The sequence below is a fragment of the Ambystoma mexicanum genome, chromosome 3p (assembly GCF_040938575.1).
Source record: "Ambystoma mexicanum isolate Mex_15411 chromosome 3p, UKY_AmexF1_1, whole genome shotgun sequence".
Classification (NCBI taxonomy): domain Eukaryota; kingdom Metazoa; phylum Chordata; class Amphibia; order Caudata; family Ambystomatidae; genus Ambystoma; species Ambystoma mexicanum.
This window is the reverse complement of record NC_090925.1, coordinates 1,222,518,981-1,223,095,696: the sequence shown is the minus strand read 5'-3', so window position 1 is coordinate 1,223,095,696 and position 576,716 is coordinate 1,222,518,981. Positions and strand designations below refer to the sequence as shown.

Below are 576,716 nucleotides of genomic sequence, written 5' to 3'. Positions count from 1 at the left end.
AAAAGTGCAGTGTTGTGTCATGCATCGGTCTGATCTACTTGCAAGGGAACACATGCCACAAGCATGGATACATGAAGATGCGAGTTATGTTTTACAATTGTTTGCAAAAGCAACAAAGTTGATTGAGCTAGAGCATTCAAATATTCAGTTTTGCCTAGTTTTTTGTCATTTCAAACAGAAATCCAGCACAGAATATACATTATTGAGGGGGAAAGAGTCCACGGGTAAGGTGCCTTATATGTCTCAATGGTGTTCAATTGTCCATGAAACATGGTTTTTCGTAGAAGTGAATTACAGGGTAATTCACTTTGATGCAGTTACTTCGTGTGAAAGTAATTAACAGACGCATGTGTATATTTTGGGGATAAGGGGCAAAAGGGTGGAGTGGAGGGTTGGTGGAAGGTGGATATGGTATTCGGGGGTTGGGGTAATCCCTCTTGTACATTTTTAAAAAAGAACCAAAAAGTGACTTGAAGTGAATTCCAATGTAGTAATTCGCAGAAAACAACATGGGGCCGTTTCAATGGATGAGGAAGATCTGGTGATGAAAGGGTAATATAATGGAACACTGACTTCGGATAGGGACTAAGGACCAAAGAAATAATGTGATATTCAGGGCATATGGCTAGTATCGCCAGGATCACTATTTAAATGTGTATAATCCCTTGCGAAGTCACGAGGAGGGATGGGCTGGCCTGTCAGCTGACAAATGTAGTCAGGAGGCTTCTTAGTTTGACTGCAAGTGGAGCTTGCTTTGAACAGTTACATTAATGGAGCGGATTTCATGGCCAGGGAAGAGGGAAGCGCAATCCCGTATAGTGGAGTTAAAGCGTGGGAATGCACAGAGTTTGGGGGACCAAGGGGGATGACAAAGGAGCAGTCAGAGGGAAGGTACAGTGCAGTCAGCAAGGTAGCAGGCAGGGAGAAAAGACCACGGGTGGATTTAAAAACTAGCAGCAAGGACTTTGAGGGAGCGGTTTTGCATGGACAGCCACTGAGCACTGTGACCATAGGAGAGGATCTAGGATGGTTAGGGGCTGTTTTAAAGCATGGGCGCATGCAGTAATCCAGTGTGAGCACTAGTGTAGAGATCAGAGTTTTAGTTGAGTGGTGTGTGAGGTGCTGGCAGATTTTTCTTATGTTCAATAAAGTTGTGGCTGGCTGCAGTGACAGTGGCCATGGTGAACTTGTGGTGTTTCAGGTCTTTATGAAAGTGCACCCCAAAGTTGTGAGCCAAGGTTGAAAGGAAAAGGAAGGCGGCTAGAAACCGGATGGGCGAAGAGTGAGATTAGCACTGGAGGCTGGGAGTCAAAAGATGTTCAGCATAACCCAGTTGTCAGGACTGTCAGGTTTACGCCTTACCTTCTCTTTTGGTGGTTCTTTCGGGGTAGAGGTAAGGTCTGTTCTTCAGAGCAGCCACCCTACTCCCTGGGGTAACAGAGGAGCAAGGTGACAACCTCGGAGGTCAAGCACAATGTGAGGGAAAACTAGAGAAAGAAAAAAACCCTTGGTGTAGAAAAGACCACTGTTGGAGTTTTGGTTTACAGAAACAGCTGATGGTGTTCCAAGTAATCTAAGATTTCAGGCAAGCGTAAGTGATCAAGGTAAGATGCAGGGGTAAGTAATCCAAGGAATGATGCAAAAGCAAGGGAAAACAAGAACACAGAGAGGCAGAGTAAGGAGACAGGTGAAGCTTTGGAGGAATAGTCAGCACACAGAGAGAAGCAACACACCAAGTCGGAGGATGAATTCAGAGATGACAAGGAGAAAGCAGGGTAGGAATGGAGCATCATGACAACACAGGAAAAAGAGCAGTTGCGACGCAAGGTTTACCATCTAGCTGGCGTTTTTATGGAAACTGCAGTGTGAGAAGCAGTTCCGGGTTGGGCGCCTGAACACGGGCGCCATCTTGGTAGGGGCAATGATGGACGCAAGAAAGCGCCATCTTGAATGGGCATCGTTGCGCCTCCAGCATGCAATGCTGGGACATAACAGAAGTGCAGAACCATCCAGTGGCAGATAGCAGTGAGGAATGTGTTTAGAAAAGGCAGGGCTGATGGAGGAGAGAAAAAAGAAGATCAGAGTAGTAGGGTGGTGACACCAAGCAGCATTGAATTCTGTTTCATCACGATTGCTGGGTGCCTTATGTGGTATGTCAGAAGGAGGCAGACAAAAGGTTGGCATTTTTAACCAAGACTATTGAAATAATAGAAGAAAAGGCCTATCTATCCCCATACAAAGGGTGGGGGGGCCCCTGCCTAACAGAAATCCAACTATGGTGCTTGTCGTCACTGATGTTGTCCAAATCAAAATAGTCCATCCTCTGTCCAAAAACAAGCTACACTGACACTACCATTAAAGAAAAAGTTTCAGCAAACAAAAAGGTGTTCAGAAAGGACTCAATTCTCCTGGACAGGCTTATTTAGCCTTGGTAGCTTATCTTCATGTAGTTTCTTGTGATATTCGTAATTAACCCCTGTAGTTCCTTAAGGAGACTCTTCCAGCTTCTCTTAAACGTCCATTGATACTTCTGTCTCAATATCATGTGCTTCAATATGTCAGGATTTTTCTAGTTTCCCCAGTGGGTTTCGGTTAGTGTACCTTTCTCACTTTTCCAGTCTAGACTAAGTTTTAGCCATTCTGTTGCTTCCGACTTGTCCTCCTGATAATTAGTCTTTTGTTCTAGTGGGACCTGCACCCATGGTCCTTTCCACCATTGCTCTTGTATTTATTCTACACTCTTTCCTGCTACTTGCTGACTTTAGTTACTTCGCTACTACTGGGACAAGGGAGATGCCTTCCGTAGCAGTCTTGATTTGCTTTACTGGTTTTCCAGTTACTGAAATGAAGGAGATGACTCCCAAAATCTTCTGAACTTGTTTTAGAGTTTTCCCAATTACTGATACAAAGGTAGATGAGTCACATTCTATTCTTGACTTGCTCTAATATTTTTCCCAAGTACTGAGACGATGGAAGATGACTTGTGTTGTATTCTTGACTTGCCTTACTGCCTTCTCTGTGCCCGGTCCCCTCCCGGGTCTCTCGCCACTCCCGTTACTATTTGTCTTGATGGGTCGGCATCCCTGGTTCTTCCTGGGGTTTCGGGCTTACTTCGGGCTGGTAAACCCACCCAGCGTTTCTCTATTTGGCTTTCTGCACTTCTCTGTGGCTCCGCAGAGCACTCTGCTTAGCGGTCTCGGCATTGTTTGAAGACCGCATGGTCCACTCCCCGAGGCCATGCCACCATATGGTTCTTCCAGACCTTCATGCGAGTCGGCTCACTGCCAACTCCTGTACTGTTTTTCCTTCTACTTCATCACATTCGCTCGACTGAGGACCAGCCTGCTTCCAAAGGTCTCTCTCTCCCAGGTTTGAGCTTACCAGGCTACACCTACTCGGCGTTGGGTTCCCCTTTCTGCAAGTCCTCCTTCAATTTTTATACAAACTTTCTGGGCCCTCATTGTCCTTCTTCAGTCTCCATGAAGTATTCTTCATTACTCCATGGTTCCAATTCTTCTCACAGATGTATGTTTCTAACAGAGGAGTGATTGTTATTACTCCTTCACTCTTCTTCCCAGTTCGATTAGATCCCAACCTGTTGGCACTCTTCATGTTTCCTACACTCTTTGTCTTCTCAGTGGTTGTGGGTCTTAATTGAGTAAGGGAAGAGCGGTTACTATAGCAAAAAGTAGTTTGTTCAGGTTGAGGTACTGATGACCTGAGGGCCCCATAAGATAGAAATTTAGGGAGTTCCTTCACGGAATGGGAGTCCCTATCCCCAAGAGGGGAGTCTCTCCCTGTGAGGTTCCGCTTAACACCACCCCTGGGGGGAATATTGCATAGCGGGCTCACCTCCCTAGCCTCACAGGGAAGGGCTCCCCTCTGAGAAGTGAGACTATCCCGTGAATCGTCACATTTCTTATGCTGAAGTGACATCACACAGTCAAAGCAGCAGGTGCAGTTTTCTCCAGTTCTGCCTTTGACCTATGGGTACAAAGAAAATTTGAAATCAGATGGAAGATTAGGAGGATGACCGGTGAGAGATATGTGGGAGGAATTCCTAAATTACAAAGAACATTATAGGAGGATTAGTACTTTTCTCTTCTAATGGATACATTCCTCTCAGATTGCTCATCTGCTGAAAGTCTCCCAGAGATGTATCCCAAGAAATCCAGGTGGTAGAGCTGAAGAAATTGTCAATCAAAGCAGAAAGTTCTGAGCAGTTGTTTGGGACACTTTACACCCTCGCCAGTCAGGGAATCAAGAAGGTAGGTCTTTGTGAGGTTTCCAACAAAGCATGTGGTCACTTCACTGACCTCTTATACTGGAACATCCCTTTGCAGTGTGGAAGTACCCACCTGGCACCTTGTGGAATGTGCTCTTATGTCAGAAATTAAGCAAGCACTGAACTGCAGCTGCTGTACAAAGTCTTGGAACAGAGATGCATGAAAGAATCCCAGTGACCATCCGATCTCTGAATAGGTACAGAGGATTGTGTGATCCAAGGGAAACACTGTGGGGGTAGAAAAACCTTCTGAAGAGTGTGGAGGATGCACTGTCCACTGAAATGATGGGTGGTAAGGAGCAGCACAGTGCAGTTCACCTCCACTCCTTGCACAATGGATATGTGCAGCGCAGTTCACCTTCAGTCCTTGCAGAACGGGTGATGTAGTTTTGCAAACCGCCAGAGCAAATCACTTTGAAGACAGGTAGCTCTTAGACCAAGAGCCAGATCAGAAAAGAAACTGGATATTAGAAAAGGAGAGTGAGAATCCAGGAAGAAAGATTAAGAGGCTGAACGAAGAAAATAGGCAAAGGAGAGCAAAACTCTCAGACAGCAGCAGTGATCTGAAAAGAAGCAAAGCAGGGAGCTTAGCATCCGTGTTGCTTTTACTTCAGTATTGCAGTGACATGCGTGGTCAAACACACAAAGCCAGAGCACCATGTTGGAATAAGCTGCAACATTAGGAGATCTTGGTCAGAAGGAAACTCCCAGCGCCACCTTGGAAGTATACTTTATCTGGCGAACGGCCGTTCCTTTCCATCTATGCCAGAGAGACCAGGATTGAAAAGGTTCCGTGACATCTTAACAGAGACGGAACCTCCTTGTGGGCCAACTCAGAGCGTTTTTTATACAGTGATTAAACCAACGTGAGATGGTTTGTTTAGTTATGGCTTCCTCTTTCTTAGGGACCTGCAACTTCAACGAACAACTGATCATCAAGCTGAAATTCCTTAGTCATGGACAAGTACAATTTCAAAAAGCTCTTCTTAGTTTTGAGAGATGCAGAAGAGGAAACAAATCTTAAGGTCTTGTTGTAGATGACATTCTGAAAAAACTTTAAGTAATAATGTTTAATTTGGAATAAAATCTGCAAACATGCAGACAACAAAAAGCACATTACATTCATAGCTCCCAACCTTTTTTGTCAGCATGGCGGGTGAAAACACCCGATTTTCTTTTTGGTGGGTGAGAGGCCCATAGAAGTGAATGGGCGTATGAAGGACTTGGCGGGTGATTCATCTGCTTTCAAGGCGGGTGACACCCGCCAAAAGCGGGTGAGTTGAGAGCTATGAATATAATAATCCATCAGATATAAAAAAGCATATGAAAACATTATTGATAGAAACATTAGATGTTTATTTCAGAAAAATTACATAAAAGATTTAACAAATCTGTGCAAGAAGGAACGAGTTACTTACCTGTAACTATTGTTCTCCAGCAAGGGTCTGGCATGGATTCACATGCTCATGAATACTCCCCGTCATCAGGCTGGGAATCCTCGTAAAAGAAAAACAGTTTCACTTTCACTTACAAAACTGTATTTCTCCCATAAACCAACCACTGTCCTCTGGGTCATACTGCCCCAACCCAATGATAGTCCTCTCTTTAAGGCCCTCCCCTAGCAGCCATATTCAGATTTGGTAAGCACGTAAAGTGGCAGTATGACCAAGAAGACCCGCAGAGGGGAAGGACGCAGGGTTCACATGTGAATCCATGGCAGACCCATGCTGGAGAACAATAGTTACAGGTAAGTAACTTGTTCCTTCTCCAGCATGGGGTTTGGCATGGATTCACATGCTCATGAAAAACAAATACACAGCAGAACAACATTACACAACCACGGGAGGTGCAAGGCTCAACAGAAGCAATTCACTTTTACCTCTGGAACAGACTCACCAACAGGTTGCGTAGCACTGCTTGGCCGACTATGGACTCCTCTCTGGAATCCCTGTCAACGCAGTAGAACTTCGTGAAGGTATGCGTGGACCTCCACGTAGCAGATGTCCAGCAGGTGTACACCAGCCAGGAACGCCATTGTTGCAGCGATCTCTCTGGTGGAGTGGGCACTCGGATGGCCGGGCAGTGGTCGATTAGCCAACTGATGACAGTGCATGATGGAGCCGGAGAGCCACCTTGAGACTGAAGCCTTGGACAAGGCCTTCCCATGGTTCACAGGATCAAAGTTCACAAACAGCTGTAAAGTCTTTTGAAAACTCTTGATGCGTGCCACATAGAACTTCAGGGCACAAGCAGCGTCCAGCAAGTGCAAGGCCCTCTCAGCTGGAGACAAAGGTTTCGGGAAAAAAACAGGTAACATCAAAGGTTCGTTGAGGTGGAATTCCGACAGAACCTTCAACATGAAAGAGGGGTCCGTATGCAGCACCACCCTCGATTCGAAGAAAGTCAGGTATGGCTGTTTGCAGGACAGGAACTGTATCTCACCCACCCTCCTGGCAGAGGTGATGGTCACAAGGAAAGTCATTTTCCACCAGAGAACATAGGCACGAAGGGGGCCCCCATGAGCCTCGGCAGAAGTTAAGTTCCCATGCCGCGGCAGGCGCTTTCACCGGTGGGAAAGATCGAAAACATCCTTTGAGGAACTCCTTGATGAGCCGATGAGACCAAAGTGAACACCTTCCTGGATATCTGGTGTAGGGGGAGATAGCTGCCAGATGTACTTTGATCGAGGCGTGTGCCAGTCCAGCTTTGGCCAAGGATAGCAAGCAGAGAAGAATCTGTGAGGTTGTGACCCTCAGAGGGTGTAATCTTATGCAGCCGGCACCACGTAGCAAAACGCTTCCACTTGTGACCATAGCACTTCAAAGTCGACGATGCCTCGGCGATGACCTCCATGCAGTCCGCCGGAAACTCATATCCTTCAAACTCTAGGGCTGCAGAAGCCATGCCCTCAGGTTGAACAATCCTGGGTGGTGATGCAGGATTGCACCTCCTTTTCTGTTGAGAAGATCTGCGACCGCTGGTAGCTTGACCACCGGCGATGCCGACAGGCTGAGAAGGTCCGGGTACCAAATCTGCCTCAGCCACACCGGGGAGATGAGTATCATCCTGCACTAACACTGTCTGAGTGTGTTGATGGCTCTTAGCAGGTGAGGCAACGGAGGAAACGCATACAGAAACATTGTTTCCCACGGAAAGGAGAACGTGTCCCCCAGGCTCCTCGGCAGATGGAGTCTGCTGGCGAACTTCTGGCATTTGGAGTTTGCCGCCGCCATCGCAAACAGATTGATCTGGGGCCTGCCCCACTTGGCAAAGGTCCACCTGGTCTTGCTGAAGTTCCCACTTGTGGCAGGAGCGCAACTCCCTACTGAGGGAGTCCGCAATGGTGTTCTTGACTCCTGCTAGGTGAAGGGGGACGCGGAACATTTCTTGTCCGATGCCCAGCACCACAGTTTCCTGTGCTAGACTGTAGAGGGCCAGGGATCGAGTGCCCCCTTGTTTCCTGATGTAGAACATCATGGTGGTGTTGTCCGTGAAGATCCTGACCACCTTGCCCCTTCAGAGACAGAAGGAATGGCTTGAGGGCCCAGCACACTGCCAGTAGCTCCAGGATGTTGATATGGAGATCCTTCTCCTCCGGCAGGCACAGGTCTCTGGCGGGCAGACATCCAGTGTAGGATTCCCAACCTTCCAGGGAAGGGTTGTCATGACCGTTTCCTGTAATGGAGGGTTCTGAAACCCTTTGCCACAGGCGATGTTGGAGCAGTTGCTCCACCGCCTTATTGCCCGACGGAAGTTGTCGTCCAGAGTGATCTTGTCTGCGAAGTTTCTGGACACTTGTACCCAGCGAGCATCCAGGAAATCCTGAAGTGGTCACATCTGTAATCTGCAGAGCCGGATGAGGTAGGTGCATGATGACATCATGCCGAGAACGACTTGATGGTACGCACCGTAGCTGTCTTCATCGACAACAGTCGCTGCACCTTCCCTTGAATGGCCGCTACCCTCTCCCGCGAGGGTGATGTCAGGCAGGACACTGTATTGAGCCTGGCTCCCAGGAACAGCACGTTCTGCATTTGTGTCAACAGGACTTTGGATAAATGATGGAGAATCCCAGATCTGTCAGTAGCTTGACGGCTGTGTTATGGGTATCAACTGTGATAGGTATTATTCCCGTTAAGATACGTATCAATCACTTCCTCGAATATCACATAGGTATAAAGAGCAAAATCCTACCTGTTCTTCTGTAATGCCTTCAGTAGGTAAGAGCGATTCACCCAGCACTCTCTCACAGTGTGGAAAGGTGTTGACACTTCGTGAAAATGCCGGGGAAACCCTCAAGGGGAAGAAAACCCAGAGACGGTGGTGAAGAAGAATCAGATGCGGACTGTCTCCTGTGGACTTCTCACGGAGGGTGTTGTGCTCCGTCACGTTGTCCGTAGTAGGCTAGGAGTCTTGTGGCTATAACGAGAAGCAACAGTTAGCAAGGGGAACAGAAACAAAATAAAGTATGGGGGGAAGTAAAGTGGAAGACTCTACCCTGGAAGGCTAATCGAAGTCAGAGCAAGGTTTGCTTGAGGTCCAATGGAAGAAATGACAAAGGCAAAAACTGCTCGGCAAATGGATCCGCGTTCGGGAAGAAGGGTTTGTTGGGTATTTCAGTTCGGTATTGTCTCGATCTAGCGAGTGCTGGGAAAAAGGGGGAAGGTAGGTTAAACGAGTGCAGGGATAAACAGAATGCTGGAGGGTGGCAGATAAGGCAAGGTGTTTACCTATGCGAACGGGATCTGGAGGTTGGACAGGATCACGTAGTTCATGGGAGGAGATTCAGTGTCTCGCGGGATGAAACCCTGAGAGTGAGAAAAGGAAGGTAAATGTGTGTGTCTGTGAGGATTGCAAGTTCGTAAGGATTAAAGGTCCCTAGGAGCGATACTCACGGAGCGCAGTCTCTGTTGACAGAAGCAACGCGAAGCCGTCCTGTGTTGAGAGCCAGAAATACTTTCTCTTCGAGGATGGGCGGAGTCGGTTCTCTGGTCTCCTGAACCACTGGACCAGCCCCCTGTGAAATAGTGGCCATCTTGGGAGTAGGAAATTGGAGATTAGCAACATGACGCCAGCGGCGCCATAGGGAAAGGCGCCGGAGAATCCCGTGCTGACGAGGAAATGTAACAGGCTGCCTCTGTGTGTCCGACGGCCAACTCTCACATTAGCAGCCCGAATGAGCTAGTCATCGAGGTACGGGTATATATGTATCCCTCGTAGACACATATGGGCCACCGCTGGTGCCAGGCACTTCATGAACACTCTAGGGGCCAACTTCAAGCCAAAGGATAGGGCCGTGAACTGTTACTGCTGTCCCTGCACTACGCAGCGTAGAACCTTCCGGTGTTTCCTGTGAATGGGGACGTGGAAGTAGGCGTCCTCCAGGTCCAGCGATGTCAAGAAATCCCCTCTTTTCAGTTTGCCGAGCACAAGCTGCAATGTCACCATCCTGAATTTGAGGTACTTGTTTAGCCGTTGCAGGTCTAGAATGGGCCTCCAGCCCCCAGTCTTCTTTTTTACCAAGAAGTATCTAGAGTAGACTCCAGAGCCCCGGAGTCGGTGGGGAACCAGCTCTATCGCCCCTTTTTACAGCATGGCGTGTACTTCCTCCAAGAGCTGAGGGACGTGCTGCTCTTTGCGGGCCACCGGTGGGATCCGCTGACACCTCTGTTGAAACTCCAGGGTGTGTCCTTGGGCGAGGGCATCCACCCATCTGCCAGTGGTGATCTTATTCCACTCGCTGACGAACTTCTTTATCTGGACTCCCAACGGGGTGCATGAGTGGGGGTCCAACGTGCCGGTCGATTAAGGCTTGCTTTGGCACCGGCATCCTGCTCTGTGGGCGACAGCGACGCTGTCCTCCGCTACGGTAGGCCTGGGAACGGCCTCTGTAAACTTCCTCAGATGTGGATCTGGAAGGCTGACGGTACGATGTGGAGAAACTTTTTGAAGATCTGCTTGACTTTCCCCTGGAGGAGCAAAAAGAAGATCGATGCTGCTGGAGAGTGCCCAGGGTACCGGCCATCTACGCATCTGTTTTGATGGCCTGAAAGGACTAGTCGAGCACTTTTCCAAATAGATTCTCTCCATTGAAGGGCATGTCCAGCCCTTTCGCTTGGACCTCTCGACAGAAATTAATGGCCTTCATCCAGCCATGGAGATGAAGGCAGACACCGTTCCCCATTTGCCAGAACCCTGTGTCGGTGACCTCCAATGCCATTGTGATGGCATGATCAGACACTACCTCTCGTTCCTGGAAGAGAGCGAATGCCTCCATCTTTTTATTAACAGGGAGGAACTCCAGAATAGGCCCCAGCTTGTACCACAACTCCCTGTCTTACCTGTCTAGGATCACCAGTGTGTTGGCCACCTTGATAGTGGACGCTGCAGTGTAAATCACCTTCTTTCCCATGGCGTCCATCCTCTTTCCCGCACTGTCCGGAGGGACCAAAGACGAGGACGGGTTGGCTAACTGTTTCCTCACGGCCGCCGATACCTCCGAATCCGGCGATGGCTGCCACCTCAGGCACTTGGGTGCAGAGTCTGGCACCCGATATTTCTTCTCCAGCCTATCCCGTTTGGCTGGAGTCGTGCAAGAGTTCTTCATGAGGGCCAGGCCCTCTTCCCAAACATCATAAAGAAGGGGCACCACCATGATAGTCTTCGTCTTGGCCTTGCGTTTCTGGTACAAGAAGTCCTCCTTCTTGGTTTCCACACCAGCTGGAATAGCTCAGAGGCTCCTCATCTGGTGGGGACACCCTATGTGGAGCATCCAAATGTGGAGATTCACCATCCGCTGCAATGATATCCTCATCGTCATCCGTCGTATCCCTCCTTGTCCCAGTGTCTGTGTGTGCTGGGGGAGAAGGGACCCGATGTGGTGGCAGAGGTTGAAATGGGGGCATTGGATGATGCTTACTTTTCTTCACTGGAGGGTGATCGGGGATGTGGGAGGCCACAGGTACCGGAGCCAGAGACATCCTCATCTGGATCTCTGACACCAAGGTGTGCAGGGTCTACAGAATATCCAAGGAAATGTCCCCAAGGAAATTTCAGAAGTGTCTTCCGAATCACCTTCCCTTCCTGTTACCATTGAAACCCAAAATTGATCCATTTTTCGGATTTGTTTTGTTGAGATAGTACATTATTGCTCTTCGAGCATCAAGTGCATGAAGTCTCCCTTCTGTTTTGAGGGTTTTGGAAGAAAGCTAGAAGTTCGATGGACTGATTGACCTGAAACCTTGACAAATATTTAGGTGAAAACCTTGCATGAGTTCTTAACATCACTTTACTCTTGTGTATGGTCACAAAAGGTTCTAGCACACATAGTGCTTGTAGGTCCTTATGAATGGGAAATTAGGAAAGCCACTGTGTAAGAAAGGTCTTTTATTGAAGCTTTATGCATCGGTTCAAAAGGTGGACTCACTGGTTTGCTTAACACGATGTTAAGATCCCATCCTAGATGAATATTGGTGGGTAAATAAGGTTAATCCCTTCCAAAAAAGCCTTCAACAACTGGAGTTTTCCACATGGAAATGTTGTGGTGAGATGTAGTGTATGCTGATAAAATAGCTAAGTGTACTTTGAGTAAATTTAATACTAGGCCTGAGTCCATACTTGCCAACATTCTGTGACCAAAAAGATGTGTAGGATTTTTCAAGTTTCAAAAATAATAATTCCCACAACAATGACATCACAGGGCAATACAAAACATGCAAACAGCACAACATGGAAAGATGTTGAAATGTAAAAATTAAATAATTGTGAATGGTAATTTAACACCAAATTGTCAGCAGATGCTGTGTGATGGTGTTACACTCTGCCACTTGCTTTCACTGGTGGTTCACCTAAGAGTTGTTCCGGCAAGAGTGCTGGACAGAGTTAAGTAGCGGTCAGTTCAGTGGATTGGTCTGAGTCCAATTAAAGTAATCACCTACCAGTCCATTGTATAGACAGACTAATGTGTTGCATGCTTTGTCCTGAAGCCTGCCTTAGAGTCACAAAAATGACATGCCGCGACTGTAAAAAGCAGTAGGATCTGTCACTGAAATCTGTAGGCGGTAGGACTGCTTAAAAGGCAGTAGCCTACTACCTAAATCTGTAGGGTTGGCAAGTATGCCTGAGTCTAGTAGGGAAATGATGCAACTTATTATATGTTTTGGCGAACAGTCAATAGGGCTGATACTATTTTTTGAACGCTAAATGACAAACCATTTCCATTTATTAATATAACAATGTCTGCTGTTTGGTTTACTTGCCTCCTTTGGTATTCCCATACACCGTGATGAAAGATCAGGTGCCCAAATTCTAGGACTTTAGGAGTCAATCTGCTAAATTGGTTGAATGAGGAAAGTGTTGGGGTGTGATCTGTTGTCGACACTTTGCATGAAGGGCAAAGTGACATATTTAGCAGATAGGAATACCATGGCTATCCCGCCCACATTGGGGCAATTAGCATAATTGTTGCATGTTCCTGATGCAACTGGTGGATCAGCTTTGGTAACTTAGATGAAGGGGCGGGGCAAAGGAGCAGGGGAGCTTAAGAAAATATCCCTGAACAGCAAATCCATAGTGTATTGCCTAGGGGTCCCTTTTGAGGGTACCTGGATGTGAAGTTATGGCATTTTGTGTTTTCAGCAGTTGCAAATTGATCCCCACTATGCAAAGATCTGTTTGATTTTGTTGGTATTTAAATTCCCACTAGAGTCTTTGAACTATTTGTCTGCTAGCAAGTTGTGTTGCCCTGGAACATGCCGTGCTTGCAAGAGTGTTTGTCTTTAGACGTCACTTCTAAATTGTTTGTGGGAGCATAGAAACTGGCGTAACAGGGGCCCCCGCAGCCCCCGCGGTGCGGGGGGGGCCCCGCCAGCACATGTCCTGGGAGGGGTTTCCAGTAAAAAAAAAAAAAAATGCTAATATTTATTTAAAATAAATAAAAATACAAAAAGGTTTCTTTTGAAATTCACTCTGCATTCATAAAGAACATTTCTGTAACAGAAATCATTTCTTTATGAAGGCAGAGTGACTACAAAAAGAAACTTTCTTTTTGAAGTCCGAGGGCCCCCTACCCCATGACATGGAAGACCCTAGGCTGGAGGCCTCCATGTCATGTGGTGAGGGGCGAGCCCTATGCCTTCAAAAAGAAATAGTTTGTTTTTGAAGTCACATAGCCATCATAAAGAAATTATTTTGGTTATGGTTCAGTCCTTAACTGAAATAATGTCTTAATGAAGTTATAGTGACTTAAAAAAAGAAACAATGGGGCTCATTCTGACCATGCTGGTCCGGAAACAACGGTGCTGTTAAGCTTACAGGCACTGTTGTTTCCAGACCGACATATTACAGGTCTGCCTGCTGGGGCTGCCGTGCCAGGCACAGCAGCCATGGTAGGCAAACCCGTCACAGAAGCACTGGCACCGTTAACAACGGTGCAGGTGCTTCCGTGTCCCCATTCCTGTGGAGTCTGGGGATTAACGAAATTACCGGCACCTGATTTCCTGGCCGCCGGACTTGAAATAGCACAGTGGCACGGGGAAGTCAGACGCTAGTCATTTTTTACGGGTCCGGCGGCAACCCGCCAGTAGGACCGGACGGTTACCGCTGGACCAGTAATGAGCCTCAATTTCGTTTTGAAGTAATAGGGCTCCCCGCAACTCCATGACGTGTGCGAGTCTATGGTGAAAGGGTGCACACTCAAATGTATAGGTGGCTGCCTGTGTGAGTGTATGGTGAAAGGGTGCACACTTAAATGTATGGATGACTGGGTGTGTATATGGTGAATGGTGTGTGAGCTTGTGTACAGGGGCACAACAAAACCTTCATTTCAGGGGCCTAATCCTTCAAATGTTGGAGAGGCGCTAACTTCACATGCGGTGGGGAGGGGGAAGGAACAAGTTACTTACCTGTAACTGTTGTTCTCCAGCATGGGTCTGGCATGGATTCACATGCTCATGAATATTCCCCGTCGTCGGGCTCGGAATCCTCGGTAAAGAAAAAATCAGTATCAGTTTCGTTTCTGATCTGTCTTTCTTAGTAGTAACCAATCACTGATCTCTGGGTCATACTGCCCCCAGCCAATGACTGCCCTCTCCCTAAGCCCCGCCTCTGGCAGCCATCCTCAGATTTGGTAGTTCGCGGAGCGGGCTGAGGTTTCTGAGAATTTGGGGATGAATTTGGCATAGTACTCCGCCAACCCAAGGAATGACCTCACTTCATCTTTGCTGGTGGGTTCCGGTGCTTTAATTATGGCCTGCATTCAATTTTGTTTGGGACTTATCCCTTGCTCAGATATCCTATACCCCAAATACTCAACTTCTTTTGCCTTGAATACGCATTTTTCATGCCTTAATCTCACTCCCGCATCCTGCAGTTTGGTGAGGACTGTTCTCAATGTGGCATCGTGTGTCTGTTCATCCCCCGAATAGACGAGGATGTCATCCTGAAAATAGGCCACGTTTCTGACGTTCCGTAGTAGGGCATCCATCATGCGTTGAAATGCTGAAGCCGCTGACGATAAGCCGAATGGCATTTTGGTGAACTGGTAGGTTCCAAACGGGGTGATGAAGGCGGTGAGGGGTTTGGACTCTTTGTGCAATTGTATTTCGTGGCACGCATTCCTCATGTCCAGTTTAGAGAATATTTTGGCTTCCTTCATCATGAGGATGAGTTCATTGATGCTCGGCAGTGGGTAGCTGTCTGTGATAACTTCCAGGTTTAGGCTGCGAAGGTCGATGCAAACCCTTAGCTCTTGTGAGTTTGGTTTCTTTATAAGTACAACTGGGCTCAGCAACTCTGAAGCTTCAATTTCTTCGATGACACCATCCATCTTCATTTTGTCCAGTTGACTTCTGAGTGTGTCTCTCGCCTATGCTGGTACCGGCCTTACTCTATGTTTAACCGGGACAGCGTTGGTTTTGAGCAATATTTTATGGACGAAGCCCTTGATATGTCCCGGCTCCTCTGAAAATAGTTTTGGATAATCACTTTTCTCTACTGGTCCACTCCTCCCGCAGACTGACAGTACCTGATCTTCCGTGCTGGGGTCCAGTCTGATTTTCAGCTTATCCTGGTCGTCCCACCCTAAAACCGCCGGGCCTTCTTGACTGAAGTAGACTTTGGTGATGGTTTCTCTACCTTTGAACTCCACTTTCCCTTTGATGTAGCCCAATAGGTCTACTGACGCCCTGCCAAAAACCGTAGGTTTGTGCCGTGTAGTGAGCACTCAGACTTTTTCTGTCCCCATCATCTCTTTGTACGTGCGCAGGGGTATTATGGTGAAATCGGAACCTGAATCTGCCATAACTCTTGTTTCCAGCCCATTCATCTTGATGGTACAATGGGGTTTTTCTCTTCTGGCCCGTGGACTGTTCACCATGATGACTGTAGGTCTTCCTTCATCTTCGGAGGACGATTCCCTTTCCGTGTTGTGATCAGTGTTTACGCTCGTGATTTTCTTGTTGCGCCACCGACACACAATCGAGAAATGACCAATTCTTTTGCATACCGAGCACTCTTTGTCTCTGGCTGGGCACTCTCTGTCGAACGCCAGGTGTTTCGTGCTTGTGCACCTGTGGCATTTCAGTGGTTCTTTCTTTCCCCATTTCCCTTCTTTCAAGTCGGATACCTGTCTCTCTTTCTTCAGGCGGAACGCCACTGCTTGTATTTCAGCGGAACTGTGGCCTCCTGCGAGTTCTTTCCTTCTCCCGGCCGTTTCCTCGACCGCTCTCGCAATTTCAATCGCTTTATCCAGCACCAGTTCCTTCTCCAAAATGAACTTGTCTTGTACTTTCCTGCTGTTGGTGTGAACCACCAGCATGTCGCAGATGAGGCTCTCTGCATTGTTACCGAAGTTGCACAGTGCCGCCAGTTCACGCAGCTTAGTAATATAGTCGTCTACGGGTTCTGAGGCTTCCTGCTTGCGGCTATAAAACCGGATTCTGTGTAGGACGGTATTCTCTTTGCCGGCGAACCTTTTCACAATCCTTCTTACGGCCTCCTTGAAAACGTCGTCGTTGTCACCAGCCACCGGCTCCGGGGTGAGACTTTCGAACACCCTCTGTCCTTCCACCCCGAGGGCATTAAGTAACATCGCCCTACGTCGCGCCGCCGAGTAGCCTGCACCGCCCAAGGCCTCTACATACGTCGTGAACAAGGGTTGCCATTGCGGCCACGGAATGGCGGGTCTACCTGGAGTTTGCAGGAAGGGCAGTGGTGGTGTCGCTCCTTGCATGGTTCCACGCGGGTTACAGCGGTAATCCTCGTCGCCAATTATGTTGTATAATATCCTTGACAAATGACAGGAAGCGTGTTGACTCTTTGATGTCTCTTTATTCAACAGCAGACATCTTCAGGGTATGTAACTGCACACATAAAGAATAATGGGTGGACAACAGGCCCTTTAACATGTGGCTGGCTGTGCCACGAAGTTCTGTCCTTGATTAGGCTCTGGGGCCTAATAATCTGTGAGGAGCGCTCAGGACGCGTCTCCTCACGTCCCCTCCTCGCTCCGTGTGTCGCGCCGGAGCCGGGGGGCGGGGCTTCCGCCCATGGACGAGATCTCGCGAGAGCTCGCGGCTCTCGCGATATCTCTACAGTGCTCATCACTCATCTTCGATCGCAGCTAATAGTGTTTGTGATTTATGTGGCCAACCTTACCACGAGGTATGGCCTCCACTGCAAGTCTTCATTTCCACCCTTCGAAACTGGGAGTGATTTACTCTTCATGCCGATGCTACTCTCGTCGGCTTTGAATTCTTCCTCTTTGGCTTGTGACTGGGTCGTTTTTTGAAATTGCATCGCATAAATGGCCCAGTGTTTTGTACAGCGCTCCTTGAGTGTTTTAGGCTTAAAAGCTTTACAAGTTGCACACCTTTCCTCCTTATGAGACAGCTATTGCATGCACGGTGCAGGTCTACCAACAGGAATTTATTGTTATAGGTGGGACAACAAAATATTTTAACCCAGAAGCAAGTCAGGATGCCAATACATTTAAATCAAGACATTCTAGTATGTCTTTGAACGTGTTTAACCAATTCCACCCTGATTGCTCCCCACTGTTTGCCTGTCTGCCTGACGTCAATGGCTCCAAGGTTTTCTTTCCAGTGTTCTCCAACGCCAGGTTTGAGTCATGTGACAGAATCAGCACAAAAGATTGTCAGTAAAAAATGTATAATGGGCTCAATGTCACACATTATTACCATTTTCTGTAACTCTGCGTGTTTTGTGACAACCTGATGGCAGAAGAAAACAGGACGCTGATGTATGAAGGAGCATGGGTATCAGTACTCGTAGTTCAGGGATAGTGTTAAAGGAATGCGTTAAGATTTTCCCACAGACCCACTCCTTAACATGGAGACTGTGGGACAGATACTCATTTGTTCTCTGGTTCCGGACCTACAGAGCATAATTCCGGGGCTGGCATGATAAGTACCGACACAAATGGGTGCCTTTCTCTAATCTGAGTCAGGGCGCCTCGCGTCAGACAACGGTATCAGCCACAGCAATTGGTATAAAGGGAGCCTCCTTACAATGGGGATCAGTTCTCACAACGGTCACAAAACCTAGATTTTCTCCCGTTTTGCCACTCTAACCAATTTTCCATGTCCGGTGCACCACCCATTATTTCTCAGGTTGGTCTGTTACAGACATTTAGGTACTTGGGTAGGTTATAATAGCTAATGTGCAGCTTACTTTAGTTTACGATTTTCTTATTTCTAAAGTAGAGTGATAGTTCACTCCAGTTCTCCAAGACTCCAAGTTCAAGACTGGCAACAGCAAACAAACAGGTAAGTCCTTACCTGGGTGTCATTACATTGCTTTTTTACTATCTCTACTTCATGTGTTGTCTTGTCTCCCTTACTACAGCTCCTGTGTTCAGATGATTGCAATCCCAGGAAGGGTGTGTGTCAAGTAGCAGGGGAACTGTTATGCTGTTGGTTCACCTACAACCCTGCTGACCTTTTCTTCCAGGGTTGGAGTGCAATTACATCCTTGGCTCTCGTGGAATCTCCTTCTCCTTGTCAAGAGGTCTGACAGATTGCGAGAACCTCCTGAGCCATGGAGGCATTACTAAAAGATCTGGCTACTGCAGTACAAAAACGTCAAGTTGAGTTAGCCGCGTCTAGAGAGGAAAACACTGTTATATTCCAGTATATGACTGCCATACAAGGGACAGTGGACCAACTAAACAAGGCTAAAACCCCAATTAAGTCTTCCATGAGATGTGGGGAATCCTAGTCCCAACAGAGGTCCACGTCATGTACAGATTCCCATCCCATACTGACACCAGCCACATTGCCACCACCTAATGCCTTCCAGGGTGTCCCATCCCCCTATGGTGCCATATCCTAGAGAATTTAAAGCATTCATGACTCAGTGTAGGATCCATTTCTTAAATAGACCCCAAGTCTATGCAGCAGATCAGTCTAAGGTATCCTTTGTCCTGTTTAACCTTGAAAAGACTGTCTTGGCTCGGTCCACCCCCTATGCCAATGGTAATAGCCCCCTACTTCAAGATCATGCTGGTTTCTTGGCTGACTTTTAGACCATGGTCGATTCAATATGCAAATCAATCAATATGCAATTAACTATTAGAGATACGCCAAGGGAATCAATACCTTTTTACGTGCATTGCCCACTTCAGAGGGTTAGTAACTCAAACCAATTGGCCAAAGGATGCTGAATTAACTAGCTTTTATAAATGTTTAAAGATAGGTTGAAAGATGCCTTAACCCAAATAGTGGCTCCCCCAGAAACACACCCCGAGAATGTAGCTCTTATGATTAGGGTCGACAAACGTGCCAACAAAAGGAGAAGTGAAAGAATGAAGCAAGATTTCCGTAGGATTCCTCTGCGCTGGGAAAAGGAAACTACCCCTTCCAGTGAACTGAGCCTATGCCATTAGGAAGCACTAGAGGGCCAGTTACCCCAGTGGAACAGGAACATTGAGAATTTTAACATCTGTTTTTTTTTGTGGAGACCTGGGCATTCCGTATCATTTGGTCCTAAATGATCCCTCATTCCTTTGGGAAATGGCAGAACTCGTCCTCTATATGGAATCAGGTGGAGAGTCAACGTTTGCAGGGTTCCCTTCGGAATGTATGTTCCATCATGCCTATCCAATCCACTCACGTTTTCATTCTAGTAGAACTTTCAGTTAAACACCAGAAATGGAGGGTGTTCTGGCCCTAATTGATAGCAGTGCTCCTGGAAAATTCATTCACATTAATTCTGCTGATCAAAGCAATATTTCCCATTTAGACCAAAATATAAATCGGAACCCATTCTGTCAGTTGATAGGTCTCCTCATTTCAGGTCCCATTTCCCTCCACACTGAAAATAGGACAATGGTCTGTGCCCAGCAACATCAGGAAGTCATATGTTTTGATGCTATAGCACCTTCTTATTTTCAAATTATATTGGGTACCTCCTGGCTCAGGTACTATAATCCTTCCATAGATTGGAGAAGTCAGACTCTTGCATTGCAAGGACCCCAATGTCCTCCAGAATGCATCTTTCCTAGGCCTTTTAATGCATCTCCACTGGAAAGAACAGTCAAGTTGACACCTAATCAGTACGATCAAACTAGTGCCTTGGTAATGCAAACAAACTGCATACCAAATATCTTCGTTAGCTCGATGATGGATCTTAAAGAGGCAGAAAATCTTCCTCCCCACAGGGAGTATGACTGTAGCATAGAACTCCTTCCTGAAGCCATGATTCCGCTTGGACGAATTTATGCTCTACCAGAAAAGGAGAACGTTATCCTGAAATGGTATATCAATGAAAAACTTGCAAAAGGATTCATCAGGCATTTTGACTTCCCCGGCAAGGGCTCCCATCTTTTTTTATACCAAAGAAAGATGAAACAGAACTCTGCCCGTGTAGACTACCATCAATAAAATGCCATCACAATCCAAAACTGATTCCCACTGCCTCTCATCCAAGTCTGTCTTGGCCAAGCCAGGAGCAGCTATATGTATACCAAGCTCGACCTCAAAGGGGCATACAATTTAGTTCGAATGGCCAAGGGAGATGAAAGGAGGACAGCTTTTAGAACCAGTTATGGTCATTATGAATATCTAGTAATGCATTTTGGGCTATGTAACACCCCGGCTGTCTTCCAAAATTACCTGAATGATATCTATCGGGACATACTGGACGTCTTTGTCGTGATCTACTTGGATGATATCCTGATTTTTTCTAAATCTTACCAGGAACATGTTCGCCATGTGAAGGTGCTATATAAATAAACTATCATATCATATCAAGGTCGTCTTAGAGCATCTTCGAGTATACCGATTTTATGCAAAGCCCACTAAATGCAAATTCCACAACATCTTGCCTATTTTTTAAAAATGTTATTTGGCATCATATGGTTTAGTACAAACTTTTGCCAACTATCACATGGCATAGAAATGAAAAGACAATTAAATATATCAAAATATTTGATATAGCTCAACAGCCAAATCTAAAGACCATTAATTTTTCTACTAAAATCGAATTAAACAGTTCATTCATAAAAGATGTTAGGGCAGGAGACATTCTAACATTATCTCCTTTGCATAAGTGCGCCCACCAAACTTCACCTTCTTGGATTTGAAAATTGCCCACCAGGGCACCTAGAAACTTAGTTTGCTGGGCCGTCAACTTTGGACACATGAGTGAAGGTGAATTAGAGGCTCTCGCTGAGTTTTACACAATCTACAAACATCTGTCTCTCCTATACCCCTTTTTCTTGAGGTCAATACCTGGTTCGTTGGTAGAAAATTCAGTCTAATGCATAGCAGCAAGTTTCTTTGGTGAGAGCTTGGGAATTTAATCAGATATTTCGGAACGTGTTCCTTTTGTTGGTGTCAGTTATTATATAACTATTAGGGTTATGTTTGACATTTAGTTCTACAGTTTGTGTCCAATCCCAATCCTTTATTTTTGCTGCATCTGGATTTTTCACCAGGAGATCAAGGCTTATGTCTGCTTCTGCAAAATCAAAGAGGTGATGGCTGGAAGCTTTATAATGAATCTTAACCTCTGGCATTGCTCTGGGCAACCCTCCAGACCATTGTTTTGTGCCTGACAAGCCATTACAGAAGGGGAAAGATCATATGCATATCAGGTTTGGTCCCACCCCAAAAGGGGCAGTCCATCCCAAATTGCTAGGTCACATCTCTTCTGCAAAGAACGATGGTCTGGAGGGATGCCCACAGCAATACCAGTGGTTAAGATTTATTCTAAACCTTCCAGCCATCACCTCTTTTGTTTTGCTATTGTCAACCCGAGTGGGACGGGTATGCCCAGATATGGGTCCCGTGTCTGCTGGGCCTAGAGACCCAAGCTGCTCCTCACTGATGATGCTCAACAAGGTTGAAACATTTCTGGGGATGCTTGTGGTCTCATACAGAAAGAATGTGACCTAGCAGTTCGGGTTGGACTACCCCTTTGACAGTGGGTCCAAGCCTGATTGGCATATGGTCTTCTACCTTTTGTAATGGCTTGGCAGGTGAAGAACAATGGTCTGGAGGGTTGCCCAGAGCAATGCCAGAGGTTAAGAATTATTCTAAACCTTCCAGCCATCACCTCTTTTGTTTTGCTCTTGTCACCCCGAGTGGGAAGGGTATGCCCAGACATGGTTCCCATGCCTGCTGGGCCGAGAGACCCAAGCTACTCCTCACTGATGACGCCCAACAAGGCTGAAACCTGTCTGGGGATGCTTGTGGTCTTGTGCAGAAGGGATGTGACCTAGCAGTTCGGGCTGGACTACCCCTTTTGGTGGGGGGACCAAGCCTGATTTGCATATGGTCTTTCCCCTTTTGTAATGGCTTGGCAGACCAAGAACTGTGGTCTGGAGGATTTCTTAGAGCAATGCCAGAGGTTGAGATTTATTCTAAAACTTCCAGCCATTACCTCTTTTGTTTTGCTTATGTCTGCTTCTGCCATTACTGTTTGGCAGTCTTTGGACCAAAGAGTTAGGATCCATTCTTCATTCACTGTTTTCTCAGATCAATAATTTCATACTATTTTGGCTGATTTTGAAGAGACAAGTTCCTAAATATGGTAAGAGATTTCCATATGAGGGCCGCATAAATGGAAAGCAGGCCCAATTCTTGTTGTGTGGTTGATATCGGAACACATTTAGGTAATTTGAGAGTGCGTTTCCAAAACAGACCCCCCAAGGTGCTCCAAACCTCCCATGGAAGACTTAGGTATGCTTTGGAACCATAAGTAATGATAGGGATTACTTTCTGTCTGTAAAACCTAATTAATGGTAGCAGTGAGAACTTACTGAATTTTTTATGGATGATGTTGCCTTGTGTTGCTAAGTTCTTTGGTTTGGTTTTAACTCTTGTATTTGCGGGGAATCATTTATACTCAGGTTTATGTCCGTCCAGACCGAGGTATCTCATGTTGTTCACCTGTGATACATTTTCGTTCCCAATTCGCCATTGAAATGCTTTGTGCTTTTTCTTTCCCATCGATGTTTGTAGGGGTAGAACTACTGATTTTGAGGCATTGATTTTTAACCCTTTTGTCTCAGTACAAGTATATAGTTTGTCCAATTTCCTCTGTATGCTGACAGGAGTTTCATCAAGAATAATCAGATCGTCAGCATACAACATCCATCTGATGTGTGACCCCTGAAGTTTCATTGGAAAATAATCATTAACAGACATTGGATGTTGTATGTCCTAAATGAACAGGTTAAATAATTCTGCTGCAAGTGGGAATCCTTGTTTTAGCCCTTGAAAGGTGTAGATTCTTTAGTTAGAAGCCCCAATTGATTCAGCTTTATTTTAATTGAGGATAATGTGTCCGGCGCTTTTATTGGTTCCAAGATTTCATCCGGACAGCCCAACTGCTTAATTTTCTTCCACAGTAATGCCCTATCGATGCTGTCAAAAACGTGGGCCAAATTGACAGAGGATACGTAGATTTTTGTTTTATCCTGACGGGTTCTTAATTTCAATATGTTTAAAAGAAACAAGTTCCGCAAACAACCAACACCATTGACAAACCCCCGTTTGCCTTCGATCATAGCCGCCAGAGCTTTTGATCCAATCTTTTAGGCGGCGCAAAAATCAAAGTGGCAGATTCTTTGCCAAGCACATCTAAGAGTGCAATAGGATGGTAATTCTTTGGATTTGATCTAAGGCCTTTTTTTATTAATGGGTATGATAACCGCAGACTTCCGTGAATCAGGGATTTGTTTGTTTATCACAATGGTGCTGAATAAGGTCATACAAAACTCTGTCCATTCTTCAGGGGCTTTCTTAAGCATGATGTAAGAAAATCCATCTGGGACTGGTGCCCGAGAATTACTGATTTCTGTATTAGATCTTTAATCTCATCTTTGTTGAACGGCAATGTCCAGGGTGTATTGTGGTCTGGATTCTCTGGACTCGCATCCCTTGCGTTAAGACTATAAACTGTACTAAAGAAGGTCACCCATTTGTCTCTGTGGACGGGATTACTTTGTAATGGGGTCTGTTTCCTGTGTTGCTCATTTAGTCTTAGCCACAAGCTTCTTGAGTCGTTGGAGGCCAAGGTTTTCAACATATGTTTGCCATCTCTTTGGAGCATCGAGTCTTTGTGATACTGTACCCAATTTTTATAGTGTCGGCAGAATCCTTTCATAGATTTGATTATATCCTTTCCGCCAGCCAAATGCAGATTCCTAATTTCTTGATTCAGCCCCCGTTTCTTCTGGACTACTTCCGTGTCATACGAGTGTTTCGGTTTGAATTGTGACTTTGCGCCAAATGGTTTAAGAATGGAATATTCACTAAACAAGGAAGCATAATTGGCATCCATGTCCTGTGCCTTTGTGGCAAGTTTATAATTATTGCTTAACTTGACAATGTCATGGGGGTGAAATGCAGTCTGTTTCTACCAGGCCAACAATAACCTTTTGGTTGCGTCAGCACTGTTAATGGTTGTCATACACAAGTAAACTTCGAACAAGTCGTGCTCACTGGTGGTCATATTAATGACAGATAAAGATTGAAACAGTGCTAGCATGCAATGAGATACAAAGTACTAGTCCATTATGGACACCTGCTCACCACACTTCCTTGTTGGAGCAGCTAGGATGTCACAGTTGACATGACCGTTCGGGTGGTGTAGGTTCCTCTCCATTTCTGTTTTCCAGGTCTTAGCGTTGAAGCTCACGATAGTAGACTCGATGCCATCCTTGACTTTTACATTATATAGTGTCTTTCCAGTTCATATTAAAGTCACCACATATCATTATCATGGGATTATCGTTCACTGTGATGCACTCATTGATGGCTGTGGTTTCTATGAAGCAAGCATTTCTCCATGCCACTAGATTCCAATATAGATTCAGGATGATCACACAAACCCGTTTAGTATCTGATTTGTGTATTATCTCCAAGGTCACAATCTGCATGAATAGATTGAGATTCTTTATATTTGCAATTGTGATTCCCTTTCCAAGTTTGATCAGTGTCATGAATCTAAAGGACGGTCTACCTTTTTGACCTTTCAATGCAGGATTAAGAAATATTGAAAAACCGCCTTATCACGGGTCGTGTGGTTATCCAAGTCGCTTGCAGGCACAAGATATCGAATTGCGTTAGAGAGGATTTATCATTATAGAATAGGTGTTTGAAACCTCTGGTGTTCCAACTCCCACTTTAATATAATCTTGGGTCTTGCAAATTAGCTGTTATTGGATTTATTTGTGTTTTGTGCTGCAGCAAGCCATCCCCAATTTAACTCATAGTGATTAGTCGGTAGTTTGTGATCAGAGAGGTTAAACTCTCGTTTTGGGTCTTGTTGGATTTTGAGCATGATTTTAAGCCTTGGGGGTCCAGTTGGAAGGTCGCATGCAGGGTCAACCAACGAACCAGTAGATTCTGGTAAACTGGGTCTTCCATTGACCTTGGGTTTTTGATGATCTGCATGTCCGGTGGTGACATCTGATGCTCTAAACTTTGTAGTTATTGTGTCCTGCAATAAGTCAAGCCCTTTCATACTGAGTTCCTTAACATCAAACCCCATTGGCCAAAATAGCTCAGCAGATTGCAAGATCAACAAACACAATTTTCGAATTGAAGAAGAAACATACACAATCAAATCAATTTTGGGTCGGAAAAATCGATAGCAAAGATATTGCTAGATTCTAGCTTGCGTACCTTAGGAATGTGTTGGTACAGTCTAAGCACATTAGTGCGGTTCATTCTAAGGTCATTGTCTACTGATAAAATTCTCTCCAACACTAGCCTTATCTTGCCCAGTGGATACTTGTCTGTGTGTTTATATCTCGGCAGTGCAACGATCTTCAGTTCTTCTTCTTTACTCCAAGTTACACCTGCTACTGACAGCTTGTATGTGGCAGCCGCAATCATTTGAATTTTCGATTCCTGGATGGAAACGTTTGTACCATACTGACAATTTGGCAATGTTTTAAGATCGTCTTGGTTTAGCGAGGACCAGAAGACCGGCATGTTCTTTTTTATCAGTTCAGGCAAGATCGGTTCTACGACTGACAACGTGTTCTTCTGTGAAAGAGTAGGGGTTTGTGGTTATGCGTGAAAGGATCGAAAACAAAGGGTCAAAATGCAATACATTTGAGTCAAAAGGACCAGGGAAAAAAAAGACTGAATGCCTTTTTTTTTGGGCCCCCGTTTTTTGGCCAAAAACCATTAATTTTACCTATACCAAACACCCCCCCCCCCTAAAAAAAAGACATTAAAAAAAAGGCATTTGGTCTTTTTTTTTTTTTCGGGCCTTTTGACTCGAATGTATTGCATTCGATCCTTTTGTTTTCGAATTAATAACTGGACACCAGGGTTTGTTGGTGCCTTGCTTCTAGAGTTTAGAAGGGTAACTGACACCTCTTAGGTTAAAGAACCATTTAGCCTTGGTTCTACAATTATCAGAGCTTCGTTCTTCAAAGCCGTGAGAGAACGTTGACGTCTTTCTTCTAGGGTTAAAGGAGGTAATAGTATCTGGTTGTTTATTGTTGGATGAGTTGATGTCAAAGTTACGGGAGTATCCTTTCCATGTAAGCTCAAGAAAGGCCTCTCAGAGTTTGATGTTGGGAGAGGAACCATTATATGGACGAGATTTCCAGCCTCTTCTTGATCTCTTCACTAGACAAATGCATTGAGGACTGCTTGGCCACTTCAGTTGTAGAAGAATCTAAGGAATCGTCACGCAGAGTTAAGATGTTACTACCAGCTTTTTTGGTTGATGAATGGTCTGTGTTTTCTATGGAAGATAAATGAGACTTTAAATTCTGTATGAATGAACCAGAACCATTTATTTTTGGTAAGGTGGTTGAATTGATATTTGTAGTTTTCTTTAGATTTTGAGACTGTTGTTGAGAACGTTGTTGAGAACGTTGTTGAGGGAGTTTGTTACCTTTTACGCCATGTTTTCTTCTTTTTCTAGAATAGAAGATTTCATAATTGTCATTAATATGCGTCTCTGATGTAATAGCCTAGTTTGGTGGATCCGGTGCGATTTCTTCTACATGATTCAATACACACGGCAGACCAATAACTGGGACAGCAAGGGCATTTTCTGGCACAACGCTATTGTGCTCAGCTACAGGTGCATCGTGAGCTACCCCTTCCGATGGTGTACTCGCATTTGCCGTTATTTGACAGGGCTCTAGACTATTCTTCTCTGTCATCACGGTTTCCAAGACTGAAGGATTAATTGGGGTAAGCAGATCACTAGAGGAAATATTTCCAACCATATCGTTTGCTGGACTTTTTATTATTCCTTCATCTTCAACTTGATAAATATGAGATTTGCTGGTGGTTGTGGTTGAATTGTAGATAAACAGGCATCTTTAATGATTACCATGGGATTCATACGAGATCTTTTTGCAGCATCCTTTCCCCATTTCAATATTTCTTTATCAGCTTCAAGTTGCACTTTCTTGCTAGCTCCTATTTCAGACATGGGATCTGCTAAGAGTTTCTGGAGTAACCCTTCTGATTTTAAGTCCTGATCCATTTTCTTTTGAAGATTCATTACAATAGCTTCTATATGGATCAATGTTGTATGAGTCATTGCTAGTAGCGTTGTCTGGTCTTTGTAGTGCTCATTGATGGACTTGTATAATTTGAGGAACAGAGTTGGGGCAATCATTAGGGCTAACATCAAGCTGTAGGTCAAGTCATAACCAGGCATCAGCCTTTGTTGACTATTAACTCTTGGGGTCCTTTTGTTCTCTTGCTCCTATGGTGATTCCACTTTGATTCTCCGTCAAATGAATCATCAGGCGAGTCACTATTGGAATCAAGGTTGCAGCGTGTGACTTGACGGTTCTCTTGCTGTGATGAATTACGAAGACTTGCAGTCTTTATTGTTGTGTCTTTGTTAGTATTGGCCGATTTTGCATGTTGTATAGTGTGTAGAAAAAAGTAGATTTAGCAGAAGTAGATTTAGCATGAGTTACACAGTCTTTATAATGATGACTATTGATGGCAGGAGAGTTTTGAGGGCTATCAGTCACTTGTGATAGGGCCACTGGGATCTGAGCAGCCGTTGGTGATGCAAGCACATGAGTTTGGGTCACATGCTTTTGAGTAGCAGCAACACTCTTGGTATTTTGGTCAAAACTCTCATTTCTGGTAGAATGCTCAAATTCTTGAGGTGAGCCCAAGCATGGAGAAAATGGTGTGTATCTCAACAAACTTGTGCTCGGATGTCTATATGTGTCCTTGACTTCAACTTGCACATCTTTATTGGGTACAGGATTAGGGTGCGGATACATAGTTTCATGGATTAATTGGCTGGACTTACACTTATGATCAAAGATGGTTGATTTGTCGCGATCAAGAGCATGGTCTACACCACTTTTGGCTTTGGGTCTTGAAGACTTCAAGGTGTTTACCATGTTTGAGATAACAGTGAGTTCACAGGAGGATTCGCAAGTGAGTCATTTAGCCCCCAGTCGTCGTTTCACCACAGCAAATAATGGTTACACACATGTGCCAGCCAACCTACCCTGTTGAACTGGTGCCAAAATAGAGAACGTTCAAAGATACGCCTGGTGGAACAGTATGATTAAAAATTCCAAAGATTATGTTATTGTTGTCACGTCTGTGCTTGAGCAAAGACCCTTAGACAGTGTCCCATGGGACTGTTCCATCCACTCCCCATTCCTGATGGACCATGACAAGTCGGTTCCATGGATTAGATCACCTACTAGCCTGGAGAGGACGAACATGACATACTCACTGATTCATTCATGAAGATGGCCCACTTCAAAGATGTACCTTCTGCTCATCTGTTAGCGAAGTCCTTTATTCAAAACATATTTCACCTTCATGGACTCCCTAAAGCGATCATCTCTGATAGAGGGACCCAATTCATATCCCCTTTCTGGAATGCTGTCTTTAAAGGATTGGGTGTCTGTTTAAATTTCTCCACAGCTTATCACCTGCAAAGTGATGGCCAAAGTGAGAAAGCAAATCAAACCATTGAACAATATTTACGATGCTACCTAACGGAACACTCTCAAGGATATACAAGATCGCGTCCATTAGCTAAATTTGCTTACAATACCTTTCATACCTCCATCCAGGACACCCCATTCCATCTTTATCAGGGAATACATCCTACTTCCATTCCAATACAGAATCAATACCCAAGCTCTGTCCCTGCAGCCTCTGAATTTTTAAAGTTGCAACAAAGCCCCAGTCTCATCTTCAACTCACACGAACAGACTTTGCTACAGGCCGTTAAAAGGAGAAGACCGGCTCCAGTCTATAAAATCAATGATCGCTAGCTACCAATCAGTCCAAACTCCTCAAATGTAGCAAAAAGATCAAACCCTGCCATTTAGGTTCTGTCCAGATTTCTTACATAATCAATTATGTCTGCATGGAATTGAAACTGCCTTCTTATTATGAGATACACCATGTTGCTTTGTTAAAACCTGTTCTGTACCTCTAGATCTACACTTTTCTCCCCGACGCCGCGCGTGGAGGGCAGGAGCCCCCACCATCCAGCAGCTCCGATCGCTGCTCACATCGGATCCGACGTGTGACCCCACATGCACTGCTGCCACACCGATGCCAGCAGCACCACAACCCAGCAATAAGTCACCTGTTTTAAGAAAGCCCAATCCTCGCTGAGGCCCTGACGCCGGTGGTGAGTGTTCGCCATCATGACACACGAGTCTCAGCCAGCCACAGCTGATTTAAAATGGCCACCCTTATTGTTGCTTTCGTTGCCTAGCAACCTCTCTCTACCAGTACGGCCCGTGATTGGCCCGCCTGCCTACTTCCGTAATTTGTCTTCGCCGGATGGCGAGAGCCGGCCCGCCTTCATCAGGGTCTGCCTAAATAGGCCAGCGCCGCTCCCCAGCGCACTTTTCTCCCTGACGCAGCACGTGGAGGGCAGGAGCCCCCACCATCCAGCAGCTCCGATCGCTGCTCACATCGGATCCGCCGTGTGACCCCACCTGCACTGCTGCCACACCGATGCCAGCAGCACCACAACCCAGCAATGAGTCGCCTGTTTTAATAAAGCCCAATCCTCGCTGAGGCCCCGACGCCGGTGGCGAGTGTTCGCCATCACGACGCACGAGTCTCAGCCAGCCACAGCTGATTTAAAATGGCCGCCCGTATTGTTGCTTTCGTTGCCTAGCAACCAATCTCTACCAGTACGGCCCGTGATTGGCCCGCCTGCCTACTTCCGTAATTTGTCTTCGCCGGATGGCGAGAGCCGGCCCGCCCTCATCAAGGCCCGCCTAAATAAGGCCAACGCCTGTTTGAAGCTTGTTTCTGCCGAGGCTGCCGTCTTCCAGTCCCCCTGGCCCAGCACAGCCTCATCTCCAAGGTAACTCGCCAGCATCCCGCAACGTTACGATCCCAACATAGTTGCCCACGACTTTCCCCACTCCAGGTAGCTGAGCGCCTCATGCAACGCCTCTCGAACAGGCTCAAGGCACTCCTGGATAAGAAAGCACCGTTATAGATATCCTCTTAGTCATTGCAACTTAGTTCGAACAATTAATTATTACCCTACCGATGCACTGGCAACGTAGGGACTATAATAACACTAGCTACTGATCCTGTGTCACAAGCAGATTTGCATCATCTGCACTAAAGTTATTAATCTGGCCTTGCACGGCCTCTCCTTTGTATCGATTCATGCTTGCGCCTGATACTCCCGTACTACAATTTATCTCCAACTGTGTCCAATTTCTGTCTGACCTCTTCCTGCTCTTGTTCTTGGCCCTGCCGTCACTGAACAATTGCGCTTAATGTCTGCATGTCACTCAGCAATTGCATAACCACACGCGCTATGTTACATGCATCCTGTGGCTTCCAACCCTCCTGCACTGAGCCTTACTCAGGACGCCCACTCCCCATGTGCCCAGTCTACACTGGATGCTAGCCCAGTATATTTGCTGACCTTCTTCTAACTTCCCACGATGATAATCCTCTCCCTCTGAAGGGTCCTAGTCACCCCCCACTAGCACGGCCATGCTCCTGATCACTGCAGTCATCCCAGTATTTGATTGCGGCATCTAGCCCAATATTTGATTGCTGCATCTAGCCCAGTATTTGATTGCTGCTTCTAGCCTAATAGTTGATTGTTGCATTTAGACCACTAGTTGATTGCTGCATTTAGCCCAATATTTGATTGCTGCATCTAGCCCAGTATCTGATTGCTGCATCTAGCCAGTATTTGATTGCTGCTTCTAGCCTAATAGTTGATTGCTGCATTTAGACCAATTGTTGCATTTAGACCAATATTTGATTGCTGCATTTAGACCAATATTTGATTGCTGCATCTAGCCTAATATTCGATTGCTGCATCTAGCCTAATATTTGATTTCTGCATCTAGCCTAATATTTGATTGCTGCATTTAGCCTAATATTTGTTGCTGCATTTAGCACAATATTTGATTTCTGCATCTAGCCTAATACTTGATTGCTACATCTAGCCTAATACTTGATTGCTGCATTTAGCCTAACATTTTTGCTGCATTTAGCCCAGTATTTGATTGCTACATCTAGCCTAATATTTGATTGCTGCAGCTAGCCTAATATTTGATTGCTGCGTTTAGCCTAATATTTGTTGCTGCATCTAGCCTAATATCTGAGCTTACTACTTGATGGTTGTTCTTAGCCCACTTTGCCTAGTATCTAATTGCTGCATCTAGTCCATCTTCCCTACACATAGCCTACCCTGCCATTGCTAATATTCGATCAATGCAGGGAACTACAGGCCCTAGCTTAACCAGGAGTAACACTATGTACTCTTACATGCCTAACCTAGCCCTCCGAGTATTATTCTTTAATCTGATAATTATACTCTTTACCACTGCCTACATCACCATGTTAACCTTCCAGCCTCTCGAGGAGCCAGGAGTCCACATACAGTCAATACTCACAACCCCTTGCAACCTAGCACAGAGGAACCATAGACTCCGGGCTCGACTTCCTAAAATATTCGAACCCATTAATAAATACAACATTAACCTGGACCACCTTTGTCCGAAACTACCTCTACCTCAAGAAACTACCGGCCCACCCAGCCGTAAACCTCATCCTAAAAGAAATAAGCCTACTGCCAAACTACCACCTATAGTACCACCAGAACCTGACCTAAAAGCTGCTTTAATTCATGCGAGATCGTTAGTCGCCCATGCGACAGACATAGCGGACGTTATCCAGGAAAATGACCTTGACTTCATCGCCATTACGGAATCGTGGCTCCACGATGCAGCAGGTCCTGCACTTACACTAGCAGTCCCAGACGACTATATGATCCTCAGAGCTGACAGACCAGATGCACGTGGTAGAGGAATAGTGATTATCGCCAAAAATAATCTATCCCTGAGAATCACCTCCACACCCAACCTTAAATCTTGTGAGTTTCTTTCCATCAAACTACCCACCGCCAATTTGCAAACATTAAACATCCATCTCCTCTACAGACCCCGAGGCCCTATCAGCTCCTTTAACGAAGATATCACGACTGTTATCTCTGAGAAGCTAAAAACTCCTCAACAAACTTTATTGCTAGGAGACTTCATCCTAGGTTACAATGATATCAATGATCACCAGACCACTGCCATAGCCAATACCTTAGCAGAACTAGGTTTCACGCAGAAGGTGAATACTCCCACCCATGCCAAAGGGAGAACTCTCGATTGGATCGCCAATCACAATTGTAACCCCTCCATAATAGCCATTGCCCCCCAAATATGGACGAACCACCATCTAATCTCTTTCACTATCAACACTAAAAGACCCATAGCTCCAACACCCCCCCAGCCGTACCCACTTTAACTAGAAATAAGAAATATATCACAGCAGATAATATCTTGACCCATATCCTACCTAAACTTAACTCTTTACCAGAATACACTGATCCAGACCTTCTAGTGGAGGAATTCAATAAATGCCATGACCATCGCTCTTGACAGCGTTGCTCCGCTTAAACTTAGGAATAGTAAACCAAGAAAGCACCTAAATATTTGGTTTACTCCCCACCTAAAAAACCTAAGGCTACAAAAAAGAAAATGCCAAACAATATGGAACTTACATCCTACCGTTGAAAACAAATCCAATCTAACGAACATCTCTAAGCAATACAAAAAGGACATTATCTTGGCCAAACAAGAAACATATAACAACAAGATTACCCAAGCCAATTCCAGCATGAAGGAGCTCTTCTCCATCCTAAAAGAACTGGAAACGCCTATCGCTGTACAGGATGACTCTATCAAAGATAAAACCTGGTGCACAGACATACAGCTGGCTCTCACCACTAAAGTGTCCAACCTCCAAACTAAAATTGCCCTAAAGAAAGCCTCATTACCAGCCAAAACCCAAACCCCCGGGGACAAAATCCTTACACCCAAACCTAATGAATGCACCAAATTCAGCTTCTCTAAGGTCTCAGTGACTGAAGTAGAGAAAACTATTCTGGCTCTCAAACCATCTAATTGCAAAGGTGACCAATGCCCAGCACAATTGATCAAGGACGCTGCTAGAGATCTAGCTCCCTTTATCACAAAACTCATCAATGCCTCCTTTACCACAGGCACTATTCCACACAACCTAAAGGAATCCTGGGTACTCCCCCTATTGAAAAAAGAAACACTGGACCCTAACATCCCCACAAACTACAGGCCCATCACCACGGTGCCCTTCTTACTAAAAATACTAGAAAAGGTAGTTTACACCCAAATTCAGAACTTCCTTGAGGTGAACAAGCTCCTTGGCGTCCGCCAAACCGGCTTCCGACCTTTACATGGCACAGAGACTGCCTTATTGATTTGAAGGCCCAAATAGACTCACTCAGAGATGAGGGCAAAGTAGCTCTCCTCCTCCTACTAGACCTCTCAGCCGCCTTTGACCTGGTGGACCATACAGTCCTATGCAATCACCTGGACTCGGCGGCCCACTTCTCAGGGGAGGCCATAGTCTGGATACAATCATTCCTCAGTGACAGGACCATGAGGGTGTTCTCCCCTTCAGCGGCATCAGACCCGATACCCATCACCTGCGGAGGAGTGCCCCAGGGATCCTGCGTCTCGCCAACAGTTTACAACATCTTCACCAAGCCACTCTTTGACGATCTTGACAATCTGGGTATCACCTACACTAACTATGCGGATGATACCCAGATTCTCCTACCACTTACCGGGGATTATGGGGAAGATCTGGCTTTGGTGGAGTCTATAGCATCGTTCAAGCATGGATGGCCAACCACGGCCTCTGCTTGAACGATGACAAAACAGAGCTCATAATCCTGGGCACCGCAGCCCATATCTCTAAACTCAACCGAAACTATTCTGCATTTATCATCGATGGGAATACTATTAAGGTCGCTAAAGAAGTAAAAACTCTAGGTTTTTACCTTGACTTGACTCGACTCTCTCCTTTACCAAACAGGTGAATTCACTGGCCTCATCCACGGCCTATACATGCAAATTAATACGAGCCGGTAAACAATTCTTATCAGAAGACAGCTGTCTTATCCTAGCTAGAGCCCTCATCTTATCAGAATTAGACTATTGCAGCTCCCTCTTTATAGGGACTTCCAAACAAATAATCAACAGAATACAAGTGCTCCAAAACAATGCACTCAGAGCGGCCCTAAGCATCCCGAGAAGAGCACATATTTCTGAAATAAGACGCAAATACAAATGGCTCTCTACCCAAGAAAAAAATCAACCTTAAAACTGCATCCCTCATCCATAAATGCTTAAACAACAAAGCCCCCCACTATCTTATAGAACGGTTTACTAGAAAAAACCCTTCTAGACTCACTAGAACAGTCAGCCCTAATTTCCTTTTAGTGCCCAGATTTAAACTAACCACAATCGGAGGTTCCAGCTTCCCTGTCAAGGCAGCTCTATTATGGAACTCCCTACCCCAGGCACTTAGATCTGACCTAACAAATTCAGAAAAAACTCTATAAAATGGCTTACCGAAAATGCCATATAACGGGCACTCTCCCACCCACCACTACATGCATTGCACCTGTTATAGACTGACCTGTTACTATGCAAACGTTAGCTATAAATTGATTGTGTGGCTGCGTATTTTCTGTATTGTACATGTTTCACCCTGTGGAGCCAAGAATTTCCTGTTTTCTGTCATATGTTGTAACCGTAACCTTTCTGCATCTAAGTTGTAAACCTCCTTGTCTTATGCGCCCTGCTACTCGAGGGTCCGGCGCGCACCATAAATAAATAAATAAACAAACAAACATACTTAACAAGGTCTTCCAGTAGTGGGACCCCAAGATGAATATGAGGTTCAGTGTAAAGTGGATTCACGTTGGTATTGACCTTCCCTGCAGTATTTGGTTCACTGGAAGGTATAAGGGATAAAGGGCACAACTTTGGTTCCAGTCAGGGATATCATGGCTCCTCGTCTAGTAAATAATGTCCATGTAAGGTATTTTATGAAACCTCGTCCACTCCTTGATGCAACACCTCCCAGGGTCAGGGGGTCCTTCAACGGGGTGTACTGTTAGGATTTTCCCACAAACCCACTGCTTACCATGGAGACTGGGGGCAAGAGAAGACTAGTTTTTTCTCTGTGTCCGCAGCTACAGCGCATTATACCAGGTTTGGCACAATACATACCGATACAAATGGTTCCTTTCTCTAACCCGCGTCAGGGCAACTCGCGTCAGACACCAGCAGCAGCCACAACACTTTTAGTATAAAGGGAGCATCCTTACAATGGGGCTCTATTCTCACAATGGCGCAAGACCTGGAATTTCCACCCATATGGCTGTTCAATCCAATTTTCGTTGTCCAGGACACCTCCCATTATTTCTCAGGTTGGTCCGTTAGAAACATTTAGGTACTTCGGTTATAATAGCTTATGTGCAGTTTACTTTAGGATTTCCTGATTTCTAAAGGGGCATGATAGTTTACTCCATTTCTCCAAGACTCCAGGTTCAAGGCTGGGCACATCAAACAAACAGGTAAGCTTTATCTGGTGCGATTACATTACTTTTGTGCAAGCTCCATTTCATGTGTTGTCTTGACTCCCTTAATACAGCTCCTATGCTCAGATTATTGAAATACCAGGAAGGGTGTGTCTCCTGCCTTTGGGGAACTGTCACGCCGTTGGTCATCTACATCCTGGCGACTTTTCCCCCAAGGTTGGAGTGCAATTATGTCCGTGGCTCCCATGGATTCTCCAGCTCGTCGTCAAGAGGTCTCTAGGTTTGACAGAACGCCACTGTCAACACCCTTTTCGAATTCGAAAACACTATGTAAAACTTCATACTAAGCAATGGATGTCAGCCAATGCATAGCATGTGAATCCAAGTAGAAAGAAATGTTATACATGATCTATTACCTAGAAATAATACTCTGTTGCTTGTATTTGCTTAGATTCACATGCTTTGCATTGGCTGATGGCTTTGCATGGTGCCGAGTATTACATTATATATGTTTTCAAAGTCAAAAGGGGCATTGACAGGGGTGTTCCTTTAATACTATTCCTACTGTTAAGTATACAGTACCCATGTTCCTAAACGCATCAACGTCCTCCAATTATTTTTCAGACTTGAGAGGTTGCATGAAGAAGTTCACAGTAATTGGTGTTGGCTGTAACATATATTAAAAGTGAGGAAATATTTTTTCTAGGTCTATATTTAAATATATTTTGCTAGCGGTAAGGTGGGCACATGTAAACCTAAGCAGATACAAACAACAGAAAGACTAATGGTAAGTCATGTTTGTCTTGGGAGGCTTGTGAACTTGCTAAGAATCACATGCTTTGCATGGACTATCAAGCAGTATCTGAAGGTGGTCGTAGTGGGCAAGCTAAAACAATAAAACAGTAACAAATGTTTTAAGACTGGCTGCCCCACTTGAGAATCATTTCTTTCCAGTGTCAATACAATAGTGCTGTGTAGAGCTCCGTGTTGCTGTCTTATAAATTGCTTCAAGTGGCACATTAGCAATTAAGGTGAGCGGAGCTCCTGTACTACATGTGGAATGAGGCCTAGGAGTAAAAGGAAGTGTTCTACTTAAAAGGCTATGACACTGTTGAATGCACCTTACAATCAATCAAGCTATAGCCACGGCTGCTAAGGACACAAAGAACGGATCCATTTTTCAGAGTTTTTCCTCTCAAGGTAGAACTTGACTGCTCTATTTACATCCATGTACCCAGTGCTCGTTCTCAGGATTTTAGAAGAATGCGGGTAGCACAATTGACTTGTTCATATAATACTTTGATATGTATTTTGGAGAAAAACGTGGGTGCATACTTAAGGCTATATTGATCTTATGAATTGTGACAAATGGCTCTGACACGGATAAAGCTTTAAGCCCACCAATTCTGCAAATTAAAGAAATGACCACAAAAAAAGCTACGATGTGAGGTCTTTCATGCATTGGTTGAAAAGGTGAAAGGATGAATTTGCTTAGTACAACATAAAGACCCCAACCTGGTGATGGATTAGCTGTGGATGCCAACATTTAACTCCTTCCATGATGGCTTTGATTATGGGAATTCTCCACCAAGAAACCTTTAGTGATGTGTTTGCTGCCAGATGCACCTTTAAGGAATTAAACACTAGACCAGAGTAATGTAAACTAAGAAGGTACAAAAGAATATGTGACAGTGGCATATCAATAGGGTTGTTTGATTTCTTTACATCATATGACAAATCCTTTTCATTAAATTAGGAGTTTTGGGTTAGCGTGCCACCTTTAAAAGTTCCATGCATCTTTCAGGTTGATTGAGGTGGACAAATGCTATGACCTCAGGAGCCATACTGCCAAGTCGGTTGTATTAGGTGGATGCAAGAGCGGATCCTTACATTGGTGGCCATATGGACATTTTTTAGAAGCTGGGAGCCCCAGGTTTGCCATGCCCACATTGGTGCAAGGAGCATCATTGGTATGGGTTATTGGTGCAGCTTGTGGACCACCCTCTGCAAGAGGGATATCGGAGGAGAAGCATAGGCAAATATCCCTGACCGAAGGAATCCCCTCTGTGGGTACCCGGAGACATCATTTGGGCATTTTCTGCAGTTGGAAAAAGGTCTATTGTTAGCTGACCTCAATGAGCAAAAAGTATGTTTGTGGTCAACTCCCACTTGCGATGCACCTGTGCTGTACTGAAACTGTCCACTAGGCGGTGCTGTTCCCCGGGAACATGTTGCGTTTGGAGGTGTATCGTCCTTTAAAGACACGACCTCCAAATGTTGTATGTTTGTATGTTGTATGTTTGGACAACATTGGGGAATGCATTCCGTCATGTTTGTTGCTGTAGAACATGGATGTTATATTGTCCGTTGCAACAAGAACGTTCTTCCTTATCAACTGACTTTGGAAAGCGTGCAGCACCATTTTGAGAGCTAGAAGTTTCATTACATTTATGTGTGGTTTACTTAGTGAAACTGAACACGTTCCCCGAGCTGTGAGGTACAGGCAATGAGCACCCCAAACTGTTAGAGACACATCCATTGTAATGGTAACAAGAATGGACAGGTTGACTAAAGCTTTCCCAATGGCAGTTATCGTTTTGTCCACCATCTTAGTGCAGTGTGTGCAAGACCTCTGCTAGATTGTCCCATTCACCCTCTACCTGAGACCACTATTTTACTAGCCCCTGCTGTACCGGATTCATGTGGAGTATGGCATGTGGCACCACGATGCTATCATGGCAAACAAGTGCTTGACCTTTCTGACTAATCTGATGGACGGCTATGTAACGGGGCAAAGGCTTAGTACATTTTGTATCCTTTTCCTGGGAGGGAAGACTAGTGCTAACTCACTGTATCTATTGTGGCCCCTAGAAACTTTTTTTCAGGCACGGGATTAGACTGGATTTTATCTTGTTGATTGAAAACCCTAGGCTAGATAGACTGTGGCCTGTTTATGTAGGCCAAATTACTGAAAAGAGCAGGCAAACTCTAACCTCTAGACCAGAGTATTATAATAACATAAAAAAACAGAAAGGATATGTCCAGAGAAAAATATATTTGAAATAATGTATCAAAATTTAATTAGAAATGATACAAACAATTTGCAAAGTGGTGAATAAATCACAAATAATTAAACACTGGTCACTTTAATATAGCAAAACAGCAGCAGTGATATGCCTAGAATCGGCTAAAACATTGTCACACATACTTGCCATTCATGACTAATCCCCACAATAACAGACATTATTGTTATGTTCACAAACAATAGAATTAATTCACAGACAATCTATTGTCAGGGTGGATCGGAAGGAAAAGTGCAAAAGATCACATCCCTGTAGGGTTTCAAAAGATCAGATCCCTGTAGGGTCAATCTGGATGTGATCTTTTGCACTTTTCCTTCCGATCCACCCTGACAATAGATTGTCTGTGAATTAATTCTATTGTTTGTGAACATAACAATAATGTCTGTTATTGTGGGGATTAGTCATGAATTCCTTTTCCCCATAGGTTTTTAGCATGATTCCTTTGTTTTTTAGTATGTTGGATGTATGTCACGGTATGAAGAGTTGTGTTTGAATGATTGTACCATGAAAGGCAAGTATGTGTGACGATGTTTTAGCCGATCCTAGGCATATCGCTGCTGCTGTTTTGCTATATTAAAGTGACCAGTGTTTAATTATATGTGATTTATTCATCACTTTGCAAATTGTTTGTATCATTTCTAATTACATTTTGATACACTGTTTATGTAGGCGACATTGTTGTGGGCTTTCCCATTATTAACCAGTCGTCTAGATAATGGTACACTGGAATGCCTTCCGTGAGAAAGTGTGCCACTGCCGCTAGTACTTTTGGGAATACCTGGGGTGCTGATGTAATTCCAAAATGGTGTTCTTTGAACTGATAATGTAGCCAATTTAGTTTGAACCACAGATGTGACTGAATCCCTGCCTATAGAAGAACTGAGGCTCTCATGGCAGTCTGTTTCAGGGTGTGTGGGGGCCGGGGAGGTGAGGGGGGTCAAGAGTCCAACATTTTCCCAAGAATTCAATTAAATACCACTGCTTTATGGTGGATAGAACCCGCTTCACCAATGTTATGGCCTCCTATGCATGGGTGTATTTTGCTAATCGACCCCCAACCATGGTGAAATGGGAGGAAACTATCAGGGTGCCATTGCTCTTCAGCAGAGGCTACCCCTTTTGGGGTTGGGGCTCTACCACACCTGTATTGTCTCTGAAACTCTGTGTTTGCAGAGTTGTGTGTACCCTGATTTCTAAACCAATTGCCCGAATCAGCTGAATATGTGGTTTGGATTGTTGCTATGGGAACGAAAAGTACAACTATTAGTAGCAAGATCCCTCTGCTGATAGGGTCTGACTTTTCCCAAAAGACTTGATTGTCTCCATTCATTTTTCATCTTCTCCAAAGCTTCACCTGTTGCTTTGCCGAACAGTAGATTTTCTCCCACCAACATGTCAAGAAGATTGGCTTGCTTTTCAGGGCTAAACCCTGAACCTCGAAGTCAAGCATGTCTCTTAATTACTGAGCCCTCTGAAATTAGTCTCCCCACAGTGTCTGCAGAAGCTAGGGCATTTTTAAATCCCTGCATTTGCAGAGCATTTACCCTGATGTAGAACTTTTAGCATTTGTGATTCCAGGGGTTCCTGGACTTCCTTATCAAGGTAATCCATCTGGTCCGATTTTTTTTTGTTTTATCTTGCCATAAGTGCCGTTGAGTTGACAATGTGTGCCTCATAGGCTGCAGAAGTAGCGACCTTTCTCCCTGAAGCATAAATCTATGTTGATGTCAATGGCATCCCCGCACGAATGCGTGTAGTAGTTGCTTACAATGAGGGGGACGTACATGGACTCCTTATTTATAACAGGTCTCCTGGCGCAGGCTTAAACCTTTTTTCAACTCAAGGTTTGACTGTCTTAGAAAGGGCTGGGCTGACAAGGGATGGCGTAATCCTCTTTAATTAGCTGACAGGACTATAATGGCTGGTTTCTTCTCTTTAAAGATGCCCCTCTTTGAAATCCATATTCCCTTCTTTTTTAATTTATTTATACAGTTTATATTCAATCAAGAACAAACTTTTGCGTATTAAATGCGTATTCCCTTCCGATTCATGCATTTCAATTCCAGACAAGTCTGCCTCGCTGTTTAAAAAGGGCATTATATAACCGTTGATCGTCTGATGAAGATGGTGTAATCGGAGGATCAATTATGTCAGAGGATGGCATTGGATAGTCCTCGGGCTCAATATCTGACCCTGACCCTCTTCGAGGGTGCCTTCGTCCTCATCTGTGTAGTCATCATGTCAATTAATTCCTCCTCTACAGGCATGCAGACAGTTTGGTATTTAACAGGAATGCCATCTTCACTAAGAATAGGTTTTTCCCAAAACTTCATGAATGAGGACAGCTTGTCCTTATTTTTTGGGAACGTTTCCTTAGTCCATACACTGGATGTTGTTCGGTGGAAACTTAATGTCCTCCTCTTCCTCTTCGGTGTTTTTAGATCCATACTTCAGTTTGCCCTGAGTCTTTGTGACCAAACTTTAAATCTGTGTCGAAGAAATGTGTTTTGAGGTTTTGTCTTACGTTTCGGCATCGACATTGAAAGGACTGGTGTTGTTTTGTGGGTCTCATCACGTTTTGATTTACTCAGCATCGAAGCTTCGATCTCAGATTTTGTACAGCCCTCATGTGAGCAGTGTTTCCGCTTTATGCATGTAACCTTTGTCACAGGGGTAGTTTTCACAGATAGGTCAAAGAGCTCAGGACAGGCTAGCGGGAACCCTGAAGCTTCCCTACTCGTGGGTTTCTCTTTTGAAACTAACACTATCCTTATCAGTCTTGAGCTTGATGATCCTGTGGAAGACAGCAATTGCCCACCTGGTATATGTCTTTCCAGGGAAATGTAGTGTTACAGGAATGCCAACATTTTATTTGAGTACTCTGCATCGAAGGACAGGGAGCTAAATTTAAGGGAGAGGAAAGTAAAATAATCTATTTTACAATGTTTAAAATGTTTAATGTCTTCCCCCCAACCCCATTCACCCTACTGTAAGCCTTTCAACCTGAAGATCGCATTGACTGTCGGTCCTACAAATACATCACGCGGACCCTTGAAGTAGTTCTGCTGGTTGTGAAATCTTCCGTATTAACGGCAATTGTGTAAAATCAGTCGACTAACAAATTTGCTCAGAATCAAGCATATGTTTATAACTATCTAACGAACTCTGCGTATATCGCCCAACCTGATGCCAGAAAAAAACAATCTGAGGATGTCAATGCATGAAGGAGCAAGGGTACTGAACACATACCAGTAGGGATAGTATTACAAGAACACCCCTGTCAACACCCTGTTCGAGTTCAGAATGAAAAATAATGTAATACTCTACACCAACCACTTGATAATCATACATATGTGCATATAAAGCTAATCACATACAAGCACCAGAAACAAGAATACTGGTAGGTAATGTTTGAGAGAGATCTATAGTTATAGGACTTGTGGAATCAAGGTGCGTTTCGAGTGCCGCTCGAAAATGCAAGGAAGACCTCCGCAGGACTACAGGAAAAAGGAAGTGGAGCAATCTTGTGTGTAACGCAAGTCATGACGAGATAGCTTAGAGCGTCCTGTTGGCTAGAGAAAAACGTTCTGAAGCAGACTGCATCCATAGTGGATTCAGAAAATTAGAAATCTGTGGGGGAATTCATCTATAATGCATAACTATCACATTTGTATATTCCGTGGTTACCTGAAAACAAAAACAGGTAGTGTGAAGACTACTGCTCTTAATTAAACAGAAAAAAACATGTAATTCATAATATTCATCTAGTCCTCTTCATAGTTTTCTCAAGAGAAACATATGCCTCTTTAGTGCAGTTCTGGCACTTTTATCAGTCAAGAAGTCCTGTACCGTCCATCTCTGTTCCATAGACTGTCTCACAATGTTGTGACAAAGGATCATGGTTATTTTTCACTCTGCTCATCCTCGTGGTTTAATTCACCCCCACATGTAGTTACATTTCTTGTGCCACTTTTGTATGGATTACTGCATATTACAATGTTCACAGGTGAGGTAAGTACAGCAACACATTTAAACTGGTAACAAATAAAATAAAATGCAGCAAAAAGGTGTCCTAATATAGCACATTTACCCAGTTCAAGCAGCAAAGCAGGTTTGATGTGTGGGCGGTTAAAATAAGTAAAACAAATTACTGTGCTGGTAATCAGAAGGAAAATGTACTTGTAGGTAGTAAATCTTGGGTCTGTGCTTTAAGATGTGTACATCCTTCAATAGTTCTGCCAATGGGCAGGCTCTTTGAGCATATTTTTTTTTATAAACAGACTTCTATGAAAGCATTTCAGTACACCATCCGGCTTTTCGTTTAAAGGTCTTACCTGTCAAACCTAGATAAAAAATGATTTAACTCTCTTTTGTACTTTTAAAAGCACTGTGTGCTCATAGGGATACATTAGACCAGGAAACAATTCAGTAGTTGGTCAAAAGGTCAGGCTTCACTGGTATCCAATAATATTCATAAATAGTATAGCAAACTTATGCCTACCCTAGAAACATGGGTAGGCCGGACAAGATGGATGAACCATGCCCAACTGTAATTCAAATGTTTTTCCCAAGGATGCTTGACCTATTAGGGAATCGTGTATCACATCTGAATCTATACAATAGTTGCTTAACAAGTCGGTGGATTTCCACATTGAATTTTGCAAATTTCCACATTGGGATATTTCAGAGTAAGGTAGGTCATGCAGCGAGTTCTGGGTCTGCCAGGTAGAATTGTGTTTGCATTCTGATGAAGGGAAACATAATATCCACACAGAGATGTGGATTTTACTTCCTCATCCAGTCTTATACAAAGATAATCTAGGGCACTTGTGACAAATGTCAGAAGAGCCCTTTCTGCTGGAGAAGTTGGATTAGGAAAGAATAGAGGGAGACCGGCGGTTTGGGTTGATATGAAAATCCACAACCACAGCTAGAAATTTGGGATGGACTCTAAGAAACTACTTATATCTAGGAATAATTCAATTGTTTATGTGAGCAGAGCCTTCGCTTCACTTACTCTTCTGGCTAATGTGGTAGCTGTCTGTAATGCTTCCTTCCAGATGAGGTTCCAAGTTAGTCGGATATGAGCGTTCAAAAGGAGGTCCCATTAATTTAGATAGAATATTCAATCCACAAGGAGGGGATGTTGCCATACTTTAATGGCTAAGACCTTCCAAGAAATTATCACGGAAGGGGTCAAAATGGAGGACCCGAGAAGATATTAGTATTTATTTCTGTTAAAATCTGATCTGTTTTTTTTCCCTTAACAAGTATATTTATCAGATAAAAAGGTAGGAATGCAGTACCAACTCAGCTGGGCAGGTGACTGGATCACAAGCATCATACAAGTGCGTCCACTTAAAGGCATAAAACTAGTCTTCTACCTTCTTTCAGGGAAGTCAGACATCTGGTAGGTTAAAATGCTCAAATTGCATGAACACAGGAGCTATGAAGTTAGGTACAATGTTCGGCGCGGTGTGCTGTAGCAGTGTGTTTGGCAAAGTCGGTGAAGGAGGATGCTGCTTTTTTCTTGCTCTAAAGGACTTGGATTGTCCCTTTTCTATCTTGGCAACTCAAGGATTCTGCATGTTAACAGCATGCATGCGCGGTGTGCTGTAGCAGTGTGTTTGGTGTTCGTTGAGCGGGGAGCTGTGACCGATACCTTAACCATTTGGTAAGATTACACCAACGCCCTCACTGAATTGCTCTGTAACTACGTGCGCTATTTCATAAATTGGACTATGATTTTGTGCAGCCACAACCTCTGCGACTTTTGTCTGCCGCCTCGGCGCACTAACAGACTGAGACCAATTAAAAGGGTATCTCTATGTGTGATAGCCTGCGGCTTTAGTAAACGAGGCGAAGTGGAGTGGTCATATGTTTCACTGGTACAGAATTATACTTATTTTCCTTTTCCTGAGCGACGACTGCAGAGCTTCTGGATCTTTGAGTCACTTTGGTTAATAATAAACATGGAGCTTTAATAACATTTTGAACTGCATGAGATAACCTGCCTGAGTGTGGTTCTCGCTCTTATAACAATGTGTGGTTTCCACGACAGCTGAACAAATGTACTATTTATTATTTCCCTGAGCAGTGACTGCAGAGCTGAACTCTTGGAGCCACTGAGGGTGTAAATTGTCAGCTATTTTGTGATTTATAACCACCTTCTGCCTGCAGACTCTTCCTTTGACTTATTGTGAGCTGCGACTGTTGAGCTTGCTTCTGGAGTTGTTGAGGTTCCACTCAATTACTACTGCAACTTGAAAGTGTTTGAAACTTTAAACCATGAAACTGCGCCGTAAGCTTAAGGCAAACAAGAAAAATGGAACTGCAAACTGCAATGGCTCAAGGCCCTTGGGTGAAGCGAGTACCCGAACTACTACAACTAAGGAAAACAAAATAACTGATTTCTTTTTCATGGGACAACCTACAGTGTCCGAGATTCATGTTGAGCCCCCTCATACAGATGGGGTATCTATTGAAGCAGTGGGTATACCAGCAGATTTTGATGATAATTCATTGCTAAATCTTTGTTATAGTCTCGAAGGACAGATATCGAATCTCAAGCGAGAAGGTCCTGCGATTATACAACATACTGCTGTGGAGGGTGGTAACTGTGCCCCCTAGCTCAAGTGATGACTGAAGATTATACAACATACTGCTGTGGAGGGTGGTAACTGTGCCCCCTAGCTCAAGTGATGACTGAAGATTATACAACATACTGCTGTGGAGGGTGGTAACTGTGCCCCCTAGCTCAAGTGATGACTGAAAATTATCATCTACCCATACCAATAACTGTGACCTTGCCCAACTCTGATAGACTGTCCTGTACTCCTCGGCTTAGTGGTCTGGCAGATAGGACCACTGAGTCCAAGTCTAATATGGGCAACAAGGAACAATCTGTGCTGTCAGTGGATGGGTCTATGGCAAATTGTCTATGTAAAAACAAAACAAAGATATGGAAGCACATAACATCTCCACGGGTTTTGCTTTAAAAATTCTGTTGAAACTGCCATAAAATACTGTGTTTAGTGGACAAAAATACCACTCTACTTAATCATGCGATTACAGAGAAGGGAGGGGTCTGCGACAGTAGAGAATCATCTGCCTTTACCAGTGACTCTGACTCCTACTACAAAGGGTGGATTAGCCTCCGATAACCCTGAATCCACGTTAGTGGAGCTCTTGGCTGGTGATGACTCTACTGTAGATGAGACCTGCCGATTATCAAAGAGAGAGAGGCATAGAAAGAAGAAAATGGTCTCTGATTTGAGGGGTAAAGCGTCTGAGGGGGAAGTGGTTGAAGTTATTTCTATTCCCCCCAACCCACCCGTAGCGAGATCTCTACAAATCAAATAACTTCTAAAAGGGCAAGAAAGAGAATAGGCAGAAAGGCTAAAAGATTAGCATTGAAAACTGGAAATTTAACCTCCTGGCTTTTGGGGGCCTCATTCCTAATGACAAGTCATCCAAACCTGGTAAGGAAAATCTGGAATCTAGTCCAAGCTATATGAAGTCGGAACATTCTGACACTACAAGTGATAGCAGTATAATGTCAATTGTTACACCGTTTCAGAAATCCGTGAAAGGTAAAGTAGGCTCTAAGAAGGATTATACTACAAGTTAGCGTGGAAAAAATTAGTGTAAAATCTTTCCCGATGCCAAAAGAATTATTCACCATATCAGCTGGTTGGAAGAGGCTAAAGAAGCCCATAAGCAGAAGCCTACTACTTGAGATTATTCATTCCCAATTGATGTTCAGAATGGTAAAAAGCAGTCCCACGACCAAAAGGGAGGACTGAAGTGCACTGCTATTCCGAGGCTGTAGTATCGCTCATAAGAAGTGCTAAATCTGACCTGAAGAAGTATGGCTACGAAAATCGATACTGTTGTGGCCCCAAGGAAGCAGCTAAAATTTCAGAGCCGAATAAGGGGAAACATGCTAAAGATTGTAATAAAAAAAACAATCGCCACAGAGGATATCACTAAGTCACATTGGGAATGGCTGTGTTCCTTTTTACCACCTGTTAATAAACAAAGATGAGCTAAGTTTACCATAGCTTCATGGAATACTCGGGGTCATGGCCACCTGTTTAGTGGCACTGGTTCTTATCATTTGCTTAGGGAGAAGGATATTATCTTTTTACAAGAGACATGGCTCCTCTCATATCCTGTCTTCGATGGCTATACAGCATACTACAGGAAAGCAAAAAAGGGTGCTAGGGGCAAACCGTTTGGTGGTCTGGCTACCCTGGTACAAAATTGCATAAAGTCCTCTGATCAGTATAGATGGAGGGCCTAAAATTATATTGGTAAACATCTATGACCCACCAGGGGATGATTGCCTACTCGATATACAACTCAACATTTTTCAATGTCTGACTGAGCTATTTGTTGCTGAGGGTGAACTGAACGTTGTATTGGGGGGTGATTTTAATGCCTCTAATTTGTATGAACATCATTCCACAGAAACCTGTGGTGAAATGTGTGATTTAACATCAGGAAGGTTGAGGTCCTTTCTTGCTGAAGTTGATCTACATGCAACTAATGACTTAGGGAAGAAGTCACGGGGGCTGGAACCTACATGGTCAAATGGACAATATTTCTCGACCATTGATTATATATCTATCTTAATGCGCGCCTTTGCAAACTTTTGACCCAGTTTATTGTCCAGCCCACTCCCTATAGTGACCATTCTATATTGATATGTACATTGGAGTTGAAGTCCACAGAACGGTTGGTATTTCACAATATTGGTGAGGTGAACATGCTGGGAGGGGGGGGGGGTTATAGGCTGGGATGATCGCAATCTGAGCAAAGCAAGAACATGGTGTAATAGCCTACTTATTAAAAATATGACAAAGATGACTGCAGATTAAATTGTTGAATGGATCTCGCGAAGCATGCATGATATGATATGATGCCTATGGGAGAGAAATTACCTCCCCTTTCTGCTAAAAATCATCACACTGCCCCTTTTGACAAAATTATTAGTGTGGAAAAAAAAAAATGAGACAGGCCATTGAACACATTGCTTCTTCCTGCACCATCTATGCTCTGGAAAAGCAACAAAAAAAATTATTATAGGAATTATTATAGGAACTGGCTATTTAGATATAGAGCATCCAGTGAAAATGTAAATTGGCAAGCCATGGTAAAAATTCTACTAACAGGAGACACAAAAAGACTCTGGGCAAACTTCAGGGCTGGCTCAGGCAATGAGAACCATGAATTGATGTGTTGCATAGATAGTAATATTTGGGTAACACATCTTGAGGACAAATTTAGGGCAGAATCTGTTTGGCTGGAAAAAAAAAACAATAACACATTTTATAATACTGAGTGATGATGTTATTGACATCATAACACAGTTAGAAATCTACGGTCCCTGGTCCTGATGGAATATGCAATACTGTTATCAAGCAAAAAACTGACATTTGGGCTGATACTTTACTCATTATCTACCGAAAAATTTTAAGGACTGGCATTATACCCAATTCCTGGAAGACCTCTATAATTATCCCGATATTTAAAAGTGGAAATAGGATTTTGACTGGAAATGATCGTTTATTAGAACTCACGGATGTGGCAAGTAAGTTCTTTTGCACGCTGGTCCTTGAGGAAATTAATCAGTGGGTACTAAATCATAATATTCTTAATGTAGCCCAAACTGGGTTCCGTAAAGGTTACTCGACAGTGGATAATATTATTTTGGTCAATACCTTTGTTGAACAAGCTAACATCCCCAATGGGTTGCCTCTGTACATTCTGTATGTTGACTTTTCCTCAGCATTTTATATGGTAAATAGAAATTTGCTGTGGGAAAAATGTGAGCGTATGGGCATGTCGACACATTTGCTCTACATTTGCAGGCTGATGTACGAGCAGAACACCACCAGAGTAAGGTTGAACAGTATGGGTCTAATGTCTGATCATATACCAGTCAAGATCGGAGTAAGACAGGGCTGTGCTCTGGCACCCGTGTTTTCCAACTTATTCATGGCCGATTTTGGTGATATCTTCATTGCTAAAATGAATGCCTACCTTAGAATTGGAATGAATAAGCTGGTCTGGATCTGCTATGCAGACGATATTGTTATATTTGAGAACACTTATATCGAAATATGTGAGAGCAGTGTGTTCCTATGCGGAGAAGAACAGCTTGAAAGTCAATATAAATAAGACAATGCATGGCCATTGGGTGCAAGAGAAGTAATAAGACCTATCTCTTGCAGTATAGGTGCCATCAAAAGGGTAAGCACCTATAAATATCTAGGCCATGAAGTTGTGTCAAATAAGGGGGCTAACAAAACATTTCAGCTAAACAAGAGAGCCCTTGGTTCTCTCCACCATGGGGGTGATTTCATCATTCTCTTAAAGAACTGCTGGCTACAGCTTGTGTGGGATTTGCACCATCTATAAATAGACACTGGCAACTGCCTTCTTGTATAGCTTGGAGGTATCTTTTAGGTACTGGACCTCATGGGCTGATAAGATTGAAGGCCTTGTTTGGCGCAGAATCTTAAGAATAAGTAACTATACACCTGTTGAGGCTATTAGGTTGGAAATGGGACCAATTTCCCTCAATCCCCTGGTTAAACTCAACAGAGCAAAGCTATATTTAAAGATAATGTTCTCACCCCCTGGCACATTCTTGTCAATACTGCGTACGCCTCTGGAGAATGGTACTAATGTGATCTTGAATAAATGTAAACATATAAATGAGAGTTTGTTTGAGAAGCTGTGCTGGACTCCAAGGTGGGAATATGGTGAAGGCGCCTTGCTGAAATCTCTGAAAAACACTGCAGAGAAACTCGATTGGGTAAAAAGTCATGAGAAGGTTGCAAACATGAAATCATTGTCTGCCTTCTCTAGGATGCCTTTTAATTATAAGGAAACCCAAGGATCTTAAACTTTGCCCGTCTAGGATAACACGATGGATATTTATGAATATAAGGCTCAATCAGCTTGATGTTTTTATTTATTTATTTATTTAAATTTGTATTTGTTTTTGGTGGAAAAAAATTGGATTACACCTTTACAAATACATATCCAAAGAAATATATAGCTAACATTTTTCCGAGATTACAATTTTTTTTACAGTACATTTGTCAACTCATTTTAAGTAAAAACATTATACTCACACCTTTATTTGATGACAGAAATAAATCAACTTTCTCTTTTCACATTAAAATTCAACACAAAAATACATAAAATAAAATAAATGTCCTAAATCACATTCTCCTTCATAATCGTATAGTGATGGTCACCTCCGATGAAGGCGCACAGGTTATAGTACTTAAGTCCAATCTAAAACATTCCAAGTTAAACACACTGAACTCCCATAGCTCCTAGCATTTAATGGATTAGCCTCTTATACGCATGATACACCATCGCAAGCTTAGTGTATTCAGTCGAACCTGGGCCAGCAAGTAAAAAGATAAAGATGGAAATACTACAAGCTTGTCATAAACACTCCAAGTTCTAGCGTAGAGCGTCTATCAGTGGTGGTTAATGCATTTAACCCTATCATACAATAGTATAAAGTTAATATATTTAGTCAATATTGTCCCAACAAGGTTAGGACAGATGTAATTGAGAGTTAGCTAACCGAAAAACGACCTAAAACGGCATTTTATTGCATATTCAATTTCCATGTTTAAGTTGGATGACTAAGATGGTGCCGACAACTGTCCCCTTACATGGTCATCTTGCCCAGAAAGTAATGTATAAATATTATACATGCTAGCACTTAGACACTTGCGTCTTCTAGCACTAGATTTCTTTCTTTGAGACTAGCTTCAATCTTGCCCACGAGGCGCACCGTGACCAATATGATTGAATTGGTGCTGCCCCACATACAGCATGGCCAGACAGCATGGCATGCGAGATTCGAAGCATTTCCAATATAGGCGGCAAGACATATCTTTCTCTCACAAAAAAAGGACAGTAAAGTAATAGATGTTGAATGGTTTCTGTTTCATTTGAGTTTATGCAAAAGCAGCGTGAATGCCCAGGGTCACAGGTACCATAGCCATGCCATTTGCTAATTCGAGAGCCTGTGTGAATTAAATCAAGTTGAAATCTTGTCTAGGTAGCCCTGGCTTTATTGGCAGGAAAACACAAGAGAACAATTGCGCGGCTTCGGCGCATGCCTAAAGTTGGGGTAGTTTGTGAATGTGGCATACCCCGCAATAAGATCGGAGTTGCTAGCCCAAGCATTCAGATGAAATTGTTTTTTCACGAACCCTGGACGCTCTATAGTGTCTGGCTTTGTAAGATTTAAAGAACAAGGAGTTTCATTCATGCATGCATGAAAGATGGAACTAGATGTGTGATGATCAGCAATCAGCATCGCATGAAGATCCTCATATTAGGAGTTGGGTGGGGGAGATGCCATCTTCTTAAAATTGCTTAGCATTCGCCATTCAAATCCGTCTGCAAGAGGGTGGAGACCTAGTTCTTGAGTTAGAATGGAGCCTGGAAGATAACCCAGAAGCCCCAACACAGATTTCCACACTTTACCTTGAATTTTATTCAAAGAGGGATCTAAGTCCATCAAACATAGGTCCAATCCATAGAGTAATGTTGGCTCGACCTTCAGCTGATATAAATGTATCAGTGGAAGCAGGGAGAACTTACAGTAGCGATGATGGATGAGTTTCATCTGCGCTATTAGCTGGACCAATTTGAGATGTAGAGATGTTTGCCACTTTTGAAGTGAGATACTATTTGACAGTTGGTAGCCCAAATATGTCATCTCACTCTTGGTAGTTATTCACTTTGCATCAAAGTACCAGCTAAAACTGGGGTGTGTCCTCTTGGCTGTGAAAACAAGGATGTTTGATTGAGCTGAATGGATGACCAAGTTGTTAATCAAGCAATACTGATGGAAATAGTTTAACTTGTTTTGCAGCCCGAACAGCGTTATATCAAAGAGGATTACGTCGTCCGCAAAGGCTAACCAATTAATGCAAAGATTTCCCAATCTAACGGGGAATATATCATTCGCTTCCTGGATGTTATTGATATCTGCAAGATAAAAGTTGAAGAGTACAGCAGCAAGGTTACAGCCTTGCTTCACTAAGATTGCTGTGGGGATGTTATCCAACAGTAATCCTGCAGCGTTGATGCAAACTCTATATGGAGGTCTTAGTATGCAGAAGCACAATCAGCGCCACTATGTGCACTGAAATTCCATGTGACAGCATTTTCTTCCACAAACGATTGCGGAGAACGCAATCAAACGCTGAGGTAAGCTCCAGTGAGGCCATATATATGGGTCTATTGGAAGAGTTGCGCAAGGACATCAATAGATGTGCAAGGATGGTCGCATTCAGCGGTGTGCCCATTGCCTTACGAAACCCGAGCTGTACTTTTGAAAGAATTGGAGATGTTACCATGAAAGTTTCCAGGTCCTTTAGAACAAGACGCAAAAAGATCTTTGCAGCTACGTCAATTAAGACAATGGGCCTAAAATTAGCAGGATTGTCCACAGGCCCCTTTTTTTGGATATGAATAATGATGGCAATCAGCCATGCAGGAGGGATTGTACCCGAGCTAAATATTAGTTCAAAACGAGAAATGTGGGTCATCCTTGATAACACAGGGTGGAAGCCCGTCAGGACCTGCCACTTTGGAGAAAGTTAGTTTGGAGATTGCCCAAATTATGTCCTTCAATACCCAAGGACATGCAGACGCAATGGACATAATGGGGACATCTGTCTCCTGTACCACATGCCGAGGGGGCAGGGCATATTTCTCCTTAAAATAAGCCTGCCATGTGTCTCCATTTATTGCAGCAACCAAAGGATTTGCTGGGGTACATTTTGGATTTCTGAGAATCACCCATAATTCCCTCATGTTGCGCTTACAAAGTAACTCAATCACATGCTGATTGTCGAGGTTATGACACGCATAGCGTATTTCTTTCACATTTTTCTTATATGTGGCCAATATGGTGTTTATGGACGCCATATACGAAACAGAAGGTAGATGCAGACGAACCGCAGCTCTGAGATTGCGATTGTTTGTGCGTTTCAAGACAGCTATATCCAAAACAAATTTCAAGGAAGCATTGGAGTTCAAGTGCCTAACGGGCAATTTAGATAGGGTTGTGAGATGTTCACGAATTAGCTTTAAGTTGATTGCAGTGAGCATTTCCAAATAAGGTGCTGACACCGATTTGTCTGCACTGACCAAAATGTCCCCGTTAACCCAGGACTTAAGTTTCCTACATGTGCTTCAGTTCCAGCGGACAGATAGTGCATATCGGTCACTCTCAACCAGGGCTGTTTGAGGCGAGACGTCAAAGGTGTTACAAGTGAGATGAAGAACAGTGCTCAAGGCATTGTGGTCTCCCAGTCCAGGTTGGATAATCAGAGTTGGAGCAAGAAAACCAGACAGCTCACTAGATGCCAAAAAGTAGTCTATCAAAGAACAGGAAATGCCACGCTGCCAAGAGATCTTACTACTCAGCGGTGCCAAAGATAATGGAAAAATGTTCCAGTCTTAAAAAAAATAAAAAAATAAAAAAATAATTTAAAAAAAAAATCGGTCCATGACTTAGCCCTGGTGCAAGTCTACTTCGCATAGGACGATGCGTCAGAGGAAGGTGGACTAATTCCTTCAACAACCAGACTAGCATTAAAGTCGCCCCCAATCAGTAATTCATAGCTGGGATGATACAACATGGCATTGGTCAGTGCTGCATTCAGAGATTATAAAATCGTATCTATGGATACAGCCGTAGGGTTCCAATATAGCGATAGAAGCAGAATTTTCTGAATAGAAGCACCTGCAATATTAACTTCAACCATCACGAAGGAATCAGTGTGGACCAGTAATTTAGCTGTGAATCTTAAGTTATTCTTAATAAGGATAGCAAGGCCGCCACTAGGATGGCCAACAGAAGCACGACGTGCTGGAACACAAAATGATACATAACCTTCCAAAACAATGTCTGTGCTTGACATAGTTTCTTGTATTAACATAATTTGGGAACATTAAGGGGGCCTACCGCTTTCTGCCAAGCATAAAAGTTATTTTCCCCACAGCAGTTCCATGAAAGGATCGCAATATTAGATGGTTACGAGGTAGACGTACCTTCGTTCATTGTGGCTGCCGCTTTGAGAAGTGGTTCAAGTCAATTTAAACCATTTAGAGCATTGGTGAGGGAGGCAAATTGAGTCAAGATTTCACAATTTGGCGTCGCCACTACATTCAGGGCAGGGCCTTTAGGGGTCCGGTCTTGTGGAACAGGCAAAACGTAATCCAAAAAGGACCATGCAGTATCCATCTCACTAAAGAGATAAGGATAGAGGCCCAAAGTCTCAAAGTCCTCCTTATAATCTAAAATGAGTTTAGTAATGATGTGAGATTGAAATTTACACAACATTGATTATTTTGGTTTGCAAGTTTTACCCACTCAATGTCTTTCGTAGATACATTCTGTAGAGATGGAATCTGATGAAAAGCATTCATCAGAAAAGACCTATTAATCTGTGCCGTTCCATTGACGTTTGGATCACTGACGAAGCCCAGGATTTGTTTCATCTCCCTGGGCAGTTCCAGAAACACAGGGATTTGGTCTCTTAAATCTACGAGTTCCAACTCAGATTTTTTGCCCAAATTGGCCACAAGCTTGCACTTACCTTGAGGCTTGACCGAAAGATTATGATCAGACACACACGTGCCCTGCTCCTCTGACTTGGTAGTGCTCCGAAGAGCCCCCAAGCCTGTGGCTGCAGTCACCTAAGGGCCGCTGCCATTGTTCTGAGATGCGGGTGCGTGAACAGGCTGAGCAATTGACGGTCGATCCTCCAATGTTACCAAAGATACCACCTTTTTGGTTCGTGTAGATGGAAAGAAGGTGTGTAACTGGGATTGCGTCTTTTCAGGAATTGTTACTGCTATTCGCGCGGGGGGAGGCTCCAACATCACCTTCACCCATAACTTTAATTTGCAGGAGTTTTTTGCTTTCATCATTTAATTCCAATAGGTTTAAGGCAGGCTCATTCACACTCGAGGTAGACTTTGATTTAGAAACTATGTCATCAGTTGCAGAGGGCTCGGATTAGACAACTGCGCCACTCCTAGCCGAGGTGTATTTAAGCTTAGCTTTAGAGAGATTTAATCTTTTGAGCTCTTAGAAACGACTTCTTCGCCTTACGGAACATGAAGTGAGATCCTGTTTGGCTGATACCCTTTCTACCCGGCTCAGTAACTAATTGCGGGTTCTGAGACTTTAAGGTAGCTTGAGAGTCGATAATGTCCGTCAAAGCAGATGGACTGTCAAGGGACGATGTTGAATCATCAACAGAAGCCAACAGGCCTGTTGAGGCTTCCAGCGTTACAGTCCTTTGAGTTTGAGAGGGCATTAAACAGAAGCTGCTCAACTTGGAGCAGGCGACCATGATGGAGTTTGGTCACTTCAAGAAGGTTGATTGTTTCGTCATTTGACATTTCAACTGCTTCGGGTTGTAGACCCTGCAAAACCTGGGAATACAACCTACCTGTATAGCCGTGGTCTTTCACCACAGGGTCCGTTTGGGAACACTGTGCGCTTGATTCTGGCACAGGTGGTTGAAGAGGTGCCACTGGTTGGTGTAAATTTAACATTTTCTCTAAATACGGAACATAGGAGTGTGAGTGTTCCTGAGCCCGTATATAACCTTCTATTTTACTGATTTTTTCCATCATGAGTCCTAATGATCCTTTCATATCTCTGAGGGAGTAGGAAGTAAGATTGTGGCCTTTGTCCAAGAGATTCAGAATTCTCGTTATTATGGGAAAGTTCTGCAAATCTTGCTCATCGATGTGTATTGGCGAATCCTCCGGAGTCGAGGAGGGAATATCCGCCAATTTTGGTAGATGGTTATCAGAAGAAACTGACCTTTGGTCATGATCACTGAGTGAGTTTGACAAGGAGGAACATCTACCTTCCTGTTGCGTAGGGAATATGTTGGTTCTTACATCCTGAAGACTGGAGCCAAAAGATTCCCTTGCAGGTACAGTAAAACCTTTGTATGAGAATTTGTCAGGTAAATGTAGATGCACTTGCTCACAAAAGGCATGTGTCCTAGAGGCCGGGGTAGAAGGGCCGAGTGACAGCTGAACACGCTTACCCAACTCACTCATAACGGCAGGAGCAAGCATCGAGGTGTCCAATGTGGGCACAAAGTCGCCCTGAGGATCTTTGGGAGGGTAAGTCAACTGAGTCCCGTCGTCTGCTTCATTCGATGAAATTCTTTCATCATCATTCGCCACTTTGACAGAGAAAGAGGGCATAATGTGATCAAAGTTTTTTTTGGGAGATGAAAGTCCTTCCCTGAGCTCAGGTAGGATCACTGGGGGCAGAGTCAGATCATCCTCTGTAGCTGAAAGACTTGCCACTGTAGGGATAAGAACCAACAGATAAAAGAGACTTTTTAGTGGGCGGAAGCATGGGGAGTGAGGCATTAGCGGGTTCATTAGCCTTGCCTTTAATTGGACCCATAGGGGCTTCACAAGGGTGGTTTGTACTTCTCAAGTTGTGACTCATCTTCCTGGTTAACCAATAGAAATATAATCAGGAACAGGTACGGTGGTATCCAGAGAAACTAATAACAGACTGTTTTTAGAAAGAGAAAGATCGAAGGTTTCACTTTAGTAAATTTGGCCCAACCTCTAGGGTGAGGACCAAAAGCATGCAATAACTCAACCTTCAGAATAGAGGTGCCAGCAGTGTCACCTTTGTCGCCCAGAAGTCAATACCTATAAAGTGGGCTGGAGTGGGCAGACGGTTCCCAAAAAGGCAATCCCCCTAAATACACTTCGTTCTGTCGGGATTCAAAAGCCACACTACCCACAAACACCCACTTAGGTGGCTACTTGAACCGTGTATACACGAGTCACTATGTTTGTAAATTCACAAAGACATAGATCAACAATCATATGTGCTTCAAAAACACCCATGGTTTTCAATTTGGCAGCACCTGATTGGTTTGTATCAGCCCCCTGAGGATCAAAGGCTCCAAGACCCACGGTCACCCCATGAAAAAATAACCATAGAAGAGCATATAAATTGCACTGCGAATACACATCATTTGCCCCAGAGCCGGAGTGCAGGTACTATAGACCGACCGGGCTTCTGATGCGGATATTGAATTTTTGATTTAACAAGCACCTAAATGTTACTTCACAACCTTCTGGGGCTCAAAGGCTCCAGGCACACAGTCACCCCCTGAATTGAAAAACCTGGAACGTGAGTGCAAGAGACACAAAACTGCTGAATTTACAGTAGGGTAGGTCAGTGGTCATCCGGACTCGAAAGACAGCAATACATTTCACTTTGGCAGACAGCTAATAGCAGCTTTACAACCTTCTGGGGTTCAAAGGCTCCAGGGCCCACAGTCGCCCCCTAGGGTGGTACCCTTAACAGCGCATATATAAGTGAATCTGTGTAAATGTGACATAAGGCTTGATGAACACAGCATAAGCACAAAGCCCAAGGACAACAATAGTTTTTACTTTGGCAGTCAGCTAACAGCAGCTTCACAACCTTCTGGGGTTCAAAGGCTCCAGGGACCGCAGTCACCCCCTGTGGTTGAGACTTTACAAAAACATATAAGAGACGCTACAGATGCATTGCGTTCACATAGGTTCAAGGGCCAAAAATCAGACCTGTACTCTCCACGTGGAAGACTGTGATCGTATCTTATCTCTGTTCCCAGGTGCGCCCCAAATCAGCATAAAAATAAAGGCCGGAGCGCACAAGCCGCACCGGTGAGAGCCGCCAAATAGCCCAAAGTTAAACCCACCTTGTACTAGGCACAACGCAAGACAAGGAGTCACCCAGCTACAGTTGTCGCCACACTATCCGTTAGAAATGGAGATCAAGTTCCAAGAACAGTCAGCATGTAGTAAAAGAGGTGCGAGTGCAGCAAGGCCATGCCATCAAGGACGTTTCTTCAGTTGACAGATTTCCAGAGAGGAAAAGCGTAAAAAAAGCCTTACCCGGCGAGCCACTCGGGACAATAAGAGGGATCACCACAACCACGACCCCACACTCCCACCAAACACTTGGCGAGGACACTCCGCGCAGGTGTTTCGCGTGGCCAAAGAGTTTTTAAGCCACCGCCTACTCACTTCCTCCCAGGAGTTAAAGGGGCCTCAGCACCAGGTTCCTTGCGCTTTTGCGACGTGGCAAAAGATTCCAGTTTGACTCTGTTAAACACAAACAGACATAGGGTGCAGTCCACACCAGCAGAGAGCTTCCAGAACACCAAACACTTGGCGAGGACACTTCTAATACATCAATCAGCTTGATGTATTAGAAATCAGAGGTGCCTGGTCCGAAACCCCAGTCCATGAGAGAATGGCAGAATTTGCTGTGATAGGCAGGAATCAGAGTCAGCTAGGTATGCACTCACAAGATGTGTAGGGATGACTCCAATCTATGAATGTTATTAATCTAAATTTGTGGAAAATCTAGAAGAAATAACCTGCACATCTTTCTGGCTACGATGCTTGTCTGGCCAGAGCCGTAGTAAGATCATTGCCATAACACAGGTATGGAGATGTGCCGATAAAAAATTGCAAAGGTTTGAGGCAGATACTAAATTACTAGATGAACTTCCTAAAATCTGATGTATGAACTCAATAGATCTGTTGGGCTTGTCTCCCATTGCCCATCTTTCTCTTTCCGTATGAATTACTTACTTGTCCTAATTATTTGAAGATACAGGTAGATGTATGCGCATGAATTGATACACCAAGTGTGATAATTTTTCACTTTTCTATCCCTTTCTTTCTTCTAAATACAAGTACTAGGTTTGATTTGATGTTCTTCGACTTGATGTTTTATTATTTGTATAATTATTCATCTTTTATTTAAATTTTGTATATGAGATATGTATGTGTAAATGTTTTGTTTTCTCTTTAAAACTGTATACAAAATAAAATGCTTTTTTTTTTAAAAAACAATGTTGGCAGGCTATGGTGAAGACGGTGCCACTCAGTCTGCTGTGCAGACCAGAGCTTCTTGTCAATCTCCTGAGAGGCTGTGTGGACATTGGAGACCTTGGTATCCCATCGACCTGGCCGGTATAGTGTGCATACATGCTCATTCTTGCAACCTGGATTGTTTCAGTTTGATGTTGCCTCCCAGGAGAAATCCTTGAAAAGTGTAGAGAAACGTCTCTGACCAGTCTTCACAAACCGGAATTCACTGTTGACACCGTCTGTCGATAACTGGAGGCAAAGGGTAGATATGCGTTTTCCACAATGGGGCAGAGGTCTACAGATGTTGTCCTCCAGCTAACAACTCTTTTAAGAAGTCTGTTTGGAGTTCATTCGAAGCCTTCAGGGCATCTGCTGGTGTTCTAAACTCCAGTAATGTGTATTGCAGTTATACTCTTGCTCCCGTCACCGAGCTAATATCAGATTTGGGCTTCAAGAGACTTGAACCTCGCCCTGCAGGCTTGTTCTGCTATTAGATAGTAATGGTGCTGGCCTTCTGAAAATGCAGGAAGTGAGGTGATTAATAGGTAGGAAAACCATCAGTGCTAGATGATGACCCTCAGTAGAAGCATGTTCATTTGTAGGAATTCCTGTGTCAAGAGCTTCCTAATGTTCCTAGTCCAGCCCTCCAGGGAGGAGTCGGTCACAATTGACTTATTTGGTCTGCTTGAAGCAAAGGAAAATCCTGCTATTCTCCACAACCAGTGAAACAAGTCTTTGGAAGCCATTGACAATGAGTTCTCCCCTGGGCTCATCGGTTCCCCTTGCATTGTATGGTGGTCTTGTGCAGTCTTGCATTCAGGCATTAAAGAAGCGAAGTCTTGTTATCGGATAAGGAGTATTTTTGATGAACTGCGCATTTCTTGAATATTGAGAGAAGCCTTTCCCGGGGACACACTTTAAGGCTAGATCTTCCATACTTATGAACAAGTCGAGGCACTACCTTTTAAATGTTCAAAGGGGGGCTCATACCACCTGAAAATGTGAATGGCAGAATTTTGACACGTCTTTTTTCACCAGTAACTTCAGATATCTATAATAAGGTTGTTCTATATTAAGTACAACTACAATGCATCCAATGCTGATGGCTGAAAGAATATCCCTTTTTAAAGTGGGGAAGTCTGGTGTATCCTTCCCCCAATTCTTGGCAATTTTATGATGGGATGATAGTGGTGAAATGGCCAAAATACATTTTCTGGACCAGAAAATACCTGAAATGCAGTTTTCCTTATGAGAGTTTGGAAAGGTCTCTAGTGGGTGGTTTAGTTCTTGGTCAAGCTGATGCCGTTTTCCCAAGGTGGAACGTCGGGTAGACAAGCAAACATGTATTTGATTACCACCTCTCCATGTGTAACCACTGCTTGTCACTGGGGAGGGGGGGTTTCACACCACAAGACATACTTTATGTACTTGCACCCACCATGATGTTTGCAAGTGGAGAAACCAAACTTCTAATTTCGGCAGTGGGGTGGTTATGCACAGCAGCTGTTTGCTGAAAGCTGCTGCCACTCGCTCACTGATACTTTGTGAAATATGACCTCCGTGGATAGAGATGGCAGTGCCAGATACATTGATTGTAAAGGGATTATAAACCCTTTGCTTTAAGCCCCACTATTGCCGACAAAATGGCCTGCGTCCTATTAAGTTACACACTCTTTGCCTTACAGATCCGCCAAAGCACCAAGGAACCACACAGCTGGAAATAGTGCACGCTATAAGAACCTTTAACATAACAGACACTCTTTTTTAGGTCTAGCCTCAAAGCTTTCAATGGATCGTTTTTTGTTTTCATCCAGGTAATCTCATTTGCATGTGATTCAAAGAACACGTTGCCCATAAGAGGAAGCTCTGGCATTTTCTACAGGGACTCCTTAAGTAATACCATGAAAGCAGCTTTGACCTGCAAAGTTCAGACAGTTTTTCAGGGACACTGATCAGTTACTAAACAGGCCTCTTTGGTAACTTTCCAGAAATGTAATTGTATGGAAGGCAAGCATCCTGGTTTTATACAGACAGGCCTAGTGCAGAACAGCTGGAAGGTACGATGTTGAGGGGATAAAGCAAGCCTTTATTTACAAAAGGCATCCATCCTCCAGTTTTCTTTCTTTGGAGGATCTTGTGAACGAGAAGGTGGAGTAGATCTTACAGCTTCCACAACTACTAAAGAATACCCAGGAGAACAATTGCTAAGAAGAAGATCAAAGTCAGGAGCCCTGCACTTTTTAGGACTCAGATGCTGATTCACAGAGAATGAGGCTAAACATTTTAATTGTAGACTCCAGTACACCTGCCACCAATGGAACACAAGGTCTTTGTATCTCATTGGGCTACAGTCTCAAAAATGACAGCGGGTTAAGTAACCTCCCAGAAAGTGAAACATCTGCAGGGTAGACTCTCAGTGGGATACAGTCCAGAGGTAGTGTAGAATACCCAATCCTATCTATGGAACTTTGTGACAGAACACTTGGCGTGTGAGGCATTGGAATTGTGAAAGATCTTGAAGCTGTGAATCGTCTTAAAAGCAAAAAATATCCCTTGGTCTGGGAATGGATTGAGCAAGTGTGGTGTTAGACCATGGTCTTTTGTGCCAACTTGGTTTATGAGCTACCTCTGTGGACATTTGTCTTTTTTGCTTCTCAGTAGGAGCTGCAACCGCAGAACTGACTCTAGACTTCACTCAACAGATTGCTTCTACAGACATCAGGTTGGAAATGAACCTCAGCTATAACATTCAACGAAGGTCGCTGCAATGTCAAGGCTCTTTGATGGTGAACATGGACATTGAAGACAACGGACGTCCTTGGTGTCTGAGGTATGGGGCTGCCAGTGACCTAAGGGGTATCGAGACGGCTGCCAAGGTTTTCCCCAAGGAATGGTTTCCATTCTCTTATTTTGTTGCAGTGGTGCATCCGTGTAGGAAAGGTCAGGTGTTAGCCACTCAGAGGAGGCTTGCTTGGGTATTAGTCTGATACCATCCCTATGTTTCAGATGCCTAGATTGCCTATTATTGTGGCATGTTGGGCACACATCTATAAAAGACTAGATGGACACCCCTTTTTGAATGCCCCCCACCCTCACTCCTCCCACATGAGGAACATTTGCCATTCTGACTGAATGTATTGGAAAGACAGTTGAGGAACAACACACTCAGGCATTTTTGAGGAGCCATGATGTTTTTGCTAGTCAAAAGGCAGCATGTACATTGAGCGAAGACCTTTAGCACCGAAAAATGTTTTCTAATGATGGGAAAAGGTGGAAGAGAAGCTTGAAGAGCTAAAGTTACATCCAGAGAGCTTTACTTCCTAGAGCCTAACACCGACGGCTCAAACCAAGAGTATCTGTATGCAAAACTCAAATGCCACTTCTCTGCATGGGGTTACCAGGGAAGGTTGGCAGTCAAGTAACAGTTTGCCCTTTTCGGCTTTTACATTAGCTGCCCATTTGCCTGTGATCACAGAGTTCTATTAAAGCAAAATCACTCTAAAATATTTGATTTTTCAGTTAGAAATTGCCACAAATTATATATGGGATACATTACTCGCTGTAATCGTATTTCTCGTGCTTGTATCTGCTTAGATTCACATGCTCTGCATAGTCCGACATCTAGTGGTAGTCACAGAGTATTACAAGATTTGTTTTCGAAACTCAAAAACCGACATCAACAGGGTGTGTCAGTAATACTATCCCTAGTGTGACGTGTACTGTACCCATGGTCCAACATGCATAGGATTTCCTGTTTTAGGGGCTTATTATTTTTTACCTCCGGAGGTGTTTTTTTCAGTGTTTTCAAAATGTTTCAGAATCTGTGTATCAGTGTTTTCCTGTTTGTCCACTTCAAAAATTGCAGATAACATTCTTCCAGTGTAAATACACACATTATTTTGTTGTTTCAGTGCGCGCATAAGTAGGGTAATGTCTCTTAGAGCAAGATGTTATGAACACTTTCCAGACAAAGATGAATGTGTTAATCCAGTAATAACTAACATTTCTACAAGAAATTGTGCATTACTTTTTCAGGGCCTCTTTGCCCATCCTTGCCCTTTCTTTTCTTCCCATGAAGGCTTTGATTTGTGAAAACTAGCTTTCCTCATTGTACAGACTTCTAATTTTAGCAGAGAAGGCATATCATGATAAAAGGATTTGCCGGGGAGCAAGCACCCAGTTTGGTGGAGATGAGTATTGTTTTGACTGTAAAAATAAATAAACTCCAAGCAGATAATAACTGTTTATCAAGTGCTGCTCACTACAAAATGAGAAGGGAGTTTCATTAATGTACCCCCTGAGGCTTGATTTTTGGGGGGTGAGTAGGCCAAAACTGTGTGCCTGGTGTGGGAATATCAGGGGATCCTACAGCAGAATTGTTCAAAGGCAACTCGGCAGGTTAGGTGATTGTTGCAGAGATGTAATATGTTTATATTTAGCTGTATCATATGGCTTTTTTCCAATTCCTGCTGCATCATGTGCTGTAAAAAGTGTTTTGACTGGGGATGAGCACAGCTCTCTAGCTTCACTTTGTGTGGGAACCTTTGTCCCCATAGCAACAATCAAAAGCTGGTGCCCATGAATATTTGGACAGTAAATGAGCATATCTTTAAGTGAAATATACAAATGTAGTTCAATTGACCTTCCCCTTAGAAGGAAGCGTGCAAGACAAAAGAGTATTGGACTTAAAATAAAAAAAAAAAGTAATGAACACCAGAAAAATAACCTGAGTTACGCTCACCTGGTATCCACGGGGACGCCACCCAGCCAGTTGGTCGTTGGTGCCCTTCCCAATGATTCCCTGGTGTGGTCTCGGTGTCGATGGGATTCCGCCTGGAAATGAAGACTATATTAGGACTGGGCGACCAAGGTACGTTTTCCCCCACCTCATTTGTGTTTCCAGCCCCTCCAGGTTCTCTTCTCACCTGGTTGTCGGAATCGGTGGGCTCTCCGTCCTGCTCTCTGGGCAGGGGCCCCTTGTCTTTTGTGGGTGCGGGCGGTCCAGTTACTTTACTGACTGCTGCCCTTGTAGTGTCTTTCAGGTAGGTCTTATTGCAATTGATGGCGTCGTAATTCTTGCATGCCTTTTCTCTGTTCTAAATATCTTTTTTTATGTCTCCTTTTTTATCTCCCTAGGAGCGCGGAGTGTCCGCTTGGAGAACTGGATATGCTGGTTCTCACTGGGAGATGATGGCGCGCTATAGCGCTATGATGCAGTAAGGAGGCGCTTTGCGTAGCGCAGCGATGTCTTGTCTTCACTGGCCTGTGCTTTTTTCTTTTCGTAGGTCGCAGTGAGTTCCCAGCGCAGATCGAGTTCCGGAGCTATGCCGGCCAAAAAGCAACCAACCAGGTAAGTCTTTAAGCGCTTTGTGGTTGTAATGTCTCCACTACCTCCTTTAATGATGTCTTTCTCCTTTTCTCAGGCCCTTCGATCTGTGCGGTGAACTCCACCAACAGAGCTGCCCAGGAGCTGCGAGCAGTGAAGGATGAATGCAGGTAAGATTCTGCTGCTAATGATGTTCTTGGTTTTTCTGCCAGTCTGGAATTCACCAGGCTCATGAGAAAGCTGGACATGGTGAGCGTCACGTTGCTAGAAGCAAAGTAACGCGAAGCGTGTTGTCTTGTTCGGGTGTGGTTTAAATGGCCACTGTAAAGTAGCTCAGGTAAAGTAGTCCCTAGGCCACCACACCCAAAACACTAGACCGCAAAGCTTGGTTCTAGGAATCAAGCTATGTGGATGCCTCCATGTTGGCTGAAAGCCTAAAACAAAAAGTTCCTCAAGCAGATCTTTCCTTACTGATGAGCCTGGCGCCAAAAGCGCCAGGACTGGCCCCAAGAGGGCCTGAGCAGTGGGTTCCAGGCCTCATTAGTGATCCGAGCCCAGATTCCACCTGGCCAATGGGCTTGCCAGTGGGGATCAGGGCTGAGGGTCATGACACTGACAGAGTAAATGTTCCAATTTAAATGCTGGAAAATTATAAAACGTGTACATCTTTTAAACCCAGCAATCTGTAGTGAAATATTCCCTGGAAAACAAAATCCCAATACAAGACAAGTGCTTGTTTTCTTGTGGGTAAGCATCTGCACTGGGAAAATGAAAACCCGGATAAAATCCTGTAGACAAATATGTTAGCAAGCTTAACAACCTCAAAAAAGAACCAAGGGGTTGCGTCCTCCAAGTTACGCTGTCCACCCACATGTATCCCTTAAATGAGCCATCATTTATAAATGGCTCCCAATTTAAAAACTCTCCTTGAAGAAAGAAAGTGCTAAGCAGCAATTAAGCGGGTTGCAGCTTCTGATTGGCTGCTGGGCGCGGGTGCTCTAGAGAGCCACATGAGGTTGGGAGGTGAACGTGACACTGTGGCCTTATGCAATCCTCATACATGGAAGCTTCACACAGCTTTCCTTTTAAAGCCGACAGGGAGTTGACACTTTTCAGCTCTCCTCCAGCCATATACACATACACAGAGGGTCTCTGACAACAAACCGAGACACTGAAAAATTCATGTTAAATCATTTTTTGTAAATACAAATATGTCAGTGGTCAAAGACTATTTTGAGGAATTGTAGCCAATTTCTAAGACGTAAATCAGCAACCATAAAAATGGCTGCAATTTGTCTACAATACCTCAAAACAGCTCTGACCACATATGAATACATTTCTTTTTACAAAAAAAATGATGTAACATTGAATGTACAGTGTTTTTGAACATGGTCAGGGGACAGGAGGGTAAGCAATGGGAGAAAGCAAACAAGCATACATGGGGTGAGTAGGGCCCTTTACCTATTGTCTGCTAAGCCTCATCTGCAGCTAACCCTTAAACTCCAAACTTCATGCCATCCCTGCTCCTACTAAGGCACCACTGGGAAAGGGGAAGGGGAAACAGTGTTTTTCAGTTTCAAACTGGGAGGCACTTTTTCTTCCGGGGGTGTTTTTCCGGTGTTTATCGGATTTCACTGAAAACAGGAAAGCCTAATCATGCATCAAGGTCCCTCAGGTTGTTTGCTTCTGACATGAGGTTGCATGAAGTGTACTGTGAGTACAGATGTGATAAAGCAGAAACAGTGATAACCCAGAACACAGCTATGCATCTTCTGCTCCATAAGGGAAGGAACGGTGGGTGCATGTGACCTAAGCAGATACAAGCACCAGAAATATGATTACAGTGAGTAACATATCCCTTCTGGAGTTTGTGGATCTGCTTAGATCACATGCTCTACATAGATTAGCAAGTAGTATCTGGAGAAGGCAGAGAGAAGGTACAGCGGCAAAGAGATGTTTTAGGAATGCTCGTCCAACCTGTGAATCTGCTTTCGTGTGCCTCAATGCAATAATGCTGTTTGAATGTATGGATGGAACTCCATATGGCAGCTTTGCAAATGGCGTCCAGAGGGACGTTTGCAATGAAAGTTAGGGTAGCTCCTGTACCTCTGGTAGAGTGAGCGCTGGGGGTGAAAGGTAAGACTTTCTTGGATAGGGAATAGAAGAGCTGTATGCACTTGACTATCCATTTGGAGATGGCATTCTTTGATATGTGATCACATTCTCTAGCAGGTGCTATGGAAACAAAGAGTTGGTCTGTGGTCAAGTGTTTGGAGGCTTCTTTCTGCAGAGTTACATGGATTTTGAAAGAAGGTAGGCAGTGCTATGGATTAACATGGAACTTTGAAATGAACTTAGGTGAGAACCTAGGGTGCGTTCTGAGGACAACTAGAAAGGGTCTTATGTGGACAACGCCTGTAGCTCACTGACTCGTCTTATAGAGGTGATAGCTACCAGGAATGCAGTCTTGTAAGTCAGTTGTTTTAAGCTTGCCTTGACAATACGCTTGGGTTGAGCCATGAGCTTGGAGAGCACAACATTGAGATCCTAACCTGGCGGAGGGTTGGAAATGAGGGGTTATAACCTCTTTACCCCTTCCATGAATGACAGGAACTTTTCATCAGGACACCTTGTTCTTTGAAGTGGTGTAGTAAGCTGACAGGGCCGCCACGTGCAATTTGATGGAGTTACATATTCAGCCAGCGTCTAGTAGGTAAAGCACGTAGTGTAGATGTTAGTTGGGGAACATTCTGTTGAGTTCAGTTTTTGTGACGTGCACCTTATCACAAATCTCTTCCACTTATTGAAATAGCAGTGTCTGGTGTTGGGTTTTCGTGCCTTTTAGGATATCCATAAACCTTTGCTTGTGATTCAGATGGCCAAATTCTATGACTTCAGCAGCCAGGCAGCCAAGTTCATAGACTAAGGGCACAGGTGGAGGGATGCTCCTTTGTGTTGTGTTAGCATGTTGTACAGGCAGGGGAGCTTGATTGAGTCGTACAGTGGCAGTTTGAGCAGATGTGGAAAGCAAAGTTGTCTCGCCCGCATAGGCACAACCAGGATGAGTGTTACTTTTTCCTGGTGCATATCATGCGCTATTTTGCTCGGAGGTGCAAGGGGGAGCATAAGCAAATTTCCCTGACCAGTTCATCCACAGGGCGTTCCCCTTGGAACCTGGTTGGTGAAACCTGGACGCGAAGTCTGGGCATTGTGCCTTAGAATATGATATGGCATTTGTAATGCACCTATACACAAGTGTTTCAAGGCGCGGCAAGGGAGGGGAACAAGGGGGCGGACAACGATCCTACTAGGTCAGGTGTCATTCAGATCACGCAAGCGCGTGGGAAAGGAGGAAGGAAAGTGCAGTACATGGCAATAGATTATAACAATAAGTAAAGTAACGGCCAGCATGTGGCAAGTGCATGGGTAAGTACGGACATCAGCTATCGAGGTCTGGTAGGGGGACTGTTGGGATACAGAACAGTCCCCAGTGCAGGGGTTGCCAGGTGGGCAGTGCAGGTGTGTGAGGCTGGCAGGAGAGGGACCTGGGCCTGGGATCAGAGGGTGTCCAGGTAGCCAGTGCAGTACCAGTTTCAGCCAGGAGGTCAGCAGAGGAGAGGCGGAGAGAAAGCAGAAGCAAAGAGAAAGGTTTTGAGGTGTTTCCGGAACCGGAGATGGTTCTCCTCAAGTTTAAAGGGAGGCTGTTCCAGAGGGCGGCACCAGCCGAGGCGAGGGAATCTTCCACCAACTTGTTGCTTGGCAAAGCGACTAACCCTGAGGGAGTTGGAGGCAGATGAGCGAAGAGCTTGAGAAGGAAGATATTTAGGAAGAGCTAGTTGAAGGTATTGAGGCCCCAGAAGGCCTTGTGGACGATGCAGAGGGTTCTGAACTTAATCCTCGCAGCCACTGGGAGCCAGTGCAGAGATTTAGGCTAGGGGCGAACAACATTAATGGGGGGCAACCCCATTGTGAGAATATTCTGTCTAGGATATCTGTCAAATTGCCACTCATGTTCTTCTGATAGAGGGTATCTGCTTAGAATGTCTGGAACATATTTCTATACCATTTATTGTTTTCAGTCTGGTTGTTCTGTATTGAGTACCTGTACTATCACTTGTCACTATAGGTGGTGGTTACACTTTGATATCGAAGCACTATTTTGTTTTAGCTTTGTAAATTTGCAACTCAGTTGCTAACTCAGTTACATTAAGGACTTGTGAATACTAAGAACCAACTACCCTTAATGTACTGTACCTTTTATTTTTTTTAAAAATCAAACAATTACAAATGCACGACTATGAAATGCATTAACAGCAAAATAAAACGAAAGCTGCATCATTCACATTTATTTTTGTCTGAATTTCTCAATTTCATGAGTACTACTACATCCAGAGTGTTCTTGCATGTATGTGACATGATAGAATAAATCTACTGTAGTCAATAAGTAGACCCCAGAATTTCAGACGTCAGAGCAGATCCCTTCTTGTACTTGGGAGAGGGGCCTGGGATCAGAGGGTGTCCTGGTAGCCAGTGCAGTACCGGTTCCAGCCAGGAGGTCAGTAGAGGAGAGGAGGAGAGAAAGCAGAAGCAAAGAGTGTCACGACCCGTATCAAAAAAAAAAAAAAAACCTGGCCACCCCATGGGCCAGGAGGGGACTTGGATTGGGTCTCAAACAACCTCAGGCATCCTTTTCTGAAGCCCTCTTGGCCAGGCTCATACTTCATGAGGACTTGTGTTTTGGGACTACTTTATTTCAGTGCCAGCCAACATGGTATAGTGTTTTGGGTGTGGTAGCCTAGGAACTACTTTACCTGGACTACTTTTCTGAAGCTATTTAAACCACACCCGACTTGAAGGACACTCTTCGCGTTACTTTGCAATCCTGCAACGTGACGCTCATCGTGTTCAGCGTTACCTGCGAACCTCGGAAGAACAGCATCTGAAAAACAAAAGGACATTGTTAATAGCAGCAGCTTACCTGCGATTCCATCGCTAGCTGCCCTCCGCTCCTGCAAACAGCATCCAAGGATCAGCGAGCCTCCCGGACCGACGGATCTGCAAAAAGGAGAGAAACAGGACATTAGACATTTTACATTCGTGCCGGAAGCTTACCTCACGAGTCGCCCATCGACCAGCATCGCCTTGAGACTCCTTGCTCCGGGTGAGCACTGCAATCTACGGGGAACAAAAAGACAACAGGTTAGCAAAGGCAAGGCATCATAGCGCTGCGCATAGCGCCTACTTACCGCATCAAGGCGCTCTCGATGCACCATCACCTACCGGCGAGTCCCAACTCAGCCAACGTTCCACAGCAAACTCCCGCGCACCTAAGCAAAGAGAAAAGACATTACTTAAACCAAAAGAAAGGCATACAAGTATAACAGTAATAAGACCTACCTGAAAGACTCAAAAGGGCCGGGATGATAGCCGGGAGTGGTTTATGCTGTCCCTCATATGCCGCCTTGATAGCCGCAACTATTCATCTTGCTATGGAGGTCTTGACGCTTGATAGCCTGGCTTTGATCCACTGAAGGTGACAAAAAGGGCCTCCAACTTGCAGAAGCTTCTGGTTCTGTCCAGATAGAATTCAGAGCATGCCCGATATCCAGACAGTGCAGGACCCTCTGTGCATCGTCCTTGGGGTCCGCAAAGAAAGTAGGTAGCACTATTTCCTCACGGAGGGGAAACAAGGAAACCACCTTAGGTAGGAATATTGGATGCGTTCCAAGGCCATCCTTATGAAACGTAGTATAGGGCTCTGAAGCCACCAGTGCATGGATTTCACTAACCCTGCGTGCAGACAAAAGACCCACCAAGAGCGTGGTCTTAATGGTGACCAGCCTGATGTCTGCAGATTCAATTGGCTCGAATGGTTTATGCGCCAAGGCACCCACAACTACATTGAGGTCCCACACCGGGTGTGGCTTCTTGACAGGTGGATAGAGTCTGGTGAGGCCCACCAGATGCCTTTTGACTATCGGGTTGGAGGATGAAAAGAACTCTGAGTTCCTATAGGCTCCAATGGCCACCAAATACGTGCAGCATGAGTCTACTTGCACCCCCGAATGTGCGAGGTGTGCAGAGGATAGTATGTCGTCCAACGTGCAAGTTTAATAAAGTTACTCACCGTAGTGACTACCTTACTCCTAGTCCATAGTCCCCTTTCCTCAAACTTATGAGACATTCCGTCCTGTGGGACGGGACCGGAACACTTGTAAATAGCATTACATTTTTCAAAAATGTGTCCTTTTTTTACGCAGGGAACAGCACGTGGCCGTAACCCCGCCCTCTTTAACTCCACCCAGCGCATCACCCATCAGTCCTTTTCTATCACCAGGTCTGAGACCTTTAAGTAATAACAGAGGAAACTTATTAGAGGGGATGGCGGGCGGGAATATGGAGGAAAGGGGACTATGGACTAGGAGTAAGGTAGTCACTACGGTGAGTAACTTTATTATACTCCTACGTCCCGTCCCCTTTCCTCCATACTTATGGGAGATTCCCAAGCAGGCCTCACAGGAATTACAGAACTCCTTATTGAAGCACAGCTTGACCGAACTGAGCATCAGCCCTGGAGTTCAGATCCAGACAGTAAGGTTTACAAAAAGCCGATGGGGAGGACCACGTAGCCACTTTTGCGATGGTCTCCAAGGGAACATTTTTGGAAGGCAACGGCAGCCACCTTGCCCCGCACAAGATGAGCATGAATTCCCATTGGGGTCCGAAGACCCTGAATGGTATACACCCTAGAAATACAGGCAGCAATCCATCGGGAGATGGTTGCCTTCGAGGCCGGCTTTCCCTGCAGATTTCCGAAGGTCACAAAAAGCTGTGAGGAGAACTTAAGGGCTGAATGGGATTTAAGTCATCCCTTTTTGGTTAAGGAGACAATGCCCTTCTGCAAAGGAATCCCCGTTCTCGTAGCGGGCGTAGGGAAAGGACCTCGGCCAGGACACCCGCCTCTGGTTGTTTAACCTCAGGTTGCGGGAGCCTAAGTATTCCGCCAGACTTGAGATGTTCATGATAGGCCTTGGCTGAAGATGGCGTGTCTGGGTCCTCCTCCTTGTCCACCAGGGTGTCTGGTTGGTCCGCAGAAGGTGGAGGAGTGTCGGGCAACGAAGGCTAAGGCATGGAGACCGTAGCCAGAGGCTGTGGAACCACCAGAAATGTAGGAGGCAGGGAAGCCAGAATCGAAGAACCTGGCATTGGCAGCTGGGACTGCGCGGGGGTCTGAGGCACTGGAGCCATAGGAGGAATGACTACAGGCGCTTTAGGCGGGACTGGAGGCAGCAAGTCCCTGATCACATCCCGGAGGATGGCACTCATCTGAGCGGACCTCATAAGCATGAGGAATTTTTCAAAACAAAAAAATCTGTCCTCGCAGGCTGGTGGGGTGGTATTGACAGAGTAGCGTGCGGCTGCTGGGGCCTGTGCATACTCTGCCTTGCTGTTTGCAGGGTTTATCTGCCCTGCAACGCTGAAGGATACACTGTAGGCCGCGTACCTGGCGAAGACCAGTCCCACCTGGATACGTGATCACCTACCTGCTCCCCGAACAGGGGTGGGGTCGGACGAGTGGCCATTTTGTCTGGCGCAGCGGCTGTTTTGTCGGGCTGCATGCCACATACCTGCGTCGTGGTGCTTGCCTCGCTGAGCCCTGCCTCCTACAGAACTCTTGGCAGTGGAGTTTGAGGTCTACCCTGCACCTCAGGACAAGGCCTGGTAGGCTTAGTGCCCTTGGTAGTGTTGCATACAGGCACCCGCAGAGACATTTGCCCGGTAGTAGGGCGTAGCCCCTTGAGTGGACATCCAGTAAAAGAAGCTTGCGGTCCCTCAGCACTGTTTGCAGAAGGATCAAGCGACCCCTCGGCTTGGTGGCCGGTAGCTGAAGCAGCCTCAGTAACTGTGGTGGTGTGAGGACCTGGACAGTCCCTCCCGCTTGAGCTCCCTCCACCGAGCTAACCTGTTCTTCAGAGCACACGGTGTAAGCACGTCACACGCAAAGCAACCCTCCCAGTTGTGTTCAGGGCCAAGGCAGCAGAGGCAAAGAGCATGGGGGTGAGATGCAGGAAAGAGCCCTTCATAGGCTGAACACCTGCTGAAGCCCGATGAAGTTGACATGCACCAGGGAGGAACATGGTGCCAGGACTGAGTACCTGATTAAGACCAAAAGACAGCATCCGGGGAAGAGCGCATGGAATTTCAAGGCTAAAACCAAAATCAGGAGCCCTGGTGAAAGCGGTCCGCTCCCATCGACGCGGAAAAGAGCACTTGGGAGAGGCAGCGGTGGGCTGAGTCAAGGGAGCGCATGCTCCCAGCACCACGCTCTGCACACCTCTAAAAAAGATGTTTTTCTGGTGAAAAAGGTTCCATCTTCAGTCCCTAGCGAGGGACACCCATATAGTATGGAGGAAAGAGGACAGAACATAGGAGTACGTATAGCTTCAGAGGCTTGTACATCTGCTAAGAATCACATGCTTTGCATAGATTAGCGAGCAGTACTTCGAAAAGGTCAGATGTTTCAAGGAACAATAGCAAATTGATGTTTTAATACTGCTTGTCCTACCTGTACATCTCGTTGGGAATTAGTATCCAGACAGTAATGCTGTGTAAAGGTAAGCATCGAACTCCAAGTAGCTGCGTTGCAAATGGCATCCAAAAGGACATTTGCAATAAAAGATAAGGTAGCCCCTGTGCCACGTATAGAAAGTCAGGGTTTTGTTGGAAAGAGTAGCAAATGTGAATGCATTTTACTATCCACTTTGAGATAGCCGACTTAGAGATAGGATCCTGTTCTCTTCTAGTAGCTATGGACACAAAGAATTGATCAGTCTTTCCAATAGGCTTTGTTTTGTTAAGGTAATACATAACAACGCTCCTAACATCTAACATATGGAGGCATTTTTCTGCCCAAGTGGTCGAGTGTTGGAAGTTCTATGGACTGGTTAACATGGAACTTTGAAATACATTTAGGTGAAAAACGTGGGTGTGTTCTTAGCAACACTTTCTCTTTATAGATGGTAAGAAAGGGATCTTGAACCGAGTGCTTGTAGTTCACTGACTCTTCTGATGGATGTAACGGCAACAAGAAAAGCAGTCTTGTAAGTGAGGTGTTTAAGACTGCTTTTATGTACTGGCTCAAAAGGGGGATCCATGATGTTTGTAAAAAAGTTTAGATCCCATCCAGAATTTGGGTTTGAAATTGGTGGGCGTCATCTTTTAACCCCTTCCATGAATGCTTTAACTACCAAGAAACCTTTGTTTGAGAGATGGTGTATGCTGATAGTGCAGCTAAGTGGGAGTTGAAAAATAACCCTGTGTCAAAAAGGTAAAGCATATATAGAACAAAGGGTGAAGGAGAGCAATCAATTAGATTGATATCTTGAGTTTTGCACCAGATAACAAACCGTTTCCATTTATTGTACTAGCAATGTCTGCTATTAGGATTGCATGCCTCCTCAAGGATGTCCATAAATCTCTGTGGCAAGTTATAAGTTACCAAACTATAACCTCAGGAGCCAAGCTGCCAGGTTGAGTTTGAAGGCACCGATGCTATACTGTTCCCTGATTTTGGGACTGCATGTTGTATAGGCACTGATGTTTCACTGGTGAGCAAAGGGACATTGTGAGCAGGTTTGAGTCTCAAGGTTGACGTGCCCACATTGGAGCTATTAGCATGAGTTTGACTGGTGCCTGGTGCATCTTGTGGATAATCTTGTTGAGAAGTGGTGTTGGGGGGGCAGAGAAAATCTCCTTGACCAGTTCATCCAGAGCGTTCCCATTTCAACCATTTGGGGGTACCTGGATGTGTAGTCTGGTATGTATGGTTGACCCCAGTTTGAGAAGACAACGTGTAGAATGTCTGTGCAATTGCCATTCGTGTTCTGCTGGAAGTGGTAAGTCACTGCTTCAGATATTGGCTAGACAGATGTGTTCCCTTGGAATGTGCTGGGAAGAGGAGAAACAGGTTGCATTTGAATGCCCAATTCCATATGTTCTGTGTTAGCTCGAACAGACTTGGAGAATGTATTCACCCTGCTCGTTTTTGTAAAACACAGCTATTAACTAACCCCTGAACTAGTTGTTGAAAAGCTTGGAGGGCTTTGAACACTGCCAACAACTCTAGAAGGTTGATGTGCTTTGTTAGTGACCGAGTCCACTTGCCGTGTGCAGTGTGATTGAGGAGATGTTCTCCCCATCCTGACAGTGATGAGTCTGTGGTAAGAGTGGCTTCTACTGTGGGTGGTGAATGATTTCCCTTGCAGAAGGTTCTCCCTGGTCTACCACTGCAGAGAATGGACTAGGTTTTGCAAAATTACCACAAGATCATCCCACTGACCACTCGCTTACGACCATTGTTTCGCTAACCACATTTGCATAATATGCATGCACAGCCAGGCGCGAGGTACTATGTAAATGCAGGAGGCCATCATCCCTAGCAAGCGCATGGGCTTCTGTACAGTGGTCCAAGTGTACATAAAGAAGTAGTGGAACTATGTTCCCTACTGTCCTGCACCGCTCCCCACAAACTCCATCACCATGCACCCTCCCACACACAATACAAACCCCAAAACACATGCGCCTGCTGTTTAGGGGGATGTTCAGTGCACTGAAAGTGCAAGTTTCAACATCTTCCCAACTTATTTTAAAACTAAACCATTCCAGAATGGTTTCTTTTTAAAATAAAAAGTATAGGAACAGTACAACTTAATTAAAAGAAGTAGAGGAGCACCACTCCCACCCACTTCGACCACTGCTTCCGTATGGTCAGCCGACGACCAGCTACATAATGTGGAATTTTAAATGGAATGTTTTTTAGCCTCTCATTGGAGGAGGGGGTGGGGGAACTTAAGCAGCTCTTGTCTGGATTTTGATTGACTTGGAACAGGATTTGATTTGTTCTCATTTATTGAGAAGCCTGTATTGAAGAGCAGGTTGATAGTTTATTTGAAGTTCTGATGATACCCGAGGTGTCTTTCCTGTTATTAGCCAGTCACTGAGAAGAACAAGTTACTTCTTACCTGGTTACGTTCTTTCGATGGGATGTTCCGACGTATTCCTTATCTTGATAGATTTACTTCCAGCTTGCTGGCATCGGAAATAAATTTCAGTAGAGGGCGCTGCGCATCGACGTCCCTCAAGTTGGTGTCCCTCGACAGCCTCCGTATGGGGGCCGACGTCATCATGCGTATAAATAGACTCGCGCAGAGTCTATTGCTCAGTTCCCTTTTGAAGCTTGAAATTAGCTGTGCATGAATTGGTTATTGACCTTGAAGGAGCGTAAGCTGCAACCACAAGGGAAGTTTTACTGAGGGGATGGATGGGAGGGGCAATAAGGAAAACATCGGAGGAACATCCCATCGAAAGAACGTTACCAGGTAAGAAGTAACTTGTTCTTCGAAGGGATTGTGTCCTCCGACATATTCCTTATCTTGATACACTCCCATAGCAGTGGTGTGTAAAAGGAGGTGGGAGTAAAATTGTCATATTCCTCTTCAAGAGTGAACAGAGTGTAACACAGCTTTGCCAAATCTAGTCTCTTGGCTAGAGGAGGAATCCAGATTGTAGAATTTTGTAAAGGTATGTGCGGACGACCATGTGGCAGCCACACATATGTCTCGAATTGGTATCCCTCTTTGGAGGGCCAAAGAGGTTGAGATACCCCTGGTTGAATGAGCCCTAAGATTTTGAGGGGGATCTTTCCCTGCCAGTTTATAACATTCTAGAATGGCTAGGATAATCCATCTGGAAATGGTCTGTTTTGTGATTAGCAATCCTAATTTGTCCCCTGTGTAACCTATGAACAGTTGGGTCTGCTTGCCTAATCCTAGCAAGTCTGCTGATATAAAAACTCAAGGCTCGCCTTGGATCCAGCCTATGTAGCCTCTCTTCCTCTTTCCCTGGATGGGGAGGAGGATAGAATGAGGGTAAGGTTATCTTCTGAGTGATGTGGAATTCAGAAAACACCTTTGGGAGGAAATTAGGCTTCACTTGCAGGACAACTTTGTCTTTGTGAAAAATTGTATGAGGGGGTTTACAAGATAGGGCTTGTAATTCGCTCACCCTCCTGGCAGATGTCAAAGCCACTAATAAGACAGTTTTAAGGGTGAGAAATCTTAACAAGAGTGGAGTGGTTCAAAAGGAGTACCCATCAGGAAATTTAAGACTAAATTTAAGTCCCATAAAGGAACTTGGAACGGTCTCGGGGGATAGACATTAGTTAACCCCTTCAGAAATTGTATTACTAAGGGTAATTTGAAATATGATGGCTCCTCTGCAGTGCGCTTGAAGATCGATAGCGCTGCGAGGTAGCCCTTGATCATACCAACTTGAAGACCTGAATTTGCCAAATAGAGTAGAAAGGATAACACCATTGGTGTACCACATGAAAAGGGTTCAATATTCTTTTCACTACGCCAGCTGCAAAATTTGTTCCAACGGCAGCAGTATAAAGTCTTTGTGCTGGCCTTCTGGCTGAAAGCAACACCTCCATGACGTCATCTGGGAGGTCCCAATCCTTGTATCTCAACCTTTAAGAAACCAAGCGTGAAGGTTGAGGGTTCTTGCTGTCTGGATGGAGAACCTGACCTACCTTCTGTGAGAGAAGATCCTCCCTGTGTGGAAGACAAATCGGAGGGCAGATGGACATGTCCAGAAGATCCGGGTACCACGTTCTCCTGGCCCAGTCTGGGGCAATTAGGATCATAGTTTTCCGGAATCTTCTCAACCTCCCGATCATCTGAGGAATGACAGGTACTGGAGGAAACGCGTACAGAAGTGGAAACTCCCAGTCCACTACGAACGCGTCCCCTAGAGATCCTCTCGGGGGGAAATTCCCTTGAACAAAACGGATTGCACTTCCTGTTGATACTGGTGGCGAACAGATCCACTTGAGGGGTTCCCCAAAGGGCGACAATCTCTTGAAGGACTTCCTGAGCTATCTCCCACTCGTGAGAGACTGTGCTCTGCCTGCTCAGAGCGTCCGCTGTCAAATTCTTCTCTCCGGCTAAGTGAACTGCAGATAGAGAGATTCCTTCTTGAATTGCCCAAAACCAGAGCTGCATCGCCTCTCTGCAAAGTGGCAGTGATACTACGCCTCCTCTTTTGTTGAGGTAGTGCATGGCCACTGTATTGTCCGGCATTATTAGGACATTTTTCCCTTGTACAGATGGCAGAAAAGCCTTCAGCGCTAGTCTGATAGCTCTCAGCTCCAACAGGTTGATATGTAGTCTGGACTCCGATGGAGACCAACGACCGCTGGTGGTCAAGTCGTTGGCAGGGGCTCCCCACCCCGTGAGTGAGGCATCCGTGACTACTGTCATCTCCGGCCATGGTTGCCAAAACAGTTCTCCTTTCAAAATGTTCTCCCGACAGGCCCACCACTGAAGGTCTCGAGCCACTTTGTCCGGAACCTGAAGGAGATCTGTCAATTTTCCTGAGAATTGCAACCACCGAGTTCTTAGTGCCCACTGGAGAGATCTCATTCTCAGGCGTGCCTCTGGCACAAGGAAGATGCAGGATGCCATGAGGCCTAGCAACCTCACAAAGTCGATGGCTGGGAGACGTTGGGCATTTTGAAATTTGGTGACCATCTGCAGAATATCTTGAGCCCTCACCTCTGGTGGCGAGGCTTTCCCCAGGGAAGTGTCCAGGACCACTCCGATGAACTGGAGTCTCTGTGATGGTATCATCTGCGACTTCTTGAAATTGAGGAAGCCCAGTTTGTGAAGGAAGTGGCAGACAATCTAGTTGGATCTGAGCTTGTTCCGAAGATACTGCTCTGATCAACCATTTGTTTAGGTAGGGGTAGACGTGGATCCCTTCCCTCCTTAGACTTGCAGCCACTACCGACATTAGCTTGGTGAAGACCCTCGGGCGGAGGTCAACCCAAATGGCAGAACTCGAAATTTATAGTGAGAGTTTCCAATTATGAACCTCAGGTATTTCCTGTGTTTGAGATGGATTGGCACATGGAAATAAGCATCCTGAAGGTCTAGAGATACCAGCCAGTCCTGAAGCTGGAGGGCCTGAACGATCTGAGAGAGAGAGTTACAATCTTGAACTTGTCCTTCCTGAGGAATTTGTTCAATTCTCATAAGTCCAAGATGGGTCTCAGTCCTCCGTCGTCCTTCGGTATCAAGAAGTAGGGGGAATGCCAACCATTGTTCCTCTCCGCTACAGGTACCGGTTCTATGGCACCCTTCGCCAGCATGTCTAGAATCTCCTGCAAAAGGAGCCGATCTGAAAACTTCATAAAGTTGTTCCCCGGTGGATGACTCTGATGGGTGCGTGGAAAAGGCAGGCAGTAGCCTTAGGCAACTGTCTCCAATGCCCAAGCATCTGATGTAATAGCCTGCCATTCCGTCAGATGTTGGGTTAACCTGCCCCCTACTGGTGTCTTGTGAGGAGAGTCCTCAGAGTGGTTTAGAGGCGGCTGATGCAGATGCCGAGGGTAAAGAGGCACCTGCTGCGGCTTTTGTACTTTTAACCCATCCACCTCGGGTGAATTTCTTTTGGCCTCTTTGAGCCGGCTGTCCTCTGCCTTTTCCGAACGCAGAATACAAACGAAAGGACCTACCTCTCCAAGAGGTTCCTGAGGGGCGATAGGGAGTTTGACGGATTGCAGCGCCAAGGGATTCTTCTGCTTCCTTGGATGCTTGTAACTTCTCTAGGCTGTCATCAGCCTTCTTACCAAATGAAGAGCCGTCAAAGGGCATATTCAAAAGTCTGGCCTGTACATCTGTAGCAAAACCAGACTTTCGCAACCACGCATATCTGCAGATTGTAGTACTTGCCGCTATGGCCCTGCTGATACTGTCAGCAGAATCAATGCCAGTTTGAAGGGATTCACACATTGCGTCTTTACCATCTTTAATGATGTTCAGAAAAGCTTCCCTTTCTTCTCCTTCCGGAAGGCAGTAAGCCGCTGATGCACACTCCCAAAGTGTATGGCTGAATCTTGCGAGCGTACAAGTAGCATTAATGGATTTAAGTGCCATGCTACACGCAGAAAAGACCTTTTTTGACATAGCGTCAAATCTCTTATCCCCGTCTTGTGGAACAGTAGGGTATGCCGATCTATTGTTCGATGAAGTTGCTGCTTGAACAACCAGACTCTCTGGAGTTGGATGTTTGGACAAATATTCAGGGTCAGAAGCAGATACCCAATATTTGGCAGATAGTTTTTTGTTAACTGCCGGGATAACCTCAGGAGTTTCCCAGTTGGCCGATATTTTCCTCTGTAATGCAGTATGGAATGGAACCACAGGATCTTCCTGTGGGCCTTTAATTAAGATGTCTGTAAGATCATCTTGTTGAAAAGCAAGTGAAGGTGTAGACCAACCCATGAATTCTATTATACTGGCCATTAAAGTTCTATCAGGGGTCTCAGTATGTTCCCCTGGGTCTAACCCACTTGCATCATGCAAGGACTCTTGAAGGTCCTTCAACCTATTTTCTTCAGAGATAAATTTCTCTGCTACAGGTGTTGTAGTTCTCTGCAACCCAAAAGTTCTTTCCTGATCAGAATCCTCACCTTCTTCCTAAATAGAGGACAAGGCTCTGAAATAATCGGACCTTGGAAAAGGCTTAAAACCCATTTCTAAAGCAGAAGGGGTCAAGCTTGTAGTAACCAGTTGAGAAAACGTTGACGTTGTCGACGCGGAAGTGAAAGGCTTCGAAGAAACCGAAAAAGGCATCGCAAAGGTATGAAGTGACCCTGAAGAACTCAAGAGGATCGGAATCCTACTCTGAGTCGTCAAGGTTATCGACGACATTCAAGGTCATGGTGGAAGCCCTCGGTATGACTACTGACTGCGAGGTAGTGACAGCCGTAGGTTTTTCCATTATCGGTGTCGATATCGGCGTCGATTCGACCGATCTATGCGTCGATGGGCCCTTCGATAATGGCGTAGATGAAGCAGATTTATGAGTCGAAGGGGCCTTCGATGAAGGCGTCGATGACGCAGTCTTACTGCCTTTACTCGAGGGTTTGTGACTCTCTCTAGCAGTTTCTTTTGCCGGGTGCAACGACTCGCGCCATTTAGATTTTTCAGGGCCTTTCGCCCAAGGTATCACCTTTAGCCGTCTCCGAGGGGGTCGAGGCCGCTTTCTCAAAGACGCTAAGCATCTTTTTACGGAATTCCTCCCACTTAGCTGGAGAGCTGTGTTTTGTGGGGCAGATGACCCTTTCCGGGGAAACAGAAGACGAAGAAGAGGGAGATCTTCGACGCCTCTTTTTCGAATGTTTGGATCTCGAAGAGTGATGGGAACTGCTTCGAGACCTCGAACGAGTGTTTCCTGTGACAGCGAGGAGATGAATGTCTCGACTCTGCCAAAGAAACTTTCGAAGGAGTAGAAGTTTTAACAGTTTTACCTCTTTCGAGCTTCCCCTTACACTCCTTCAAGGCTTTCGCCGTCATGGACATGCAGTCCTCGCATTCTGAACAATGGTGCTCCGATCCCAGGCACCATAAACGGATCCTCAAAGACATTTTCTTTCCACAACGACACTTTTTGAAGCCGGACCGTGGGGTCGACGGTTCAGATGAGGAAGCCATCGAAAAGAGTAAGATATACTCGAGGAATAAGTAGAATCTACTTGAATAACGAACTGAGCAACACCATTCCTAGGCCCACAAAGCGCGGAAAAACGGAACTGAGCAACGAACGCTGCGCAAGTCTATTTATACGTAGGATGACGTTGGCGCCGATACGGAGGCTGTCGAGGGACACCAACTCGAGGGACGTCGACGCGCAGCGCCCTCTACTGAAAATGTTTTCTGAGGCCAGCAAGCTGAAGTAAATCTATCACGATAAGGAATACGTCGGAGGACACAATCCCTTCGAAAAGGGTACACTGGAATCGACCATCTGTGCAGCTGCCACTGCAAGTACTTTGGTGAATACCCTTGGCGTTGAGGATATGCCGAAGAGAAGCACCTTGAACTGGTAATGAGTCACGCCAACTTTGTAACAGAGATCTCTTCTGTGAGCTGGCAACATTGGATATGAAAGATGCATACTTCCATATTTCAATGTCGCCTTGTAATCCCGCTATTTTAAGAGCGGTATTACTTCCTGAAGGGTAGTCATTTGAAACTTGTGGTTTGACGTACGTGTTTGCTGGACGAAGGGTTAACAAAGGGCAGATAGTTCAATCCTTTTTGGGAACAAAGTTGAATAAAGTTTACCTCGTGAGGAGGGACCAATTCTACATCTCCTTTTTGAAGAAGGGCTTGTATTTCCTCTTGAATCTGTTGCAACATCTTGCACTGTTTTGGAGGATGACTGAGGTTTTGATAGGAAACATCTGTGCGAAACATGCAAAAGCCGAGAGGTTCTTTCCTCTAGTTTCAGGGAACTTGATTTGCCCCGACGACACTGGGTGTGGTTAGCTCGGTGTTCCAGTGGGCTGATGCCTTTGAGTTCTGAAAGTCCTGCGCCCTTGGAGTGGGAGGCTATCTGAGCTGGGGAAGGGGGGACAAGAGGGCACACTGGAACAGAGCCTGAGCCAATGTACGGAAGGGATTTGCACACCAGAGCCGTATGATTCATGGTCTGTTTCAGTGGAGCCAACGTGAGATGGGGCAGCTGTAACCAAAGTCATAGTTGATGAATTGGTTACATTTGTAGTGAAATGCTGCCCAAGACGTAGTGGCTAAGTACATTGGGTTAGTGTGCACGGGAAAGATTTGATATCATCTCTGGAGTACTACACTGGATGGTTTGATTTTGTACCCCCCTACCAAAAGCTGGTGAGTAGGAGGTTGGGCCGAGTTTGCTATTAAGGACAAGCCTGGTGGTCCTGCAGCAAATATAAATATATAATACATTACATTACTCACCGTAATCTTATTTCTGATGCTTGTATCTGCTTAGATTCACATGCTATGCATAGGCCGACAACTAGTGGACGCTGCAGAGTATTACAGTTGTTTTCAAAACTCAAAGGCGTGTCGACAGGGCATGCCAGTAATACTATCCCTAGTGTGACGTCCACTGTACCCATGGTCCTTCACGCATCAAGGTCCCTCAGATTGTTTTGTTCTGACATGAGGTTGCATGAAGTGTAGCGCGAGTACAGGTGTATCCAAGCAGATAGATAACAGAAAGCTCATAACAGCTATGCACCTTTCTCACAACAGGAAGGGTGGGAACATGCAAATCTAAGCAGATGCAAGCATCCGAAATACAATTATGGTGAGTAATGTATCCCTTCTGAAGCTTGTGGAATCTGCTTAGATCACATGCTATGCATAGATTAGCATGCAGTGTTAGGAGGTGGTGGTGGTGGTGGGTCGTGAGAATGGGCAGCAGCAAATATATGTTTTAGAACCACTTGTCCCACCTGTGTATCTGCTTTGGAATGTGCATCAATGCAGTAGTGCGGAGTGAAAGTGTGTACTGAGCTCCATTTAACTGCTTTGCAAATGCCGTATAGTGGGAGATTTGCGATAAAAGTCAGAGTAGCTCCTGTGCTCCATGTGGAGTGAGCTCTTGGTGTAAAGGCCGCGTCTTGTTTGATAATGAATAGCATAATTGTATACATCTGACAATTCATCTGGAGATGGCATTCTTGGAAATGCAGTCTCCTTCTCTGCCTGGTGCTACTGAGAAACAGTTGATCTGTTTTCCTAAGGAGCATGGTCTTGTTTAAGTAGTAAAGGACCACTCTCCTCACAACCAGTGTGTGGAGTTTTACCTCAGCTGAGCTAGTTGGATTCTGAAAGAAAGCCGGAAGCTCAATAGATTGGTTCATGTGGATTTGGAAATTAATTTAGGGAAGAACCTAGGATGAGTACGTAAAACCAATGTATCTTTATGGATAATAAAGAAAGCGTCCTGCACTGACAATGCTTGCAATTCAGTAACTCTTCTTATGGAATTAATAGCCACTAAAAAGGCAGTCTTGTATGCCAGATGTTTAAGACTTGACTTTTGCATAGGCTCGAAGGCCCCCGCCCCCCATGAGCTTTGCTAGTACTACATTGAGATCCCATCCTGGCGGTGGGTTTGACATTGGAGGGTGGAGTCTTTTTCCTCCCTCCAAGAATGTCTTAAGGACCGGAATTTTCCACCACAACACAGGTGGTAGAGGCTGATAAAGCCGCCAGGTGGACCTTTATAGAGTTGAATACTAACCCAGAGTCTAACAAGTACAGCGTATAATTTCGAATGTGTGAAGGAGTACATTCTATGGGGTTTATTAGTTTTGACTGGCACCAAATTACAAATCTCCTCCACTTGTCGAAATAAGTGTCTAGTGTTCAGTTCTCGTGCCTCCTTGAGGATATCCATACACCGCTGTGGTAGATTAAGGCGTCCAAACTATGACTTCAGGAGCCATGCTGGCAAGTTTAGAGTGTGGTTGTGGGTGCACTGTTGCTCCCCCATGTTGGGTTAACATGTTGGTTTGGCACAGGAGTTTGATGGGATCACACAATGCCAGTTTGCGCAGATGGGGATACCACGGATGTATCACCCACATGGGAGCAACTAGAATGAGCGTCATCTGTTCTCTGTGCATCTTGTTCACAATCCTGCTCATTAATGGAGTCCGTGGCGGGGGGTCGGGTGGTTGATAAACATAAGCAAATTTCCCTGACCAGTTCATCCATAGGGTGTTCCCCTTGGAGTCTGGCTGGGGGAACCTGGGTGCAAAGTCTGGGCATTGCTTGTTTTCTCCTGTAGTGAACAATTCTAGTGTGGGGTAACCTCACTGAGAGGAGATGTGGTCTACAACGCTCGAGTCTAGTTGCCACTCGTGTTCCTCTGGTAGGGGATCTCTGCTCAGTCTGCTAGAATGTGGAGTACCCCTGGAACGTGTTGAGAGGATAGGGATATCCCCTATCTGAGTGCCCATTTCCATATTTTGTGCTCCAACTTGGACAGACTTGGAGAGTGTGTACCCCCTTGTTTGTTGATGCAGAACATCACAGTTGTGCTGTCCGTTAGGATTTGAACCGACTGGTGCGTCATGTGCGCTTCGAATGCTTGAAGTGCTTTGAATACTGCTAGTAGTTCCAGCAGGTTGATAAGGTTCTGTGACGTGATGCGAGTCCACTGACCATGTGCTGTGTGGTGAAGGTAATGAGACCCCCACCCGAAGAGTGGAGTCTGTTGTGCTTCCGGATCGTGGAATGGTTTTCCCTTTAACAGATTTTCTCTCGACCACCAGCGTAGGTTTTGAACTAGTGTTGGCAAAACGACCACTAGATCGTCCCACTGACCACTTGCCTGAGACCACTGTTTTGCCAACCACTCCTGCATTGGTCACATGTGCAGACGTGCGTGTGGGACTAGATATATGCACAATGCCATCATGCCTAGCAAACACATTGCTTTGCTTACGCTTATATGGAGACCGGCTTGATATTGGGGTATTTGCCAAAGCATGTTCTGCACTCTGTCCATGGATTGAAAGGCTAAGCCTGTTCTTGTATCTAATACTGCTCATACAAACTGTTTTGTGGTGTTTGGTACAAGACTTGACTTTTTCTCTTTTATTGAGAAGCCCAATTTAAAAAGAAGATTTATGGTTCTTTGTGTGTTTTGTCTGCAAAGATGTGATGTTTCTCCTGTGATCAGCCAGTCCAGGTAGGGGTACACTGGGATTGCCTCCCTGCGCAGGTGCGCCACCACCACAGCCAGTACCTTGGTGAATACCCTTGGAGCCGAAGCTAATCTGAAGGGTAGCACCTTGAATTGGTAGTGCTGGTTTGCTACCTTGAACCGCAAGAGTTTTCTGTGCGCTGGGAGCATTGAAATATGAAAATGGGCATCTTTCATATCCAATGTTGCCATGTAATCCCCTGCCCCTGTTTTAGCAAGAGAATTACCTTTTGTAGCTGTGTCATGCAGAACTTTTGTGGCTTTACATAAGTGTTTGCAGGGCATTAACACTGGGCACATCGTTCAAGTTTTTTTTGGCACTAAGAAGTATGTTGAATAAATTCCCTTGTTTACCTCATTGGACAGGCCAATCTCGATGGTGTCCTTGAGGAGCAGCGTGTTGACTTCTACCAGGATTAGTTCTTCCCTTGTCTTTCTTTGGCGCTGTGGGTGGATCGATGGTCTTTCTAGGAACTCCACACTATACCCTCCCGCTACTGTAGATCAACACCCACTTGTCCATGGTTATTCCCTCCCATGCGTGGGTTAAGTGTGCAATCCGCCCCCTACTGGGGAGGTATTGGAGGGGCCCTGTAGTGGGCAGTCATTGTTTGGGAGGTGTTCCTCCACCTCTAGATGTGGAGGCACTACCCCGGCCGCAGCCTCTGCGCTGACCTCTTGGATAATCTTGGGACACTTGACCCTGGTTGTTCCATGATGTATTCTGATTTTGTCCGTATCCGGACCCTCTCTGGGAACCATGAAAACTGTGAAAATTGTTCCCACCCCATTGGCTAGGTTGTTAGTAAGTTGCCCAAAGGATTTGAGGGCATCATATTCCTCTATGGCCGATTTGAAAGAGTCCTCTACCGCTTTGCCGAATAGCACGGCTGGTTCCACTGGCATGTTGAACAACGTTGCCCGAGTCTCAAGTTTAAAGCCAGATTGGCGAAGCCAAGCGTGGCGCTTGAGAATTGGTCCTTCCTCGATAATCCGGCCCACATTATCTGCACCGCCTTGGTGGTTCTTCAGTATTATGGTGGCAGTGGCTTTGCCTTCTGCTGCTAAGGCAGAGTCGATGAGGGCAGTAATCTCGTCCCATTTATGGCAGTCATAGCTCACCAACAGTGTGCAATTGGGGCGATCCTGACTTAAAATGCTGCCGAAGTTGCAACTTTCCTCCCCATGGTATAGAGCTTCTGGCTCTCCTTGTCTGGGGGGATCCTCTGAAAAGGCTAGTGGTGTCCCTGCCCTCTTCTGAGTAGTTGTGACTAGTGAATCCGGTTTAAGCTGTCCTCCGATATACAGAGGATCCGATGACACCAGGCGGAGACGTTTCTTCTATCCACGGGTTTACTGCCCTAGTCTGAATTGGTGTTTCCAGTGAAGGTTGGATTCATCTCTGGACAGACTTTAAGATGGGTAAGAACTGGGTGGCAGTTTTTATTTGTCTCCCAGGATGTGTTCGACAAAATCTTTCTCTTGCTGAGTCTCCTGTGTTTGTAAACCCGAAGTGCTCAGCTGCTTTGATTAGTAGGTCATTAAAAAGGGCTGATTATCTATTGGAGAATCAGGCACTGGGGAATCTTGTTGAATTGGGGACATATTGTAGACTTCTGCCTCATCATCACCAACAGTGTTATTGGTCCTGATCCCCTTCTGTGTCCGTATGGATGTCAAATAGGTCTGCAGAAATGCGAGACTTTTTTGCTGATGGCTGTGAAGAAGACATTGGTGGCTCAGAAGTGGAAGACAGGAGCCGAGAGCTTGAAGCTTCAGCAGTAGGGGGTGTATTTTGGAAGTTCTCTAGTGCATGACAGTTGTTTACAAAGACATTTGCAAAAAAGTCATTCTGGGCATCACCCTACCTATGTCCACTGCTGACCATAGGGCCGAGCTGGGGATGAGCCCCCGGGTAGGGTATGGCAGGGACTTGTTGTGTAGAAGTAGGTAGGCCTTTATTTTATAAGGCCTCACTTAGGGAACCCTCTGCTTCCTGTGGAACAGTTACAATCTCCTTTGAAGGGGTAGACTTGTCCCTATGAGCCTCGTCTTTGTTCGATGAGACTTGTCTCTATGATCAGAGCTTTTTGAGGAAGATCTTTTGGAATTGGAAGGTTTGAACAGTCCTTCTGGGACACGTTTGACTAGGTGAGACAACCCTGTGTTTTTGGACTTTCCAGACGGTTTCAACACAATATGGCGAGTTTCGGCATTGGAAGGGACATCCGCCTCGTCTGTCGACGTTCAGCGTTCTGTTGAAGGAGTTTTATGGGTGGCGTCCTTTGTCTTATGGGGCCTGTCATAGAGCGACCAGGATTTTGAGTGCCCAGAGGACAGGGAATCTACAGATCTCCCCCATAGACGCCGAATCTGGGTTTTTGGTCAGCAGCTCCGACACATAGCTGCGGGTTACGTGCTTAATGTGGGAAGAAGTGCCTTTGCCACCGGGTGTCATCCCCACAACAGGATCGCCGGCCTGTCTACTAGGATCGGGGGCTTGCGCTTGGGAACTTGGATGTTTCCCTTCGCCCTCCTAACAGACGGCAATGCTGCAGTCACTGGAGGATCCCTCCACGTCGGCTTCGACCTGCATGGCGGGATGGGCCCAGCGTTTAGTTCTGATATCTACAAAGTTGTTAGGTCTAGAGAGCTTTCAAATGCAACAATGTTTTTCGTTGTGATCACGGTGCAGACACAGGTTGCACACACTGTTAATCCACAGAAATGTTCTCTTATAAGTGGGGCAGAATTTAAAGGGTGTCTTATCCATGTCTGGGAAGGGCAGTCGGGCGATAAAGGGAACAGGTGGGAAAATGCATTGTCAATGACCGCCCCCCACTCTAACTACTATATGGGCGTAGGTCCGGTGGGCCTTCCAAGGCCAAAAAGGTCAGTCAAAACTTGACTCCGTCTGACAGCAGTGTCTTGTCTTTGTCTTGGCCTTTCCACCTCGTCGAAGATCGATGTCGGAAATAAAAAGGACAGAAAGAGTAACTACAATTAAACTTTGATAAGTAAATGATGGCGGAAAAAAAACGATCTGAGGAACCTCGACGCGTGAAGGCCTATGGGTACAGTGGACATCACACTAGGGATATTACTGGCACGCCATGTCGACGTCCCTTATAGAGTTTCGAAAACAACTAATACTCAGCAGCTTTCACTAGATGTCGGCCTATGCACAGCATGTGATCTAAGCATATTCCACAAGTCTCAGAAAATATATATATATATATATATATATATACCCCCCCCTAGTGGAGAGATTTGCGATTAGAGTGGAGACTGAAGCTTTTTTTCTTTGTTTTGTGTGAGGAAACCCCGAGTGGGTAACAAGTTTATATTGAATGATGAAAGACCCTGGCAAGCGCAAATATTGCCTGCGTAGATCGCGCATCACACATGGTAAGCGCATGTGCAGTCTGGACAGGAAACGTGGATCTGTAAGAGCTGACCTCGCTCAAAGAAAGGGGCAAAGGATATATCCAGCAATACATTTGCCTTTAATGAACAGGCCAAAATCATACATTTTCTGGAGGCGAGTCCTATGGCCTCTTTGGTGATTGACTTACCTCCAGTGACTTTCGACTCAAGAGCTTTGGTCACCACCTTGGACTTAAATGATTCAGCAGGGGGGGTTACATTTTGTTAATCACAAAAAACATGGTTCCTTATTAACAAGGTAAAAAAACTTCTGACCATCTATCTTTGGCAGAAACAGAACCCAAAGTGCACATTGCTGCCATGGGATGTGTGCAAAAAGAAGCCTGAACAAGAGCAGCAACACTATTTAGTTAACTTCATAAAAATGTTAAGATACCAAAGCCATTCAAACCTCCTTTTTGGCAATCTCCTGAATACCAAAACATTATTTAAGGCCATTTGGAGTCAGATCAACAGTACAATCTGTTTTTGGTTCTTTTATCAACGTATTGGCGTTTGAGTGTTTAAGGGAAGCTGGACACCAGGGCCATTTTAGAGCGTGTTGGCGACCCATGGACATTCCCAACTCTTGAGCAGGTGTTTTGAAACCCCACACTCCCCCGGGGTCTGCACTTTGCTCCCTACGGCTGGGCCCCAGGGAATGTACTGTTACCAATAGAGTGCAAGGTTCCCCAGGAGTACCTTACTCCGTGACACCCATGAGGGGCTCCAGTGCTTGTGCAGCTCTCAGTAAGGTTTGTGGTAGCTATGGCTCTAAATTAACCGGGGTAGTAAACAAAGCAATTAGAGCAAAGGAGTCCTCTTTTTTAGGGGGCTGTGTGGCTGAGGACCAAGTGCAAGCATGTATATGGACAAATGCCACTGAAAACAGCTACCCGCCTACACACGTACTAGGTGCGTCTAGTTGCAACAAGTGCTATCAATCATGTCAGTCAATAGATCAAGACAGGAAAATAGAGATGAACATATTTTAATTTGTAAATATAAACACAAAATATTTCTATACAACAAACAATGCATTTTGTTTACACAAAACATCACATAAAAAGCATTTTGTGAAAGTCGATATTTAAAAAAAAACAAAACAAACAGTCGCCATGTTTGGAAAATGTTGTGAGGTTAGTAAGGGTGTGAGGTAGACATATTTCGTGTATCCTCCATTTGTCATTGACTTGTCCTCGACTCTGTCGACACAGAGAAATGTGTTTCTGGGTACCAGCAGCTGTTTGTACCGAACAAAACACTCTATAGCTGACTTAAACTGCCACAGGATGTGCGTTGGACCCGTCTTCAGGACATTAAATGGTGACATCAAGAATTGGATGTCAGAAACAAGTTCATTAGTTGACCCTTCACATTATGGCAATCTAAAAACCAAAACAAAAAGGAGCGTGTTGGTGGCGTGGTTAAAACCCAAATGGGAGTGTCATATCTCTATACATATGCACACGCAACTGTTGACACCAACCTTTTGATTACTTCATTAGAGTGTGTGGCATCGAATTAGGTGGAGACCGAATTCAATTGTTGAAACTGTGGGATCTCAGTTGTTAGAACTAGAAGAAAAATATAAGCCTTAACTGCTTGTATTTGAAAATTATTTTTCTTTTTCACACAACTTGATGCGTATTGCTTGATACATGTTCCCTTCACAGCAAAGAAAGGGAGCTCTTTATTCAATATAAAGGTGAAGCCCAAAATGGATTAGTGCAATTCGTGCTTCCATATAGTAGTGAATGCTACCCTAAATTTCGTGCCCAACTGTGTGGTTTGAGGTCTGCTTTATTTTTCGTATGCAAGGTGAAATAGTGAAATTACAAATTTACCTTCAGGCACAATGGAAGTAATGCCTGCAAGGGGCTTCAGTAACCGCAGTGTTAGCGTGCTGAGCCCAATGCTTGGAACATCTGTCGTGAGTCCGGTTTCTAGATGTAAATGCTCGGGGTTAGTAACTCGAAGCATTTCGACCTATCTGTATGTTTATTGCACAAACGCAAGCATTCATGCGCTTACCTCTTAGTAGGTCCCTGCTAATGGCTCTCTGACCGCCACACTATCGATTCCTCACGGCAGCTGCTCAATATGGTTGCCGGATGTAACTACTTGAGCGTATCGAAAAACTTGACTGACTGAACTACCAATGTAGAACATTGTATGCGCAATCTTGGAATCAAAAATGGCGGATGTCGCTGGTAAATCTTAAATTGAAACCATGCACAAAACCATGCACCATGCAAACTCCTCCCATGGAATCGTCCCTGTGTCTTCTGGCCCCACAGCAGGATCCCTCAGCATGCTGCGTGGCGCTTCCACTCGTGTAGCGTTTGGTGCAGGGTGGACATTCTTTGCCCACATTTTGGGAGACTTCTTTGGGGGTTTAGCCTGGACAACTGACCCCACTGCGCCAGTACTTTGGCTGCACGAACTGCCAGTTTTGGAGGCCTCCCAGCTTGCAGGGACACACAGGCAAGTGTCACGGACAGCAGCGTGCTGCATGGAAAGACAGCCTCGTAGGTGGATGGGCACAGCTCCTCATTGTTGCTGCAGATAACCTACCAACATCTTTAGGTAATTGTAGCTAGAAGCAAGCAGCACCTTGATCCAGACCTCCAAGCTGGCTTGGCTCTCAGCTGCCATTTTGTATATCCGTAGGCCAGGATCCGTGTAAACAAGGGCGAAGGCAAAATCCTCTTCATACTCGCACCCCTCTACAGAGCAGCCCTCGAGCACGATGAGGCAGGCCCAGAGGGTTACACTCAAAGTGCCAATCAAAGTAGAATAGCAGGTTTCCCTTAAGAACAAACCAACGCCGCTGGTAGGTGGTGTTCAACTCTCCTTTTTTTTCTGCAGGTAGCCTTCCTTATCCACTGGAGAGGCACAGCAATAGGGCAGCACACTGCGCTCCTGGAGCTTCATGCCTGGGCAGTTCAGACCTTGGGCACGTGTCCTTCCCTTTCCCTTCAGCCTCCTGACCCTCATTCTTCCTTTTTGCAATTGACAAAAATAGTTGGTGAATGTGCTATAATTTTAAACGACTTCCACTGGGCTTTCCCCTACAGCACTGTGATGATATAATTGGCTCACATTTAAGTCTGTACTTGGAGGCCCTTCTGCCAAGTACGGAAACTCTTGTACCCTATTCGGATTCAGCAACTGAAATGGAAAAAACTTGATGCCCTTTTGACTTTATGTACCAAATTGGCCTCTGACCAGCAACAGGTAAAGCAAATATATAACAATGAGTATCATAGCAAAAGGAGGTTAATGGGATTTTGGCCTCCAATCCACAGTACTACGAAAGGCTGGGGCAACTGAATGAGGAAGCACCATTAATTGCGACTTTGCCCACCCCCACTTAAATTGTGACAAAAATGGGCCCTTACCAGCATAAACCTGTTACAACGTTTTATGTGGAGCAATGCCCGAGCAAAGGAATGAAGGCTCAAGATTTAGGTTCAGTAACAGTGTTGGCCGAATCAGAGGAGCACGCATTAGCAGCACTACAGGCTGAGCAGTTGTCGAACACTGCAAAGGATGTGCAAAAATAAGAAGCATTGTCCCCAGAGTAACAAATATTTTATGGCCGACCCCCTTGCTGTACCCATTGTAAATGCTTTCTAGTCTCATATCGTCCAATCTGTGTACCTTGGTCACTAGGGAGCAGGGGGGCGGTACTATTAAGCAGGTGGTCCTGCATGGGCCAACCAACAAAACCACTTGCCCCCCTTCTTATCTTAGCTTATCCTTTAGTGCGTAGGGTGGACATTATGGTTCTAAACAGGGCTGCAGGCCCAATCTATAGTCTTCAAGGAGATCTGGTCCTGGCGCTATTGCGGTACGAGCTTGCCCAATGGAATGAAGGGAAGCTTCTTCATCCCTTGCCCCTTGTTTAAGCTTCCCTCCAACTTCGCTTTGAAATCTTCACCTTGCGACTACAGAATGAAGAGTGTTTTTGGGAACCTTGTAAACATTGAAAAAATGTTCCCAAAGTCTGACAGCACGCTTTTGAATAGATCTCGTCTGTTAGACCTTTGGAAACAGATTCCGTGTCTCTGCCATTTCCAGTGCTGATATTCTGCGAGTTCAACTTCCGAATTGGTCCAGTATCACAAACTAGGTTTTGATTGAGTGTGCCTCCCTTATTGAGCCACCTTCATTATTCTTGGGTGTGGATATGCTGTCTAGTTTGGGCTTTCGGCTAATGGTCTGTAACCAGCAATCAGTAAGGGCACATGAGGTTGCGAATCCCAAGGTCCCACAACATAATTAATCTCTTCACAATTGCATCTTTAGCCGTGTGCCCAGTAGGCCTAATTTGTTCCCCAAGGGCTGTGTACCTCAACTGATGGTAGGCCCTGTGGTATCACAGGGTTTTGGGGTGGTGGGGAGGGAGGTCTGGTCAGGGGGCAACCCTGTCTTGTCGCATAGAAATTGACATCCCACCAAGCTGGACTGTATTTCAATTTCTGACGGGGTGGTGAGCGTCTCTAACCCTGTCCAAATATTTCCAACTTCATTGGCAGAACATCATGAGCTCAAACGTCTGATGTGGAATATTGCTGATATCTTAAAGCATATAGAAGATAAAGGGTGGCTGGACTTTGTTAGCTCCCACGATTTGATAGCTATGCAGGAGACATGGTCGCTTGTGGCCTATGATCTTCAGGGGTATGTCTCCTTTCACATACCTGTTGTAAAAAGGAAGAAAGGGTGCCCTAGTGGCGGCCTGATTTGCTCTGTTAAGGTGAAACTATTTTCTTTATCAATTTGTATGTGCTTATGGTCTCAGATTACTTTGTGGAAATTCAAATGCATTTCCCAGATGGGTCGCAGCTTTTGTGCATTAAGGTGTATAATCAACAAAATGTTCCTCCCAGATGGAGGGAAAGTCACACAGGCTAAATAAAAATTGTTTTTGGGAACTTGAACCTACAGTTTGAGCCGCTTTATGTTATGGCAGGGTTCAGGAAGATGAGGATCTTAGATGGTGTGTGGGAGAACTGGTGGCGCAGCATCCTGGGAGGATACATAGATTTGCATGTGAAGCAGAGTGTATTTATGGCGCTCGGCCACAGGGCATGCAACAGAAGATTTCAAAGCGACTGGCTAGCAAGTAAGACATATGGCATGCATTCTAGCTGTAGCGCGATAAGACTACATTTTGGTAAATGTGGAAGCTTGGGGTCATCTTCAGTATTTTAGGGTGCTAAAGAGGCCGAAAAGTAACCACAATCCTATTTTAGCTCTAGTCATGGGATCACTTTTTGGTTTAAAAAGGAGGGTTTTGATTTAAAAGAGGAGGGTTGCAGACATTAACTTATTTCAATAGACTTAGGAGGTTAAGTGAGGCGTCCCGTCAAGTGGCAAGCGCTGGACCTTGAGATGAAGGTACCAGGCATGTATGCAACCATTCTGCTCTTGTTGGAATCTTTCTGACAGCGAAGTGTCAAATGTGGACTGTTACGCGCATACAAAAGTATTGAGTCTTTTGGGAAATAGTCAGAGCAAGCTACGCTATACTATCGGTCAAAGGGTTAGGCATAGTACATCTCAGTATGTCAGGGACTGTTGAGCAGCTAAGAATATGTTGATTGAGTATGTTCGGTGTCCAAAGGAATTGGATGCAAGGGCCATGTACTGTAAATTACCGATAGTGGGAAAAGGGCAGAATACTTTGATCAACTTTGGGACAATCTTCTCCGGTCTACAAAGTCTGGGATGTTAGTGGCTGCTGGCACTATGTTGATGCTCTGAAAGGTAGGGAGCACTATCCGTTCCAGGATATTAATCCCAAGGCGGCTTGGGTCTCCCAGTTTGGAATGCTATATAGAGGGGACAGAGTATCCAGTGGTTTGGGATTAGAGGCCGTTTCCCATAGGCCAGGCGAGATGGCCATTGCCCCGCTGGTATCGTCAATGTAGGACATTGTGATGGCTTTATTAACCCAAAAGTTGGGGAAAGCCCATGCCCCGGATATTGTCCCAATGGATTGGTTCAGACAGGTGTTGACTATATGGCTCCCTTGCCTGCACACGCTTTTTAATGCCTTGTTGGTTGCAAATAGAGTTCCTTATTCCTGGACCCAAGCAATCCTTGTCCCCATATTTAAGAAGGGTGACAGGGGTTGTCTGTCAAACAACCAGGCTATGTGCCTCATGGATGCAGGTGGAAGGTGTTCGCCAAGGCAGTGCTAGGCTACTTGGAGGCCTGGTGCCAGGAGATAGGAGCAGTACATCACCTCGAGGACGGGTTGCAGCAGGGTCTAGGTCCTGCAGGTCTGCCAGATACTGCAGAAATATACTCTTAAAATCTATGAAGATCTATGCAGTCTTCGTAGATTTGAAGATGGCCTTTGACAGTGTGCCAAGGGCAGGCCTGTGGGCCGTATTGTCAAACTTGGGTTGGCCAATGGGCATTCTGAGTGCAGTCTTCCTATAATACCAATGGAGCAGTCATCTGGTATTCATCTGAGGGCCAACACTCCTCTAGAGTAAAATAAAATGGAGTCAGGCAGGGTTGTGTCCTTGTCCCAATTCAGTTTTGTCTTAACAGAGTTATTGATTTGCTGTTGGCTGAACAGACAGATGCTCCATCACTGGCACTGGAGAGAATTCCCATCCTTTTATTTGCCGATGATGCAGTGTTGCTTTTCTTTAACCCCATCTGGGGTATGGAAGCAATTGGTCATTTACAAGGGTTTTTGCATGAACAATGGACTTAAAATCAATTTGCATAAAACTCAGTCCATGGTGTTTGGTACATCACGGGTTAAACTTTGAAAGTGGCAGCCCCATTGAGCATGTCACAAGTTTGATTATCAGGGGGTCCGTCTGATGGCAAATTGCACATGGACTGAACAGCTGAAGCGGGCTGGCTTAAAGCTGAGCAGGAACTGTATAGCCATATTTAGATTTATTCAGGCCAATGCGGCAGGTCCAGTCAGTGTAACCTTAAAAATATAAAAGTGCCAGACAAGGCAGGCAGCTCTTTATGGAGCTGAATTATGGGTGCTCCTGCAATCTATTCGGTCTACAGGTTGTGCAGAAGAAAAATTGGTTCTTGGGCTCTCTGTGAACATGCCAAATATCCCGGTATTGTGAGATCTGGGCGTGCAGAGCATCAGCTTAATTTCTCCGATGAGGCTGGTGTTCCTTTGGGCTAGGTTGTGGTCCAATAGCAAACTGGCCCATTACAGAAGTGCAGTGAGTGATGTATTAACTACCCCGGGAGGTCCAAGTCTGCCCTGGCTCCAGGTGATACGCAGCGAGTTGACTGTGGTGGGGACAGAAGGCTAGTGGGTGCAACCTGATTCCATTCCAGGGAATTTCAAAGAAAGAAGGCCCTCGGGGACAGATGGGAGAAAGATTCAAGAACAAAACGTGTGTTCTGTTGGTTTCCTGGATAGGTAGGGAGCTAAACTAACACCTGTTTTTAAATGTTTTCTCGATCGAATGCCATGTAAACAAAAAAAAGGGCGTTGTATATGAAGACACGAATGGGCATCTTGCCATTGGCTACTCAAAAGCATATTTAAAACTCGACTCATTCGCCCACTTGCCCATTTTGCCCTAGTGAAGTCGAAAGTATTGAGCATTTTGTTTTGCTCTGTCCTGTATACAAGCACGCTAGGAGGAAATATTTGTTACCTCTAATGACCCTTTTTAATGTCAGTAAAGCCACAGTGGTGGTGTACTTTTGTTTGGCTTTGGACTGATGGGTTGTACGTATGGGGCATTTTTTTTATTGTCAGCATGGAGAAACCAGCTCAATTATTTAAACTAGCCAGATTTGATCTATGAGTTCCTTGTGTACAGTGGGCTATTTTATCTTTTAAATGTGTTGTAGATTTAATTTACTGTCCATTTTTGTATTTTATCAGTGTATTTTGTTGTCTATTTTATTGTTTTTATGTAACTTATGACTTATTATTGGTCAAAATAAAGCATTTTGGTGGTGGATAGGAACTCTATGGAGTACCAGGAAAGCACCCACTTGTCCGATGTGATCGCTTCCCATGCGTATGTTTAATGCGATATTCTACACCATTCCTGGGTAACAGTAAAGGACCTGAACTGGAGAGTCATTGTTGTTGGGCAGCAGTGCCATTAGAGGCTCTACTCCGATCTACCTCAACGCTATCTAAACGCTCCTTGAACGGTAGACTGAAAGGGGGTGGATTGCGCTGCGTTTGGATCCTTATTTTGGCTGAATGTAGTTTGAGAGGCTATTGGGTAACTTTGGCCTCGAAAAAACCTACATGTATTAAAAATACCCCTTTGAACATATAGTTTGTTAGAAATGTGTCCTAGAGAGTTGTTTTTATTGGTTTTGCATAAACAACTCCCCCTCCTTAACTTCACCCTCCCAATTCCCATGCCCCTCCCCAAAGCCACTGGAGGACTATGATTACACCATCGATGCACAATAAAGGTAGGCCAAGGTCAATCAAAGCATGTCCAAAACGCACAAGTAGTGTGGGCACCATTGCTGCGGAAAGTCACTTAAGCTATGATAGCACCAGTCTCCCATCTTGTCGGAAAGCCTCCCAATATCCCTGCAGATGTATGTTACCCATTCGAGCACTACAAACTGCCATGCTTTTTGCTATCACGCAAACTGACTGAGTTTGCTTCGGTTTCCACTTTTACGTGATAAACCACTCTGCCATGAGGAACACCATATTTATTGGATAATTTATAAGGCACTTAAACAACAATACAGTGTTTCAAAGCGCCACAAGGGAAGGGAACAAAAACAATGAAAAAGACAAATAAAATCAAAAAGAACAGCAATCCTACTAGACTTTGTGACATTCGAGCATGCAAGTGCAGCGAAAAGAAAATGAAAAACGGGGGGGGGGGGGGGAGTTCGAGAGGGGGCCAGTAAGTGCTATTGGGGTACTCTGAGGGAGGGGGGGAGGGGGAAGGGGAGGAGGGGAGGGGGTGGGAGTGCCAGAGGTGCCCGTTGGGGACACAACAGACCTCCCAGGAGAAGATAGAGAAGGAAAGTGTTCCATAAGAGGGATCTAGCTGTGGAGAGAGATCTACCCGCAGCTCTCTGCTTGGAGAAGCATTTGATCAGCAGAGCTGGAGCCATACGATCTAATGGATCTTGGAGTGTAAATAGTGAGAGTTGCAGGTAGCGTCGTCCAAGGCCCCAGACAGCCTTGTGGAGGATGCAAAGGCTGTTGAATTTGATCCTTCCAACAAACGGGAGCCAGTGGAGAGATTTTAGACCTGTCGAGATGGTCCCAGGACTTGAAGGCAAGTATATATATCCCCTCAGTTGCATTTTGGTGAAGGTCCTCACCTCGGGATCCAACAGCCAGCAATTGTCCACACTTTCACATCCTTGCTCCCCAGGGAACATTTCCCCCATATGGGTCAGTACCCCCTCCTAAAATAGCTCTATAACTGGACACTCCCACTACATATGGGCCCAGTCTCCTAGTGGTGCAGCCCCACCAGCAGTGTGGCGATATTTTAGGATGGCATGCATTCTTGTTGGAGTAGAATGCCACTGTAGCATTATTTTATAATCACATTTCCCAGAGCTGCATAGAGCACGTCAGTTTAGGTGTATTGCCCCATACATAATCCCACTCATCTTGTGAGACCTCAGAGTCCAGACAGTCTGCCCATGTATTCATGTAAAGCCACTGCAGAGGCTCTTGCCCTCCGAGAGTAGTTTATAAATGGGACGAGACAGACCCAGACTGTCTATATATTTTTCAATAGGAGTCAATTGCCTTCCGACTGTGACCTTCATGTGCGGTTCGGCTAGCCAATGCCTCAACTGCCAGTAGGGAAGCCCTCCCCCACCCCTACCAGCTGCTTATAGGTTTCAAACGACATGACGTCCTGCCCATGCATCATATCTCGCAATTGTATGCATCCTGACGCTTCTTGAAAGATCTCTGCTCCATCCCTGGATAGAGAAATAAGGGAGTAAATGGGGATGGGATAGAAGATGGGGGCCCCTTCATCAGCAGTGCATCCCAGGTGTCTACTGCCAGGACCACTATTTTACTGATGTGTACATTAGGTGGTGTATATGGCTTTCCCAGCCACAATACTCCTGACAGGGGTGTGTCCCTACCACCACCCTGTCCTGCCTCGGCTACATTTTCTGAGTGTCTCACGAAAATCATTCTTTCACCCCCCTCCCCCCATAGCTGTGCCACCTCATATTTGTCGAAATGTGGTAGCCCCAGTCCTCCGATTTTATGGTGGTCAACATTTTCATCACGACCCGAGAAAAGAAATGCTGAAACCATTTGTTTAGAGATAATAAAATTTGTTGCGTGCACTAGGAAGCGCCGGAAAATAGAATCCTCTGCATTACTACCATTTTCACAGTATTTAACCTCCCTAACCATACGATGTAGAGGGGGGTCCATCTCAGCAGATCAGACTTTCTGCATCAATTGAGGGTAGTTTACCCCATTGAGTCCCTCAAGGTTTTTGGTTATAGCAACCCCTAGATGGGAGATTTAAGCTGGGTTTGAGAGACCAGGGCTACTCCAACTGATCTGGGTGGACAGTTAGGATTAGCATTTCCAATTTCTGCATATTCATATTAAAAACCACCCACCTCGCCCAAATGCCTCATGGTCCTTTATTAGTGCCGTAATGGAGTTGTCCGGATCCAAAGTCAACTTGTCATTGATGAAGGTCACGATTTTGCCGTCCTCCCCTGCCATGGGTATCCCTTTGATCTGCCTTGAGATACAGAGCTAAGCTAATAAAAGGCTCTAGAAATAGGGCACACAACAATGGTGACAGCATGTTAATGGAGAGCTGAATTGAGGGTGGGTTGTAATTTACCCGTACCAGTCAGAGAAACCCTGGCCCAAACCCCATGGCTTCTAAAACAGAAAACAGGAAAGATCACTACACGACCAAATGCTTTCATTGCATCGAATTGTATTAGCACACTTGATCAAGAATTTGCACACTCGCAACGTTTGCTTTTTGTATGGGTGATATGACCTCTGGGTATTAAGCGCGTTATAAATAACCTATCATATCGCATACCTGCGGTGCACTTTGCCCGCATGCTTTCCAAAATACCGACCATGGGAAAGCGGGGGTGTTCCCCCCCCCCCCCCCCCATGTTCAGTACTTTAATGTTTTGGGGGTATCCCCAGCTTCTTTAGCATTGGTGGCGGTGGACCAAAAAAAATAAACTAATGTTGAAAACTGGGGCCAGAGCAGTTTGACGCGATAAAATAAAAAACAACCACAAACCACATCCAAGGACACTAGGACCACCAGCTGTTGCGTGTTAGTGGTTTTCTGTTATGCTCACCTGGTATCCACGGGGACGCCACCCAGCCCTGGTTGGATGATTTGCACTCTCGAACCCTCTCCCGGTCCGTTGGTAAGGCCTCTGGTTAAAGATGGGTCTGCAATATAGGAGAGCTGGATTCAATACCAGATTGTCTTTAGGTTTTCCCACCTCCCTTGGCCTCAACTCCTTCCTTCCCCTTGGGCCTTCTCACCTTAATATTGTAAAAGGTGAATTGTCCGTCCAGCTCCTCGTGGCAGGGGTGCGTAGATGTGGAGGGCGAGCAGCGACCAAGTTACTTCACTGGTGCAAGCCCCCTGTGGGAATCCAGGCCTGCTGCGACTCTGTAGGTTTGCTGCTTTACAGTCTTTATATGCAGTTCTTATGTTCCCCTTAGTTCGAATAATGTCTTGCTTCTTTCCTTTTAGGTATGGAAAGGTATTTTGTGTTGTCATGCAGTTTGAAAATGAGCATGGGCTGGTAGGCGAAAGCGCGGTATGCGCAATGCTGTCCGGTGGTAATGTGCAATGCGCAGCGCTCTTTCGCCTTTTATATTGCCAACCTGTGTCTTTTCTCTCCTTGCAGGTCAGGATGTTCCTTGCCGAGCACCGTGATATTCCAGCAATGATACTGACCAGGAGAGGACTACCCAGTTAAGAATTGTATGGCTTTTTCGTTCGGGAGGAAATGTGAGTAAATGCTCATTAATGCTGTCTTTCTTCCTCCTCTTTCCAGGTTATGGTATTCCAGGATGCATGCGGTGCCAGATGATGGAGTTCGTAACTTCAGGTGAGTGGAACTGAAGTCTGCGATGGATTGAAGACAGGATACTATTCCAGGTAAGTTTCGTAGTGTTTTCTCTCTGCAGGTTCTTGGTTTCAGGTAAGCTGGCAACAAAGAACTGGACACAGTGTTACGCTGCCCACAGCAGAACACCACGAAGCGTGTTCTGCTGTTTGGGTGTGGTTTAAATAGTCTCAGGTAAAGTAGTCCAGGTAAAGTAGTCCCAGGCCTGCCACACCCAAAAGACCAGACCGCATAGCTCAGTTCCTTGTAACTAAGCTAGGTGTGTGCCTCCATGTTGGCTGAGCCTCCCAAGTTAAATAGTCCCAAGTAAATAGTCCCATTCTAATGTTGGTCTTCATGATGGTTATGAGCCTGGTGCCAAAGGCGCCAGGACTGACTCAGTCTTGGATAAGGTTTTTAGGCCTTTGACCTGGCCCTAACTGGAAAGCTTACTTGCCAGTGAGGGCCAGGGTTAAGGGTCATGACATTTTCTCAATCATGTGGCAAACCCTATGGATGTTGTCATGGGTCTGCCTCCGAAGTATAAACCCTGATCTGGCCCCATTAGCCTAGGCAACACTGCCTAAAAGCCTGTTGGCTAAAGTTTTAGTGTATATCTTAGTATAAAGATGAATGGAATAGTCTATAAGATCCTTGAAGTTTCAAGTCTTTATTTGGTTTAGGAAAGACCACTACTTTCACCTCCCAATCGTTTGCGTAATCACGCTTGTGGTCCTGACAGTTGTATTAGTTGATGAGCCACGGGAGTAGATGGATGCCGCTTACATTTTTTATAGAATCATGCAGAGTAGCCACCAGGGCCAGGGGATTTGTTCATGTGAAGGGTTTTGATTGCCTCTGCCACTTAGCATTCAGACATTTCCCTTTCAAAGTTCTCCCTTTCTAGGTTGGAGATTTTGGCGAGTGGGACTGCTTATATATAACCCCCCCCCCCGTTTGTCCCCTTATTGATTCCGCAAGGAATGTAAGTCAGAGTAATAGTCTTCAAACACAAAGGATAGTTGCATTCTCAGTCACAAGGGCGCCTTCCCAAGTCTGCCTCCTGAGGACTGTTTGGGCCGCCATTTTCCACATGAGTGGACTTGTGAGCAACTGATCCGCCTTGTTTGCCCCCACATAGTGCCACTGTTTCGTGCATGATAAAGCTTTCTCAGCGCTCTTGGTACAGAGTAGTTCTAACTGACCCTGCATGTGGTTAAGTGTCTGCTACAATGCTCTGGTCGGGCGCTTTGCTAAACTTTGCATTACCTCCGACAGATGACTCTTTTCCATCTGCTGTCTTTGCTTATCCAGAGTGGCACTCATTGCCATTAACTCTCCCTGCAGGACTGCCTTGAATATGTCCCTAATCGACTAATGCCGTCCCCTAGTGCGCATTTTCAACAAAATGTGTCCATCTTGTCCCCAATGGTCTCTGCCAAAACCAGAACCCCTAGGAAATCAGACGGGAATACCAATCTCCAAAGACGCCCAAGATCTCTTGCCATGTCTAACTTTACAGTTATTGCAGTGTAGTCCGCCAGGACTATACATCAGAGATCTACTTTAACCTTCATAAGTCTAGTGACGCCCATAGTCTATTCCAGATAGAGAGGAGTGGATGTGAGTGTAACACGTAAATCCCTTTGCTTCCCCTCTGAACCCTCTCCAGACACCTTACAGCCCCAGCGTCTCCATCCTCTGCTTTAGTGCTTTCAACGAGGCCCGGACATGAGGGAAAAACCCAAGCCAAAATAAAGTCCCAGCTACAATTATTTTCCTTTGAGGTTCTAGAGATTTTAAAGTCTTATGTTTTTTCTTTGCTGTCTCAGGGCATCCTCTACTGCCTTACCGAAGAGCACTTTACTTTCAATGGGCATATTTAACAGCATTGCTTTTGTTTCCAACTTAATTCCTGCATGAAGTAGGTTCCCTCTGCAAGGATTCTGCTTACATCATCTGCTGCATCAATGGTGCCTGAAATATTAGCAACTGGTCTACCTTCATCGATGGTCTTTAGAATTTCTGAATAGAGTTTGGGACGGAATCTATAGTATCCCATGGGGGCCTATTGCAACTGGAGCGCAGGGTTGTGGTAGCAATTCGCACCTGGTATGTGGCCGATATTGCTACCTAATGCAAAAGCTTTTTGCTCAGTCTCTGGGGGTGCCTCACCAGAACCGGATAGTGTCTCTGCTCTTTTGCATGTGGTGGTAACCACTAAGGAGTCAGATTTTAAATAGGCCTTGAAGTACAAACGGTCAGAAGCTGCTGGCCAAAAAGTATTTTCTATTGTGGGGTTAACAGCTCTGGTAATAGACTGTGTAGCTAGAGAGGGCTGTATCCTTTTATTTATGACTGGAGTAAAGGTATAAACTGACCCACTGTTGATCTTTCTTCGAGCACTTAATCTACAAGGTCTACAAGGTCTAAATCTTGAGGAACATCTGTGATCTGCTGCCCTTTTGAGCAGATCATTGTATAAGACTTGATCATGCCTAGGAGAACAAGCTTCTGGCTGATCTACATCTGGAGGTGGGGAGGAGGGGGAAATCAAGAATTGGCAGTCATAAGTATCCTCACAATATTCAGCATCCTAACAGTTTGTATTGTCTTGATCTGCGCCAATGACCTCATCCTGTGTAGGAGTATTAAGATGGGGCTGTAAAAGGGCATTCACCTGTAATCTGGAGGACTTCGAGGGAGGCTCTCCTTGCATTCATTCCATTTGTTTTTCTGCAAGTGAATATATTTCCATAATGAATACAAAAGGACGAGACCTTGTCCATGGTTTGTTGGAATCTTTCCTTTGCGAAGAACCTGAAGTAGGCGTTTCTTTGAAAGGGAATGTAGCATCTTCAGGGTTCTGCTATGGGCTATAACCTGAAGCCCGAGATAAAGGAGAAGTGGCTTCAGTGTAATGCAAGGTTTTTGATGACATATGGGCTTGTGCTGAAATCTGGGAATGCGTACGTTTCGACAGTTGTCTTTTGAAGTACGCTTGGTGATGCGAGTAGTAATGGGAATGGGCGTCTGTTTCGGTGTACTTTAGTTGTGTGCACTTTTAAAATTTGTGGCCCATGTTTTATATGCACGGATGATTTTTCACTTGATGTATGGGTTTTTGGGCTGTTATGGTGCGCACGAGATGTTGGCACAGAGGACTGCATCGAGGAAGATTTGCTGAAGCATTTCAGTTTCGCGTGGCCATCCGTCAATTAATATTTTGTTGAAAGGCATGGGTTTATCTCTTAAGTGAGAGATTGTGCATGTGTGCCACTGTTGCCGTGTGTGGTCTCCATAGCGATGCCGCCGGCATGCCTTTCGGAGGGGGTAGAGGAGGGTGGGGCGGACTTGGGAAGCTGCTGCTCCAGTTTCCTCTTCAGCATCAACTGTGTGCTGAATTCCACCTCTGACGTCAGTGCCTGCTAGCACCTCTATAGAAGCCTCAGCCTGCATGGTTTTGGCTGCCCTACTTTTAATATGCCAGTCCTTTGGAGTCTTGGGTTGAGAAAGCTGGCAGGCAGCACAGAGGTTTTCGCAGTGATCGAGGAAGGCCCCTTACTGGGATACTTCTTATGACAAGAGGGGCAGCATTTAAAAGGAGTGTTCTTCATGATCAAAGAAACTTGTAAAAGTGCAAGTAGAAAAGCTGGAAAGAGGAAATGTATGCTTAACCAAGGGATATGTGGAATGTGACAAAACCCCGCTCTCACCAGACTGTAGGCCAAGGCCTGACGTAGGCCAAAACCGCAACAGCAGTAGATGAGAAGGTTCTCGATCTTTGTGAGTCAAAAGTGCTGTCGAGAAGAAATAAGTGTTGGTTGAATGAGATTACATTTTAAGTAATAACGATATAAATAATAAAGCCTAAAAGCCATGAGCTGAGCCACTTGCGACCGTCCACCATTCCAGAAAAAAGCGATTGGAGGGATTTCGATGTGTGAAGGACAATGGATACTACGGACGTCACACTAGGAATAGTATAACATACATCCAGTCAATGCTTTTTTTTGACTTTCGAAAACAAGTCATGCAATACTCCGCACACACCACTAATGGCAGCCTATGCAAAGCATGCGATTCTCAGCAGATCCACAAGCCTCACAACTAGGAACATGTGAAGTGGCGGTTTTACCAATTTTATCAAAGATTGTATGATTGATTGAGGCATTTTGGTGCTTTTAGGTGGACCATGAGCAATCGTACACATACCTTTTGGTATGGCCTCAGTAGAATTTACAGGCATAACGGTATGTGGGAAATGGGAAAAGCGCTACATGTCGAAGAAAATATTAAATTCAAATCTATTAACAGATGTGGTAGGAGGTGTGGGGTTTAAAAAGGTTGTCAGGAGGCCGTTTGTAAAACTTCTAGCACACAATTATGGTTTGTTGACTTTGATAGGTCTTGCCATCAACGTCATGGTTTTCATAGGCAAGTCAACAAACTTTGGTTAAATTAAACAATCCTGCTCTGTGACAGGCATTTTCCAAACATAACCTCAACACAGGTGTTGCAGAAAGATCTGTTCCTAAGATTACACCTCAATGCTCTGACATGTAATTCAGACAGTGCAGACTAATGGAGCTTGAGCAATTACAAATATGTACTCGGTAAGGCCACTTCTGCATCACCCCTCCTACTGCTTAATACTAACAGCAGTCCATCCTCTAGGTGAAAAGCCAGTAAGGCAGGTGTGATGCAGTCAACAGAACATCAGATTTGATAAGTACAATACAAGGTCCACCAACTGGAGCACAGGATTCTGATGAGATTGTTGAATAGAATAGCTCAAGGGTCGAGGATTCAAATAGAAACATTTCTTCATGCTAGCTAACGCAGTGGGGGCAATAATGGTATGCCCTGTAAATAGTCTATACCACAAACAAATTAACCCTTAATTCAGAATACACCTTAAAGCAATACAGCCCCAAAGATTAACTTCTGTTTATCCCGATGAAACAATTAAAAGCTTACTGACAAAATTATATGTAATGACCATAGTAATCAGTTTATTACACAGATTAATTGTTTTTGAACGTACAAGCTCCAAAGGAGCCACTGGGTTTTTAAATATACACAAATTTTCTGTCATATGCCTTTTTTTACCCTTACATCCAAATAGACCTAAGCAGTTAAAAAACATAAGAAACATGAGAGCTATTAGGTATGAATTAACTGAGAAACCACATACAAACCCAAAATGTATGGGGAAGAGAAGAGTTGAAACAAATCAACATCACTTGATGTACTAATAGCTCCAATCCATACAAATTTTGACCATTAAACTTAGACCTTAAAACACAGGATGTGGGTAAGGGTTATCTTGTTCTTAACATTTACCTTAATGGTAGGTCCTTAAGAATAAAATTAATACAGAAACAGCTTGAAGTTCTTCACTGGTTTTTCATAACGGTTATGAGTTTAAAAGAATTCCATTAAAAAAATCCTCCCTCAAGTCCATGGACGTGTCCCCAGGAGCACATGAAACCCTAGGTTTTATTTATCCCAATTTAAATGGTCAAGGAATGCTTTTATTCTCACAACTATATTATGACGAAGAACTGGCTTTTCACACAAGTCTTTTGCAAGGATTCAATGGAGATACTGGCTGAAACAGTATTTCATTTTTTTTCCAGGTATGTACAACACGCAGCACTGCTGTATCGGGTAAACATGTGCACAGGGGAAGATGAGGCGTGGGCTCATAGAAAGCAGTCAAATGGAAATCAAAAGGATTTTCTCTTTCAGAGTTCCCCAACTTTATTTGCAGAGGTTATCCAATATATGTTATTACATCGCATACTTCTGAGTCCATTCCCGAGCTATTCTGTTATACCTGAAAAAATAAACAAAAGTAAATACACAAAATACTAGCTTAATATGCAACTAAATACATTCAGGTTAACTCCAAAATTGCTACGAAAGTTTGGCATTATATTTGTTCCATCTACACAGTAATCTTTTACTAATTCCATGACTGCAAAGAAATGTCTTGAAAGCAATTACACCGTGTCCCACATACCCCAGCACACAAAAAACAGATTGCAGCAGGGCAAGCAGTTTCTTTTTTTTTAATTTAAAGGCTGTAAAGCTTAATAACAAATGGGGAATATTTGCTAAATCCCAGCGCACCATCCAAATCACAAAATGGCAGAACTGTACAGTCCGAGCACAAGACTACTCCAAAGAAAGTCAGGTGGCCATCAAGGAGGAGTTTTGGAAACAATGTGGCCTTGGTAGTGTCCCAAAATGCAAGTCAATCTGATTTGGAATTGCTGTTTCGGGCTCTGGGACCAAGGAAAGAGGGAGAATCTCTGGCATGGCAGCAAGACAAATGAGCAAATATGGGTAAAAGTAGCTGGATTGTGGAGGCATACCAATGGGATGCATTGTTTGAAAACATTAGTGGGTAGGTGTTGCTGAAGGCTATGCAAACGGAGGCTTTCTGGTGAGTGCTTACATGGGCAAACGATGGGAGCTAGGTCCTTAGCTGAACGGAAAACGATGTGACGGGGCACAGGGGGTGGGGATAGCAGGCACCCAGGCCAAACAATGACCATGATGAAGAGCAGTGGCTAATGTATGCTTTTGAAAATTATTCAAAGTTAGGACTTTGGGGGACTCAAGACAGCAGAAATGGTAGATTAGACTGCTTGGAGTTGGTAGGTCATCAGTGCACACATTCACAGCAGAAACCAGTGAAACATCCCGTTATGGGCATACTGTGCTGGTGTGTTCCATTCATTACATTAGACTACAATCACAAATGATTATCAGAACTGTATGGACAAGCATAATGGAAAATATTACTCATCAGTAATGGTAAATATTAATCAGTATTAGTCTGAGGCGTGCATCTGCTCATAGTCACATACTAGGCATATATCGGCAAACAGTGGTTAGTGCAGCGTATTACATCTGGTCTTGTTTCAAATTCAAAAAGGATGTCGACATAGGCTGTTAGGGAAAGTTTTTCTAAAGTCCAACTAAGACTTCCTAAAATCATATCTGAGGCAGTACAAAACTCTACTCTTAGTAGAAGGCTGTACCACCTGAGAACATTTGGTAGGACAGAGCGAGAAGCCAGGCTTATCTTAGGAGGGGGGAAAATGCTGTATATACGTACAAAGAAATGGTAGCATAAATATGGTTCAAAGAAACACTGACACCAAGTATTGTACAAATAATGGTTTATTTTAAATACAGTAGGTCAAGACAAATCTTGGGGAACCAAGTACTATTCACCCAATTTCCTCTTTCCACCTTCACTGGATCTCCTTCACCCTCTTTCCTGGGGACTCTACCATCAGACGAGGCTGCGTTGGGCATGGAGGACTCATGCTGCTGAAATGGACACCATCACGTTCCGCTTGGAGCTGGACGCTAATAGAACACTCGAAAATCTCTAATTCACAGAACTGCGCTCTCCGCATTGCGACCAGCATTTTACAACATTCCCAGTGAGTGCGCTCTATGGATGTATGGGACTTTCACTGTGTTATTATGCACTGCCATACCAGGGCCGTATGCTTTCCACCACCTTCCAAGATGTCAGGACAAATCTTTTCCTTGGTGTCTACCCACCACAGGCCCTGTTGCAGTGTGATTGGTCTATGGCCTACTTTTAAGGGCCATTCCCCACGCCGGCCCTCCTCCCCAAGGTCCACCTTCTAAGGCCCGGTTTGTCACCCCGTTTGTTGTCCGGTTCGTAAGGTGGGCCCCCCGCTGTTGCCTGCATGTAAACCCCCCCCATCCCCGCTTTGGCCTGCATGCCTGTAACCCCACCCCAGTCCCCGCTGTTGCCTGTATGCCTATAACCCCCTCCGACCCCCCGCTGTTGCTTGTACGTCGTTCTCCCCCTTGTTGATCACCAGTGTATCCCCGAGTGCCCCCCACCCAGGTAGGGTGTGAAGTGTGTGCCAGCCATACAGAGAACCTCGTTCCACGTTACCGCTTGTGATTTGTCTCCGTACTAGTATGTGCCTGCCACATGGGCCAGGCACCATACCACTCAATGCGGACATTTACCTTGCATCTATATGTATCTTACCTCTATATTTGTGCCTGGCCCCTCACACCTACTTATGGGCGCATATCTTGCCATCTATGGTCGCTGTCGCCATGCAACATGTGCTGGCACCATGTATATGCCCACTTATGACCTTGCAATCGTTTGTAGCTGCCGCCATGCAACATGTGGCGGGCACCATGCTCTTGCCCAACGATACTGAAAATGCAACTTTATTTAATATTTATATTGCGCCGGTAGCTCGCAAGCCTCAGGGCGCAGATACAACAACACGAGACAGATACAGTGCCTATACAAAAAGGGACTGACAGAAAAGATTCACTTAGGATCTAGGTTTTCACCAATTTGCGAAATCACCTAGTTGGTCTCCAATCTTATTTGTTTAGGGAGTTTGTTCCACAGGCCCGCTTGCAAGTATGGGGAAGGATCTGCCTAAGCCGCATTTGAGTTTGTGTGGAGCCACTATGATTTTACCAAGGTAGGAAGTTCTTGGTGTTCTGCTGGGTACATATAGTTGAATCCTGGAGTTTAGATAGGCCGGGGCTTTTCCAAAGATACATCTGTGCACAAGAGTTAAGGCCTTGAACTGTACCCCATCTTCGATTTTCCCTTCTGGAGTCACTGATGTGCTGTAATCTGGTTTTATGCTCAACGATCCTTACTGCATTGTTCTCGACAACTTGGTAACTGTGCAAACATTTTAGAGGAACCCAAAGCCAATGCGTTACCATAGTCAAAGCGAGACATTATGATGACTAGCAATAGAGGCACAGTTGTCCTCTGATATCTATGGCAGGATGGATTTTAGTAGTCTGAGATGGTAGGCACAGTTTTTCTTTATGTATTGTGCTTGATCATCACCCCCCCTCCCCCCCCACCCCTCCCCCCTCAGGATGCTTCCAGCATCATACCAAGGGTTCCGACTTTACTCAGAAGCTGAATGTGTTTATCTTTGATCTGTAATGACTTATAGGAGGTGGATAATTTTGCTCTGGCTAGAGGAGAGCCAAATACCATGCGCTCTGCTTTTTTTACATTGGGACATCCAATTGGAGTCCATCCATTGTTCCACGCTGTTGTAGATCATGGTAAGATGGTCACCATGTTGCTGATCGTCTCCACTCAGCTCAAACACCAGTTGGGTATCGTCAGTATAGTTGGTAAAAAAGATGTTAATATGACAGAGGACAAGGCATAGGTATCTCAGGTAAAGGTTAAATAGCAAAGGTGACATGCGGGCCCCTTGAGGAACTCCACATAGAATTTCCTTTTCCGGGGAGAACTTGTCGCCCCAATGAACCCTGGATATACTGTTTTTTAAGAACGACATTATCCAGCCGATGGCTTCATCTGAACAGTTGGCTGTTTTCTTTAGTGCAGTCTGGAGTAAGTTCTAGTCAAGTAAATCAAACGCTGCGCTTAGGTCAAGGAGGATGGGGAGGCCTGTCTTTCCCTCGTCTATGATGCTGAGCATTTTGGTCTGCAAGTCTAGCATGGCCGTCTCCGTGCTATGGGCCGGGTGGAAACCGACTGTTGGGGGTGGAGGGAGTTCGTAGATTCCACATGTGCCTGGAGTTGTCTGGTAGCAATCCTGGCCATGATCCTTAGGACAAAGTTACAGTTAGTAATAGGTCTCAAATTATTGGGATCCCTTTGGTCGAGGTTGGGTTTCTTGACCAACGGTATCACTCTGACCCTTTTAATGGAGTCAGGCACTTTTGGTCTCTAAAAGATGCATTGATGATTTTGGTTAGTATCGGAGCGAAGATGTCAGTGCTATGCAAAATTATTTTAGGCGGGAGAATGTTCTCTGTGCATGTAGTGGGTTTCATGGAGGTGAATACCTTTGTCATGTCACTGATGGTGATTTCTGAGAACTTGAAAGTTTCGTTGAGGTGGTGTCTCAATTGGCATGGTGACTGTAGTCTTTTTATTGATCAGGGAGTTTGTAATAGAAACCCTGGCTTTGGAGATTTTATTAAAGAAGGCAATCTGGGTTGCATCACATTCTTGTGTGGGTGAAAATGGCGGGGTAATGGCATTAGGTTTTTCTACTGATTAAGATGTTGAATAGTTTACTGGTGGAATTGGCTGCTGTGGCTATCTGTTCTATAGTAGTTTTTTCTTGGCCTCTAGTATCATGTGTTTGTATTTGATTTCACTTTCCTTCCAAGAGGCTTTATTGGCAGGTGAAGGGTTTTTTCGGCAGCTGTTTTCTCCATTTCACTCGTCCCTTTTTTGTTCAGCGAGTTCATTTGAGAACCATTGTTTTTTTGGATTGGTCTGGTTGGCTTAGTTTGAAGAGGTGTTGCTTGGTTTATTAGTTTTTCAAGATGGCTTAATAAATTTGTCAGTAGGGATTCACATGAGTCTCCCATTGATAACTTTCAATGTTTGCAAGGCATTGCATGAGTTGGTTTCTGTCAATGTTTTTATAGTTTCGATGTGTCGCTGGAACGGGACAGTTGGGAGTTTTGGATTTAGGAAGTGGCAAGGAGATGTGGAATGTTATACTGTGGTGGTCTGACCAAATGCACGGTTGTGTCATAAAGTCACAGGTTTCAAGCTAGTTTGTGACAACCCAGTCAAGTAGGTGTCCATCGTGGGTTCCTGGTTGTTAATCTTGAAGTCAATGTTGTTTAGAAGTCTTTGTAGATTGCTGGCTTCTTTATCATTAGTGTCCCCATACCAACGACTGACGTCTCCCGTAATTAAGGTGGCTGTGTTGGGCCCCTTGAGCATGATAAGGCGGTGCGTTATCTCTTCATTAAATTCTGGGATAGATGTGGGGGGCCTGTAAAGAACAATCAACTTTAGGCTACTGTTGGCCGTGGGAAGGTGTTTAAGGTGCAGGATTTCACTACCCGTACATGCTATGTTACTGCGGAACATGTGGATAGAGTCTTCAAATTACTGCAACGCCTCCCCCCTGTCCTTCTCTGTTGGAGTAGAAGATTGAATAGCCCTCCGGGACTGCAATATCGCAAGTGGGGCCTATTGGGTCCTTGAGCCAGGTTTCGGTGATGATAAAATATCTATTTGTACGTCTACAATCCTGGCAGGTACACATTGCGCGTGTTTATTAAGGGAGCAAGTATTGAGTAAGCATAATTTAAGATCTTGCTCGATAGTGCAGTGGCGCACGGCGCTGTTTTATGGAGAGGTAGTCAATGTATTTTTTTAGGGAACCTTTTAGTTGCAAGGTTTTCCCTAGGTGGAGTGTCCTGGCTGGAGTGGTCTATATCTGTAGCGATGGCTTTTTCAACCAAATTCATGCATTGGAGGTTGTAGAAGTCTAGCACTAACTTGTCTATAGAAAGTATCCCCATAATTACCTGTGATGAAGTTACAGGTAGGCTGGAGAGACTCGAACAGAGTGGTTCCTACCCTGGACGCCAAGGACCGGCTTGGTTTTAGAAGCGCTGAAGCGCCTGACGTTCCTCTAAGTAGCCAACGGGGCTTCTGGTCTATGTAGTTGTTACGCTCCTGTGAGCTCACACAAACACGGAAGTGTCTGGATTCACACCAATAACAGTACACTATGATATATGCTCACAACTAGTGCGTTTATGTAGCTGCTGCCATGTAAGATGTGGCTGGCACCATTTACTTGCCCAACAATCTATGCAATCACTGCAAAGCACTTACTGTAACTGCATATATACCATGCAACATTCATGTATGCACGCTGTGTTATGTTAGGTTTATATAGCGCTTTAATCGAAAGTGCTTTACAGTATAACAAGGTACAATAATGAGAAGCATATTTACAATCATGAAACAAACCAGTAAGACAATATGTAGAACAAATGACTTAGATGGAGGGGGAGAGGGAAGGGAGGAGGTGGTAGGGAAGAAATGATTATACAAATAACCGATTTGAGAGCAAGGGGTGTGAGAAGGTGAAGGGAGGTAGAAGGGAATGGGGAGCTGGAGAGGAGAGATGGTAGGGAAGGAAAGTCAGGGGGGTGGAGAAGAAGGGCTTTCAAGCAGGTGCGGAAGGAGGAGTAGGTGGGGATGGAGCAGAAAGAGAGGTAAGGAGTTCCAATGTAGGTGGGCCAAGAGCTGAAAGGAACGGAAGTGTGAGGATGCACATGGGGTACAGTGAGTAAGAAGTGGTCTGCCGAGCGGAGTGAACAGGAGGGAGTGTAAAATGAGGACAGAGAGATGGGGGGGGGGGGGGTGGCGAGGTCATGGAGAGATTTCAAAACCAGACAGGGGAATTGGAGTGAGGAGGAAATAGAGTCGCGAGGAGCGAGGAGACAGAGTATGGTAGAGAGTGGTAGAGTGTAAAGCTCTTATGTAACCAAGTAAGCCTTCTTTACAGCGCCACGATGCCCGAGGGCAGTGGGCGCTTTACAAATGCAAATAAATTAAAATTAAGTTCAACACATAAAAACCAACTCTTTGTTTGCAAACCAAAGTATAACCTTATTTACATCACAATAAGCAGTCAAGGTGAATCAAAGCTATAACATTCAGAACATTAAGCTATTCTTGGGGAGTAAAACCAGGTAAAATATACTTTCAGAATACATTAAGTAATTCAAGGGTACTAGTCCCTATTGGTCATAATACACAGTGCTATTCAATTATAGAAACACTTGATTGGACCAACACTGATCTCTTGAAACACAGATATCTATCAGGAACGGATACAGTGACCACTCCAATGTTACTTTTAAGAGCACAGTTCAGAGGGAGTAACAACTTTCATACTACCTGGAGGTCTTAAGCTTCTCAAGTAAACTATGTGCCCAAGAGCAATTCAGGGAAAGTACAACCCAACAGGTGAGTAATGTACCATGTACTCTAACCACACGCAACGTGACTTCAGTCAGGCAAGTAAGAGTACCTATTTGAATTAGAGCAGCAGTGATTCAAGCTAAGTAGCCGATAATACTTTTCAGAGGGGCTACAAGCAACTCAAGGACAAGTAAGAACCTTGTGAAATTATTTTAGAAGAGCACTTAAGCAATTCAGGGAAATCACACCCCAATGTTACAAGTTTAGAAGAGCAGCAGCTAGTCAAGGCCAGTAAAGACATGTATAATTTTTAAGGGGGGCTACAAGTAACAATGTATTAAACTCCAAGATGTTTTTAGAAATGCCCTAAAGCAGATCAGGGAAAGCAAAACAAAATAACACATTTAGAAAGACTCAAGGTAGTTCAAGGTGGGTATATCCTATTGTTCAGCTTTCACACTCATTCACTTTACAAATTATAAAACTACCAACAATGTTACTATTTTATTTTATTGTGTCTTACAGTACAATTGTACTTTTAACAAAACACGAACATAAACAGCAAACGTAACAATTAATAACAGTTTATCACGATATACCATCATTTAACATCAAATTATTAAACAACGGGCAGCCTCCACATCATGTAATTAAATCCACTGCACAGGCCCTTAGAAACTCTAAAATATGAATAGAACTGCAGTTCATTACAATTTAAGATCCCCCCCCTCCACAATTCGTCTGTAGGGACAAAATTATAGATATAATGAGACCGCAAAGTCCATAGACTGGGACACGGCACGCACAAATGCTTTAGAGTCTGTTTGTGACGGTGGCGACAGAGCCTCTGGTCCCGTTGGGTGTTCTTACGTCGTCCCATGATTTCTTGTTTTAACACTAGGTTTAGCCTCAGTCTTACAATTTGAAACCTAAAGTGCCTTGAGGGATGTTTTTTCCAAGTATGGTGCAACAGTATTAAAATGTTTAATTGACCAGACAAAATGATCACCAAAACATTGATATTGCAGTAAAGACTCTTAATAAGTTAGCCCAGACATATCTAGATAATTGTGTCTTGGCCAATTAAGGTGTAGTTCCCAGTTCTTCTGAGGATACACCTATTTCTTGTAATGTTTAAGCAATCAGAAGCCCTGACTACTAAAACCATACATGACCTTTTCTTCTATTTGGCATTCAAAAACTCAAATTGACGCAGCTGGTGAGAACAAAATACTTGCAAACAACTGCAGCTCAAGCAATCATGATCTGAATGGGGAGCTGCCCTAATTTATAAAGTATAAATATTTAGGCCAATCCATTTGTATGTTCCTGGTTTGGGCTCCATATATCAGTTTTGGCACCATTTGCTGTTTGTACAATTTTAAAACTGGAAGAATCGAAAATCTCCCAAATTTAGCATCAAATAGGCATAATTTAACAGTGCTCCCACAAAATTGGCCTTGAGGTCCACCACAAGGTCAGAGCCATACAAATTATCAGACAGGCAAGCCTAAGTAAGTAAACTTACTAACCACCTCAAGGTAACCAGTTTTTAATTTGATTTGCTTGTATAGCGCGCTGAACCCTGAGGTAGCTAGTTAGACGTGCTCCAGACATGTTATACATGAGTAAGTACAGAAGAGGTCCAGTAGTGAAAATGCAGGATAAAATAGTGAGAATCAGAAGAGTGCTAAAGTGTACATGTCGCACTAAACAATAGGAGCAGTGGTATAAAATGTACATATTTACAGAGATAAGTAGGCATAGTGGTTGTAAGTTAGGGCTTGGTGGTCAGAGAGAGGAGCCAGGATTTCACTTTGAATCGGAACGCTAGGAAGGAAGGTTCCTCTGAGCGCCGGGGACAAGGAGCTAGTTCCCCCCTGACTTTTGGAGCCTGAATTTGGGGATGCTCAAGCAGTGGGCATATTTGGTTCTGGTGGGCATTGAAGTGTTTTTCCATGCAAATTTGTCGGCCAGATATTTGGGAGCAGTATTGTTGAGACATTTGTGTGTGATCATGAGTGTTCTGAAGGCGATTCTGTCCTTTATGGGTAACCATTTGGCCGATTGTCTGGCTTGGGAGATGTGGTCGAAACGTGGTATATTGAGAGCTGATCTAAGAGCATTATTTTGCAATATTTGGAGCTTTTGGATGTTTTGTTTACTGGTGCCTAGATAGAGGGAATTTAAATTCCAGGGAATCATTTTGCATTTTTTCCTACCACCCTTTAACACCAAAACCTTTCATTTTTATGTGTTTAGCGACAAATGCAGGCTATCTAAAAACTCTATTGACAATGTTACTATTTAGAATGTGAAAATGAAAAGCTAGTAAGCTAACTTCCACACTTTTTAAAGGAGCAACAAGCAACTTAAAGGTTAGTATCAACTTTTAGACACCAGCTTATTCTACTACAGAACCAAAGTTACTCAACAACCAATTTACAGGCAGGTACTTTTAACAGCAGTCATATTTCAAGACCGAAACCTTCTCATCAAAGTCCTTCCCGAATTCTTGAGTTTTCTCAGTGGTAGAAGAGGAACGCTAGTAGTCTAGGAGCCAGCTGTAAGCAGGTCAAGATAGGGTTCAGCTGCAGGAAAGTCAGAGTTCCAGAGGATTTCTCTTCAGACAAGTACTCCACAGAAGACTCCTTATATGTGCTCGATAATTAGGCCTGGGCGAATGGTATGGGCAAACTCCCAACAACACGAATCACCCACTCAGCTTCAGAGGATGCACACAAGACTCAAGGTGAGCATTACCCAAGCCAACACAGTACCTTAGGAGAAAATAGCTTCTGGGTGGATACCTTCAGGATGCGGTCGTTGGGTTCTTGGTCTGGAGACTGCCACGAGTTTTCCTTCAGTGTCCATTTCTTCAGTCATCGATGGGGGGAGGCTTCCACCAAAGTATTCTTATCAGATTCTCACGACTCTGGATTTGGTGCCCTTTTACATGAGCCAGATAAATAACCAATATCACTGGTTGGATTCTCTTCTCTTGTTAATGCACCCTGGTGAGGGGACTTCAGGGATTCGAATTGCGTTTCTGGAGACCCAGCAGGAGTCCAACAAAGTTTCGGATGAAATTGGATTTCAGAAGACCATGTGCCGCACTCAAGCTAAAGATCCCCTGGTATTGGCGTTTTGCAGCCCAGCAAGGTCACAGCATATGAAGGGAGGGCTCGTATTGCAGGTCTTCTCAAGAATAGTGGATTTCACCAGCCTCTGGGAAGGAGCCGTCACATTCGAGGACCCCAGGTCACTAGGCAGGAAGGGGTACATCAGGCTACATAGCAGGCTCTCCGGTTGCTGGAAATAGTTGGACTTCATTTCTTCATCTTCGGATTTGTTTCCAGTGGTCGACCTGTTCGCAGCTTTCAGGACCGGAATATTAAAAGCACAACTTCTGCAATCTTAGTTTACAGAAGGGGGCAGCCTGGCTGTCCAAACAGGACAGCCAGCCTCCCCCGCCCCCCAGTGGAAATGGTTCTTTTCAGACAAAGTGCAAGGAAAAGGGCTGCAGAGTGACTCCTCAACTTCCTGCCTTCTCAGACACTCTGGAGCCTCAGCAGGGAATACAAAGGATTCCCTCTAAAAGACAACTCCAAGCAAGGACGTTCCTGCCTAAAACTGCAGCAGACGTCAGAAACAAGCAGCAAATGGGAAATGGCAAAAGGAGCCCACTATTCTAGCAGAATGGTGGCCCTCCAGTGCATTACCACGGCTGATTTTACAGCCTGCGAATAATAATGTCCAAGTCATAAAAGTAGTTACACTGCCACCAGCCATTCAAGTTTATTTGCAATTGCAACAAATATTTTCCCAGGTAAGTAAGAAAGGGGATACAGTGCATCTCCCCAGCACTCCACATAATGTGGGGTGTGCTGGCTCACTACATAAAATGTAAATAATGGGATGCAAATCTCACTTTACCACTTGGGAACAGTATTTCACCAAAGTACATTAAAGAGAAATTAAAAAGGGAAGCACAAAGGGGCAACCCAGCCTAAGCCCAATAGTAATGTTAAAGGACATTTGTACCGCGCACTATCACCACCAAAGTGGTCTCCTGGCGCTCTGGCGGCTCTGAAAAGGGGAGTAGAGGGGTGGGTTAGTGGGAATAAGCTGGAAAAGTGCAAGAGAGCAGTGATGTGCTGCTGGCAGCCTCAGCCCGTAAGGTCTGTTGGCTGGGCTTGGGGTGTTTTATGATCAGTAGTCGTGTGCTGTTGTGCAAGTCTATGTGTGGTTTGTTTTGAAGTTTGTGCGGATTGCTGCGTTTTAGGCTTGTGGTTGTGTTTGGTTAGAGTTTGAGAGGTGTATGCAGAGGGATGAAATTGTTAGTTGGCATTGCTGTCCTTGCAATTATGGGATTCCATCTAGGTGCGGTACATGCTGACATTCACATTTCTATCTAGATGCGACACAAGCTAAAGTGAGGAATCCTGAGTGTGGCGCATGCTAACAATCACATTTCTATCTAGATGCGGCGCAAGCTAAAGTGAGGAATCCTGAGTGTGGCACATGCTAACAATTACATTTCTATCTAGATACGGCGCAAGCTAAAGTTCAGAATTCTAAGTGGGGTGCATGTTAAGAATCCCATTTCTATTCAGATGCGACGCACGCTAAAGTTAAGAGTTCCATACAAGTGTGGCACATGCCAACAGTCACATTTCTATCTAGATGCGGCGCAAGCTAAAGTTAGGAATCCTGAGTGTGGCACATGCTAACTATAAATCTACACACTATGGAGAGACGTAAAAAGGTCACCCATAAAAAGAGTAAAAGACCAGGTGAGGGGGGAAAAAAGATTCCCACTCACCTAGGGATAACATAAAAAAAATTAACATGTCCAAGCAAAAGGTTCTGGGGTTGACACAGGTCAGGAAGATTTATCGCCAATATGAAAATCTTACCCATCATGGCTGTTTCTGTAACACTATCCCTGACCTGCGTGTATAGTTACCACGGCTCCTTCGCACGTCTTTCTCTGTCCTTACCTAAACATGATACGAGTACACTTAAGTTATTTTATTTTTTTACTGTTCCATTTGCTCCCTTTGCGGGGAGGTTGGGTGGGCGCGTGATTCTAAACAGACAAAAGCCATAGGAAGACTACTACTGGTAAGTAATATTTGCCTCTTCTTGCTTGTGAATCTGCTTACAGTCGCATGCTTTGCGTAGACTAGCAAGCAAGTACCCGATATATGTGGTGGGCAAGCCAAGGGTACAGTTGCAAATAAATGCCTCAACACCGCTTGTCCCACCTCAGAGCCTAATCTTGCATGCATATCTAAACAATAGTGCTGTGTAAATGTGTGCATTGAGCACCATGTTGCTGCCTTGCATATAGATTTCAACAGTGCATTTGCTAGGAAAGCATGAGTGGAGTGATCTCTTGGTTTGAACAGAAGTGTTTTATTGACAGTGTGTAATATTGTGGGGTTTACATGACAATCCATCTATCAATTGTTGCTTTTGCGACTGGATCACCTTCACTTCCTGTTGCCAATGGAACAAAAAAATTAGTGTGTTTTTGCATTTTGATTTAAAAATCAAATCTCGCTGTGTTTTGGATTTTGGTTTAAAATCAAATCTAGCTGTGATTTGCTTGTACTGTGTGCTTTTCTGTGACCTGCTGGCCCAGTGACTGCACCACTGTACTTTTTCAACCCACCTACTTTGTCCCCCCCCTCTCTCTACCTCACCCATGGCGCTTTGTTTCTCTCATCTTCTCCAACTGCTTCTCCATCGACCATCCTTCCCTTCTCACCAAGTCTGGTAGGAAGAAGTGCAAAAGGATATCTTGGCCTCCCTATCGCCGACACATATTCCAGCGCTTCTTCCAGAAAAACCCTCACTGACATACTTTGTTGTTCCTTTGCCATATGATCTCTGTGCTCTGTTCCTTCACCTCTCCCATTAATGGTGGCACTTGCTGGGAAGCCCTCATGGCCCCCTTCGACCCCTCAAAGGTCATCATTGTCTACCTAAATGGCATCGTCATGGCCCAAGGCCCTCAGGCCAATCTCCTCCTCTTTGATAGGCGCTTCCCTCACCGCAATCTCCTTTAATCTCCTGCTGCCCTCCCACCCCCTGGCTACCTTGCCCTCTTCCCCCTCTCTTCCCCCCGGGCTCCTTCACCTCTGCAGGGCGTACCTCTGATTTGTACCTCTCCCTGGAAGGCCTTTAAGGCAGGCAATCTTCATCTTGCCACTCTCAACACTCGCTCAGTTGTCAAACACTCCGACATCTGCCACCTCCTGGAAGAACTGGACCTAGATGTCCTCGGTCTCACCGAGACATGGTTCACGGCCAGCTCTGTCATGAGCTTTGCCACTCTCCTCCCTGATGGCTACAACATCTTCTCTGCACCCAGATCCACCCGGTCTGGAGGGGGGTGTAGCCCTAATCTTCCCTGAGTGGATTCCTGCCTCCATCATTCCCATGCAGACATACTCTTTTGAATGCCTTGTCTGCAGGCTCTCTCCCTCTCTCTCCTGGCCACTTTTATACTGTGGCTACTATATCGGCCTCGTGGTCAGATCACCTAATTTCTGAGAGGGTGGACCTCTCCTCCTGGCCTCAACCACTCAACTCCTTCTTGGTGACCTCAATAGCCATCTTTACTCTTGTGACCTCTGCGATTCCCTCTCCCTTTCGATCCTCCTCTGACTCACTCAGCAGGGCACATGCTTGAGGTTTTGATCTCCTCTGACCCCCCCCTCCTCTCTATCCCTCTTACCACTCCTCGAGCAATCACTCCCTCTCCTCCTCCCAGCTCTCCCTCTCTACCCCCCCCCCCCCCAGCCCAGGCCAACCCCAACACTGCCACCCACCTTCTCAGACATCTAATCCATGAAGCGTGTATCAGTTGAGGCTTTCACTGCCACCTTCATACCACCCCCCTCCCCGCCCATCCGGCTGACTCGCATCCTGACACAGCCATTTCCATGCTCTACTCTTCTATATCCGATACTCTTGATGCTCTTGCCCCTGCCATGAGGATCCGTTTGAATCCCAAAGCCAAGAGCAACTCTGGGTACAACTCTGACCTAGTTACCCTTAAACTTAAGTGTAGGGTGGCCGAGAGGAAATGGAGGGCTTCTTATTCATCCTCTGATAAACTGGCATGCCGCCTGCTCCAAAGGCAATACCGACTCGGTCCACACTAAGTCCACATCCAAGCCCATGTGTCTGCGGAATCTAACAACTCAGCCGAACTTTTCAAAATCTGCAAGGCGCTGGCCAACCATGCTGCAGTATCTACCTCTCCCGTAGTCTCTCAGGCCCTTTGCACAGCCCTGGCCCCTCATTTCATCTCAAAAACCCAGGACATCCTTCCTGTCCACCCTCTCATCCCCTCGCCCGATTTTCCATCTGCAAACTCTGACCCCCCCCCCCACTGAAGCCACCCCCACCCTCTTTCTCCTCCTTTCCTCTTCTCCCCTGACGAGGTCTCTAGACAAGTACGATCTAGGACAGTCTCGTCAAAACAGGTTCTTCCCTGTTCCTCCAAAACCATCAAGGACCACATTGACACCCTTGCTCCTGCCCTGGCCGATTTCTGCAACCACTTTCGCCTCAGTTTTCCCCTCCCCTCCGAAGCACTCGTGCACCCTTTTCTCAAGAGACCCACTGCTGACCCATCCTGGCAGGCAAACTATCGCCGATCTTTATCACTCCTTTCCTGGGAAGTCATCTTGCAGCTTAACCTTCACTCAGATTCTGTTGGTTGTCGCCACAACCATCAGTCTGGCTTTAGAGCTGCCTAAAGTACAGAAACTGCGCTCCTGAAAATCTGTGAAGATCTGCTCTCCAACCTTGACATCCCCTCTGTCCTCATCCTACTCTATCTCGCTTCTGCCTTCGACACGGACAACCATACCATCCTGCTCAACAGTCTGACAATCTGGGTACCACTGATCAGGCTCTGGCCTGGCTGACTTCTTTCCTCTCTGATCGACCCTCCCAGGTCCTTCCTTTCCTCCATCTCCCCCTCTACCTGTGGTGTTCCTCAGGGGTCTAACCTCTCACCCTGGCTTTTAACCAATACCTCCCAACTCTCGCCCATCGCAATGCATTTCTCTGCTCTAATTTTCAGTGCTATGCCGATGACGCTCCACTCATTTCCAGGCTTCCCTCGGCCACCTCTTCTCTCATCTCAGATTGCCTGTCTGCTAGTCAGGAGTGGTGTGCAGCCAACGATCTCTGCCTGAATGCCAGTAAGACAGATCCTCCTCATCGGCGCACCTTCACCCTCCTTTCCAGTCACTCTGGCCCGCCTCCCTTGGCCCTCCTCCTACCCACACCTGCAAGGCTAAGAACCTCTGTGTCAACTTCGACTCCACGCTTTCCTTTTCTGCCCACACCTGATGTCTCTAAAAAGTCAAACTTCCAACTCCGCCTCCTCAGAGGTATTCTGCCTTTCCTCTCCTTCCCCCAGAAACTAACCGTCTCTCGAGTCTTGGTTCTCTGAAGGCTGGATTACTGCAACAGCTTCTTTCTAAATCTACCTGCTTCTACTCTCCACCCTTTGCAACTTATCGAGAACAGGAAATGCAAGACTTGTTCTTGGCCTCAAGCACTGGGATCGTATCTCTCCAGCCCTGAAATCTCTTCATTGGCTCCCAGAGGGTGCAATGATTAAATTCAAGACCCTTTGCATTGTCCACAAGGCTTTCTGGGCCCTGGGTCCTAAATACCTTCACCTCTCAAGCTCTTCACTCCAACTCCCTCAGGGTCAGTAGTTTCTCTAAAAAATGAGCCGGTGGTAGATCTGTCTTCGGCTGAGGCCTCCCTGCCACGCTGAAATTGAGAACCATCTCTGGTTCTGGAAGCACCAAGACCTTTCTCTCTGCTTCTGCCGTCACTCCTCCACTCCCCTGCTGATCTGTTCTGCTTCGGCATTGTGCAACTTGTTACCGTCGGATTTCAGGCCTGGGTACTTGCTCACCCTGCCACGCACCCACACTGCCTCCTGGCAACCCTTGCACTTGGGTCTGTATCTAACCCTACAGACCCCCCAACCTTTCCTGCACTTAGACACCCCCTGTCTGTGCCCTAAACCTAGCACTTTCCACTAGCTGGATGACCTACCACTTTATTCCTTTGCACAGCACTTTCCACTTCTTCCCCTGCCCCTGCACTTCCCCCCTACACTTGCGCATTCTCAATGGCACTGGGCCTAGTAAGATCGTTTTTGTTCTCCCTCGTTTTCCCCTCCCTTACCGCGTCACGCTCAAACACTTGTGTGAGCATGATACAAATAAAATATCAATAATAGATTTACATTAGTCGAGGTAGTACATTACTGAACTTTTAGCATCCAATGTATGAAACGCTCATCTAATTTGAGGGCTCTGGAGGTTGTGGATTGGTTGACATGAGACTTTGGGGGGAAAAAAAATGGATTGAATTCTTAACACCACTTTATGCGAATTGAGACAAAAGGGTCTGAAACTGATACTTGTAACTAGCATATCCTTATGAACGTGAGCGGGACCAGGAAATCTACCATGTAGGTTAAATCCTTTTATTGAAGTCTTTTGCATCTGTTCAAAAGGTTGACCCATCAATTTGCTTAACAGGTTAAGATCCCATCCTGGTATTGGATGAGCAATTGAATGGTAAATACGTTTGACCCCTTCCATAAAAGCCACAATAACTGGAATGCACCACCAAAAAAAAAACAATCTTACGTTTAGGTGTAGCGTATGCTGAAAGTGCCCCTAAATGGAATTTTATAGCGAGTTAAAAACCAGAGCAGAGACTAGTAGAGAAATGAGTTAATTTAGTAGACCTGTTGGTGTTCAAGAAACAAAATCTGTCCCGTTATGTGTACCCAACAAACAAACCCTTTCCATTTATTGAAATAGCAATGTCTGGTGTTAGGTGTACGTGCCTACTTTAATATTTCCATATGCTGTGTGGATAGACTGATGTGTCCAAATTACGACTACAGAAGCCAAGCTGCCAAGTTGGTTGTATGAGGTGCTGGAAAGGAGACTAGTTGGGACTGTGGAGTCAACAGGTCCACTGAGGGTGTTCGTGTGGTGGACACAGACATGCTGAGCAGTTGGGAATACCATAGCTGTCTCGACCCCAAATTGATGCAATTAGAATCATGTTTGTATGTTCCTGATGCAACTTGTGCACTAACTTTGGCAACAGGAGGGCCTCTGGGTAATAGAGTAAGCACCTGTCCCTGACCAGCTCATCCAAGGTGCATTTCTTTGTGGGCCCTTGTGTGGGAACCTGGAAGAAAAGTGTTGGCACATGCTGAAAAGAGATCTGCTCGTGGAAGTCTGCAGTGTGCAAAGATCTGTTGGAGTACATTGAGGTTTAATTCCTACTTGTCTGCTTAAGCGGTTTTCTAGCACTGTTTGCATCCCTCGAACATGCTGGGCTTTGTAAGTGGATCTGCTTCTTGACACACCACTTGCAATTTCTTTGTGCTAGAATGGATAATTATAGTGAGTGCATTACTCCCAGTTTATGTATGACATGGCAGCAGTGTTGGCTGTGTTGATTAATACTCTTGTTCGGTAGGTTTGCTTGAAAATAGTAGTGCCATTTCTACTGCCAGAAGCTCTAGTATGTTTATGTGTTACCTGGCTTGCTGTGCTGACCACATACCTTGAGTTGAGATGCTAGTAATGTCCAAGCCCCAACCTGCCATGGATGAGTCTGTTGTGATGGGTATCTGAATCATTGGCTTACAAAAAGCCTTCCTTTTAAAATATTTTCTTTTATCCCACAACCTGAGTGCTAATGTAGCTTCAATTAGACTATCGTCCAACTTTCCATTTGCTTAAGACCACTAGATTGCTAAACAGGGTTGCAACGGGCGCATATTGAGACGTACATTGAGAGTTAAGTAAATTCATGACGCCATCAAGCTTAGTAGCTTCAAGACTGTTTCACTGTTATTAGGCAGCATGCATAATAACCTTGGATTTGATCCAGAAAAGCCTGCACTCTTTCCTGTGATGAATAACCTATGGCCACATTTGTGTCTAGGATGGCACCGCAACATTGTTCCGGGCATGACTTTTTAGTACTCGAAAAACCTTAACGGTGAAGGAAACCGATTGTCTCCTTGGTGTGTATTGGCCCTGGTTTCGCGCTGGTCCCAGCTATTAGCTTGTCGTCTAGGTAAGGGTAGACTGGGATTCCTTTGCGGCAGCGATGTGCAGCTACAACTGCAAGCACTTTGTGAATACACTGGATGCTGAAGCAATTCCAAAAGGAAGAACCTTGAATTAGGAATGTCCTATCTATTTTGAAACAGATTTGCGATGACCTTGGAACATTGAAATATTAAAGAATGCCCCTTTCCTATCCACTGTTGACATGTAATCTTTTTTTGAGGAGTGGAATGACCTCTTGTAGAGTGGTCATTATGTATTTCTGTGGTTTGACACGTTTTTGCAGGTCTTCAGTCAGCAATTGTCTTTGTGGGAACAACAAAATATATGAACTAAATGCCCTCTTTACCTGATCTGGCGGTACTCGCTCGATGGTTCCTTTTGCCAGCTTGAACCTCTTCTTGCAGAAGCACAAGATGTTCTGGAGGCAGATTTCTGACTTTTGGTGGATAACTGTGTGGCCTTTGATGGAACTCTACATAGTATACACGCTGTACCATGGATAATACCCACTTGTCCGATATATACTCCCATGCATGGGCAAATGAGGTTATGCGTCCAACTATTTGGGAGACATGGTTGGGTACCTGGATCAATGTGCCTTGGTTTAACAGCAGATGCAGCTGCTCTTTCGGTCAGTTCTCTGCCATGTGCGCTCCCTCTCTTGGGGCAACGCTGATTTCCATCTGTGATTTCATGCTGGAAACCGACTGGTAAACCATTATCTGTTGTGGGTGAATATATCTGGAATGCAACAATCCAACTGCAATCAGACCAACACAGATACTTTTAACAGCAGTAGCTCCACGATGGAGACAAAACAGCCCATGTGGCGAACTGGGATCACGCACAGATATCCCTCAACGTGGGTAACCAGTCAGTACCCACCCACACAGAACCTTGCAAGCCTCAGACCGCTTACCAGTTGGATCTCCCAGATGGCATTCCACTGCAGGGGGATCGTCACACCTATGGCCTACTTGAATCATTGAACCCACAAGCATTAAGGCACAGACAGCCAACCTGAGACCAGACATCAACTCCCCGCCCTGAATAAGGCCTACTAACTTGTAGCCCACAGAATAGGCTCTAGGCCGAAATACAGTTGTGTCAACTGCACAGTACCTGTCAGAGTGGGCACTCACTGTTTTGGTGTAAATACCTGTATGACGTTTCTTTCCCGTACTAACCTCTCGAGATAGATGAATTATTGATCAAAACCGTATGTACCATTAAGTACAGTGTATGCTAAATGTTGGTAATGTGTCGGTACAAACTGATCTGTGGACCTCATTGAATTGTTTAAATTACGTAATGTTTTGTCATTGTGAAAATCTTCATTAAATTACATTGTGTTTATGGGTTTGCCCTGATCATTTGTTAGAAGTACATCTGGACTGCACCTTGGTTGACGGAAATGTCCTTCACTTGCAGGGGCACCCCTTCGCTGAAAAGGCCTATTGGAGGATTAGCCAAAGCCCCTTCGTTTGTTTTTATTTTGCAGCCTTTTCTAAGGTCTCGTCTACTGCTGAGCCAAACCAAAGAGCTTGCTTCCTCTACTGGCATGTCTAATAAAGCAGCCTGCGTCTCCATGTTGAAACCAGAGCAAAGGAACCATGCATGGCTCTTTATTACAGTGTCAATTGCAATAAGCCGCCCTGCTGTCTGCCGCATCTAATGCATTTGTTTATTACAGCATTTGCAGACTGTTTACACCTTTTTGCCACCAAAGCATAAATCTTGTTTGTTTAATTGGTCTGGTGGGAATTCATTACTTGAAAGTGGCGCACAGGCCCCCTTTCTTGCATATTGGGCCACTGGCTTCTCTTCATGGCAGATGTCCTCGAAGTCAGTGGCATCCTCCGTCTCCTGTGTATCTATACCTAAATGAAGTGTGGCACTGAATAGGCGATTATAATGACAGATCAGATGGTGAAGTGACTAGTGGGTCAACAGTCTGATGCAGAAAAGTTGAATTCCTCGGTGTACGTATCTTGGTCATACACAGCCATCTCATACTCTATGTCCTCATCTTGGTGACTAGGGGTACCCTTACCCCGGGTGTCTTACAATGTTACATTTTGAACCCCGCTGTTAGGAGATGCATCTGGTCTCTTTAAAGGTGGTCTCAATTAAATCCATAAAGGAAGTGACCTTATCCATGCTTTCTTGAAACCTTTATTTCATTCATGGGTCCGACAGTAGGACATGGTTGTGTTCCCCTTGTCAATTTTTCTACATTGCCTTAGACAATGCGTCTTCCTCTCCCAGAGAAGTGGGTTTCTTGTTTTGTGTTGCTTTTACAAATTTCATGGCCAAGGGCGAAGATTTCAGCCACGAATGTTCGTATGCTGGCTTGGTTTTGTGCACTGTTTGTACTCCGATGACCTCATGTTTTGATTTCAACACTGAACTATGTTTTGTACAACCATTTTGTTGTTAGTAGTTGAAACACAAAGGCTTTACTTCAATCACCACTCCTCTTGTTTATTTTAGGTGTATAGCCTTACCGTCACCACGTGTGGCTGCCATAGCAAGACATGTCTGCCTTATCGAACTGGGGACCAGCTGCAAGGAAACCTTTTCCTCCCTTTGTGGATCTTGGGCATCGATTTTGAAGCAGATAGTCCTCTCCTCCACTTCAAAGTCCTCTACCTCAACTGGTGACTGCCTCTTTGTAATTGCATCACACATACTGCCCAGCTCCTTTAGTGTCTTTGGCTTAAATAATTCACAAGTTTCACAATCTTCAGTGATCCCTCGGTAGGCATCGATTGATCACGCTGTGCGTGCCTACCCATGGGAATTTAGAGTTGCAGCATGGGCAGAAATTAAGAGTGTTCTCCATTACGCTGGAAGTACGCAAGGGTGCCACATTAAAAAAAAATAATGTTTTGTGGGTTAAAGCCATTCTACAATGGCAAATCCATGAGCAAGCCTAATAAATTCCTGGCCCCCTCTTCCTACTGTTTTGCCTTTTGGCCTGTAGTCAATGGCGTTGAGGGATTTGGATCATTCGACTGATCAGCGTTGAGAAAGACACTTGAAGCATGCGTCGCCAACAATCTGAATTTCGGATTCATTTATTTTAACACTCAATGCAGAGCAATAACTTTCCCTAATTCTGCAAGTATGCTTTCAACCCTATGGCAGAAGAAAACAGGACGATTTGTGAAGGAGCATGAGTAACTACACAGCTCAGGGATGGTGTTACAGGAACTACGCACGTCAACTTCAAAAAGACAAAATGTAATACTCTGCACCAACCACTGGAAGTCTGATAAATACATTGCTTAGATGACAAATGTAGTAGGCCTTGAAAAGGCTTTTGTTCCCGTCAACCATCATAAACAGAAGGCCTGACCAATGGGAGTTGAACAGCCCTCTGGAGGCAAAGAGAAGCTGGAACTTAACCATTTACGAGTGGAGGAAAGCTCAGAAACTTCTCAAATTTCAAAAATTAGTCGAATAATGAACCATTAAATTGTCGCAAGTATGTAGAGATTTGAAGACTCCCAACATTGAACGCGCAGTAAAAAAAATCTGAAGTCCTCCAGTAGTGGAGCCAAGGGAGACGAGTCTATTGGCTGTAGGGCAATGTGACTCCAAAATGACTAATGGAGCACTAAAATGACAGCAGTTTTAAAATCTAAAGTGCTTTAATGTTACCAAGGATTCCCAGCCTGACAACAGGGAATAGTCAAACAGCATTTTAATTTACGAAAGAAAGTTCCAATGCTGGAGAAGATTAAAGTTTGCAACGTGAGTCAATGATCAGGCATCAACAGGCAATCTTTGATGAGCAAATCCTGGGCGACTTCTTTTGGGAATAGGATTAAAATGCAGGACCAGGCGTCTTATAGCAGAAGTAGTTCCAAAGATGCTCTCTGAAGAGCAACTGCTGCAGCATGGCTGCTCAGGAGAGCAGAGAGCTTGTTAGTCAAACTGTTGATTCAGGGACACTTCCAAAGGGGGGAGGGAGGTGGATTTTGAGAATGACCTCTGGACCAGTGGGAACAACCACAACACAGACGAGGGCAGTCTTGAGATCAGAGGAGCAGGGCTTCACCGTGACTTTGCTGGGGTCATTGATGTCAGCTGCAACTGTTGTCCCTGGGTCTTCAACGGGCTGCATTTCTTTGTAAGTGCCTTTGATTTAACGATCTGTCAAATGGCTGCAGGATGATTCCTTTTATCCAAGATCTAGACTGGAAGCTCACCCAGGCCCAGCAATGGCAAGGATCTGCCCCATTGAAACTGGCAGTTGCTATCCAATCATGGATAGCCAATAGCCACACATTCCACCTGGTAATAGACACACGACACCTTGATGTGGACTGGGACCAGACAGTCCCAGCCCCCACATCCAGCCAAACACATAAAACCACCACTCTGCCCAGGAAAGCAGAAGCGTTCTCTGCAAAAGGGAAATCATATATTGCAAATCTGGATCAGAGAGGGCAGGGAGAAGGACAAACGACATGGCCAAAGAGAAGAAAAATCTCACATTTTATAGCATGCAGTAAATGCAAAAGAACAAGTGTAAAGGCAAAAAACACAAACATCGCTGCCAGCCCATCCTGGACACACTGCATTTGTAACCACAAAGTTACAAAAGAAAAAGTATACAAAGTATGTTTTTGACATGGAGGCTAGAGCTTTCCAGAGTTACAGTGGATCCATACAATTGACAGCAATTTGGCCGAGTTTGTGAAGCTTGCTTAAGATGGAATGGGATGTTGCAGCAGCCCTTCAGAGGAATCCTTACAGGATCGGGGGGACAGAGGGGAGGGTGTTTGGGAGGTGGGGGAGGGGTGTAGTTCAGGCGCTATGAGAAGCTGAACAATCCTCTTTATGCTTTCTGCACCCTAATACCCTTGGGTCTGGTGCACGTTATAAACAAATTATCAACTCATCCATCTCGTAGCAAGGTAAATGAAACAAACTACCTTCAAGTAGATGGACTGTAGCAAGAGCCTTCACTTGCCATGTAAGCACCCTCCAAGCCCTACCACCCATTAATGCCAATGTGACCCAAGCATCTTGCATGGGGCGCCAGGGTTTTTTGTTTTGTTTAAAAAAGGCATGCCTATGTTTAATGTGCAAGCTTGATTGAACTCCCAGTTGAAAAAAGGAAAGCTTGGCAAAGCAAAAGTTGGCTATGAAAATGCAAGCAGGGCCATTGATTTGCTTCTCACTTTCACAGGGGAAGATTAGGAGCTGGGATAGCTGGCAAACAGAAGTGGTCTGAGATAAGTGGAATCGGCAGGGAATCAGGTAGCAGGGGCGTTTCAGGGGAAGGTGATTGTTGCATATGCCACGGGGTGTGGCTATAAGGGGGTATCGGGATTAGCATTTATCTTCCTCAGAAAGTGGATGCTTATCACTGGATTTGGCCCAACACTCAGTTAAGTGGCTAGTTGCCCTGTGCCGAAGAACAATGGTGAGTCAGGTACTTCGTAGTTTTCAGTACTGAACAAGACTTCACCTACATCAGGCTGACGGAAAACTGCTCAAGATGCTGGCAATGCCGCTATAACATTTGGCAACCCAGTTACTCTGATCCCCCTTTGTAACCGACGCCAGGGGCCCAACTGCCAGTTCAAGTTTTAACTTAAAGCAGTAGTGTAAGGATACTGGCATACAGAGGGAAATGCCTAGGTCAGAGTTGTGGAGGAGGAAGAGCTATAGAATGGAGTACCTAAATGACCATGAAGGGAATTCTTTTATTTTGCTTACATCTAGAGGTCTCCCAGCTTGCTGGTATGGATGACACAAGCAAATGTAACTGGTGCACCCCCGCTTGTTGAGGCAATACATGTAGGTACAGTTGTCAGTCTGAATGCACACCACTCTGCCCTTGATGGGAAGGAATGCCCCGAGTGTGAGCCAGATAACCATCTAAAACCAGTTTCTGGTTCGGCTGGTCGCCCCTCGACTATAGAAAATGCGCACAACATGTACACTCGGGGTGGCCCCCCCAGCCCTGGAGGGAGGAGTCTGTTGTAATGGAGTGGTCCGCTATAGGTGGCCTGAAGGGTCTGCCCGCCCAGAGGTTGGATTCCTGCCTCCACCACTCCAGGTCCTCGTGTAGATGCAGGGGTCTGGAGACAGCTGTCATCCAATCTCCAGATTCCTGATCCCAGGAGGCCGAAAAATGTAGCAGCAGTCCTCATCCATAGCCTGGTGTAGGGAACTGCCAGTAGACAGGCCGCCATGACACCCAGTAAGTGCGGGTACCCCCACGCTGTGGTTACAGTTCTGCTGAGGAAGTGACCCACAGCAGCTTTGATCATTGCCACCTTCCTTTGTGGGAAACACCATTTTCCTTTGTGTGTCCCACTGAAGACCCAAGCACACCACCGTGTGTCAGTTGGAGGAGCGATTTCTGGAAGTTGACCAAGATCCCCAGCTCGTAGAATGTGGTCATGAGCCGGGCGGCCGTGCTCTTGACTTGCTCTGGAGACCCTGCTCTAACTAACCAGTCGAGGTACGGGCATACACAATAGCCCTCTCACCGGAGCAGGGACGCAACAGCATTCACAGGCCTTGTGAAAACCCTGGGTGCCGAGTTCAGGCCAAATGATAGTACTTTGTATTGGAAATGCAGAAGCATGACCCGAAACCTGAGGAAGGGTTGATGCGCCTGCACTATGGGGGCGTGTAAATATGCGTCCTTCAGATCGATGGAGCAGGACGTTTCCCCCACACAATCTCTGCTACTAGACACCATTTTGAATTTCTGTAGAGGCAGGTACAGGTTTAAGGAGGAAAGATCGAGGATGTCTCACAGGACAGCCTGGTTCTTTTTCTGAATAGCAAAGATGCTGGAATGTCCAACGCCTGCGGGGGGATTGGGACCTGCTCTACAGCCTCAACCGCAATAAGGGAGTGAATCTTTGCTAGGATTGATGGTGTCTTGATTCGAAGAAGGCGGTGGGGGGCGCACAAGGAGAGGGCAGCGGCAGCCGGAAGCCCTGTGCGATTACAGAGATCACTGAGGCATCCGCAAACCGTGCCCTCCAAGTCGGACTGTGGAGAGCCAACCGGTCCCTGGATATGAAACCTCCTGTCATTGCTTCTTTGGTTCAGAGGCTGGAGCTCAGGAGGGGGCACTGAAAGAAACCTTTATGGGAAGACCTCTGGTGTTTATGCCTGTGCTGGCTGGGGGGACTGGTCAGGCTGCCTGACATGGCAGTGTTGGAAGCCACAGAATTTTTTGAGAGGACATTACTACAAGGAACATGTGGGGGATCACCCGCAACCCCCAAACCTTTTCCTTTCAAAGGGGGCAGGGAACACCCCCGCATCCCCCACCCCTAAATATATGGTCACCTATATAATGTCACCACAATCGTTTACCGGTGACATATGGCGACGATATATATAGGGATATTATTACCCGATACCAACCAGCCACATGGCTGGCCCTGCCCAAAATTCTTAGCTGCCAATTGGCAAGAATAGCCAGCAATGGGGCTGTCTGGGAGCTGCTTTTCTTTTTGTCCAGTTCCTCATCACTAGTGGGGTGCAACAAATCGCCTCCCTTGAAAGGGAGATCCAATATTCTCTCCTGGACATCAGGATTGAACCCTGGTTTACCTCAGCCAGGCCGTCCTCATGTCTTGCCACACAGACCGCTCTACTTGCCTTATCAATGTGGGCTGCGGTAGCCTCCATGATGTCCTGGTCCACCAGCTTGGCCTCTGCCAGGCCAGCCTTGAATGATGCCTGCCTGTGGTAAGGGAGATCCTGGAGCAAGTTAGCGATCTCGCTCCACAACCTTTGGTTTGCACAGACAAGGTGACGTTGTCTAAGATGGAAACCTGCGTTGGAATAAAATTTACCGTAGGCCTCCAGGACCTTTTGCTCCTTGTCCAGGAGCGCGGAAGTGGCAATGCTTGCTGATAACATTTGCAGTTTGGCATACATAGATGCTGCCATGACGACAGTGGCTGAGGGTGAACCGATGAGTAGAGTCGTCCTCCACTTGCAGGGTGGGTGGGACCGCTTCTGGACTGGGGCCTGTAGTGGTGACATGAACTGCTGCCTGCCCACTCTACGCGAGAACTACGCTTCTGTGTAGCATGCTTGTCCCAAGACGGTTGGGTTATTTGTGCACCAAGTGATCCGAGGCAGAGGCACTCATTCTGACCCGGCTGCAGTTTCACATTTAACGGGTTCGCCAGAGGGGTAGCCTCTAGCCTGGTAAGTCTGATTCCCACCTTTGGGGTTCGTCGGGTGGGTCTCTGGTCTGGCCGACATCTTGTCCCTGTGCGTCACCATCTTGTCCATGCCCTCTGCATGTGGATCCTTGGATGACATGGGCCAGGGTTCAGCTGGTTTGCTGGTAAGTGTAATCTCAGTCCCTCCATGCACGTCAGGCGTGTGCCTGGTAGGCTGTTGGCCCTCTGCCACGAGGCTGGTAGCGCCATCTGCGCTGCGTTTAGGTGCCCCCTCAGGCATATGCCTGGTAATAGGGCAAAGCCCCTCGGCACGAGTCCCAGCGTGAGCCCTTTGGCTCCTTGGCATTGGAACTGGGAGGATCCTTGGACCCCTCGGCTGATAGCTGCTGCAGCCTTAGTACCCTTCTTTCCACTGCTAGGACCCGACTGGCCTGTCCTGTTGGTAGACTTCCCCAGGAAGGAGTTACCCTTATGGGTTGCTTTGCTGCATCTACTTGCCTCCTAGGTCTTCCTCTGCATGTATTCCTTATGGTGCCCTGGCGGCGACCTGGAGAACAGCTCCCTCCACCGGGCCAACTGGTTCTTGAGGGACTGAGCACATTGCACACTGAGCAGTCTTCCCATCCATGATCTTCTCCTAGACACCGGAGACCTAGGGCGTGCGGATCTGACATGAGGAACAAACCGTCACACGAAGGGCACCTACTGAAGCCTGCCACGGACAACGTGTGCCGGGCACAGGCTGGAGCACCGGTGGACAGTTTCCTTGGAAGTATTGATATCTGAAAAAGGATTTAACGAAATAGGTGTAAAACAAGAGTATGGGAAAGCGCATGGAATTACACGACCAGGACCAGAAGACAGTCATGAGCGCTGGTGAAACCGTTCCGCTCCAGTCGATGCGGAACAGAGGACTGAGGTGTGGCGCCGGTGGGTGGGGCCAAGAGTGCATGCTGCCAAGGCCACGCCCCCACACGCATACAAATGTAAAAGGAAAGTGTTATTTTTCTGGAGAAAAAGTATCCATTCCTGTCCCTAGAGAGGGATGCCCATGGAGGAAAGGAGATAGGATATAGGACTAAGGTACCAAGTCTGTGGTCCTTCAAGCACTACCTGTAGGGAAGCCTACTCATGTAGAAGTCCAGAAGAGTGCTCCATGGTTGCTGCATGAAACGGAATATGCAGCCAAGGACTCCACGTTCCTGTATAAAAACGGCCACTGCATACGGTAGTTCCCAACTTTTTAGCCAAGCAGTAGTCTAATATCAATGCCACACGCAAAAGGAAATGGCCAACTGGGAGTTGTGAAGGATGGATAGCCACAGACTAAGAATAAATGAGCCACCATGAAACTAATGTCAGACTATTTTGTCCTTTGGTTCTTCCTTCTTTGGACACATCGCACATAAGTAATATTTATGGTGATCTGGTGCAGCTTAGGTCAGGTGGCTTCAAGCAACAAACCAACCAAATAAATGTCAATAGTAAACCGTACCACTTGACCAAAAGAAGAATTTCATCTGGAGGAAATATCCATGCAATAGACTAGTCCACTATCGAAAAGCTATTAAACCTAGCTTTTCCTGAAAAACTAGGGGATAGCAGAAACCAGTATTCCAGATAGGATTTTGGAGTATTTTACTACCAATTTTCTGAATTACAGAGTAAATCAATTTCAAGAGTAAAACTGATTTTCCTCCTTCACACAAGAGTAAAAAGTGTCTGACAACTATCCAATTTGTGCATAAAATTAAAACTAATCGAAAAAATAAGTGACAAAACTGCTGTATTTCAAAGTGGTTCTAAATGTATTGCACCAGTGGAAAACATTTTCCCCACACAAGAACCTTGTGAATGCATACTCCACAGCTTCACACCTTCATGATACTTGGGCACAAACTCTGTTAAGAGTTACTACAGATGCCAGCTAGTTAGATCAGGTGATTCATAAATCAAGTCCCTCACTCTACCAGCATCACTTCCCAGCCTCTTGGGCCTACTGTTGGTGCCGGTCACTACCTGCCCGACAGCCACTGCATGTCTTTGCTCCATCTCTCCTTCCCTTTGCTACTTTGTTTCACCAGTCTCTCACTCTGATGCTCTGCCTCCCACCTTTAAGTGTTGCGATGCTACATTTTGCAGTCTGATTGTCACTCTGCATTCTATTTTTGCTTTTTCCCCTCTTATATCTCGCTTTATGGGTTGATACAACTCTTCTCATGTCATTATTCTGGCTATATCTGTTTCATTTTCTGAGCTGTGATTGCTACTCCTTTTGATCATCTTTCTCGCACTGTTTATGTTATTGGCCTGCCCTTCTCTAGTCTTGCTTTTCTATTTCCATCTCCACCGACCTGCGTTTTATTTTACTGTCTCCAAATGTCTTTTGCGCTGCTTCCATCCCTCACTCCAATTTTGTGTTTATTTCGCGTTTGTCCTATTAACTGTTTCCCATCCCACTTTGTTGCCCTATCATGTAGCTCATTGCTCGCTTCCTGTTTTGGATTGTCTAGTATGTTCTGTCCCTTCGTTCCCCGCAACCCCCCCCTCCCCGCCCAGGATGTTACCTGCATCTTAAATGCATACCTCTGATGCCTACTCATTAACTCACCTATGAACAGGATTTGAACTAACAGGTTACACACAGGTTACACAATCTCTGTAGCAGGATTATTAAGTCACTGAGCTGCCTTTCCCAACAGACTGTTGACACTGAATGGCACATAGGGTTATGGCACTGGCAGTTCCATATGCGGCTTGCCTGACAAATGGCTTGTCAAAAAGCTCTAGGCCCGTTTGTACTATCCTACATTAGTCCGGAGATTCATAATGAGGCTTTGAAATGTGCTAGATTTTTGTCAGTGGGACTCAGTAATCTGACATGGGAGAAGCAGAAGTTTTGAAAAGCGCAAGACCGAGTAGAAGGAATCGAAGTACATGACAGCAATGCCATCTTTTCACTGTCAGAGGTTGGTGGGAAGAGCTCAGACACTGTTCTTGCTCTGTACCTTAGCTTGATGCAGAAAATGCCAACACATGTTCATGCTTTCTAAACAGCAGCTCTGTTAAGAAATTCAGGTACTATCCCAAAACATAGCAGTCTTGCTAAGAAATGTGGGCATGATGTAATCAGCCCTACTGTGAATATTTGGCATTTTGCGATGACATGCGTACGGTATAGCAACTCAGTTGATAAATTAGGCTACTATGCCTGAATATTATAGCCGTCCGGCTGAGAGGTACAGGTACAATCTGCCACTGAAAATGTATACAGCACTGCTTCTACCTGTATCGATTATACCCGCTTGCGGCGGGTGATCAGAAAGGGAGAGTTCAGCCCACATGCCTAGGTACTACGCAATTGGTGTGCATCTGTGATGAAAAGAAAACAAATTACATGCTCCTGCAACTGTGCTGCCTCTATTAAAGCCAATTATGCAGAAATGCAGCCCTTGTTTAAGACAATTTTCATTGTACACAATACTACCTGTGTCCTAAAGCAAAGTGAAAAGCATGTTCATGATTCGAGATGCTTTAACGCTGTAACCTACAAAATGCAGGCAGTTGAACAAAGTGAACAAAACACAAATTTCCTTTCATATTGCTCAGAAAGGATTATCTTGATATAATCATAAACAGTGTTAAAAAAAATTAAACAGACTAGGACTCATCCCAGTTGCTTCTTTCAAGAAACTGTCGATTACTTAAGAGTGGATTTGCAAGCTGCTGCTAGCCAGGCGGTCACCAGTGAACTTCATGATTTAGGTGGGTGCTGCCATAAAAAGCCTGTGTAAGTGGTACGCAAGGAAGAATTAAAAATAAGCTACTCACCGTAGTGACTAACTTACTCCGTCCCCAGTCCCCTTTCCTCCATACTACATAGGCGTCCCTGCCAAGGGATGGAGACTGACCCCCCCCCCCCCCCCCCCGGACAAACCATCTTCCACTTTAAATTTAGAGGCGTGCAAGGTTGCACCCCTCCAGCACAAAACACTCCAGTCCCCATAGACGCGTCTACAATAGATGAACATTGCCTAATGACACCAGTTTTATTAGGGGGGGAAGGATGGTGGGACGTATGGAGGAAAGGGGACTAAGGACTAGTCACTACAGTGAGTAACTTCCAATTACTCTTACGTCCTGCCCCTTTCCTCCATACTGCAGGGGGGGGATTACAACTGAGTGTAGCCCCAGGGTGGAGATGAGACCCTCCTTAAGAAAACAGGTTTCTACGAACCGCCTGTCCGAAGCACACGTCTGATCTAGACCCGGCACCCAAACAGTAGTGTTTGCAGGAAGCCGGAGGGGTGGCCCATGTGGCAGCCCTACTTATGATCTGCCAGGGGTCATGCCGCTGGCAGGAGATGGCCTTTGCCTTGGCTGACCACGTGGGCATACATGTTGGCCGGCAATGGCTTATGATGTCCCTCGTAATCTTCTTTGGTGGCCGAGGCCATCAAACGGGCTATGGCTGCCTGGTACCCCGGTTTTGATCTGCCGAAGGTGACAAAGCACGTCCGACTTGCGGAAGCCCTTGGTCCAGTCTAAGTAAAATTTCAGGGCACGCCCGACATCAAGGCAGCACAGAACCCTCTGTGCCTCATCTTTGGGCTCAGCAAAAAACATAGGCAGCTCTATTTCTTCGTTCGGATAGAATACGGAAGGCACTTTAGGTAGGAATACTGGGTGTGTCCGCAGGACCACCTTATGCTTGTGAAAGGTAGGAAATGGCTCTGAGGCGACCAGTGCCTGGATTTCGCCGATTCTATAAAGGTGAGGCCGACTAACAAGGCTGTCTTAATGGTGACCAGCCTGAGGTCCACGGATGCCATCGGTTCCCAATGGTTTGTGCGCCAGGGCACCCAGAACTATGCTGAGGTCCCACACGGGGTGTGGCCTCTTGATGGGCAGGTAGAGCCTGGCGAGTCCCATCAAATGTTTGACAATCGGTTTGGAAGAGGAATAGGTGGTCTCCTCAGAGTTTCTGTAAGCCCCAATAGCTGCCGGATGGGTGCAGCAAGTGTCTACCTGCACACCTGAATGGGTGAGGCGCGCCGAGAAGGAGAGCACGTCGCCCAGGGTACAAGCTATTGGCTTGATACCCTTAAGTCTGCCCAGTGGCAGAACCTAGTCCACTTGCTCTTATACTGGGCTCTGGTAGTCTTGCGGCTGACGCCCTGAATGATCTTTAGATTAGCCTGGGAAAGACTGAGGTGACCAGCGTGACCTGTTCAGGAACCACGCTGCGAGGGCTAGTTTCTGTGGAGCAGGGCGGATCACCCTGCCCACCTACTGACCCAGAAGATGTGCTGAGCCTGTAAGAAGGCAAATGGGAGGCCTCCCAGAGAGGCTGAGCAGCTCTGAGAACCGTGGCCTGGCTGGCTACCACGGTGCTATTAGAATGATGCTGAGGTGGCGAGACTCCCGGATCTTGCATATCACTGTATCAACGGTGTGGGCGTGAAGGCATATGCCATCATACCATCCCACCGAATCTGGAATGCATTGCCGAGGGAGCCCGGGCCCAGACCCTGCCAGGAGGCCACAGCGAACAGTTGGCACTTCCTGTTGTCCCAGGAGGCAAAGAGGTCCACCTAGGGGTGTCCCCATTTGTAGAAGATCCCCTGCAGTACTGGGTCATTCAACTGCCACTCTACACACACTAGTTGTCCGCTCTTAGTCTGCTAAGCCTATCTGCCTCCAGGTTAGATTCCCCCAGCAGGTGGACAGTCGTGAGGTAGATGTTCTCCAGGGCCAATTCCCACACACGGACTGCCAGACTGCATAGTAGTGGTGGGGGGGTTTTTGGGGGAGAGGAGGGTTGACGTTGGGAGATCTGGTACCTTCCTGCTTGTTGACATAGAACATGCTGGTCGAGCCGTCTGAATGAGGACAACCTTGCCCTCGATAACCGGAAGGAAGGCTGAGCGCCAGCAAAATGGCCTTCAGTTCCAGCCAATTGATGTGGTACTCCTGCCAAGTCCAGGTGCCATGATGCAGTGGTTGTCCAAGGTGGCCCCCCCAGCCCTCGAGAGAGGAGTCTGTGGTGATTGTGATCCGTGGGATAGGTTGCCGGGAAAGGCTTGTCCGGTCGTAGGTTGCAGTCCCTGGACCACCGTGTGAAGTCCGGGTGAAGTGCCAGAGGAACATTGATCATCTCCAACTGGGAGCCTCACTCCTGGTTCCAAAGTGCAGCTGTATCCTCGTCCTGAGTCTTGTGTGGGGGACAGCCAAAAGGACTGCTGCCATGAGACCCAGTAGGTGTTGGTACCACCAGGCTGAGGTCACTTCTCTGCTGAAGTGCGCCGGGGCCCTCTTGATGGCTGTAATCTTGTCCTTCTGAAAGAAAACCTTTCTCTGAGCACGTGCCCCATATGTAGGCTGCAGCTGCGACTTCTTGAGGTGGAGTGAAAAAACCAGCTCGTGCAGTATGTTCATAAGAGTGTGGGAAGTCTGGTGCACAGCTTCCGGAGATGTCGCCCTGACAAGCCAGTCATTGAGGTACAGGTAGCTGTGGTGGCCCTGCGACCTGGAGGGCCGCCATGGTATTCATCAACCTGGTAAAGACCCTGGGGGCTGAGTTGAGGCCGAAGGGAAGTACCTTGTATTGGAAATGGTAACCCATGATCCTGAATTGTAGAAAAGAACAATGAGGCTGCAGATTGGGACAAGTACGTGTCCTTCAAATCCAGGGAGCACATCCAGTCTCCCTTGCACAATGTCTCCACTATCACAGCTGGCGTAACCATCTTGAATTGTTGTAGCGGGGAGGTTGAGGGTGGAAAGGTCCAGCACAGCTCTCATGCCCGCCTGGTTCTTTTTCTGAATGGTGAGAATCCTGGAGTAAACGCCCAAGCCTCGCTGGGAGGCTGGGACTTCCTCCACTGCCTGGCTCTCGACGAGCGACCGGATCCCTGCCAAATGATTTGCTGTCCCAACCTGTGGGAGTGGAGGAGAAGAGGCTGTGATAGGGAGGCGGTACACCTTGGAGACTACAGAGAGGATCCAAGGGTCCGCGAAATTCTGGTGCCGGAAATGTGCATGGAGAGCAAGCCTACCCCCCGCCCCCCTACTGGAGACATGTGGACCCGGAGGGGCGTGTGATGCCTTTTTTCCCTCTGAGGTGGATGTAGAGGGGGTGGACTGGAAAAAGCCCTTTATTTCCCCCCCCCCTTTATTGCTTGCGCCGATGCGTCAGCGAACAGTCAGGCTGCCTGGACCTCCGCTCTTGGAAGCCGTGGAACCCTCCATATGTTCGCCCCTTGTCTGAGAACTGATGTGACTGGGTGTATGTTTTGGCCGTGGTCTGGTCTTTGTAAGGATGGATAAAGACTACCGTTTGTGAGCCGTTTTTCTTTTTGTCCAGCTCCTCGTCCGTAGTGGAGTGGAAGAGGTCACCCTCTTCGAACGGAAGGTCTAAAATGCGTTCCTGGACATCCGGGTTGAATTTAGGAGCACAGAGCCAGGCTGTTATGTCTGTGGCAATACAGATGGCCTAGCCAGAGGTGTCAATGTGGGCCACGATGGACTCCATGATGTCTTGAGCCACCATCTTGGCCTCTGTCAGTCCCGCCTTGAATTGCGATAGTCTCTGCCCCGGAAGCTCTGGGAGGAAATCCACAATTTCCCACCAAAGCCACTGGTTAACGGCTGCCAGCATGGCATCCGCGTTCGCTTGACGAAGATGCAGGGACGTGTTGGAATACAGCTTCTTCCCGTACGATTCCAAGATAGTCTCCTCCTTGCCAAACAGTGCCGCGGAGGAAGAAGCCGAGGACGACTGCGGCTAGGAGTATAATGATGCTGCAGCGATCACTGAAGAATGCGGCTGAGGGTGGGTAGATAGCAAGAATGTATCCCCCTCCATCAGCCTGTACTTGACGTCCAGGCATTGATTGACCATCTTGGTCTTGAGCTAACCCTTTTTGGCCAAGGCTACCATGTCCTTCTGCATCAGGATGCCCGTTCTTGTTGTGTGACGCAGGACCCCTTCTGCTGGTTGATCAACCTCGGGTTAAGGAAGGCCAAAGTACTCTGCCAGCCCCACCAGACGTTCGTGGACCGAAAGAAACACCAAAGTTATATTAAAACAAAAACTTTATTTTATGTATACACACTAAGTTAAGGCAAAAAGTAAGTACTATAACATTCAATTAGCACATAGAAAAACCAAGACCATCACAGTAACACTTTTGTAGACCAAGAATGGCAGTATGGAATTCAAAAGGTAAGTAAAATACTTTTGTAAAAACTGTTTCAGGTAAAATAATTGATACAAATCCAACACAAGGGGGGTAAATATTTTGCAATATTTTCTCATAGGCCTAACACTTTAAAAGTACATCCCTATCTAGTTATGAGTGTCCCAGAGTCTGATTGGAGGGCAAAACAGGTAGGCACAAGCTGTTAAAAGTTCAAAAGGTTCCATGGGAATTTTTCTGTTCCATGCAACTGTCTTTGTTGGGAAAGGATCAAGGACTTCGTATAAGACTCCATGAACGCACACAGGTGTTAAACCTGGGCGAACATGTATGGCAAACTCTCAAACAAATCAGCACACTAGCAACACAAGAGCAGCTAAAACTCTACGTAAGTTCTACCCCGAGTCAAACATTATCTTATGAGTGAAGAAGTAGTTGCAGCAAGATGCCTCTATGAGGCACCAGCAGACCCGGTCATTTGATTCTTGGTCAGGCAAACGAAAGTAGTAACACTGTAGTGGATCTCGTAGTAGCAGTTAAGGGAAAAGGCTTTCAGCAAAGGATTTGTTTGTTCTGGTGGCTCTGGTTTTGGTGCCCTTTTAAGGATACCAGATGAATGGATGTCGCTCGGTCGATTGATCTTGCTTTCTCGGTAAAGCACTCTGGTGATCGGACTTTGTAGAACCTTGCCTCAGTCCACTTAAGTTTCGGGAGGATTCAATCTTAAGAAGACTATGCACTGCACAATGGTCTCCAGTCCCAGGGTATTGGTGGTTTGCAGCCCAGGAAGGTCACAGCTCGTCATGGAATGGCTCAAAATGCAGGTCGTCTCAAGACAGAATGGTCCCACCAGTCTAAGGGACAGAGTCCTCTTCAGAGTTCTCCTGAAGCTTGTTAGGAGGGGTCATACAGCAGCAGTTACTCAGAAGGCAGGAGTTTCGTCATGGTTTCTTCTGTTCCAGTGGTCAGCTTAGTCTTCAGCCTCAGGATCCCAGCCTTTTATCCAGGAAAACAGCCAATCAGCACCCATGCACCATTTAAACTCTGGGAGGAGGCTGCCCTTTCAGGACAGCCAGCAACTGGTTCCAGGAAGGCACAACAGAAGACAGAACAGTAGAGTTTCAGAATCACCACCAGTTTCCTGTCTTTAAAGACCTGCTGGAGCATTGGCGGGCTTCAAAGGATTCCAGCCCAAGATGAAGTCAAACCAGGGCCTCCCCCACCCAGCACAGCAGAAGGATCAAGAAAGGACAAGCAAAGGAAAAGGCGAAAAAAAGATACAGCCACCATTTTGGGTCAATCTGGACCCTTCTGTGCACTACAGTGGCTGCGAGTAGAGCCTGGAAGTAAACCATGAACAAAAATAGGTAGTATAAAACCAGTACCACAGCCATTCAGATTTGCTTGTCACTAACCACAAAGTTACAGGAACAGTGAGAAAAAGGATACTGTGCAACCCCTCAACACTCCACATAAGGTGGGGTGTGCAGATTTCACAATATAAAAAGTTAGAAAGGATCCTAAATATCCCCCTTCCCTTGGGAACATAGGTTCTCACAAGGAAAATAGAAGAAAACAAAAAGGGAAGCGCAAGGTACTCCCAGCCACACTGGACAGAGGGTGCTCTGTGTAGCAAAAGTCAAAAGACAGATTTCCTCAAACTTGGAGGAAAGTATTGCCCCTAGAAAGACTTAAAATAAGCTTAAAGAAATTATAAGTTACTCACTGTAATGAATAAAGTACTTTCAGTCCATAGTCCCCTTTCCTCCATACTGTATGGGGGTCTATCATTGGGGACAGGAGCCAACCCTTTTCACCCGAACAAAAAAAAATCTTCCCCTTTAAATTTAGAGGCACGGCCCTGGGAGCATGTGCTCCCTTAAATGCCCACCGGCATCACTCCTCAGTCCCCTTTGCCGCGTCAACAATATTACCATTGCCTAACACCACCAGTTTTATTAAGGGGTAGGATGGTGGGACGTATGGAGGAAAGGTACTAGGACTAGGAGTAGCTAAATCACTACATGAGTAACTTAGAAATACTCATACGTCTTGTCCCCTTTTCCTCCATACTGTATGGCTGATTACAACTGAATTTTAGCCCTAGGGTGGAGAGGTGACCTACCCACCCCCCCTTATGAAAACAAGTTCCTTAACATCGCCTGTCCAAATGCTGCATCTGACCTGGAGTTGGCATCCAAACAGCGTTGCTTGCAGAAGGCCAAAGACGAAGCCCACGTAGCTGCCCTGCCAAGGACCTGCCATGGAACGTGCCTCCGAAAAGCCACTGCTGTAGCTTTGGCTCTGATAGCGTGGGCATGCAAATTTTCCGGGAGCGGTTTGTGCTGCCCCTCATAAGCCTCTTTGATGGCCGCTACCATCCATCTTGCTATGGAGGCTTTGGATGCCTGACAGCCTGGCCTTGACCCACCGAAGGTAACAAAGCTTCTGACTTGCGGAAGCTTTTAGTCCTGTCCAGGTAGAATTTTAGAGCTCGCCTGATGTCTAGACAGTGTAGAACCCTCTGAGCATCGTCCTTGGGGTCCGCAAAGAGAGTAACACTATTTCCTCATTCAGATGGACAGAGGAGACAACCTTTGGTAGGAATGCGGGGAGCGTTCTAAGCACCACCTTGTCCTTATGGAAAGTAGTACAAGGCTCTGAAGCCACAAATGCCTGGATCTCACTGACACTGCGCGCAGACGCAAGTCCCACCAGTAGCGCCGACTTAAAAGTGGGCCATGTTGATGTCCGGGGACACCATGGGTTCCAATAGTTTATGAGTCAGGGCGCCTAAGACCAGGTTAAGGTCCCACACCGGGTGTGGTTTGATAGGCGGATAGAGCCTGGTGAGGCCCAACAGATGTCTTAACCACTGGATTTGAGGAAGAAAATATCCCCCTCCGAGTTCCAGTAGGCTCCGATTGCCACCCAAATAGGTGCTACATGTGACCATCTGCACCCCCCGAGTGCGTGAGGTGTGCAGAGAAGGGTAGGACATTGTCCAGAGTGCAGGTCAATGGATCAAATCCCTTTGACGAAGCACAGTGGCAGAACCTAGTCCACTTGCTTTTGTACTGGCTCTTTGTAGCATTGCTCTTAGCCCCCTGTATAATGTCTAGGTTAGCCTGAGACACATGCCTTAATGTAGCCTGTTCAGGAACCATGCTGCGAGTGCTAGTTTCTGGGGGGAGGGGTGGGTGACCGTGCCCCCTTGCTAAGAGAGCAGGTGAGCTGGGCCCAGCAGAAGGTGCAGCGGGGCCTGTTCGGACAGGATGAGAAGTTCCGAGAACCATGGCCTCCCAGCCCACCAGAGCTATCAGGATGACCCAGAGACGCCGGACCGGCCTGATCTTGCAGGTTACCCTGTGGACTAGGAGAGTGGGAGGGAAGGCATATGCGTTCATGTTGTCCCATTGTATCTGCATCGCCCAGAGAGCCCAAGCCCAGTCTCTGCCAGGACGCAAACTGGGGGCACCTCCTGTTGGACCAGGTGGCAAAGTGATCCACCTAAGGATGACTCCATCTGTTGAAGATACCCTGAAGGACGTTTGTTCAGTTGCCATTCATAGTTGTCAGCATCCAGACTGATGAGCCTGTCCGCCTCCAGATCGGACTCCCCCAGGAGGTGGACTGTCCTCAAATGAATGCTTTTCTCCAGAGCCCAGTCCCAAATGCTGACCGTCAATCAAGGTGCATAGGGGAGGAAACCTGGTGCCACCCTGCTAGTTGATGTAATCCATGCTGGTGGAGTTGTCCATTTGAATGAGGATTGTCTTGCCACTGATCAACGGAAGGAAGGCTTTGAGAGAAAGCCAGATCGCTTTCAGCTCTAGCCAGCTGATAGACCTCCTGTTCCTGGAGGGACCAAACTCCATGGACGCTGTGGTTCTCCAGAGCGGCTCCCAAGCCTTCCAAGGAAGAGTCCGTGGTGATTGTAACCTGCAGTGCCGATTGCTTAAAGGGTCTGCCTATCCGCAAGTTGCAGTCCGTGCTCCACCAGACAAGGTCCTGGTGAAGAAAGGGAGGAATGCTGACGAGTGCCGCCTGGGAAGCCCACTCTAGACTCCAGGAGGCTGCCAAGTGCAGTTGCAATCGTCTCATTTTGAGCCTTGTGTATGGCACTGAGGTGTTGGTACCACCATGCTGAGGTCAACGCTCTGCTGAGACAATGACCTGTGGCCCTTTTGATGGCTGATCTTGCCCTGAGGGAAAAATTCTCTCGAAGCTCGCATCTCAGATGAGGTCCAGGAACGTTAGATTCTGGGTAGGATCTACCTGTGACTTTGTGAGATTGATGGGAAATCCCAATTTGTGAAGTTTATTCATGAAGGCCGGAGGTGGTGTGCTGGACCGCCTCCGGGGATCTCGCCCCAACGAGCCAGTCTAGGTATGGGTGGGCCCTGAGAAGGGCTGCCACCGCATTCATAAGTTTGGTAAAGACCCTGGGGGCTGAATTGAGACCAAAGGGTAGAACCTTGTTTTGGAAATGAAAGCCCATGATCCTGAACCTCAGAAAGGACCCATGAAGCTGCCAAATCGGGATGTGTAGGTATGCGTCCTTCAGATCCAGGGAGCACTGCCGGTCTCTCCTGCACAGTGTGTCTGCAATAAGCGCTGGGGTAACCATCTTGAACTTTAGAAGAGGGAGGGAAAGGTTAAAGGTGGAAAGCTCCAACACACCATCAGGTCAGCCTGGTTCTTGTGTACGTGGAAAATTCTGGAGTAGAAGCCCATACGCCGCTGGAAGGCTGGGACTCCACTGCCTGACTCTCTACGAGCAATCGAATTTCTGTCAACAGTTGTCCCAATCAGTGGGAGTAGAGGGGAGGAAGAACCGGTAGGCGGTCACCCGTGCCCACTACTGAGAGGATCCAGGGGGATCTGCAAAACTTGCGCGCCAATATTGTGCGCGAAGGGCAATCCTGCCCCCACCAGAGACACGTGGACCCAGAGGGGAGGGTCATGCCTTTTCTCCCTCTGAAGCTTGGGCTGAGGGGGGGACTGAAAGAAGCCTTTATTCCACGCCTTGTGCTTCTTATGGTGGTGCTGACTTGGAGATCGGTCAGGCTGTCTGGACCTTCATTCCTGGAAGCCCGGGAACCCGCCAAAGGCCTGCCCCTTTCCAGATTGCAGGTGCGTCTGGCTGTACATCTTGGGCGTGGACTTCGTGAGGATAATGATTTTGCATTCTCGGAACGGTTGCTTCTTATAAAGTTCCTCATCAGTGGTGGAATTAAAAAGGTTGTCAACCTCGAATGGAAGGCCCAATATGCGCTCCTGTATGTCCTGGTTGAACCTGGTAGCCTGCAGCCAGGCAATTCTTTTAATTTCCGTAGCAATGCAGATGGCACGGCCTGAGGCATCTATATGCACCAATGTGGACTTCATGATGTCCTGAGACACCGTTTTTGCTTCTGCCAGCCCAGCCTTGAAGCGCACCCGACTCTGCACTCTAAGTGCCGGAAGGAAGTCAGCCATTTCCCACCAAAGCCTTGGATTCATGGCTGCGAGCAAAGCGTCCATATTAGACCGACAAAGGTGCAGCAAGGCGTTGGAATAGACCTTCTTTCCATATGCCTCCAAGATCTTTGCCTCCTTGCCTAGATTTGCCAAGGATGAGGTAGCCAAGAAAGACTGCAGCTTGGAGTACAGCGAGACTGCGGCAATTACCAAGGAGTGTGGTTGAGGGTGTGCCAACAGCAAGAGTGGATACCCCTCCAATTGCCTGTACTTGGCATCAAGGTGCCGATTGGTAGGCTGAACTGAATGGGTTTAAACCATGCCCCCCCCCCAGGCAACAACATCGTCCTGCATTGGAATCCCCTTCTGGGTGTGGGGCTTAGAGTGAGGACCTCGGCCAGAAACCCTGCCTCTGGTTGTTCAACCTCGGCTTGTGGAGGCTCCAAGTATACGGCCAGACCTGCAAGCCGTTCATGGAATTCCTTGGCCGAAGACGGTGTGTCAGGGTCATCATCAGTGTCGGCCAGGGTGTCCTGCTGGTCCGGGACAGGTGGAGGAGTACTGGGAGCCGAAGGTTGAGGTGTGCTGACCTGAGCCAGAGGTCGATGTGCAACCGCCTGGGCTGCAGGGGTGCCGGAACCATGGGCCCGGAGTGGGCAACTGGGGCTGCACAAGGACCTGAGGCGCCAGGGATCTGGTGCCCCATGCTTCCGGATGTAAAACATTGTAGTGTTATTGTCCGGGAAGATCCTCACCACTTTGCCCTTGAGGGATGGGTGAAACTACTTGATGGGCCAAAACACTTGCTGTAGTTCCAGTACGTTTATGTGTATACATTTATGTGTAGGGTCTTCTCTTCCGGAAGCCACAGGCCTCTGGCGTGAAAGCGGCCAGTGACAGTTTCCTGGTAAGGGGGGTCTCTGCAAATCTGTGTCCCCGGCAATATTGGAGCGTACGCCCCACCATCTGATCGCTCGTCCGTACTCCTCTTCGAGCACGATCCTGTCCTGGAAGCTTCCGGACACCTGGACCCAACAGGTGTCCAGGAACTCCTGTAGAGGCTGTAACATGCAGAGTCGAATCAGGTAAATTCACATCATGCTGAGCAGTCACTGGATGGTCCTCACCGTGGTGATCTTCAGTGGCAAAAGCAGTTCCACCTTGCCCAAGATGACCGATAGCCTCTCCTCCGACGGCGCCAGGCACAACACCTTGTTGAGCTTGGATCCCAGGAACAGAGCGTCCTGTGATGAGTTAAGCAGGACTTTGCACAGTTCACCGAGACCCCCAGATCCGTCAGAAGGACGGTCTGCTCCGTGTTTTGCATGGCGGTGTCCCTTGACTTGGCTCAAATGAGCCAGTCGTCCAGGTAGGGGTGAACGTGGATCCCTTGCAGTCGCAGATGGGCCGACACTGGCGCCAATCACTTGGTAAAAACTCTGGCGCCGACTTCAGCCCCAATGGTAGGGCCTTCAACTCAATGCTAACCCTGAAAGACAAAGTGCAGAAACTTGCGGTGTCCTTTGTGTATGGGGACGTGGAAGTACGTGTCCTTCAGATCCAATGACGACTGAAAATCCTCCTCCAGCTCGCCAGGCATGTGCTGAAGAGTGACCATATAGAACTTTATTTGTTGAGTTGTAGGTCGTGAATGGGCCTCCAGCCCCTGGTCCTCTTTCTTAAGAGGAAGTACCTGGAGTATACTTGGGAGCCCGAGTCGCCGTGGAACCAGCTCTATCATCACCTTCTGTAACATGGCCCGAACCTCCAACAGCAGTTGAGGAATGTGGTTTTCCTGACGGGCCACCGGTGGTATTCGCGGACAGTTGCGTTGAAACTCCAAAGTGTGTCCGTGGGCGAGAGCGTCCAGCGGCGATGGTCTCCCAAACGCCGAAGTTCGCCAGCTGGCCTCTCACAAGGGTGCACGGGTGGGGGCATGACATCCTGGCCGGTCCAATGTTGCTTAGAGGTCGACTGCCGCCTTGCGGTCCACGATGATGGCAACGTACACTCCCGAAGGACTTGGAGTGACCCCTATTGGCTTCCTGGGTCGAGGAACAGGAGGGCTGGCGGTGGGAGGACGAGCCTCCCCAGAAACCCTTTGATGAGCGGATAGATTTTCCTCCTGAGGAAAGAAAGCATGGTAGTCGTTGCTGGACACATGCCGTCTCAGTGTCCGCCAGGGTGGCCTGGAGGGATTCACCCACAGCCTTCCCCGAACATGTCTCCATCAAAGGGGATATCCAAAACCCTTGCCTGGACCTCCTAAGGTTGGTAGCCTCGAGCCAGCCACGACAGCGAAGTTTACCATCTGGCGGAAACCAGGGCCACTGTGATGGCATGGTCAGACGCCATATCGCCTTCTTGAAGGATCTCCAAAGCCTCAACCCGCTTGTCAGAGGAGGAAGGCCAGCAGCAGAGCCAGCTTAAACCACAGCTCTCAGTTGTATCTAGCCCAGAGGGCGTTGGCAGCGTTGACCGTCGTTGTTGCCGAGTAGATAAACTTCCTACCCATCGAATTCAACTTCTTCCCCTCATTGTCCGGAGGGGTGGAGGAGGAGGAAAAGATCAGAGTCCAGCGACAGCTGAGACTGCAAGCACTTTGGTGCAGAGTCCAGCACCCTGTACTTTTACTCCAGCTGGTGCCTCTTCAATGGCCTGTAGAGGGGTTCTTCAGGAGAGCCAACCTGTAACTCTTACCTTGTCTCTGCAGGAGCATATGTGGCCTGAAAACTCTTTGGGCTGCTGTTGCTGGTCAAGGGTTCCCCTGTATTAAATGAGAGAAAAGAAATAGGAATTATTCTAATGTGGACTCTATACTCTAAGGTGGGCTCCCATTAACCCCTACTGTAAGCTCTTACAATTTATTCTGGTGCCCGCTAACCTTCTCACCTGTGATTTGGTTTTGGGGAGCTCTCCGTTCTATCATCATGCAGGGGTGCGATGGTAAAGAGGCAAGTCTTTTCCAAATTGAAGATTGCTGAGGAACCTCTGAAGTGGTAAGTATCTTGACAATTCTGGTTTTGCTGTAATCTTGCTATGTGTGGTAGTCTCTGGGAACAGTGTTCCGAGGGGGTGTTTTCTCTTGACAAAGTCTACATTTTTTTTGTCTCTTATTTGCAGGTTTTGAGGAGAGAAATAATTCTTAAGAGGATTCACAGGCTCTTAGAATGAACACCACAAAGTCTAGTAGTGCTGAGGTAAGGTGGCGTGCGTAGTGAGCGAAGGCGCACAGTAAGGATGAGCGTTGCCGCCTGCAGCAGGACTTTGACTCCGATAACTCGGAAGCTGCTTTCTTCAGGAATGTGGTAAGTGAGCGAGTAATTTATGTCTCTTAACTGAAATACCTTTCGTTGCAGGTTACGAAGTGTCGGAGGTTGAAGATTGAACAGCGCACCGGTAAGCGTTGCACCATTGTCAGCGAAACCACCACCAAGCGTGAGCCAAGGCGCAGGCGGGGCTTAAGTAGTCCTCCAATCCCAGCCACTAGCTCCTTCAAGCTATTCTGTCTGTAACACTAGGCGGCCATCTTGGGGGGAAACCCTATCAAACTATGGAGGCTCACTGTGGATTCTAACCCTGATGAATGAGAGGAATGTCTGACACGCTATGCTGCTAACCATCTGGTCCCTGCATGTCTGCACAATGAACCCTTGATTCTCAAGGTGATCATGCGACAACCCTTCGTCCCAAACATCGTCCAGGAGTGGGACCGAAAAGGACGGTCTACCACTTCGCGTCCCAGCGCCGATATAGGAAGCCTTCCTTCTCTGACATGAGCTGGAAAAGCTCTGATGCTTGGGCAATCATCGCATGGAAAGATCCTACCTCATCCGACGGAGATGCTCTGGGTGGAGGCGACAGGAGGTTCCCCCATTCTGCCGTCATCTGTGCCGATGTTGCTGTGTCCAACTCAGTCTCCCCGGGGGTGGGGGGGGGGGGGGGTTTGGGGGTCGATGGGTGGCATGGAGGTGTAGGGTCTGTTTTCTTGGCAGGCGTTTGCCTCAGTGTCAACAGGGTGGCTAGTACCTGCGCCGCCGGAGGAGTGGGCGGATGTGTCGCCAGCATCCTCCTCTGCATGTCCAGTCACAGGTCTCTAGGCTGTATCAGGGGTATAGGAGTGCTGCAGTCCGGGACCTCGTCATCCTGGGGCCCTCGTCGCCTCTATCGATGTCTCTGGCGTTTGTCATCGCACTCCTGGACGGTGTGGATGGAAATGATCTCATCCTTATCAGCCAAACAAATGTCCGTACCTTGCAGGCCATAAAGGCACCCCCTTTCTTCGGGTCCACAGGGGTCAGTCTCAGGCTGAGGTCCGGCATCCTCTTCTCTGGGGTTCTCAGTTGGCTTGCTCGAAGCCTCCCTACTGGGAGCAAGAGACACCCTACCTGACATTGGGAATCCCTGCGGGTCCGCCCCTATGGCCTTTGAAAGCGAAACCACCACCTCGAGGGTGGGCGACTGTTTGGCATGGTGCACTTGGGCCTTCACTGAGAGGCTGGTTCCCTTGTTCAGTTTGGCCTTTTCCTTCCTGGCAGTGTGGGACACCTTGTCCTGCTTGGCCTTCTCAGACCCCCTTGCCTAGCTTGGCCTACGTCGCGGGTGGCTCGGACACCTCACTCTGCCTGGCCTTCTCCAGATTCACTCAACTTCACTCGGGTAGTTGACTTCCTCTTGGACGACGAACCAGAGTGGTGGCTGGAGAGGACGATTGCACCCTGACCGTCGCGGGACCCGCAGCCGTGCCGACCAACAGAAGCGGACTCACAGTGCTTGGCTGTGTGTTGGGCCCCAACATGTGGGGCGCCCTTAAAGGACTTAGAGGCACACTCAGGTTTGCCTGATCCGGGAGAGGCATTCTCTGGGTGTCAACTGGGGTAAAGGCCATGGACTGCAGCCACGCTTCTAACCATTAGTGCCGATCATTTAACATGCGCTTCGAGAAGCCTCGGCAAAACACACAATCCTCCTTATGCGTCGGGTGCAAGCAGTACAGGCACTGGGAATGCTGGTTGTCCATGCACATATTCCACAAACCGCAGTCGGAGCAATGCTTGAAGAGGGAAGCGCTGTCCTTCTCGCCCGAAATGATCTATGCGGTGTAGGCCTGAAGAATCTTCTGGAAGCCTCCAAGAAGAACACTTGACGAAAATAGCCCTTGAGGGGTGCTGAAAGAGCCGAAAAACAGATCCCTGTTAGTAGGAAAGATGATCGATGGAGCATACTGGCTTGATTGACCGAAAAATAGAGTTTAACTCTCAAAAAGCGAAAAACACAACAAAAAATTTGAAAAGTTGAGCACGAGGACCCCCAACACTTGAAAGTGCGGTAACAATCTGAAGATGGCTGCCAGAGGCGGGGCTTAGGTAGAGGGCAGTCATTGGCTGGGGATAGTATGACCCAGAACTCAGTGATTGGTTTATAGGAGAAAGACAGTTTAGAAACTGAAACCGTTTTTTTCTTTTACCAAGGATTCCCAGTCTAATGATGGGGAATATTCAAGAGCATGTGAATCCATGCCAGACCCCATGCTGGAGAACTGCCTCTTCTGGCCTCATTGGAAGAACCCAGACTGCCTTTGCTTCGGTCTCCTTTTACACTGTGGTTATGTCAATCACCCATTCCAATACCTGACCCATCTTTTCGGTTCCAGGATCTCCTTTTGGAGTCCCCCTCCGATTATGTCCCTTTTCACTTTTTATATATATGGTATTGAGTCACCATTAAGGTGCTCATTAGCACAAGTGCGACACTCAGGCTCTATTTTTGCCACTGGGTGATTCTCATCCCCAACAAAGGTTTTAGGGAGTAGGTTGGTGGTAGCTATACTTCTGTTTGCCTTCATCCGGGGGGTACACTATTTGACTGCATTGGTAAAAATTAATATTGCGCTTCATGCTGGACTCTAGCCTCCAAGTACAGGACTGGACCAGTTCTGCTCTAGGTTCTTTCTAAGAAGAGCGTCTCGTCTTCGAGCTATCCGAGCCCAATGTATTTGAGTAAGAATGTTTATTTTTAATCCTACTTTCAGCCATTTTGTGTTGCAGGTTTTTCTTAGTCTAGGTGACAACGAGGAGGCCTTAAAAGCCGCTTTTTGACCACGTGGGCCCTTTGTTAGCCCACAATGGTAGCCTCCATATTCATCTTCACTCGATTAAGCCCCTATAAGTCCCTGGCTCACTTATTACTGGGGGTGCCCAAGGCTGAGTGGGAGTCCTATTGATCAACCAATATGGTTGGTCATCTGACCTCAGCCACCAAACCCCTTTCCATGACAGCTGGCCTGGGACTAGCCCTGTTTGTGCAAGGGTATTTAGTTTCTGCACTGCTTCTTGGTTTCCTGTTCTACAGGGAGCATTTATGCCACAATTCCACTGGTTCTGCCATTTTTAACCCCTCGTTTCCTTCTTGGGCCTTTGTTGGCCCAAGTTCTAGAGAACCAAAAACTGCACCTGTGGGAAAGAGCTGTTTACTCACTAGACTGTTTCACACTCCTGGAGCAGTTACCTACCTGTGGGGATTGGGATGGGTGATTATTCAAGAAACTCACCCCCACGTGTTCCCTTGATCTGTGGTAGATTCCTGGGAAGAGGATCTTCATCGCAATCAGCTCCTATTTGGGGTCCGGGTAGATATGGGGGGGGTCAAACAGACATACCTCCAATAAAGCGGATGGCCCTTTACCTTTCTCCCATTCATTCCACCGGACCTGTGAACTTATCTCAAACGCTCATCAAATTCCCCTTGGGCCACTGGACATTTTCCCTGGATCTCCAAGGTGTTCATGAGTTCTAGACCAGGATGGGTATTTTTGGTACCTTCCTGTGATTTTTAATGTCTTCATTTGCATGGGTTTGATGGAACTGTAAGAGTAACATTTGGACTATTTCTAGTAACCATTTTTCCCTTGAAATGTAAGCATCTAGTAACTACTACTAAAACGGTTTGCTCATTTGTGGAAGGCTGTGGCAAAGTGTACAATGGATTTAGTCTCACTTTGCATAGAATACAATATATGCAACTTGGAAATGCCACAAAATGAATATGGAATACTGTTTTAGCCCATATGGATATTTTTTTTATTGGGTTTTATTAGGTTTGAAAACAATTGATCAACATACAAATATCATTTCAAACATGCAAAAACTAGCAACAGTCTTCATTCCACCTGACGTACATCAATATGAGAATGCAAACCACATTACTGTTTTCCCCTCCCTCCACCCCACTCACCCCGTCGGAACCATGTAGTTCCTCAATGACCACGTATTATTTGTGTGGAATATAACTTGCGTGGCTCATGCTTTTACCAGTTCTGAGCAATAGTCTTGATTTATACGAGCGGAGTATAAACAGCGATAATCCTTAATGTTCTTTCAGTGAGTGCCCATTCTTTGTATTTGCGATTGACATACTCTTGACGCGATGTGCTATCATTCCCTCCCTGGTGATCCTTGCGTGGAGGTAGCGATGTACGTGTTTACAAAGTCACCCCACAGCGCCTCATATCGCATGGCTTTCACATGCAAGGGCACAGTGAATCTCTCCATTGTACATATGTTTGTTGCCACAGTGATCCATTCGCTCTTACTCTGGGCCAATTCCGCTTTCCACTTAAGCGTACCTGAGATCCCTGCCATTCTCCTAATTTCTCCCTCACATTCTTCCAGACCAAATAAAATTAAGAGGGGAGTAGTCTCACAGGAGATGCCATCTATATACCTAATCCAGCCTAGAAACGCGTCCCAAAACACTTTCACCCGGGGACACTCCCACCACATGTGCCAGTAGGTGGCCTGCTCTCCACATTTGCGCCAGCATATGGGGCTCACAGATTGTAACATTTTTCGAAAACCTATGAGGGTCATATTGCCACCTGTGGAGAAGCTTGACAGCGTGCAACTTATATTGGGCTGCTATAGACACCTGTGAGGCTCCTTTGCAAATCCTGGTCCATAATTCGGGATCCATTTCTACCTCTAGGTCCCGTTTCCACCTTGGCTTTAGTTGAGCCATCAACCCCTTCCCTGTTTATATCAGTATTCTGAAAATGTCAAAAATCACCCTTAGTTTCTATCCTCGTGTCAAGTAGTTTCTCAAAAGGGGTGAGGGGTCTCTGCATCAGCTCCTTCCATTCCCTTCTCATTAGGACGCCCTTAAGCTGTAAGAAGGAGAAGACCAATAATGGGCGAATTCCCAAAGATTCTTCGAATTCAGTAATCGCGAGGAAGTTCCTCCCTCTAGAGTTGGCCCACCCTCTTGAGCCCTGCTTCAAATCAAGTCTGAAACCTTTCAAGATTGGGGATCTCTTCACAAACTCATGGGGCCCAAATGTGGCTCTGGGAGGAGGGGGGGGGGCATGTGGTTATTGCTCGCACATATGCCCCCTCCCTCCAGATACCCAATATCGGGTGGCTTTAAAGTCTCCGGAGCAATTTGTGTCTCGGGAACCATAGCCACTCTGCCACAGTGGATGGTGCCAAGTTGTGGTTATCAAGCTGTACCCACTGTAGCTCTGACTGACCTCTTAGGTGGGGAATCAATACCTTTAGCTGGACGGCTTGGTAATATTTTTTTTAATGTCGGGGAGAACTACACCCTCCCTTTACCTTAGGTAAAGTTAGAGTCTCATACACAATCCCTAGACTTTTCCCCCTGCCACAGGAATTTCAGGATGGCCCTTTTAACTTCTGCAAAGAACTCTTCTGGGAGCCGCAATGGGAGCATTTGAAATGGGTAGAAAAAAAAAAAAAAAGCCCGCCCGCCATTTTCTTTGACTAATGGATCAAATGAAGCATCTTACAAATGGCATCAGCCCCCTGTCTTCCCAAAATGAATCCGACCTGGTCAGAAAAGCTGAACAGCCACCGATTGAAGATTGCCGGTTGTGACTGTCCCATTGTAGTGCAGGAGTCCCCAGAAGTCATGACTCTTGTCCCCACGACGACTGAGGCCCAGAAACAGTGAGATCTGCAGAGCTGCTCAGGAACAGAAGTCACCTGCTACACTTTTTCTTCAATCCAAAAGGTACTGTAAAAAGTCTGAGAGAACTTACCTCCTGCTGTAGAGTTGCTTGCATGGTCCACCACTCCCAAGTCTAATGGCTTGTGTCCCTACATTTGATTCTTTTCTTCAAGGACTTCTAAAACATTGTGCAAAGACTTTTCTACTTACCTACCAGAAGTGCTTCGTCCTATATAAGACTTTTGCCCATTGATTTTGGCTTGCCTACTTGTTTGTTCTAATAATCTTTTCCTTTTACCAACTTCTAACAGTATTCTAATGCAAACAGTAAGATATTAATGTCCCCAGCACCCTATCTATTGAAGTCACCTTAGGGTTTAGGTTGCGTCTGTGGACCATCCCAAAAGGGTCTTTACTGATTTAGAAACTAAGAGTGGATAGTATTGAAGTGTGTTTGCGTCATACTTTTCATGTTGCTCCCTTCTGAAGAAGGCTTACTCCAACTGACTAATAATTGTTTATTCAAGAAACCTTGTGTGTAAGTTTATTTGAATACGTGTCCCCTACAGCTCACATTGACCCCTCTTGCGATAAGCCTGGCCGCTCAACATGCTACCAAAACTGTAGTACAAGCTTTTACCAAAGGTTGGGTTTCCTATACCTGTAGTCAGTTGTTCGTGTTCCCAAAGGGTACTGCATACAAACTTTGCTTAACAAGGACTCACATCGATCCAATATTCACACCCAAGCTCAGTGCACGGTGAAAAACTAACAAGCTGCCAACAGGACTTTACCTTTCTCACATTCCTACTCCTTCACTTGATTAACCCCTCCCCCCGCCTTGCTTGCAGATCCGCCTGAGCCTGGGGACCAATTCCGTTGGTGATGGTGCGCGATACAAATACATTTAACATACCTTCACTCTGGTTTGAACTTCCAGATGCTGGACATCCTTGAGCTCTCATCTTCCTCCCTCTGATTTTTGTGCTAGGCTGGGCCATCTGTGCTTGTTTACTGTCCCATCTTCTGTGCATCTGTGGGGGTACTAATGGTCATTTTCTTTTGCCATAACAATTTCTGTGCCTGTAGACACTTGAGTTTATGCCTACGGGAATATGGAACTTACTGGAACTCTCCTGAAGTGACTGGAGGTACATTCCTCTGCACATTTTTCTGGGTCCCTGGAGGTCTAGGCCAAATAATCCTAGCTTGTACCAATGATTTTATATGCATTTAAGTCTTGTATTACACTCCTGCCTCATGTCTAGTTGCATTATATGACTAAGATTTAACTACCTATTTCTGGTAGAAGTCCAACTAGATTCTTAATTTAGGCAGCCCCTGGCTTTTTTTCCTAATGCACCTTCCCCTCACTGGTCCTATATTTACTGAGTAATACACAATAGAAATTGAAGCATATATTCTAGAAGTTACAAAATCAGACTTGGCATATGGTGTTCTGAATAAGACTCCTAATGTTCTGTATCTAGGATCCTTTTTTTGTCTGCCTCCTTAGCATATAAGTGTGTCACTAGATAGGGGACTTACATTTTAGTGTTTGGGTCAGATTCAAACTTAACTGACCATTATTTTTTTTTACATTCACTGTGATCAAGTATTTGGCATGAAGCTTAAGAGATTCTATGTGTAATTTGTTATTGAAGTGTATATTTTCAGTACATCAATGTGGTGTGTTTGTTAGTCTGTGTGGACTAATTGTATCATATTACCAGTCTTCCTAGAGCTCTGCATAACTGGACTACCACAGTTACCTACAGTAGTGGAGTTTGGTTTGCCTTTTAGGTTGGAACTCCACTCTCCCTTTAGGTAAGATGGATAAACAGCCCACAAAGGGCTTTGCAAAAATATACACGTACCCTCATGGGTCCCTCTGATCAAAGATTTCTGAAACCCCCTTTAACCAGGTTTTGCCATTCACCAGCATTGGCTCTAATCCTGGTGTGCTGCGCTTGCTGGGGCGGACTTGTCCCCAACCTTACTTTGGAGCTCTTGAGAGAGACATCTCTGGCATCCACCTGGAGTAGGTAACCGCTTTAGCTGCACCAGTAGGGAACATACCCACCTATTTCCCTTAAATTCAGCTGTGCCTACAGACTTGGTACTGTGGATTGCAAAGGGAGACTTGAACTTTCCAGAAATTCTTTACAGTGACTTTGAAGTTATTAACCTACACTTGGGACTGCTTGGTCCAGTGTGTTTTAGAACAAAGACTAGAATGTTTAGTATGTACCACTTACACTATTGTCTAGGGAAGGTCTTTCTGGTTACTTTCGTATCTTTGTATTTGTACCAGTGTAAACTGCCCTTATGGTCTGGTACTATTATTCCAATTGTAAATCTACTTTAGATTTAGAAAGCCTTGTCCTAAGACAGTGGTTGGCAAGCTCTGGCACGTCAGATGGTTTACACCAACTCTCATTAGCCCTAGCAAGCATTTTCAAGGGTGAGAAAGCATGGGAGCTGTAGGCCAACACAGAGCTCCAGGTAGCAGACCCATGTCCTAAGGCCACCAAAAGTATTAATCCTTGTTCCCCTTCTAGAAGCTTTATTGCGTGTATGGTGTACGTTTGTACTATGTATGTTACCATGCACTATAGGTTCCGGAAAGCCTGACTGTGTTGGTATTACGGCACTGAACAGGACTGAATGCATTCTACTGTGTCTAGGGTTCCCTTTTCATACAGCCCCTGTATCCTTTTATTGTGCCTACCACCAGGAAGAAGTCAACACTTGCAGGTTATGACTGATGACCATTGCTGTTTTATACATACACTTTTATGTTCAACTTAAGTGCGTATGTAATATAGAAGAGTGAGTGTGTGTGAATTTCCAACAGTGCGATATACCATTGTATTCTTTGGGGTTAACTGTACTTAACTACCAGCCTTTCCCCTCCCTTAAATTAAGTCAGACTGCTGTGCCAAAGCTACCTCCACCTAGGCATTTTCTTTTGGATGGAACCCCTTTTAACCTTAGGATAGATTGTTTACATCCCTCCCCAGAGGAATGAGGACAAATCGGACTGCTGCCTTTCCCGACCACTGAAGCATGTCAAGTGTTGATCTGCATGGACACAGGAACATCATCTGCATTAGCTGTGGGGAAACACCCTAAAGTTTATATGCAGCTTCCAGATACTGGTCCCATGGTCTAGACCACTTAAACTTCATCACCTGAATGCAGACCCTTGCAATGAGCTACAGAAATGCAAGAGGCCCAAACATTTTTGCTATTCTGTTTATTCCCGGAAAACATTCTCCTGGCCTGTGATGATCATAATTGGGGCAGCAAAGTGAATTCCCAATCAAGTGTCAAGAACTTTTCAGAGGATGTGAATCTTTGCCAGTGGAGGGGAAAGAAAATAAAATAAAATAAAAAAATAAAACTTTAGGACTTTCTGAAAATGTGGGACTGAACACAGTAGCCCACACCTACTGAACATTCAGCAAAGTGGTAGAAATTAATTTCCTGTAGCTTGAGGTGCACTGCAACAGGTCAACCTCACTACATACCGCACTAGCTTCCGATATTCTCTTTATAGGGGGGTCGTAATAAGCATCCTGAAAACAGAATTGGGACATATGCTTGTTGTTTTTTGGGAACTAGGAGGTATTGTGAATAAAACAAACTTCTTTCATGCCAAAAGTTCAGGGGTCAGTGGGGACAGGGATGCAATGCAGTGTGCATTCATGGAAGCTCCAAGGAGTAACAGAGTATGATAATTAAGACCCATCATTCCTGTTTGACATCCATTATTGGAAAATCTGGCTTTTCCACCCTCTAAGGTGGAAAAGTGGTTGAGTGATGGGATGCAGGAGCACCAGAATCTGAGACTTGTCGGACAGAAGATTGGCGCAGTCCATGAACCCCAATTAGGGCAGTATGTGTTAGAAAACATTTTTTTGCTTCCCTTCTCCTGGGCCATGTCTGAGATGGGCCTGAGAAACTTCTGGAGTCCTCCAAAAGCGTGGCTCGACGAAATCTTCACCCTTGAGGGGCGTAGACGAATCCGACACGGGTCGCCATTGATCGGATGAAGAAACGGTGGAGCTTGAGGCTCTTTTGACCGAAAAATCGAAGTTTTTGAGAAAAAAACGTGACAAAATTGCACTAACGCTCGAGAGCAATAGCACGAGGATCCCAACACTTGAACGTGCGGTAAAAATCTGAAGATGGCTGCCAGAGGCGGGGCTTAGGTAGAGGGGAGTCTTTGGCTGTGGTCAGTATGACAGAGATCAGTGATTGGTTACTACTACGAAAGACAGATCAGAAACAAAACTGATACTGGTTTTTTCTTTACCGAGGATTCCCAGCCTGACGACGGGGAATATTCATGAGCATGTGAATCCATGCCAGACCCCATGCTGGAGAACATTGATTGCCTTAGTCTTGCAACTGTTACTACTTTCAGTAACTTTTCACTTGTGGCAACTTATTGTACAATGCACCTTACAATGCAGTAAAATGGGGTACATGGCCGTGCCACGAGGTTCCTCATTTGTCCCTTGGCCATCTTGCCTCGAACCCTTCTTCCTGGCCTGTAAGGCCAGGAAATGTATTATATGGTCTTCAAGTGCCCAGGAAAGCAGAGGCTTTTTACGGGGTACTACAGGGCCATGTGAGTTTGCTACCAGAAAGCAGGTTGGGACGGTTTAAAACCAGTTTGTGGATTGGGACCAGTGTGTGAATGGTATTTTATGAGCTGTGCCACCATTGGCCCTGATTGGACCACTGCTGAGGTGTGTGTGTGTGGGCCAGATCTTTGATTGGCTAGTGGGAGTTTTGGCTTTAGGGATAAAAGGTCCACTGCATCAATTTCTCAGAGATCCTGGAAGAAACAGAAGGAGCCAAGTATCCTGTCCAGCTGCAAGACTTGCAAGGACATTGGACACGTTGGGAGAAGGCTTGGCGGCTAACTTCTGCTGCTGTCCTGGAAGGGCCCTGTCTTGTTGATCTTCAGCAGTCATGCGAAGGAGCTGCGACACTTGGAGCGAACATCCATTCTCGACATCAGCTTGGAGTCCAGCGAAGAAGAGCCTTCGGACATGCACCTGGAACGGCCAGTGGCTGAGCAGCTCAGAGTTGGGGCTACAGTGCTGCAGACATCGCCATTCCGCATTGGGGCCCAGAACTTTGAGGATCAACAGCTTGCACTACAAGACTCCCCTCTGCCAAATGTTGTGCTTCCAACATCAAGGGTCCCGAGATAGGAGGCAAAGTCTGACCAAATACTGCACCTCAGAGGAGTGAACCATTCCAATGTTACCTGAGGCAACCACGTTTGAAGTCTCCCAAGGTTAGTGTCATTACTGCCATGTCATGGTCAGACCACTCTATAGTCTCAACTGTTTTAACTGTTTCCCCATATTCCCTTGATAAGAGCAGATGAATTCTCGAGTGTATTATGCAGCGGGGAGAAGCAAGTGTACAACCTTCAGGCAGGCTATTGGGAGATCACACGTCTAGCCCAAAGTAATCCCCAAGAAGGGTTGTGAATTCTTCCGATTAAGCTCCAGTCCTCCCACATTTCCAACCTAGCCTTGGGTCCCGGATCATGTTGAAATCTCTACCCACTAAAGCCATCCATCCAAGGCCATCTTAAAAGACATCTGACCAACATTGGGTGCATAAAGAGCGACCAACGAAGGGAGTAGTTTCTTACCTGTAACTAATTTTCTCCAGCGTTGGTATCTTTCATTGATTCACATGCTGTGAATATTCCCCGTCAGGCTGGGAATCCCTGGTTACTTTGATTTAGTAAATTTCCTATGGAAAAACTTCCAACACCTTTAGTGTCCCATCAATGTTGTGGGTGCTTTTGGTCCCCACCAATAGCACATGGAGTGTATAGCTCCGCCCCAGCAGCTCCCCCTCAGATTTTAACCACTCCAGCTGGAGGATAACCCACCTGTAGAGGATGTTTGCTTGGAGGAGAAGGCTGGAGGGCACATGTGAATCCATGAAAGATACCAACGCTGGAGAAATGGGTCTAACTCTATTCTCCAGCATTGGATCTTTCATGGATTCACATGCTGTGAATAGATTTTATAGCAGTATACATGTTAGGAGAAAGCAAGCCAAGATTAGAAACGTTAGCATTTTTCTGCACTTAAGTGTGAAGTATACATATGTAACCATAAGAAGACACCCCGGACGCTGCAGGGCTTACCTTTACTGGAACAGCCATGGAAGGTCCTCCTGTCCAATCTGCACGTCTTCCGAGTGCTGCTGTTGTAGGCAGTAGTGCCAGGTAAACGTGTAAGGCACTGTCCATGTTGCCATCTGGCTAATGTCTTTGATGGGCACTCCCAACAAGAGCCGCTGAGGCGGCTATGGCCCTTGTAGAATGTGCCCTAGCTGCAGTCTGCAGTGGCCTGTTGGCCGCTGCGTAGCAGAAGGAAATCGCAGAGGATATCCACCTTGCGATGCGTTTTGTGATGGCGTTCCCCTTGTTTGAGGGACCAAAGGCGACCGAGACGTTGTTGCTCTAAATGATTTTGTGCTGTCCAGATAATATTTTAAAGCCCCTTTTACGTCCAGAGAGAGTACAGCACTCTCAGCTGCAGATGTGGCGTTTTGAAAGAATGTAGGCAGGGTGATGGTCGCATTCTTGGGAAATTCTGATGGTACTTTTGGGATGAATCGAGGGTTGATGGAAAGGATTATCTTGTCCATCGTGTATCGGAGAGTCCACTACTAAACCTTGCAGTTCAGAGACTCATTTGGAGGATGTAAGAATGCCACTTTCCAGGTCAGAAACGTTATGTGCGTTTGTCGAGAGAGGTTCAAAAGGTGTTTGTGAGACCGTCCAGGACCAGATTTAGGCTCCATACCGATGGAATTCTTTTCTTTGGAGGAAAAGTACAAATAAGTCCCTTTGGGAAGTGTTTGAGCAGCCTGTCGCTGTAGAGGTGGGGCAATCCCCTTTTCCTGGTGAATCTGGAGATCGCGGCCAAGTGAACTTTTATAGAGGAGATCGCTAGACCTTTTGCCAGTTTGAGTAGGTAGGGGAGAACCTGTCGTGGTTTTATGGCTTGTGGGTGAAGGTTGGGCTGCTGCACGCACCATGTACAGAACCTTTTCCATTTGTGGTTGTAGGAAATGTTAGTCGACGGAGCCCTGTCTGCTGCTAGTATGCGCTGGCAGTCTTGAGGGATGTTTAGGTGGCCGAATTCAGTGTGATGAGGAGCCATGCTGTTAGTTTGAGGGAGCCTGGGTTGTGATGTAGAATCAACAGTCGTTCCTGGGAGATCCCAGATTGACTGGATTGTCTGCTGCCAGTTGGAAGTCGGAGTACCAGGTTTGTCTAGGCCAGTACAGTGCCAACAGAATTATTTTGCAATTATATTTGCAGATCATCTGGATCATTTTCCTGATGAGAGGGAACACACATGCGAACAGGATGGTCCATGGGAACGCAAATGCGTCCCCGAGAGTTGGGATGTGGAATCCTGCTTGCAAATTTCTTGCACTGCTTGTTGCCCTGTGTGGCAAAGAGGTGTAGAGGAGGATGACCCCATACCGAGAAGATTCTGGATACTTTGTTGTGTAGTTGCCATTCGTGGGACTGAGACAAGTCCCTGCTGAGGGTGTGTGCCTGTTTGTTGTGTATCCCCGGGAGGTGGAAGACTTGCAACAGAATGTTGTTGGGAATTGCCCAGTGCCAAATGGTCTGCGCTTGAAACAGGGTGTTTGGCTGCATTCCGCCTTGTTTGCGCAGATAAAACATTGTGATGGTATTGTCTGTGAGGACACGCACTATTGAATTCCTGATTAGACGAAGGAAAGACTTTAGGGCCCAACGTACTGCCCGTAGTTCTAGGACATTTATGTGGAGGATGGGTTCTTCGGGAGTCCACAGGCCTTTGATTTGGTGCTCGTCTAGGTGAGCGCTGCACCCCGCCAGGGAAGCGCCTGTTACGATCGTGAGATGGTAATTGGATTCCACAAGGGGCATGCCTTTCGAGAGGTCATGTGCTGTCCACCATTTCAGTGAGTTTGGGAGAGTCCGAGTGATGGTCATTTTGTGTGACCAGGACCTGTGTGTTTGGGACCATCTGGTAACTAGAAATCTTTGTACTGGCTGCAGGTTTAGCCTGCAATTGGGTATAAGTGGAATGAAAGACGACATGGTCCCTAGTAGAGCAATATATTTGCGCACTCTGTTTAATTTGTTTGGAGTTAGGAATGTCAGGGTTATTAATGTTTTCAGTGTTGGTTATTGGATTGAGAAGGCTTTGATCAGTGAGAAAGTGAGCACCCAGGAACAACAAACGCTTTGAAGGAACTGTGCAAGATTTGGTACAATTGATTCCAAATCCCAATAATTGGAGAAGAGCTTGTTTGTGTCAGAGAAACAGTGGTTTGTTGATATGTTGGACCTTGAACCAACCAGTTATCTAGGCATGGGTAGACATGGCAGCTCCATTTTCTTAGAAAAGCTGCCACTGGTGCTAGGCATTTTGTGAACGTTGTGGGGGCTGATTTGAGGCCGAATGGAAGTACTCTGAATGGTAATGACTTTCGCCAACCGTGAATTCGATAAACTTTCAGAGACTTGGATGTATAGGGATGTGGAAGTACGCATCTTTGAGGTTTAATTCCGGCAGATATTCATGGGGTTGCACAGCCTTTATGACGTCTTGTAGTGTGACCCTCTTGAACTTTTGCCTATTGATGTTTTTGTTCAACTTTTGCAAGTCAGGGATGGGACATCACTTCCCGCCCAGTTTCTTGGCCATGAAGTATCTGGAGTATACTCCTTTTCCCTTTGCAGACTGAGGAACTCTTTCGAATGCCAGATTATTTAACAATTGACACTTCCTGTTGTAGAATTGGAAGGTGTGGGTGGGATACCTTTATGGGAGGTAACGGTTTCTGTGCGCGATTGAATTCTAACAAGTGGTCGCGCTGGATGGCATCTAGCACCCATCCGTCTTCCGTAATGGCTTGCCACTTGAGATGAAACACCACATTTCATCCTACGTGTGTGCCCATGAAGCAGTCATTGGTGGGCCTTGTTCTGTCTACCTCGGAGAGGTGGTTGATCCACATTTGCACTTGTCCATGGTGATATTCCCTGCTGCGTGTGAGGACTGGTAGTTTCTCTAGTATGCCTGAGAGTAGTATCCCGCCGTAGTTTGTTGTCCCTTGAGGGCCAGAGGCACCTCGAAAGGAACAAAAAGGCCTTCTGCCCTGTAAGGTGGTTAGTTATTCAAGCAGTATCAAGAGTGCTTTCATTGTTTTGAGGGCCTCATCGATCTTGTCGCCAAACAGGTTTTCTCCCTCCAACGGTATATCAGGCACCCTATGTTATACCTCCTGCCGAAAGTCGGTGCAATGTAGCCATCCTTGCCTTCTGAAGATGACCCCATTACCGATTTGTTTGAATTCCGTTTCTGCAAAATACACTGCAATGTTAATGCTGTGGTTTGAGGCCCCCCCCTACACACCAGTGTCATGGATTCTTTCCTTTGTTGCTCTGGCAAGTGCTCTAATATAGGAGCCAAGCAATGCCACATTTCTCGATCGTAGTGAGTAACTATTGCAAGGGCACTGGCCGCTTTGACGGTTGTGGCCCGATGGGGAGCACTTTTTTACCGAAGGCATCTATTTTTCTGCCTTTGTATGGGGGAGTGATGCATTTGTGCTGTGTGCGAGCCTTGTGACCTGCTTCCGCTGAACCGACTATGGAGAGGGTTATTAGGTGAGACATTGTGGTTTTGTATCTGGTGCCTTACAGTTTTTGTCGTCGTCCTTCAAGTGCCGGTTCAGAGATTGGGTGTTTGAGAGTACATAGGCTTTCTTGCCAAACATGATCAAGGAGGGATATAGAAAACACAGCCTTTCTGCGCTTGCCCATGTGGTCAAAAAGAAAGCAGTCTTTCTTTTGCAGGAGTTAAACCAAATTCCTGGCACGCTTTAGAAACCATGGAGTGGAAAGCCCCAATGTCACCTGAAGGAGAGGGTTGAGCTGGACTACCTTACATCTTGATCCAGGTAATTTGTGTCCCACGTATCGGCTGAGGCGAAGATGAAGAAGCGGTAGAGCTCGTGTCCCTTTGGGACTGTGTCTTGGTCTGAGTCTACTGGTTCCCCCCTATTTTTGATTGGGTATTCAAGGACTATCCCTTTGTGGAGGTCTAGGAGGAGATGGGGATCTAGGACGTTTCTCGTGGTTCCTGGATGAATGCCCTTGATCCCTTTGTTCCTGCTGACCACATATACCCTGGTTTTTCCTGGATAGATGAACCCCCTGCGGCTTAGGAGGTGGAAGCCTGGCATAGAGTTGTCCCAGCAGTGTTTGTAGAGAAGAAAGCACTTGCAGGCAGAGTAAGGATTGCAGGTTTAAAAGGGGGTATTTTGGAGTCATACCTCCTCTTCCCAAAGGTGTTGATGGTGCAGGTGGTATGTTATGCATTCTTCGAAGTGGATATGAGGTTTGTACCTGCCTTCGGCAGGATCTGAGTCCGTGACCCCTAGGCACTCCTTTCATGGAGGATCGAAATCTGATGTTTTTGTATGCTGTAATATTTCATCTGGCATGTCGTAGCTTATAGGAGACATTCCTAGAGGAAGGTGTCCATGCTATACAGGATCCCATGTCAGGGTTTTAAGTATTCCTTTACTACCGCCTTATATACCGTCCAGTTGTTGGGGGTAATTCAATGGCTTAAATCGTGGTAATGGCTGACCGGGTTGATGGCAGTGCAGCTACACTCCTGAACGATTTGTGTTTTTGGACCGTCACCGAGTGATGTCCTGATTGTCAATTTCGTCAACGGAGTGAGTTTCTATGACGATTTGGTCATCAAAAGGATGCTTTGCTGACTACTCTGGTCCAGAAGAGGATCTGTGACCTTTAGAAGTGCGCGACTTGGAGGACGAATGTGGTTTCTTTTTTGCGGTCAAAGACGAGCTCTTCGTGGACAACTGGGATTTGTGTTTGTCCTTCGTCGAAGAGGACGAGTGGGACGTGGTTTTAGTCGACAGGCGTGAACCTTTATCCATCGGTTTTTCCGATGCTGTTTTCATCAATGGGACTTTGGACCTGGACACAGATTGGGAACCCTCACTTACCTGTTTTTAAAAAAAATGTAATCATTTAACAGGAGACTGGGAGTGTTTGGCCTGACCGTGGCTCGATTTTTTTGGCTCACTCGTTTGCTTTGACACCAAAGGTTCTTCAGACTTGGAACTACGGCCTGATGGAGACCTCTTGTCAGAGGGAGTGGTAGCTCTCCCACTCCTTGATGAACCCTCTTCCGACGCTGGGTGTGCTGCTTTAGTAAGCCAACAAATGAGGCAACGTTTTCGGTCTTGAAGGGTTTTCTGTGAAAAACCCTGACGGATCTCATATTCCTCCAGTGAATGGTTAGGGTAGAGGTAGTATAAACAATATGCATGCCCGTCACCTTCGTATATGTTCTTTAAGCCTCAAGTGTCACAGGGCCTGAACAAGGATTTACGGTCCAATGGTCTCCATGTTCATAAATGGAACCTTAGATGAGTCGGTTGCTCCGGTTGGAGTATAACCTGAAAATTATATATTGTGTGGAAAAGATATTTTTACTCTTTGGAGAGAAGAAACTCGAGGAATCCCACCAGCTAGAACTATGGTTGAAATCTGAGGGGGAAGCTGCTGGGGCAGAGCTATAAACTCAACGTCCTATTGGTGGGGCCAAAGGCACCCACGACGACGGGACACTCAAGGTGTCTTTCCATAGGAAAATTACTAAATCTAAGTAACCAGAGACTCACAGCCAGATGACTGGGAATATTCACATAATGTGAATCAATGAAAGATCCAATGCTGGAGCAATCCTCTTCTCTTTCAAGAACATTTTAGCCACAAGTACCCTTTCATGGAATGCCCACGACCTGAGTGTCTTTCAGCAGCAGGGATTTCACCACAATAATGCCCACTGCATCTTTCCTATCCTCATCCAAAGCCCCAAAAGACTGGCTGACCATCTTGCCCTCAAAGTAGGACTCGACTTGCTCCTAAAGTGAGTCTCTAGGAGAAACAAACCCCAGGTAGAGCTTCCTGAAGTCTCTCAACAGGGAGCGCTTATAGGGAGAGTGGAGCACCTTCACATTGAGCATTCTGGTTGACATCAAGGTCAGAACGCTCGATCAATTTGTCAACCCAAACTAACCCAAGAGCCAAACCGCTTCCTCAATCGATTTTCACCATCCTTATACCTATAAAGAACCACCCCTTCCCCCCCCAAATCAAACCCCCTCCCACTATAATCCTCAGAAGGCAGTCAAGAGTGCGGCGGCACCCTAATGGTAAGGTCTTACCGCTTCAGACACTGCATGGTCTGTCGGGAGTATGGCATCACCTTCAATAGGAGTATTTACAGATAATGCAAAGCTCCAGTCACCAGCTCGGCAGACTGCACAGGGAGCGTAACTCAGTCACCCCTGCCCCCATCCTCCAGCAACTGTATGTGTAAGTATCTTCTATTTGGCATGGGGATCTCATGGCAAATTTCAGAAGCCTCGCCACCTACTCCCTGTGGCATCTTGCCAGCTCCCTGTCAGGCCTTGCCAAGTCCGAAAAACAACATGTAACGGAGAGGAAGGGGGTTGGAAGGGGGGGGGGGGGAGGCGAGTATCCACATCCAGCAAATGCCACCCCCCGATCATCAAAGCAGGGCTTCCGTATCCGTCGGGACCATGGAGGAGGATACAGATAGAAGCCGGTAGTTCAAGTTCAGTCATTATACAGCCATTAAATGCGTGCCGCCAGTGGTCTCCTCTGAAGGAATGTTTTGAGAGCAGCCATGAAGGCAGGTTGAGGCTATATTTTGACTCCCAAGGGTAGAGTACATGATAAGGTGCATGGAGTACGAAAGTGATGGGCAGTGCAAGGGTGAAGATGTGGTATGAAAGGCCCAAAAGGTGAAGGGATGTACAGTAACGGCAATAAAAGGAGACATACGACAAATGTGGAAATCAAGATTTTAGTAGATCAGTAAGCGAGATGGGGACATTTTTCCATTACAGATGTAACCTAGTCGCTGCTGTGTGTTAGGGAGAATTTTCAGTTTCTGTGCCAATTCCCTTTAACCGGAGAGACCCCCAGCACTTTTGCTGGACACTTTTTAAAAAAAATATATGTTTTATCTCCTGGGTGAGTGCACTCATTCTTTTTCTGACTCTGATTTGTATTTTTACAGTTTTATGGAGTCTGGTAAACTCCAAATGTTTAATACAGGCATCTGCTTTTTTCTTTTGACACCCAGCACCCTATGTGAAGTGGGTTCTATGTTATTATATCGCTAGTTTTTTTTTTTTCGCTGTGACGTTTCATCCGAAGAAAAAACGTATAATTTTGTTATTTATATATTTGATGGGGGGGGGGGCCTTCACCCTCAAACTCCCCATTGCCTATTATATAGTCTCTATTCATTACACACCCTACCACTTACCCCAGATCAAGCAAAAAAATCCACCTGGAACTTAAACCATACCTTAAGAAAAAACTTGGAGGCACCTCCTTCTACCACTTAGCTGCAAAAACCTGGAACATCCCAAAAGAAATAAACAGACGATCACCTAAAATTCAGAAAATCACTAAAAACCTGGCTCTTCAACACCACAGACAAACTGAAAACCAAAACAAAGAAAAAGGATGACTAAACGGGAAAGGACACAGACAACCCAGAACTGACAGGGAAGATCCCAGGGGACCTGGACGGGTGACTCCGGACAGACTAACGCAGGCGACACGCATGGAGACCAAGTCAACTACCCCAGCCCACCCCACTCAACATCTTCACCCGCCCCTCAGTTACCACTAGGTACCACAGTGTTGTGGACTTGTCAAGAAATTGACAACCACCACACTAGAGTTGACGACACTGGCATGGGCACTCGCCACAGGAGTATGATGGGAGGACAGGTGGGGCTGTGAGAGAGTCTGATAGAGGTGGGGGCCAGATGAGAAAGGGACCTTGAATGCCAGACGGGCCCAGATCAGGACAGAGGCGCATCAGGGGAGACTACGCAAGCCCCGCGCCTCAATTCAGGATAGAAATGCCAACTAACCAACTCCACTAACAATTTCACCCTCTGCATACACATCTCAAACTCCAAACAATCAAAAACCTACAGCATAACAAACCGCACAAACCTCACTACATTGCAACAAAACAAAAATAACAGACTCGTACAACAGTACACAACGACTAATGGCCGCAAACACCACAGGCCCAGCCAACGGACCCACCGGGCTGAGGCCGCCAACAGCACATCACTGCCCTCTTGCACTTTTCCTGCTTCCTCCCACTAACTCAACCTCCTCTCCTCTTACAGAGCCGCCAGAGCGCCAGGGGACCACTCTGGTGGCGATAGTGCGCAGTACAAATATCCTTTAACATCAACATCCCCTTACCAGCCCAACACCCATATTTTTCGATTTTTTTCTGGCCAAAAATGATAAGCAAAAAACTCAGTGAAAAAAAGCCTAGTGATGTAGTAACAGCTTACCCTGCAGTGTCACTGATTAATCCCGTGGGCTTCTCTTTATGTTTAAATATATTTTCTTGTAAGCACTACTGTTCCAAGAATAGTTAGATAACTTATCTTACTTCGCTTTTCTTTTGTGGGTCCAGCGCACACCACCTTATGTGGTGTGCTGGGAAGTTGCATTGCAACATCACCCACTCCTCATGTAACTTACACTAAAAGGCTGATGGTAGTGGTTACTTTTTACTACCTTTTGTGCAGGTTACTAGCAGGTGATTTCTCAGCTGTAGTACCCATTGGTTACCATTTTCTCAAAATGCCCCCTCGTCATCCCCCCCCCCCCCCCCCAGGTCCCCCTCTTCTCCACCAAAATCTTTTTTAGCCATTTTTCGTTTGTCTGTGCCATCTGGGCTTTTCTTCTGTTCTTTAGAATATATATGAGTTCCCAGTGTGCCTGGGTGGGAGGGGAGGGAGGTGCCCAAACCTTCACTGTCCTTCGCCTGTAGGGATGCCTGGCTGAAACCAGTTCTAACTGGGCGACTGCTTGTCCTGGAGGACAGCCAACCCCCAGGTGATGACAGCTCTGAGTGTGAATGAATGGGATCCCACATAAAAAGGTGAGGATTTCGGGACTACAGTCTACCACTGGAACAAGTAATCAGAAGACTAGCAGACATTAGTAGCACCTTCCAGGACCGCAGCAGCACCGGTGAAGCACTGCAGCTGTGTTGACCCTGTTTCCACATCAACAGGGAAGATCCGCCAAGGACGACATCCTCCCTTAGGCTGGTGGGACCAACTAGCCTCAAAACCTCAATTTTGGGCCATGCTCTGACTTCCTGTGACTTTCCTGGGCTGCAGAAACCTAATACCCAATGTACCTGGACCATTATCGAGTCCATTGGCTTCTGAAGATCGAATCCAGCTGAAACACTGCAGGCATCTGTATTGACCTCCAGAAGCATGCATTCTTCACCAAAGTCCCATCACCAGAGTTCAGGACAGAGTAATCAGAGAATCCAACTGTCATTCTTCTTGGTGCTAAGAAAAAAAGGTGCCAAAACCACAAAGAGCTGCTGCAGTGAGCTGAATCCATTGCTGCCGACCCCTTCTCCCGAGTCCGCCAGAGGTCCCCCTTTTCGTCACCACAACCAAGGAGCAGGAAACGTGGTCTACACTGTTGCACCTCGAAGGAAGCCAGCTACAATTTTTTCTTCACTTTCAAGGTATTGTGGGGCTTGGGTTGCAATTCCCTTGTGCCATTTTCAGTGTTTTCTGACTATGTTTCTGCAAGAACCACTGACTGGTTAACTAACATTTCCTTTGAAGATCTTCATCAGAACTGGAAATGTCCATTTGACTTTCTGTCCTGGTTCCCCAAAGGTCCATCTTCTTGATCCAATTGGCTTTGACAATGCTGGTTACTCCATATGTATTAATTGTGAACACGTATTGCTAGGAAATAGACTGTATATCCCTCTGGGAGAGTACTGGTTATCACCAGTTGCTGGTTGTGTTCTACCCAACTTTGAAACCTTCAGTCCCATCTCAATTTTGCAAAGGTGATATATATATGCAAGCGCTGATACTGACCTAACTAGGCTAAGCATAGACAAAGTTACTCACCTGCATCATTGTTTCTTATATCCATGGATTACATTTCACATTGAATGTTATTGTTAGTTGCTGCATTTTAGATTTGCTTGTGTGCCTTGCGTATGTATAAATATGACATGCATTACTCACCGGAATAGCATTTCTGATGGTTGTATCTGCTTAGATTCACATGCTGTGCATATGGTCCGACATCCAGCGGTAGCCAAGGATTATTGCATCTCGTCTTTCGGGGACTGAAAGGGGCTGTCAGCATAGGCGTGTAACACTATCCCTATCGTGACGTGTAGTGTACTCAAAACCCCCTCACGTGCCAAGGTCCCTCAGATTGTATTGTTTTCTGCCATGAGGGAGCCCTAGGCTATTGTGAGTACATAAAGAGAGAAAGTTGTAAGACGTCTATGTTCCTTCCACCCGAGTGGGGAGGAAGGGTGGGCGCATGTTAATCTAAGCAGATACAATCATCAGAAATGCTATTACGGGAGTAATGCACGTCTTTTGATGCTTGTTTATCTGCTTAGAATCACATGCTGTGCATAGACTAGCGAGCAGTACCTGGAGCTGGATTATGAGAAGCAACAGTAGTGAAAAGGTCTTAATACTGCTTGTCCAACGTGAGAATCAGATCTAAAATGAGTCTAGGTAATAGCGTTTTTTAAAAAGGGTGTGTAAAGAACTCCAGGTTGCCGCTTTGCAAATGGACCCAAGGGGAACATTTGCAATGAATGCTTTGGACGCCCCAGTGCTCTGGGTAGTGTGCTCTAGGCTTGAAGCAGTTCTCTCTTAGCAAGAGTATAACAGTGTGATGCATTTGACAATCACCTTGAGATAGCTTATTTAGAGACAGGATCCCCTTCTCTACCAGTTACCACTGAAACGAAAAACTGGTTTGTTTCTCAGTGGTTTCATTCTTTCCAGGTAAAACATGACTGCCCTGCGCACATCTAGTGTGTGTAGGCTTCTTTCGGCCATGGATTCTGGAAGAAAGTGGATCGATTGGTTCACATGGAACTTCGAGATGAATTTAGGTGCAAATCTGGGATGAGTGCGCAGAACCAACTTATGCCTGTGGACTGTAACCAAAGGGTCTACAACTAAAAGGACATGTAGTTTGCTAACCCTTCTAATAGAAGTGATAGCCACTAGGAAGGCCGTCTTGTTAGTAAGGTCTTTTAGACTTGCTTTAAGCATTATTTCAAAGGGAGACCCCACGAGTCTGGTCAAAACCACATTTAGATCCCCATCGGGGAGCTGGGTTAGAAACAGGGGTGAATTCTCTTAACCCCTTCCATAAAAGCCTCAACAACAAGTATTTTCAACCACAGCACTTTCTGTTGTGACATAATGCAGGCTGATAGAGCAGCTAGATGAACCTTCAGGGAATTAAACACTAAACCAGAGTCTAACAAATGAATTTGGTACAACACAATGTGGGTAGGTGCAAGTGAGTGCATTCCCCCCCATGACCATCCTGGGCCCTGGGGAGCAACATCTTGGCCTTTTGGCTGCCCCCCTGGCCCCAATCGCCATCCTTGCCTGCTGTGCCTTTTCCCACGTCCCTTCTCCCTCCTCCCGGCCCACCCCCTTCCCTGATTGGAACTCCCTGTTGGGCCTAGTGGCCACACTGCACCCCGATTACCTAGTTAAATCCCGAGGTGCAGGCGAGTGCATCCCCCAGGACCCTCCTGGGCCCTGGGGAGCAACATCTCGGCCTTTGGCTGCTCCTGTCCCCGCCATCCTTGCTTGCCGTGCCATTTTCCCGCTCACCTTCTCCCTCTTCCGGCCTACCCCCTTTACCCGATTGGCTGGTACCCTGTTCATAACCCACCTTCCCAGGGCAGCCCTCTGCCTGGCAGCCCTTGCGGCAAAGGGCAGCTCCTACATGGTCTGCTCCAAGACGTGTCCGAAGGGGAAGCCTATTGAAGCCACAGACACCAACAAAACTAAGTATGGCATGGGTGGGGTGTAGAGCAATCACTACTCCAGAAAGCCCCTGCCACTCTTCCTTATCTCGATAACGTAGACTGCCATAGACGTTTACCGTGCATACTCAGATTTGTGACAGCCAGCCCAAATCTATTCATGGCTGCACTGAAGCCACTGAAGACGATGCACTGCATAATACTCATTTACTTGCCCACGTTGACTAGTGCTGCACCTAGAGATAACTGGGAAGATTGGCCGGCGGCGCACCTAGATAGAAATGTGAATGTTAGCATGTGCCATACTTGGATGGAATACTCCGCTTTAGCCGCCTCGCACCCAGATAGAAAGTGAATGTTAGCATGTGCCACACCTAGATGGACTTAGATGTTATGCTCAAATGTAGCCTGCGTCACACCTAGATAAGATATTGAAGATTAACAATTGCCACACTCGGATGGAATGGTGAATGATAGCTAGCACCACACCTAGTCTTAACTGCAAGGACAGCATTGCCAATTAACCAATCCACCAACAACTTCACTTCTCTGCATACACCTCTCAAACTGTAGCCAAACCACAAACCTACAGCACAGCAACCCGCACAAACTTCACTACACTGCAACAAGACAAACCACACAGACTCGAACAGCACACAATGACTACCGACCGTAAAACACCCCAAGTCCAGCCAACAGACCCATCGGGCTGAAGCTGCCAACAGCACATCACTGTTCTCTTGCACTTTTCCACCTTACTCCCACTAACTCATCCCCGCCCTTCCCTTTTTTCAGAGCAGCCAGAGCGCCAGGGGACCACTCTGATGGTGATAATGCACGGTACAAATATCCTTTAACATTAAACCAGATGACAAAGCGTTTCCACTTACTGGAATAGCAATAACAGGAGTTGAAGGTGTCCAAACTATGACCTCAGGAGCCAGGCCGCTAAGTTCAGAGTTTGCGGGCATGGGTGTAGTGTCCCCCCTCTGTCCTAAGACATGTTGTACGGGCAGGGTAGTTTCACATGGGACATTTCCATCAGATGAGCGAACTAGGGTTGGCGGGCCCACATGGCCACCACCAACATGGTATCTGGTTCCTGGTGCATCTTGTGCACTAACTTGTTGAGTAGGGGAGTCCCCCTAGGAGCGGTTCTGGGGGCACCTGGAGGCGTAGTCTTGGCATTGGGCGTGCTCCTTAGTTGCGAACAGGTCAATCTCTGGGAAGCCCCATTCTGCGAAGACGTTGGAGACTATGTCTTTGTGCAGATGCCATTCGTATTCTACGGGCAATGTGAAATCTCTGTTGAGCAAGTCCGCTAGAAGATTGAGTTCTCCTGGAACGTGTTGTGACAGTAGGAACATCTTGTGTCTGAGAGCCCACATCCAAATGTTCTGGGACAGCTTGGATAGCCCTGGAGAGTGTGTGCGCCCCCTTGTTTGTTTAGGTAATACATGGCTGTGGTGCTGTCTGTCAGAACCAAGACTGTCTTTCCCTGTAGTTGTGTCTGAAAGGCTTTCAGTGCTTCCAATACCGCTAGCAGCTCTAACAGATTTATACGGTTGGATGCTACTTGTGGGGACCACACTCCATGCGCTGTCTTCTGAAGCAGGTGAGCCACCTCCCCCCGGCCCCGTGAGAGATGAGTGTCGCTAGAGTGGCTTCTACAGCAGGAGTGGTGAAGGTTTTTCCCCTTCAAGAGGTTTTCCCCTCGAAGACCACTGCAGAGAGAGAACGAGGGCTGGCAGGACAACTACCAGATCTTCCCATTGTCTGCTGGCCTGACACTACTGGCTGTTGAGCCACTCTTGCATGGGACGCATGCGCAGCCGCGCGTGGGGAAATAAAATGCATGACGCCATCATACCTAGCAAGCGCATCGCCTTGCGTACCATCACTTCCCGACTGGCTATATATTGAGGGATCTGAGAAAGCATGTTCTGAACCCTCTCGTTGGAGGGTTCAGACGAGGCCGTCCTTTGAATCAGAGCCCCTAGAAATTGCTTGACTTGACTGGGGTCTAGGCTGGATTTCTTGTCGATGGAGAATCCCAGACTGAACAGGTCTATCATCTTCCGAGTATTCACTAAGCACGTTTCGTAAGGGTCCCCTGTTATGAGCCAGTCATCGAGGTAAGGGGGTAAACAGGGACGGATAGTCTGCGCAGGTGTGCTGCTGCTACCAGGACCTTTGTGAACACCCTTGATGCTGAGGCAATGCCGAAGGGGAGTAGTACCTTGAATTGATAGTGCCAGTCTTCTTTCATGAACCTTCGATATTTTCTGTGCGCTGGCAACATTGAAATATGAACGTATGCATCTTTCATGTCCAATGTTGCCATGTAATCTCTGTTTCAACAGGAGGATTACTGCCTGCAGGGTTACCATACGTAACTTTTGAGGTTTGACAAATTTGTTCACTGGGCGCATATCTCACAGGGCGCATGGTGAGGTCCTTTTTTGGGTACAAGGAAGTACACTGAATAAATACCCTTGTTTACCAGAATAGGGACTGCTTCTATGGCGTCCTTTCTCAGAAGTGCCTCTACTTCTTGTATTAGGATTCGCAGATGGTCTGGCGTTGTGCTCTGAGCGGTCTGAATAGTGGGGGTCGGGCGAAATCCACACAGCACCCATGGGTGACCGTTTTTAGAACCCACTGGTCTGATGTAATCCCTCCCATGCCGAAAGGAAAGATGTTAAGCGCCCCCCCCCGACCGGATTGACATGAGAGGGGACCTGGATCCGTAGTTAATTTCTGACCAGAGGCTGTGGCTCCTCTGGAGTTGGGGCCTCTGCTTTTGCTGCGCCGATGACTCCTATGTGGATCGTTGGCTGGGGTGCTGGATGCTTGTCCTGGGTTCCAGTTTTCCGTATTGTACATGTTTTGTGCTTAGCGGGATTGGCCTCGAAAGGACCGGCAGGAACCAGCTTCCCCTTTGGAGGGGGGAGGGTTTTTGTGTAGTTTGTTGCAGGAACTTAAGAGTTTTATGCTCTTTTTTGGCAATCTCTAGAGCATCATCTACTGCTTTACCAAAGAGATTAGACTCCGATAGGTTTGTTAATAGGAGCTGCTTGGGTCACTGGCTTGAAGCCCGAGTTCCGAAGCCAAGCGTGCCGTTTGATCAGGGTGCCCTGAGCTAGGGATCTTCCTGCTGTCTCTGCAGTATCCAGAGTGTTTTTTAGTACATTTTGGTTGACCTGTCTGCCTTTGGCCACGATGGCAAGTAATTTGGTTCTTGCGGGTTCAGGCACCTCCTGGAGACCTTCTTGCATAAGGTTCCACTGTGCATCTGCATAACTGGCAAGCAAAGTAGTTTGCTATGTGCGTGGTAAAAGCAGCTGCCGAGGTAATTGGATTACATAAGGCATACAATCTTTTTGACTCCTTATCGGGAAGTGCCTCTCCTGTAGCAAGGGGTACTCCCGCCAGTTTCCGGGTGGTGGTAGCCACTAGGGGGTTGCATAGCCTTTAATATATGTAGGGTCAGTAGGCGATGGCTGAAATAATTTCTCCACTCTTGGATTTACTGCCCTAGCCTGGTCTGGTGTTACCAGGGAAGGAGCCAGTCTCCTCTTGATGGAATTCAGGAGAGGTATGGCTTGGCTGGAGTGTTTTTCTTTAAGAATACCCTCCACAAAATCTTGTTCAGCTGCTAGGGCCTCCTGGGTGGCGATTTTAAAATAATCCGCCGCTGTTCTTAAGATGGCATTGAATGCCATTTGATTGTCCACTGGGGAAGCTTGGCGGGCTGGAGTGGAGGGAAGGGAATCCAAACATAGGACATCCGTGTCCTGGTCTTGAGTAGGGAGTGTCCATGGTTCGGTCTCAACCTGGTGAGTACTCCCAGCCTTCTGTGGGATCCGCCTGGTCATCCACAGTGTAGTCTTGTAGGAAGGTAGTCTCCTCTTCCTCATCATAAATGTCCTGATAAGTGTCCATCTGGATCTCATCTGCTGGGTGGATAGAAGTGAACTGTTCTTGAGAAGGCCCAAAATGTCTAGGAAATTTAGAAACGGGCACATAGGGAGGGTCTTCCAGAGATCTATTGGGGGTAGGCTGCTCTGAAAGTGAAAAACGTTTCCAAACGGTCCATGCACCCTTCAAATTTTTCTTTGGTCCATTTAGATGAACCAGAAATGTCAAAAGGTGGAAAGTTTTCATTTTCCTCCCTATGACGCCAAAATGCGTTTCCCATAGAGCTAGCCAAAGGCTCCTGACTCTCCTTGTAATCTTGAGCATCGGGAGTTGTGGCGCGTCTTTCGACATGTCCGCGGCCTTCTCCTTGTGCTTCGTTGCGTCTTTAGGCTTCAGTCCCACTGCCGAAGCAATCCTGCTGCAGATGCGGGGCAGGCTGGTGATCTTGAGGATCAGAGGATTCCGTCGGCACTTTCGTCCGTTTCAAAAGGTACTGTCGAACCCGGGGCAGGGGTTGTGCGTTTGCGATCTTGTATGCCCTTGTTGCCAGATGTTTTCCCCATAGCGTGACTCACGTCAGGCCTACCGGGGTTAGGGACAAGCGTGGTGGACCTTGAGGTGTCCGTTGAGGTCGATGGCATCCGACACTGATGCCTGGTCATCACTAGTGCCCCTGTCAATTTCAGCGGGTGCGGCAGTGGGGGAACAAGATCCAGGCCACGACATATCGTAGGCGGCCAACAGCTTAACGCAGCGTTCCTTAAGCGGTTTAGGTCGAAGGAGTCTACAGGCCGTGCACTGCGCTTCGTCGTGGTCAAGGGGTAGACAATTATTGCACTTATCGTGCTCATCCTTCCAAGGGTATCTGGCCCTGCAAGAGGGGCAACACCTAAATGGTGTCCTTTCCATAGCGAAAGGTAATAAAGACGATGACCAGACCTAGAGGGCGAAGAGGGGGGAAGTTGAGGGATATAGCTAAGATAGGACCACCTGACCCTACTCTCCCTACTGTCTAGGCCGGCCAGAAGGCCCTGCCACCCAGATGGCTGCGCCGCCGGAATTTAGGCGTTAAGTCCACCGCAGTCTTCGGCATTGAAATTCCCCAGTTGTCTTTAGCGTAGCACTGAAAGCACTGTCAAAGTTACCATCAGGAGATAATCAACAAAGTCGATAAACCAGGTATAAAAAAAAAAAAGTCTCTTATGAAAGAGCTCCGCAATAGGGCGACCAGTTATCTGGGTGGAAAAAAACAATCTGAGGGACCTCGGCACGTGAGGGATTTTGGGTACACTACACATCATAGGGATAGTGTTAGACACGCTGATGACGACATTCCATTTCGGTCCCCGAAAGGTAAGATGCATTACTCCATGGTTACCACTGGATGTCAGACCATATGCACAGCATGGGATTCTAAGCAGATTAACAAACATCAGAAATTTTAATATAACCAAGTCAGTAAGTGCTTACTTGGATACATGTGTGAACGTATTTCATTGTACTGCTCTACAGCTCACATAACTGCCTCCCAAGATAAACCTGGCTGCTCAGCCACTATCGACTTGTGTAGTACAGGCCTATATTATGAGTTGGGTTTCTAATACCAAGAGATAAGTCTTATGAAGTCCCACACCAGTTGGGCTTTAGAAAAACGTCCCCAACACTGGAAACAGTTAATGAACTGTTGAAGCTTTAGTTGATGTTGAAAAATATATACTGCAACATTGTGAGTCTTGGTGACTGGGGTTAGATCAGGGAGAAAAGGATAGTTGTGAGGTGTGGCGAATATGTAGTTTGGAGGCAGAAGATTTTGGTCTTAGAAAATTGGAATATTAGGCATCTAAATGGATCTGGTGGATATACTAATAGGTGCAGATACTTCAGGTATAAAGGACATGAAAAAGTGTTTGAGATGAGTGAGCAAATCTGAATGTATTGAAACCTGTGGGGCGTCAAGGGCACGGAGCCCGACTTACTGTTGCCGCCACTGGTCCTGCTTTCCCCGCCCACCAGCCATCACGGCACCATTATGGTTGCAGGACCACTGGTCCCCCCTATCCATTCCAAGTGTAGCCATCTTGGTCCATGGGTGTCTAAGGGTGGGAGTGCAGATATGTGCCCCCCCTTGCAGACCAACAGGCCCCTCAATTACATCTGGGGGGTCTCTGTATGCCCCCAGCCTAACCACCCCAGCTTCAACGCTGTTGTCAAGCCCTCCTGGCCCAATGAAGAGCAGAATTCTTGTCCAACCCCCTCCCCCCCCCACCCCCTCCCAACTAGGCTAGGCCATCGGAGGAGTTATAGTAGTTCAGCCTGAACATAAATTCATCATTTAATGGGGGTGGGGACATGCCACCCAAAATTATCTCTGATAAGACAATCAGCCTACTGCCCACATACATAACCTCAAACGAGGGAAGTGAGCCTGACTGGAAACTGGCAAATGCCTTGGGGGAACGGTACCTGCCCTCTTGGCAAGCACACTCGACTTAGCAACTGATGCTGGGAGAATATTTCCTACCACCCTCTATCAGAATGGAGGAGGACGTGGGCCCAAGGAGGGCCCATGCAACTGCAGTTCAGTCCTATCCGAACTTTTGATGATAAAAAAAAATAAAATAAAAAAAAAAATCGATGCCCCTGGAAAGAGAAGCAGGGAAACGTCCAACCAATCCGGTGGGAGAGAAAGGGGTCCCGAAGCAAACTAAGGATTGAAGGATAGGCGAATTCCAGATCCAAGAGCCCTGTGTCATTCCCCCTGAGATATACCAGGGTCTTACAGGGACCTGCAACGGAAATGCAACAAGGTCTGGGTTTTCCAATGCCCACAGGGCTAAAGGGTCATTTTGTAACTCAGAACCATCCGGCCACGAGCCCAAACGGTCAATGCACCCTTGCCATCCCGTTTCCTTCAAGGTAGACGTGTAGCAGAGGCAGATGGATCTACCAGAATGAATGCACTTCCTAAAACCAGTGTGCTGCTACAGAACATGCCAAATTTCCCAGAAATTCTTAACAGGCACTGCACTGGTCAGTTTCATGCATGGCGTTCCTAAATGGACCACAAAACGGCATGAACCGAAGGGCGCACTTCGTAACAAGTGCTTAAATTGGTTCAGACATGCGAGGAGATTCCATTCCGTCACTACAGCTCAAGGATTTGTAAAGCAAGGGAGGCTGCTTCTGACCGACATTGTTTAATTCAAATCGAGATCCCAGACTGGTCAGGGATCTCTTGAGAACAGGACATTTAACCCCCTGGTAAACATCACAATTAACCAGAGCCTGTTAGGCACAATTGAGCTGTAGGAGAGTTACACAGATTCACAGTGACAAGTATTCAAATAAACTTACACACAAGGTTTCTTGAATAAACAATTATCAGTCAGTTACAGTAAGCCTTCAGAAGGGAGCAAAATAGTAACACTCAAATATACTTCACAAAACACACTCTTAATCTCTAAATCAGCAAGTAGCCTTTTGGGCCCACAGACAACCTACATCCTCAGGTGTCTTCAACAGCCAGGGTGCTGGAACATTAATATATCACTGTTGCATTTAGAATAATTTAGGATTAAGGCAAAGGAAAGGTCAAAGGAAAGGTTATTAGAACATACAGGAGACCACAAATATTCTTAAGCAGGAAAATACTTTCAGATCCCCCAATTAGAGTTCTTCAGTAGAACAGGCTAAGCCAAAGTCAATGGGCAAAAGTCTATATGAGCTGTAGCACTTCTTTGCTGGTAAGAAAAGTCTTCCACAAAGTCTTTGAAAAACAAAAAAGAATCAATGTAGGGCCGTTAGACGTGAGTAGTAGAAGACGCAAGCAACTCTACAGCAAGAGTTAAGTTCTCTGCCTTTTACAGACCTTTGTATTGAAGAAAAAGTGCAGCAGACGACTTCTGTTAATGAGCAACTCTGCAGATCACTGTTCCTGGGCCTCACTCGTGGGGACAAGAGGGAGGACTTCTGGGGACTCTAGCAATACATTGGGAAGGTCACTGCTCGCAACCGGGAATCTTCAAACAAGTGGCTGTTCAGGGTTTCAGCGCCTCGTGTCTACTGCAAATACCAACACTGCGGTTCCTGGTTGTCAAGAGGGGCTTTCCTTGCTTCTGGGGTCCCGCACTCTGAGGGGGCTCAGGCTCGGTCAGTCGTTGCTTCCTGGGAGTCCGGAGAATCTTCCTGGAGCTCTTGGCCAGCTTAAAAGCAACGCACACAATCTGGTGTTCCTCTCTGGTATTTCGGTTTCCAGCAGCAACTCTTGAAAGTCAACCATCTCTGAGAGAATGTCCAGGTGGCTTACTTTGGAGTTGATTAGTCCCACCAACTCAAGGGGAGAAGTAGTCCTTGCAGGGGCTTCTCTGGTCGATACGAATTTGCAGTTTTAACACAGCAGCAAGGCTTCACCGGGCAAACCAACGGTCCAGGACTTGCAGAAGGCATCCTCTTCAAGTTGTTCGGTTCCTTCGTCCAGTGGTCGACTCTGCCTTCCCAGCCAAAAGCCTTGCCTTTTTTTCTGTTCTCTCCCATTCATTCCAGCCTAGTTGTCAGACACCCAGCAGGGTGACTGTCCTTGTCAGACAGTCAGCCGGCCAATCACTACAGAGTGGATTTGGGTCTCCAAGGAGACTAAGCACAGGAGGTTTCAGGCACTCACTTCCTGCCCACCACAGACACCCTGGAGCCAGAGGCGGGCTTCACTTGTGAATCCCGCCAAAGGCAAAGCGAACAAAGGGACCAAACCTGGTTTGGCACGCAGAGTAAATCTCAAGAAGGGCCTTTCCACAAAGAAAAAAGACGACCAGGGCTATTTTGACAAAACTGGCACCCTTTGGTGCTTTACTGCAGCTGCGAACGTAGCCCATGCCGCAGTAAATGCACAGCACAGTAGTTAGTTCATATAAAACCACTGCCACCAGCCATTCAGTGAGGCAAGGGTAACATTAAAAAGGTTACAAGAGAAGCTAGACAAAGGGGATACTAGGTAACCCCTACAGCACCCCATTGTAAGATGGTGTGTGCTGGTCTAGAAATGTACAAATGTAATTAAAGTCAATTTCACTTTACTGCTCTGGGAAACAGTAGTTAATCCGAGAGAATGTATTTTAACCATGGGAAATCTGAAAGAATTCTCTGTGCCACCACACTGAGGGTGCTGTGAGACACTGTAAAAGATGCCTATGGAGTTTGTCAGGCTCCAAAATCAAAAGAAACACAAAGTTCAGAAATTAAAATACACGAGTGGGGAAAAAGGGTCACTCCAGGTTTAAAAAAATCAAGCCCTCAAAATCCTGAGAAGTTGCTGGGGGTCTCTAAGGTGGAGGGAATTAACACATTTCTGAGAATTCTCCCTAACAGAGCCCATAACCCTTGCTGTCCCTTTGGGGAAAAGACCTGTAGGGGCTTTCTCCACCTATGGGTATTAATGCCTGTTATTTATAATTTAGTCCTAGAACATTTGTACTGCCATGAGCCATTACTGGATGTTATGTCCATATTGTTTCAGGCGATTTCCCTGTTCTACTGATTGCAATGGGAACGTTTTGTATAGTGTATTTTTTGTTGTTGTGAAAACCTTTAAGGCTTTCGGACAAAATAACGTTCAGAAGAATGTATAAAGGACAAACATTGCTAGGCTGCAAAGAAATGCTACACAAGTTATACACTGGGAATACTGGTGGTGTTGGCCGCAAGGTAGACGTGGGCAGGTTCACCTCCTAAGGTTCACTGTGCTAGCTAACGAATTCCTTAAAACAGCAAGGCCAGTGTTAATGCAGGCTTCACATTTTAGGGGTTCTAGGGTGCTTTGTGGGGTCCAACTTGCTGCTCCCCCCCTTTTGTTTTATTGCTTGATCTCTATGGCGGCCGATGGTATTTCACATGAAATCCCTCTGCCATTAAGTCCCTTTATATCTTATATAAGGTATATGGAATGGGTCACCCACATGGCGCTGCAGTTTTTAACCTTTACCTTGCAATAATTGCTATGTACAGTGGTTTGGGAATATCCTGGTTTGGATTTTCTGCTGCTTGAAGTCCAATGCGGATTAAAGAAAGACAATAGGTGGCTCCCCACATCTGCTGGATCGAGTTCCCCACTCTGGCACAGTTTCGAAGATGTTTTACCAAGGATCTTGCCATTTACCGCAAGGATCTTCAGCTTGGCTGTGGAGTCAGGATGGGTGCTGAGTGTTCATCACTCAGCCAGATGAACAAGTTAATTACCCCTGGTACTGGATGTTCATCCCATGTATTACTCATCTTTGATATTCAATATCCCGCTTCAGAATTATTATTTTGTTTCAGCAGAGGGCCGCTGTGCATCAATGCAGTCCACTTGATGTTCCTAGAGGGCCACCGTCTCGAGGATTAGGTCATTGAAGGTTTATATAGTACATGCAGTGCTCGTTGGCTTCTGTTCCATTTTTTCTTTCAGTAGAACTACCTGCATAAACACAGGTTTGACTGTACTAAGATTAGAAGGGGTGAACGCTGTAATGCATGGGAAATTCTACTGTGGGGTAGGCTAGGAGGGCGATGAGGAATATGTGAGAGGAACATCCAGTCGAAAGAACGTTACCAGGGGTAGTAACTTGTTCTTTGAATGGATTGTGTCCTCCCACATATTCCTCATCTTTGATAGACTCCCAAAGCAGTGTTTGTTTTGGTGGAGAGAGTAAGAATGCAATCAATGGTTTCCATGAACTGAATGGAGGACAGCTTTTCCAAAGCTTCCATCCTGACTGAGGAAAGAATCAAGGCAGTAATGCGTCGTGAAAATGTGTATTGAAGACCATGTAGCGGCCTCACAAATATTTTTAATAGGACACCTCTTTGCGGGACCGAAGAGGTAGCCATGCCCACTGGTGGAATGGGCCCGCAAGCCTTCCGGAGGAGCACTGCCCGCCAGGCTGCAGCATTCTGAAATTGCCAGGATGATCCATCTTGATAAGGTCTGCTTTGTTACAGCTCGACCCTGACTGTGACCCATATAACCTATAAAAAGTTGATCATACAAAGTTTGGACAATCTAGAAATATAGAAACTTCGAGCATTTTTGTCATACATGAAAATCTGAAATGATCTTAGGCAAAAATGAAGGTTTAACCGTCAGGATGACTTTGTCCTTGTGGAATACCATAAAGGGTGGTTTAGAGGATAGTGCCCGCAACTCTCTACGGGCTGAAGTCAATGCTACCAAGAAAATGGTTTTCAATGTTAGTAGCTGTTAGGCAACATTTGATGCAGTAACCCAATGGAGACTACACCAGTCTTGTCCTGTCGGTATTGGGTAACCCACCTATTGGTATAGGTCTAATACAAAAGTTGGTAGTGTGACTGAGCACCCAGACTTCTCATGAGGGGTAAATGTGAGCTGTAGAGTTGTAGCATCGAAATTCACACATACAAGTATCCAAATAACTTGTACACTCAAGGTTTCTAGTAAAATAATTTACTTATTTATAACTGTCAGTTTTAAATGAGCATTCTTTAAAAAGAGCAATGTGCATCCATCAAAACACTCTTTAAAAACACTTTCTCGGAATCAAGGTAAAGCAAGTAGATACTCTTTAGAGAAGCTTCATACACCCCGAGGTGACTTTAATCACTAGGTCAGTATTGGCTTTTATATATCACTTTTGCACTTTGTAAAATTCGAGGTTGTTGAAAGGAAAGGTTAAGGGAAGGAATAAGGTTAACAGGTTCTCAGAGCATGTGAGCTCTTTTAAAAACCTTTCCCAGCAATATTATTTCAAAACCAATGTATCACCTATGAGGGAGAGTAAGAATCAAAGTCAATGGGTTAGAAGAGTCTGCAGAGAGCCAGGACAGTCAGTCAATTTGAAAAAAGTCTATGGAGCGGAGGTACTATAGCAAAAAATCTTGCAAAGTTCGAGTTTGTTGTAGAAAATCATTGTTGTGCCATAAGTTGTGTCACTTATGAAAGTTACAGCTGGAATCAATTCGAGAAAACAAGCTACTGCAAGTCTCAACTGAAAAAAGCTAGCTAGAGACAAAGAGGTTAGTCAGAACAGCACCTTAAGGTAGAAGATGATCCAGGTGGCTTCCTTCCTGGTTGCAGATCCTGGGTTCATGGGCCTCAGTCGTAGGGACAAGAGGGAGGACGTCTGGAGGACTCCTGCACAGCAGTTTGGCGGCAGCTACGGGCTCTTTTCAATTCAGTGGCACTTTGTGGTTTCAGCGCGCGGTAAACAGCACCACCGTGGATCTTGGACACCAGGTGGGCTTCCTTCGCTGCTTGAGTCCAGCACTCTGGTGAGGTGACTCGAGCTTCGGTTGTCCTGCTTCGGGAGGGTCCTCAGGCGCCTCCTGGAACTTTTGGCCGGCTTAAAGACGTTGCACTAGACTATGGATTTCTCGACCCCTGGCACTCAGCTGCAGCCGCAGTACAGTCAGTTGGCAAATGTCTTTCAGCAAAGTTAGTCTCAGGTTTAGTTAGTCCCACTAACCCAAGGGAAGAAGACCACTTCGGAGCTTCTCGTTGATGCAAAAAAAAGAAGTTTCAGCACAGCAGCAGGGCTTCACCGGGCCGTTAAACTGTATCAGGAGGATACAGCAACCTTCTCTTCACGATTCCTTTGTCGGATGTTTCGTCCAGTGGTCAACTGTCTTCAGGCCAAGAAGCCTCGCCTTTTAGGCACGTTTCTCCCAATCATGAACATCTTAGCTGTCACTCACAGCAGGGCGGCTGCCCTGCAAGGACAGCTAGCCAGCCAATCAGGACTGGGTGCATTCAGGTAACCATGGAGACCAAGGACTGAGTTTCAGGCACCCTCCTCACTTCCTGCCAGACACACTGGAGCAAGGGGCAGGTTTTAGTACTGAAGGCCACCAAAGGCAAAACAAAAGGGTAAAACCTTGTTTGGCTCGCAGAGTAAAACCCAAGCAAGACCTTACACCAGAAATTGCGAAAAAAGTCAACCAGGGCCATTTTGAAACAATGCTCACCCATGGGTGCTATACTGCAGCTGGGGATTCAGCCGGCCGTAGAAAAGCACAATGGTAGGAAAATTAAACCATTGCCACCAGCCCATTTAAAGTAGTGAGGGTAACATAAAAAATGCTACATGAGTAAGTAGAAAAAGGGGTTACTAAGTAACCTCCCAGAACTTCATATAAAATGGGGTGTGCTGGATCTACAGAGAAAAAGTAAAGTCAATTTCACTTTACTATTCTTGGGAACAGCAGTTCTCACAAAAAAAGGTATTTAAACCTAGAGGGTGATGTGCATCACCATACAAGAAGTTTGTCAGACTCCAAAAACAAAGGAAATGGATAATCCAGATCAGAATATATGAGAAAAAAGGTCGGTCTCACTCCAGGCTAAAAATTAAAAGTCCTAAATTCCAGCAAAAGAGCTGGGGTCCCTAAGGTTGAAGGGAATAGCACAGAAAGGATAATTCTCCCTAAGAGTAACCTTAATGGACATGAATGTAAAGGTTCAAATGGTGCACACAGACATTTTAACACCAAATTTAGGTCCCAAACGGGAACCTGACAATGAGATGGAGGGAACACACTGGACAGTGTCTTCAGAAATGGTATGGTATTTTAAAATATTAAGTTTCTTCCGACAAGCGCTTAAAGATGGATAGCACCGCCAAATAGCCTTTCATTGTTCCAACCTGGAGCCCCAGATTGGCTAGGTACAGTAGAAAAGGTAACACCTCTGGTATCCTGCATAGTAAAGGGTGTACATTCTTGTCCCTACACCTGCTGCAGAAATTGTTACGACAGCAGCAGTACAAGGACTTTGTTGCTGGCCTTCTGCCCGAAAGCAAAATCTCCATTACGTCACCCGGAAAGTCCAAATCCTTGCATCTCAGCCTCTCAGAAACCATGCATGAAGGCAGAGTGTCTTGACTTCTGGATGGAGAACCCGACCCTCTCGCAAGATAGGGTCCTCTCACTGGAAGACTTATTGGAGACCAGATGAGCATGTACCAGAAGGTCCAGGTACCACGTCGTCCTGGCCCAATCCAGGGAAATTAGGATCATGTGTTCCTCAAACTTTCTCAACCTCGTGATCACATGAGGAATGACAGACTGGAGGAAACCCGTTTAGGGGTGGAAACTCCCAGTCCACTACAAACACGTCCCCTAGAGCTCCTCTTAGGGGAAATTCCCTGGAGCAGTAAAGTTTGCACTTTTGGTTGTGAACAGATCCACTTGAGGGGTTCCCCAAAAGGGGGAAGATCTCTTTAAGGACTTCCTGAACTAGTTCCCCACTCGTGGGAGAAGTGCTCTGCCTGCTCAGAGCATCCGTCACTGTGTGCTCCTCTCTGACTAGGTAAACTGCAGACAGGGAGATTCATTCTTGTATTGCCCAGAACCAGAGCTGCATGGCCACTCTGCACAGTAGTAGTGACCATACACCACCTCTTGTTGAGGTAGTACATAGCCACTGTATTGTCTGTCATCATCAGGACATTCTTTCCCTTTACAGAGGGCAGAAAGGCCTTGAGCGCAAGTCTGAGTGACCTCAGCTCCAATAGATTGATGTGTAGCTTGGACCCTTGTGGAGACGAATGACAGATGCCAGTCAGATCGTTGGAGTGGGCCCCCCACCCTATGAGTGAGGCATCTGTCACTACTGTTATTTCTAGCCATGGTTGCCAAAAATGTTCTCCCTTCAGAATATTATCCTCGCAGGTCCACAACAGAAGATCCTGTGCAATCCTGTTTGGAACCTGAAATAGTTCCGACATGTTTCCCGAGAACCGAGACCATAGAGTCCTGAGAGCCCACTGAAGGGATCATTCTCAGGCGAGCCTCTAGCACCAGAAAAATGCAGGATGCCATGAGGCTGAGCAAGCTTAAAAAGCCAAAGGCTGGGAGATGCTGGGCACTCAAACTTAGAGACCATCTGCAGAAAGTCCTTAGCCATCACCTCGGGTGGAAAGCTCTTTGCCAAAGGATGCCTCCAGTACGGCACGATGAATTGGAGCTTTTGGGATGGTGTCATATGGGACTTCTTGTAATTGAGGAAGAAGCCCAGTCTGAAGAAAGTGGCAAGTGACAGATGATCCAGGACTTGTTTGGAAGAAAGTGCCCTGATCAGCCAATCTTCCAGGTAGGGGTAGATGTGAATTCCCCCTTCTCCTGAGACTTGCTGCCACCACAGTCATAGGTTTGGTGAAAACCCTTGGGCGGAGGTCAGCCTGAATGGCAGAACTCGAAACGGGATAATGAGAATCGCCAATGCAAACCTCGGGTATTTCCTGTGCTTGAGATGAATTGGCACATGAAAACAAGCATCCTGAATGTCCAATGACACCATCTAATCATGGTGTTATAGGGCCTGAAGGATCTGAGAAAGTGGGACCATCATGAACTTGTCTTTTCTGAGGAACTTGTTCAAGTATCTCAAGTCCAAGCTGGGTCTCAGTCCTACATCCTTTTTGGGGTGTTAGGAAATCTGGAGTGTACCATCCTTTGTTACTCTCCGCTACAGGTACCAGCTCTATAGCTAAAAGACACATAAAAACCGTTACGCTGCACGAAACAGAACTGCAGCCGCGGAGCCTTTCTACTCCCGAACTCAACATTACTAGTCTTCAAAAATTACCCTTTTCTTCAACCTCAACTACAACACCACTACATCAGAAGACCCAGGAAACACGACTACCACAATATGAAGTCTTAAGGACATCTCTGGGGACTGCAACACTAAGAACCTAGGTAGTACCTAGGAATTACTTACCAATACTAAAGAGATGGTTTGGCCTGATACTTTCAACTTGTATTAAGAACATGAGTTTGTGAACAGTTATCAATCTAGACTTATCCACTATAAATACGATCAAGAAATCTACGCTGCTGCACCAGCCAGAACGAGTTCAGTTCTATCAAGCTTCCATCTTGACTCAAGCTGTGGACGTGTCCAGTCTCAGCTTCCACACCCCACTGAAGAAGTTCCTAAAACTAATCCTAAGGACTACAGGAACGAACCATGTAGAGTTACTGCAGATACTAATATCAAGTACCTGAAAAAGGATAACCCACCAAGGTGTATTTTAGGCATTTTGTAACCAAAGCACCATGTTTTGAGACATTCGAAAAGCATAGGTCTCATTTGTTGTATATTTTGTGTGGCTTTTTTGTTTACTAAAACAAGTCAAAGGTTGCCTTTTCTTAAAGTTTCTATACCAAAATTGTAAACAAGTACCTGTCAATTTAGAATTCTCATGTACTTGGAAGTTAGATACAGTTATAGTATGTATTTTGTACTCTATTATCACTTTTTGGTGATTAGCACACAGCACTTTGACAGCACTGGTCACTTTGTTAGTTATTTTATTGACTACATTTTATGTTTTTTTTAACTTTATAAGCTTTGTATTAAAATTGTTTTTAACAGAATTAGCAATGAAGTTAAGTTGCATCTTCCATGAACTTCTAAGTGTCACTGTTCTGAATCATGTTCTAGTGTGATAATTCGTGTTCAACCAGAAAATTCAGTGTCCAAACCCCTATTAGGTACGGGAGCCTTTATGGTCTATTGCTTTCTAATAAGATATGTAAGGTTTGATCCCAGACTACCTCTAGTATACCCGATTTCCCTCCAAGTGTGCATAACCAGCTCTATAGCACCTTTCTCTAGCAGGGTCAAAGTTTCCTGCACAAGGAGCGGATCTGGAACTCTCAAAGAAGTGTTCCCCGGTGGATAGTTCTGAGGTCTCAAAGAATGGAAGGCAGTAACCTTGGGCTATGGTTTTCTAATGCCCAAACATCTGAAGTAATGTCCTACCATTCTTTCAGATGCTAAGACAGTCTGCCTCCCACTGGGGTTTTGTGACTCAAGACCTCAGTTTTTGAGGCAGCTGAAGCAGTGGCTATTACTGAGTAGTAGCAAAAGGATCTACCCCTCCAGGAAGGGCCACTGAGGTGAAAGGGCTGAGGCTGCCTAATAGCAGCACCTAAAGATTTGGCTGCCGCCTTCGAGGTCTGCAGCTTCAAGGCTTTAATCAGCCTTTTTTCCAAAAAGGTGAGACCTGTCAAAATGCATGTTAAGGAGTCTTGAGTTGACATCCGGTGCAAAACCAGACTTCCTTAACCATGCAAATCTACGAAATACAGTGCTTGCCGCCATGGCTCTGCTGAATCCAGACACAAGCCATCTCTAACAATAGCTAAGAAACCGTATCTTAGCCGCCATAGAATTACAGTCCCATAGAGTGAATGGAAACCTTGCTAAGGCACATGTGGAGTTGGCTGATTTAAGAGCCATACTCCCTGCAGAAAACACTTTCCTTGCCCACGCATCTACCCTTTTGCCATCCCCATCTGGATGGATAAGCTGCCTGTTTTGAAGTTGCAGTAGCTGCCTGCACTACCAGACTTTCTGTGGTGGGGTGTTTAGATACGTAGTTATTTTGTTAACTGCCGGACTTGACTCTGGCGTCTCCCAATTGGCAGACCCCCTCTTTTGAAGTGCAATGTGGAAAAGTAAAATGGGATCCTTCTGCAGAGCCTTATCAAGGATGTCAGATCATCCTGCTCGAAGGGGAGGGTAGGCCTACTCCATCCCAAGTAATCTACAACCTTAGACATCAACTGTCTAGATGATACATCTGCAGGCATCAGATTCAGGTTTACCAAATTCTAGCTGTGGTGAAGTGTCCACTCCACGGGCTGTTTGTAAGTTTTCATAAAGATCCTACAGCCTAGACTCAAGCCATCAGACATTTGGCGTACCATACTGCAACCCAAACGGCACAGTTATGCAATGGCTTATTGTCCTCATAAATGGAGGTTAGTGATTTAAAATAATCCTTTCTAGGTAAAGGAATAGAAGTTATCTGGTAAGGGCACCGGAGGTTTCAAAAAATGCTTGAGGAGTTGTCGATCTTTTCAATGAAGTCGTTTGACTTTGATGGCACCAATAGCATTGATGGTGTTGAAGGCATAGTCAATGGCGCAGCTGCTGTAGACTACCTCGACTTATTCTTCGACTTGCTGCTGAAAGGATCTTTAGAGGATTCCTCGTCCCGTAGAGGCCCCGACGGCTCTCGATGTGGATCTGGCCTTCGTCCCTGGCTCGAGGGAGCGCTGGATTTGGCTCCAGCGCTTTCTTTACCGGCTTTAGAAGATTCCGTATGAGCATGGCTTGTCAAGGGTTTGTTTTTCAAACATTTTTAACCTGAATGCTTCCCATTAGGCAGGAGTGGAGGCCTTTGTGTGACAGGATTATAGCTCTCTCAGGAGACTAGTTTGATGAAGAATTCGAGGTAGGCGACTTATGGTGCCTCTTAATCGACTTCCTAGAATACGAGGAGTGGTGGGAGCCACTCCTCTACCATCTTCCTTCGATGAGTCGCCTCTCGCGTCGTCTGAGGAAGGTTTGTCCGACGGGCTAGTCAATGGGGATTTTATGGGATTTCTACATACTGTCAATTTCCCTTTTTGCTGCTTCAGAGCTTTTCCGGTCATCGATTTGGATTTCGAGCAGTCTTCAACCCGGTCTTCGGATTGTCAGTGTCGAAGACCAAGACATTAGATTTTTGTGAACAAATCTATTGAAGCACACTGTAGTTCTCGAAGCGTAAGCCTACTCGGTAAAACTGAACTGAAGCCAACCGGCGCTGCGCGTGCTATATATACACCTTTGATGACATCCTTGGGACAGAGGCCCTCGAATGACCGAGTCGACTGCAACAACACGCAGCGCCCTCGCCGAAAAACAAAATCCGAAGCAGATGAAGCTGGATATTGAATGTAAAAGATGAGGAATACTTTGGAGGACACAATCCATTCGAACTTCAGTTTGGGATATCCAAGGGTGACACCAGCCAATGTCTCCATCCTGGGACCTTTTGCTGTCGCGTCGATTCTTTGTTCTTCTCCTGTGTTGCTGGGACTGTTGTTGGCTCAGGGTGGAAGGCCCGGGGAACCAGATCCTGAAAAGCATACCAGTGGAAAAGAGCCATTCACTTAATATGTTGTAGCAGGTCACTGGAGCAGTTTGCGCAAAGGTCCCCGATGCTAGTACCTACCTTGGGAAAGTGATTAAAATAATGGTGCCTGGTGCATGGTAGAGATTCCTGGGAGGAGAGTCCGAACTGAAATTCCCCATAGACCTTCACGGGCGGTCCTCTTGTTCTGCAACTTTTTCTGGGGTCAATTTTCTGACCTCTCGAAATCCTTCTTGGCATCTCCTGTGGCCTTCCCAGAGTTTGACCATAGCAGGATCTGCCCAAAAGGGGTAGTTCAAGGTTACATTCAGTACTGAAGACGGGCCTTAAACCTTTTGCATTATCTCCTATGTAACTTAGACAATAGAACTCTCCTTAATCCCTTAAGTAGCAAGGGCGAGGTATCTCATCCTTTGAATCACCTCCCTGATGCCAAGGACGAGATACCTCGTCCTTGGCACTTAAGGAGTAAATGAAACAGAAAACGCTAGAAGGCATTGAATGGCAAAATACCAAAAAAGGCCTGGGCACTGGGTGGGGCAGGGACCGGACCCATGGCAGTTAAAAGGTTAAAAAAGGGACTCTGGGGTACATACATGCTCCTGGTCATGTATTCCCTCCAATACCCTAGGGCAGAGGTCTTCAAACTGTGGCTGCATTTTTTTTAGATTGCACGATATGGGCAGGGGCGGCTCACATGGTCGGACTGGACCATAAAACTTTAAAACTGTCTCAGGCACCAATGAAAAATGTTCCCGCAGATGCAAATGCATATTCATTCCTTTAGTCACATACTGTTTGAATAGTACCCAAGGAGGTGTTTTCTGTTAAAATGTAAGCAAATTGGGATATTTAAAGAATATTTATTCAGCAACAATTGTCAAAACTACTAGCTGCATAGTAAAGTAACTCAAACTGGTCCAATAAAGTTGGCGATTTTGACAGGCATACGTTAGCATTTTGCGTTTTTGGTACGGGCATTGCCCTATAGGCCAGTCAGAGCCTTACGGCTCATCCATAATGGGCGAGGGGCGTCCACCCAGTGGCGCCCTCACCCATTATGGAGGAGACGAGGAGCCAGCCCAGTGAAACACTGAGCACTCCCTCAGCTGCTTTTTCCAGCTGAAGGGGTGCTCCTGGGCTGGCTGACCAGTTCATTTCCCCCCAGCCGCACATGCTCACAGCCATGAAAAGATGGGGGCATTTTGCTTCGCCAGCCTTGCATAGCTCATTGGAAACATTGGCTGGGTCACTGCAGGTCTATGTGTGAGGGGGAGCTCCTGCACCTCGTTGCGACTACGGACAGAGCACCTGGAGAGGGGCAATACAGCATTCACACGCATGCCCCTGCAGAAGGTACGTTTATGTTCATTTATTTTTTATTTAAAGGTGTATGGATGCATGTATGGTTGTGTTATGAGTATGTGATGGGCGTGCGTATGAATGATAGAGGTATGGGTGTGTGTGGGGAGCTGATTGTGGTAAGTGGGAGGCGGGTTGTACAGCAAAGGCCTTTGTGGCACAATCTCGCTACCCACCTGCCAAAATCAGCTCTCCCGAGGCTCTGGAGCCCAGGGAACAGATGGTATTTTTTTTTTAAATCCATCATAGATAGCCAGTCAAAAATACCATGCTTTCCCCCCTTTGCCTCCCTCCCAGCACCAATCCCAAACTGTTTGGCTTTTTACCCATTTTCTTTTTAAAGTAGGCTCTAAAATGCAACATTCTACCACATTATTTAAAAATTATTCATGGGGAAACTCTTGCTTGGTTTGGGCTCCCTCGCTGCGCACAGTCGCTATGGCATTTTTGTGGGAAATACTTATGCCCCTCCAATGGCCCTTGGACTGTGTTGGGAACAGGGTGGCAGAGCAGTATGGGCGGGAGCACTGGGATAGTGGTGGGAGCAGTGAGGGGAGAGCCCAAGAACGGGGTAGGAGTGTGATGAGGGAGCTCAGTGACTGATGGGAGCAGGTGGGGGAGCCCAAGGACTATACTGGGAGTAGGATACAGTGACAGCACGCAATCGTTCATAGCCGTTTCTACATACTGTCCATTTGTCAATTGGGGCGGGGGGTGGGCCCTGGTCTGCCCAAGTTTCGCTCTTTGGGGGCCTGGTCTGCCCAAATTTCGCTCAGGGGTCCCAGGCCCAAAAATGCTTGAAGACCACTGCCCTAGGCGGTTCAGTAAATTCTGGACTGATATTCCCCCAATTCTTTACTTAAATGTGATTTTCTATCAATTTTTAAAATAATATCAACAACTGCAACTGGTAATGTGCATATTTTCCATGAAGAATTTCAGGAAGGTAGAGGTTACTGGAATATTTATCGATTCGTTGAAGCTGTTGCTATAGTTTGTGTGTGTGTTGAGGAACTGGGCATTAAACAATGTTAGAAGGCCCAAGGAGGTTTAAATTGGTGAATTGGGTTTTAAGCCTTTTCCCTTCGGTAAAACAGTGTTTCCCCTTTAAACTCCATACCGTGCCCCTATGCATTTGGTGCTGAAAATCTGGTCCAGGGCCTTCCAAATACACAAGTGATCAAATGTTTCTTCAGAAAACTGCACTTATACAGACTACTGAACACTTACCTGCTTGTTACTTAAGTTTTCTGGTTCCCTGGTTTCCCCAGCCCCTATTGCTTTAACAGATAATTGTATGTGTGTGGCTGTATTTATGTATGCATGTTTCTCAGTATATCAGTGTTGTGTATTTTCTGGAGCTATGTGTGTGGACCAATTGAACCCCTGTTCACCTACTACGTCCCCCCCGGCCCCCAACATGAGAGTTAAGCCTCGTCACACTGACTGCGCTACCCATGTTTAAAAAGGCTTGTCTTCCTTTGGTAAGGTGTTTTAGTCTTGCCCCTTAGGGTTAGTGTTTGTAGCACCCTCAGAGGGTAGTACAAACACTGCCTTAACAGACAGTCATTCTGAACTGCAACAGTAATGGCGATGCAGATGTACCGTGGTACAGTGTTCATATTGCAATCACTTAACAGGGACAGGCCAGTCTCATAACGTTGAGGTTTCTGGAAATATCCTCTGGAGATGTGGTTTTTGGAAAGGTGAGGGAGTGTGTAAGGTGATACAGTATTGCAGGTGATGCAAATGGTTTTAATGATAATCTGGGATAGAAATGGCAGCAGAAAAAATGCAATAAAGTGTTGTTGGGGTCAGAGGAGGGGTGGGGGGTGGGGTTTAGACACATTACATTTTCTGATGCTAGTCTGGTTGCAGCATGATTCACTACCCCAAGAAATGCAAGAGCTGGGGACAGGCGTGCCCGGGAGGAGACAGTCCCGACATGTGCAGCATCCCGGTCACTTACTCCCAATCAATATACAATACCAATCATGGGACAGTGGTCCTGAAATAAAGTGGGGCAAGAAAATTGATTTTATACAAAAAAGTGTTTTTACCAAGTCAAAGGAAAAGGTTCCTGAGAGGGGAAGTGAAGAGAAGTAGACCAAGGAAAGATTTTTATGGGGAAAAACACTGAAATTGCAGTAGGAGTGGCAGTGTGTTTTCCATGAGGCAGAAAGTTCTGTCCGATAGAGGAAGCAATGTAGTTTACTATAGAACCTTGCATGGCAATGCTATAGTGCACCACCAGGAAATGGGTTGGCCATATTGAAGGAAGTGCGATCAAGGAAAATAAGGGATGAATAAGGTAGAGTTTGAGGGTGGTGGGCAAGGGCAAGGAAGTGCGAGCTCAAAATGACAGATGTTTGAGGAATTGTAATTGGCTTCATCTTGCAATGGTACCTTTGGAGGCCCTATTAAAGTTTGGCCTTGTCAGCCATGCCTACAATTTAAGTGATGGTCACTTGTTTACAAGGCAACAAGGGTGAATCATTGCACTAGTTTCCTTAGAAATGCCAACAGCTGTTACACAGCAAATCAGGCTTAGAAGAGATGAAGCAACACAGTCACCTGAACCTTTATTTCCCCCCAGAGAGGAAGCTTCTGGCTTCCAAGTGTACAAGGGATCCAAGCCACAATGAAGGACGAACAGTGTGGCCATTTACAAAACGGTTAGATAAAGTGCAAAGTAGCAAAAGCAATCCTGGATATTTAAACACCACAGGTCACAAAACGAAATAAAGCCGAAGTCTGAAAGGCTACTAGTGAGTAAACTCCTCTGGAAAATATTGTTAGAAACGTCAGCTGAACAGGATAAATAAAAAGCAGTTTTCCACAAAACATGAATTAAAGATTTCCCAGTCATCTTTGTCTTTTATTACTCCCCCCTCGCCCCAAGTGCTCAGAATAATAAAGCTAATGTATAACTACATTAAATTTTAAATTATTCTAATGCTTTTACTTGCATTTTTTGTAAAATAAAAAAAGTGAAGAAATAGCCATTCAGAAAACAAGTTGTGAAAGTTCTTTAAAATATTTTGAACATGCAACGTTTGAAAGTTAAAATATTGGTTCAAAATCAGCCCGAAGGCAGGGAATTTGAAACAAATAGTCTGTGCCAAATTAGAAGCAACGGTCACTTATTTTTCCTGTTAAGATTCTGAACCGAGGAGAAAAGAAAAGTGCTAGAGAAATGGGCACTAGACCACTCAAAGAAATACACATTTATACTCACTTTTCTCTATCTGTTTTGTAGATTCGTGCAATCTCAGGCACTAAAGGATCATCTGGATTGGGATCACACAACAAAGAACAAATGGACAAAAGCACTAGGAAAAAGGGGGAACAAAACAATTGTAAATTTCCAAGTGCTGGAATATTAACTACATTTATATTTTTGCAGTTTATATGTGTACTCAAAGTTACGATCAAATCTTTCCACGTCTTATTTTGGGTGTAGATCCCTCCCTTTGAGGATTGTCCTCCTGACAATTTGGAACAAGTTACTTACCTGTAACTATTGTTCTCCAGCATTGGTATCTTTCATGGATTCACATGCTTAGGAATATTCCAATTCTCTGTAATAAAGCAGTGTTGCTTTAAACTTCACAAATGTTTGGTACTTCATGACTGTGGTCCTCCTTAGACCCTGCACCCCTGGTGGCCATCTTCAGATTTAAAAGCGTATGTGGTCGTAGGAACCAATGAAGAGCTTTAGAGAGGTAGGCAGGAGGGTTGCAGGTGAATCCATGAAAGATAGCAATGCTGGAGAACGGGAGTTACAGGTAAGTAACTAGTTCTTGCTACAGCATTGATCATGGATACAATTATATAGCAGTACATACACAACAACCAATGGGAGGTGTTACAGGTCTCAGACGCAATGAAAACTCACCCTTGGAGACCTACCCTCAAGCAAAAAGGTTGCGAAGCACCTCCTGGCCAACATGGGACTCCTCCCTGGAATCCCTGTCAACACAGTAGAGGTTTGTGAAGGTGTGGGTTTACCTTGACGTAGCAGCCCAGCAAATGTCTAGCAGGGGAAGAGCAGACAGGAATGCTGCAGTAGAGGCCACGGCTCTGGTGGTATCTGCCCTTGGTCTACCATGCAGTGGTCTATTTGACAGCCGATGACAGCAGGAGATGCAGCCAGATGGCCATCTAGAAATGGAAGCCTTTCACAGGGTGCTTCCTTGTTCAACAGGTCCAAATGTTACACAAAGTTGTGAAGCTAAGCAAGTCTTTTCTGCGTATGATATAAAACTAACACATAGCCAACGTCCACTGAATGCAATGCCTTCGCCGCCGGAGCGGGAGGAGAGCCAAAGAATATAGGTAGGACCAGAGGCTCGTTCAGGTGAAAAGACTATGGAACCTTTGGCATAAACGAGGGATGAGTGCGGGGAACCATCCTGGATTGATGGCTGGAAGGAGGGAGCTACCATGAGAGGCTAGATGTATATGTTCAAAAGGCCAGCCCATGAGCTTGGAGAGTACCACATTGAGCTCCCACGGTGGAGCCGATGCTTTTACTGGAGGGAATGTCCGGACAGACGTTTGAGGAATTCCTTAACCAGCCTATGAGACCATGGGGAAGGTTTGCCTGCTGTGCTTTTAGCGAGAGAGATAGCTGCGAGATGGACCTTTACGGATGTGTGTGCTAGCCCTGCCTTTGCCAATGATAGAGACATGGCAGTATTTGATAAGCCTTGCTCCACAAAGGGTCTAGCCCTTGTGAATAACACCATATAGTGACACTTTTCCACTTGTGTTTGTAGCAGGAGAGTGGACCGAGTTCCAGCCTTTGCTTTTAGACTGCAGGAAAATTCTGGCAATGCGTTATGACTAAATTCTAGGGCTACAGGAGCCAAGACATCAACTTCAGGGACGATGGATAGTAGTACAGAACAAACCCTTCTCCGGAGAGCAGATACAGACAAGGAGGCAGTCTGATGCAAAGTGCAACTGACAGATGTAGAAGGTTAGAATATCAAATCTGCCGTGACCACGCTAGAGCAATGATCATCTTGCATTCGAACTGAGTGCATTAATTACTCATAGAAGAGTAATTGAAGGAAATGCTCACAGGAACCTGCCCTCCTAGTGCACAGAAAGCGTCCCCACAACTCGTCCCTTGCATACTGGATGGCAAACTGGTCACACTTCGAGTTGGCTGCAGTGGCGAACAAGTCGATCTGTGGGCGACTCGACCTTGAGAAAAGAAAACAAACTTGATAGTGATGGCATTCCCATTTTTGATTTTATTGTTCATTTATAACATGCTCCATTCCAGCGAGTGGTTTCCAAGCACGGGATCGGGTTTCAAACCTCTTGTATTTTCCTTCCAAGACAAACACGATGCTCCTGAGCTATCCTTTAAAACAGGATTGCAGTTCCTCGCTGAAGGTAATCTGCGATTGTGTTGCGAGTCCATGCTAGGTGAAAGGGAATGAGGAAAATGCCCTGGGATAGTGCCCAGTGCCAGTGTCCGCTCTTCCTTGGACAGAACGGGAGAGCGAGTCCCTACCTGCTTCCTGATGTAGAACATTGCAGTGCTGTTGTACATGAAAATGTGAACCACCTTGTTTTGGAGCTGGGATTGGAAGGACTCGAGGGCCCAGAACACAGATCAGATTTCCAACATGCCGATATGAAGTAGCTTCTCTTCCGGCTGCCAGAGTCCAGGTATGTCCATTGTCACCACAACCTGGTGTGCCGGTGGAGTCAATGTATCCCCTTTATTATTTACCTGGTAACATTTTGTTACAACTGCGAATTTTACATTGAATGGCTGGCATCAGTGGTTTTACCGTTATGACTTAGTCTATTACTCACAGGCTGTTAATTCAGCCTCAGTAAAACACAGAAGGGCCACCATTTTTCTAAAATGGTGGGCTCCTTTTTTTGCCATTTCTTGTGTGCTTGCTGTCCCTGCCATTCTAGGCGGGGACAACCTCAATGGCTGTTTTGTCTTAGGCGGGAATCCTTTAGGAGCCTGCTGTAACCATTCCTTCCAATTGGCCTGGGTCACCGAAAAAGAGGACCGAGAACCTGGTGAGATCCACTAGACTGAAGACCACCTGCATTTTGAGCCATCCCACGTCAGGCTGCGACCTTGGGGGCCTGCAATACCCTGTGACCTCCAGCCATTGCGCGGTGCACAGTCTTCCGAATCGAGCTGAAACTCTGGTGGCATCCTAAAAGTGCCCTCATCAGATTGCTGGACCTTGAAAACGAGAATCTGACCAGCGATATTCAGTATTCTGGCTCTTGAAAAGGGCGTCAAAACCCCATAGTCGCATCCAGCCACAAGGAAACTCATGCCTGGAGCCTTCTCCATTGATCCCTGATGCAAATTCCTTTCCAAAGCCCTGTCTTCTGTCTTCATGACAAAGAAAGACCAGGGTTTTTGGCTGCAGATCCTGAACTTGCTGCAACTCTTCCTCTGTGCTGAGGTACTGTGTTGGCTGGGGTATTTACTTACCTTCAGCTTTTGTGAATTCTGTAAAGCTTTGGAGTGTTTTCTGTGATTGATAGTCCTCTCATCCAGTTCATCCAGGCCCACTGCTGGAATCCTTCTAGGGTGCCTTCTCAGAAGTCCTGGCACCCTAACTAACTTTAAAGTAAACTACTTATCTGTTTGAACAGTCTTCCACAGGAACTTTGAATGTTGCCTGCAACAGAGCCCTATCTCACCCTGCCTACTGCTGGCACCCAGACCACTAGGGTCCCTCTTCTGCCTCAGAGTGAGCTCATGCAATAGATTAGGGAAGGACTGGATAAATAAAGGATGTCTTGAAAAGTATAACCAGTGGTTAAAAGTACTTACTAGTGGATTCCAAGATGGCGGCCGGCGCCGGAGGACTTGCTTGAGTGTCTCCCGGCCGGGCCACGCAATAAAGGCATAAAGAAGCAGTTCGGTCAAGCCCGGGCCCATAAATCAATTAAGACGACAGCGAGCCAAAGGCTACACGAGCGAGGTCGCCGGCGTTCCCGGGAGATGAAACTCTGCACGGGGGAGAGGACAAATGAACCAGGGGGTAACGTAACGTTCCTGCAGAGAGCGGCCCGACCAGGAGAAGCAACAGTCGCCCATTCCGCCCAGCAGGCGTCTCAGGCAGAACACGGACATTCCTGAGCGGCTCCGCCGTTCTTGCAGACCTCGGTGAGCGCCGGCGTCCTAGCGGAGGGGCCCACTGGTGCGGACGCTGTCCCCCCCCCAACCTATCACCAGGGAGAAGCAGATTGCCGGCAGCCACAACCCCACCCTTGACTGGGTCCCGCGTGGGGGTGTAGACCGGGGAGACAAGGTACAACAGCGCCGGAGAGCGCGGCCCTAGAAGGAGCCACAACAGACACCCAGCCGTCTCAGCGAAGACGGGACCACAGAGAACAGGACAACCCCCGTGGGCAGATCTGGCAGGCGGGGAGACACTACAGAGCAGCAGCACAACCACCACGGAGGGGTATCCAGGTGGCGCCGACAGCATAGCAGGAAGGGGCCCCGGAGCGGACACTGCCCTTCCCCTAATTGCCACTGGGGGAGGCTGGAGCGCCGTTTGACCAGCACTTTTAGCCATACTCATTGGGCCCCTGCAGCACACTACCCACGAGGTGGCGGATGAAGGGTGCAAGAACAGCATCCCCCCGACCCCCACAGCGGCAGAATAGGCTGCAGGTGGTCGGTGAGTGCGGGAGAGGGCCTCGTGGGATCGAGCACTTGATCTGGGCACACCACCAGCAGGAGTGAAAGCGGGGGCTCGGACACCCAGCGGGGACCCTGCAGGGACAGGGGGAGGAAAGAGCTTCGCAGCAGTGCCCAAGAGGTAAGGCAGAGGGGGCAATCCAGCTTCTGAGGCCTGTTTCAAACGGCCCCCAGCTCGGCAATCAACCCGCCCACTAAATCCTGAAATAAGCAGGCACAAGTGAAATCCCAGGGGGTTGGGGGCTTGGGGGGGTCCAGGACCATAAAGAACCCAGCAGGTTACACCCCATTCATGTCCCCCCAGGTCCAGCAGGGGAAGGTCTGGGATATTCTACAACTGGGACACTGGAGACCCCCCTCCACCCCCCAGCTCACGCGGCAGAGGTCCAGACTTCTCATTCCACTGTCTAAGCGACGACCCGACCCCAAGCACGGGTAGAGGAGCTCTCGGTCCCCATCAGCAGCCTAATCGAGACCAACATGAGTCAGGCATTGATGTCCAAGTCGAGGACGAAGACCCCGGCGCACTCCCCGCCCCCTCGGAAACAAAACAGGAATCTCAGACAGTTTTGGTCCATGCAGGGCACCCCAAACATCGCATCTGAAGAAGCGCTACCCACACCTCACGATTCCTTACAGGAAGGCATGGCTCGGAACTTGATTAACAGAGCAGAAATGCTGGAATGTTTCAAGGAGCTCCAAGCACAATTAATTGGCTCAGTACAAACCCAGTTCAAAATGCTTCGAGATGACATGAAACAGTCCATCCAGGAAATCAAGCAAGATATAGCAAAACTGGAGGAACGGACGGACATCCTGGAGAGGAAAGTCCAGCAGGTGGTGGAAGAAACGCACAAGTCAGACGAAACGCTCGACCAAATAGCCCAGGCCACCACTTACCTCGAACTCCAATGCGAGGCTTTAGAAAATAGGTTGAGAAGGTCCAACATAAGGATTAAGAACTTACCTGAATCAATAGCAGAAAGTGACCTCATGGGGACAGTCAACTATTCACTGAAATTCTGGCAGATGACTCAAAACAGCAAGTCAAAATAGATAGACTTCACAGAGTTGGACCTAAAAGAACAACAGAACAGGGAGCAAGACCACGGTATGTCCTTGCAGCAATTATGTCCTACACCCAAAAGGAGCACATAGTCTGCAAGGCAAGGTTTGCAGCTCCTACAAGAACAGGCAGGAGGTATCGCTCTACCAAGATCTAGCTCAATCCACCCTGCTCAAGAGACGGAAGATGGGGCCAGTGGTCCAACACTTGATAAGCAATCAAGTGAAATATAGATGGGTGTTCCCCTTCGGCCTCCTGTTCAATTGGGATGGTACACAACACAGAGTGACCTTGTGTGAAGAGGGAGAAAATATCCTGGTTATACAGAGTGGAGCAACTAGTACGCAATCTCTCCAACAAAGAAGAGTGAGGGGTCTAAAACAGACAAGAAAGCTGCACAACGGTGCAGAAGAAAGGCAAAGGGGAAGCCACAAATAGGGCCAGGAGCCCTCAAGAGCTCGCTACGCGGAATAGAAGGCAACAAGAGGGCAAAGCACGAAACTCAATCCAGTAAGCTCAATACTAGGTGACTCGACCAAAAAGACTTTAGCAGGCCCGGATGAAGTATAATGATTTGAATTGATACTCGGGTTTAGGATCCCCCCTACCCCCCCCAAACTTATACCAGAGGAGGGAAAGGGACCGGGAGCTCTGGACAATTCGTCCCAGGGCATATAGCATAAAGAACAGTTATGATGGAGAAGGGGAAAGAGGGAGGGATATGGTGGCGAAGGGGGAGCAGGTTAAGGGGCTCAAATTAGCAGAAGGAAGCCAACACACGGGCTCTGAGACAAGGGAGCAACTCACAACAGGAACCCCATGGATCAAGTGACAATTCTATCACAAAACATCAGAGGTATGAATACACTAGCGAAAAGAGCCAAGTTGGACAGACAGGCGAAGAGATGGAAAGAGGACATTCTTATGTACCAAGAGACCCACATAAAGGGATGAGAGCTAAGATCAAAATAAGGGGGTACGCAAAAATAGATCAGTCGAACACGGAGGGGAAGAGGGCAGGAGTACTTCTAGCGGTGCGAGACACACAACATGAAGACCCAGAAACACAGGGCAGATAAAGAGGGAAGATCTATTTTCCTGAACGCTCAGCTAGAGGGAAGGCAGATTACACTAGCATCAGTATATGCCCCCAACACGGGACAGGAAAGTTTTCTTATGGAAACATTGGTATCCCTGGAAGAATTTGTGACGGGAGACCATCTTCGGCAGAAACTTGAACCTAGCATGGATCCCTGGTCTGGATAGGAGTGCCACAACCTGCTACAATACCAAGGCGCCGTCAAAGTCCTTCAGAAAGGCATCTGAGACGTTGTCCCTTGATGACCTTTGGCGAGCCAAAAGAGGAGACTAACAGGGCTACACGTATTTTTCTCATGTACATAATACACAATCTAGAATAGATTATATCTGGACATCAACTGGGCTAATCGGGAAAACCAAAAACACTCCAGGGCCAGATTTCCTTTTCGGATCACGCCCCTCTGATCGAGCCAATGGCCTTAGAGACCCGCGTGGCATGGCTGTGGTCCTGGAGATTCCCTGAAGACCTGAGACGATACAGTGGTGGAAGGGATAGACGAGAAAATAAAAACTTATTTCTGTGAGAACGACACTGGGGAGATACCACAGAGAGTGGTATGGGATGCCTTCAGGGCTGTCTTGCGGGGGAAGCCGATAGCGCTCAAGGCAAGGCGAGACAAACAATTAAACACAATGGGAGGAGGACTTGGAGCAGAAACTAGAAGCAAGGAGGGAGGTGGCGAACAACCCAAGCAGATTGAAAAGAGCGATGAAACACATTCAGGGTCAATTAAACGTACTGCGAACGAGAAAAGCCAAGATGGCCCTGCTCAAAACGAAACAAAAATATTACATGTATGCCAACAAGGCTGACAAGCTACTGGCCCGGCAGCCCTGCGAAAGAAGTCGCAAAGGGGCAATTTTAGCTCTAAAAAAACGCACACGGAGACATGGTAACATCGAATGAAGAAATGGGGGAAGTAATGAAAGTTTTATCAAACTATATAGCACAGCGAACCCAAACAGGGAGGAGCAGATGGCATGTCTAGAACAGATAGCTCTACCCCAGCTGTCGTAGGAGACCAGAAGATTACTAGACAGGGAAATGGAATCGGAAGGAGTTGTGGAGTCCATTAAGAAGCTCCCCAAAAGCAAAGCCCCGGGACCTGATGGCTATACGGAAGCCTTCTATATAAAATTCCAGACATCCCTAATCCCAAGACTCGCCACTTTAACAGATTCAGGAATCAAGGCAACATAACACCCTCCCTGAACGAAGAAAAACTGGTACTTTTTCCTAAGCCGCAAAAAGCCCCATCTCAGCCAGGTTCTTACTGCCGGATTGCCCTTATCAATTTGGACGCTAAATTATACACAAAGATATTAGCAAACAGGCTCTCCAAACACCTTACGTCTCTGGTGGATCCAGATTAAGCAGGCTTCATCCAAACACGTCAGACAGCAGACAATACAAGGCGGGTATGCCACCTGATCGTGAAGGCCGAGCACTCAAAGATACAAGCAACAATGGTCGCTTTGGACGTCGAGAAAGTGTTCGACAGGGTTCAGTGCTCGCAGCTCTTCCTCACGATGGAACGCATGGGGTTCGGGAGAGGGTTTATGCAAATGGTTATAGCAAACTATAGGAGCCCCACGATAAGAATCTCAGTAAACGGAAGACTTGCATCTAAAGTGGCCCTATCCAGAGGCACGAAACAGGGCTGCCCCCTGTCGCCCATTTTCTATGCCCTCTTCCTGGAACTTTTCTTAGCAAAAATAGTCGCATCAACTCAAAGGGATCCCAATGGGACATGCTATGGCCTTCGCAGACTACATGCCGATAGCCCTCACTAAACCAGAACAGTCCCTTCCAACCCAAAGAATTTGGGAACGTCTCGGACCTCAAAATAACAAATCAGATCCTAAACCTTTCGGCCAACCCAGGGGTAATCTCAACTCTATACCGGACATTTGGGATGAAGATAGCACAAGATAGCATTCCCTACATAGGCATTAAATTGACCCCATCCACAACCAGACTATTTAGCTAACTTTCCGTCCCTGCTCACCAATCTTTAACATCGCTTGGAAAAATGGAACCCACTCAACACTTCGTGGTGGGGGAGGATAACCGCAGTCAAGATGACCATTTTACCAAAGGCCCTTTACTACTTCCAAGGTCTCCCGCTGAAACCGCCAAACATTTTTCAGATCACTGAACAAAATGACAACCGTACAAGTCTGGCAACATAAGAAACCAAAAGTGGCCATGACAATGATGACAGCCAACGCACAGGAGGAGGGTTGGCACTGCTGCACTTCAGGATATAACATGAAGCGCCACAATTGAGGGTACTTGAAGGAATGGTATCAAACTCCCCTCAACAAATATGGACCAGGCAAGACGTGGCAGTGGCCGGCGCCCCGCTATCCAACTTCTTATGGAACAAAAAGAATCTCAGGCACCCAAACACCATAATCAGCAGGCCTGGGGGCATGGAACTCGGCTGTCAGGAGAGGAAACAACCACAATCCCATCCATATTCAACCTGCTATTTGGGGGATTTTCCCCCAGGATTGAACCCCAATGCATACTCCGCATGGAAGCAGGCCAAGCTACAAGGACATTCGAAGAATGTACTCGCGACTTTAACATATCATCAAAAGACAAATTTCAACATATGCAGCTAGCACTCTAGGTATCAACTCCATTGTATAGGGAAGCAGGGACAAGACCACTGACAAAATGCGAGACGTTCCCAACAACCGATTCAGGTTCAAGCCTAAATTGATTTCGAATTTATATACCCTCCTGAATGAAGTAGAGGGTGTCTGTTGGTCATACATAAAGAGGTGGGAGCAAACATTAGGGAGAACTATACCAAGATCCCGGTGGCAGGAAGTATGGCGAGAGATGCCGAAATGGACAATCAATCCAACTGAGGGAAATGTGGCAAAAAGTTATTCTGCAGTGGCATCTAACTCTGGCGAAATTGGAACCCATCTATCCAAACAACGAAGGAACTTGCTGGCGAGGTTTCCAGCAACGGGGAGATTGGCAACATGTCTGGTGGGAATGCCTTACACTCTCGGACGTCTGGCTGGACATTAAAATGCAAACAGGGAAAATGGTCCAAAGAAGAAAGTGTGGTTAGCGGGCCTATGGGATCCGGTGCGACGAACACATCAGGCGCAAACGGAAAGGGATAATGGGCCCTCATCATCGCATGGTTGACAATAGCTCAATGCTGGAAAAGAACAAGTTACTTTCTTACCTGGTAACGTTCTTTCGATGGGATGGTCCGACGACGTATTCCACATCTATGACAGGCAATGTCCGCAGCTGTGCTGCGGACATTACCGGTCAGATATGGAATACGTTGGAGGACCCAATCCCCTCGAAAGAGCGATTCCCCCTTGCAGTTCCAATGGCTCCAGAAGGTATGGAACTTCCTCTCATTAGAATGGATAACCTGCAAGATACAGGGCTCCTGAGAAGACTTTCAGGCGAATTGGGGAGACATAACTGCAGTATCTTCAAAGTGACTACATGTTACAATGATGTCCGCACAAGATCCGTATCCGGAACATTCTCTGATCCATTAAAGGAATAGTGCGCTCAGAAATATTGTCTCGAGGGTTCGGGTTTGTGTTTTTAAGCATACGTTGATCGATCGTACAAACATTTCCTATGCACCTTATTGTAGTTTTCCACCTTTGTACACATGTGAAATCAAGCAACAGGGCGCAGACATTTTGTGATAATCTTATCCGTTGCCACATCGCCCAAGCAGGACTGCCCTTGCGGCACTAAATCATATCCCCAGCCCCTGAGCCTGACTGCGCTAGACGCGTAACCCCCATTTCACAATGCCAAAGCACATCTCGTGCCAACATTCTCTGCGCCTCAGCTAATGACGGGTCGCCATGGAAATGGCAGGACGCCTCTTTCCTCAATAAGTATAAGCAGATCGCTTCACAACAGATATCAAATTTTCTTTTCCATTCCTCTCACTGTATTTCTTTGAGTATTCTGTGCCTCGTTTCTGTGCTCTGGTCAGCTACCTTCATTGCGTGTAGCCCGTGCGAACAGATACCAGCACCATTACTGTACATTATTTTCATTTGTTTTCCCCACAACGGCAACAATACAGCCCTACCATTACGAGCTGGAGTATTCTGAGGCGGAATTACTCGAAAGAGAAAGATGCGGAAACGATGGGGCTTCGGACGACAGTTGGGAGGACGATTCAACAGATGAAGAGCCTGGTTCTATTCGCATGGGCGGCGTTTGCACCTGGTGTACCCGCAAATCGGTGCGCGCTAATGCCAACCGAGGAGAAGAACTGCTGCTGCCGAGAAAACTCTGGATGCTTGTCCTACATATCGCAAGGCGAGCCACGGCTGCAATGCCTTACCGAGCTGCCAGACTTCAGGGCAGCCTGCCTCACACGGTCCATGTTGAGGCTTTTGATGGTGCTTATGCACAAACTTCGCCAACAGTTCGGCCATCGGAATCCAAGTAACAAGTAAGTATACTCTGGTTGTGATGTCACTTAGGCCACTATTATTTCAGGGTTGTCTCCTATATTGTCGTAACTTCAATATATCATTGTCAAACCAATTTAGTCTTGCAATTCTCTAGTAATATTGGCATCATAGTCCAATATTGTACAGTGTCTAGGTAGCATTTGCACTGGCACCAATGCCATTGGATACAAGAATTGTCATTGGCAACTAAGGTTTAATACACTTATCTTGGTCATTTAAAAACAGTTTGTATCTTTCTCTTTCACAGGTGGTTCAAGCTGGTGGCCTATCGTTCATACACATGGTGGCTTCATGGGAGGCTTGGACACCGCGTTCGACGAGTAATACCCGCCTGTGCCGTTGGTGCCATTACAGACACAATCCCCAGTGACAGCGGTCAATACAGGGGATTTTCCCTCACTGTGCTGCAACCTGAACTTTATGTGTATTTCATTTGTGCCATAAAATTAAGAAACAAAATAAAACACAACAGAACTTTTATCAATGGTTGTTTGTTTTTCAGTGAATCAAGTGTGTCTCCATTCAGCAGTGTTCCGGCCCTTGTCTGCACGCCTCAGGCCCATCCATCCCCCCTCCATTATCAAAAAGGCAGTTGGCACCAGGTGATGTGTGCTGCCAAAGCGGGCTGACAGGGGCGGGAACCGCCAAGATGCCAAACACCATGTACACTTCAGTTATCTTCCGCACAGGGGCCATTCTACACATGGCCTATACCGACCCTGTGACTCCAGGCAGGATCCCCTGAAGCAGGCCACGCCCCTGCAATCCACATAACACCACGTCATTCATTCATATACACACCCTCTTTTCTAATTATTTATAAAACACTTGATATTTATCATGAGAGCATCTTTGAGCACTGCAAGTCAACTCTTGAACGTGCTACCTTGGTGACCACTGTGACTCAGCTCGTCGTGCTACCTGTGAACATCGGCCCGTTCTCCGGCCACTAACTACCCTGCTTGCTGAATCTAAATGTTAGTCAAGGTAAGGGCATGTCTCCTAATCCTATCCCCTTGATCTCCAACTATTTCGAGCAAACGTATCCAGTAGTGTCATGTTCATTCGTCTCATTGCCACTGACTGGAGTTTAATTTGTTATCGATATATCAATTGTCATCAGTGTCAATTGGCATCGAATTGCATCCTTAGCGGACCATCTCAATATTATAAGCATGTTTCCTTTCGATGCACAATAGTACATTCAAGGGACGAGCAACATGTTCTGATTTTCGTCACAAAGAATTATGAAAGTTATCCGATAATACAGCCGCCACGCTACACTGGATTTGCTGTGGTGAAAAAAACATACCTTGCATAGAAGAATGTATGGTATAATCCTTCTTTCTCACATTTTTATGCAAAGTAATTTTCGAATAATGTTGACTTTTTGTGCAGAATTTACAATGCCTGCATGTGCGATTTTCGGTTGCCCTTCTAAGACACATGCGAAATCTGAAGGCACTACAATGCATGTATTCCCAAAGACTGTAGATCGAATAAGAGAATGGGTCAGATATTGCGGATATGCGCTGGCAGAGCTTGAAAGTAGTGAAAGATGTCCTGGAGGACAAGAGGGGTGATCGATTCTGCATCTGTAGCCTGCATTTTACCCAGAATATGTGCGACCCATCCATGTACACTCTGAATGACTCGAAAATTGCTCCCAAATTCAATGCCGACTCGATTCGTTCACATGCCGACTCAGATGAGTCACGGTTCCGGATTCAGCTGTAGCCCTTGGGGTAGTGAACAGGTAACTAAATGGACGGATTGGTGTTTTTGGCCCTTATAATACTTTTCATATTAGTAAGATTTTATTGCTTTTTAAATAAAGACCATTTTGCTAAACATCTGTCCTTTGTTTTAGAAGCCTCATAGAAAATTTATTTATGGGCACAGATAACTATGCTATAGTGTCCTTAGAAATAAACAATGTTTTCGTAATCTGTGTCCTTACATGCCAATTTTTAAGAATAGCATTTCTAAATCAAATAATATTTTCCCTTTACAACTCCATGACTATGCACTGAAATATGAAGGAGCAAGATTCAGCATCCATTTCTTGCCTGGAGTCAACAACCACTTCGAGCACATATCAGGTAGTCTTGCTTAGCTATTCAGTTCCGGAATTGTTTTATGCATGGAATTTGAGATAATCTGATCATATGTATGTACCGTGTAATTCGTTAACACAACGTTTCATTTGTGGATTGCTATGTACCAATGTCTGCGTCACAATGTGTGTCTTCAATTTCAATTGTTTCATCCATACTAATACAAGTACTGTGTTTCAGGGAGATGCTGAAGCTTTGACTACAATTACATCATCCATTGTAGTTGATCCAGAGCCAGAGGTATGCGTACTAACAGTTCCCTGGAATGATAGAAAGTCGGTCCTAGATCGGTCCTAGATCTGATACTATTAGACAGTGACAGTATTAGAAACTAGCAGTTTTTGCAAACTGCTTGAGTGCAACATTTCGAGGAGTGCTTCGGACAGTCAACTTTGATCGAGTAAACTAGCCATCAATCCGGTGAAATCCCAAATGTAGATTTTGACTAAATGATGTACACAATGTCCGAGTTTATCTGTATAAGCCATGTGTGCGAAAGAATAATTTGATTTCAAATACAAATGAATTAACAAAAGACTTATTTTAAATGGATACTCTTTTCTAGGGATGTATACAAGATTCAGACATAGAAGAGGAGGCACGTGGATCTGAGTCGGTGGACCAGCTTGCTGTTGCTGACGTCACAGTAAAGAAGGTTTCAACGAAAAGCAAGAAAGATAATGTAATTTATAAACATTTACATTTTTAACCAGTGTTTTGTGCTGGGGCCTTCATATGATTTTTTTTAATGTAAACTGTCCAATACTGTATGTTGGATTTACAGTGAACATCTTTTTCCAACCTGTCTTCTAGTTGCCCGATGGTGTATGGACTATGCAGACACAGACAGCGACACAAATGAGAGGTGCTGCTTGCCAAACTGATTTGTCTGTTAAAATGTATACTCCACCTACCCCCTCCTCCCCCAACTAGTGCAGTTTTTACAATTGCCTTACAATGGAACGCAGTGCTTCCAAAGTTTCATCAAGATACTGTGGAACCTTCACTGATCGTGGGCAGGACAGATGGATAATAGTGTGAAATAAAAGCACTTTACAAATTGTAACAGTCTGCCGGTTTCCTTTTAAAGTACAGTTTTACATTCCAAATTGTGACGTGCTGTGTTGCGAGACGATGTGCATCGATTTCCGGGTTCTGCGTCACGTAGATGACTGGGCGCGTTTGGCTACCCTGCCCAGTAACATCACGGAGAAAGCCAGAGAATATCACTAGGTTTGGTGATGTCAGGCACAGGGGCGGGGGATATGATTTAGTGCCGCAAAGGAAGCCCTGCTTGGGTGATGCAGCAACGGATAAGATGATCACAAAATGGTCGCGCCCTGTTGCTTAATTTCGCATGTGTACAAAGGTGGAAAACTACGGTAAGGTGCACAGGAAATGTTTGTAGGATCGATCACTGTTCCTTTAATATCTTCAGCCACCAAAGGGGAAGAGGGAGGGGGGAGGCAAGGGGAAAGTTACAAGTTGTTTCTGTGTTATAGAAAAACAATAAAAATTACTTGGAAAAAAAAAGTACTTGTGAAAGAGTTGGTAACTGCAACTCAGAGCGAACAGTAAAAGTTCTGACTTACCTTGACTGTATTGTGCCATTCTGAAAAGTATATATAAAGGTTAATTTACTCACCTGTGAATTAGTTCTGCCTCTTTCTCACAAGTAATGCGGTTTGCTTCACCAACTATTTCAGAGAATAGGTGTATAGGTTCCCCAACTGGGTCTTGGATTCCCCCAACTTGCTTTATAGGCTGTTTAGCATAGGTCCGCCTTAGGTTTTACCTACCTGGAATAACGGAGTCATTCTTAAGTAACATTGGGTTTTGCTTTCCCTGGTCTGTTTTATACAGATGCTAAAACAGTCTTAGGTCTATACATACCTTTATGTTGATGGTAGTTTCTTTTAAAAGTATATTGGTTTTACTTACCTTGAGTTCGATGTGTGGCATCCTAAAATAAGTGTTATTGGTAATCTCAATCAGTGTTCCATTGATCTGAAAAGCAAAAAAGCAATAGTATATTACAACATTAGGTTTTACCTGCCTAGAATAGATGTGTGCCATTGTTAAAGAATTGTTCCTTCGGTGTAGCTGACCTTGGTCTGCCTGGTGCATCCTAAATTAGTATAAGGAGTTCTTGCTTATTAGACTGTTCCACTGAGCGGAAAAGTACCTGTAATTGTAGATTACACCAAAAGGTCTTACTGCGGATCTTCAAATCAGCATACATCAAGCCACTCTTGAAAAACACAAATGGTGACGTAGATGACCTTTCCAACTACAGGCCGCTATCTAACATCCCCTACCAAGCGAAACTTCTAGAAACCTATGTATATAAACTAACCCAAGAACACGTAGAAAAACACCACCTGATGGCCCAAGCTCAAGTCGGTTTCAGACCAGCAAGAGGCACGGAAACAGCACTACTATCCATCTGGGACGACCTCAAAACTAACGCAGACTCAAACACTGCCTCAGCCCTTATTCTCCTCGACCTCTCTGCAGCCTTTGACACAGTTAGCCACAACACCATGACCAAAAGAGTAGAAGACATAGGCATAACAGACAGCACTACGCTGGACCAAATCATTCCTAGCAGATAGAACAGAAACCGTATGGATCAAACCTTTCAAATCCACTCCACGAGTTAACGACTGGAGTGCCACAAGGATCCTCACCATCTCAACTAGATTTCAACATCAGACTCCGGTCATAAGAATCTTCAAAAAAATGACAATGCATTACTTACCGTAAAAGCATTTCTGAGAGTTGTATCTGCTTAGATTCACATGCTGTGCATAGTCCGACATCCAGTGGTCACTGCGGAGTATTGCATTTTGTTTTTCGTAGTCGAAAAAGGGGACGTCGACAAGGCGTGTCTGTAACACTATCCCTATAGTGACGTGCGTCGTACCCACAATCCCTCACGCGTCGAGGTCCCTCTGTTTGTATTTTTCTGCCCTGAGGGAGCCTTCTAGACGTGAGTGAGTACAGAAAAGAGAGAAATATAGAAAGGGATGTCTATGTTCCTTCCATCCGAGCGGGGAGGAAGGGTGGGCGCATGTGAATCTAAGCAGATACAACCATCAGAAATTCTTTTACGGTAAGTAATGCATTGTCTTCTGATGTTTGTTAATCTGCTTAGAATCACATGCTGTGCATAGACTAGCGAGCAGTACCCGGAGTTGGCGGTGGGCTAAGAGAAGGAACAGTAGAGAAAAGATGTCTTAATACTGCCTGTCCCACCTGGGAGTCAGATCTAGAGTGTGCATCTAGACAGTAGTGTTTTGTAAAGGTGTGCACAGAACTCCAGGTAGCCGCTTTGCAGATGGACTCAAGGGGAACATTTGCAATGAACGCTATGGAAGCCCCAGTGCCTCGAGTGGAATGTGCTCTTGGCTTGAAGGGTAGTTCTCTCTTAGCAAGAGTGTAACAGAGAGTGATGCATTGAACAATCCATCTAGATATAAACAGCATCTCCTTCTCTTCCTGCTGCCACCGAGACAAAGAACTGATTAGTCTTTCTCAGTGGTCTGGTTCTTTCCATGTAGAACATGACAGCTCTGCGCACATCAAGTGTATGCAGACTTTTTTCTCCCGAATTGGAAGGGTTTTGAAAGAACGTTGGTAGTTCTATTGACTGGTTTACATGGAATTTTGAGATGAATTTCGGTGCAAACCTTGGGGGCGTGCGTAGAACCACTTTATCTTTGTGAACTGCTACAAAGGGGTCTAGAACAGAAAGAGCCTGTAGTTCACTTACTCTCCTAATGGAGGTGATAGCTATTAGGAAAGTGGTCTTAAGAGTGAGGTCCTTAAGAGTTGCTTTGTGCATGGGTTCAAAGGGTGAGCCCATGAGTCTGGTAAGTACCACATTCAGGTCCCAGCCGGGAGCTGGGTTTGCTATCGGAGGGTGTATTCCCTTTACTCCCTCCATGAAGGCTTTGATAACTGGGACTTTCCACCACGACACTTTAAGCTGGGAAGTGGTGTATGCAGAAAGTGCCGCTAGGTGGACTTTAATGGAATTGAACACTAGACCCGAGTCCAGTAAATGGGTCAGGTACAGGACATTGTGCGTGGGGGAGCAGTCAACTGGGTCGATGCTTCTTCCTCTACACCAGATGACAAATCTCTTCCATTTGCTAGAACAGTGACGAGTGTTAGGCTTTCTAGCCTCCCTGAGGATGTCCATGCATCTCTGCGGGAGTTGTAAGTGTCCAAATTCTATGATCTCAGGAGCCAGGCTGCTAAATTCATGGTCTGAGGGCATGGATGCAGAGTCCTGCCCTTGTCCTGTGACAGCATGTTGTGCAGGCAGGGAAGTTTCACTGGGGGAGATAGACATCTCCATCAAGTGAGCAAACCATGGCTGCCGGGCCCACATAGGGGTCACTAGTATCATGGTAACTTGTTCCTGGTGCATCTTGTGCACAATCTTGTTGAGAAGGGGAGTCGGGGGGGGGGGGGGGGGGGGGGGGGGAGGGGGTCAGGCGTAAGCAAATTTCCCTGACCATGGAATCGATAGACCGTTCCCCTTGGATTAGTTCTGGGGGTACCTGGAGGCGTAATCTTGGCATTGTGAGTTCTCCAGAGTTGCAAACAGGTCTATTTCTGGGAATCCCCATTGTGTGAAGACGTCGAAGACTATGTCTTCGTGCAGCTGCCATTTGTACTCTGAGGGCAGAGGGAAGTCTCTGCAGAGTTGGTCTGCTAGCAGATTGAGTTCCCCCGGTACATGTTGCGACAGTAGGAACATGTGTTTGAGAGCCCACTTCCAGATATTCTGGGACAGCTTGGACAGTCCTGGAGTGTGGGTGCCCCCTTGCTTGTTGAGGTAGTACATGGCTGTGGTGCTGTCCGTAAGGACCATCACGGTCTTCCCTTGTAGGTGTTCCTGGAAGGCTTTTAGTGCCTTGAACACAGCCAGTAGGTTTATGTGCTTGGATGCTACGCTCGGAGTCCACACTCCGTGAGCAGTCTGATGGGATAGGTGAGCCCCCCATCCTTTGAGGGATGCGTATGTGGTTAGAGTAGCTTCCACTGCGGGTGTGGCAAAGGGTTTCCCTCTTATCAGGTTTTCCTTTGTCCACCACCGTAGCGAGAGAACCAAGGCCTGCGAGACCACCACTAGATCGTCCCATTGTCCACCGGCCTGACACCACTGGCTGGTGAGCCACTCTTGCATTGGGCGCATGCGCAGGCGCGCGTGAGGTACCAAATAAATACATGACGCCATCATTCCTAGCAAGCACATCTCTTTGCGCACCGTCACCTCTCGACCTGCCACATATTGGGGGATCTAAAACAGCATGTTTTGGACCCTCTCGTTGGAGGGGAAGACGAGGCCATCCTTTGTTCGAATTAGAGCCTCTAGGATTTGTTTGACGTGGCTGGGGTCTAAGCTGGACTTCATCTCGTTGGAGAAGCCCAGTTGGAACAAAAGGTCTACAGTCTTTTGGGTGTTTGAGAAGCATATCTCGTAAGAATCCCCTGTGAGCCAGTCGTCGAGGTAAGGGTATACTGGGATGGATTAACCTGCGCAGGTGGGCCGCTGCCACTGCCAGTACTTTCGTGAATACCCTTGGTGCAGATGCTATGCCGAAGGGTAGCTCTCTGAACTGGTAGTGTTTGCCCTCTATCATGAACCTGAGGTATTTTCTGTGCGCTGGCAACATTAAAATATGAAAGTATGCATCTTTCAGGTTTAGTGTTGTCATGTAATCTCCCTGTGATAGCAGTGGGATCACTTCCTGTAAGGTCACCATACGAAACTTTTGGGGTTTGACAAACTTGTTCGCTGGGTGCAGATCCAATACAGGGCGCATGGTTAGATCCTTTTTGGGTACAAGGAAGTACACTGAATAAATACCTTCCGTTACCTGAGATAGAGGCACGACCTCTATAGCTCCTTTTTCCAGTAGCTGGTCCACTTCTTGGAGAAGGATGGCGAGGTGTTCTGGTGTTATGCGTCGTCCCCTCGGGGGTCTGTATGTTGGGGAACTGTTGAACTCTATACAGTATCCGCGGGCTACGGTGGATAGTACCCAGCGGTCTGATGTTATTCCCTCCCATGCTGGAAGAAAGGATGTTAACCAGTCCCCGACCAGCAATGCATGGGAGGGGACCCGAATCTTCGCGTCACTTGGTGTTGTTGGTGGCTTGGGAGCCTCTAGGGGGGGGAAACCCGCCCTCTCCCCTTGCCACGGCGTTGACCTCTCCGATTGTACTGGCCACTATTACTTTGGTAGTTGTTGGCAGAATATTGAAGTTGTTGATTCTGTTGCTGGCGTTGGCCACGAAAAGAACGCTTGTTGCCAAATCCCTGCCTGTTAGGGGGCTTTGAGATTTGGTCCAAGGTCTTTATGGTATCAAATTCTTTTCGCATTTTCCAGTGCGTCGTCCACTGCTTTTCCAAAGAGGTTAGACTCTTCAATAGGCTTGTTAACGAGTGCCGCTTGCGTTTCCGCCTTAAACCCGGAATTGCGAAGCCAGACGTGGCGCTTCAGCAGAATTCCCTGTACCAAAGAGCGGCCAGCTGTTTCTGCTGCAACGAGGGTATTCTTGACGATGCTCTGGTTGACCAGAGACCCTTCATTAACTGTAGCCAGCAATCGAGTTTTTAGGGGTTCAGGGACTTCCTCGATGTCCTGCTTAAGCTTTCCCCATTGCGCATCAGTGTAGCTTGCCAGCAATGTGTTATTATTGGCAATCCTAGTTGAGAACGCTGCCGAGGTGGTAATTCTTTTGGCTAGGGCATAAAGCTTTTTCCCCCTCTTTATCCGGGGGTGCCTCGCTGGTAGACAGTGGAACCCCAGCCCTTTTCCTAGTGTTAGTCACCACTAAGGAGTCCGCGATTGAGTGACCCTTAATATATAGCGGGTCTGATTGAGGGGTGAGAACAATTTTTCAATTCTTGGATTAACCCCTCTTACTAGTGCAGGGGTGGCCAGTGAAGGGTTGATTCGTCTCTTAACAGAGGCGAGTATTGGAATTGTTTGGCTGGTGGGGGTTTTTTCTTTGATAATCCTTTCCACAAAGTCAGCGTCTTGGGTGACCTCCCCAGTTTTGACCTTGAAATGTGCTGCTGCCTTCCTCTGCAGCGCATTAAAGGTGGGCTGATTGTCAATAGGCGAAGGGTTCCTGACTGGTGTGGTCTGAGGAGACCTGATGTCTATAATGTCTGGCTCTGTAGACCCTGATGGTGACTGCCAGGGATTTGGGTCACCCTCACCTGGGTCTTCCTCGTACCCTTCCTCACCTATGTTAGAGTCCTCATGGAAGCCTTCTCCCTTTTGTTGGTTTTCATCATTAATGAACTCCTCTCCTTCCTGGAAGTGAGTGTCCTCTATCCTCCTGAAAGGGGTTATAGAACAACTTCGGGTATTTAGCCCTTGGACTTTCTAGGAGTACCTCCCTAGGTCTTTTAGGTGTCCTATTTTCTGGAATTGCCATGAATCTGTCTAACTTGTCCATACAGGACTGGAACTTCTCTAAGGTCCACTGAGGTAGGCCAGAGCGGTCTGGGAGTGAAAAAGGAGTCCCTTCTCCTTGTATTTGCCTAGATCTGTCCCATAGCTTCGAAGATGAGGTTCCTTCGCCTTCTGAGAAGTGTTCTGGCAGGCTAGGGCTTTCCGCAATGGTGGGAGCTGTCCCAGCCTACTTTCCGGCGCCTTTGGCGTTTCCTTGGCCTTGTGCGCGGTTTTCAGCGTGTCACTTGTCGCCCGTCTCTAGAAGAAATACGCGCGAGGCTTTTGGCGATCATTCTCTCTGCCGAGGGATCGCTCGCAGTCGCGCTAGGTACTGTCGAGTCTTTACTGTCAACGTGCGCACTCTTACGAGGCGCGTCTCCGCCTAAGGGTTTGGGGTTAGCGCCCTTATTTCCAGAGTGCCCGGTCGCCTGTCGCGGAAGCGGGGAGGGCTGGCGACCCTTACGGTCGGCGGAAGACGCCGGTGGGCCCGGCGCCTCCGTTGGCGCTATGGCTGCCTTCGTCTTCGACGAATGTGTGCCGTGTGGTATGTACTTATGAGATTTCTTGTGTGCGCCCTTTTCGCCGGGGTGTTCATCCCCATAAACTGGGTGTGAGCTGGGCTTGTCGGGGCCGGGACGGACAAAGAGGAGCGAGAACGCTCCCTCGAGAGGTCTACAACCTACGTTACGGGTGCCGTGTAATCACTGTCCTCGTCACATTGGGCGGCAGCGGGCGAGGAATCCGACCTAGACATGGCGTAGGCCGCCCACCTTTTGACCCTGCGGTCCTTTATCGTTTTGGGCTTAAGTAACTTACAGGCCGCACAGCCGTCCTCCTTGTGATTGAGGGGCAAGCAACGGTTGCACCGTTTGTGCTTGTCCTTCCAGGTATATTTGCCTTAGCAAAGTGGGCAAAACCTAAAGGGCGTCCTCTCCATAGCCGAGGGCAAGAAGTGTGATTACGACCTCGAAAGAGAGGGAGGGGAAAGAGAAAGGCATTCTCGGATTGAAAAGAAAAGATCACACAACCCCACTCTCCCTACTGTGCAAGGCCGGCGAGGCCAGGCCACGTGTTCGGCGACGCCGAAGGATCTCCTCCGCTCGTCCTTCCGTCGAAGATCTTGCTAGACAGAGAAACAGCTTGCAGCTTTGTCGAGGGAGGGATCTATGTGTTAGATATCAATAATAATAACGACCAATGGTCGAAGAAATTATTTTGCAATGTCTCTCGAGGAGCTCCGCATAGAGGCGGCCAATAACTGGGCGGAAAAAAACAATCTGAGGGACCTCGACGCGTGAGGGATTGTGGGTACAACGCACGTCACTATAGGGCTAGTGTTACAGACACGCCTTGTCGACGTCCCCTTTTCGACTACGAAAAACAAAACTGCAATACTCCGCAGTGACCACTGGATGTCGGCCTATGCACAGCATGTGAATCTAAGCAGATACAACCATCAGAAACAACATTACATGTTACAACTACGCAGATGACACTCAAATCATCTACAAAATCAAAGACACCGATGCCGACCATTCAACCCTAATAGAATGTCTAAAAGAAGTCTTCAACTGGATGGATGATGCCAACAACCTGAAAATCAACCCAGGAAAGACAGAAATCATGATCGTATCCAAATACCAAGAGAACGAAACCACCATCCCGTGGCCTACGGAAATGGGAAACGCACCAACACCATCGAAGGTAGTAAAAAATCTGTGAGTCCTCATGGACAACACCCTAACTCTAGAACCACAAATCAATGCAACTGGGAAGAAATGCTTTTTCCACCTCCATACTGCAAGAAGAATTCTACCTTTCCTCTCCTTCACGCACAAAACACTCACTAACGTCGCCCTAATCATGTCAAAAATCGACTATGCAAACCTCTACCTTGGTATACCAGAATACCTCATGAAGAAACTGCAATGGATCCAAAATGCAGCAGCAAGACTAGTCCTCAAACTATCCAGAAGAGACCACATCACTTCAGCCCTAAAAACACTACACTGGCTCCCAGTAAAACATCGCATCATCTTCAAAACAATGTGCATTACGCACAGGGCAATCAGCGGACAAGGAGCAGAATTCCTACAAAAGAAAATAAGTCTACAAACCAACGAGAACCTTCCGATCAAGCAACGAAATCCACCTGGAACTCAAACCATACCTTAAGAAAAAAACTTGGATGCACCTTCCTTCTACCACTTAGCCGCAAAAACCTGGAACATCCCAAAAGAAATGAGAAACACCGAAGATCACCTAAAATTCAGGAAATCACTAAAACCCTGGCTCTTCAACACCATAGACTAAAAACTGAAAACCGAAACAGGAAAAAGGATGACTAAACCGGAAAGGACACGGACAACCCAGAACCAACGGGGAAGCTCCCACGGCACCTGGACAGGTGACACCAGATAGACTGGAACACTGGCAGCACGCATGGAGACTGAGTCAGCTAGCCCAGCCAACCCCACTAACACTTTCGCCCACCCCTTAGTTACCATCAGGTAACTAAGTGTTGTGGAATTGTCGAGATACTGGCAATCACCACTAGAGTAATACAAAAGTATCGCCATTGCACACAGCACGGTGCAGTGCAATGTTAAATACAAAATTGCTAAAGGGAACCTTTTTCCCAGTAGTGCGTTTGAAAGGTTGATGGGTTTCCCCCATAACAATGAGAAAAAGTCAAGTTAAGCTGAAGGCTTGACTTCCCTTCAAAAAGTCAGCACAGGATCAAAACGAAAAATGAGCAAAAACAATGGTGTGTCATAGGAAACTATGCAGGGAGAGTTAGTAAAAAGTCTTTCCCAGGCAAAGAGGCAGGTTGTGTCCAAGCCCAGATGCCAGGGCTGGTACTGTCTGGTCCCAGTACACACCCTGTCAATTGAATGTTTGTTGCTGGGGACCACTGCCAGTTTGAAATGTGCAGATACTTACCATTTGAGGGCTTGGGCATGCTGAATTCTGGATAAAAAGATGGCACCTGCAGCCATTCAACAGCCCGTCTTTGGAAAGGGAAACTGCATTCCATATGACATTTCCTGAACTGTGAAGGCAGCAAGAAGGCCAAAGAACAATAAGGCCACACAAGTGAAAGCCGAGTGACACGCCCATCTTAGGGTGCTAGCCCAACCAAGCAGCTATTTGCGGTATGTGCAAAATAGCACAGGTATGACATTACAAAAACAGTCGAAAAAATAGAGGCTGCCACCAGATCCATTCTAGGCAAAATGTAAAAGTAACCAAAAAGCCACACAGAAAAAGTTAAGGTTACCAAGTTTCACAATAGGACCATTTTAATGGTGATGTTGCAATTGTAACAAACCGAGACATTCGAGGAGACAGTCTCTCAATATTTCTAGTCTTACAGGCCAATCAGTTTCCTCATATGAATGAGCAAAAAGTCAAGACAAGTAAAGCAGGTGGTTTTACTTTCCTTCAAAAAGTCAGGCCAGGAGTCTAAACAAAATAAAACTAAAAGAAGCACAAAAAAAAAAAATCTTCCCCAACAGTGTTCATCAATGCAGAGGGTATCCAAATTGCCTTTAAATGGCAGCCATATAAAATGTTCAGTAACTTTCTCAGTGAATGACTGGATGCATAACAGCATATTCTACTAGTAGGGAAACATGGTGGCAGATGGCCTCTGGAACTGTGGCCTCAAAAGTTAGGACCAAATCATTTGCCATCCAAGAAAAAAAAAGGTTACAAAAACCTTAGCATCCTGGGTGTTCAAAAACAGGCCATGAACCGAAATCAAAAGTTAAAAATATTAGACCTTGAAGATACTGAAGCTGCTATTTCCTTACCCAGCCTTCCTAGGCAAAGTACTAGCACCTTTAGATTTAGTTATCCAAATTATTTTTTTTAAATTTGTGTATGGATTTACAAAGCTTTACAAATGTCAGATAAAAAAATAACTTATCGCATGTATACACACAATAATTATAAGTTCCTCACCGTAGTAACTAAAACTTAGTCCCTTTTCCTCCATACTGCATCAGCGTCCCTTCCAAAGGACAGGACTTTTTTCACCATAAAAACCTTCCCCTTTAAATTTTGAGGCGTGAGGGGGTGCAGCCTAGGCAGCATGGGGTGCCCTTAATCCACCCTCCGACGCCACACCTCAGTCCCCATTGACGCGTCGACAATAGATTTAACATTGCCTAATGACACCAGTATTAGGGGGGAGGTTGGGCCGACGTATGGCGGAAAGGGGACTGAGGACTAGTCACTACAGTAACTTATAATTACTCTTACATCCCGTCCCCTTTCCTACTTACTGCATCAGCGATTAAAACAGAACGTAGCCGCAGGATGGAGAGGAGAACATCCTTAAGCAAATGGATTGGTTTCTGAAAACCGCCTGTCCGAAAGCCGCATCTCATCTAGAGCCGGCATCCAAACAGTAATGGGTGCAGAAAGCCAAGGGAGTGGCGCAAGTGGTCGCCCTGCTTATGACTTGCCAAGGGACATGGCCCTGAATGTGTGGGCGTGCATGCTGGCCGGAGCGGCTTGTGCTGGCCTTCATATGCTTCCTTGATGGCCGAGACAACCCAGCGGGATATGGAGGCCTTGGAGTCCTGATAGCCTGGCCTTGAGCCTCCGAAAGTGACAAACAGGGCGCCCGATTTGCAGAAGCCCTTGGTCCTGTCCAAGTAAAATTTCAGGGCACGCCCGACATCCAGGCAGTGCAGCACTCATTGTGCTTCCGACTTGGGATCAGCAAAGAACTTAGGAAGGACGATTTCCTCATTCAAGTGGAAAGCAGACAGCACCTTGGTCAGAAATGCTGGGTGTGTCCACAGGACTACCTTGTCCCTGTGAAAGGTAGTATATGGTTACGAGGCGACCAGCGCCTGTAGTTTGCTGACTCTACGAGCCAAGGTGAGGCTGACTAGCAAGGCCGTCTTTGTGACCAAACTGATGTCCGTGGACGCCATTGGCACAAACGGTTAGTGCAGCAGGGCGCCCAAGACTAAGTTGAGGTCCCACACGGGGTGCAGCCTCTTGACGGGCGGGTAGAAACTTACAAGCCCGTCAAATGTTTGATAGGATTGGAGGATACAATTCCCTCCTCAGAGTTCCTCTGTGCCCCGATGGCTGCAAGGTATGTACGGCAGGTGTCCACCTGCACACCACAGTGGCTGAGGTGCGCCGAGAAGGAGAGCATGTCGACCAAAGTACATGCCCAGGGTGCGTGTGGGGCGGGGGCTTTCGATTTCCATGGAGTCTCCCCAGTGGCAGAATCTGGTCCATTTACTTTTATACTGGCCCCTGGCAGCCTTTCTCCTTGCACCCTGTACGATTGCCAGATTAGCCTGAGAGGCTGAGGTGCCGCAGCGTTACCTGCTCACGTACCACGCTGTGAGGGCTAGTATCTGGTGCGGGTGGATGACCCTGCCCCCCTGATGCGCCAGAAGATGTGCTGGGCCCGTTGGGAGGTGAATCGGCAGCAGCTCCGAAAACCATGGCCTGGCCTGCTGCCATGGAGGTATTAGAATGATGTTGAGTTGTCAAGACTTCTTGATCTTGCAAATCACTCTGAATCAGCGGAGTGAGAAAGGAGGCGCAAGCCTTCATGCCGTTGCACTAAGCCGAAACGCGTTGCCCAGGAAGCCAGGGCCCTGTCCCTGCCAGGAGACAAACTGAGGGCACTTCTTGTTGTGCCTGGTGGTAAAGAGATCCATCTGCGGATGACCCCATCTGTTGAAGATCTCCTGAATGACGAGGTTGTTTAGCTGCCACTTGTAATTGTCTGCTCCCAACCCGCCGAGCCGGTCCGCCTCCATGTTGGTCCCCCCAGCAGGTGGACTGCCGTGAGGTAGATGTTTTCCAGGGCCCACTCCCAAATGCTGATTGCCAGTCTGCACAGAGGTGGGGATCTGGTGCCTCCCTGCTTGTTGACGTTGTACATGCTGGTTGAGTTGTCTGTCTGGATGAGGACAACCTTGCCCCTGAGAAGTGGTAGGAATGCTCCGAGCGCTAGCCAGATGGCGTTCAGCTCTAAAAAATTAATGTGGTATTACTTCTCCTGTTGAGTCCTGGTGCTGTGGACCGAGAGATCATCCAGGGTGGCTCCCCAGCCCTCGAACAAGGAGTCTGGTGATGGTGGCCTGCTGGGTGGGCAGCCGAAAGGGCTTGCCCGTCCGTAGGTTGCAGTCCCTGGACCACCATATGGGGTCCGGGGTGGAGAGATCAGGAACATTGATCCTCTCGGATTGGGAGCCCTGCTCCGGCTTCCATGAGGCCGCGAAGTGCAGCTGAATCCTCCTCATCCTCAGTCTCGTGTGTGAAGTGGCTAATGGGACCGCCACCAAGAGATCCAGGAGATGCTGGTACCACCGCGGTGGCCCACTTGATAGCCGAGATCTTGTACTTTGACAGAAATACCTTCTCGGAGCACGTGTCCCAGATAAGGCCCAAGAAGGTCAGTCTGTGTGGGTTGCGACTTCTTGAGATTGAGCGAGAAGCCCAGATCCTGCAGCCTGTTCCCATGTGCCTGGGAGCAGTGGTGAACCGCTTCTGGAGATGAAGCCCTGATGAGCCAGTCGAGGTATGGGTAGATGTGGAGGCCCTGCGCTCTGATGAGGGCAGCCACTGTATTTAAGAGCCTGGTAAAGACCCTGGTGGCTGAGCTGAGGCCAAAAGGAAGGACCTTGTATTGAAAACGGTAGCCCATGATCCTGAACCGAAGGAAAGAACAATGGGGCTGACAAATCGGGACGTATAGTTACGCATCCTTCAGATCCAGGGAGCATATCCAGTCTCCCTTGCACAATGTCTCAGCTATAAAAGCTGGCGTAACCATCTTGAATTTTTGCAGGGGTAAGGAGAGGTTGAGGGTGGAAAGGTCCGGCACAACTCTCCAGCCCGGCTGGTTCTTCTGAATGGTGAAAATCCTGGGGTAAACGCCCAAGCCTCGCTGGGAGGCCGGGACTCCCTCCACTGCCTTGCTCTCTACGTGCGACCGGATCTCCGCCAGAAGAGTTGCTTTCCCAAATTGAGGGAGTGGAGCAGGGAGGAAAGGCTGCCATGGGTAGGCGGTACACCGTGGATACTATGGAGAGGATCCAGGGGTCTGCAAAATTGTAGTGCCAGAAGTGTGCATGGGGAGCAAGCCTGCCCACCCACTGGAAACACATTGACTCAGAGGGACGTGTCATGCCTTCTTTCCCTCTGAGGCTGTCGCGGAGGAGGGGGACTGGAAAAAGCCCTTACACCCCCACCCTCCTTTTTGTTGCTTGCACTGTGTTCTGAAACGGCAAGTGGTAAGGCTGCCTGGATCTCCATTCCTGGAAGCTGCGGAACCCTCTATATGTAGGCCCCTTGTCAGATCGCTGCTGTGACTGGGTGTAAGACTTGGGCGTGGTCTTTGTCAAGGTAGATAAAGATTTGACCGTTTGTGAGCCATTTTTCCTTCTTTTCCACTCGCCCACGGACGAAGAGCTGGACGAGGTCACCCCCCCCCGCCCTCCCGAACGGCATTCCTGGACATCCGGGTTGAATTTCATTGCCCAGAGCCAGACCGTCCTTCTCAGTGTCAATATGGGCCACTGTGGATTCCATGAGGTCCTGCGCCACCAGCTTGGCCTCAGCTACTCCCGCCTTAAAACGTGATTGGCTCTGAGTAGGGAGTTCCGGGAGGAAGTCTGCAATTTCGCATAGCGCCAGCCAGCGTGGCATCAGCGTTGGCCTGACGAAGATGCAAGGACGCGTTGGAATACAGTTTCTTCCTGTACGCCTCCAAGGTCCTCTTCTTGCCTAGCACCGTCGCCGAGGAGGAGGCGGCGGCTGAGGACGACTGAGGCTTGGAGTATAGTGATGCCGCAGCGATCACCGAGGAGTGTGGCTGAGGATGGGGCGATCGCAAGTGTGTATCCCCCTCCATCTGCCTGTACTTGGCGTCCAGGCGTCGTTGGCCGGCTGGACAGAGCGGGGCTTGAGCCAACTTTTTGGCCAGGGAGACTCAGTCTGCAGTGGAATTCCCATTTTGGCAGAGGGGCGTCTCTGCCGGCTGCTCAACCTCGGGCTGAGGTAGGTCCGCCAGCCCTGCAAGATGTTCGTGGAAGGCCCTGGCTGAGGATAGCATGTCAGGATGCTCCTCATCCGTATCCTCTGGGTCAGGAGGATCCTGTGTAGGTGGAGGAGTAGCTGGAGCCCGGGGCAGAGGCTGCGCCCGAACCGCCCGGGGCAGAGGCTGCGCCCGAACCGCCCGGGGAAGAGGCTGCGCCGGCATCAGGGGCTGAGGAGCCTATGGGGCTTAGGAGCCTATGGTGCCGGCAGCATCGCAGGGAGCACATCCCTGATGGTGTCCCCGAAGATAACCCCCATCTGAGGTGATTTCATGAGCCAGAGGAACCTCTCGAAGAACCTCTCTTCACAGGCTGGAGAGGTGGTAGGGGTACAGACTGGGCAGCTGGAGCCGCTGCATACCCTGCCCATAAGGACGCAGAGGGAACCTGCCATGCGCAAATGAAGGATAGGCTGTAAGCCATGTACCTGGTTGAGGCTAGTCCCCCTTGACAATCTTTCTTTGCCGAACTCCCGGAATGCTGTTGAACGGGTGCCCATGCTTGGCACGGCAGCCATTTTGTCGAGTTGCCTGCCACATGCCTGCGTCATGTTGCTCTGCTCGCTCGGCCTAGCCTCCTCCAAGACTTGTGTGGATCGTGAGGCCTACCTTGCTCCTCGGGCCTAGACCCCGTATGTGACACACCCTCGACCCAGGGGTGTGTATAGGTGCGTTTAGGCACCCCCTCGGATGTATTGCCGGTAACAGGGCGTAGCCCCAGGGACATAATGCCGGTGCAAGGGCGGAGCTCCTCGGATAAAAATCCGGTACAAGAACCTTCCGGTCCCTCAACAATGTCACCGGGAGGATCCAAGGATCCCTCTGCCTGTAGGCCGGTAGCTGAAGCAGCCTCAGTTCACATGCTGGTACAAAGACCTGAGAGGTCCCTCCTGCCTGGGCGATTCCTTGAGAAGGCGTCTCCCTTGCAGGGTGCGATGGAAAATCGAGGCCCAACCTTGGGCCTGGCTCGATGTTTCATGAAGTTCAGGTCCTCTGGAGACTTCTGAAAGAGCTTCCTCCACCTGGCTAGTCTGTTCTTCAGCGATTTTGATGATGGGGCGTCACATGCTGAACCAACTTGCCAGCCGTGGTCGGGGCCAAGGCAATGTAGGCAGAGGGTGTGGGGGTCTGAAGTTGGGAAGAGGCCATTGCAGGATGGACACCTGCTGAACCCTGTGGAAGTCGACATGCGCTGGGGAGTAGCGTGGCGCCCGAGGAAAGAGCACCTGAATGTTAAGAAAGGCAAAAAATAAAGAAGTATCCGCGCGTGGAATTACATGGCCGAAGCGAATCCCAGGAGCACTGGTGAATTCGGCCCGTTCTGTCAACCCGGAAAAGGGGACAGGGGTGTGGCGCCAAAGGACGGAGTCAGGGCAGCGCATGCTCCCTGGGCCCCACGCCTGCGCGCTAAGTGGAAGAAGGTTTTTTTTCCTGGTGAAAAAGGTTACATCTCCTGTCCCTTGGAAGGGATGCCCATGCAGTATGGAGGAAAGTGGACGAGACATAAGTACATAAGTGGTTATACTGCATTTCTTGTATAGGAGCCAAGCACAGCTTCGCTGGTATCTAAGGAGAGGCTGCTTATCCTGCCGCATCCACGACAGGAGCTAGGAAATATAAATAGGAGTCATATCAAAAACGTACTTTACAAAGTTGAAGTCAACACTGCCGCATTTACAGGACTGAAATTGACAAAGGTTATCAACGTATTATAAAACATCCCACTACTGTACTGCCAAAAGAAATTTAAAGGCGCAGAGCCCACATTTTTGCACCTCCATGTGTGCGCTAAGGCCATGACGTAAGAATTTATATTGCAACGTTGAAGTATTTCTGGTAACAGCACTTTACAAGATGAAAAACTGATCAGCTTTTTCACAGTAAAGTCAGGCCCCTGAGGAGACTAACATGCACACCTGGTGCCCTATCGAAAGAAGGTTTCACTGCATTTTAAAAACATAAAAATTAAGAATGCACCACAAATCATTGTTAAATGACCAAAGACAAGCTGCCTCAAAGCAAATATTTCAGGGAAAAACAAAACGTATAAGTAACATGCGATCAAAAAGATGAACTGAAAGGAAAGTCACCCCTGAAGAGGTTGAACATGAAGTGAGAAAATAATTTTAAAGCAGTCACCAGAAAAGAAAATAGGTCAAACATTCTAAAAATAAAAGAAGTGCACGAATGTGTCAAAGTTGTGTGTATGGAGATAGGCAGCTGGACACATACAATAATGCGCTGGTTAAAAAGGTTTCATAGGCTTATACTTTGTACCGGGTCAAGGGATGCTGCATTTGAACAACTCTCAGTGCACCAAGTCACTCAAAAAATGCATAATCTGAAGTTTTGGTTGCTACCTACATATGCAATTATCACTCAGTTTGCACAATTCTGACCCAGATAATCATTGGTGTGGAGGCATCTTTATTGACATGTTGGTAAGATATAGTCTAGGCCGAGCAGACTCTGCCAACCAGTCTTTTTCAAGACTCTGAACAGTTCATACATAAGTGGAAATATTAAGTTAAAGAAACATGCAGTGCATAGTGTAGTAACATTCCACGTGGCCAAGATAAATATATACATTGTGAAGGTGCAACCAGTCATTCACAACATGAAAACCTGACCCCTGTCTTGACTGCTAGTATTGGACAAGGTAACCACTATTTTTCCTTCATTCAAGTTTTATTTTCTAAAAGTAATTAATCCAAAAAGGTCATGCAAACATTTATCACACTGAGGGTTAGCAGCACCAGACCATTACATACAACCATAAACAACAAACACATCTTCATTAAAACAATTCGGTAAAAGCCATTTTAAAGTGCCTTAAGATCCAATGACTGTCTTAAATACTGACAGTTAACACCTATTGAACAATCATTCTGGATCATTCTATAGATCCACCCGTTACTTACCCAACATTTTGTTCCATACCGAACGTATTAATATAATCAGAAGGGTTGGACAGTCCCCCTTGATCATAGGTTGATGCAATAGTAAGCACACACAATAAAATGGCGCCCTGATAAAACAGCCATGCCAAAAAGAGACCGACCAACGTGACCAGGTTGCCTGGGGTAAAATACACACCAAAGCGGAAAAACCGTGTGCAGTGTTACAACCTGCCGACGGTTACACAGGGTTTACAAAGTTCTGCTAGAACTGTACAACTGACAAGAAATAGATGTACTCTTTGGTGAGTACAATTGAGTACTCGCGATAGACCAAACACGTACAGCGCCACAGCACGAGTTGATTTAATTTACGCCCTTGCAGAACGTCTGAACCAAGCGAAGGAACTGACAAAATTAAACCTGTAGCGAGCCCACCGTAAACCCATACGAATAAGTGCTCTGATTAGATGTAGGACAAACAAGTAAAAAAGGCGATTGCAGTATATACTAAATGGGGTTCTCGTTGCAGAAAGAAACCGGAGTGGGCCAAATAGCTAAAACATGGGGGAATGAAACAACCAGGCGGAAGTGGGTAGCGCAGTGGAATGAAAGTCAGTTTGGTCTAATAGAGTCACTGTTTATAGAGCCTCAGGCATTGTTTTCATGTGTGCCTACAGGTATAAATAGGATTCACAACACGTCCCACAGAGGAGACAGAATAGACACCCAAAGCGCAAGTAGCCCGCAGAATGAAATATATGGGCAGGACATTTTAAAACTATGGCAGAGTATAATCTGTGTTCCATTTCCAATTTCTTTGTCCACAGAAAGCGAACAGTAATAAACAATATGGTTCCACGTTGGAAAGGATCAGCAAGAGGTCCCTTTAATCAAGACAAGCCCCCTTATAATAAAAAGCTGTCTTGGAACAACAGTAAGTACAAAGGGTAAACGAGGAACCCGAAAACGTATAGGAAAGCGGGAGATGTACACTAACCACTAGACGAATACGGTGACCATAGATGTATGGCTTGTAAAAGCATAGGTCATACATTGGTCCCACTGTAATGCAAGATTTGTTGTGAAAGGTTTAGAAGCATTTGGCACCGGAAGAAGTTCGAGAGATTCTGATGAACTTTAGAACAAAACATGTTTGGTAAATAATAGATATGTAGATCTATAGGATGATCCAAAATCATTTTTCAATTGCACAACGTTAGGATTAGGAAGTGTTAACTGTCAGTAGTTAAGCCAGTCACTGAAGCACACTGCACTTCAAAATGATTTTTACAGCAATGTTTTAATGAAGATGTGTTTGATGTAAATGGTTTTATGTAATGTTCTGGTGCTGCTAAACCGCTGATAATATTCGTATGACATTTTTGGATTAATTGCTTTTAGAAAATAATGGTTACCTTGTCCTATACCATCAGTCTAACCAGGGGTCACGTTTTCATGGGGTTGTTGAATCAGGGATAACTTGTTCTGCTGCATTAAACAAACGTCCGGGGAAAATCCTAGATTGGGTTGTAGCAACCAGTCATTCAACAGTTTCCACTATTGAAACAAATATGAGACATACACAAGTAAAGAAAGAACAATGAAAACATACCATAGAAAATATCCCACATTTTGTCGTGTTTTTGAGGTGTGTATGGGCAAGGAAGGAATGTTTTGATTACCTTACTGAATACCCATATTCTAAATAAAATTAGGATTGGATTAAGTTAATTTTACCCAGGTCGTAGGATGAAGCACCTACTTAATATCCCCGATTTCCTCGAAAAATAAACGTGTTCTTGTGTTAAACTGGTCTTCCTTAATCATGAATTCTGCAGATAGTTTGTGTAATTTAAACATGGGTCCAATGGGAGAATACGTCTTAAGGTGAGGAATTATGATGGGAGTTGTGCACATGGGAAAAAGACATACTTGCCCAAGTACCACGTAATTCTTGGACGTGTTTTTATTTTAAATAGGCAAAGACATGGCTGTGTAGCATTTAATTTCTCTCAGAAATAAATTGCATAAGGCACATCAGTTAATCTTGCTCTGACAGTCGCAATTTAGAAGTCAACTTGAAGAAAATGTTGGGTTTTTGCTATGTTTTTTCACATTGTCCTTTCCTTATGCAGGTCTCATTTATTTCAATACTGGAAACTGTTGAATAATGTTTTGCACCCGCAGTGTATATATTTATCTTGTCCACATTGACCGTTGCACCACTACGAATGCCATACGTTTCTTTGCAACTTGACTTAATACTTTCACTTCATGTGTATAAACTACGTCAGAGCCTTGAAAAAAGGCAGTTTGGTCGAAACACGTGTCCACTCGGCCTGGACTATACCTTACTAACCAAAATAATGGCAATAAAGATGCTGCCACACCTATGATAATCTGGGTCAGAAAACTGAAAATGGAGTGGTAATTGTGCATGTACACAGCAACCTAAACTTCAGATTATGCCTCACAGTTACCAGGCATACCAGAGTTTCAGGGACTAGAAAGGTACTTCGATACGGTTCCCTGTTTTCCAATACTCGGCAAACAGGTAGCCTGTTCTTAATCCAACAATACGAAAGGCAACACAGAGGCAACAAATAATTCCAACATGTTTCAGAAAGCTGATGTAAATGGCAGGGGAAATTCTGATAAGATGGGGACAATAGCCATTGTAACAAAAGTCAGAAGTCGCTGGCAAAAAAAGGAGAAATTTTGGACAGATCCAAGACAAGACCAATGGCATGAACTCTGTAGGTAGGTTATGTTAAGTTACTCTGCTTTTCTACTGGCCCAAAACCCCACCAGAGCACCTGCTCCTTGTCCGTGGCGTGCCCCCAACCAGGTTGCTGCAGACCTTTGCCTGCTTGGTGAATAGCGAGCAAAACAAATGAATAGAAATAGGGAAATGGCAGAGCATATATGCTGCTTCCATTTAAATTACTGCAGATCTTTCCCGGATTGTACTTCTGGGACTGATTTAATTCCGAGGCTTGGTACAAGAGTGGAATGGTCATAAAGGCAAATGATTTTGTGGAGGAGGCGAGAGCAAGGGAAGGAATGTAGAAAAACCACATGTTGCAATGTTCTGGACAGAATATTAAGATTCATGTGTTTCCCTCCCCTCCAGACTTGAGACTATCTTTGCTTTCTTTGTTTTGGTATAAGAAAGAATAATAAGGTTACTCACCGTAATCCTAGTCCATAGTCCCCTTTCCTCCATACTTATGGGACTTTGCTCCGTCCTGTGGGACCGGAGCACTTGGTAAAAAGCATCACATTTTTCAAAAATGTTTCCTTCTCTTTTTACCCAGGGTACCGCACGCGGCCGTAACACCGCCCTCCTTAGCTCCGCCCAGCACATTGCCCATCATTCCTTTTCCATCGCCAGGCCAGAGACCTTTAAGCAATAACAGAGGACACTTAGAGGGGACGGCGGGCGTATGGAGGAAAGGGGACTATGGGGTGATCACTACGGTGAGTAACCTTATTATACCCTTACGTCCCATCCCCTTTTCTCCATACTTATGGGAGATTCCCAAGCACTCAGAAATTACGGGTGGATGGAAAACTCCTTACTGGAAAAGGTTTTTAAGCACAGCCTAGCCAAACTGAGCATCAAACCTGAAGCTCAGATCCAAACAGTAGTGTTTACAAAAAGCCTATGGGGAGGCCCAGATAGCCACTTTCGCGATGGTCTCCCAGGGGACATACTTTTGAAAGGCAACAGCACCTGCCTTGCCCCGTACCAGGTGTGTGTGAACCCCCTTTGGATGAAGACCCTGAACAGCGGAAGACTCCATAATACAGGCAGCGATCCATCTGGAGATAGTCGCTTTAGAGGCCGGTTTACCATGCGGATTACCGAAGGTCAACAGGAACTGAGAACTCCTCCTAAATTCAGATGTTCTTTCCAGTCAGAACTTAAGAGCTCGTCTAAAGTCCAGGCAATGCAAGCCCCTCTGAGGCTGGATCTGGAAAAAAAAGACAGGCAAAGAGATTGACTGATCCAGATGAAAATCAGAGACCACTTTTGGAAGGAAAGAAGGATTCGTCCTCAGGACAACCTTATCCTTCTGAAAAACCAGGAAGGGATGCTCCACCGACAAAGCCTGGAGCTCGCTCGCTCACATCTTTCCCAAGTCACAGCAACCAAGAAGGACATTTTCCATGAAAGGTGCTTAAGGTCTACAGTAGCCATTGGCTCAAAGGGCTTATGGCACATGGCCATAAGGACTACGTTCAGATCCCATGTTGGATGTGGTTTGCGAACAGGATGTTAAAGATGCAGGAGACACGCAAAGTGACAACCACTGGATTTGACGTCAAAAAAGCGCACTGGTCCGTGGATAGGTATGCGGCAACCGCCGAAAGAGAAATCCTGCATGACAAGACAGGAATGCCAGATTCTGCTAGATGAGACGAAGGGCAGCACCGCGATCATAGACCCCCCCCCCTGCGGTCCAGCTGTCTGGCTAAGCACCAGTGGCAGAACCAAAGCCATTTGCTTCTGTATTGAGATCTTGTCAAGGGTTTCCTGGCCGCCTGAATAATGCACATGTTATCAGCGGACAAGTTGAGGTGTTCTAACAATCTGAACTCTGGCATCATGCCGCCAAGCTGAGCGATTGTGGGGCGGGGTGCCACAGCTGGCTGATCTCACTGGTGCAGCAGGTCGGGAACTAACGGAAGCCTGATCCGTGCACACACTGACAGATGCTGAAGCTCCGAAACCCAAAACCTGGCTGGCCACCACAGGGCTATGAGCAGAAGAAAACACCTCACTGTGCCCCTCAGCTTGCAAAGCGTCCGATGAATCAGGAGGCCGGGGCGGGAAAGCATAGGCCCTCATGTTGTGCTCGGGAATTCCGAGGGCATCCCCCAGAGAGGAGACTCCCAGCCCGTTCCTGGAGGCATACAAGGGAAGTTTCCTGTTTGACGCCGTTGTGAAGCGGTCCACTTCTGGAGTGCTCCAACACTGGAAGATTTGCAAGAGGACCTCCAAGTTCAGCTCCCACTCGTAGCTTACCATTGTACGTCGGCTGAGGCCATCTACAATAACATTCAGCTGATCCGGGATGTGCACTGCCACCAGCCTGAAGCCATGCTGAAGTGCCCATTCCCACACGTCGAGATCCACAAGAGGAGGGGACTTGGTACCCCCTTGCGTGTTGATATCAAACATTTACACCACATTGTCCATGCGGATCCGGACCACTGTTGACAATGACAATGACAGGCTGGAACGCTTTGAGCACCAGCAATATCACCAGGCGCTCCAGGTGATTTATATGAATTAGTTTGTCCTCCTGAAGGTATGTCGCACCCCACCACAGAAGGGAAGAGTTCATCGTGATTGTCACTAGCGGGCCAGGGTCCTAAAATGCAGCGCCCACCGGCAGCGCCCACCGACAGATTGCTGAGGAGGAGACAACCACACAAGGTCCGCTCTCATGAAAGATGGAACAGGAATCATTTTGGAGTCTCGGTCCACTGCTTGGCGCCAAGAACTCTGAAGGGCCATCTGTGCTTGCCTCATCTTGAGACGAGCAAGAGGAACAGCCAACACACAAGGCCATGAGGAGGCAGACATTCTCTCTGACTGAGCAAACACCCGACATGCGGCCAACAGATCCGCCATTCTGTCCCCGGTCAGATATACTCTGCAGTTGATCCTGTTCCAACGAAAACCCAGGAAAATCAGGTCCTGAGAGACCGGAGGATTTGCGCCAGTTCACCGACAGCCCAAGATGGAACAGGAGCTGAAGGAGAGACTGAAGGTTGTTCAAGGCTGATTGAAGACAAGGACTGCGCAGCAGCCAATTGTCCAAATACAGATAGATCCACTCAAGCCGAAGATGAGCTGCGATAACCGACATCTTCGTAAAGACACGCAGTGCCGAGCTGAGGCCAAACGGGAGCAATCGGAACTGGAAATGCTCCTCCCCATGGAAAAACGTGGGTATTTCCAATGTGGACTCCAAATTAGAATATGCATATAAGCATCCTGAAGGTCCACTACGCTGAGCCAATCGCCCTTCTGTAAAGAGGACTCCATCCGACAGCGCGTGCTCAGCTTCAATTTCTCTTGGGGTAGAGAGATTGAACTGGGAAAGGTCTAGGATGGTGCGCAGGCCAGCCTGGTTGGGTTTGGGCACCGTAAACAGCTGGGAGTAGAAGTAGAAGCCCCCCCCTCGCTCCCCTAGGGGAACGGGTTCCACCGCTCAGATCTAGAAACTTCTGAATCTCGACTCTCGGCGACCCCGACTGCTGGAAGGGAGAATAAGGGGCAAACGGCAGCCCGCACGAGCGACTAACAAGACCCACCTGTCCTCGTTGATGGCCTGCCACGCCTGCCAGTGAGACGCAATGCACCCTGCCACTGGGGTGTCGTGCGAGCGCAGAGAAACTTCATTTGGTTGGTTTATCAGTGGCAGCGCCACCTGAACCTGAAGGGGAGGCCAGGGAACTGGAGAAAACCAGCCCTGTTGACGAAGGAATTTTTTCTTGGTGGAGTATCGACCCTATGGGTCTTCAGATCCAAAAATCCCCTAAAACCAGAGGAAGGCCGAGACTGCGAAAATGTTCTGAGCCCTGAAAAGCGGTTTCACCAGGACAGACCAGGAATTGGCGGTCTGGGTGCTGTCCTTTTTAGTCAGTTCAACATCTGTCGTTGAATGAAAAAGCTCCTTGCAATCAAAAGGCAGGTCCAGAACTTTATCCTGCACCTCTTTAGAGAACTTGGTAGCTTGCAGCCAAGCCTGACGAGAGGTGTCCAAGCCAAGCATAAGGCCCGGGCCGAGGTGTCGACATGATGCGCCGCAGCCTCCAGCATATCTTGTGCCAGGACCCTGGCATCTGACAAGCCCACTCTAAAATGCTCTAGTTTCTTAGCAGGAATGAATGCCTCAAACTGACAGACCTTTCCACATTTTCATATTCGCCCCCACTAATACCAGTTCCGAGTTAGCTTGACGTAACTGCAGGGCTAAATTAGCGAAAATCTTCCTCCCCAAAGAATCAAGAAGCTTGTCCTCTTTGGCCAGAACCTGCGTTGCCCCTGTAGAAGACGATGAAGCGGGTCTGGATTGGAATGTAGCAGCAGCCAACACCGTGAGGGAAGGGGGTGGACACGACGCGAAGGCCACTTCTTCCGAAGAATGGAGCCTATAACGAGCGTCAATCTTTTTGTTAACAGTTGAGAGTGTGGTTTCTCCCAGACTTTATGGACCTCGGCTAAAATGTCCTTCTGCAAGAACAAGCCAGTACACTCCAAAGGAGACAAGGTGAACGCCCCCGAAAGCACCGCTTCCTGTGGAGCGGTTTCCTCGACTACTGGAACATCCAAAAGAGACATGCCCAGCACCTGGTCGTGAAAGGCTCTAACAAAGCGGGGGTCGCTGTCCTGATCCTCCCCACCCCCCCGTGCATTGTCCGACACATCCGGATCAATCCGGGCCGCATCTGGCCCCGCCGAAGATTTGTCCAGTGGCGGCGAGGGAGAGCCGTTGGAGGCCCGGCCGCTAAAGGAGGTGCTGGTGGGATCACCGGTGCCACAACTGGGACCAACAGCGCAGGGGGGCATATCACCCTAAACAAACATCGAAAATACTCCTACGTGGGGTCGGAGTACATTTGCTTTTTAAATCTACTGAAAAGGAGGAGGCCTCTCATGAGCGGAGTAATTTCAGGGGCGTAAGGGAGAAGGTTGCCAAGAGGGCCCTTCTCCACTGGTGTCAACATAGATCAAGGGCGCAGATGCCGCAGGAAGCGGGACGTTGTGCGGTATTGGCATCCGAGCGTTCCAGTCATATCGGACAAAAAAGATGCGCACAAGGAAAACTATGTTCACCTGAAAAGCCACCCCCACCCCACCCAGCACTGATGGCGTAGTTTTAATGGAGGTATCCAAAATGGCCACCGTAGTCTTGGCAGGAACAGCTGCCATTTTGTCAACATCTGAGAACTGTGACACGTGTGGGAGTGAGACAGGGGTCTCCACAAATGGGTCAGGTGTCTTCATCTTAGCCTTGACACAAGGAACCACAGCTGAGCCGGTACTGCGTGGCCTATAATGTTTGAGACATGCCATCAGCCAGAATAGCCTTCAACAGAAGGACCTCGGCAACGCAGGTAACAGAGTAATTCCAGTCAGAGACCTCACTCTGTGCCCCCTCAACAGAAATGACGTCACTGCTTGAGCGGTAGAGATGAGGAGTATACCTCACCAACAAGACCTTAACAGGCCTCTCAGAACTGTTTGTCACCTTAGCATCCAAACAAGGGACCTCGGACCCGAGCCCGGTAAAAGCCCTTTCACGAAGGGCCTCAAACTTTAGTTCGGTACAGAAAACCTCAATGAGGCCTCAGGGCGTACCCCGGTGTCTTTACGGGAAGCCCCAGACAAGATGCCCCGCCGCCTCAGTAGAACTGGGCCGATAAACAGCCCCCACAGGAGGGGGCCTCAGATTGTAATCCGGTGTCGGTAGGCCCCTTACGGAAGCCCAAGGAGAAAACTTTGGTACACTTTTTAGGCCTAGAAGGCACCTCAGGGCAAGCCCCGGTAACAGCTTTCGACACTCCTCCCAGACCGGGAAGACCCCAGGAAAGAGTCCCCCGGCCAGGGTGTTCTAAAAAGTCAAGAACTCAATGGGTGTTTCTTCTCATCGATGAAAGCTTGAAAGTGCATAGGGGGAGTGCGCTGAAACACCTCCTCCCACTGCTCTAAACGATGTTGAAGTGCCCGGACCGAAAGGGAATCTCAGTAAAAGCATGAGTTCCACCTGTGATCCGGACCCAAGCACTCTAAACAAAGGATGGGGATCTGGCCTCGCAAAGAGTCGGTCACAAGAGGAACAATTAGGAAAATCTAACTGAAACGGCATAGACGGACTACCACACGACCGCTGAGCCGGAGCAGGAGATCAAGACACTGGAAGGAAAAAAAATCTTCCAAAGATGCAAGTGCGTCCAGTCCCGATTGAGCCGAGAAAAGGACTGATGGGTGATGCAGTAGGCGGAGCCAAGAAGGGCGATGTTACGGCCACATGCAGAACCCCGCGTAAAAAGAGAAGGAACATTTTTTGAAAGATGTGATGCTTTTTACAAAGTGCTCCGGTCCCGTCCCACAGGACGGAGGAATGTCCCATAAGTATTGAGGCAAGGGGACGGGACGTAGGAGTATAGATTTTATGATTGGGTGGTAATGAAGGTTTTAGTATCATTAAATATATGCCAGTTCTAAAGCTAATGAATAGAGGGCATGATGAGGGTCCCTAAGATATACCCATTTAGAAAAACAGTTTTGCATCAGATGGTTTTCAGCATTCCAAATCTTACATTGGACTAGTGGACAATATTTTTCTGTGAGACCTGAATTTATGTTTTGAAAGTACTTTATGTATCAATTCCTGTGAAGGTTACCCCTTTGTTCCATTAGTATTTGAACAACAATGTTAAGAATATTTAGGGCGACACTTCTTGGACATGCTATCTTGTTCATGGACTTGTAACCGTGTTAAAATAAGACTTGCCCCTGTCCATGAGGAGGCGCATTGTGACCCCACCAAGGTATCTCAGGACCATGGTGCTTCGGTAGGAAGGAAGAATACGGATGGGTTAGGGGCCGCTAAAGACAATTTGATTGGTGGAAGATGTTCTGGGTGGAAGTATGTTTGATACAGTAGGGCTGCATGTATCTTAACTGGGATTAAATATCAGTTTGAGCGAAGGTTACGACATCTAGATTGTTTTGAAGCGGAACTAGAATGCAATGAACTGCTTAATGATATTTAATCCGTGCTCATCATCATGATAGTGGTCTTACATTGCCTAAACCTTGTCCAAGTAATGACATTGTGACCCTGCTAGGTTGTCCTCAGACCTTGGTCTGCAGTTGTAAAAGAAGAAGTGTTGTGTGGAGGTGCTGATGTGAAAGGGTAGTCAGTGTGTGGACAGACTTGAATTGATGAGGGATGAACGTTGGGTTTCCCCAACTGATTTACTTATGGTAGGAATGGGGGAAAAACTAAGGCATGCACAAAGTTTCAAAATCAAGACCACTAGAATGAAGAGTTTGATGGAGGTTGCAAGGAATAGGTTTGTAAGGAGTGTGAGCCACTTTTATTACCATGCTCTGAAAAAGTACCACATTTAGCAATTTATTCACACCTAAATGCATTACCTTTTGAAATGGTTAGAGCTGGTGACCACTGCGACCTCAAAATATCAAGACAGATGCTTCCGTTGCTGTTAATGTTTGGGTGATAAATTCTTGTTGTAAATGCAACCTGTAAAACAAATATAGTTAACAAATGGGACAGAGGGGATTTAAAACGATTCAAATATTAATAAATCAGCTTTACCTTAGGTGGCTTAAAGGGGTAATCTGTTGGAAAGTGAATTGTCAAAAAAAATACTCCACCCTGATAAGGACTGTCGTTCTATGAAACAAAAAGAAAAACAGTAATTAGAAAGCAGTACACTGGCCTCTAAAATAGGTTCGTAAAACCAAATAAAATACTCACTGGCCCCATTATTGTAGCTTGCCAATGGAACACTGAAAAAAAACAAAGATGCATTTATGGGACAGTCCATGTCAAACAAGAAAAATAAATAGGCAGTCAGAAAGCACAACGTTAATCATCTGCAACAATAAATAAGCCAGCAAGATGTCTCGTTCAGTAAACTGCTAGCATTCAGCTCATGGGAGATCGGTGTCACCTGGTTATACAAAGGGAAACTGCTTTTCAAGCTTTTAAAACAAACAGCGGGAAACCTGTATTGTACAATAGTCCCCGGTAAGACCGCTTATTGGTGCGCTTAAACCACTGATTACGAGTAGTATGGCATGCTGCTAAAGGTTTAAGTTACTTACCTGTAACTATGTGCTCCAGCATGGGTCCGGGATGGATTGACATGCTCATGAACATTCCCCATAGTCAGGCTGGGAATGCTCGGTAAAAGAAAAAAAAAAGTTCCCTTTCACTTCAAAACTGCATTTATCCTGTGAACCAATCACTGTCCTCTAGCTTATACTGCCCCCATCCAATGACAGTCCCCTCCCTAAGCTCCCCGCAGGTGGCCATCTTCAGATTTGCTAAGCACGTAAAGTGGCAGTATGAACCAAGAAGAACCAAATAGGGGAAAGGCAGGAGGGTGTGCATGTAAATCCACGCCAGACCGATGCTGGAGAAAAATAGTTACAAGTAACTTAAACCTTGGGGGTCTGGCATGGATTCCCATGCTCATGAGTAAAGACTACACAGTAGTACATATACACAACCAGACTTAGCTCTGGAACAGACTCGCCTCAAACAGGTTGCGTAGCACTGCTTGGCCGACTCAGGACTCCTCCCTGGAATCCCTTTCGACGCAGTAGAACCTTGTGAAGGTGTGTGTGGACCTCCATGTAGCAGCCTGCAGATGTCGAGCAGGGGCACACCTGAGAAACGCAGTAGTTGCTGTGATGGCTCTAGCGGAGTGAGCTCCCAGCTGGTCTCAAAGCTGCCTGCTAGCCAGTCAATGACAGTGCATGATGCAGCCGAAGAGCCACCTGGAGATGGAAGCTTTCGATAAAGCCTTTCCGTGATTTACAGGACCAAAGATGGCGTACGACTGAGAAGTATTCCGAAAATTGTTCGTACATGCCACTTAGAACTTAAAGGCCCAAGCAACAGCCAACAAATGAAAGGCCCTTTCCGCTGGCAACAACGGATTTGCAAAGAATACAGGTAACGTCAAAGGTTTTTTTAGGTGGAATTCCGATGGTACCTTTGGCATAAATGTGGAGTGCATATCTAGTACCACCCTTGAAGGGTGGAAAGACAAGTAAGGCTGCTTGCAAGATGGGGCCTGAATCTCCCCAACCCGCCTGGCCGAGGTGATCGCCATGCAGTCTTCCACGAGAGAAACTAGAGCGGGACCTGATGCATAAGTTCGAAAGGAGCTCCCATGAGCTTAGTTAGCACTACATTGAGCTCCCAGGGCAGAAGCCTTCACTGGTGGAAAAGTACTGAAGATTACTCTTGAGGAACTCCTCGACAAGCCTGGGAGACCATAGTGACGGCCTGCCCAGAGTCCTGGTGTACCTTGATATGGCGGCAAGATGCACCTTGATAGAGGCGTGAGCCAGTCCCGCTTTGGCCAAGGAAAGCAAGTATGGAAGAAGTTGCATGGCTGTGACACGCAGCAGGGTAATCCTCTGAGTCCAGCAACACACAGTGGGCCTCATTACGACCCTGGCGGTAAGGGGTTAACGCCAGCGTTAGCTGCGCCGACCCCTTACCGCCAATTACGAGGTCCCCTAGCGCCATGGTGCTTTTAACACCTGCTTTTAGCAGGTGTTAAAATCCATGGCGCTAAGGGACCATGGAGTTAATTACGCCACCGTAATTTACGGTGGCGTAATTAACGCCTTCCCCACTCCCATTATGCCCTATGGGGCAAAAATGGGAATGGGGAAGGGTAAATGGGGATTGGGGACTTACCGCCCCGCCAAGGTCGGAATGGGGCGGTAAATCCGCCAACCACCATGGCGTAAACGTAGTTTACGCCATGGTGGTAAAGTCACGGCCCAGGCGGTAACTTACCGCCTGGGTCGTAATGAGGCCCAGTTTCCATTTATGAAACTAGCACTTCAATGATGAGGCCCTGGCATAGGATGTCCTTACATTCTGCAGGTAAAGCATAACCTCCAACTCTAGGGCTGTAAAAGCCATGCTCTCAGGTGCAGGGACTCTGGCTTGTGATGCAGAATAGCACCCCCCCCTTCCCCATTTCCGTCGATAAAGTCTGGGGACAGTGGCAGCCAGATGGACAGGGCCACTAACGGGTACAGGAGATCTGGATACCAGATTTGCCTCGGCCACGCTGGGGTCAAGTATCATGCAGTGGCACTGTCCGAGTGTGCTGATCAAACGTAAGTGGAGTGGAAACTGAGGAAGCGCATACAGGAACCGGCCCCCACTCAGGAACGAGAATGCACCCCCCCCCCCCCATGCTCCTCGGTTGAGGGAACCTGCTGGCGGACCTGGCACTTTGTGTTCGCCGCTGTCGCGAAGAGATCGATCTGGGGCTGGCCCATCTGCCGAACAGAAAATCCACCTGGTCCTGATGAAGTTCCCACTCAGTTAAAAAATGCAGTTCCCTGCTGAGCGAGTCTGCAATGGTTTTCTCGACCCCTGCTACGTCAAGTGGGATGAGGAACATGCCTTGACGAATGGCCAGTGCCACAGGTACTGGGCCTCTAAAGTGCCGGTGAGTGGATCCACCCTTGTTTCCAGATGTAGAACATAGCGGTGTCTAAAGATACTCACCACCTTGCCCTTCAAAAACAGCAGAAAAGACTTGCATCCACCTCGCATCCAGGAACTCCTGGTGGTGTCTCATGGGAAGTTTGCACAGGCGAACAAGGCTGATGCAAGAGGACATCATGCCCAGCAGTGACTTGATAGACTGAACCTTCGCCATCTGAGTGGATGACAAGCATACTTTGCCTTGTATGGCTCTCAACCTCTCCTCCTTGGACAACGCCAAACACGTCACGTGTACAGTCGGGCACCTAGAAACATTGTGTCCTCAGATGGCGCCAAGCAAGACTTTGGATAGGTAATGGAGGATCCCAACTCGTCAGCAGAAGCACGGTTTTCAATGTGCGCTCACTTGTCAGATAGTGATCGGGAATGCACTAGCCAGTCGTCCAGGTAGGGGTATATGTGGATGCCCTGTAGACCAAGATTTACTGCCACTGGAGCCAGGCATTTGTTAAAAACCCTTGGGACAACTTCAGGCCGAAGGGCAGAGGCTTGAACTGGTAGTGCTGACCTTTAACTACAAATGGTAAGAACTTGCAGTGTTTCTTGTGAATGGCGATGTGGAAGTAGGCACCCTCCAGATCCAACCTAGTCAGAAAATCTTGCTCCAGTTGGCCAAACACGTGCTGCAATGTGACCATCCGGAACATTTGCGAAGTACTTGTTGAGACGATGTAGATCCAGGATCAGCCTTCCACCCCTTGTTTTCTTTCGAACCAGAAAGTACCTGGAATATACTCCAGAGCCCCAGAGACGCTGGGGGATGTGTTTTATTGCCCCTTTTGTAACATGGGCTGCACCTCTTGCAGAAACTACGGTCCATGCTCTGGTCGCTGAATCGGCAGAATAAGAGGACACCTTCGTTGTAACTCCCATGGTGTGCCTCTGTACAAGAGCGTTCAGTACAAGAGCATCATCTGTCCATGATGATCATTTCCCACATGCTGATAAACCTCACCACCCGGCCTCCCACTGGGGTGCATAAGTGGGGCCCCAGGCAACAGCCGGTTCATGTCCGCTTGGGGGTCGGAGCCCTGCGGGGGGGTGGCGCCATCTTCCGCTGCCTTGAGAGAAACCCCTATATGCTTAAGTGGAGGAGTGTGAAGGTTGTCGGTACATGGCATTATAACCCTTAGAAGGTCTTCCTGTTTTTCTCCGGAAGTTCGAAAGGACGACGGCCATCACTGCTACAAAGTTCCCAGGGAGCGTGCCGTCTAGGTGTCAGTCGTTAATGCCTGCAAAGCCTCGTCGACTGCCTTTCTGAAGAGGTTCTCCCCGCTCAAAGGCATACCTTAGTCTGAAAATCCTGGCATAGGTTTGCTGCCTTCAACCAACCTTGACAACCCAGTGACACCCTGTTCCCGCATCGGATAGAAACCCCTGTCCGTGATGTCCAGTGCCACTGTGATGGCGTGATCCAAGGCCAGTTCCCCTTCCCGAAAGAACTCTAGTGCCTCAACCTTCTTGTCTTCGGGCAGTAAGTCCAGAACAGGACCCAGCTTGAACCATATTTCCCAGTCATATCACGACAAAATGGCTAGGGCGTTGGCTGCCTTGATGGCCGAGACCGCTTTATGAATTACACCTCTTGCCCATTGCATCCAGCTTCTTCCCCTCCTGACTTGAGGTACTGGATCAGGGTTGAAAGCTGGAGATCGAAATGTTTGAGGGAGAAAAGACTGAATATTTTTCCGAAATAACCTTCAGTCTTTCTCCCCTGAACATTTCCTACTTGCCCCCCACCTTGACCACCACCATCTCCCCACCCTCCCACTTTTTTGGCTTTATGCGATCGAATGCAAGCGAGACCCCTGCAATCCCCCACTCCCAATATAGTGAGCAAGGGTGCGGGGACACCCCTGCAACCCTTAGCACCGAATGGGTGATCTGGTCTATTTCTTCAGCCGTTTATTTTCGAACAGCCGAAATTCAGCCATATCACCCATTCGGTCTAATCTCGGTCAGTTTGGACGATTCCGGAAGTACCATGGCTGCAGAGGACTGGTTCACCAAGCGCTTCCTGGCTATGGCCGTGACCACGGAAACAGGCGAGGGCTGAAACCTTAAGCACCTGGGAGCTGAATCTGGAGCCCTGCACTTTCTCCAATCTGTCCCACTTGGTTGGGGCCGTACTTGGGTTTCTCATTAGAGCTAGGCTTTCCTCCCAGATGTCGTCCAGGAAGGGACCAGACATGGTTTTTCTTCACGACTCGCGCTAATGTTACAGCAAGCCTACTTTCTTAGTCTCCTCAGGAAGCCACTGAAACAGTTGAGGCCTTTGACATGATCGAATGAAAGGATCCAACTTCGTCTGGTGGGGAGGCCCCTATGGGGCTCATCCGCGGGTGGTGTTTCTCAGTCAGTCACAGTGAAGTCATCCTAGTCTGTGCCCGTAGCCGTGCCCATGTCCATGTGGGGGGTAGGGTCTTTGTGACGTGGTGGTGTAGGAGTCTGATGATGCCAAAAACCAGTGCCCCTTTGGACTCTTGGGATGAGCTCAACCTCTGAAGCTCTTGCGTCTCCCATGGAGGCATAGGTCCCAGTCGAGGCATCCTCTTCTGGATTTCGGTGACCAGCTTGTGCAGGGTCGTCAGAATGTCCAGCAACCCATCCCTAGGTCGAGGGGTGAAAGAAGCCAGTGGAGTGGGGTCTGGGCTGACGCTTCTCCTGCAAGCAGGGGACCCTAGTCCACCACCCCCATATTCTCCCCCTTCGTGATCTGTGTAGTAATGGGTCATGCAGATCTTCAAGTACTGACGAGGGAGAGATTGATCTGCTCTGGCACATCTGGAGCAGCCCGCTGGTCCACATACCGGGGACATTGTCTCCTTCAGAGGTTGCTGGGTTAGTGCAGTCGCCAGGTCCTTTCCTGACCCGGAAGTGGCTGCCGCCTTCTTCGCTGCCTCCACAGCCATATCTCGCCTCAGGGGTAATGACACCGGTGGATTGGTTTTCACTTCCTTTGTGGCCCTACTCTCCTTCATTGCTGCCGCAGTGGAAGACAGACGAGTCCTCCACGGACTGGTCCTTGTAGGTTTATCTGCAGACAGTTTGGATGGCGTTAGGAACTTTCTCTTTGAAGAGGCCCCTTTCGTTGGTAGGGTCAACGTGGAGGTCAACTGTGATGGCCATCACCTTTTGCCCGAGTTGGGACCCGCATCATCGGGGTACGCAGCGGAGCTAGCATTGCAGAGCTTGGCCTGCTCTTTGACCCTGCAAGCTCAAGGGACATCCTCAAAGGATCTAGATCTCTTCTCAGGGGGGAGTTCACTCCTTGAACTGCCAGTCCTAGATGAGGCTTGACCCTGCCCAGAGGCTGGGTCAGTGGCCTTGCTCGACTTGAGCCACGCCGACAGTAATTTATTTGGTTTTTCTTTGAGAAACCACGACACACCTTGCATCCCTCATCGTGGTCCAGATGCATGCAATATAAGCATTTATGATGCCCATCTTGCACAAAAAGGTTTCTTAATCCACACTCTGTACAGAGTTTGAAGAGGCTTCGATCTCCCTGCTCTTCAGTCATGGCTGAAAGGCGCGAAGTAGGCCCAAGGCAGGGCCTTCTCGAAAACTCAATGACGATCCGACGGTGAATGAAGGTCTTCGCCCGTACCGGAACCCTGCTGCCGTTCTCTGCTCTTAGTCTTACACTATCCAAACTTTTTTAAAAAAACATTTGGTTAAAATTCTTACTATTTTTGGAAAAAAAGTAAAAAAAAATAAACTACAAAATTAGCTTGAATAGCAACTTGAGGACACCAAACACTGACGCCAGCAGTAAAAATCTGAAGATGGAAACCAAGGGTGCCCCTTAGCGAGAGGACTGACATTGGATGGTGGCAGTATGACCCCAAAAGGAAAGAGATTGGTTTAGAGGAGAATACAATTTTTAAGTGAAAGTGAAACAGTTTTTTCTTTTACCGAGGATTCTCAGCCCGACTGAGAATATTCATGAACATGTGAATCCATGCCAGATCCCATGCTGGATAACTAGTATGACAATGCATTACTTACCGTAAAAGCATTTCTGATGGTTGTATCTGCTTAGATTCACATGCTGTGCATAGGTCCGACATCCAGTGGTCACTGCGGAGTATTGCTTTTTGTTTTTCGTAGTCGAAAAAGGGGACGTCGACAAGGCGTGTCTGTAACACTATCCCTATAGTGACGTGCGTCGTACCCACAATCCCTCACGCGTCGAGGTCCCTCTGTTTGTATTTTTCTGCCCTGAGGGAGCCTTCTAGACGTGAGTGAGTACAGAAAAGAGATATAAAAGGAAGTCTATGTTCCTTCCATCCGAGCGGGGAGGAAGGGTGGGCGCATGTGAATCTAAGCAGATACAACCATCAGAAATGCTTTTACAGTAAGTAATGCATTGTCTTCTGATGTTTGTTAATCTGCTTAGAATCACATGCTGTCCATAGACTAGCGAGCAGTACCCGGAGTTGGCGGTGGGTTAAGAGAAGGAACAGTAGAGAAAAGATTTCTTAATACTGCCTGTCCCACCTGGGAGTCAGATCTAGAGTGTGCATCTAGACAGTAGTGTTTTATAAAGGTGTGCACAGAACTCTAGGTAGCCGCTTTGCAGATGGACTCAAGGGGAACATTTGCAATGAACGCTATGGAAGCCCCAGTGCCTCGAGTGGAATGTGCTCTTGGCTTGAAGGGTAGTACTCTTAGCAAGAGTGTAACAGAGTGATGCATTGAACAATCCATCTAGATATAAACAGCATCTCCTTCTCTTCCTGCTGCCACCGAGACAAAGAACTGATTAGTCTTTCTCAGTGGTCTGGTTCTTTCCATGTAGAACATGACAGCTCTGCGTACATCTAGTGTATGCAGACTTTTTTCTCCCAAGCTAGAAGGGTTTTGAAAGAACGTTGGTAGTTCTATTGACTGGTTTACATGAAATTTCGAGATGAATTTTGGTGCAAACCTTGGGTGTGTGCGTAGAACCACCTTATCCTTGTGAACTGTTACGAAGGGGTCTAGTACAGAAAGAGCCTGTAGTTCACTTACTCTCCTAATGAAGGTGATAGCTATTAGGAAAGCAGTCTTAAGAGTGAGGTCTTTAAGAGTTGCCTTGTGCATGGGTTCGAAAGGAGGGCCCATGAGTCTAGAAAGTACCACATTTAAGTCCCATCCGGGAGCTGGGTTAGCCATCGGAGGGTGTATTCTCTTTACCCCCTCCATGAAGGCCTTGATAACTGGTATCTTCCACCACAACACTAAGTTGGGAAGTGGTGTATGCAGAAAGTGCCGCTAGGTGGACTTTAATGGAATTGAAGACTAGACCTGAATCCAGTAAATGGGTCAAGTACAGAACTATGTTAGTGGGAGAGCAGTCAACCGGGTTGATGCTCTTACCTGTACACCAGATGACAAATCTTTTCCACTTGCTAGAATAGCAGTGGCGAGTATTAGGTTTTCTGGCTTCCCTGAGGATGTCCATACATCTCTGCGGGAGTTGTAAATGTCCAAATTCTATGATCTCAGGAGCCAGGCTGCTAAGTTCATGGTCTGAGGGCATGGATGCAGTGTCCTGCCCTTGTCTTGTGACAGCATGTTGTACGGGCAGGGAAGTTTCACTGGGGGAGATAGGGACATCTCCATCAAGTGAGCGAACTATGGCTGCCGGGCCCACATTGGGGCCACTAGTATCATGGTAACCTGCTCCTGGTGCATCTTGTGCACCACTCTGTTGAGAAGGGGAGTCGGGGGAAAGGCGTAAACAAATTTCCCTGACCATTGAATCAACAGACCGTTCCCCTTGGACTGGTTCTGGGGGTACCTGGAGGCGTAACTTTGGCATTGTGAGTTCTCCAGAGTTGCGAACAGGTCTATTTCCGGGAACCCCCATTGCGTGAAGACGTCTAAGACGATGTCTTCGTGCAATTGCCATTCGTACTCTTCGGGCAGGGGGAAGTCTCTGCTGAGTTGGTCTGCTAGCAGATTGAGTTCCCCTGGTACATGTTGTGATAATAGGAACATGTGTTTGAGAGCCCACTTCCATATATTCTGGGAAAGCTTGGACAGTCCTGGAGAGTGAGTGCCCCCTTGCTTGTTGAGGTAGTACATGGCTGTGGTGCTGTCTGTGAGGACCATCACTGTCTTTCCTTGTAGGTGTTCCTGAAAGGCTTTCAGTGCTTTGAACACCGCTAGTAGTTCCAGCAGGTTTATATGCTTGGATGCTAAGCTCGGAGTCCACGCTCCGTGAGCAGTCCGATGGATAGGTGAGCCCCCCATCCTGTAAGGGATGTGTCTGTGGTTAGAGTGGCTTCCACTGCGGGTGTGGCAAAAGTTTTCCCTAATAACTCTTTTGTCCACCACCGTAGCGAGAGAACCAAGGCCTGAAAGACCACCACTAGATCGTCCCATTGTCCGCTGGCCTGACACCACTGGCTGTAGAGCCACTCTTGCATTGGGCGCATGCGCAGGCGCGTGTGAGGTACCAAATAAATACATGACGCCATCATCCCTAGCAAGCGCATTGCTTTGCGTACCGTCACCTCTCGACCTGCCACATAATGGGGGGATCTGAAACAGCATGTTTTGGACCCTCTCGTTGGAGGGGAAGACGAGGCCGTCCTTTGTTCGAATTAGAGCCCCTAGGAATTGTTTGATTCGGCTGGGGTCTAAGCTGGACTTCTTTTCGTTGATGGAGAAGCCCAGTTGGGACAAAAGGTCTACGGTCTTTTGGGTATTGGAGAAGCATGTTTCGTAAGAATCCCCTGTTATGAGCCAGTCGTCGAGGTAAGGGTATACCGGGATGGATAACCTGCGTAGGTGGGCCGCTGCCACTGCCAGTACTTTCGCGAATACCCTTGGTGCAGATGCTATCCCGAAGGGTAGTACTCTGAACTGGTAGTGCTTGTTCTCTATCTTGAACCTGAGGTATTTTCTGTGCGCTGGCAACATTAAAATATGAAAGTATGCATCTTTCATGTCTAGTGTGGTCATGTAATCCCCTTGTGATAACAGCTCTTTTTCCTGCAAGGTCACCATACGAAACTTTTGGGGTTTGACAAACCTGTTCGCTGGGCGCAGATCTAATACAGGGCGCATGGTTAAGTCCTTTTTGGGTACAAAGAAGTACACTGAATAAATACCTTCTGTTACCTGAGATAGGGGGACAGCCTCAATAGCTTCTTTTTAAGTAGCTCTTCTACTTCTTGAAGAAGAATGGTGAAGTGTTCCGGTGTCATGCGTCGGTTCCGTGGGGGTCTGTACTTCGGGGAACCGTTGAATTCGATGCAGTATCCGTGGGCTATGGTGGATAAAACCCAGCGGTCTGACGATATTTCCTCCCATGCTGATAGGAACGATGCTAGCCGGCCCCCGACCGGTGATGCATGGGAGGGGACCTGAATCTTCGGGTCATTTGTTGGTATTGGGCGTGGAACATTTGGGGCTGGAGCCGCGACCTCTTCCTTTGCCACGGCGTTGGCCTCTTTGACTGAATTGGTTGTTACCCTGGTTAGAGGGCCAGTTGGTAGCAGAGTATAATTGCTGTTGGTTTTGCTGGCGTTGGCCACGAAAGGAGCGTCTATTGCCATAGCCGCGTCTGTTAGGGGGCCTAGAAATTTGGTCAAGAGTCTTGATGGTATCAAATTCCTTCTTCGCATGTTCTAGGGCCTCATCAACTGCTTTCCCAAACAGATGCGTTTGTTCTATGGGCTTATTTATCAGGGAAGCCTGGGTTTCCGGCTTAAATCCCGAATTGCGCAGCCAGACATGGCGTTTGAGAAGTATTCCCTGAACCAGGGAACGGCCAGCCGTCTCTGCGGCATCTAAGGAGTTCTTTACGATGCCCTGGTTTACAAGAGTTCCCTCTGAGAATATAGCTAACAGACGTGAACGCAGGGGTTCTGGTGCGTCCTCTGCTTCGCTGCGCAGCTTGCTCCACTGTGCATCTGCGTAGCTAGCTAGTAGGGAATTGTTATTTGCAATCCTAGTTGAGAAGGCTGCGGAGGTCGTGATTCTCTTCCCAAGTGCATAGAGCTTCTTGCCCTCTTTGTCAGGTGGTGCCTCACTAGTGGATAGTGGTACCCCCGCTCTTTTTCTTGTATTAGTAACTACAAGGGAGTCCGGAATAGAATGTCCTCTGATGTACAAGGGGTCAGAGGACGAAGGGCTGAAGAGCTTTTCTATCCGAGGGTTGACCCCTCTGACTAATGCAGGATTGGAAAGGGAAGGAGTTATTCTTCTCTTTATAGAAGCCAGGAGCGGAATAGACTGACTAACAGGGGCTTTTTCTTTAATAACCTTTTCTACAAAGTCTATGTCAGGAAGAGTTTCCCCTGTGTCTATTTCAAAATGCGCTGCTGCCTTGCGCAATAGTGCATTAAGTGAAGGTTGGTCATCTATGGGAGAGGTGTTTCCAATAGGTGGATCCTTGGGAGGAGAAGGGTGAAAGGCATCAGGGTCTGAGTGCACAGATGGGGATTGCCAAGGCTGCACTGATGGGGATTGCCAGGGCTGCGAGGTAGCTGCATCTTCCTCAAAAACTCCTGCACTAGTGTAAGGATCTTCTTCAAACCCCTCTTCCTCATGTTCTTCCTCTCCACCCAAACCCTCCTCATCTTCCTGGAGGTATTGCTCATCTTCAGTGAGGTTATATACGTCTGTAGAAAGGGGAAACAGCCTAGGGATCTTGACCCTAGGGTCATCCTGGGGCCATTCTCCTGGTCTTGTGTGTGGGTGGGTTTTGGCTTCCCAAAAATCTTTCCATTTTCTCCATACAAGAATGGAGTCTTTCAAGGGTCTCATGGGGGACGCCTTAATAGTCTAGAGGGGGGAAATCAGTGCTTTCACCTTCCAAACGCTTAGAACGCTCCCACAACGAAGAAAGGTTTCCCTCGCCCTCAGAAAAGCCCTCCGGTAGTTCAGAAGTGCCCTTAGATGAAGGGGGCAGTTCTTGGCTACTCTTGTGCTTTTTCGGCGTTTCTATAGCTTTTGGTGCGGTATTCGACATCTGTTTCGTCGTCCACTTACGTTTGTCTTTGGAAACAATTCTCGCCAGGCTCTCGACAACGAGTTCGTCGGTATAGGGCTCTGGTATCGACGTTGCCTGCGTTACGCGTTGTTTCTCGACGGCCGCTCTATGGAGCGTTACGTCGGATGTTTTTGAGGTAGCGCCCGTGATGAAAGCCCAATCGCTGGTCGCGGCTGCGTTTGCGGGTGGGGCTTGAGACCCTTACGGTCTGAGGTAGACGCCGGAGTGCCCTGCGTCCCCTTCGGCGCTGATGGATCCTTCGTCTTCGACGAAGAGCCGTGGGTTGTGTGCTTAGGCCTATGGGGTCTATGTGCGTCCTTGTCGCTGGGGTGTTCATCCCCATTAGCAGGGCGTGAGCCGAGCCCGTCGGGGCCGGGGACGGACGTCGAGGAGCGCGAGCGCTCCTTCTGGGGGTTAATGACTTCCGTAACGGACGTCGAGTTATCACCCTCCTCGTCACTTTCTTTAACAGCGGCGGCAGGGGAGGAAACTGACTTCGACATAGCGTAGTCCGCCCACCTCTTAACTTTCCGTTCTTTAAGAGTTCTTGGTTTCAAGAGCTTACAGGCCGCGCAGCTGTCCTCCTTATGATCGAGGGGCAAGCAACGATTACAGAGCTTGTGTTTATCCTTCCAAGTGTATTTGCCCCTACAGCGTGGGCAAAACTTAAAAGGTGTCCTCTCCATAGCTGAGGCAATAATAACTGGTGATAACAACCCCAAGGGAAAGATAGGGGAGAAAGAAAGACATTCTCAAAGAGAAGATAAAAGTTCGAACCCCCACTCTCCCTACTGTATGTTGGCCGGCGAGGCCAGGCCACGTGTTCGGCAGTGCCGAAGGATCCCCTCCGCCTCTTCCCCTCCGTCGAAAACTTGTTCGGCGGAGAAACAGCTTCACAGCTAACGTCGAGTGGAGGGATCTTTAAGAATATAAGTATAATTAAGGACCGAGGTCCGTAGTAAGTATTTTGCAATGTCTCTCTAGGAGCTCCGCGTAAGGCGACCAGAAGCTGGGTGGAAAAAAACAATCTGAGGGACCTCGACACGTGAGGGATTGTGGGTACGACGCACGTCACTATAGGGATAGTGTTACAGACACGCCTTGTCGACGTCCCCTTTTTCGACTACGAAAAACAAAATGCAATACTCCGCAGTGACCACTGGATGTCGGACCTATGCACAGCATGTGATTCTAAGCAGATTAACAAACATCAGAAGTTGAGGTTCTACCCTTAGCCTCATGTATAGTAAACGGATAGCTGATTGTACTAGTCAATTGTGCTTGCCACTAATGTTTCCATCGTAAATAAGTGATCAACAGATAAATATGTACACTTAGTGCACAATCAAGTTACATTTATAATGTTTTGATATTCTTCTGATACAGCCAACACAAGGTCTTTTTCAAGGCTGATACAGTGTTAATGTTATATCAAAGAATGTTAACATTAGCATACATGAAAATCATAAAAACATACCAGGGTCATGGGTTAGGGACAGGAAAATACATGGTAACAGCCATTAAAAACTGAAAATCTGCACACGTATACTAGTAATCATGCTTGACACAGATTATTCCTTATACCCATCTAGTCTAGTAGGCAACAGTGAGCAGGCAAATGGTAGCTCTATTGTGGATTAGGTGAAGCACCCAAAACCCCAGTTTATTTTGTATCTAGCTAATGGTTTAGCCGTTTGGTTAATGATGCGTGCATGCATTGTGCCTAGGATAACACTAATGGGTGGTATTGTTGATAACGTGTCTTGAAGTGTACTCAAATACCATGGTGAAAATAAATTTATATCTAGGAGCTACCCATATGGTGCTCTCCATCATGTGTCTGGTGAGAGGTCATATAAACTCACCATTTGTCGGAAATTGAACTTCCTGTAAATCAACTTGGACAGATAGTCTCAAGGTTGCCCGAGGACGATTCCGGACGGATACCCGGACAGGATACCAATAACCTTACCCATAGGTAAGGTTATTAAAAATTATGCAGCAATTGGTAATAGACACCAGATACTAGGCATTATTGCATGTAACTAATCAGAGAATCTTATTGAATATTCAAGAACATTAGAGTTAAGAATGCAATATTGAATGCTAATGTAAGATAACAGAATAGGGACAATCTCCATAGACACAATGGGTGATCTAAGGAACTTTAAAGAACATTTATGTTACTTCCCTGCTTCTTGCAGGATTATATATTGAGAGTACAGAAGAGAACACTTATGAGCATTGATGCATTTAGCAAATAGTTGCCTTTTTTAGATAAATGTGGGGTTACAATCCCAGTGATCTTGTTTAGTTCCAAACAGAATGCACATTTAAGGTTTAACAATTCTCACAGCTATCCTAGAAGAATATAATACACCAGCTAAAGTAACCATCAAGCTTCAGTCAAGCCTTACCCATAAAAAAAAAAAAGAAAAATCGCTAAATGCACTCACGATTACCTTTAGTTTCAAGATTGGTGTAGCGCATTGCTCAGAGGACTGGTAAATCAGTCTAAAAGTATTTACGGTCAAGATCAAGTTGCGACAAATGGGTTTATAGTAGGACATCTCATCAGACACCTAATGGAGAGCACCATATGGTATCACCTAGATACAATTTTATTTTCACTATGGTATTCGAGTAAATTGATACATCTTCAACAATGCCACCCATCAATAGTGTTATCCTAGGCACAATGTATCGGGGCATCAACCAAACAATTAAACCACTAACTGGTTAAGTAATAAGCAGTGATTTTGGGTGCTTCACCTAATCCACAATAGGGCTACCATTTGCTTGATAATTGTCGCCTACAGGACTAGACTAGATGGGCATAAGGAATCTGTCAAGCACGATTACTAGCAGAAGAACAAGTTACTTACCAACTGGTAATGTTCTTTCGATTGGATGTTCCTCCAACGTATTCCTCATTTTAGATGTATTCCATCCAGCTTTGCTGTCGTTGGGAAAAAAAAAATCGTCAGAGGGCGCCGATGGCGTTGAGTCGATGGTCCCTCGAAGGCCTCCGTCGAGGGTGACGTCATCGAGTGTATAAGTAGCACGCGCGGCGCCCGTTGGCCTCAGTTCTGTTCCCCCCCGCCCCCTTTTTTTTGTCTGTGACCTTGTACTGTATAGATTGTGCTGGCAGGTAGGCATCAGCCTTGCGAGATTTGAGATGGCAATAACCCGGAAAAATCTAGAAGGGTAGGCTGGGAGGGCGATGAGGAATACGTTGGAGGAACATCCAATCGATAGAACATTACCAGTTGGTAAGTAACTTGTTCTTTGAGTGGATTGTGTCCTCCAACGTATTCCTCATCTTAGATAGACTCCCAAGGCAGTATTTTGTATATTTTCTCTGGAGGAGGGGTCAGATTTTCTCTTTTTTTTAAAAAAATATATTTTTTATATTTGCCTCTATATGGCAGAATAAAGCATTGCTTTTCCAAAAGTTAAATCCCTAGACTGGGAAGCATCCAGGTTATATAATTTTGAGAAGGTGTGTAGCGAAGACCAAGTTGCTGCTTCGCAAATGGACCTTATTGGAACACCTCTTTGAAGGGCCATGGAGGAAGCGATGCCTCTGGTGGAATGTGCCCTTAACCCTTCCGGAGGGTCTTTCTGAGCTAGTCTGTAGCATTCTGAAATGCAAAGTACAATCCAGCATGAAATTGTCTGTTTTGTTACCGATTGACCCAGTTTCCTTCCTGTGTAACCTATAAACAGCTGGTTGTCCACTCGAAGTCTGGAAAGTCTAGAGATGTAAAGGCTTAAAGCTCTTTTCGGATCCAACCTGTGTAATCTTTCCTCCTCCTTCAAAGGATGGGGTGGAGGATAGAATGTGGGTAAAACAATCTTCTGACTTAAATGAAAATCAGATATTACTTTTGGTAAAAATGATGGTTTAACCCTCAATACAACTGTCTTTATGGAACTCAGTATAGGGTGGCCCAGAAGACAGTGCCTGCAATTCGCTCACTCTTCTTGCTGATGTTAGAGCAACCAAGAAGGCCGTTTCCACATTAGTAATCTTAATGGACACGCATAGGCTCAAAAGGAGCACACATTAAGAATTTTAGGACTAAATTTAGATCCCAGATCGGTACTTGAAATGGGTGAGGAGGAAACACATTAGTGAGTCCTTTTAAGAATTGTATTATCAAAGGAATTTTTGAAGTAGGAGCATTCTTCCGATGAGCGCTTGAAAATGGAAAGTGCTGCAAGGTAGGTAACCTTTTATTGTTCTCATATTCAGACCTCTATGTGCTAGGGTCAGAAGGAAAGATAATACTTCCGGAATAGAACATAGAAAAGGATCGACATTCTTTTCTCTGCATCAGTTGCAAAACTTTCCAACGGCAACGGTATAGAGAATTTGTTGCTGGCCTTCTTGCCGAAAGCAACACCTCCATAACGTCATCTGGAAGGTTCCAATCCCTGTATCTCAGCCTTTCAGATACCAAGCATGAAGGTTGAGAGTTTTGACCTCTGGATGGAGAACCTGACCCTCCATTTTAGAGAGAAGGTTCTCTCTGAGGAAGATGTACTGGAGGACAGATTGACATGTCTAGAAGGTCCGGGTACCACATTCTCCTGGCCCAATCTGGGGCAATTTGATTCATGCGGCTCCGAAACCTTCTCAGCCTCCTGGTGACCTGAGGAATGACGGGAATCGGAGGGAACGCGTACAATAGTGGGAAATTCCACTGCACCACGAACGCGTCCCCCAGGGCTCCTCTCGGGGTAAATTCCTTTGAGCAATACCTTTCACATTTTTGGTTGATTCCGGTTGCAAACAGGTCTACTTGAGGGGTTCCCCAAAGGGCGACTATCTCTTGAATGACTTCCTGAGCCAGTTCCCATTCGTGGGATACCGTTTTCTGCCTGCTCAGAGCATCTGCCGTCATATTCTCTTCCTCGGCTAGATGAATTGCCGTTAGAGACTCCCTCCTGAATTGCCCAATACCAGAGCTGCATTGCCTCTCTGGACAGAGGTAGTGACCCCACACCTCGTTTAGGTAATGCATGGCCACCGTATTGTCCGTCATCAGGACATTCTTTCCCCCGAGAGATGGCAGGAAGGCCTTCAGCGCTAGTCTGATCGCCCTCAGCTCTAAAAGGTATGTAGTTTGGACTCCGATGGAGACCAACAACCGTTGATTGTCAAATCGTTGGCATGAGCTCCCCACCCCATGAGTGAGGCGTCCGTCACTACTGTAATCTCCGGCCAAGGTTGCCAAAAAGGTTCTCCTTTTAGGATGTTCTCTGTACATGTCCACCATAAAAGATCTTGTCGGAGCCTGTTCGGAATCTGAATATCTGTCATTTGACCCGATAATTGAGACCACCGAGTCTTTAGAGCCCATTGTAGGGATCTCATCCTCAAGCGTGCCTCTGGCACCAGGAAGATGCAGGATGCCATGAGGCCGAGCAAACTTAAAAAGTCGTAAGCCTGGAGATTTTGGGCATTTTGAAATTTGTAAACCATCTGAAGAATGTCTTGAGCCCTCGACTTGGGAGGCGAGCTCTTTCCCAAGGACGTGTCTAATACAGCTCCTATGTACTGAAGCTGTTGGGAAGGTGTCATCTGTGACTTCTTGACATTGAGGGAGAAGCCCAGTTTGCGGAGGAAGTGGCGGGTGACTTTCAGATGATCCAGTGCTTGCTCGGCAGAACGCGCTCTGGTCAACCAATCGTCCCGGTAGGGGTAGACCTGAATTCCCCACTCTCCTGAGGTGCGCTGCCACCACTACCATTAACTTGGTAAAGACCCTCGGGGCGGAGGTCAATCCGAATGGCAGGACTCGAAACTGATAATGTGAGTCGCCAACTACGAACCTCAGGTATTGTGTGTTTGAGATGAATCGGCACATTAAAATAAGCTTCCTGAGGCCCAATGACACCAACCAGTCCTGAAGTTGCAGGGCCTGAAGGATCTGAGAAAGGGTAACCATCTTGAACTTTTCCTTTCTGAGGAACTTGTTCAGGTTTCTTAAGTCCAAGATGGGTCTCAGTCCTCCGTCCTTTTTGGGGATCAAAAATATGGGGAGTACCATCCCTTGTTCCTCTCCGCTGCAGGTACTGGTTCTATAGCACCTTTCTCCAGCAGGGTTAAAACTTCCTGCTGTAGGAGCGGGTTTGAAGACTTCAACGGGTGTCTCCCTGATGGATTGCTTTGAGGTTGCGTTAGAAAAGGAAGGCAGTAACCTTGGGTTATTATTTCTAGAGCCCAAACATCTGAAGTAATGGCTCGCCATTCTTGCAGATGCTGTGACAGCCTGCCCCCTACAGGCATTTTTTGATGCAAGTCCTCAAAGCGGTTTTACGGCGGATGTTGCAGCCGCTGATGGCAGAGAGGCTGCAGCTGGAGCTGGTTTAGCATGTTTTCCTCGTCCACCACAAGTGGCCTTTTTCTGGCCCCTTTCACAGGCCATTCCTCTCGCCTTTCCATGTGAGGTGTATTAACGATAGGATCGTCCCCTCCATGGACTGTCCTTGCGCATGAAAAAGCTGAGGTTGCCTAATAGCAGCTCCTAAAGATTTGGCAGCTGCTTTTGAGGTCTGCAACCTCTCATGCCTCTCGTCGTTGCCTAAAAGGTGAGATCCGTCAAAAGGCATGTTCAGAAGGCGGTTCTGTACGTCCAGTGCGAAACCCGACTTCCGTAACCACGCAAATCTGCGCGTTACCCTGCTAGTGCCCATGGACCTGCTTACACTATCCGCAGTGTCCGATCCAGATTGAAGGGATTCCCTGCATGGCTTCCTTTCCATCTCCAACGATGGCTAGGAACCCTTCCCTTTCTTCCGCTTCTGGTATGTGCTCTGCCGCCATTTCAATGCACTCCCAAAGAGTATGAAAATTTTGCCAAGGCACATGTGGAGTTGGCAGATTTTAATGCCATGCTCCCGGCTGAAAATACCTTCCGTGCCCAACCATCCACACGCTTATCGTCCCTGTCTGGAGGGATAGACGGGTATGCAAGTTTGTTGGAAGCTGTGGCTGCCTGTATGACCAGACTCTCGGGAGTTGGATGTTTTGACAGATAGCCGGGTTCGCTACTCCGCTGGGCGGTATTTTGATGCGAGGGACTTATTTACCGGAGGAATAGAATCCGGAGTTTACCCAATTCTTGGCCACCCTGTTTTGTAAGGCTACATGAAAAGGAAGTACTGGGTCTTCAGTAGGACCATGGTCCAATATGTCTGCTAAATCATCTTGGACGAATTGGGCTGGTGGTTTTGCCCATCCCAAGTAATCTACCACTTTGGTCATTAACTGATGGTAAGATGGACTGGCACGCTCTCCTGGATCGGGTCTACCAAAGTCATTCTCAGGAGAAGTGTCAATGCCACCTGCATTGTGTAAAGAATCCACCAAATCTCTCATTCTGCTTTCCTCTGAGATCAAGCATTCTGGGACATTTGGGGTTCCATATTCTAGCCCAAAAGGTACATCTTCCTCATCAGATCTCTCCTGTTCCTCAAAAATTGAGGTCAGGGATTTGAAAAACTCCTTTCTGTGGAGAGGTTTTCAAGCCTCTGGGAGAGGAGGAGGAAGAGGTCTAGTACCTGGCTCTGAGGACAATACAGGTTTTGTAACCTTATCCTCTTTCTGGCTTCCCTGGCTTGGCTGAGCCTTTGGCGCCGAGGGTTTCGGCGTCGACGGGGTCTGCTTCGAGGCGAACTTCGAAGAGTTTCCCTTAGAGGTATGATGGGTCTCAGACGGCGTTGGTGACCTCGAGCGGTTGACTCGACTGGCGTTTTTCACTCGGCGTCCTGGAAGGTTCCCTATCCTTCCTTTTTCGATCACCCGGGCTCGAGGGCGCGCGAGTGTCGGAGCGATGACGCTCCCAGCCAGCTTCCGAAGAAGGCGTGGACCGAGGCTTCGCTTTTTCAAACACCTCCATCATTTTGACCCCAAATGCTTCCCACTCTTCGGCAGACGAATGTTTCGTGGGGAATTTCATCTTTTTTGGAGACTCGTCTGACGACGAGGTGGAGGGAGACCTGTGGCGTTGTTTCTTTAATCTTTTTGACGAAGAGCGATGGGAATCGCTACGGGACCTAGAACGATGCCTTTTGCGTCGAGGAGAATTCTCACGGGATCTCGACTCGACGGTAGAGGTTTTTCGACCTACTTGTAGCTTTCCTCTCCTCTCTCGCAAGACCTTACCCGTCATCGCCTGACACTTTGTACAGGTCTCCATGTCGTGGCCTTCTCCGAGGCACCACAACCACTCTTGATGCGGGTCCGTTTTTTTTTTTTTTTAAATCGACATTTTTGACCTGCACCATTTGAACTTTTTGAATCCCGATTACGGGGTCGTGGTCGATGACAAGGATATTTCGTTATTATATATTCTCACAGAACTCGAGGCGCACCGAATGTCCGAAGCAACTTATATTGCAGAAAAATGGAACTGAGGCCAACGGGCGCCGCGCGTGCTACTTATACACCCGATGTCACCCTCGACGGAGGCCTTCGAGGGACCATCAACTCGACATCGACGCATGGCACCCTCTGCCGAAATTTTTTTCCAAAGGCAGCATAGCTGGATGGAATACATCTAAGATGAGTAATACGTTGGAGGACACAATCCACTCAAAATTTAATTTATCCCGATTCAGTTTTTAATATCCGTTTTCCCCATGTCTATTCTTTTTTCCTGTCCCAAAACCATGACCCTGGTATGTATTCATAATTTTTATGCATGCTAATGTTAACATACTCTGGTACAATTGGCATTACATCAACACTGGTTAACAGCCTTGAAACAGACCTTGCATCCAAACACGTGCCGGCTGTGATCAGAAGAAAGTCTAACTCTCGATTATGCACCAAGTGTACAGATGCATCTGTTGATCAAACTTGTTTATGATGGCAACATTAGTGGCAAGTGCAATTGACTAGTATAATCAGCTATCAGCCTGTATTGTACAGGCTCAAACATGTGGCATTCAGCTCCTTCTAGTGCAAGCTTTCCATACATGAGCATTTTCGTGGTAAAGACCAGGCAAGAGTTAAGGAATTTTGGTAATATGAAAGTCATTAATATACCCTGAATTCAATCCCACCTCAGGTAACATGTAGGCAACTATAGGTAATACAAATCGGAAGGAGGAAGAGGACAGACATCCAGCTTCAGGCAAACTTACATTTAAGCCAGTATAGGGATTTGCATATGCTGGTCCTAGGATGACCAGCAACTGAGCATTGTACAAAAGAGGAGCAGGGGCATAGAGGAAACTTTTGAATGGAGTTGAAGGTGATAGCTTGAAAACATTCATGAGGTGCCGGTGGGGGGAACCATATTGAGCGAGGTGCTAATTGTAGGGTAGAGTCTTTAAATCCTTCCTGAATCTAAGAGGGTGGCATTGCTAGAAAAGCAAGTGACACTTGGATGGGTGTATCCAAAGTATTCCTATGCATTTTAAAGAGTAGAAGGACACGCATTGCCTTATTAAGGTCAAACAATAGCACCATATCAACAGAAAGTCACCAAGTCTAGTAGTTTAAAAATGGGGCCTGTAGCAGCATAGGAGATTATGCTTCCAATGAATAGTGTGCCTACGTCTGTTCCCTGATATGCAATGATACACAATATGGCATTTAGAACGCACCTATACACAAGTGTTTCAAGGCGCTAGAAGAAAGTGGGTAGACCTTTGAAAGGATGTTCTGTCATAAACAGTTTGTATGAACAAATGTGTTATCCAGCCAGCTGTGAAAAATAGGAAAAAAAAAAAACAAAAAAAAAAAAAAAAACACATTTTGGTCCTGAAATAGACATTATCGCATTTTGGCATAAAGAGCATCAGGACCATGGTCCGGATTGTATTATAAACCGTTCATGTTGCAGGCAACAACAAAAGTCAGTCACCCGCCACATTAATGCCAATTCTCCATATGAACTTCTTGCCAATAGTGAATTAACACACCCATTGATAGTGGTAGTGCACATTTTGTGGCATGAAAAGAATCCATTACGGTCAGAGGAACCAAGATTAAGCAGTCTACTCTCTAGGTTGAAACTATGCCAACAAAAGAGGCAGCACACTACAAAGGAGGACACAATCATTGGGAAACTGAACTGCAACATTTTACAGATGTGAGGCAAACCAATTAGCAACTCGTAACAGATTAAGAAGACAACCTTTCCCCATTTACAGGCATGAGCAAAGCATTACTTGTCAACTGTATCATTTTAAATTCACAAGCATTTCTTAGTCTGCCTTCAGTAACTGTTCAAGATTATTATATGGCATAGTTTGTGTTAGTAAAATTTATTTTTGCTGCTTTCCTCCCATAGGCTTGTATGGAACACCCTTTCTTTTTGCTTTGTTTTTAACTATGTCGTGCCTTTCTGGGGGCAAGTAAAGCGTTCTGCTTTACTTGCCTTAGTTCATTCTTTAGAGAAACTTATTAGACCAGAAGACCATCAGTAGGGAGAGACAGTCTCTGAATTGCTTGTATTGTTAAAATTGCACCTTGAAGCAGTGGTATTAAAATTGTATGCAGAGCTCCACTCTGCCCCCCACCGCACCCCCACCTGCGAAAAAGGTTGTTGCAGAGCCACCCCCTAGAGTACAAATATTGCTGAAGGACCCCCCAGGGGCCATGTCTGCTTACATTTTCTATGAACATCAGTCACTGTTCACCCTTTTGGGAGCAACTCACCACCAGCCCAACAGTTTGAAGACCACCACCTTAAAGTGAAGCGTTGTTAGGATACCTTGTATCCTTATAAAATAAACTTTCTATAATGGCTTTGTGGTTACTTTTTCAATGTGCCTAGGGTAAGCTGGTGGCAGTGGACATTTTTCTAAAATTTACTGTTTTACTTTTGCATTTACCACAAAAGGCTATTTGCTTTAGGATACCACCCTAAGATGGCTGTGCCACCCTAAGATGGCTGTGCCACGAGATTTTCGATTGTCCTTTGGCCATATTGTTCTTTGGCCTTCTTAGGTCAGGAAATGCCATAAGGAATGCCCTTTCCCAGAGAAAGCTGCTGCTTTCACAGTCCAGGAGTAGTTTGTGTGAGCACAGATGTGGGGGCTGGAACAGTCTGGTCCCAGTACACACACTCAGCTATCTAGAGCTTCTGTGTCCTCTTTTTAGGGGCTGTGTGGGTGAGGACTAGTCTACACAAAATCCCACAGACCACTTTCTTTTTCTTCTGTGTTGGCCCCACTACACATCCTGGTGCCTGAATATCTGTTGCATGGCCGATTTTGTGGCACGTGGCTATCCTGAGCTTACAGTCCAGATCTTGCATAAAAGGAGGACTGTACAGCAATTCTTCAGATCATTGCTGGAGCAAAGTCCTATACGAAGAACAGCCAGTTCATGACTGGAAGATGACCCCTCGAGTTGACCAGCAAACTCCAGTGAAGTCCCGGTGAAGCCCTGCTCCTCTGCCTGGTCTCAAGACCAGGTGCTTCCACCTCATGACCAATTAGTTATTTGCAGGTAGAGCGGCAAAGAGGTCTTATCACTGCCTGACCCAAGTGTGTCACCTTTAGAATGGGTATCTAAACAGTGAGGAGTGAATGTATGAACAGAACTCAAGTGGCAGCTTTGCAAATGGCATTTAAGAGGACATTCGCAATAAACGCTAGAGTAGCCCATGTGCCCCAAGTTGAGTACTCTGTGCTTGAAGGGTAATGTTTTCTTGGCAACAGAATAGCAAAGTTGGAAGTATCCGACAATCCATTTAGAAATAGCTAATTTAGAGATAGGATTTCCCCCCACCTCCCTCTCTTCCCCCACCATGCAGCAATAGATATTTCTGAGCTGTATATTCTTTTGAAGGTAATACTTGACAGCCCTGACATAAGGTATGAAGGCTTCTTTTTGCTGCAGGTTTAGGGTTTTGGATGATGCAGGATTTTTTTTATTGTTAAATATAACCTTTTACACATTTATGAAAAGGTTATAAATTAGAATAAAACAATACTTTTAAGAGCATATAAGTCATAATATTCTTGAAATCCCTAGTACATAAAACTTTAAAATACATTAAACCTAACTTAATTATTTCTTTCCATAAATACTGTAAAATTCATAACGAAATGCAAGGTGATGACTGCCTCAATTCTGCAACGCTCTACCTTGTTTTAAACCATGAAATTGGTTCTAGTCTGCACCCTATTCATATAGAGCCCTTTCACAAAATGTAGCACTTCATGCAAATTCCCTTCCATTTTTTCCCCATGAAATATGTCGATCAACCATGTCAAAAGTTTCCATAACATCAATAACACAAATATGTAGTACCTTGTTTTTCCTCTATAGGGCTACAAATATACATACATTAAAATCCAGATGATTGCTCTAGTACTAAAGCCCTTTCTGAACCCCGATTGCTGAATGCTAAGTATATTTTCTTCATCTATCCACTTATTATAGTAAAAGACTAGTTTGCAAAATACCTTAAACAAACATACCTTGACACTAGAGTCAATCATGGCCAGTATTCAGTAGTTTGCAGAGTCTCCTGAACGTTTTTTATAGATCAGGATCATCAAAGATTGATTGCAGAACGCTGGAATAAGTCCTGTAAGCACAATCTTTTGAAAGATCATATTCAAGATTCGGCCCCACATCTAAGGGTCTACTTTAAGCAGGGCATTTGGTAGGCCACCTGGCCCCGGAGCTCTAGGGTCTTTTAAGTCTTATTATCTTCTCAATATCTTCCTCAGTGATTTTAATATAGCATCTGTTTTTTTATAGTTACTAAATATCTCTAGCACATTTGCTCAACAGTATAAAGCTAGTATATCATTTTCCCACACCTCATCAGGAATAGGATGGATTTTTCTCATAGCAGTACGACCCAAATTATATTTGTGGATGTGGCAATTTTATTTCATGTACCTTTCCTTTAAAAACGGAAAACAGAACCTGTACTGGGCCAACACCATGGTACACTTACGCATTTTACTGCAATTTTTCAAAAAGTTAGTCTTTTTTTTTTATATCTCGTACTTGGTCATACGAATCACATTTTTCTTAACCCATCATATTTAATAGATTTTTCTTATTTGCAATTTTATTATCATAACCTACGTGATTTAGGATGCCAATCTTTTTTGTGTGTTCATAAAGATCTTTGTAATCTGATAAAATTCTCAATATTAAAAATGTTGTCACCTCTTCCTCAATCAGAAAATGAAATAATTCAGAACTGATCCTAGTCAAATTACCATCTGTCCACTCAATTGTATTCTCACCATTACTGACGCATTATTACCGTTCATTTGTTCACATGGCTGCGTTCCAGCATTATTAATAGAACATTCAATTACTAAATGATCAATTAAATTGTTGGGAATAAGCACAACATTACTAATATTTGCAAAACCCAACCCAGCCAATATAAAATCAATCCATGAACGCTGTGTGCCATTGGACCAAGTGTAAAAGATATTCACTATTTACATTAATAATTTGTAGCAGTTGATCTGCCTGAACATTTTTAACCATAAACTATTATTCATAATTATTTCCTCTTCTCCGTGGCCAATAGCCCATATATGATGCTGGTTCTTTAAATAGATATCTTGGGAGACCATAACTTCTTTAATTGGAGTCCGTGATCACTGATAATTTAGGTCTCCTAGTATGCAATATGGGCCGCTAGGATAAAAAGACAGCCAAACTTTGATCAAAAGGTCAATATGACCAATAGTCACTTCCAATTGAACATTTCCTGCAGGAAGTTTAATGACAGAATATTAACCTTCTCATGTGTTAGTTTTTTCTGCCATTATTGCTAGGACCTGCTCTGATTGCTGTATAGGATGAAACTCCATAGCCTTTAAATAATTAGCAACTGCTGTGATCAATTCACCAAAAAGGTCGACTTTTCATTTTTTGGGAAATCCTTTGAAAAATGGCATACCCATCAATAATCATATCTTGCAATACCCAGGTTTTCTGCAAGAGAAATAGGTCTGCCGTGACCAGAAGATGTTGGCCCAAAATATCTATATCCCCTCCTATTCCAGGATGTGATGACCGAGTCTAACAAAGTTACTCACCGTGGTGACTACCTTACTCCTAGTCCATAGTCCCCTTTCCTCCATACTTGTGGGACACTTCGTCCTTGGGAACGGGACCGGAGCACCTCTATCAAAAAGCACCAAAAATGAAAATATTTGTCCTATTTTTACACATAACCGAGCCTTCCTGACCTCCGCCCCACACATCGCCCTTCAATCCCTTTCTATCGCCAGGTCTGCGACCATTTAAGCAATAATAGAGGATACTACTTAGAGGGGACGGAGGGCGGGCATATGGAGGAAAGGACATTGTTACTCTTCCGTACTGTCCCCTTTGCTCCATACTTGTGGGAGATTCCCCAAGCACTCCTCACATGTGATACGGGTGGATGGAAACTTTACTGAAATAGGTTCTTACGAACTGCCTGGACGATTTGGACATCGGCCCTGCAGCTCAGGTCCAAGCAGTAATGTTTACAAAAAGCTGATGGGGAACCCAGGTAGCCACGTTGGCAATGGTTTCCCAGAGAAGAACAAGTTACTTATCTTACCTGGTAACATTCTTTCAATGGGATGTTCCTCCGACATATTCCACATCTATGACAGTAATGACCACAGCTGTGCTGCATCGGAAAAACATTCGGCGTAGGCGTCCTGCTTCGATGACGATATGTTGTCCCTAGGGGGCCTCTGTCGAGGGTCGACTTCACCGGATGTTATATATAGGATGCACGGCGCCCATAGCCTCAGTTGTAGTTTTTTCCCACAACGGGTGTCACCAATCTCCTGCCAGTATGACTACAGAAAGCCTTGCGGAAACTAAGCTGCAGTCACCTAAGAAATTCTTTAGATGGGCAGGCTGGGAGGGTTCGATGTGGAATACGTCTGAGGAACATCCCATCGAAAGAAAGTTACCAGGTAAGATAAGTAACTTCTTCAAGGGGATTGTGTCCTCTGACGTATTCCACATCTATGACAGACTCCCAAAGCAGTACCAACATATGGAGGTGGGAAAAACATTTACAAATTTAGAATGCCCAAATTGCTGAATACAGGACTGTCTTACCAAAGGCCAAATCCTGCCCATGGATGGAGTCCAGGGAATAGTGTCTCACAAAGGTATTGATAGAAGCCCATGTGGCTGCTTCGCAAATACTGAAAATTGGAACACCCTTCTGAGAGCCGTGGAAGCAGCCACACCCCTAGTAGAGTGAACCCGTAAGCCTACTGGAGGCCCTTACCCGACAAACGATAACACTCGGAGATAGTCAAAATGATCCATCTGGACAAGGTCTGCTTGGAAACAGCCTGACCTTAACGCCTTCCAGCATTACCAACAAAGAGTTGATCGTCCACTGTGACCCGGGACTTCTGAGAGAGATAGAAACTCAAAGCTCTCCTAGTATCCAACCTATGGAGCCTCTCCTCTTCCTTACCAGGATGCGGAGGAGGATAAAACGCAGGAAGAATCACTTGGCTTAAATGAAAATTCCAATACAACTTTCGGACAAAAAGGACGAACCCCAAGGACAGCCCTGCCTTATGGAACACTGAAAGGTGGCTTGGCGGAAGGTGCCAGCAACTCACTCTGCGTGCGGAAGTAAACGCAACTAAAAATACAGTCTTATATGACAACAGTCTCAGCGGGCAAGAATGTAAGGGCTCAAACGGAGCTCTCATTAGGAACTTTAAAACCAAATTCAAATCTCATCCCGGCACCTGGAAAGGCAACGGTTGAAACACATTAGTTAGCCCTTTTAGAAACTGAGAAATCAAAAGGGATCTTAAAATAAGAACATTCCTCAGACAAGCGCTTAAATATGGACAGCGCTGCCAGGTACCCCTTAATGGTACCTACTTGCAGGCCCTTGTGGGCTAAAGAAAGCAAAAAAGGCAAAACAAATGACCATTGGAAAGGATCCACATTCTGTACCCTGCACCAATCGCAGAACTTTCTCCAATGGCAACGGTACAGGGATTTCGTTGCAGGCCGTCTGGCCGAAAGAAACCTGCATCACGTCTTCGGGGAGGTCCCAATGCTTATACCTCAACCTTTTAGACACCAAACATGAAGGCTGAGAGACTTGACTTCTGGATGGAGAACCCGACCCCCCTCCCTCCCGTGAGAGCAGATCGTCTCGGTAGGCAAGACGCCGTGGAGGGCAGATTGACATGTCTAGAAGGTCCGGGGACCACACTCTCCAGGCCCATGCCGGAGCTAGGATAATTCGGGAACCGAACCTCTAACCTCAACACGTGCGGAATGACAGGGACTGGAGGAAACCCGTACAGCAATGGGAAGTACCACTCCACTAGGAACGCGTCCCCTACGGAAATTCCCATGAGCAGAATCTTTTGCACTTCCGGTTAACACTGGTGGCGAAGAGATCCACTTGTGGGGTTCCCCAAAGGGCAAAGATCTCCAAAAGAACTTCCTGAGCCAGCTCCCACGCGTGAGACCGTGCACTGCCTGCACAGATCATCCGCCGCCGCGTTTTAGTCTCCGGCCAGATGAACTGCCGAGATCAAAAGCTCCTGCTGGATGGCCCAGAACCAGAGCTGCATCACCTCCCTGCACAACGGGAGCGACCCTCCCCCCACCCGCCCTTTTTGTTGAGGTAGTACATGGCCACTGTATTGTCCGTCCTAATCATGACATTCTTCCCACGCACAGACCGCAGAAAAGCCTTCAGGGCTAGCCTGACAGCCCGCACCTCTAACAGACTGATGAGGAGTCTGGACTCTGATGGAGACGAACAGCCGCTGGCTCTCGGCTCGTTGGCATGAGCTCCCTAACCCGTGAGGCATGCGTCCGTCACGATCGTCTCCTCCGGCCACGGTTGCCAAAACGGAGCACCCTTCAGATTTCCTTCGACGGCCCACCACAGAAGATCCTGTGCGACCGAGGGCGGAATATGAACATGATCTGACATCCTGCCGGAGATCTGCGACCACTGCATCTTGAGAGCCCACTGCAGAGATCTGATCCACAGCCTGGACTCTGGCACCAGGAAAATGCAGGATGCCATGAGGCCGAGCACCCTCAAGAACGCGAACGCAGGGGGAGACTGGCCAAGTTTAAACTTGTCCACCATCTGCAGAATGTGATGAGCCCTCAACTGGGGAGACGAACACTGCCCCAGGGATGTGTCAAGCACTGCTCCAATGTACTGGAGCCGCTGGGTAGGTGTCAAATGGGACTATTTTAAATTGAGGGAGAAGCCCAGTTTGTGAAGGGAGTGGAGGTTGACGGACAGATGATCCAGGGCTTGCTCGGGAGAATGCCCCCTGATCAACCAATCGACCAGGTAGGGGTAGATATGAATCCCCCTTTCCTGAGATACGCTGCCACCAGCATCATCAGCTTGGTGAAGACCCTCGGGGCGGAGGTCAATCCGAACGGCAGGACCTGAAACTGAAAATGCAAGTCGCAACCCGCGAACCTCAGGTACTTCCTGTGCTTTGGATGAATCGGCACATGAAAGTAAGCATCCTTGAGGTCTAGAGACACAAACCAATCTTGCAGTTGAAGGGCCTGGAGGACTTAAGAAAGTTATCATCTTGAACTTTTCCTTGCTGAGGAGCTTGTTCAGCCCCCGCTAGTCCATTATGGGTCTCAATCCCGTCTTTTTTCGGAATAAAAAAATAAGGGAATACCATCCCTTGTTCCTCTCGCTACAGGCACCAGTTCTATGGTGCCTTTCTCCAGCAGGTAGATTTCCTGTGCAAGGAGCTTAGGTAGCCGTGGGTTATGATCTCCAGAACCCACACATCTGAAGTAATGGCACGCCATTCTCCAAGATGCTGCGCCAGTCAGCCTCCAACCGGCGAACCATGGGACATGGCCTCATGACTGAGCGGACACGGCACGGATTCACACATGGCATCCTTACCATCTTGCACGAGAGCTAGAAATCCATCCCGTTCTTCCCCCTTCGGGAATATGCTCAGCCGCCAAAGATGCACAATTCCACAACAGTGTGTGAGTGAATCCCGCCAAGGCACAAACAGTTGGCTGCCTTTAAAGCCGTAACCCGGAAGAAAATCCCTTCTTCGCCCAACCATCAAAGCGCTTGTCGTCCGTATCAGGAGGGATGGTAGGGTATGCAGCCTGCTCAGCTGGGGCTGTAGCCGCCTGCACCACCAAACTCTGTGGAGTGGGGTGCGTTGACAAGTAGCAGGGTTCACCACTAGCTGGACAGTATTTTTTCAGAAAAGACTTGTTCACTGCCGGGAGACTCTCCGGAGCAGTCCAAGACGCCGCCACCCTTCTTTGCAAAGCCATATAAAATGGTAACACCGGGTCAGTGGGCGGTCCTTGGCCCAGGATATGCGAGATCATCCTGAAGAAAAACAGATGGAGCAGACCACCCCAAGTACTTAGTCACCCTTGACATGAGACGCCTATACGAGGATTTGGCATGCATGCCAGGCTCAGGCCTGCCAAACTCAACCTCCGGAGAGGTGTCAAGATCACTGGTGTCATGTAAGGACTGACAGAGGTCTTCCATTTGAATGTGACCAGACAACAGGTCACCTGGAACCTCAGGAAGCACAACCCTCTCTCTCCTCAGACCCTTCTTCCACCGCCAAAATGTAATCCAAAAGGTTGGAATAAATCCAGCCTGGGTGGAGGAACAAAAAAGGGCTCAAAAACAGGCCTCACTGACTTACTGAGTGCCTTCCTCTGAGTTTCCACAGCCTTCCGGGGCACCTATGGCAAATTCTCCTCAAAAAGATGTCGAGGGCATCAATGAAATCTGCATTGACCGAGGCGCCGATGACTTCGACAACTGCTTCGAGGCCGGAGCGCCCAGAGTGTCCATCTACAGCCTCGGCACCGATGCCGTCGATGACTTTCTCGGAGCCTCGAGAGAGTCCCTCGACGGACACGGCGCCGATGGCGGTGATGCCTTCTTGGAAGGCCTCACAGGTTCCGACAGTCACGAGGGCGTCAGACTGGGACCTGGATCTAGCACGGCTATTGCAATAGACCTTGCCCGATTGGGACCTTGATGGCTCCCCATCGTGGCGACCACCCGAGCCCGAAGGCGTGCGGGCAGTAGCTCTAGCTTGTTCCTTGCCGGCTTCTCTCGAAGGTGCTGACAGAACGGTGCCTTGCGATTCGCAAATCGCCATCAAGTGCTGGCGGAATGCGCCCCATACGGCCGGCGATGAATACTTGGTGGGGCAAGTCAACCGCCGTCCGGCTGAGTCCTCCGACGAGGACGGTGAAGGCGACCGGTGATGTCGCTTTTGAGAATGCCTAGAAGAGGCAGAGGAATGGCGGGAACCACTCAGACCGAGACTCCCACTGGACTTACGCTGACGCGGAGAGTCACCCCTCGAGTCGTCGATCGAAGGCCCAGCAGATTTTGACTTACGGGTTTTAGATACCCTACCTACTGTTAATTTCTTCTTTTGCTCCCGCAAGGCCTCCAATGTCAGTGACTGGCAATCATTGCAGTCGGTGGCGTGGCTTTTACCGAGGCACCAGAGGCAGACGTCGTGCGGGTCCGTGATGGACGCTTTGGAACCGCAGTCTGACTTTTTAAAGCCCGACTTAGGGGTAGAAAAAGAGGAAGACATTTTCACAATCAAAGTAGAAGAAGCGAGCGCACCGAGATTCTGAAGCGAACACGTTTGTGGAAAAACAGAACTGAGGCTACGGGCGCCGTGCATCCTATATATAACATCCGGTGACGTCAACCCTCGACGGAGGCCCTCAAGGGACAGCATATCTATGTAGGACGGCGAAAAAAAATAATTCTGAAGCAGCACAGCTCTGGTCATTACTGTCAGATGTGGAATACGTCTGAGGACACAATCCCCCTCAAATATACTTTTGGAAGACAACAGCAGCCGCTTTGCCATGTACAAGATGGGCATGAATGCCCTTCTGAGGATGAAGGCCCTGAATGGTATCCGATTCTGAAATGCAGGAGACAATCCCCCCCTCCGCTCCCCCCCCCCCCCCCCCCCCCCCCCCGAGTTCACTAGTGGGCTCGCCTGGCATCTAAGTTGAGTAAGACCATCTCTCGGCATCGGAGGCCGGATTCGGAAAAAAAGACAGGTAATGAGAGATGGATTCAAATGAAAATCAGTAACCACTTTAGTCAGAAAAGAAGAATGAGTGCGGGGCACAACCTTATCCTTTTGGAAGGTGAGTAATGGACGTTCCACAGACAAAGCTTGAAGCTCACTTACTCACCTTGCCGATGTCATTGCAATCAAAAAAGCGCCCTTCCAAGAAAGGTATTTGAGATCAGCAGTGACCATGGATTCAAATGGTTTCTGGCATAAGGCAGTGAGGACCACATTCAAATCCCATTTGGGATGAGGATTGCGTACCGGAAAAAGATGTAATAGACCTGCAAAATGCCTTTTAATGACTGGATTCGTCAGAAACAGCTGTCAGTGGACAGGTAGGCAGCAATAGCCGACAAGTAAGTCCTGCAAGACAAAACATGAATGCCCGAAGCTGCCAGATGAGATATGAATGAAAGGACAGTGTCAATCGTAGCGTGTCTGGGATCCAGCTGCTTAGCTCGAGGCTGCCAAGCTGAATGTTTGTGGGAAGGGGTGCCACATCTGCCGATCGCACTGGTGAAGCAGGTCGGGAATCAATGGCAGTCTGAAAGGCAGTTGGAGGAAAGAAAAAAAAAACCAAAAAAAAAAAAAAAAAAAAAAAAAACAGATGCTGAAGTTCCGAGAACCAGAATCTGGCTGGCCACCAAGGATCTATGAACAGGAGAGTGCAATTTGTTGTATTCCTGAGCTTGCAGAGTGACGCATAGGCCGTCATGTTGCACCACGGAATCTCAAGAGCGTCCCCTATGGAGGAGGCCCAGAGACACTTCCTGGATGCATAAAGAGGAAGTTTCCGGATTGTAAAAGTCACAAAAAAGGTCCACCTCTGCAGTGCTCCATTGGCACAAAATTGTGGCGAGGACTGCCGTGTTCAGTTCCCACTCGTAGCTGGCCACCGTCTTTCAGGTGAGCGAGTCTGCAGTCACATTGAAGTGACCCGGAATGTGTACCGCAAGTAACCAAATGCCGTGCTGGATGGCCCATTATATATCTAAATGGAGAGGTCCACAAGGGGAGGGGACTTGGTGCCACCCTGCTTTTTGATATAAAACATCACCGAGTTGTCCGTGCGGATGCGAACCACCCAGTTTGTGATGGACGGTTGAAAAGCTTTTAGCATCATAAATACAGCCAGGAGTTCCAAATAAGGTATATGAAACTCCCTGTCCTGCAGTGTCCATAGATCGGAAACCTGGAGATGATCCAGCGCCGCGGCCCATCCCAGAAGGGATGAGTCCGTGGTAATCATCACTTGTGGGCAGAGCTCCTGAAAGGAGGCCCCCACAGAAAGATTGTTAGTTAAAGACCACCATAGCAGATCCGTCGGCATGCAGGATGGAACTGGGATCATCTTGGAATCAGAGTCCAAAGCCTGACACCAAGAGCTCCGAAGAGCCGGCTGAGTACGCCTCATTTTCAGTCATGCAAGAGGAAGAGTAAGTACGCATGAAGCCATGAGGCCCAGAGGTCTTTGAAACCACCAAGCCGTCACGTGTGCCGACTGGAAGAAGAGCCGACACTTGGCAGATCAATCTGCAATCCTGTCCACCGTAAGGTACACCCTGGAATCGATCGTATTCCACCAGAAACCCCATGTAAGATTTAAGCCAGTTCATTGACAATCCAAGATGGAACAGGAGCTGGAGGGGAGACTGGAGGTTGCTCAAAGCAGTTTGTGGACAAGGGTTTCGTAGGAGCCAGTCGTTCAAATACGGATATACATGTACACCCTGTAGCCGAAGGAAAGCTGTGATGACCGTCATCTTCGTAAAGACACGAGGTGCAGAGCTGAGACCAAACGGGAACACAGAACTGGAAATATTCTCCCAGGGCGAACCGCAGATATTTCCAATGCGGCCTCCATATCAGGATGTGCTTCTAAGCGTCATGAAGGTCCACTACACTGAGCCAGTCTATGAACTGTTGGAAGGAAGGGTTGAAGGGCGGGCTATGGGGGAGGGGCAAGCGAAAGTCCGCCCAGAGATGGACAAAACCCACTCGTCTTCAGTGATGGTCTGCCACGCCTCCAGATGAGACGAGATGCATCCTTCCACTGCTACCAACAAAAAATATAATTTAGCTGATTTGTAGGCAGGGAGACTACCTGTCCCCGGAGAAGAGGCTGATGGGCGGGAGAAAAACCGATCACCCTGCCGTTGATTCTTTCGGGGAGTACAACCAGCAGGTGCATCAGTCCGGCCCGCATGACATCCTGAAATCCCCCCCCCCCCCCCCCTCAACTCAGAGAAGGACAGTCTGGGACCCCGATCTCTGAGAATAAGGGGCCTTCGCTGGAGCTTTTGCCAATACCGAAAATGATTTGGTGGTTTGGGTACTTGCTTTGGTCTTTGTGAGCTCCTCATCAGTAAAAGAATGAAACCATTCCTTGCCGTCAAAAGTAAGGTCCAGAACTTTATTCTGCACTTCCTTTGAAAACTTTGTCGAGTGAAACCATGCATGGCGAGAGGTGTCAACCCCTACCACAAGGCCTTGAGCAGAGGTATCCACGTGGTGTGCCGCAGCTTCCAGTAGATCCTGCGCCAGTACTCTGGCATCTGACAATCCGGCTTTAAAGTCTTCTAGTCTATCCACTCCTGGAAATCAGCTAACTATCCACAGCCTCTGATTGGCTGCTGCCAGGATGCGCCTGGTGTTTGCTTGACGAAGCTGGAGCTCCGAATTGGCAAACACCTTCTTGCCCAAGGTGTCCAACAGTTTATCCTCCCTGGATAGGATTTGAGCCACTGTCGTTGAAAATGCAGCAGCCAGCTTGGACTGGAGGGTGGCCACAGCCACCACCATCGAGGATGGGAGCAGACAAGCCAATAAGGCTATCTCCTCAGAGATGTGAAGCTTGTATCGAGCGGGGCTGCTCATTGCTGTCCTGTTACGCTTGCTGCTCCTCCAACAAGGCAGGAGCAGAAGGCTGGTCCGGCACACATACTGGGTCAGGTTTTAAAGTGATGTCCTGGTCCGCCGGTGTCTTCTCTATAGGAGACAGAGGTAAAAGAGGAAGAGGCGGAGAGAGTGGCACCACCAGAACCTGCATCAGAACAGCTGGGGACGAAGGCATGCCAGGAGGCTCAGGGTCCACTTCCCTGAAAAGACGCTTGAAATGCGCCCAATAGGGTCAGCCTGCATGAGCCTCTGAAATTTCCCAAAAACTCATCCTCAGCCGAATGCTTTGGCATGGGTACAGACATATGCCGCACCTGAGGGGCATACCCCCATGAACGCAAGGGCAACACAGTTGCCATGAAGGCCCGGCACTGGCCGGGTCCACGTAAACCAGTGGAGCGGAAGCAGGAGTTAGCAAGACTATACAGCAACGGGGTCCAAACTCTGTCAGTTGACGACGGAACAGATTTCTGTTGTCCACTTAGCATGGAAAAGGCTGCTCAGCCCCAAAAGGAATGCTCCCAGCACCAGATGGTGTGTGAACGTCGGCGTAAGGGAAGTATCCAAAATGGACGCCGTAGACCATGGAGGTTGGGCCGCCATTTTGTCGACACCTGAAGAGCACTGCGTCACATGTGGAGATGAGGCCTTTGTCTCCTCAGCAGGGGTAAGGGGACTTCAACAACACCTTAGCCTTGACACAAGGATCCTCTGCATAGCTGGTACTGGGTGGTCTCAGATGTTTACTAGACAGCTTAGAACCCGCCACAAACGTAGCCTCCCACGGAGGAACCTCAGCAAAACTGGTAGGGAGGAGTAATGGTCAGTGACCACCACCTTTGCCCCCTCGACAGAACCGTTACCACCACGACCCTGAGCGTGGGACTGTTGAGGAACATACCTCACCAACAAGACTGTCAAAGAGGGTCTCTCAGTGCCGACCTTCGCCTCAATAAGAGGAAACTCTGGGTTTAACCCGGTACATAAAGCTCCCTCTAGAGGAGCCTCAAGCCGAGACTCAGTATGGAAAGCTCCAGAAACAGACCTCAGGGCATACCCTGGTATCCAGAGCCACAGACGAACTGGGCTTAACCTTAGCCCCCAAATGGGGAACCTCGGAACGATGTCCAGTACTGGCAGGTCCGCTGCAGGAACCCTTGGGGCACCTCATGGGAAACCCTGAGAACAGAGCTACACAAGCCCCTCCTGGACCTGGAAGACCCTGGAAAGGAGTCCCCTGGCCGGGGCACCCTAAACAGTTAACTTACAGGGCGTTTCTTCTTTTCGCTGATGAAAAGCTGGAAATGAGGTGGAACATGCTGAAACACCTCCTCTCACCGAAGACGACGCTGGAGTGCCCGGACGGAGAGGGAATCACAGTAGAAGCACGAATCCCAACGATGTTCCAACCTAGGCACTCCAAGCAAAAGAGTGGGGATCCGCCATTGCGAAGTGACGTTCGCACGAAGAACAGGACACAAATCCCAGACGTTCCTGCATAGATGGAGGACTAGACGACCAAGGAACTGGAACAAAAATTAAAATTCCCAGTGATGCTAGTGTGACCAGCCCCGACCGCGCGGAGAAAAGGACTGAAGGGGGATGCGCAGGGCGGAGCTCAGGAGGGCGGGGTTACGGCCGCGTGCAGTACCCCGCGTAACAATAGGACAAACATTTTCTTTGATGCTTTGACAAAAGTGCTCCGGTTCCATACCAAAGGACGGGTTGTCCCACATGTATGGAGGAAAGGGGACGGAACATTGGAGTATTTAGAATTCTTTAGTCACTCTATCCCCTCATATTCTGCGTTGTACAAGTCTTGTGAGGCATAGCAGGTGGACTCCTTTCTTTTAAGCTGAAGCGAGGTACAGATCTTTGCCACAATATCATTGATGACATTCTCTAGCAGATAATCCCAGAAGACATTTAATGCAATAGTATTTCTGCTCCTAAGCACTGTCGTTACCCCCTTGACCAATTCCTATCCGATGTTCAAAAAGCAACCAGCTTGTGTTATAATAAATTCAGTTATTATGGGGGATATGAGATGGATCACTGCCCAATTAGATTCCCAAGCTTTGCATGGAATTTCTACTTGCTTTAAACCGGGAGCGGTTATTTTTAGCAACGTTATTTGGTGAATCAATTCTAGCACACTCGATCAGTTCAAAAAAGGACTAGCAGTTGTGGCATAACTTTTTTGTTAAAAGAAATATTGTTTGAGAAAAGAAAGCCAGGTCTAGCATATTACAATTCTTTTGCTCAGTCGGCACAAAGACATCAATGTGTTCAATATCATAACTCAGATGTTGAGACTTCGTACCATGGCAGACCTTTCAACTGTCAAGCTTGCCTCTTTATTATATTGTTTAGCATTTGCTACTGATACAAGAACATTTTCTTTAATTAACGCTTTACCAACTATCGTATCTTTAGGAGGTCTGCTATGGTTCCCCAGATGGAGACCGAGAAGCTTTCCTTGAGCTTTCCCTTCCCTTACTTGCTTTATCTTTATTCAAAATAGTAAAGCCTTTTGAGGTCTCTTGGCATTTCAGATTTTTGGGAAAAGCTAATGCTAGACCTTGCTTTGCAACCGTAGGCTTAGGTGTATTTTAGATCGCTCATAACTACATGATTCATGTTCCCCCCGCCCCCACACACACTTTACCAGTTGTAGTTGATGTCAATTGATTATCAGGTATCGGTATCACCTGAGAAAACAAATTGGCGTCTGGTCGTAGCAGAGCTTCATAGGACCAAGAGTTCTGTGGGCCTTGAGTATCTTGGATGTTATTGGTCAAAATATTTGTAGGTGGTGCAATGGCAGTGATCTCAGTTCTATTGCGATCTGCATAGAGAACAGCATTTCTGCCAATTGATTAAAGTCCTGTTTTAATATTTGTTGATCTTTATACATAGAATTGACAAACAGGGCTTTGAGTATAATCATAAATTCAGGTTCCATATGTGGGTCCTCTAAAGATGAGAAATCTGTTGAAGAATAGCTCACTTGATGTTTAGCTGAGGATGCATAAGCGTTCTTTGCGATCACAGTTAAATTAGATGACTTGGCCAGATACGAAGATGGAATTGGACATAGGTTCTCTGGCCCAATATTTTGTTTGGTCGTAGCAGTCATTCAATTATCAGTATTAGAGTCCGACTGCAAGTTTAAGCACCAATTTAAGAGTGAGGTATTGTCGATTGGATTGTCCAAGGACAAATAAGAATCAATACGTTTCTCCATTTGCATCTTCTGGAATTGTGGGTAAAATTGAGTCTGGTAGTTATTTTTGTGGCATGTTTATGAAAAGCTTTAATCTTTCCACGGTCGTTAGCCTCAAGCTTGTTAATATCCAAAATGGGATGTGTGACTCCTAGCACAAATGCTTTAGATTGCTTATTAAAAGATTTTTACAGCTCCGTTTTTTCCCCAATGTTGGCTTCCAGACAAAAAGCAGAGCAGGAAGCAAACATTCTGGCACAACCTTTGCATTTAGCACCAAGCCATAGGTTAGTTAGCATAGTACGCTTTGGGGTTGAAAGGTCAAATGACCTGCAGTCACCTCCTATGTGTATTGTATGGCAAGCTAACACCAAGTTAAAATCAAATGAAAGCTGCCAGTGTGCGTTTTACCGTGCTTCAACAAACAAATGTCTCAAATTTTAAAATCACTTCCTAGAACTCACAGTTTAGCAAATCAAGGCAAGAAGAAGTCCATAGCCCTCGTATACTGTCTCGGATTGCCAGAAACTGCTAATTTCCCACTCATTGCCTCACTCCAACAGCAGTACTATGGCTTGAAAGTTGGAGAAACGAGTAGATGTGTGGGCAGTACTACCTGGTCCTTGTGAATAATGACAAAAGTACCTTGCATTGAAAGTGCTTGTAACTCACCAACTCTCCTTATTGAGGTCATAGCGACAAGGAAAGCATGTTAGATGTGTAAGACTGTCTGCACTGGCTCAAAGGCATGAGCTTTGCAAGTACAATATTTACATCCCAGTCGAGAAATGATTTGAAACGGGTGGGTACAATCTTTCAATGCCATCCATGAATGCTTTCACCACAGGCATATTCCACCACAAAACTTTACTCTGATGTGGTGTATGTGGAGAGAGCCACTAGGTGCACTCGTACAGACCATGCAGTTTAAGAGATACAGTCAATAGTCTACTATGTGACAGAAACGTCAACTGGGTTCATGCGTGACTTGCACCATACAAAAGTTTCCATTTCTTGAAATAGCAGTGCCTTGTATTAGGTTGTTTGCGCTTCTTTTAAAATACACCTACATTTTGTTTTAGGTTTAAATGACCAAACTATGACCCCCAGGAGCCAAGCTGCTAAATTCTAGTGTTGTCCCTTGGTTTTGTGACATGTAGTTCTGCATTTAAGCTTAGTACATCAGCTAGAGATTTGTGTTCCCCTGGAACATGTGCTAGGAGAAACATCCGTTACTGCCCAAATTCAAATGTTCTGGGCTAGTATGGACAGCCCTGGAGAGTTTCTCCCTGCTGGTTTATGTAGAACATGGATGCGGGGCTGTCTGTTAGTACGAACACTGTCTTGTTTGCTAGCTGTTGCTTGAATGCTTGTAGAGCATTGAAGACTGCTAGTAGTTATAGAAGGTTGATATGCTTCTTGGCTAATGCTTGTGTCCATGCCAAGTGCGCAGTTTGCTGGCGAAAATGAGCTCTCTGCCCAGATAGCTATGCATCTGTAGTGAGTGGGTTCCATTGCAGGGGCGTTGAACGACTTGCCCTTTAAAAGGTTCTTATTTGTACACCATTGTGAGATTTAACCAGCGGATGCGAAACCACCACTAGATTGGTCGCAAGCAAGCGGCTTGTTGGGCATTGTTTTAGCCACTCTTGCATCGGACTCTGTGCAAGCGGGCGTACGAAACAAGGTAAATGCAGGAAGCCATAATTCCCAGAAGGTGCATTGCTTTCACATGGTCAACTGACGACCGACCTTGTATGGAGGGATTTGAAACAGCATGTTTTGTACCCTTTTGTTGGCTGCAAAGACTAGGCCGGCTTCTGTCCGAATTAGCGCCCCCAGAAATTGTTTGATTTGACACTAAACTTGACTTTGTTGGAGAAGCCCAATTGAAACAGCAGATTGACTGTTGAGTATTTTGTCGACAACTGTGGTGCGTCTCTTGTTATTAGCTATTCATCTAGTTAAGAGCATACTGAAATGAAGTACCACCGTAGGTGTGCAGCCACCACCGCCAGGACCTTTTTTAAACTCTTGTGGAGTAGAGGTTTGGTAGTGCTTGTCTCATTTTGAATCTTAAGTACTTTCTCTGCACTAGCAACATTGAAATCGGAAAGTATGCATTTTTCATGTCTAATGTGACCATGTAATCTCCTCGTTTTGGTATAGGAATAACTTCCTGCAGCTTTGTAATGTGAATTTTTGTGGCTTGACATACATGTTTGCAGGGCGCTGGTCCAAGACTGGGCACATTGTTAGATCTTTTTTGAAACAAAGAAGTACACAGAATAAATGACCTGGTTTTCTTCGAGAGGTGGAACCAGTTCCATCGCTCACTTCTTTTTAGTAGCGTTAAAACTTCTAGCATCAAGTTCTCACAGCATTCTTATTCAAGAAGAAAGGTTACGAGTTGTTTTTAGGAATTCTGTTTGAATACCCTTTGGCCAAGGTTGTTGGCACCCAATGATCTGATAGTATACCATCCCATGTGTGGGTGCACAATGTTAGGCAACCCCCTACTGGGGATGCATGGGCGTGTACCTGGACCGGAGAGTCATTTGTTGGCCGGGGCAGCAGAGCCTCTAGAAACTACAACTCTGCCCAAGCTTCCTTCACCTCTCCTAAACGTTCTTTGCAGATTTGCATGAAAAGAATGTTTGGCATTGGGGATTGTACTAAGTATATGAAGAGGCTCCAAAGCCAGACTGAGTCCAGTGTGAAGCCCCCAGCTCCGAAAGGGTCAATGTGTATTAAAGGTTTCCGGATCGATAAAGGGTTTATTGAAATTTAACCTAATGTTCTCAAAGTCTCATGCACTTTTTTGCTAGTTTCTAACTGGTCACATGCTGCCTTCCCAAATGGGACCGAATCTTCTGTAGGCATATTTAAAGAAGCCAGAGTCTCAAGTTTGAGCCATGACTCGAATCCATGAGTGGTGTGTGAGCAAGGTGCCCTCAGCTATAACTCTTCCAGAAGTGCCAGCTGAATCTAGAGTATTCAGGATATTCTGGGATACTTTTTTTGCCTTCAGTTCAGGGACAGAATCAAGTTGTTCATCCCACCGATTATAGCTTGCAAGCAAAGTAGTATCGCTTGCAATTCAAGCGAAATAAGCCCCAGATGTGGTCACCCGTTTACCCAGGGTATATAACCTGTTGCACTCTTTTTTGGGAGGTGCTTCAGCACTGGACAGTGGCACACAAAATCTCTTCCTAGGGGTGGTAACTAGTGAATCTGGCTTTGCATGACCTCCGATGTAGAGGGTCTGAATAATGGCTTAAAAAGATCTCTACCCTGGGGTTGACTGCACAAGTAAATAAAAGGTGTACTAAGAGATGGGTCAAGTCTTTTCTCTATAGACATCAAAAGGGGAACAATCTGGCTGATGACTATCAGCATTTAAATTATCTACAAAATCAATGTCTTCCACTGTTTCTGGAGTCTGAAATGATTGGTAGCCCTCTTAAAGTCATGGAAACCAAAGTTGGTCATCAATGGAGGAAATTTGACCACCCTCTGGTGTAACATGAGGAGGGTCAATAATAGTAATGTCTGGGTCATCAGGGTCATCTGAACTATAATACCATACATCTTGATTCCCCCCCCCCCCCCCACTCCCATGATCTTGGTAAGAGTCATGAGAGGGTTTTGTGTAAAGCAGATTTGCCAAGTGAGGTCTACAATAGTATGTGGGGGAGAAGGCCAACTCCTTGGTGATTTAGCTGAAGGCTGTATAATTTCTAAAGGCTATCCCATTTCTAAAATCGAAGGTTTTGTCTAATTGGGTAGCATTCCATAAATGATACAAAAGAGTAAAGGTTTTCCATATAGTGTCCTCAAAACGTTCTCTAGATCAGATTCCTGTTTTGGGTGTTTCAGGTAGAGGGGGAAAAATAGCCTCAGGGTCTTCTCTAGGTCCCTTTGTCTGCAAAGATTGGGATAAAGAGTGGGTAGCGCCAGAATATTCCTGCACCTTCTGTGGGTCAGATGTGTTCCTGGGACCTTTTCGTGTTTTTTTTTAGTGTGTTTGAAGTGTTCAGGCATTTGGGAAACACCTGTGGAGAGACTGATGCACGACCACTGGCACCGGTTTTGTTTTATCGCCTTGCGCTAGACAGGTATGGAAGCACAGTGGGTTTGGGGCGCTTAGGGTCGGTAGGCCGTGAGGTGCCTTCTGCCCGGGAGCAACCTCTCTGACACATTGGTCAAAAAACGGGTCTGGGTTGTGTGTATGCGAACTGTGTGAGCATCTTTGTCAGCAGGAGTTTTCCCCAAGCAGTGTGCCGCTACTGCCTTTTGGGGGTGGGGACTACCAGAAAGGAGCCAAGGTTCCCTCGGCCCTTCTTCGGCAACTAAGTTGTGGATGCCTTGGCCTTACATGTCCGACTCATAGGTGCCAGTAGGGGTTCCATACTGCCATCATGGCATGGGCCGCACACTGTTTGGAGAGTCGTTCCTTAACAGTTTTGGGCGTGAATGATTTGCACAACGCCCCTCTGGGTAGGCAGTGGTTGCACACTCTATGGTGTCCTTCCACGGGTACTTGGTTACAATTTGAACAGAATTTAGAAGCTCTCTCCATGGCTAATTTTAATTAAAAAGGCAGCTAGACAAGAACAGTATAAAGAGGAAGTGAAAGTAGGCAATCACTAGTAATCTGTCCCCCCACTCTCCCTACTGCAAGGCCAAAGCCTGTTGGCGAATCGAAGGACTCAAATTCGGCAGTCTGAAGGGCTTCAGGTTGTGCGAACAGCAACTGTCGAAAGTAGACTGCATTTATAATTCTAAAATGTAGCAGCGCTTTATTTGCCGATACCTGCCCTTTCAGGTTCTAGCTCCCATAAGCTGCTGGGCGGGGGCAAAGATGTGCAGCACTGTAGTGCATATTTACTTGTTAGTGATTAGCATTGCAGCAGTCACGAACCTTGATTGAGCAAACCTACCCCTCCCCCCACCCCCTCTGCCAATCCTACAACCACTGAGCTAATGTTCCAATTGGCTGCTCTGCCACACTGGCAGCAGTGCATGTGAGAAGAGAACAGCCTTTGCAGATGGGTAAGATCTCGAAATTCACTGACCATCAGGAGACCGGAGAACAGTCCACGATCAGAGCAGCAAGATAAGGCGACAATGGGCTTCTACTACCACAAGGAGAGCTGTGTCAAAAGTCGGCCAACCATGATGCTGAGGTTTGCAGACAAGTGGGGAAGGTAGTTTGGGTAGAGGTCTGTGGCCTAAGATTGCCACTAGTCTACAATGACTTGCAGAACTAAAATTACTTGCACAAGTAATGCGCACCGAACAAGCACGGAAAGCACTGTTTGCTGGCAGAAAGCTCTTCGCGTGGCCGCCGTGTATCCTAAGGATTTCCCCTCCCTTTCCTCTGGACTGACTGCTGTGTACCCTGTGCCGTGATTCAAAGAGCAGCGGACGTCTGCTCGGGTTGCACCACATTTGCCTGGACTTGAAACTGACAAGGGGCTCTTTTGGTGCGGATACTCCGCCCCCTTTCTTTTGACGAGCTTACGGGGTGGAGCATAAAAACACCGGCTCCAGCGCACCCGCGCGCGCACCGAACAAGCGCGGAAAGCACAGTTTGCTGTTCGCAGGTGTCGGTGAGTCTTCCTTTGGCAGACCAGAATTAATCTTTGGATACTTTCTGCTTGGGGGGTGGAGGGACAAAGGGATCAGTGGAGGCTGCTAAGGGGTAGCAGCCCGACCACACGAGAAGACAGAGGATTAACTACTGTATATGCTACAAAACGCAGTAAATAGGCTGCAAGCTTAGACCCTCAGAGTGTACGTTTTCTGGACAGGTCTAGATTTGTATATACTCCGCAGTACTAACAGCACCTAAATGGGCAGTGACATTCTACCTGTACTGGTCTGAAATTTGATTATAATCTGGCAAACCGTGAACATCACTTTATCAACCAGATATATAAAACAGTTATCTTGGTTCTACTTGTTTACTCGGTATGTCCAGACGCCGAAATAGCGAATAGGTCTACTCTAGAGGAGCTGTAGCTGGCCCTTTTACTAGGAGTTCTACCATACAGGGATCCAGACTATATGATGACATTGTCAGCTCCTTTAATATTTACACCTGTAAAAAACACCCTAAGAATGGATATGAACATGCCATTAACATTGTCCCCTACCGAGCCAAGCGACTCAATGATACTGGAGTCAGAAGTAATTGTACATCCATCTATGGACTCCACCGAAGGTCCTTTGCAGGCCCCTGAAGATTAAATAATTGATTCTCTTTCGACAGACAGGGGGACAAGGGAGGAGATTGTAATAGTGCCGGAATCCTCTATTTTGGATACCCCTCCCGATTTTTTTCTCAGCCGAGGTAGATCTGAGAGACCTCACTCAGCACCCTTCGGAATCCTCTAATCCCTTTAACGAGACATATTGCAAGAACTTAAAAGTCCATTCTACTGGATTTATGGAAAATCGTATTTTAATGGGTAGGCAAATTGATCAAACTAATAGACTTACCGAAGCATTCCAACTTTTGCCCACAAAAATTATCACAAAACTGATGGCTACAGGCATATTTCCCATTAGGACGGAGCATGACAATCTGGCCACAAAAAATAATGACTGCCGCGCAACCGAATTCTGAATCCCCTAAAGTCTGAGGAACTTTCTAAATCCAAGCACAAAAATCCTATAGAGATAGAAGGGAGTGGGAAAATAAAACTAGATAATAAAAATAAAAATTGTCTGAACAAAAACAATCTGAAGAAGGGACAGGCTTCTTTCTTCAATAAAAGAAGAAAAATCGCGAAAAACTCCTGGAAAAATGTAATAGTAGAAGACCAAGTTGGGACTTCTGATCAAGAGTCCGATAAAGAAGAACTCCCTTACAATGGTCAGGTGGGAAAGTATAGACATGCAAAGAACCCTCTGACGAATGAAATGTCCCATAAGAGTTTGACTCCAACATCAGTCATGGGGCTCAGTAAGGTGATTGAGGATGAAAGTATCAAAATTAAAGGCATAAAACCTCAAAAAGCGACCTACGATCTTTTCATAAAGCCGAAAAATCAAAAGTCAGATTGTACTATCACCCCCTTGAATCCGCTGGCAAATGAGTTTGACAAATATCACTTCGCAGGTGGCTCAAACCTTAGAATCAACCGATTCATTAACTATGGTGCCCCTTACCCAGGAAAATTCTGTAGAGGACTTGCCCTCACCGAACGCCCCTGGATCTAGCTTTTTTGAGCCCCTTGCCTTGAGCGGCACCGAGATAAAAACACTTATAACTGCTGCAGTTGAAGCGGCTTTAAAGGCGAAATATCCTTATGAGTCCTTGGCTATAAATCATCCCATTGATTTGTCTAAGCCCTTGACAACAGGGCCTAAAATTACTCTGGGCCCGGGGGTCCCACAGATTCAAGAGAAGATTAAAGAAACCGGAGTAATGTATCACGACAAAAAGAATCATTGAGTGATCCCATGCGCCTCGAAGGATCCAATTGATAATCTATTGAGCATTCTTTAACCGAAATGGAGGTTAGACTGCTTATAAGCACTTCTATCGCTGATGCTTTAAAGGATAAAACATTGCAGGAAGCACAGGCTCCAATTGCACAGCCTAAAAAGCAGCAAGTGATTAGGGAAGAGTCACCCTCCTTGAAGGTAATGGAATCAATTACAGCCATGCCAACAGAACCATTTCCCACATCTTCAGAGTCGCTGCCCCAGACCCATGTTAGACCACCCCAATTACATAGGGTGGCTGGGGAAGGAAGGGTGCCCAAACACTACATGGACACAGAATTTAAACATATAGCTTGGAGAACTCCAGGCTTTTTAGACTCTCCCAGTATTCTTATCTTTCCTCTTTGAGTGCGGCTTGCAGCCTCCTATGAACAGAAACAGAATTCTGCAGTTTCTTAATGATATCCCGAATTTAGCAAACTTGACCTCCGCAGATATCAAAAGGATAGATTTTATACATCCTGACTGTTATGATCATGTTAGAATTATATTCTACTCTAAATTGGTATATCGGAACGTTCTCTTGGAATTAGATGAATTTAACAAGAGGGGATTCGATATACTAAATTTTGGAGATGGAAATATGCAATCGGAATTTTCTAACTTCACCCAAGCCCAAAGATCGGGAGGTGGGGGTGATCTAGAGCCAAAAAAAAAATATATATATATCCTCCAGGAGCACGACTCAAGCTGGAGATGGCTACCCTCGAGCCTGAGAGACTATCGCCCGACTGCAAAATCTGAAACAGTAACATTAGCAGTAAGTACCCATGTTTCTATTCTCTCCTGGAATTCAAGAGGGAGCTCTCATTTGTCGTCTTGTATGGAATTATGCAACTACTTGAGAACAAAGAATATTATTTGCATACAGGAAACCTGGATGACTTCGCCCACTCAGATAGATGGTTTTGAATGCCATCACCTCCTTGCCTCCCAAGGGAGCTTAGGCCGTCCTAAGGGGGTCTCCTATTAGCAATAAAGTTAGACATGGGCATCAATATTGCTGAAACTTTCACCATTCCCCCTGTGGGATTGGGTGCTATCCTAAAGCTTGAAAACTTTCATCACATACTAATTTGGAACATATATTGGTCATCTGGAATAAACATTTTTGAATTTACTTCAAAAATGGAAGAAATAATGGAGAAATACCTCTACATCTATCCAGGTATTCAATTCGTAATAATGGGGGACCTGAATACCAATTTATTATCGGAGATAAATGAAATCTTCCCCCCATTGAATCCTTCACTCCTCCTCACAATGATGGATCAAGGAGAAATTTAGGATATTGATTTGCAAAACTCGTCACACAAAAAACTAGATCGTATGGGCTGGTCTACTTTTTTTAAAAATTGGGGACTAAGATCCGCTCACCTAATCCTGAACTCAGATGTCCCATTTATAACCTGGACATCAGGGGCTAAGTCCTCCCCGATTGACTATATATATATGTTTCCACTGAGGTTTTCTGCCTGATTGAAAGCTTTGGATTAACTCCATCCTCTAAAAGTGATCATGAGATGCTGGAGTTGAATCTTTCCATCAATATAAGAAATCCTAAACCCCTGAAGAGGCTTCAGGGATTGCTTATAAATAATGGGAGTAATAGGATTTGTTGGCACCCGGGAAATGTCTTAAAATGTAACCACCTCTTCTGTAAAGATCATACAGATTCCACCTATGCGGAAAAAAAGGTGAGGTAGACGCATGAACATTTTGGTCCATACATCAAAACATTAATTGAGAAGTGAAACCATCCTTCCAAACAACATTTGCACAAATATGACTGTATTTAGCAAAAATTGAGCTACGCCGTGCTCTAAGACAAGTACATCGTCTTAACATAGAAGATGATATCAAACAAAGGGGGATCAAAGGCATCAAGCAAGTCTATAGGAACTGGTCTAAATCACATAAACATAAATTATTTCAAGAAGATAATGAGGAAATGCTGACTGCATTGAAAAATAATTCATCTAAGCACTTTTGGCAGCTTATAAACAAATCCTCAAGATCTTCTCAAACCTCTAATCTGAATCCAATCAATGAGATCACATGGAAAAATCATTTTGAGAACCTATATGGTGACTCACAGGAGGTAGGTTCTGTGAGATAACCTTAAGATCACACCTTGGCTTGGTGACTTCTCGATTAAGATAAGGGAGAGGATAATGAGATCTAGTTCCTCCCGTGCTGCGGGACCGAATGGGTTATCAAACATTTTGTTTAAGGGGAATCCAGACATCTGGTCCAAATCACTCTTCCTACTTTTATAAGCCGAACTAGATGTATCCCTTTTTCTTGGAATATGAGCTATATAATACCGATCTATAAAAAGGGAGATCGATCCATGCCGTCTAATTACCGTCCAATAGCTCTCTTGGATTCAGACTCCAAAATCTATGTAAGCCTCCTTCTACAAAGAATAGAAATTTGGGCTACAACCAAAAAGATTTATTCCTTTGCACAGTTTGACTTCAGAAAGGGGATTGGAACATTGGCGGGTGGGTTGATAATTTCACTCCTGCAAGAACTGGGATGGCAAAAAGGGGCTAGTCCGGTCTATTTGGCAAGCATGGATCTATCTCTTGCGTTTGACCTGGTTAATAGATCAATCTTATGGAAGAAGTTGTTAGATATGCAGTTACCTCGCGAATTGTTAGCCATCTTGATCCACCTCCATGAAGGTTCTACTATTCAGATTAGGTTAAATAATGAAGGCCTTCTTTCTGCACCTATTAAGACCTCAAATGGCCTCCGTCAAGGGTGCATTTTTGCCCCAACTTTATATAATCTCAATACTTCTGACATAGGAAAGGCACTATGCCCTGCTGCCTTCATTCAACCAATACTAGAAGGCAAGAAGATGTGCTGGTGTTCATACGCAGATGACTTCCTTTTATTTGATAGGTCCCCAATAGGACTCCAGCGCCTATTGACAGCATTTGGGAAATATATGGAAGTGAATGCTTTGGTAGTGAATCCATTAAAATCGTTAATCCTATGTCTGACAGGAAAGAGAAGGCCACCCTTGAAAAACTGGCGTATGGGGCTGCACAGGTTACCTATCAGAAGCTCAATGATTTATTTGGGTTTCTTGGTTAATGCAAAAAGTAACTATATTCTTACACACTTCTTACCCAAGAAGAAAGCATGCGCGACCCAATTGCGGGTAGTTGATTTAAAATTTGGAAATTTCTCTTAACCCTTGTCTTAGATTCTACAAGTGCAAAGTAATCCCGCAGATCATGTATGGGAGCGAAATCCCATACATAATGGGCAGACTTGATTTACATAGACTTGAGACGGTTACTCTAAGGAAAATTATGTTTTGCTTGCCCAAGTGTGTCCCTATACATGCGATTCGTTATGAATTAGGACTACAGTCATTTAAGAGTATAGTGGAATGGAAATGTCTACCACTGTTTCGCCATCTACTAATACAAACGCAAAATAATTTGTATTGAGTTGTCTGGCAAGTTGAAACAAGGGTATCCAAAATCTGCTTTTCTGACAAAACTTATGAATTTATCGTTAACTGCATTAAGCAGTGCTGGCGTCCCGATATCAACGCTAGTAACAAATCCAAGAAAAGTAAAACAACTCTTACAAAATGTAGATTGGGTGGAAACTATTAGAGAATTGTCCTCATACAGGTTGTATTCACATATGATCTCATATTACAAATCTTTAGGAAATATGGAACCTTATTTATACACCTTTCCTAATAGAGGTTATCGTAATATCTATATGAGATTTAGATTTAATGTCTTATCTACGGGGGAAATCATTTCCGCAAGAACTAAAGGGCCTGATGTAGCAATTTTGTGCAGGTTCTGCAATTCTCATGATGCAAAAGAAACTTTAAGACATCTCTTATTGGAATTAGTAGAAAAAAAAGACTACTCTATTTTTCTAGCTTCGTATCAGATGTAACAAAAGTAATTCCAAATCGAGTATGGAAGATGTTATTTGATAAGAAAACATCCCTGCAGTTAGCAATTGTAAGATTTTAGAAAATTGAATGTGGTCCATCATGAAAAATGTAAAATACTTCAGAGAAATTTTATTTTGCAGGGTTGTGTAAATGTATTGTATTTTGTTTTGTAAATGAAGTCAAATATGTCCTTTTCTTTCAAAATGCGTATTTGTTATTTTATACTTTTAATTGTTCTATTCGTTTTAAATGGCGTTTTGTAAAGGTTTTGTCTGAAAACCATATACAAATAAAGATTTATTATTATAATGCTTGATTTTGGTTACCATAAGTAGAAAACAAGTGCACTCTTCAAACTAGAGATGAATCTGAAAGTCATTCTCGACAGAGCCAGGGTAGGACTATGCTGCCTTGTCACCAGACCCCAACATGACAGACAGTTGAAGCTGGTCGGGGTCCTTTGCAGGGAAGGTAGGACTTATTTTCATATGTTGAGCAAAGGCTATGGAATGAAAACTGTCCAGATGAATAACCTGTGGTTATGATTTTCTTTTATCAAAGGTTCCTGCCGCAGTACTACTCTGCTTAGATGTAGCCACCCACGTCATAGACAATACCAAGTGATCAAACAACATGGAGGGCGAAGATCTTGGTCAGTAAAGAGAAGACTGATTGATTCATCACATTTTGATGCACTTAACAGGTAAACAATAACATGGTAATCTGGTGGAATAAGATTAGTACCCTCTGTCCACATGCTTAGAAATATTACACATCTGTTTCGTCAGCAAATAAATGGTATCAAGTCTGTAAAAGCAAGACTCAATGGCTTTACCAAAGCGTATTACTGGTGTTCTGTCAGGCCCACCTAACAACTGAAGTGTGGCTGTAGCAATGATCAAGGTTTACTTGTTGATTGACAAAATTGTGCAGAATCAAAAGCTGAACCCAACAGTGCCAGTCAACTGGAGAGAACCACTGGATACATTCACAATCACCAGACTTAACTTCACTGAAAATGAAGAACTTCCCAAATATAAAAAAGTGAAATTACTAACAGGAGCAGGGCTTTTACAAACTACAGAAGTAAGTAAATGAGTTATGAAAATGTAAGAACGTTGCCACTGCGTTAATAAATTACCAGTTTATTTTATCCAGGTTGACAAAACCTGCCACTGTTTGCCACAAATTAGAGTTCTGTTGTCCAGGGACAGTGGCTGCAGGTATCTGGATCAAACATGGGGATTAGTTAAAATATGCGTGTGGAGTCGACCATTGTGTAGGAATCGTATCTTAAATACATTTCTACAGTTGCTGGTTGTAACTCCTACTCATGCACCTGCTGCAGTTCAAACTGAAGCAGTTCAGAATGCTGGGTATGTGCTATGCTACTAACATTATGTTCCTCTAAAATCAGTGTTAATTTGCAGTGTTCTTTTGGATAAATGTTCCCTCTCCCCAATTCTCTGACAACACAGTGATGCAGTATATTTGTTTATGAGGACATTTGTCCCATTATCTGTGATTGGGAACTTCTAAATGTTAGAGATTTATTTTATATTACTATACTTTTATACTGCACATCATCAAGATGTACTACTTTGACACGTAGGCTCCTCTCAGGAAAAGCACAGATAAACCCCCCCTCCTCCAGACTCCCTCCCCAAACCAACCACCCACCCAGGGAATCCAGACCTTTGCCAATTGAAAGGAATCTTCCACTGTTCTTTAGAGGATGGGAAAGCAAGAAAATGCCGCAAAAAAAGAGAATGTTTTATGGCAGCAACGGTGCATGCCAATTGGACGGAGGTGGTCCATAATTCTGAAGGGAGGTGGACCATAATCCTGTAGAGATAGGGGGGGGCTATAAGTCGTAAGTTGTTTTGCATTTTTGGAGGGAGTTAAGGTGTTCTGGCTATTCTGAAAAAGTGGTGGCTTAACTACCGAACATAACTGTGTTCCATACTCAAATTCCAGAATCTGATTTAATTCTGGGCTATCAAGCCCAAATCGACAGAGGCTTAATCCAATAATGTATTTTGTATACATGTGAATGTTGTTGGTAAACAAAGTAGATGCATGGAATGCTCTCCTGATCATCTCCTTCTCCCCACATTTCCAGTGTTTTAAAGATGACACCCAACTTTTCTTCAAACTCCTAATGCCTCTCTTCCTACCTAGCCATTCCCGATTGCCTGTCCGCCATCCAGTCCTTGTACACCTCTAATTATCTGTCTCAATGCCAGCAAGACAGAGATCCTTCCCATCTGGACTCCTGTGCCCTCTTTCCTTCCTTTGCTCTGGCCACGCTCTACGAGTTCACCACTCCCCTCCATCCCCCCTCTACCTCCCTCCCCTCCCTCTTGCCAAAGTCAGAAACCATGTAGTCCTCTTTGTCCCCTCTTCTGCTTCATTCCTCATATCTTGGACCTTGCCAAGGCGGCCCATTTCCAACTTCCCCACCTTCGAGACATTCTCCCTTTCCCAAGAAGCGCAGTGTCTGTTACTCTCCTGGCTGGACTATTGCAACAGCCTCTTCCTTTATTTATCTTCCTCTTCTCTTCGGTATCTCCAACTAATCCAGTAGAACAAGTTAATCGCCCCTGGTAACGTTCTTTCGACTAGATCTTCCTCCCACGTATTCCTGTGAAGCAATTCAGTCGAATCAATGTCTCGAGGACCTCCGTCTCAAGGATGTCATCAAAGTTACATATAGCATGTGCAGTGCCGGTTGGCTTCAGTTCTGTTTTTCATAGAGTAGTAACTACCCACATAAGCATGAGTTTCACCGTTCACAACTTTGAAGGAGTGAAAGCTGTAAAAGCATGGGAAATTCTACTGTGGGGTAGGATGGGAGGGCGATGAGGCATATGGGGGAGAAAAATCCAGTTAAAATAACTCTACCAGGGTTAAGTGACTTGTTCTTCGAATGGATTGTGTCCTCCCATTTATTCCTCATCTTTGATAGACTCCCAAAGCAGTGTTTGATTTGGTGGGTGGGGGAGGGAGGTGCGAGTAAGAATTTCGTTATTAATGGTTTCCATGAACTGAATGGAGACAGATTTTCCAAAGCTTAAAGACTCAAGGCAGTAATGCTTTGTGAACATGTGTATAGTAGACCACGTGGCTATCTCACAAATGTTTTTGATCGGACACCCCTTTGCAGAGCCGTAGAGGTAGCCATGCCCCTGGTGGAATGGGCCCTTAGGGCTTCTGGAGGATCCTTGCCCGCCAGCCTGTAGCATTCTGAAATTGCCAGAATGATCCATCTGCATAAGGTCTGTTCAGTCACAGCTGACCGTTTGTGACCTGTATAGCCTTTAAAAAGCTGATCAATACGAAGTTTTGGATAGTTTAGGTATGTAGAAGCTTAGAGCTCTACGTGAATCCAATCTGTCATCTCTCCTCCTCTTTGCCAGGATGAGGTGAGAATGGGCACTACAATTTTTAGTCCGACATGGAAACCTGAAATGATTTTAGGTAAAAATGGAAGGCTCAGGAGAACCTTTTCCTTGTAAAAAACTAAAAAATGGGTTGATGATTGTGCCTGTAATTCACTCAATCTACGGGCTGAAATTAATGCTACCAAAAGGATGCTTTTCAATGTTAGCAATCTTAACGGACATGAATGTAGAGGGGGCACACACAAGACATCTTTATACCAGATTAAGGTCCCAAACTGGAACCTTGAAAGGAGATGGGGGAAGCGCATTGGTTGAGTTCCTTAAAAAAATGTATCACCAGTGGGATCTTGAAATTTGAAGATTCCTCCGACGAGCGCATAAAGATAGATAGCGCCGCCAAATAGCCCTTAATTGTTCCAACCTGGATTGGCAAGGTATAGTAGAAGAGGAAACACTTGGTGTTTTGCATAGTAAAGGGTTTACATTGTTGTCCTTGCACCAGCTGCAGAATTTGTTCCAAGGGCAACGGTACAAGGACTTTGTGGCTGGCCTTCTGGCCAAAAGCAAAATCTCCATTACGTCACCCAGGAGGTCCCAATCCTTTTAGCTCAGAAACCATGCATGAAGGCCGAGTATCTTGACCTCTGGATGGAGAACCAACCCTTCTCTTGGGAGAGACGGTCCTTGTGGTGGAAGACTTATTGGAGAGCAGATGGGCATGTCCAGAAGGACCGGTTACCACCACCTCCTGACCCATTCAGGGGTAATTAGGATGTGTTCCCCGAAATTTCTCAACCTCCTGATCATGTGAGGAGTGACGGGGACTGGAGGAAACTTACAGGAGTGGACATTGCCAGTGGAGGAAATTCCCTGGAGCAGTACAGTTCATACTTCTGGTTGACACTGGTCGTGAACAGATCCACTTGCGGGGTTCCGCACAGGATGAAGATCTCTTGAAGACCTTCCTGAGGTAGTTCCCACTCGTGAGAGACTGTTGTGCCTGCTCAGAGCAGCTGCTGCTGTGTTATTGATATTTATTTGTATCGCGCTCGTACACGTGTTTCAGAGCACGACTAGGCAAAGGAGGGGAACAGGGGAGAAAAACAACAACAACGATCTTACTAGGCCCAGTGACATTGAGAACGCGCAAGTGCATGGGAAAGGGAAAAAGTGCATGGAAGGGGGAAGAGTGCAAAGTGCAGTGTGTTCTTTTCCCCGGCTAGGCGAACTGCTGATCGAGAGATTCCTTCTTGAATTGCCCAGTACCAGAGCTGCATGGTCTTTCTGAACAGTGGTAGTGACCCTACAACACCTCTCTTGAGGTAGTACAATGCCACTGTGTTGTCCATTATCATGACATTCTTTCCCCATACAGTGGGCAGAAAAGTCGGCAGCGCTAGTCTGATTGCCCTCAGCTTCAAAAGGTTAATATTTAGTTTGGACTCCGATGGAGACCAACGACGGCCGATTGTCAGATCGGTGGCTCCCCAACCAGTGAGTGAGGCGCCCGTTGCTACGGTTACCTCCAGCCATGGTTGCCAAAAAAGTTCTCCCTTCAGATTATTTTCTTCGCAGGCACACCACAGAAGATCCTGTGCAACCCTGCTTAGATCCTGTGCGACCCTGCTTAGAACCTGAAGTAGGTCTGACATATTGCCCGAGAAGAGACCATTGAGTCCTGAGAGCCCATTGAAGGGGTCTCTTACTCAAGCGAGCCTCTGGCACCAGAAAATTGCAGGGCGCTATGAGGCCGAGCAACCTCAAATAGTTGGAGACGGGAGATGCTGGGCACTCTGAAACTTGGAGACCACCAGCAGAATGTCTGGAGCCCTCAGCTCGGATGGCAAGCCCTTTCCCCAAGGATGTATCCAGTACAGCCCCTATGAACTGGAGCTTTTTAGAACATGTCATATGGGACTTCTTGTAATTGAGGGAGAAGCCCAGTCTGAAGAGAGTGGCAGGTGACATCTAGATGATCCAGGACTTGTTTGTGAGAATGTGCCCTGATCAGCCAATCGTCCAGTTAGGGGTAGATGTGAATCCCCCCCCTCTCCTGAGACACTGGCAGCACCGCCATCAGTACGGTGAAAATCCTCGAGCAGAGGTCAGCTCGAAAGGCAGAACTCGAAACTGATAATGTGAACCACAAACAGCGAACCTCGGGTACTTTGTGCTTGAGATCGATTGGCACATGAAAATAAGCATCCTGAAGGTCCAATAACATCCAATCCTGGAGTTGGAAGGCTTGAAGGATCTGAGAAAGTGTGACCATCTTGAACTTCTCCTACCTGGAGAACTTGAACAAGTATCTGTTCAAGTATCTCAAGTCCAAGATGGGTCTCAGTCCTCCGTCCTTCTTTGCTATTAGGAAATATGGAGTGCATCATCCACCGTTCCTCTCCACTACAGGCACTGGTTCTATAGCGCTTCTCTAGCAATGTCAAAATTGCCTGCACAAGGAGCGGATCTGGAACTCTCAAAAGAGTGGCTCCCCGATGGAGGGTTCCCATGGACTATAGTTTCCAATGCCCAAACCTCTGAAGTAATGTCTCGCCATTTGTTCAGATGCTGAGACAGCATGCCTCCCACCGGGGTTTCGTGACTCAAGACCTCAGGATTTGAAGCGGCTGTTGCAGTGGCTGTGGTAAGGCTGCTCCTGCTTAAGCGGGTTTAGCAGCTCTCCCCTCTTCCAGCACGAGGGAATCTTCTTTGGCCTCTTTGACCAGCCACTCCTCTCGCTCTTCCAACTGAGGAGTAGTAGCTAAAAGATCTACCCCCTTCAAGGATGTCCACTGGGGCGAAAGTGCTGAGGCTGCCTAATAGCGCACCTAAGGATTTGGTTGCCACCTTTGAGGTCTGCAACTTCAAGGCTTTCGTCAGCCTTTTTACCAAAAAGGTGAGACCTGTCAAAGGGCATGTTAGAGTCTGGCCTGTACATCGAATCCAAATCCTGACTCCCTTAACCACGCAAATCTGCGTATTACGGTGCTAGTTGCCATGGCTCTGCTGATATGATATATGATAGGCATTTATAGCATGCCTATACACAAGTGTTTGAAGGCGCGACGGGGCAAGGGAGGGGGAACAGAGGGGAGACGGACAACAATCCTACTAGGCCAGGTGTTAATTCAGATCACGCAAGTGCATGGGAAGGGGAGCAGGGAAAGTGTGGCGGGAGGGGGACAGTGCAGTACATGTGATGAGAATAAATAGTAAAAGTACTGCCAGCAGGTGTCAAGTGCTGGTAGTGGGACTGTAAGGAAACAGAAAAACAGTCCCCAAGTACAGGTGTTGCCAGGAAGGCAGTGCAGGTGTGTGTGTGACTGGCGACCTGGGCCCGGGATCAGAGGGTGGCCAGGTAACCAGTGTCGTCGTTTCAGCCAGGAAGTCAGCAGGGGAGAGGAGGAGAAAAAGCAGAAGCAAAGAAAGGTTTTGAGGTGCTTCTGGAACCAGGAGAGGATTCTCCTCAAGTTTCAGGGAGGCTGTTCCAGAGGGAGGCCCCAGCCGAAGAAAGATCTACCACCAACTCGGTTGCTTGGAGACGCGACTGACGATGAGGGAGTTGGCGGCAGCTAAGCTAAGAGCTTGAGAAGGAAGATATTTAGGAAGAGTTTAAGGCATTGAGGCCCCGGGCCCTAGAAGGCCTTGTGGACAACGCAGAGGATTTTGAACTTAATCCTTGGAGCCACTGGGAGCCAGCGGCGAGATTTCAGTCCAGGAGAGATACGATCCCTGGGCTTGAGGCTAAGGACAAGTCTTGCAGTCCTGTTCCTGATGAGTTGCACAGAGTAGAAGCAGGCAGATTTAGAAAGCGGCTGTTGCAATAGTCCAACCTAGAGAAAACCAGAGCTCTGGAGACCATATGAGTTTCTGGGGAAATGAGGGGAAAGGAAGAACACCTCTGAGGAGGTGCAGCTGATACTGTGACTTCTTAGAGACTTCAGAGAGGTGAGGAGAGGAGGAGTGTGGAGTCGAAGAGGACTATGAGGTTTTTAGCCACACATGTGGGAGCAGGAAGAGGACCAACAGAGGCCGGCCAGAGTGACAGGAAAGGGGTGAGTGTGCCGATGAGGAGAATCTCTGTGTTATGGCATTACGGCAGAGATCATTGGTGGCACACCACTCCTGGATAGCAGACAGTCAGATGAGAGATAAGAGGCGGCTAAGGGTAGCCTGAACATTTGCAGAGTCACCCACATAGAACTGGAAGTTGGGGCAGAGCGCAGCAATGCGGCGGGCAAGAAGTGCAAGGTATTGGTAGAACAACCAGGGAAGAGTGGTTAGAACCGTGGGGAACACCACATGTAAAGCTAGAGGAGAGGAAGGTCCCAAGTTGAACCTGGGAGGGTCGGTCAGAAAGGAAAGAAGTCAGCCATGCCAGGGCCTGACTGGTAATCCCCAGGTTATCACAGACGGTTGAGCAGGATTGCATGGTTGACCGTGTCAAAGGCAGAGGAGAGATCAAGTAAGATGAGGACACGGGGGTGTTGGAATCAAGGTTGGAGAGCAGGTCTTCACAGGTATTCAGGACCACAGTTTCCGTGCCTCTGGCAGCTCTGAAGACAGACTGATGGTCATGACCCAACCAACAGACTCAGTGGGGAGATTGAGCTGGGAGATGGCCAGCTTTTCCAAGGGTTTGCCCAGGAAAGGAGTGATGGAGATGGGCAATAGTTAGCTGGGCAGGAGGGGTCGGCAAAGGGTTTCTGAAGATGTACAAGGGAGTGCTTCAGTGGGGAAGGGAAGACTCCAGTGGCGAAGGAGTGGTTGCAGAAGTCGGCCAGGGCTGGAGTCAGGCAGTCAATGTGGTCCTTGATGGTTTTGGAGGAACAGGGGTGAACCTGTTTTGACAAGACTTTCATAGATCGGACTGGTCTAGAAACCTCATCTGGGGAGAACTGGGGAAAGGCAGGGAAGGAGGGAGGTGAGGTGGTCGCAGAAGGGCCACCAGAAGAGCAGGGAGGAGGGTAGAGGAGAGGGCCGACAGGATGTCCCGAGTTTTAGAGATTAATTGAGAAGCCGGGCTGTGGAGAGACCTGGGAGGGGACAGGAGAGGTAGAGACTGCAGCAGGATTGGCCAGCTCCTTGCAGATTTTAAAAAGTTTGGGCGAGTTGTTAGATGCCGCAGAGATGCGAGCTTGGATGCGAGTTCTCTTCTTGATGCGGACAGAGAGCCGGTATTGCCTTTGGAGAAGGCGGCAGGCTAGTTTGTGACCGAGAAGGTGGGTGGCAGTGATGAAGTTGGCTTGGCCTGAGAGGTAGAGGGTGAGCTGGGAGGAAAGGAGAAAGTGATCACTCCAGGAGAGAGGAGTGGTGAGAGGGACAGAAAGGGGAAGGTCTGAGGAGATCAGAGTATCCATAGTGTGCCCTGCAGAGTGAGTCGGGCCAGAGGGGAGAAGAGAGCGAGAGAGTAGCAGAGGTCATGAGAGTCCAGAGGAAGAACAGGAGGCATCCAGGTGGATGTTGAAGCCATGAATTACCAGGTTACTCACTGTAGTGACCACCTTACTCCTAGTCCATAGTCCCCTTTCCTCCACAGGATGGAGAGATGTTCCACAAGTATGGAGGAAAGGGGATGGGACATAGGAGTAGGAGGAATTGAGTGGTCAAGATGAGGAGGGAAGAGGAGATGTCCGCCCACTCAGAGAGGAAGGAGATCTGACCAGGTGGCTGATAGATAGTCACAGTAAGGGAATGGCTAGGGTAGAGAGCCTGCAGACTAGGCATTCACAAGAGGAGTAGGCCTGTGTAGGAATGACAGGCAGGAATCCACTCAGGGAAGATCAGGGCTACACCCCCTCTGGAACGGTGGGCCTGGGCGCAGAGGGGATCTTGTAGCTGTCAGGGAGGAGAGTGTCAAAGCTTGTGATAGAGGTGGCAGTGAACCATGTCTCGGTGAGACCGAGGACATCGAGGTCAAGTTCCTCCAGAAGGCGGCAGATTCCCGAGGAGTGAGACAGCTGAGCGAGAGTTGAGTGGCAATATGGAGAAGGTTGCCGTCCTTGAAAGACTTCCGGGGAGGGGTACAAATCAACAGTATGCTCTGGGGGGTGTAGAAGAATCCAGAGCGTGGGGGGGGCAGAAAGGGAAGGAGGAGAGGGCAGCCAAGGAGGAGGCAGCAGAGGGAGGCAAGGGGGAGAGGGGACAGCAGAAGAACGGAAATTGATTAGGAACGGGAAGAGTCTATCGAAGAGGAGAAAGTTGGCCTGAAGGCCTTGGACCAAGATGGTAACATTCACATAAACATTAATGACCTTAGAGGAGTGGAAGGAGGCCAGGAGGGCCTCCCACCGGGTTACACCATTAATGGGAGAGGAGAAGGGAGAGAGCATAGAGACCATATTAGAGTTCATAGGTCTGGTGAGGGAACGACAGAGGATGTCGGTGAAAGTTTGCCTTGAGGAGGCACTGGTATAGGTGTCCGCAAAAGGGAGGCCTGGGTTGGAGACCAGGATGTCCTTTTTAAACTTCTTACCAGATTTAGCGAGGAGAGGCAGAGATCACCATCGAGTAGGTAGGGCGAGGGAGAAGAGGAAGGGGAGAAAACTAGGGAAGGATACAGGACAAGGTGCAAGCAGACAAGACAGAGGCGAGAAACAGACGCTCAGATTAAAAGATTACCACAATGCAACTTTAAAGAAAAGGGAGCCAACACACCCAAGTTTGAGAGTCCTGAAAGAGGGGGGGAAAAAAAAAAGGCCTAGATTTCACACAACAATTTTAAACACTTTCACACTGCAACTTTAAACAGGAGAAAAACACACCCAAGTTTGAGAGTGGACAGGGGTCTGCTAGGTGGACAGACGTAAGCAAGGAAACGTGCGGGTCAACCCTGTTAGAAGGCTGACAACTCTCTGCGGACACCTGCAGACAGCCAAAAGGCCCCCTCTGAGAGCCGTTGTTTGCCTAGGGGCCCTTAGCCACAGGGGATGTGCTCTGCCACCATGGAAATACAGTCCCATAGAGTGATTGAGAATGTTGCTAAGGCACATGTGGAGTTGGCAGATTTAAGAGCCATGCTCCCTGCAAAGAGCAAGTTACTTACCAACTGGTAACGTTCTTTCGATGGATGTTGCCCCTCAACGTATTTCTCTACCATGTAATGTCCAGCTTCGGGAAAACAATTTCGGCATAGGACCCCCCCCCCCCCCCCCCCCCCCCCCGAGTCGATGGCGTTGAGTCGATCTCCATCGAAAGGGTGACATCATCGGATGTTTTAAGTAGCATGCATAGCGTCCTTTGGCCTCAGTTCTGTTTTTCTCCTCCTCGTGTTAGCAAAGTTGTCCATTAGTACAGGCAGTAGTTTGCCTTGTTGGAAAGAAAGCTGTAACAGCATGGGAAATTCTACAGAGGGGTAGGATTGGAGGGTGATGAGGAATACGTTGGAGGAACATCCAGTCGAAAGAACGTTACCAGTTGTAAGTAACTTGTTCTTCAAATGGATTGTGTCCTCCAACGTATTTCTAATCTTTGACAAGACTCCCAAAGCAGTATCGTAGACTGGAGGGTGGTGGAGAATTTAGATTTGCCAATTGTCACAGGGCAGAATATATACAGCCTTACCAAAAGCGAAGTCCTGAGCGTGGTACGTATCCAAGCAATGCTTGGTGAACGTTTGCAACTATGACCACGTTGCAGCATCACAAATATTTCGAATGTGTGCTCCTTTGCAGAGCTGTGAAAGAGGCCATGACTCTGGTGAAGTGTGCCCTCAAACCCTCTGGTGGGTCCTTGCCTGCCAGTCTAACATTCTGAAATCGTAAAGATGATCCATCTGGACAAAGTCTGAAACAGCTTGCCCTAATTTGCTTCTAGTATAATCCTATAAAGAGCTGGTCGTCCACTCTCAACTTGGACATCCTAGACACACAAAAGCTTAAAGCACTTCTAGGGTCTAATCTATGCAGCCTTTCTTCCTCTTTAATGGAATGCGGCGGAGGATAGAACGCAGGCAAAGCGATGTCTGATTTAAAAATGGAAGCCTGATACTATTTTAGGTAGGAAGGAGGGTTTAACCCTTAACACAACCCTGTCCTTGTGGAATATGGTAAAGGGTGGCTTTGAAGAGTGCCCGCAACACGCTCACTCTATGTGCAGATGTTAGAGCAAACAGTATAGTCTTGAGGGTGGACAACCTCAATGGACATGTGTGCAAAGGTTCAAATGGTGCACGCATTAAGAATTTTAGAACCAGGTTAAGGTTTGTTTTGTTTATTTATAATGCGTGCCAGACCCAAGGGTATCAGGGTGCAGAGGTTACAAGAAGGCTTACAGCTTAGGTTCATAGTGGCAAAAAGGTACAATAAAGGGCATACAAGCATGATATACACAATGGGCAGGCTTAAGTAAATACAGATAAAGCAAATAGTAGCATATAGTAATGTAAAACACTACATATGGGAGCGTAATTAACAGGCAGTAGATACAATTTGCAGGCATTATAGCCAAGGGCTGATGTATTACTTCTTTAAACCAGTTGATGAGATTCTGTCTAAATTTAATGAATGTTTAATCAGCTCTTAGTGAGGGTGGTAGGGAGTTCCAAAGCTGAGCTGCCTTGACCGGGAAGCTACTGCCCCCGATTTTGGAAAGTTTGAATCTTGGCACAAGGAGACTATTGGGATTGACTGTTCTAGTAGGTCTACTTGAGATTTTTCTATTAATTCTTTCTGTCAAGTAACATAGTGCCCTATCATTTAAGCATTTGTGAGTAAGCGATGCTGTTTTCAATTGGATTTTGTCATTGGTAGCTAGCCAGTTGTGTTGTCTTCTAGTCTCAGAAATATGCCCTTTTCTTGCTATACTTAGCGCAGCTCTGAGAGCATTAGTCTGAAGTGTTTGTATTCTCTTAATAATGTATTTGTTGGCACCAATGTAAAGGGCGTTACAGAAGTCCAAGTTGGACAGGATGAGAGCTCTTGCCAAGATAATACAGCTATTAGAGGATAGGACCTTTTTGCCAACTCAAATTAATTTACAAGTATATGAAGTGGAATAGGCCAGCATGTTTGTTTGGTAATGCGAGGTTGGTTACATATTACTTCTTTAGCAACTTTAATGGGGTTCCCGTCAATGGTGAAGACTGAGTATTCATGACCTTTTGTCATCATTCAGGCAGACACCATGAGAGGCTATACATGCCTGAATGATGCTGTAAATTCCATTCACCAAGTCCAAATCCTTATCATAATCCCCAGTAAGTGGTAAGAGAATCAGAGTATCACCTGCATAGTTTGTGTAGGTGATACCAAGATGGTCTAGATCATCATGATGGGTATAGGGTCAGCAGCTGCTGAGGGAGAGAAGACTCAGTCCTGTTGCTGAGGAAGGATTGTATCCAGAGACTATGGCCTCCTTGGAGAACTGGGCTGCTGAGTCCAAGTGTCTACATAGAACCTTATGGTCCACCAGGACAAATGCAGCCGAGAGGTCAAGAAGGAGAAGCAAGGCTACTTTTCCATCGTCTCTGATCAAGTCAATTTAGGCCTTGAGGTCAATTAGCGCAGTTTCCGTACCATGTTGTGGTCGGAAACCGGATTGGCGGGCTCCTAGAAGTTGGTTAAGTTCCAGGAACCTCTGAATTTGGAGGTATGCCACCTTATCTAAAATTTTTAGGAGTAATGGTACTGTCGTAATGGGCCTGTAGTTGGTCGGTATAGAAGGGTCTAGTGTTTGTTTCTTAAGAAGAGGGAGTGCCCAGGACTCTAAGGTTGCTTGGGATGGTACCTGAAGAGAAGGAGGTGTTGATGAGTTTTGAAATGAACAGAGCTAGGTCTCAGGCAGCATCCTTGATTAGTTGAGCTGGACATTGGTCGCACTGGCAATTTGAGCGAAAGTTTAACTTCCTCAACCTCAACAATAGAGACATTGGAAAAGCTGAAGCGGTTTAGTTGTTTAAGGGGCTTGGGAGTATTGTTAAGTAGAGTCAAGGAAGTAAGGGAAGCTTTCTTTTGTGCCATCTTACTCTGAAGATTGGAGACTTTATGGACTAAGGTAAGCAGAATATTGGAACACCAGGGTTCGTCTTTGACGCAGTTGTCTTGTACTTGGATGGGCGTTTCAAATTCTTTTAGGATAGTGAATAGTTCTTTCATACTGGAATTAGCTTGCATAATTCTATTGTTGTAGGTTTCTCTTTTCGCAAAGATTATATCTTTCTTGTATTGAGCTGATATGTTAATTAGGTTAGTTTTGTTTTCAGCAGAGGGGAGTAATCTCTAGGCAGTTTCACATTTTCTCTAATCTTTTCTCAGGTTTTTTAAATGTGAGGTGAACCAGGTGTTGGTGGCTTTTGGGCTTGCTATTTCAATGTTAAAGGGGCAATTTCATCGAGAGAGGTAGTCATAATTTTGTTATATTCGTTAACTAATGATTTGGGTTCCATGTCGTCAGGTAGTGAGTCAAGTATAGGTAGGATACTGGTAAGAAGTTTATCTAGTGTGATATTCTTTGTTTCTTGTTAGTATTGGAGGGAAGCGGATGTCAACTTGGCAGTAGGCCTTTGAGTTGCCAACCTAAATGATATAAGGTGGTGGTCTGTCCAGATTTGGGGGGTGATTATGGTGATCAGGGCATTACAATTGTAATCCGCCACCCAGTCAAGTATTCTATTGTGTGTTGGAAGGTATGCTCGCTGGTTGAAGCAGAGTCCTACCAGGATATTAACCATGGTAGTTGCATGTTGGACTTTCGGGTCATTAAATCCCAGATTAAGATCCCCCAGCAATAGAGTTTGTGGTGCTTTTTAGGTTCTCCGACAGAATAGTAGAGATATCTTCATTGAAGGTGCCAATAGGGCTGGGTGGCCTATAAATGAAATGGATATTAAGAGTTTAGGAGTTGGCAGTGGGTATTTTGACAGGGATTTGCATGATGTAATGTCTGGAGATGGGGCTAATCTCATGGATAAATTAGATTTAGCGATAATGGCTAGGCCTCCTCCTCGTGATTCACATCTATCTGCTCTCAGAATGGTGTATTCGTCTGGGACTGCTAGAGTGAGGGCCGGACCTGCTGCATCTTGTATCCAAGGTTCAGCGATGGCTAAAAAGTCGTAGTTTTCTGCTACAATGAGGTCAGCTATCTCGGTAGCATGCGCATTCAATGATCTAGCGTTTATTAAGGCCCCTTTGAGGTCTGAAATGGGGACGTCAAGCGAAGAGGGGGTGAGATGCTGGAGATGGTTCCTATATTATGTACGCCAATATGGGGCTTGGATTTTTGAGACTTTGGCAGCGGCTATGTGGTGCAAAAGGTGGAGATATTAGGAGTAGTCTTTTCTGTAGTTAGTTGGTCTATTGGGTGGGCTGTTGCTCTGGCAGTCAAAGATAGTCACCGAACTAGCCAGAGGTTCAAATATTTTGGGTAAGCGAGCGCAAAGTCTGGAGTTTCTGTAGTTGATGTTATCAGGGTTATTTTGGTTACGTGTTCCTTGGGGGAGGGAGGGCGGGGGTTTGACTTGATAGATTTTCGTGGGTCAGACTGTTGGCAGCGGATAAAATGGGCACAGTGGTCAAGGGTGTTGCCATAGTAATTGAAATATGAATACCTAGTATATGGGTGGGTGGACTTGGAAAACTAGTTAATACACCAAATGTGAGGAGTATGCCTAGGGAGACCAAGTTTAGCAGGGTAGTGAACAGACTGCCTCGAGGTCAGGTAAGAGTGAAATATAGTGCAATGGTAATTACTCTGATCTGCACAGTCGGACCGAATGGGTCAGCATAGGGGGGGGTTTAGCATACATGAGCTAGTGTATTTCAGCATGAGCATAGGCTAATGGAGTTCAACACAATAGGCCCGTCACGTATGGGCCGATACAGTTGGCACAATAGGTTAGTACATTTGGACACAATAGGCTAGTCTGGTGTAGGCTGATACATTAGGCACAAAGGATGCATAGGCTATAGTTCAACACAATAGGCTGGTGTAGATTAACACAATAGGCTAGTTGAGCAAAGGCTAGAGTGGTTCAACACAGTGTGCTAGTATATAGGCTGATACAATTGGCACAATGAGCTAATAACTTTGGTCGCAGTATACTGGTCAGGATTAGGCACGTGCATTTGGCACAATAAGCTTGTCAGGCTAGCTGTTGTAGATTTAGGTTAGGCTTAACTGATGTAGAAGCCATGCATCACTAGGGGCATGTACGAGTGAGCCTGCTAGGCATAGACCAAGTGGTACTGCGATAGCAGCAGTATGATCGGGCAACAGGAGCTAGTAGGCCTATACATCTCAGGAATAGCCGGAAAAACAACAAGGACCTAGCTCCTGTCGTAATCTTATGCAGGTACTCTCAAAAGATCTGATGCTAGTGGGTTTAGAATTATAAAATGTGGTGATGCAGTAATAGTAGCAATACATATATAATTTCAAAAGAGCTAAGCGTACTTGATAATATTACAGAATAGCAATCTGATGAGCCATACGCGGCACTACTAATGTGCACAGATTGTACATACAGCAACAAGATACTATGGAGTCGCTTGTTCCTCGAGATAGGTCTTAAGTAGGCAATTGGTGTAAATGTCGCTATTAGGCGTTGGGGTTGAGTGTATATGGGGCTCAAGGAGTACAAAGGTCAATTGTAGCAAGGAGGTGGTTTGTCATGCACTTACAAGTGTGGTGCTTACTGAGATACTGATGGAATCGAGGTGGGATCAGCTGGACTGGGCGACGGGATGCTGCAAAACGCCAAGACAGGCAAAAACAGGCCCTTGATAGCAGCCCTCAGTAGTTGGCACGCCTTCCGCCTGACGGTCACGGCAAGTGGCCAATAGTACACGGGTAAGCCAATCAAAGCTGGGGGCTGTGCCAGAAGTATAGCCTCTACAACGGCTTATTGATGGCACCGGCCATCTTTGAAAAAATACAGCAGCTTTGAATATAGATATAGGTTGATGTAACTGCAACGGTGGGCACGGTTCTTCAGGTACAAACCATGTGCAGTTAGATGTGTTGTGATCCATACAAACTTAGTGATGCAGGCGGCGTCTGGAGATAAAGATGCAGCGTGGATAAGTAGTGAAATTGCTCTCGCAGTTTACCGGGTGCGGCTTCTTCCAAATGGCATCTTGAAGGGGGTTGCCTCACCAATATGCTGCTTCTCTGGGCGGGGGGTGGGGGGGGGGGGGCAGCCCTCTTCCACGATAGAGGAAGCTATGTGCCCTTTCAGAAATCAATGTAATTTTGAAATTGGAACATTCCTCCGATGAGCGCTTGAATATGGAGAGCGCTGCTAGATAACCTTTAACGGTCTCAATGTGAAGATCTTGGTTTGATAATTAAAGCAGAAAAGGCTAGCACATCCAGAGTTGAACATCGAAAAGGATCAACATTATTTTCCCTGCACCCGTTGCAAAACATATTCGTATGGCACAGATTTTGTTGCTGGCCTTTCCGAAAGCAACACCTCCATCACGTCATCCAGAGGTCCCAATCCTTGCATCTCAACCTTTTCTGAAACCACGCATGCAGGTTGAGAGAGGGTGTTGACCTCTGGATGGAGAACCCGACTCTCCCTTTGTGAGAGAATGTCCCCTCTTTGTAGAAGAGATATCGGAGGACAGATGGACATGTCTAGAAGGTTCAGGTACCAATCCGGGAGAAATTAGGATCATGTGGCGCCCGAACAGTCTCAACCTCCTGATTACTTGAGGAGTGACTGGGATCGGCAGAAACATGTATAGCAGTGGGAAATCCCAATCCACCACAAACGTGTCTCCTAGAGCTCCTAGCGGAGGAAATTCCCTTGAGCAGAACCTTTCGCACTTCAGGTTGATACCGGTCGCAAACACATCTACTTGAGGGGTTCCCGAAAGGACAAATATCTCTTGAAGGACTTCCTGAGCTAGTTCCAACTCGTGGGAGGCTGTGCTCTGCCTGAAAGAGCGTCCGCCGCTGTGTTCTCCCCCCCCGGCCAAGTGAACTGTCGATAGGAAGATTCCTTCTCAAATTGCCCAGTACTAGAGCTGCATTGCCTCTCTGCACAGTGGTAGTGACCATGCACCACCTCTTGTTGAGGTGATGCATGGCCACTGTTGTCCGTCATCAGGACATTCTTTCCCCTGACAGGGCAGGAAGAAGTTCAGCGCTAGTCTGATTGCCCTCAGCTCCAAAAGATTGATATGTAGTTTGGACTCTGATGGAGACCAACGACCGCTGGCTGTTAGATCGTTGGTGTGGGCTCCCCACCCCGTGAGTGAGGCGCCCGTCACTACAGTAGTCTCCGGCCATGGTTGCCAAAAATGTTCCCCCTTCAGGGTTTTTTCCTCACAGGCCCACCATAGAAGATCCTGCGTAAATTTGATTGGGACCTGCAGTAAATCGACATCCATCGCAAGAACTTGGACCATTGTGTTCGGCGAGCCCACTGTAGAGATCTCATTCGTAGACGGGCCTCTGGCACCAGGTAAATTCAGGATGCCATGAGGCCGAACAAACTTAGGCATTCGAAGGCCGGCAGCCAGTGGGCATTCTGAAACATTACCATCTGGAGAATGTCTTGAGCCCGCACATTGAGTGGCAAGCACTTTCCCAAGGACGTGTCTTAAACAGCCCCGATATACTGGAGCTGTTGGGAAGGTGTCATGTCTGACTTCTTTAAATTGAGGTAAAAGCCCAGTCTGTGTAGGGAGAGGCAGGTAACTCTGAGGTGATCCAAGGCTTGTTATGGAAAACGCACCTTGATCAGCCAATCGTCCAGATAGGGGTAGACTTGAATCCATCTCCTCAGATGTGCTGCCGCCACCACCACCACCACCACCACCACCACCACCACCATTAGTTCAGTGAAGACCCTCAGGCAGAGGTCAATCCGAAAGGCAGGACTCGAAACTGATAGTGTGAGCTGCAAACGGCGAACCTCAGGTATTTTCAGTACACAAGATGATTGACACATGAAAATAAGCATATGAAGGTCCAATGACAACCTATCCTAAAATTCGAAGGCCTGAAAAGATCTGAGAAAGTGTGGCCATCTTGAATTTGTCCTTCAGGAAGAACTTGTTCAAATATCTCAAATCCAAGATGGCTCTCAGTCCTCCGTCTTCCTTGGGGAAATACCAACCCTTGTTCCTCCAATATGGAATACGTGGAGGACAATTCATTCGAAAAATACTGTCCTTGCTCATGCAGCTACTCTTGTCATGCCTATCTGGAGGGATGGGGTAGGATAAGCAGCCTGTTTTGAAGTTGCCGTAGCTGCTTCAACCACCTGACTTTCTGGAGTGGGGTGCTTTGATAGTCTGATCACTACTGGATGGGCAGTACTTTCTAGTCAGGTTTTTCTTTACTGCAGGATTAGACCAATTAGCTGCCATCCTTTTTTGGAGAGCGATGTGAAATGGAAAAATGGGATCCATTTGCGGATTTTTTTTTTTTTTATCAAGGATGTCCGTCAAATCACCCTGCTCGAAGGGGAGAGAGGCCTACTCCACCCCAAGTAGTCTAGAATTTTAGACTTCAACTTTCTGTATGAAGCATCTGCATGCTCACCAGCATCAAGCTTACCAAATTCAAGCTCTGGTGAAGTGTCCACCCCACTGGCTGTTTGCAGGTTGTCATGGAGATCTTTTAATCTAGATTCTTCTGAGATAAAACCCTGGCACATTAGGTGTACAATATTGAAGCCCAAAAGGAGCATCAGTATCCAATTGGCTCTTTTTTTCGGATAAATTGAGGTTAGTGACTTGAAGAATTATTTCCTTGGCAAATTAATTTATATCTCATCCAGTATGGGCATTACAGGTTTCAGAAATTTAGAATGAGGAGTCAGGATTTTTACTGAAGTGACTTTGAAGGCTTCAATGGCGCCGCCGGTGTCAACTTATGCTTTGATCATTAGATTATTTCTCATCTCCATTGAAAGCCGTCGAGTCCTTGACCAGGATCTGGCCTTCGTCCAAGGCTCAAGGGCGCACAGAATTTTACTTGAGCCCTTCCTTTCCCAGCTTCTTTGGAAAGCACGGTAGGAGCATTGCTTGCTGAGGGTTTTTGCCTCAAATATTTGCCTAAAATGCCCAGTAAACACAATGTTTCAAAAACGTCCACCCACTGATGTACAATTATTTTTCTGTGTTCCCCGTGTTGAGCTCCAGAACAGAAGGAAAAAACCTTAAATCAATTTGTTTTGAACAGGTCTGAAGCAATAGAAAGATGAATAGTGAAGAAATGCTGAGCCCAATTGCCAAAATGTTTTGCATGCAATAGGCCAGCACTTGACTACATTTGTGTGCGTAAAACAAACTGTTCAGTAAGAAGAATCATAGTCTGGATCTGCAAGAGGGAAAACTACCAGGTCTACAACATGCAACTGATGTAAGCACAGCATGGGTGGAACAGTAGCTAGGCGATGGCTGTTTGGTACAGAATAGAATTGCTGATATAAATGTTGAAAGGACAAATACCTGCATTAGAGGCCAAGAAGGAAACCATGCAAGAGTGCAAGCACTAAATGAAATCTATAGATCGATCTTGTTCAGAATTCTATGGGTGTCAATTTTAATGTTGTGCATATTGCAAAGAGGCAACCATGTTGAATCTTGTGATTGAAGAAGTCAGCTATGCCCTCAAGGATGCCCATGAAAGTTGGAATGTGCATGCTGCTTGGGAGCTCAGGAAAACGTTGGGTGCATAGTTTAAGGACGTCTTCCAATAGACTCAGGCCTCAGCTGGAGTGAAGGATGTCTGGTTCTCAAGGAATAATATATTGGAAGGTTTAGACAACAGGCATGCAGGGCCGCAAAGTATGGCATGATTGCAGGTTTGTGTAGTGCGGCCAGTGTTGGATTTAGTCCAGTTTAATATAGATTTGAGTTGGTGCTCGTGTAACTCCCCCATTACACTTTTGTAGGTTAGGTTGTTGCCCTGTCAGCATGCAAATGCATGCGTCTTACTAGGCTAAACTTATAGGATATTTCTGTTTCTCATAATCCCATTATATCATAATTACAAGGTTCTCATCAGTGTGTGCCCCGATATCACCTGCATAGGTGTCGGAGTGGTACGATGCAGCTGGTGGCTTGAATGGTTAGGTATGGTGAGGCAGTGATTGGTGGCAAGAGAATTTGCCTTTTGGGTACAGGAATGACAGCTACTCACCATAGGGACTACCTTACTCCTAAATCCATAGTCCCCTTTCCTCCATACTTTTGGGATATTCCATCCATTGTGATGGGACCGGAGCACTTAAAGCAAAAAAAAAAAAAACAAACACACCTTTGTCCTTTTATTTTTATGCAGGGCGACTGCGCGTGACCGTAGCCCCGCCTTTCAGAGCTTCGCCCTTCAGACTTTTTCCATCGCCTGGTCGAAGGAGCATTTTAGCAAAATAGAAGATACTTAGCGGGGACGGCGGGCATATGGAGGAAAGGGGACCATGGACTAGGAGTAAGGTAGTCACTATGCTGATTAACTGTTGTACTCCTGTGTCCCGTCCCCTTTCCACCATAATTTTGGGAGATTCCCAAACACTGACCACTTGTGAGGCTAGATAAGGATTTCACAGTATGGGAACTGTGACTATCAAGTTCATCAGTGGTTGAATGAAAAAGATCGCCACCCTCGAATGGAAGGTCCAATATGCATTCCTAGACGTCCAGGTTGAATTTTGTTGCTGAGAGTCAGGTCGCCCTTCTCATGTACGTGGCAATGCAGATGGCACAGTCTCGGGTGATTATGTGCACTACAGTGGACTCCACGATGTCCTGGGCCACCATTTTTGCTTTTATTTATTGATTTGATTTATCAAATCAAGAATAACTTCTGCCAGCCCCGCCTTAAAACGTGCCCGACTGTGCACCGGAGGTTCTGGGAAGAAGTCGGCTATTTTCCATCACAGCCTCCGATTAATGGCTGCGAGCATTGCGTCTGCATTAGACTGACGAAGGTGCAACAAGACGTTGGAATAGACCTTTCCATAGGTCTCCAAGATCTTCTGCTTGCCTAGAAGAGCCGAAGACGAGGTGGCCGCAGATGACGGAGGTTTGGAGTAGAGACGCTGCAGCAGTCACTGATGTGTGTTTCAGGGTGCGCAGACAGCAAGAGTGGATCCCCTCCAATTGCCTGTACTTGGCTCTGAGGCAGCGATTGATAGGCTGAGCCGAATGGGGTTTAAGCCATCCCTTTTTGGCCAACGCATCAACATCCTTCTGCATCGGAATCCTTGCTCTCGTTGCGAGGCGCGAGTCAGGACCTCAGCCAGGACCCCCTCCCCCCCGCCTCCGGTTTTTCAACTTCGGGTTGCGGGAGCCCCAAGTATTTCGCCAGACCCGTGAGACTTTCATGAAAGGCCTTGGCTGAAGTTGGCGTGTCGGGGTCATCGTCCTAATCTGTGTCCTTCATGGTGTCCATCTGGTCTGGAGCAGGTGGAAGAGTATCAGGTGCCGAAGGCTGAGGCGTGGAGACTGCAGCCAGAGGCTGCTGTGGAGGCTGGCATCGAACCGCCTGAACTGTAGGAGGCAGGGAAGCCGGAATTAAAGAACCCAGAGTGGACAGCCGGACTGCGCAGTGGCCCGAGGCGCTGGAGCCATAGGAGGAATAACTACAGGTGCTGTAGGATGGCACTCATCAGAGGGGACCTCAAGAGTGAGTAACTTTTTTTTTTTAAACGGTCCTCGCAGGCTTGTGAGGTGGTAGGTCGTATTGACAGAGTAGTGTGAGGCTGCTGGGGCCTATGTGTACTCTGCCTTGCTGGTTGCGGGGTGTATCTGCCCTCCGACGCTGCTGGATAAGCTGTAAGCCACATACTTGGCAAAGAGCAGTTCAACCTGGACACCATCACCTACCTGCTCCCTGAAAAGGTGTGCTGTCGGACAAGCAGTCATTTTGTCCAGCACGTCAGCCATTTTGTCAGGCTGCATGCCACATGCCTGCATCGTGGTACTTGCCTCTTGGTGGTGGAGCTTAAAGGCTACCCTGCACCTCAGGACGAGGCCTGGTAGGCGTAGTGCCCTCAGCTGTGTCGCTGGTAGTGCTGCATAGAGGCGCCCCCTCAGACATTTGTCCAGTAGTAGGGAGTAGCCATTGGGGTGGACACTCGTTAAATGAACCTTGCAGTTCCTCAGCACTGTCTCAGGAAAGAATCTACCGACCCCTCTGCCTAGCGGGCAGTAGCTGAAGCCACCTCAGTGCATGTGCTGGTGTGAGGACCTGGACGGTCCCTCCTGCTGAGACGTTTCCTTGCGGGTGTGATAGGAAAAAGCGGCCCTACATTTGGCCTTGGCTTGTGTTTGACTAAGTTCTTCAAGTCCTCTGGAGGCGACTTCTTGAAGAGCTCCCTCCACTGACCTAACCTGCTCTTCAGAGTGCACAGTGTAAGTGCGGTACAACCCTCCCAGCAGTGTTCGGGGCCAAGGCAGCAGAGGCAAAGAGTGGGGGTCGGACATAGGAAAGAGCCCTTCACAGGCTGGACACCTACGGAAGCCTGATGATGTTGACACGTGCCAGGGGACCGAGTCCCTGATTAAGATCAAAAGACAGTATCCGGGCAAGAGCATGTGGAATTACAATGCCGAAGCCAAACCCAGGAGTGCTGGTGAAAGTCTGCTCCAGTCGACATGGAAAAGAGGACAGGGGAGTGGTGCCGGTGGGCGGAGTCAGGGGAGAGCATGCACCCAGGGTCACGCCTCTAAATTTACAGAGGAAGATGATGTTTTCTGGTGAAAAAGGTTCTGTCTCCCGTTCCTAACGAGGGACGCCCATACAGAATGGAGGCTAGGGGACGGGACGTAGGAGTACAGTGATAATGACATGATCAAAGTTCTATCTAAAGTGTACGGTGCTGGTATCAGATCTGAACTATGCCCATGGAGGTAGCAGAATGGAAAAAGGCAAACTTAAAATTATGACCGTTACAGGACTACAAGTAATATGATATATAGCATTTATAACTGGTCTATACACAAGCGAGCAGTGGGATGGGGATATTACGAGAGTCTTGCATGTTGATTAATCTTTCTCTGTGTTCCCAGAATTCCAGAAAGAGATTGTGGAAAAAATTAGTTAGCGAAGCCAAAGCCGTAGTAAGAGAAGAACATTTAATAAAGTCTGGTCAACCCTGCAATCCAGTAGATTTTCTTTCCGGGAGGCTAGAGCATAGAGGACCCAGAAGAGACTATCAGCTTGCAGAAAGGGCAGTCGGGGAACACTGAAGCACCACGAAGACCATAGAGCGAACAGAATTATAGATCATTTTAAGCTAGTTAATGTGTGGATTGATAACAATTTGTTCACTTGTATTCATGTATATATGGCAAACAGTTGCCAATAATAGTGATTTTGGTTTGTATCTGCTTAGGATCACAATGCCTTGCATAAGCCGCCATCTAGTGGTTGATGCAGAGTATTACATTTTTTCCGAATTCGAAAAAGTGGGCATCAACAGTGGCATACCTGTAACACTATCCCTATCCTACATGTATAAGTACCCATGATCCTTTACACTTAAACATTCTAAGATTGCCAATTACTTGACATAGAACTTAATTAGATAACGCTGCAGCTTAATGTCTGTTAAATATTGCCAGAGCCATAATCTTGGGACAGAGTAGGCGTTTTCTTTTGCTTTAAAGCGAAAGCCTAGTAACTTCTATAGCCTATTGCTATCACTATGCTTCATACTGTCCCAGCCAATGACATTTGACTCCTAAGCCCCACCCCTTGTGGCCATCTTCAGATTTGGTCACGTATGTAAAGGGGCAGTAGGAACCAAAAGAGTCAGGGGAAGGAGGGAGGGTTTGCATGTGAAGCAATGTAAGACACATGCTGGAGAACAGGAGTTAAAGATAAGTAACTTGCTCCTTCTCAAGCATGGGGTCTTACATGAATTCACATGCTCATGAAAACGATTAAACAGCAGCACATACACATAACCGCAGGAAGGGTGAAGGCTCACAGAAACACTTACCCCTGGAATAGGCTCACCTCATGCAAACAGGTTGTGAAGCAATGCTTGGCCGGCCCGGGACTCTTTCCTCTAATTCCTGTCAGCAAAGTAGAATCTTGTTATAGTGTGGGTAGACCACTACGCAGCAGGCCTGCGCACCAGAGATAAACGTAAAGTTGCTGCAACAACTCTGGTGGAATGGGCTCTCAGCCGGTTTGGTAACGGTCTGTTGGCCAGACAATGGTAATGTGTGTAACAGCCGGAGGTGGAACAAGAAATTCATTCGACAAACTATGTAAAAGATGGGTGGGCCAGGTATTTGGCTCATTCAAATTTAAGGGGGAGGGGAGGTGCATTTTTATAATACATATACACACACACTATTTAAGCACCCACAGAGATAATATACCATTCTTTAGGGAGATTGCTGGAGAGCTCTTAAAGCTTTGCTAGAGGTAATTAAATTACTGTATGGACCACCGGATTAACAGCGAATTTAGTTTCCGCTCAAAATATATACAGGATACCGACAACGGGGCAGGCAACCCAGAATTTATCAGGGGAGAAAGGAAACAATCTGATCATGCTCCTGTAATAGAGATTTCTCTATATTATGTGTTAAGTGATCTAGCCTATGACGTCCCTGTTGGATGAAGACGGGATGGTGGATAGAATTGAAGACTTCAGATTCTTGTACATCGAGACCAACAAGAATGGCAAAGTCAATGTTGAGTTGATTTGGGAAGCCTTTCAATGTTGTATGCAAGGGCTACCGATTGGCCTTTCCAGTAAGAGGTGGAAGTCTAAAGAACAAGGTATTCAAAAAAGTTATTGGAACTTACTATGAGTAAACTGGAAATGGACATTATGCATAATCCCACTAAGGAAAAAATTGAATTACTAATGTAGCAGAAATAGGAGTTTAATAATCTGAGAAGGTAGAAATGGCACTATTTAGAACATGCATTACTTACTGTAATAGCATTTCTGATGATTGTATCCGCTTAGATTCACATGCTGTGCATATGGTCTGACATCCAGTGGTAACCACAGAGTTTTGCATCTCGTCTTTTAGGGACCAAAGGGGACGTCGGCATAGGCATGTCTAACACTAGCCCTATTGTGACGTGTAGTGTACCCAAAATCCCTCACGTGCCGAGGTCCCTCCGATTGCATCTTTTCTGCCATGAGGGAGCGCAAGGCTATTGTGAGCGAGTACAAGAAGAAGGGAGAAGTATTGAGACGTCCATGTTCCTTCCACACCGAGCGGGGAGGTAGGAGGGTGCATGTGAATCTATGAAGATACCGTAGCGCTCTAGGTGCAGTAGCCGACGAGATTTCCTCCAGTAAATGTTTGCTTTTATGATCAGGGCAATCGTGTTGCACACAACTTGTGCTGCCTTTCATTTGTTGCCAACATCGCCATCACAACACGAGGCGTTTACGTTTCCAAGATAGCCGCCCGTTCTTGTGTGAATCACCATGGCCAGCCTCCCCACCAGAGAGCAGCCTCCTGCAAATTGGCATGTCCATTACCTTCCTGAGCCTATCGGAAGCCAGCAGGCGTAAGCTGGCCCTTCCTGGAAAGGCCCCAAGGGCAAGGCCAGCAACTGTCCTGAGACGGTCCCGAGCTGACCAGAGCCCAGGGCCAGACCCTCTGCCCGTGCGCCCAGAGAAAGCGACGCCTACTGGGTACACTAATAGAGGTAACTTTTGCCACATGCTATAGCCTTCAACTGTCCAACCCTCCAACCAACAATTTAATCAGGCATACCATTTGGAACATGCAGAACCTCACAGAGCTCCCCCACTCAGATAAGCTTTCCATGGCTAACAAAGTGTGGGGCAATTTACTGTCATTTATGCTGCTTCTGTAAATTTCGAATCTAGGTGAACCTCTGCCCCAGACTCATTTTACACTGTGTGTACTGTGTTACTGTGTGCAACATCTACTGTGATTGATGTTCTTGGGAATTTTGAATCTAAACACACTGCTGCCATAATTGTTGCCACATGCCTGCACACTGTCTCGTAACCCTGATTGGGATTCTTGAGTCTAGGTGAACATCCTGCTACGAAAATCGCCCCGATTTTGTCATCCTTTGATGCACCTAGTAGCCACATGTCTATTTCACTGCTGCAATTGACTACTGCACTTTGCACACAGTCACCCTGCCTCTGAATACCACTCTTCTCAACTGATAGAATGTTGCACAGTAGCCTAGCAGCCACCCGCCCTCCTATCTGACTGCCGCATTTGATTAATACATTTTGTACCTAGAGGCCCTTTTTCTGAATACCACTCAGGTCATTAAAATGCACCTTGCAGCTACCTGCCCCACCATTTGACTGCCGCACCTCACCTACACTATCCAGAATGTACCTACCCGGCATCTACTCAGCACTGCTGAGAGTCATTCTCCACCTTATCCACTCATCCAGCTATCCTAGCCCTACCTCCAGCTCTGCCCCCATAGGCACCATTTCCCCACACCATGCAGCCTCTCCACCAGAAATGCCAAATTACGTGCCAGACTACCCAAACTATACGAGCTCCGAGCCAGGGATACTATCCAGTCTAAACTGACCAACCGGACCCTGCCCAGGCACATGGTCATTCCTACCAACCACGCCTCAGACACTCCCAAGCATAGCCCAACCAATACTACGACTAAGTACAAGGCTCGCAACTAAACCACCATCCCTACTGGTACCAAAACTATCACCCCGTCCATAAGAGGCGCGTTAATTAATGCACGATCTGTAGAAGCCCATGCCTCAGAATAGCAGACCTCATTCTAACAGAAGAACTAGACTTCCTAGCCATCACCGAGTCCTGGCTCCATGCAGCCGCTGGCCCAGCTCCCTCGCTAGCCATACCTGATGACTACACTATCCTCCGAGCGGATAGAACAAATCCAGGGGCAGGGGCCTTACTATAATTGCCAAAACGCACCTTAACATCAGACTTGACACCACTAACCACATCCCATCATGTGAATCACTCACAGCTAAGCTCCCCACAGCCAACTCCCAAACCATCACCATCCACCTATTCTACAGACCTCCTGGACCCTTAGGCTCCTTCGAGGAAGACCTTACAACCATCCATAGTAACAACTTAAAAAAATACCTCACAGAGCCTACTCTTATGCGACTTCAACCTAGGCCTTAAAGGCCCCAAAGACCCCCAAGCGACCCTCATTATCAATACCCTGTCCGAATTAGGCTTTACCCAAAGAATGTCCACCCCAACCCACAACAAAGGGAGAACCCTTGATTGGATAGCAGTGATGGAGGCCACACAGTTGTGGTCTGCTAACACCCCTCAACCTTGGTCCGACCACCACCTCCTCACCTTCATACTCAAAGCCTCAAGTCTCATCACCAATAACTTATTAGCCACAGCTACCCCCACTAGAAGCAAGAAAATCATCATTCTCCCAACCTTGAACCAACTCTCAGCTACTTCCAACCCCCACCACCTTGTAGAAAGCTACAAAAATAGTATGCACTCAGCCTTAGACGCTATTGCACCGCTAAAAGTGAGAAAATGTAAGCTGAAAACACACTTGAACACCTGGTTCTCCGCCCACCTAAGAGTTCTAAGACTAGATAATCGCAAAAGGGAACAAGCCTGGAGACAATCCCCCACAGACTACAACAAGCTGCTCCATAACAAAATAGCTTCTGCCTACAAAAAAGAAATCATTATCGCTGAACAAGAATCTTATAACTAGAGAATAAGACAAGCCAAATCCAGCACTAAATAACTGTTCTCCATTATCAAAGAGCTGGAAACACCCATCTTAGTCCCTGACATGTGTAAAAGATGAACTCTGGTGCACCAGTGTCCAAGCTGCCCTGTCCAATAAAGTCGCAGAGTTTCAAAATAGGGATTGCCTTACTGCCACAGGTTCTTCAGGCTAAACATAATGGAACAAAAATGAACCTGGGCGAAATGAGATCAGAACATCTGTACACATTTAAATAATACCAGGTCTTGTCAAAAGAAATATATTATTTATAAACAATTTACATAAATATTTATTGTTCTCAACATTCCCATTTAAACATCCTCCACCTTTTCACATTTCGGAGTGGTTGCAACAGAACCATCCGTCTCCTGAAGAAGGTCGCTTATATTTACCGGCTTAAATTAGGGGCCTATTGTGACGACCGAAACATATGTTGAGTTACAGCAAATAAGCAGGATGCGATTTGTTTTTGTATTAACACTTACTGTAATCACCAAGAGGTGTTGAAATGTATGTTAATATATTGGGTCTAGGTGGTCTGAGTACCACAAGTGTAGAATATTGACATGTATCGTGAGAGTGTGAATGAATGATGGAATGAATGGTGGGGTTTAAATGGGGATGTTGAGAATAATACATATTTGTGTAAATTGTTTATAAATAAATATATATTTTTATTGACAAGACCTGGTATTGTTTAAATGTGTACAGATGTTCTGATCTCATTTCGCCCAGGTTCATTTTTGTTGTTCCAATAAAGTCGCAGGCCTTCAAATCAAAAATCAACAACAAGAAAGATTCACTAACCAACTCCACTAACTCCAACAATCCCCCACGCCCCACTCATCAGAACCCTACACCCAACCCACTCACCCGCTTCAGCTTCTGAAGTGGAAAAAATCATCCTCAGCCTTAAACCATCAAATTGCCAGGGAGACCCCCGCCCCTCACAAGTCAAAGATGCGGCAAGAGACCTTTCACCATTCATCACCAAACTCATTAACGCCCCCTTCTCTTCAGGCACTATCCCTAATGACCTCAAAGAATCCTGGGTCCTCCCTCTACTCAAAAAACCCTCCCTAAACCCTTCTATACCCACTAACTACAGACCCATCACCACTGTCCCTTTCCTGCTCAAAATACTAGATAAGACAGCCTATCTACAAATACAAAAATACCTCGCACAAAACCACCTCCTAGGAATCTGGCAATCAGGCTTTAGACCCCAACATGGGACAGAAACTGCTCTCATTGATCTCAAGGTCCAAATCAACACAGAGATAATGGGAGAACTGCCTTGCTACTCCTAGACCTCTCTGCAGCATTCATTAAAATGTAAGCTGAAACAATTTGATGGATAGGCTAGGTTCTGTGCTGCGGATTAATGGTCGTATTTTAGGACAATTTGAAGAGCAGTGCGCACCACTGTATTTGTTAAGATTGGTGTTCTACATGGGTTAGGGAAAAACCTGAGAAGCAAGTTATGTGCTTTGGATCGTTCTGAGAGCACATCTCACCTGGCTGCCCAAGCTTTATGTTCAATATGCTAACAGTTGTCGCCCATATCAAAACCTCTGCGGTACCTGTCCGTTACCCAAGCATTCATCTTCGCAGATATCTCATGTTTAAATTTACTACCCTCATTACAGATTCCTGCCGCTAGGATGGGCATCCCTCGAGATCAGAGGAGATGCAGGATCTCTAAAGAGAAACATGTCCTGTAGAGCACAAGACATGTATGGGTGATTTTCCCATCCTTTAATGTATTGCACTGATAATTTCTAAGCCAATTTGCACAGAATATTGAGTGTACGACCACAGATCAATTTTGAGCTTTTTGTTCATCTGGTTGCTCCATCTCCCAGACATGTGCAAGTTGATTATGAATGTTTAAACTGTACCAGAATGAACTGGGGATTTCTTCTGTATTCAATTGAACAATACTTTCCCTTTAGATTAGCTGTTTTGATATGAATTGCTATGTATAGTATGAAGATTATATTGTTATAATTGTAGCGTGTCAAATTATTATGAAACTTATTACAAGGTACCATAAAAAAAGAAATGCTAAAATAGTTTGGCTCCTACCTATCCAACAGAAATTCATCAAGGGGGTGGGGTCCCAGATTTCATTGCCATGCATTAACCTTTGGAGTTACACAAGGCTCCATCCTGACCCCAACCACCTTCAGATTCTACAGAGTGTCTGGATAAACCCCTTTCCAACACCAATAAGAATACATACCAATAAGTAGATTGCATGCAGATTTGATTCATTTAAGATAAATTTCATCAATGACCTACAACGACTCTAGCATGGTCTGCCCCTTAAAGACTGGATATTCTGTGCCTACATGATGCTCACCCAGATTAAAAGCAAAGGTATTCTCTCAGGAAACCCAAAAAACCATGCTGAAGACCAGAATCAGGTGAAGGACATTGGGTGGCTCAACCAGTGCAAAGTTGCACAGCTTTACCATAAACACTGACATCTCATTACAAATGCATATCGCACCAAGATGCCCCAAACAGCATGGTCTCAAATACAGCTCCACTAAAAAAAAAATTTGAAAAAGTCATGCATCTTACTCCCATTCGAATTTGAAAACAGTCGGCCAAGCTCTGGGTCATCTCTTTGTGGATTGTGGCAATGCCCCTACTTGCAGGAGTACAGATTCCACATTGCTCTCTGAAATCCATCCAGCAAGCTGCAGCACTCATTTCAAAACTAAGGAAATTCATCCACATCCATCATACCCATTTTAGAGGAGATACATGGGCTGTGCCCCAGGGTACACATTTTCATCTTCATTACCTGCACTGCAATCACAACCAAAACACCACTACCTGGCCGAGAATGTCCGTCTCCTGAGGTCTAGCACACAACTAGAAGCGGCCCAACATTACTGGACTGGAAAGAAAAGAAGAAACAAACCCTTTCCAGCAATGCACTGAGTTTTTGAAAGTCTACCAATGCAAATCACCCTACATTTCGGGAAGACCCTCCTATTCAAACATATCACCAAATCTCTCTACGCAACTTTACTTCTTCGCTCTCGAGTGCTGCCCTCTTCTCCTTCCAATACCAGCTATTTCGATACTACTGCACATTACTTGTAACCTCCTTGATTTGTCACCCATATACAGTGCTCCACTGCTTGACCCCTAGGTTAGTGCTTTACACATCCCTCACAATTTTAGTTTATGTTAAGTGACAGAGGACCTACAAAAGGGTGATAGTGGCGGAGTCTTGCAAACTAAATATTGTGTTACTATGTTACACTGCAACTTGTAATAGGTGTTAAATTCTGCATAGTTAAACATTTCAGGGGAAAAGGGAGCGACTGGCACAAAGAACATAGAAGAGATTGCAATGGAGTCAGTGATAGTGATCAATAGCCATTTTAGCCAACTCTCACAGAGCACCACCCTGTAGCAATTACTCCAAGTTCACAGTCAAATGGGCAATGAATGGCGAGTATGCAAATTACCCAAAATGTCAACATTTTTGAAGTTGTCTAGATACTTCAGAGCCATCTGTCTTGGATTGAACAATGCTATGTATTAAATAGAGCTGTCCCATAGACAAAGATGTTCCTGGAGTTGGAGCTTGACATTTGAGCAAATGAAGATGGCGACAATGCATTGCCCATTTAGCTGCGAACTTGAGGTGAACTTCAAGCGGGCTTCTGGGTGACGCTGTGCTTTGTGCCTACACAACAGAACTTTAAAAAAATCTGAAGTTGTCCTTTAGAGATTGTCTAGCAAGAAACAAAAAAAAAACTCCATCTGTTTTAGTGCACCCAGACCATAAGGCATCTGGATGTTGGGTACTGATCACAGATCCACAAAATTAGTGTTGTGACAAGCAAACGTGCATAGATGAGCTAGCCAAAGCTGCATAGCAAAATTGGCAGATGGTATACTGGCCCAACACAAAAATTAAATGGGCTGGACTGTACACACTAAGAAAACTGGAGTACACTTCAGAGGTGAAACTATATTGTAATGTGATGCTTTAATAAACTTGACATTTAGAAATACATAAATGAGACCTCTTATTGAAAACTTACTGTCATCTCCAACTGGTCCGGCAGAACACTGAGCTGGGGGATCACGCGCCAGGTCATTCAACTCCTACAAAAGAACAAAAAATATTCTCCATTAGAGAAAGGAGACCCAAATAAATCTGCATTTTATAACTGCTCATGAATGTAGAGGTCAAAACAGATCTTCCACAACATTAATGTATTTTGATTATGCTTCCAATAAATGACAAATTGATCAATCTGGCCTTGTGTATGAAACAGCTACTAAATGAAAGGGCATCTGCACTGCAGGTGAGTGCCGGACTAACACTGTGCTGGAAGATTTTAGACATGGATATGGTTGCCACACTCCCAGATTATGCTGTCATTTTAAGTAAAATATTATATGTCCACTTCTACAATTTAAAGCTTACCTTAAAAAAAAAAGAAAAAAAAAAAGTCAGATTTTGGTGAAATTTCCTGATAGTACCTCAACTTGCATGGACACTACGTAGAGTTTCCAAGACCAACACACCCATCCTCCTGTCATGCTCTTGCCTACAAAACCTCAGTGAGCAGAGGACCAGAAGGTGGCGGTGACTTGCGTCTGTTCATTTGAGTCAATTCACTGCCCATTATGGTCCAGAAGCAAGACCCAAATATGGCATTGGCCACGCAAGTGTAGCGCCCTGAACCATCAGTATAGCATTCTGTCCCACATTTTGAAGTTCCAACACCTTTACACCAATTTTAAAAGATTTGAAAGCCGTAGTACAACAGCAAAGGGAAAGGGTGGGAGATTCGACCCAATGGAGCTTAGACATAAAATTGGGCATGTGTGTTGATGAGGATACCGCCATCACATGATGCCTTCCCAATACCTTTTCCTACAGTCTCAGGAATCCCACCCAGAAGAGACAGACGAAAAAAAAACGACCAAAAAACAAGAAAACCCCAACCAAAGCTAGGAGAATCAAAAGGGATAGAAAAGTAACAGGCTGGGAATGTTGCTACTAAACAGAGGAGAGACTCGAACCATCAATGCCAGAGTGACAAAGAAATGTTAAGGAAACAAAAAATGATACCGGTAAAGGGCTTCAGGAAAGGAGAAAAATACATTCTCACCAAACCGAATGCGGAAGGCAATTCGCAAGTAACCAAGGAAGTTGTAAGGAAAACAAGCAGCCCGAGCCATTGGCCAGCATTGTGTAGAACGTGTATGGGGCAACTAAAGTTATTATTTATATAACCAGGCACAGGTAGAAAGAACAAAGACTGGGGCCCTCCCAATTCCCACACCCTCCCTCTTAGACAAGCTGGCTCTGGTTAAGACCCTAGTAGGCCTCCGGCCCCAGGGTGAGCAGGTTCACAATCACCACCGCCCCCTTGACGAGGTCAATGAGCTGACCGTCACAGCAACACTATTGCACAGGGAGAACAAAAGGTCACCAGATGGGGCAACCGTTTATATTGTGGGGGGAAATTGGCATTGCATGTAGTAAAACAAACCACTATTGGGAAAAAAAGCACACTTAAAGAAGCGGATTAGACTAGCCCCACTATATATCTATATATTCAATGAAAAACTTTGTTAAAGGGACTTCATGGTTCCAAGTAAAAGCGAAAAACCCCTGAAATTCACCAGTTATGGGAAGCTAAGCAACCATAACTCACGCCACCACCGTGCACTGCTAAGACTAACACCCACGACATCAAAGATGACATCACAAATGTCATTGATGACATCACTGATGACATCACATCTGGGCCAATTGTTTTTGTTTCTTGACATATATAGGCCAGGTGGTTGTTCACTGGCAGTCAGAATAATAAAATTAAAAAGGGGCTATATATCTAGATGTTAACCTTGCCATATGTTCTTTAAGTACTTTCCTTAGGGTTTGGTCTCAGCTCATGGTGCACATATGAGGAAATGAGCAGGCCTCAAACACAATTCATTTGTATACATGAAGATAAACTTTAATGTCATTAACATTTTCTGATGATGCAGTTTCTTTCTTCCTTACTTTAGTTTCCCTGTATGTGCCTCTGATTTGTATGCATTGTGGTGCTTCATATGTATTGTTTGTACCAGCACAAGTGCTGTAAGTCTTGAATTGTTAGCTAGTTATTACATGTTTAACATTACTCCAAACTCTGATAAGTGAGCACTCATTGTACTATCCAAAATTACAATATTATAAATAGTGTACTTCCATGGTGCAGTCATTGCCTATGTTTATATATGATTAGGTTTCTGTATTAACAACAACACTCCAATGCAATATTAGAGGAGTACATTCTTCAATAGATTAAGTAGTTCATTACAAGTCTCCCGATCACTCCTGACATCTTGTTAACAATATAAACACAACTTGTAGAGACTTTTCATCAAAATGTATTTCACGTGTGATGTCAGTGATCATTTGTGATGTCATCTTTGATGTCCTGTGTTAGTCTTAGCAGTGCACGGTGGGGGCGCGAGTTATGATTGCTTAGCTTACCATAACTGGCGAATTTCAGGGGGTGGGAGGGTTCGGTTTTACTTGGAACCATAACATCCCTTTTACAAAGTTTTTTCATTGAATTTCATGGGTTTTTACCAGTGCATGCTATTTTCCTACAAATTACTAATATACTTAATATAGCAATATTTGTGTCCAATTTCCAGAGTTTCACCTTAAAACTCTGCCATTTCCCACCATCTGGAATAATTTTTAACACTTCCATACACTTCTCGCAACTATTTCAACTAGTTTTGCATCTGTAGACGTCTACAAACATCTGACTTCATAGCGGACCTTCCCGACAGTCCCACAAGACCATACGCTGGCGCGTGGCATGATGACGTGTCTGAGAACCAGTCCGCACTTCGCGATAAGATCTCCGCTTGGTGTATAGTTCGGAACTGCATTTTCTACTGATCTAGGAACTTCCAACTTCAAAATTTCCCTTGCACAGCTCCAACACCTATTCCTACTCATTATCCATTAACAATCTAGTACACAGTACATACCTTTGGCAAAACTGCTATCTATCTTAAAATGGCATCAGCTAATGCCATGCCTCCTCCCCAAGAGCCACCACCACTGCTGTAATCAAGGAGCATGAGAAACAGTGCCCCCCTAACTTAGAAATAAAACACGTGCAACATTCTCCCTTGTCCACCTACCGCTCCATATTAGTGTTTGGTTGCTCTTCCCTCATGTCCCTCCCCACCTTTCGTTCTCAGCTCTCCTGCCAAAAATATTACATCCAAAAACAGACATTCCTTTAGGAACCACCTTTCACAGTAAAAAAATAGAACTAAAAAAAGAAAATGTATAGACTCCATCTACTTTATATTTCTCAGTAAAGTAGATAGACTAAATAAGATTTTCCAACATTTCCATTTTGTGTTATGCTAATGAAAATAGTGTGGCGTTCATCCTTTGTTCCAGCGACTGGAACGGTGGATACCAGCCCAGCGGCCCAAGCGAATCGAGGATGGATAACTAGGTCTCTGGACCATTATTCCACCCCCCCCATTCCGGCCCCTGAAATTGGGGGGGGGGGATGAAGGCCATTAGCACCCTAGGTTCCCAAAGCGGGAACAAGGGGTGCTAGAAAATAGGATTTTTCTTCCAACAGTCCCATTGTAAGAAGGAAAATCCTTTTCCATGATGGCCACCATGGAAAGGAAAGGTGAGGGTTCCATACAGCGCCCCTCTACGCTTTGTATAGCAGCCTGCAGAAGGCAAAAAGAGAACCCTATGACCAGATTACCACAAGCACATTTTTCTTCCCTTTCAAATCCATCCTAATTTTGAATAACTTTACCACAAAGCCAGTCCCAGGTGGACATGGCCACTTTAATCCTATGTTTTCTCCCTTGTGGTCATGGCCAGTAGCCAGATTGTCCAGATCATGACCTTATTCCATGACCCGGACAATCTGGCCACTGCCCATGGCCACAGGCTACCCCTCAGTCACTAAAGGTATACCGCTATTTTTTTGTAGCTACATTAGGACGCTTGTCAAATAATAAAACACTGGCACATTTGTAAAACCATGCTTGTAGGTCCCTGCCAATGCTCCTTACGCAGGTTTGCTGGAAATCCACCCAGGTTTTATTTTTTCAAAAGTGTCAAATGTATGCACATACAATCGTCATAACCTAGCCCCCACTTGACAAAATGCATTCAGACTTTACGAAAACATCAAAATCTAGATCTATAATCTTTTTGCAAACCTTTGTGTAGATTTCTCAAATGGCACCACATTTATAAGCCTTTACAATATTTTGGGACCCCCCCCCCCTCTAATTATGCCCGCTCATGACCGAATCCAACCACACTCACTCAGAATCAGCCAAGGAATATATATGCAAAATTTCATGCAGTCCCATTAAGTGGCGCCAAAGTTATACGCCATCCAAGAACTGCATTTTACCGACCCTGTAATGCTAAGGTGTTCGTGAACAGTCCTGTGAAAGTTTGCGAACATCAGGACTGTTCGCAGATTTTCGCGGCAAAAACACCTTTTCTTTTTGCTTGTTGCAGCCATATCCCATCCTCATCACCCCTCACCTCCCCAGAGATTAGTTTGACAAGTAGAATGCTGTGTTTTTTCATGTTTTTACTGCGACGTCTGCGGACATCGGCGCTGTCCGCAAATCCAAGATGGTGGGCGTTTCCAAAAATCTGACGCACTTCACACTCCTCACCATCCAATCAGCGAACATGTTGCATGTCCGCGGACATGACGCAAGCAGATTAGCCAAATGTGTCCGCAGACCAGACAGATAACCAATTTTGTGCGACCTACTTTTTGGTAATTTTTTTAAAAAATGACTGGACGGATTTTCACCCAATTTACAAAAGCACGCTTTCGGGAACTAGCCGCTGCTCCTGCCGCAAATTTGGTGAAAATCTGTCCAGTGGTTTGGGCTGTAGGCATGAGCAAAGTTTTTTTTCTCTATTCAGTCTATGGGAAAAAAATAAATTTTGGGACCCCCCCTATTACTTTAGCCCCCCGCCTGCCCTCCCCTGGACCAAACTTCACCAAATCTTGCAAACAAATGCAGAGTGGGCCATATAGTTTTTTTTTTGCAAAGTTTGGTGAGGATTCATCCAGGGAGAGCGAAGTTATAAGCCGCCCAAAAAGTGCTCTTCCTAAGAGAGATAGAGAGATATATTTGTGGTGGTCATGCAATTACTTGAAATTCTACTGAAGGTAATACTAGCATGGATACAAGATTAGGTCCATCCAGCTGATTGGCTGCCTGTCAGAACAGGAAATGTGTCGCCCAAGCCACAAGGCGCCGCTGGCCCTGCTGCAAGGCCATGATTTAAGGCCAATACCAGTCTCATCCGTCGAAGTGGAGACGCAGAGAACAAACTTCATCCCCCACCCTGCTCCCGACACAATGGTAGCAGCCCTTGCATCGCCATAGGTAAGCCTATAAGCCCAATCCAGTCTTGTGAGCACAAATCCAGCACATCCCAAAGTAACAAACGTATTTGGTTACTTAGGCTCACATGTGCAACCCACATGATGCCGTTCCCAAGCCCATTCCTTAACTCGGCTGTTCCATTGAATAAAAGCAGCCTCATCCCTCATCCACCTCAAAAGACCATGCAAAGGTGCCCACTGGTGGTCCACACCATGCCATGGAGGTCCTACACATTCTGGGGATGCCACCCGAGGCCCCTCCGACACGCCCAAGGCACATTACAACCATCCCCGAGATAATGCGCGAGACTGCCTGACGCATAAGCACCGGCCGGCACCATCCCACACGACAAAGGCATAAACCGCCCATCGCACACCAAGCGACAGCGCCGTATGCATGCACACCACCTGACCTCTGCTCCTCAAAGCCTTTAAAACAAGAAACGCCAACCTGTGACTCCGTACTTGTCAGAGCCCCCTCAACCTACAGATCCCCGCCCGACGACCTCGAGAAACAATTGCCCCAGATGGCGCACAGCACTGATTGTTGCTGCAACACACATCAACCCTAAATCGCGTACAACTGCCCGTAAACCCACCCACATAGCCAGCAAGGAGGTAAACCCACCTTTATACCTTCAACGAAGGTCTGCTCACGAACACACCCTAACAGAGGCAAACTGTACAAGCTCACCCCAGAGCCAGCATCAGACCATGCCTCACCTTGGATGTCGCAGCCACTACAAAGCCCAACATGAATAACCCATGCAAAGACTCCTCCCAAATAACAATCTGCAATCCATCACTTTTACCCTAGAAGTCCAACGGCCACAAAAATGCTGGCAGAAGCCAATCTGCAAATGCCCACAGCGCGCCTGTATTCCAAATGTAACCTTCATAAATGTTGCCAGTACAACCGTCTGCCTATACAAATGTCAGCCACCTACCTGTCGACCCCATATGTGCATGCAAGTACTTCAAATGAAGGTCAACACAAACGCAGATGTCTGCCATCCTCATGCCTCCATACACATTGCTATTGCATGCAACCCAAAGTTAATTGTCAAAATTACTACCCCAATTGTTAATGTTGATACCAATGTCTGCTGCCCAGCAGTTAATGTGTATGCTCCATGTTAGCTTAAAAAGAACAGTCTATAACTCCTTTCCTCAACCCCCACTTGTGGCCAGCCATTCTAGCACTGCCTGTAACTCAAGTGAAAATTTACAATGAGTTCTTCTACCCCAATTCTAGAATGTACACCAATGCTGTCAGTTTAGATGCCAATTTGTTGAAGTATGATCATAACCCAATTGTCCATGTTAGCAACTACGACTGCAGCCACCCACAAGTCACACTGCCACTGCCCACAACGCCAACACTATCCACTGCAACCTCCCTACCCCTACCACAGATGTCAATAAGGCTTACTGCCAGTTGCCACAAGTGTGCCCACATCCCAAACACCAACGACATTAACGCTCAAACCACCATTCCCATCAACCAAGGCAGCAACTTACCTTTAGATAGCCCAAACTCTGCCTGCACCAGTTCACCTACACACGTGAAAGGATGTACTCTAGACTAGATTGCAGATCTTAAATGCACCACCACAGTTAATTCCAACATCTCTTGCCCCTGGTCAGACAACATTGTTACAGATAAGTTTTCCATATATTCGCATGCGCCACAAAAAGTAAGGTTGAACAGAAAAAGGTTTTCATTTGTAATTGCTTCAAAACTTTGCCCTTTGTGATGACACGTGTTTCGGCGTCTTTGCACCTTTTTCAAATCAGGGCTATCAACAAAAAGTTTCAATAATTGTAAATCATTTTCAAATGGCTGGCCAATTCAAAAACAAAATCAATTGTGTTGCATTGCACATGTGATTCAACAAAAGAATAATTGCAATGGTGTCACCCACAAGACCACAACAAATCGGGAGTCAAGTTATCAGTCACACTGTGGTACAAAAATAATGGCCCATACACAGAAGAAAGGGTGGGGAGCAGGATGGATAATTGGGGGATGAAGTTTAAGGAAAAAAAACAAAATCCATTGAACAAAATAAATGGGGAGAAAAAGCTAAAAAGTTCCATGAGAATAAGTAATTAGATCTCTAAATTAGTGCAATATATTTTACTCCGAGTGATTACACTCCCCTTCACCCAAAACCCATATTCCGTTTCATTTCATGGGTTAAATCCCTCCTGTGAAGTTAAGCGCATAATGTCAGGATAATCCTTCTGTTCTCCCAGTAACCAGATTACCTAATTGTTATATGCGTTGGTATGGTCTCAATTATGTTCTTCCTTCCTAACGTTTTCTGTACATTGGAAAATGTAATTCACTTGCGAGTTTATGTACTGCTTTGCAAACCATTTGTATTTTTAGGAAATTCGCATTAGATGTATACTTTATATTGCACCGTCTTTCTTAAAGCTCCCGTTTGTTTAAAAGTCGCTATGTTGCTCTGTGCATATGCATTACGTACGTCATATTTTGTGCCTGGGTGGGCCTCACAACGTATCTTGCCTTCAATAATCTCATTCACGTCGTACTCGCTTCCGTATGTGTTCGCAATCGAGCGGCTGGTCTGGAATGAGAAAATGTTTGCTGCGTGTTACTATGGCAACGTTCGGTAGTCCTACTTCAGTGTTTGCTGCGGCCACCATACTTGGGGCTGATGTGCGGGTTGTTCCATACTGTGTAAATCTTTAGGAATACATATTTTACATTATTTTGATTATTTAACTGGCAGATTCATAATATGGGAAAAATTACGCGCTTAGTTTAGAATGTTATTTCATGTATCCCTCTTGCCTATGACGCACCAGGATGCAAATTGTACATATCCCACTGATATTTGTACAGGACAAGGTCTACTTGCGTACAGTGGCACATTAATAAAATTAAAGATATCTAATCAGAAGTTGTACACTGGCAAAAATGCTGCCTAAAGCGTTATTGCTCAGGTTTGACTCGCCGAGTATAAGAGGCATGGTTGCATGAATGTGGGGATAATAATAATGATAATTCATATCTAAAATGAGATTCCTTGCGTGTTAGGTGTCATTGCTAATTTCAATAACAATTCCCAATATTCAATGGTCAATGAGCCAATTAAGTGTTAATTAATCTTATACTCCTGAACACAGTTAGTATGAGAGGCTAAATTGTTAGTCATTGTCTTTGACGCGAATATATAAATTTTACCGTTATTTCGCAAGTGAAATATTCAATTCTTGCCAACAGAAGTTATAAAAAACAGACATCTCATTATCGGAGTTGAGCCCCTTCTCTACCAATCTGAATTTACTAATTAGTTTGGCTTCTTCCAGTCTTAGCCCAAGTTCTTGGTTGCCTCCCCTGGGTCCCAACATGTTTTTTTTTGGAGTCCCAACAAATTTGACATCCTGCTTATCGCGTAGTTGATGGTTCTGCTGCCAGTGATAGGCTAAGGGTAAAGTTATTGCTCGACTCCCAATGGAAGATAAATGCTCTCGGATTCTAACCCTGAGCTCTCTAATTGTACTGCCAGTGTACACTACTCTACATTTGCACTTGACGGCATAGATTACAAATTTGGATCTGCAGTTGCTGTTCTGTAATTTTGATCTGAATTCCATTGCCATCTTTGAAGACTTGTGCTGTCCAGTGCATATCTGTACATGGAACATGTTCCACATTTTCTAAAGCCTGATGTTCGCTTTTGAACCCATGTTCTTTCTTCCAAAAAGGATGGCCTTAAAGTGGTTTTCAGAGTTCTGGCCCGTCTAAAAGTTAAAGTTGTAGAGTTGTCAATTAAATCTTTAATGTGCTGATCTAATTTGAGCAAATGCCAATTCTTTTTCAGAGTTTTACGTAATTGCATATTAGCACAGTACATTGCAATAAATCTGAAAGTCTTTGTGCTTTGTCTCGTGCTGTCTTAATGCATTTCTGTGTACCCCCTAGCCTTAAACCTGGTTGATAGCAGAACACATTCTTCCATAAACAAGTCTTGATCCATACAATTTCTGCGTGCTCTGATGAACTCCCCTTTGGGAATATTTCTTATTACCATGTTGTGGCAGCTACTCGCGAAGAGTGTAGAGTACCTCAGTCTCTTTCCTGTATGTTTTGGTCAATAGGTGATTATTGGAAACCGATGGTTAAATCCAGAAAATGGATGGTGGTGTTACTGCTTGTTCCAACAAATTCAATGCCAACAGGATTGTTATTTGCTCTTGACATAAATGGTTCCAGTTCTTCTTGAGACCCATGCCAAAACATCAGCATGTCATCTATATATCTGGACCATAGGATAATGTTAGTTGAATATGCTAGATCTGTATATATACATTTGTCTTCAAACAGACAAACAGATTAGCCAATGCTGGGGCATATTTAAACACCCATAGCAAAACCTCTGGTTTGTATGAAGAACACTTTGTTGAACAGGAACATATTGTTACGCAAGGTGATCATGAGCACTTCCTTGAGCATATTAACAGATAGATTGAAGCGAAATCTTGAGAGAAGATGTATTCAATTGTCTATAATGCAGTCATGTTTAATTGAGGTTTAGAGAGCTTTAACGTCCCAAGTGACTAATAAAAAGCCTGGTTGCCTTGCAATGTTATTCTCTCAATAACTGATGTTGTATCTCTGATATATAGGATTGCTGTAACTTTAGGTCTCAGTACACTGTCTATGTAGTCTAGATGCGTTGGAAGATTTCAGAAGGCTAACGAGAGCAGGGGCCTACGAGGCAGCTAAAAAGAAAAAAAGATCTAGTGATGAACTTATCAGATCGTCCTCTGACCAAAGATGAAATCTCTTTACTGAATAAAGAATTAAAGCGACTCCATACGCAAGTAGACTTTGTCCTGTACAATTATCAGTGGGATATGTACGATTTGCATCCCGGTGCGTCATAGGCAAGAGGATACGTGAACAAATACTAATCTGCCAGGTAAATAATCAAAATAATGTAAAATATATGTGTTCCAAATGACGTACACAGTATGGAACAACCAGCACGTCAGCCCTAAATATGGCAGCCACAACAAACACTAAAGTAGGACTACCGAATGTTGCCATATTAACATACCAAACATTTCCTTATTACAGCCCAACCGCTCGATTGCGAACACATACGGAAGAGAGTATGACGTGAATGGGATTATTCAAGGTAAGATAAGTCGTGAGGCCCGCCCAGGCACAAAATATAATTAATAATGTACGTAATTCGTATGCACAGAGCAACATAGCGACTAGTTTAAAAAAAAAAACAGGGGCTTTAAGAAAGACGTGTTAGCACAATGTAAAGTATACATCTAATGCGAATTTCCTGAAAATACAAACTGTTTGCAAAGCAGTACATATACTCACAAGTAAATTACATTTTCCAATGTACACAAACCGTTAGGAAGGAGAACATAATTGAGACCATACCAACACATATAACAATTAGGTAATCTGGTTACTGGGAGAACAGAAGGATAAGCCTGACATGTTCTTTTAACTTCACAGGAGGGATTTAACCCATGAAATGAAAAGGAATATGGATTTTGGATTAGAGGGAGTGTCAGTAAAATATATTGTACTAATTTAGAGATATCCAATTACTTATTTTCATGGAACTTTTTAGCTTTTTCTCCCCATTTGTTTTGTTCAATGCATTTTGTGTTTTGTTTTCTCAAACCTCATCCCCAATTATCCATCCCGCTCCCCACCCTTTCGTGTCTGGGCCATTATTGATTTTGATTTATATATTACATGACTATTGTGACCTAACCCATGGAATGGGCATGGTACAAACATGTACACTATGATGTTTTAAACCACAATGTGACTGATAACTCTTACTCCCAATTTGTTGTGGTCTTGTGGGCGACACCATTGCTATTCTTTTGTTGAATCACATGTGCAATGCAACAATTGATTTGTTTTTGCATTGGCTAGACATTTGAAAAGGATTTGAAAAAGGCACAGAGACGCCGAAACACACGTCATCACAAAGGGTGAAGTTTTGAAGCAATTACTTACAAATAAAAACCTTTGTTCAACCATACTTTTTGTGGCGCATGGGAATATATGGAAAACGTAACTTTTGCCAAACTGAGTATAGGACGTTTTTTCTCCGTTTCATTCCGCTATCCATGCAACATTTTCTGTTGAACTACAAATGAATACAAGGCGCTGAGGCTCATAAGGTTCCTCATACCCTTTGCACAACGTTATTCGCTTCACCATCGCTCACCACAAGACACACAAGCCTACCACGCTGCCCCTACCACTAGAGTGTTGCTCCCGTAAGCCCAACAAGAAGCGTTTACTGCCTTTCCCTGACAACCCCCAACGTAAAGCCTCCCCCCCCCCCCTTGCAAGAAACCCGAACACCCTGGCGGATCTCTACTCCACCACTCCAACAGCAGCAGTGGACACCATTGCCCCGCTAATATCACGGAAAGCCAAACCAGTCCGGCACTCCAACTCTTTGCTTATTCCTGAACTCCTTGAAATTCAAACTAAAAAACAATCAGAATCTACATGAAAAAAAGAAAAATACATGACAACACCTTGAGAGCGGAGTTCTCCAAGCTAGCAGAACTCTACAAGAAAGCAATAATTGCCGCTAAACACTCCTCATAACACTAGAGAAATATTTACTATTGAATCGCCAGTCACCCCCTTCCACAAGGACACAGCCTGGTGCACAAACTTCAATCAGCAATGACTATGCTCAACAAAAAAAAAAAAACAAAGCCACCCCCGGCACCACACATGCCTTAGCGACACCCCCCAAATTAAGCCTGCATACCCCAAGTTCCGCTTTAAGGACGTCAGAGCTAGAAGGTGCGAGGGAGATACATGCCTCACCACCAGACTAAATCGCAAGCCCTAGCGCCATTCATTGCTTCTTTCATAAATGCCTCATTCGCTACAGGAATAGTGCCAACCAGTCTCAAAGATGCTTGGGTACGCCTACTAATAGAAAAAAAAAAACTTCAGTAGACCCTACAGCCCATAACTACAGACCTATCACCACATCACCATACCTTCTTAAAATTCTGGACATACCTAGAAATTCAGCACTTCCTAGAAGCCAACATCCTAGGAATGCGCAAATCCGGTTTCCGTCCGGGTCATAGGACAGAATCGGCACTACTCAAACTAAAAAAAGCAGTTGGACGAGAACAGGAACAGTAAACCTGCCCACCTCAAACCTTCTGGATCCGCCGGCCGCATTCGACCTTGTAGGCTAGAATATTCTCTGTCGCCATCTCACTACCTCTGCCAAATTCTCCCCTGAAGCCTCCAAATGGATCACCTCCTTCCTAGAGGGCAGAGGGATTTGAATATTTGCAGAGCAGGCCAGCATTCCACTTATGTGGGGGTCCCCCGGCCCCCCCATCCGCAAGGGTCGTGCACATCTGACCATCTACAACATTCACCAGACCCCTCTGATATTCTCAACATCAGTATAGCCTACACAAACTATGCCGATGACACCCAGATCCTCCTGCCACTGTCGTAACTACGCAGAAGATTTTAAACACCTTCCATTCCGAATACTCTACCATCCAGACATGGATGGCGACCAACCACCTCTGACTGAAGGGAGATAAAACTGAGCTCCTACTGGTAGCGTCCCCAGCCCTACTTAAAACAATACTCAGCATTTCTCATTGACATTCTGGTCCGAGGCTCCCCTCCGGTGAATCCCGTAGTTGTCTACCTCAATGCCACCCTCTCCATCTCGCCATGCAAATGCCATTGCCTCTTTTGCAGCATACACAACCATACTTATAATTGCATCAAGACTCTTCCTTTCAACAGACAGTAGCCTAGCCAGAGTGGTCATCGGTTCCAGGTTGGATTACTGCAACGTCCTTTTTGCCGACACCTTGCCAAAAACATTCACAAACTACAAATGATGCACAATAACGCTGTCCAAGCAGCTCTCAACATCCCAAAAAGGGACCACATCACCGCAGCTAGGAGAGCTGCCCACTGGCTCCCCACATGGGACAGGAACAGATTAAAGACATTATCCATCACCCATAAGTGTCTTACCAAAACTGCCTGCCCTACCTTGACAAAATCAGTAGATCCCATTCAACGAGGCCAACCGTGACCCCATATGTCCACCGTCTCCAGCAACCCAAAGTCGATCAAAAGCAGGAGGCGTTAGCTTTCGATTCATCGCAACCAAAACAGTGGAACTCCCTACTACCCACCCTTCGAGCCGAACCCTCTGACTGAACATTCCTTAAAGCTCTGAAAACCTGGTTGTTTACCAAACATCCCACCACCGGTATGAAAGTGCACTCTTGCCCCCAAGTAATGCCTGCCTCAAATACTGTAGTTATCCAGATTGTAACACTGCCTCTGCGCCTCCTGTACTGTAACTATTGTAAAAGTATTGCAACAGCGCCTTGATGCCTCCGGGCTGTTTGCACGCTTTATAAGTGAAATAAACTTGCATCTTCCTTTAGACATCAAAATATAGATTTATGGGGACATTTAGATGACGAAGGCCTGAGCAACCCAGATAGCATTCATTGACAGCAGTAAGACTACCTAGCCGAAAACTTAAAGGATCCTGAAGGCCTCAATTTGGCGGGTTAAAACCTGGGATTTGCTTGCTATGACAAAATAACCACTTTATATACAGAATGTCATATTCCTACGTCCCGTTCCCTTCATACTTGTGGGACACCCAGTCCTTCGGGACGGGACCAGAGCACTTTTGTTAAAAAGCATCATAAATTGAAAATGTGTGTCCCATTTTCATGCGGGGTAGTGCCTGTTGCCGTGACCCTGCCCTCCTGAGCTCTGCCCCGTGCATCGCGCTTCAGTAGTTTTCTCTGCACGGTCGGGGCTGGAAGCACTAGCATCACTGGGAATTTTTATTTTAGTTTTGTCCTTCCTTTCTGCTCCGGTTCCTCTGTCATCTAGTCCTCAAGTCTATGAAGGAGCATCTGGGATTAGTGTCCTGTTCTTCATGCTCGGAGTGCCTAGGGCCAGAAGATCGTTGGGATTCATGCTTCTACTGCGACTCCCTCTCCGTCCGTGCACTCCAGCGCCTTCTTCGGTGGAAGGAGGTGTTTCAGCATGTTCATCCACCTCATTTTCAGCTTTTCATCGACAAAAAGAAGAAACGCCCAGTAAGTTCTTTACTTTTTAGGGCCCCTCGGCCAGGGCACTCCTTCCTGGTATCTTCCAGGTCTGAGAGGGGCTTGTGTAGCTCTGTCACAAGGGGTTCCCCTGGGGTGCCCCAAGGGCCTAATAGGCGTACAGGAGTGTTCTCCAAAGGTTCCTGCAGCAGGCCTGCCAGTACCAGATATTGTTCCGATGTTCCCCCTTTGGGGGCCAAGGTTAAACCCAGTTAGTCTGTGGCTCTGGATACCAGGGTTCACCCCGAGGTATCCATTTCTGGAGCTTTCCATACAGAGTCATGGCTCAAGGTCCTTCTTGAGGGAACTATATGTACTGATTTAAACCACAGGTTCCTCTTGAGGCCAAGGTCAGCACCGAGAGATCCTCCTTGTAGGTCTCGTCAGTGAGGTATATTCCTCAACCGTCCCACACTCTGACGAGGGGGCGAAGTGGGTGGTCACAGACCATTACTCCACTACCGGCTCTGCAGAGGTTCCTCCGCAAGAGGCCAAGTTTGTGGCGGGTGCCAAGATGCCCAGTAAACATCTAAGACCACTCAGTACCAGCTCTGCCGAGGATCCTTGTGTCAGGGCTAAGGTGTTGAAGTCCCCTGTTCCCCCACCCCACATCCCCCACCCCCTTTGGGGAAGAAAATTGCCTCATCTACACATGTGACGCAGTTCTCCTCGGGTGTCGACAAAATGGCGGCCTAACCTCCATGGTCCACGGCGGCCATTTTGGATACCTCTCACACAGACGCTCACGCCATCTGGTGCTGGGAGCATTCTTTCTGGGGCTGAGCAGCCTTTCTCAAGCCAGGACGACAAGAGAAATCCGTTCAGTCTGTCATTTGCCTGGCGTGCTCGTACACCACTGCCGCAGACAGTCTCGCTACCTCATGCTTCCGCTCCACTGATTTACGTGGACCCGGCAGGTGGTGGGCCTTCATGGCAACCGTCCTTGCGTTCATGATGCTATGCCCCTCACGAGTGCCCTCTGCCAGTACCTACGCCAAAGCCTTCAGCTGAGGATTTGTTCTTTGGGAAGTTTCAGATTCTCATGCACTGTGACACTATGTGAAGGGTACCCTGAACCTCCTGTCCTGCCTTCGGCCCCAACTGTTTCAATGCAGGTTCCGGTGGTGCCACTCCCTCCACTGTTTCCTTCTGGACTTCCTCTGTCTCTTCCTCCTCTACGCCCTTTGTCTCCTATAGAGGCTACTCCAGCGGACCAGGACAACACTTTAAAACTTGGTGGTATGCATGGTGGACCAGTCTTCGGCTCCTGCCTCGTTGGATGAGCCTCAAGCGGATCAGGACAGCGATGAGCAGCTCAGCTCGGTGAGAACATTCCATGACATGGTCCTGGATATGATCACCCTTCTTGACATTCCAGTACCTGAGGACCCCCCCCCTGTCTACAGGAGGGGGTGCTTTCAAGAGCCTTTACCCCGTCACCTCAAGAGCGCACCGGCCTGTTCCACCAGAAGGACGTCTTGGCTGAGGCCCACAAAGTCTGGGATAAACCCCACACTGGCCATCACATCAAGAGAATTGACGCTTGATACAAGCTTCACACCCAAGGAGATAGTCTTATCGGCTTGTCCGCTCCAGTCCTCAATAGTGGCTGCGGCCACCCTCCAGTACAAGCCGGCCTCTGAATCTTCAAAGGCAGCAGCTCAAATCCTATCCAAGGAGGATAAACAAACTACTGAGCAAGAAGATCTTTGCCAATTTGGCGCTCCAGCTTCATCAAGCTAACCCCGAGCTCATCCTGCCAGTCGGAGGCTGTGGAAAGAGTTAGCCGATTTCCAGGAGTGCATTCCTGCGGATAGGCTAGATGATTTTAAAGCGGGTTGTCGGACGCTAGAGTGCTGGCACAGGATCTACTGGAAGCCTCAGCACGTAGATATCTCAGCTCGAGGCCTTATGGTAGGGGTGAACACCTCTCGCCAGGCGTGGCAGCACGCGAGAATGTTTTCAAAGGAAGTGCAAGACAAAGTACTGGACCTTCCTTTTGATGGCAAGGAATGGTTTCATTCTTCTACCAACAAGGAGCTCACAAAGACCAACGCAGAGTACCCAAACCAAATCTTTATCAGTCTTGGCGAAAGCTCCAGTGAAGGTCCCCTTACACATAGAAGTCGGGGTCCCAGACTGTCCTTCTCAGGGTTCAGGGGGTTTCAGGATAGTCGTGCGCACCAAACTGATGCTCGGGTTGACGGGGCTCGCCGAAAACAACAACGGCAGGGTGGCCGGTTTTTCTCTTGGCCAGCCTCTTCTCCATGGACATGTAGTCTCCCGGTCGACAAAACAGCAAAATGAAATTGTGTCAAAGACGCACGAGACTCCGGTGGGAGGACAAATCTTGTCTCATCTGGAGGCGTGGCAGACCATCACTGAAGACCGGTGGGTTTTGTCCATCACTCTGGTGGGCTTTCGCTTGCCCCTTCCCTCTACCCAAACCCATTGAACCCACCCTTCCAACAGATCGGGACGCCCTCCCTCAGAGCCGAGGTATAGAAACTTATAGACCTCAGAGCGGTGGAACCGGTTCCGCTTGGGGAGCAAAGGGAGGGCTTCTACTCTCGTCTGTTCACAGTGCCCAAACCCAACCAGACTGGTCTGCGCACTATCCTCGATCTTTCCCAGTTCAATCCTTCTCTTCCCCAAGAGAAATTCAAGATGATCACTCCTTGCCAAATAAAGTCCTCTCTTCGGAAGGGCAACTGGCGCAGTGAAGTGGACCTTCAGGACGCTTACATGCACATCCGGATATGCAGGCCGCATCCGAAATATCTGCGCTTCTCTGGGAGGAGACCATTTCCAGTTCGGTGTGCTCCCTTTTGGTCTTAGCTCGGGCACCGCATAGCTTTACGAAGATGAGGTCCGACATCGCAGCTTTCCTCCGGCTACAGGGTGTTCATGTATATCCACATTTGGACGACTGGTTCCTACGCAGCCCTTGTCCAGAGAAAGCATTGAGCAATCCCCAGTCTCTCCTCCAGCTCCTGTTCCACCTTGGGCTATCAGTGAACTGGCGGAAATCTTCCAGGACGGTTTCCCAAGACACAATTTTCTTGGGTTTCCCTTGGAATATGATCAATTCCAGGGTGTTCCTAACGACAGACAGGATTGCGGATCTATCCACCACGTGTCCACTCTTCCGCCACATGATGGCTTGGTGGTTTCAGAGACTTCTGGGCCTCATGGCTTTGTGCATATTTGCCCTTCCTCTTGCCAGTCTGAAAATGAGGTGTACTCTTCTGAGCTCTTGGTCTCAGGCTTCCGACTCGGATTCCAAAATGATCCCAGTAACATCCAGCATGACAACGAATCTACAGTGGTCCTCAACCAGCAATCTTTCTGTGGGGCCTCCTTTTGGGAGCACTGCCCACAAGTGACGATTACCACGGAGTCCTCCCTTCTGGGGTGGGGCACGACACTGGATCATTTCCAGGTTTTCGATCTATGGACACTTCAGGACAGGCAGTTTCATATCAATTATCTGGAACTCATGGCTGTTTTATTTGCGCAAAAAGCTTTTCAACCTTCGATCTCGAACAAGGTGGTCCATATCAGCACGGACAACATGGTGGCAATGTTTTACATCAACAAGCAGGGTGGCACCAAGTCACCTCCCCTTGTGGACCTCACCATTCAAATTGGGAATGGGCCATCCAGCATGGCATTTGGATGCTGGCTGTACACATTCCAGGTCACTTCAATGTGACTGCATACTCACTCAGCCGCCAGACAGAAGACAGCTACAAGTGGGGACTGAACATGGAGGTTCTCTACCATTTTTCGCCAATGGGGCACTCTAGAAGTGTACCTTTTTGCAACTTTTACAAACGGAAAATTTCCCCTTTATGCTTCCAGGAACGGTTTAAGTCTGCTCCCTAAGGCACGCTCTTGAGATGCTGTGGCACAACATGAAGGCCTATGCTTTCCCGCCACTTCTTCTCATGCATCGGTCACTCTGCAAGCACAGGAATACATCGTATTGCACTCTCCTGTTCATAGCTCCATGTTGGCCAGTCAGATTCTGGTTCTCGGAACTTCAGCATTTGTCGATTCTTCCTCCGATCAGAACGCCATTGATTCCCGACCTGTTTCACCAGTGCGATCATCAGATGTGGCACCCCTCCCCTACAATAGTTCAGCTTGGCAGCCTGAATTCAGGTCATTAGCACAGTTTAAACTTGTCAGAGGACAATATGCGCATTATCCAAGCGGCCAGGAAATATTCTACGAGGTCTCAATTAGGGGTGTACCGAATAGTAAATTGAATATTCGGCCGAATAGATGATCCAGATATTCGGCCGAAGCCAAAATAGTGAACCGAATAGTGGGTTGCTACTAGAAATGTGTCAGTGTATATAAATGTTTCTTTTGGAATATAAACCTAGGAACATTTCATTCATTGGCCCTGTAAAATAAAAAAGATGGAAGGAAGACTATAAAGCTGTACTATATTTATTTATATTATTTATATATAAAGGCGCAAGTACTTAGGCTTATAAAGGCAGCGCATAATAAGCCAAAACTGTTGGTTTTGCCAATGCTTGATTTAACAGGACTCCAGTGAAGGACGTGCATAGTGCTTATATCTGCCCACTTTGGCCAGAAGAGCCAGCACACACTACAATGTGGTTTCAGCACTTCAACATTTGCCGTGTTGCCCTAGAGGCCAGTCTTAGCCTGTTTAAAGCTGTATTATTTGCCAGATGGACATTAATCTTTCTAGCTCATATTTGGTTCTTTTTCCCACTTTTAGTATTTACTTTTAATACACTCTTAAACACCCTAAATATATATTTTTTTTAAATAATGCATCTCACAATTTCTCCTGGCTTCTTTAAGACAAGACTAATTTCCTGTTTGACTTGTTAGAATTGGTTGTTCACTGGGCCAAATCTGCAGACTTTAATTCATCTTCTGGATTCAAAAGTTGAGCGCACTGAAGCCTTTGGGTTCCTGTTTCATTGAGTGGAAAAATATGAGTTTGGGAGGCAGAAAGGGGAGGATTTTTACAGGTTTCCAATAATTCCAAATCATTCCGCCTCCTGCTGTCCCTTGAACTGCCCTTAAGTACAAGATACAACTGACAATGTAGTCAGTTTGAATCTATTCACATGAGGGGTGGGGCTCCCACCGTGAGCTCTACTCTATAGCAGAGGCACAGCATGATGGCCCATTAAATGCCTTGTTGTGCCAGAGTAATCAAGTTCATTTAGGTACTGGGCCCAGCCCCCGATGCAGGTAGCCCATACATAGGACCACTTAAATGCATCCCTTTGATGGTCTTAGGCTAAGCCAGCAGGGGCTCTGCATTAACACAAGCCGCACTGAAAATGCAGAATTGTGTTGGTCTCCAAGCCAGCAATAACAGAAGAGTGAAGAGCCCAGGAGCCATTAGGCATTGGCTGCCTCCAGCAAAGTCAAGTTTTTTGATCTGCAGACAAGATCCTGCTCAAGGCCCACCTCTGAATGTGAAATGAGGGAGGCCAATGCAGAATACACATCCCTATAGTGCTTATATGTAGCCCACACTGCAGTGCTTGTTGCAAGCATGCGTCACACTGAATGGGAACGCAGTGCTGCTCCGGGATCTATGATAGCATAAAGGTCTGCCCTGAACCCATTTGTGTTAGATGCAGTTCTCCTGCCTCACCCCAGCCCTAACCCGTGCTGATCCACTGGAAAAACAGCCAATTTCCCTGCCAAGGAAACAGACTGCTGCATTGTATGCAGGTGTCTTTGTGAATGCCTCTTTTTTATTGTGAACTTTAAGAGGTTAATGTGACTCCCCAATACGCCTCACGAATTAGCATTAAAGTAGGACACTGCATTTTTTTTCTGATGCAGCACCCGCTTTGCCTGGGAGATTACACGCTGTAGGAACAATAGTTCCAGCTAAGCATGAGGCGTCACCATTTGTGTGCCTAGAAGCACATTGCCACAAATAATGTGTTATTTGCAAAGAAATGTATTTTATTCCAACTCATGTATCGTGTTCACTCTAACAATTCACTTGTTTATGGTACCCCTGGTTCCTAAAGGTGCGACTGTGCACATGTAAACGAGCTGTTCCCTTATCCAGTCGCTCAACCCGTTTCGGGATCACCCAGGAGTTGCCCCTCCGACTGACTGCACCCAGGAGGGCTAATCTGCCAGAATCGAAATTTAATTTAAAGTTCTCCGAACAAGTGGTGGGTGGTGGGGAGATGTGCGCGAGGCCAGGAGATTGGTCGGCACTCTAAGGCAGGCAAGAGTTGGCAGGCCCTTGGGCAAGTACCCCCCGTCGACGGGCTGCTTGGTCGGGAGATTTGCAGTGTGAGAATGTGTGAGAAAATGGGCGACTAAGACAGGCCAACCTCGATACATCGCTTTCAAAAACTCACTGAAAAATTATTGTAATCAGACCCTCTGGGTTTTTACAGCCCCCTCCGCCCATCCATTTTTTTATGACATTTAAAACAAACATTGTCATCAAGCTCATGAGACTTAACAATTACAGTAAATTAAAGTAACGATTACAAAGCCTGGACTTGTGTATTATGTATTACATTCCTGGCAGTTTGTATTGCAACTGTAACACTCTAGAAAGTTATATTGTGTGTAAACTTTATTTTAACTCTATGTTTAATTTTTAAAAAAAGGAAGGGATACGTTAGCACACGAGGAAAAGCTTCTGCTCAAAGTTCTTCTATCGGAGCTGCAGCGCAGCGGTGGGCGAGTTCCATCAATCGTGGTGTTCTGGACAGGATACAAGAAGTCTCGGGCATGCATTACTGAAGCTTGTACATGTAAATTAAGTGCTTGCGGATGCTTGTACTGAAGGGAAGGACGGAGTCAGCCAGAAACACTCCCTCGGTGTGCCGGTGTCCAAACGACATGTACATATGGCAATGCTGCCCCCCGGTGGCTCTAATACAATATTGCACCCTACTAGCACCAAATAAAAATTACAAGCAGACATGTATTGAACTTCGGCTTCGAGTAGGCTCCCAGTAAGTGTTCGGTCGAAGCCGTACAATTGATTTTCGACCAGAATTCGGCCGAATACTTACTTGAAGCCGAAGTTCGGTAAACCCCTAGTCTCAATATAGGAGCAAGTGGCTCTGCTTTTGCCACTGGTGTTAAGCTAGGCAGCTCGACCCGAGGCACGCTACGATTGACACTGTTCTTTCGTTCATCTCATCTTGCAGCTTCAGGCATTCATGTCTTTTAGGACTTGTCGGCTTTGGCTGCCTACCTGTCCACAGACAGTAGTTCCTAATCCAGTCATTAAAAGGCATTTTGCGGGTCTATTACATTTATTACATCTTTTTCCACCGGTACACAATCCTCATCCCAAATGAGATTTGAATGTGGTAGTCACCGCCTTATGCCATAACCCATTTGAACCCATGGCCACTACTGATCTCTAATACCTTTCTTGGAAGGTCGTATTTTTGATTGCAGTTACATCGGCAAGGTGAGTAAGCGAGCTTCAAGCTACGTCTGTGGAACATCCGTTCCACACCTTCCATAAGGATTGTCACGACCCTCATCCCAGACCCCCACTGGCAAGCCCATTGGCCAGGTGGGAACAGGGCTCGGGACTCTACCTGGACTACTTTGTTGAGGCTATTTAAACCACACCCGAACAAGAAAGCACGCTTCGTGTTACTTTGCAGTCTGCAACGAGACGCTCACCGTGTCCAGCGATACCCACGAGCCTCAGAGAAGCGAACCTGCAAGGAGACAAAAGGAACACCGTTAGCAGCATCTTACCTGCAATCTCCATCTTTTATCCGCTCGCAGCTCCAGTGAACAGCTCCATCTTGATCTGCATGCCTCCAGGACCGAAAGACCTGAAAGAGGAAGGGAAAAGTCAACATTAAGGAAGGCATTTTAGACATTGCAAAACCACAAACTGCTCAAAAGGCTTACCTAGCTGGTCGCCTTCCGGCCGGCATCGCTCCCGAGTTTCACACACGCTGGGGAAACCGCGCAACCTGCAAGGAAAGAAGAACAGAGGTTAGCAAAGGCAAGACAATGCAGTGCTGCGCATAGCACATGTGCCATCATTTAACGGCGAGGCCCAACTCAGCCAGTTCGCCACGCTAAAGCTCCACACACCTAAGGGAGAAGAGAGACATTATTAAACAAAGAAAGGCAGGCAAGAATAACATAAGACAGAAAAACTGCAATAAGACCTACCTAAAAGACACTAAACGGGTCTGCGCCAGAAGTAACTTGGCCGCACACACCCACCAAAGACAATACGCCCCTGCCAAGAAGGCAGGACGGAGAGCATGTCTAATTCCACAACAAGGTGAGGAGAGGACCCAGAGGGGCTGAAGGCACACGGGGTGGTGGGAGGATATTTACCTCCGTCGGCCAGCCTTGAACGAAGCCCTCCTGTATTTTCAGGCAGAATCTTCCCCGCAGACCATATCCGGAAAACACTGGAAAGATACCAGCAACCAACCCGGCTGAGTGGCGTCCCCGTGGATACCAGGTGAGCGTAACAGGATAAAGTTATGCTCCGCACTCCTCATCCTTTCCTGCCTAAAGTGGTTACTGATTTTCATTTGAATCAATCGATATTACCTGTCTTTTTTTCTGAATCCGGCCACAGATGCCGAGAAACATACACAACTTGGATGTAAGGGACCCCTGAATGAACCACTTCAATCTTTCGATCATTCAAGGCTGCACTTATAATTGGGCACAGCAGTTATTTTTTAGTAATGAACAAATCACTATTAAGGTACACAACTAAACATAAAATACAGTTATTTTATTTATTGCGTAGGCCAACCGGTCCTACAATCAAACTTTTAAGAGAAAAAAATTCTTATATTCTCAATTTGTTTCAAATTTGTACAAATCAAAGATTACAGAACATGTAGTGAATACAATACAAACACTATTCAATCATCACTTCAGGCCTAACATTAAAGGATAGGCTTCACCTATGTATGAATGAAAAATACATTTGTTGCTTTTCTTACATACTTAATGTCTCAATACCATGTTATTAAAGAGACAAGCCCCATTCTTGATGATACATAGGAATAGAAGGGAAATATTATAGACTGGTGCAATTACAGGTACGAACCGATCAACTTCATAAAGATAAACGATCCCTATCCTGTGTCACTGACCCGATCTAGCTAAGCTAAATAGAATCAACATATGCCCGCAGCCCATGGTTTAAATGAAAAAAAATTAGGCACATCACAGATCTATGTCCCATATACATGCACAAAGCAAATCTATATTTGTTGCCCCACTTGTTTAGGCCGGACGTTAAGTTGATCTGCACTGCCTTCTCCAGGACCCCAAGGGAAGTTGGAGCTCTGGGGATGTCATGATAAAAATTACTACAATCATTGAATAAAAATACAAAATTAAGCCAATACTCAAAATTAAAAGAAACAAATAAGTGAGGAAGGTGATGTGAGCCACCCACTACAGAGGTACCATCACCCACCAAGTGTTCCATCACCTGCTGTTCAAAAATCTCCAGTGGAGAAGGAAAAAAGTTGATCCAAAGGGTGCCAACCCCTTCATGAAATTTTAAAAAAAGAATGCAAAAAAGAAAAAATCCAGAATCAATTTTGTGTTCGAGGGAATAAGTTACCCATGCACACATGCAGCACACTGCAGACCTCTGTTCGCTGAGCCAATGAGCCAAATAGACATAATAAAATAAACTTACTGAGTACTGGAACCCTGGATAATTTTCCAAGGAGCATGGCATCAATGTTGACTTGTTGATGTCCTTAGATGGCAGCAGCTATCTTTGCATTCGCCATTCTTAGAAATGGCTAAGAGTGCATTGAAAGAAGTATAAATTAGTGGAAATGACCAACCTCAAACTCATGATGTCATAGCAAGGTGGCTAGATATGGACCCGGGATCTCCTCTAACCCTTAATCGCATAGTGCCAAGATTTATACCTCTACAGGGTAGGACTTCAAGTGGTCACAGCCCATGTCTTTTGTAGTAGTAATTGTGAAATTACTACTGAACTCAAATAAGGGAATAACCATTCTACACTCACCCTCAGTAGCTCTGCTTTCAAACAGTCTGCGTGAGGAGAACACCAATCTTGTGCCCGGTCACCACTGTCATGCACATTTCAATCAGTGTGCACTGACACCTATGTTTTTATAACATGTAAGTGTGTCAGTTATGAATTCTTCCTTAATTGCTTATCCACCTCAGACGACGAGATGCATAACAGCTGGAGTTAATTCTCATGGTCAACTCAAAATAATCAGCTGCTTTAGGAACAACTTAAAGAGCCAACCAGTAACTACATACATGGAGTGTGCACCAACCAGTAGTCCAATTCAAGTCGGTGCCCATACTTCGTAAGGCTGGGTCAGGGTCTAGTGAGACCAGGGCCTCATGTACCCAGGCATTGCGAATGAACCCGCCATCTCACAGGTACTAGATGGTCAACCCCTGACCCATCTGCTGGTTCTGAGGGCTACATATATTCACACATTCTGCCACATGTGTTTACCAATAAATTGTGCTGAATGCGATAACTTGCTGTGAAAACACATGGATTAAAAAAAATGACTGAACCATTCTAACAAAACGGCAGTGCGCAGCTAGGAAGACGCCCTAGTTGAGTCAATACATGACATGTACGCCCCACACCCAACTACGAATGCTGGGAGGGCCCTACGCATATGCAAAAACATTGCCACATGTGTTTATCAACACATTGTGCTGACTGCAGTGAAATGCCGCGGTGGCACTTAACTTGTGGAAATTACTAAATCATTTCGGTAAAGCCACACAGCGGAATTGATTGCAAGTGCTATTTTTGAATAAATACGTGACGTGCCTCTCATTCCACCCTCGTCTAATATCGCTGCTTGCCCAATCCTTACCTAACCAAGAGTCGCGTAGCATTTCTCTGCTGTCCTCTTTTCCTGTAATTTCGAGAAGGGAATAGTTTCTTACCTGTAACTCCATTTCTCCAGCATTGGTATCTTTCATGGATTCACATGCTTAGAATATTCCCCGTCAGGCTGGGAATCCCCGGTACATTATATAGACCCTTTCCCGTAGGAAAACTTTTTCGACGCTTATGCGTCCTATCCACCTCGTTTTGTATCATGCGTGCCCGCGCCGTGAGGACGCCATGATATAAATACAGGACCCGCCCCCGCGCTCCCTCAGATTTCGGCCCCCAAAGTAGTGGGGGAACCAGTTTGCATGACCAGGGGAGGCAGGCGGGCGCATGTGAATCCATGAAAGATACCAATGCTGGAGAAATGGAGTTACAGGTAAGAAACTATTCCCTTCTCCAGCATTGGATCTTTCATGGATTCACATGCTTAGAATAGATTACATAGCAGTACCATCCCGAAAAGAGGAGGCGTGCATGCAAACTCACATACTTTCCTCACAATGCCAGTTCTCTATGGTCGTGTACCCATCAGCAATAGTTAACATAGAGAACGAACAATATTCAATCATAATTACAACCAGATCTAACCCCTCAACCGGGGCTTACCTTATTGGAATAGGTGTTGAAGCACCGCCTGTCCCATCCGAGTATCTTCGGCATGTTGTTGTGACAGGCAGTAATGGCGGGTAAATGTGTGTGTAGCCGCCCAGGTAGCCGCCATGCAGATGTCCCCCAGAGGGACTCCAGACCACAGCGCCGTCGACGATGCCGCCGCTCTAGTGGAATGAGCTCTTGGGCGTCGCAGAAGAGGCTTCCCAGCCTTGGAATGGCAGTACGAAATGGTAGACGATACACATCTTGATAGTCCCTGCTTTGAAATGGCTTTGCCTTTAGCACCCAGACCATAGGCCACGAACAATTGCCTCGTTTCCCTGAAAGGTTGCGTGCGATGAAGATAAAACTTGAGAGCCCTCTTCACGTCTAATGTGTGTAACGTGCGCTCCGCTCCCGAGCATGGCTCTGGAAAAAACATAGGTAAGACAATAGAGGAATGTTTATGGAACACTGAAGGCGCTTTCGGTATGAACTGTGGGTTAGTGGCAAGGACCACCTTGTTCTTAAACAATCTTAAGTATGGTGGGTCTACCATTAGAGCTTGGATTTCCGAAACACGTCGGGCTGAAGTGATGGCCACCAGGAAGGCCAATTTCCAGGACAAAAACTTTAGAGACGACGATGACATTGGTTCAAAGGGAGGTTTCATAAGAGACGCCAATACCAGATTGAGGCTCCACACCGGAGGAAATCTCTTCCTGGGAGGGAAACTCCTGAACAACCCTTTAAGGAAGTGCTTAATCAGGCGGTCGCTGAATAATGGTGCGTAATGTCGTTGACGTGTAAACCTGGAGATGACGGCCAGGTGTACTTTTATCGACGACACCGATAAGCCCTTTTGAGCTAAGAACAGCAAATATGGAAGGAGCTGTTCCGGCATAATCGACTGCGGAACCAAACCTGATTGATCCCCACACCACTGACAGAAACTCCTCCATTTGTACGAATATGAAGTGTTTGTGGAAGGTGCTCTTGCCGCTTGCAGAATACGACACTCCTCCGGAATCGTTAGCTGGCCAAATTCGGCGAAGTCAGGAGCCAGGCCGTCAACTTGAGGCTGTCCGGGGCGTGATGCCAGAAGATACCCTCCTGTCGAGACAGAAGGTTGGGGATCTTCCTGAACCTCATTGGCTCCGCTGCAGCCAAGTGCAGCAGGTCTGAGAACCACACCTGTCTGGCCCAATACGGGGCTACCAGAATCACCCGACATGGGTACTTGAGGATCCATTGCAACGTCCTCCGGATAAGAGCAAAAGGAGGGAATGCGTACAGGAATTTGTTCGTCCATGGGAGGGAGAACGCATCTCCCAGTGAGCCCTGCTGAGGCCATCTGCTTGCATACTGCGGGCATTTTCTATTGTCCTTCGTCGCGGACAGATCGATGGAAGGATGTCCCCACTTCTTGAATGCATGTTGTAGTTGCTGGTCGTTCAGCACCCATTCGTGAACCTCGTTCATTTCCCTGCTGAGGGCATCTGCCTCCACATTTCTCACACCTGGTAGGTGGAACGCCAAGATTAGCATGTTGTGTTGCAGGGCCCAATGCCAGATTTTCTGTGCCTCCGTCGACAGGGACCTGGAACGTGTTCCTCTTTGTTTCCTTAAGTAAAACATTGTAGTCGTGTTGTCCGTCATGACACGCACCAGAGTCTCTCAGTTGAGGAAGAAAAGATTTTAGAGCCCACCGCACTGCTCTCAGTTCTAGCAGGTTGATATGCAGGGAGGACTCTTGTAACGACCACCGGCCTTGTACTTGTAACGTCTCCAGATGAGCTCCCCATCCGCTCAGCGATGCATCCGTCACCACCGTCTTCTGGAACTCCGGTTCCACCAGAGGCATTCCTTTCGTTAGATGAGTAGAAACTCTCCACCAGCGGAGTGCTTGTACCAGTTGTTCGTCGATGACCAGTCTGTCGGACCAGCGACCTTGGCTCTGCGTCCAACGGTCCGCTAGAAATTCCTGGCAAGGTCTCATAAACAGACGGCAGTTGTTTATCAACGGAATGCAGGACGACATGGTCCCTAGCAGGGACATGTACTTGCGCACCGACACCCTAGTACCGCATCTCCATGCCGACGCCTTGCTTTGTAGCTTCTGTATTCTTTCGCTGGATGGTCTTACAAGGCTTGACTGCGTATGAAACTCCGCTCCTAGAAAGACCAAGGTCCTTGATGGCTCTACGGAGGACTTGCTGAAGTTTATCGCGAAGCCCAGGTCCTGTAAGAGGGACATCGTGGCCCCCAGACTGTTTCGTGTTTGTTCCATGGACGAGCCTCTGACCAGCCAGTCGTCTAAATATGGATAGACATGGTGACCGTCCTTCCTTAAATGGGCCGCTATGGGGGCCAAGCACTTGGTGAACGTCCTGGGGGAGGACTTGAGACCGAACGGGAGGACCTTGAACTGAAAATGCTTTTGCCCGACGACGAACCTTAAATATCTCCTGTGTCGTGGACGTATTGGGATATGAAAATAGGCGTCCTGAAGATCTAGCGACGACAGATAATCCATGGGTTGCACTGACCTGATAACCTCCTGGAGTTTAGCATTTTGAATTTTGAGCTCTTTAGCCATTTGTTGAGTACCCTCAGGTCGAGAATGGGCCTCCATTTTCCATTTGGCTTCTTGACGACGAAGAACCGGGAATAAACCCCTTGTCCTTCCTGTGCCACAGGAACTCGTTCTACTGCTCCTTTCCGTAGCATAAGCGCCACCTCTTGTCTTAGAACTCGAAGGTGGGGCTGGGCCGAAAACACTGGCGGAAGACTTGGAGGCTTGTTTTTGAATTGCAGCGCATGACCCATGCGAACCGTGTCCAGAACCCATCGATCTGTGGTGATGCATTCCCATTGGTCGATATGATGAGACTCGACCCCCCAGGACGTTCCGAAGGCCGTCATTGGTTGCTGGTTTGCTTGTCCTTCGTTGACGAGGGACCCGAGCCTCGTCGTCTGGAGGCTTGATAATCTCTGCCTCTACGTGCCGATTGGGATGCCAGTCTGTAACCTTGTGAGGAGTATGAGGGCCTGTTAAATCCACAGTCCCTAGAGGCTCCAAAGCGGGAGTTTCCGGAGGCGCCCCTGAAGGGGCGAAAAGAGCGAAAACTTCTACCTGTCTGGAGGGCGCCAAGAGACCTAGCGGTATCCGCGTCTTCCTTCATCCCCTTCAAGGCTTCATCAACCAACAGATGTTCTCCTTCACATGGCATGTCTAGAACTTTGTACTGGACTTCAGGTCTAAAAGTAGTACATTTGAGCCACGCTTGTCGACGAAGTACTACGCCATGATTGATTTGTTTGAACCCCGACTCTGCTAGGTCCACCGCAATATTAATTGCATGGTTCGAGGCCTCCTCACCATCCCGCACTAGTAGCATGGCTGCTTTGCTATGTTCTTCCGGCAGGTGTTCTAGGAAAGGGGCTATTTTATGCCACATCTCCCTATCGTAACGCGATACAATCGCCAAGGAGTTGGCTGCTCTTACCGTCGTGGCTCCGACTGAGAGCACCTTTTTCCCGAAGGCGTCCCGTTTCCTTGCCTCGCTTTCTGGTGGGGTTGAACATTTTTGCTGTACTCTGGCCTTCCTAGCCGCTGCCGCCGATACCACAGAGTCTGACAGTGGCTGTGATGTTAGACATTTTGGAGTGGACTCCGGAGCTTTAAACTTTTTCTCAATAGGCCCCTTAATAGCCGGTTCCGAGAACGGATGATGCATCGTCTTGAGGCCTTCTTGCCATACGTGGTCCAGGATTGGGATGGCAAATACCGATTTCCTCCTTTGACCCATGTGATCAAAAAGAAAACAATCTTTCTTTTGCTCCTCAGGAATTAAGCCGAACTCGGAACACGCTTTCCCCATCATTGCATGGAAGGCTCCCACATCATCCGGAGGAGATGGTTGTGCCTGGCTCCTCGTAGACTCTACCTCTACATCCGAATTCCATGTTGGGTCTCTCGACAGTGACAGGGAGATGTCCGACCCTGAGTCACCTCGTATAGAATCGGACTCCGATAGCTCACCCTCCTCCTGCACTCGAGGACGATCCTTCACCACCTGGGAGGCCGACGGGCTTTTGGTCGTCGTGCGAGCTGCTTGAGCTTGTTCGTCGACGGAAGGTGCAGAAAATATCGACGATGAAGTGCCAGGCTGAGGAATCTGCATATCCAGACGCTGCAGGAGCTTCTGAAGTGTATTAAGCACATCCAGAGACAAAACCGTCTGGGGGGTCAGCAACGTCGAGGATAGAGGGACCACACCCCCACTCGCACTCGTCGACGTATTGGAGGCCGTAGGCCCAAGTCCGACGGCTGCATAACCATGTCACCTTCTCCTTCCACCGACAACCCCGGCAAGGCCGTGTCTTGCAGCAGGACCTCAGGGGGGGCCGGGTCACAAACCTCTGGCTGCCAGGCCATAAATTGAGTCCCTGTTGACGAAGGAATCCCCACCGCTGCTGCCTGAATAGTAATAGGCATCGTCAGCGATACCGGGGTCGACGAGCAAGTCGCCGGCACCGAGCCTTTAGACTTCGTAGCCGATTTCGTTGCAGACTTTCCTGCTGAAGCGTCTCGACTCACGGAACACCTAGGACGGTCCCCTGAGGAGGATTTTGATGCCGCTTGCCTCTCCGTCTTAGAGGATGAGGAGGAGGAGGAGGAGGACTTTTTGTGTGATGAGGAAGACCCAGCATGCTTCCCCGCAGGGCATTTTTCGACAGGCCTCACCTTCTTCGAGGGAGCCAACTTCTGATGCCGGATAGGCACCCGCTCCGTCGTTAAGCCAGTCGACCAACCTTCTTTTCCGGTCTTTAAGGGTTTTTTGGGAGAAACCCTGGCATATCTTGCATGTATCCGCCGTGTGGTGCGGGTGGAGACAGTAGATACAATCCATGTGGGCATCACCTTCATAGACTTTTGAGTCCACATGTCGCACAAGGACGAAATAAAGCTTTTCCGGACATATTTCCTTCAGAACGTAACTTCGCCGAAGCGAAAACACAACCTAACGTCAATTAGCAGTAAGCGCGAGGATCCCACTACTTTGAAAGACGGTTGAAATCTGAGGGAGCGCGGGGGCGGGTCCTGTATTTATATCATGGCGTCCTCACGGCGCGGGCACACATGATACAAAACGAGGTGGATAGGACGCATAAGAGTCGAAAAAGTTTTCCTACGGGAAAGGGTCTATATAATGTACCGGGGATTCCCAGCCTGACGGGGAATATTCTAAGCATGTGAATCCATGAAAGATCCAATGCTGGAGAAACTCAATTTCCGTCTTCACTCAAGTTTAATGGGAAGAGAAGACTTTACATGACCAGATACGGCGCACGTGGCCACTTCGCTTTCCCTTTTACTCTTAGATAAAGCAATAGGACAAAAGGCCTCCCTCTTGCTTTGGCTCACTGAAACGGGCAACCCACCACAATCCTTTAAGGATGTAACTTTAGTGTCATATTTTGCCAGAAATAACGGCAATTATATGTTATCTGGCGCAGATGTCCATAATACATATATTATGTAAGAGTCTCCAGTTAACAAGGCCCTCACATGTGGGAAAAAAAACAGCAGATAAGCAAGCCCAGCATAGATAAAAACAGAGGATATTACTCGTCACCAATGTGTTTGGACTTAGCAGACGCTCATGCACAATTCAATTGTACCCAACCTAAAAAGGACCAGCAACCTGCATATATATTTTAAAATCATAAAATAGATGTTATGTGGCGGGCACAGAATAGTACTATTGTCTGCTAAGAAATCATCTGGGAGAAACCACTACATGGCCTCTAAATATGGGCTAAAAAATATCCTAACAGTACATCCCCACTCATTGTACAGACGTAAGTCAATTGTGTCTCATACTAACCTTACTGCCTATTCCATCTTGTCACCAGTACTGTGGGTTGGCCTCATTGAGACTGTTCTCAATGGTGTCTAATCGATGTATCCATCTTGCCTTGGAAACAGTCAACTGGAGTACTGTGCATGTACTACTGGGCATGGTTTCCAATAGACACCAGGTCACGTCCTCTGTTGTGTGTCCATATTCCATGTAATGGGAGACCAAAGGTGCATTGATATTCTTGCATCTTAGTCTTGACCTATGCTCAACAATTCTTGTATTTACAAGTCTGAAATTTTGCCCCACATACTTTAAAACCCATGGGCACTCCACACAATAACACAATAGATGGCGCTGGGAGTTTTGCAGTTGGTATGGGCACGCAAGGTCCATTTCCTGCCTCTTACTTTAAATTGTTTGATTTGCGATATCTGCAGACCGAACAGCCCCCACAGGGAAAGTGGCTTGTGATTGGGCGTAAATCCCAACCCGTTATCTTATTTATGGTAACCTGTGGTCTGGAATGTACGAATAATTCAAGATTCTTTTGCCTCGTCATAGCAAACCAGGGCAAGGGTTCATCCAGTAGCTCCAATTGGAGGTGGGGTCAGAATTTTGTTATTACCTTCTTGATAGCATCAGTTTGAGTGGTATACAGTAATACGCATACCAACTTATCATCCTTGCGGGGTTCTTTGACTGTTAGTAGTCTCTCTCGGTGTGTACCTAGCTCTCTTGATGGCCTTAGTCACCAATTTCACTGGGTATCCTCTTGCTACAAGGCATTCATTTAAATTCCCGGCATGATGTACAAAATCAGAGACAGAAGTACAATTTCTCCTTAGTCTGAGAAATTGGCCATACGGAAGGGTTCTCCTCAACACTTAGTGGGTGGAAACTTGTGAAGTAATGTATTCCTATCCGTAGGCTTTCTAAACAGAGAACATTCAAGTATTTGATTCCTCACACAGATAATGAGAACCAAAAATTGGATCCCATTGACGCTGGTATTCATGGTAAATTGAATCTGTGTTTGTCTTAAATTAAGCCAATCAAAAAAATCCTGAAGTGCATCTACCGGCCTTCGCCTTATCAAAAAAATATGGTCGCTATATTGATGCCACAGCTGAACATGGGCCAGGAAAGGATTAGCATTGGTGAGAACAAAATGATGTTCTCAAATGGCAATATACAGAATAGCTAGGCTCGGCGCAAATGCAGCGCCCATCGGCGTGCATAGAGTCTGTTAAAAAAAAAAAAAAAAGAAAATTGGATCTTTATGTTTGAATTAATTTTTCTCAAGTGCCAAAGTAAGCAATTCCAAGATAAACTCCGCCGGGATGTCCCAGGGTGGTGTTTGTGACCAAGATCTCACGTATGCCTTTAATTGCCTCCTCCTGCCCGTTTGTCAAGGGTGACCAAGATTTCTTCAACGAGTTGAATCACTGACATGTTGTCACAAAGGTAGGTATTCGTTTTTTGATTGAGGGGCTGTAAAAATGTATCTATGTATTTACAGACAGATTGGCTCCAAAATGGAGCCACATTCAGCCACAATTGGACGCCGTGGTGGAGTATGGGTGTCCTTATGGATCTTTGGTATGGCATAAAAGGCAGGTGTGTGTGCATCCGATGTGTTCGGAAAGTTGAATTCATTAGTTAGCCACCATCGTTCTTGTGCTATAGCGGTTATTGTTTGTATCTCAATTTTGTGATCATTATGGGGATCTTTTCTCAATTTCTTACAGCCGTCATCTTCGAGGAGACTCATCACCATCTTGTGGTACTGTGACTGGTTAAAGACCAATATGCCCCATCCCTTATCTGCAGGCTTGATAAATAGGGTCATTCGACAGTGTTGTGATTGCTTGTCTTTCTGCATTTGAGAGATCGTATCTCAACTGCTTTTTATGTGTTTTCCAGATTTCTGACTTCTTGGAGGGTGCACTTTTCAAAAGATATAATTTCCGTTGACACCGGATTGTCAGTCGGTGTAAAGGTTGAAGGTCATCGTAAGCCTGTGTCCTCAATTGTGGCCACTGGATCAGAGCCCCTAAAAAAGGGACCTCAGTCGGACTTTACTAAAAATGTACAAATGTCAGTCTGGACTGAGAGCCAGTCTGTACTCGTTGGAACAAAAAAATCCCTTTGACAGAACATTAGTTTGTGCTGTTGAAAGGGTTTTCCCGGGAAAAGTTAAACAATGGCATTGCTAATTGCTGTGCCTTCAATAGTGAGTCCTCCTGCATTGTCATGCTCTCCGGAGAGGTGGGTACCAATTAGGGGCCAGATATTGTGGGACCCACCCTTGTCCTTGTATTGGGCCTCTGCCAAAAAAAGGCCTGTATCCTTGGGGCTGTGGTGGTGGCGGGTAATGCGGTGGTGGATTTGGGGGGTGGAGGTGTGGGAGGGTGCGGGGGGGTGAAATTTTAACCTTGGTTAGACTCATGTCAGGAGTTACTGCTGGGGTCAGAAAAAGTAACCCTCTGCCCTTGTCCCCGCTGTAAGCCTCCCGTTTCTTATTCCTATTGAGTTTGTAAATGATTAGCTGCCAAATATGGATGATGTCTCTAGCTTGAACTCCTGCGTATCTCTAGCTAGTTTTAGTTTATTTTGTCTGAGTCGTGTTTTTAAGTTCCTCGAATTGCTTCTGAATCTTGGTCAGTTTCTCCTGAATATCAGTGATGACAGTGCTGCTATGAAATGCCGCCTCCGCTGTGTCCAATTCAAGTTGCATTTGAGCCGACAGGTGTTGAGCTGTGGAGATGGTCAACACCATGCTACACTTGGTGGCAATGTAGCTGAAATGTGTCTAGTAGGTCTCATCCTCTAGGAACAAACATGGTTAGTTTCTTACCACTAATCCTACCGCGATATTAACTTTCAAATATTCGCAGAGGAAGTGTCCATGTAGTTGCATATGAAAGGGAAGAGAGTCGGATGCCAAGAGAGTTTTACACAACTTCGATGTCAGGCGAACCCTGACGTTTTACCTCGACAGAACGAGTGAACTCAGGGGCTCCTCACAACTCTGTCACATTCAGAGACCCGAAAAGGAAACCGGCTTCAAAGGCTATCTCCCGATGGATTGCCTACTGCATTCCTGAAGCATAGACCATTCAGGGCCTTCAACCTGCAAAGGGCATGCATGCCCATCTTGTACATGGCAAAGCAGCTGCTGTTGCTTTCCAAAAGTATGTTCCCTGTGAAAACATTGCCAAGGCGGCTACGTGGGCTTGCCATCAGCTTTTTGTAAGCATTACTGCTTGTACCTGAGCTCCAGGTCTGATGCCCAATTCGGCCAGGCTGTTCTGAAGAACCCATTTCAGTAAAAGTTTCCATCCACCAGTATTACCGGTGAGGTGTGCCTGGTAATCTCCCACAGTTATGGCGGAAAGGGGACGGGACGTAGGAGTTGAACAAAGTTACTCACCGTAGGTACTACCTTACTCCGAAATCCATAGTCCCCTTTCCTCCATACGCCCGACCGCCGTCCCCTTTAATAAGTGTCCTCTATTATTGCCTAAATGATGGCAGACCTGGCAATAGAAAAGGACTGAAGGGTGATGCGGAGCTCCGGAGGGCGGGGTCACGGCCATGTGCAGTACCCTGCATAAAAAAACAGTGAAAAAAAAGACAATTTTTGATGCTTTAACAAAAGTGCTCCGGTCTTGTCCTGAAGGATGGAATGTCCCACAAGTAATAAGGGTAAGAAAAGGCTTCCCAAACCTCCCTTTCCTATATCATTTGCTCTGCACAGTCGGGTGGACCGACAGACACTGAGATCGTGTAAGTCTATCAAGGAGTGACAAACATACATCCCTAAAACTCGTCTCCTCAGTTCCTCCCCATGTATCCAGACTGTTTCTCTCCCTAAAAAAACATAACTGAAGCCGCTGAAAGCCATAAACAATTGTTCTTCACAGCGCTTCCAAACAAGGCCACCAATCAGGAAACACAATGTACAAATAAAACAAGGACAGGTCACCCCCTTCCACATCCATTGCTATAGATAACTCTCTCCTTATTGTAGGTGTTAATCTACTGAGGGGCACACTGGAGTCACCATCCTTACTAACCATACTGCCACACACAGACAAGCATGATACCCAGTACAAACCTCTCAGCCTCAGATTTAAACAGACTTGCTTTTACTTCATTGGACGACTGATCTAGACGTGCATTACTACTAAGGAGATAAATCAAGGTCTCAATTTCAAAACGGACCATCTAGTCCAGCATAGATGCTTTTGCTGCTACAGAGGAAGCAATATTTGCTCTTTGCTTGCACAACAGCGCGATTATTAAAAAAAAAAAAAAAAAAAAAAAATACTGCCAAATGTCAATATATTCCAATGCAAAGGGAGGTGGACCACACCAATTGTGACAGTAATACAGGAGTACAAAGCATGGAACACCTTTAAAAATCCCTATCAGTGAGGAAAAAAATAGAAATAACTGGGTTAGAATTGGAACCTCATATTGGTGAAGAGGCTTGTGAAACATGAAACTACATCTAGGAGGACCAAGAAATTAAAACAGAAAAAACAAATGGCAAATTGCAAGAAACGCTGAAGTAGGTGGTAGGCATGGTTACTCTAGTAGCAAGCAAAGGAAAAGGAGGGGCACCCTAGAGGTGGTATTTGCATTGGAGCTAGACGCCACCTAAATATGACAGAATACCCCCTGGATATTATTAACAGGAACCTATTATGTGCTGTAATAACGAGGTTACTCACCGTAGTGACCACCTTACTCCTAGTCCATAGGCCCCTTTCCTCCATACTTAAGGGACATTCCTCTGTCCTGTGGGACGGGACCAGAGAATTTTGTAAAAGCATCAAAAGTTTGCACAAATGTTAGTCCTTCCTCTCTTTTACACGGGGTACTGCATGCGGCCGTAACCGCACCCATCTTAGCTCCGCCCCGCGCATCGCCCATCAGTCCTTTTCTACCGCCAGGTCAGAGACCTTTAAGCAATAATAGAGGAACCTTATTAGAGGGGACAGTGGGCGTATGGAGGAAAAGGGACTATGGACTAGGAGTAAGGTGGTCACTACGGTGAGTAACCTGGTTATACTCCTACGTCCCGTCCCCTTTCCTCCATACTTCTGGAGATTCCCAAGCACTTCTCACAGGAACTACGGGTTGGACAATCCCTTATTGAAAAAAGGTCCTTGAGCTCCGGTCTAGACAATGTTCACAAAAAGTCGATGGAGGCCCATGTAGCCGCCTTTGCGATGGTCTCCCAGGGGACATTTCTGAAAGGCAACTGCAGCTGCCTTGCCCAGCACCAGGTGCGCATGAATTCCTTTAGGAGGCTGGAGACCTTGGACAGTGTAAGACTCTGTAATACAGGATGCGATCCATCTGGAGATAGTCGCCTTAGAAGCCTGCCTAACTTGTGGGTTACCAAAGGTCACCAATAGTTGAGAAGATCTCCTAAATTCAGATGTTCTGTCAAGATAGAATTTAAGAGCCCTTCTAACATCCAAGCAATGTAGAACCCTTTCAGCTTCTGAAGCTGGGTTTGGAAAGACCACCGGCAGGGAGATAGACTGATTCAGATGGAAATCAGAGACCACCTTTGGCAGGAAAGAAGGATTCATCCGTAGGACCATCTTATTCTTGTGGAAAACCAATAAGGGATGTTCCACCGAGAGTTGGGAGCTCACTCACACGCCTTGCCGAAGTAACGGCAACAAAAAAAGACACCTTCCACGACATGTGCATAAGGTCCACCGTGGCCATAGGTTTGAACGGTTTATGGCACAACGCCATAAGGACCACATTCAGATCCTGCATCTGGTGCGGCTTGCGAACCGGGGGATAAGCCGCGTCAAACCCGTGAAGTGCCTCCTAATCACTGGATTCGACAGTGAATAAGGGCACTGGTCTGTGGACAGGTAGGCACGTACCGCCAAAAGATCAGTTCTGCATGACAGAACAGGAATCCCCGATTCAGCAAGGTGCGACAGGAAGGACAGCACCCTGTCAATCGTAGCCCCTCCCCCCCACCCCTCCTGGGGTCCAGCTGTTTGGCTAAGCACCAGTGACAGAATTGGAGCCACTTGCTCTTATACCGAGACCTCGTCGATGGCTTCCTGAATTATTCGCATGTTATCAGCAGACAGGTTGAGATGCTCTAAAGACCTGAACTAAGGCACCATGCCGCCAAGTGGAATGATTGTGGGGAGGGGTGCCAAACCTGTTGATCTTCTGGTGAAGCAGACTCACCGGTAGCCTGATCAGTGCACACACCGACAGATGCTGAAGTTCTGAGAACCAGAACCTGGCCGGCTGCCACGGGGCTATGAGCAGAAGAGAACAGTTCACTGTGTTCCTCAGCTTGAAAATCATCCAATGAAACAGAGGCGGAGGCGGGAAAGCATAGGCCCTCATGTTGTGCCAAGGAATCTCGAGAGCATCCCCCAGAGAGGAGGCTCCCAGACCATTTCTGGAGGCATACAGAGAAAGTTTGCCGATGTTGTGAAAAGGTCCACTTCAGGAGTGTCCCAACACAGGAATATCCGCGAGAGGATCTCTACTTTCTTTTTTTTTTTTTTTAATTTGTATATAATCATCTTAGATGTTAACAAAATTTCGAAAAGCAGTTGAAAAGGATACAAAAGTAAGAAGGTGAAGAAGAGATAAAGTCATTGCTGACTCTTAAAGATCTCGCTATTCTGTATTGCTTTGCCAGACAAGGTGTAGAACCAGTAAAACGTTTTCATTCAATCTTTTTCATTCAATCTGTGTTGGAATAAGCACGTTGAGGATGTATTTCATAATGTTTATGGTGGCCAACTGCCATGCCTGTTTATCTCCATCGAGCAGTTTGTTCCAACACGTTTCTTCCTTTTGAAGAGTAAAGTTTGTAAAAATATCTGTCAGGTATCTATCACGAATTTCTGTCGTCGATGGACAGTTCAAAAGTAGGTGGCGTATAGTTTCCGTGTCCCTAGTGGACTTGCAGAGACGTCAGCAGCTTGACAAGGATTGTTGTCTAATCGCCAGTATTTCGTTAGTTTCCAGGAGATTCAGTCTAATTTTTAAGAAGTCATTTCGGGCCGCTCTATTTGGAAATAGTTTCAGGAATGGTTGGAGTCAAGTTTCTTAGAGAAAGGAGGGAGGTGGCTGCTGAGTTTATACTTGGAAGCAAGGTCGTTAGTATTAATCCAGTCGAGTTCTTTGATTTTCTTGATAACTCGAACTGGGTTGGCAATGAGATCTTCTGTATTGCAGGCAACTGAGTCTAAGATGTTCAAAACTTTAGTTTCCCATCGAGTGAGCGTATGACAAGTTCCCAGTCGGATTTCTTCACTTATCAACTGATAGGCGTGGGGCGTATCTTTCTGTCTGCATTTCCGATAGAGCATGACACTATTACAATCCACAATTGATTTTAACGAGGAGAGGGTTAGTTCACGTCTGATTACTGATATCTGAGTTGTTTTCGGGAGGCCCAAGATTGGGCGCCAGAAATTTGCTTCTAGTTTTGGCCATAAGTCGTCTGGAAGATTCGGCATTGCTTCGGCGCCATATGTCAAAGATGGAATAACTTTCCCTTTATAAAAATCTCTTGCAGGTATGATTGAGAATCTGCCGTATTTGATATCAATTGCCTTCCCTTGTGTGGCTAGCTTGGTAGTTTTTGCTCGTAGGTGCTCTTGCATTGCTTTTTCCTTGTACGAGCTGTCTACAATAACTCCCAAGTATTTAAAGTTAGTGACTTTCTCGATGGTAGTTGTGTCTAGTTTCAAGTTCGGTGTGTATTTCTTTTTAGGGAATTTCTCTATCATCAGTTTTGTTTTGGATTCGTTGATTTCCAAGTTATTTGACATCATGTAAAGTTTAAGATTTGCTAGTTGGCGTTGAAGACCAATAGGGGTGTTGTCCAGCAAGATTAGGTCATCGGCGTAAAGTAGGCGACTAATTTGTTCTCCTCCGAGTTTAGGAGGGAAAGCTTGAATCTTTGTTTCAGTTTCTTGAAAGTCGCCTAAATAGGACCAAAACAAAGCCGGAGCCAATGGACAACCCTGTTTAACACCTCTGTTAGTTGCTATTGCTTCTGTTAATGTGCCTTGCTTATTTAGACGGACCCTCATGGTGGTGTTTGAATAAAGAGCTTTGATTGGGTTGAGTAGGTCTAATGGGCATTTCCATGCGGCAAGCTTTCTCCACAGCCTTTCTCGATCTACTTTATCAAAAGCCTGTGTGAGATCGACAAAGGTAATGTATAGACGTGGGCGACCTTCCCAGATTTTGCTTTTAAGGGCATTCAATATCAAAATGTTGGCGTTTGTCCCCAAATTCTTTTTAAAGCCAGTTTGGAGCTTGTCGTGACACGGGGCATCGTTGGCCCAGGTAGTGAAATGTTTTAACAGCAGAGACCCAAACATCTTGCCTATTGGATCGAGGAGGGCGATCGGACGATAGTTCGCTGGGTCTAACCTATCTCCTTTTTTATAGATATAGACCACGTTTGCACATGTACATGAAGGCGGGATGGATTTTGTGGCTGTGCAGCGTTTAAATATTTTGGCTCAAGAGGGGAGCCCAGGTCTCTGGGTGGGATTTCAAATCAAAGTTCGTAATGCCATCAGGACCGGGTGCACGTGATGGTTTTAACTTTTTAATTAAAGCTATAATGTCCTCAATGTTGTCCACGCTGATCCAAGGGGTATCATTAAATTCCATCAGAGGAAATTTGGTAATTGGACTCTTAAAAAGAGTTTGGAAGTGGTTTTCCCAGGCCCGTTGACCAATTCCGTTTATTTGACATGGCCGATCTCCTGGTGCAGTTGAGTGGAGTAGGGTCCAAAAGTCTCTGGCATTGTTTCTGGTGATGGCCGTAAGAATGTTTTCCGCGTCTTGTTGATACAACTTATGACGGTGACCATTTAACCATGATTTGTAATTTTTAACAGCCGCTTTAATGATCTCAGGTGCGGCTGAGGGCTCGAGTCTCTTTGCTTGTCTTTTTATTCTCCTCAATTCTCTCTTTTTTTCCATTACTACTTTATCGTAGGTATGTTTTTGATCTGGTGTTGATGTCTTATTTTTTTTTTGAGGAACTCTAAAGGTGGTTAACGGTAGATAATCCACTTCTATCATAGGCAGTTGGTTGTTGTGGTTTTTATATTGGGCTGTAATAGTGGTTATAGCCTTTTCCGTTATTCTGAGTCTTGTTCCTTGCGTAGAGACTTCTATATCTGAAGTCATAGTGGTATTTATCGATGAGGTTGTGGACCAAGTAGTTTCAAGGAGATTATGGTCACTTTCCTTTGTTTTGATTACTTTAAAGGAGATCATATGAAGTAGTAGGGAGCGAGATACAAAGATATAGTCGATTGTGGAAGTTGAATTTGCTCTTTCCCAAGTTGGAAGTTTATTAGGATCAGGAAAGGCTAGATCCAAGTTGTCAAAAGATCTATACTTCATTAGATTTTGCCATTTTGTTGGCCTTTGATCTGTTGAGGGTTTTTTTGATCTATATCGCTTTGAGTTTGTCGAGGTTTGGCTATTAATGTTCAGGTCGCCACATAGAATTACGTGGTCCAGCTTATGTGAAACTTGCGCCCAGTCCAACTCTTGTTCTATTGTGTTGATAAATCTTGAACTTTCGATAGTGGCTGGGTTCCAGTAAATGGTCACAATTATGAGTGTCTTTGTCAAGGTTTTAGACGATCCTCGTTTCTTAGTAATCCAATTTAGCTTTACCATCAGCATGAAATGATTTTCTTTTAGCTTTTGTGAGTTTACAAGTCCTCGTCCGCTACGAATCGCGATCAGGAGGCCAGCCGTTGGGCGGCCTAAAGAACCTTTCTTGGCTAACACTGTGTGGGTTTCATAGCCATCGAGTACTGGAGGATGTAGAAGCCATGTCTCTTGTAAACAGATGATGTCGTAGTTTGTTAGGTTTGAGGGTCCTGATGTTAAATGAAGGAAACCTCGGGTATTCCACGAGCACAATTTTATTTGGTCTTGGGCGTTTGAGTTTAGACAGTCTATTGTGTTGCTGTTGATCGTATTCTCGGATGGCTATTTTTGTTGGTTTAGCTTTAAAGCCTTTGGTAACCATGACCAAAGCGATTGTAAAGATGAGTTTGAAGATGGGTTTGCTGTCACAGGATAGGGCTCGTTTTGAACTGTCCTTTGAAGTTTTTGACCTTCTTTTGGGAGCGTCCATCTACCAGGCAGCTCCTTATACGCTGGGTTTAATTTTTCAAGATCTTTAGCTGACCCCTTGGGTTGTGGTTTGTTGATTGGTTCAGTCTGGTTTGGTTTTTGGTCCAAAACTAACGGTCGTCGTTTTCTTTAGTGATTGGCGACGTTTTTGGCGTGAAGGCTGGGAGTATTCAGTTGCTTTTATTGATGCCTGGGAATCTTTATTTGCTTGGTGATTGCAAGTTTTGATTTCTCTCAAAGATTCAGTAAGGTCGTAGCCCATTATTAAAAGATCTTCAAGGGCAGATTCCAGGGCGTTTTTTGTTGATTGTGACGCTATGTATAGGTGTGAAATTGCCCTGGATCCCTGATGGCTCGGGTCAACAATTTGGAGGTCTTCTGACTTTACTAGTCATAGTTTCGGGATGTAGCTGAATAAGTCGATAACCGATCTTCTATTTAATATTACTTCATCGTAGTTTCCAGGGATCTGTTCTAGTTTCAATATCCACCGTATTAAAGGTTTAATGTGGTGTTTTGTAGTTTTTGATTTGTAGGTTGGTCGCTGGGCTTCCTTGATGGGGGCTCTTGTTGAAAATGTCTTTTGCTGCGCTTTAGGCCACGGAGTTTGAGGATTACTACGTGATCTATGAGATCGTCTTGTTGGTTGTCGGCTAGAGCCATTTTTTCGTGTTTCAATTTCTTGTTTTGGATAGTTTTAAGAACTATCAAGGACTCTCCAAATACAGGATCTGTTGATTTATGATTGATCCTAGCCAGTCGCGTTCTTCGTTCTTCTAAAGTTAGAAATGGAGATTCTCTGGACTTTATTTCTTTATTAGGATTCCCTGTCAGAAGTATAGAAGTTGTAGATGAATCAGGTATTTCTTCCAAGTTTTGGTTTGAGAGTGTTGATTGATCAGTAATATGTTGAGTAATGTTCATCATGTCTTCGTTATTTAGGAATGCTTCTATTCCTCTAGGAGAAACGTTCGATGTTTCTTTTTCAGCTCTGTTTACCTCCTCAGTTTTCTTTGCGTTGCCCTTTATTTTTAGTGGGGTAAGAAGGTCTCTTTGAGCCTCTATAGCTTTTGAACTTGAGTCTGATTGGTAAATTGAAGGTGTTATTAATACTGGTTCTTGTTGGTGAGAGTTAGTTTTTCCACTCCTTTAGTTAGCTTGGTTTTTTCTATCAAAAAAGTTGGTGGGACAGTTAAGTCAATGAAAGAAGGGTTTCGAGTACTTTCTGCGTTTGTTTGCGTAGTTCCCTGGGAAATAAGGCACGTAGTTGAAGTCGGTTTTTGAGGAGGCGCCATAATCGGATCTTGGCTCGGTTTGGTCGTAGATACGAAAGACTTTGATTCTAGAGCCATGATGTAACCCTCCAAGAAAGTTATTTTGTTCAACATTGAAGTTTGAATCGCTGTATGGTCTTTCAGCGTGTCCCCTATTGTTTCATATAGTTTAATAAATGGATTGAGGGCTATCGATAGTGCTGACATCAAGGTGCAAGTGTCGAGCTTTTTTGGATGCGACTCAGTTGAAGAGTTGTCACGATGAGCAGCTGATTTAACTATCCCAGGAGTTGATGGTCGTGTAGATGGTGTGGTGGTGTTTAATGATCTTCTGGGGGGGAAGTCTGAAGAATATCTTCTTTGATTGGTATAATTGTCTAGGTTTGAGTAGAAAGAGTCTAAAGTTTTCTCAAACTGTAACTTATTTTTAGATTTGGCAGAATGTTGACTTCCACCTTCTTTCTCTTGAGTTTGTGGGATTAGGCTTAAGGGCTCACTTAGTGACTGTGGTACAATCGTCAGTACCTGGTCTTTGTGCTTGGTACTGTCGATTGGTCGATATATTGAAACATTGATCAGTGGTTGGTCGTGTATCAAGAGTTGAGGGGGGCCCGTTGCCGCCGTGCCGATTGGCTTTAATTGTGTCGAAATGGTTGGGAGGGGTGCAGAGCTCTCAACTTCGACTTGCTCTCATGTGGCAGTCTGAGTACAACTCTGCGCTTCTTGATCATTGTTAAGAGTTTGTTGTGGACACAAAATGGGGACTGAAGTTGGAGGTTTCGCAGGGGTTATGCTTTCCAAAGCTGGCGTAGGATTAGTTATAGGTAGTACTGCCAAGTTTCGAGCCTGCGAAGACCCCAGCTCTTCCTGCATAATTTGTGGTATTTTTGAAGTCACTTGGCCTGAGAAGTGCCATTTTGTTGGGTCGATATCCGGAGCTGGCCAAGTATCGTCTTTTGTTTGAAGGATGGAAAGTCTTCGTTTAGCTTGAATCAATCTACGGTAGGTGGTGTAATTGCATCCGCTGCCTCGAGAATTTCTGCATCTGTCAGCTCTTTACATTTTTCTTGGATGGCTTTGGAGTGCCTACTGAAAAAAATCTGATAATAGCTTCAAAGGGCGTTGTGGTTTTTTACCGCCCTTTCTCGTTGTTTTGGGGCCCACACGGGGAACTTTGGTAGGATGTGTTTGTTTAGGCAGGGATTTAACCAATCTTGTGGTTTCCACTTGGTTATTCGGCAATTCTAGGACTGAGTTTTTCTTAGTAGGGGCGTCGCTGGTTCGTGATCTCTTTTTTTTTTTAATTATGTTGTTTGGCTCTTGCGGTGGTAACTTATTTTCTTGGCGCACAGTTGGACTTATTAAAGCCAGCACATTATTTTCTGGATTTGTCTTGTTTGTTGGTGACTTACTGTGAGTTTCTCTATGTACGATTGGTGATACCAAAAGGCCAACCGTAGGTGGCGCTGCAGTTATTTCACTTTCTTTCGCCGAGGTTGATGAGCCACGCTCGACTCCCAACCCACTCAGGCACTCCTGTCCTGCCATCGATGGGCGCCGCTTCCCGGAGGCGCCAGGTGTCCGCACCTCTCCTTCCTTCCACTGGTTGACGTGGGAGGCGCCATCTCTGGGGTCCACCTCCGACCCCGTCATGTCTGCTTCGAACTCCGTCGCAGCACTCGCTGCCTGCCCGCTCAACGCCACCTCCCCTTCGGGAGGCCGCGGAGCCGCGGCTGCAGCAGCGGCGGCGATCGAAGCGCTCGGCCCCAGTAGCGCCCTCGGGGCTCCAGCGCAGGGCCCAAGGCGGTCCCCCCTTCGGGGGGCCTCCGAGTCCCAGACGTGGCCGCGACCAAAGTGAACACCGAAGCATGCAGCGCTGGCTCCCTACCGGTGCGAGGCAAAACCCCCGAGGGTGCTGGCCCGGCCCGTGGGTTGCTGGCAGCCAGCTCCAATACTGCGGTCGGGGGAAAATCAGCGCCATCCACTCCCAGGGCTGCGACCTCCTCCTCGGGTAAGCCAGCTTCGCTGCAAGATGGTAAATGTTTGTTGTTGAATATGCCAGAACCTTTCTCGATAGCTTTTTAGTAGGGAATTTGAGCGTTAGTAGCACAGTTTCTGTTTCCTATATTTGTTAGAATGTTGGAGCTTGGGTTTGTGAGGATTTCTCGATCATCTGTTTCCATTGAAGTCGAAAGGAGACCAGTTTGGAATTGGTGTTGTGTGGGTGGTGTAGTTGTGGTTTTAGTTAGCAACTTGACTTTACTTCCTAAAGAACGGCTTGCAAGATCTTCTGAGTTCAACCGTTGTGGCTTTGGAGGTGATGGGGCAGCCAGGCCCGTCTTGCCTGGCATGACTGCAAGACTGCCACTCACCGCCACTCCGCGTCCGCTCCGCGGAGCAGGTGAGATTTTGTAGAATAGGTGAAGCGGGAGACACCCCTCGGGAATAGAGCTGGAAAAAACACTGGCTGCTGCAAGACTGCCACTCACCGCCACTCCGCCAATTGTTTTTTGACCCGACTGAAAGCCAGAGGGGTCGGGAGGGAAAACACGGATTGCACCTAAAGTGCTCTCTCCACTCTCCCGGTCACAAACCGGAGCCTCCCACAACACCACTTTCAATTCCCACTCGTAGCCGACCATTGTCGGCCAACAGAGCATCCGCCGTGACGTTCAGCTGGCCCGGGATGTAGACTGCTACCAGCCAAACACCATGACGTACCACCCACTCCCAAATCTGGATGTTCAGATCCACAAGAGGGGACATGGTGCCCCCCTGCTTGTTGATGTAATACACCGACACGCCATTGTCCGTGTGGACACAGACCACCTTGTTGGCAATGACCGGCCTGAACGCCTTGAGCGCTAGGAAAATCACCAGAAGCTCCAGATTTATGTGAAGGAGCTTGTCCTGGGGCGACCAAAAGGTCAGAGAACTGAAGATCCAACGTCGCACCCCACCCTAGAAGGGAGCAGTCCGTCGTGACCGTCACCATCGGGGCGGGGTCTTGAAACCCTGCACCCACTGACAGTTTGCTAAGAGAGGACCACCACACCAGGTCCGCCCTCATGGAAGCCGGAATCAAAATCATCTGGGAGTCTGGATCCACCGCCTGACGCCAAGAGCTCCGAAGAGCCACGAGTCCACCTCATCTTGAGTCGAGGAAGAGGAAGAGCCAATACGCACAAGGCCACGAGTCCCAGAAGCCTCTGGAACCACCAGGCTGACATGCTCTCTGACAGCGCAAACATCTGACACGTGGCCAACAGATCCGCCATTCTGTCCCCTGTCAGGTAAACTCTGCAGTCTAATGTGTTCCAGCGAAAACACAGGAAGATTTCCACCAGTTCACCGACAGCCCAAGGTGGAACAGGATCTGGAGGAGAGACTGAAGATTGCACGCGGCTTTCAGCGGGCAAGGGCTGCGCAACAGCCAATCGTCCAAATAAGGATACACATGGATACCCTGCAGACGCTAAGCTGTAATCGCCAACATCTTCGTAAAGACATGTGGTGCCGAGCTGAGGCCAAAGGGAAGCACTCGGAACTGGAAATGCTCCTCTCCCACAGAGAAATGAAGGTCCACCACGCTAAACCAATCGCCCATCTGTAAAGAGGACTTTATCTGACCAGGCATGATCATCTTGAATCTCTCTTAGGGTAGGAAAAGATTGAAATGGAAAAGGTCTAGAATGGTGCGCAGGCCAGCCTGGTCGGATTTGGGAACCATAAACAGTCGGGAGTAGAAGCCCTCCTCTCGTTCCCCTAGGGGAACGGGTTCCACCGCTTTGAGATCCACTAACTTCTGGATCTCGGCCATGAGGGAGGGCGACCCCGACTGCTGGAAAGGAGGATTGATGGGTGGGGATGCGGAAGCCCGCCCAAGCGACAAGACCCACCCGTCCTTGGTAATAATCTGCCACGCCTCCCAATGAGACGCAATGCGTCCTCCCACCGGGGTCTCGTGCGAGCGCAGAGAACCCTCATTTGGCTGGTTTTTCAGTGGCAGCACCACCTGAACCTGAGGAGGAGGCTGAGGAGCAGGAGAAATATTGACTCCATTGCTGCCTCCGGTGGGAATTTCTCAAAGGGGTATCGACTCTGCTGGATTTTCAGTCCAGAAAACCCCTAAAGCCAGAGAAGGGCTGGGGCTGTGACAACAGTCAGTGTCCTAAAAGGTGGTTTCACCAGAACAGACAAGGACTTGGCGGTCTGGGTGCTATCCTTCATTTTGGTCAGCTCCACATCCGTTGTGTAATGAAAATGCTCCTTGCCGTCAAACGGCAGATCCAAAACCTTATCCTGCACCTCCTTAGAGAACTTGGTGGCGTGCAGCCATGCCTGACGAGAAGTACCCACTCCAAGCATAAGGCCTTGGGCCAAAGTGTCGACATGAGCCGCCGCTGCCAGCACATCCTGAGCCAGGACCCTGGCATCCGACAAACCCGCCTTGAAGTCCTCAAGCTTTTCAGTGGGGATGAATTCCTCAAACTCTGACAGACCTTTCCACATTTTCATATTTGCCTGCTCTAACACTAGTTCTGCATTTGCCGGACGTAATTACAGAGAGTTAGCAAAAATCTTCCTCCCACAGGAGTCAAGAAGCTTATCCTCTTTGCCCAGGACCAGTGTAGCCGTCGTAGGAGGATGCCGCAGGTCTGCACTGCAAAGTGGCCACAGCCACAACCGTGGAGGAGGGGGGGTGGACATGACGCTAAGGCCACCTCTTCCGAAGAATGAAGCCTGTAGCACGTGTCAATTTCCTTATTGACAAACAGTCCAGAGTGTGGTTTCTCCCATACTCTATGGACCTCGGCCAAAACGTCCTTCCGCAAGAACAAGCCGGTACGCTCCAAAGGAGACAAGGTGAACACCCCCGAAAGCACGCCCTACTGCAGAGCGGGTGCCTCGGGTACCGGAACATCCAACAGCCACATCAGGTCCAGCACCCCGTCGTGAAAGGCTCCGATAGAGCGGGGCTGGTCTTCGCTGTCCTGATCGCCCTGTACATCATCCGATAGATCCAGATCAGGTTTTGTCACATCCGGCACCACAATCGCCTTGTCCACCGTCATGGGTACCAGGCAGGTAGTCGGGGCAAGCTGGGTGGAGGCTTGGCAGGCCTGACATAGGCACACAAAAAGCCCATAGCAGATACCTTCCTTTCGTTTCTTTCTGGCGTTTGTAGTAATTTCCTAGTTACCACTTCCTGTTGCCAAACAGGAAGTGCATGACAATTCATGAGCTCTCTAGTGTTTGGGTGTGGCTGGCTATATAAGCCACACCCAAGATTCTTCCAGTGCTTCGTGTTGCTTACTGTGAGCTGCATCAGCAACACTCGCCGTGCTCCGGATCATCCTGCGTCTGCTTACCTGCTCCGGATAACCCCCGTGCTTTCTCCACACCGCAGCCTTCTCCGGTCAGGAGGAGAATCCTACACCGGCACCTGTAAGCACAAAGAAGAACTTTGTTAGCAAGCGCACTTCAATAACGCTGTGCATACTTGCTGAATCTTCCTGCTACGCTGGAATCCAGGTCAGTAGTCCGAGCGCTCAAAGCCCTGCAAAAGAAAGAAGAGACAATATTCATTGCGCTCGCTCCAATAACGCAGAGACATTCACCGCGCACTCTCCCATAACACGGTGCATAACGCGGTGCATACTTACCACAGTTTCTACTTACAAGACAACCAAGTCTCCAGAAGCGCTGAACCCAGTCTCAAGGCGCTAGCACTCCATAATCCATTCCTGCAAGGGAAAGGAGAGACATTACCAGGTGCGCTCGAACCTATGACGCTGCGCATAACTACCAGCGGCTGACTTCTACACGCAGCCCTACTCACCCAAAACATATCTTAGCAAATAAGGACAATATGGACAATTTGAAACTCAACATCCACCGCGCAACGTTCACTTTGTGGAAAGGACTTTCTAGCTAGTGAAGAAACTGGCACATTGAACACTGCCTTGCTGTGAAGGCATATAACAGCATGTGGCATCAGAACTCAGCCAACAGATATTGTCACCATCCCTACGAGTGAATCGCGCCCCTGCGAGTGCAGGATGGAGTGAGTGTACACCCTACTAAAAATCAAGTTAAGCCCTTAAGGGACATCACTGCACACAGAAAGAGAAGGGCAGGGCCCAGGGGAATCAGGTGAATTCTGATCCAGAGTACATCTTGCATTTGACAGGTGTTCCTCCGAGTAAAACAGGCGAAGTGAGAACGAGGGGCCTCGGACCAGAGTCCGGTAGAAGCCTCTTCACACCGGGCCTCGAACTTCTGTTAGGTACCGACAAGCCCAGCCGAGGCCTCGGGGCACACCTCGGTACAAATGAGGGAAGCTCCAATCAAGGAGGCCTCAGAGCGAGCCTACGACTCAGTAGAACTAGGTCTACAAACAGCCCCCACAGCAGGGGCCTCCGATTGTGATCTGGTGTCCACAGGCTCATTATGGAGACCCTCGGAGAAAACTCTGGTGCACTTTTTAGGCCTAGACGGCACCTCAGGGCAAGCCCCTGTAACAAAGCCCTTGACGCTCCTCGAAACCCTTCTGTGATTCCTCGTAGCGTCTCACCTTAGGATCTGGAAGGACGAGCTCTCCATCCTGCTTCTGATGCAGGGGCGCGTTGATATCCAGTTACTTCACTGGATTTTCGGATTGGTGAGATCCAAACTTGCTTGGCTTCCAGGTAAGATTTTTGGTAAGAGGTTCCCCTTGTGTCCATGCATTAATGTACTAATGCTAGTGTCTTTTTCCCCATAGGGGCCGGGTTACGGAACGCCGGGGAACAGGCACCGACCCGAGATGAGAGGTGAAATCCTTGTAGAAATCAGGTAAGTCTTTAATGAGCGTTTTTTGGTAATGTCTTCATTCGCTCATTAACGCTGATGTCTTTTTCCCCTTGGGGGCCAGGGTTCGGAAATGCCAGGATGCGGCGCGGACCCGAAATGAAGAGGGAATGAATCAACAGGTAAGCCTTAACATGGAGATTTCGCATTCCTTATTCCCTTCTCTCTCTCACCTTTTGTTCTGTCTTTTTCTCCCTAGGCGCTGGGGCGTGACTGCGAATCCGGATGATCGCTGCTGAACATGGAGGCACCCTGTAAAGGTGAGTGGAATGCGGCGCTGCAGCGATCGACGCAATGAGCTTTTAAATAAAAGTGTTCCTTTTCAGGATTGTCTGAGAGATGTCTCCGGGATGCGGATTTAGCAGGTAAGGACTTTTCCTTCTTCTGTTCTCTTCTCTTCCTTTGCAGGTGATCCAGGATGCTGGCAGGCGTGGCAGAAGTCAGGATGCAGGAGCAAACACGGTGAGCGTCCAGCTGCTAGATGCAGAACAACGCGAAGCACGTGTGGTTGTTCGGGTGGGGTTTAAATAGCCTTGGAAGAAGTTCCAGGTATGTATCCTTCCCCGACCACGCCCGGATGGTAAATTAGTCCCACAGGTAAAGTAGTTCCTTTCAGTCCTCAAGGAGGCCGGGATCCTGCAGCATGGTCTGCATCAGGTACGTGCACCCAAGCACTCCCATAATGAGCCTGGCGCCTATGGCGCCAGGCTCATAAAAGACATCAGTCCTGGCGCCATAGGTGCCAGGACACTGTCCAAAGGGCCCCTATATGGGGTTGCTGGGTCCTTCCTTGGGGACTGGATGTCCGCTTTCGGGGACGCAGGGCTTGAACCGGCTCCCCGGGAGCGGGCTTCATGACAGTGCCCTAAAAAGTAAAGAACTTACCAGGCGTTTGTCGATGAAGTATTGGAAATGCGTAAAAGGAGTGCGCTGAAACACCTCCTGCAACTGCTCTAACTGACGTTGAAGCGCCCGGACCGAAAGGGAATCGCAATAAAAACATGAGTCCCACAGGTGGTCAGGACCCAAACACTAAACAAAGAGGATGGGGATCCGCCCTAGCAAAGCGTCGCTGACAGGAAGAACAATTCGGGAAGTCTAGCTGAAAAGGCATAGACAGACTATCACACGATCGCAAGTGAGAGCCAGAGGGGAGGAAATTGGAAGAAAAAACCTTCCGTAGATGCAAGTGCGTCCAGTAATTAATAATAATAATTAGGCATTTATATAGCGCTACAAACCCTCAGGTATCTGAGCACTGCTTATTACCCATGGTGTGTGGTGATCATTTATCGACCTCGGAAGGATGAAAGGCTGAGTTTCGTCCCGCCGGGATTCGAACCTGCGTTAGCAAGTTCTGCACGGATGTCAAAGCGAGCGCTCTACTCGCTGTGCCACTTGACCGGCAATCTCGAATGAGCAGAGAAAAGGACTGATAGGCGATGCAAAGCTAAGATGGGCGGAATTACGGCCGCGTACGGTACCCCGCGTAAGAGGAAGCACAAAAATGTTTGCAAAAAATGTTGTTTACACAAAGTGCTCCGGTCCCGTCCTACAGGACGGAGGAATGGAGACAGGACGGAGGAGTAAAAAAGTCTAGCTGGCAATTTCTTCCCTGGGGACATTTTCACATAGAACCATACGGGGCATATGTAGATGTGTTCAGTGAAAAACAATCAAAGGTATTGCCGCTCCCAGGCCGAGATCATACAATTGACCTTCAACCTGGATTGCTTTTTTTCTCCTGAGCCCTTAAGGGGCAGAAGGCACAAGAGACTCTAAAGGAGCACATTCAGGATACTAAAAGGACATCTTCTCCTGCCAAAGCTCCAATCCTTTATTGAAAAAAAAAAAAAAGTTGTTGCATGGATTATAGATACCTCAATTCTAAGACCATTTGCTATCAATATCATTTACCTCAGATTGTGTTACTTCAACAAACCAGATACTCAGTTCTTTACCAAGTTGCATCTCCCAGACGCAGATAGTCAGAATGAAGTAAGGCGATGACACTGCGGTTAAGATAGAGATGGGGCATTATGAACCTGGTGATATTTTTCCTCTGTGCAAAACCCCAACACAGTTTTACGAATTACATTTTGCAAGACTATTGCACTCATATCATGGATCTCTGGAAAATACCTTTATGCACTTGTTAAGAACATGTGCACCTGGTTTTGCAGTGCTTGACAAATACAAGAAAAGTCCCAAGTGCAATTTCCATCAGCCATGTAGGTCCTTAGATGTTCAATTTCCAGGAGAAATGAAGATTGACCAGATAAAAAAAACGCTATTTGGAGTGGCCCTCACCGTAGCAGACTAGCACCATCTAACAATGTAGGTGCTTCACTTACAGGTGCTTCTAAAGATCATTTTAGATTAATACCACCAAAAAGTAATGCCCTCGAAGTAGCATCAGTTTTGAAAGGCTATAGGAGCTGTATTATGACAACTACTAGCTATGGTCTGCCCCTTTGCCAATGGCGTTCCCACCCCCACCTCCCCTGTCATCTAACCCATTGGAGAAAAAGAAACTGCACAGTTCTGGACAAAAACTCACTGCGTCAAGGAAGCATTTCTGAAGCAGAGACATCGCCAGAAGAATACTCTGGTTCTTATTTAAGCTTTGTCTGACCACAAACATTTGCAACACAATATCATCCAATGTTTAAATCAAAAGGTTGAGATGTCTTTGTTCACTTCAAATGTTAATGTAACCAGAAGAAAACAGGGTATGTTGGCACTTCACAGCAATTGGTGGCAGTCATCCATGCTACGCAATTCTTGGAAGTGAAGACCATTCAGAGAAGGACAATACTAAAAAATAAAGAAATGAAGGTTTGTTCAAGAATAAGTGTTGAGATACTCAAAACTCATTACAAAAGAGCCTGCTTAAATTGCATCGTGATGGGGAGTCATGGTGGGGGACTAAAGAACATTTGACTATTTGCAGAGAAGTATTTTTGGAGGCCAGGAATGAGACCAGTCACTCAACATGTACTTTGCTTCAACATCAACATGCTCTCGGGTGAAAGATAACCATACATGAAGTGGTTCAATTGCTTCACCCTTCCCACTCCAGCATAACCTTGGCAGCATACCCCTACAGAGGTCATAACGGAGGTTACATGTTCAAAAGTAAAGACTTGCGTCCTATTGGTCATAGTACTATAAATTGCATTGTATACCTCTAAAATATGAACAGCCCCAAGCCACATTGCCCTGCAGCCACAAACATAGCATCCCCATTGTAGTTCAGATTGCACATGTGAAATATGTCAAACAGCTTTCTATTCTCAAGTACAATTAGAAATGTATTGACCCATTAATTTAGATTGCATTATTGTGTTAAAACGGTTCACTGCAAAAGCTTGGTGCATTCAAAATGCATTTTTAATGCAAAAACCACAAGATATGGTCGGAGTTAAAGAATTCACTTCCAACTGGTCCGGTATACAAATTTCTTTTGAAAAATCACATCTCCCTACTCTGACATGATAAAGCACAGCCATTTTAGAATCGTTATTAAAATGCAACGCACAGCAATTCTAAACATAACAGCAATTGAACAAGAAGTATTTAACAAGTATTTAATTGCACATTTGCAAAACATGCACATCAATTGGACTACAAATTATGATCGCTTGAGATGTGTACAAAAAAAATAATTCTGTAAAGAAGGACAGATATCCAAGTCAATTAAAAACACCAAGCAAACACGAACCCTTCATGGAGACAATCTTATACCGAAACAGGTTTTGGACAAGCACAGACGTCCTGTACCATTTGTCAAAGGTCCTTGTTCCAAGCAGGTCAGTACATACATGTCAGTTTTTCTGTTTCTACCGATTTCATGAATGACATCGGTTCAGATTGGATTGATCAATAGGGAAACAGGAAACGGACAAATCCTTTATAAACCAGCTCTTTTAGCTGGCTGGGATGCTGTGCTGAAGTTTCACCAAAATCTAGGACAAGGAATCCTGGGGGCAAGAGTCAGGAGGACAACTGATGACCCACAAGATTTTGGACTGCCTAGGCCACAACGCAACCAGGTACAAATAACTAGGCCAAAACTAATTCTAGTCTAGGAGCACAGACCTTTGTCCTTTGTCAATTTTTCCAAATTCTGATTAGTAATGCTTGCTTCTATAATTTGGAGGAAAAGCTACATCAAAGCTGAACCGCCTTAGAAACCGCAACAAACTGCTTTCAGATGCCTTCACCTGAGACAGTAAACTGATGGGCTAAGAATAGGCACTTTCCTCACGTTTCCAAATTCTCATTTCACAGTTTAAATATATGTGTTAACTGCCTCATTCGTAATCCTGCTGACGAAAATGACTCAAATTACGGCGCAGCGATCAGATGGATCATTTTTGCATGCATGCATGCATGCATGCATGCCCGCATACCCAGGCACGCAATTCCCCAACCTGCACCCAAGTGTGCGTCGCTGACTGCATTGTACCCCTGCATTGTCAGTTACTCCCACTTATGTGGGACGGGTCAAACACCGCTGGGTCTTTTTTTATCTGCCAGTTACCGTAATGGTAAGCGGGGACACCCCCCGCAATCCCTGCTCACCTGAGTCGGTGCAATGGGGGCGTCAGAATTTCTGTACTGTGCTCAGGCGCAGTATTAGTAATGTCGCCACAATCATGGCAACATTTTGGTATGATTACAGCAGTTTCCATATTTGGGGGTTGAAATGGGTCATTTTTGCCCATTTATTACAACACAAGCTTTCTTTTCCCTGGGAGCACTGCTAAGGCGCCCCACAATGTACTATGTTAGGTTAGACTTTCACCTTTCCCTGTGCTGATGAAATAAACTTTCATTGTGGTACAAAGTTTGTCACAGCATCCATATATAGCCAAGGTTTAATCCTCGTCAGAGGGTCTACGTCCCTCTGCACTGCACTTTACAACTGCTGGCCCAGGGATAAGTGTGTGCGTGTGCTGCCCCCCCCCCCAAATGCATTTGGTCGTTTTTATAGGCATCTTTCAATTAAAAGCATTCCTGGCGCTTCCAGCATCCAAGCCACACCCAACACCCTCAGCATCCACTTCCTTGTTTGGGCCGGCTCCAAACAGCTTCCCAGCCCTCCCACTGCCCCCAATTGGCAGTTGCAGCCTTTTAAAGACATCTTTCCAGGGCAGCCTCTGCCTGGGTAGCCCATCTGCTAAGGGCCCAGGGCAAAGGGCAGCTCCCGAAGAAGCAGCTCCAGTCGTGTTTGCCAGCCAGCCACCAACCAGCGACTGGTGGTCTGGGAGGGAATATGGCAAGGATTGTATTCCAGTAAAGCCCTACCACTCTTATTACCTTACATAACACAGTAGGCCCAGGTTTCAGCTGGCTAGCAAGACGTTTTCCAATCACTGCTGCATCTCAAATTCGGGTGTTTGCTGTATTGCTCTTCCTCAAGTTTAGGTGTTTTCTGTTTGCTGATGTGCCTCAGAAATTGAAGGCATTTTTCTACCACTGCTCATGTAACTAAAATGTGGGTGTTTTTTTCTACTTGCTGCTGTGTCTCAAATCAAAGCTTTTCAATGATTGCTGTGTCTCAGTTTGTGTTTGTCAGTCAATCTTTCACTTGGGCTAAATGCAAGCTTTTGGCTCACTTACAAATGGGCCATCTGTGCTAGGGTGCAAAATCTCATATGGTGGTAATTGCTGCACACCAGAAGGTACGACATGGGAAGGGATATGGGCCACAGTTCAGAACAGCGGGGGTAGGCAAGGGTACTGCCACTAAACCCTACTAAAAACTGACCCTACTGCACACACTTTCTTAAACTCTGAACTAAACGCAACCACACCTCTTGAGCACAAGCCTCATGCGTTTCACACCACCACAAAGAAACAAACCACACATAGCCTCGCCAGACAGCACATGGCAGCTACCAACCGAAACGTACCTATGCTCAGTGAACGGTGTCAACTGAACTGAAGCTGCCAACAGCACATCTCTTGTTCTTTACTCCCACTCCGTCCTACTAACCTCCCTGCCTACACCCTTGCTTCACAGTTCCGCCAGAGCACCAAGAAACCACGCACATGGCAACCATGCCTGCTGTAAGAACCTTTAGTGTAATTAACATACAACCTGTGTTGCCCCTCGTACTTTGGACAAGCTAAGTGACGCCATCAAAAGCACACAGCAAGGGTGACCTGAATCCTTGCAGGATTTAAAGTGCTTCACCTGCAATCTTTTTGCACCAGACAGCAGACCGCCTTTAGGTTGTTTTTAGTTAACTGCCCCCATAGACATAATTGACTTGGACAAGAAAAAACCCTTTAAACCTTATAGGTTATCCACTCCTTGTATACACTCCTTATATCACGATAGACTGGCACCAACCACACCAATGAAGGTCAACATTTTGCAAGAGACCATCAAGTAGACTTCCTGCCAAAAAAGGTTAATTAAGAACATCACACAAATGAAACCATGTTTCTAACCTAAACACAAAGAGGACCGTGACAAAAAGGAAATATCAACTGAACAAGACTGCCAAGGATGACAAAAGGCTCCTAGAAAAATCTGTCTCCTCCAATACGTGCTCCATCTCCATACAACAAAGTAAGACCTAGGACCTTCTACTCAAAAGACGACAGACTTGGACTTCCTACTAAACTTGGCTGGTGTCTGTCTATATGTTGTACACAGACCAATCCCATCAAAATTCAAAATCGATGCCAATTCAAAAAGGCACAGGAATTGCAGTTATGCACAACTACATCACAAAAATAGGCCACAAAATGTCCAATTGGATTGGGCCGAGTAGAAGCAAGGCACACCCAAAAATTGCAAATGCCAGGATTGCTGGCTGCTCACACAGCCCATGCCTGGCGCCAGACAGTGCGCAGTGAATATTTCATTTGGTGCCCCCTCCGCTATGCTTGCCGATTAGGGAAGAGGTGTGCTCACTTATTTTTAAAAAGTATAGAGAGCAGTCCTGCCGCGCCCTTTCTTAGCCAATCCACAGCCACGCCGCCCCCCCCCATCCCCTCTGTCTTAGAGAGGAGGTAAGCAAGGCGCCTGGCTCGCTTTGCTGGTATGTGGATGATTGGAGCAGTGCCATTAGGGTTGAGAGGTGCTACAAGTCCTTTTATTTTTAACTCTTCATTTATTGATTTATAAAAATACAATAAAAACATTCATGTAATGTTTCCCACCACTAATGTTTTGCTACATCAACTCATCTAAATATACTAACCATAACATATTAATAATCAGTTAAATACATTAGCATAACAATAGTAGAGATATCAAAGCTAGACAGTACATGCATAACAAACAAAAAGACAATGATCCCCATTATTCCTCCATCCTTCACGTCATACCAATCCTTCATTCTAAAGATACTTGCCTCAACTATACAATTCAAATGGTCCCCAAATCTCTAGGCATTTGGCTTCCTGTTCCCCGTTTTCTCAACATAACTTAACTAGCCAGGATTCGCACATCCGATAACAAACCCTCCACATCCGGCTTTTTCTGCGATTTCCAAACACTCAGAATTTGCTTAGCAGATACCACCAAAACTATGAATCCACAAACTATGTGCTCCATCATACACCTCCCAGAGTGTGAAAGCAAAATTGTGAAGTATGGTGATCTAGGCAACTACTCCCATATTTCCAACGTATTCAAACCTCACACCAAAATCCAACCATTCTGGGACAATCCAATAGCATATATAAAACAGTGCCCAGTTTTTGACTGCAGCCCCACCATAAATCATTAATCAAGCCTCAGTTAGCCATCCTCCCCGGTGACGAATACAAACAGCAAAACATCCTTTGACGTATGCATCGTAAATTCAGATACATTTTAGAATTTGTGCCAATTCTTATTAAATTGTCCCAATCCTTTTTAGTTACATCCTTGCCCAGCTCCTTCACCAATGCACGTAGTAGGTTCTCCCACAAACTCACAAAAACACTCCATTTGCATAGACTTCAGATATGTAAAGACCAATGTTCCCTCTAAGCTGTGCGCTTGCACAGCTTCCTTTTGGGTGCTGCTCAGAAGATTTTTTAGCAGCGCACACAAACAATTCTCACCTATTCAAAAAGATTTAATAAGGCACAAGCCACAGTAATTACCTGAAATAATCTTTCTATTAAAATAAGCAACTAGTCTTGATATTCTGCTCATTTGCATTACACTACTATGCAAGGGTGGCAGTTAACACCCAACATCCCTAAAAGCAAAATACACAAACAAAAGGTTAAAAACTAATGTGAAAAACTGGCTCCATGAACAGAAGAATCTAACCAGGATATGCCTGCACACATTAACCAAATAATGTTCTCTCGCCACCCATGAATCCTAAACTTGACTCTACCACACCTTTACCTTATGACTAACTTCTGCCCTAGAACACATTAAGATACTACCAGACAACCTTGACTCTTTTGGCTCTGTCATAGTTTAGCATATGTGTACCTACATCTACTTGTTTTATGTGTGTTGTAATATGAATAACGTTCACGTGCCAGAATTTCTGTTACTCATTGTGCCTTACCAAAATCGTCACCCACACTATACAATTGAACTACTAGCTCAAATGTAGGATAATGACTGCAAGTAAGCAGGCTACTTGGATGTGTAATGTTATCCCATACTTCCCCTTTGTATATATGTCACGCAAGGGCTTTGAAGCGGCCCCTTGCAAGTTAACACATTATAAAACTTAAATATTAACTTGCCCACCAAGGATTTTAAGAAGACACATGTGATGCTCAGCAGCTCCTACTTTAGCATCACTAATATTACCCTATAAGTGCACAGCTTGAAATATCATTTGTTTTTCCTACAATGGATAATGGGTATGGACTATGCCTGGGATTGCTCAATAGTATCATGGCACAGTATATTCAGACAGGGGAATGCCTTTCACACATTCTGCATCATTTCCAAGTGTTCAGAGTTCCCTTGGGCATAGACCTTCACACATTATATGGTAACTCGCTGCTATTCAAAAATGGTTTCATGGAGCACTGCGTAATCCTACACAATGATATAAGGGTGGGGTATGCTGCAAATCTTGTATGCACTGCAAAATGATTGTGTACATGCAGAGTAATGACTTTTAAAATGCACATAATACGTCAAGGCATTAAATACGCCTTGCTTACAAAGTATTTTGGGTCTGCAAATATCCCAGCAAGTGTTTACTGCTACAATACCTCACTAATAGTGCTCTGTCAACTAGTATTGGAGGCTAGAACAGGGGCCGGAGAAGGGTATGGATGGGCGAGCACAGGTCTTCACTCCTTCTGGGTGAAGAACAAAGCAGCACATTTAAAAGTCATACTTTTCGCAGTACACTGAAAAAAATGTGTTGCTCGTTTGCTAGAGGATACGAAAGTCTAATACCTGTCTAGGCAACAGAACCTTTTTTTTCTATTTTCAGCTGCTGAGGGCTTTTCAATATAACCATGTGTTCTGTGTTTATCGTCTCTAGTATCCCTCTCCATCTTATTTAAATCATAACAAAGAATTACAGAAGAGGGATCCATAGTTACTGAAGAAGGCACTCAATCAGTTGTATCTTTGATGAATTGATGCCATTAACTTTAAAAGGCATATATTTGTTACTTTCTTCACCAGTGCTCCATAATAAACCCCAGTAAGGCTGTGGTGAGGAAGGGTGGGCAAAACTATGAACTTCATTATGTGTCCTGTCATTTCACTTCCTAGGTCAGGGGTTTAATCAGATTTTTCGCCCTATTTGGAGTCAATTGATTTTCCTGGGAGTAACAAAGTAATTAGCGTTGCCAATAGGGATACTTTGTTTATTAAAAGATGTTCTTCCCCTTAAAATTACTCTTGAGATCAGGCATTAATATTAGAGTTCCTTCCTATGCCAGTGCTTTACTGGTCACTAATTCGAAAAAATATCAGTGGAGCTTTGTGGGTTGAAACAACGATGTGTTCATTGTTTCTAGTTTGTTAGGCACATTTTCATTTTTTTAGGGAGTAAAAATTGATGGTGCACATGTCTTGGCTGTAGGCTGGTGTTATAACTACCCACAGTAGAACGTAATATGGATAGTAAGCAGAGGCACAGACATTTTTGATCATATTCTGAGGTGCAGTTATTCTGAATGCAATTATCCTTACACAAATTATTAAAAGCATGTTCCCCTGGCCCTTTAATTACTTAATTAAAGTGGATCTTGAACTCCCATCAGCATGTTTGCCATTAATCCATTGGCAAATGTTCTTTTCTGTCTGAATTTTTTGACATCCACATCAGTAATGACAAGAGATGTGTGTGTTGTAGTAGTAGTTTTGGGTGATTTTCCAGTGGCATAACACATTTGCAAAGTACTGTGGCAGATGTTGAAGTCTTGGACTGGTTGATGAGTTGTGTATAATCACATATGCCATATTTTATTTTAGCCTATGTGTTTGGAAAAAGTGTTTTAAGATTTGTCAAGAATTGCAGTGGCTGGGAAGAGGAAATTCCTTTTCAAGCTGTCTCCTGCAATGGTAGTTCACTAAATACACATGCTCACAAAGTGGCTTACCTCATTAGTCAGTTGCACACATGGAAAGTAACGTGCACACAACAGCCAACCATTTCCGCACAGAGAAAAATAAGTAGAGGGAACATTGGTAAAATATATTACAGGCTGTCGGCCTTTCAGTCATAGTTTTGCTTAACATTCCCTGCCTTTGTGTGAGCAGAGATTCCAGTTCTAAAAAATGACCATGTTCTCCCTTCCCTAAACCAAATTTCGTTCTGAGCATGACAAATGGGACCATGTGTCCATCCTTCCACACATCACAAACCATCAAAATAACTCTTTAACCAACTCCGCCAGCAGAGAGTCTTCTTACTAATCTGCAAACCAAAGTTGTGCCATAATGATGCCTCATAATGAATCCATATATTCTCTCTTCCATTGGCCATACAAGATCTCACTGCCTCTCCAGTTATTTCCGTTTTAGGCAATTTAACAACCAAACTTAGCATTTTCTCCATTGTATACACATCTTGCAATGAGTATGGCAGAAAGGTATCCTCTATAATCCACAACGGAATACCATCATTTCCTTCATTAAAATATAATGCAGCTTTCTTCAGCACAAACCCTTTGCAGTAATCCACCAGAATCATATAGCCAAAGCCCCCCCCCACGCACTGGCAGAGTCAAAACATAAAGTGGAAGTCTAGGTTTTTTGCCTTCACCCCATAAGAAAACTTGAAAAATCATATTAATGCGTCTAATAACCTTAGTGACGGTAAGCAGAATAGATAGGATCATAGCACCTTGGGAAGGAGCACCATTTTTTATTGCGTGGACCTTAGCCGAAATAAAACAATCCCATGTCAATACATCCTTCCGAATTACCTCAATTATCCAGGCTACATTAAATTCCACCGTCTTTTCCAAATCCCGAACTAAATAGACCCCCCCAAATACTTCACACTTTCTATAGCCCACTGACAATTCCATGAACTCGATTCACTACGACGCTGAGTACTATCTAATGGGAAAACCACTAATATCTCCCAATTGATCTTGTGACCCAACAGACAACCCACCTCCTCAATTATACCCTTACATTTAGTACAGCCCTCTTTTGGATTAGCCAAAATCATAGTCATGTCATCTGCGTAACATAGTACTTTGAGTTCCCTATGCCCTACTCTGAGCCCCCAAATTTCCTGTACTTGCCTGATATAAGTTAAGGGCTCTAACACCAGATTAAAGAGCATTGGTGATAACGGACACCCTTGTCTAGTACCCCTGGTCAACAGAAACTAAGTGGACAGCTCTCCGTTTACCCATGTTCTTGCACTAATCGAGGAGTGCAAAGCTTTGATAGTCTTCAAAAAAGCACCACCAAAGCCCATCTTCTTTAGCGTGTGGTCTACAAAGCCCCAATTAACTACCGAATGCTTTCTCAGAGTCGATAAAGACCAGCAGAATATTCTTCAATTCTTCCTTAGGGAACCCCATTAAATCTAGAATTGTTCTTATATTATCATATCCATGCCACCCACGCATAAATCCAACCTATCAATCCACAAATGCACATTCAATTGGTCAGTATCCTGGTAAATATTTTTGCATCAATGTTAAAGGGGTAGTCCAGCTAAAAATGTAATTTAAAAAATAGATGGGCAACAAAAAAAAAAAAAAAACTAGCACTTTTTTTTTAAATTTCCTATGTAAAATTTTGAGCTATTCAAGCTCAAAATTTGCAAAAGCAAGCACATGGGCGCATCCATTTTGTGAAATGGATGCCCGCCTGTGCTGGCTTTTGCGGCACCAATGAAAGAAAAGCCAGCGAGCTGTAGTAAACAAAAGCTACCGCTGGGTGGCTTTTCCTTCATTGGTGCTGTACGCAGAGGACTGGGACCGGAGACCAGAGCAGGAAAGCTGCAGCTGAATCTCGGTACGTGCGAGTTATTTAAAAAAAAAAAAAAAAAAAGCACTAGCTGCGTTTTTGTCTACATTTTCCGGGCTGGAGGAGCCCGGAAAACTTAGAATTAAAAACGAAGCTTTAAAAACGTATTTATGTTTGCTGTCGCTTTTGAAGCTACCGCACACAAATACATTATTGGGTTTGAAAACGCTGCGGTTTTTCTTTCCAAGTTTCTCAGGCTCCTCCGGCTCGGAGGACCCTGAGAAACTTGGAAAGAAAAACCGCAGCATTTTCAAACACAATAACGTTGTATTTATGTGTGTGGTAGCTTCAAAAGCGACCACAAACAAATACGTTTTTAAAGCTGCGGTTTTATTTCTAAGTTTTCCGGGCTCCTCCAGCCTGGAAAACTTAGGAAAAAAAAACACAGCTAGTGCTTTTTTAAAAAAAATAAATAGCACTTACCGAGATTCAGCTGCAGCTTTCCTTCTCTGGTCTCCGGTCCTCGTACAGCACCAACGAAGGAAAAGCCACCCAGCGGTAGCTTTTGTTTACTACAGCTGGCTGGCTTTTCCTTCATTAGTGCCGCAAAAGCCAACACAGGCGGGCATCCATTCACAAAATGGATGCGCCCATGTGCTTGCTTTTGCGAATTTTGAGCTTGAGCGGCTCAAAATTTTACATAGGAAGTTAAAAAAAAAAAAGTGCTAGTATTTTTTTAATGTTGCCCATCTATTTTTTAAATAACATTTTTAGCTGGACTACCCCTTTAAGTATTGCTATTGGCCTGTAATTCTCACTTGTATGATCCTGACCAGGTTTCGGGATTACTGTAAACATGCCTCCTCCATCGTTGGACACTCCTTCCGTCATTAAACTATTTTATAAACTACATAGCAAAGGTGCGAATACTGGTCCAATGGCTCTGTAGAACTCTACTGGTAGACCATCTAGACCCGGGGATTTACCTACATTAAGTTGATCAATAGCTCTTAGTACCGCATCTTCCGTAATCGGCTGATCCATTGTTATTGCTTGTTCATTAGTCAGCTTTGGCAGATCAACTTTTCTATTAAAAAAAAAAAGTCCTCCAGTTGGTCTGATGTGGGAAAATTGAGTTTCAGCATATAATGAGTAACATTTCTTAAAAACTATCGCATATATCTTCCCTTTTTACTGCTGAACTCCCTGTTCGTTCATTAATTTTTGAACATACGCCTCATCTATTAAACCCTTCAATTTGTTAGCTAATAACTTGCCACCCTCATCTCCCTATTCCCAATACTTGTGCTTCATATAAAACAAACCTCTCACTCTGCATATCCATTTCACTCTTTAAAAAAAATCCCTCGCCCCATCCATCTCCACTTCATCCTCATTACTCCTAGTCAATTGGAATTTCCTCTGTAGCTCCCATAACCTACTCTCCAAACGTCTCAACTATGCCATCCCAGTTTTCCTCATGCGGGACGCAATATTAATTTATAACACCGCTGCCAGATGCGGGTATAAACTCATCATGGCACACTGATGGGCAGCGTGCGCGCACCACTAGTTGCGCATCGTCTGCCCAGGGCAGAGCTCCAGGTGCAGTCGCTGTTGAGCACAGTCCCATGGTCGCACTGATCAGCTCTCAGCTCTACAGACCCTCCCCCCCCCCACCCCTCGATTCCTTTATGCCCTGGGGGCATCATTGTTGCCTTTCTGTGGTGTGTGGATGCGGGGAATGTATGTCTCATTTATCTTCACTGATAAACCTAGGCTGTACTCAAATTAGACTGTATCCCCATTTTCAATTTAGGAATGCTGACAGCAGGTATGGCGAGTGAAGGAGGAGCCCTTTCCATCTAATATGGTATTTCTTGTCAAAATGGCAAAGACGAAACACTATTCTGTTTGACAAATAGCGCTTATTTACTCTGCTCCTGCAGGAATACTTTATACTTTTTTTTTCTTGACTTCCTTGTTAAGGGTTTTGTGCATTCAGATCAAGTGTGTTGTGTCTTGCTTTGTGTGCAACCAGGTTCAGTGTGTTTGTGCTGGCAGATTGCGTTTGTGCATCTAGGTTGTGTGCCCCGGTTTGTGTTTTGTGGGCATCTAGTTTCAGAGCTTTGCATTTCCAGATTTGTTGCTTTTTCTGCTGTTCTGGCTTTTTTAGATTTGTGGAGCATGCCAAGTCTAAAGATTCGTTTCCATGCTTGATACTAATTTTGATATGTTTTTATTCTAAAGGGTTTGAATTTCTTGTAACTTCCACTATCCAATGACTTGGAGGGGCTTTGCGACCTCGGATTTCGGGGAGAAAAAAAGCACCAGGAGAAGACATTGCGTATCATGGCATTGGAGGTTGGCTTTATGTAGGCAGGAATTTCGGAGCGCAAACAAATGTTCTCAACCAATGAAAGCCAGGTTATCCAGTCCATGACTAAATGGGCTCACCCACTAAACAAAAAAGTTTGCAAGTTACAGCTCCACTACCGTCAGACCATTCCCAGCAAATCTTCAAGCGTTAACCAAATCCTGTATCATTAAAACACCATCCTGGACCAGCCCCAAATTGAGTCCGAAATAAGAGGCACCTAAACAGCACTTCATTCATTTGGGACTACCTAAATAGCTAAAAGGCACAATTCCCTCAGCCCTTATTCCTCAGAGCATTAACCAATCCTCCTTGATCAAGACTCCGAAGCAGGACTGGGTGAAACACGTACTATGGTGGACTACATTTTTCAAGAGAACAGAAACCACTTGGGTACTCCCTTCCAAATTGAAACCATCCTAGGGCACCTGGGTATTTGTGTAGCCATTATCCTTGACATGGTTGGGGTAGCTGTAGTCAGCATGGGCCACGAGTCAGCATCCTCTGCACTTATTGGGCGACGACCAGATACAACTGATACTGCCAACTCCTGCGAGAACACTTCTACACATGCTGTCCCCAAGGCTAATTTAATAACTAGGATTCCCTACTACACTACTTGCCCACGCTTACAGCCAGCTTCCGCAGTGACTGGCAACCCCTCTGTCGCCCGAATTCCCCATCTTACATCTCCCCCCGAACCACCTCTGTTACAGGGGACAGGGCCAACTAGTTCAGAGTCCTCCCACAGCACCAACATAAACCATCTTAAAAATGGCCCACCTGGGGGGGCGTGGCCGGGAGCCGACCGTGTGGCATGGCTCCCCGAGTGCTCCTGGACGGCCCAGTCGTCGGAGAGAATTCCCTGCGGACAGGCTGTCGCCGAGCCATCCCACGAACCTATGGCACCATGAATACTCACTGCCGCTGTTGAGGGGGGGGAGGGGGTTAGCAGCAGTTGGAGCAACCCTGAAGCTGTGAGAGCCCTAAACTCTCATCAGTCCTGCCTGGTGTACTCCAAAATGGCGATCAGGCACCCGTGGTGACCGCGGCCTCGGTGGGGGATTTACAGAGCGGGGGCCCCCCCCCCTCGCGAACTCTGCCTGCCACTTCTCAATCTGCTCTGGTAAGTGCGCCCATGGGCGCAACGCAGCCCGCCTCTGCAACCAGCACCAAGAGGGACCCGGAGATGCCCTGAGGGCCCCCGATCTGCACCCGCCGTGTCCCCCACCCACACTATAAGGGGCGCCAGGCTTTACTACAGCTAGCCGCAACCCTCTCCAGCCAGACGCGCTACTTCGAGGGACGCCGACCCTGGGAGCTGAGCGATGTTCCCCGCGGGAGGACCACCCGTTACCCGAGGCAGTCCCGTTACTCCTGCCCCAACCAGACCTAGCCGCATCAGTCAGGAGCCCCCCACATGCCGCATCAGGGGATCCGGGGCTCGAAGCTGGAGCCGGGGCTGATTTGGAGAGCACTAAGCCTAATAACACGTCAGGGGGAGCTCCGGCGCCTTAAGCAACTATCCATCCGGCAAGTACGCTGGCTTCCAGTAGTATCTCCTCGAACCAGTGGCAGTATCAACTACGCACTCTGCCTCACTCTCGGGAACCCCTGGGCTGGTGCCTGCATAGCTGCACGCACCCTCGGACAGACCAACACTGCTTCCAGCAAGCTAAGTGCAGCCTCACCCACATCCAAGCCTTCTCTATATGCGGCTCTGTGGCACTGCCCCGGATCTATCGTCCCCGAAGGCTAAGCACCTAGAGCGGCAGCCGGGGACCCCAGCCCTGTTGGATCCTTCCATCACTTCTCATCCCGGCGGCAGAGTCTAGCCATCCAGGATCCGTCTATCAGTGTGGCATAGAACAGCAGGGCTCCGGGTGGCACGTAAAAATGTACTGTGCTTGCCCCTAGCGCTCGCAGCGGTCCAGACGGCTCGGCAGACTGGAGGGGCTCGCCAAACTCCCCCACTGCAGAGCATAATCAGCAGAGCCCGGTCTGGTATTTCAGTGGTGCTCAGCAGGCAGAACAGCAGCAGCTCCTCTCTCCACTCCCGCCACTCATGTCAAAATCATGTCAAAGAGCGGTAAATCGGTGAAACAAGCAGACATTGCGACAATGATGTCCAGCTCGGGCCAGAATAAACTAGGCAGAGCTGACCCCAACCACCGCTGCAACACCCGGGGTCACCCCCTCATTGCAAAACTTGCAGGTTGAGCACTTCGCCACCAAAACGAACCTGAAAGATCTTCTACTAGCCCTTACCAAGGAGATCCAAAAGGGCACTGAGGTGGTCACAAAAAAAAAAAAAGAAAAAAAAGAAAAAAGCGCCCCTCTCGACAGAAGGGTGGAGGAAGTGGAAAAGCGCACAGAGGAAGTGGAGAACGGCCTGTGTGATAACGCATTCGAGCTAGAGTGCGGCTTAAGCAGAATAGCAACCTTGGAAGCCAGATGCGACACTCGAATCTAAAACAGGAGGACAGCGAAAATCGCTCCCGTCGCAACAATATCCTCATTCGCGGAATCCCCACCTCAGTCACCAACTCTGAACTGGAGAGCTTCGTCAAAGACCTGCTGAGGTTTATAATAACACTTCCAGACAGCGCCCCACTTGAAATCGACAGTCCATCGCACAGCGCCAACGCAAGCTTCATCTTCCCCCTCCAGACGTCCTAGCCAGGATTCACTTCTTCAGGGTCAAGGAGGAGATAATGAGGGGGGCCAGGTCCTCGAAGCAAATCACCTTTAGAGGGGCTAACATTGCGCTGTTTCAAGACCTCGCGAGCATTACCCCCCAAAAAAGGAGAGCCCTTCAACCTAACGGAGTGGCTGCAAGAAAAGAAAATACAATACCGTTGGGGTCACCCCCACATCCCTGTGCTTCGAGTGGGAAGGAATACGCAGGCAAATCCGTAGCCCTAATGAGGCGGGTCAATTCCTGGGAATAAGATCCGCAGACGAGGACTCTGATCCTGCCACTCGCTCTCAATCTCAACCGGCTCGCCAACACCCAGTCGCTGGTCACGTGCTGGCGGGCGTCGCAGGCCTCGGGGCCCCCGGAAACAGCATAACCCGGAATGATGGTCGGACCTCACCTTCCCGCCAGAGTTAGCCAGCCAGGTTTGTGACATACCTCACCCCGGAGTTCCCCGGTATCATGCACTCTCCATTAGCTCTCCAGCACTCCCATCTCACCCGGGAGGGAGTGGGTCAGCACCCGGCACCTGGGGGGGGGGGGGGGGGGGGGGGGGGGGGGGCTGCCATAGGCAGACAACTTAGTATACACCCCAAGGCCCAAATTTGCTACACGCCCCCTGAGCCTGTTGCTCTGCGACCCTGCAATCTATTTTTCCTCCCCAGCGGGGTGCACCTTCGGACGACTGGGTCAGCCAGTGATCCCATGAATGAGTGGTGGTTTCATTCTCTCCGTTTGGGGAGGGGGGTATGGGGGGTTGGGCCCGAGGAACTGTTCATTTTATTAGGAGCCCCAGTTATTGCTTATAGTTTCACTCCTAGACATCAGTAATTGCAGCATACCCTTGCGCACACTCCCTTATACAGCCCGCCCATTCAGCATAAGCCGCGCTCCCGCAATGAACAGGCTCGGACAACGTTAGAGAGATTTGTCTCCCGACCTGGAATGTCCAGGGTCTTAATTCCCCAAGGAAGCACAAATCCGTGGAGAACAGGTTGGCGGCACTAAATGGGGATATAGTAATCCTCCAGGAAACCCACCTCTTGCCAGCCAATGCGCACCATATTAAATTCAAGCGCTTTAAGCAGGGCTTCTGCCCCTCTAGCGGTGAGAAGCAGCAGGGGGGAGGGGGGGGGGGTCGATGTCCTATTAAGGGACAGGTTTCCTCTGTCCAACCCTACTGTGAAAAAGGACCCAGAGGGCAGATACCTACACATCCGGGGACATATCGCAAAACAACCGATCACAATTGTGGGAATTTATGCCCCGAATGCAAATCAGGACAAATTCTTAGCAGAGCTACTCCCATCGCTTCTAACTTTTGACAAGTCCTTACCCCCATCCAATCCGGATATCTCCCGAGCCCTAGCCTTTGCCAGATTTCTAAAAGTCCGGCATGGTTGATATATGGAGGGTAGCCAATCCTGATGCCCGCGACTACACATTTTTCTGAAACGCGCACGGGGGTCACTCCCGAATTGATATGTTACTGGCCTCGAGCACCTTATTTCCATGCTTTAGTAACATCGAAATCCACAAAAGGATGGTATCTGACCATGCTCCCGTCTCGGCGGTCCTCTGTATCCTGGGGTTCCCGGACCCCCCCTCCCCCCCGATTCTGAAAGCTCAATGATACCCTGCTTCTAGATCAGGTGATACGGGGGGAGGCGGAGGACACCTTGATTAACTACAAGGAAAACCAGAACCCCGAAACCCCAATGGGCTACTATGGGACGCCATGAAGCCGGTAATAAGAGGGGTATTTATTAGCGCAGCCGCTGAACAGTTTAGATTCTCCAAGATCCACACACAAGCTCTGGATTACAAAGTCTCCTCCCTAGAAAAAGAGCTAAAGAACCATTACTCTAGAAGGGCGGACAGGGAGCTAAAAAAGGCTAGAAGGGTGCTAGAGATGCACTGGGCCGATCGCACCGCGAAGGCTCTGGCATTTACTAAACAATTCTATACCATAAAAGCAATAAGGCAAACCGGCTACTAGCCTATAAATTGCAAAAGACTCACACAGAAACAACATTATAAGCCTCAAAGGCTTAGATGGGGTAGGCAAATTCACCACCCCAGATATACTCGAAATACTAATGGACCACCACAAAGCGGTCATGCAAGGGCCACCCACATCTCAAGAGGATAGAGCCCATCAGCAGCACTATCTAGAACCATTCCGCATCCCAGTTGTCTCTTCCCCCTTAGACTCCCTAGAAGCCCCGATCTCCGCAGAGGAAATCCTAGACGCCATAAAATCACTCAAGAACGCCGCCCCAGGCCCAGATGGGCTAACGCCCAGGTTTTATAAGTCATTTGCCCACATTCTTGCTCGACAATTAACTCTGCTATTTAATCCTTTCCTATCCACTAAAAAGGTAACACGCTCCATGGCCGAATCAACCACCATTTTACTAAAAAAAACAGGGAAGGACCCCGAATATGCGGCCTCATTTAGGCCAATTGCCTTGAATACCGATGGGAAAATCTATTCCAAAGTGCTAGCAGCTAGACTGGGTGGGATTCTGCCCGAGTTAATACACAAAGATCAAACCGGCTTTATCCCGGGCAGAGGGACCCACGACAATGTTAGACGCAAACTAAATATCATCGAGTCCGCGAACAGAACGAAAACTCCGCTCCTTGTGATCTCCCTCGACGCACATAAAGCGCTTGATCTAGTGAACTGGGACTACATTCGGTACACTATCCCGTATGGGCCTCGGCCACAACTTCATAACTTGGACAATGGCAACCTATGCACACCCATCAACGCAACTGAGTCAATGGGAGGAAATCAGCATGCATCCCCATATCCAAAGGGACCCGTCAGGGGTGTCCGTTGTCGCCCTTGGTATTCGCCCAAAGGAGCCTTTTGCCGCGAGAATCCGCCTCAACCCAAACATTAAAGGAGTTATAGTGGGCGGGTCTGAACACAAAGTGGCGCTTTACGCCGATGATGTACTTCTAACTATCACTGATCCGGACAGCTCACTGCAACCTATACTCGAACTAGAAGCATTTGGGGCAAGCTCTGGGTTCAGGGTGAACTATGGTAAGTCCTCAGTGCTCCCGATCAACTTTCCAAGCCGACAGGGAAGCACCCTGTGTCCCGATTTGCCAATCCCATGGGCTAATGCCACACTGGAATACTTAGGAGTTCAAATACCCAAATCTAGCACATTGCTCTACAAACATAACTTCCCATGTTTATTCAAAACGCTCCGCGCAGACCTGAAACTTTGGAGTAAGCAGGAGATCTCATGGCTGAAAGTGAATTTACTCCCTAGAGTGCTTTACCATTGCCATGCGCTCCCAACCCATATTCCTGAAGCGGACCTCGCCTCCTTGCAACGTGACATTATGAAATTCATCTGGGCGGGGGGAGAATTCATCTATGGGGGAGCTATGGGGGGGTGGACCCCGCATCGCCAGGAAAATGACTCGCAGCCATCAGCTGGGTGGACTGGGGGTCCCAGATATCGGCGTGCGGCTCAGCTTGCGCATGCCTTCGTATGGACTCACACCGTAGACCGCCCATCATGGCTACAACTGGAAGAAGCGTGGTGCAAGTCTCCCTGACCTACCTCACATCCAGCCCCGGAAAGCCCCCCCGCACTGAGTCCACTTCCAGCAACTTGCAACACGGTGGACAATTGGAGAGCCGCGAACAGGAAGTGGGGAATCAAAAGCTCACTGGGCCCACTGACCCCAATCTGGGGCAATCCGGGTTTCTCTCCCGGCCTCTGCACTCGCAGCTTCGCCAGATGGTCAGAGGGCAGCCTTCATAGAATCTCAGACTTCCTAAAAGAAGGCCGGCCCCTCTGCTTTGAGGACTGCAAGGTGAAGTTCAACATTACTGAGGAGGAGCGTTTCCGCTATACACAGATCCGTCACTGGATCTCGCAACGCACCGTCAGAGCACCGCTCCAGGGACCTTACACCCCTCGAACTCTCACTGACATCTCCTCCGAGGGGCAAGATCTCCACCCTCTAAAAACCCTTGGAGAAATCCTATCCAGAATTGAAAGAAAGATACATGCTGAATTGGCAAAGGGACCTGGGGCGTTCCCTGGAGCCAGATCCTTCGGACAAAATTTGGACAAGACTCCACAGGAGCACTCAATGTGTTACTAATAGAGAAGGGGGATATAAAGTATGCTTCAGGTACTATATTACTCCAGTACAGCTGCATAGAGCAGGCGTGAGGCCCTCAACGAATTGTTGGAGGGGCTGCCTGCAGGAAGGATCGCTTTTCCACCTCCTATGGGACTGCCCTAAGGCGGCGCACTATTGGAAGGGGGTCCTGACACATGTCAGAGCAATCACAGGCCTCAATAACCCGTGGGACCCTGGAATTATTCTGTTGGGAGACTCGGGGGAGGGGACCTGCCTCTTTCGGGGAACGCAGACCGTCTGTGCACACTTATTAGCGGCCAAGATAGCCGTTGCCCGTCTCTGGAAGCATCACAAGGGTCCCTCTATTCCGCTTTGGTGGGCTAAGTGTTTGGGACATTGTCACAGCGGAAAAAATATAACTGCACTCCTAATGGGCAACCTTAATCCCTTCCAAAACACCTAGGCCACATTCATGGACTATACAGACCGCTATCCGGCCCTCACACTAAAGCCGCCTAGCGTCCGCTGGCTGAGCCAATTTGCACATGGAAGCGCTCCGCTCTAGCAAGGAGATATCCCCTACCGTCAGATTTTTCAGTCAAGCACCGCTGCGAATGAGTTCCGGGCTAATTTTCTTGCTTTTTCTTTTGTTATTTTCCCATAACCATTTTATCACTATAATGAACTGTGCCTCATATGCCTATGTCAATTCTGATGTTGGTTTGTTCAATTGTTATTCTTTCCTTTGTTATGTTAGATTTGAAAAAAAAAATGGTCCACCTGAATACCCGCTCCCTTGTGAAACATGGGGTTGAGGTAGCAAACTAACTCAATAGCAGACAGACGGCTGAATGACACCAACATCATGGTGGCATCAACCTTGCCCCTCAAACCTTTAACATTGTACAGACTGATGGTATCGATCAAAAGGTGGGCGAGAACACTTAGCAGGAAACATCTTGACTGTCATGTAGTCTGGCATACAGATATAGATGGCTGCGAGAGCTTGCTTAAGTTAAAAAACACCTTCAATACTACTGTGGCAATTTTGGCTATGTACAGACCTCTGAAGGATATGCCTTTATTTGAGGAGCAGTTCTTAGCCCTAATTAATAGCATTACTAAACCCAAATCCACTATTGTCATCTTCGGTTACTTTAACTACTGGGCAGAAGATGAAACAAACCTGCTAAATCTCTACTTGCAGCCTTGAATGCCATCGATTTCTATGGGATTAAAGAACCCTCACACAAGGAAGGCCATGTCATGGACTAGGTCCTGGCGCATAAGCTGAATGTTCTTAACCCAGTCTGTTCTTCCTGCCCCTGGTCCGACCATCTGCGTGTCTCCTTTCTAATATGTCTCCCTGCGGCTCCCATTCGTTTGGACAATTGCCTAGAACTACTTGTAATTTTAGGAATGTTTCAGCAGCTAAATTTACTGAACTGAGCAAACCCAAACATAACCATCCCGACTAATTTGGGACTACACTCTGGTTGCTTATCTTTCAGCAGCCATTGCAGCAGTTACTGGGGTGCTAGCCCCCGAGAAAGAAAGTCAAACCTGAGACAACGCCTGGTTTAATGAAACCGTGCTAGAATCCAGGTCCATAAGAAGATCTTGAGAGAAAATGTAACAAGAGCTCTACTCTGGAAACCCTTTTGAGATATAAAAATCACAGTAAATAACTACAAAAAAGTGATCATAGAGGACAAATCTAAATATTTCAACACAAAAATCCTTAATGCAAAGTCAAGATCTCAGTAACTTGTCTAAGTATTGAAAGAGGTAGAAGGGAAAAATTAGATTCTTGGTTATCAAAACTATCCAGTTGAAACAATGTCTTCCCCTGCAAAACTCTATAGCACCAGATAGCTCTCCCATGGGTTCATGGATACCAGAGTTCAGTTTCAAAGAATGCACAGAGACTGAGATCCTCAGGATAGTGAACAACTTAAAACCGACCTCCTGTAAGGATGACATCTGTCCTGCCACTATTCTTAAAGACGTCATTCTGTTTCTTATTCCGTGGATTACAAGGATGGTCACTCTTTCATTAACGGAGTGTGGAGCAGACCTCCCTCAAAGAAGTCTGGCTAACCCCCTTCCCCCCATACTCACCCTACTGAAAGTGCTCACTTGATCCCTCTTTAGCAAAGAGCTATCGGGCAAACACTGATTAAGACGCTGGAGTGCCCGGACGGACAGGGAGTCGAAATAAAGACAGCCCCAGTGATGTTCTGGGCCTAAACACTAGACAAACAGGATGAGGATCCACCCCTGCAAAACGACATTTGCATGAAGAACAGAACACGAATCCCAGACGCTCGGCACAGACCGAGGACTAGACTACTCTGGAACCGGAGCAAGAAGGAAGGACAAAAACAAAAGACCCCCAGCGATGCAAGTGCCTCCAGTCCCAACCCCGCTGAGAAAAGGACTGAAGGGCGATGCGGAGCTCAGGAGGGCGGGGTCATGGCAACATGCAGTGCCGAGTGTAAAAATAAAAAGGACAAAACAAGTTTATGCTTTTTTCCAGAAGTGCTCTGGTCCCATCCCAAAGGACAGAATGTCCTACAAGTATGGAGGAAGGAGAACAGGACATAGGAGTATTGGGTATGGATATTGATTTTAAGCACAAGACCAAGACATTCTCTATTACATGTTCCTTCAATGCCCCCGTGGCTACACTCAACACCTTGCTCAAGATCTCTTTATTCGTTACTTTACTCTGACCGAGATTTTGATGTACCAGCTTTCCCCAGGGGGGGGGGTTAACTTGACCCAAGGTAGGGGACGAGGTTGAGATTACATTGTCAGATTTCAATCTCTGGGGCATCAGGGCAGGGTTCATCCGATATTAAGTCACATGGATAGTTAATGTCTGGCAAAGCAGAATTAGCAGCCGCACTCTCCGAAACCGGCTCGGACATAGTAATTCACTTTGCAGATCATACATGTGTAAAGCGAGGGAATAGCGCTTGCCGCAACAAAAGGGCAGATCTATCTGCTTCGGTTTGCAACTCAGTTCAGCGGTCTAGAGTTTACAATGTCAACCTACAAGCCAATATAATTGAAAATCGAACACCTCCTAGTTTGCGGCTGTAACAATCTGAGTCAATATTAGGGTCCTATACACCGTTCACAGCCAATTTAACACTGTTTGGAAGTGGTTTCCAAGATGGTTTTGCATACCGCTGGCACCTGCCTGCACAAAACTGCCAAAAGACTTCAGCAACTACATGGTCATTTTTTGATCCCAGCCCATGGTTCAGACTGACATGGCGCCATCGGCCAAAAAGGGGTGGAAATGAGATCATGAACTCACAGGAGTGATACCACCCAGGCAACAAAAAGTGTTAGAGATCAGAGATTAACCTTAGTCTATGGCTATAGTTGATGGTAAGGAGAGTGGGGTTGGGGGACAGACACCAACCCGATGTGTACAAAGGAGACTTGTGGGCACCGGTGGGGATGTGTTCACTGGGACGTCTCCGGAAATGGGGAGATGGAGGTGGTGGTGGTGGTGGGGGGGGGGGATTCACTCCTTGGGATGCTTGCTCCTGGCACTTGTATTTATGATGTACATTTTGAAAATATTGGTTTCCGCTTAATGCCCCTACACACTTTACTTTGAGGTTCAACCCTTCTGGGTGGAGTGTTGCATGCAGTCTGAACCCTCCCTCCTGCAGCGCTCCAGTCCCCTAGCCTCCGAGCACTCACGGTTATGTCAATGTGATGGGTGTATTTTTTGGGTGGGATTAATAATGCAAAATAGATTAAGTCTTGGTCACGAGATCTCTTCACTAATCTGGATTGAAGATCTTGAGGGCTGGGTCTGTTGTCTCTTGGAACATCAAGGGTCAAAAAGCACCTGTCATAAGAAAAAACCCCAACATACGTACCGAGGGCCTTCGTAGACCTTGCTATGCTTCACAAAACCAACCTGCTGGTAGAGGCCAAATAATATATCCTCAACAGATTTGCTGTTGAAAGGTAACTGCTACACAATGGGGCGTGGTAAGGAACAGATGTAAGGGCTCAGAGCTCTGTCTGCCCCTCTGCAAAAATCCTGTCCCTGGAGCTCCAGACAGGTTTGGCAAGGTTGTCCTGCACAGGGAATGCTTGCAGCGCTTGACAAGTGCACTTTTGGCTGGTTTGTAGGGAGACAGAGCCAAGCACCCTCTTGAACTAGGCAGCAACATTGGACCCAGCAAGCCCATGCAGGGACTGCAGCAGGGTTTGTCTGCCGGAGGTACTCAAGGACCCCAGAGCCTGACCCTCGCGATTGTGCCTGGTACGGTGCACCAGGAGGTGCTGCTGTGTTTGAGTCACAGTTGGGAGGCCCTGAAAGCACAGAAGGTCCAGAATGGGTCTGCGGGGTGTCCCCACCCTGCTTGGGACTGGCCCTGTTGGACAAGCAAGCATCTTTGGCAGGAACAGGCTGTTGCCTGCAAGGTATTGGGAGAAGTGGCTGGAGGTGCAGGGCTGAAGGCTGGTATTGCCGTGGGCCTCGACTGCCTGCTGGGACGCGCTTGGGCCCTGAAAATGTACTGGCCAAGGAACTGGCTCCACACTGGTGTGCACAAGGGAGGGAGCTGGGAGGCCTCACAAAGATTGGACATGCAGCAGCAAGGGCACTGCGTACTCCACCCCCCCCCCCCATGGTCAAGGGGCAGCAGCAACAAAAGATCGAAGAGTACATGGGGAAAACATAGGCAACCCGAACAGGCGAAACAACCTGCTGGAGGGCCCAGGGGGACAGACAGCACCATTACTATGGATAAACCGCTAAGGGCGATACAGGGATTCAGGTTATTGCTTGAGAATAAAGTCCGGACAGGCAGGGAGGCGGGTGGGGGGGTTGGACTTTTACATTGTGTTTGATTTGTTGGGGGGGGGGGGGGGGGGGTTTCCTTGGGTGCGCGGGTTACGTTTCATGGTACTCTTATAAGACAAAGTAGACCTGGCTGTGTATGGGAGACCCACCTGGGTGCAAGGAAACTGGGTAAATTATGCACTTGATGGTAAAGTGAGGACCTTCTCTTACACGCAGAGGGGTCCGGCTTTGGGTAAGAGAATCCTCTGGCCTTAGGATCAGGCAAATGGTGGATTAGGAAGGGAGGCTTGTGGGAAGTCTATTTGGGTGCCCGATCCCATTACTTGGCACATATGCAGCAAACATGGAACAAGCTACATATTTTTAGATTCACAAAGAGGATTGGGTGCTGAGGCGAGGAGATTTTAACTGCGTGCTAGACAAGGAGCGGGACACTAGAAGGGGGAGGGTGCGGGACTAATTAAATGCTTCCGATTATGCTGGGAATGTAGCAAGACAACACTCAAAAAGGTAGACAAGGAGAGCCTTGCTACTGGCCGGTATGAAAGTGGGACAAAGCCCAGGTTATGGGGTTGGAGATCAGAATGGGTACCTGGTCACAGACCAGAGTACAATTAGCAAGCTTTAATAGTGATTGGATGTGGTGTAAGAGTGGTTTGACAGGGGGAGGGCAATGTCCTGGCTGCATGAGGCTGAGCAGACAGACTAGGGAAAAGAATGAGTTGTTCGGGTGGATGTTAGGGTGCACGAGGTGGAATGGGCTATAGAGACGTTACGGTCTGGGTGAGCCCCCGGTGTTGACAGTCTGACTGTGGAGGTGTACAGACAGTACAAGGTGATGCTGGCCTCAAAGTTGCTGGAGGTCTTCCTGGAAGCCAAGGAACAGGGAGCACTCCCTGGTTCTATGATGGGAGACCTTGGTGGTTGTTCTGCCAAAGAGGGGAGAGAAGGCGGGGACTGCACCTCTTACTGGCCTTAAACTATGATTAACGTGGATTAAAAGATCTTGTGCAAGGTTCTGGTTCGCCATCGGACCCTCGAGATGCAAGGTCTGGTGCAGTCGGATTAGACTTGATTCTTTCCTGGTAGGAGTACTACGCATAATCTGAGAAGGTTGTTTTTGATGCTGGACAAATCTAGAAATTCCACAGCCCCACTGACAGGCCTAAGAAGCTAAACGGAGCACTAGGACTAGGGAATTCCAATGGATGGTGCTGAGACAAATGGGATTGGGATCAACTCATTGAATGGGTGAGGTTCCAGTATGTGGGTTCGATGTCTATAGTCCAGGTTTAATAGGGCCATATCTGATCCCCGACAGGTACATAGAGGCATGCGACAGGGGTGTCCTCTTTCGCTGCCATCTGTGCATTTGTTATAGAACTGTTGACACAGGTGATATGAAGGCAACATGAAGCTGTGGTACTATCTATGGGTGCAGTGTGGCACTGCATCTTCTTGTCAGCAAATGATGTGCTGCTGTATGTCCGGGAACCAGTGGCTAATCCGAAGGAGATTGTGCCATCAGTTGAGGAATTCGGGACATGGTCAGGGCTGGTACCATTCCGGCAGGGCTAGGGGCATGATCTTGTGCACTTACAACTGGACGTCACCGAGGGAGGATTCAAGTATCTAGCTATCTGGGTGAGTGCAGACTGGGAGTGGGTGTATCTGAAGAACTACATGTGAATACAGTCTTTGGTAAGGTTGCTCAATTGTGGGCGTGGTTCCAGTTATCATTAAGGGGACGGATGGTACTGGTAAAGGGGATTGTGTTGCTGCAAAGTGTTTCCAGATATCACATATACTGTCTAAATTACTGTGGAAGGAAGGCTGCCGAAGGAATCCCTTGGCCAACATCCAGTTGCCGGAAGTGGAACCGGGCTGCCATATTTCGGGTCCTATCACTGTGCCTCTGGGCACCAGCACATGGAGTTGCTCACCGTATAGATCAAGGTAGTACGAGCTCCACAGCGTTTGTTGGAATTGCAGGGCACCTGGGTGAGAATTGAAGACTCTCCCGTCACCAGTTAGTATGAGCATATGAACTTGGTGGCAGGCCACAAAGCTCTTGGGGCAGAAGCTCCCGTCTATGCTGCAGATGGATTCAACCATCCAGTAGTAGTTTGGACTGTGACCTTAAGGAGAGGGGTGGGATACGATAGCCAGAGTGGACCCAGTTGGTTTTGGGGTGGGGGTGATGGGAGCGAGCATAGGCAGCTTCTCGCCAACTCTGCCATGCCCCCACCCACCAGAACAAGACCAGTGCACACTGACTTGTGTACGGTTGGTGGGAACACGCAAGAGGTGGTTCGCCACAGCTCACCAACAGATAAGAAATCTGCAGAAACTCCTATGTGCGACTCTTCATTCGTCCCTTCTTAATACTTGTTCCCGTAAGTAACACAGGTTGAGCGGATTTACTGACCAAGTAAAGTCCAGATTTCCTTGTCGCTACGGAGTCCTGGCTCAATGAAGCAATTTAATCTGAAGGAACAATTTAGATTCCCTCAAACTATCAAATGTTGTCATTGTGGAGGGGAATAGCACTTCTGTTTAAAAGCCAGCTACATTGTCATATCTCAGCAAATGATTACCCTAAAATCACAGACAATGTCTCATGGACTAGGTTTATCATATATAGACCTCCAAGAGCCCTACCTCTTTGAAGAACAGCTCCTGAATAAAATCACTACCGCTAAATCCCCAGTTATTGTACTGGGAGATTTCAACCACTGGGCAGACGAACAGTCAGTGCTGCCTCCTCCTTGTTGGCTGCCCTGAATACCATAGGGTTCCTGCAGTGGGTGATAGAGCCCACCCATATGGGGAGGGGGGGGCGGGGTATACACTTGACTGGTTCTTGTTCACCAACTCCCAGTCCTCAAATGGATTGTAGACCCTTGTGCCTGGTCTGACCACTACCTGCTGTCGCTCTGTCGGCATCCCTGCTTACCTGGTCTGACTTGATGTGAACACAAAGCAAATAAAAACCAGAAATCTCAAGATCAACCCCCCCCCCCTCTTAAGCTGTCAGTCATGCCTAGATCAAAGCTCTGGTGCCTTGATGACTATAGTAAGGCCCCTGATTTAGCACAACATCTTACAGATACACTTTAAGTAGCCATTAAGTTGTTAGCCACCGACGATGCCAGTTCCACACCAGCACTATCACTTGCGAAGTACCGCAGGGATCTTGCATCTCACCATCCCTATTCAATATTTAAATCCCCCTCTCCTGAAGCTTCGACAGCCTGGGTGTCCTGTATACCAACTATGCCGATGACACCCAATTTGTCATGAAACTATCGGGTTCCCATTCATACGACTCCTTGGCCATAAACACTATCTATTCCGCCATCCAAGCCTGGATGGTGGGCAACCCTCTGGCCCTCAACGTCGGTAAAACCGAGCTGCCGATTGTTGCATCGGGCCCCAAGCGTAAACAAACTGGACCTCGAATATAAATGTTTTGCCATCAGCATCATCCCAGTGGCAAAAAAGGTGAAGACGCCCGGCATTACCTTGGATGCAGAGCGGACAATGAACCATCATGTTGCCAACATTCAGGCTTCTTGTGGCTTTATCAATAAACTACACCACATCCACCCGTTTGTCCCACAACGCCTCCCTCCTGGCCCCAGCCCTCATCAAGTCCCGCCTGGACTACAAGTCTCCTAAGTGGCTCCCCCGGACAAATATCTCTGCATTACAAGTTAGTCAAAATGCAGCAGTACGAGCAACTTGTGCCCATAAAGCATAGCATCACCCACAAAATTCTCACACTGACCCACGTGTGTAAGCCTCAAGGACCCCAAATATCTGAGCGACCGCCTGAAGGCAAATGTGCCCACGCGCAACCTTAGATCCAAGGATCAATCCCGACTGGAGCAGCCCAGACACAGGCTTCCCAAACTTGGAGGACCCTGTTTTGATGTCTTAGTCCCCGCAACTTGGAATTCCTTCCTCCTGGCTTAAAAAGAGGGAAAAAAAAAAAAGCGAACGACATCCGAGTTGAAGAAAAGGTTGAAGACCTTCCCTTTCAACTCCCCTCCCGAGTATAAACCCCTGGTACCCAGTCCTCAACTCCTGAGCCATGGTTGGTTGTGGCCCTCGGACATGGAGTTCAGGATGTTAGAACTTACTGATGGCAGTCGTTAGAGCTTTGTGGGATGGGTTCCCAGAGACCTCGGACACAGAATCAATGTAACGATGATGCAACTGGCTGAAGGCGGCAAGCGTGTTAGAGATCTACGCTCCTGACAGACGCAAAAAGGATGTTGTGGCTGAAACAGGAGGCAGACACAAGGGACCCGTTTAGTGGCATGGAAGGGGGCAAAGTGCTCATGCACACTAAAACAGAAGTGGGTGGATCCAATAGAAGCTTGTGAGGCGGGCAATATTACCTCCGTGACAGTGGCAGAAATGATACCGGGTACTGAGCCCTTTAGTTTAAGTTGTAACAAGGGAGTTGCATCATACCTACACATGTGGTGGGGGCGATTTGGTAAGTTGCGGGAGTACCTGTTCAAGCTGACCGGGATCAGGGTAGAGCCAACAATGAGGCAGTGCCTCTTGGTGCTCCTGCCCATCAGGAAAGGTAGGTGCAACAAAATGCTTAGCAAGGCCTGGTCGATGGGTTTGATTCCGGCCAAGCTCCCAATGGCTTGGAAGGCTCAGAATAAGCCTAGGATTGTGGGTTATTGATATTCTATTTGTATTGCGCTCGTACACATTTTCAGAGCGCAATGAGGCATGGCAAGGGAGAACAGAAACAACGGTCTTACTAAGCCCAGTGACATTGAGACCGTGCAAGTGCATGGGAGAGGTAGAAAGTGCATGGGAAAGGGGGGGGGGGGTGTGGAAAGTGCTAAGCAAGTAAATAAATAACATGAATAAATAACAGAGGCAACAAACAGTGGTAGTGCAGCCAGCAAGGCAACAGACAGGGTGTGTCTGAAGTGCAGAAAAAGAAAGGGGGAGTGGGGTGGGTAATTGTAGGGTTACAGATAGACTCCAGTGCAAGGGAATGCCCAGATGCAGTGCAGGTGGGTGAGTGGGTGGGTGGGTGGGTGGGTGGGTGGGTGTCAGCGTGAGCAGGTACCTGGGCCCTAAAGACAGAGGGAGACCAGGTGCACGATGCCAATACAGAACAGATCAACAGAAGAGGAGAGAAAGCAGAAGCAAAGAAGAAGGGGTTCTCTGTATGTTTTAGAGTGGCAGGGAGGCCCCAGCCGAAGGCAGATCTACGCCCAGCTCGTTACTTAGAAAAACGGCTGACCAGAAGGAGTTAGCAGTGGAGGAGAGAAGGGCTCAGTATTTTTGGACCCAGGCCCCAGAAAGCCATGTGGACAATGCACAGGGTCTTAAATTTAATCCTTGCAGCCAGTGAAGAGAAGGCTGGAGAAATGCGATCACAGGGCTTGAGGCCAAGGACATGTCTCGGAGTCCTGTTCTGGATAAGTTGCAAAGGGCGCCGAATAGAGGCAGGTAGATGTAGAAAGACTGTTGCAATAGTCCCAACCTTGAGAGAACCAAGGCTCGAGAGACAGTGAGCTTCTGGGGGAAGGAGAGGAAAGGCAGGGTACCTCTGAGGAAGTTGCAGAGGGACGTACAAAAAGGTGAGTCACTGCAGAAATGGATGAAACAGATACCAGAGGAAAAGCTCGAGGATTGGGCAAATCAGCACAGACAGGCAGGAACTATGGGACCGGATGCAGGCTTGCTCAGACTGGAGACCCTTCCAGACCAAGTGATGGAAGGTTGGGGGAAGCAAGGCCTATGGGCAGTTGCTTTGAAAAATCAGTTGCACTGGCTTGCAAGAGATTTGGTGAGAAAGTACTGGGCTCTCCCAGGGGAGGGGAAGAGCAATGGGAAGTAGTTTGCAAGATGGACAGTAGTGTGCTGTACTGCATTGACGGAATGTGTGTCCATGGGTCCAAACAGGTGGATATTAGACCCTAGCGGCAGGGATGAGGAGCCGGAGAGCTATGCTGTCACAGATTAGAGAATGTATTCATAGAAAACGGATGGATTTCAAGCACTGTTGAGATCTTTATCTAAAAGAGATCTTGGAGGCCCGATATGTCATGTGTGACTAGGGCATCAGTGTTATACCTCCGGTATCAGAGAGGGATGCTGTGGGTTTTTGGGGTGCATTTCTAGCCCCAACATGGGATGCAAGGAGTGGATTTCCAGACCAAGGTATTCATCCTAATGGACAAAAGTGCTTTGGGTTGCTACAGGAATACCTACATCTCCCCAATTGGTGGGATGTGGAGAGATCGAAGTGCGCTCCATACTGCCCCCAAATAATTTTTCTATATGTAGAGATTACCCAGACCGATCAGCGATTTGCTGGTGATTTACTGCACAGTCCAAACCAGGCAGAATGGTCTAAAATCAAATCCATTAATTAATAGGTCCAACTAATTCAAGAGGCATCAATTTTGGGAGGTTGGGGGAGGTTGCCCAGTCACAACTCTTGGTAGTTTTAACTATACTGTCCAACCTGTAACAGGGCAGGCAACCCTGGTCTCAGATGTCTGGAAGAGACAGTCAATGGTTGACTTAGAATACCTCAGATTCAAGTATAAACTTGGCATCAGGTCGTCAAAATATGAGAAACTGCAAGACTTGCAGGAAACAGATGCAGACAGCCTTGCTGCTGCACCAACTATTTACAGGATCCTCCGATCCTTTGCAGTCTCTACGTCATCACAAGCTCCTCTCAGCTAAAGGTACGGTAGAGCAAACATGACAGGCATCATGATTATCTTTATGTGTGGCACTGACCTACAGAAGAAACTATTTTGTGGCTCCACTTAAGTTCAAGCAGATCTGTGCATCATTCAGGTGGAACTGGAGTGCTCCAGCTTAGTTTACTGGACAGCAAACAATACTGGTGCAGCAAGCTTCCCCCCCCCCCCCGCCCATCTCCGTTACATTGGTTCTGGAAAGGAGAGTTGATTTGAACTGACCCACGCCCATTTCTGGGCGGACATGATGGACAGGGTGAACTGAGTGTTAAATCCCACATGGATCCAGGCATGGTACTGTTGCTCCACCATAGTTCCCTCAACAAGCTGGGCATATATGGGGGGTGTGGTTTAACAGGGTGTTTAGAGTAGACTACTGGAGGTCGTCCTTTGGAAGGTGGCAGCAAGAAAGTCTGGAAATGTGGAGTGAGGACCTACTACTGCAGTAGGATGTAGAAGGATAATTTTAAACTGAGGGAAGACCATAAAACCTATGACATCCGGGGGTGCCGTCAGGGGGATTTGGACAGTGAGCGATACAGCAGAACCGCTCTACCCAATAGTTGATTGGTTATAGCTTGTCCTAGTCTAGGGTTAGTGGGGGTCCTCTACCTCCCTCTATGGGCTTTAAATGCGAGCCTTCCCTGGTCAGGTATTCCCTATGCTTTAAAACATACTTTGTTTTGTTTACATGCCCCATTTGTACCATTTGCATTTCTGTAAAGCCTTTGCATTGCTTTGTTTGCAAGCCTTTCAATAAAGTGCTTTTAAAAGTAGGTTGAGCACCAAGGTTCGTTTAAAAAAAAGAAAAAATGCAGATTTACTTACCATGTCATAAAAGTCACATGTGGAGGTATAGACCTTACACTCTGCCTTTCAAACCTGGCATGTACCCAAGTAAAGTTCTAGCATTAGAGCGAAGTGAATGGCTGTGGTATAGAAGTAATGATCTTTCTAAAAGGAAAGATCTTATCTTGTAGAAAATCCAGTGTGAAACGTATACTGGACTGAGTTTTTAGAAGTGTTCTGGTCAGCACCCAGTTTGCTGCCATCCTTTAACTATGTACATTGGCAACATATTAGTTTGCACATCCTTTAAGTACAGAAATACATTTATTGAATGAGATAAAACCTTAGTTCGTACTCTCAGATGCCAAGGTACCACCACAGTAGTAGCAAGCGTTTTATTTATACTGTGCACACTGTTACTGTGCTTGCACCAAGAGAATCTGGCAGATCTTGTACAGCACCAATACCATGACCTCCGCTTGCCATCTACTCTTGAATGGGCAAGGAAGCTACAAACCAAATGGTAAAGCAGTATCCAAACGTAGTATGTATTATAAGCGCCAAAGATTTTTAGAGCGACCATCACTTGACTATTCTACACATAGGTAAAGGCAGCCTGACAAAATGGTTGGCCAAATGGTTTGACTCAAGATGAAGGCCAAGGCAGCATCAAAAGGTAACAAATTGGGGCATTATAGTAGAGGTAGTCTGATGAGGTGGTTGCATAGCCAGACCAAAATCGATTGCCCAGTTGAGCTCCACACTCTAAACATTGTCACATTTACAAAAAGACCACCAGTTTCTTTACAAAGATTTATGCCCCCTTCCCCATTGTCAAGCCTAGGAGCCCTGATCAATTCACTTTCCCCTGAAATCATCAATTTAGAAATAAACCGCTCCAATAATATTTCTTAGGAATATTTTGGTCCATTTAAAGTTGTCAACATTCAGGTGATTGGAGTAAGTAATTATTACACACCTTGTGTGTATCCCGTCGGAGGAATTTAAAATTGCAATGCAGGCAAAACTTAAAAGTTCTCTGTAAGGGAATAGAGGTCTCAATGCAGAATTAGTGATAAGATGAGGCCGATATGCAGTCTCCAATTGGGAATGTGTACATTTGGTATATATAAAGAGTCTGCCCCCTGCCCGCCCCACTGCACATCTCGCTGTTGCTTGTAGTCTACGCTCTTGTTCAGTGTAGTTCAGTCTCACATCTTCAGACCCAGCATCTAAAATTACCTCAAAAAGGTCCCTCTGCCTCAATGCTGCAATAAATTCAAACAATGAAGACGCCAACATGTGAAGTATTGTGGGTCCCTATATAGGGATGGGCGCTATATTGAGTTCGAGATATATTTTCAATATATAGGAGATAGATCAGTAACATTGTGATATATGAACATTACATATAATACAACCCATCTACATTTTGATATTTACACAGCTGTGTGTATTCCCTCTATAGCTGGAAGAGGAACCCTGTATTTGCCCTTTATTTTTATCAATGTTTTATAAATAAAAGGTGTAGTTGGCGGCTTACAACTGAGCCTTTAGCCCACAAATATCAAGATATACATCGTATATAGAGATATAGCCCAAAAGAACAAGTTACTTCTTACCTTGTAATGTTCTTTCGATGGGATGTTCCTCCGACGTATTCCTTATCTTAGATATCTCTTTCCAGCTTTGCTGGCCTCGGAAATTTTTCTCTCTAGAGGGCGCTGCGCGTCGACGTCCGCCGAGTCGATGTCCCTCGATAGCCGCCGTATCGACGTCATCCTGCCTATAAAGGCCGCGCACAGCGTCCGTTGCTCAGTCTCGTTTTGTAGCCCACAATAATTCTTTCTGGACTAGACTAATCACCCTGAAGGAGCGTAAACTGCAACAACAAGGGAAGTAGTACTGCGGGGTTGGATGAGAGGGTCGATAAGGAATACGTCGGCGGAACATCCCATCGAAAGAACGTTACAAGGTAAGAAGTAACTTGTTCTTCGAAGGGATTGTGTCCTCCGACGTATTCCTCATCTTAGATAGGCTCCCATAGCGGTATTCTGTTATTGGAGGTGGGAGTACTGACTTCATGCTTCCTCTTATTGATGAATAGAGTGCAATACTGCCCTTCCAAACCTAGTCTCTTGACTGGAGGAGGAATCCAAGTTGTAAAATCGTGTAAAGGTATGGACGGACGACCATGTGGCAGCCGCACATATGTCTCTAACCGGCACTCCTCTTTTGAGGGCCGATGAAGCTGCAATACCTCTGGTCGAATGAGCCCTAAGATTTTGAGGGGGCTCTTTTCCTGCCAGTTTATAACATTCCAAAATGGCAAAAATGATCCATCTGGAAATGGTCTGCTTAGTTATCGGTAACCCCAGCTTGTGACTTGTGCAGCCTACAAACAGCTGGTCTGCTTGTCTTATCCTAGCCAGTCTACTAATGTAAAAACTTAAAGCCCTTCTTGGGTCCAGCCTGTGTAACCTCTCTTCCTCTTTCCCCGGATGAGGAGGAGGATAGAAAGATGGAAGGGTAATCTTCTGAGTGATATGAAATTCAGAAACCACCTTTGGGAGGAAATTAGGCTTCACTTGCAGAACAACTTTGTCTTTGTGAAAGATTGTATGAGGGGGTTTACAAGAAAGAGCTTGTAACTCGCTCACCCTTCTAGCAGATGTAAGTGCTATTAATAAAACAGTCTTAAGGGTAAGAAATCTTAACGAACAAGAGTGGAGTGGTTCGAAAGGTGTGCCCATCAGGAAAGTTAGGCCTAAGTTTAAATCCCATAGGGGAACCTGGAATGGTCTTGGGGGATAAACGTTAGTTAACCCCTTTAGAAACTGTATTACCAAGGGTAACTTGAAATAGGATGGTCCTTCCGCAGTGCGCTTAAAGATGGATAGCGCTGCGAGATAGCCCTTGATGGTGCCAACTTGAAGGCCTGAATTCGCTAAATAAAGTAGGAAGGACAAAACCATTGGTGTACCACATGAAAAGGAATCGATATTCTTTTCTCTACACCAGCTGCAAAATCTGTTCCAACAGCAGCGGTATAAAGATTTTGTTGCTGGCCTTCTTGCCGAAAGCAACAGCTCCATAACATCATCAGGGAGGTCCCAATCCTTGTACCTCAGCCTTTCAGAAGCCAAGCGTGAAGGTTGAGGGTTTTGATGTTTGGATGGAGAACCTGACCTCCCTTCTGTGAGAGAAGATTCTCTCTGAGTGGAAGTCGAATTGGAGGGCAGATGGACAAGTCTAGAAGGTCGGGGTACCACGTTCTCCTGGCCCAATTCGGGGCAATTAGGATCATGGTTTTCCGGAATCTTCTCAACCTCCTGATCATTTGAGGAATGACAGGGACCGGTGGAAACTCGTACAGAAGCGGAAACTCCCAGTCCACTATGAACGCGTCTCCCAGAGCTCCTCTCAGGGGAAATTCCCTTGAACAGAACAGATCGCACTTCCTGTTGACACTGGTGGCGAACAGATCCACCCGAGGGGTTCCCCAAAGGGCGAAGATCTCTTGAAGGACTTCCTGAGCTGAGCTAGTTCCCACTCGTGGGAGACTGCTCTGCCTGCTCAGAGCATCTGCTGTCAAGTTCTTCTCTCCGGCTAGGTGAACTGCCGATAGAGAGATTCCTTCTTGGATTGCCCAAAACCAGAGCTGCATCGCCTCTCTGCACAGAGGTAGTGATCCTACGCCTCCTGTTTGTTGAGGTAATGCATGGCCACTGTGTTGTCCGTCATTATCAGGACATTCTTTCCTTGTACAGATGGCAGAAAAGCCTTCAGCGCTAGTCTGATAGCTCTCAGCTCCAACAGGTTGATATGTAGTCTGGACTCCGATGGAGACCAACGACCGCTGATGGTCAAGTCGTTGGTGTGGGCTCCCCACCCCGTGAGTGAGGCATCCGTGACTACTGTTATCTCTGGCCAGGGTTGCCAAAACTGCTCTCCTTTCAGAATGTTCTGAAAGGCCCACCACTGAAGGTCTCGAGCCACCCTGTCGGGAACATGAAGATATGTCATTCTCCCTGAGAATTGTGACCACTGAGTTCTCAGTGCCCACTGGAGGGATCTCATTCTCATCCGAGCCTCTGGCACTAGGAAAATGCAGGATGCCATGAGGCCTAGCAACCTCAAAAAGTCGAAGGTTGTGAGACGTTGGGCATTTTGAAACTTGGTAACCATCTGTAGAATATCTTGAGCCCTCACCTCTGGTGGCGAGGCTTTTCCCAGGGAAGTGTCCAGGATCGCTCCGATGAACTGGAGTCTCTGCGATGGTATCATTTGTGACTTCTTTAAATTGAGGGAGAAGCCCAGTCTGTGAAGGGGGTGGCAAACATGATCTAGCTGGATCTGAGCTTGTTCCGAAGATACAGCTCTGATCAACCAATCGTCCAGGTAGGGGTAGACGTGAATCATTTCCCTCCTTAGACTTGCAGCCACTACCAACATTAACTTGGTGAAGACCCTTGGGGCGGAGGTCAGCCCAAATGGCAGCATTCGAAATTGATAATGAGAGTTGCCAATTGCGAACCTCAGGTATTTCCTGTGTTTGAGATGGATTGGCACATGGAATAAGCGTCCTGAAGGTCCAGAGATACCAACCAGTCCTGGAACTGAAGGGCCTGAAGGATCTGAGAAAGAGCTACCATCTTGAATTTGTCTTTCCTGAGGAATTTGTTCAATTCTCGCAAATCCAAGATGGGTCTCAGTCCTCCGTCTTTCTTTGGGATGAGAAAGTAAGGGGAGTACCAGCCCCTGTTCCTCTCCGCTACAGGTACCGGTTCTATGGCACCTTTCTCTAGCAGGTCTAAAATTTCCTGCAAGAGGAGCGGATCTGGAGCTTTTTGAGAGCTGATCCCCGGTGGATGACTGAGGTATGCGTAGGAGAGGCAGGCAGTAACCTTGGGCAACTGTTTCCAATGCCCAAGCATCTGACGTGATAGCCTGCCATTCCGCCAGATGTTGAGTCAACCTGCCTCCTACAGGTGTCCTGTGAGGGAAGTCCTCAGAGTGGTTTTGGGGCAGCTGATGCAGATGGTAAAGAGGCACCTGCTGTTGCTGCGGCTTTTGAATATCTACCCCGCCCACCTCGGGTATTTCTTCTTTGTCCCCTTTGAGCCGGTCGTCCTCTACCTCTCCCGAATGCGAAGTAGAAGCGAAAGGACTTGCCTCTCGCAGAGGTTCCTGTGGGACGAAAAGGTGTCTGACGGATTGCAGCGCCTAGGGATTTTGCTGCTGCCTTTGATGTTTGCAGTTTTTCTAAACGGTCATCCGCCTTTTTCCCCAAACAAAGAAGAGCCATCAAATGGCATGTTCAAGAGCCTGGCTTGCACATCTGGGGCAAAACCAGACTTTCTCAACCAAGCAAATCTCCTGGTTGTTGTACTTGCTGCCATTGCTCTGCTGATACTGTCAGCCGAATCAATGCCCGTCTGGAGGGATTCGCACATAGCGTCTTTACCGTCCTGTATGATATTTAGGAACGCCTCCCTTTCTTCTCCCTCCGGGATGCAGTCAGCCGCTGTAGAAGCACACTCCCAAAGTGTATGGCTAAATCTAGCAAGGGTGCAAGTAGCATTAATAGATTTTAACGCCAAAAAGACTTTCTTAGCCATAGCATCACATTTTTTATCGTCCCTGTCCTGTGGGACGGTAGGGTAAGCAGTCTTGATGTCAGTAGAAGATGTTGCCTGTACCACCAGACTTTCTGGGGATGGGTGTTTGGACAAAAACTCTGGGTCTGCAGAAGATACCCTGTATTTAGTAGACAGTTTTTTATTTACTGCCGGGACGACATCGGGGGTTTCCCAGTTCGTCATGATTTTCCTTTGAAGAGCTTTATGAAAAGGTACTACAGGATCCTCCTGTGGACCTTTATCAAGAATATCCGTGAGGTCATCCTGTTGGAAAGCCTGTGAAGGTGTTGACCACCCCATAAATTCTGTGATCCTGGCCATTAAGGTTCTATAAAGGGGTTTCAGCATGCTCCCCCGGGTCTGGCCTAGCGAACTCCACCTCAGGGGAAGTGTCTAAACCACTTGCCTCATGTAAGGAATCATGGAGTTCCTTTAATCTGCGTTCCTCTGATAACTCCTCTTGAACTGGGGTTGCAGATCCCTGCAACTCGAATGTCTCTTCTTGGTCAGATAGTTCTCCTCTTCCATAATTGAGGACATTGTTCTCAATTGGTCTGAACTCACAAAGGGTGTGAAACCCATCTCCAAGGCAGAGGGTGCCAAACTTCTTGTAATCGGCCTCGAAAACGTCGATGCCGAAGGCTTCGAACGTGGCATCGAAAACAAAGGCGGTGGCCTCGAGGTACTCGATAGAATTGGAATTCTGCTGGAGGATGTTGACAATCTAGACAATATCGTCATCGAAGACCTGGGAATAGCCACTGGGTGCGCCGCAACCGTGACTTTCCTTGGCGTCGACGCCGGTGTTGAGGATGGCGTCGAGTCGACAGACCCGTGTGTCGAAGGTCCCTTTGACAACGGTGTCGAAGACACCGACCTCGGTGTCGACGGAACCTTCGAAGAAGGATTCGAGGTCTAAGCTTTACTCAAGGGTTCGTCACGCGCTCGAGAAGCTTCCTTCGCCGGGTACTGCGACTCGCGGCGTTTTGGACCTTCGGGTCTTTCGACCAGAGCATCGCTCTCTGCAGTCTTTGAGGGGGTCGAGGCCGCTTTCTCGAAGACGCTCATCATATTTTTTCAGAATTCCTCCCATTCAGCCCGGGAACTATGTTTCATGGGGCAAGGGATTCTCTGGTGAAACAGAAAGAGGAGGACGAAGAAGGGGATCTTCGACGTCTCCTCTTCGAGTGCTTCGATCTCGAGGAGTGATGGGAGCCGCTTCGAGACCTGGAGCGCGAATGGTGACGAGGAGACGAATGTCTAGACTTCGTCGAGGAAGAAGAAGCTTTAGAAGTCTTACCTTTTTCCAGCTTCCCCCTACGCTCCTTCAGGGCCTTAGCTGTCATGGACATACAGTCCTCACTCTCCGAACAATGGTGTTCAGCTCCCAAACACCACAGACAAACTCTGAGGGTCAATCAGCGACATCTTTTTCCACAGTCTCTGCATTTTTTAAAGCCGGACCGAGGGGTCGTCGGTTCCGACAAGGAAGCCATCGAGTATGGATCGAATATCTCAAGGAAATTGGATTAATTCTCTACGAAACTGAGCAAAGATATTCCGAGGCACTGAGTAAGCGCAGAAAAATGGAACTGAGCAACGGACGCTGCGCGCGGCCTTTATAGGCAAGATGACGTCGATACAGCGGCTGTCGAGGGACATCGACTCGGCGGACGTCGACGCGCAGCACCCTCTAGAGAAAACATTTCCGAGGCCAGCAAAGCTGGAAAGAGATATCTAAGATAAGGAATACGTCGAAGGACACAATCCCTTTGAAATATTGATTTCTTTTGTCTAGATCACCAAGCCCTATCCCTGTACAGGTAGGAGGGGGTTAATGCCCCCGACGCCCAGTTTTGTTTTTTTAATAAAAAACAAAGCTGCAATACTCTAAGCCAACCACTAAATGCAGACTATGCCTAGCATGTGAATCTATATAGATTCACTAGCTCCAGAAACGTATTAACTACCTTTACAGTATAAAAAGACTAGCTCTCTGCAAGTTGAATATGAGCCGACACTTCCAGAGAACTACTCTTGGTGGCAAGTTGGTCATCACAAATGCCAAAATGACTTCTGGGACATATCGCACAATTTGAGCTAGAGCTTGAAATTAAGATGGGACAAGCCAGAGAGAAACGAAGCTCCGGGGTATCCAGTAGTGACCAGGTGCTACTACAGAGTGGCAATGAGCTAGTGCATAGTGTTCTGCAAATCTAACTCGCAAAATCTAAACCGCACATATTATGGAACCCTATAATTGTGTCTGTTTTGTACGACCCCATGCTTTAATTGTCTCAAACCAACAGAGTTAAATTCGGTAGATGTATTTGAATTATATTGTCCTTTTATTTTATTAATTTGACTATTGAAGAAGTTTGACATTTTATGTGGACTTGGAAATGTCATTTCACTGTCACAAACGAAAAAATAGCAACCCGCAGGTCGGCTTGCTGGGTCCTCGGACCGTCTGAAGGTCGACCACCATCCATCATCTCTACACCTCTGTTCATGGAATACTCGTGGTCATCTCCACCTTACAACGATGGACGATGCAAACTTAGCTTCATTCGATATTATCTGCCTTCAAGAGACCTGGTTTGCGACAAACTCCGGCCATGGATGGCTACGACATCATCTTGGCCCCAACAAAGGGTTACTGGGCCGTCCGACATCGGGCCTCCTCATGGCCTGCCGGCAGGGAATCGGTTTGAAATTTAAGACCACATTACAAACAAACCTCTCAATCCTGGCAGTATTACTCGGCTGGGTCGAAAAACCTCATTCCAGATCATTCGAAATAGCGATTGTCAACACCTACTGGAACCCAGCAGCCATAAACCAACAGACCCACTTATCCATGATGGAAAACCGGGTGGATGAAATTCAAGCTTCGCACCAGGTCCTTTCAATTATAATTTGTGGGGACTTGAACGCCCAATGCCTCGACGAACCTGCAAAGCTGGACACAACCTCAAACACGTCAGCTGCCGCGAAAAGAGGGTGCCTTTGATCCTCTCCAATGTCCTCAAGAAAATTGGAGAATTTGAACTCAGTCTTCCCAAACGACCATCGACTTTCAACTTGGGAAAAAGGATCGCTCCATGCCACCATTGATTACATCTACGTTTCCCAACCCCATCTGGGAAAGGTAAAAGATTTTGAAGTCCGCAAGACAACAGCCAGCGATCACAACCAGCTCACAATGTCCCTCGTTAACCCCTTCGAAGAGCCTGCACCGTATGCCATGGAAGTGGAATCTAACTCTTGTGGAAACCGTTTGAACTGGACAGCGCGAGCTGTTACAGCCCTGCTGGCAAAATACGCTGGCGACGGGAGTGCAGAGGGAAACAAATCCTTGGATTATGTACCTCTACTGGTCCAACACGTGGAGAAATCAAAACAGTCAGCCTCCACATTTATTCCACCTAGACACACCTTTGACGCCACATTGGTGGCAAAAAGACATGAACTCCGCAGACTGAAGAGGCAGTTGGGAAACCGGCCGCAATAAAGTCGGCAATATCAACCTACAAAAACTGGGTGAAAGATCATCAACACCAATTTTATCAACAGGACGCGGAAACCATGCTAAAAGCCATATGTGGAAACAAAGTTAAAGAGTTTTGGTCTCTGTTAAAATCTTCGGTGCCCTCACACAATAATTCGACCATCACGCCATGGCTGAGCAAAAATGGATAACCCATTTTACCTCTGTCTTTCAAGCCCCTGATCCAAATGTCCAATCCGGAATGACACCTCTGGAGGCAGGATGGCTAAAACTGGACGACCAACTAGAAATCAGAGACCACATAAAAAAAACTGAAGACTTCTAGAGCAGCGGCGGGCGTGGCTTGGACGCCATGTGAAAGGACGTGCCTGAACGGGAGCTCCCGCTGATCCGAACATTATCCGGCTGAATCCGCGCAACGGCCGCTACGATGTGGCATAGACGGTGATGACTGTAAATGCGAAGCTCGGCTGCACATGTGGATGCATTTTCATACGGGATTGTGCAGCGCTTGTGTACTCAGGAGCCGCGCGAAGTTTTGGGGCCGGAGCTTCGCCGGCAGACAAAATGGCTGCCGTCGCTTGATGTTGGGACAAAGGATCGGGGACCGGGATTCTGGAGGCGATTCCCTCAGTTCACGTTCAGCGCGATCCAGCGAGAGCAAGCCTGACTGGAGGTAGCCGAAACTGTGTGGCGACGGGGGGACATAGTGCCCCCAGGCCTGGGGCCTAAGCGAGATCGAAGGGACGCTCCTGATCGAAGATATGTCGAGCAAGCTCCTGAGGGCGAATAATAAACAGCCCACGCTCGACGAATTTGCCAAGACATCGCCTGGCACCGAGGGGACCAGGAGCAAAGAGAAGGCCCAGCCCAAGGAGATGGCCGCAGGAGGAACGAACCAAGAGGTCCTGGCAGCGATCGCAGATCTGAAGGCGACATGGGAGACCAAACTCCAACTTGCGGTGGCCGAACTGAAAACTGCGATGGAACTTCAGGTCGGGGCGGTACAGGAGGACGTGAACCTCCTGAGACAAGATGTGCGAACCCTGGCCGAGCGCACAGAGACCCTGGAGAAGGAGATGGGCCAGACTGTGGCGGAATGCACCGCGCACAAACGAGAGATCCATGCCCTGGTGCAGAGGGTAGGCAACCTGGAAAGAAGGGCTGAAGAGGCAGAAGGTCGGGCCCGCAGAAACAACATCCGGATTGTGGGCCTACCGGAGGGAGCTGAGGGCCAGAATCCCACAGATTTTATTGAGACTTTGCTGCTGCAGGAGATCACCGGAGGTGCCCTAACGCAGGGATTTGCAGTGGAGAGGGCACATAGGGCCCTGATCAGAAGGCCACCGCCGGGTAATCCTCCCAGGCCCGTGATCGCCAAGATCCTCAACTACAAAGACCGGGAGAAGATTCTGGAACATTTTCGTAAAGGGGGCACCATACGGCGAGGGGAGGCAACCATCACTGCTTACCCCGACTACACTCTACAAGTGCAGCGCAGTCGGATGAACTTTGGGGCGGTCAAAAGGCGCCTGCGGACGGCCTGTTTCAAGTATATGTTACTCTACCCAGCCAAACTTAAGGTCTTCTTCAAGGCTAAGACGCTGTTTTTCGACACCCCTGAGGAGGCCATGGAATGGCTCGATGCGCAGAACTGCCCTCAGGAGCCTGATGAGCAGATGGCGGACGGAGCAGGGAGAGTTAAGTGAAACAGTGGGCCCGGCGGACTTTGAACATTTGGACTGGAATATAGTCTTTGCCACTTTGTGATGGGGATGCACTTTTTAACTGTTTCGAACATGGTCCGCGAGCGCGGATATAAATGTGTAGGGGGCATCCGAGGGCCGTTTTATTCGTACCCCAGTGTGTGGTTAGGTTAGTCACTGTGTGGGGTGTGACACCCTGTCGGGTTCTCTACACGGGCTTCCGAAGAGAACCGAACACGGGGATGCCTGAGATCCAGGGATGGAGCTGGGAGGTTGGTTGGGTTAGGGGGGTGGGGGGTGTTAGTTGTTATGTGAGCCTGGGGAAGAAACTGAGAAGGGATGTAGTCGGGACTGGGGGGAGGCGATCAGACCAGAGGGGGAAGTGGGAGCTACGGATAAATCATGGGAGACCTTAAGGTATTGACATGGAATGTTAGAGGGTTGAATAGCTACCTGAAGTGTAATAAGGTCATGTTGTATTTGAAGAGGCAGAGGATAGACGTGGCCTTGTTACAGGAGACGCATTCGACACGGGATAAACTTGAAATGGTGCGGAGAAAATGGAGGGGGACAGTGGTTGGATCCACATTCTCTGCGTATGCCAGGGGTGTGCTGGTTTGGGTTGCACCACATGTCCCGTTCAAGCTCTTGGGGGAGGTTGTGGAGTCGGACGGGCGGCTGGCCATGGTTCGGGGGATTGTGGAAGGTAGAGTTGTCTGTATCATAAACACTTATGCGCCCAACCAGGACACAGCGACTTACTTTAAGACACTGTGCGCGAGACTCGGTGAAGGGATGGGGAGCACAGTAATCTGGGGTGGAGACTTTAATTGTGTGCTTAACCCCAGGGAGGACAGGTCGGATGACAAAATGGTTAGGCCCAGCCCAGCGGCCAAGGTGTTGCAGTCGCTGCTAGCGGATTTAGGCCTGGTAGACGTGTGGAGAGCGAGACACCCGGGTGGGAGGCAGTATTCGCACTATTCGGCTCCGCACCAACTGCATACGAGGCTCGACTACTTTTTTGCCACTCCAGACATTCTTACGGAGTGTGAACAGATTGACTACAGGGCGAGGGTCCTCTCGGACCACTCGCCCCTAATCATGCATTGGCGGCTGCGCCCCCCACGTGCACGGATTCCAACATGGCGCCTTCGGGCGGAAGCGCTACGGGATCCGGTATTCAAGGAGGACATGAGGGAGGAGATAGTCGCGTACTTTGAGTCGAACACAGGGAGTGTCAAATCGGCTGGTACTTTGTGGGAGGCTTTTAAGGTGGTGATGAGGGGAGTTGCTATCGCGAAGTCCAAGGGATTAATGGGCGGAATCCTGACCGACCTGCGAGAGGCCGAGCTGGAAAAAGAATTGGAGAAGGGTGGGACTGATTATGGAAGTAGTTACTGAGCTGCAGCAGCGGTGCTCTGGGCATTGGGACAGACTTTGTAACCTGAATTATACGAAGTACATTGAGAGGTTGCATGCGGGTGGGGACAAGACAGGCAGGCTCCTCGCTTGGCTATATAAGAGCGAAACCCCTAGGGCTCCGATCCGATCGGTCATCACCGAAGGGGGTGCGGAGATCGATACGCAAGAAGGGGTAAATGGGGCATTCGCAGAATACTACCAAACATTGTACGAAGATCGGGAAGGGGGGAGCCGAGAGGAGATAGATGAAGTACTCGGGGATATAGGCCTGCCCAGAATCAGCGATGAAGAGCGAGAGGAGATGGATGCTCCGATCACTCTGGAAGAGCTCAGAGAGATAGTGCGACAGCTGCCCACTTGCAAGGCCCCGGGGGCGGACGGGTTCCCCAGCGAGTTTTATAAGGCGTATGGGGAGGAGGTACTCCCACCCATGCTGGACATGTTTAATGAGGCGTTTGAGCTGGGACAGCTACCAGAATCACTCAGGGAAGCGGTCATAGTGCCACTCCCCAAGCACAATACACCGGGACACGGTTGCGGCTCCTATCGACCCTTGTCGATGCTGAACCAGGACAGCAAGATCCTAACAGCTGTCTTGGCGGCTAGAATGAGGAGAGTGATAGGCAAGCTGATTCACCCTGACCAGACGGGCTATGTCCCGGACAGGAACATTACCCACAACCATAGACGCCTACACAGAGTGGTCGAATGGGGATGTAGCAAAGACGGCGAAATGGCGATAGTGGCGCTGGATGCGGTCAAGGCGTTCGACTCTGTTCGTTGGCCGTGGCTGTTGGCGGCACTGGATCACTTCGGAATGGGGCCAGGGTACAGGAGGTGGGCCGAATTATTATATAGCGCGCCTCTAGCCAGAGTTCGTACGGGGGCAGTAGTGTCGGATAGGTGGCAGTTAGGTAGAGGCACCAGGCAGGGATGTCCTTGGTCCCCAATGTTGTACATCCTGGCCCTTGAGCCCTTGGCAATTTACCTCCGGCAACAGTATGACCCGGTGGGCATAGAGGTGGGGGGGGAGAGCCATCTGATATCCCTGTATGCCGACGATATGCTGTTGTACCTCCAATACCCTGAAGAGAACTTGCAATATGTCTTGGAGGTGATGGAGAGGTTTGCTTGGCTTTCTGGTATAGCGGTCAACCCTCGGAAATCCACTCTGTTCCCGCTGGGCGGCTATGTGGGGATACCGGCTGAGAGGTTGCCAGTATTGCGAATCCCATGGGCGACAAGCACCTTTCGGTACCTTGGCATAGACGTATACCACACGACCGGGGAGGAACACAGGCACAATACTGAATTGGCAGTGGGGAGGATCGAGAAGTGCATGAGGTTTTGGGAGAAACTACCCTTAGCGATGATGGGCCGGGGTGCTATGCTTAAGATGGTCGTGCTACCTAGGCTGCTGCATTATTTCAATAACATTCCATACATGATACCCAAGGGGTTTTTTGCTAGACTACATAGGGTATGTAGAGATTTCTTATGGCAGGGCACGCGTAACAGGGTCGCATTGTGGAAATTGCAGAAGGCTTATGAGAAAGGCGGCGTGAGGCTGCCGAACTTTGAGGCCTACTACGTGGCAGCGCAGCTGCAGTACGTGGCCAAGTGGCTTTCGGACGACGAAACCCCGGAACATAGACTGTTGGGAAAGGACTGCTCCCCCTTCTACCTGCGAGAGATTATTTGGGTATCCAGCACATGGATGAGGGGGCGTCCTAAGATGCTAGCGTTGGGCAGGAACATGTGGCGAAGAGCCTGCCGGATGATGGGGGATCCCCTGCCGTGCATGCCGCAGCTGCCGCTGGTGGCCTTGGCAAGGGAAGACGGACAGCTTAGGGCCATCCTGCGAACATACTGGGAGTCAGTGGGGCTGGTCACTTTGGGTGACATTTGGCAGGATGGGGCCTTGGCGGAGTTCGCAGATCTAGAGGCGGGGGCGGGGCTGCATGCGGGGCAATACATGACGTTCCACAGAGTGGTCGGGGAGGTCGGGAGCACTTGGCCCGAGACCGTATTGGCTGACGAGCCGGATGCGACGCTGGAGATTATGTATGACGCATCCGAGGGCGGGCATGAGGTCTCCAGGCTGTACGAGATGCTGATGGCAAAGGTTGGGAAGGATTTGGGGTACCTGAGGTTGGAATGGGAAACAGAGATGGGGGCCCCGATGGCGGATGGGCAGTGGGAGCGCGCCCTGGGGTACCACAAAAAAGTATCGAGGAATGCCAGGTTTAAACAGATACAACTATATATCACGCATAGGGCATACATGACCCCCCTGAGAATTTCCAGATTTCGAGACGCTGGGCGCCAGGCGTGTCCCAAGTGTAACACAGAGAACGCTGATATGATTCACATGTTCTGGGCCTGCCCTGTGATTGCAACCTACTGGAGTGAAGTGGCGCAGAAGCTGGCAGGGAGGGGCATTGTACTTAAGATAGATTCGGCCTGGGCCTGTTTGCTTGGAGGGTACCCCAGGGCGCGCAAGCTTCGGCACGAGGAGAAGCTTAAAGATTTGGCTTATGTACTTGCCAAACGCAGAATAGCCATGGGATGGAAGAATTGTCAGAGGCCACGGGTGGAGGTATGGTGGCGTGACCTCCAGAAATGGGCTGCCGCCGAGACGACAGCATGGTGGGAGGCCAGCAGGGCGGGAGGGGAGGAAGAGGTGAGCTCCCTCACGGCATGGAAGGTGCTATTGGCTGAACTGTTTAGTACGGGGTCGACCTCGGCTGGATCTGAGAGCGACGGAACCCCACCACACGGAACGGACAATGATGGTGGACACCCTACAGGCTCGTAGGGGGGAGGGAAGGGGATTGTTAAGTTAATTCTGTTCTGTTTTTTCTTTCTTTTCTTTTCCATATCTGTTGTTTGGCCTTTGTTGTGGCTTGATGTGTTCTATTTATGTTCTGTTGCACTGTGTGGTCGTTATAAAATAAAATACATTCTAAAAAAAAAAAAAAAAAAAAACAGACTTCTAGAGCAGCGGGCCCGGATGGAATTTCCAACATAGATCTGAAAGCAAACCAAGTAGAATGGGCCGCGCTGATCGCATCTATCTTTAAGAAATGCTTGGATCAGAAATCTTTGCCGCCCTCATGGACAAAATCCATCATTGTCCCTATCTACAAAAAGGGGGACATTACATACCCACTAAACTATCGTCCCATAGCCCTCTTGGACTGCATTGGGAGTCTGCTTTCGAAACTATTCCAATCCTGGCAGAGTCGGCCCCGTGCAACGATAAGTTCCAACCGGGCTTTAAAAAAAAAAATACATGGGCACGGCTGCAAACATTTTAACCATCAGCACCCTGAAAAGCAAGGTTTGGGAGGGGAAATATCAGATTTTCGTCGCTTTCATCGACCTCTCCCAGGCATTCGACCTAGTCGACAGGTCTCATCTGTGGCAAAAACTAGAGGGGTGGTGTTGTCCCCAGGAGATTCTGCAGCCAATTAAGGCCCTACACTCGGACACCACCCTTAGGGTCCGTTTGTCACAAAGAGGCACTCTATCAGACGAAATCCAGACTGGGCGGGGGCTAAAACAAGGATGCCCACTAGCTCCCGCGCTGTTCCTTGCATACATCGGCGACTACGGGGCCTCAGAAGATCTGGCGCACACCTTCCCACCGTCAGTCGCGTCCGTAAAAATAAGCCATCTGTTATAAGCAGACGATCTCATCTTACTGGATCAGACTCAAGATCGGCCTCCAGAGACGGGTATCCAATCTACTTACACACACAGCAGAAAACAACTTAAAAATAAACAAAGAAAACCAAAATCATGATATTGGAAGCCTGCCAGAAGAAGAAAAGCACAGACAAATTTAAATGGTGCCTTGAGAAAAACGTGATCGAGAGGGTCACAGATTACAAATACTTGGGCGTTTCGAAACACGAGTCATCCATGCAGAATGCCCACCAAATCAAAATCAAGAAGCTGGCCTCCCAAGGAAAGGCAATGGACTCAAAATTTGGAAAATTCTCATGTATTCCCGTGATAGAATTCTACAGGAAAGAAAGTCGTCCCCTCCATCAGCTACGGAGCTGAGGCCATGCCACTGATTACAGCCAAAACTTGGAAGAAACGAAAGCACGTTTTGGAAGGCGGTTCTTTCTCTCCCAAAATCTACATCCATTGCTGCAATCCGTCGTGAGCTGAGGCTAGTGTCATTAAGGGCAACTGTAAACATCAATGCCCTCAGGCAATTCAGAAAATGTATCATGGACAGTGATCAAATCTACGGATTGCTAAACAAAGAACTTCAATCTGGCAAGGTGATAATGTTAACATCTTGGAAAGACAAAAACAGAGCCTTACTCAAGTCAGTTACGTGCTCGGAAGCTGACCTCAGCACAAACCCGTCGAGTCTATAAGAAACTGAAAGACTTAGAATGGATACAAACACAAGAGTCAGTAACCAATAAACTTCTTCACCTGCCCCCCATTGTTCTGTAAACTCAATGAGCCGATGGAAGTACCTCCGAAAATTCCCGAGCAGGGGCGCGAAATTAAGGATCAGGCTGAATTTGCTTGAGACCAACGAAATCCGCAACATTAGAGGCCTATCAGACTCAAGTGTGTGCCACTTGTGCAAGTCCAAGACCGAATCAGACATCTACTCTGATCATGCTCGAAAACTTCAGACTTGAGATCGGCCTATCTAAACCATCTAATCGTGGACGATCGTGGGTGGGACGAAGAAACATGGTGGCCAAGACTGATCGGAGGAGACCAAACTACCTGCCTTCTAGCAACCACAAAAATACTAGAACACACCATGATTAGGCTAACAGGCTGAAGGTCCCACCCCGTGTAGTCACTGTGACTTTCAACTTCTGTAAAGTTCTCTTTTGAACATACACAAATAAAACAAAAAAACCATTACTGGTTTTTCTTCCTCGTTTCAAAATGTACTACTTTTCCTTTTACCCGTTTAACATTACTGTAAAGTTGATGTAATTCAGCTAAACCAATCTTCAATTTACATAGGTGTGTTTTTTCGGCATGGGTTGGCCTATTGAGCCAAAAGTAGCTGTCAAGCCAACAGGCACTCCTATGCTAAAAGCAGGAGCTAACTAGCTTCCCCCAAATTCGAACAGTGTACTTATAAGAAGCAAGTAAATCATGTAATCATTGTGTGTATGATCGTACCATAGATACAGAGTGTGGTGCTATGGTACCATTTAGAAAATCTGAGAAGGCAACAAAAAAAAAACAAAAAAAAAAACATTCTTGCCTTCATTAATGTATTTGGCTAACAATGGAATTGGGCTTCTGTGCGAATGACATTTATACATACATGGTCTTATGTAAAAAAGGGAAACAAATTACTCTAATGTATTTTTGTAAAGTTGCGAGGTGCTTATTACTTTCTGTGAAGTCAATCTGGAGATGCATGAACGATTTTACCTGAAGTACTGTATAATGCCAAGTGGCTTAACACAAGCCACTAGCATGTTTTGTGCACTATATGGATTCCATTCTCAGATAGTTCGGATCAATACGTGTAACTATACCCAGAGGATAGGCACATTGTAACTACATATCTTCCAGAAAGGATCATAATCACGTGTGAACATTTGGTGAAAGTGAAAGAAAAATGTTCAGCAACATAACTGTCGTTTATAGACATAATGGACTACTTTCTTGTTCTGGTATCTTTGAAATAGCCTTCTGGGGAGAGGAACAGTGCTTTCTAGGACCCCGTGTTTTCTGACCATTTGTTCAAAACTGCTGGTAGGGTGCAGCAAAGATAATTGGTTACTGAAAGAAATTCTTTTCATTGCAAACAGTCATTTTAAGTGGGCTACAGTGTAGGAACAGATGTAGAAAAAATATGCTCTGTGGCAATTTTAATGTGAAAGGAGCGGCTTGCGTCATCAGTAAATAGCTATTAAAAAATTCAATGGTGACACTATGGAGTGTGTAGTGTTGAGGGCGCCATCAAGAGGGCCACTGTCTAATGAAAATCCTATTTATGGACTAGTTTTAGTCCATAAATAACTTTTGAATATATTCACTCAATAAGTGTGGTTGAAGTATCCCAATTTCCATACTTTTAGTAGATATGCAATAACTACACTAGTATTACACATTGATGTTGTGGAAGGTGAAATGCAAGCAGCTCAACAACCATCCAAACGCAATCGCTCAACTTGCTGCTGCAAGAATTTGAGTTTGAAGACAGTGATTAAACACTATGCAGAACACTTTGAAAGAAGAATTGTATAAGAAAAGAAAAACGTAATCAAGTGCCATCTGTAATCTTACAAGTACACACAAAAAGGTAGTGGTAAGCTACAGACCAGTTACGAAGATGGTGAGGATAAGGACGCTGGCGAGACCTCAGTGTGCAGGAAGGTGCTTTGCTGCACAAGATCCCACAGTGCCGGTAGAATATTACAAAAAAAAAAAAAGACCTTTTCACAATCCTGAAACTAGGAGGCATGCATTGTGCACTTTTCACTGAATTGGGTCAGAAGATGTAGGAGGTTTAGTTGAGTAAAAATAGCCAATGGAACCTAAAGTTGAGTAGGTACATCAATCCAAATGATGGTAATATTGCATTTATAATTTCGATGGCTAGAGCTAAACCGCAGTAAAACCAAGGTCTTGGTTGTAGGTACTACATGTCCCCACCTGTTTTGGACAGCTGTTTTCTGACCCACATCTCTGGGTCCTCTCCCCACGCCTGTCCCATCGGTCAGGAATGAGGGTGACCATTTCTGCCTCTTTGGCCATGGACGAGCAAGTTGCTGCTGTCTGTAAAGCCTGCCACTTTAAGCTTCATGTCCTCCAGAAGGTTCTTCCCTTCATTCATACAGCATTTCAGGCCCCAGAGGTTGCAGCTCTGGTTCTAAGCGTACTGGACTACTGTAACTCACTGTCTGGGGCAGCCCTGCTATTTGATCAGGCGGTTACAGCTACTCCAGAATGCCGCAGCCAGATCTATTCTGCGCGCCCTCTCCCCCCCTTGGAATCCATATGACTCCTATGTTGAGGCAATTGCATTGGCTCCCTGTTGCCAATCGTATCATGTTTAAGTCTGTGTGCATGGTACATCAGGCTTTCTACGGCATGGGAACGGAATATCTGCAAGCCAAATTTGTCCACTACACGCCCACTCCTCTCCAATCCCAGGCGGCTCTTCGGGGGGGTGGGAGTGGGGGGGGGGGGGTGTTTTTTCGGTGGCATCCGCCAAAGCCTGGAATGACTTTCCCACTTGCTCTGCGGGGGACTGCAGACCACTTCGCCTTTCGTCTGCAACTGAAAATTGTGCCACTCTAGAAACAGCCATCATATAAAGTGTCATGCCTCCAGCGCCATGATGCCCCCGGGCGTACGTGTGTTTCAATAAATTCTATTAACATAACATAGGACATAGAATAACAACGAATGGCATGTGTAAAATCTACATAAGGTCTTGAAAAATGCATAAAATCCTCCTGAATGTACCGCCGAAAGTGCAAGCCAAGTAGAATTTAATGTTTATTAGAGGCCCTTTCGCAAGGTAAGGTTGTCACAACGTACTTACAAGCAAGTTGCTGTAGAGGAAGCTAGGATAGGGAAAATCTGTTTGAGACTCATTTACTTTTAGCATCCCAAGGCTCTAGATCAGGCTAACTTACCATGCAAAATAAACCTGTTGGAGAAACTCAGAGGTTCCAGCACACAGGACAATGTTACAAAAGCACTACCACAATGATTTATTTTATGTGTTGTAGGTGGCAAAACATGTTCAATAACTTGCAGGTTGAAATTACACACTATAACCAGGCGGCATCCGTTTCGTCAAAAACCGTTCTGCATGAGTCCCTAAGAGAAAAGGCAAGCCCTCATTGGTGCCTTAATTTCAGTAAAGGCAAGGCTCACACAACTGCTTCAGGTTGTGGTTGTCCTACCAACATACTCCATAAGCCAGCAAATTCTTGGTGGCTCGGGTTCCTTGATCAACTATAATCAAATTCTCCAGCTTCATGCATCTTTAGCTAATTAAGTTCTACTTAGTCTATTTTAGTTATATAGTTAGATTAGTTCTACTTAATTAGTCCTTTCTTCCTTCACCCCTTCGCGCTCTCTCTGCTCTGCTAATCTTTTCCTACTCTCTCCTCCTCCTCCACCCTGCGCCCCTGCCCGCTTCCGCTCCTACCAACTCCTTGCTCCCTTCCACTGGAACCGCCTCCCCCTTCACATCCGCTCTTCTCCCTCCTACCCTTCCTTTCGCTCTTCCCTAAAATCTTATCTCTTCCACTCTCCTCCCTAACACCCCACGTTCCTTTCATCCTCCCTTCCCCACTACTCTCACCTCTTACTACTGCTCTTCCTTACCCTTTCCATCTAAACCATCTCCTTCTTCCCTTCCCCCTGCTCGCATCCAGCCTCTCCTTTTCCTGTCTTCTTCCTTCACATTCCTGCATTCCTCTTTCCACAGTCCTTACCTCCTTGAACATCTACTACTCCCTTGCACACCTCGCCCATCCCTTCACCCTCCTCACCCCTGCAATTTTGTAAGTTGTTCTTTATACTGTTTTCAGGTTGTGGTTCAATTGTCATCTCATGCTTGCTGTATTCTTTACTTGTTCTCATGTAAAGCACTTTGGAGTAAAGGGCTATATAAATTAAATACAAATCCACAGCATTAAAGATAAGAGTTTATCCCTCTGAAACTTGTGAATGAATAGTCAACAACTATGCTGCAGATAACGGACTTCCTTGAGGACACTCGATAAGAACCCTTCAGGCAACTGAGATGTTGCTACCAAGAATGTCATGACTAAGTCTACAACATTTTAAGAATCAAGCATGCTGAAAGATGAACAAAATACTGTGCTACATGACAAACCTCTTCCAAAGAGTATATTAAAAACGAAGGATTTGAAATAATTGGGAAGTGGAATTCTATGCAAAACTAAATAAAGTGCTGAAAATTCGACTTTGAATGTAGAGCACAAAATTTGCACGCAGGACTGCGAGACTATGAGGACTGTTCTCAAAGCAACATTGCAAGACGTAACCAAGCAAAGAACTCTCTGGTGTCTTGACAATCATACCAGCTACCCCATTGAATCAGATTGAATGGTACAATTCAGTTCAGTTGATGGGCATCTGGTAAACATTTGTGGAACATTCAAAATGTTTTCTCTACCGTCCTGTGCAGCTACTAATGATATTTTAGTCTCTAGGATCAATTGGTTTTACAGTCCGGTAAAGAGCACATAAAATGCAGGTCATTACTTTATGCTATTGCAGCGGTCTGCAACCTGCAGTTCGCCAAATGTTTTGTACTACAACTCGGCTCCCTCACTATTGTTAATGGCTAGGACTGCTGAGATCTATAGTCCAAAACATCTGGAGAGACGAGGGGTGCAAAACCCTGGAATAATTGAGCAATTATTCATGTAATGTGGGATTTCTGGTACACTGAGTAGTGTGCAACAGAAGCACAACAACGTGCACTTGTTGCACTGTATGCCCACTACCTCAAAGTGGGCAAGAAACATCATTTTGCGTACAATTATTAAGGTAAAAGGATTACAGATTATAGGTATCAGGAGCTGGGATATTAAATACCTGCTAGCAAACAATGAGAAACATAAGCCTAAAATGGAGTGACACAATGTTCAAGGTCAGTCTCACACAAAAACTATTAAATTGCCCAGGTGATTATACGGCTACAGTGGAATCTCTGTTGCAAGTAATAAGGTATTTTAGATTTGGTGACTAGAACGCAGACAGAACGCAGACATTTTATCAGTGGAAGCAACCATTGAGTATTTTACAATAAACTCAGAATTACAGTGGGATGACCACATGCAACCTTGCAGAAATTCGTTTTGAAAGAGTCCGACCCTATAATATGGAAAGGGTTGCAAAAAGGAAACAGAGGAAAACGAATAATCAATTTTACACTATTGGCACAGACGAAGCACTTGATGAAAACAGAGCTTTGGATGTTTAGTATGCATAACACCCTAAAGCACTTGCACACTATTTAACAGTGCTAAACTTGCTAAAGGTCTGTTGATACATGGTCATGGCAAGGATACATGATGCAAGAGGCATCACAAACAGTTATGGCTCCAACGAAGCAGTAAAAATGGTGGATATTGCAATAAATTGGAGGATCTGTAAATGAGAAGGTGGGATTGGTTAGTAAGGTGAAGAGGGAGTAGGATAGTGAGAGGAGTGGTGTACTGTTGGCAGCTTCAACTCAGTAGACACCGGGTGCTGAGCTATGGTGCGAGTATTGGTTCGGTGTCAGTCTGCGTGTGCTGTTGGTGCGTGCAGCTTGTTGTGCAAGAGATGGTTGTGTGAGATTTAAGTGTGAAGAGAGTTTGAGTTTATATTGTTTAGTGGGTTATGTGACATTTAACATGCAAGCATTCACAGTTCTGTCTAAGTGTAGCACCCGCTGACCTACTCCATTCAGTCTGAGTGTGGCACTCACCAATCTTCACAATATTATACAGATACCACACAGACCAATTTTCACAATTCTATCTAAGTGCTAACATTCTCATTTCCTTCTAAGTGTTGTGCTTGATAATCTTCATAGTTCCATCTAGGTGTGGCACTCTCTAACCTTCACAATATTATCTAGATGTGACGCAGGCCGAAGTTAGGAATTACGTCTAAGTGTGGCACATGCTAACATTCACAGTTCTGTCTAGATGCGGTGCAGGCTAATGTTCTCAATTCTAAGTGTGGCATATGCCAACATTCACAATTCTGTCTAGATGCGGCGCAGGCCCAAGTTAGGAATTGGGTCCAAGTGTGGCACATGCTAATATTCAAGTTCCAACTAAGTGTGGCACATGATAACATTCACAATTCTGTCTAGATGAGACGCAGGCCAGTGTCCATAATTACCTCCAGGTGTGACACCTGTTAACATTGAATAGTTTGTTAGGATGCAGTGCAAGGCAACATTTCAAACACTGTCATGGTTGATATCCGGCTGGTGGTCACACAACTTTCTAGGTATGCATGGGCTAAGTCTATGGCAGTCTATATTATGGGATGGTAAGGTAGAGTGGCAGGGGTTTTCTGGTGTAGAGTAATTGCTCTACACCCCACCCATGCCACACTTACAGTTTTTGATGGTGTCCGTTAGCTGCTGGCTTCCTTGGCTTCCCTTGCTGACACCGGCAGACATCTTGGAGCCGCCTCTGTAGGAGCCGCCCTTTGCCTAGGGGCCCTTAGCCACAGGGCTGCATGGGCAGAGGGCTGCCCTGGGAGGAGCGGTGATTAGGGCCAGGAGGGAAGGAGAATCGGGAAGAGGGCACGGGTCGTAGGCCCAGCTGACTCGATCCAGGCACCAATCTGGGCCGGTGGGAGGCGGGCAGTGGAGGAAGTCTGGAAGCGAGGGAGGGCTGGGGAACGGAGGGGCACCAAAGGGACTGGGGCTCAAAAGCATATTCTACTCACCAGGGCAGCAGGTGGGGAAGTGGAGGAGGCGCAAACACTGCGGGTCGGTAGGCCCAGCTGACTCCATCCAGGCACCAATCAAGGCCGGTTTTGTGGGCCGGGATGGCCAATCAGAGCCGGTGGGAGGCAGGCAGTGGAGGAAGCGAGGGAGTATGACAAAAGATAGTCGGCTCCATGCTCTTAAATTGTACAAAACACTAATTTCTGAAAATTTATAGGATAGCAGCTTGGAAATGGTGTACTGATCTGGTAAGATGATAGCAGTGCCTAGCAAATGCACATCTAATACCTACACACAAGCCAAAACTGTTGGCTACTAATACTGATTTTTAAAAAGGACTTCAGTGAAGGGCACACATACCGCTTATAAATGATGTGGCTAAAGGCAAACCTGATAAAGAAAGTTTAATTTCGGCAGTAGCAGTTACAGCACCAAATAAACCATTAGCGCTCAGAAGACTGCTTTGAAAGAAAAACATGGCATGCACATATGCATAGTATGAATTTAAGTCTTGATGACGTTAGCACAAAGGTATCCCATGAGGGTGTGTTTTGGCTAGGAAGTGAGTGGGAATTGAAATGGGGATTAGCATGGCCAGTCAATAGTCGGGTAAATAACCAAACACCTACACTCATTGTATCCCTCATTTGCCATCTCTCCCTAGATCTACTCCAATGCATTCATTTCGGCTGACCTTATGGCCAAAACTAAAAAACAAAATGTGGGTTCAAGTGGCAAGAAGAATATAGGCAGTCAACTGGGATTACAGGTGGGGGGAGAGTAGGCACCCATGTTCCACAAGATCTCCAGCAGCACGTCCTAGGGAATGTGTACGCCACCCTCTCGAGGCATACAATTAAAATGTCTTGTTCATGGCAAATAAGTCAAACTGGGGAATCTCCAAGTGTACGATCGGTTTATAACATCGCTCCCATTTGTGGTGTGCAATCGCCCAGCAACAGTGTGCAGATGGGGTTTCCACTCCTAGAATGTGAACTGCATGCAGCCATGTGCCTCCGTTCTTACCCAATCCCAAACCCGTACCACCAGCAATACAAGGGGGCAAGACTTGGTTTCCCCTAGTTTGTTCATATAAACTATTGATACTGCATTCTCTGTGCAAATTCAAACTGTTTTGTTCAGCTGGAAGTCCCAACTAAATCACAGTTAACTCCAGAAAACGTATGCGTTCCTTCCTCTACAGGAGACCAAAGACCTCAATTTGGTCTAGTCTCACTCCCCATCCTAGAGGAGTCTGGTGTAACGAAATGATGAACAGGCTCCTTGAAGTGAGTTTCCAGTCATTATGTTCACATAGTTAGACTACCAAATCGGATCTCATTTCGGAAAGAACTGGATCCAGCCTGTATGTAGGTTCTGATGCTGGAGACCAGGCCCGTCTCAGTGCCATCTGGGTCATTTTCATTCTGGGTTGCACTAAAGGTAATGCTAGGACATTGGATACCATTAGCCTCAACAGCCCCTGGAACCACTAGACGGTCAAAGACTGTATCGGACCGGCTTCACACTTGCTCCCTTTTACTACAATCTATCACTGGTAATAAACACATTGACAATGGTATTGTTCCAGCGGAATACTATAAAGTTCAGTTTGTGGGAGAGAGTCAGAGGATTTTGCTCTGTTCACGGACAGAAGTAGGTGGTAAAGCAAGTCAAGCATGGTTGTGAGGTAGAGAGTCGCCAGGCACGGACAACTGGGCTGCAGGAGCCAGTCGCCCAGGTATGGGTAGACATGACTCCTTTGTAGGTGACGGTAGGCCACCAATGCAGACATTGTCTTGGTAAAAACTCAAGGGGCAGAGCTCAACCTGAAAGGGGGAACCCTGTACTGATAAGCTTCCCAAATTGGGATGCAGAGACATGCATCCATCAGTTCTACCACACACAGCCAATGTCCCATCTGAAGAGTAGATTGGATCTGAGGGGTAGGGGAGGGGGACCTTGAATTTCTTCACAAGTGGGGGGGTAGTGAGGTTTCGGGCATTGGCAGATGAAAAATCCAGACAGGTGCAATATTGTGTTCAGGCCAGCCTGGTCGGGTTTCGCCACAGTAAACAGACCAGAATGAATAAAAAGGAATTACATGTTTGTTTGTGGGACTGCGTTCAGAGAGAAGTTTGCCTGCTTCCTTCAGTAGAGCTGGAGAGCCATTCTGGGAGAGAGGTGGACGGTAGGGGAGAGCTAGACCAAGCCAGTGAATGCAACCGAAAGGACCGAAGCCATGAATCCAGGTCGAGTTGCACCACCGACATTCCATTGGACCAGCCCTTACTATCACTTTGTGGTTCTCTCAGTGGAGGTAGTAGATGCTCCTGTTGAAGAGGAGTGCGAGTCGAAGCTTTCACCAGTGGTTCTTTGCTGGTTTTTTAGCGCTGAACACTTCAGTGTTTTCGTAGTCTGGCTTTGTGATCCTGGAAGCATCCTGAAACCCCTGCAAAGCATTTGGAGCAAAAATCAGGATGATTTGTGGATGGAGGCAGTTCAGATGTTTTATTTTTAGGGAGTAAAAGTAAGTCCAAATCCCAATTACTATTGTATACGGGTAAAATGGTTCTACTAACTTGGTGGGATAGAAACACGAATGGTTGCGCACTGGCTCTCTGGCGTAATGTGGGAATTGCCTTTCCTTGTCCACAGCGTTACTAATGCATGCATGCTCCACCCAAAGCTTCAATAGAATAGCAATGGTAACTGATTGACGAATTAGCAAATCATGCAGGGCCAACATGGTCTAAATGTTCCACAATGGTTAAATCCATTAACTAATTCGATAATCACAATGCCGTGATTTATTCAAAATCAAGAAACATAACAGCTTGCAGAGACACGTGTTTTGACCATCGGTCGTTCTCAAGGCTAGAGTTGATTCATTAGAATTTCCTTTGTAGCAATTGAATTTGCTCAATATTGAGTGGATGTGAGCTGTCGTCTAGGTAGCCGGCGGTATATTTAACTCAGAAAAGCTTCCTTTATATGGACCTTGTTAGGTGTGCCCTGCTGTAGAGCATGTAGCACTGGGAGCTACATGCTCTACAGCAGATCACACCCAACACTCTAGAATATTATCCTTTTTATTCAGCAGCTATGAGGTAGAGAAAGACTAAGAAGCCTCCGAATTAAAGCGTGGCTGCAGCCACAACTGGAAGAGGACCATGGGAATTAGTCTAATATGTGCCACTCTAATGAATGAGGCAAAAGCCTTTTACCAAAGTTTTTTGGCCTCTGCCACCAAATCTTTCTGTAAAATAAGCCCTGAGCTTCTGAAGGGATGCAGCACTGGACATTAGCCCAGCTTCGATATGAAGAATTACTGGCCCGGCAAATGTCAAGAAAAGCCATGGAGTTCTAGGACTGACACTGAATGCTCGCACTAAAAATTAGGGTTCCTACTAGTAATCCTGGTTACGAGTGTCGTCCTTCACCTGGGGTGGCTCCACTGCGTGCTGTGGCCGAGGCTTATGATCTCGTGGACATTCCTGAGGGGGAGGAGTAAGAGCCTGTAAAGGTTTCAGGGGCTCTGCAGCATGTAGGACCAGATCCTTGAAAACCTCTCTACGATAACTTAATGGATTTAAAAAGCATCATTGACAAGCTTTGCGAAGAAGGCAGCTTCATAAGACTGTCTGGGTTGATGTGGGCAAGGAACCGGAAAGGGCTTGTAAAAGGGATGCGTCTCCAGAAATCAACCGAGACTGGTTTCCACAAAGGCCCTCCTATTCAGGGGTCCACATACTACAGCAGAGATGACTTGGGAGGGAAGCAAGATTGTAGATGTTAACATCTGTGTGTTGACCAGTGCTCACAGGGTGCAAGAGGATTTGCGCCCAGAGACGCACTTGGCACCAATCTGTTTCTGGAGTCCATAAGAATAGGTGCTCAAGGCAAAGAAATGGCAGTAACGGCCGATTTCTGAGGCAACACCATGTTGGAATCTGTAGTGGTGAGCTGCGTCACCAATTTCCCTGTGGAGACTTGAGACTTAGTAGTTGCAGACTGACTTGCTGAGGATACACAGCACTCCAGTGAGTTCCCAAGACTGGGATCCTTGACCTTGGTGGTAGATTTTAGCCCCTGGAAGGGAATCCTATTGACCTCTCCAATAGATTTAGCTCCTGCTCGGGTAAACCTTGGCGTGACCTCAACTATCCAGGTTAAACAGAAAATATTAGAAGGCATTGAATGGTGAAATACCAAAATCACCAAAAAAGGCCTTTGCCATGGGGGGGACCCATGTCAGTTAAAAGGTTAAACACTTTACAGGGTACCTCCAGAAGATTAACGTTATTAGTGTCTACATGACACCATCCCGGTACCAGAAGATCCCAAGTAGAGTCTCTTGGCCAGGTGGCCCTGAAAGTATATACACCGGTTGACGGTGCTTCTCTTCAATTCACGCCTTCAGGTGAGCTAATAGTACACAACACCTCCTCCAACCACTTTAATCTTCTTAAGTGTCTGTATGGATAGTGCACCGCAGTAAAAATATGGTCAGCACCCAGGAACTCCAAAAGTAAGTTGAGGGCATTCAGGGGCGCTTAGACTCCTGCATCCCTTTATGTTCAGGCATAGGCAAAGGAAAAGGCTGAATGCATGCAGGAACCAGTTAGGAAGACAGATATGGCGGGGCTAGAAATAAAATTAATTTGGCAGGAAAAAACCTAGCAGGTGCAATCACATGGTCAATCCTGACTGCATAGAGAAAACGATGACAGCGTGAGGCTAAGGCTGCACATGACCTCGCACTCAGTTACAAATAAAAAGACAAACGTTTTTAGGCAATACCAACAAGTGCTTTGGTCCCGTCCCAGACGGAATGTCCCATAATACGGAAGAAATGGGAAGGGACCCCAGTAGAAATGGTTCTTTTAAGGGTAGAGATTTGTAAAAGGAGAGTTGGAATGTTCCAAAACGTCAATCATGTATGCAGCGCTTAAACCAATGAATTTCATAGCGATTAATATAAAATTGCTAATGTATTGCAGCCTTCCTTACGAATGCTTGCAACAAACCATTACCGCATTAAACAAAAACAAAAAAGAAAAGCATGTCGCGGTAGAATAGGTAATCAAAAGGAAAGGCACATCATTTAGAACTAGGCCGATTCCCAGAATGGACACCAGGAGTGAGGATTGCAGGGCCATATCAAATCCACTTCAAGCAGCTAGTTATAGCAGGTGAAGGCGTGTGACCCTGCAAAGCCAAAGTGGGTAAACTCGGGTCACTGGCCGCCTCGTTCGGTCCACTGCTGGACAAATGCTTCACTTCAGGTTGCCCTGTTACCGAAGAGAATGTAGGACCAACAAATATTCTTAGTGGCCTCACCAGGTCATGCTGCAACAAGGGGACTGTACTGCGCTTTTGGAAATTACATTTCAATACTGTTGAAATGACCGGCCTCACCAGCGGGAAAGCTAGGCACCTCAAAAATGGGATGGCCCCTGGTCATAACTGCCATTTCAAGAGTTACATTTCTCAGAGCAAAAGGCACACTCGGTGGGGGAGCCAGCCAATCAGAAGGCTAGCAACGTGGGCTGAAATCACTACGTCGGACCGCATTTCAAGCCACCCAATGGCTGCTTCCCCCGCTGTCATTTTACCATCCTCCACCAAACCCCTGGAATCCTTTTAAAATAATTCCCTACTCCTCACTTACCTCCCTTCTTCCGCTTTACTCATGCGTGAGGCCACCATGGAAAGTGAAGGGGAGCTCCATAAGTTACCCCGCCTTTCCTTTCCATGGCGGCCATCTTTGAACTGTTTTCGTTCAGTGAACGGGTCGCCTCGCGGCGGACCATTCACGGAAAGAAAATACTTTAAAGTAGCCCCTTTCCAGCACATGGGACGGGTGCTAATGGCATTAAGCACCCGTTCCAAGGTCTGGAACAGATGGCAATGTCGTGGGGCCCTCGTTAAACAACCTCGCTTTTCTCAGGCCGTTAGCACCAGTTCCAGCCCCTGGAACATGTGAACGCCAAAATGTATAAATAAAGCAACCACATCAGCACAGGGGATTAAAGAAGGAAGGGCTACGGTATACAGTCACTAAAACGGTTAATGCACATGGATTAATTGATATACTGCTCAGCCAATGGGAATGGAGTGTACAATCTCGGTATAGACCCCATTCCAAACTAAAATAAGGAATGTACATTTTTAGTGGTTGGCACAACTCCCATGTGCTAAAAGCCTTATAGACCTCAAAATGGGTCATGACGACTTGGCAAAATGGCCTTTACCAAACACAAAGCTCTGCTGTGGCTCAGGCTACAGCACTAGGGTGGCTCAAGATCCTAAAATCATAATACTCCTCTCAGTCTATAAGTCTTAATTAAGGTCTAGACATGTGTGCTAAATTGCTTACACCATCTTGCCTATTGAGGTTAACCACTCAACTGCAGAGTACATGTAGGGCACATCTGTGGCTCTAGCTTCCCGGTGCTAAGAGTGCGAGACGTTCGGAACTGACAATTGTCAGCACTGCAGAAAAACGAAAAATGGTTAATCACACTCAAAAATATTTTAAAACCAACATCTCATTTATTATTCATAAAGTAGACTTCAAAAGATAAGACCTTGCCAAGAGTAAGACAGATCAGACATCAGAAGTGAAGCACCTTTTTAAAAAAGGTAATTAAAAAACTAAATTTAATAGAAATTACGACAGCATCAAGGTGCTCATCCCCTCTCCCCCCCAATTTCCCGTCCCCACTGCTTTATACCCATTACAAGCAAAGTCAAATATTAGGAAATGCAGTGAAACGTCTGAAAGGAAATCTAAAAAAAATCTAGTTAAAGTATAACAAACACATTTTTCTGAAAAATAATGCTCATTTCACAAGCAAGGACAAGACAAACAGTGCATAGATGGCACGATTACCAATTCTGTACACGATACAGAGGTGGGGCGGGGGTTGGTGGGCTGGGGAGCAGGGTGGGCGCTGAAGATTAGCTGCTGAAATCACATTTAGACAAATATACATCACTGGGTGCATAAACAGTAACTTGCAGGTAAACTACTTGCATGCTCACATAACTTTGGACAAAACTGAAATGTTCTTGTGAGCAGGAATGCAGCGTAAACCATATAAAGTTAAGTGATAGGTTTATTCAAGGCAAGACCCCATGCGGGTCTGTTCACCAAGCAAGCGGGGTATAAACTGCTGCTGCCCACCAACTGTCATTGCAGAGCGTACACACAATGGCATTCCAGTATGGAACGTTGAGCGGATATAACACAAGTTCCTTTTTACCCAGAACAGCTAAAAAATGGAAAAGAAAACATGGTGATAGCGAATGATAAATGTAGACGTAAATATACACAATGGATGTATCACAGAGGTGGCAAAATGAAGAGAAACTGGAAATGAATGAATACAGCAAAACTAGTTACACAGTCATCAAATACCGGACCAGTGGTACCCTCAGCACCTTTCCCTGTGTCATGACTGGACACCAACTAATTTCCTCCTTGTGCCCTTTGTTGTGAACCGATCACAAATCCCCTGAGGGTCCATGACGAATGGAGAAGACATTTCATGACCAAACCCCCTACTGCTGCCATCATCACCCCTGCAACATTCATCCTCCGCCTCTCTTGATTCATCACTGGGCCCTTCACCAGAAACATTCTCCCTCACTTGATGCTGATGCACAATGGCAAAACGGTCTTCACTCCACCGTCTCCATCACTGGTCACATGTCTTTTGCCCACTTCAATTCGATCAAAATAACAGGAACATCCTTTTGGTACGCTAAATGACTTCTTATCCCGCACCATGTCACCCACACAAACCCTACTCCCTCCAAGTAGATTTGCTCATCAGCACAATTTGTTCACAACCATCCAATGGGGGTAACCTCTCTGTGCGCATATTCCTAACGCTCATTTTCTCTGATGGCCTCATCATTTCTTGTATGCTTCTCCTCCAATCAAGGCCGTTTGCAAGGGCCAATTGAATAGTTTCCTTAATGCCATTTGTCCTTTCAACTAGCCCATTGGCCTTCGGATTGTATAAGGCAGTGCAGTGATTTTTAATGTCATTGCCTTCGAAGTATTCCTGAATCTCTCGTTACAATTACACACCATTGTCAGAAACAACCTTGAAGTATCCTTCTCTAACAAACAACCTTTCCATGAAATCAATCACACATTTGATAGAAATGCTCAAACCGCTTTGAAGCACAATCGACCATTACAAAAGCAAATCTATTTTCTTGACACAACATACTCATGGGTCCCATGAAATCGATGCCCACTTTCTCCCATGCCTGCTCCGGAACATCCACGCTCCCAATCTCCATCTTCTCGGTCTTTAGTGATTTATCACTGTCCTCACAAGGAAGGCAAGCACCCACCTCCTCATCCATGTGGTGCCATCAAAACTTTTGTTAAGCTTTTACCTAGATGGCCTTTATGTGCACATCTAACCAGTTCCCTCGTAAGGGATCTAGGGGGAACCAATCTTCCTCCTCTAGCCAAACACTACATGGAACTGCCTTTCTGTAAGATTAGGGATGAGGGGAGCAAACTGACCTCCCCATGGCACCACCCTTGCTCAGTCCTGGACATTGCTTCCTTCAACTCATCATTATCAATGCCATCCAACCAGATCACTTTGGAAAATACACTGTTCACAGATTGACCACCTGCGCAATCTACTAGTTGCTCACCTCTACCTCCACTGACCTCGTTGTGGGGGGGCCTGGATAAACAATCGGCAACAGGATTGCAACACCCCGAAACAAATCTAACCACAAAGTTCAAACCCTGCAAAGCAGATAACCATCTTACGATAGTCAGTGGCGCTAAACACGAACCCCTTGTGGTAAATAAACACGCAAAGGCTTGTGATCGCTTTTGATAACATACAGAATATCCCACACACGATTTGAAGTAATTTGAAGCCGAATAGCAAGCCAAACTTTCGTGCTAAATAGTGGTGCACCTAGATTCAGTAGCCTAGAGAGCCCACAATGCAAATGCAATCGGTACTTCTGCGTCCTTTCTGTACTGGCTCAGAACTGCACCCAGACAGCAGGCCCAAGCGTCCACAGTAATGGTGTTTTCCACGAAGGGAATCAAACGCATTTGCCACCTCCAATCTCTCAATATAACACATTTGGCAGAGAAGCTCTCCACGAACTTGGCATAGAATTTGATCAGACCTAGGAACGCCTCCTTTAGCTTGTCCTCATTTGATGGTGCTCCGATCACCAGAATGGCATCTACCATCTCTGGACGAGTTTCCAAGCCTCTTCCAAACAGATTGTGGCCCAAGAATGATACCTTCTGTAACTTAAAATGGCATGGGTCTTTCACAGTCATTCCCGACACTTCAAGCCTTCCAGCCTCACGTCATGTTCCAACTCTGTTTAGTCTCCCACCACATCATCCTGGAAGCACCTAGTACTGGGAATGTCCCTCAAAAGATCTTCCATAACTTTCTGAAAGAAAGCCGATGCCAAACCAAGAGGTAATCTCTTAAACCGATAGATACCCATGGGTGCAATATAAGCAGTAAGTGCCCTTGATGTGTGGTGCAAATTCACCTGGTGGTAGGCTGCCAATATGTCCATAGTGAAAAGCCACTCCGCCGCCTCCAAAGTTGTCAACATTTCATTACTCTGGCTAAACAGGGTCTATTGACCTAAAATCGACACAAAGCCTAATCCTCCCAACCGGGCGCTGGCTAGCAATAGGAGACAGCCACTCGCCACATTCAATAGATTCAATGACCCCCTTCCCCTTAACCAGTTCGCCCAGACCCTGCAATTCCAACCTCATCTTCTCCAACATCGAGTGGCAGATTCTGCACCGCATGTACACACGGCCTTGCTGTCTCCACCAACTGGATTTTGTGGCAATATCCACACAACTTCCCAATGCCTTTGCGGAACTTCCTGCACATCTTTCCCCCAAACAAATCTGATCTACCAGGGTGTAACGCCAATCCAAGCTTACCCTGGTGCTTTCACAGCAATAAACATCCCCTTTTTCAGCAACATACACATTAGCATGGACATTATGCAACATTGCACCAGACAAAAACCTGTATATCAGTTTTCCCACCCTCCCATATGCCCTGGGTCAGATTAAATGAACTTGTTACTCTTCCCACCACAATCTCCCATATTCCTCCGAGATAATGGTGTATGGTGATCCTGTGTCTGCCAATGCCTTCACGGGGCACCCGGCCACCACATTTCCACCTCAGGTGAGGCGGATTCCCTTCTTAGTCATCTCCCACCCCCCGCCCTCCACAACGTATACAATCTTGCAAGCCCACTCCTCTTCTTCCAACATACTTCACGCTGGCCTCACCCTCCAAAATGTTGGTTTTGCAAAATCTGGCAAAATGCCCCATCTGCCACACTTCCCTCTCATGGCAGAGCATTCCCTAGGGTTCAGTGCATGCTTCTCAAAAGCACACCTGGGTCAATGCCCCTTTCAAATGACCAGCTATTTTGGGATTCGATTTTGTGCATCATTAGTTGATCCTGAATATATTCATCCTCCCTCACTTGAATTTGCACGAAGCAGTAACCCTCTTAAAATCGTCCACAAACGCATCTACTGATTCACCAATCCCTTACTTCCTAGAAAAGACCTTGTACTTGTTAAAACACAACATTTACCATACTGGGCCTCCAATGTCCTCCTTGCCTTCCCATATAAAGCCATCACCATCCTCCCCTTGAAAAGCTGGCAATTTCTCGAACCCAGATGAAACAAAATTAAAATTTGAACAGATCTTTCCAGTCCTCCCATGGTACTGATGGTTCCCCTGGCGTGGTTAAAAACGGGGGTGGGACTAGATTCTGCCTGACAGAAATGCTGCACAGCAATACAGACAAAAAGTACTGCGCCCCCCCCCCCACCGCCGATCCCAAGAAGATGGAATAAAGTGCAATCCCAGACAACCAATAATGTAAAAGCCAAGCTTCCCTAACATTTTCCCCACCACCCCCAGAAAACAGCTAGCGAAAAAAAAAAAAAACTTGCTTGCACACTGATCTCGTACCACCTTGGGCCCCGACACAGAGCACATCACCTGAAAGGATTGTGCCCCACCACTTATCGGGGAACACCAGGACATAGGAGAAGCCTGCATGCTTGCCTATGTCCCGCACTGATTTTCACCACCCTGGGCCCGACACAATGCGCTCCCCAGGCAGAACCCCTTGACCACTTGGGGCTCGATGCAAACTCGCTTCCCGGGCTTTGCAGGACCAGTGAAGGATGAACACACACACACACACACACACACACACACACACACACACACACACACACCCTCAGATAGGAGGTGGTTCTGGGACTCACCCTCTCAGCCCCATTGACTGCTAGCATGGTCGCTTGATAAACACGCCACATCCGACAGGATGCAGGTGCCACACGGCTAGAACCAGACCATTCAGACAGCGTCCCCTTAACCAGACAGAGCAAACACCATAAATGGATGCTGCAGGGTTCTTCAGACACCAGGATCTTCACCGCCACCAATCTATGTGGTAAGGAATGCAGCGTAAACGATAAAGATATGTGATACACGTTCATTCACGATAAGACCCCATGCGGTTCTGTTCACCAAGCAAGCCAGTTATAAACTGCTGTTGGCCACCAACTGTCAACTGTCATAACAGAGCGCATGCAATGGCATTTCAATATGGAATGTTGAGATGTCATTGTGTGAGCAGAGGATATACATTTTCTGCTGCAACAAGGCCTTTGTGCCTGAAAAACGTGTTCACAAGAAGCAGAAGTGATCCAGGAACAGCACATTCGGCACAGCAAGAATCCTCAAAACACCTTACTGCAAAGCAAATGGATCCCACTTGATGAATTTGGACACTTACAGCTGGAGGTAAAGCAAGCTGTATGTGTGTCATGGAGGGCATTTACAAGGCATTCCTAGGATCCACGTTGAGTCAGGGATTATTAGTCTTTGGGCTAGTGTGCAATCACGTGAGACCTTTGCAAGTGGATTCTACTTGGACCGATCTACGGCATGGGGCTGGAGCATACCGTGGAAACCGAACTGTGGCCGACAGTGGCAGGGGTGCAGGAGGGCCTTAAATTGTGGGTGGAGTGAGCACAGTTTGAGACATAAAAATTAAGATACAGCAACTTCTGAGCTGCTGTGATACCAGTCAGTGGTTTGTATACATGGACCACTAGGTGTAAGCCAGGGTGTTGCAGGTCTGAGGCTTCGCATAACCGGAGTTAGATTACACCACTATCATGGTAGCCTTGTATGTACAGCAGCATGATTCATTCCAGATTAAACTTGCACAATTCTTCAGGGGGGCTTTTTTTTTGGGTGGCGGCAGGGAATGGCCAGCACTGTAATAGTATTGACAACATTGGAGCTGGTGAGAAGGAGCTGGATAGCAAAACAAAAAAAGTGTGATGGCCAGAAGGTTTAGAATTAATCTCAACCTCTGGTGTGGCTCTGGGCAATCCTCCAGACCATCGTTCTTCGCCTGCCAAGCCATTATAACGGGAAAACACCAAGGGGAGCAGTATAAGCCACAGAGTAAGGCCAATAAATGCAAACAGAAAAACAGAGCCAGATCAGTATACCAAGGCAATGCAAAAACTGAATCCAAATTTCAATTGCAAATATCCATAAGGCTGTAACTGATATCAGGACTGGCTTTAAGAATAGCAGGTGTGGAAGTGAGCTTTACGAGAGCAGCCCTACAGAAGTCCCAAAGGATTCAGATGGAGATCATCTACCCAAGAAGAGAACAGGAACTGGCTTAAAATAACTCACCCCCAGTCTGGAATGGATGGCTTTAGAGCTGGATGCAAAGACCTGTAAAACCCACTCTGTGGGTGAACCAGAGGGAGCCTGGACCCTGCGTGAAAGCATCACCAGAGAAAAGTTTTATTGAACAATTGTGATCAAATGACGCCTTCAGTCTATGGAGGGGGAAGAGGGTACTGTGTAACACCCTTGTGTGAAAAATCATGCCTATAGATGCAGTTACACAACTTCGGCAAGGAGGATACTATCCGTGAGCTGTTTAAGAAGGGAAGCACTGTGACATGTGTTAGAGCACATGTCCTCTTTGTGCACTACACAAGTTCCGTTTGTTTGGGGGGGAGGGGAGTCAAAGGTCGTCCTGTTAACAGGCCGTCACTGGCAGGGGTGTTTGCATACTTTGACCTTAATTTTCTGATCTCTTAATATTTTGCGTAATCACACATGCATTTGTTTTATTAAATGCAATCTGGCCCCAAGACATCAAAAGAGTGTACCTTAGGGGTACCTTAAAATACAGATGCCTCAAAACAGAAATCCCAGCCCACAGGAATAGTTTGGCTAATGTTCTCAAACCTCTGCGCACCAGGGTCTTAACTGCTGAAGAAAAAATGTGAATGTTAAGGTATTTATATAGCGCACCGTCACCAATGGAGTTGGTCTCCTGGTGCTCAGGCGGATCTGTAAACAAAGATGTGGGGGTTGGGTTAGTGGGTGTAAAGGGCATAGGAAAGTGAGAAGGTGGTGTCCTGTTGGCAGCTTCAGTTCAGTTGTCACCATGCACTGAGCTTGGGTGTGAATACAGGATCAAAGAAAGTCCTTGTGTGCTGTTGTTGTGGTGGTGTATGTGTTGATTGACTGTGGTTGCGGTGTGGTGAAGTGCATGCGGTTTGCTGTGAGAGAAGTGGTTGTGTGAGTTAAGTATGCAGACATTTGAGGTTTTGGTTAATGGGTTATATGTCCCTTAATCCTTGTACTATTTTGTATGTATCCGGTTCTCATACTGAGTCGGTATATTCTCTTTTCCTGACTGTCTAGTTTCTAGGGCAATGTCGTGGCTGGTCCCTTGCTACGTTATTGAGCTTAGTAGACCCGGGTGGGCGAGCATTATCCATACCTAGGTAGTGGTGTTCTATTCTCATTGGACTACTCCTTCCTTTCCATTTACTGTCAGTGGTCCATTGCTGCCTGTGATTACAGTGTGGGCCGAGGTCTTCTTGCTGGAACATACCTGGTCTTCCTTCCCCGATTGATCTGTGGATCTTCTTTGGTATGATTCTAGGTTTATATCTTGAAATTGATAAGTGGATCGTGCCTTCTATTAAGAATTGAATGCTAGGGAATGAGGGATAGGTTCCTCTCTCAGCCTAGTCCCGATGTGCATGTCCCTATGGGCATTCTTTCTAGTTACAGGGTGAAGAGCAAGGATTTGAGGAGTTTCCTGAATTGTAGGTGATCTCTTGTGTTCCGTAAGTGCTTTGATAGTTCATTCCAGGTTTTTGGCGCAAGGTGAGAGAAGGAGGATCCTCTGAGTCTTCCTTTGCTGTACGACTTTGGTTCCAACCACATGTCGTTACTGGATCCGAGTGGCCAGGTTGTGTGATGTAGGTTTATTTTTCTGCTATGGAACTCTGCACCTTGGTCGTGGATTGCTCTGTGCGTTATGCACATTGATATGAACTTTATCCGCTGTTTGAGTAGCAGCCAGTGTAGCGTGTTCAGCACTGGTGTGATGTGATCTCTTCGAGGTAGTTTAAAAAGGATTATTCTGACCGCCGCATTTTTTTTATGTGTTGGGAGTTTATTTAGGAGTCGTTCAGGCATGCCTAGATAAAAGCTATCGGCATGGTCTAATCTGGACACGAGAGCGATGGCAGTAGTTTTGTTGGTGAATGAGAGGAACAGTAGGATCCTTTTAGCCGCTCGCCTAAGGAAGAAGCGTTTCTCGATTAGGGAGTTTACTTGTGGCGCTAGAGTGAGTTTTTTGTCCATTAGGACTCTTTTACATCGATAATGGGGCTGGGATTTCACCAAGTTCTGTTGGCCCTGGGATATAGCAGTTGTCTGCTCAGTGTTTTGTGATGATCATCATTTCTGTTTTGCCTGGGTTGGTTTGAGGTATTTAAGTTCATCCAGTTGTACATTTCACAAAGGCAGTTTTCTAGTGTTCAGTTTACTTCTTGTGAGCCTTGTATTTTATAGACTATTTGTGTGTCGTCAGAGTAGTTGTAACAGGTGAGGCCATGTCTTTCGATGATTTTAATTAACCGAGACAGGTAGATGTTGAATAGTAGTGGTGAGAAGGAGAATCCTTGTGGGACTCTGCATGACTATTTTCTTGGGCTTCATTTGAAAGGTTTCATCCATATTGTTTGTCCTATTTGCTAGGAAGGATCTGATCCATAGTTAAGCGTTTTCGGCGATTCCAAATTCTTCCAGTCTCAGGAGGAGGATGTCGTGGTTAACCGCCAAATTCTCCGGAGAGGTCTAAAAGTATCAGGGCGGTCTGGTTGAATCTGTGTTTGTGTTTAGATCATCCCAGATTGTGATTAGTGCTGTTTCTGTTCCTCTCATTGGTACGAAGCCTACTTGTGCCTGGTTTAATAGGCAGTGTTCTTCTATGAGTTCTCGGGTTATTCTATATATGTGTGTTTACAGGAGTTTAGCTGGGTTGGGGTGTTGGCGATGGATCTCTAATTGGAGAGGTCCTCTACGTTTCCTGCTGTATCCTTGAGGCGTGGTTTGATGTATGCCGATTTGAAGGATTGTGGCACTCTTCCCTTTGTGATCGATTGAAGACGTTCCTATAATATTCCATTGGTGTTCCTTGCGAGAGGATTGATTTGTAGCCGTCATTGGGCAGGGATCCGCAGGGGAGCCAGATTTGTTGTTTTGATTTACCAGTTTGACGAAAGTTTCCACTGATATGTGCGGGAAGTTTCAGAGTTTGTTCCGGTGTTACTTGCATCGGTGGGTGTCTTCAGTGTTGTGGTTGCATGGTCGGTTTTGTATGATCACAATTTTATTTTTTAAATCGTCTGCAAGGGTCACTGCATATTTTCTTTGATGATATTGCAGCGTTGTTGCAGCTGGGTGTTTTTTTTAATTTTGTTTTTTTTAAAATAGTTCTTGGGTGGTTGGTGCTTTGAGTATTGGGTTGTCTTAGTATTTCCGTTTTGTATGACGGGAATGTTAAGTTTTAATTTGTTTTCCTGCAGTCTCTATTGATACTCCATTCTAGTTTTTTCTTTTCATGGCGGCTGATTGTGCCGTTGCCCTTTTGCGGAATGGATTGTAAGGTTTTTCTTTGGCGAGCATCAATTTTTGTGATGATCCAGTTGTGAAGTATATATTTTAGTGTTTAGGTCAGCTTCATCCATAGTTGCTTGTGCTTTGGTGATCTCCAATAGTTTGTTAAATTGGAGTTATACATGGTTCTCCAGTTTCTTTTCATGACGATGGGTAGCTTTTCTTGGTTATTGGGCAGGGCAGTGTGATTAGGAAGAGGATGATTAGGTGGTTGCTCCAGAGGATCTGAATTGCGCTGTGGTAACTAGTTTTCTGTTGGCGAAGATTGTGTTCAGTGTATGTCCTGCCGTGTGGGTTGCTCCTTTAACCAGCTGATGTAGTTTCATCGTTGTTAGTTGGCTGTAAGAGATTGTGAGGTTGTAGTTTCTTCATTGAACCAGATGTTGAAGTCAGAGGATAATCAGGTGGTTATGCTGCAACCAAAGTGAAAACACGTTTGGAGTGAACAACACATCAGCATGAAGTTACGTGGCAGCCATCTTGTATTTGTCAGAACGAGCATTGCAAGAGCAGTCTACATTGCAGATCTTTTTTGTTGCAGTAGAGTGCTGATCAGAAAAAAAATACTACAACGGCATCTTTTTCGTCACAATACTGTGGACAGGATTAGTGCTTTTTCTTAGTCTCGGTACTGAGAGCAGAAGTGTAGTTTTGGAAGCTTTGAGGATTACGGCATCTTCATCGAGGTGCGGAGCAGTCAAGAGGGCAAGTGAGGACTTGACTAGGAAGTAGAGAGCAAGAGGTCACTTGCAGTTCATTGTCCTGAAGCATTTTTGCCAAACGCTGGAGCGCCAGCCATACCTTGGAGCGACTGAAGGCAATACTGGAGGTTATTTAGGTGCTGAGTGGCAGGACGCCTGAGAAGAAACGGATGTTATCAATGCACGCTCTTGGCCCAAACTTGAAGCCACCATAATATTTAGTCTGGACTCTTTAGGCATTAAAAAAATATATACTTTTTTTTAAACCAATGTCTAGTAAAGGCCTTCCTCTCCCAGGCTCCCAATCTACAATTCGCAACAAAATGACCAAGGCCTATGTCTCAGACAGAGGAGGCTGTGCACACTACACAGCCAACTATATAAATACAAATGGTAAATTTGTATTTATGTTTTAACATTTGGCAAACAGTAATAAAGTAACAAGTAGTTGGCAGTGTAGTGCGCATGGTCTGGTCTGTCCGATACATAGGCCTGGACACTTTTAGGCGCCACACACTTCGCCTATAGTTTTGGCAAGGTCATTTGAGGTACTATTGAAAATAGAAGTTTTATGAAATGTAATTGTTGCAACAGATCTGAATGTGGTCTCTCGAAATCTGTGTTGCTACATGCAACAAATTTAATAATGTGTCCCTTATTGTAGCGTTAAAAAGAAATCCCACACATTATAAACCTAGGTATCTGTATAAGGATCATTAAAAGAAATATGTCTGGAATAAAATCTTACATTTTGAATAAAACTATTTGTTGTGGACAGCCAACGGGTTACTAATTTTGAAGATTGATACGACTGGCTCATAATCTGAAAGGACTAGGCAACTGATCTCTGTAAGAGGAAATAAGGATTTTATTCCTAAAAATAAATATTCTGTTCATGAAAGCAAGTGTGCAGGAGAAAATAAGATTCTTAGTTGTGGATCAAGAAATCACCATGTAACCACCAAATTAAAATCCTCAATTACATTTTTGACTGGTTCTTGAGTGAACTAATCTGAGGATTGGTGATATAAAGCAAAAATCGAATCCTATTGGTCCCCAGAAACCAAGAGGTCACACAAAGGGCAAACAAATTCTCGTTTGAAATTGTTGCATTTTTTTTTTGTAACCAATGGAGCAAGAAAACCTGAAGTCAGAATCTTGGTTTAAATTTCTTTTTCTCCAGTATTTAGAGAGTTTGAAATAATAGTTACAAAAGTAGATACATTAGAAAAATATATCTTCAATGGCAATAGTGCCTTTTACCAACCATGAACAAAGTTTGAAGCTCATAACATGTATCAATACATCAAACACAACTAATTAAAAAGGAGTAAATAAAACATTAGCAAAGTTTGTAATGAGCAGTTTTAAAAATCAGCATCATTGAGTAATTCAACATAATAGATTATAAAAATAGATAATTCTATCTCTCGGGCAAACAGAAAAGAGGTAGAGACAAAACAACTTTTGATATCGACAGACACCCTTCCTTCAAACAGCACATAGCAAGATAGACACAAATGGCTTGTACTCCCTCGGCTGCGAAAAATGGAGCCCTTCATCCAGAAAACTACTTGAAATCTGCTGTCCAAGCCTTGGACCTATCCAACCTGTATGGTGTTAATGCCCTTGAGGAAGCCCTTCCAACAACTACCCTGCATCCCCCGAGATTGGTCCTGCATGCTGCAGCACGACTCAAAGGACTGCAGATACTACCGCACTTAGATCTGACCAAACGTTTAACAAATTCAGACAGAGCACAATAAAATGGCTCACTGAGAATGATATGTAACCTGCACTCTCCCTTGCCCTTGGCTCATTGAGAATGCTTTGTACCCTGCACTCTCCCATGTACCTACCACCTGTCCTGTACCTGATGGTGACTGACCTGCTACTATGTAACGCAAGCTCTATGATGACGATTGTTTTGCTATGCATTGACTGTACTGTTTTTGTCTCATCCTGTGGTGCCATGCTCTGTAAAGTTGTAACTTCTGAAAACTAAGCTGTAAACCTACTTGTTCTCATGCGCCCTTATACCCCAGGGTCCAGCGCGCACAATAAATAAACATCACCCAAACCTGCATCAAACTGCGCTGGCTCTTCCTGCAAACCTGTATCATTTCCAAATCCTACTGCATCATATACAAGGCTGTCCCCCTGAAGTCCCAACGCAACCTCACTGAGAAATTCAGCATCTCTAGAGGCCTACGATCCACCAGAAGTAGAGCCATGTGCAGACTTGAACTCCGCCAGTACAGGAAGAAAAAAATATGAAAGACACGTCTTCTCCATCTATGCCCCAAGACTCTGGAACCTCCTCTGGATCATCTGACGTGCCCCCTCGACAGATCAAGAAGGAGCTCAAGGAAAAGCATAACAAAAGTGAAATGCCAGAGCAACTAGAACTAAAGAAAACCACCCATTTCACTCCCCACACGAAAGGATTTTCACAGAAAATAAGCAAAGAGGCAATCTATCATAGCACATTTAAAAAGGCGTGAGTAACGCAGTAGAAAATATAGCAATGCATATAATCAAAAATATATTTTCAGCATTAGTCTCAAGTAACATTACATCACTCAAAACAGAAAAACATTTAATTGAAATACAACCAAATGAACAGGGTTGCAATTAGCTTTGAATAGTAAGATTGGTGAGGTAGAGAGACATTGGATAAGGATATTTGGCTCTGGTTTGATCCAAAGTGTGCCATTGTGGATGGCAAACATCGATTCAGATCCAACTTCTTAGGCTGTTTTTAGAGAAAGTCCGAGAGCCATTTGCGTCCCTAAATCTGGTGCAATGTAATCTTATGGCTAACCAATATATTAGTGCAGATTTCCTTTGAGGAATTCCCAAAATCATACCAGTTTGTTGGAGACGCAGATGGGAAGAAAAAAAAAAAAAATACTAAAAACCCTTAGGTTGAGTAGTAAAACGTTTGAAACCAAGTCCAAATGACTGAAAATAAAGTGAGGTTTAATTATTTTCGAAGGGCTGAGAGAATGAAATCCGAAAGGGCTTTAGCAATCCAATTTCTAAGGAAAAGGACTTCTCTACCAATGTTTCAGCAATTCCAAAAAAGGGAAGGGGATGGTCTCTTGGGCCAAGACAACTCGGGGGCAACATACTCATACTGGAAACAAGGCAGCACCAAGCAGCATTCTGCGATACATGGAGTCCGGCATGAAGCGCGTTATAAAAAACAATCTCATCTTTTTTTCCTATTCCTAGCTTCAAGCCCAGCATTTGAATGTATACCTCTTCAGTCTGGGGAGTCGCTGTGAGACTTCAATATGCCAATGCTGTTCAGTGACAGAAGGCCTGGGCTCACGGCAGGATTGGCCTTCACAGTATCTCACATACATATGAGGACAGCACCCACAATCATGGCAATGCAGAGTGAGCCCAGACAGTGTTCTGAGCGTTCAAATTAATTAGAGCAGATCTGCCACAGAAATAAAGTCAGGACAGGGAATCTTCTGGAGCCACACCGCGTGTTTCCCCCCCTCCCCCATCAACTGCCAAGAATGGGAAGACCTCCACACTGAGCGATGGCAGGTACGTAAAAGCTTGCCTGAAGGAAGAGCGGCACTGTTTTAGGTTTACTTCTTACAGAAGTCTTCAAATGAAACACTTCTCTACATTTCTGAAAAGGAGTTGTAATCCACGAAACATGTTTAATACAAAAAAATAAAGTGCAGTACATATACTAAAAAAATAAATTTAAAACAATTTTTAAAAAAAGGAAAAACGCTTCATGACCAATACACATGAACAATATAGCACGTCTGATATATTTAAAATAATTTGTACCAAAGTAGAAAATACAGTTTATTTTGTGGTAAGGCTCTGAAAGTTAAGGGCATTGCAAGTTTAAAAAAACAAAATTGGGGGTTGTGGCTTGGCTGGAAGCCATGGCGGTCTAACCCCAGTAGCTTGGCAGCCCGAGCAGCTAAAGCAGCACTAAGCCTCCAGATAGCACAACCCAGCACCGTAGCCCTGGGTTAGTGGCCTAAAACTTGTGAGCCATCTGGATTTTGCTGGGCCACCTGAAGTTGCAGCAATCGGTAAGGCAGGATGTCGGGCCTGTTCTGCCGCAACATAGTAGTAAGGCGAATGCCTGAGGCAAAGTGATTGGGAGCCTGGAGCCACTCTGTCTGCTACGGCACCTGCTTGTCGGACAATAACCAAATACTGTGGGGACGGCAGTTTTACACAGCACGCTGCAGTCCAGGAGAGAGCGTGGAGGAAGACTCCCCTGCCAGCGAGGACAGTCCCCAGATATAGAGGGGCATTTGCGTCACGCAAGACAGCAGCTCCTGATCATACCAAGCCCCGAACTCCCAAGGCTTCATCAGAGCAAGAGCAGATTAGAACCCAGCAAGGGGTGGTCTAAGAAGATAGTGTGGGCCTGCCTTGGAGAATGGTGGGCTCCGCTCCGAGCTGAAGCAACCGGGAGGCAGCTGACGTGTCTCGGTGATGAAGGGCAACAGGATGCAGCAAAATCGTTGAGCAACCTCCTGCTATTACATTTAAGCGGTAAGCCCATCTGAACGCTTCATCTGCACCACCCACTTCAGCACAGGGTGCAACAAGGGACGTTGCCCCATTGTGCAAACCTGCCCTGGGGTCTGGGCGAACACGTCCCCTGCATATTTGGCACCCCGGTCAACAGAAACAGGCGCAATGCAATTGGGTTTTGCCTGTGTTGATCCAGGGTGCATACAAATGCCCCCCCACCTGACTCCCACCCTCCGCGTTTGCAGAGAAATAAGCAGAGCCAGCACAGTATTACTGCTTATACACACACCACTGTTGTGGTCTACACTTTTGTGTTGTGGTCTTGGGATGGTCATGGAGTTAGCAGAGGGAACCTGCTGGTGCATTTTTTTACTCATCCATAGCCATCCTACAATACAGCCAAGTACCCTCAAGTACTGGTCTTTGTAGTGGCCGAGTTTGGCAGGGAGGTTCTGTTGGAGGAGCACCTGGGTCCAGTAGGTGCTGAAACTGACTGAGCTTTCGTGGGGCTCATGGAGTCCCAGGAATTCTAAGCGAAGTCTGCAGTGAGCACAATTTTACGGTATTGTCAATTCAGCGGGTTCTTCAGAGCAATAAACCGAGTAGTTCCATCCATGCGCAAGATGAGTCTGGAAAGGCTAAGGAGGAGTCCACAACTACCATCAAGGAGCTGCTTCAGCAACCAAAGGTGTTCTCGGACCCAACACTGGCAGTGGAGGACGACGCGCTGCAGACCACGAAAGGAGTCATCCTGCGATTGTTTCAGTCTATTCAGAAGGAAAGGGCGACGTTGATGGAATTGAAAAAGTTCCTTCCAGGAACTTCCCACAATGTGCAACGGAGTGAATTCAGGCTTGGAGAACTAGAATCATCCTTCTGTGATCAAGCAAATTCACAAACAGTTAGAACTAACAGAGGGTGGTGGCACTCAAGGCTTATTGGCACACTGCAGAAGAGAAGCAGGTGGGTGCTGAAAACCGATACCATAGGAATGTCGGATCAGGGGGATCCCGAGGGAGATCAAAGACCAAGACCTGGAAGAATATGTCAGGGGGTGGGGGGTGTTCCAGGAAATACTTGGGGATGCAGATGTTGCCCTCACGCTTTACTGAATGTACAGGGTATTTTCCAACTTTCAAATGAGACAGAACCTCCTCCCAAACTTTCTGGTGAAAGACCACTTCAAGACTAAAGATTTTTTTTTTCAAATGTCCAGAGAGCTAAAGGGCATGGCATTTCGGGGATCTTATCTCCAATTGTTTCAAGACCTCTCCTGGGGAACGATTCAAAAACAAAGATTGATGATGCCGTTGACCAACTGGCTCTTAGAAAAAGGGATCCACTGTAGGTGGGGCTACCCGTTCTGAATCCTATTTCAAATAATCAGGGGTGCAACACCAATTCACGTCTCAGCGAGCAGCTGTGGAACCCTTGAAGGATCCTAAAGAGGATGTACATTTGCCTGAAGAGAGATTCCCCGTAGGGCTCCTCTGCCTCATGGTCTTAAGCGTACTCTTGAAAAAGCTGGAAAAGGGATTAGAGAAGGCCCTCGATGGACAGAAGGGAAAGGAGCAAGGACTCAAGCTTCGGAGTGAGCGGCCTCTGTGGGAGGGAGGATCCTGAACTGAAATTGGATTTCACAAGGTTACCTAGCACACTACGGTGGTTCAATATTTTGTATTTGAAACGATTGGCAATTATAGCTGTTGCAGAGGCTGCTTTAGGCTGTAAAGTTTTGCAATTGTTTGTAGGCTTAGTGGCACCAGGAGTATGGGCCAAACACTGGATAGCTCTTGGGGGAACCCCACCCCCCTTACATAGTTAGTGTTAGTATTCCCTGGGGACACAGAAAAAGGGAAAGCAGGGGCTTCTGACATCTAGTATTGGGATAAAGCAGCGTGCAAATAAGCTACAACCACTTGTCCCTCGCCTATGACGGATCTCTGGAAGAATACTGATTTCCCTCCGGGGATGGGCAATGGGCGGTTTGCCAGATGGAAGGCGGGTTGGTCATAGGTTGGGCCAGATGTATAGAGATGACCATACCCTCACATTTGAGCAGTGCAGACAAGCCTACATGGTTGAAGCTGTGGATAGGTTTCGGTACCTGCAACTCCGACATCGGGTGGCCCGAACAACCGTAGCAAGTCAGGGGGAAACAGGAGACAACCCACTTTGAGGACAGTTATAGGGGAGTGGGTGGGGGGGGGGGGGGGGGGGGCTGTGATCTCCCTTCTGACAGACTTGCGCCCCTTTATAATGTATTGAATGCCACCTGGTTGAAGACCCCACACGGGTATATGAATAGATGGGAAGAGTACGTAGGGAGGCCCATAAATGACCGGACTTGGTACAACATTTGGACACGGGCAAACAGAACATCCCAGGCCATGCAGCTCAGGGAACAGCTGCTGTGTCGATGGTACCTCACACCAGAACGATTATCCCGAATGAATCATGCGCTCTTCCTCCAGTACTGGAGATGCAGGACATATCCAAGCTCCTTCGTTCATGTGTGGTGGAGTTGTCCACAAATCCTGGGATTCTGGTGGGAAGTGATAAAATCAGGGAAATCTGTGGGTTTGAACTAGAAATGGACCTACAGGGTTTGCTCTTGGGGAATGAAGCTCAATACCAAGAACTCTCGATTGGTTACTGATTTTCTGGGCGCAGCGCACCGAGTAATAGCAAAGCACTAGAAGTCCCAGGTGGCACTGACATGGAGTGGTGGGCGCAAGTGTGATATGTGGCCGCCATGTCTAAAATTGATGGGACATTTAGGTGGTAAATGGCACAATTCTTGTCCGACTAGTAACTTTTGGACAGGCCCACGATAACCCAACGTTCGCCATAAGCCACACAAGATGTCATCTTTTTCTTTAATCTAATAATCGGTGAAGCGAGCTCTATGAACTGTACCAGGAAGCGCACACCACACTATTTTGCACCCGTTTCTATACTTATTATGGCTGGTTTTGGGCACGTATTATCCAAGTTTGCAATAGCCCCCAGCTTTGCGAGGTGGTTGGGGTGGAGGGGAAAGAAAATATATCAAAACTTTCACAAGGTGCCACGCGGTTCGGAAACAAAGATTAACTACTGGGTCCTGCAGGGTCAATGTAATAAATGTAGTAGTGAGGCCCACTGTCAAGGGATATATAATGAACAAAATCAGAAGGGGAGAAAAAGAGATAGAATGAGGTTGGAGGGGTGGAATAGAGATGGATGGATAATGTACTGGTGAACAGTGCTAAAAGCATGTGTAGGAAAAGTGTCTTACCATGCATTACGATTCTTTTTCTCCCCATTCACGTCCTAAAATTTTCTGAAAGTGCAATTTGTTCTGTGCAATGCCACCGTGTATATATATATCAAACTTTCATTCAAAACTCTTCTCTAACTTACACCTACCTTATTACAGTTTGCAACATGCTGTGTAGCCATTTCTTGCGTGCCTGTGCAAATTTGTAATAAACCACTTCCCTTTGGTCACGATCACTGCCAACCACAGCAATGGGCACCCACACCCCTGTTTTGACACCACTTGTGTCTTTTCACAACCGTCACTGATGTGCCAACTTATTACAAGTTCACTGGTTAACTTCACATGGGGCTTCTACACTCCCCGCAATACTGCAATATCATCACAGCCTTGAAAAAGACCCATGTTGGGTTGAAACACGTGTCGGCACAAGTGTCTAATGAAAGCACCTACAATTTAACCTCTACACAAGACTGTTCAATCTAGACTCAAATCTGAAGTTAGAGCAAAGTGTCAGCACACGGTTGAGTTCAGTTGCCCAACCCAATTGGAATTTCAGAGGTCAAGGCAGCGTCTTTCCTGGAACTACTCACCTGCTGCAGGACGATCAGTAAACGCTGTGTAAAAGCGCAGTGATCCAATTTCCAGAGCCCCCCACGGCCCTGCCCATTTTTCTAACAGTTTGTTAGGAGACTTCAAAAATAGGATCACAAGAACTTACTCCATACACATCCAATGCGCATTACAAGAAAAACAACTGATAAATGAGTTCTATACATCTTAATTGGCAAGAGGGTAACTATAGCAATGACAGGTTAACAATACCATGTAAAGTAGACTGCAAATAAAAAAGGAAAATATCTATGTAAGGGGATTGGGAGACAGGAAATCCACAGACACCCCACAAAGTTATTGTACTTGGCAAAGGGGAAGTCGCAGCCTCATAGGTAAAAACAATTAGCAATTATTTACCCCAGAATTATATCACTAATAACTATAGGGAACAAAATTGTGTGCTATGGCTTAATTCGATCCGGAAATGTTGGCGCCAATCAAACGGTTTGAAAGTTAGTGCGCAACGAAAATGCAGTTTTTTTGCATATTCCACATTCATTTTCCATAGAGAAAAATGTGTTTCTAGCGAACATGCAAACAGCGAAACCACAGGAGGGATTTGAACCAGCTTTGGAAGTTGGGCACAAAGCCTCACAGATATTCCTTTCATGGTTAAAACTTTTTTTTAAAGCCTCACAAACACTACAACCCCACCCCTGTAACAGAAACCAAGACTTCAGAACTTGGGGTAAAGTGCACTCTGTGTTGATCGTGTTGAGGCAAGAGACTTGGCAACAGTATCAATAGTTCAGGGTAAGTCTTCGAAGATAAAGGCAGATTAGCAGGGCTTAAAAGTCGCTACTTTCCCAAAAGGATGACAAAGGTACAGGCCCTCTTCACAATACTTTTGGTTTCTTACTTTAGGGTCTCAAGAGCATTGAGCCAGGCTTCTGGAGCATCCTGAGGTAGCGATTTAGCATCTGGGTGATACGCTGTCGACTGGGCCCAACACACTGTGTCCAAGCAGCAAGAGCACGTGGCATGCAGTTCGAACCAAACATCACATTCCTGTGTCAGTTAAACTCACACTGTTGTAATGCGTGACTCGAGGCCCAGAGCAGTTCCTTGAGTTCAGGGTTGCTGTGAAGCCCAAACCCGGATCTCCAAGGGTAAGGTGAGCCCTTAATTATGCACTTGATCCTGTTTTCAGTGTACAGCCAGCAGAGAGGTCTTGGTCAAACAGCAATGTCACTCCACTGTTCCCTTGAGTGCATGTCAAGTAACCCATAGTCCCGATGAAGGCCGTTTGCACCTAAAGCATTAATTGGCTTGCACTGGCAGTAAAACGGGGGTATTGACTGTTCTGAGAGAGTAACGGTGACTAATCTTTGCATGTAATAAGAAATATTGGTATAGATTCCTGAAATTAGATGGGTTCATTGGAGAGAGCAATGGCTTCCAGATTTGTAACTAGTTGAATTTACGTGCAGTTGTTCATATGAATACAACTATAATGGGCTTATCCACACAAGTGGATTTAGAAAATTTAAAAAAAGGGAATGTTTTGAAACTATCTGTGGCGCAGTCATTTTTGAGAGAACCAAGCAACTATGTTTCCATAGACGTGAGAGGTGTGTGTATATATTTTGAGTTTGTGCATCTTTGTACGCGGCAATATTGTTTTAACTACATTGATAATTTAAATACATATTTTGGAATAAAAGTAAATATATTTTTCAATAATTGTGCTCTGCGGATTTCTAGTACAATTAACTTGATGCAACAGTCGTGATCATTTGTGCATGTGCCCTTCAAACCAAGAGACGGAACTCACCAGTGGTTGCCACCAAGAAAATACAGCATAGTTCCTGTAAACACATTCAAAGTCACAGCCAAATAAGCTACGCTTTTGGGGAGAGCATAATTAAATATAGAATACAGGGGAAGAGTGTACCCACATCACACCATGAACCCCTTCAAGTCCAGACATTCAATTTGTTTGGGATTAAACCGATGTTGTAATCTGTCCAGCTTCTAGGTGGTGACTGAGTCGGGTGAGGTTGATGTCATGGAATCTGAAAGGTGTAATGGAGCGTGTGTGTAGAATGCATGTTCATGGTTGTGGGATGCGTTCTATTCAGTTGGGGAGTTGACATTACGAGCTTGCCAGGGGTGGACGTCCCAGTACTGTACACTAACATCAACGTAACTTCAATAACATTACTTGTAACTTACCTTCGCTGAGGCGGCATCATTTGGAGGAAGGAGGTTACATCACCAGACTATTATCCTATTAGAAGGTTATCTGCCAACCATTTATAAAGAAAACAGCAATGTGTTTTTAGAATGAGACCTACCACAAACATCAATATAACGCTAATACCTATGGGCCTAAACCCATCAGCAACTCATTAAACAACTGTCCCATTTGCAAATCAGTAGTACAGTTTTCACAGCAGTACCTGTGTGACTAGCTAGATCCATAGGCAACATGTCAACTTGGTCTTTGTGGAAATATTTCAGACTGGCTTGAATGTCTGTCACTTACAGTACCAAAAGCTCCCCGTTTAAACATCCCAGATAAGGAAACTCAAGCACGTGACACATCAACGGCCTAACGTGTATGATCAAAAGAAAATCGCACCCGTTTATGCACCCTCAAATGAAGGTTTTAAACCAGGAATTGCAATTCGAGTATCAACAAACGTGCATCTCAATGGGTTAAAGGGTCTGCTGCAACCAAAGTGTTCAATCAGCAAGTTACAGGTTCTAAACCCGTACTGACACAGCTTTTCATGTACTATAAATGTACCACCGCCACCATTTATAGGACAAGAGTAAAACTTTTACGCCGATTGTGGGGCCAAAAAAAAAAAAAAAACACGCTGTGACAAGCATATATATATATTTTTTTTAAATACATTTTTCCATAGACCCTTCATATTTGGAACGCAGTACGTGTTGATATTGCACGATGAGCAAGTCTTCCTGGAAAACGCTCTGCCACACCTTCATGCTCTCAAAGTTTTTCTCGTATTTGGCACTAGAAGGCTGCTTGCAACTGTTGCCTTTTCGGGAGCGTTCCATTCGAGCAGATCGGCCTAGCAAGCCTCGCTGCACTAAGATTCTGCTTACGGAGCGAGTATTGCGGGTTACAAAAATGGTAGAGCCAGCATTGGACACTTGTCTAAAGAAAAGAAACGGCACTCAAATTAAGAATTGCCAAAGCATGAAAAAGAGAGACGGATCTGTTGTAAAGCCACGATCAAGTAAGCTGAACACGGAACTCAATAGCAAAAGTTAATTGACCAGTTTAAAGAACAACTTCCAAGAATACAAATGAAACGGGACCTTCACATCAGTCGGTTTATAAAACAGAAGGGGAAGCTAAGGTTCAGATGCCGCTAGGCTCGGACTGACTTGCCTATAGGACAATAGACCCATGGCCGAACCAAAACGCAAAATGCTAGCATGGGCCAGTTTTTGGGGTCAAAGTGGGGCACTTTTGACCAATGTGGGCGAGTAGAGTTTTTTTTTTTGTAACACTGTGCGGCTAATTTTGACCAGTTTTGCTGAATAAATATTCTTTAAAATATACAATTTGCATCATCAAAAACCTCCCCCATAGGTACTATTGAAACAGTCACAAAAAGAAATGAATACCCATTTTCAACTGTGGGCCACTTTTTTCGTTGTTACCCGAGACGCCCCAGTCCGACCCTGGATGCCAGACTTTTCCTATTGGTTGCCGTCGTAAAAGACTTGATCCGCTTACCACCAAAAAAAGCAGATGAAGATCGCTTGAAAAGACATTTGCTCGTTTCCTCTCAAACAAGGATACTGAGGTAGAGTAAGCAGTCAGCAGGGGCTCAGAGGAAATCGAAGTATTGGCGGCACTGCCTTCTTTCACAGAAGGCGCACAACAATTTTATTTTCAAAGGTTTCTGAATGCATCCGTTCATATGGCTGAGGTGTTTAAGTGTAGTAACTCTAGAACCTAGTATTCAACACCAGGAAAAAGGAATAAAGACTAGATAAGAAGCCACTGAAAGGTGCTCTGGGTATATTGTGTGTCTTGGTTAGGAGTGAAACATTAAGGAAAAATGAAAACAAAAACCGGCTGAACAAAATCATCCAAATTCATCTCCAACATATCTTTTTAATACAGAAATTACAAATAAAATTAAAAAGCTACCCGATGACTTTGTGGAAGACCTAGTCAAAAAGTGCAATAATTGCTTAATTATGATCAAATCAACAAAGTAACTTTTGTTCAAGATCCCATGTAGCAAGACAAGCAATACAAAAGGTGGTTTCAATGATGTCACAGTCCTTACAAACTGTAGACGGTCCACTGACCCTACACATTCCTAAACGCGATCCAAGTAGTTTAATTCAAGCGTCCCCAGGAAATTAAATAAAAAAACTCAAAAAAACACGCACATTCCTGCATATCAGGAAATTGGTAAATATAGGGCTGCAGAGTACATATTCAACAGGAACACTAATATACCCCACCATCAAAGCCCCCCATACCATTTAATTCTAACACCAATGGGGAAATATTCACGTTGAAAGCTACTAGTCAGTGACAAAATGTCACATAGCATGCCATTATTATTTTATTTTATTTTTTTTTGTTTTTAAGGACTTGAGAACAGCTCCAAGCAGAAACATTTAGGCAGAGGCTGGTCAAGCGACCAGGCCCCGACATTCAGTTGCTCTGCCCACCACCTATTTAACCAGTCCTCCTTAGACGTCCTCATTTCCATCATCCTTTGCAAAGGATGAAGACAAGGACAATCACCTGTTTGCGCCTGTTCAGACCCGAGGGGGCAAAGGGCCAGGCCCACTATCCTCCATTCCACCTACAAAGTAGTCACTTACTGCACCTACTCAACAAAAGACATCACCCTGTGTCTCCTGCTTCCACAGCCCTTGCTAGGGTTCAAATGGACATGTGCCCAGTGCAACACCGGCAAGCTACCCTTGCAAAGCTCATCCATATGGAACTTACCCCCATTCAACACCCTCAAACCACACAGACACGCCACCTCAAGCGGATCAATGCTGACTTAACAGTCGCACACGCAGCAGAGATCGCCAACCTCTTGTCATACAAGCTTGACCACCTGTTCATCACAAACATGGTTTACCCCACCACCCTCCCAGGTTTTCGATGTAGTCCTTTTTGCACTTACTGGATCCATGGACCTTAAGCAAATTGTACCCTCTCCCATGCACAAAGGCAACACCCATCATTCCCCCCCAACCCCCAAAATCACTGGCACAGACCACTTCCCACTCCACTGGTCTAACCACACCGCCATTTCACTGTCAATCACCCACAGTTCATAAAGGTCAGACTAAATGCCCCTTCACTCAATGCTGCTCATTCAAAACTTTCCCGGTCAATTAACTGGAAGCAAACCGCAGAGTTCCCGACCACAAGGCATGCCTTGGTCCACCTAGAATTATTCAACAGCTCAGCTATGTATCTGGACAAATCAGTCCCCCTAAAAACCACCCAGGCTAAGACCAAACAATCGGCAGCCCCTTGGTACGCCCCAGACCTCACATCGAACAAGACTGATCCCCTGAGAAACTGTGGCGCAAATAGCACAACCCTGGAGATACACCAACCCCCAATCTCTCCTCGCTAAACATAGGATTCAGATTACCGATGCCAAAGGAGCTTAATACTCCACCATTGCGGAAGCCTTTAACAGAAGCAAAGCGCTCTTTGAAGTAGTAAAGCATTGTACCAAACCCCCACTCCTACCCAGAGGTGCAAGCAACTCACGGAAATCAATCATTGGGGCCACCTCCACCTCCGCAGTCCATGCATGCACGCTGCCCCTCTGGACAAACAGTGGTCTCTCTGAAACCCACTTCCTACCAATATCATCCCAGACTCCATCAAACAATTGCTCAGCATCATCAATGCCTCACAGCAGTGTCATTCCCAGGCACACTCAAGACAGGTCTCGTGTGACCTCTTGAAATAAACAAGCCTAGACCCAGACTACCTGGTCAACTGCCAGCCCACTATGAACCTCCAGTGTCTCGGCTAAATCTTGAAAAATTTATTGCTACACAACTACTCCCCCAGCATCAATTAACTACACCCCCTAAAAGACCATCAATCAGGGTTTAGGCCATGTGTTAAAGAAAAAAGTAAAAAAACTCAAGTTGTAGTCACTTGCCCACAGGACACCACAACTTCTTACTCACCAAGATTCAATTACCGATGGTTAGTGGCAAGCGCCAACTCTTACAAATTCGTATTTCAATCCTATATAACCACGATAGGGACAATGTTTTTTCTTATTTACCCAAAGTAGCAGTTTTACACTAAAGCCACCAAACTAAGGTTTGCAATTTAGCAGTTCCTGGACTGTTTTGGGGGCTAATTCTTTTGCAGCAGATTTCCAAGTGTTAATCCCACAGCCCAGAATTCAATTCAGACTTCTTCAAAGCCCCATCACACCCTAAACTCAATGCCAAATCTTTGGAGCAGGTAGGAAAATCGTATTGGTCTTCATGACACTAGGGATGAAAAAAAATAAAAAAAAATAAAGACTATTGCTCTGCAATAGTAAAGGAATTGGTAGTGTCTACATCTGGGCAGATTATCATGGGTGTTCTGGTACAAGATAGGCCCAATGTCATTGTTCAAAGGATAGGTCTTTAGGACCAAAATGGGGAACGGTGCTTAAGTCACTCTGGTCCCAAAAGTGGACTTTTTGAGACCGGGCCTCTACACAGTAACTTATGTTCTTGACTTTGGATCTCAGACCCAGACTTTTCATGTCGAACTAGCACCAGTGTAGAGTCGAGGAGTGGCAGCAATGATACCACAATAGTGATGTTCAGCAGCAGCAACATCTTACTGTTTGAAGATACTGAAGACAGCAGGCGATGTTGGGTCAGCCATGCTGAACAGAGTTAGCAGCCTGGGGTGCAGAGAAACAGATTAGCCTTCGGCAGCTGGTAGGCTTGGGTGACAACACTGCATTGTTGGTACTTCAAAGGAAGCTGGTGACCAGGCAGCAGTATATAGTTGATGATGCAAGACGACTCAGTGGGTCTTGCATGCCAAAGCTCTGCATCCAGCTAAACCCAGAACTGTGGCAGACGTTGGGCATAGAGTTCTGAGGGAACTCCAGCGATTCCCATACAGCAACTAGGACAGCCTCTAAAGTGCCCAAACAGCTAGGAGTCCCAGTCAGGGGCCGAAGAGTAAGTGGAGTCCTTCTGCACGTTTCCTCCAGGGAGTTTTGCTTGCACCTACAAGGGATTCTTGATCTCCAGTGAATAGGCAATGCAGGGCATTGATGGAGACTAAATTAGCCTTCTAGGCCAGTGGTCTTCAAACTGAGGGACCGGAAGGATGTCCTGGGGGAGATGGGTGACTTTTACTAGACAATCTTTTGAAATTTGAAAGGGCTGTGGCCCCGTGGACATCCTTCGGGCCCTCTAATGGAGCCGGAAACAATATATTTGGGGGAGGTGGAGGCTGGAATGAAAAGGTTTGAATACCACTGCACTAGGGTATGCCACCGGTGACAGAACGTCAGCAAGAACAAAACGATGCCAATCAGGATTGCCGTCTGTCGGTTAGGAGTGAAGTGCAATACTAAAAATATGTAAAGGATCTGAGATAGATCAGAAAAAGCCAGCCTGGAAGCAGAAACATGCTGATGTGGTGGCATGCAAGAAGATCGGAGCTCCCAATTGCTTAGTGGGGAAAAATTGTAAGGAGGATGTAGCAAAGGTTTTAACAGTGGAAGAATAGGTAGGTACATGCAGACATGAAATAGATTAATACAAAGTAAAACATGATATGGAGAGATTTGAGCATACTGTTGCGATTTGATAACGTTGCATTAATCAGAAATTGTTGCTGGGCGCTCTTAGCATGCCATTTAATGTAATACTACATTTCATGACAAAATAGTGCCTTGATTAAAAGTCCTCCCGTTTCCCCAAGATGGCTACTCCAGCGTTCACTTAAAATTAGTGCAATTGGGACCTCAGCCAAATGAAAGGCTTTGGCAATGCCAGCAGTTTGTGCTTTTGTGCAGGTATGGGAAAGGCACTTCAGGCACTGGCTATTACTGCCCATAATTGGTAGCAGGTGCAAAAGTATGGGCATCTAATAGCAGTGCATGGCAAATGCCCAAATACAGAAAACAAAGCTTTTGCCAATGCTGGTTTTTAACAGGACTACAGTGAAGGACAAGCATAGTGCTTATATAGTGGCTGAAACCAGACAAGGTTAAGACATTTTTTATTACACAAGTAGCACGTTTACAACTCCAGTTAAGTAATTAACTCTCAGAAGACAGCCTTGAAAAAACCCTGGAAGGAACAGAGTGCAAAGTTTGATGGTAAGGCTTGTGCAAATCGAGCTCAAAAGGGTTCCCACGAAGAAGTGTTTCAGAAGTGGGTGGGCATAACCAAACACCTACAAGCTTCGTGTCCCCTCATAAGACATTTCTCCCTAGCTGTATTCTAGTGCAATAGTTTAGGCAGCACCACTTAATAGCCCAGGCTTCTTCATCCATACCGGTAAATAGAGCAATTAAAATATAGACTTAAATAAAAAACGTACACAGTTCTTTATGAAATGCTGTAGCATTTACAACAATGAAATGCTGAGCCTTATGAGCACTGAACTTGTAACTTCTTTCAAACAGCTGTAGTCAGTGGTAACAAAAATTCAGTGCCACTGTCACCCAGACAGGAAACGGTGTAGGCAGAGGTATGGTGCAACAGTGGTAAAAGGGTTGCAGCTTGGGCATGTTGGCAGCCAACTGAGTAGAGCAGGCAAAAAGGAGGTCCCCTGTATTGGTTTTCATTTTGTTTATAACAGTCAGTCAGTCGAAATATTCATGCATTGCCTTTGTGCAAACAAACACCCCTAACTCGCTGAACTCAACTCAGCAGGTATCCATGCAACACCCGTCTGATCAAATGCTTCATCAGGGGCTTGCAACGTGTGTCCTTGTGTAAAGAATTTGGTGATTTATTCCAAAGCATGCGTCTAAAGACAGTTTATGTCCAGTGATCCGACATTCCCAAGGGTGAAAATCTGATTGATAATTTTCCTTCGTCCACAAAGCAATCTTCAGCCACCTGGGTCTACTAGTACGTTTCAATTACATCTACTCCCCCAGACCTCTCAATTAGTGCATTCCAAGCAACTGGGCACCATGGCTTCTACTAGACATTTGTCCAGTGGCACGACTGTCACATCCAATGTAACCACCAAATATTAAAATTGCATCCCAGAGACTGCTAGGGGGAGCAGGCAAAATGTCTGCCTAAATGAGCACCTCCCTTGCCGACCGAGATACGGCTGAACACTGCAGCCAGCCGGTATGGAAGCAACGTGGATGTGTGAAGGCAGTGCTCCAGATAAGATTTTGGGGTGCGAGTATTTCACGCATGAGTTTTCAAATTGGAGTGTAAATGCAATTTCAAGAGAATAAAAATGAGTTCTCCTCTGCAAGAGAGAACAACTTAACACATACACCCAATGTATACTCAAAATCGGACCCGCAGACCAAAAGAGTCACTCTGCATGCAAACGGCACATCCCGTCTGAGCACATAGTAACAGCACATCACTCGACTTGATAATGGCATACACCCTCCCCCGAACATGCTAGCTACACATCTCCCAACACATACTCTGTGCACATGGTAAAGGCACATCTCCTTTCAGAGATGTGCGGTTAGCATTTGAAGAGCAAATTTGTGTCATCTACATGTGTAAATCGCACCTTTACACTGTGCGTATACTAACAGCACATCTCTATGCTAATGTTAAACATTGTTTTCACGTATTGATAGAACAGGTTCTGTTTAGCAAGCGTGATATTTGCACACGTGGACAGGACATCTCTACCCATAGTGACCTCAAATCTCTTCTCTGCACATGCTATTGGCACATCTCTTCCCGTCTGCTAATGGCGCATCTTCTCTGTGCACATACTAGTGGGACAGCTCTCTGTACATGCATTGTAACTGCGCGCATGTGGCCAGAGGAGACGTGCATGCTAATGACACGCATTCTCTACGCACATGTTAATGGGACATACCCTCTCTGCACATGTTAACTACACATCCCATCTCCTGTGCAAGCGACGGGATGTGCAGTTAGCATGTGCAAACTCCACATCCTGTCTCTGCACATGCTAACGGCACATCCCTTCTTGGCACGTGCAAATGACATATCTTTACTAAGTACGTACTATGGGGACATTTCTTCTATGCAAGGGCTAATGTAGCATCTCCTCTGCCCATGTTCTAATGGCACATCTCTCTGCCAGTCTTAACGACAGTGCTACCTTCTGCACAGGCCAATGATGGCAAAGCACATGCTAATGTTGCATCCAAAGAGGGTGGAAAGCTACCGGGCAGGAGGGCGGCCTGCACTTCCCAAGTTCCATTTACGTGGATGACTGACGCAGCCTTGATGGGTGCGGCGCAGAGGAGTTGCTTCTTTCTTACAAAAATGCAATAATGAAGAATGACCGTTCACAAGTTTACTGTCAGTGCTGGAAATGGACAATGTATACTGGGGCCAAGAGTACCCGATTTTCCCCCTCCCCTTTCCCTATTCAGTCTGACTCGAACACGTCCTTGCCAGCCCCCACCACAATGCCCAACAGTGCTCCCCTGGCATTCCGCTCGGTTTTGCTGTAATAAATTAAGTACCATTCAAAATGGGATAATAACTTACCACAGTGCTTAAAAAGCTGAAGAAATTTGGCTAAAAGCGCTATGTAAGAACACATACTTGTGCTGCTGCATGTGTATGGAGGCTATGTACATCTATCTGCACATACTAACTGAGCATCTCTTTTCTGCATGTGCTAATGGGAAATATATTCAGTTCCCGGCAGAGGCGTTGCTGGGGTGTGGGGCCCTAAGGAGTCCCTGGTCTTTTGAATGTAGCCCCCGATAGAATCTCAGGAGCTACAACCAAAAGGATAGCTAGCCCCCACTCCTGACAGTTCCAACACCAGCTTAGCCCCAGGTCTTTTCCAGACCTAGTAACACCTCTGGTTCCCAAGCTGCCTCGCATTTCATGCAGGCTAATGGAACCATTCTTCACTGCATGGGTTAACGCCCCTCCCTCATGGTATAGCCCAACAGCAAGCGCACGCCTTACTACAACCAGCATAACTTTATAAATTATACATTAGAGCAGGTTTGCAACAGCCCATGGTGCAGCAAGTAAAGGAATACTTGCAGATGTGTTGGCTCCCGCCCCTTTATTTCAGCACTGCGAGGGGAGAGGTGGGGGTTGGCCGGAGGCTTGTGAGAGTGAGCCGACTTACCATGCCGGGGCGCAACAAAACCTACATTTCAGGGAGTTGGGGGGGAATTAAGTCGTGATGGGAGGGGCCACTTCAAAAAATAGTCAGGGCAAACTTGGAGGCTCTGCCACCACTTCCCCACCTCCCACCATGGTCTGGTGTGGGGACCAACTATCGAATAGTGTATTTTAATATGCAGAGAGTAATGGAGGACTTTCTTGAAAATAACAGCTTTAAAGTTTGACTGCATTTGTTAAAGTCATTTTTTTGAACAAACACAGTAAAACTAACACCACCAGTTTCAGGGATAGGCTTCCCTCACCTCTCTGCCTAACAAAATGCAAGTGTGCACATCCAGGGGTGCACCTAGGCTAAAATGTTGGCGTGGGCTTACCCTTCAAATGTTGGGAGAGGCACTAACTTCAGAGACTGTGGAGGAGTGGCACACTTACTTGTGTAGGGGCATCTAAATTCATTAACCATTGTAATAAGACTATTCTAGTGCAGATTCAATGTTACAATCAGTTAACTGCTCTCTCCTTTGAATCTGAAACACCCACTTCTTGCAGATCCTGAAGGTCCTAGAAAGTGTGAAAAGGCAGATGGTGTGCAATGAAAGACTCAATATCATAGCAAAACAGGACATTGCAGAGTGTGGGGCAGTACTCTGGACGGTTCCATGTCATTTCACCGTGGGCTGTTTTTTACCTCAATTTTTTTTAATGAAAAAACCTGTCAAATGTTTTTTGGGGGTGGGGAGGGGGTTCTCCCCAAACGGCACCCCGCACCCACCCCATTTTCCCCAAAAAATGTGATGGGTTTTTTCAAAAAAAAAAAAAAGAGAAAACCTGCGAAAAGACATCCCGGTATGGAAGGACATTGGGACATTGTACCCTCTGGACGGCCCAAGCAACTTCAGTAGCTGGGAGCAACAGGGGAGACAATTTTGGTTCTACAATAGTCCTCTATAGTAGAATCTCTGGTGCACTGACTGGCTGGTGAGACTATGCATGTCAAATCCAGTGTTACAAGACTGGGGAGGGCCAATGCAACAATAATGCAATTATATGCAGCAGTATTGGAGGCACTAGCAGAGGAGCACCAGGATACACCAATGTGTCCCACACTTATTAAAACGGTCCCATTAAAAGGGTGTAAACTTAATCATTTATAAGCACTTTTTGCAATTGAAGTCAGGGTGAGATTACATTATTTGCCCAGGATCATACTTAAGCTAAACAGCAAAGCTGGGATTTTAACCTACTCTTTCAATTTGGGCACAGCCACCTTCTTCCGCGTTTTACTAAATTTAGTTTTGGGTGTGAAGACCTACACTAATACTTTGCTATAGGGTTTACTTGCAAAATAAACAAATTGCATACTAAAGCATTATGACATGTAAATTCTTATAGCAGCATGTTGGGCTGAAATAATATCTCTGTACCTTTATTTTCCACATCCTGAATGGAAAACTAGAAGTTGCAAAAGGCAAAACATCATGATTTACCCACTTTATTTTCAGTGCTTTAAAAAAAACACACAAAAACAAGTTCTGCAATAAACTCACTTAGGCTTGGAGATTCATCACAAACCTCTGTTATATATGGTGTATCAAGCTATTAGACGTTATGGGTATGAACACATTTTAAAAGGGTGCTTTATTGTGTTGCTCGCTTTATCCGTCACAGATTTGCAAGGGGGCTTGTGGTCTTTCAGTTGGAAATTCACCATCATACATACGAAAGGCTACGGTAGACCCCTTTTAGGCACTGCCGATTCGGTGCTGGCCGGTTTGGCGCGGTGGCCACTTTGGCGTGCCCATTTCGGCACAGAAGCCTTTCTGGCACGAGGGACGTTTGGACATGGCTGGCATTGCAGCCACTTCTAAACGCCCTCAAGCCAAATGGAAATGGGGTACCTGCAGAGCTATGTGGGGAGGGGGGGGGCTGGTTTTCAACAAAGCAACATGCATGGCGTGCAATAAAGGAGCGGGGAAATGGGAGTTCACCCATCAATTAGATCACCATTAGCAGCCAATGCAGGCCTCGCCACAGGGAATGTCACATCGTGGCATGAGCAGGGCCCCTGGTCGTCCTCCTGCAGCCTGCAAATGAAACAATTCTTCACGCCGCCAAGTTTGAACCAAAGAAATCTTTTGCAATTTCGGCCTTTATTTTTATCTTCACAGCACCTGCTTGCCAGAAAGAAAAACAATGGCTAAGCAAGAAGCACGCCACATGTGTGTGGTTGGGACAGGGGAAGGGGGGGAATATTCGGCCATCACCCGCAAGAATCCTCAATGCGGCAGAAACCCGCCCTGCCCCAACTGTATTAATATGAAATGGCGTATTATGGCCAGACAACAAGCATCCAGTTAAAAAATAATCAACAAAACAATGGCACACTTCAATAGATGCGGATATGCATTTCAGTTCCAGTCTACCCATACATCTGCCAAGGACCCCCAAGATGACAGAGGCCCCTCCCCTTCCATCTATACCTTGGGTAAAGGGTGGGACTCTTGGCTGAGTTGTCATTTAGTGGCACTAGTGGCATGCCCCAGGCACTGGCACGTCCCTCTGTGCTGCTGGTAGTTGCTTTGGAAATAAGCATGCTTTCTAATTTATAGCTGACAGCGGAGCTAAAACGAACCGTTCTCAGTCCATATTCTACAAACAGAAACGCACAAGAGTACATCTGATTTTCTAGTGGACAACCTCTTAGAATGCGTGATCTCACGTGCCTTGATGAAAGAGGAGAGGGTGTTTCAGCTTTGGAATTTGTTTCTGCTTTGACACCATCCGTGCTAAAGAAATCATCATCACCAGGGAAGGGATCAAAGGGAAGCGATTGTGTATAGAAACATTGATTAAACACCACTTGGGTGTTTAAATGCATATGAAATGTGTTGAACCGCCTAGGCTATGCTGTTGATGACAAAAGAAACTCTTCAGTGCCATCTAGTGGTGGAAAGTATGTTTTTTAAATGAATAACTACAGCGTACATGGTACGCAGTAAAAAAAAAAAAAAAAAAAATGAAATCACCCTTATTTGCTATAATAACATGCCTAAAAAGGCACAATGCGCACCTTATCTAGAGGGCTGTGTGAAGGCATGGGGCACACGTTGACAAACTTGGGCAAGCAAGGCCATCAGGAACTGCAGCGCAAGTGGTGCGCTTAGTACATCATTACAGCGGCCCACCAGCTCCAGGGCTCGCGCTCCAGAAAGTCGGCCTTGATGTTTAGCAGGAAACATGTTTTCAGACCAGAGCAGACCAGCCATGCAGTCTCATCCGGCATCAGGGAAAAGGAAAATGTGGTCAAGCAAACACCCGTGAAGCGCAGGGAAGTCAAGCAACGACCCTGCCACACCAGTCACACATTGGGGTAAGATTGCAACCTCCCACCATTGCGCTAGTACTTCTGACACAGCGGCAAACAAGTCAGAGGACCTGCAAGGCAATTAACTATTTAACACCCGGGCCAATACATCGAAGTCCTTCTCAGGCAATATTCACTGGGCAGTGACAAGAGACAGAGGCCGTTATGTGCAAGCCATTAATACCACAGCAGACATTAAAGAGACTTCACGTAATCGAGAGGCAGCTGTGAGTAAACTGGCAATTGCCTATAACCGGTGAGGGCTATCAAAACGAAGCTGCTCCTGCTACACACTTTACTGCCCCCTAGAATTTACGAGCATTTCCATAAAAGAGCTGTGATGAGGGGGGGGGGGGGGTGGGGTGAGTGGAAGGGGCCATGGGCCAATGTACGCATATGTAAACAGGCACAGAGGCATTTACACCTCGTTGGCAATGGTACAATACCTTATTGATAAAAGACAGAAAAAGCTATGTTCGCATCATGCCATCCAAATTAAAGGTGAGCTTGATCAAGCAATGCATCTCTAATCCCCTTGCGACCGTCTTTTGAAGCGCTTCATAAACCGCTGGAAGCCAACACTGAAGAGGGTTGTTTCCTTTGTTTTCAACCAACAACCCATTGACTATTGGCGTCAACCCAACTCAGCCAGTCCCTCTGAAAACTACAAGCTGGACCCCAACACAGTCTGCCTTGCAAGCGTTCCGTTTCAATACCCAACACGAAGGAGCCACCTCAATCAGCCAAAACAGTGATACCAGGCGAACACCAAGATGCCTCAATGAAAGCGGATATTCGATTGCTGCTTGAAGAAATCAGATCAATGAAGTCCAGCATCTCTATCGATAAGCACAGTCCAAACAAGAGTCAGCAGACTGTAAAACTGTATTGAGGCAGTTGAAAACTACCAGCAATCCTCTGCCGTTGCAGAGACGAAAGTTGAAATCCGCTTCCTAGATAACAGAGGGAAGCAGATCTTGCAGCGAAAAATAGATCTAAAAAAAATTCCAAGAGAGATGCACGAACATAAGGATAATTGGATTAAAATAAAAAAATAAAAAACATAGGAAACTCAGGTCAAGAAGCTTGTTGAACCCCTCTTCGATGAACCACCTACTGCAGCAATAGAGTTAGAGTGAATTCACTGGGGAGGAGCCGCCCCTCCCCCCCCACCCCACCCACGGCCCAAGATCGGTAATCACAAAATGCCACCACTATAAACAAAAAACAGACATTGTTGACGAAGCTAGTGAAGGATCAAAAATAACGGATTTACCAAGATATATCCTTAATCACTCTGCAAAAGAGGAGAGACTCTGCTCAACTAACATGGCTAAGAGATCAAGGCATTGATATTGTTGGGGTTTCCAGTTTTCATTGAATTTCGAAAGCAGAGGAGAAGATTACAGAGTCACAAGCGGCAAGGAAGCAACAGGAGTCCTGCAGAGGCTCCAAGGGGAGGAAAGAAGTGCTCCTTGGGTGAAAATAGCACTGTTTAATTAAAGGGAGCACATGTTGAGCGCTTACCTAGACGGGGTAAAGCAAGCAGACCAAGGAAGTACTGTAGGTTTAATAACCTGTGAAGTTCTGGTTTCGAAATCTTGAGATTCAATAGCAAACCACTCACTTCGAAGTTGTAATTGCCGATAAAACAATCTTCCCAAACACAGATATGCATCCAGCGGCATTCACTAAACAGAGATTTCCTACCAGACTTCTTCAGAGACCTACTCAAGGATAGCCCCAACACATTGCAACTGATTAAGTTATCAATGCTCCTGGGACGGCAAAGAAACACCCCAGAGCAGCTGTAGTTTTTCTTTAGGGTGTCTTGTTCCGTTCTTGTTTAAGTTTTTTCTTTGTATGGGTTAAATGGGGGAGGCGGGGATGGGGGCACAAAGGTTTGGGGGGATGGCGCAAACATACTCAAACAGACCTAAATTCTGGAACGGGCTATTTGGGCAAACACAACTACATTGAACAGCTCACGTTCGATGTCCGCAGCGTCCAGGAGTAAATATTGGACCAAAGATGTGGGTAAGCAAAACAGTTAGGTGTGGCTCATTGAACGTGAAAGGACTCAACTCACCCCAAAAAAGTTTGATTTCTTGAGGGATATCGACGTCGATAGCTGAAGGAGCAGCAAAAAATGATCCGCCTGTTGGAGGGAAAAGGTGCTGTAGCAGGAAATTATGTACATTGCTTCTTTGGCCTTAATCAAACAAATACGCACGAAAACGAAGTCCAAAAAGGTGGCAGAGCTCGGGAAAGAACTAGGTGATATATGGAAAGTCTCGACCCAGCTCCATTTTTTAAAACAAAAGATACTTTGAGAAGGGAGACAAAGCCCACTCCATGCTAGCTGCTAAACTGAGGGCGCAAAGGACAGTTCTAGAAATTAAAACCTCGTTGGGGATCCCACTACTCACTCCTCTAGAGATAACTCAAAACTTTACACAGTTTCACGCCGGAGGCTCACGACAATCCCAATGGCATTGACCAATATCTAGCATGTCAACCATTGAAATTGGTTACCTAGAAGAATCCAAGCTACTCAATGCACCAATCAGAAACATTGAGATCCTGCAGACAATAGCCAAACTCAAGGCTGAGTCAGCTCATGGCCACGATGGTTATACTACGGCCTTTTATAAAAAGGCCTTCAGCAATCTTTCACCCCTTTTTTTTAGCAAAGCTGTAAAACAAAATACTAGTAACAGGAGAAGCACCATCTTCTTTCACCCAAGCAGAATAATGGTTCTTCCTAAAGAAGGGAAAGACAAGACAGAGTGTGCCTCATATCGCCCAATCTCGGTAATCGATGTGGATGCAAAAACATATACAAGCATCTTAGCATTCCGCCATGGGAGTATTTTACTGAGGCTCATACACATCGACCAGACAGGGTATGTCCAGAGAAGACAGGGGTCAGATCATGTCTGTATAAACTCTAGACCTCATAGTTCGTGTAAACAAGGATGACCTAGACCTGAGCTTGCTTTCAATCGATGCCGAAAAAGGCAGTGGACAGAGTTGAATGGCCCTTCTTGCGCGCAGTACTACAAAAGTAGGCTTAGCTGGTCAATGGGCCACGGGAGCACTATTGTATGTAATAACACGTCCGCGCAAGTGGTAATAAATGGGGTGGCATCGGAGAGCTTCTAATTGAGCAGTTAGTCGTCGAACCGCTAGCACAAGCAGCAAAATACTGACATCAAAAGGCCTAAGATATGGTACGGCATACAAATTAGCTACGTTTGCGGATGAGATGCATGCATGCATATAACCACCCCTGATGTTTCTGTCCCAGCATTATTGCGAGCAATCACTGAATACGGACAGCACCCTGGGTTTCGCTTTAACATACATAAGACCACAGCCATATCATTATCAAATAGTTCCGAAGTTTGATCTAACATGCAACACAACAACACGGTATTCAAATAAATTAAAAGAATAATACCTGGGTGTAACACTCAACTACGTGTTCTGAGTGACACAAATATCCCCCACTATGGGCAAACATAACTCGAGATATTGGTGGATGGGGAGAAATGCCCTTGCCCTAGGCGGCTCACTTTACAGAGATCAAAATGGATGCACTCCCCAGACTGCTACTCGTGCTTCAATCTTTACCAGTTAAAATCCCAGATGTCACCTTGACCACAATGAAATAAAACGTATTCTCCCGAAGACCGAAGCTATCCAGACATATACGAATATTACAAAGCGGCCCAGTTTAGGCTAATAGTGGACCATTGGAGAGAAAACAATGGGTCACACTGGAGAATTTGCTTTTCGCCCCAGTCACCATGGGTGAATGGCTATGGGTCCCACAAGATAGACTACACAGAACAATTCAAACTCACCCCATTCTGGCAGTGTTTGGGGCTTTGTGGCAAAACAGCACAGACAAGGGGAGTCTTACTTTGTGGCACTCTCTCCCTGTTGAGCAGTATATGGCCCCTCCAATAAGGGATAGAACTAGGACGCTTTCAGGCATTGTATGAGGCTGGACTAATCAGAGCAAAAATGGCACAAAGGTAAAATACCAAAAAGTAAGTGAGTTAGAACAAGTGTTGCACTTGCATGATTTCCCCCCTCATTTATTTGCAACTTCTTGAAGGCCTATCGGACCAGCGCTGGAATGGCCAGCTGAAAAGGCCTCCCAATTCCCTTTGAACATGCCCTAGATACACACACCACAACAAAGGGCTTAGTTTCGCAACTATATGCAACGTTACTGACTGCAGAACAAACCTGAAATTTGGCCAACACTGTACAGGGCTGTATGGTCCTCAACGATGCAATATAAAAATTTGAATTGTAGGCTCTTATTTCATAGGCACCCAACACTCACGTCTCTCGAAAATGTATAGGGGTCAGCCCAATTTGTTGGGAGATGCTGTACACAACCGACCACTGGCATCAGTGGTGAAGTTGCCCCAAGGATCAGATATACTGAAGTGGTGGGCTGGGTTCATGCAACTGAATAGATTAGCAGGAAGTTCACGCCTTTGTCATCTATGTTTGGAATTGAGGAAAGAGACGATTACTTCCTGCTTACCCACATGCCTCGAAATCTTTCTAGCTGCAAGAGCACGTCTGGCGAGACAATGGAAACACTCTCCCATCTAAAACCTAGTGGCTTGCTAAAGAAATTGAAAGTTTCACAGCAACTCGAATGGAAACACGTGCACACAGACGCTGCATGGCCCCCCCATTTTGGAATAGTACAGAACTGAAAGGGCAGGGATGAGCCAGTCAGAAGAGTGCCCACCTTAACTGAGAAATGGTTACGGTTTGAGCCGCAGTTCTTGTTGGCCTGGTATATGACATTACTACTACTAAAAAGGAGCAGCAGAGGCAAGGTACCATATTGCACCTCCAATGAAATTACTGCCAGTATCCACCGTATTGTTGTCCCATTGATAAAGCCTTTTGTCCTGACTCCGGACAGTTATTTTTACATGTACGCCACAGGAGTAAGGGGAACAGTTTGGCCCCCGCATCCCCCTGCCCCCAAAAGCGCTTATCTGAACTTGCACTAACCGCACAGATGCAGTATGAAGAATCCAATGCTTACTTTCAGAGTGATGTATAACTCACGACTCAATAGCATGGTTGCATCTCCTCTTTACACGATTGAGTATGGTCGGATAATGTGCCCAAGTAATGTAAAGCTGTTTAAGTTTACACTGATGTGAAATAAGTTACATACCTTTCAATGGCATGGTTCTTAATAAGCCGTTTTTCATATAGAAATGTAAAAACAAATAAAGTAACATCTAAACCGTAACCTGTGGGGAAAAGAAACTTTTATTCTGCTCCTATTCATGCTTATTCAGCTCTAAATTCAATGTCTGCCTACATTCTACACTATTTCAACTCATTGATGTCTCCATCAAGAACACTCATTGCATTTAATAATGTGTTAAACTCGTGTGCAAGTCATCTTCATGTGTGCAGAATTGGAGGTATTGTAAAAGGATTTTGATGTGTATGAGGTCACGTGATAAGGGAAACATGGACTGCAGACTCAAGGATGGGATGTTACTTTTGACCATCATCCAGTGGGCCATTTCTAGAAGGAGCTGGTCAGGTGATTTATGCAACATCTGCATCAATGATGGACTTGTCTGCCTTTTTAACAACTAGTCAATGCAGGCAGACAGTCCCAGGCCCCACCAATTGCAATATCAAAAAGGTGAGCTTGATGACTGGCCACCAGGGGGCGCGCGGATGTGGTCTGACTTTGCGTGAGCTCCGCTACTTTGAGTCCCTAGGAGGGATTGAGTCCCCACCTTGACGACCCCCCCACCGCCCCAAGATTCTACACCGGTGTGCCGCCAGCTGAGGACCCCCCCTCCAATCAATCGAAAACCCGATCGAAATCGACCCCTGCAAACCTGAGATATACGTCCTTTTAAAAAAGACGCCACACATAGCGGCTCCGCGGCCCGCTCGCATGGAACCGCGCAATGGCCGGAGGTGGACCCTGGGCCTGACGAACGAAGAAAGTCTGAAAGAACTTGAACCCCGGTGACGAAATTCATACTCCAGACGACGTTCCTTGCCGCAAAGGGGACGGGGCAGCCTCGGTCGAGTCGGCAGAGCTTCCGAAGAGCGTGTTCGGACTGGGCCTTGAGACAGCGCTGAGCAGAGAGACGGTAGGCCCATCCACCCCGTGAACAACGGGTGGTGCGCCATCACCACGTAGCAGCGGTTCGGACCTCTCTCGCCCCGTATGTTTACCCCCGCACCTCGCACAAGAGGAAAACACCCCCAACGCGTCGGCTGACCCGGACACCGCTTAAAGGGCACCCCGGGTGACCCATACGCATTACTGTGCCACCCATACCCTGGGCATATCAACAAACGCACCACGGACACCCCTCCCAACACCTAACGAACTACCCGAGACCACCGACGTCGGAGTGCAGAGGGTTGGGCCCCCGACTCAGGGGCATGTGCCTCCTCTGCCCCCAACCCCATCTCCCCGACTAACTGCACTGGTGACACCACAGAATTTCGGGAGAACCAATGGACATAAGGGAGAAACTAGCTACATTCTCCTACGTCTCGACTCCTGCCGAAAATTGTGACCATACCATGGCGAACCAAAATACCTCTGGAATTGAATCAGCAGCTACCAAAGGGGACATTGCCGCCTTACTGGGCGAAATAAAGAATATGGGTGCCAGCATTGGCTCCAAAATTGACAAGATCACCCAACGCCTAGACACCAAGGAGGAGAGGCTCGAAGGGGTCGAGATCAATCAAGCGTCCATAGACACCCTAGAAGCACAATTCGACCAGCGGATGACCGAACTGGAGCAACGAGAGGAGAGCTTCAAACTCAAGCTTGATGACTTGGAAAACCGGGAGAGGCGGAACAACCTGAGGATTTTCGGAAACCCGGAACGAGAAGGGGAGACAGAGCGATCTGAAGAACACCCTGCATGACATCATCAAACTCTTAGGTGCCGATGACAGACAGAGGATACACAGAGCCGGAGGACCTCCAGGCGGACCAAGATCTGTCCTTGCTCGATTTCACCGCTTTCAGGACAAAACACGGATCCTCGAGAAAGCAAGAAGCAGCGATTCAAATACCCTCTAAGGATCCCAAATCTCGATATACCAGGACCTATCATCCATGACTGTGGCACTCCGACGCATGTGCGGGCCGATCACCAAACATCTGAAGGAAAAGAGCATAAGATACAGGTGGGGATACCCCATCTCTGTCCTTTGAATACAACAGAAACAAAATCAAGTTAAGCTCAGAGGGGCAGATCAAGGCGTACATCTCTGACCTCCTTGGACCAAGCGCAGGGGAACACGATCGGGGAGACCCACGTCGAGAAGAAAGAGGATGGCGTATACAGGGCCCCAGAAGGAAACAAGTCAAGGGATCGAGGAAATTTCGGAGAGGCAATACCCCACCAGGGGAGAGAAACCGCAACACTGGTAAAATGACATTCTAATACACATGTCCATGACCTGAATTGTGCAAGGATGTATAGGCTCAAAAGAGACTCGGGCCATGTAAACGAAGGAGGGCGGAGAAGGGGGGGGGGCTAAATCAAGATTACGATGTTATAATAATCTTGGGGACCTGAAGTGACGGTCCCTAAAAGGTGGTTTGATGCAGGACCAGTGTCTTTATCTGGATCCTTACGGAAGCCGCCAATGTGGGAAGGGTGGGGGGCTGGGCAGACAACAAATGTACATAGGATGAAGCATTATCGGCAATACAAAGGATCACTCAAGAGGATGTGAGTCCTTATGAACACTATCTACTTGACACGGGTCGCGAATCCACAACCGAAATACTCGGATAATGGCACCAATTGAAGAGCAGAAGGGTAGGGAGTCCCTAAGGATAGGAACACTTAACGTGAAAGGCCTCAACTCGCTGACCAAGAGATCCCTAGTGGCAAGGGAATTCCGTAGATCTCAAATAGACATTATCCTTCTACAAGAGACAAAGTTTGCCAAGGGGGAGGAGAGAGGCGATGCACATAAAATAACCTTTCTTCCAGCTCGAAGGCGCGATGGATCGGGAATTCAGGTAATGCTCTTCTAATCTTTTCTCCTTCTTTCTCCCTTTTTCTAGGAGCTCCGGACTCGAGGCAGGCGTGGCAGAAGACTGGATGCAGACTTGCAGACACAGTGAGCGTTACGCTGCTGGATGCAGAATAACACAAAGCGTGTGCTGCTCTTCGGGCGTGGTTTAAATAGCCCCCAAAGTAGTCCCAGGTAAGTATTCCTCCCCAGCCCCACCCGAGTAAAAAAAATAGTCCCTAGGTAAAGTAGTCCCTTCCAAGCCTCCTTTGGCTTGGAGTCTTGCAGCATGGTCTGCATAAGGTAAGTTTTAATCTATGAGCCTGGCGCTGACTCTCCATGTGAGCCTGCCGCCGTAGACGCCAGGACTGCACCCAAATAGCCCCTAGCAGGGGTTGTTGGGCTTGCTTGGCATAACTTGATGCCTGCTTCCGGGGGTTGCTGGACTTGGTCTGGGTCCCCGGGGGTAAGCATCATGACAAGAAGGCGAGGACTGCATACGACACCCTGACACTTTCCAAAGACAAAGGAGGAGTAGGTCTCCCCAACCTGCGAACATACTACAAAGCCTCACAACTACGTATCCTAATCCCACACTTGCGTGACCACAACCACCTCCAATCATTACTTCTCGCCGGCCACTGTGTCAGAATGGCTATGGACCCCTCACAAAAGAATACAACGGAAAATTAAGGGCCACCCGATACTGAGTCCCATCTGGAACATCTGGCAACCAAGCAAAGCAAAACAAGATCACCACTTGGCCATCCGCACTTAGCCACTCATGGTCCCCAGGCATAAACAACCACATACCCGAAGTAGGAAGATTCCAATCCTGGTACGAGGCGGGACTCGAAAGGGTAGGGCAACTCCAGAAGAAGGACAACTTCATAACCCTTCCAGACCTAACTGAAGCCCTAGGGATAGGCCCATTATCCACCTTCCAATACATCCAGATAAAAGGAGTCCTCACAACATCTGCATGGAAGGAAAATCTGCAGAGAGAACTCACCCCATTCGAACAACTTTTGGATTCTAAGTCTGAAATGAAGGGTTTGATATCTGCAATGTACAAAGAACATATCGAAGCAGGCACCGGGTCCACGGAACATCTCAGAAGCAGATGGGGGAGAGACTTAGGAGAGGAGATAGATCCAGAACAATGGGAAATGATGTGCAAAAATGCATCCAAAACATCCTTATCCAGTCAATATAAATCACACGCCATTAAACTCCTACATAGATGGCAATACGACCCACTCAAATTGTCCAAGATGTTTCAGACTCTGAGCCCGAGACATTGGCGAGAATGTGGAGAAACAGCCAACTATTGGCACATGTGGTGGAGCTGCCCACGCATAAAGGTATTCTGGGAGGAAGTCCTGGCATGGATCAAAGACATAGACGGCATATAAAGAGACGTTGATCCACGTTTGGTTCTCTTCAGAATGGAAAAAGACGAGGATGAATGGACTGACTCAGGGGTCTTGCCCCACACCTATTACTAGCAGCCTGTGCACTGCTAGTAACAAAATGGAAATCCAAAAAGGTTCCAAGTAAGAAGGAATGGATCAATTTGTCAACCAACATCTACACAATGGAATTGATCACGGCCTCCCTACACAACAAAGCGTCGCAATGTGCGATCTTATGGTCAGAATTTCAAGGCAAACACCTTTCAGAGATGACGGACTCCCAACCCGAGGACACTACAGGATCCTAATTAAACCAAGAATCTCAAAAACTCTCAATACAGGACAATTATGACCCAAGAATCAAGGAAACCTCACAATAGTGAACCGTACATTACCCGCTATGAACATATCAACAGATTGCAATGATGTCTGCCCAACCATGGGGAGGGAGGTGGGTGGGTATGGGGTATGTAATAATGACTGTTCCTACCAGAGAACGGAAACCAACACAAGGACTATTAATTGTATAATGAGACTCTAGTTTTGTTCTTTTGATGTAACTTTTTTTTTTTTTTTTAAAAAAGGTGAGCTTGTCGAAAATTCGGGGCTTGAATCATTCACATATGCATGACCTATGAAAGTTGGCGGTCTTGTGAGAGTGGTTGCTGCAGATTTGTTCCTGCACAGTAAACAGGTCATTTTGGTTGTCTTGCAAGACAATAAAGCGGTCCCCGACTCTGCTGCCATCATAGAATGATTTTGTGGCCTTTGTTTCTCAGGCAAACCTGATGTAACAGCTTGACAGGGTTTACAAAAACTAACGGTGGCATGTGTGGAGATACATTCTTAGTGCTAGCAGGACATCCTCTATTTTCCACTTAGATGAAAACCAGTGGAATCCATGCAAGCCGATTAATGTATGGTCAAATAAATTTCAGTTTAGCTTTAACTGCTTTATGGTGGTAAAATAAAGGAGGTATGGTTTAGCTTCAGAACAGCTACAGAATGGTGGCAGGGCAGGACAAAGACTGCTATGTTTTGGATATTTTTCCTTTGAGAAAGATAGTGAGATAGAGACTCTGGGTAAGGCTCTCGTAACCAGGACTAGTGTCTGGCAGAGGGACTCCCAGGAACCTCCCCCCAGCCCCGTTTATTTGCATATTTTAAGTAACTTTGGGTCTCACCCTAAGTTACATGGGGAATCCAGAGGTGGACCCCTTGCTCACTATTCTTAGAAAGGCAGAGCTCTACCCTACTGATGAGGTCCAACCAGACTGAAACACATGTCTGGGGTTACTGTTGGTACTCTTGTTTAAAGGAGAATTGCCTAGCATTTTGGTGCTGGAATGCCCCAGGGCAGGACAAAGACTGGTATGCTCTCATAACCAGGACTAATGTCTGGCAGAGGGACTCCCAGAAGCCCCCATGTTATTTGCATGCTGTGGAGATACCTTCTTAGTGCTAGCAGGACATCCTCCATTTTCCCCTAAGATGACAACAATTTTAATCCATTCAAAGCGAGAAGTCAGGCAGACTTCTTTAATGTATGGTCGACCAGATTTCAGTTTAGCTTTAACTGCTATATGGTGGTTAAATAAAGGAGGTATGGTTTAAATTCAAACAAACAGCAGAACGGTTAAAATGGTTTTAAAAAAGTAGCAGAACTGTTAACAGTAAATAATGGAAGTAGTGAAACAGTTCCCAACTTTATGAAGACGCTTCTTTATAGTGGGCTTTATCACCCAATATAAAGCATCTGCAGCCCAAGCAATTTCCAGAATCTCTCATCGACAACTTAACGATTGGCTCAATTCCACAGGCACCCTAAAGAATAATATCTTGAGGGCCATCAAGAGAACGCTCAGGGCGTTAAAAAGCGGGGCACCAACAAAACTGCAGTCATCCCAAGAGTCACCAAGTTTGAAGTTTTTCACCTATGAAAGCACATCTGAAAGTCCCTTTTAGGTCTTCTTGTTCTCACTAACTAAAACAATGTTTTGGGGCATTTTATCATGCTTACAGTGTTTTAGTGTGATCTTAAGCAACCAGGAGGAGACATGATTAACTAAAACAAGAATAAAGCTAAAACTGTCACCTTGCAATATACTTCCTTACGCACAAAAGGAGATAAGAGTACAAAAAGGACTATATAAACTGGGCAAAAACCCTACGCTGAAGAGTTTACCTTTATTTAGTGCAACACAGATCAGGTGCTGAAAAATAGGCAGATTATGACAATGCAACAAATTGACCCAAAGCATAATAAAAAGTAAACACAAACATACCATGCCCACACCCATCAAATACATCTGTCAAAACCTTTAGGTCCTATTGGAGGACATCATATACAACATTGGGTATATAGCAGCATCACTTCTTAATGCCTTGCTTATGCCACCCTTACTGAGTGCAGCTTTGTGCTTGATTCTACCCATTACATCTTGGACAATTTCCAAGACCGAACCCTGACAGTTGCCACACCAAGCCACTACATTTCCAACACATAGCTGTCCAACATGGCACTAAGAACCTTCTCAGACATACTACTGAAGACTATGGATGGCATGCTACACATTAGAACAGTGGTGATTCCTTCCTTAAAGGGCAGGTAGTTAATTGCAGTGTTGAACACAAACGAGGACACCATTGACATCTGACAACACACTCTAATTGGTACAGTAAGATCTTTTGCTTCATGCAAAATAACTCCAACCAGTGGCACACCTAGTCACACCAAAGCTACCCCAGGGGTAGAGACCCGTGTTCCAACTGCTTAAACTCATTACATTTGAGAAGAGTATACACTTAGCACTGGACCTATTCAGGGGATCTCAGTACCACAAAGCTCAAAATGGAGTAATTGAAAACGAATTCACAATTATCCAAAGACAGGAAACTTTAGTATAAATAACGTAGGAACAAAGCACTAGCAAACGAAAAAGGCATAAAGGTCACTTAGCCCCTCAGTTATCAAAAGGCATAAATTAGTTTTCAAAAATTGATTAGCAGAGTTGCCAATTAAAAATGTCTTGATTAACAAATTTGATAGCAATTTTGTACTAATATTTTTTTATGCGACCAGAAGTGCCCAAGAAATAAAAATACCAACAATACAACATGTGTGTTCTGCTGAAGTGAGACGGTGAGATAGAGTTTGCCCAGGTTGGGCCAAGCACATAATTTCAGCCCTGTACATCCATGAAAGGGGTATTTCTCACCATTAGTGCTGAGAGCCAACATCTGTGCTGCCGATACATTTTAATGGAATTTGGCACTTCAAAGATCGGAGGAGATTATTACTGTTGAACTCTGGCCATTAGCCCCTTTGAACTTGCAGTTAACAGGGAAACGAGTGGAGAGACACCCCCCCCCAGGGCAAGAGGAATGCAGGGTGAGTGGTGCTTTCATTGAACAGGGTAATTTAAATAGCAAGCTGTGCTACACAAGTGTCAGTTTAAATAGCATTTCAACAGAATTGCATAGCACATTGCTATGCAACACTGCTTATTTTGTGCCTTGTAGCCACATGCATACAATGCCCGTTTCTAGCCCTCCAGATGGGGTGCATATCAGGCCTTTTTACTCACAGAAATTGTGTCAATATGGCCCTTTTAATTCTTCATTGCGTACACACAGGCTATTTATAGCAGCACCCCCATAAATCTTGGAGGTCACTGGAGACAGGCTGGCCAGCAGCAGATTGCAAACCCATTCTTTACTTTAGCAATTGCCAGTACCTTGAAAGAAGCAACTGGGATGACCCCAGGTCTATTTTTATAACACTCTTAATAATTCCAACAAGATAATACTTTTAATGTAGAAGGGGATTTGTGTTTTGTTCACTCTGTTCAACTGCCTGCATTTTGTAGGTTACAGTGTTATTGAAGCATGTTTAATCATAATCATGCTGTTCGCATTGCTTTAGGACACATGTATTGTGTAAATTGAAAATGGTCTTACACTAGCGCTGCATATCTGCTTCATTTTCCTCTTTTTTCATCAGCTTTGATGGAGGCACTGCAGCTGCAGCATCATGGGCCTTTCGTATTCTTTTCATCAAAGAAGCACATCAATTGCGTTTGATGTCGCGAAGTTTTGGAAGAGCTTCCCAGCCAGCAAGCAGTTGTGGGATTTGTGAGAAGGAAAAGCTTTTGATGTTCTACGTGGAGATGTGCTTCATTTAATCTTAAGATTGTATTTGTCCATGTGCATGCATGAAAGGGCACCGTACATAGTTTGTTGTCTTAGAGAGCATATCTTAGCAAGAAATTGCTGGTTATGTAGTCTGAACTTTACTTTATCTCCATTTCTGACCACCTGCCAACCGCAAGTGGATATAATGGATACAGGTAGAGGCTGTGCTGTATATATTTTCGTGGCACAGATACCTCTGAACGGAACTGCTATATATTCAGGCAAAGTAGCCTAATTTATACGCATGCCATGGCACAGTGGCAATTATTCACAGCGGGGCCGATATCTGTATCATGCCCACATTTCTTAGCAGGACTGCTATGTTATGGTACAGTACCTTTATTTCTTACTAGAGCTGCTATAATGACAAAGCACGAACATGTGTTGGCATTTTCTGCAGCAAGCTAAAGTACCGAGCAAGAACAGTGTCTGAGCTCTTCCCACCGGTTTCTCTACATAATTCCCAAATCCCCTTACTGCGATGTAGAAAACCTTGCATGGAAAACAAAAATGTCCCCAAAGTAGATCGGGAGTGGCTGTACTGTTGGCGCACTCCCCCAGCTTTAAAAATACAGAAAAGATGTTTTACATGCAGGATTTTCGACGTTGCAGTAAAAAATGTGCTACTTTCCCGTAGATCCTTCCCACCACCCTCCTGAGCTGGTGTGATGCACACTGGCGAACAATGTGAGAAGATGGCAATGCGGCCATACTTCAATCCCTCCTACTCTGCCTTGTGCCCTTCAAACCTTCTGCTTCTCCCAGGTCACTGAGTCCCACAACCAAAAATCTAGCACATTTCAAAGCCTCATTATGAATCTACTGACTCATGTAGGATAGTTCAAACAGGCGGAGACATTTTGACAAGCCAGTTATGTAAAGCAAGTCTCACATGCCCTAACCCCATGTGCCTTTCCAAGTCAACAGCCTGTTGGGAAAGGTAGCTCAGTTGGTCAATAACCCTGCTGCAGAGATCACTGTGCAACCTGTCAGTTCAAATCCTGTTGATAGGTGAGCTAATGTGTCTGCATCAGAGGTATGCTTTTGAGATGCAGGTAACATTGAATTGTAACAGAGCCAACTTAGTTTTCAACTTATCAAAAGGACCACTAAATGTTCAGTGATTCAGAACACACCATCAAAATCGTACGATTACTGCTCCTTTTTTAAGGCGACCACTGAAAATATTTATTTCACCCCCATATATTTGGGGGGGTGGGTAAAGTATACAATGTACGGGTAGCAGAGAGGTGCGGGGGGGTCTCCCCCTGCGTATATATGGGGTGAAAAGGGAGTTGATTTTTTAAAAATAAAATTGCATTTTTGGTGGTCACAGTAAAAACAGCACAGTGATCACATACATCCCCCTCTCATCAGGCCTGCTAAACTCATAATGGGTCGGAACACACATCTCATCAGGGCTGCTATACCTGTAATGGCTCAGAACAAGCACATCCCATGAAAGCCGCTATACCTGTAATGGCTCAGAACACACATCTCATCTGGGCTCTTGAGCGACAAAGAAAGTGAGAAGGGAAACAGAGGTAAATAGGACACACAAAATAGGAGCGAGGAATAGAAGCAGAGCAAAAGAGGCATATAGAGACAGTAAAATAAGAAAACGGAGATCAAGAGCAGATCGGGAGATCGCGAAACAGAAACTCCAGATTAGAGAAAGGCAGGCCAACAACATAACAGACAGTACAAGAAAGATAATCAAGAGGAGTAGCAACCACAACAGAGAAAATGAGAAAACAGATATAGCCAGAGTAATGACTTGAGAGAGGAAGAGGAGTTATATCAACTGATACAGAACAATAAGAGGGAAGCAGCAATAATAGAATGCAGAGATGGGAGAGGAAGTGTGACGGAGCAACAGATCTCATAACGCGGCATAGCAAGAGTGATGGGTAGAACATCAGAAAGTGAGAGACTGGGGAAACAGTAGCAAAGGGAAGGAGAGCTGGAGCAAAATCATAAGAGTGGCTGTCAAACAGCAGCAACCGTAGGCCCGAGAGGCATAGAAGTGATGCTGGTAGAGTGGGGAACTTGATTTATGATCCAACTAGCTGGCATCTGTAGTAGTTCTTAACAGAGTTTTGGTGTCCACGTCTAATGAAGATGAAGCTGGGTGGTATGCATCGACATGTTCTTTGTCACTAATGTTTACGAACACACTTAATTTTACGCACAAATTGGATAGTTGTCAAGACACTTACTCTTGCGAAGGAAGAAACTCAATTTTACTTTCTTGAATTTGGATTTACTCTCCAATTCTAAAAACTGAGTAAAATACTCACGCCAAAATCCTATCTGGAGCACTGCCCGTTTCAAGCATTACTAGCGAATGGCTAGTGGCAAATGCAAATTTTTAGGCCTTAAGGATATCGGGGAGGAGGTTGGTGGGACTTCAAGGGCAGAAGAGGTACATTTTGAGGGTGGTGATGGAAGGGCATTCCAGTGTGCAGGTGCCCATTAGGTGAAAGCCTGTTTTAGCACGTGAGTTAACTTGCAGTGTGGGATATTTTGGAAGGCTTGTCTGGTGTTTGTTGTGGAGGTGGAATATGATTTTGAGGTGCTTGGCTTTGCACCTGATGCAGAGTCCATTAAAGGCAATTCTCTGTGGTATGTGTGGCATACATTATTTGATTAGCATAATTTGCTCATCAAAATGCATTTGATAAGCAATCTTAGTGGATCAGCAATGTTGTATTATTATTTTAATGCCACAGTTATTTGTATCCAGAACCTACAATGAGCAACAATACAGATTGTGTCATATGAAATAAGACATTGAGGCGAGTGCATTTAACATGAAATGGTAAGCTGCACAACAGGGTTCAACAAAACCCACATTATTATTCAAAAAAAGGTTCTACACATTTGAAAGACTGCATCACCATATGCTGCTGCCTGCCCCACAGGTCTGTACTCTGTGGAGGAAAAAAGGTGAAGTGTTATGCATTAGCAAGCTCATGGTGTCAGAGCTGGTGATTAAGAAAGGAGACTGGTGTTGCAGCAAGAAGGCTAAATGGTAAGATCTAACCTTTACCTGGCATTGATACTACCAATTTGAATGTGTAATTGAATACTAAACCCAAGAGTGGTGTGCTGCAGTAGCATGAAATCGAATTCAAGACTGGATAAGCAGTAGCTAAAAACAGCTCCTGGATATCCAACGTTAACCAGTGACCAGGGGCAACAGGACAAAGAGCTAGAACACAGCCTTCTAAACATCCAACTTACACATAAGATACAAAATATAATTGCATCCATTATTGATGACCCCTTACGCTTTAAATGTCATATAGACGTTCCCTAATATTTATTTGTGGATTGTCCCAAACACGCAGTTATATTCACATAAATGTGGATGTTCAGCATCAGTTGGGCTGGGGAGCCAAAAGTAGCTTCTGGTAGCTGTTTGGGTCAAGTGGAGGGCATTGTAGCAGGCAAGAACTGGGTAGGCTAGGCGGGCCAAGGTAAGCTTGCAGCCATAAAGGAGTTTTAAATTGTTGGTTTTAGCACAAATCTACAGAGATCTATAAAAGCCTCTAATATCACAGCACGTCCTAATAAAATAAACCAAAAAAAAAATCCCATGTGCTTGTAAATAGGATGCCAATTGCCGCCTAGACTAAGGGTCTACAACCCTTTTCCCTCTGCATGCGTTTTGGACTACAACTACCAACAGCACCAACCAGCACAGGCAATGGAAGCCGAAGCCGATAGCTCACATGGGTCCCCTACAATTAGCAAGTTTAAATCCTGCAGCAGCACTGACAGCTTTTCAGATGTCAGATCGATAAGTTGAGTCTCATTAAATAGAATATCAAATTGATTGGTTTTTAAAAGCTGATGGAATCTGGCATGAAGGGTTATATAAAATCAAATATAGTACACAAAAAAAAACTAAAATTGTAAATTAAAAACAAATTTAATTGGGTTCTTGTAACGCCCTTCATGCCCGAGTGCAGCCTCCAAGAGCGGCACAGGGATTTTAACCTGTGCTACTCGCCGTGGTCTTGCTTCAGAGACAAGCACACTGGCCCCACCTATCCTCCCAGCCGAAAGTGTTACCACGTATTGGCAAAACTAACCTTAACAGAACTTTACTGTAAACTATGGGCGCATGTATTAATTATTTTACAGTAGCAATATTGTTAATTATCCGTACTAGTATAACTGACATTTTTAGGAATGGAACTTCAACGCAGACTTAAAAAGTTTACTGAAGTACTTGCAAAACAGAAAATATTTAGATAAATAAGTATCATCCCGATTTCCTTTTGAAGAGGGCAATTAAATCGCCAGAAGTGCTTAAGTGATTAGGGAACCTATGGTTCTACAAAGAAAATTGCTAAGAGACACTGCTCATTTTATGCCTTGGTCTGAGAAACGATAGCTAATGTGATGGTGAGAGTTTTCTAGTAAGCGTAGAACGAGTGAGGGATGCTTGAAAGAGGCGAGTGTATTTGGCAAGTCAAATGCTGAAGTCTTACATGTGTAGTCCAGCTTGGAGAGGACGAATGCCTGGACTGCAGAACTGAAGGCAAGGGTGCAAGGTGTAGTTGTAGGTTGCACGCTTTCTTGACTGGATAGGCAGGAGTTGATGGTGACCCTAGGAAGCCACCAATCCAGGGGTGAGGTTAAGTATCAGTTTTGGGGGTCCGAAAGTATTTCTGGCAAGCCAGGACATCACCATGCCACAACCAGGTTATCACTATTTCTTCCATCAATTGGAGAAGCCACAAAACCATAACCCCTTAAGAGACATAAGCTGTATATATTAGGTCCTATTAAAAGGGCCTCATTACAATAGGAAATGTATTTACAAGTCCCATTTACTGATGGGAATTGCACACCTCTCAAGGAAAATTGTTATCGATTCCCTTTGCAGGGTGGGCACAGATTGGAATAGGGTATTTATATCAATTATCCCTCTTGTCACCATGTCAAAAGCAATTAGTAGGGGCCACCAACAGAAAATCCACTCTTACAGTATCCCAAAGAATAATGATCCTTGCTCCATTCCTAATAGCAGAGACTTCCAACTCAGTTGACAGATACACTAGAGTTACCTGAACATGTCCCTGTGGTTAGTAGTCATCCGTTGAATTCCAGAACGCCGTAGTTTTCTATCATTACATGTAATGGTCATCAAGGCATTTAACTACCCAACCAGATTGCGCGACATAAAAAAAAAAAACACACACACACACACAATTGTATTTCCTCCATTGAGGATCAGCTGCAATCACAACAGTCTGTTTCTAGGGGCGTAATCATATTTCCACTTGCCCATCCCAAACATGGGTAGCCCAGAAGTGGAGCTCGCTGGTTCACACACATCACGTGCTACCCTTGTGGATTTATCTTACAATAAACCAACTAATTTGGGACGCATATGTGCTGGTCAATTGGGTTATAACGTGGAAGGCATTAACGTTCCCAGCAGCCAGACAGCATGACTAAAAGCCAGACAAGCACATGTTTCGCATGTGTACATGTTTTTATAAATATAAAGAGACATCAACACACACACACACACACACACAATTATTTAACTGTATGATCAGTAAATGCATTATGTCACATAAGAGACACCATAGTTAACAACTGATGGACAATACTAACAAGACATTGATGAGTTTATTAGTCAAATATGGCGACGAAAATTACACTGCAATAGTCTTGTGCGGTGTTAAGAAATCAATACATTCTGTAGCTCAAGAGATTCGTGTGTTCCTGGACTTCCTGTAAACGTCTGACACTGCTAAAGCTGTCAGATTGGCAGGTGCAAATGATGATGTGCAGTATTTTACGGAGACCCGCAATGCACGAGCAAAGCAGTCCCCGTCTACAACATACACATAGACGTACAATAGTATCCCACTGCCGGGTCGGTGTATTCTAAAAGAATAATGAAAAACAACGTCCCGGGTGCGATTGGACACTAGGCGCATGGGACCTCCTCCAGAGTATACAGATACCACGGGACAGAACTGCCTATGGGGCTCAAAGCCTCAATGACAGAGTTCCAGCAGGGAGCACGAGTCCCGAGAACACTGCCGGGTGGGGCGGTGGGGACAACAGAGAAGAACAACTTCAAGATCCAGAGCAAGTTACAGTGCTCCGAGCAATGGCATGTCAAACTCAAAGCCCCACGGCTCCCAGAGACACGAGTACACAGGACATGGGCAAGTCTGCACGGTAAGGTTTCCTGTGAAGTCAAGACCTCCCCCGACTAGAGAAGGTCGGTCGCAATCCTCCCGATCCCGGAGACTAGCATATCGTGTAGGCCCCAGAACAGACCGGTTCACTCCGTCCCTCACAAACTAGCTCCTAGGGCAGGTGCCGTTTCCCAGTCCCCATCGGGAAAGGCAGCCCTGCACTCTGTGCTCCCGATCGTCCACCTGGCCCGAGCCTCATTGCAGCCAGATCTTACGCCTCCCGGCCTAGCCCCCGGAGCAGGCCGGTCTCCCTCTCCCCAGATGGCCTGGCGAGCGACGTCGGCGCGCAGGCCGCCTCACCTTGTGAATTCTCTTCAGGGCCATGATGTGTTGGCTGCCGGTCTCTAATTTGGGGACTGGGGCGCCTGAAACAGACCAGCGAGGACCGGGGGCCTCACGCTCCTCAGAGGCTATCACCGAACCGGGGCTCCGATTCAGTTCCTTCCGGCTGCAGCAACGACTACTGCATCACGCACAGGGCTTTGTCACCGCGCACAGATCCTTCCGCGGCGGCGCACTCGCGCCTCCTCCTTCGGCCCAGCTTTCAGCAACACCCCCTACCGGCGCGTCACTCTCACAACCCGTGTGAGGTCACCTATGTGGAGACCGCTCTCAACCTGCGCCTACGAGAGCTGCGCAGGGCCGCCGGCTCTTCCGGGAACTGAAGTTACGGCGGCGGAAGGATACACGACCCTTGCATGAGACTCTGCCTGCCCCTACAGGAAGGACGCCAGAATCTCGCGGGATTTTAGAGCCCTCTGTGTGTGTACCTTTTTAGTGTGCTTGGAGTGCAATTGTTCTATATGCGGTCTATATTGTGCATAGGTATATACGCCTGGCCGCTTTTGCATTTTCTTTGACATGAGAATAAAGCATGTAGTTATGTCTCTGTTATGGCCTGTTTCATAGAGCTCCCACCTAAAAAAACAAAAAAAAATCTTTAACATGTGCAGATACTGATATGCATTTGCTTTGAAGCATAGACCCAGAGTGGACAGGAATTTGATCCAAACAATGCAGGTTTCCATGGCCCAAGTCCTTAAAAACAAGCATTACCAATGCCAATAATTTTGGCGTTTTCTGACGTTATTGGCATTTATAGGGACCAGGGTGCAAGGAGGAGGGTGCAAAGTTGTAAAGGAGGATGCGATAAGGGGCGTGCAACAGAAGGAGAATAAAGGAGAATAAAGCAATATCCCAATATGAAATAGCTGTAGCTGGGAAATAGAAGGCCGGTCGCTTAACTTGCTTCTTATAAAGCTGCTGATTGGAGCAAATATTGTTAGGGATCTTCATACATAGCACATATTCACATACAATTATCATCCCAACCATACCGTATTTGGCGCATACAATTATCATCCCAACCGTAACGTATAGGGCGCCTAACAATTGCTCAATAAAACAAAATAATGACCCAGTTAAACATCTAAAGAGATTGGATTGTAGCACAGAAACATATTTCACCAAAATGCCAGGGGTAGCAGAAGTGACATCACACAACCGTTGGCCTCTGATGTCATCACAGGAAGTGATGTCATTTGACTGCCTACGTGACATCACAGGAAGCGATGGAACACAACATTTCACCCCTCGACACAACGGGAAGTGGCATCACATCGCATTGTGCCTAAGTACACTACGAAAAATATGGTTACGATATCACTATAATGTGATATACATTTTATACAAGAATGGATCACCATATGTATCGTTAATATCAGTGTGTTTAGGACCATATTACCAAATTACTGTGAATGAAAGCAAATGTCCAAGGCCAAATGATTATGATGTGTTATTATATAGCACTTAGACCTAAGTGCTATATAAGCGCTTTATATAGAACAAATACACATACAATATCACACAACCTGTATTGGTACTCATTTATCGACCTCGGAAGGATGAAAGGCTGAGTTGAGGTGTTTAAGAACAGACTAAATCAGTGACTCCCCCCCTGAAGTGGGCCTGAAATAAACCTTTAATGAGTCTACCAATTATTTTATAGAATTACAGAAAGACACATATTTGTTATACCTATTCTTTCTTATTTAAGGTCACTGCTCTGAAACCCCCTTTTTTTTTTTAAAGAGGCCTGAACAAGTCAGCCACTCCAAAAACTAAGAGCCACAATGCACTGGACACAGCCCAAGAGCTTACATTTTTTATTTTTTTATTATTTGATTTAATTGCAAGCAATTTTTACAAAATGTGTGAGGCCAATCCTCCATACTCAATTTCATAAGAGAGAAAAGAAAACAAGACAAGTCAACAAGTACAGGATAATTAGTCCAAACCCTACAGTCCTGTGCACCATCACGTTCAAATATATGGATTTCAGGCTTCTTCAATCTACAGAGTTTTTGGTGGAAAAAACTTTTCTTATAAATGCCACCATTGCAATAATCCATGAGGTTCTGTCTCCATTGATCAATGCCGACCAACCGTGTCTGTTAGTCATTGAAGAAAAGTTTTCCGTCAAGGGTTTCAGAAGCAGATCCCTCTGAACCGTAACAGCAGGGCATTCCATTATGTTATGTTATGGTACTTGGCATTTATATAGTGCTCTATATATCATTAGTATGACCTCAAAGCACTGGTACGTTGAACGTCTTAGGGAACCGTAGTTCAGGTCAGTAGAGAGGGATGGTGTCACAGGGCGCATGGGTGCACCGGATATGTGTGCAGCTAATGTAATTGCGGGTGGTAGCTGCATCCTAGAGTTAGGTGTGGTGACAAGGATATCAGTTAGATGTGTGCAGTCTGGTGGGTGGACACCCATACAGGGCTTTGGCTGCAATAGACCTGAAGGACGCATATGTGAGCAATTAGCTGGAATGTGCTCAGCTAGCTGCGTTTTATAGTGATGAGGTGATCATGGGGTTGAGTTTGTATGTGGACAGCTAGGCCGAATTAATCAGGGGTATAGCAGCGTTTTAGTGGATGATGGTGTGTAGTAGAGAGTAAGCGTAGTGATGTGATGGTTATATCTAAGAAGCCTGAGACCAGGCACGTGAGCATGAAGGAAGGGAGCAGAGCGACATATGGACACATAGAGACTGGGGCTGGTCTTACAGTGACAGGAGGGGGATACGGATATAATGTAACAGGACGGGAGCTGGGAAGCAGGCTAACATTTACATTCGTATTTCATCCGCTATGTCCGTTCCGTCCACTCTGTCCGTTTCATCCACTTTGTTCATTCCATCCACTCTGTCCAGTCCATCCACTATATATTCAGTGCACTCTGTCCATTCCAGCTACTCTTATTCTATCCATCCATTCCATCTATTATGTCCATTCCCTCCACTCTGTCCATTCCATCATTCAGTCCTCTCTAACCAATCCATCCACTCTATCCAATTCCATCCATTTCATCCACTCCATCCATTCTGTCCACTTTTATTTATTCCATCCATTTCATTCACATTATAAATTCCATCCATTTCAGTCACTCCACACATTCCATCCATTCCGTCCACTCTATCCATTCCATCCACTCCATTCATTCCACCCACTCCGTCCACTCCATGCATTCTATCGACTCTTATTTATTCCATCCTTTCTGTCCTCTCCATCCATTCCGTCCACTCCATCCGTTCCATCCACTCAATCTGTTAAGTCCACTCTGTCCATTCCGCCCACTCTGTCCATTTCGTCCAACTCCACCCATTTGACCTCTGTTCCATCGATATCATGTATTCCATCCACTCTATCCGCTTCGTCCATTCCGTCCATTTCATTCATTCCAACTGCGCTATCCATTTCACAATACTATCTAAGTGTGGAACATGCCATCATTCACAATTCAATCTAAGTGTGGTACATGATAACATTCACAGTTCTATCCAAGTGCGGGACATGCCATCATTCACAATTCCATCCAAGTGCAACACTTGCCATCATTTACAATTCCATCTAAGTGTGGGACATGATGTCATTCACAATTCCATCCAAGTGTTGCACATGCTATCATTTACAATTCAATCCAAGTGTGGTACATGCCATCACTCACTATTCAACCCAAGTGTGGCACATGCTATCATTTACAACTCCAACTAAGTGAGGGATATGCTACCAGTCACAATTCTATCCAGATGACGCACATTCTATCATTCACAGTTCCAACTAAATGAGGGATATGCCACCAATCATAATTCTATCTAGATGAGGCACATGCCATCATTCACAATTCCATCTAAGTGCAGGATATGCTATCATTCACAATTCCATCTAAGTGTGGCACATGCTATCATTTACAACTCCAACTAATTGAGGGATATGCTACCAGTCACAATTCTATCCAAGTGAGGCACATGCCATCATTCACAGTTCCAACTAAGTGAAGGATATGCCACCAATCATAATTCTATCTAGATGAGTCACATGCTATCATTCACAATTTCATCTAAGTGTGGGACATGATATCATTCACAATTCTATCCAAGTGTTGCACATGCTATCATTTACAATTCAATCCAAGTGTGGTACATGCCATCACTCACAATTCAATCCAAGTGTGGCACATGCTATCATTTACAACTCCAACTAAGTGAGGGATATGCTACCAGTCACAGTTTTATCCAGATGAGGCACATGCCATCATTCACAGTTCCAACTAAGTGAACGATATGCCACCAATCATAATTCTATCTAGATGAGGCACATGCCATCATTCACAATTCCATCTAAGTGCGGGATATGCTATCATTCACAATTCCATCTAAGTGTGGCATATGCTACCATTCGCAATTCCATCTAAGTGTGGGACATGATATCGTTCACAATTCTATCCTTATCACATGTTTCAGTGTCTCCACTTGAGCTTGTTCTGACAAAATCTGCAGTTCTTCGAGGCACTGAGACCCCTAATTTCCCAGATCTCGTTTGTTAGTATTTGGTTTAGGCATATCCGCAAAAAAGTGTCTCTCAGACGTCTGTCAGGGCACTTCATGATATAGGCACGTGGATGATTTATTTTCCTGCAGTCTATTGGGAGATCTTTTGTCAATTTGTATTAATTTGCTATGTCTTCTGTGTTAATCCAATCAAGCTCAATACATTTTATTTTCACTCTCATTGGATAAGTTAACAGATGTTCCTTGGAGCAGCCTAACTTTTCCAATTTTTCCCTCAAGTTAAAATCCCAAGTTAAAATCCCAAGATTTTAGTAGCAGCGACCTGCCTGTGTTCAGTTCTTGGTTTGGGATTTTCAGAATTGCCGGGTTGTTAGGCAGTAGAGTTTTACGAAATAGCGCTAACTCTTTCCATTCGACGACCGCTGCCAGTAATAAGAGGCCCAACTTTCTTCTAATCAGAGTAATTGGTGTATAAGATGGCAGATTCAACAGTTTTTTCAGGATTATTCCTTTGAGTTTGGGCCATAACGTCTTAAGAATCTGAGGAAAAGCCTCCATACCATATGTAAAGGAAGGAACTGCCTTTCCATTGTAGAATTGTGTGGCTGCCAGAAGCGAGAATCAGCTTTGGTCGTGTTAATCGGCACTCTCAGGTATTTGAATGCCCCAACTTTTTAATTTTAGTGCATCCCAGTGACCAACAAAATTTTTCATTTTTCTGAGAACCAGTGTTGAGCGACATGATCTTAGTTTTCTCTCAATTTATTTCCAAGTTGTTTGCAGAGACACAAACTATCTAGTTGCCTTTGTAGCCCAATTTTAGGCTGATCGATTAATATCAGGTCGCCTGCATCCAATAGTCTTGATCTTTTGACTCACCAATAGTTGGTGGAAATGATCTCAATTGTGGTTCAAAGTCTTGAATGTCTGAAATAAAAAAAGTTGTATATGGCTGGAGCAGGGTGGGGTCAAATGACATCACTTCCTGTGATGTCACCAGGGGGTCAAGGGTCGTGTAATGTCACTTCCGCTACCCCTGGCATTTTGGTGAAATGACGTCCCTGGTTGCCGAATATCTAGTTGCCTTTGTAGGCCAATTTTAGTCTGATCGATTAATATCAGGTCGCCTGCATCCAATGGTCTTGCTCTTTTGACTCACCAATAGTTGGTGGAAATGATCTCAATTGTGGTTCAAAGTCTTGAATGTCTGAAATAAAAAAGTTGTATATGGCTGGAGCCATGGGGCAGCCTTGCTTGATGCCTTGCGCTGTGTTGATCATCGCAGGAAAGAGTCCTCCTCGGTTTAACCTGACCCTGATGTTTGTGTCTGTGTGTAGGGCAATCAGAGGCTCCATTATGTCACCCGTGCAACTCCTTTTCTTTAGTTTCTTCCATAACAAGTTTTGATCCACCCGATCAAAAGCTTGCACCAGATCGACAAATGCAAGGTAGATCTTACCATTACCTTGGTGGGCCTTGTTTTTCAAGATGTTGAGAACAAAAATGTTCGAGATAGTCCCTACAGTTTTTACGAAACCCATCTGTAGGTGGTCTATTGAATTTGACTCCCTTGTCCACTTGTTGAATTTTTCCAGCAATAGTGAACCACAGATCTTGCCCACCACATCTAACAATGCTATGGGCCTGTAGTTTCATGGGTCATCTCTCACCCCCTTTTTGAAAATGGGAACAATTATTGCCGATTTCCATCAATCAGGTATTTTTTGATGGAGTGAGATGTTCTTCAATACTTCAACTATAAAGACGGCCCATTTTTCTGGGTTTTCTTTCAGTGTGAAGTTAGTAAGGCCGTCCGGCCCTGGGGCTCTGGACTGGTTCAACTTGATGATTTTCTTCGTATTGGAATGGCCAGCTCTGTGTTTTTTGAGCTGAAACCATATGGCCAACTTGCTCAGAAGTACCTTGGTATAATTCCGTGAAGTGGGCGATCAAAGATGATTCTGTTACAGAATTCAACTGGGTGTCTTGTATAGGGGCCGAGGTATTTTGTATCAAAGCCCATAAATTAGAGGATCCTCTCACACTTAGAGCACGCAACATGATCTCTGAGTCCTTTTGGATCAACTGGTGTCTTCTTTCGATTACCCAAGTTTTATAGCCTTTACAGAGGTTCGCCGCATGGGCTTTTACGTTTGCGTCAACTGAACGTGCTGACTTTGTTTTTGCGCATCTCATTAATTGCCTTTTTTCAACCAATAACTTGTCATATTGATGATTATATGATGCTGTTGATTTAGCTTTGATTACTGGCTATCTTCTATATTGGTGGAGCAGAGCAATATAATCTACTCCGTCATGTTGATCTGCATTATCTTTGTTGACCTGCATATACTTCTTTGTGATGTTTAAAATGTCAGTTGGTTTCAACTTCAAGCGGTTCCCTGCGGTGTTTGTCATCACTTCAGTTTCCAATGTTACTACTGGTGCTCTATGGGCACCTTGCCACCATGTGAAAAGCAAATTGTGGTCACTGTTCATGGTTTTTATTATGTTAAAGTCAATTGTAAATTCTAATAGCTCTCTGTTGATTGATATATAGTCTAAATCAGCCGACTGGTCACCTCTTACCCATGTCGGGATCCGCTTCTGTTCCGTCGTGACTTTCGCTGTTAAATAATGCAAGTCCCAAGATTTCATGGAGCTCACATTTAAAAAAAAAAGTAATAGTTGTGTAATTTTTTTTAGAGGTAGAAAGCGAGACCACAGGGGTAGCAAAGGAGACCTCGGGCGTCGCAACTGTGACTCCTGGCGACCCCAAATGATGTTCCTGTTGTAGCGTTTCTAAATCATAGCAAAAGTGTCAGCTCTCCACAAAAATCATGAATAATAAAGTGCTGCCAAGAAGATTTAGAATGCCATTAAATCACACGCTTGTAAACTGGAGTACCAAAGTGTGCATCCCCTTTAGGTAAAAGTTTAAATAACCGCAGTTCGGCTATTTCTTGGGATAAGTATCTAAAATACGATCACTATGGACGTGTGTATTGCTGAGCTACAGGTTGTGTGTGGCTGCTTCTTGGTGACATCATCTTGCCGAAATGTGCATGCATCACTCCTTGGACATATGAGGCTCCTTGGTAATACACTGCTTCAACTGGCATATGATGGCAGCAGTGGACGTGTGAGGCTGTACTTGGAATATAAATCTGTACATTGACAGATGATATGTTATGTTATGTTACTTTACATTTGTATAGCGCTTTATGTACCATTGGTATGATCTCAAGGCGCTGGTAGGTTGAACGCCCTCGGGAACCATAGTTCAAGTCAGTAGAGAGAGAGAGAGTCATAAGGTTTGTGTGTACACCGGATATGTGTGCAGCAGCTGTGGCACTCGTATGATAGCTGCTTCTTAGTGGTAGGTGTGGTGGTTGGGAGATCAGGAGTATGTGTTCGTTCTGGCAGGGTGATACCAGACTGATTATGGCTGTGTTAGGCCTTAGGAGAACACCAAGGCTGGCAGGTGTGTAACCAGCTGTGTTTAGTTAGGATGATGGGGAGTCTGTGGCAGGTGTTGGTATGAGAACAGCTATACCGAATGTGTAATGTGTCATAGTATCGCTGTGTTCTAGTTGAGTGGTGGTGTATAGAAAAGAGTAAGCGTAGTGATGTGATATGGTGGTTTTCAGTAGGTGCTTGGGATCGAGCATCTTCATGCTCCATGCATTCCATGCACTCCAACCGTTCCATGCACTCCAACCGTTCCATGCACTCAATCTGTTCCAAGCATTCCATCCGTTGCATGTACTCCCTCAGTTCTATGCACTCCATCTGGTCAATCAGTTCCATGCATTCCTTCTGATCCATGCACTTCGTCCGATCCATGCATTCCATCTGTTCCGCACACAGCGTCCTTTCGGCACACAATGTCCTTTCAGCATACTCATCGTTCGCTCCACACTCTTCGTCCGCTCCACATTACGCACCCCATCCTTCCCATGCACCCCATCCGTCCCATGCACCCCATCCGTTCCATGCACTCCATTCGTTCCTTTCATTCATGCACTTTGTCATTTCACGCCCTCTATCAGTTCCATGCTCTCTATCTATTCCGTGCACTCCATCTGTATCGTACTCCTCCTTTCAATCCTCTGGTCCACTTTATTCCACTCGTCCACTTCGTTCCTCTCATTCATTTAATGTATTTCATCCATTTTGTTAATTGCATCCACTTCACTGCTTTTACCCAGTTTATTCCTTTCATCCACTTCACTACTTTCATCCACTTCACTCGTTCTATTCAGTTTATCTGTTTAATTTACATTAGCGGTTAATAGTTTTTGATTTCTTGCTCAGAATCATGCTGCTGAATTGTTATTTATGATAAAGCAGCTTTGGGCTAAGGTCATTGATTGCTGATATCGAGTTTAAGTTTAGAGTCAATTTTAGGGGAAGAGCCATGGTTTCACTAATTTGCGGAAAGACATGAGGTCCTCAGTGAGTCAGATGGGAGGTGGAAGTGTGTTCCACAGAGGGGGTGCCTGGGCTGAGAATGATGATCGACCTAACCTGACTGAGTTGGTTTTTGGTATGACTAGGAGGCCGGCACAGCTCGATCTTAGAGTGCGTGGAGAATGGTAGGGTTTTAGTTTGTCTTGGAGATATTGAGGTCCGGTTTTATGCATTGCTCGGTGAGAGATGCATAAGGTTTTGAAGGTCACCCTTCGGGCAACCAGAAGCCAGTGCAGAGTTTTGAGGGCTGGGGAGAAGTGATCTCTTGGGCCAAGTGCTAGTAGCAGTTTGGCAGCGGCGTTTTGTGCTCTTTGTAGTTTAGTCAGTTGGTACGCGTGGACTCTGAGGTAGAGGGGGTTAGCATAGTCCAGTCTTGACATAACAATTGATGGGACTGCGGAGAGTCTGTTGGGAAAGGAGAGGTATGGATATGATATGGCATTTATAACACGCCTATACACAAGTGTTTCAAGGCGCAAGGAGGCAAGGGAGGGGCAACAGAGGGAAGACAGAGACAACGATCTTACTAGGCCAGGTGACACTGAGATCACGCAAGTGCAAGGGAGGCGGGAAGGGAAACGTGCAGGGGGAAAGTGGGAGGGGGCAGTGCAGTATATAGGATAACAGTAAAATAAATAAATACAATAAATAAAAGTGCGGCCAGCTAGTAGCAAGTGCATGGGTAAGTGCAGACATCAGGTGTTGAGTGCTGGAAGGGGGCTGTAGGGATACAGAAAACAGTCCCTGAGTGCAAGGGTTGCCAGGGGGGCAGTGGAGTTGTGCAACTGGTGGGGAGGAGACCTGGGCCCGAGATCAGTGGGTAGCCAGGTAACGAGTGCAGTTTCTGTTTCAGCCAGGAGATCAGGCAAAATCAGGCACTTGACTTCAAGTGCATACACCTGATACCAATTAGCTCCCCTCAAACGCATAAAAGGCAGAACCCAAAGACACACTCTGAGCAAGGCGGAACACGAGTATGAACAAGACTTCCGGGGAGAAGGCAAAACTATTGGAGCAGACCAACGTACCAAGGAACGGGAGCAGCAGGGCAAAAACCTCAAGAGTTCCCGACTGTAAGTCATTGCCTCCAACAGGCCGCGAAAGGCACATGGAGAAGGCCAGATCCCGCAAGTGAAGACTGAATTGTGTTTCAAGGACACCAGCAACCCTCCTGGGTGAACGGCAGAGTTGGGGAGGCGAGGCCAAGCCTGTGGTACTAACCTTGGCTTGTAGATTGGAAATCGTAAAACCACGAAAGATAAGCACACAGCCAGTGAGTTGGCAAGCAACCTGAGAGACTGGTGTGTGTTAAAGAAAGTTTGAAGTGTCAACATTATATCGCAAGTGAAGGCTGCATACGTGTGGATGAGACGTGAGGAAAGGCAGACCTGTGAATGAACTTTGAAGTAAAAGACAGCTGTGGAATCAACAATACTGAGTAGCGGAGTGGTCCGTCGAAAGGAAGTAGCCACTCGAAAGGCTCTGTGAAAGGTGCCTTGTTTGAACGATAAAGCGAATCAAGTGCAAAAGCAAAGGAAGCAGAATTACCTCCTAGAGAAGGGGAGAGTGTAAGTTAAATCTTGAACTTTTAGCCGAAGTAGTCCTGCAGAGGTCTATAAAGAATACCATGCACATTCAAAAGTCCTCGAAAGTGGTCTGAGCCCCACTGAGTGAGACCCAAAGTAAAATAAGCTTGGGGAAGGGAGCCCCTTTGCAAGTTTTGTTGAACTTTGTGCTGAAGAGATCTGAGCCTGACAGAGGGGGACCCATGTGAACTGTGTTTGAAGAGGTCTGAGCCAGACAGAAGGGGACCTACGTGAACCTTGTGTTGAAATATTATTTGAAGGTCTGAAAGAGAGACTTTAACGTGGCACGCCAGCCGGGACACGATCCCCGTTTTGGAACTGGTTATGGTGCTGTCAACCCAAACCAGAGTGTGCCATCCTGCCTACAAGGACTACCTTACTCCATGAGGACTAATATGGGGAAGAGAGCTGGTTTAGCTACATTTATTCTTTTGAACACTGATTTTTCTTTTGCATACATTTCTCCTGTATACACATTTTGTGCAAGAGATAGGGCAGGCATTGGGTTTTGTTAGCAAAGGCCATTTTGATTTTATAAACTCCACAAGGACTGTTTTGTTTATCTTTTGATGGTTGAGACAACTCCCATCTTAGTTATAGGGCAGAGTAGGAGTTTTCCAACTCCAGAAACTACAACAAAGGTTTTTCAAATTGTACTCCTTGTGTCAGTGTCATACTTGTGATACCATGCCTCCCCGAAACAGGTCAGCTGGGGGCTTCGAAAAAACTAAGGAGATTCTTGATGTAAGACTGACTCTTCTCCAGCCCCCCAAAAATCAATGCCCAGCTAATATTTCACATACAATCTGCTGGAACCGTGGCAAAGTACATTATCTTGGACTGGTTAACTGTACCCCGGCATGATGTTTGCAATGAGGTATGGCTTTCAGAGCAAAGAGAGGATCTTTCCATGCAGGTGTGTGGGGTGGCAATTAAGCCGCAAGAAAGCAGAGGAACCCCAGGCAAGGTTTCGAGAAGAGAGTCAGTCAGGCAGCTGAAAGGGGCCCCTAGGGGTCCCTCGTGCTATGGAAACAAGGCAATGACCATACATGAAAAGATGCGCCAGACAAGAGGTTTCAAATTCCCAATGCTAGGGTTTATTGCAAGCAAAAGATAGTATCAATTGGCCAATTCTGATCTCACGCGCCGCGACTTGAGTTTCCTAGACCTCGAGGGACGCAAGAGAGCGAATTACGTACATCAGTTACATATATACAAAATGCATATCATACAATCAGCAAAGTCATGTTCAACACCCCTCTGTATTAAGTTCCTTTGAACTCGGGATGACGATGGACATATCCGACGAGTATGACGATTATAATGCTTTCGATGTCTATTCTGGTAACAATGTGCAATTTAGAAAGTGCGGAGGCATCTTTTAGAACACGGTGGTTCTGTTCTTGGAAGCAATCTGTACACGGAGGAAGAGCCACATTCCAAGCTTTGCTATCTATGAGGTACTATTCGTGTCCTGGGAGCCGACACGTTCTAAAGGGATTTGCGAAGGGGGGGCCGTAAGAGAAGTATAATTGAAGCCTTTAACTGTATTATTCTAACATATTCTGCCATCGTATGAGACTGGCTGGCAGCTGTGAAGTGATTAAATGCCCTGCAGCATCCTCCCAAGGCTACAGAGAGGGAGCGTGGGCATTCCTCTCTGGGCTACTCATGAGGAGTTTCAGCAAACTCTTCAGTCCCGCGACCTTGTCCTTTCATATTCAGACAACAATGTTAACAGTTGAGCAGAGTAAGCAGAATCCGCAAGAATTGCAAGCTGCAAAGCAGTTTTTAGACAGAAAGCAATGAGCAATAGTTAACAAGCAAAATGGCGATTCTTACTACATTTAAAATGGCCGCTCGTCGGTCAAGCATAGCAGTTCATATTTCTCCAATTCGGTGCATAAGACGGTTGGCCCACGGCCATCAAGTTACGTCTATCATTCAAATGAAGGGTATTCATTTTTCCAGATTGACAAACCCTCCTTTTCATTGTATCCTCCTCTTCTGAGGAGGAGTCTGGGGTATCTGCATCTGAATCATCTCCATCATTAATGTCTATCGCCATGAATTGTTTTACTATTTTTGTTTCCTCAGTGTCTCTGTTATTCTGACCATGCGTTTGTTTTCCTCTCAACACCATGTGCATACATCCCTTAGTACATCCATCAGTTATTTCAGTGCATATTATTGGTAAGCATTGTATGCAACAGCAGCATGTTATGAATATCCCAAGTACCATCATTAGTATCGAAATTAACTTCCATCCCCAAGACCGCAATAATCCCCATAGCCAGGATTCTATCCCCCAACCCCCTGCTTCAGTAGAGAGTGTGGAACTTATGACATGTAATTTCCGGATTGCTTTAAATATCGTAGGGGAGTAGTCATCTATATACACACAGCATGCAGTTTTTACGAGCTTGCAAACTCCCCCACGATCAACTAATATTATATCGAGAGCCATCCTGTTTTGGAGTGCCATCAGTCTTATTCCTTTTTCTTCTAACGTCATAATCAATAAAATATCCGTTGTGGAATCTATTGTTTTTTGTAATATTCCAGACAGTTTTCTTATATTGTAAGAGTTTTCTATTTGGGACAAGAACGGTATAAATGATTTGGCTATATCCGTTGCTATCATTCCATCCTCACTACTCTTTTGAGTTCTACCTTTTGTTCGTCTGGCTACTTCTGCTGTCTCCAAGAGCAACACTCCTGGAAACAGTAGACCTAGGTAGCATGTACCTCCCCAGTTCCGAGGTAACCATCGATATGCTTTTTCTCCACATGCTATATAAGAAGGGTCTCCCACGTACACAGGTTCTATTTCATGTTTTAAAACCACTATGTTCAGGCAGTTGCTAAACGTTCCTACTTTATAGGAACCCTTTTTCTGTAGACATAGGGGAGCAGTTTTGGGGCTGTGATCCACTGCACAGGCAGGGGGCACAGCATCTTTGTTCCATTCATCCCTCATCCGAAATGTCATTACTGATGTTCTTTCTGCTGGAGGGGTTGGTCTATTCTGCCTATGTAATCTATCTAGTCTTGTTATTTTTCGTGTATTCTTTCTCACAGGTTCTAGTGCAAATACGCAAGCTTTTTGGAATATGGAACAACCCACAGCTCTCATGATTAGTTCCTCAAATTCATTCATATCGGTCTCATCTAGCTGACCCGTATTACTCTTGTTCCATTTCCCAAAGAACATTGCACTTAACGTTACTTCACAGGAATAAATCAATGGCAATGGTTGTGCATACCAGCCTATCCCTTTCCCACCGTGCTGTGGTAAATGGGCGCAAACCCAGCAATCTTTTTTCTTTAACACCGCATGGGTCATGTTCATGATGAGCAACAATGTATTGTTGCCGTAACCTTCTCTATGTCTTTCTTCCATTGGGGGCAAAGTACCAGTGATTACATGAACCGGGCTTTCAGTTGCTGTTTTTGGCAAAAGTGTTTCTAATGGGTGTACGTACTCCAGGAACCATAGTGTAATAGCTGTTATTGTTGGTACTATCATACTTAAGAAACATAGGACCAATGTCCAAATCAGTACCTTATTCCTTTTACCATGCTTTTTCCCTAAATTTAAGAAAGGGCAGAGAGAGCTCCTGGGCTAGCTGCTAGGGAATGCACAGCGGGTGATGTCGCTGCAGCTGAGGCCGCCATTGGCCAGCAGTATCCATGTTCTAGAGGGTGGGAGGAGTTCTTTAATACCAAACGCTCAATGACGGACAGATTAATTCAACTTTTAAGATAATGCATATTTCTCATGTAATAAAAACGGTGGGGTGCAATAAACATAACAACTCCCCAAGGCCTGGAAACTCACCTGCGTCCTGTCCTAGATGCTGTGGATGTACAGCTGCATGAGGATGTTAAAACTGTGTAGGCGGTATGTGAAGTTACCCGCAGAGTGTGGCGTGCAATGGCCTGCTGAGCTTCTTCTCTTTTTTTCACGTCATGCCTGCACCAGAGATCCTGCAAAGATCGCTGTGCTCTGTGTCAGACTTTAAAGATAGTTCGACAGGTGGTCAAGTCACAAAAAGCATTATTACATAAAAATGAAATATGAATGGTGCTTTGGCCATTTCAGTGCCTAGGTGTCTACAAGTTGCCATGCCAATGCCATACACTGTTCCCAAACCTCCCTCTACAGTTTTCTTTACATTAACTATGTTTTGGCAATACTTTGGTGGTTACACCACCACAATGCGCAAAAACCAAAAAGCATTTTCAATGCATTTTTTGGCTTATATCTAGGCATTGGAAAGGCATTTGCCAGGCACTACCGTAGTAGTACTAACTGGTCATTGATGGTAGCAGCTGCAAAATGGTGCAAGTAACTGGGCATATAATAGCAATGCCTGGCAAGTGCCTAAAACTGTTCATTTTGCTAGTGCTTGTTTTCAATATGTCTTCCATGAAGAACGCACATACTGCTTATAAATCGAGTGCCTGAAGCTATGCCGTACCAAGCGGGGGGGATGGGGACCAAACTGCCCCCCCTCCAGAGGCTCTTTTGAGAGCCAGACAGGGATATTTGTCAGGGGGACACCTCTCCTGTTGTGCACTTCAATGAGGGTGCCCAACGGGAAAGGTGTCCCACTGACAGGGCAATGTGTGCAGAGCAATTCCTGATCAGCATGCTCATTGTCCCGGCAGCAGCACACCTTACCCTTTCTAAATGGTAGAGGTGTCCCACTACCAGGACAATGTCCCAAGGAGCTCTGGGTATCAGAGGGGCTCTCACGTTGCTCTGTGTCAACAGAGCATTTCAATGTGAGCCATTAAGAGGGAAGGGGGGACTATTAGCAGGAACTTTTGTCCCTTCAGAAATGTGAATGGGAGGCAGTGGTGAGAAAGGTGCATAATGTTGCATGCTTAATGAAATAATGAATATGGCTTTAAAACATAAGGGGGATTTGTTAGGATCACATTAATATGCATGATGTAATTGTGACTTTGCATGAATGATGGGGATAATAAAATGTCAAAAAGATCTGTTATGTCCTCTTCCTCCTGAGAAGAGTCTGTTTCCCTTTCCTCCCCTTCCACCTCACCTCTGAGTTTCCGGCGTTGTGTCAGCTTCGGTTTGTCCTTGGTTCGAGTCATCTCCTTTTTTTTGTGAAGATAGGGACGACTGTGGAAGGACTCCACAGTGACACCCAATGGGTGAGCTGTGGCTATCCTCCGCGGCCGACGGACAGTGGGGAAAAAGCCTGTGGCGCAAAAAAACCCAGAATAGTTCTTCTCTGCTGAAGCGTGGTCTACTTCTGCAAGATTCGGTAAACTCCAGGGGCAGCAGCAATGGAGGAGTGGCTGGTAACAACAGAGTCCAGAAAGAGAACAATAAGTGCTCAAAGTTGAAGGGTAGTACCAGGGTCACGTAGGATAGAATACCAGACGAACCAATTTAGTTAAAGAATGAGGCAAGGCAATCCGCTGGACAGGCCGAGGTCGGTACACAGGAAGACAAAGGCAGCAATGAGAGACAGAGTAGAAAAGAGGAAAGGCACAAGAGTAGAAGGGAAACAACACTAGGTGGGAGGGAAGGAAGGGAGTAAGCCGGGAACGGAACAGCAGAGGGAGGAGGAGCGAAGGCAAGCTGCAGCGAGGGCAGGCTGCTGAAAACGGAAAGAAAAGAATTCGAGAACCGGGAATGGATTAGTTGCCAAAGGCTAGAGGAAAGAAACTCAAAGAGTACAGGCAGCGCAGGCGAACAGGGATACTGTACGTTGCAACGCATCCGACACCGGAAGTGGGAGGGATTAAGTGCCGGCGTCGGAACACGTTGCACAGAAGGGCTAGACCCGTACTCTGCTCTTCGCCGTACGTGATGGAACCAGCAATGGAGGGCGCAGCTTCCATCTAGTCCAAAGCTGCCAAGTTCCCCGAGGTGTAACAGTATGCCCCCTCCTAAGGTCCACCCCTCCTGGTTTGCTCGGGTGTCTTCGGTGGAACCTACGCAATAGTAGGGGAGCATTCAAATGGGATCTAGGTTCCCAGCTGTTTTCAGACCAAGGGTATCCTTTCCAGTGGACTAGGTACTTCAAGCGCCCTCTGCGATATCGGGAGTCACATATTTGGGCTACCTCATAGATGTCTTTAGAGGGATCTATAGGGACTGAAGTGTTGCCTGTTCCCCGGGTCAATCTATTTGCCACAAAGGTCTTCAATTGAGAGGTGTGAAACACCGGATGTACTCGACGTAAGCGTGTAGGTAGCTGTAGGCGAAAGGCTACTGGGTTGATGACTTGTGTAATCTTGTATGGTCCAATTTATTTAGGAGACAGCTTGGAGGGACGTACCCACAGTGGTAGGAATTTAGTGGACAGGAGTACTTTCAAACTAACACCCCAATCAGGAACCGGTCTTCGGTGTTTATTAGCTTGGGATTTGTTCCTTTCTTGGGCCTCTATAAGTCCCAACCTGGCCTTGTTATGAGCCTCCCGGATTATCACCAATGAAGCATCCACAGAAGGTACGGAGGACTCAAAGTTGGTCAAGGGAAGAAGGGTGCGGTATGATAACCATATGTACAATAAAAGGGGCTTGTACCTACGGCAGAGTGGCAAGAGTTGTTGTATGAAAATTCTGCCGTTGGGAGTAACTGGACCCAGTCGTCTTGTTGTTGGTTTACAAAACACCGGAGATATTGCTCTAAGGTGCCATTTAGACGCTCTGTTTGTCCATTAGATTGAGGATGGAACCCAGAGGTCAGAGCTCTTTCTATGCCCAACCTTTTACAGAAAGCAGACCAGAAATGGGAGGTGTACTGGCTGCCACGGTCTGAGATGATCTTGGTCGGTAGACAATGTAGCTTGAATATGTCTCTCAAGAAGATCTCCGCCATTTGGGAGGCTGAAGGTACTCCGGGTAAAGGTGAAAAATGTGCCAACTTGGTGAAAGAATCTACTACCACCATTATGCAGGTACAGCCTTGTGACTCTGGCAGTTCCACAATAAAATCGGTCGATACTGTGGTCCATGGGCCAGTAGGAATGGCACAGGGTTCCAACAATCCCAGAAGTCTTTGAGTGGAGGATTTACTACGAAGACAGGTAGCACAGGACTGGACGTATTGTCTGGTCTCTTCCCTCATGTTGGGCCAATAAAAGTATCGTAGTAGATATTTTTGTGTGCAATGAATGCCACGATGGCCAGCAATCTTGGAATCATGACACCTGGATAGTGCGGTCTTCCTTAATGATGGAGTAGGCAGATACAACTTGTCGTTAACCAGATACAGACCGTCTTTGATGACATAATCTGTCTTATTACCATGCATTTCAGCTTCAAATCTCCCTCCTGAACCGTCCTTAACTTGTTGCAGAAAAGTAGATATAACTCCTGTTCTCCGAGACCTTGAAAACAAACATCCATTCTGTAGTGGATTCAGGTTCAGACAAATAGTCACTGCGTCGGGACAGAGCATCTGCTACTAAGTTTTGTTCGCCCGGGATGCATGTAATATTAAAGTCGAACTTTGCGAAAAAATGAGCCCACCTTGCCTGTCTAGTGTTGTAGCACTCAAATTGACGTAACACCTGCACATTTTTATGATCAGTCCGGATGGTAAAAGGGTGTTCACCACCTTAGAGAAGGTGACGCCATTCTGTACAAGCTAATTTCATGGATAGTAACTCCCGCTCTATCACTGAGTAATTTCGTTGACTGGTGTTCAGAGTTTTGGAATAGTAAGACACAGGGTGTTCTTTACCATGATGTTCTTGTATTAAGACAACTGCTACCGCGGCTGAAGAGGCGTCTGCTTCCACTATGAAATGACGATGCTGGTCTGGCTGTCTTAAAATGGGAGCCGAACAGAACGTTTGTTTAAGTTGTTGAAAACTCTCCTCTGCCTGGGGAGACCATTGGAATGGGGAGGAAGTCTTCTTGAGAAGAGAGGCCATTGGGAGTACCTGTTGAGAGAAGTTAGGGATACATTTCCGGTAGAATTTCGATAAGCCAAGAAATCTCTGCATGTCCTTAACAGATTTAGGAGACGGCCATTCTAGTATGAAATTGACCTTTTGTGGGTCCATGGCTATGCCCTCTGAAGAAAGAATGTAACCTAAATGTGATATGGACGTAGCTGAAAATACACACTTCTCCAGTTTGACCGAGAGATGATTGTCTTTTAATCTGTGAAAAACTTCCTTGACGTGGGTGTTATGCTCTTCTTGGGTGTGTAAGAAGACTAGAATATCGTCAAGATAGATGATGATAGAGTGACCTAGGAGATCAGAATAAAGTCTGTCCATGAAGCGTTGGGAAATGGATGGTGCATTGACTAGGCCAAAAGGCATCACTTGATACTCATAAAGCCCAAAGGGAGTCCTGAACGCTGTCTTCCACTCATCCCCAGATTGTATACGAAGCAGATGGTAAGCGTTACGTAAATCCAGTTTAGTAAACACTGTGGCCGACTGAACGGCGTGAATGATTTTGGATATCACTGTCATGGGATATCTGTCTTTTATGGTTACCTTGTTTAGTCCTCTGTAATCTATGCAAGGGCGTAACTCCTGAGTGTCTTTCTTTGGAATGAAAAATAAAGAGGCCCCAGCAGGAGATTTGGAAGGTCTAATTAATTCATTGGCTAGATTCTTGTCTAAATAATCCCTCAAATACTGCCTTTCTCGTAGAGTCAAAGGATACATCCGGCAAAAAGGGACCAAGGCACCGGGATGCAGATCGATACTACAATCTTCGGGTCTTTGTGGAGGAAGTTCTAGAGGGATCTTCTCCGTCACTACTTCTGTGTATTCATTAAGATAGGATGGTAAGCAATGTATGGTCCTGGATTCAACTCCGCAGGAGGTTCGCGCAGCTGCAGAGGTCGGTTTAGGCAAACAGTTTGTTTTGCAGAAGGTGGAGTGAAAGCTTAATAGATTTCTGGACCAGTCAATGGTGGGGTTATGCCTGCGAAGCCAACCAATGCCCAGAATCAGAGGGAAGTGAGCTGCTCTGATGATATCAAAGGAAAGACGTTCTGAATGTTGCATGATACACATGGTGAGTTCTTCCGTAGAATGTGTGATAAGGCCGGAGCTCAATGGCTCGCCGTCAACACCCTCCACCTTCTGATCCTCTGTCTTGGCTACATGAGTCAGTCCTTGGCATTCTGCCCACTGGGTATCAATGAAGTTTTCTGCGGCCCCACAATCCAGGAGGGCCTGAGTCTGGATCGAGGTCTTGCCAACCATGAGGGTAACTGCCATCACCATGAGACGGGCATCTTCCAAACTTTCCAAGGATGTGATTGAGAGGGTAACAAAGGGACTGGAATTACTCCCTCAGTAGTGAGTCCCCAAACCTACCGAGGGCACTTGTTTCCCGAGCACCTGGGAGGTACATCTGGACAGTCTCGAAGTAAGTGGGTGGAAGATCCACAGTGCGTACACAAGCTTCCTTCCCGCCTCCTCCTGCGTTCTTCCGCCGTGAGGGGGGCGCGGGTGGTACCAATTTGCATGGGCTCTTCTTGAGCGGAACGTGTAGAGGGAGGTGGAGCAAGAGGGAGAGGATCTGGAGGTATAGGAATACCACTCTTAGTCCTTCGACGCTCAGCTTGCCGTTCGGTTAGCCGGAAATCGATCCGAAGTGTGGCCGTGATCAGGTCAGTGAAAGTGAGAGGTTGTTCTATAAGTGCAAGTTCATCCTTCAAATCCTCTCGTAGTCCACTCCGAAATATGGCATACTGAGCCTGTTCTTGCCAACCTGCCTCATCTGTTTGAATAATGTGATATAGAACATTAAGTCCGAGTTCCCTCAATTGATATCCAACAGATCCTCGGAGGCCAAATATGTGCTGTCGGTACGTAGGAACGTTTGCTTCATCAAAGTCTTGAATGCGTCATAATCCTGGAGCACTGGATCAGATCTGTTGACCAACGGGGTTGCCCAAGCCAGGGCATTGCCTGACATGTGAGTGATCATGAACCCAACCTTGGCATGACCCGAAGAGAATGCTTGGGTGCGAAAGGAAAAATGCAGGTTACAGGCATCCAAAAACTCCTTTAGTCTCTTGGGCGTCCCATCAAACTTTCCTGAGACTAGTGGTAGTGGAGGTAAATCCGTAGTCGGTGAGTCCCGCTCAGCTATTCTCTGCTGTAATGCGGCATTAGCGCTCTTATGGTTCTGGACTTCTAGGTTCAGGTTTTGGACAGCTGCTACTAACTCCTGAACCTGTTGCGGAGTGGCCATGTTGGATTGTTGGCGTTGCAAACTGTCAGAAAGATCTGTTATGTCCTCTTCCTCCTGAGAAGTGTCTGTTTCCCTTTCCTCCCCTTCCACCTCAACTCTGAGTTTCCGGCGTTGTGTCAGCTTCGAGTTGTCCTTGGTTCGAGTCTTCTCCTTTATTTTTTTGTGAAGATAGGGACGACCGTGGAAGGACGCCACAGTGACACCCAATGGGTGAGCTGTGGCTATCCTCCGCGGCCGCCGGACAGTGGGGAAAAAGCCTGTGGCACAAAAAAACCCAGAATATTTCTTCTCTGCTGAAGCGTGGTCTACTTCTGCAAGATTCGGTAAACTCCAGGGGCAGCAGCAATGGAGGAGTGGCTGGTAACAACAGAGTCCAGGAAGAGAACAATAAGTGCTCAAAGTTGAAGGGTAGTACCAGGGTCACACAGGATAGAATACCAGATGAACCAATTTAGTTAAAGGATGAGGCAAGGCAATCCGCTGGACAGGCCGAGGTCGGTACACAGGAAGACAAAGGCAGCAATGAGAGACAGAGTAGAAAAGATGAAAGGCACAAGAGTAGAAGGGAAACAACACTAGGCGGGAGGGAAGGAAGGGAGTAAGCCGGGAACGGAACAGCAGAGGGAGGAGGAGCGAAGGCAAGCTGCAACGAGGGCAGGCTGCTGAAAACGGAAAGAAAAGATCTCAAGAACCGGGAATGGATTATTTGCCAAAGGCTAGAGGAAAGAAACTCAAAGAGTACGGGCAGCACAGGCGAACAGGGATACTGTACGTTGCAACGCATCCGACACTGGAAGTGGGAGGGATTAAGTGCCGGCATCGGAACGCGTTGCACAGAAGGGCTAGACCCGTACTCTGCGCTTCGCCGTACGTGATGGAACCAGCAATGGAGGGCGCAGCTTCCATCTAGTCCAAAGCCGCCATGTTCCCCGAGGTGTGACATAAAACTAAAGCCATACTCTCATATGCTCAACATATTTCTATGACACTGTATATAGTGTATAGTTAGTTTATTATGAAAGGCTAGTTTATTATGTAATTTGGTTTGCTTCCAAGGCATTGCTATGAATAAAGTTGTATTTAAGCACATGAAATGCAAAGCAAAACGTTAATAAATATCTATATGAACTAAACCTGGGAAGATGTGCTCAATTACTTAAATTGTCCACATCCCGGTTTCACCATTTAACCAAAGTGTGTGATCCTGGGCAGATCATTTAATCACACTGGGCCTCATTACGACCCAGGCGGTAAGGGGTTTACGGCAGCGTAAACAGCGCCGACCCTTACCGCCTGATTCCGAGGTCCCTTAGCGCCATGGAGGATTTAACACCTGCTTTTAGCAGGTGTTAAAATCCATGGCGCTAAGGGACCTTGTTGTTAATTACGCCACCGTAATTTACGGTGGCGTAATTAACGCCTTCCCCACTCCCATTATGCCCTATGGGGCAAAAATGGGAATGGGGGAAGGGTAAATGGGGATTGGGGACTTACCGCCCCGCCAACCTCGGAATGGGGCGGTAATTCCGCCAACCACCATGGCGTAAACGTAGTTTACGCCATGGTGGTAAAGGTACGACCCAGGCGGTAACTTACCGCCTGGGTCGTAATGAGGCCCACTGTGTCTTATCTGCAGCTCTGCAAGTGATTCACTTCATAGTTTATGTTAATATATTATGTGGTTAGTTAAAAAAAAGCCTAATGACTATAGAGTTGCTCCATGTATATTAATAGTGCAATTTAGGTATTTTGCACCACAAAGTTATTTGCTAGTTGGCTTACTTATGGCAACTTATTCTAAAGTCATTTCCATGGTGCCTCCAAGTATCACAGACTGATGGTGCCCCTTGTGATGTCCTTTTCTGTGAAGTCATTTCTATTGGTGCAATCCATATGCACATGAGGAGGTTTGCATGTATTTTTTTCCCGCAGCGCCCGGGCACAGCTCTAATAGATGAGTTTCCTGCATCTGTAATGATTCTGCAGTGTTATTTTTTTAATGTGTTAAAATGCCATGTGCCACTAATGTTAACAAAAAAGTAGATTACGGCAGGGGTGGGCAGTTTGGGGGCGCGAATGAGATCGTTTGGAATTGTGCACATTGCATTTGGGGGGAAAAGTTGCAGGACTTTTTTCGTGGCTCGCCCCCCCCCACCCCTGCCACTCTTGTAATGCTGGATACTCTCTGTCCAGAAGGCAGACCTGGTTAAGACATTTTCTATTTCACCAGTAGTGCGTTTACAGGTCTAATTACAGGTCCAGTGCTTTGAAAAAACACTGGAAGGCACCTCGAACACACAATGTGATGGTAAGGCTTGAAAAAGCTATCTGAAAAAGTTCCCAGAAGAATGTGTTTTGGGCGGGGAGGGCCAGGAAGTGGATGGGAATGTCCATGGGATTAGCATGGCCATGGGCAATCAATCAGTGTGTAAATAACTAAACAACACCTAAACGCATTGTGTCCCTCCTTATATACCATTGCACCCTAGCTGTACTCAAATGTTTTAGTGAAAATAAACAAACAGGTGGCCACTGTGTGTGGAAAACTCGCATCCCCTGCACACCTAGTATTATTCTATAACAATCAACAATTTAGATTCAATATTAATGAGTCATGTAAAAGAAATTCAATCACTCAAGTTTTGCCAAAAATGTGTGTGTTTGTTTCTATGATAAATACAGCATAGATCATTTTTAAATATTAACAATTTAGTACATAAAATCTGTACAATACACAGAATGTGTATATTTTCAACAACTAGAAAACCTCTGATCTATGCATTTCGAGATAACAATCCGTTCTTCAGGAGCAATAATACGCACTTTCGCTCATGATACAGGTAATGTTGACATAATCCATATTCAAACGGAATGGACTCTGAGACTTGCCTCAGCATAGTGTTATTACCGTGCCGCACCGTTTTTTCTTTCCATAACATTTCGGCAAATTACAATTGGCAATATATCATTAAGCTCACAACACGGCTATTCGCAGACTTTATATTACCCATTGCACAATGACAAGTGTTTGTATAACGTGACACAGTAGTTCCTACTATCATTAGCCTTATTCCTATTGGCAAAGTGCATTTACTACATAATACATATCATATCTTTAATTTTTCCGCAATAATTCAGATAAGCTTCTAAAAAATGTTTTTTTTGTTTGAAATCTCTCCTTTCTTATTTTCTCTTTTCTCTCTACCCCGTTGAATCCGTCCCCATTCCCCACCCTTTCTCTCTGTCCAACATTTCCACATTCTAAAATATGACAATGACTGAACTGTTTAATATGTTATCTCACCATAAAATGCATGTATACCAGTATAAGTTTGTTGTCAATATGTGATAAAGTAAGCCCTGGTTTGACAAAGGCAATGATGTACTTGCCGAAAAACGTGTCACCTATGGGAAAAAACATGATTAATTTCAATGATTTTGTTTTCAATTATTAAAGAAGCACTTATCTCAAGTAGACCCTCCCAAGTGTGGCACAGAATCAATTTTTGGAGGGGCGCTTCTAATACCTCTTCAATCGTGCGTTTCAATCCAATCTTGATTTCTGATTTTAATTTTCACCACACAAGGGTTGGTCATCAAAGTTTCCATTGTTGTCTCTAAGTAGAGGCGATGAAGCAAGCATTTTTCGTACCACCTCTTTAAGATCCAAGGATATGGAAAGTCGGCTTTGATTTTAATATTCTTTAAGGAATCGCCCCATCAGGTATTACAATATTCCAAAGGAAAGATAGCGATTTCCAAGTGATGATTGATTGAAATGATTGTAGCCCCAATGCTGCTTTAATGGGGACGATTGGAAGACTTCTTGGAAGTTTTAGCGTTGTTTTCCAGAAGATGCCTTCCAACACAATCCAGGTTTTCCACGAGAGGTTTAGACCAGTTTCCCCTCTGCATGTTAAAATGGGTATTACTTTTTGTTTGTAAAAAGTAAGCAGGGGTATCATAGTGAATTTTGCACATCTTGCGTGACGGATCACCCCTTGTGATGCTAACATTTTAGTTTTCCATCGAAGTTCGCCCAACCATACCATTTCACCAATCGGTCTGTTGTAGCTGATACCGAGGTAACAAATTGACTCATCTTGTTGGAATTGTTCATCTCCTATTTGCCACTTAAAGACCCTTCCTTTTTGGCAACTGTTATTAGCAAACGATATATGGGCCCAATTCATAGAATCCAGAGCTGAAGCAGCGCAAGCGCCTCGTGCCGAGAAGGAGTGTGCACCATGCGTATTCATGGATTTCCTGAGGCATCATTAGCTGTGGCGCAATGAACATCAATGAGCGCCAGTAACGCCCCCAACACGCCCCCACATGCAGGAAAAATCCAGTGAAATGCCAAACACGGAGCAAGCCCCCGCAACATCCCTGGTCCAGCATACAGCTCCCCACACCCAGCCAAATCGCGTGAAAACTCGGTGCGTACGGGGTATGCGCTGAGTTTCCATGTGACTTAGCTGGGGCGTGTCTGGGGTACGTGCTAAGTTCCCACTCGACTTGGCTGGGGTGCGTCTGGGCTATGCGCTGAGTTCCCATGTGACTTGGCTGGGGTGCGTCTGGGGTACGTGCTGAGTTCCCACTCGACTTGGCTGGGGTGGGTCTGGGGTACGCAGGGAGTTTCCACGCGACTTGGCTGGGGTGCATCTGGGGTACGTGCTGAGTTCACATGGGACTTGGCTGGGGTACATCTGGGGTACATGCTGAGTTTCCACACAACTTGGCCGGGGTGCGTCTGGGGTACATGCCGAGTTTCCACGTGACTTGGCTGGGATGCGTCTGGGGTACGCGCTGAGTTTCCACATGACTTGGCTGGGGTGTTGGCATGGAAAAAATAGGAACGTCACGCAGTATGCGGTGGCACCCTGGAATATTAAGAATGCGCACGCGAAGCTCACGTAAGCTAGTGCAATGTTATGTATGGGGCACGTACACAGGGGCACCTAAAAACTGGAGGATACATGCGTACACGCATGGGTGTGTGAGATGATGCGTGTTGCATCACTCACATGCAAATGTCCATGACGTGAGCACGTAGGGGGAATGGCTACGTACGCACCAGCACGTGGCAAGGCCTTCCACTGTTCCAGGAGAAACTGCAGTTCCGTTACGCACAACACTTTCTCTCCTGCACACACTGCTGCATGTCTCTGCTCTCCGACCTCCCCATTCCCATTGAGCACTATGGGGCTCAAATGGGAATGGGGAGCATTTCATTTTGGCACCCGCAAATGGGCAATTACCATGTCCGGCAGGGCCGTAATGACCCAGTAAATGCCCATTCGCGGGTGCCGGAAAAAAAATGATACAAACTGTGAGAAAGACACAGTTGGTAAAGTGGCACAGAGTGGAAAAGTGAGAGATAACTTGTAAAGCAGCACAGAGCAAAAAAGTGAAAGACATGAGAACAAACCTGTAAAGTGGCACAGAGCAGAAAAGTGAAAGAAGCGAGAGAAAGCTTGTAAAGTGGCACAGAGCAGAAAAGTAAAAGAAGCGAGTGAAAGTTTGTAGAGCGTCAAGAAGAGGAAAAGGGAAATGAAATATGAGAAAGACAGCACAAGATATAGCTAAAGAAAGCAACAAAAGGAAATGGCGCTAGCAGTGTAGACAGAAAGTAAAGACCTTAAGAAGGCGCAAGTGTGCACGAGAAAGCAAGAAAAGTGCAAGTGTGCACGAGAAAACAAAAAAGGTGCGAGTGTGTATGAGACAACAAGGAAGGTGCAAGTGTGCTCGAGAAGGAAGGAAGGGAAACAAAGAACAAGAAGAGGTCCAGGAGGCACCTGAAGGTGAAAGGTTAAAAGGGAAGAGCAAGGAATAAAGAGAGGGGTTACAGATCAGAGTGGTTATGCCTAGGAAGAGCAAAGAACTTGGCGGTTTCTAAAATCTCTGATGATTATATCCCACAAGTGAAGTGTGTGTGAAAGAACTGTAAGTAGCAGGAAAGGTACATCCTGACAAATTGAACTGGTGTTTGGAACTGAAAGGGGCCATAGCTTGGAAAAGGGAGCCTTGAGAGGCCAGACAAAGTTGTACATTTATTGGTTTTTAAAGCTAATGGAGTTAAAGCTTGGTCAAACAAACCCAGAGAAGCTTGAAGAGGAACTGTGTATATTTCTTTTGGTTCTGTTTTGGTCTTGGAAGAGGTAAAGCTTGGGGAAGTGAATCCTAAGGAACTTAAGACATTGAAAGTCTTTGAGACTACTGCAAGAACTGTGGAGAAGGTCTTATGAACAGCTCTTTTTGATTGAACTAATTTTTGTGAAACTGACCAACCCACACCTGGTGAGAAGACCACATGTGGCCAACCTTGGTTTCCTATTTTCTGTTGAACCACTATATTTTTCTTTTAAGAGACTTCTGTAAAAAAACAGAAGGGTTTTCACAACCTAGTCCCCGGGGACCCCTTACGAAGGTGGCAAGGGAAGGGCTATCGCTTTTGGATCCCGACACTGGGAGTGGGCAAGCGAGGGAGGATCGCCTGGGTAGGGGGTACTCGTGGAGTGGGGGAGAAGCACCCCATGGTGAGAAATGGTATCCCCCTTTTTCCACAACCCATCTAACCCCTTTCCCCACTTATTTTATGGGAAACTACAGCTCCCATAATTCCTCTCCATGTTACATTGACAACAATACTGAGCCAAGAAAGATGAGGAATGGGGTCAGAAAGATCACCTCTACTGACTTGCTATGGCTCTGTCCCTGCAATGAGGACAGGCAGAGTTAGGCACGTAATCCTAACAATACACAGCTACCACTTGTTAACACTCCCTGTCAGGAGGATAAAAGGTGGTGCGCACAGACACACTCTGAGTGAGGCTGGGTACGAGAAGGAACAGCTCTTTCGGGGGTGATACAAACCAGGTGAGGGAAGTTGGATGTTACTCACCACTCCGAAATAGGCCGAAGATGCAGAGGAGTGACCTTGGAGATGATGGTGGTACAAGAATCGATATTCAGCCTTACATCCCAGCTCCCCTGAGTACAAGACTCAGGCTTCCTCAAAGAGGGGCTCTTTTCTACAAAGTACCTCTCTGCTGTTTCAGTTGGGACAGACAGAGGTGTCAATTGAATACAAGAGCGGGGAGAACACACACCGCCAATACCAATGCTGCAAAGGAATACAAAGATATTAGACAGTGTTGAAGTTAAGGCAAGTAATCAGAACAGTTGAATTAAATGGGAAAACTACCTAGATAAGTATTGGAGTGGAGCTTCCCCGGGGTGGATCTACAAGGAATATAACACAAAATGAGTGGGAATGGTCTAAAAGAGCCTTTTTAATGTATCAGTCCCAACTTATATATCGAATTGGTAACAACTAACCTGAATAAGAATATTTTGAGGAAAGGAATCCAGGAAACAGAAGACAACGAAAGGAGAAAATAACAAACAGGAATGTTAGTATAGGGAAGTAGCCCCGGACGGCACGAGGGTCGCACTAGTGCCGGGTTGGTGCAGTTTCAGCAGAGCGTTTATATGCACTTGAAGACAAGTTCACAAGATAGTCACTCAATGTCCCAAAATCCAACAGGAGACAAAATATCCAAACAAGTCGTAGAGAGAAATAGTAGCAGAGATGGGATTTGCCAATTAAGTATGTACCTGAGCACACATGTATCCAGAGTAGGTGTAGAAAAGTTCCGGATAGTTGACAGCAAGTACTCTGCTTTGGTTTTGTATGCAGAGGCGGCAACCTGGAATGAAATACCGCACAAGACAGAAGGGAGCCAGATCCGGTAACGTTCCGAGTCAGAAAACCAGACGAGCGCGACAGGAATAAAGGAGGAGAGAAGCCAATCCAATAGTCAGGCAAGGGTCAAAACCAGGAGTTCAGATGAAGAATCGTGTGGGAAGACACGAAGAAGTAACGGACGTAACCGTGTGTAGCTTGTAACACTAATTAGCAGCAACGAGCCCCTTGGAAGACGGTGGTTTTATAGTCGTAAGCGGGGCGTGTCTTGCCATACGTCTTCCACGTACAAGACGTGTCAGCTGACCCGGAGTCCGTCGTAGTTTGTACAGGCGCCATGGCAGCCTGTATCTGGTCCATAGAGGAGCTTGTAAAGAAGTCGTATTCTGCAAGGAGGCCCGCGGGGAAGCCTGAAGTGTAACATTGGAAGGCCAAGAGGCTGATCAGCAGTTGCGAAGATCAAGAGAGTGCCAGGTGAGAATTCCACACTTTCGGCAAGCCATAAGCGTTCCAAGACTGAAACCAAGTGATAAGATGAAAGAAACCTTCAAAGTGCTTGAAAGCAGCCGGCGACCCTCCCGGGTGAACGACAGAGTTGGGGAGGAGCAGAGGAGGCATTAGTAACAGCCTTGACTGCTACATGAAGAGAGATATTGAAGGCAACAACAGCCTGGTTTGTGTTAAAAGCAAAAGTAACTGTAACTGAAAAATTGAAGGTTGTGTCTGTGCCGCTGAAACGCATAATGGAAAAGACAATTGCTGAATTGTAAAAGGAATGGATACAAAGTAACATAGTGGTCCTGCGATGCAAAATCGCACATTCGAAAGTCTTTGTGAAATGTTCAGCGTTGAACAGGAACCAAAGGCAAGAAAGTAACCACGATCACAAAAGAAAGTTGAATGAATGAAAAACAAGGTATGTGAACTCTGAATATGCCAAGAGGGCATAGTATATGTACTTTGAAAGAGGCCAAGTGGCAGGGGCGTTGTTAGGTTTGTAAAAGATCCGGGGCTAAAGCCCATAGCAGGTTTAGATGTCTCATAACTATATCATATGATTGCATGAATTGCGTCGTGCTTTCGAGCATTAAGCATGCTATACTGCTCATACTCATTTGGAAGTACTGGGCTAACATGTAGCTATACTGCCAATCCAAACTGTGAACATTCATCCAATAGTGCTAGGTCATACTTTGAGGTTATATAAGGGAAAGAAAAGCCTTTGGACAGGACAGTCAAAGACTTTCTGTGGATTGAGAAATTGTATTTAAGGAGCAGCTGGAGAGATACCTGTTTGCCACATTAGCCATACAGTCGCTTGCTGCTGGTTGTTAGGCTTGCAAACTGGCACGGGTAGCTAGTGGGATTAAAAGTGGTGGGATGCAATTAATTTAATTATACAATGTAGTGGGCGAGCACAGAAAGCAAGCTTGAACTTAACCAGGAAGCTAAAAGGGGGTGGGGGGTGATGGGAGTCCTCCCACCGTGGGAATTCTTTTTGAAAAAGCCCTGTCAAAATCGCACATATTTCTGAACGATTTTTCCAAAATAACCAGGAAAGTATATATGCCAGTGTTGTACCCACTATCACTTTGGTGTGCCAAAAGACAATTTTGAGAGGCCCCTGCCACATAATATGCAAGCATTGCCACTGTATATTGAGAGGCATTCCTCATTCATATATCCCAGTATTGTACCCATCATCAACTTGGCATGCCCAAAGACACTTTTGTGAGTCCCCAACCATATAATATGCTAACATTGCCACTGGAAAAATGTTCAATGCTACTTGTGCCCAAAGTACATCAATATACACCAGTGTGGCAGCCATCATCAACCTGCCATGCACAACAATAACTTTGAGTCCCCAACGACATATTATGCTAGTATTGCCACTGCAAATGATGTGATTTTCATGCTACTTATGCCCATATACCATCATGACGCTTTCCTCATCAATATATGCCATTGGTGCACCCACTATTACCTTGGCATTCCCAAAGACTCTTGTGTGAGTCCCCAACCATATAATATGCTAGCATTTCCACTGGATACATTGTTGATGCTACTTGTGCCCAAAGTCCATCATGAGACTTACCTCTCAATATACTCCATTGTTTCACCCATCATCAACCTGACATGCCTAATGACAATTTTGAGTCCCCAACCACATATTATGCTAGTATTGCCACTGCAACAGATTTCCATACTACTTGTCCCCAAATACTATCACGAGGCTTCCCTCATGCCAGTGTTGCCCCCACTATCACCTTGGCACTTTTGTGAGCCCCCAACCATATAGTATGCTAGCATTGCCACTGAAAACATTGTCAATGCTACTTGTGCCCAAAGTCCATCATGAGGCTTGCCTCATCAATATACGTAATTGTTGCATCGACTATCAACTTGGTGTATAACCCTTGAAGGCAGTTTTTAACACCATAATCTACAAATCATAATTCCCAAATCTCCCAGAAACAAATAGATTCACCTACCCATTATTAAAAAACATACAACCAGCTCCAAAGTTTAGGACAAATTAGAAATACAATATAAAAATACTCAAGGGCTGACGCGAAGATGATCATGCAATATCGATCCAATATTGAACACACACAGTACTTGGAATTGAAACACATTATTCTGAATGTTTAAGTTTTTGTGAAAAAAGGATATGGTAATTATAAGAAATCTCAGAAATCGTTATACACATACTGAAATCTGCATGTTACACCACAGACCCCATTAGTTTCTCTCTCCAGAGCTCCATGACATAGATGCAGGCTTGAAAGCGATCATTTGAACTCTCTTGCTTCCAGAGGTGGAGAAAGGAGGAGTTGCCAGTGCTATTTGTTAAAACAAACAAAGAAGGCCTAACTTAAGGCCCTTGTTCAGTCAGTGTCAGTCTTTTGCATAAATGTGATGGGTCCAGTAAAGCACTTCATTCAGATTTCCAAATATGATGACTCCTCTGGGTTGTTATTAAACAAATGTAAAATTCCTATATGCCTCAGACTGATGCTCGAAAATAGTTGCATAATTCATGTTCAGATTTACTTCCTTTCACTGCAGGTTCCTCAATTCAAAGCTAATTTGGAGGTATCCCCCTTCACTTTTACATAGTACAGTTCAGATGAACAAACACAAAAAATGGAGTGTGAAAGTACACAGCCGTCGGCACAAATGAATCCCTTGCTTGATGACTGCAAGTTTACATGGCCCACATACGAGGGTCTAGTCAGGAAGCCTTGCGTGGGGCTGTTGCCGCCTACCCTGTCGTCCCTCTCCCAAGCCAAGTGACTGCTCAAGAACGCTTCAGCACCATGTACTGCTGCTGCCCGGTGCGGTGGAGATGGGGAGGCATGGGCAGCATAAACGCAGCACAGTGGACTGGTGGTGGAGGCCGCGGCCAGGCCCTGGTCCATACACACCATTCGAAACCAAGCAGGCAGCACAACAAAGGGGTACTTACTAGTTACATGTGCACTTAACAAAGCTCCGGAAATAAAGAGATGAATTAATATGTGTATAGGACTTTCTTCCTTTGACTAAAAATAAGTGTGAGAGTGTGTCTGAGGGGTCACACGCAGGCGAGTTCTAAATTGAAATAGTGTAATTATTTTCATTTTCAGAAAATAAAACAACACTGAAATGGCACCATGCCAAAACCACCAGCGAGCACGCCTCCAACTGAGTTTAAACCAGATTCTGTGTATTTCTGATTTGTCATCACATCCCGTGTCCACTGACCATCCGTTCCTTAGGAACAATTTATAAAATAGATAAAAAGTATTTACATTACCTATCAATGTCGAACTTAGAGTAAATCTGAATTGCCTCCGATTTATTTCTGTCTAAACTGAAATCACATTGCAAAAAGCACAACAATGTTAACAAGTTGTGTATACATCTATGTTGACATGCGTACATCTTTCCAATAGACTCAGGCTGGCATGGGAGTGTGCCTCAAGGCACGCTGCTCTGGTTCCTGGCTTTGTTTCAGTGTTGAAGCATTAACAAGACAGATGTAAAAGAGCAGATGCCTTTGCCATCTGTATTTTTAATGCTGGTGCTAGGTACTTCCTGTCCCACTCCCAAGCCAGCCAATGCATAGGGTTGAAGGGCGGGACATGAAATGAGGTGGCCCAACCTGTCTAAGCCTCAGGGAAAAAAAAGGGGGAATAAAATAAAAAACGTGCTGCTCGTTTCCACCAGTTCGGGTAAAGTTAGTCCAAATTAAGCCCAAATAAAAGGTGCAGTTGCAGGTGTTATACCTGGAGAGCTGCTACTGATTGAAGTCGCCGGTATTGTGTAACAAGTGGGACTGGGGCCGACATGGCAGGGCCCACACTAAAAGAAGGAAGGGGGTTTGTTCTGCCACCGGCCAAATGTGAGGAGTGACCGAGCATAGCGATGGAGGGTAAACTAATCAAGAGTAGGTTTGGGAGGGTTCACCCCCTGAGAATCCATTTTTTAAATAATAGGTTAAAAGTGTGCACTTTATGTTATAAATTTGGCGAAAAGCCACACAGATTACTATCATTTTTGTAGATAAAAATATGAAAAGGTCCATTGGATGCAAAGTCGTCAACAATGCACAGGTGCATTTCTCCAACACATTTTCATAATGTCTTTGCCCGCTAACTGTCAGTACTCTGCAAGTGTAAAATCATTGTTATGGTGATTGTGCTCACACATGTCCATTCTGGTGCACCTATATATGCCTGTATTCTCACATAAGAACATTCTCCTGTTTGCTTTGTCCATAATTCCAGTAATGCTACTATAACAAAACATGTTTATTCTGCCTCTTCCAATATATGCTAGTATCCCCATGTAAGAACATAATCCTCTTGACTTTGCCTTAATGCCATTAAGAAAAAGACATTCTGCATTAAGGAAACATATCCTTGCGGACTATGCAAATCTCCCCACTCCGCTCCATGCAGGAACTCTCATCATGTTGTATTTGCCCCTTAACCACAGTAAAAAATGTCATGCTACAGTAAAAAAAACCTTGCCTTTCAGACTGCACAGATGCCCCCATACCAATGTAAACACACTTATGTTGCCTTTAGCCTTAACACCAGTTATAAAATGCAATGCCACAGTAAGAGAACATGTCCTTGCAGGCTAGCCGGCAAGATAAGCGCTCGCTGTTGCGATCTGTGTGTGATTCACAGGTTCAAATCACCGCAAGATCAACTCAACTATTTATCCTTCCGAGGTCGATAAATCAGTACCAACTTCGGTTGGGTGATAATTGTATATAAGTATGTTCTCTGTACAGTTCTTTCGCAAAAGTGCTATATAAATAACATATCATTACACAAACCTCACCCATATAAGAAAACTCACTCATGTTGTATTTACCCTGTAACGCCATTAAAACATGTCATGCCAAGGTAAAGGAAATATTGCCTTGCAGGCTTCACAAATGCCCTCCACCCCTCGATGTAAGAACACCTATGTTGCCTTTTACCTTAAAATTAGTTTAAAAAAAACATGCCGACCTGGGATGTGTTTTTTTCGGTCATGCATAATTTATTTTGCCATGTATAATCAATTTTACAACATGAAATAGGTGACACTGCTCCATGGAGGATATCTGTGACTTATTAGCCAGATAGGGCCAGGAAGATAGTGTTTGGGCCCACTCTCCTCCTGATCATAGAATGTTTTCAGTGTCACCCTTGGTTTTATGATTAAATCACATAAATGCTATTAGGTGTATATATGCATCTTTCATATTGACATATATCTGTATGTGGTTTGTTTTATTTTGTCAACGTAGGACCAATGGCCTATGAAATAAATTATAAACATTTTATATAAAATGACAAATACGTAGCACTGTGTGTAACATTCTGTGTGGTGATTTAAATAGCCTATGGAATGGGACCCAGTATGAGCTAAGACTGGGACATTAAATCAATTGTTGAATGGTTCATTTGGGGGACTCCCCTATATGTGTTGGCCACAGTAAGGAATCGCCCTGCCCGATGTAAGAACACTCATCATGTTGTCTTTGCCATTAATGCAAGTACAAAATTCCATCTGCACTTACCCTGCACTTGCCACCGGCTGGCCGTACTTTCAGTTATTGTTATTTATTCTTATCCCGTGTACCTCACTGTACTCCCCCATGCATTTCTCCCCCTCCCCTTCCCATGCACTTGTGCGATCTGAATGACACCTGGCCTAGTAAGATCATTCATTGTCTGTCATCCCTTTGTCACTCTCCCTTTCCTCGTCGTGCCTCGAAACACTTGTGTATAGGCGCGTTATAAATGCCATATCATATCATATGATATCATATCATTATCCCACAGTAGGACCCAGCCAGCCCAACTGTCGTACCGCCTCTCCACTTCAACCCCACCTTCACATAAACACTCAAGTTGGCTTTGCCCAAAAACGGCAGAAAAACATGCCATGCTCCTGTCACGCTCCATTGCCCCTCCCCCGGCTCCATCCCCCCAGAGTGTGCTAAAACACACACACAGACACATACCACAGTCACACAGCCATGCAGCATAGCTGTCATTCACACGAGGACCCAGAACACTGCACTCTCATTCACATGCACAATTTGCACTCATGTACATCATTCACATGGCATTAATTCATATGCGTGCACTCACAGACACCCCTTTGCATACCTTCACCCACTTACACACTTCTGCACATGCATGCACGTCGCATACATTCATACATGCATGCATACAATCCTAACATACACACAAACATATGTTTAGTTAATGCTAATAATCGTCGTCATGGGCCATATAAAAGATGGGCCCAGAAGTTAAGCCTTTAGCATCAATATATGGGGGTCTACTGATATCCCCTGGGCAGGCGTTTGTCCACTGCCTCTATGTTTGCTGCTGCCAGCAGACTCAATAGACGAAAGAAGAGGATGGTAAACTCAAACCCACATTTTTATTCCACTATGTATGCATATTTATTCAAATGTTTATTGATCGTTGATTTATATAGCGCCAACAGGTATCAGAGGAGGTTTGAAGCACTCAAATAATTAAACAGTTTAGCATATCATGTATTACTTGCATTAAGAGAATAATACCCAAGTTCTTCACTGGACTGATTATTAAAAACCCGTCTTAAGTGTAGTCCTTGTATTTGAATTCTGGAATGTGACCTAGTAGGTCCAGTTGTGTCGAAATTCTGCTGATAATAATCTCTTCAGAGCTTGTAGAAAAGAGTTTGATGCTGGATCTTAAATCTTGATAAGGCATTCCGATCAGTAGGGACGAAAAATACCCTCTACATTACACGTGGGGAAACCCATCTGGCTGCTGAGGGGCATAGATCTGTAAGCTGATCACACTGCAAAGTGAATTGCCTTTTGGTGAATATAATGTGTAGGCATTTGGGGCTCGTTGGAATGGTGCCGGATGTTAGAACCCGGGTCTTGCGCCCCTCTCTTGGAGCTGAAACCTGACAGCCCATGCTTGGTCGGTGCGCTGCGTATCTGGCAGTAGCACTGCGTTTCCACAGTGGAAGCGGCAGACTTAGGGCATGCAGTTAAAATCGATGGAGATCAACGCTGGAATTGGCATGGGACGTTAACTACTGTTCTCTCACCTCGGAGAGCAGTGTATTTGCTTACTTTTAAAGTTTTAAAGTAAGCAAATACACCGTTCTGAGGTGAGAAATGTGACAGCTTCTTGCCATCAGAGCCCGGGCTGGGTGTCACAGCAGTGGTGCCTGCTGGCCTAATGTCTGGAATTGGCTGGGGCTAGCTAGCCTTTTGGTTTCAGCCCCTCAGCTTCTACCCGGGGCTACAACCAAAAGACCCAGGGCTATGGCCCCCTAAACTCCCTCCTAGCAACATCCCCGATAATTAGTAAATGCCTGACTCTATCAGTGGGACAGTTTGAGTTCTTTCTATAGCCGGTTTCCCTCACATTCCCTATGTTGTTCCTATGGTAAATCTTCACTACTCCCGGTTGCCTCTTCCTCGCCCCAGTATTGGTCAGAAATGGGGAAGGGGAGAGGGAATTGGTTTGGAAATACCCTACAAAAGCTGAGGGAGAGGGTTTTTAGGTGAAATGAGAAAAGGGGGAATACCATGTCTCGCCCCCTTGGGTGTTCTCCTCCCAATCACCTGTGTCCCTCCACTCAGGTGACTCTCACTCGCTTGTCCACCCCGTGGGTCGGGCCACCACAGGGATTCAGTATGTTATCTGTGTGAGTCAATGAAAAGCCTTGATTCACCACAGTGAGCAATGCCCGATATATTTGTACCCCAGATCTGACCAAAGGATATTGGCAAGCCACATTAGTAGAAGACAAACATAAACATGCCCTCCACTTTGGGATAAACAGAGCTTCAGCGACTTTCCAGAGGATGATGGAGCAGGTGTTGCCCCTTCAAGGAGGTTTGTGGGGGCCTACCTAGATGAAATAGTTATCTACAGTAACACCTGGTAAGATTATCTGAACCAACTCACTGACGTTTGTAATCAAATACGCAAGGCCTATCTAACAGCCAATCCTTCTAAATGCCATTTGGCCCAAACCTCCGTCAAATACCCGGGATTGCAAGTTGGGGACAGATAGGTTCTTCCACAACAGGTGAAAATGGCATCAATTTAGAATGCTGTGCGACCCATCACCAAAAGAGATACAAGCTTTCTTGAGCCTCGTGGGATACTACCAGAGGTTTATCTCTAACTTTTCAGACAAAGCCGCAGCTCTTGTGGGCAAATTGGCCAAAGACCAACCAAATGTTGTCCAAGTAACTCTTGACGCCTGGGAAAATCTAAAAGGAGTCCTTTGCAAAAGTCCTCTTCTAATAATGCCGAATTTCCACCAGGAATGTGTTCTGCAGACTGATGCTTTGACCGTTGGGACAGTACTTTCACAAGTACAAGAGGGGGAAGAAAAACTCACCATGTTTATTAGCTGAATACTCTTTCCACAAGAGAAAAATTACCCAGTGGTAGAACTCTAATGTCTAGCTATCAAATTGGCCATTTCTAGTCTGTAATACTACCTGGAAGGACAGCAATTCAAGCTTATCATATTCCACTCAACTCTGTTATGGGGGGCCCAAATAAGGATATCAATGCCTGCATGCTGTGTTGGGTCTTAGCATTACAACCATACTCATTCCAAGTAGAACATAGGGCAGGTAGTAAACAAGCAAATGTGTACTTCCTTTCCCGATATTCCCAGCAAGCTAACACACAGAGAGAGGACGAGAGAGTGGGCGAAACAGATGGTGACTTAAAAGAAAGGATGGAAGTGTGTGACAAGGCTGTTGCCAGTCCCTCTCTGGTGAACCAAAGGGGAAGGAATATAGTGTGTGTGTGTGTGTGTGTGTGTTTGTGTCCTGCAACTCCGCCTTACCTCCATTGACTAAACTGGTTTCCATCTACAGCTGAAGGGCATCTTGAGACACTTGGAGATGGGGAACGGTCTGGTGTGTCCCCATCAGTGCACAAACCCTTGCGTTTCCATCGAGGTAAAGGAAGACATGCCTCCCAAAACAGCAGCATGCGAAGATGTTGCGTATGGGAACAGCTCATCAGCTGGTCTGCCCACGAGGTGGAGGAGTTCCTAAGCCAACCTGCGTTCGACAAGAACAAACAGATCTTCCTTCCCAATCTTGGCTGAACCTTTTCTTTCAAGTTCAGTCGAAGCTGACAATTTCCCTGGGTTTTAGGAGTTAGAATACCCTCAGGTTTTTCACAACACACGTCAGGGCAAGGGATCCAATCAGAGGAAGAGGTGCAGCATAGAAATAGTAGGAGGAAACAGGAGGGTGCAGGTTGTACAGGTAATCTAAGTTGTGGGGTGGACCAAGAAACCGGCAGGAGGAAAGCATTGGTGGCAGGTGGTGGGGAAAGCTGCTTTAGCAGGCAAGGTATTGGATTTGGAGTGAAAGTGGTTCTGCTGTGAGTGGTTGTGTGCTTGTGTGGCAAATGTCTTTAGAGAGGTTAGTGCAAGGAGTGGCTGTGAAGCAGAGGGTACTGCGTAAAAGGAGGGTGTTTAAGTAATTTGGTGGGGGGAGGTGTGTGGAATAGGGAGCAGTAGTGTGGAGCTGGGATTGATAGTATGGAGGAGGAAGCAGTACTGTGGAGGAGGGAGTAGTGTAGGTGTGAGAGTAGTAGTGTGGAGGAGGGAGTAGTAGTGTAGAGGGGTGGGAGTAATAGTGTGGAGGGGGAGTAGTGGAAGGGAGGTGTAGAAGGGAGCAGGAGGGAGTAAGAGCATGAAAACAGAATAGTAGTGTAGTAAAACGAGAGGGAACTTCAAAGGGTGGAGGCAAGGAATAGGAGGAGTGAAAAATCAGAGTGATAAAGACCTGGTGGGAGGAGTAAGGAGATGGAGCAGTAGTGAGAGTAGAGGAGAAGCAGTGAATGGACATGACTGGCCAAGCCTGAACACCTGTCCACTAGAATACTAACCCCTGGCTAGAGTGCAGACAGATGGAAAGTCCCTGAGGGAGCTAAATAGCTGTTACTTGGGGAAACCATCTCTAGAGTAATTCAGAAAGTACATAACAGTTGTTACTGATCAATTGTACTAACCCTGGGCTATGGACACCTTGCTTAGGGGGGAACCCAAGGGATATAAGAGAGAGAGGGACAGCCGTAGGGCCCACAAATTATCAATACAGACCCTTGGACCGTTCATGAGACTGTGATTTATGGTTCATCTGTGATACCTAACTTCCTAAAATTGGTCCTGATAGCAATTGTGAGGAAGCGACGGCGTACCTGATTAGCCATTTCCAACTTCAAATAAACCCAAACTATGAGAAATTCGAACTTCAACAGTTTAAGCAACTACCTGGTGAGTCTTTTGATGCATTCCATGAACATTTTCGCCACATTACCCATACTGCCAATTAGTTGATCCCAACGACGAAATTCATGCCTAAGTGATGCAAGGCTGCCCATCTGTGAAATTCCACTCTGATACACTGCGAGAATCGCATAACCCGGCAGAACATTCTTGAAATAATGCAAAATCGTGGCTTAGCTGACTCATGCACTTCTGCTATGGACAAAGCATTCAAAAGGCAAATGCCACAGAAGGTATATACAATAAAAAAGGCACAGTCTGTCTGCACTATTAGTTGACAGCCCCCACACCCCAACCTCGTCCATCACATGTGTATGCATGATGGGCACTGTGAGACAGGTATGGTATCAAAAGATGACACAGACCACAGATTTCAAATACAATGTCAGAACTTTATTAAGGATCATGATGGTGTAACACCTAACTTGTTCTATAACTATGGTGGGAATTTCCCCACCTAAAGAAAACTATTGGAAGTCTGTGTCTGTAAGTCCAAATCAAAAGCCTCTCTGTGTCAAAACCTATGCTTGCCCTCACATCTAGGAATAAACATTGTGTGGGGTTCTTCTTAGCCAACAAAAATAGTGTTCAAAACTAGTCTTGGCTGCTCTCAGCTTAAGTTCTCTCACAAGTTCAATACAGTTCCAATAGATGCTTGTTTCATGATGCTGCACAGGGTATTATGGAAGAGGTGGAAATGGCTCCACGTTACTGTGCCCGCACACACAAGTCATGAACACAGGCAACGGGCAAGTCTTTTTTCAAGATGGCGGACGGAAGTATTTTGCTACCTAGACAATGGCGCACGTAGTGTTGCAACCCAGTACGTTTTTCCCTTTGCATTGGGTACCGACGCTAGTGTGCTTTTCTGTGCCTTTGATTCCTTGCTGCCTACCTTTCTCTGCGCTGTTCGCGGAGCGCTCTTCTCCAGCCTTCCTCCTGCCCTTTTCTTCGGCCTCGTTTCTCTTCTCGGCTTTCTAATTTGGATTCTCCCCTGTCTCCTTCTTCAGTTATGCTTCCATGTTGGAATTCTATAAACTGCTGCTAATCGGAAAACAAATTACCTGCACAACACGTCATCACATCTTGTTGGGGTTTGTTTGAGTGGATGCTTTTTTCCCCAATCCTTGGACTATTCTTTCAGGGACCACTCGTGTCAGCCGGTTCAGGGAGGCTGACACAGTGACTACGGAATGAAATCGCCCATATCTCATCAAGGTGAGTTATGTATCCAGGAAGAAAACCAAGGGAAAGAAGACCCAGATCCAACACAGATGCCTCTGCTGACACAGATCAAGAACCAGCTGAGACCTGCTTGCGACAGAGGTGTGACAGCTTGTTTTACCAATGTTCCGCCAACTCTTGAGGTTCCCTTCCCGAAGTTCAATCTAGCACAGTTCACACAAATTTGAGGTCTTGAGGTTTTCTTACCCAAGACAGTGTTAATCAGTTCTTTCAGTTCTCAGGATTCCCTTCCCCAAGATTGTACTGTACTACTTATAATGCTTTCACTTGCTTAATTTTCATTGTAGGAAAACGATAGGTCCTCCTTCTAGCTTGCATTAGCATTCAATTCACACTTCTCCGTGATTCCTTCACAAAGTCTTTTTGCTTGTCACCATTTAGGGCTCCTGGTCTAGGCGCAGTTGTCAGACCACAATGGCCCCCCCATCACAGGTCACGCAACCAGGAGCCCTGTACTTCTCCCTGACTTGATTTGCAATGTCTGTGATCTTCATAGTGGGGTACTCCCTGGTCTAGGCGCAGTTGTCCACACGGTCCGCACATTACAGGTCGCGGAAACCTAACTTCTCCTTGGCCTTCTTTAACTTCTTTACAACCTGATTCAGGATTTTGACTTCTCATTCTCACGCTTATATTCTCTTTAGTTAGGGCAACATATTTGTGCATCATTCTTTTGCTTTTCCATAAACATACAAGTCTTTTCCACATTGGTTTATTAACCTTTTCAAATGGTTGTCGAATTTTCAATATGCTTTTGGCTCTGCTCACAGTGCTGCTTGCACACAGTCTAACATTGCATATGTCAGTTTAACTTCAAATATTCGTTCAGTATTTCACATGCCTTATTTTTATTCAAACAGTACATTCCATTCAGTTCAGTATTCAATATTGCATAATTTAATTCAAACTGTATTCAATATAGCTCATATGTATTCCGTTTTGTGAACCGTTACTTGCCTGCCGTTCCCTAAGAGCGCTCCAGTGTTTCTTTGTCCTCTGACCTTCAATGGCTATTTACGTCTCCACCGCGGCGGTCCCTGATGCTCCCACTCACCTTCTCTGCAGCCAGGAAGCAGACCGCCTTTACTACATTTCTTCGCCGGACACTTCTCTGCACGCAATGGTGTACTGAACGGATGTGGATTACGTCCGTTCTGCTCTTCAGTTGTTCAGCAGCTCCAGCTGCCTGCCTTCTGCTTCAAAGATTCCTGGTCCTGCACCCTCCACTCAACTTTCTCGCTCTGAGTCCTGCAGCTCCTCTGGGATCGTTGCCAGCATTCTTGTCTCGTTCCACCAAGGTAGCTCTCTCGCTTTCTCTGTCTCTCTTGCTGGCTCGGGTCTTCTCCCTTTATACACCTGAGCTGTTACGCTCACTTGGTATCAACGGGGGCGCCACACGACACCGGATGGGAGACTGTGCACTGTCCTGGACCCCTTCTGCTTATTTGTATGTTGGCTGGTGGACAGATCCTGTGACAGGAGAATTGGAGGTTATGCCTCACCTTAGTTTCTTGTGCGTTGAGATCTCCGTCCTGCGTCTCTGTGCAGGGGAGCGTGTTAGTTGTGGGCGTTCAGAGGGCCTAGTTGCTTCACTGGTCCTGTGCCCTTGTGTCGGGTCCAGACCGGCTGTGACACCAACTCTGTTTATGGAGTTCAGGTAAGTCTTTCAGTTTCTGTTCCTTCTCCTGTCTTATTTTCATTCTCTTGTGCTCTTAATGTCTCTTTCTGTCTTCCACAGGGGTTGTTGTGGTTGCGGAGCTGCTGCGCCTGATGGATAAGGCTGAGGTAAGTAGTTTAGCGCGAAGCGCGGCGCTGCTCAATGTGAGCTAGTTGCTAACCTGTAGTTCTTTCTCGCCTTCTTACAGGGTGCAGTGCGCTGATGGTCCGGAATGAAGTTCAATCGACGACCGGTTATTCAGGTGAGTGGTTAATGGTGTTTTAGCTTGTCACCTTTGCAGATAGCGTCACGCGATGTCAAATCCGCTGCTTGGCGAGTATGGATTATTATTAATGCTGTCCTTTTATTTTGCAGGTTGCAGAGCACTCCAGAGATGGTGAGACCACCGAGCGCGGATGGATGTAGGAGCTGTTACACACAGGTAAATGTTCTACGTTAATGCTGTTTTTGTTCTTGCAGGTTGCCGATGGAACCCAGGTTGATGGCTTCAGATTTAAGCCGACGGGAGTAGCTGATGAGCTGGAGCTGGACACAGTGAGCGTTACGCTGCAGGAGTGCAGAATAACTTGGAGCGTGAATCTCAGTTTGGGCGTGGCTTATATAGCCAGCCACACCTGAAGATTTGACCACACCCAAAACACTAGACTGCAAGGCTCAGTTCTTGGAACACAGCTGTATAAAGGATCTCCATGTCGGATTAAGGTCCAAAGTGGTGCTTGCCTATTTTAAATAATGAGCCTGGTGCCAGGACTGACTCCATGTCTTCTGTTGATGGGCTTTTAAGGCCCTTGCAGCCATTGTGGGGGCTGTAGCCTCACTGCTGTCAGGGGGCTGTTGCATCTGAGGGGGTCAAGGATAGGGGTCGTGACATGAGCCCTATTAAGGGGTCTCAGGTGTGTGTTGTTGGCTTCTATTGCCTAACCATAATAAACCCAATTACTGGGACATGCCTGATCTTCTATAGTGGATGCCTGCATACCCCTCCTCTTCGTCCCAGTACTAGAGTGGTGTTTAACATAGGAAGTGTGCATTACTCCTAGTTCCCCTTTCTTCATCTCAGTACTAGGTAGCTGTGAATGGGTAAGTATGAATAGGGATTGGATATAACCCATAAAAGCTGAGGAAGGGTAGGGTAGGTCAGTGTTAGGAAACGGGGATTTCATTTTTCACCCTCAGGCGCTGTCTCTCACCAATCTCCAAGAACCCTCCACCCAGGTGATCCTCCCTCGCTTGTCCGACCCCAGGATAGGGATCCAAAAGCAATGGCCCTCCCCAGGCTACCCGAGCAGAAGATCCCCGGGGAGTAGATATGAGGATGCCCTCAGGTTTCTCACAGCAACCAAAGAAAATCATTGAACATGAAACAGGCCTGCTGTCACTGTGGTGGAGAAGTCTATTACTTAAGAGACTGCCCCACATGAGGTACCAAAGAAGGAACTACAAAAAGAAATATGTTTGGAAAGTATGTTGCTCTGAAGGCTCTACACGTAGGAAGCCCAATAGGCTAATAGGAGAACAGCTGTTTGAAGAGTGTAACCTACATCTGGAGAATCAAGTGATGTTGAAGTCTTCATGTACGAAATTCAACATGGGTTGTGGAAAACCTAAGCCTATGCTTTTAGATGCACAATACACATAAATATCCTTCGACTCTCTGCAGTAATAGGTCATAGGCACGGGCGCTTCCTTGAATGTGCTTCCATTATCAAAGTTCCACATAATCTGACCACGTCCTCCGCCCTCAGCGTACCAATGTGAAGATCTTTGCGCTTGGCAAAAAGACACCAATTCCCCATAAAGGTGAATACATGTAGTCCATTACTCGTGCGTCATCCACCATCTCTGAAGGGTATTTATCACAGAAGTAGAGTCCGATATGTTGCTAAGCTATAAAGCTTTGGAAGCACTACCCATCATCCATTTCATCTTCTGATTATATGCATAAGACTTTCGAAGATCTATTTGAGGAATTCAGATTGCTGTTTTCCAGCACTGGTGCCTGAAGTAAAAGCTAGTCAAACTTCCCATAGACACTTCTGTGCAACGTGCCTGCTCAGATATCGTCATATACTTTTCCACATGGGAGAACAAGTTTAGAAAGATCTTGACAAACTAAAAGCAGCCGACATCATCAAGATGGTCTCCAGTCCCACACTGTGCGTCTTACCCATCGTCATCAAAAAGAAGGCTAAACAAACAGATCAAGTCCTCCAGATCTGCAGCAACAGGCACCTCCCTCACAAATCCACAAAGAGAGAAAGGCACATCAAATTATTTTCCAAGTTCGACCTGAAAGCCAGGTAACACCAGCTCATCTCGACAAACATTCTTGGGCTACTACTACCACCTTCTCCACACAGATGGGACTCAAGTGCTACAAGAGGTTCACCTTTGGCATCTTGTCATCTGCTTAACTGTTTCAAAAGCAGACTCCCAGCACACTTGTCGCACCTGTTTTCTTGGCACGTGATCTGGTGTGCAGGCGGGGAATAAAGAGGTAAGGGTGATTACTTAAGGGTGATCCCTTCAAGGGGTCCTCCGAGAGCAGCATCTTCAAAAGAAGGAAAAAGCCGTTAGACAGAAGAAACCCTCTAGAAAACGTGCAAAGTTGTCCCATCAAGTAGCTGGAAGCAGCAGGAGGCACGAAGATGGAAGGGCAAAGAAATCCATGCACAATGAATGAAGGGAGTAAGCAGGATGGCAACTTTGCAGGGAGAAGGTGGGAGGGAAGCACGATAAAGGGAAGAACAGCAAGGCACAAACACACGGGATCCGGGTCAGCTAGACGGCTGAGTTGTGACACAGACTCTGGTTGGAAGGATTTGTTTGTTGATGCCGGAGATGGCGCAAGGCCGTCCACCATCTTGGAGGAAAAGGGGATTATACAATTAATGTGACCACAATTACTGCAACCCACAAAATGTCTACCTTTTAAAAAAAATTACGAACCTCTTTACCCTCCATATATATGTGGGGGGTAGGGTATAGTATTTAATACATGTAGGGGGACCTCTGGGCGGGGGTCTCCCCCGAATATATAATGGGTGAAAAGGGGGTTGTAAAAAGAAAAGTTGACATTTTAGTGGGTCGCAGTAATTTGGGCGGAGTAATCGCATAGATCCAAGGAAAACTAGACTGCTAATAGGATCTTCCAAAGGCAGTGTGACAGAATCCGAAGGATTAAATAGACGAGGATTAAAATCTGGCTAGCAGAAAAATAGACCCATCTTGGTGGAAGAGTATATGGAATTGTTGTATGCAAAATCTGCAGTGGGTAACAACTCAACCTAATTATCTTATGCAGCTGACCAAATGCCCCAGAGATATTGTTTATTGTCTAATTGAGTCTCTTGGTCTGGCTGTTTGTTTGCAAATATTACCCGAAGGACAATGCTCTTTCTATGCCTAGGGTATTGCCGACCACAGTCCATATTGAAAACATATTGAGGGCCTCTATGAGCTATGACAGTTGAAGACAAGCCATGTAGACAGAAGATGTATTTCAGGAGTACTTTGGGCATCTCCGGGGAGGAAGGCACCTTTGGTAGGGTTCAAAACTGCACCATCTTGGTGAAAGATTCGATCATTACCATGATAGTGGTGTATACTCCTAAAGGGGGCAAGTTAACAACAAAATCAGTGGATATGGTGTGTCACAGCTACAGCGGTATGGTTGGTCGTAGCAATTTACCCATTGGCAAGGCAGTGGAATATTGTTTTTAGCACCTAGGGAACAAGAGGTGACACATTCTTCCACAACCTTCCGCATGTTTGGCCACCAGAATTGGGGTTGGACAAGGCCATAGGTGGATGAAACACCCCGATGACCAGCTGGTTTGCTATCATGGTACCAGACAGGCGCTTGTTGTTGAAGCAAAGGGGCTGGGACCTTTAGGGAGCTGCCTTTCAATAGAAGTCCAACAGCCATGCTGATTGTGTTCCTTCTCTAGAGGTAACGAAGAGTAGGACTCAGGTTTTCAGTGGATGCCTTCTGGACTCAGTCAAGAAAGGAAGATACAACAAACAGAAGTTTCTTTCCGGTAAGCATCTTTGCGGTATGCTCTGGTTGCAGAAAACATTTTGAAAGGGCATTGGCTATGTTTTTAGTTTGTTTTTTTAAATTTAGTTTTTACTGACAGTTGTCACATAATACAAATACGCCTATGAAAAACGCATATGTTCACATTCCATCAACTTGCTCTTTTCACTTTTTCTTCCCCCAACAAAAACAAGCACCCCACCTACCTCCCCCCACACCCACTCCCACCCCCCACACCCACTCACACCCTCCTGGAGCTGCATAGGAAAGCAGGTTATACAAATCTTAAATTCAATACACCACGACATGCTATCTCATCCTTCGGGTTTATAGTGATAATGTCTAAAAACATAATGTCAAAAGTCAAAATGTCGAAAACATAATGTCGAAAAAAAAAATTCGAATGTCTTTTTTTCTTTGTTTTTTGTCCGAAATGGCAGGGGGTACCCCCCCAACCCCTCTTTTTTTTTAAAAAAATCTGTTTTAACCTTTTTTTTTAACTTGCGGAACCCAAAAAAAAATGTAAATAAAAAAAGAAAGCATTCGAAAACATTTTTTAGACATTATTTTTCGACATTTTTGTAATTCGACATTATGTTTTCGACATTATAACTGCACACCCATCCTTCGCAATGGGATCTGCACACTTCCAGCAGACCTTGCGTCCGACCCTAGGGCCCCAATAACCTCGAGCCTCTGCCCCCCATGGATGCTGAGGCAGCTCTCTTCCCACCTCCCCAGCCTTCCCCACATTCGCTCAGGAGGTCCTTGGTCGGGACCATACTTTTCGAGAAAGGGCGCCCCCTCCAGTGCACACGTTGGCCTCTGGTCATGTAGCTGTCCAGTCAGCAATTCCATCTCATAGATGTCCCGGGCTTTCAAGGCCTTTGTCACTCCGTGGGGAGCAAAGCCCTCTTGCATCCTGCTGCCAGGCACGCCTGTGCGGCTAGCCGAATGAAAACGAACCATAGGCAGAATCCTCCTCCACTCCACCTCCAGCCCCTCAACACCCAACAACACCAACGTGGGGATGAGAGATCTCTCTATGCTATCCAGGGATTTTATACATCCCAGGACCTCCTTCCAGTAATTCTGTAACTCCTCGCACCCCCACCACATATGCTAATAATCCGCCCTCTGGCCACAACCCCTCCAGCACTTGGGGTACATTCCTGCATACATCTGAGACAACCTTACCGGGTCCCACTGCCATCTATATAATAATTTAATGCTGTGCAATTTGTGTTGACAGACAACCAAAGTCCTGTGAGCATTCTTACATAGCATTTCCCAGTGCTCAACACCCAGTTCAACCCACATGCCCTTCTCCCATCTTCTTTTGCACATTTATATGCCCCCCCTGGGCTGCCAGCAGTGCTTGATACAATTTGGAGACCAAACCCTTCATAGAGACATCCGTCCCTAGTATCTCTTTGGTGGTCGTCATGCCCTTCTGCAGGGCCCCATTGAACTCTGGCCTCATTAATGGCCTTTTTAACTGAAGGCATTTGAACACTGACAATTACTCGATACCCAGGCCCTTCTCCAGCACAGGCAGGCCTATAAACTCCTCTCCCTTCACAACCTTCCCCACCCTTTCTAGCCCTGACTCATACAACTCATGGAACCGAGTGTGATCTGGAACACTATCCCTTATCAGGGGGGCCCATTTTTGGCTGAGCAATGAAGGCCATGTTGTAACTCCTGTCATTTCCCTCTTAATTCTCCATAGCGCACAAAGTGGGGGGAGGATGCGATGCTCATGTACTTTCCGCAGGATTGCCTTTAAGGGCGCCCACAGCCACTCTCACACCGTTACTTTCCTCAGCAGGTAGTTCTCAATGGGCACCCACTGTCTTTACTTGTCAGTTCTCATGTGCGGAATCAGCACCCGGTAGTGGGCTGCTCTATAGTATAGATGCATATCCGGTTGCAACACCCCCACCCCCTACTCTTTTGGTTGTATCAACACCCTTTAGGGCTCCCTCTGGTTCAGCCCCTTCAATTTAAACTTCTCCATCCGACGCTTAATTTCCGTAAAAGTGCGTCTCGGGCATCGCAATGGGCAGCACCTGATAAAAATATAACACCTTGGGAAGGAACGTCATTTTTACGGCATTCAACCTACCCAACCACGAGAATGAGGTGAGCCTAGACCACCTCTCCAAATTCTCAAAAAGCGTGCACAACAGTGGAGGGTAATTGATCATATAAAGATAATTGAGATCCTTGGGAATCTGTATCCCAGATACTCAATACTATCTTCAGCAATCGGAATGCCAAAGTCAGTCAGGTTATCACCCGCCTCCCGGCTCCTTCGACCCAGGGTAAAAAGAATCGATTTATCCATATAAACTTTGAACCTCAATACATGTCCATTCTCAGCCAGCCTCAGCCAGCAGCCGGATTGCGCCCCGGACCGGAGTAGCCACCTCAGGAAGATGTAGAAGAATATCATCCATGTACAGACTAGTCTTATACTCTGTGTCTCCTACTGTAATGCCAGCCACCTGCTCATTGTCCTTTATCTTGGTGCTGAGTGGTGCTATGGATGGATTTCTGGCTCTTAATGCCGCTAAAACTGAAGTACCTTTCTTCCCAGCAAACACAACTCCTTCTCCTTTTCCTCCATGCTTTGTTCCTTTCCTCCTTCTCAACTATCTATTTCGCTCACGGCCCGTAATTTAGGGCTCTACTTTGATTCATAGCTGTCCTTAAAGCATCACATTTCATTATCTGCACGTGTTTGTCGCTTTCATCTTTATAATATCCGGAAAGCTCGTCAATTTCTCACTTTCGAAGCTACTTAACTCTTGCTATCTTTGTTAATTTGCGCTTGCCTTTTTTACTGTTCCTTGGCCCTCTTTGGCTTTGGTCTCTTGTCTACTCGTTTGGCACCTCTAAAATCTATTTTCGCAGTCTCTATTTGTTTACTTTTTCTTCTGGCTCCTAATAATTCTATTTCCTCATCACTTTCTGCTCTTGTCTGGCTTCCCTTACATTCGCGTCTCAAATAAAATTTTGTATGCCTAGTTTTTAAATATCTCTTTAGCCTTGTACCTGACTATCTTTCTTCTCTGATTTCCTTGTATACTCCCACTCGCACACTTCGTTCTGCCTCCCAATTTCAACTCGTAACTCCATATCCCCCTTGTCCGCAGTCACGTTTCCGTTCATTTTCTCTGCTGGTCCCCCTGCACTGAAATGCTCTTCCCCTTTCCCTTCATTCTATCATTGTCCTTTCTTTGTTCTGTGACTCTCTTAAATCATACTTATCATCTTAATTTTATGTACTGCCTGTCTACTATGTACAGCACTTTGGTGTAAAGCGCTTTATAAAATACAAATACAAACTCAAACAACAGGGGGACAAAGGGCATCCCTGTCTAGTGCCTTTACCAAGGAAAAAGGCCCGGTACGCTCCGCCCATTGACCACCACCCTCGCATTTGGCGCTACGTATATGGCCCTGATTGTACTGCGCATTTTTTCCACTAACCCTACCTTGCAAAGCACTGCAAACAGGAATCCCCACTCTACCCGATCAAATGCCTTTTTGGCATTCAGGCTCCGTAGTGCGAATCCCCCCCGACTCTATGGAAATGTGTTCCATGAGGTCCAGAGTTTTCCTAATTGCATCAGTCCCCTACCTTCCCGCTATAAAACCCACCTGAGCTGAGAGTATCAGCTGAGGCATCATTCCTTCTAAACGGGTGGCCAGTATGCCTGTAAATATTTTTCCATCAACATTTAGCAGTGATGTTGGACAGTAGGGGAAGCACTGCTTTGTATCCCTCCCCTCCTTGTATATCACCGAGATCAGCACATTATTAAAGGATGTTGGGCCGTCCCAGTGTCAAGTATATTATTATACACCTTTGTCATTTGCACCACAAGAACCCCCGAAAACCGTTTATAAAATCCCATTGTGTAACTGTCCTTGCCTGGGGCCTTAACAGTGGGGAGCCGCTGGATTGCCTCCAGCACCTCCTCCGCAGCTATGGGGAACTCCAGGAGTTCGACCTCAGTGCTACTGAGCGCCACTGTGTCCACACCTCAGAGATATTCCTCAGACCCCATCCCGCCTCCGAAAATTCTGTGTCATGCAGGCCCTCATAATAGCGTGCAAAGCTTTCGGCTACCCCACCAAGAGTGTCATCCACTGAGCCCTCCTCGTCCTCTAACGCCACAACCTATCTCTCAGCCCTCTGTCCTCTGAGTCTCACGGCCAACATTTTGTTCACCTTATCTCTCTTCTCATAGAACTTTTGCTTGAGATATTTGAGTTCGTATAGAGTATCCCCCAGTTGAATTCCCTTCAGCTCCGACCTCTTCTTCTGTATTGAGTCCATTACCTCCCCATCATGCTCCCCCCTACCCTGTGCATCTGCGACTCCCCTTCCAGAATTTTAACTCCAAACAACTCCTCCTGTAGTCCCCGTTCCCGCTTCCTGCGCATCTCCTCCAATCTCAGGAGCCCCCTCCCCGCATCCCAGACCACATTAACATCAACCTCCCCTGTCTCATTAATCTCAAAGTAAGTCGACATTTGCTCCTCCAACTTCTCCGCGAAGAGCAGGTCCCACCACAGGGCCTCATAACACCACCATCTGCTATCCGCTCTGCTAAACCCCCCTACATCCAGTTTTATTACAACCATGTCCTGATCTGACCACCCCACCGTTTGAATGGCACTGCTAAGCACCCACCCACCCCCTTGGTCCCCAATCTTAAGCAGGTAGTCAATCCTAGTATATGTGATGCTGGGGTTGGAGGAAAATGTATACCCCTCCATCCCTGGGTGCATCATTCTTCACACATCTACCAACCCTCCTTTCACAATGGCGCAACCCAGATGCCCCTCACACTGCTCCCCCCAGAAAGAGGGGGGGTCCCTTGCCGACCTTCTGTCCCACAATTTGTCCACCCATTGATTAAAGTCCTCACCCACAATGTACATGTCTTTCATGGTGGCCATTATTGCATTCAGGGCCCCTTTATGAATGCTGCTTGACCTTGCCAGCACCAACCTCACCCCCTCCAGGACACCATGCATTATAAGCAAGCGCCCCTCCATCAATTTCACTGTTACACAATGCTCTGTCCATCGCTGTTTATGCAGTATGATTCCCACCCCTTCCGCTTCGCTGGCCCAGACGCCCATTACACCTGCCCAATACCAATACCTTGCAACCGCCTCGTCTCCCCCTCTACCAGTTGGGTTTCTTGCAAAAAAAGGCGAGTTCAGCCCTTTAACATTCCGGGTCCCCACAGCCAGACTCCTCCCACCAATGTTAGTCCCCATCAACTTGTCTTCCAGCCTGTGCCATCCATCCAGTGGCGTAACACAAAATGTGGGTGCAACCCCTGCGAGCCATGCTGAGGGGGCCCCCCAACTCGGCAACAAATCACGGGTCGCGCCACACTCTGGGCCGGCCTAGATTGTCACGCTTGCGCAATACGCATGAACGTGCTGCTGAAGGGGTATGCCGCACACTGCACTAGGAGAAAGATATAATTATGTGTTTTAATGCAATATACAGCACACTTTCTGAGATAAATTGGCTATAAAGCCAGAGTGTTTGCAATTGTTTTGTAGGGTAACCCAATCCAATACATGCAAGTCACCAACAGTGCACAGGAACATGAATGCTTTGCTATTAAGAATGCCATGCCACAATAGAAACATGTCCAACTGGCTGCACAATGTAGACCCGTGTAAACACGTAATAACATTATAGTAAAGCATGCCAGGCCACATTTAGACATAGCTAGACTGGTTGCAGCAAAATGCCAGTTGAAGCAATAACACTCATAAAGAAGAGAGCACACATTAAAGCATGCGTCTCCGCGGCCTCTAACAACACGGCCAAACTCTTTAAAATCTGTAAGAAACTGGTCAATCCTGTTGTGGTCTATACCTCTCCTGTTCCCTCTCAGGCCCTCTGTACAGCTCTGGCCTCTCATTTCACTGCTAAATCTCAGGACATCCTGTCCTCTATGTCCTCTTCCTCTCTCGGCGCCTTTGGGCCATCTTTACCTCTCCTCCTCCTTTTTCCTCTTTCTCTCCGACAACACCTGACAAGGTTTCTAGACAAGTCCGTTCTATGAAAGTGTCGTCCAAACAGGTGCTCCGCTGCTCCTCCAGAACCATCAAAGCCCATATTGACACCCTCGCTCCAGCCTTGGCCGATTTCTGTAATCACTCTTTCGCCACTGCAATGTTCCCCTCTCCCTTTAAGCACTCCCTTGTGCACCCACTCCTCAAGAGTCCGTCTGCTGATCCTACTTGCCCGGAAAACTATCGCTCAATCTCCATCACCCCTTTCCTGAGCAAACTCTTGGAAAAGCTTGCCATCTCCCAGCTTACTCTCCACACTGAATCTGTTGGTTGTCTCCATGACCATCAGTCTGGCTTCAGAGCTGCCAGAGGCATGGAAACTGCTCTCCTTAATACCCGTGCTGCTCTCTAACCTTGATTCCAGCATTCCTTCTGTTCTCATCCTTCATCTTTCCTCTGCTTTCGACAGGGTCAACGTCGCCATCCTGATCAATCGACTCTGTGAGAACCTGGGCATCATGGATCAGACCCTAGAGTGACTGACCTACTTCCACTTGGACCGCCACTCCGCTCCCAGGTCCATTGTGGTCCCATTCTCTCCGCCACCTCTCTCTACCTGTGGCATTCCCCAGGGCTCTATCCTCTCACACTGGTTTTTCAACCTCTACTTGGCCACTTTGGCCTCCCTGATCTCTACCTTCTCCTCTAACTTTCAGTGTTATGCGGATGACTCAGCTTTCCTTCAGGCTCCCCTCAGCCTCCTCTCCTCTCTTGCTCATTCCTGACTGTCTATCCACGATTCAGGATTGGTGCGTCTCCAACGATCTCTGCCTTAATGCCAGTAAGACAGAGATCCTTCTCATTGGGACCCTTGCCTCTGCGTTTCCTCTCTCACTATAGCAGACCGCCTTGGGCCCACTTCCTTTGCCTTCCTGCGAGTCAAACCTTGGTGTCATCTTCAACACCACACTCTCTTTCTCTCCTCACATCTCGGACATCACCAAGAAGTCCCACTACCAGCTGCTCCTCCTCAAAGGGACTCTTCCCTTTCTCACTCTCCACCAGAAGCTCACTGTCTCTAGGCTGGACTGCTGCAACAGCCACTTTCTCAATCTGTCTTCCTCTAGTCTCCGTCATCTGCAAATAATCCAGAACAGGACTGCAAGACTTAGCCTTGGCCTCAAGCCCTGGGATTGTATTTCTCCAGCCCTGAAATCTCTCCACCGGCTGCAAGGATCAAGTTCAAGAACCTTTGCATTGCCCACAAGGCTTTCTGGGGCCATTGCCCACACTAAATCCAATGCTCTCTTCCAGAATACCTTCTTTCTCTAGCCCTTCACTCAGCTATCTCCAACTCTCTAAGGCTTAGACATTTCTCCAGGCAGAGAGTGGGGGTAGACCTCTCTCCTCTGCTGGTGCCTCCCTCTGGAATGGCCTCCCTGGCCCTCTCAAACTTGAGGCAGACAACCTGAAGTTTCGGAAGCAGCTCAAAACGTTCCTCTTCTCCGCTGCTTTCACTCTCTCTCCCCCCTGCTGACCTAACCGTCTGCTGTACCCACTGGCTGTTTGGCTACCCTCAGAGTCCCTCTGAGTCCAGGCTCTTTCTTGATTAGTCACCCTTGCACTGCCTCCGGGCCTACCATGCACTTAGGGGCTGTAACTGTAACCCTGCAGTCCCTTGTTCTCCTTGCACAACCAACAGCCGCTCTGCCCTGGCTGCACTTACTCAGAGCATTGCTGCCCTGTTTTCCCCTCCCCTCTCACTTGCACTCCCCCCCTCCCTTTTCCCTTGCACTTCTCGTTCTCGCAATGACACAAGGCCTAGTGAGATCGTTTGTCTTGTCCTCCCTCTATCATCCCTCCCTTGTGTACACTTGTGTACAGGCACGTTATAAATGACTTGTATCATGTCATATCATTTTATCACAGATGCCCAGAAAAATATACAATGCCGCAGTAAGAAATGGCTAGACTGGCAGCACCCAAATGCCAATATAGCCAGGTAATTAAAGTTAGCAGGACTGCTTTATCAGAAATGTCCAGTTAAAAGAAAGTCATACCAAACTGAGGAATGGCTAGACTGGCTGCATCAAAATGCCTCTCTAACCACTAATACCACATATCATGCCTGCTTAGCCTGGACATGGACAACCATTATGATTTATCACACAATCCCGCCCCCACACATCCCCTCTCCCTCCCTCCCACCCACTACCCCAACCTCCACAATCAGCTGTTTGGCCCAGAATTACCTCCATGTCCCTCTTCCTTGTCCCAGAGATTACGTATGAGGCTCCTTGTCTCATAGGTAAGTACTGGGATGAGGAACAGTGGGACTAGGAGTGATGAAGATTACAGGTAGCTAAATCAGGCATTACCTCCATGTACCTCTACCTCTTCGCAGTACTTGTGTATGAGGCAGAGTGCCTCACACACAAGTACTGTCTCATACATAAGTACTGGGACGAGGAACCGGGCCCGTCGGGAAGCCCTCCGAACAAGCAGAGGAGAGTCCACCCCGCTCCGCCCTTTGTGCCTGCGAGACCTGTGGACCCCTCGTCCTCGCCAGACCCTAGAGAGGATACGGCGACAGACACAGCGACAGGGACCGACGACGACGGCGGCGATGACACAGCAGACATCCCGTCATCACCCCCCCGCGGGCCTCCCCAGCTGATGAAATTGGCTCTTTCCACGCCATGTTAACCAGGGCATCTGAGCTCTTCCAGCTCTGCCCTGAAGAACAAAAAAAGGAAGGATTTCTGTACCAATGACGAGAGGCCAAGAGGAAGACGGCCCTCGCAGTGCCTTTGCTCAATGACATCTGGAACGAGGGGCTTGCTGTCCTCAAGAACCCTTCCACGGCACCAGCCAAGTGGGACAGGTACGAGAAGAAGTACCGAGTCCCCGATGCCGCCCCCTTGTGCCTCAGGGCCCATCCCACGCCAGACTCTGTCGTCTCGGCAGCGGCTAAGAAGAAGGCAGCGGGTGCGGCGGCTTCAACTTCCACTTCCCCGCCGGACGGCGAGGGCAAGAAGTTGGACTCCATGGGACGACGGGTCATCTCGTCGGCGGCGACGACGATTAAGGCGGCCAATGCCTTAGCGATTGTGGCCCGCTACGACAGGGAGCTCTGGTTCAAGATAGCTCCCCTGCTAGACTTCCTACCGGATGACAAGAGGGCGGAGGCCCTAGAAATTCTGCAGGAAGGCGAGGTGGCGTCGGATCATGCCATAACGGTGGCAACGGACATTGCCGATAACGGATTTCGCCAACTGGGCAATGGAGTTTGCCTCCGACGACGAGAATGGCTCAAGGCGACAGACTTTCGCCAGGACGTCCAGACCAGAGTGTTGGACATGCCGTTCGACAGCAACAACCTCTTTGGTAAAACGGTGGATGAGTCTCTACAGGCCATCAAGACCGACTCGGAGACGGCCCGGCCTTAGGGGTGCTTCAACAGCGACGGCCCTTTCGGAGCTCCGGAGGCAGACAGGGTGCCTCCAAAGGTTCCAGTGGTGGCTCCTCCACTTACCGCCAGGCGGCCCGCTCCTCTTCCCAGGAGGCCTACAGAGGTCGCGGCAAGCAAGGGGGATCCCGCCGTCGTTGCCAAGGAGGCCAAGGCGGCAACGCCGCCTCCAAGCAAGACTGACCCGGCCGTGTTGTCGGGCCCCCACCGAAGCACCCCGGTGGGAGGCCGGCAGACAAAGTTTGTCAATGTGTCGGAGTCCATCTCCACCGACCGTTGGGTGTTGGACACCCCGGCCAACGGGAACTCGCTGGAATTCCAAAAGAAGTGCCCTCGCATTCCTCCCGTGGCCAGGAAGGAAAATCACGTCCCTCAACTGCTGTTGGAGGTAAGGGCGATGCTCAAGAAAGGTGCCATTGAGCTCGTCCCCAGAAGGCTCCGGGGCTCCGGAGTCTACTCAAGATACTTCCTCGTCAGGAAGAAGACAGGCGGTTGGCGCCCCATCCTGGACCTACGTCGCTTAAACAAGTACATCAAGGCACAGAAATTCAGGTTGGTCACCCTCCAGCACGTGCTGGAGGAAGGCGACTTCCTGTCGTCTCTGGACCTGGAGGATGCTTACTTCCACATCCCTATTCTAAAAAGGCACAGGAAGTTCCTCAGGTTCGTGGTTCAGGGACGCCACTACCAATTCAGGGCCCTACCGTTCGGATTAAAGTCAGCACCCAGGGTTTTCACCAAGTGCCTGGCACCAGTGGCAGCGCGGCTGCGCCTGCAGGCGTTCCACGTTTACCCCTACCTGGACGACTGGCTAATCGCGGCAAGGACAAGGGAACTCGCCGTCGAACACACGGTGAGGACCGTCCGGTTGCTCATGGAGCTGGGGTTAGCCATCAACTACCCCGAATCCCACCTAGTTCCATCGCAGATAGCACTGTTTCTGGGAGCGAAGCTCGATACAGTGGGGCAATTGGCCTCCCCTTCAGAGGTGAGGACCAAGACCATCCTGGGCAAGGTGCGGTGCCTGCTAGCCACCGACGTGGCCAGGTTGAGGTCCATCAAGTCCCTCCTCGGGATGATGTCCTCATGCATCTATCTTGTACCCCTTTGCAGACTTCGGATGCGTCCGCTACAGGAGTTCCTCGACGCCCGCTGGCTTCAGGCGAGGGGCTGTTTCGAGGAGAGGATCCCTCTCGACGAGGAGTTCTGTCGGGCAATCTTCTGGTGGGGCATCCGTGCTCACCTCACGGCATGCATGGAATTTCAAATCCCGGCATTTCAGGAGATGGTGACACGGACACCTCTCTGGAGGGTTGGGGGGCCCACACCGGAGACCTCCACGCAAGAGGCCTTTGGCTCCCAGAGGAGAGGTCTCTCCACATCAACATTCTGGAGCTCCGAGCAGTGTTCTGGGCTCTCAAGTCGTTCCTTCCGTCCCTCAAGGGCAAAGTGGTGAGGATCTTCACCGACAACACCACCACGATGTTCTATATACGGAAGCAAGGAGGCACCAGATCCCCAGCCCTATCCAAGGAGGCCCAGGATCTGTGGCACTGGGCCGTCGCCTAGGGGATGTTTCTGGTTCCCTTCCACCTGGCAGGAATAAAAAACACCATCGCCGACTCACTCAGCAGGGAGCTGCGCTCGTGCCACGAGTGGGATCTGCGCCAGGATCAAGTGGATCGACTCTTCCAACGATGGGGCACACCCCAGATCGACCTGTTCGCGACGGCGACGAACTCCAAGTGCCAGAGGTTCGCCAGCAGGTTCCCACAGCCGAGGAGCATGGGCGATGCTTTCTCGTTCCCTTGGGACGGCCTGTTTCTATACGCGTTCCCTCCATTGCCGTTGCTCCACCTCATCAACCAGCTCAGGAAGTCCAGGTGCAGGATGATCCTCGTTGCACCGGCGTGGCCGAGGCAGATCTGGTTCCCGGACCTTCTGGACTTGTCAACGTCCCTGCCAGTCAGGCTGCCGGCAGACGTGGATCTTCTCTCCAGAGAAGGAGGCGCCATTCTCCATCACGACCCACAGTCACTGAACTTGCAGGCCTGGCTCCTGCACCACTAGAGTTTGGAGGGTACGATATCCCGGCTGATTGCAGAGAGGTTCTTGCAAAGGCCAGGGCGTCCTCAACTCTCAAGTGTTACGCTCATAAATGGAAGAGGTTCTCTGTCTGGTGCCGTGCACAGAAGATTAACCCTCTGCGGATTACGGCCCCTCAAGTGCTGCCGTACCTACTGTCGCTGGCCAAAGCTGGACTGGCTCACGCCTCCATAAAAAACATCTGGCTGCCACCTCCCGATATACCAGGACTACGGGACGGGCGTCCTTGTGGTCTCATCGCCTGGTGAAGGAATTTATGAAGGGACTATTCCGATCATTCCCTCCGGTGAAGGCTCCTGCACCGGCGTGGGAGCTTAATGTGGTGCTGACCAGGCTCATGGGAGCCCCTTTCGAGCCTATGCATTCGGCGCCTTTGAAGTTCCTGTCATGGAAGACAGCGTTCCTCGTGGCCATCACCTCTGCACGACAAGTGGGAGAGATTCAGGCCCTACCTTGCAAGCCTCCATGCTTGACTTTTCATGACATGAGGGTGGTGCTGAGGACGCACCCCTCCTTCATGCCCAAGGTGCCGTCGGACTGCCAGCTCAACGAGCCCTTGGTGTTACCAGTTTTCTTCCCGTCGCCTTCGACGCCGGCCGAGAAGACTTTGCACTCGCTAGACGTAGCTAGAGCGCTGAAGTTCTACGTGGATCGCACAAAGAGTTTTCGGAAGACGTCACAACTGTTTGTGAACTTTGGGTCTGTGAATCATGTGAAGGCTCTCTTGAAGACTTCCATTTCCAGATGGCTCTCCGGCTGCATCATGCATTGTCACCGGTTGGCAAACCGACCGCTGCCCGGCCGCCTGAGAGCCCATTCGACCAGAGCGATCACTGCCACCACGGCGTTCCTGTCTGGTGTGCCTCTGCTGGACATCTGCAGGGCTGCTACGTGGAGGTCGACGCACACCTTCACAAGATTCTACTGCGTCGATCGGGACTCCAGGGAGGAGTCCAGGGTCGGCCAAGCAGTGCTGCGCAACCTGTTAGCTAAAGGTGAGCCTGGTGAGGAGGTAAGAGATGCTTAATGTTGAGTTGTTGTATTGCTTAATGTTGAGCCTGTTGCCAACTCCCGTGGTTGTGCATGTGTATATTGCTATGTATTCTTTTATTCATGAGCATGTGAATCCATGCCAGACCCATGCTGGAGAACAACAGTTACAGGTAAGTAACTTCTTCCTTCCCCCTCCCCACCGCATGTGAAGTTAGTGCCTCTCCAACATTTGAAGGGTTAGGCCCCCAAAATGAAGGTTTTGTTGTGCCCCTGTACACAAGCACACACACCATTCACCATATACACACCCAGTCATCCATACATTTAAGTGTGCACCCTTTCACCATACACTCACACAGGCAGCCACCTATACATTTGAGTGTACACCCTTTCACCATAGACTCGCACACGTCATGGAGTTGCGGGGAGCCCTATTACTTCAAAACGAAACTGAGGCTCATTACTGGTCCAGCGGTAACCGTCCGGTGCTACTGGCGGGTTGCCGCCGGACCCGTAAAAAATGACTAGCACCTGACTTCCCGGTGCCACCGTGCTATTTCAAGTCCGGCGGCCGGGAATCAGGTGCCGGTAATTTCGTTAATCCCCAGACTCCAAAGGAATGGGGACACGGAAGCACCTGCACCGTTGTTAACGGTCCCGGTGCTTCTGTGACGGGTCTGCCTACCATGGCTGCTGTGCTTGGAATGGCAGCCCCAGCAGGCAGACCTGTAATATGTCGGTCTGGAAACAACAGTGCCTGTAAGCTTACCAGCACCGTTGTTTCGGGACCAGCATGGTCAGAATGAGCCCCATTGTTTCTTTTTTAAGTCACTATAACTTCATTAAGACATTATTTCAGTTAAGGACTGAACCATAACCAAAATAATTTCTTTATGATGGCTGTGTGACTTCAAAAACAAACTATTTCTTTTTGAAGGCATAGGGCTCCCCCCCCACCCAATGACATGGAGGCCTCCAGCCTAGGGTCTTCCATGTCATGGGGTAGGGGGCCCTCGGACTTCAAAAAGAAAGTTTATTTTTGTAGTCACTCTGCCTTCATAAAGAAATGATTTCTGTTACAGAAATGTTCTTTATGAATGCAGAGTGAATTTCAAAAGAAACTTTTTAGTATTTTTATTTTTTTTAAATAAATATTTGCATTTTTTTTTTTACTGGAAACCCCTCCCAGGACATGTGCTGGCGGGGCCCCCCGCACCGCAGGGGCTGCGGGGGCCCCTGTTACGCCAGTGCATCCATCCCATCTACATGACTAGTGCTCCCCATTGCTTTGCCACAAAGACATGGTGCCTCCTTTGAGAAAATGCACTGCTTACCCCCGTTGCCCAAAAGACTTCCCCACCCACCCAAACCCTTAACTGCAAAAGCTGCATAAACTATAAACTGCAAACAGCAGTGAATGCTTCTGAGGCACCCTCCTTCCGACTCAAGGCTACCTAGAGAGGAAATCAAACACCCGCCCTCCAGCATCCTAACAAAAACAAAGAACCCACACAGTCCGCGCTCTACGTAGCTTCATGTCAGCGGCGGCACACACTCCTCGCCACCTCCCCTTCATAGTAACACTCAGGAAGTCTTTTGGGGAGATGGGCCATTTAAACACATGTATTTGTGCCGCTCTGCCCTTTCTTGCATCTAGGGAGGTTCTGCTGCGCATCCTGCTTCCCTCTCTTCTTCACCGGGCTCACCTGCTGACATTGCTCTGCTTCCGTGTCCGATGTCAGGTGGCTCAATGCCTGCTCAGCTTCCCCTGCAGATGTTATTTGATAGTCTATTCCCTCCATCTCAAACTTTAGGGCAAACGGGAAAGCCCACTTGTACCTAATCCCTTTTTCGTTAAGCCACTTCGTCAGCTGTCGGCAGTCCCTTCTGCGACACAATGTTAGGTTGGACAGGTCCTGGTCAATTGTAATGCAGGAGCCCTCGTACTCCAGATCCTGCCTTGCACACACTCTTGCCAACATGTTTGGCTTGTCCTTATACCTCGAGAATCTGGCAACAATGTATTGTGGGAGAGAGAAGAGGATCCAAAATGGGAATCCTCCCGTCCCCTGCACACTTTCAATATCCAGTTCCAAGACCGTTAAACATTCACTGTTTAGAAGTGTCAATACATACCATTTGAGTATCAGTTCAAAGTAAAACCGATAGTTTGCTTGTTTTAGTTAAAGAACACAACGTTTTAATCACTAAGCAATTTCATCATCAATTAAGTAGCATGTGAACAAGTCCATAACATGTGGCTGATGCGTTTCGAGACTACATTCTCTTCTTCTTGAGCCAGAAATGAACAAATCTCCAGGAGATGGGTTTCTCTTCTATGGAACTGTGGATCACCAATCTTCAATTGTAAGCTTCTCTAAAAGATATACCATTGTTGAAGGTGTATATACTATGGTCTCAGCAAGGAATATTGCATTTATTCCTGGGCCAGGTGCTGGATGCCCTCCTGTGCCATGTCAACCAACATATTGCACTGCCCACCACCCAGGCCCAGGTCAACGACATGAAGGCAAGGTTTTATGCCACTGCACAACTGCCTAATGTCATAGTAGCCATTGACTGCACCCATGTTGCCTTGGTGGCGCCACAGACCCATGAGGCCGTATACAGGAACCGGAAGCACTACCACTCCCTCAATGTGCCGGTGGCTTCCAGCTCTGACCTCATCATCACCCACTGCTGTGCCCACTACCCAGGTTCCACTGATGACTCCATGGCACTACGCAACAGCACACTTCCAAAGATACATGGAGAGGCATAGAGGAGAACGGACCTGGATAGTGGGTGAGTACAATCCCTGCAACATATGCACAGTGAAGCACCAGACCAACAAGGTCGGGGGGGTGGAAACACTGAAACCAAGCATGGCATGACAAGTGGATGCACTGGCAGCACCCTGGCAGCACCTGTACCAATGACAGGGGGCATCCAAGGGAGCATACACGTCAGACACACCGGGACCCACATGCTAATGTACACACACTGCTGTCATCACAACGACACATTAGACCACATGTATCACAGTGCAGCAGGAATGCAGCACTGCACAGATCCACACAGCAGCACCCAATAGCATGTGTACCGGTGCCACAGCCATGTCCCCATGTGCAATCACCTGGAACATGCCACAGAATGCCCGCCACAGTGCCACAGGGTGCATATACAGGCAACCTTATGCATGTCACCATTTACCAAGGCTGCACAGACATCACACATACACATTGCATGGGCGGGATGCACAACTGCATGCACACGGCTAACAATGCCACGATATGTTGTGATAGCAGACCCATGTATAAGACAACTGACTGATATCTGTATGCCACCCCATGCCAGTGACTCTGGATATCCGCAGCTGGCGTGGCTGATGATCCCTGGGCATGACCCACATACATCGCCCAAGACCTCCTACAACCATGCCCACAGCCGGACCCGTGTATGCATTGAACGCATCTTTGGACTCCTCAAGGCACGATTCCGTTGCCTAGATCGCACTGGTGGAGCCCTAATGTTTGCCCCTGACAAAGTTGGGAAAATTGTTCTGGTGTGTGCAATGCTACATAACATTTGCTTGTGGAGGAATGTGCCAGGTGAACAGCATGAGGCAGGAGCCAGAGCAGCCACTCACAGGTATGACGTGAGGGAAGGGAGAATTGCCCGGCAGGCACTAATAGGCATTTCTTTCTAGTACATTACCCTGCCTCAGTCCACTGCCAGCACTCTAAATAAACTGCACATGAACACAATCAGGAATGTCCACGTGTTATTGATGTTTAACAAACACACTTTTATCTAACATTTTGCACCAACTATCCCCCTACCCCCGCCCACTACCAACACCCCAGCACACAATCCCCCATCCTCCCACCCACCACCAATACCTCAGCGCACAATCCCCCTCCCCCATCCACCACCAACACCCCAGCATACAATTCCCCCTCCGACCGGTCCTCCAAAGATTTCCATGACATGGGCACCCATGCCAATCACTATGGCCATGGCCTCTTTCCCCGACTCCCAACAGTCAGTGATTTGGTACGCAGCTGATGCAGGGACTGGTGCCTAGGGGTACTTTGCTGGGAATCCTCTGTAGGTGTACTGGAACGGGAAGGGATTGAGCCTGCCCCCTGGAGCTGTTGTCATTGGAGCTCATTGCTCTGACAGATGGCCTCTGCAAGGGCTGAGATGCCCTCCGTCATTTCCCTCACCCTTTGGCCAAATGCCGTCAGTGCAACAGTGCTGGCGGTAGTGACTCTCTGGGTTCTGGCATTGTCCCACGCCCTCCTGCATGTTGCACCCTGGATAGTGTCACATACCTCTTGCGTTTGCCTGGAGTGGGTTTGGCCAATGGCCTCCATCTCCCGTTGCCACTGTTCAATAACCCCCAGCCACTGCATCAACATGCCCAATGTAGCCGTAGGCTGCAGTGGTGAGTGGGAGCGTTGTCGGTGTGGACTTGCAACAGGGGAGCCAATGGAGGGTGTGTCTGTATCCGGCTCTGGCGTTTGCAAGCACTGGCAGTGTGGTGGGCTCTCTGGTGTGGTGGAAGCCTGCTGACAAAAGCCTGCGGCCAGAGGCATGATCAGACTCCCTGTTGCTGTCACCCTGCGCCTCCAATGTCACGGGACCTGTTGGCGTGTCTTCAATGGCTGTGTCCACTGCGGCATAGGTGTTGTCACATGGAACTGTGCTACTCCTGGAGGGCTGGACGGGGGCGTGGGCATGCTCCTGCAGCAAGGCAGAGTTGCTTGCAGTGTCTTCTGCCTATGTGTGACGTTTCTGCCTCTTTCCGGGGGGGTGATGGTGTCTGTCTGGCAAGACTGCACACTCACAGATGGGCCAGCTGCCTCGCCTCTGGCATTGCTTGTGTGTATGTAGGGAACATAGGTGATGGTGTTAGGCCTCATTCCACCACGTGTTTTGGCATGCATGGCATTGAATACATGGTGATGAGTGGGACACTGGGCTATTGAGCTGATGGACAAACATGGTTACGGGTGTTTGCAAGTGGACTCACAATGATGGAGATGGACGGGTGCAGATATGTGGGGGGCACAAATGGATTTTGCATTTGTCCAGTGTGGGGATGACAAGATGTCGGTGTTGGAGCATCTGTTTTCTGGCTTGCATGCTTCTGTTCCCCCTGCAACCACGTTGCTGCTGCGGGTGTTATTTGGTTGGAGGGGTGGTGGGGTACATGGCACGAACAGGTCCCTATGGGGCACTGCTGTGCTCCCGCCATGGGTGGTGCATGTCACTTGGATGAGTACCTTGGTTGCCCTCACCACTGCTCTGACTCACAGGGGTGGCTTTGGTGCACTGGCACATGGATGCTGAAGTAGCTGGCTGATGTGGCACCCATTTACTGCACCCTGTTGCAATGCCCAGCTCATGGGCCTGTCCACTGTGGCATACTGTGCTAGGCTGTCATTGTTGCATGCAAATGGGTTGTGGGGGTTGACTCACCTTCTGCCTCCTGGCTGCCGGCACCCGCCTCTGCACCTCAAATGCTCTTGATGCCCTCCATGTACAACACAGAGCTTTGCTTGTCCTCCCATGCTGTTAGTACTGGCTGCAGCACAGTCCCTCCACCAGTGGCCATGCTCTCCTGCCGGTGCTGGGAGAGCAATCCCCGGACCCAGACCTGCAGGCCGTTCCACATTTCCTGCAGTCTTCGCCATCGCGGACGGGCGCTAGACACTGCTATGACCTTCTGGCTCACCATGTGCCAGATTGCTGTGCGGCACTCTGCTGAGGTTTTCTGCTGCCTCGACCCAAATAGCTCGGCGTGGTGTGCCACCACCTCATCGGTAAGCACCACCAGCTCAGCCCTCAGTGAATTTTGGCTTTCTGATGTGATCTTGGGCTGCCTCGCCCCTGACCCTTTCCTGAGACATTCTATCTGGTTTGCTGGTGTGGATGGCTGCAGGGAGCTCTGATATTTGATGGATAGTGATTTTCCAAAAATACTTCCATCAGGATAACTCTGCAACAGTTTGCAAAATATTTGCATCTTCAATGTTACTTTGTCAGGATGATTCCACAACAATTCACCATGAGCTTTTGTGGTCTTACCACTTTTTCTTTATTACTTTTAACCATGCCACAGTACTTCAGTGACTTCTGCCTGGTCCACTCACCTGCCAGGCCTACACTACACGGTCCCTTGTCCTGGTGCACACTCCTGCCAGGACTAATCAAACTACCAACACTACTACAAGTATTTCTGTGGCACAGTTCTACTTCACACATCTTATAAAGTCTTTTGACTCTTCACAACATTCGTTTTGACTACTTCACGGAAACTAGAAGACACATTGGTGCTGTTTGTTCCACACTTTCGATTGCCACATGCAATGCAAGTTATGCTCCTCTCCTCCTGAGCACCTTTTGAGAGAAGGGCAGCCTCCTTGCCACTCTGGTTTTCCCCCTCTTGCATTAACCAAGTGCTGACACTGGTTTGATCTTACCCCTCCTCTTCTTTGGCTTAGGGAATGCTTATTCCGTCTCGTCTCCTCTCCTCTTGTCTCAGCTAACTAGAGGATGATGCAGTGGTCTATTTTCCTTCCCATAAGGCTGCTGGAGCAGCTAATTCCATCTGATGCGCAAGGTAAGCCCTGATGGGCTTCATTGGAGGGCAGATCTATATTTTGGTTACTTGAGCGTTGTTCACTCGAAAAAACAAAAAAAACTACTTTTACCCAAATCGGCCTATTTAATTAATATCTACTTATTGTAGCACTGCACTGGTGTTTCCTTGTTGATTTTGTAAGGCACCTTGTGGCAAAAGCCCAGTTGGGCTATTTAACATCTTGATCCCAGCCACTTTCCATCATGGCTGCTGCACCTTGCGGCATTGGAGTGCCTGCCTTGGCCATACACTGATTGGCCCAGCCTACAACATCAGGGCCAATGAGGGGAGCCGGTAGGTGAATGCCGGCCCCCTCGCCAAGGCCCTCCTTCTAAGGCCCCCTGACTGAGCTTGTCTGGGCCTGGGTGGGCCAGGGGGCTCCCCAACCTTCGTGCTCCTTCTAACCATGTGGCGGCCGCTTGGTACACACTGCTCCCAAATGAACTTGGCTCCTGGACCTCTTTGCACCCTTTTGGATTGCGTGAGTGATGGCTGAACTTTTCTACTGCCTCCTCCTCTAACACCTGAACCTTAACTGTTGTCTACTTCACCCTGCCTCTCTACCTCTCTTTCCTTCTCTACCTTTCCCTCTGCACATGCTCTGTTTAAAAATTTGAATCTAGGTGGTTGAGCCTTTTACATCTCTGCATTCATTTTGCATTGCATTGCACTCTTTTTAAAATCGCTTTGAGGGTGTGCTTTTTTTACATCTTGCACTCTTTTTATGCACTGCACTCATTGTGATCCGTTTTGAATACATTCCTGGCACCCCCACCTATTGCTCTGTAGTTGTGTCCTCCTTATCTATTAGTCCTCCTAGAGAATGGCCTAGAGAATGGCCAGTGCAGTGCAGCCATTTTCCGTTTTTGTGCCTAGTGTGCCTCTTTTAGAAAATTTGAATTTAGGTGAATTTACTTCTGCAGTCACTTTCGTTTTTTGTGCCTAGTGTGCCTCTCCCTGCCACCCCTCCGCTCCCCTCCTCTCCTACTACTTGTCTCATGCACTTTTCACTATCAGAAACGCTGTCAGGAACGTATGATGGACTCATTGCCCTGTTCGCCTTACCCTTCCCTCCCCATTCCCCTCTTCCCCTGTTCCCTTTTTTTATGTATGGCTCTTGCATTATTGAAACATCCATTAGGTACGTACAATAATTATGTCATATGTTATAAAGAGTTTGTATTCCTCTTGGTTCTATGTGTCACGGTTTGGAGAATGACTTGCAGTCACCGTAGGGGTATTGTCCAAATGCTTCGCTTTCCCACCCGAGACACCACTCTCCTCACCTGAGTCTTCAGGGTCTGGGGCTCCGACGCCGTGTCTGTGGGCAAGGTAATCCTTTTTACTCTTCGTTGTGAGTGCTCTGACACGGAAGGAAGCCGTGGTGGAACTCTGTATAGGTTACCACCTAGGCTCCACTCCCGTATGCAGGCGGGTAAGGGGAAAAAGCCCAAAGGCGGAAAAAACCCCTGAGTTGTAGTCTTGGGTTGCGATGGGAGTTGTAGTCGTCGCTGGATGGAAAGCGGAATTCTATAGCCTCGGAATCCCTGGGTAAACAACACGAAGGTTCTTCAGGAGAGGAAATGACCAGGGAGGAAGGTACGCTGGCAAGTAGCCGGTAAGCGTAAGAACGCAGAAGCAGAGGGGAAAATAGGTGGAGAGGAGGAACCGCCAGGGAGACGGGGGAAGGAGGAGAAATGAAGGGAGAGAACTCCCCAGCAGGGGAAACAGGAGCAAGCGAGGGAAAAGCACTGGAAGCGTCTCACCGTGAAAACGATAGGAGACGGTTGCAACGCAAGGAATCATGGGAAGCAGGAAGTAAAATAGGCTGGATGAGGAACAGAGGAGAAAACACTAGACCGTAGACAGAGAAACGTGAAAGGAACGTGGTGGCCGTGTTAATGGCGGCGAAGCCGTAACAGCGGCATCCATCGCCAACCAAGAGGGTTCATGACACTATGTTGCACCTCCAAATACATAGCACTTGCCCCTTCTGAATGTTCGAATGCTTATTAAGAATGTCAATTCTGTTTGCTTATCTACTCACCCTCCCTGTGTTGGATCGATTTGAAACGCATCTTAAGTCTATAGGTGATGTTTAAATTACCACCAAATAAATAAATAAATAAATAAATAAATAAATAAATAAATAAATATTTAGGTCAGTTCCCAATATTGCTTCTTTCTTCCTCTGACAGTAGGGTCTATAAACAACTTGCTCCATAATTGCTCCCTCTTGGCTTTGGCAATGTTGGTTCTTTTTAACTGGATGTGTTATTGCACTCTTTTAGCTTTGGCACTAGTTGTTTATATTTGTTTCTAGCAATATTGCCCCCTCGTGTTGTTGGCAATTGTTCTGTCATTTAAAATCACAATGACACTCTGCTGGCCTGCTTGCCCAGTTCTTATATTGCCACTTTCTCTGCTTCATATCCGCTTGGTATACAAAATAATAAGGAATCTCCATATTTGCATTTGTTAGCTAGTTCTCTAAGTTCCATCAAAATGTCTGGTAAGCTCTCTCCCTGGTCCTACTCTCTGATGCAAAAGTAGTACCTTTCTCATTGAAGGTCAGTCTTCTCATAGTGCAAGTCTAGATTCCTAATAAATGTCTAATAGGAATGTAGACTAACACTACCTCCACCTTCTTCACCTCCACGTTTTAGTACTCACTTCCCTTCAAACCCTAGTCAATGCAGAAGGAAGGCCCTTTTCTCTCATTAGAATATGAAGGTTTCTGCACAGCCAAAACTAAATCCTGGCAGTCCTCCTTACATGCTTCCATTTTACAGGCATCTCCGCGGGATTTAGGAGAGAAATTAGTGGGCCTGGAATGCTTGGCATAAGAACTTTCTCAACAGTGTCGCTGTTATGCTTGATCACTGTCCCTCTTCTTTTTTCCTCAAAAATAACAAAGGAGGAAAATGAAAATTTATAAACTCCCACAACAAACCAAAATAAATACTCTTGTTCAAGAGGAGAGGAATTCGCTGACGGGCCCATTGGTCAGCACTCACCCTCTAGAACTTGTAAGACAAGATAGCTGCACCACGTGAGGACAGGGGGTGCAGGACTCACATACTCCAGTACGACTCAATAAGGAAGACTCAGTAAGTTGGCAAAGGGAAGTCAGTTTAATGGCAAGCACATCAAACAGAGAAACAAATAGGAATCAGCTGTAGTGCGATCACCTGTCTTGCTCGACTTCCCCGAACTTCAGTTGAACAGCATTTTTTATAGACAATATTCGTCATCATTGACGTCTAACTCTACAAAAACTTGGCATGCAATCTAATTGGTTAGGAAAGGTAACTTATATATAGGTACTATATCTGTATATGAGCCATTGGACCAGTATTCGCACCTTTGCTATGTAGTTTATAAAATAGTTTAATGACGGAAGGAGTGTCCAACGATGGAGGAGGCATGTTTACAGTAATCCCGAAACCTGGTCAGGATCATACAAGTGTGAGAATTACAGGCCAATAGCAATACTTAAAGGGGTAGTCCAGCTAAAAATGTTATTTAAAAAATAGATGGGCAACATTAAAAAAATACTAGCACTTTTTTTTAAAAACGCCCATCCCACTACATCACACGTGATTGACGTCACTACAAGTATGACATCTCATTGGTTCTACTATCTATAAGACTCCAGATAACTTGTTCCATTGTGATTGGTCAGGTTACACCCCTAAACATAAATCCACATTTTAATTAGCAAAATGCAGAATGGACACCTAAGGGTCTGGTGTACCAAGTTTCACCCTGCCTCCCTTCCATCAATCAGTATCTTAGGGCTCTGTGTCAATTAGTTGGCTGGGTTTGGCCTCAAGACTGTAGTCTCTTATCGGGAAAAGTTATGGCATCCTGGGTTCTGGTTGACATCAGGCGATGGTACCTCTTCGCGCCTGGCTGGTCACGTGTCTGTTCACAATGGATCTGCTTCAGTTTCCAGCTTTTATTGTATTTAATTCTTCTTCGGCCCTACCACCTGCCTGGGCCTCTCTTATCTTGACCTTCATGGGCGAGCTGGTATGCTCCGAAGTTTGGTTCTTGCGAGTTGACGCTCTCCTCCCTTCTCTGGGTGACCTCGATTTCCCAGGCATGAGCCGCTCTCTGTTGAGTTTCGATTCCGCTCTTCCTCTCTGTTCTGGCTGAGTTGTGAAACTTGGCCTGCCAGGCCTCTGACAGCCTGGGCCCATTTCTGCTTTACAAAATGGAGTTGCACTCATATAACGTGCCTCTTGAGGTAGCTATATAGTTGGTGCATGCCGCTTCTAATATTCTACTAAGCATTGCAAGCAGTATCGATTTCTTAGCATTTTGCGTTCCAAGCCTATTTACACACGGTTAATCAGGTTGGTTGCTCCCATCTTGTCTCGTAGCTCTGTTTCCTCACGTTTTAACATTGTCTCTTCTTTTTCTATTATATTTTTTGTAGTATTTACTTATGTTGGCGTGTTCTAGTCGATAGTGACTTTTTGTTCATTCACGAGTCTGTTCAGGCCCTTGTGTCATTTCCACTGGCCTTCCATTAGGGCTCTTGGGGTCTCTTCGTGGACCGTATGTAGGCATTCCTCATTTCGTATTGGCGGCAGGTATGGCTGTCTGATAGGCTACCATGCTGCCCAGGGTTGTCTGGTTATGGGCGCTTCAACAGGTACGGATCTTCTAATGTATACTGGGCAGAGTCCTAGTGCAACTCTCTGTTGATTCATTTGCTCCTCATACGTCATGTGCCTTGGCGAGTACCTTCCAGGTACCTCGAGAGGAGGGGCAGGGGTGCAAGCCATGTCTGGGACCTCCTTTACACTCTCAAATAATAAGGCACTATAACAAGCTATAAAACAAAACGTTGTCATCATTGCGCTTTTCTCCTACCTCGTTAGTTCACTAGATGGCAACACAACAGACTAATTCCTCCTAGTGTACTTGATCTATACTTATCTGCCACAAGAAAGTTAATTTTGGGTTATTTCCATTTCCACCTTGAAGTGTTCACCATGGGGACTCAACTCAGGAACCAGGCAGGAGACGGTAAGTATAAGAGAAGGTAAGTATTTTATTCTTCAGTTCCAGTATTAGGCCAAGATAGGAACACAGGGAGTCTGCAACGTCATAGCTCGCAGTCCCATGTTGAAATCCTCAGCAACGGTCACTCTCGGAACTCCCAGCCACACACACTCTACATTCCATTAGGCATTCCATTGCACATCTCAACAGCAGGACCCATCAGACAACATGCAGGATACTAAACTCGCTAAAGTCAAGAGTGCATCTAGATTTAAAATAGCGTCAGGGTTCAAATTGCATCTAGATTCAATATAGTGGCTAAAAACAAGAGCGCAGCTAGATTCAAAACAGTGTCAGGAATCAATATATGCAGTAATGGATGTGCACACAATTTGTCATACCTTACCTGCTTGTTACAGTAGACAAGAGTTGGGGTATTGTCTTGCCAGGGGCATCCAATGTGAACAGGCAAAGAAGAGATGGAGGCACCCAGGAAGGCACCCTTTGCCTTGGCCCTTATCCGGCTGCCCCGGGAAAGGCTGCTCTGGGTGAGCCTCTAAAGATGAGGCGTTCTGGTCAAATGTCCCGAAATGAACTAATCAGCAGCAGTAATGGCAGCAGTGGGGAGAGGCGTGCCTGGAACAGGCCAGCAAGTTCCAGATGCACAGGGAACAAACCAGGCCAACCACGCTGGGGAACACGAGAAGCCACAAAAAAAAGAAAATCTTACCCAGGAGGATTATCAGGTGGTGGTGGTAGTGACAGATGATGGGAGAGTCTGGAACAAAAGTAGGTTAGTGGTAAAGTCTCCTCCTCCTTGGTGATGCTATTTCTTGCGTCATTGCATTGCTGTACTATCCCCATCTATAATTGCCCCTCCCATAGTGCACTTCCTTTTTTCTGTGCTACAGGGTTCCACATAAGGCAGTTGGAGGGTAAGCCTGCACTGTGAAGGTGTTTTTAGTGTGTGCTCATGGGGACCCATTTAGAATTCTACTTCCCTGATTCCTGTACATATTGTAAGGATCTCATGGTGGCAACAGTAAAGACTGACACAAGTGATTACAGTTCAAGGGTGTTTATTAAACTGTATAAATGGGTTGGAAAAAACCCTAATCTAAAACTAAATCTAAGAGGGGAGCAAGCTACAGCCATCAAATAATAATAAGGCAGTCCGAGTGGCGTCTTGTCAAATAAAATGGCCTATACTAAACAAAAACGATTGCCAAACCTTACAGCTAAATACAAAGAAAGAGTATGGGATAATGTCTCAAGAAAGGAAGAAGTGTTCCCAAATGATAGCCGGGGTCTCCCTTGGCCACGTTTTTAGCACGGGACAATGCGGAACTCCTGAGCAGAGCACACTTTCGGGTATCCTTCGCACAAGGCTACTGTTCCTTTTACTGGTATCAGGACCTTCGGTGGTTAAGTCACTTTTCATGCAAAATGTCTCTTGCCTCAGAGGACCTGATATGTTCCAAAAGCACAAAACATAATGTTCCTTTCTGTAGGTATGTCGGGTGATGACTTTTCACCCCTGGGCCCCCCTCTTTTAGGCTCAGACCCCTTCTGAATGTTAGCCTCCCTCCATCGGGTTCACTACGACTGGTATTCAGCGGTGGGTGATGACTTTTCACCCCTCGTTCCCCCTCTTCCGGGCCAGACCACTCTCGAATGTTAGCCTCTGTCAGGATTCACCATCCATGGAAGGTATGGAATGCCTGGCATTTATAGTTGGGCCAGGAATCGACACCAAAGTCTAGTCCTCACTCAAGATGGCTTTAGAGATTATAAAGATTAACCACACCCGTCTCCCGGCGCGTTGTATCTGTTTGTTTGTTGCTAACCTTCCCACGCTCCGATACTCTGCCGAGTTTCTACCCGCTTTGCTGTCTACTTGTTCTCTTGCCCCCTTGGTTTCTTTCCTTGAAAGAAACCACTCACTTGTCTTTTTTCCTTTGTTTTCTCGTTTAGGTACCTGTTCTGTTTTCCGTTCCTCTTTCACGCTGGGTCCTCGCCCGGTGTTGCTTACGCCTCAGCTTTCTGTCTGTGCTGTCTGTCTGCCTCTCCTGTTCTCTTGCTGTCTTTCTTTCCTGCTACGCGGTCCAGTCTACTCGGGTTCCGCTTCTACCAGACTTTCGGATTTCATTCGTATCGCAGATTGGTCACGATACGCTCCTTGTCCCTTCCACGCTCCTTTTCTCTACTTACCTTGCACACGGTTCATTAAATTTATTTCAAGTACGTGGGTTTCCCTATTCTGCTGCTTACCACGGGTCTTCAGTTCTGTGTTTTCATACTTAACTTCCAGTACAACTTTTGACTAGTTCTACGGTGGTACTTTACTTCCATCCTGCATTTACTACTTACAAGACCTCTTGATTCAGTCTGGTGACGTGCTATCCTAATTTCACAGGTCACGTGCCAACTTCCAGTCCGTATCATCTATCTGCTCAGTTCTACAACCAGATTGGAATCCTTACCAGCTTCTCAGAAGACTCCCATCATTGCTTCACCTACCATTGTGAAAAACCCAGGAAGAAGAACCCTCTCTACTGTTCACATCTATCAGGGTTTTTTTATTGCCCAGAGGCTTTTCCCCTGTTCTTAGGGGGTCTAGCTCCTCTGGGTTTCCCTTAGGTAGGTTCCATTCCCTGCCAAGGTGGCCTCTGGGGAAGCTAGACCCTACTTGCACGATAAGAAGAAGAAGTCACCTAAAGAAGGATCGATACCCGATCACAAGAAATCTAGAAGGAAGACCTTCACAGATTCCAAGGACAGTTCATCTGAAGGACCAGGTGAGGAGGAGGTTGGGGAGGCACAACCTTATTCTGACAGCCTCCCTCCGTCGGTTTCACTACAGCTTTTATCCACAAGATTTCACCTGCCGCATTCATAAGTCTTAATGTTCTTTTAAACAATCCACTGTGGATATCCCTCTATCAGGTTCACTCTTGTCAACACAATGTTTGTGGGGTTATCATGCTCCACCCCGTTCTGCAGGCATCCCTCAGCCGGGTTCATGATTGCCAATTATACACTTTCCACTGTTTTATCACGATTGTTAGGCGATCCACTGCACACCAGAACATTGCTCACATTTCCCCAACACCTCCCTCCAGGGTTCGAGGCTCATGTGATTCGGTTTTCCCAAAGGACTGAAAGCTCCGTACCAGGTATGATTTACGGGCTCGATTGCAACCCTTCCTGCACTGGCAGTTGCCATGGAGAACTTACAGCAGAAGAGGCGGCGTTACATCTCCACGCCGCTCGTTCACTTGCTCACGTGATCCAGAGTGGCGTTCCTCACGTGACCTTGGTGGACGTCACATGACCCCGAAAACGCTCAGTATATAAGGCTTGAGACTCGGAACACTCATTGCTTCTCAGCTGTCTTCAGACCCTGTTTGGTGTTACGTTTTGCTTTGCTGTTTACCTTGATCTCGGAACTCTATCTTGGACTCCTTTGGATTTCCCTTTTGTACCTTTGCTTGGAACTGATTACCTGTTGTTGGATTTTGGACACGACCCTGACCTGCCTTTGGATCATCCCTTGGTACCTTGCTGAACTTCTACGCCATTTCCCTTTTGGGATTCAAGTCACGCGAACAGTCCTACAGGTGGCTTATCCTGCATCCACGCTTTTCTGCGGTTCTCTTGTTCTAGGGACCGCCTCATCTGAGTCTCGAACCTCCCTCCTAGGTTTCCTGGATTTTCCTAACACCAGATAGGTAAGGCTATTCAGATCCTTTGGTTAATGTGATATATTGTAATTGCCTGGTACTTAACCTCGTTTTTTTTAACAGCAGCATCGGTGTTCCAGAGGTTCCGTGGATCCGGGAAGTAACATCTCCCACCTGTGGCCCCAAAGGTCGCACAGCGGGTTTCTTTTAGTTCCCCCGTGCGTCACTTGAGGACGGAGGTATCAACGATCTACACGACACTCAAGTCAGAACAGACTGAGAAGCCGTATAGTCGTGTTAGACAATGCAGGGATCCACGGAAGAACCCATAGCTGCTTTAGTTCAGGCGATTACAGTATTAAGGGCAGATATGGCCGCCGCGAATACGGTGATTCACCAAAGATTAGATTCCATACAGAGTGTTCAGCATTCTCTTCCTGCAGACCCTGAATTCGGGGATGCTAGCACTTCAACCACACCTCCTCCCTTGGAAAATACTCCAGCTCCAACTCCGGTGGTCCTCCCAACCCCTTCCCCCCTGGCCGCTCCTGAACGTTATCAAGGTGACCCCAAGAAATTCAGGACCTTCATCAACCAGTGCAAATTACATTTCTTGTGCAGACCTCTGGCCTTTCCTAATTCCACTGCTAAAGCTGCCTTTGCTCTTTCACATTTGGCCGGGACTGCTGCCGCTTGGGCTAATCCTTTATTGGAGAATAATAGCCCGGTTCTTTATGATTTTGATTTGTTAATTCTAGAAATGTCTCGAGTCTTTGATACCAGACACAAAGCACAGTCTAGGGATTTGGACTTGTTAGAACTAACTCAGGGCAGAGGGACTTTGATAGATTACCTCACCCGGTTCAATCAATTGGTTGCCGAGACATCATGGCCAGAAAGCAAGCGGGCAGTTATCTTTTATAGGGGGTTGAATAACGTAATGAAAGATGCTTTAGCAGTGATACCTTCCATGCCCACTCAGTATTAGGAACTAGTGGATCTTGCTCTGCAGGTATATGAACGGCGATCAGAGCGCAGAGCTGAGTTGGGGGTTTCTTCCCACCCTACAGTCGTCAGTACCCCTGCTTCCAGTACTGAAGAACCTATGCAAGTAGGAGGTTTACGTAGCCCTATTACAACAACTGAGAGAGAACGTAGAAGGGTGGATAATGCATGCTTTTATTGTGGCACCATGGGACATTATGTGAAGGAATGTCCTCGACGTCCCAAGAAGAGTCAGGTTTTTCGGACAGCTCGACCTTAGATCCGGAGACCAGGTCGAGTGTTCAGTCTTCATCTCCGGGTACCCCTCTTGCCTTTGCTCGTGTCCAGCCCATCTTTGTACAGGCCACTCTTTGTCCCTCTACAGGTATTTCTCATGCAGTCACGATCATCATTGACTCAGATGCCACTGGAAATTACATAGACATTGCGTTAGCCCATTCCCTCAATCTACCTTTAGTGGTAAAAACCCGACCTGAACCTCTTCAGGCCGTAGATGGCACTGCACTAGTCTCTGGTCCTGTTAGACACCAAACTGCACCTCTATTGTTGACCATACAAGACATTCACACAGAGACGTTAAGTTTTGACTTGATTACCACACCCCAATTCGGTATCATATTAGGAATACCATGGTTACGTGAACACAATCCTCTGATTAATTGGCAATCAGGCACAGTACTCTTCGAGTCTGAGGTTTGTCAGAACTATTGTCTCCCAACCCATCAAGCAATCGATACTCCTTCTCGGGCCTTGGGAGCTCTAGCTCAACTCACGATGAATGATGAAGGATTAGAGGTTGTGAATTCCCATACCGTTGAGGGGGTGGTGTCAGGGATTCCATCTGAGTATAAAGCATGCGAATCAGTGTTCGATCGCGGTTCTTCCGAGGTACTTCCTCCACACAGACCATATGACTGCCCAATTGAATTAATCCCTGATTCCACCATTCCTTCAGGCAGGATTTATTCTTTGTCTCCCTCGGAAGAACAAGCATTGAGACAGTATGTACAGAACGCCCTACGATTAGGACACATCCGCCCCTCTACTTCACCAGCTGCAAGCCCTATATTTTTTGTACCTAAGAAAGAGGGGGATTTACGTCCTTGTGTGGATTATCGGCGTCTTAATGCTATCACGAAAAAGGATAGATATCCAATTCCGTTAATCACACCCCTTCTGGACCACTTATCTCACGCTTCTATTTTCACCAAGTTGGATCTTCGCGGTGCATACAATCTAGTGCGCGTTCGCGAAGGCGATGAGTGGAAAACTGCTTTTTGTACCCGTTACGGTTTGTATGAATACCTAGTCATGCCCTTCGGCCTATGTAACGCCCCGGCAACATTCCAGCGTTTTATGAATGACATATTCAGGGACATTCTGGATGTATACATGGTTGTTTATTTAGACGACATCTTGATCTTTTCACGAAATCTTGATGATCATGTAAAGCATGTCCGAGAAGTATTATCCCGTCTGAGGGAACATTCCCTATTTGCCAAACCCGAGAAATGTCAGTTCCATAAAACGTCTGTTGAGTTTCTGGGATTCCACATTACCCCTGGGGCATTATCCATGAACGAATCCAAGGTTAAGGCAGTCCTAGACTGGCCAGTTCCTCAAACACTCAAGTCCTTGCAGGCCTTTTTGGGCTTTGCCAACTTTTATAGGCGTTTTATTTCCTCCTTTTCCACAATTGTTGCCCCACTCACGGCTCTGACCAGCCCTCAGGTACCCTATCGATGGCAGAGGGAACATCAGGAATCTTTTGAGGCTTTGAAAACCGCTTTCACTACCGCACCGGTGCTCCAGCAGCCCAATCCCGATCTTCCATTCATAGTTGAGGCGGATGCTTCTTCTTTTGCTCTTGGTGCGGTACTGTCTCAGACATGTCCTACAACAGGCAAATTGCACCCGGTGGCGTACCATCTCCGTAAGTTCTCCAATACGGAGACCCATTATACCGTAACGGAGAAGGAACTTCTGGCTGTCATGGACGCCTTTCGTGTCTGGCGCCATCATCTTCTGGGGGCTAAGCATCCAATCACTGTGTACTCAGATCATCGAAATCTACAGGATCTGGCCTCATTGAAGTGCATCAATAGCAGAGAGGTCCGGTGGCATCTTTTCTTTTCCTCTTTTGATTTCCATATTATGCATCGTCCTGGAACCTCACATGGAAAAGCGGACGCCTTGTCGCGTTCCCTGGGTGGGGTCGAGTTGCCAACCTTCCCTGACACTGTTCTCGGAAAGAATCATGTGATTTGTCTCTGCACTCCCTCTTTGTCATTGTTAGATTCTGTACGATCTTGGACTAGCAATCATTCCGACCAATTGCAGGATTGGGACCCCGTTTATTCTGATGGTTTGCCTTTCGTGCATGAACGTCTGTTTCTACCCACACCTGACACTCGTAACTTGGCCCTTGAGTGGTCTCATGATACTCCCTTCAATGCCCATCCCGGTCAAGAGCGCACTTTGGATCTCCTAAAGCGCTGGTGTTGGTGGCCCTCTATGAAGCGCGATGTGGAATGCTATGTCAATTCATGCGCTGTTTGTGCTCAGGCTAAACATCGAAGGGGATGACCGGTTGGGCTGCTGCTTCCGCTTCCGGTACCTCCAAGACCCTGGCATACACTGACAATGGATTTCGTAACCGATCTCCCCAAGGTACAAGATTTTGACACCATCTGGGTGGTGGTGGACACGTTCACAAAAATGGCTCGTTTTGTTCCTTGTAAGGGTATTCCTTCGGCCTCGGTCTTGGCAGACTTGTTTTTTGAACATGTGTTCGTGTTATTTGGACTCCCTTCGGTCATGATATCCGATCGGGGCTCACAGTTCACCTCTCGTTTTTGGAGGTCATTGACTAAATTACTGGGCATCGATACCAGGTATTCTTCGGCCTATCATCCTTAGACTGATGGGCAGACCGAAAGGACGAATCAATCTATGGAGCAGTATCTTCGGTGTCTTATTTTGCAACAGCAGACCTCCTGGTTGACTGCTTTACGGCCTGCTGAGTTTGCATATAATAACGCAGCTCATTCTGCTACAGGTTTTTCTCCATTCTACGCCCTCTACGGTGAACACCCCAAGGTCTTGCCTGTTCCTGATGCTTCTGTTTCTTCGAATCCTGCGGCCACGGCTTGTCTTAGGGATCTGTCTGCTGTTCATGCTAGTACTGTGGTCCATCTTACCGAAGCAAAGGCTTCTATGAAGGCTCGTGTTGACGGCAAGCGTCTGGCTGCGCCCCCCCGGGTGGTGGGTTCTAGGGTGTGGTTGTCTTCCCATCACCTTCGCCTAGTGGGTTGCCGGAAACTGCTACCTCGTTTCGTTGGCCCACATGTGATCTCTCAGGTTGTGAATCCGGTGGCTTTTCGTCTAGTTCTCCCAAGTTCTTGGCGTATCCATCCTGTATTTCATGTCTCTCTCCTCAAGCCTTGTCCTGATTCTTCCCGCCTCCGGGCCCCTGTTGCTCCGGTTTCCCAGGCCTCTCCTGATGTATTTGAGGTGTTGGCCATTTTGGGTTCCCGTTGGTTTATGGGTAGGCTCCAGTATTTAGTGGATTGGAAGGGCTACGGACCGGAGGAGCGTTCTTGGGTTTCCACTTTGGATCTTGACGCTCCTCGGTTGGTGGCTCGCTTCCATAGGGATCACCCGTCCTGCCCACGGGGTCGTGGGCCGTTGGGGGGGGGGCTATGTTAGGCGATCCAATGCACACCAGAACATTGCTCACATTTCTCCAACACCTCCCTCCAGGGTTCGAGGCTCATGTGATTCGGTTTTCCCAAAGGACCGAAAGCTCCGTACCAGGTATGATTTACGGGCTCGATTGCAACCCTTCCTGCACTGGCAGTTGCCATGGAGAACTTACAGCAGAAGAGGCGGCGTTACATCTCTACGCCGCTCGTTCACTTGCTCACGTGATCCAGAGTGGCATTCCTCACGTGACCTTGGTGGACGTCACATGACCCCGAAAACGCTCAGTATATAAAGCTTGAGACTCGGAACACTCATTGCTTCTCAGCTGTCTTCAGACCCTGTTTGGCGTTACGTTTTGCTTTGCTGTTTACCTTGATCTCGGAATTCTATCTTGGACTCCTTTGGATTTCCCTTTTGTGCCTTTGCTTGGAACTGATTACCTGTTGGATTTTGGACACGACCCTGACCTGCCTTTGGATCATCCCTTGGTACCTTGCTGAACTTCTACGCCATTTCCCTTTTGGGATTCAAGTCACGCCTACAGTCCTACAGGTGGCTTATCCTGCATCCACGCTTTTCTGCGGTCCTCTTGTTCTAGGGACCACCTCATCTGAGTCTCGAACCTCCCTCCTAGGTTTCCTGGGTTTTCCTAACACCAGATAGGTAAGGCTATTCAGATCCTTTGGTTAATGTGATATATTGTAATTGCCTGGTACTTAACCTCGTTTTTTTTAACAGCAGCATCGGTGTTCCAGAGGTTCCGTGGATCCGGGAAGTAACATCTCCCACCTGTGGCCCCAAAGGTCGCACAGCGGGTTTCTTTTAGTTCCCCCGTGCGTCACTTGAGGACGGAGGTATCAACGATCTACACGACACTCAAGTCAGAACAACGATACAGGATTTAATTTCCTTAGCTTCCTTTTGTTCACGGGTCAAAGACTTTCGACTGTACATGGCGATTTACTCAACCCTTGTATGACCACTTTGACCATCCCTGTGAGGCCCTCCTAGGGTCTTCTGGTATCGGTAGTTTCATCAAACATAAAAGGCACGAGATGGAGTCGGGGGGCCAGCCACAGTCTTTTGAATGAGCTCCGATGTGGTGCCGGACCACTCTGCCGCTGGCCTCTCCCCAGTACTTTCAACAATTCTTTGATTAACCTTATTTTGACACTTTCAAGTTTTGATCAACACAGTTTGGTTTCTTTATCGGGTCTCCCTCCGACTCACCAGGTGTGATTAACTGCTCGGCTTTTCTTTTCTCTGGAGTCGAGGACGGTACCACGGTAGCAGGTGTCTCTCCCTGCCTTGATTATCAGCATAGGAGGGCTCTGGGTACCCTTGACATCTTCTACAGCACACTCTGGCTATTGTTTGCAGTCTAAGGTTTCCTTTTATGGAGGTTTCACAGGTCTAGGTTGAAAAGGGCAAGGGCTCTTCTCTCCTTGTCGTCCTTTTGATTCCACCATCTTTCGTCTCCTCTTGTACTGCCGTCCTGGAATGGTTGCCTCATTGTACAGTCTGCCTTGCTCGTAGTGTGCTCTTGTGCTCCACCTTTTATCCCTATGGGGAAGGGAAGGGGCCGTCAGGTGTGTGTGGTTATTATCAATTGGCTGACTTTGTCCAACCCTTGTGTTGGGACATGTCAGGTAAACGGTTTTAGTATTAGTCCGATGTCTTTCGCGGTGCAAGAAAGTGTTCGTGTTGGAAAAGGGGGTGGGGTAAAGCTTCTGAATATCGTACGAGGTTAGAGGGGGAAAAGTTGTTATAATAAAGGGGATACCGTATCTCACCCGTCGGTGTCCCACTTCCACCCCCCGAGGACCTCCCATCCAAGTGATCCTCCTGCACTGGTCCAACCCCAGGAACTGATTCTAATAGCGATGGCCGCGTCCTGGCGGCCTGGATGACAGACTCCTGGGGACCAATCAGGGAGACACCTTCAGATTTCTCACAGTATGGAATAAAGTATCTGAAACCTACTGGTGAGCCCTTAATACATGTTGCTATGACTGTCAAGGGGACGCATGTAAAAAATGTGTCTAGGTTAGATGTCTTATGCTCTTTCTTCCCTCACAGCAGTGTCATTTAACATCTGCATGCACACATTAGCATAGGTAATCTCATCGCCAGCTATATGTCTGCTGACCACCACGCCTGGAAGATAAATTGGAAAACCACACTAGAATAGTGCATGGATGAACTTGTTTAGCTTGATTTTGTAATGTTTTTAACATTACATTTCTCCTGCCCTCTGATCTGGTGCTATATTTATTTTAGAAATGCCTACTAGTGATCCCAAGTGTCTCGTCCAGTATTCATCTAAGTTCTAATTTAAATGAAGAACTAAAATAGTATGAATTCATCGTTTATCCAATAAATGAGGTGCAAGTGAAGCACATATTGAACAATTCAATTGGTTCGATTAACTTACAAACAGACAAACGTTTCACTGCTAGACAACATAATCAATATATAAATACAATACATACTGTGTTTGCAATACATACAATGTTTAAAACTGCATGGATGCTCGCTCTCTGTCTTGTTTCTCAATGAACAATACACTAGAATCTCTCCTGATTATTTGTAATCATGTTATGTACCTGCATGCACAAGCACGGTGCTACTGATGTAAGTGCTACCCATTGTTCCCTTCCTTAGGAGCTAAAATGTTGGTACTGTGGCAAGTCTTGGGCCTGTTGTGGAGATGTCCAAGATCTAATGAAGTGCTGGGTGCCTATATTAAAGTGCAAAGTGCCTACTAGCTAAATTAATTATAGTATGACTGTATGCGCTCAGATTGGACTGGTCTCTTGACCTGAACGTGAGCTAGTTTCGTAGTGAACTTCGTCTTCATCAGGGCTAGTCTTCCTCTGTGCTATGACTTTATGGTACATTTCTGGTGTCCAAAAGAATCTGTTGCCTTCTGGGCTTTGCTAATACTGGCCACAAGGGACTGTTCCATGTGAAGTCTTGTTGTTTACAGTTAGGATCAAGGTTTGAGTTCTGCCTTCTTGTCTGATTTTCTTTGCAGGATGGATTTGAATGGCTCGCTGCTGAAATGTCTTGCTGCTAGAATGCTGCTGTCTCTCTGATCATATCTTTTAATTCCTTGCTTCCCCAGGGTCAGGATGTAACAATGTACCCTGCTGGTTTGTAAACTTATTTCAGCTGGAGAACACTACGTGAATACCCTGAAGGTGGGGGTAGACTCCCCCCGGGGTGGCGCAGTTGAAAATGCTGTGGGCTCAGGTGTTGCTGCTATACTCTGCTCATCCTGCTGGTTACAGCGTTTGAGTGTGGTGCTAGGGGTGGAAGATGAATTGGGGCATCAGGTAAAGATTAATAAGTACATTCTGGTACTGCTACTAACTTGGGCTAGCCATGAGGCTGTCTCATTTGTAAGGCTCCCAACCCTGTGGATAGATGGAGAAACGGGGCATAATCTTTGACTCAGACTTAACCTTCTTTTCTGTCAGGCTTTAAAATATTCAATATCACACAGGAACTGTCAGCTGGCACAGACCACCCTATATCCCAAGACAGAGGCATGGGGATAAGTGGGCGGGTGTGTCAGAAAAGCAAGGGGGCCAGGGTCATGTGGGAAGGACATGAGTGAGGGTGTCTTTCCTCTGGCACAAATAGCTATACAGTGGAATCCCAGTAGGGCAAGAGAAGGGAAGAGCAATCAGTTGCTCATTCTTTCCCACAAACCCCCAAACTCACTGAGGAAGACCATTTGGCGGCTGGCCAACATTGGTAGAGAAACTCTGGCGATGAAGAGGCAGGACTTGATGGACGATGCGAGGAATTGCTTGTAAATATCAGCTGGAAAGGGGCACAAAGACAAACACAAGAGGATACGGCCTTTTTCTGGCTTCACAGCAGCTGATGAGACACCAATGATATGAATGACGTTGTGAGGCAAAGGACATGGGCATGGAAGTAGGTTTTTGTAGATGTCTGTTTACATGAGCTGGGCGAAACTTCTAACAAGGTTAACTCTTGCGGTGCCTGTGCAGTCTGTGTGCTGCATGAGAACCTGTTTTGAATCCTGACAGTACCCGCTTATCCCCAAATGGACTGGGTTTTACAGGGTGGCGAGAGTGGAACAGTTGGAAAAGCAGATGGAGTCGCAAAGACAGAACAAAAGGGACCAGTTCTCAAGAGAGTTCTTTGGGACTGTGGTAGGTCACAAGAAGAACACAGGGGTTCTTCATTACAAGTGGTGCGGTCTGGAAACAACGTGCCGGTAATTCCGATTACAGCACTTTTTCCAGACCGCAGTACTATGACAAGCAATGCCGGTAACAACAATGGCGGTAACATTGTACACTGTGCTATCATCGTCGATAGCACAGTGAAAGTAAACTACGGGACCCACCGCAAGACGGATAGTGTTCTTTCCGAAACAGAGGCACAAAAATACTGGTACTACCGGGAAAACTGTGCCAGAAACACTGCCACTCTTAAGCAGGCGTTAACCAGGCCCAGGTAGGGAAGAGCAGGCCACAGGTGCACCCAGTCCACCCAGCTGCAAACAATGAGCACTGAGACTGCTGAAAAGGACCAGACCCACACCACACACACTGCTCAACACAACTATGCTGCTACTCATAGTAGTAGCAAAGGACCTGGAGGTGCTGCATGCAGGAGGGCAGCTGTATGAGCAAGAGCTGCACCAGTGGCAACAGGAGGCCAGGCAGTGGAGGAGGAGGGGAATGATGATGAACAATGCCATGCCAGTGGCGCCCAGAGGTGTGCACCAATACCCCCACCATAGGCAACACCCTTGGCCCTGACTGATGGGAAGATCCATACCCTATACCGTCTAGTGAGACCATCCTGGAACTGATGGAGCTCATCTAGGACGACATCCAGAGCAGCATAGGCATCTGGATAGCCATACCACCCCTGTTGAAGGTGACGTCAGTGCTGCACTTCCTTGCCACAGGCACTTTTCAGCAGTCAGCGAGCTGCATGGCATCTTGCAGTCTGCATTTTCAACAGTGCTGGTGCAAGTCCTGGATGCCCGCCTGCGCCATGTGTCTCAGCACGTTGCCCTTCCAACCACTAAGGCACAGGTCAAACGCCACCAAGGGCTGATCCATGCACTTGCGGGCATGCCAAATGTGTTGGTAGCAGTGGACTGCACATATCGAGCTTGTGGCTCCCCACACCACAGTGGATGTATACAGGAACCCTAAGCTGTACCACTCACTGAATGTGCAGGTCATCTGTGATGCAGACCTAATAATCATCCACTGCTGTGCCTGCTTCCCGGGATCAACCCACGACTCCATGGTCCTTGGGAACAGCACCCTACCTGCGTACATGGCTTGTTATGGGGGATAGCGGACCTAGCTATAGGGTGAGTGAAAGCATCAACACACACACATTGTTGAATGGATGCCAGGCCACGGTCGGGGGGGTCGTTGTCTGGCACCAATGTATGTCCCACCGCGACCATGCCAATGCAAGGACACAATTGGCATGAAAAAGTGGGTGGCCACAACTGACATCTATCACATGAGTCAACAGATGGACACGCCACCACAATCTGAGCAGAGATGGACAGGCACATGCAATGCACTGCAGGTACCAAAATGCATCGCAGCCATGTCATAATACCCAGCGTATCTCAACACAGTCCCAACAACCCCCATCAACCGATCCCTAGGTGACAAACCCTGCACACAAAGCATGCCCAGCATTGCCTGTCACAGGGTGTAGCAGGGCGAGTGAGGGTCTTCCTTCATATGTATAATGAATTTGAAATATGAATTTTGTTTAACAAATTTATTTTAGCTAAAAATTGATTGTATGAATGAATGAGCTGTTGTTCTATGATGTTGTAAAAGTCTGTTAATCAAACTTATAAAACACCTTTTAATAAAAAATAAAAAAAATAAAGTAGCAGGGCGAATGAGGGCCCGCCAGTTCACAGATCCAGTTGCACGTTTCTCACACACACACAAATCCATAGATGTAAGCACTGTCCAGTCATATGAATGTAATGGCCCTCCTGTGTCCCATCCCTTGCAGGTGATTCTGGTTATCCACTACTTTCATGGCTGAGAGATTCCCAGACTCAGCAGAAAATAGCCTACAATCATGCACACATCTGAACCCGGATGACCATTGAGCAGACCTTTGGACTGTTGAAGGCACGTTTACGGTGCCTTCACCGTTCAGGGGGGTTTGGGTGGGGGCACTCATGTACAAGCCAGTGAAGGTGGGGAAGATACTCCTGGCCTGTGCAATGTTGCACAATATGTGCATCAGGCGGAACATACCCCTGTCCCCTGATGTGGAAATGCCTCCAGCGGACGCTGAAGACGATGGAGATATGGAGATGGGGATGCAGCTGAAGACATGAAACAACACCAACACAGAGATGGCAGGGATGGGTGTGCAGCCCAGCAGGATCTCATTGAGAACTTCTTTTGACCACCCATCCACTGCACACAACCCATGGCCCTCACTGCATGTGACGCGTAGCAACGATAAAGCAGACCACTACAAAAATGAATGTCCAGACATTACTGCATGTGCTTAACTATATTGAACAGAAAATGTTCATGACAGAACGTGTGACCCACCACCCTCTCCCCAAACACTCCCTCCCCAAACCCCCCCTCCTAAACCCCCCCAATCCCCCAACACCCCCAAGATGAAGTTATGTCATTGATGGATGCAGTTGATCAGAGTCACTTCTGTGGCCTCTTGTCATGGTCCTTGTCCTATTCTGGTGACCCTGCCATCCGCAGGGAGCAGCGCTTTGGGCTGCCCTGGTGAAAGCTGGCAGACGTGGTGATGGTGGCGGGGGGTTCGGATCCTTGCAAATCCCTGCGCTCTAGGGCCTCCTGCAGGGAAAGGGGGAGGGACTCTGTGAGTGCAGAAATGGTCTTGTTCCCCTCCCAGACTGTCTGTGTCAGCAGGACCGCAGTGGAGGTAGAGCGGCCCAGAACAGGGGCACAGTGCCGGATGGTGACCTGGACACATTTGCGCATCATGCGTGACTTATCCAGCTGATGCCTTGGTGGACGATGGCTGGGCCACAGGGGCAGCTGGCTTGGACACAGGGCCCTTAGGATGCATTGTTGGGGCTGGTGTTGTCTTGGCTGTGGTGGGGCGGGGTGAGGACTTCTTCCTCTGCGTGGGTGGCTGTAGTGTTGACGGTCCACCATGCTCGCTATCAGATGAGGTGCCTGTGGGGATGAGATAGGCATGTCGTTAATCACCTCTCTTTCTTCCAATGGACTTGCAACATACAGTTACGTCATTGTGTGACATTTTTCTGTACATGGAGTCATGACTTCAGGACATCTTTGATGCTTGCTTGCATGTGTGTGTAGTATGGGGGAACATTGGTCATAGTGGAGGCATGCCACCATGGTCCGGTGTGTGCTTCATGTTTGTGTTGCTTCGCATGTTGTCACTTTGTGCACATGGCCAGTACTCATGTGGCCATATGTGTGTTGGAATGTTTTGGGGGGGCAATGCTTGGGTACCCCTGGACTATGTAGGCAATTCATGGTGGTAACATGTAAGACAGACAAAAGTGATCACAGTTCTAGGGTGTTTATTGAACAATGAATGCTGTATGCAGGTTGGAGAAACACCTAATCTAAACTAAATCTAAAATGGGAGCAAGCGTCGACCATCAAATGAAAATAAGTCAGTCCTAGTGGTGCTGTGTAAAAACAAACAGGGCTTATACTAAGAAACCTATTGCCAAACATTACAACTAATACAAAAAGGGTGTGGGATAGTTTTCAAGAAAGCAAGAAGTGTTCTCAAATATTTCAAGATGCAGTAACCTGCGGTCTTCCTTCCCTCGCGTTTTGAGCACAGGGTAAGGTTGGATCTTGGAACACAGTATTCTCTCAAGCTTTCCCCCACAACAAGATGACAGTTCCGTTCCAGCTATCAGGGCCGTCGATTGGCAAGTCTCGCTTCACTTGAAAGTCTCTTTCCTTCGGGGACCTGTCGTATTAAAATAACAAAAACAATTAAACAGTCTCTTTTACATGGGCTTTGGGTAGCAACTTTCACTCCGGGATTGCCCTCTTCTGGGTGCAAATCCCCCAAACGTTCCTTAAGGATATGAGGACCCCGGCTAGCTATGTTCTCTCGCTTTTTTTTTAATTTAAAACAATTTGTTTTTGGTGCAAAAGCACCTTTACAAATATAAACAACAAATTACATTCATTTTAACCATGTGCAAATTGTGTAATGCATAAAAAAGAACCATAAAATATAAATACAATTTCATCTCTAACCATTAGGGACAAAATATACCTTCTAAAAGAGCAGAGAATATCAGAGCCTTATTTCGCATTAACTAACATTTGCAAAATTCAACTCCTTTGCACAAATCATGATTTTCCAAATACTAGAGCAATGACACCTAACAATCTATTAATCAATCAATTTATGGTCTCAGTTTCCATTATGTCCAACTCAGTTGCTATGACATTTACAAGTCTTACAGTTGCTAAGATCGTTGTATTATTTGATCCCCACATGCAATTCAACCAAATACAATTTCTGGCAAAGATGGTGTTTGCCTGTAAGAATGCTTTCATTGTACTGCACCGTACATTTTCAAAATGAAAGCAAAAGAGAAAAAGATGTTTCAAAGATTCCTGTGTTGTATTACAGAATCTACAAATGTCATCCAAAGGATACTCTTTGTTCTTGCACCAATGCTTCATTCTCACCTTTGTATGCAACATATCTCATCTGAATAACATGTAAGTTCTTCCCACCTCTTTACGTGGACAGAGAGTCAGATAAGATAGACGTGGTAATTGTGTGTGAAAAAAATTAGAATACTCTACAAAAGAGGAGTAAGAATGGAGCTGATTGCCACATTCTGCCCAATCATTTTCAAAGAGCTTTTTTTTGACCTTACACAGGTGCAATGCAGATCATCAGGAGACATATTAATCTTCTGTAGCATAATGTCCATTCTCTTTTTATACAGTACAACAGGGCAAGGATTGTTATCAAAGAGCATCTTATTTAAATCTACATACAGAGAGTTCTTAGGAGGAAACAACATTTTTGAGTAATTTGTTATAAGACGCCCTTTGTATCTTGCTGATAAAGAGGTCCGTCCCAATTCGTGCCTCAGTATTGAATTTGGAAGGGATGTGGGCAGCCCCAAGGTGTGTTTCCAAATGGAGCCTTGAAGATGATCAAGCAAGGGGCCCAGATCACCAAGACAAAGTTCCACTCCATATAAAAGAATAGCTTCTACTTTTTTACTATAATATTCAAAAAGAGGCATTAATGAGAAGCTGCACAATTTGTGAAATAATAGTTTAATTTGGCCTTTCAGGGGCAACAATTTCACCATTAATAGTTCTT

The 576,716-nt window shown here is 46.4% G+C and overlaps 1 protein-coding gene across 1 annotated transcript; it reads right to left on the bottom strand.

Annotated features, from left to right (window-relative positions):
• Positions 1-105,213: 105,213 nt before the first annotated feature.
• Positions 105,214-488,781, bottom strand: UBE2D2 (ubiquitin conjugating enzyme E2 D2). The gene is made up of 7 exons (XM_069652674.1): positions 488,305-488,781; positions 320,293-320,356; positions 238,707-238,738; positions 238,545-238,622; positions 238,364-238,469; positions 196,469-196,562; positions 105,214-106,067 (listed from the first exon to the last, which is right to left on the bottom strand). The coding sequence occupies exons 1-7, from the start codon at positions 488,326-488,328 to the stop codon at positions 106,022-106,024; spliced, it is 444 nt and encodes a 147-aa protein (XP_069508775.1). The 5' UTR covers positions 488,329-488,781; the 3' UTR covers positions 105,214-106,021.
• Between the last annotated feature and the right edge of the window lie 87,935 nt (positions 488,782-576,716).

Bases quoted from the DNA above. Each gene is read 5' to 3' on its own strand.
- UBE2D2 (XM_069652674.1), bottom strand. From the start codon at position 488,328: ATGGCCCTGAAGAGAATTCACAAG. The intron at 238,739-320,292 runs GTAAGTTTTCAA...GTTTTTTTTCAG, and splicing joins CGGACCAGTTGGAGATGACA to TGTTCCATTGGCAAGCTACA. The intron at 238,470-238,544 runs GTAAAGCTGATT...TTTGTTTTACAG, and splicing joins ACCCCTTTAAGCCACCTAAG to GTTGCATTTACAACAAGAAT.